Source organism: Mauremys mutica, chromosome 21, assembly GCF_020497125.1.
Source record: "Mauremys mutica isolate MM-2020 ecotype Southern chromosome 21, ASM2049712v1, whole genome shotgun sequence".
Taxonomy (NCBI): domain Eukaryota; kingdom Metazoa; phylum Chordata; order Testudines; family Geoemydidae; genus Mauremys; species Mauremys mutica.
This window is the reverse complement of record NC_059092.1, coordinates 15,968,066-16,538,267: the sequence shown is the minus strand read 5'-3', so window position 1 is coordinate 16,538,267 and position 570,202 is coordinate 15,968,066. Positions and strand designations below refer to the sequence as shown.

The following is a 570,202-nucleotide window of genomic DNA, read 5'->3' as shown; positions in this document are numbered from 1 at the left end:
CTTTCCAGGAACTCATTTGCTGTAGTGCTCTTCCCGGCCAGAGTCTGCTGGCACCTGTCTGCAGTGTGAGCGAACAGGATCCAGGCTGTCCTCACTCCCCCCCCCCCCCCCCGGGATCTTTGGCTTTGCAGCCACCTGTGGGTGAAATTAAAGGGAAAACGCATGTACCGAAGGAAGGAACCAGCTGAGGTTGCAGCCCGGGAGCTGGTCTGACTCCGGAGTGAAGCCAAGTTCTCTTTACTCGGGAGCTGGCCCCATGGGCAAGATCACTGACCACGCAGGCTTCACTGTGTGTTTTCAGGGCCCACCCTGCGCCCTTTGATAGCAATGAGAACGTGGCCGTTCGTGGTGGTGGGAGTCGTTCTGGACTCGGAGCAAGTCTGGGGTGGTCCGTGGGTACATGCTGACACATTTGGGGAGGCTACCTCTCAATGTCAAGACTTCTCTGCTGTTTTCAAACACAGCGTGCGGCTGGCCTGCCTCTGGGACATAGCGGGAGTAGGGGGCGCTGTGCCTGGCGCCGGCCGTCCCTCCCCACGGGACTCTGGAAGTAGCAACGGGCCAGCTGAATTAGTGACTGGCAACATTCTGTTGATGTCCCCCTGCCGTATCGCTCATTTTCCACCAATGCAATCCCTGCCCCTACCAAGAGGACTCTGTCCTTACAGGAGATCGACTCCTGGATGAAGAGCAGCTGGTGTGAACTCAGCTTTGGCAAGGCTGAAGTGATGCTGATTAGGGAATGCTTGGAGAACTAGTCAGGTCATTGTCCTGCCCTTCCACTGAGGGCATCTGCCCCTTGTTTAAGAGGCAGTGTGGCCTAATGGCAAGAGTACTAGATTCAGGCAACCTGGATTTTATTTCCAGCTCTGCCACTGACCTGCTGAGTGACCTTGGACAAGTCCCTTTCTCACCCTGTGCCTCAGTTTTCCCACCTGTAAAATGGGGATAATGAGACTGACCTCCTTTGTAAAGCGCTGTGAGATCAGCTGATGGAAATCACTAGATAAGGATGTGTGCATTATTATAAGCCTCGGGAACCTACTCAATTCAGCATTTAGTCTGGATAGCAAGGAAATGCCCCCTTCTGCCTCCGTGTTTGCTAGGAAACTTCAACGCTTCCTGCCTGACAAGGATCAGCCCAGCGCGACCCCTATGTTCCTTGCCGCCAAGGTGGAGAACTGCAACTCGCTGTATCTGGGGGTGAAGGGGCCAGCAACATGGCGGCCCCAGCACACGCAGAAAGCAGCAGCCCGCTCCTCAGGGAGATTCAAAACTCATCGCCCCTCTGCTTCAGTCCCTCCACTGGCTGCCTGTCGGCTTCCATTGCCAGGGCAGGGCTCATGTCCTGATCTTGGAGACCAGCAGAGGGTAGGCGCTGAGCTCCCAGCAGCGGTCGCATCTCAGTCTGCGTTCCACCAAGACCTCTGCCCTCCTCTGGACAAAGCAAGCTCACAAAGCCCAGGACTAAACGGGAGCCCTGGATGCCAACTGTTCTCTGTCGCGGGGCACAGCTGGGTGCGAAACAAGCTCCAGAAGGCGTCAGACCATCCCAAGCTGAGCCCCCTCCGCTGGGAAACAGAGAAAACGCGTGATGGCCACCAGGGACCTCACCAAGCAGATCTAAACTTACGGGGATGCCACGCTGACAAACTCTGGAGATACTTTACGTGTCAGGGGTCTGATCCTGCAGGAGGTCCTTGTTGTTTCAGCTGGGGCCCAATCTTGTGAGACGCCTCCTCGGTCACTGACTCCACTGGGAGCGCAGATCTCAGCCCCCTGCACCTTCAGGCATGTAATGAGTGGGGTCATGTGTCAAGCAGCTGGCTCAGAACTGCCCAGTGCCACTCCGTTCCCTGCTCCCCCACACCTCACGCGACCAGGCCTGTGAGACGCCCAGCCCGAGCTGCAAAATGCTCCGTGTGTCAATATTGTGGGTGGGTTTATAGCAGCAGACATGTCAACCCAGCTTATGCTGGTGAATTCTGACACGTAGGGACTCTTCACATGCCCAGCATAGCTGCCTCATCCTCGCTATTGCTAAAATAACCCAAGGGCAACACTCTAAGAGCTGGGCGATGCCAGCGGAGACAGATTCAATTTCCTTTCAGCCTAATAAACACAGGATCCAACGGAGCATATTCGCCTTGGGCTAGAGGGGAGTCATCTTCTCTCGGCAGGAGACGTATCAGAACATCAGAGGGTTTGTGGACAGGGGTGCCACAATAAATGGAAAAATAGCCGACCCTTCCTTACAAATAGCTTCATGTTTATTTTTCCTGCGAGTCTGACTTAAGCCCAGGTGGCTAGCGAGCCTCCGTACTTATGGGTAGGTGAGAACAACATTGTAATCTCGGGTCTGTGCGACCTGGGTTTCCAGACTCGTTTCCAACCCTGCCTTTGAGCATCTGCACCGTACTGTAGGCTTGGGCTTACAATCGCTGGATCTGGGTCTCCCAGCCGTGCTAATGCGTCCACACTGCACCACGCAGACCCTCGCTCTCGGGTCTGCAGTTTGAGCTGTGTCCACACTGACCCACTCTCCTTGCAGGGTCTGCACCCCTGGGTCCTCAACCTTTTACAGCCAAACCCCTTTGTCTCCTAGACTGGTGAAAACGGGGTTTTCCAGTGACTATGCAAAGCACCTCTTGGGGTGGAATTTCTCTGGAGCGGTTTACAATCCTGGGGCAATCCTCCCTCTCCTCTCCCCCACCCCGTTTTAGCTCCTGGAGGAGCTGTGGGACCCCTCCCCCACACAGGGCCGTCAAGAGCGGGTTGGGGCCCCGGTGAAAAAAATTTTTTCGGGCCCCCCAGCAAGGGCAGACCAGCTAAACAGGGCTGACGAAGCCAGGCCCTGGGCCCCCTTCCAGACCGCCGGGCCCCGGTAATTTGTACCAGCTTCCCCCTCACCGGCCCTTTCCCCACCGAGCAGAACATAATCACACACAAACGGCTCATTAAAGTCACACAAGGGTGGGGGATAGGGCCGGTGCAAAGGTATTTCATGCCCTAGGTGAAACTTCCACCTTGCCCCCCCACCCGCAGCAGCTCCCCCCTCCACCCTGAGGCGCCCCCCCCCGCCTCAGCTCACCCCTGCTCTGCCTCCTCCCTGAGCACGCCCACTTCTCCCGCCTCCCAGGCTTGCGGCGCCAATCAGCTTAGGCGCTGCAAGCCTGGGAGGTGGGAGAAGTGAAGCGGCCACGGCGTGCTCGGGGAGGATGTGGGGCAGGGGTGATCTGAGGCAGGGAGTTCCCCTGAGTGCCCCCCCCTTACTGGCTGCAGGTGGCCCTCCCCGCGCTCCCCTGCCCCAGCTTCCTCCGCCTAAATGCTGGTGGCGACCGCGGCGGCTGAAGATCCGGCCGCCGCGGTTGCTGCTGAAGAAAACGGCGCCCCCCAAATCCTAGTGCCCTAAGCGACTGCCTAGGTCGCCTAAATGGTAGCACCGGCCCTGGTGGGGGAGCAGCACGTGTCACACCAGCTTCCAGGTGGAAACTCTGGGAGGTTTTAAAGTATTTCACATCTTCGCCTAGGGCCACTTCGCCTGGAGCGAGCGTGTGAAGGTTTGTCTATACCACAAAGAAAAACCCGCTGCACTGAGTCTCAGGGCGCGGGACAATTGACTGGAGCTGAAAAAGAGCAGTGTAGACGCTCCCGCTCAGGCTGGAGCCCGGGCGCCGAAACCCGGCCAGCAAGGAGAGTCACAGGGTGTGTCTAGACTCCATGGCGGTTAAAAACCAGCAGCTGGCCGGGGGCAGCTTACTCAGGCTAGGGGCTGTTTAGTTGCAGTGTAGACATCTGGGCTCCAGCTGCAGCTGAGCTCCGGGACCCTCTCACGTTGCAGGCCAAGCCCGGAAATCTACACTGCAGTAAAAAAGCCCCACAGCTTCAGCCCTGTGAGCCTGAGTCAGCAGGCATGGGCCAGCCGCGGGTTTTTAAACTTACCCTGGGCTGTTGCTTTAGACAGTTCTAGTTCCTTTGTCCGTTGGCCATTTTGAACCAGCTCAAACCCGTCTACACTATTTCCCCAAGGGCCAACACTTCAAAAAGACTGTCCCTGCATTAGAAAGACAAGGCGGGTGAGGTAATAGCGGTTACTGGCCCAAAAGAAATAAGCTTGGAGCTTACACAGAGCTCTTCTTCAGGTCTGGGAAACTGAGGCCACGTCTACGCTACCAGTGGACAGCAAAACTGACATCGGTCAGGGGTGTGACTATTGCACCCCCCTCAGCGACATAAGTTATGCTGGCATAAGTACATGGCAGTGTGGCTGAGGTGTTTCTACAAGATGCTACCTGCCCTGCTCAGTGGGACCTGGAATCTGTTAGAATGAGATGTGTCAGAGCTACAAAATTCACAAAAGAACATGCAAACTCTGAACGCCCGCTCCATAGCGCACGGGGGGCTAGATTGGCCCCTCGGAGAAATAAGGGCCAGCTGCAAAATTTGGATCAAGATCTTGGTTCAGACTGCAAACCCCTCCCAGGTGTTAGGAGTGCAGGCTCTGGGGTTGGGTCAAGCTTGTTACAAAGACACAGGGCAGCTAGGATACCTGGATATGAGTTTTGAATTTGTGTGTGTGCACGTGTGTGCGTGAGAGAGAGAATCAGGGCTTTTGGTTTCATCTCTACTAGAATAAGTCTTGTTTGCTGACTGCACTGTGGCTCCCCATCCCCTTAGCACAGGGGTGGGCAAACTTTTTGGCCTGAGGGCCACATCAGGGTTCCGAAACTGTGTGGAGGGCGACGTAGGGAAGGCCGTGCCTCCCCGAACAGCCTGCCCTCCCCCCATCCGCCCCCTGACTGCTCCCCTCAGAACCCCTGACCCATCCAACCCTCCCTGCTCCTTGTCCCTTCACCACCACCCCGGGACAACACCCCCTATCCAACCCCCCCTGCTCCCTGTCCCGACTGCCCTGACCCCTATCCGCCCCCCACCCAGAACCTCCCGCCCCATTCAACTGCCCCCTGCCCACCCTGACCCCTATCCACCACTCCCCAGAACCTGCACCCCATTCAACTGCCCCCTGCCCCAACTGCCCCCAGGACCCTCTGCCCCTTATTAACCCACCCCCGCCACACACACACCAGAGCACTGGCGGCATGGTGAGCTGAGGCAGCGGGGAAAGGGGAGACAGCAGGGGAGGGGCCGGGGGCTAGCCTCCCAGGCCAGGAGCTCAAGGGCCGGGCAGGATAGTCCCACAGGCCAGATGTGGCCCACAGGCCACAGTTTGCCCACCTCTGCCTTAGCAAGTGAATGGACCAGATTTCATAATACCAAAGAGCTGACTGCTTTGGCAGTTATGGGCTCTTTCCAAAAACGAGCTGGAAACATAAATGCAGAGACGGTTATGTTCAGAAAGCCAAGCTAGGGGACGTGCTGATGAGCCAGGCCACCCATTGCTGCAGGAGAGCACGAAGCCTGACCTCAGCTGTCCCGGGTCGTGTTGTGACCCCTCGCCTGCTGCGGGTCACTGCAAAATAATCCTATAACCAGCCCACGGTGGTGCAACAAGTAACCAGAAACTCAGTTACCAAAGCAACTAATCCTGCGGCTCATGCCTAGTAACTGGAGCCTCTCTGCTTTCAGACACATTCGGCCCTGTGCATTGCAGCAGAGTGAAGGGCGATGCTACCTTGTCTCCCCAGTGACCCAGACCCTCCCCTCCTCCACCCCCTTGTGAGGCCTTACAACAGAGCAGCCATTGCCAGGAAAGAGGCAGCACCATAAAGCCCAAGCTGATGCCCTGCACATCTCTAGGAGGCCTGGGTGATAGGCAAGAGCTGGGGCGAGGCATCATTTTTTTGGAGTCGTGATGCCCTATAAGGAGCATTTTGTGGTTCGTCCAGGAGAGGGGCAGGGGATTGGTTCATGGAGTTGTCCATCAATCCTCAGCACGTCCTTCTCAGCAAGATCTGCTGTTGGAAAGGTCTCCGCTTGGGACTGTCCCTTTGAGGACATCTCTTTTCCATTTACAATTTACTGGGGAAATTCAGTCAGTCAGTCTTGGTAAGAGAGACCAACCAGGCCAGGTGCAGATTTCTAGCACCTCTGGCCGAGTCGGAGGCCAGCTGAGCTCAGCACAACAGGAAGGGCAGGTGCTCACCAAGGTGGAACTGCAGAGGGAAGGGCTCTTTAGCAGCTGACAATGGGATTTTGCCCCCGTTCCAGCCATCAGTATAGGCATACTAGTGCTAACTCTTGTGCCAAGCAGGCCAAGTCACTATTAACACCAGTTTCTAGCAGAGTTTAGTGCCACCAGTGCAAATCGAAGCTTTCCATTTCTGCGCTTGGAGTTGATCCTAGTGTCCCGTCACCAAAGCCTAGAATCAAGGCAAGCAAGGACATGAAACTTGCTGGAAAACACTCCAAGGAAAAAATAGCACTTTAAGGGTTCCTCCCAATGTCAGTACACCTCTACCTCGATATAACATGACCCGATATAACACGAATTTGGATATAACACGGTAAAACAGTGCTCTGGGGGGTGGGGCTGCGCGCTCTGGTGGATCAAAGCAAGTTCGATATAACGCGGTTTCACCTATAATGTGGTAAGATTTTTTGGCTCCCGAGGACTGCATTATATAGAGGTAGAGGTGTACCTTCTTCCCAATCCCCTCATTGCTTCCAACATCTGAATCTTCACTCCCGAGAACCTGGTCCTTGTAACAAGGAATCCAAGTCTCCACAAAAACCAATGTCATTTGCCCAAACTCCTATGTACTGAAAAACCCCACAGCACTAACTCTTCACGCACCCTCATTCGTCTTCCCCACCCCATCTTCCCTCTGCAATGGCCTTTTCACTACTTTGCTTGATTTTTTAAAAACCTATTTTAAAAAACCAAAACCAAACACCCATCAAACAACTCCCATCCCCAAACAACCTAATATTATAAACTACTGGGCCGTCACCTGGTGCCTGAGCTATATCAAACAGCTAGCACAGGTGAATGATCCTTTATGCCCTTGAAATTCACATGCCAATGCAGGCCTGTGCACTGAAAGGCAGCTTACTGTGATTTGGCAATTACAGAAGCCCTGGGGCAGGGCTTTCTTGAGCAGCGTGAAAACTTGGAGAGGCAGCTCCAGCTGCTAAATTCTGGCTTATAAATACCAGGTCAGCAGCAGTGCCAATTCCTCAACAAATGAGTTTTCATTATGTTAATAGAGTCGCTGGAGGCCAGAATCCCTCCGCAATGCTCACCAGGAAAGCCCTCTCGCTGGCTCTCCAAGGGACAGGCGGAGACTCGGGACACCCGGGTCATGGCCTCCAGGAGGGTTGTGTATGGAAGTTCCAGGTGAATTGGCTACAGGGCCTTCAGCAAGCACAGAGGAGCATGATGCCTTTCAGAAACGTTCAGAGCAGAGACTGTTCTGCCCACCCACTGGCCCCTCTGCAGGTTTTAAGAACTTGTCTGCTCCTTAATCTAGTCCCATCAAACTCTGTAGAGAAACCCCATCTGCCTGGCCTCCTATCCACCTGTTGTTTCTTGTCCGCCACGTACACGGCCTGCTCTTTCAGGCAAAGACCATTTTTCTGTTGTACAGCTCCTAGCACAATGGTCTTTGGCGATATACATAAATCATATTTACAGTCAGAGATTTTAGGGGAAAATCCCCAGCCCAGGCTACCACTAGAGGGAGCTGTAGTGTCAACAAAGCTTTTGTTTTTTCTCTTTTTAAGCCACATCATCAATTACCTGCCTGGGCCGTGAAATGGACAAATACTACACCACCCCCCTCAGCTTCACCCGACTGCTGATACTACGTGGAGGGGCAGAGAGAAAGAGAAGAGAGAAAAGGGAATGAGAAGAGCATCATTTTTAGACAGCTGCTTGTATTAATTGTTTCTTTGGGCTGCCAACCCCTCCCCCAGCCCGGTGAAATCCTAAAATTCATAATGCGCATCTGACCATGTGTTTGTAATAACCCCAATAGACAAAAGTTCTATAGAAACGCCCTCCTCTGACAGACAGATTATTTTCTCCCCACTGGCTCAGGACGTCCAATAGAGCAGAAATAGAGCGACAGCGATTCCATTGTGCCTCGTCGTGGGAAAAAGTCTCTCTGCAGCGTTGCCAAGAGCAGTGGTGCAAGTGGAGCCCTGCGAGCGGTTAGGTTCCTGCTGCACAGACTGCAGGGGGAGTGAAAACCATCAGGCTGGATTCTGCTAAACACTGGGGTGACGCCATTGATTTCCAAGGAGTGGCCATGAACTTGGAGCAGGCTGGGGCGGTTGTAAACGGCAGCAAAGTTCCGCTCATCGGCTTTTATGGGAGCTATGGTGTGAAAAGTGTTTAGAAAACAGGGCCCAGCCTTCTGGAGCGGATGAGAAAAACTTCCGCTAACATTCCACTTTCCCTATGGGTGCTCAACCCGCACTCCACCCCTTTGCCCAAGGCTCCACCCCTGCCCCACCTCTTCCCACCCCCATTCTGCCCCTCTCCCTGAGCATGCCCTGCCCTCACTCCTCCCACCCCAGAGCCTCCTGCTTGCTGCTAAACACTTGATCCGAGGCAGACAGGAGGTGCTGATTGGAGGGGGCACCGGTGGGTGGGAGGGCTGGGGGAGGAGCTGATTGACAGGGCTGCTGGTAGATGCTGAGGACCCACTATTTTTTACCCAGCCCCGGAGCACCCACAGAGTCGGTGCCTATGATCTGGACAATAAAGAACTACTTTTTTTTTTTTTTTTAATTCTCAGCAGCGTAGTGATGACTAAATTCAAACCAACCCCTTAACATCCTCTAAGTATCGAGGATCCCAAGCACATTCTTAAAAAGCCTGGTACATACACACACACAGCTCCCGCCAACTTCATTCGACGGGGTAGCGCGGTCTAGTGGACAGGGACTTAGGAGACCTGGGTTCATATCCCAGCTCAGCCTTAGGCTTTCTGTGTGACACTGGGCAAGTCACTCAGTCTCACCTGATACCTCACAGGGTGTTGCAAAGGGGGAAAAAAAATCCATTAATCATTAGGATGCACTCGGGTACTATGGTGATGGGGACCAGCTGGGTAGGGAGAATCTTAGAACTGTAGGGCTGGAAGGGACCTTGAGAAGCCACCTAGTCCAGCCTCCCGTGCTGAGGCAGGACCATGTATATCTAGACCAGCCCTGACAGGGCCTGGTTATGAGTTTAGGGCTTCAGAATGTATGTCAGGTGTAAGAGGCCCCATACCAAGAAAATAAATGAATTATATATTCAATGTCCTTTCTGTGACAATAATTAAACACGAAAGCTTTATGGTTGCATAGATACAAAGGCAAACTTGTAAAAATAGAATAATCATCTAACTAAAACATTTTGCAAGATGCCTGTTTGCATTATAAAATAGTTTCAAATTAACATTTTCGTCTCCGATTTCTTAATTAGTAGATATGAAAACTTTATAGCTACAGGAACCCAGAAGCAGTTACAGTTACACAGACCAGCTTACTTATTAGAAGCAACCTGCCATATGTCTGTTCGCACATCACGTTAATTTTAAACGCATTTTCTTTCATGATTTTTGGAGAACAAAGTCACTGGTGATGTCCTCGAATGATAAGCTACGGAGTTCGTCACTTTCAATGCACAGAATGCTTAGGGTAGATTGCTGCAGGAAAAGCTTTTTCTAGGCAGAGATCTCTCTTTGCATTCACTTCTCTATCCTCGGTCTCCCCCAGGACCACTAATTAATCTCAAGTAAACACCTTGGACACACAGAATGACAACAAGCTATATGTGCGAAAGAGAAAGAAAGAATTTTCCAGGAAAAAGACTGGTAATCTCCAGATAAGCACTGAGAAAGTCAGAAAAACTAGCCTATATTCAAGCAAATATAATGAATATTGTAATAGCCTACAAATCATATATGCACATAGTTTGAAATAACTTGCTCACCGAGTACTCAGAATATTTTGATACATCTTCCTTCACTTCTCTCAAAACCCTCTATTTATCCTTTCATCAGCACTCTGATATTTACTGCGAAGGTTCCCGAAACTGACAGAGGGAAGCCAACACAAATTTATCCTCCTCAAGATCCACTCGACCCAAGTCCATAAGACAATCCCCTGCAAACAATCACGTGAAGCACGGCTAGCGCATGAAAGCAGCGTGTTCAGCAAGACATACAACTGTCCGTATGTACAGATCAGAAGAAGAACACACACAAACACCTAAGAAAACAGAGAAAAACAGGAGCGAAGGCACTATACGACTGTGCGTCTGGACCGTAAACAAAAGATGGTGGCCTTCCGGCTATTACCAGCCAAGGGGGACTTTATATGTGACATCACTCCTAGGATGAGTCCCATATGAGTATTAGCTTGCCAGGATTGCGTCACGACACTGCCGTCTCCGACCTCACATTTTTCCTGGTTTTATCGGCAGTGAGATTTATTTATTGAAATAAGTTATGAAGGCATGGTCAGAACGTTACCAATAGCAGCTTGCCAACAAAACGCGGCCTTAGCAGAATTACTCGTAGAAATACTAACTTTACAAGTGCAGTTATCGTTTTTTCCTCAGCCCTGACCTCCCACCTGTCAATAATGAACAATTAGTGACGGGTAAGGGTATTTGTGTAGGCAGATGTGTATATTTGTCATATTTGAATGAAAACGTCGATATCTAGAGAGAATCCCCCCCCCCCCGCCCCACCATATCTCCTTTGTTTATCAACTGATTTTGATAACCTTTGAAATGGAGTCAGATTTTTCTTTTTTAGAGGGCCCTCATATTGCAAGGCCCTAAACTATAGCTTAGTTAGCTTATGCCTTAATCTAGCCCTGCCTGATAGGGGTTTGTCCAACCTGTTCTTGAAAACCTCCAAGGATGGCAATTCTACAACCTCTCTAGGTAACCTGACCAGTGCTTACATAGCCTTGAAGTTACAACGCTTTTCCTAATATCTAATCTAAATCTCGAGTTAGTGGCCATGGAGAACAATAGATCACCATCCTCTTTCGAACCGCCCTGCACATATTTGAAGACTGTTATCAGTCTTCTTCTCTTAAGACGACATGTCCAGTTTTTTCACCTTTCCTCATAGATCAGGTTTTCTAAACCCTTCGTCATTCTTGTTGCTCCTCTCCAGACTCTCTCAAATTTGTCCACAGGTTTCCCAAAGAGTAGTGCCCAGAACTGGACACAGTTCTCTGGCTGAGGTCTCACCAGTGGAACAATTACCGCCTGTGTCTTACATACAACACCCCTGTTAATACATCCCTTTGTGCAACTGCATCGCATTGCTGGCTCAGATTCCATTTATGATCCACTCGAACCCCCACGTCCTTTTCAGTAGTATTACTGCCTAGGCAGTAATTCCTCATTTTGTAGCTGTGCGTTTCATTTTTTCTCTTCCAGTACAGTACTTCGCACTGGTCTTTACTGAATTTCACCTTGTTGATCTCAGACCAATTCTACCATTTATCAAGGTCCCTTTGAATTTGGATCCTGTCCTCCAAAGTGCTTGCAACCCCTCCCAGTTCGGTGTCATCCATACATTTTTATAAGCATATTCTCCCCTCTGTTATCCAAGTCATTAATGAAAATATTGACCAGTACTAGAGCCAGGACAGACCTCTGCGGGACCCCATTAGATATGTTCTCCCAGTTTGACAGCAAACCATTGACAACTCCTCTTTGAGTACAGTTTTTCAACCAGCTGTCCACCCACTTTATAGTAGTTTCATCTAGACTGCATTTCCCTGCTTTGCTTCTGAGAACGTCACGTGGGACTGTGAGAGACAAGGTGGGGGAGGTAACATCTTTTATAGGATCAACTCCTGCTGGGCTGGAGAGAGTTATCCTGGAACCAACACGGCTACAAACAACGCTGCACATGGGACTGAGCCAAAAGCCTTATTAAAATGGAGATAAATCATGTCTACTGCTTCCTCCCATTCCACTAGGCCAGTTTCCCCATCAGAAAAGGAAAGTCTGGCGTAATTTATTCTTGGCAAGTCCATGCCGGCTATTAGTTATCACCCTATTATCCTCTAGCTGCTTACAACATGACGTAGAGTGTTACTGTCGGACCACGTTTTCCCCTGATCATTTCAGGGCGCCATGGGTCCATTTCTGACGGAGAACATCGCATTTCCACCCTCCACGCAAAGGGTCTGCAAATCTAACCCATTCACAGACAGTGCCCAGCACGGATGCTTTGCTTCATGCAAATATGTCTCTCTAAAGTCTTTAAAGCTCTGCTTCCCTGGGTTCACAGCGGCCCGGTTTTTAAAAGCCCAAGGGACTATTTGCCAGCACCATGGCAGAGGGCCAGGAAAAGTGCTGTTTGAAGGAGGAACGGAGCACCATCAGCCGTAAATAAGAGTTTACAATGATAACAACGGTTTATATTGGATTAAGAGAGCTCATAGCTGATGGCTGGCTGTTAAAAATATAGACAATATATCTCCTGGACCACAAAGGGACAGCTAAATGTTTATTCCCTTCCCAGCTTACCACCTGCTGACCAGCTGTTTTGCAGCATAGCTCTACCAGCTGCATGACATCTTCCTAGAAATAATATGTAACTCGTAAATAAAGTCATCAGAATTCCATAAGGATCACAGACGTTATGCATGGAGGACCATTCAGATCACTGAGCCTATCCATCTGTAAAGGCAGAGCACACTCCTCACACAGAGCATGCATCAGATAGGACACAGGAGAACGGCCACACTGGGTCTGAGCAATGGTCCAGCCAGCCCAGTGTCCTGTCTTCCAACAGTGGCCAGTACCAGAAGCTTCAGAGGCAATGAACAGAACCTGGACCGGGACACCCCAGATCTGAATTTTGTGGCTTTGCCTCAACGCTGAAGAGCTGAACCAAAATCCCATATCAAACCACCCCCAATCACTGGGGTGTCAGTGACTGCTGGATTTGAATTTTGCAGCCATAATTACAAATTTGAGGCTGTCTGAGCACAGACCTTTAAAGCATCTACAAGCCTTTTTAGCCTGCTGCTGCATAGTGTGGTGTGTTGCCCGCACCCAGGGCAATGAAAGTGCTGGGAAGTCTCCCTGCAGCATACCTATTAGCAAATGAGGATTAATACTGGCCTCAGGGTATCAGTGTGACCTAGTGGCCAGAACACTGGACTGGGCATCAGGAGACCTGGGTTCTATTTCCAGGTCTGTGTTTGGCTTTCTGTGTGACCTTGGACAAGTCGCTTCCCCTCCCTGGGCCTCAGTTGCCTCATCTGTGAAATGGGGATAATGATACTGAACTCCTTTATAAAGTGTGTTGAGAGCCACTGATGAAGAGCACTAGACTAGAGCAAGGAGCTGCCACGAGGTGGCTGGTAATGAATACTTGAAGGGCTTTGAGATCCACAGACATGACACAAAAGCTGGCTCTAGATTAAGGAAATCCCCATCAGTGCAAGTCACTACTGTGATGCAGCCCTCTCGTAAAGACGTGCTGCACTGGTGCAAAGAGGGGATTTATGCCAGTGCTGTTTGCTTTGGTGACTGGATTATGCTGCCCTGCTGCTGTATGCCCTTGCACAGTGCCGCGTGTTTATGTTAAGGACTTTGCCCGGGGATAATTGCATCAATCTGTTTGCACAGGTGCAAATTTCTTTAATGTTGCCAAGGTCAAAATCTTGTGTTTTCTCAAGCCACATTCAACCTAAGAAGCGGCTGGTGTCAGTGTCCTGGAAAGGGAAGCAGAGATTGTGTTTCCTGCAAACAGCTCCTTTTAGCAGTGGAGGACGGGCACAACCAGCCAGCGACACCCATGGGAACAGAGTGCTCCACAGAAAGGGGGGTGTGTGGGGAAATCCAGCTGGCATCTCCACCAAGGTTCACGGTGTTGTGATCCTTGGATGCCTTGCTACTTACATTATACAAGAAAGAACGCCACAGCCACCGCCCTGTTGACATCGCTCTCACCCCCCCAGGCACCTCCGATGGACAAGTGAAGAGACCTGATTTTTGTTCTTTTTTTAAAAAAGTTGCATCTTACACCACTGGAAGTCCCAGGGACGTGGCAAGGTTGGGTCAGGCCTGCTCCGGAGCTGGCAAACCACTCCACCACCTCCTGCCCCAGCACATGCAGCAGCAGCAACATCAGAAGTGAAGGAATCCAGGGCTCAGGACAGAATCTGACTCTGCCACCAGCTGCTCCTGGGGCCATGACTGACTGACACCCACATGTCACACACACACACACCCTTCACATGCTGGATTGCAATCCCCCAGGCACTGCTTAAGTAGCATTTAAGTGACCACACATTAAATAGGAGCTTGCTAGGGGAGGGGAGATGGGTGCAAAGGGGCGGGATGGGGAACCCGTAACAGGGCAGGTGAGCTGCAGGAAGGAGGATGGGGCATTACAGCTACAAAAGAAAAATAATTCCTTGCTGCGGGGAATGGGGGAGCAGTGAGCACTGGCTGAGATCAGGAGGTGAAAGGTGCCTGGGTGTAGATGGAGCAGTAAGTGGGTGGATCAGGGAGAGGTGCCAAGGGAAGGCTGCAGGGGCAGTGTGTTGGTGGATGCAATAAGGGAAGGGTGCTTCAGTGTAAGGGGTGTGTGTGGGGGGGTAGGTACAGCAGAAGAAGGGTGCCTGGGTGCCCAGGGGCACAGTGAGTGTCTGCAACAGGGGAAGGGTGCCTGGGGGTGCAGTGGGGGGGGGGTTGCAGCGGGGAAGGGTGCCCAGGTGCTGGGGTCACATGGGGGTGTGTGGCAGGGGAAGGGTCCTGCTTTGAGCAGGGGGTGGGACTAGATACCTCCCAAGGTCCCTTCCAACCCTGAGATTCTATTATTCTAAGGGTGCCTGGGGTTACAGCCTGGGGGTGCAGAGTGTGTGTGTGGTGGGGGGGGGAAGGGTGCCCAGGTGCTGGGGTCACAGTGTGTGTGGCAGGGGAAGAGTGCCTGGAGGTGCAGTGGGGGAGAAGGGTGCCCAGGTGCTGGGGTCACCCGAGGGGTGCGGGGGAGAAGGGTGCCCAGGTGCTGGGGTCACCCGAGGGGTGCAGGGGGAAGGGTGCCCAGTTGCTGGGGTCACCCGAGGGGTGCAGGGGGAAGGGTGCCCAGGTGCTGGGGTCACCCGAGGGGTGCAGGGGGAAGGGTGCCCAGGTGCTGGGGTCACCCGAGGGGTGCAGGGGGAAGGGTGCCCAGGTGCTGGGGTCACCCGAGGGGTGCAGGGGGAAGGGTGCCCAGGTGCTGGGGTCACCCGAGGGGTGCAGGGGGAAGGGTGCCCAGGTGCTGGGGTCACCCGAGGGGTGCAGGGGGAAGGGTGCCCAGGTGCTGGGGTCACCCGAGGGGTGCAGGGGGAAGGGTGCCCAGGTGCTGGGGTCACCCGAGGGGTGCAGGGGGAAGGGTGCCCAGGTGCTGGGGTCACCCGAGGGGTGCAGGGGGAAGGGTGCCCAGGTGCTGGGGTCACCCGAGGGGTGCAGGGGGAAGGGTGCCCAGGTGCTGGGGTCACCCGAGGGGTGCAGGGGGAAGGGTGCCCAGGTGCTGGGGTCGGCAGGGGAAGGGTGCTGGGGTCACCCGGGGGGGTGCGGCAGGGGAAGGGTGCTAGGTGCCCAGGGGTGCTGGGGTCACCCGGGGGGTGTAGCAGGGGAAGGGTGCTGGGGTCACACAGGTGGGTTCAGGGGGGAAGGGTGCCCCGGGGGTGTAGGGGGGAAGGGTCACCCGGGGGTGCAGGGGTCACCCGGGAAGGGTGCCGGGACGCTGCCCCGGGGACCGACACTCACCCGTATACGTCGGCGGAGATCTGGGTGCCCAGCACGGACACCGCCTCCATGCGGCTCCCGTACTGCAGCCGGAGAGTCCGATCCCGCAGCATCTCCCCGCTCAGCAGCCCCCGGCCGCCGCTCGCTGCTGCCTCCCGCGCGTCCGGCCCCACCTGCCGCCAGGTGCGTCCGAGCCCGAGCGGCTCCCGCGGCAGCGAGCCCCGGCTTATCCCCCCCTCCCGGCCCAGCCACGCCCCCTCCGCCCCTAGCGGGCCCCCAGGGAGCCAATCAGCGGCAGCAACCTGCCCCCAGGGTGGGGCCGGCTCCGGGCTCAGCTTCGCCTTTATTTTTAAACAAGGGAAGTTTTGGACAATTTCCCCCTCGTGTAACCCCGTCTCCATTTCCCTCCCCCATCGCCCGGGGGCTGCAGCCACACTACAGGGGACGTGAACATGGGGGCGGGGTACAGACCCCAGACAGCTCCAAGCCCCAGGCAAGGGGCTCCCCCCGCTGTCCCAAACTCACACCACAGCTGAGCTGTAGACCGATTCCCTCTAGACCATCAGGGTTGGAAAAGACCTCAGGAGGTATCTAGTCCAACCCCCTGCTCAAAGCAGGACCAATCCCCAGACAGATTTTTACCCCAGTTCCCTAAAAAGCCCCCTCAAGCAGTGAACTCACAACCAGTGGTTTCCCCAGGAATTGAAATTAGGGGGGGTGTTCGAATTTACAGGGGGGGTGTCAGGACCAATGAGATATGTAAAAGAGATATGAATAAAGTAAATGTTTTGTTAGGATTATGCAAATTTAACATAAGAATAATGCAAGTTACACCAAAACACATAACAGGTCTAGATTTCTAAAAAATATATACATTTAAAAAAAAAGTATTTAATTTAAATTGACTTTTGAAAAGTAAGCCATCATAGGGTAAGAGGGAAGATCCTCTCATGGATCAGTAACTGGTTAAAAGATGGGAAACAAAGGTTAGGAATAAATTATCAGTTTTCAGAATGGAGAGAGATAAATAGTGGTATCCCTGAGGGGTCGGTACTGGGACCAGTGCTGTTCAACATATTCATAAATGATCTGGAAAAATGGGTAAACAGTGAGGTGGCAAAATTTGCAGATGATACAAAACTATTCAAGATAGGTAAGTCCCAGGCAGACTGCGAAGAACTACAAAGGGATCTCATAAAAGTGGGTGACTGGGCAACAAAAATGGCAGATGAAATTTAATGTTGATAAATGCAAAGTAATGTACATTGGAAAACAATCTCAACTATACATACAAAATGAAGGAGTCTGAATTAGCTGTTAACACTCAAGAAAGATCTTGCAGTCATTGTGGATAGTTCTCTGAAAACATCCACTCAGTGTGCAGTGGCAGTCAGTGATTCCCAACATTCTGTTTGCTTCTTTAAAAAGAACAGGAGCACTTGTGGCACCTTAGAGACTAACAAATTTATTTGAGCATAAGCTTTCGTGGGCTACAGTCCACTTCAACGGATGTAGCCCACAAAAGCTTATGTTCTTTTTGCAATACAGACTAACACGGCTGCTCCTCTGAAACCTTTGCTTTTTTAAGAAAGGGATAGATAATAAGACAGAAAATATCATATTGCCTCTATATAAATCCATGGCACATGTACACCTTGAATACTGTGTGCAGATCTGGTTACCTTATCCCAAAAAAGACATACTGGAAATGCAAAAAGTACAGAGATGGGCAACTAAAATGATTAGGGGTATGAAACAGGAGAAGAAATTAAAATGACTGGGAATTTTCAGCTTAGAAAAGAGACAACTTAGGCCTGGTCTACACTAGGACTTTAATTCGAATTTAGCAGCGTTAATTCGAACTAACCGCTCAACCGTCCACACCAGGAAGCCATTTAATTCGAACTAGAGGGCTCTTTAGTTCGAATTTGGTACTCCACCCCGGCAGGTGGAGTAACGCTAAATTTGACATGGCTAGTTCGAATTAGGCTAGGTGTGGATGGAAATCGAACTTAGTAGCTCCGGGAGCTATCCCACACTGCACCACTCTGTTGACGCTCTGGGCAGCAGCCCGAGCTTGGATTCTCTGCCCAGCCACACAGGAAATGACCCGCGAAAATTTGAATTCATTTTCCTGTCTGGGCGGTTTGAATCTGACGTTCTGGTTGCACATCGGGGCGAGCTCCGCAGCACCGGCAGCAATGCAGAGCTCTCCAGCAGAGGAGTTCATGTAATCTCTGAATAGAAAGAGGGACCCGGCATAGACTGACCGGGAACTCTTCGATCTGATCGGTGTGTGGGGCGAGGAGTCTGTGCTTTCGGAGCTGCGCTCCAACGAACGGAATGCAAAGACCTACGAGAAGGTCTCCAAAGCCATGATCCAGACAGAGGATACAGCCGTCATGCAACGCAGCGCCGCGTGAAAATCAAGGACCCCAGACAAGCCTACCAAAAAATCAAAGCGGCCAACGGACGCTACGGAGCCTGCCACCACTGCCCCACCAGTGACCATGGACTCTGATGATGGGACAGTGTCGACGGACAGTTCCTCGACGATGTTCACGGACGGGGAAGATGAGGAAGGGTTTGTGGAGGACGAGGCAGGCGATAGCGCTTACAACGCTGGTTTCCCCGACAGCCAGGATCTATTCATCACCGTCACGGAGATCCCCTACCAACCCTCCCCGGCCAGGAACCCGGATCCTGAATCAGGGGTAGGATCTGTCGGTAAGTGCTTTAACCATGTTAACTTTTATTCTTAATATAACAGGAATCTGAAGTGTGTGAAAAGGAGGTCTCTGTATATATGGTGATAGAACAGAAATCCTCCTGGGAGAATGCCACGAAGCTCTCCTGCCGTTAATCGATAAGCATCAGCAGGAGGTTCCTGGGGAGAGCTGCCTTATTGGGTGCTCCGTGGTAGCACACTTTTCCGCGCGAGGCTTTCATGCGGTATTCAGGGAGCACTGCCTCCCAGAGCACGGCTGCAGAGGTCCGTGGTTCGTGCTAGATTTCACGCAGCATGCGCTCTCTATCTCCTTCAGTGCCCGTCCTCACGGTGATCTCGCTCGGAGACTCCTGCATCTAAGTAGGGGAAGAAATGTTACGTTACGCCTGGTCCAAAGTATTTTTAATAAATAAACGGACAGACGGCATAGCACAGACTCAGCACGCAGCTGCGTGACGAGCGTAACGGAAAGCCAAACAATCAAATGGACGCTCATGGAGGGAGGGGGGAATGAGGACGCAAGGTATCCCACAGTTCCTGCTGTCTCCAAAAAGCATTTGCATTCTTGGCTGATCTCCAAATGCTTCTAGGGTCAAACACAGTGTCCGCGGTGGGTCGGGGCATAGCTCGGCAATTTACGCAGCCCCCCGACCCCCAGAAGTTAAAGGGAAAACAATCCTCTGTTGACTCTTTTACATGTCACCGTATCTGTACTGAATGCTGCAGATAGACGCGATGGTGCAGCACTCAACACCAACATCCTTGCTCCCCCCACGCTATGGATGGCTGATGGTACAATAAGATGGAAATCCATCCTCATCATCAGCCTATTGGCACATGGGGCAGTGCAAAAGGACTGGTAACCATAACGACCGTACCAACTTGCTTGGAACAGGTCGGTCAAGGCCGCCTGTTGCTAATTTTTCATGGTAGATGGTGCAGTATGGCTGGTAACCGTCCTCATCATTGCAACAGGGGGCTGAGCTCCATCAGCCCCCACCCTTCATTGTAAAGAAAAGATTCAATTGCCCCTGGACTAGCAGAGGGATGAGTGGCTCCCTCCTCCACACCCCTTAATGTCATCTCTGGACTATCATTGCAGCTGGAGGCTTCCTTCCACTCATTTCTCACAAACGACTACCTGTGTCTTATTCATGCATTCTATATTACTTCATCACACAAGTGGGGGGACAATGGTATTGGAACCCAGGAAGGCTGGGGGAAGAATGGAATGAACAGGTGGGGTTGTTTCAGGAGCACACCCTGTGAATAGCGTTCAGCTCAAAATTTATGCAGGATTGGACAGAGAGCAGCTGTGGTCTCTGGTTGTATGATACAGTGGTTCTCTAGTACACTTGCCCATAAGCTAGGCAGGACTGATTCTATTTTTAGATACCCAAAAAGGAGGGATTGACTCGGGGAGTCATTCCCAAATTTTGCTTTTGCGCCCCTGGCTGATCGACCAGGGGCACTTATGACAGCACCAAATGGCGCAGTGCAAAAGGACAGGTAACCATGACCATCTTATTACCATCTTCTTACCAGTTCATGGTATGGTAGACGGGGCAGTATGCCTGGTAACCATCGCTGCTGTCATGCAAAAGCATAAGCATGCTGCTGTGTAGCGCTGCTGGTCCGCCTCTGTCAGCGGCATCCAGTACACATACGGTGACATACACAAAAGGCAAAATAGGGTCCATTGTTGCCACGCTATGGCGTGTGCCAGGGCATTTCATGGAAAACGTGCTCGAAATGATTGTCTGCCATTGCTTTCCCGGAGGAAGGAATGACTGGCGACATTTACCCAGAATCCACCGCGCAAATGATTTGTGCAACAGCAGGCACAGGGGTCTCAACAAAAAATTCACAGAGACAGCCTAGACTCAGTTAATTGTTCGCAAAAAAGTATCATTGCAAGGAATTAACTAACTGTTTCCCATCTCACAGCTTCCACTGTCTCCAGACCTGCCACTGCATCCACCTCGCAGAGGCTGGCGAAGATTAGGCGGCGAAAGAAAAAGACAAGGGACACGATTTTCGATGAATGTGTGGGCTGCTACCTAGCCGAGGCGGACCAGCAGAGGCAGTGGAGGGAGAAAGTCTCTCTGTACCAGCGCTCACACAGCGAATGGGAGGAGAGGTGGCGTGAGGAACACAAGCAGGCGACTCAAGCAATGCTTGTACTACTGAGGGAGCAAACGGACACGCTCCGGCGACTTGTGTATGTTCTGCAGGACCGCTGCAGGACAGAGCCCCCGGCAGTATCTCTGCAACTGCCCTCCCCCGCCACAAAGTCACATTCCCCCCTCACCTCAAATAACCAGGAGGATGCCCGCCCTGGGCCGTGAATACTGTCACTGCACCCCAGCAGAGTGCTCAAGTAACCAAAAGCTCTCCTACCCTACGTTTGCATAAGTCCTTCCCTTCCGGACTCAAACAAGTCCCAATCCCAGTCCCATCCCATAACTGTGTACTTAAGTAATAAAAATACTTTGCTGTTAAGTACTGTTTCCGTCATGTTTCTTCACTGAAGACTGTGTTTGAATGGGGTGCGTGGGGAAGTGCGTTGCTAATTGCATAGGACAGGCACCTTTCGCAGGGTACAGACACGGGGGCCGGATCAGCAGCGGGTAACACACACAGTGCAGTCAGCAGGCACCGTGGTCGGTATGGGAGGTGGTTTCCAGGTTCTGTGTGGGCGGTGGGGATGTGACTTTTTAGCGGGGGAGGGCAGGTACAGATCTTATACAGCGGTCCTTGTCGTGGACCGCTGAGTCACGCAGCAGAGGAATCTGTATCCGTCCTCCTCCGCCACAAGGCCACATAGCCCCCCGCACACAGAATCCCAAAAAGGAGGGATGGCAGGCTCCGTTGAAACAAGCAGTCCGGCAATGCGGACCGCTGTAGGAGCAGGAGCCTGTCATTCCTTGAGTTTAGAGGCGGTCTTTACATCAGCGCACACCCTACCCACCGCAGTCTGCGTTCCAGTTTCGACCCTTTAACGAAAAGTCATGAATAAAGAAACCTCTCCTCAGTAACAGTGTGACATGTATTTTATTTTTACATGTGTCTTGGAAGTGGAGGAAACGGGGAGAACGGGGTATTTAACCGAAGAGGAGAGTCAACAGTAACTGGGTAAAGAAACAGGGGCAGGTTCAGCTTCTCTGTAAAGAAACTGAACAGTCACAGGTCACGCTGCTCGCTGGTATTTAAAGAGTTCCTTGTCGCTGTCCCAGGCGCCTGTATAGGGCTTCATGAGCAAGTGCATTAGCGGGCAGGCTGGGTCACCGAGGATCACTATAGGCAAATGCACATCCACAACAGTTATTTCGTGGTACGGGAAGAAACTACCTTCCAGCAGGCGTCTGAGCAGCCCACAGTTCCTGAGAACACACGCATCAGGAACCTTGCCCGGACATACGACGTTCATGTTGGTAAAACGTCCCCTATGGTCCCCCAGTGCTTGCAGAACCATTGAAAAGTAGCCCAATTTCTCAGCAGCTGAATGTGGAAGAGGTGGACGATAAAGTGCGAGGAGGAGAAAACGGCGAGGATCGCAGCGGGCTCCATGCTTGCAGTGCTGTGGCGTCCACGCTGTCACTGACCAGAAAAGTGCACGAACAGATTGCCCGCAGGCGTTTTCAGGGAGGGAGGGAGTGAGGGCGTGATTGACGGTTCAATGACGACAGTTACCCAAAACCACCCTCGACACATTTTTTCCCCCAGCAGGCATTGGGGGCTCTACCCAGCATTCCAATGGGCAGCGGGGACTGCGGGAACTGTGGGATAGCTTCCCACAGTGCACCGCTTCGAAAGTCGACGCCGGCCCCGTTAATGTGGACTCAGAAGTTCGAATTAGTGTATTTAGTATGGATACACAAATTCGACTTCATAAGGTCGAATCCACAAATTCGAATTAAGTAGATTCGAAATAGTCCTGTAGTGTAGACAAGGCCTAAGGGGGGATATGCTAAAGGTCTATAAAATCTTGACTGATGTGAAGAAAGTGAATAAAGTAAATGTTTTGTTAGGATAATCCAAATTTAACATAAGGAAAATGCAAGTTACACCAAAACACATAACAGATCTAGATTTCTAAAAAAAAAAAATTAAAAAAAAGTATTTAATTTAAATTGACTTTTGAAAAGTAAGCCATCATGGGGTAAGAGGGAAGATCCTCTCATGGATCAGTAACTGGTTAAAAGATGGGAAACAAAGGGTAGGAATAAATTATCAGTTTTCAGAATGGAGAGAGATAAATAGTGGTATCCTTGAGGGGTCAGTACTGGGACCAGTCCTATTCAACATATTCATCTGGAAAAATGGGTAAACAGTGAGGTGGCAAAATTTGCAGATGATACAAAATTATTCAAGATAGTTAAGTCCCAGGCAGACTGTGAAGATCTACAAAGGGATCTCACAAAACTGGGTGACTGGGCAACAAAATGGCAAATTAAAGTCAATGCTGATAAATGCAAAGTAATGCACATTGGAAAGCAATCTCAACTATACATACAAAATGATGGCATCTGAATTAGCTGTTAACACTCAAGGAAGAGATCTTGGAGTCATTGTGGATAGATCTCTGAAAACATCCACTCCATGTGCAGCAACAGTCACAAAAGCAAACAATGTTGGGAATCATTAAGAAAGGGATAGATAATAAGACAGAAAATATCATATTGCCTCTATATAAATCCATGGTACGTGCACACCTTGAATAGTGTGTGTAGATCTGGTCACACATCCTAAAATATATATATTGGAATTGGAAAAGGTACAGAGATGGGCAACTAAAATGATCAGGGGTATGAAACAGGAGGAGAGATTAAAGTGACTGGGAATTTTCAGCTTAGAAAAGAGATGACTAATGGGGATATGATAGAGGTCGACAAAATCTTGACTGGTGTGAAGAAAGTGAATAAGGAAATTTTATTTAATCCTTCACATAACACAAGAACTAGCAGTCACCCAATGAAATTAATAGGCAGCAGATTTTAAAAAAACAAAAGGAAGTATTTCTTCACACAATATAAAGTCAGCCCAGGGAACTCTTTGCCAGGGGATGCTGTGAAGACCAAAACTATAACAGGATTTTAAAAAGAACTAGATAAATTCCTGGAGAACAGGTCCATCTGTGGCTATTAGCCAGGATGAGAGGGATGCAACGCCATGCTCTGAGTGTCCCTAGCCTGTTTTCCAGAAGCTGGGAATGGGCAACAGGGGATGGATCACTTGATGATTCCCTGTTCTATTCATTCCCTCTGAAGCACCTGGCCTTGACCACTGTTGTAAGACAGGGTACTGGGCTATATGGACCATGGGTCTGACCCAGTATGACCATTCTTATGTAAAAATTAATTATAATAAAAATGTTTAGTACAGAAACTCCCCAACATAATGACCTCTCAAGATAGCAACAATGTGAGATAACAACCTTGGCAAATACTGCATTTTAAAAATCTTGGCCTACTGGGAAACATATTTATATAAGTTTCCATTCCCAGTCACAAATCTAGCATTCTGGAGCAAAGTGACTAAAATATAGTCCAACAAACAAATGTTTATTTAACATGCCCCTCACTTTTCCCTCCACCGCACTCCACTCACCGGTGTTGTCCTTGGTCAGTGGAGACTCAGAGTTCAGAGGTGCTTTCACGTGAGTACACCTTCCAGGTGGGGGACAAAAAGGCACAGTTTGCTCTGGCCACGGCTGTTCGTTGTGCCATGGTTCACTTTACCACTCTGTTGCCAATGGCCCTGCACAGTGACCTTCTGCTGTCACCTACCACTGTGACCTCTGCGAGTTGGTCTCTTGAGGTTCCACCAGCTCTCCGTGATTTCAGCTGAGCTCTCAGTGCGGGAACCTTGCTGCTAGTGCAGTCTGGGCTGTCTCTTACACAAAAACACTGTACCCACAGGAACACTGTCCCCACAACAGGACTAAGCAGATTGTCAGTGATTTCAGCTGCAGTGGTCACTTAACAGAACAAAAGACTATAGAGCCTAATCAGCTCTGTCTTTAAACAGTGGAGAGGGACAGGTCCCCACCCTCTCTCTTGATGCCTTAAAATCATCACAGACTAAGGGCTTGGCTACACTTACAAATTTGCAGCGCTGCAGCAGGGTGTGAAAACACACCCTCTGCAGCGCTGCAAATTGCGGCGCTACAAAGTGCCAGTGTAGTCAAAGCCCCAGCGCTGGGAGCCGCGCTCCCAGCGCTGTCCGTTATTCCCCACAGGGAAGTGGAGTACGGACAGCGCTGGGAGAGTTTTCTCCCAGCGCTGGTGCTTTGATTACACTTAGCGCTTCAAAGCGCTGCCGCGGCAGCGCTGCCGCGGCAGCGCTTTGAAATGCAAGTGTAGCCAAAGCCTAAGTACAGTTCTACTGCCCTTTACTCATACAATAAGAACAACATTTCATCCCCCCTTCCCCGACATTCAAGTGGTTTGTAACCCAACCCCAGCCAAAATCTATCACTTGGACAACACAGCTCTGTTTGCTGGATACCTAGGTAGATTAGGTGTGAATGTAAATATAATCTGGCCCTGAAGCCTTAGCCCCCAGCTCATCACTAGCTGTCAGGGAGAACTCATTTAGACTTTGCTTACAAATCATCATTGGAAATTATTAGGTTGGCCAACATCAACTAAATGAATGCACTGACATCATAAAAAACAGCTGTATAAGGAAGCAAGGAAGCTAGTCTATGTTCATACTTTTCAAATATATTATACTTTTTCAGATACACATATTTTATCAGCAAAGAATCCTATGGCACCTTATAGACTAACAGACGTTTTGCAGCATGAGCTTTCGTGGGTGAATACCCACTTCTTCGGATGCAAGTAGTGGAAATTTCCAGGGGCAGGTATATATATGCAAGCAAGAAGCAAGCTAGAGATAACAAGGTTAGTTCAATCAGGGAGGATGAGGCTGTGAATGGCTTGCCAACTACAGAACCAGTTTCTCCTCCCTTGGTTTTCACACCTCTACTGGTAGAACAGGGCCTCATCCTCACTGATTGAACTAACTTCGTTATCTCTAGCTTGCTTCTTGCTTGCATATATATACCTGCCCCTGGAAATTTCCACTACTTGCATCCGAAGAAGTGGGTATTCACCCACGAAAGCTCATGCTGCAAAACGTCTGTTAGTCTATAAGGTGCCACAGGATTCTTTGCTGCTTTTACAGATCCAGATTAACACAGATTACCCCTCTGATACTTGACATATTTTACCATACACTGTATAAGCTTTTAAAGTGTGTATTAATGTTTCAGTTTAAATTCAGATTTCCAAACAGTCACTAAATTGGTATGTAACTAGCTCACAAAACTTGGGGGGGTGTTGGGAAAATTCAGGGGGGGTGTAGGGAAATCACTGCTGACAACGCTAGATTTAGCAGGCCACTGCTCAAACCACTGAGCCATCCCTCCCCCCTAATCAACTACTCTCCTAGCCCAGCACACTGGCCCAGACAGAAATCTGGGGCCGCTCACGCTCTTAATCCAGTCCAAGATCTTCCTCCATAATGACATTGCTGCACAAGTATCACCTAGGAAACCTGAACCTGGCACAGTCCCTGGCGGCAGTGCAAGCAACATGCAAGAGTGTGCCAGTGTTGGGTGTGGTCTGCTTAGCACCCGAGAGGCCTTAGCTGCCGGCAGGTGCTGGGGTCACACGGGGGGGTGCTTCAAAATCAGCCACCATCTCTTTCCTTCCTCCTCCAGTGTGGTGCTGGTCTTACTAAGCAGAGACCATTGTCTGATGATTTGAAGAAGCCTCTCTCAAAACGGTCACATTTTTAACACTAAAGTTAGAGTGACAGTGTCATAGCTAAAAGTTGTGTTTAGGGAAAAAGCAGCAAGATGAATCTCTCTGGTGTGTGGGGCAGTTGGTAATTCACCCATTACTGAATCATTTAACAGGCAGTATGTTTATAGAAGTATATGGATTTTTTCTTTTGTTACTAGTGTCATTTGATGAGTTTATTAATGTTCAAGTTGAATATATCTTTTTGAAACATACTTTAAAAAGAAAAATGTCTTCCCTGGGTTACAGGAGAACCAGCTTTAAATGATTAAACCTGAAAGAATTTTAGAAGCATCCAAAGATCCCAGTCAGAACTGAGACCCCTTTTGGTCCTAGATGCTGTGTAAACACACAGCAAAGAATCGTTCCTGTCCTGAAGAGTCTGGGTCCCTGATCTGCAAACATGCCCTGTTTGTACCCAACTCTAAACATACAATTTTTAACGTCATTTCTTGTGTGCAAAATTAAGAACATGAATAAGTGTTTGCAGGATCAGGGCCTAACTTAAGAGAAACAGCCACAGCAAATGCATATCAGACAATATGGAAAGGGGAGGGAAAACAAGGGTATTAGAAAGAAGGCCACATGTTTACACAGTCTGGCTTTGTGCACAGTTTAGTGGTTCTGAAGCCTTCAGGAGTTATTTTCCTGTGTGTGTGTATATATGTATATATAAGAGAGAGAGAGAGAGAGAGAGAGAGATCAGCAATCCCCACTAGTTCTTTACTTAGCCACTCAGCTGATGATTTCTTGTAGGCATCACAGCAGCAGTGGGTCTAGAGGAAGGATCTGATAGGACAGGACTTACTGGACTAGTTTGGGGAAGATGTTCCCTATTTAAGGAGAGGTATGAAAATAACCACAGAGAGGTTGACAATGAAAATAGTCACATTTTAGTCAATTTCGTTTCCGGATACCCGTGCCCTAGCCCCAGTGATCTAATCCAGTGGCTCTCCATCTTTCCAGACTACTGTACCCCTTTCAGGAATCTGATTTGTCTTGTGTGCCTCCCTCCCCCATTTCACCTCACTTAAAAACTATCAAAGGGAGAGCCGGGTTGGTCTGGATCTGTAAAAAGCAATAAAGAGTCCTGTGGCACCTTATAGGCTGACAGAAGTATATACAAAAACCTGTAGGAGAACACTTCAACCTCCCTGGACACACAATAGCAGATCTAAAGGTAGCCATCCTGCAGCAAAAAAAACCATCAGGACCAGACTTCAAAGAGAAACTGCTGAGCTTCAGTTCATTTGCAAATTTGACACCATCAGCTCAGGATTAAACCAAGACTGTGAATGGCTTGCCAACTACAAAAGCAGTTTCTCCTCCCTTGGTGGTCACACCTTAACTGCCAGAAGAGGGCCTCATCCTCCCTTATTGAACTAACCTCGTTAGCTCTGGCCTGATTCTTGCCTGCATATTTATACCTGCCTCTGGAAATTTCCATGACATGCATCCGACAAAGTGAGTATTCAACCACGAAAGCTCATGCTCCAATACTTCTGTTAGTCTATAAAGGTGCCACAGGACTGTCACTTTTAGGTTACAAATCAGTCATAAAAATACAAAAAAAGTGTCACACCACATTATTACTGAGAAATTGCCATAATAGAGGCTCAACTTAAATGTACACCCTAAATTAAAAAACATAATAAAAGAACCAAAGAAGTGCCACCGTGGCTAAACAAAGGAGACGAAGCCGTGAGAGACAAAAAGGCATCCTTTAAAAAGTGGAAGTTAAATCCCAGTGAGGAAAATGGAAAGAAGCATAAACTCTGGCAAATGAAGTGTAAAAATATAATTAGGAAGGCCAAAACAGAATTTGAAGAACAACTAGCCAAAGATTCAAGAAGTAATAGCAATTAAAAAAAAAGTGCATCAAAAGCAGGAAGCCTGCTAAACAACCAGTGGGGCCACTGGACCATCGAGGTTCTAAAGGAGCATTCAAGGATAAGGCCATTGCAGAGAAACTAAACGAATTCTTTGCATCAGTCTTCACAGCTGAGGATGTGAGGGAGATTCCCAAATCTGAACCTTCTTTTTAGGTGACAAATCTGAGGAACTGTCCCAGACTGAGGTGTCATTAGAGGAGGTTTTTGGAACAAATTGATAAGCTAAACAGTAATAAATCACCAGGGCCAGATGGGATTCACCCAAGATTCCTGAAGCAACTCATATGTGAAACTTCAGCACTACTAACTGTAGTTTGTAACCGATCATTTAAATTGGCTTCTGTACAAAATGGCTGGAGGATAGCTAATGTGACTCCAATTTTTAAAAAGGGCTGCAGAGGCGATCCTGGCAATATCAGACCTGTATGCCTAACTTCAGTATCAGGCAAATTGGTTGAAACTATAAGAATGAAATTGTCAGACATAGATTAACAATTTGTTGGGGAAAGTCAACCCGGTTTTTGTAAAGGGAAATCATGCTTCACCAATCTACTAGAATTCTTTGAGGAGTCTAAATTAGCTGTTACCACTCAAGAAAGATCTTGGAGTCATTATGGATAGTTCTCTGAAAACATCCACTCAATGTGCAGCAGCGTCAAAAAAGCTACAGAATGTTGGGAATTATTAAGAAAGGGAGAGATAAGACAGAAAATATCATATTGCCTCTATATAAATCCATGGTACGCCCACATCTTGAATACTGTGTGCAGATGTGGTCGCTCCATCTCAGAAAAGAGATATTGGAATTAGAAAAGGTTCAGAAAATGGCAACAAAAATGATTAGGAGTATGGAATGGCTTCCAAATGAGGAGAGATTAATAAAACCGGGACTTTTTAGCTTGGAAAAGAGATGGTTAAGGGGGGGGGATACGATTGAGGTCTATAAAATCATGACTTGTGTGGAGAAAATAGACAAGGAAGTGTTATTTACTCCTTCTTATAACACAAGAACTAGCGGTCATGAAATGAAATTAGTAGGCAGCAGGTTTAAAACAAATAAAAGGAAGTATTTTTTCACACAATGCACAGTCAACCTGTGGAACTCCTTGCCAGAGGATGTTGTGAAGGCCAAGACTATAACAGGGTTCAAAAAAGAACTAGATAAGTTCATAAAGGATAGGTCCATCAATGGCTATTAGCCAGGATGGGCAGGGATGGTGTCCCTAGCCTCTGTTTACCAGAAGCTGGGAATGGACGAAAGAGGATGGATCACTTGATGATCACCTGTTCTGTTCATTCCCTCTGGGGCACCTGGCATTGGCCACTGTCTGAAGACAGGATACTGGGCTAGATGGACCCTTGGTCTAACCCAGTATGGCCATTCTTAGGTTTTTATGCTTACTTTCTCATTTTTACCATATAATTATAAAATAAATCAATTGGAATATAAATATTGTACTTACATTTCAGTGTATAATATATTGTCTATATGAAATTTTAGTTTGTACTGACTTTGCTAATGCTTTTTATGTAGTCTGTTGTAAAACTAGGCAAATATCTAGATGAGTTGATGTACTCCCTGGAAGATCTGTGTACCCCCAGGGGTACACATAGGGTGACCAGATGTCCCAATTTTATAGGGACAGACCAGATTTATGGGTGTTTTTCTTACATAGGCTCCTATTACCCCCACCCCGTCCTGATTTTTCACATTTGCTGTCTGGTCACCCTAGGTACACGTACCTCTGGTTGAGAACCACTGATCGAATGTTGCAGTTGTAAGCTCTACAGGGAAATGATGTTCCTTTAAAAGCTGTTTCCACTGGCATTTTAAAATAAATAGAAATGTTTCTGAGTGTTGATTTATATTTTAACAAAATACAAGGCCAAATTTGACCTGACAGAATTGCTTTAAATATTTCCCACTCACCTCAATGGACATTTCACCTATCTCAAAAATTCTCTTTGTCAAGGATGAGCCCTCATCTGGTTAAAGTGTCCGGTTTGTTTCTCAACACTGGGGAAGTTTATCCTTCAATTTCAAAGTTAAAACAAAAGTACTTATTGTATTTAAGTGGTTCAGAATATTGTCTATTCATTTCCATTTCCATAGTTTTTGTCCTGAAAGATCTCAGACCATGTCACAAATGATGTACATACAACACCACTAACATGCAGCAACTTCTGGGGGAGAAGACCACTAACCAGAACACATCACCTCAATAGTGGGGAAATTTTACTCAAGCACACTGAGACAAATTGTGCCATCTATCACACAGAGCAGACCTTGACTGATTTTTTTAAAATGGTCTGTAGACAACTAGACTCACCCCTGCAGCGCCTCCTGCTGGTCTCTCAGGGAATTAGCTCAATTCAGCTCCAGAGCACCCTCTGCGGGCCAGTGATCCGCCTGGCCTCTGGCCCCTGTGTCCCTCCCTGGACCCGGTGCCCTTTTACATGGGGTGCTGCTTCCACCTCAGTTTGGCTTCCACCTCAGATACCGTAATGTCTACCCCCATATCTTCATTCCCATCAGTCCCTCTATCACTATTCCTTAGCCCTTCATTAGCCTAATTAAAGACCGAGGCAAAATATTCATTCAGATATTGTGCCATGCCAAGATTATCCCTAATCTCCACTCCGTTTAAAGTTTTAAGCGGTCCCACTTCTTCCTTCTTGGTTTTCTTCCTATTTATATGGCTAAAAAACCTTTTGCTATTGGTTTTAATCCCCTTCGCTAGGTCCATCTCCACCCGGCTCTTTGCCTTTCTCACTGCTTCCCTACACCCTCTGACCTCAATAAGGTAGGTTTCTTTGCTGATCCCTCCCATTTTCCACTCCTTGTACGCTTTCTGTTTTTTCTTAATCACTCCTCTAAGACGCTTGCTCATCCAGCTCGGTCTAAAACTGCTACCTACGAACCGTTTTCCCTTTCTCGGGATACATGCCTCTGACAGCTCCTGCAACTTCAACCTGAAATAACCCCAGGCGTCTTCCGCCTTTAGATCCCTAAATATGTTAGTCCAATCCACTTCCCTACATAGTTGCCTCAATTTAGTAAAGTTAGCCCTTTTGAAATTGTAAACCTTAGTCTCAGATGCAATTTTGTTTATCCTTCCATTTATTTTGAAACGAATTAGCTCATGATCACTCGAGCCAAGGTTGTCCCCTACAACTATTTCCTCAACAAGGTCCTCGTTACTTACCAAAATCAGATCTAAAATGATCCCCTCGTCGGTTCAGCAACTACTTGATGAAGGAATTCATCAGCTCTCACGTCTAGGAAAAGCTGAGCCCTATTATTATTACTAGCATTTGTTTCCCAATCTATATCCGGGAAGTTAAAATCTCCCATGATCATACAGTTCCTATTAGTATTTACCTCCTTAAAAACATTAAAGAGCTCTCTATCCATATCCAGGCTAGATCCCGGCGGTCTATAGCACACCCCAATCACTATCCCAGGGGACGCTCTAGTAGTTTTCTTCCCCAATGTGACCATTGCCCAAACAGACTCCGTATTATCCATTGCATTGCTAGTTATTTCGTTACATTTCACCTCATTATTGACATACAATGCTACTCCCCCACCTTTACCTTTGTATCGGTCTTTCCTAAACAGCACATACCCTTCCATACCTGTACTCCAGTCATGGCTACCGTTCCACCATGTTTCGGTTATTCCTACGATATCCGGTTTCAATTCTCGGACCAGGAGCTCTAGTTCCTCCATTTTGTTACCTAAGCTTCTCGCATTGGTGAACAAACATCCTAATTTTTGCTGTTTGGCTCCTCTCACCCTTTTCACCCAACTTGGTAGGGACACAGTACTACCAGTATGACCTGTCGGTCTAGTATCCGTCCCCCCCCCGCTTCCTTATACCTAACCCTCCCCCTCTGGCTATATCTGTTGTTATACTGTTGTTCTCACTCTCAACGTATAAATTTGGCGTGGAGAGTACCTGGACCTCTCCCAACCGTCTCCCCCCAGTGTCTAGTTTAAAGCTCTTTTAATCAGATGAGCCAGCCTCCCTCCTAGAATTCTACTTCCTTCCCTACTTAGGTGGAGCCCATCCCGTGAGAACAGTTCTCTGTCCCCAAAAGCCTCCCAGTGCCCATACATCCCAAAGCCCTCCTTGTAACACCACTCCCTCAGCCAACTATTTATCGCCACGATCCTGTCACCCCTTTGGCGCCCTTCCCTAGGGACAGGTAGGATCCCACTGAAGATCACCTGAGCCTCAATTTCCTTGAGCGTCTTACCCAACCTGACATAGTCTCCCTTGATTCTCTCTAGTGAGAATCTAGCCGTGACATTCGTTCCTACATGAAAGATGATCAAAGGGTTCTTGAAAGGAATAAATGGTCAGTTTTCACAATGGATGGGGTGTCCCCCAGGGATCTGCATTGAGAACTGTGCTGTTCAACATATTAATAAATGATCTGGAAAAGGGGGTGAACAGTCAGGTGGCAACATTTGCAGATGGTGCAAAGGTTTCAGAGTGGTAGCGGTGTTAGTCTGTATCAGTAAAAACAACGAGGAGTCCTTGTGGCACCTTAGAGACTAACACATTTATTTGGGCATAAGCTTTCTTGAGCTAAAACCCACTTCATCAGATGCAGGGAATGGAAAATACAGTACACACACACGAAGAGATGGAGGTTGCCTTACTAGTTCTAATGAGAAAATTCAATTAAAGTGGGCTATTATCAGTAGGAGGGGGAAAAATCACTTTTGTAGTGGAAATAGTTAAGTCCAAAGTTGACTGCAATGAGTTACAAAGGGATCTCCTAAAACTGAATGACTGGTAACATTAACAAATGCAAAAATAAAAGAAAGAAAATGCACACTGGAAAACATAATCCCAACTATACATGCTGTGACAACGTTCCTCTTCTACCTTGGTGGGTCCTGCGCTTATTGGCAGATTTGCTCACCTCAGATCTTCCCCTCTGGTGGAACCCACAGTCTGGGTCAACTTCTCCTGTGTCTGATCAGGAGTTGGGAGGTTTGGGGGGAACCCGGGCCCGCCCTCTACTCCAGGTTCCAGCCCAGGGCCCTGTGGATTGCAGCTGTCTAGAGCGCCTCCTGTAACAGCTGCATGACAGCTACAACTCCCTGGGCTACTTCCCCATGGCCTCCTCCCAACACCTTCTTTATCCTCACCACAGGACCTTCCTCCTGGTGTCTGATAACGCTTGTACTCCTCAGTCCTCCAGCAGCTACACCCTCTCCCTCTCAGCTCCTGGTGCCTCTTGCTCCCAGCTCCTCTCACACACACACCTCTGACTGACTAACTGGGAGGCTTTTAACTAGTTCCAGCCAGCCTTTGGTTGGCTTCAGGTGTCCCAATCAATGTAGCTGTCTCCACTGCCTTCTAGAAGGATCTTAATTGGCCCCAGGTGTCTTGATTAACCTGGAGCAACTGCCATTTGGTTACCATGGTACCAGGGATTTGTTTAGCCTGGGGCTAACGTACCTGTTCCTTACTACTTTACTGTAGCCATCTGGCCTTGCCCCATCACAATACAAAGTGATGGCATCTAAATTAGTTGTTACCACTCAAGAAAGAAATCTTGGAGTTATCCTGGATAGTTCTCTGAAAACATCTGCTCCATATGCAGTGGCCATCGAAAAGCGAACAGAATGTTAGGAACCAATAGGAAAGGGTTAGATAAGACAGAAAATATCATAATGCCACTATATAAATCTATGTACACCCAGGTGCAGTTCTGGTCTCTGTCTCAAATATATATTGGAATTGGAAAAGGTACAGAGAAGGGCAATAAAATGATTAGGGGTATGGAACAACTTCTGTACAAGATATTAAAAAGATTTAAGGCCTGGCTTGACAAAGCCCTGGCTGGGATGATTTAGTTGGGGTTGGTCCTGCTTTAAGCAAGGGGGTTGGACTAGACACCTCCTGAGGTCTCTTCCAACCCTAATCTTTTATGATTCTTTGTTCATCTTAGAAAATAAATGATTAAAGGGGAATATGATATAAGTCTATAAAATCATGATAAAATGAATACAGGAAGTGTTATTTACTTCTTCACATAACACAAGAACTGGGGACACCCAATGAAATTAATAGGCAGCTGGTTCAAAACAAACATAAGGAAGTACTTCTTCACACAATGGTCAACCGGTGGAACCAGGGTGACCAGATGTCCTGATAAAATCTGGACTGTCTCAATATTTAACCCTTTGTCCCGCGTCCCAATTGATGTATGCTCGGGACCCTGTTTGTCCCGATATTCGGGGGGGGGCTGAGTGGGGAGGGGACGGGACCTGGGCCGGGTTGGGGGCACAGCCTGGGAGGAGCGGGGGTGGACTCTGGGCAGGGCTGATGGCACTCCAATGTGTCCCGATATTTTACTCTTGTGATCTGATCACCCTATGTGGAACTCATTGCCAGGGGATGTTGTGAAGGCCAAAAGTATAACTGGGTTTTTAAAAAAAAATTAGATAAGTTCATGGAGGATAGGTCCATCAATGGCTTTTAGCCAACCCCACATTCTGAGTGACCCTAAACCTCTGACTGCAAAAAGGTGGGACTGGAGGACAGGGAATGGACCACTTGATAATTGCCCTGTTCAGTTCATCCCCTCTGGGGCGTCTGGCACTGGCCATTGTCAGACTACAGGATACTGGGCTAGACACACCATTGGTCTGACCCAGTGTGACCATTCTTATGTTCTGATTTCAATTCTAGGGGGGAAGCAAGGTGGCATTCTTTTATATTCTAAAATGGTTGTAAAATCTGTTGACACGAGACTGTGGAGGAAGAAACCCTGCAGTTTCTCACACTAAATCCTCCCACTGTTAGGTATTCAGGAACTGTCGTCAGACGTCACCGGTGTGGTGCTCTGCTCTGTTCAGCGTTGATACCAGTCGGCTGTGTGTGTGTTCCCCCTGTGCGCTGCCCCGGCTCTGCAGATCCCTGACACAGCAGAGCCCGGGAGACCCCCCAATGACCACAGACTCCGATAAGGTACGAAGGCATCCGGCCAGGTTTATTGCCAAACGAAACACAGTCTCTAGCTCCCCGGATCAGATGTCTACAGTTCTGCTAGTACATATGTGCTCCCTGACAATGGACCGGTTCAGTCAGTGGCGGGACTTACCACTGCTCCCTAGGCCAGACAAAGACAATTCTTCAGGGGCACACTTTTATACACAGGTACAAACAAGTTACACATCACTCCCAGCATATAGAGGTGCAACCCCTCTGTGTGTTAGGGTGCCGCCTCTCACCTTGTACATGTTGGTTCGAACAAAACAACTCTATCCTATTACCCTCCTGCCCCTGCCTTTAGGTTGGCTCAGCCTGTTCCTTGTTATCTGTGTGGAATGTGCTCGTACCGGAATGTTCTGGTACCATCCTGGCACATGTTTATATTACTAATGCTTAGTACCTTTTAGGTATGTGTATATTTGCAACATCAGCCTTTGTCTTGCCAGCTTCTGTGAGCCGGGCCTGCCTCTGGCTCACAGCTTAACTTTTCTTTATGTTAGCAAAGTCTTGACCATTACTTTAGTTCAGGCCTTAGGCTTCATACCAGGCCTCTGATACAAGGACTTATGTTTCAGGGCCTCATCTTACTACAGGAACATTATGAAATATGAAATTAGTGAATCTTAAACAAGAGGCATTTGGTAAATAAAATGACAAACTCTAGACACAAACAAATAGGTTTCCACACAGCTTGCATCCCAGCTTTGTCTCCCTTGTTTACCAGGGATGCCACCCTGCTGGAAATTCCATAAAGCTGAACAGCATAGTCAAAGTATACATATATTTACAGGGGAGACGCATGTCTTACAAATTCAACCCTGAGACATTTGTTCTCTACCAAAAGGCAGAATTCAAGATTTCATAGTGAGAGACTGATAGCCCTGGCTAGAAACAGGCGTGACATACTGGATCCACTTTACAATCCATGGCTGCATATGTATGCAGGGAATTCTGGCCACTTAATAGCCTAGAGGTCAATGGAGCAGGAAGTGAACTTGTGATCTTCCACTCTGAAAACACAGCTCCACTTGAGCACTAGAAGAGATTCTTCTAGATTGCAGCCATAGCTTGACATGGTCTACTCAGGCCAGTCTCTCCAGGGCTAACAGCCCCACCCTTGTGAAGAGGGCCATGGGATCTTTCATTACCCCATTTCAAAAGCTCAGACTTCTGGCACATAGCACATGTGCATAACTCTCAGGGGAATACAATAAGGACCATCACGTGAAGAAGAGGGCCATCTATTGAACCACGACCCTCTGCCCTGGTAGCTGCTGGGATTTTCTAGGAGGTGTCCCAGCTCACTACTGACTAGACTCTTCCCTTCTTAACTTTCAAGCTGTGGTCTTTGTAAGTGGCTGGGGAGCAGCCTCAGGGACCCCTAATCCAGGGGACAACTCTAACAGAATGTCCCTCCGGCAGGGTAAGTCTTTCAAGCTGCGTAGCTGGCAGGTGCCCATCTGTGGGAATGAGGCCTGATGAGTTATTTCCTCTTCAGATGCAGCAAAAGCAGAAGTGGCTAAAGAACCCCCCCGGTTGAACAGCTGGTGATTCATGTGACCAGCGCTGAGCTGTGGAGCCTGTCAGTTCGAAGGGGCTGATTAAATCCAGCCTAGTTTGGGAAGGACCAAACGTTAATTACCAGGCTGAATGGCTGGAGAGTGGCCAATGGGTTCTGCTGCTAGTTGAACAGATATCAGGTCAGCACCCCATTAAATGGCAGCCCCAGCAGCCTGGTTAAGAACTGAAGGGCAGTGCAGACCAAGCTGCCCTCTCTTGTCTGAGGACAACCCGGTGAGGGGGTGTACGAATCCCATGCTGGGTGAGGGCTGCTCCGTGTGTGTATGTGCCAGGAGGAAGCTGGGATTATAAAAGAGAAAACGGTAACCCAGAACATGGGGGAGGATAAAACGATCTCCTAGCCCCTCAATACACAGAGTTCCTGCATCCGGAGCGAAGCGCCCCCCATTGTGTATGCTCCTGGCTGAGATGGAGCACATATTCCTGGGGTCAACAGATTGGGTAGGGGACACCTGACAATAGCCTTTCCCAGGTTGGGAAATACCCTGGACTGTGCATGCTGGGAAACACTCTGCAAGCAATGCCACCAGCTCCCAGTGGCCACTAGGTGTCGCCTGGGCACCACATCACAGCTGCTCAGCACTAGCTGGGACGTGGAACAATTCAGATGGGAGAACCGAATTCTCTATTTGCTGCCCAGCCCGTCAGGAAGGTGTCCCCAGGCCCTTTGCTGTAGGGGGAAGGAAGAGGGTGATTGATAGATTCAGCTGTGGGATTCCTATTGCTTGTCTGCTCTCCAGACCCCACCCTCCGCTGAGAGTGCATCACCATATATTATATGGTAAAATGAACCTAGGGTGACCAGATAGCAAGTGTGAGAAATCGGGACAGAGATTGGGGGGTAATAGGCAGCTATGTAAGAAAAAGCCCCAAATATCTGGACTGTCCCTATAAAATCAGGACATCTGATCACCCTAAATGAACCATAACCTCCCCTCCCCCCCAACTGTCTATCTTAGACCCCCAGGCTCAGCTGCCGATAGGATGCTGGCACCACTCAGCCGTACACTTGATTCCCAGCTGATGCAACCATGGTCTCTGCTAGAATGGCCACAGGAAGTCAGTTCTTGAGTGAAGAGACCCTGGCTGCAGCTGAGTCCTGGCAAGACCAAACCGATGCTGCTCACAAAGGGGAGACCCTTCAAAGAGGTGGCCAAGACATCGTCTCCACCTGCCGTCGAAGGCTTCGGCCTCGGGGTCCTGTCTGTCTGCTTGCTAAGCTAGCTCCTGGCGCCGAGGGCTCTGAGCACCCATTTGACTGGGTGCTATGCTCACATCGGCTCGGGCGTGCGTTTCATCCTGGGAGACGCAGGGTTTGAAAAGCTCGCCAAAACCTCGCTCAGCTCTGGCATTGTTCTATCCGCCTCTGGTGCTGGCGGAAAGCCAGGGCCGCCCAGAGGATTCAGGGGGCCGGGGGCAAAGCAATTTCAGAGGCCCCTTCCATAAAAAAAAGTTGCAATCCTATAGAATACTAGATTCTCATGGGGGCCCCTGTGGGGCCCGGGGCAAATTGCCCCACTTGCCCCCCCCCTCTGGGCAGCCCTGCAGAAAGCTCCCCCCAGCACAGCTCTTGCAGTGGACTAATCTGGGGAGAACTCCTAGTGTTCAAATTGGTTTCATCGCTGATCTTACGATCGAGGCCGAACCTGCCAGGATGTGTCCCAGACGGCACCTCTCGGGCGCCCTTTGTGTTCAAGTTGGTGCCATCCATTAGGAGGGGCTGGTTCCTGGGGCTGGAGCTGGGCACAAGGTTTTGATCTTTCAAAACTAAAATGGGGGGTGGGGGGAAAGGAATTTTGAAAAAAAAATGTGAAATTTCCTCACAAACCAGCTCTGCTTGGGCTCTGGCTGCCCTGAGACTTCTGAAATCCCCCCACCCCTGAGAAGGTGGTTGATCTTGTGGTAGTCACAGGTTGGAATAAAGACCCTCTGCAGTGCCACTCTGGTCCCCGTGAATCACCCAGATAAACCCCTCCTGTACAGAGAGATGGGCCCGACACCTGATTTGTCTGTCATCTCCATTTAGACTGTAAGCTCTTGGAGGGAGGGACTGTCTCTGTCTCCATGTGCCGCGCCTAATGAAATAGGGCTCTGATCTCAGAGCCTCTAGGCCAGGGGTGGGAAAACTACAGCCCGCCGGCCAGATCCGGCCCCTTGGGGCTTTGGATCCTGCCCACAGGATTGCCCCCCATGGTGCCGCAGGCCCCACGCCACTCTCGGAAGCAGCTGGCACTACGTGCCCACGACCCCAGGCTGGGGCGCAAAGGGGTCCATGCATTGCCCTTGCCTCCAGGCACAGCCCCCCGCATCTCCCATTGGCTAGGAATGGGGAATGGGGAACCGCGACCAATGGGAGCTTTGGGGGAGGTACCTGGAGGCAAGGGCAGCGTATGCGGAGGTCACTGTAAAGGTTGAAGGAACAGAATGTAGAGCAGTACTTGACACGGGATCCAAGGTGACCATCATATTCCAGTCGTTCTACCAGCAGATGCTTGGGCATCTGCCTATACAGCCCCTGACCGGACTTGGCCTGTGTGGCCTTAGCATGGATGAATACCCCTGAATATTGAATATTGAATATTGAACCTGGCCCTTGCTGCTATCGTTTCAGCCTGGCAGAGGGGTTACAGACATATAGAAAGAGACCTTCTAAAAACATTAAAAGGTATGACTGGCACGCGACACCTTAAATTAGAGTGAATAAATAAAGACTCGGCACACCACTTCCGAAAGGTTGCCGACCCCTGTACTAGGCCGATGGTGGGAGAATATTCAGAAATGTCTCAGTGTAGATGCAACCAGGGAGGATTAATTTTCCTCCCCCACCCCCGGCACCTCGTGGAGATGTTCTTCAGGTCAGGTCTGAGCCAGGATCCTTTCTGAATGCTTAGTACCAGTCACATGTGGTAGCAAGGATTTTGCTTCTAGCCAGACCAAGCCATTCCACTGCCATGCCCTGATTTTCCAACACGCTGCACCAGCTTTGTGTTAGTAGAACTCCAGCACCTCTAATGGGGGCTACCCTGGGGTAAGGTTGGAGTCATTCATCGCAGGGTCCAGTGCTTGGCCTCCACTGTGGTTATCTTCTCCACCAAGGTCTCCTTGCTTCCTCCATCCCTCGCGAAGCCTCTCAGGACACATCCTTTGGCTACATTTTTCAAAGGCAAAATGATGACGAGTTCAAAAGCAGCCTCTGATTTTCAGTGCCTGCATTTTGGGACAGTCAGCTAGAGACAGGTGGGGGCCTGGCTTGCCGAGGAGCCGAGCGCTGGAGCATGGTTGAAAGAAAATTCAGCGAAAAGGAGCTTTTCGACCAAACGGACGTTTTCCTCAAAAAATTCCATTCCGATCAAAAATGTTCAGGTTATTGTTGCTAAATCAGAAACCCCCAAATAGAAGGGGATGGGTTGTTGTTTTGTTTTTGGCTTCCTGCAGCTGGAAAACAAACATTTTTCAGTTTTTGAATGAAAAGCTAAGGGTTTTATTGGTTTTCAGTCACATATTTCAGGGGGAATGAAAAAGACCGGCCAGTTCAAACCACAGCGGACGTCAGTGCGAGCGGTAGGTGCTCAGCACCTCCAAAAAAATAAGGTCCAAAGAGTCTCAGGATAGACCCCGCCTGGGATGAGACGCAGCTTTTCAAAATGTTGGCGTCGGCTGGTAGGCAAAGCACAAATACACAATGATTCTCATCACTGCCTTGGTCTGGGAGCCAGCCCATTCCAATTTGGTCTGTTACGGGAGTGGCCCTTTACTTTGGAAGAGGGATCATAGAATCATAGAATAGCAGGGGTGGAAGAGACCACAGGAGGTATCTAGTCCAATCCCCTGCTCAAAGAAGGACCAACACCAACTAAATCATCCCAGCCAGGGCTTTGTCAAGCCTGACCTTAAAAACCTCTAAGGAAGGAGATTCCACCACCTCCCTAGGAACCCATTCCAGTGTTTCACCACCCTCCTAGTGAAAAAGTTTTTCCTAATATCCAACCTAGACCTCCCCCACTGCAACTTAAGACCATTGCTTCTTGTTCTGTCATCTGGTACCACTGAGAACAGGCTAGATCCATCCTCTTTGGAACCCCCTTTCAAGCAGTTGAAAGCAGCTATCAAATCCCCCCTCATCCTTCTCTTCTGCAGACTAAACAATCCCAGTTCCCTCAGCCTCTCCTCATAAGTCCTGTGCCCCAGCCCCTTAATAATTTTTGTTGCCCTCTGCTGAACTCTTTCAAATTTCTCCACATCCTTCTTGTAGTTTGGGCCCAAAATTGGACACAGCACTCCAGATGAGGCCTCACCAATAATCGCAATGACTTTTTTTCTGCAAAACCTCCTCAGTCAGGTTTGGCAGGTACAAGACTCCACATCAGTGCAGAGACGGTCTGCAGCGGGGTCCCATTTTTACTAAGGGGGGACTTGCAACATTTTGAGGTATAAAGTGATTCATAGATTTCAGCGTCCCAAAGGACCATTCTGATAGTCTCACCTGACCTCCTGCATCACCCAGGCCACCGAATTTCAGCCACTAACAAATGGTCCTGGTGTGGGGCTCCCTCTCGATCCAGAAGAGCTATTTGAGATGTTCCCAGACGTTCTGGAAGTCAGATCCAGACAGAAAAGCAGCTGGAGAACAACCAATCAACTGTGCAGATGGGAAAACGACTTGATCAAGGTCAGCCCGTGGTATAGCTGGGCAGAAACAATGTTATGTCCCACAAGAATTTTTAAGATTTTGAAATAGTTTTCCCAACCAAATTGGGGTGAAAAGTGGAAATCTTGAAAAAATTTTGCAAACTGAAAATCCAAACGCTTTTTGGATCGGTGCAATCAAAACGTTTTGTTTCAATTTCAACTTTTTATTTTTTTTTCAAACACTATAAATTAACTTAATCCCAAAATAAAAAGTTGTTTTTAACCAAAAAAAAAAAAAAAAGGAACGCTTTTGTTTAGAAAATATGTCAAAATGGGACATTTCAACAATTTCAAAACTTTTTTTCAAATTTTTTTTGCGAAACGGGAAATTCATTGAAACTGGCCCTTTCCCATATAAAGCTTCTGGTTTCACAAATGTGCATTTACCAATGAAAAAAATTGAGTAGAAAAATTCCCCGTCAGCTCTAGTAAGTAAGCAGGAGCTGAGAAGAGAACCCAGGACTTCCTCACACTCACCCTTGGGCTCAGTCACCTGCATTGTACTACGTCAGAACACGCCTGTTATCAGCATCCCTGTTTTACACAGAGGACACAAAGGCTTGGAGAAGTTAAATGACCTGCCCATGGTCGCACCATGGATAAAGGGCAGAGATGGGAAGGAAGCCCAGGCTAAAAGGACCCACCAGGCTTTGCTTTAGGGCCACCAATTCCACCATTTGGGTCATTTATATAAAAGTGCTTTAATTAATGATCATGTAATGCTGGAAATACTCTTCTTACTGATCATTAGCACTTAACTGCACACTTAATGGCTTTATCTTAGGTAAGGCATCACTCTTCAAAGCCATCTTCCGTCACACTCTGCTGCTCCTTGCTGACCTCAGCAGGAATGCTGCCACTTACACGCACTAATGGGTCCTCCCTTGGTATTTTTGGAATCATCCCTGTATTTCAGGCAGAGGTAAAGAGGCCTGGCCTGATTTTTCCCAGAGGTGCTGAGTCCCCGCAGTTGCTAGTGAATTCAGCGGCAGTTGGGGGTGTCAGCGCCTTGTACCCCAACCCTTCGTTCCCAACTGTGAAGGAGAGAACCCATGCAATACAAGGGGGGGCTGGAGCACATGACTTATGAGGAGAACTGGGATTGTTTAGTCTGCAGAAGAGAAGGATGAGGGGGGATTTGATAGCTGCTTTCAACTACCTGAAAGGGGGTTCCAAAGAGGATGGATCTAGACTGTTCTCAGTGGTACCAGATGACAGAACAAGGAGTAATGGTCTCAAGTTGCAGTGGGGGAGGTTTAGGTTGGATATTAGGAAAAACTTTTTCACTAGGAGGGTGGTGAAGCACTGGAATGGGTTCCTTAGGGAGGTGGTGGAATCTCCTTCCTTAGAGGTTTTTAAGGTCAGGCTTGACAAAGCCTTGGCTGGGATGATTTAGTTGGGTTTGGTCCTGCTTTGAGCAGGGGGTTGGACTAGATGACCTCCTGAGGTCCCTTCCAACCCTGAGATTCTACAATTCTATGATTCTCTCTCATAACTGGGTTATTACGGTGGGACACAGAGTAAGGCTCCTTCAGCCAAGAGTCAGAGTGTATTTAAACCCCCTGAAAGCCAAGGTGTCTATACAGACACCCAGTTCCAGGAAGATCGGATCGGCTGACACCTAGTAACCTGGAGCCCCCACACCACCAATGGCATGTAGAGAGTACGGGATCGCTGGGTCACCCAGCTGAGTCCAGCATTTACACCTCTGCCCACGGACAGACACCCAGACACCGTTGTGCCCACGGGCACCATTCTCCTGTGGGCAACAACAGCCCACAGAGGGGCTGAGAAACGCACCTCATTTTGCTGTGCGGTGTTTCCATGGAAACATTCTCATTGACTGTGGGGAGGTGAGACATAGCTTCCCCCCTCCCCTGCTTCCTTCATGGAATAGGGGTTAGGATGGGGTTCAATCTGCTTCATCTGTGGAGCTTGGGACACGTTGGGAAAGGGAAGCCATCAGCACACAGGCCCCGTGTCGCCCCCAAGCCCTAACTAGGATGCCAACCCTCCAGGATTGCCCTGGAGGCTTTAACTAAAGATCATGTCATGTGATGAAACCTCCAGGAACATGTCCAACCAAAATTGGCAACCTTAAGCATAAACAGCAGGATGGCTCGTCGGGAAGTGAGCTCCCTGCCCGTCCCGGGTGGCTCGTAAAGGGGTGGCTCCTCTTAGAGAAAGGGGAGCCTATGCAAGAACCCCAAAGCATGAACAAGATTTTTGATCCTTGCCCAGACAAACCCCGGTAGGGTCAGTGGGGAGCAGCTGTCCTCCCAAACCTATCCCTTTCCCAACTCAGAGCCCAGTCCCCACAGGGCACGGACTGGGGGGGGGGAAGGGGGAGCACATCATGGAGCCAGTTGTCATGCTCTTCTGTGTCCCTCCTTGCCCCTGATCTGCCCAACTTGGGGTCCATCAGGAAACCAGGGGGACAATAGAATCATAGAATCTCAGGGTTGGAAGGGACTTCAGGAGGTATCTAGTCCAACCCCCTGCTCAAAGCAGGACCAATCCCCAGATAGATTTTTACCCCAGATCCCTAAATGGCCCCCTCAAGGATTGAACTCACAACCCTGAGTTTAGCAGGCCAATGCTCCAACCACTTAGCTATCCCTCCCCTCCAATCAAGCACCTAAATCAACAAGTTCAGCCCCGCCCCCCTGCAGGTGCCATGCGAAACCAAACCAACCAGTTGCTAAACAAACCAGCTCCGCACCCTAGCTCAACCCCTCCTTTACATGAGGAAGCCAAGAAGTTACGAAGCGGGATTGTTATTCTTGGCATTGAATGTACAAGTGCTTATCTCGTTGGCTGCTGCCGGACCTGCCACACACGTACAGACAGGACGCGGCCGGGATGTTGGAGAGCCCGCCAGGGGTGACCAGCCACACTGGTGGTCTCCATGGCACCCCAACAGCCTTTTTCAGCAGCGCAAGTGATCGAGCCACAGTGCCGTTGAGTTTCATGGGTGTGACCCTGGGTGACTCATTCCAGGCAGGGGGTCAGCACAAGCTCAAAACAGGGCTTAGTAGGGACTTCAGTGAAGCAAAGGCCCCACTGCTGGCCCATCTGTACTGGGACGGGTCCACCCTGAGTGATCAGTAGAAAAATCAGGACACACAACACCAAAATCAAAGGAATCAGAGGTAGAGGAGAGGAATGACAAAAAACTTCCCTCTGTGCAGATGTCCGGATTTACCGACGTTGGTCCCTTCACCACGGCTCCTCTCACAAGCATGGAAACATAGAAACACCAGGGATTTTTCACAATTTAAAATAACTTTGCCAAGTCTGAACCTTTCCTCTCAAATGGCACCACAGCAGGTGGATGGGACTGGGGACTCAGAAAGCCTTGCAAGGTCGTCACGTGCATGTATAGGAACAAAACCTACTCTCCCACTAGGGACGCCACTACAGATTCTGCAGGGGGCTACTTAGGCACCTGAAAACTCTATTTTATTTTTTTTGGTTGGCAGATAACTTAGCACTTAGCTGACAGGAGCACTGTATATCTAATTCCTATATAAAAGAAAGAAAATTAAATAAATATTTGACCCACTCAGCTCTAATACTAACATGTTCTCACATCTTGTGGCAAGTCACTTCAGGGACCCTGGTTACGTTTAAAATTGTAATGTCTATTCTTACTTTGTTACTAACTCTGCAGAGAGAGAGACCCCATCAGGATTCCTGGGTTCTACCTCGGCTCTGGGAGGGGAGTGGGGTCTAGCAGGTTACATTAGGGGGCAGATACATCTGGGTTATATATCAGAACCTAAAAACGGCCATACTGAGTAAGACCAATGCTCCATCTAGCCCAATATCCTGTCTTCTGACAGTGGCCAATGCCAGGTGCCTCAGAGGGAATGAACAGAACAGGGAATCATCAAGGAATCCATCCCCTGTCGTCCACTCCTAGCTTCTGGCAAACAGAGGCTCGGGACATGCAGAACATGGGGTTGCACCCCTGCCCATCCTGGCTAATAGCCCTTGATGGACCTATCTTCTATGAACTTATCTAGTTCTTTTTTGAACCCTGTTATAGTTTTGGCCTTCACAACATCCCCTGGCAATGAGTTCCACAGGTTGACTGTGAAGAAGTACTTTCTTTTGTTTGTTTTAAATCTGCTGCCTAGTAATTTCATTGGGTGACCCCTAGTTCTTGTGTTATGTGAAGGAGTAAATAACATTTCCTTATTCACTTTCTCTACACCAGTCATGATTTTATAGACCTCTATCCTATCCCCCCTTAGTTGTCTCTTTTCCAAGATGAAAAGACCCAGTCTTATTAATCTCTCCTCATATGGCAGCCGTTCCATACCCCAGATCATTTCTGTTGCCTTTCTCTGGTCCTTTTCCAATTCTAATATCTCTTTTTTGAGATGGGGCAACCAGAACTGCCCACCGTATTCAAGATGTGGACATACCATGGATTCATACAGAGGCAACATGGTATTTTCTGTCTTGTTATTGATACCTTTCTTAATGAGTCTCAACATTCAGTTTGCTTTGTTGCCTGCCGCTGCACATTGAGCAGATGTTTTCAGAGAACTATCCACGATGACTCCAAGATCCTTCTCGAGTGGTAACAGCTAATTTAGACCCCAGCATTTTGTATGTATAGTTGGGATTATGTTTTGCCCTGTGCATTATTTTGCATTTATCAACATTGAATTGCGTCTGCTATTTTGCTGCCCAGTCACCTGGTTGGGTGAGATCCCTTTGTAACTCTTTGCAATCAGCTTTGGAATAATTTTGTATCATCTGCAAATTTTGCCACCTCACTGTTTACCCCTTTTTGCAGATCACTTATGAATATGTTGAATAGGACTGGCCCCAGAACAGACCTCTGGGGAACACCACAACTTACCTCTCTCCATTCTGAAAACTGACCATTTATTCGTACCCTTTGGTTCCTTGTTTTTTAATTGAAGTCCCTGGCAATGCTTCCGGGATCATCTAAGAATCCTTAATTTAAAATTTAATTGAATTGAATTGAATGACAAGCCTTTTGTTATCTTAATCACCTTGCCTCTGTTTATAAACAAACTCCCTGCCCTAAGGGTGGAAGCTGGGAGCAGCGCAGAACTCATCACATTCCTTCTGGGGCTGGGGCATGTGTCACGGACTCACAGCTCGGGCCCACTCTTGGCCCCGTGCGGTCCGTGGGGGGTGCCCCTTTCAGTGAGACAGCCCTTCTCGGGGGTCCTCTCTCTCGGGGCCAGGCCCCTCCACCTCCTGAAGCTGCACCTCTCTGAGCCTTAGCACGTCTGTCTCTGCCGTGGGCCCCCTCAGGGAGTCCACGCGCTCTGGACCCCCTGGGCCTCTTCACCCCCGAAGGGGTTGATGCCCCCTGTTCTCTAGACCGGAGTGACTCTCAGCCAGTGTAAAACAGGAGGGTTTACTGAGAGTTGAACACAGCACAGGAAACTCTCCCGGCTTCAAGCCTGGCCTCCCTCAGCCCAGCACATCCCAGTCCCCCCTGCATCCAGGTAGGCTCTGCCTGCTCCCCCTCCGCAGCCCAGAGCCCCCCTTGCTTCCCAGCTGGGCATCTGATATCCCGGCCAAGGCCCACCTCAGTCCATTAAACAGGGTCGTAAACAGGATGGCCTGGGTCTCCTCTCCTCTCAGCCCTCTTCTGGCCCCTCTGGCTGGAACCAGCTGGTCAGGTCACCGGGGTCCTCTCATCGCAGCCCATTGTCCTCCCACTGACCAGAACCGGCTGTGACTCCTGAGCTGGGTCTCCAGGTCACAAGGTCACCAGTCGCTGGGGTCTCCATCCTCCAAGCCATCGGCTGGGGTCCCATGTTCCCTCTCCAGTCCTCTGTAGCAACAAACTCACTCTCCCCTCACCTCGCTAAACCAGTAACACCTGGGGACACTGAGTCCCACTCCCTCTGCCTGCAACCCACTGGAAAACACAGGAAAACCAAGAAAACCCCCCACTTCGTCACATCATGTGCTATGAGAAGACTTCTGGTAGGAAACTTGGGAGGGGGGAGGGCAGGAGCCCCCTCCACCCCTCCAAATGGCACCCCTATCTCCCACTCAGATGGCAATGAAAAGAACCAATGATGTTATACTGAACCATCACAGTTAGTCCAGTGGGCACATGGCGTTTTACAAGGCCAGTGATAAACGGGCTAGTAAATCCCCAAACTCACACATCCTTTACCCCCTTCATAAGCATGAGAAATGTCCAATTGCTGTTTGAAGTTTGCCAAGTTCCCCCCCTGCCCCCCATCCTCTCTCATTACTGAAATGTCTAGTGTCACTCTGTCACTCGGTGGTTCGCTACTTCTCCCGAGGAGGTTGAACCTAGTTATGTTGTGATCAGTATGAAATAAGGACTCAGCAGCAGCTGCTTGCTCAATTAGCTCCCGTGTGTTGCTTGTGAGACACAAGCGTTGCTTGGTGAGCTGATAAGGTGGCCACTCACACATCTCCAGAACATTGTGCATTGCAAGACTGCTGGGAATGGTTTGAGGCTGCCCCTGCTAGCACGACTGCACCTCCACCGGCATGAGCGGGCGAGGTCACACTGGCAGGGGTGCAGCGGTGCACTCTTCACAATAATGTCGCCCACCCGCCATGCCGGACAAACCCCTATCCAGTTTTGTCTCAGTGTTGGACACAGGACAAACCATTTAAAGCCAGGACCATCTGGCTTCAAACTGGCCTGCCTTTGGGTGTCTGCGCTCTCACGTCACTGAATGACACGCAGGATATCTAGGCCCACAACGAGCCCCTGTCACGAGGGAGTGCAAGAGAAAGCAGATCGGGAAATGATACGGACACATACAGCGTTTCCATTAGCTGACCTTGCTACTCCGAATGGGCGTACGTGCATAGCCAACCAAGGTGTAGCCGTTGGTATAAGGTGCCGGGAGAGTGACACCCACAGGATGAGAAAAGCAACTGGATTTACCTGAATTTCAACTGGCAATAGGTTTTTGTCCAAATTTTAGCTAAACAACAACTGAAATCCCAACGTGTGTCACACCTGGAGACTGCCAGCAAGGGAGAGAACGTAACGAGCTTTGATCAGAGAGATGCTCCAAAGACACGCAAAGTCCAACACTTCTGGTTGGAAACCTCCATAGGTGAGCCAAGCAAGCACCAGAGAGAGAGAAAGAATTATGAAACATCAGGCTAAACCAAAAAGGAGCCATGGAGATACCATTGCCTTTATATCTTGTTTCCCTGTGCTTGGAGTCCAACACAACCCAACAGCAGCGAGTTCTTAAACCTTGAGCCTGCAGGTCCTTGTGCTATGCTCAAGGCTGTTTTCTTGCCGTAGGGGTGTGAGTGGCGGCTCCACGGGGTGGTTTGATATGTGGTTACTGCGCAACTTAAAAAGTCCCGGCTTTTGCTCTCATGGGCAGCAGCACCAGACATTTGGTTGCCGTCCCTTAGGACAGGCAAGAAGTTGATAGTTGGGAAGGATGGTTGCAAGAATCTAAGCGGAATAGATTAAACACAGAGGAGCTGGACAAGTCCACCGAGAAGCCAGATCTTCCGGTCTACCTGAGGCTCATGGAAAGACCAAGACATAGAGGAATTGGTGTGATTCCATGCCAGGGAGGAGCCAGATCCTGCACTGAGGTTCAATAATCTCCATATACCACAGGCCGTCTGCGCTTCGCGGATTCTATCCATTGTAGACACTGGCACCGACCTTCACCAGGAGAGCCGCTTTAGAAGCCCTTCCGAGCTCTGCCAGCAGGGGGCAGCTGCTGAATCAGGCCAGGATGATGATCAGTGGTTTGTATCGGGGTAGCCCCAGTGAGGATCGTGGCCCCATCCTGCCAGGCATGTTACCAACATATAGGAAGACAGGTTCTCAGGACCACCTTGGCATTAACCCTCCCAGCCCATTTAGCACAACCACGTAGACAATCTTGCTAAACTTGGCGGGAGGTTCTGTGCTCATTAGATAGGCTTTCCTTATGGTACGGCCGCCCAGTTAATTAAATAAATCCTTATGCAAACAAGAACGGCAAGCGACGACTGGTTCAATGCCTCTCTTTATTGCAGGTAATTAGCCAACAAGGCTATTGAAATTACCGCCTTCAGTTACGCACATGGAGGAATAAATCATGTGCAATTATCGGCCCGGGGAGATTATCAGCTTTTTCCTGCTACGATGTCGTTATGAGGCCGATTAAAAAGCCCAGCAAGGGGTCAGGTTAGCTCTGACTCCCTGCTCCATAAGGGAGGGGTTTGTCTACCTAGGGGGTCACGACCCAATAGGGGGCATGTCTAGGTATCAAGGGATTGTAACCACCCTGCCCCACCCACACTGCTAACTGGGAGATTGCTGGATCCTGGCTAGGAGATGGGGTCTAGTAGGGAAAAGGCAGAACTACCGCCACAAGGGAAACATTTAACAGAGACTATGTCGGGGGCTCAGAAGTGCGTGTCAGACCCTGTCGTCAGCATGAGTAACTGGGCCGGGAGCTGTGGAGCCCTAGGTGGGTGAGGAAAACACCTCCTTCCTGGGCCATGGAACCAGAAACGTAGTTCCTTGGCTACTGTTCCAGAGTCAGTCGACTCTGCAGCTCTCCGCCGCGGATGGCAATACAGCCGGCAGATCCATGCATCCACAGATCCAGGCATCCACAGATGGATCCACAGATCCATGCATCCACAGATCCACCATCCCCAGCAGCCCTGATTGCTGGGGGTCATAGTACACAATGACGGGTTCACTCCCCCTGAGCAGACCCTCCAAAGCCTGTCCCACTGCACAGCCCAGCATTGATGCTGTATCTGGGACCCTCCAAATACAGTGGGGGCAGGGAGTTGCCCAAGTCATATCAGTGAGTGCCTGTATTGGGACCTCTTGGTATGTCACAGGTTTGGGTACTACCAACACTAGCCTGGCTAATGATTCACCCACAGGACCCTGGGGTGGATCAGGATTAAGTTACACACTGTTTGCCAGACTGGTGGGTATGAAAAAGTTACACGCAAGCTACTCCGAACAGGCATGGAATTATTTCTGGAATTGGCTTCTCCGGGAGGCAGCTCTCCTCAGATAAACTCCCCATCACAGCTTCAGCTGATCCTAAACTCCCCATCACAGCTTCAGCTGATCCTATTTCCTGAGTCTGATGAGTCACTTCCAGAGGAAAAAATGGGCCTGATCCCCACGTGCAGTGCGGAGTCGCCAACACCCGTGCAAGTGCTAACAAGTCCGAAGGCAGTTTGCACAATTGCTAGCGATTCCGCAAGGCCCAGGGTATTGAAGAATCAGGTTCAACGTGTATGCCGCTCGCTCCCCCTTGTTCGAGTGCAGTCACACAGTCATTTCTATTTCTGCAGGCCCTGCTGCACGATTTTCAGGGTGCTGTTAGTTTCACAACACCTGCTTGTGCAATTCGTCTTAGAAAGTTATAAATAGTATATCTTCCCCTTGCGAGAGATTTGTGTAGCAGGATCAAAATGAACTTAAAAACAGTATTTTGGGGGCAGGGGCCATCTTTTTGCACTGTGTTTGTACAGGGCCTAGCACAATAGGATCCTTCTAGGAATGCAAACAATGACAATTACAGCAATATTTAAATGGATCACATGGGATGCATTTTCAACAAAGCATTCAGAGGGAGCGTTCCCTCTCCTTTATCCCAGGATTAATCATCACGGAGCTCTACTGCGAATCAGTTCTGTGGCACAAGCAGCGGGGCAGCCCATAATTTGTTTGGTGTGTGCGTATGGCACCTCTCAGTGTTCCGGTGTCTGGCGGAGGTGGCTGCCATTTTGGGTTCAGGTCAGTTGCAGCACGGTTCAGAGGAGATGCACGGTGTGCTCTCTCTCGTGGAGACCTACTTTTGTTCTCTCAGGCATGCCCAGTGCTGGCACCCAACTGTGCTGATGCCCTTGAAGAATTTTTCTGGCAGCCCCAAAGTCAACACAACAGAGTAGATTTTCCACCTCTTGCCCTTCCCCTGTTCCTCAGGTTCCTGTCTGTCCCACCCCAACCTCCTACCCTCTCTCCCAATAGGGCAAGATCATCGCCTTAGGGTATTTCCTACAACCTCAGCTTCCAAGAAGAGGTCCTTCCGGTCACAGGGCTTCCCGAGGAAGGCTGCACAGGTGGCTAACGTAGCCTCTCGCGTCTCTTTAAAAAAACCTGCTTATATCTCTGAGAGCTGAGTGGTTGGAGCAGTGGCTTGTTCTTGGCAAAGGCCTGGCTGCATCCAGGAACCATTTCAAACAGGACGGCACAGGAGATGAAACTATGGCGGGGCAGAGAATCCTCCCTGGGTGGCCAGTGCTGAAATCAGAGCCAGGGGAACGAGTCAGGCTGAAAAACAAGCCCGACCAAACCAGCTCTTTTGCAGTCTGCCAAGCCCCACCCCAGCTCAGCCAATTCAATTTGACATGGGCGAGAAATAACGCTACCACCGAATAGATACGTGCATCTCCGCGGCGTGTTGAGGCACCGGGACGTGTCAGTCACAGGCTGCAGACATCAGAAGGTCAGGAGGATGGAGGCCACAGGAGAAGAATAGCCACAGAAGAGCTTTATACTCTGGGGGAGACCATCTCCGGAGCACAGAGGGGAGTTGACCGATCTCTCTGTGGTCCAGATTCCTCCACCCACCCCTCGTTGGGTGTCTTCCAAGCTTTTAATAAGCAGCCTCCGGTACAAGGTGTAATTACGAGAAAACGCTTAGCCCTGATGGAATATACGATTTAAAGTCTGAAGGACCCTCTCCTGCTGGGTGGGCAGGGAGCCACGCGCTGGCCCCTGACAGATGGAGGAGGAAGAGGCGGGTGTAGCTCCCAAGCAAGGAAAGTCGCGTGTGTTAACAGGAGGGACTGTTAGAGGTCACCCCCGTAATACAGCTGCTACTGACACAGAGAGTCATAAACGGACAAGGGCCCAGCTACGGTACCCCCAGGCAATGGTACTTTTCCATCTCTCCTCCTCTGCCCCAGTAGGGCACGGATCTTGGGTTTAGACATTGCAGAACTGCTACGCCGGGTTCGGGGAAGGAGGAGGAGCTCCTGCTTGAGAACAGACTCCGGCTGGGTCTGCACTCCAGAGTCTCTGCTGGCGTAGCCCCTAGCATGGGCGCAGAAAAACGCCTTCCGATGGCGTAGGAACCCCACCTCGCCGAATGTCATTAGCTGGTGGCCTAGCTGCGTCGACACTGGGGGTTTCGTTGGCATAGCTCTGTTGCCGTGTGTGTGTGTGTGTGAGATGCTGGTATCCGTTCTAAACGGAGATCAAGCCACAGAAACGTTGGCGCTCCCACGGCACACGGGAGCAAATTCTACACCACAGGCCTCGACACCCTGACGAGGTTCTCTGTCTTGGTTCATTTCTCACTGCGGCGTGTGGCCTGGAATAGCAGGGCGCTGCGGGAGAGGAACGAGGCGAGTTATCGGGGCAGTGGGCGGCTCTGGACTGGCCTTAGGGTGACCAGATGTCCCGTGTTGATAGGGACAGTCCCGATATTTGAGGCTTTTTCTTATATAGTGACGTATTACCCTCCACTCCCTGTCCTGATTGTTCACACTGCTATCTGCTCACCCTAACTGGTCTGCAGATGCCAGAACTACCTGAGGAAGCTAGCACTACGCCCAGCTCAAACCAGGAGCTGATAGATAAGCAGTGACAATGTCGCTGGCATGGATACATAGCACTTTCCAGCCACACATCGCACGACAGATACCAAATACGAATTCCTTCTCATAGCTGCCTTGTGAAGTAGGTACAGCATTATTACAACTGTGTCCACACTGGGGCAGTCGTACAGTTTGAGTTATACCAGTGTAGACACAGTCAAAGCTGTATAATGTGTCGGTGTAGACAAGACTCCATGCTGTGCATAACAAGAGCTAGCCCAGCACCTCATCCAGACTCTGGCTGGGAAGCTCAGCCCTTAAAGGTGCAGCCCCCCTCCCCCCGCATACCACTCCTCCATGAAATGTGGTTCTTTACAGCCCTGACCCTAATCTCGCTGAACTCGCTGAGTTTTGCCTTGAACTTCAATGGGGCAGGATCAGACCCAGCAAATTGCAGGTTTTTAAAGAGTTTTAAACAATTAAATATTAAATGGCTGCGAGCAGTTTTTCTGTCCTAGCTTCCCACGACCAACTCCTTCACGGGCATGAAGGGCTTGTCGACATACAGACGTTGCACCACTTTACTAGTGTAATTAAAGCCGCACTGCCCACTATATGGTGTGGATGGAGTTATTTGGGTGGCGTTCTTTGGGTATAACGGTGCCTTTGGCTTGGTCTACGCCTACAACATAGGTCACCCTAGCTACGCCGCTCAGGGCTGTGAAAAATTTTGCACCTAGTTTGACATACTAGGGTTGACCTAACCCCCACTGTGGACACAGGGAGGTTGGCAGAAGAATTCTTCTGTCTCTAAGAAAGGCGGATGACCTGCATTGATGGAAAAACCTCTTCCGTCGATGTAGGAAGCATCTATGCCACAGTGCTACTGAAGCAGGCAGAGTTGCAACTGACCATCTGAGAGAAGAAAATGTATCTATGAAGTGGCTCTAGAACTAAAATATTTCTAAAAAGAAAAGGCTATTGGAAAACACAGGGATTATAATAGGGGTGACAATGAAACCCGTCTAAAGATTACACCCCCGACCAAAGAACCCTCAATCAAATTTACCATGGCCGGTATTCACTTAAAACTTATACTGCATTACTAGGTCAGTTACAAGTGTGATTTTTTTTAACCAACATATGGTTGTGTCAGTATAAGCCCTAAACACTTATAGGCATACAAGTTCTTCTGCTGGTATAGCTTATGTTTTATGCCAGAATAAACTGCATCTCCACTAGGAGGGTTTGCTGGTTGCCGGCAAAAGGCCAGTGATTCTGGAACAAGCTTTGTTAAGCGCCTCAAACTGGCTCCAAGACTGGGCTTGATAACTTTATGGAGGGGCTGGTAGGATGAGACTGCCTACCACGGCATGTAGCTGATCCATGGTTGCAGTTAGCAAATATCTCCAACGGCCGGAGATGGGACGCTAGGTGGGGAGGGCTCTGAGTTACTACAGTGAATTCTTTCCCAGGTGTCTGGCTTCTGGGTCTCACCCACATGCTCAAGGTCCAACTGACTGCCTTATCTGGGGTCAGGAAGGAATTTCCCCCCAGCTCAAATTGGCAGAGATCCCACCTTCCTCCGCAGCATGGGGCACGGGTCACTTGCAGGTTTAAACTAGCATCAATGGTGGATTCTCTGTAACTTGACGTCTTTAAACCACGAGTTGAGGACTTCAGTAGCTCAGCCAGAGGTTCTGGGTCTATCACAGGAGTGGGTGTCTGAGGTTCGGGGGCCTGCGATGTGCAGGAGGTCAGACTAGATGACCTTGATGGTCCCTTCTAGTCCTAAAGTCTATGAGTATGTCGGCTCCTTTTTGGTATCCAGTACTTGTTTTGATTCATTCTAGACTGTTGGGAAGACATTTTCTCCCCAGTCCAAGTTAGATATTTTCACTGGGTAAAACAGAGCCACCTCAGTTGGGGTCAGAGATCCAGAGTCACCATGCAAAGCTGAAAAGACTCTCCTTCCTCCCCTCTGGTGCAACATCAGACAGGATGGGCTCCACTCCATGCTGGGGGTCCGCAGAAGGAGCCTGCCAATATTATTTATTATTTGTATTGTGGGGGTGCCAAAGGACCCTAGTCACAGGCATGATCCCATTGTCCAAAAAGGACTATCCTCAGATGCAGGGTTGGCCTTACGGGTGGGTGACATGGGTGACCGCCATGGTAAGGGGAGACTCCATAGTCAAGATGCAAGGAGCAGAGCAGGGCGGGCCTGCAGTACGAGGCCATGTGGGGGGAGGCAGCGGGGGCCAGGGACAATGGGGGGGATGGGTGGGGACGAGTGGGGAGCCAGGGGTGCCAAAATACAAGTTGGCCCAGGGTGCCAATTTTCCTAAGGCCAGCCCTGCTCAAATGAAGCCAAAAATCCCCTGGGATTTCACCACCCTTTGATCCTACCCATAGCCTTGATTCAGCCTTGAACCTGAACCCAGACCTCCGGGCAGAACGTAACCCCGCACTGGGTCTGAACACTACCTCCTATAACATGCCTGTTAGCCTACTCCAAGGGCGGGGAGTTAAGAATCAAATATCCTTGTAAAGCCCTTAGCCCGTGTGAAGTGCTCCATCTGCTCATCCCCAGGAGCAGCACACTGAGCAAACGCCCAGGACTTTCCGATCTTCCACACCTGAGTTTGCCGTGAGCCAGTCTCTACCTTTGGAATGACCATGCCGTCAATGCTTGGACGTGACAAACGCCAACTGGGGCTTGGGTCAACACAGCTCCTGCCCTTCCTTCCTCCAGCCCCTCATATAAAACCCAAACAGAAGTAGGTAGGTAGAGACCTTGGAGGGGGAAGGGACGGAGCCTCCAGCTAGTCAGTTCAGATAGGGACGGGAGGAGGGTGGAGCAAATTTTCTATGCCTTGTAATCCAGTCGTGCTGGTTTGCCTGTAAAAAACAGAACAGCCCAGGAGCACAGCTGCTCACTTCGCACACGTTTATGGTCCAAGGCCAACCATGACGCAGCGGAGAGTCCGGGTGTCCACCGAGAGTCCCAGCTACGCCGTCTGTGTGGTGGGCACGGAGGTCTCTGTAGACATCTATGGGTAAGATTCATTTTTCATACCAGGAGATTTGCTGATCTTTGGCACGTTCTCTAAACCGCTTTGACTGTCCGAGGCCAATAGGGTGGGGAGCGGCCTCTAGTATTTCGTGTTTATTTTACAGATGAGCCCAAATGAAAAACACAGATCTACACTCCCTCGCTGAAACTTGCATCCCGTCTCTGGCCCTCCGTCCCAATTTCCTAGGCAGCTTTAGCATAATGAGAGCTCTGGGGTGAAATGCTCCCATTTTCAAAAGGGAATCAGACACTTACTGAAACTCGGTGACTAGTTTCAGAGTAGCAGCCGTGTTAGTCTGTATCCACAAAGAGACAACAGGAGTCCTTGTGGCACCTTAGAGACTAACAAATTTATCTGAGCATAAGCTTTCGTGGGCTACAGCTCACTTCTTTGGATGCATAGAATGGAACACACAGAGTCACTTTTGAAAATGGGACTTAGGCACTTTTGGAAATTTTCCCTTGGTCTCCTTGCATTATTTCCACTGCTGGAAGGAGACCACGGCCTGGCATCACCTTGTCCCCTAACTGGCTATGTGAGATATTCAAACAGTTCTGAAATGCAGATTCAAACACAGACAGCTGAGACATCTGCAGAGACTAAAGCCAGTGCACACCCCTGCTAAATGGATTCTATTTCTAGCCATCAGAGTGCTAGGCAGCAACCTCGCTGTGGGAGTGACTTGTAAATAATTAAACTGGATGAAAGAATAACTATGCCTTCTTCTAAGTGCATAAAAATACATGACTATGCCAGAGTATGTTTTAAGGGGTAACCTAAGGAAAAGAAGGTTTTTCCGATGCGAAGACCAAGGGCTACTTTATTGTGCAGAAATGAGGCTGTATTTGCTAATGCTGTTCCATTATGACGATTTAATAACGTTTGTACTGAAATGGTGCCGCCGGGCAAACCAAGCTGGGAACCTATTTTGCTAGATGTTGTTCTACACGTGATTATTAAAAAGTATTTCTATGACTGGAGCACCAGTCTTGGACTGGGACTCCACCGTGCTAGGTGCTGTACAAAAAGATTGTTCCTGTTCTAAAGCACTCGCCGTCTAGGTAACACAACGGTCGACATTTAAAGGTCAACATTAACCTGTTGTTGCCTTATTGCTACCCAAGAGCAATGGCGGTGCAGGAGCCCAGACTGGGGTGGTGAGAATTTGACTGCAGGTGCTGCAGGGGCGGGGGTAAGCGTGGAGGTTGAGGGTTAAAGATAAAGATAGAGCATAGGTGGGGTGCCAGGCCCTGGCTGGCTGGGAGCTTCCACCCTCACTAGCAGCCCTTTTCTGCCTTTCACAATCATGGCAGCGTTCAGTCCTGCTGCCCGACAAGCGCTGCGGCCCAGATCCATTGAAATCAACAGGGGTTAGGCACCTCGCTGTGTTTGAGGATCTAGGCCTGAGTAAATAGACGACTTTCTTCTCCCCCAAGCACGGACAATAAAACCAAGAGAACACACGCACGTCTGGCACCAAGCCTCGATTCCTCTCTTCCATCTCCATCCACTTCCTTTGGCAGCCACGGCCTCAGACTTCAGGACGGAATTAAAAAAATAATAATAGAACAACTTGGAGCCATCCAGTGGTGGATGCAGTTACCCGTGTAACCACGCAACCTTACTGGAGTCACCCTCCTCCTTCCTTTCCTCATTCCCTTGAGTCATTGGCATGGCTACTACCTCATGTAAACATTATTTACATTGAGAACATATGACTAAAGGGAACATGAGAATCACCTCTTAAAGCAGGGGTGGGCAAACTTTTTGGCCTGAGGGTCGGGGGCCGGAATCAGGCGCAAAGCATTTAGCTTTAGAGCAAAGATGGTTCTTTTACACAACAAAATTAATTGGGTTGGAATCTTTAAATCTGAACCAAGGTCAGAGCTGTGTCTTGTAACAGCTGATGTCACTCACAGATTCCAAGGCCAGAAGGGACCAGTGATCATTCTAGTCAGTCCTCCTGGATAACACAGGCCAGAGAACTGCCCCAAAATTTTTCCTAGACCAGATCTTTTAGAAAAAAACATCCAATCTTGTTTTTAAAATGGTCAGTGATGGAGACCACGGCTATATTTGCTACCTGGGGTCAATGCGATTGCAATGTCAGCAACATCAATGGGTTCTTCAGACTTTGCTTCCAAGTGGCTGTTGTCAGTTAGGTGCGTGTGCACGCTCTCCGGATGCTGTCCCAGCCCTGTGCAGATCGGTGGTTCAGCAGGCCTCGATAGCACTACCCAGAATGAATGACCTCTGGCATGGTTCGGGGACAAAGGCTCTTGGCCAGGTTTACCATCTCCAGGGTTACAGGTACACTAACACAAGTGCCCTGTGGCAAGGAGCAGCTCAGCATCAGGACTTTCTGCTGTCCCCTAGGCTGCACAAAGGGTTAAGGCAAGGTACCCTGACATTTATAGGCTGAGACAAACAATTTACGTACCACCTTATGGGTTTTATGATATCTGCTTGTTAGGTCCCCTTGTCTCTTGCTCCATGTGTCTGGGGCAAAACATCCCTATTCATCACTTCTGTCAAACTCTCTTATCTGGTGCTAAGTCAGGAGGTCTGTAGCAAGGCGGGCTGACTCACCAGCACAGTGCCTCCTGCTGGTCATCTGGAAATTAGCTCTCTCAGCCCTGGAGCGCCCTCTGCAGTCTCTTTTTCTCCACCACATATAGGCCCCACGTCCCTCCCGGACCACGGTGCCCCTTACCTTGGGATGCTGCCACTCACCCAGGGAACCCCACACTCTTGAGCCCACCTTGCCTCAGTGACCCACTGCCGGTCTTCATCTAGCCCCATCCCTCAGGGGCAAACTGCAGTCTGAAATGGCCACTCCATCACTGGCTAGGTGGCTGGACCTGTTGCCTTTCCCTGCACCCCAGTACCTCCTTAGGCCTTCCTGTCAGGCCTCAGCCTGGGAGGTCGCCAGGCCTGAGCTCCCCAGCTCAGCCTGCCCCTTCCCCAACACTGCTCTGTTGAAGGTACCCCGTGCTCCCAGGCACCCCAGTCCTTCTCACCCCAAGGCTGGAGTGAGACTGCCTGACTCCTAGCTCACAGCCCTCTTTATACCAGCCCTACCGGGCCCGGATTGGCTGCTACCTGCCTTCCACTGATTGGGTCCCCGGGGCAGCCCTTTCCCAGAGCTGGTTTTAACCCCTTTCTCTCCAGAGCGGGGTGCTCGGGCGCTACAAGGTCCCTGGGTTAATCACACATACCCAGTATCTGTTGCTTCTCAGGAGTGCCTGTGTTTTAGCAACAGTAACAATACTTTTGCCAAGATCGTTAATTTGTGAATACATGGCCTCACTTTGGTGCAGAGCCTCTGGTCTAGACCTCAGGTCTTGCACCAGACCCAGTGCTCCAGGATCTCTCTCTTTTTCTCCCCTACACTGGTCATCTCATCATGCATCTTAATTTGAGGGGAATTTCCCCAACTCCTCTAAGAAATTATGAAACCATTTGTTAGTGTCAGTAAAGCATCTGCCCCAAACCTATAAGGATACAGCTTTGAATACATAAAAGGCCAGATCGTCATGACCGTAAAGCAGGTATGATCACTTACAGCAGCTTATGTAGTGGCCCAAAATGTAGAGCTGGCAGAAAAACGGAAAAGATGCCATCAACAATTTGGTATGTTCTACGGTGTTTCTGCTTCGCAGGCTCCAAAATGGAACTATTTTTCCCTTTCCTCCCCCAAAAAAATCATGAAACTTTTTCAAAATGTTTTTAAATGCATCTCCCAAGCCCTCCCGTCCTCACTGGTGCTGTTGAATGCAATTAAATGAATGACATCCAGGATTCTTTTTTCCATTTTTTCATCCCTCCTCCCCCTCTTTTCCTTTTGCTACTCTGTGACTTTTCACACTTTCTCTAACCTTGGGAAAGGAATAAAAGAAAGAAAAAAAAAAGGAAAGGCAGGGGGTAAAAAATCAAAATCAGGCAATTTTAACTTTTGAGTTTTTGACAAAAATCTAGAACATTCGTGAAATTTTGTTTAATGCTTTTGGTCTGGGGAAAGGGCCATATTTTGCTGAAAAATTGCTTCATACAGATGTCAACCAGTTTTACTAAGATGTCATAGGATGCAATCCCAGTTTCCCATCCTCTCCCCTCCCTCCCTCACTCTGGGTCTCCGCTTTCATGCCTGCCCATCCACCCAATTCGCCCCCGTAAGTGGAGTGGGGGTGGGCATTGGAGGGCATTGCTTCCCCCCCCCCCAACTGCAAGCCTCAGGCAGGCAGCCTGTGCAAAGTAAGAGCTCTGCAGAGGAGACAAGAGATTTGTCACGAGCTGCTCCCAGCTTACGCCCCTGGGCCAGGGAGTCAGAATTTTGTTTATAAATAGAGTGATTAACTGGTGATTAAGATAAGAAAGGGCTGTGAGGGTGTTTCCTAAAGTTAAATGAGCTGTTCCAAGCCTGGTGAACTGCAAAAAGTAAGTAGCTTGCCATTATTGTATTCAGGAGGTAGTAACAAAAGTTACCTTTCTGATTGTTCAGACAAAGGAAATGCAGTAGATCTAATCTACCTGGATGTCAGGAAGGCATTTGTGACAGTTCCACATGAGGAATTATTAGTTAAATTGGAGAAGATGGGAATTAATATGAGGACTGAAAGGAGGATAAGGAACCGGTTAAAAAGAAGACTACAACAGGTCATACTGCAAGGGGAACTGTCAGGCTGGAGGGAAGTTATTGGTGGACTTCCTCAGTCTTGGGACCAACCTTATTTAACATTTTATTATTGACGTTGGCACAAAAAGTGGGAGTGGGCTAAGAAAATTTGCAGATGACACAAAGTTGGGAGGTATTGCCAGTCCCGAGGAGGACCGGAATACCATACAAGAAGATCTGGATGGCCTTGTAAACTGGAGTAATAGACATGGGATGATATTTAATAGTGCAAAGTGCAAGGTCCTGCATTTAGGGACTAACAACGAGAATTTTTCCTATAAACTGGTGACTTAGCAGTTGGAAGCGACAGTGGCGGAGAAAGAGCTGGGTGTATCGGTTGATCACAGGATGGCTATGAGCCGCCAGCGTGACGTGGCTGTGAAAAGCTAATGCAGTCCTAGGACGTATCAGGCGAGGTATTTCCAGCACAGCTAGGGAAATGTTAGTACCATTATGCAAGGCACTGGTGAGACCCCATCTGGAATACTGTGTGCAGGTCTCCCGTGTTTAAGAAGGATGAATTCAAACTGGAACAGGTGCAGAGAAGGGCTGCTAGGATGATCTGAGGAATGGAAAACTACTTTATGAGAGGAGACTCAAAGAGCTTGGCTTGTTTAGTCGAACCAACAGAAGGCTGAGGGGAGATCTGATTACTCTGTAGAAATACATCAGAGGGACAAATACCAGGGAGGGAGAGGAGTTAAAGTTAAGCACCAGTGTGGACCCCAGAACAAATGGCTCTAAACTGGCCATCAACAAGTTTAGGCTTGAAATTAGATCAAGGTTTCTAACTAGCAGAGGAGGGAAGTACTCAAATAGACTTCCCGGGAGAGCAATGGGGGCACAAAATCCCTAAGTGGCTTCAAAACTGAGCTTGATAAGTTTATGGAGGGGATGGTATGACAGGACTGCCGACAATGGTGTGTGGCCCATCGGCGACTGCCTGGAGCAAAAATCCCCAACGGCTGGAGACAAGACACTAGGTGAGGAGGCTCTGAGTCACCTGGGAGAGAATTCTCTGTAGTATCTGCCTGGTGGGTCTTGCCCATGTGCTCAGGATCTAATTGATCATATTTGGGATCAGGAAGGAATTTCCTCCCGGGTCAGATTGGCAGAGACTGTGGTGGGGTTTTCACCTTCTTCTGCAACATGGGGCATGGGTCGCTTGCAGGTTTAAACTAGTGTAAATGGTGGATTCTCTGTAACTTGAAGTCTTTAAACCATGATTTGAGGACTCCAGTAACCAGCTATCACAGGAGGAGTGGGTGGGTGAGGTTCTGTGGCCTACGATGTGCAGGTCACATCAGATGATCATGATGGTCCCTTTTGACTTTAATAAGTATCTCAGTAAGAACAGACGTTGCAATTTTAAACGAACCAGTGTCCCTTAAGTGACTTGCCACAAGATGTCAGATCATGTTGGTATTAGAGCTGAGTGGGTCTAATATTTATTTAATTTGCTTTCTTGATAGAGGAATTCAATACCGTGCTCCTGTCAGATAGTTCTAAGTTATTATCTGCAAAAAACACTGGAGTTTTCAGTTGCCTAAGTAGCCCCTGGAATCACAATTAAAGTCCCCCCCCAATCTGAAATGGTGCCTCTATTGTCAGGCATGGAATTTGTCCCCCTTTCCCCACCACCCCCAGCCCTGTTGGTCTGACTGGAGTCACCCCCCCAAATATAGAAGTGAAACTACACCTATGCCCCTCTGGGTTCCAGCTTTTTTCACCATTATTCCCCCATTCCTTTGCAGGTCCCTGCTCCCTGGCCACCCTTGCCAAGTCCACTCCCCCAGCTTCCCTATTCCTCTCACTCCGCTTGTGCCCCCATCCGGACCCCACTTCTCCCACTACAAATCCTCCTTATAAGGCTCTCTTAGGTCTGTTAGAGTCCCGGCACCAGACAATGTCTCCATGCAGCAAATTAAGTTGCTGCCTCTGATATAGGTTGACAGCAGTAGAAGGCTGCAGAAAGATTTCTCTGCTGGCCACCCAAGGTAGTCTTGGAGGTCTCGATTTTCCTGTGAATCAGTGTTCCCATTTAAACTAAACTCAGTAGGCGCGTGCCCATTGCTGCCTAGAATGTCCCCTGAAATTTGGGGGGTTGATAGGACGCAGCGTCCCAAAGTTAGCATGTTACAGACAAATACCCGACAATGGCAGGGACCACATAAGAACCCCGCCTGGAAGTAATTCACACAAAGTCTATGGCTGTTCTCTTCGTGCCTATAAACACACGCTTTTGCCAGTCTTCCAAAATTGGCCCCAGAAGCCATCTCTTCTCGGCCTTCTGGCTAAGAGGGGTGAAAACATTATCTAAGTTATATCTGTTCTGGCAGCGTGTGATAAATCTGACATTAACACTTCAGCAGCACCCACCAGAAGAGAAGAAGCTATTAGACAGGTTTACAGGTAGATTTAAAATTCTAGAGGAGGTTGAGCGATGACAGATTAATCTCTCTCTTTACGAGTTGCTTCAGGCACTGACATGTAAAGAGAAACCAGGAATAAATCCCTGAAATATTTTTCTTGTGGTTAACGTTTACACAGCTTCATCCCTTTTCTTTGGGAAAGGAAAGAAGGGATGCAAATCATATGCAAGACAAAAATGCCTCCCCCTAGCACATTTAGGTGTTAATAGGTTAATTAATGTTCGCAGGGTGCTTTGAAAGTGTGAAGTACCATACCTGCTGAGTGCAAAGAATAATTATTGCTTGCAGATGCAAAATCCAGTCCATTTAAATGCCACCTTTTAGCTGAGAATCTCAATCATTAATTTAGCCTCATAAAAAAAATCCCATTTGGTCACGATTAGAGCTGGGAAAAAATTTTCAGACTCAATGCAAAAGAAAAAAAAAGCAGATTTGGCAACATCAAGATGTTAGGTGAATGAATTTGCACCGATGTCGCTGATGACCCACAGAACCCTATGGGAATTTCCTGAGTCTGTGGGGATCTTTAGTCAGTGCTTTTATGCGTATACGTAGACAGTGAGAGGGATAACTCTGACGGGCTCCTTTCTGTCCCAGATCCATCCCAAGCGGTGCCACGTCATTTGATGCCCGTGGTACCTCTGGAGTGAAGGTCTATGTTGTCTACAAGCCTAATGCTGTGAAGAAACCTGCTGGTGCATCGAGATGGACCCTGAATTCTCAGGTGGAGGTCACAGTGTCCATGGACATCCCGAGCAGTACTGTCAATGATAGCAAGGTGTGTGGATTGCCGGGCTTTGAAAGACTCGCATGATCACCCCTGGAAACATGGGGTCAATCTTTGCAGGTTCAGAAGAAAGGGGCTGTTTTAACTAGGGGATGTGGCACAGTTGCAGAGTGCTTGTATGTCAGAAACACCGCGATCAGCCAACTTCTAAAGATCAGATTCCCAGCGAAATCTGTGTCGTTAACAGCCACAAAAAGACATAGAGGAGAGTAAGGGTGTGTGTGAAGGGGAGTGAGGTTGCCCAAAGAATGGAGAGAGGAAGGGTTAACGTGCTGGAAATTCAATGATTGAAAAGTCTGGTGGCAGACACCCAGGAGCTAGTGCAAGAGAAGAGGAAACCCTTCTTTCACCTTGGCTTTAACTTGGAGATTAACTGTGCATGGTCATTGTATGAGTGGTGCACAAACTGGGCGGTGCCCTCCACTGGGTGCAGAAGAGGTTCTTGGGTGGGGGGTGGTGTGCAAAGAAACTGGGATCCCGCAGGTCCCATGAATGCCCAGTCCAGCAGCCACTGCTCTCTGGCCACCCAGCACTGAAGGCAGCGTTGCCGTCAGCAGCAGCGCAGAAGCAAAGGATTACTTCAGATTACAAGTAATGGGGGGTGGGGGTGACAAATTATGTGAATGGCAAGGCGGGGGTGGGGGGTGACTGGAAAAGCTTGTGCACCACTGGTCTGCATAGCCCGGGGCAGAGAGCCTCCCAGCCCGGGTCGACAGATTCTCTACTAGCAGTGGGCTTCAGAACACCAGCTCCAGGCCAAGCACAACTTCAAAGCACTGAACGCACAGCTGTGTTTAGAGAGCGAACGCAAACCCTGCGAGCCCCACTCTGTTCACCCAGGCCGGGAGGCTCGCTGCCATGAGCTGAGTACACATGTGCCATAATGCCAGAAACGACACAGAGGATTCCAGGGAATGGGCTTCCCCACCCCCTGTTCCCTGGGTAAATTGCCTGGGGTTATAAATCCATCGCCAAGACCTTTCCCGACTCCCCTTAGCGTGAATTAGGCCTGTTGGATGAATGACTCACCGACTGAATCATCAACTGCCATGAGCATGCAGGATGGTCCTACAGTTGATTTATTGAGGGTGGTCTCCATACCCCCCCGCTCAATCTCAGCAGATATCGGGCATCACGGCTCTCTGAGGGCAATGAAGAGATCACATTTGACAACGGGAGCGTGGCATGATATGGACCTTTGCTAGAATTGATCGTGACCAGGCAATGTCTTCACAGGTTAGGATTTCGTACTATGGACAGAAAGAGAATGCACCTATAGAGGGGGCTTGGTTATACCTCACCTGTGTCAGTAAGTATTGTAAAAACAATCGGCTAAATACCCTTGAGACACGCAACCTAGGCAGCAAATGGGAATTAGTTTGTGTGCGTGTATAAATACTGTAACATTTTCTATTTTTCCATCCACTTCATGATAAGCTATTCAAAGGGACGAGAGAAATGGATACGCCTCCCTTCATCACATATATATAAGATATGTGTATGTATATATATTAAATATAATATGTACAAACAGTCCTTTCAAATAAACAAAATAAAGGGGAGATGTTTGTGTTTCATGTATATTTAATATATATGCAGTGTATATAATAGAAACCAGTGGTTTTCAACCTGTGGTCCACAGACCTCTGGGGGTTCGCAGACGATATCGAAGATTTCCAAAGGCGTCTGCACATCCATTCAATATGTTATTGGGGTCTGCAAATGAAAAAAGGTTGAAAACTACTGATAAACATATTATACCCCCATACCCCCACCCTCACCACAGATATATTTAATGCAGGGAGGCTTGTACATTTCTCTCTTCCCTTTGAACAGCTTATAATTAAGTGGATGAATGCAAGAAATAGAACATTAGCATGTTAATCTTGCTCACCCCACGAAATCCATCTGCTGTGTCATGTCCCTACTTGCCTGCTGTTCTACACCCCTTTCCTATGAACAATACGACTATCTGGCTGGCTAACCAGGGTCCCAAAGAAACTGGGTGTGGGATTTTCAGAAAAGGCACATACAGCAGAACCTCAGAGTTACAAACACTAGAGTAACGAGCTGACCAGTAAACCACACCCCTCATTTGGAACCGGAAGTACACAATCAGGCAGCAGCAGAGATAAAAAAACCAGATACAGTACTACGGTGCTGTGTTAAACCTAAACTACTACAAAAAAATAAGGGAAAGCAGCATTTTTTTTCTGCATAATAAAATTTCAAAGCTGAATTAAGTCCATGTTCAGTTGAAAACTTGGAAAAGAATGGCCCTAATGTTTTGTTCAGAGTTTCGAACATTTCAGAGTTACGAACAACCTCCATTCCCGAGGTGTTCGTAACTCTGAGGTTCTATGGTACATTTGAAAATCCCACCCTAGGAAGCTGACATTTTCCCACCTGCTATGGCTCTCTGAAGTGATGAACACTAGCTTCTCAACCAAATGTTTGCCCTGGGCTCAAACTCTGGGCACGTATGGGCACTCCCTTAGTCTCCAATCCCACCAGGGCACATAAAGTGATTCAGCTTCTCCATGTAATGTTCACAGCACACACACAGAGAGAAGTTAGATAAAAAACACAGCACTCTCTTGCTGGAAGGCTGCACTGTACCACTACTTTATATCTTAGCATGCAGAACCCTAACACACAAGAACCCAAACCCAGAGTTAGACAAAGCAGGCTGCTCCCTAAAACAGCGAGGCACAGCTCATCCCATCTTACTTTAGGGTGGCTCTCTGCAGACTGACTGCTGAAAGACCAGGTTGCAGGCTTCCCTGCAGATCCTCTGAGCCTGCAAGCAGGACCAGGAAGTAGCCACCTCCTCCTCCAGTCCCATGCCCTCTGAATGATGCTCACTTTGTTTCTCCCACTATCTTTTTTGATCAGCTCAGTGGACTACCAGACAGAGACCCACCATTTAGTTAGACCTAATGTCTACTATTGACTAGAGGTCCAGTAAGGAGCATATGGTCAGAAATCTGGGGGGTAGGGGGGATGAGAAGCATTCCCTGAAGAAGGGCCCCTTTAAAATATTTCATCACTTCAAGCAAATATTTTGGTGTTTACATGCCATATTCTGGAAACATTTCTTCCTGCTTTCATTGAATCGTCATTCAACAACAAAAGGCAGATATCAAAGAAACGGGTCAAAGAATCATTGCATCCATGAAATTATTTCCACCCGTGCTTTCCTGCTCCAGGGACCAAAGATGGGAGTAGACAGATGAAAATCATAGGAAGTGGCAGGAAAAGGCTGGAAGATACAGATTCTGAATGGAGACCCGGGGAGTCCTGTTCACCCGGCCCTGTCCTGCTGTGTGTGTCGAGGGTGGGAGAGTTGGTGCTGTCCACATACGGATGGATAGTGTTAAGAAAGCACCCAAGACATCAATGCTTTGGGTGTGCTCATTCTCCTGCTGTCTGGGACCAGGGCTTCCTTCTCCCTTTGTGATTTCAGATGTCTCTCTGGACACCGACACGGACCGCAGCGGGATGGTGAAGAGCAATGGAATCAACAAGGTAATGAGCCTAATTTCATATTTGTAAGCAAGGAGTAAGGTAAAGCATTCAGCATGGAAACACTTCTATTCCCGGTCCTAACAGGCACTAGCAACCAGAAGCTGACAGTGACAGAGGCTGTGTTGTGGAGACAGACTGTTTTCTGAATCTCTGAAGAAGCCAACCTAGTCCCAGTGTTGTTTTTCCATGTCCTACCGCTATGAAACCATGGCATTGCCCCTGTGCAAAATTCTCCTCCCTGCTACTCCAGTGCAGAGTCAGGGGTCAGGAGAGCAGAAGTAGCATTAGAGAAAATTATTTGGCTCCCGAACTTTTTCCATCAGGCTTGAGATTTGCTAAGGACTCCATCCGTCAACGGGGTTGTGCAAAAAAGAAAGAAACTACCCCTTTGGTCCTGGATCGGTGTATTTGCTGCGGGTTCCAGCTTGCTCCATGCCTGGGTTAAAGAGTCGGATGCCCAAGTTCCCAGTGAATGTTTTTTATGGAACAATACAGGGATAGATTCACCCCGGCTGCTCTCCTGTAGGGACACACCCAGGGGAGGGCAAGTAGCTTCCGCTTTCCTTCAAACCACGTCTACACTAGAAAAAAACAATTTTGGGTTAACTCAGGTTATGTCTGTAGTGTAGACATGGCCTAATTTGGGTTAAAATGCCAGCGTAGACCCGGCAGTTGTAGTTTTCATACGAGTTTAATATGGGGCTGAGATCATGTGTTAAAACTACAACTAACTCCCTGGCTTACATTAGGGTTTTAGCCCATTAGCTTGTTAACATGTTAACGTCTATTTTCCTAGTGTAGACATGGCTCTGGGGTTTTGCCAGCCAGGGGCACCCTTAGAGTATGTCTGCACTGCAGTTGTAGGGTGACCAGACAGCAAATGTGAAAAATCGGGACAGGGGTTGGGGGTAATAGGAGCCTGTATAAGAAAAAGACCCCAAAATCGGGACTGTCCCTATAAAATCAGGACATCTGGGCACCCTGTGCAGTTGGGAGGTTTGATTGCTAGCCCCGCTCACCCAGGACCCCCTGGGTACATACGTGAGTGGCCACCGAGAGTCCTGGCCAGACAGGGCCAGTCCATGCAGCCAGCCGTGCTGCTGCGGCTTCCCAGCTATTGTTTCTTGAGCTGGCTTTGATCTCAGGAACGTCTCCTCGTGCAGCCATCACCTTCCCCGCGCCTCGGAGACGGGCCCGTCGCTGGAGGCTGCTCTCCGGATGTGCTGACCCAGCACATCTGCTGTACACGCCTGACCGCACCCCATCACAGGCGTGGCCGCTCGTCCGCATCATTGCCAGGGCTGTTAGGGGGGGAGGAGAGGAAGGGTAGATTCCAGGTGAGGAGGAAGAGGGAATTCAGGCTCTGGCCTGGTCAGTGTTTGTACCAGATCCCTTTGTGTTTCCTCTGCAGACAAAATGGACGTGGGGCCCTGATGGGCAGGGAGCCGTGCTGCTAGTGAACTGTGACAGGGACAGCCCGGGTGCCAAGGAGATGGACAGTGCTTACCAGTATGTGCAGTCCTATGCAGGTACTCACAGGGAACAGACCTCTGCTCTGGGCCGAGCGTTAGACAGGTGCAGGGGGGAGTCTGAACGTGAGCCAGGCCAGAACTAGATTGATATTTCCTGGGCCGACTGTCAGGTGCTACCACTACGATTCCAACGTAGGTGAAGTGAGTTTCAGTGTGTAACACCTGGCGATGGGATCGGACGGTCCCTCGACTCACGCCTCCAACCGCGGCTCCTTGTCTTTTGGGGGGGGGGGCGTCCCCCTTTCTCTGCACATCTCCCCCTCCCCCCTTAGGGCTCATCTACACAGGGAAGTGAGTGAAAAACAGCTAGCGCGGGTATGAATTTAAGTGCAGCAGGTATTCTGCACTAACCCCCCCATGTCGATGCTCCTTTTCCTCATGAACAGTGCCTTTTATGCAGTGTGGCTTAATCCACTTTGGATGTGGACGGACCTAATCTGCACAAAGGCACTCACTCATAGTGTGGAATCAGTGTGTCCACACAGGAAACTCGTCTGGAACTGCTATTTGGCTATTCGGCACTAATTAGGGGGGACTTTTTCCCCATGTAGACAAGCCCTTAGATGCTATCCTGGCTGGGAAAACAAACTGAGTAGACAAATAGAAGTGGGAGTCTAATATCTTAACCTCGCGGCTTCAAAAGAAGCTCCAATTTTCAACCTTTGACCCATGCAAGCAGTGACCTGTCCCTGCTGCTCCTAGGCAGAGGCGCAGCAGGCAGGCGCTGCACGCTGCCTGTGCCCGCAGCTCCCATTGGCTGTGGTTGCCAGCCAGTGGGAGCCGTGGAGCTAGCGCTCGGGGTGGGATGAGGGCAGCGTGCAGAGCTGCCTGCTGCACCTCCGCCTAGGAGCAGCTGGGAGAGGTTGCTGCTTGAGGGGAGCTGCCTGAAGTGAGCGTCCCCTGAATCCGGCACCCCACACCCCCTACTGTGCACCAGCCCGCTGCCCCAAGCCCTCTCCTGCATCCAAACTCCCTCCCAGAGCCTGCGGCCCGCACTTCTGCCCGTGCCCATAGGTGCCAACTTTCACTGTTCCCGGTGGTGCTCGAGCCCACCCCTAGCCCCGCCCCTGCACTGCCCTCACCCTGCCCCATTCCACCCCTTCCCCCAAGTCCCCGCCCCTGCCTGCCTCTTCTCTGCCTCCTCCCCTGAGCGCACCCTCCCTCCTGGAAAGTCTTAAATCCAGCTAAACAGCTGTTTGGCGGCAGGAAGTGCTGTGGGAGGTAGGCAGAGGAGTGGGGACGCGGCGCACTCGGGGGGGAGGAGGTGGGGCAGGTGGTGAAGGGAGCTTGGCTGCCGTTGGGTGCAGAGCACCCACTAATTTTTCCCCTTGGGTGCTCCAGCCCCGGAGGCACCCACGGAGTCACCGCCTATGCCTGTGCCCTAATCCCCTGCCAGTCCTGTGCCAACCCGACTTTCAACGAAGATCAGAAATGCTGGTTTATAGAACTTCCCAGTTGGTGAAGTGTCGGATAAAACAGCTTTTACTGTATAATAAAAAATAAACATAAAGTGAGCACTATAGACGTTGTATTCTACGTTGTAATTGAAATCAGTATATCTGAAAATGTGAAAAACATCCAAAAATATTTCTATAAATAGTATTCTATTATTGCTTAACAGCGCGATTAACTGGGATTCATTTTTTTAAATCGCTTGTCAGCCCTAGTAGCAATAACATAAAGCCATAGCAAGCCGCCCATATAATCTGACAGCCAGATATAAGCTCAGTATAAGCTCTGTATCTAGACACACACTGGGAAAGTCAAAGTTTCAAGGCTTGAGATTGAAAACCTCAACAGGTCCCTGTAATAAGCTGCTTGTCTTCACTTTCAAGGCCTTTCACAACGTATTCCCCCCGCCCCTTCATCTCTCATTCAATATCAAAAGGTCGACTCTCACCTCCCATCAGCCCATGATGGCAGCTTCCTTCGCCCACTTGCTAAATTTTCAAACCAGCACCTTCATGCTTTCTCCCAGGCTGCCCCTCACGCTTGAGAGAAGCTCCTCATAGACATCTGCAAACTAACTCATTCTCCTGCGTCAAACCCTCCTTAAAACTCCCCTCTGCCATAAGCCTACAGAAAACTGGACAACTGGTGGGCTGCTGGTGTTCTGAGACCACTGCCTGTCATGATGACCAGTGGTGTTCCACTGTTTCCTTGTATTCCCTCATCTTACTGTGGTCTCTTGTCTCATACTTGGACTATGAGTTCTTTGGGGGAGAGGCAGCTTTGTCTCTTTATTCTGTGCTTGTACAGCTCCTAGTACAATGGTCCATGACTGGGGCTTCTAGGCATTATGAGAAAACAAATAATAATAGTGGCCAATGCCTATCTCTTCTCTTTCCAAGATCTTGAAGACATGTCACTTATGATCCTGAGAAGCCAAGGCCCCAGTGCCATCTTTGCTGACTACAAGTTGGTTCTTCACGTTTCTGTGGCCGATGTGGATAAAGTGAGAGTTTTCCATGCCAGTGGTGAGTATTTAACCTTCCTGTCTATCTAGGGGCGTGGGTGGCCCCATCACCAGAATATCTGAGCCACTCACATATATTAATGAGTTTAGGTGGAATTCGCTTGAGTGCCTAAATGAACTAGATCCTTGAAAGTCAACAGGGCTCGGATGACAGTGAAATCCTTGCTCGTCTTAAACACAAAAAAACAGCTTACAAGAAGTGGAAGATTGGACAAATAACCAGGAAGGAGTATAAAAGTATTGCTCAGGAGTTGCAGCTAGCTGGAGATGTTAGGAATAACAAGAAGAGTTTCTTTAGGTATGTTAGCAACAGGAAGAAAGTCAAGGAAAGTGTGGGCCCCTTGCTGAATGAGGGAGGGAACCTAGTGACAGAGGATGTGGAGAAAGCTAGTGTACTCAATGCTTTTTTTGCCTCTGTCTTCACAAACAAGGTCAGCTCCCAGACGGCTGCACTCTGCAGCACGGTATGGGGAGGAGGAGACCAGCTCTCTGTGGAGAAAGAAGTAGTTCGGAACTATTTAGAAAAGCTGGACGAGCACAAGTCCATGGGGCCGGATGCGCTGCATCTGAGGGTGCTAAAGGAGTTGGCCGATGAGATTGCAGAGCCATTGGCCATTATCTTTGAAAAATCATGGCGATCGGGGGAGGTCCCGGATGACTGGAAAAAAGCTAATGTAGTGCCCATCTTTAAAAAAGGGAAGAAGGAAGATCCAGGGAACTACAGGCCAGTCAGTCTCACCTCAGTCCCTGGAAAAATCATGGAACAGGTCCTCAAGGAATCAATCCTGAACCACTTAAAGGAGGGGAAAGTGATCAGGAACAGTCAGCATGGATTCACCAAGGGCAAGTCATGCCTAACTAACCTAATTGCCTTCTATGATGAGATAACCGGCTCTGTGGATGAGGGGAAAGCAGTGGATGTGCTATTTCTGGACTTTAGCAAACCTTTTGATACAGTCTCCCACAGTATTCTTGCCAGCAAGTTAAAGAAGTCTGGGCTGGATGAATGGACGGTAAGGTGGATAGAAAACTGGCTAGATGGTCAGGCTCAACGGGTAGTGATCAATGGTTCCATGTCTAGTTGGCAGCCGGTATCAAGTGGAGTGCCCCAAGGGTCGGTGCTGGGGCCGGTTTTGTTCAATATCATTAACGATCTGGAGGATGGTGTGGACTGCACCCTTAGCAAGTTTGCAGATGACACTAAACTGGGAGGAGTGGTTGATACGCTGGAGGGTAGGGCTAGGATACAGAGGGACCTAGACAAATTGGAGGATTGGGCCAAAAGAAATATGATGAGGTTCAACAAGGACAAGTGCAGAGTCCTGCATTTAGGATGGAAGAATCCCACGCACTGCTATAGATTAGGGACCGAATGGCTGGGCAGCAGTTCTACAGAAAGGGACCTAGGGGTTACGGTGGACGAAAAGCTGAATATGAGTCAACAGTGTGCCCTTGTTGCCAAGAAGGCTAATGGCATTTTGGGTTGTATAAGTAGGGGCATTTCCAGCAGATCGAGGGATGTGATCATTCCCCTCTATTCAGCACTGGTGAGGCCTCATTTGGAGTACTGTGTCCAGTTTTGGGCCCCACACTACAAGAAGGATGTGGATAAATTGGAGAGAGTCCAGCGGAGGGCAACAAAAATGATTAGGGGGCTGGAGCACATGACTTACGAGGAGAGGCTGAGGGAACTGAGATTGTTTAGCCTGCAGAAGAGAAGAATGAGGGGGGATTTGATAGCTGCTTTCAACTACCTGAAAGGGGGTTCCAAAGAGGATGGATTTAGACTGTTCTCAGTGGTAGAAGATGACAAAACAAGGAGTAATGGTCTCAAGTTGCAGAGGGGGAGGTTTAGGTTGGACATTAGGAAAAACTTTTTCACTAGTAGGGTGGTGAAGAACTGGAATGGGTTACCTAGGGAGGTGGTGGAATCTCCTTCCTTAGAGGTTTTTACGGTCAGGCTTGACAAAGCCCTGGCTGGGATGATTTAGTTGGGTTTGGTCCTGCTTTGAGCAGGGGGTTGGACTAGATGACCTCCTGAGGTCCCTTCCAACCCTGAGATTCTATGATTCTATGACTAAGCAGAACTAGACAAAAAACAGACGTTTTGATTTACTGAAAATTTCTAAACATAAACAAGTTTTGGGTCAAATGAAATGTTTAATTCAACCCCAAATAAAATGTTTCTTTCATTTTTGAACATTTTCTAACTTCAGAAAAACTTGGAAATAAAATTAAAGGAAATTTCAAACTGGAAAAGTCATTTTGAATCAGAAAACTGAAAAGTTTCATTTTGGAAAGGTCAAAATCCAGAACTGCAGATTTTTTTTGACTGAAACAATTAAGTGAAAAATTGACACAAATTGGCAATGTGCTTCAGTGTCGCCCAATCTGGATTTTTTGCTGGAAAAAAGTTTTGCCCCCAAAACATCCCCCAGTTCTATTTCTAAGGGTACGTCTACACTACCCGCCGGATCGGTGGGTAGTGATCGATCCCTGATCGCTCTGCCGTCGACTCCTGTACTCCACTGTGGCAAGAGGTGGAAGCGGAGTCGACGGGGGAGTGGTGTCAGTGAGGACGCAAGGTAAGTCGACCTAAGACATGTTGACTTAAGCTACGCTATTCTCGTAGCTGAAGTTGCGTATTTTAGGTCGATTTCCTCCAATGTAGACCAGGCCTAAGACATTGTTCCACCATCTGTCTCCAATACCACACAAAGCAGGAACGTACCAACCCCAACGGGGGCACTTAGAAATTAAGGACCGGACTGGTAAATGCTTTATGCTCCCAACAGTCCCCCTCCTTGTGTGAATAATGGATCAGCAGTGTGAGCAAGGAGTTTAAATCTGGCCTCACTGCCTCGCTCAGGGACAAGGAGTCTGTGGGTAGAGTAGTGTAGCTGCAGAAGCGTGGGCTATTCGCCTGAGTACAAACCCATAGGAACATACATGGGGCAGCTCCCCCCAGCCGCTGTGGCTACACTGCTGTCTTTTAGCGTGCTAGCTCAGGCGAGAGTTAGCACAAATATTTCTGCATGAACTGGGAATGACACCTCTAGCTCCTAGTGTAAACCGTACTCTGTGGCCGAGCCAGGAACAGAATCCATCTCTCCGGAGCCTTAACTACAAGACCATCCTTCCTCCATGGCAGTCTCTTGAAGTCCAGTGATCTGACAATACATTCGGCACATAACTCTATAGCTCTCAACAGTCAATATCGTTCGACATCTGGTTTCTCTGGCTTTGTAATTTTCCTGATAATTTAGACGTTTCGTGTCATTTCACTTTCCTGTTCCTGTAAAATTTGATGTCCTCCGATTTCAAAGGTATTTCCTGTCCTCTGAGCATCTCTGCATTCTCTTGCGTTAGCCCTTTTAGAAGATTGGGTTACAGGACAGTTTGGGTTATTAAAAAAAAGAATAATGCTTTGTTTGAAGCAGCCTGCTGAAATTTCAGAGGGCAAGGTCTGCTTCTCACACCAGCTCGTCTCCGCGTTTGACGTTCCATTAGGCATTTCCAAGCTCGCCTGGGCAGGCCTGACTGCCTACAGAGCCCAAAGACATATGAGTGGTGGGCATTGCTCTGCCTCATGATTGCCAGCCCACCCACCCCACCAAATCATGATGCAAGTCAGTTTTTGCAGGACAAACTTCAGAGGTGGGCAGTGTGACCCAGGGAAATAAATACACGGCTGGTATCCAGGATGGCCCATGTTCCAGTCCAGTCATTGTGTGCACTTGGATATTAGGAAACCCTTTTTCACTAGTAGGGTGGTGAAGCACTGGAATGGGTTCCCTAGGGAGGTGGTGGAATCTCCTTCCTTAGAGGTTTTTAAGGCCTGGCTTGACAAAGCCCTGGCTGGGATGATTTAGTTGGGTTTGGTCCTGCTTTGATCAGGGGGTTGGACTAGATACCTCCTGAGGTCTCTTCTGACCCTGATCTTCTATGATTCTATGAGCTTGGGCAAGACACTTAGATCAAAGCTGGGCACCTCGCTGGGCAAACAGATTCTTATTTCAATGCCTAAATCCATGACTGAGTGCTGAGCCCCTGCAGCTCCCATCCAAAATGAGGCCATGGATTTAGGGGGCCAACTTTAGACAACTCACACTTGAAAATTTTGGCTGCAGGGTGTACAAAGGAATATTAACTGTAGCCACTGGACAATGCAGGAGACGCTCTCCTTTAGTATACACCACCTTCTTCCCACCTTCCCCTGGCTGCCCCGTCCACCCCAGTGCGTGAAATGTCCAGTTCACACTGTGGTGTGAATTCCTTCCTGTCCCTAGGCAGTGGCTCACTCGCCCAGTACGAGCATGTGCTGGGGTCGGATAAACGCTCCTACGTAGTGGACCGTTCCAGCGGACAAGAGGAGGACACCTTCTACGTGGAGGGATTGGCCTTCCCGGACGCTGACTTCTCAGGGCTGGTTTCCTTCCACGTCACGCTGCTGGAGGTCTCCGATAAGGTACGCTACACTCTTGGACTCTGGGCAGTACAGAGAGATGCTTCTAGCATGCTTCAGCCAGTGGAAGGATGATCACACAGGGAGGCAAGGATCAAGGACACTGCCCCCATGGGGTTCCCCAGGCCAACGTAGTCCCCTTCCCCAGGAGAAGGGTTTCAGAAAGACCAAAGGGCTCAGACAAATTAGGAACAACCCCAATTTCCAGCTCTGGCCATGACTTTTATTGCATTGAACAGGAGTTCCCAGAACCTGAGCTTCTGGTCAGTTGCTCAGAGAGGAACCTTCCCTTGGGAGCACTTTTTGAGCACATCAGGAAGCATAAAACAGAATAAAGTCAATTAAACCAGCCTCTCCCAGATGCTCTATGAGGCAGGCTGGCCTGTGACACTCATCTACCCCCCTGCAGCCAAATCTGGTACCCACCGGGGTCTCCGTGAGGAGAACCTGCTCTAACCCCAATCAATCACTTTCCCCTGGACAATTTGGTGTTTTCCATGGCTCTCCCCTCGAGCCCTGTTCTGGCTGAAAGGAGGGGGCTGCTGGCTGAACCCTGAGTCTGAATGACCATCATTTTAAAGGGTCGTAAACACTACAGTGTTTTATTGTGTTTGTTGCCAGCATGTGATGTGTGATTAGGGATCCGTGTTCCTCACGGAGGTCGCAGGAAGTCAGGGAGGTAATGTTTGTCATGGGAGCGGCTGCAGCTCGGTGGCTCCCAGCACAATCCTGGGGCAGCTGGAGCAGCGGCTGGCCCCCAGGGGCTCCCACTCCGACGGTGGCTGGAGTGGCAGCGGGGCCCCCAGGGATTTCTCCTCCCTGGAGGCTGGAGCGGCAGTGGGGCCCCCACCCCACAGCAGGTGCCATGGGCCCCCCAGGGCTCCCACCTTGCAGCTGGTGCCATGCCCCCTCCCCCCGCCAAGATTCAGTCAGGGCTATTTATGGTATATGTCATGGAAAGGTCGCGGGCCATGATTTTTTTGTTTCTTGCCCGTGACCGGTCCATGACTTTTGCTAAATATGCCCGTGATTAAATCGTAGCCTTAGATGTGATGGAGGGTTCCCGGCTACCCATGCGGCAGTTAAGGCCCTGCCCCTAACCATGACATTGCCAGGGCTAGAGATGAGCTCAGTTGTCCCGGGACAAAGTCTCGTTACTGTGCAGTGAAGACAGGACCTCCTGACCACGTCTATGTCATTCGGTTAGCCAGGCCCCCCAGCAAAGAGAACACACATACAGGAGATGTTAAACCAACTCCGCTCTCCCTGGCGAGCCCTTCCAAAACTCAGACTGGGGTTGCAGCCTATTTTCCCACGGGAAGGGGCTTGGAGTGGCGCTGGAGAAGACTGCTCCCTTCCAGTGGGGAAAAGAAAGGGTTAAGAAAAAGCCATGAGAGTGGCCAGCGCCCCCTGCACCCTGCGTGGAGATGGCCTCCTAAGCGAAGTGGCAGCCATGGAGCTAACTATCCGGTGACCCTCCTTAGCTGCACACTTGCAATTTAAGGGCGTTTCTGGCCAGGAGCTCTCCGTCTTCGGCTCAGCTTGCTCTGCCGTTCTGTTCCCGTAAGTCCCGTCGCTGCTGCGGTGCCCCCTACTGGAGAGTAGTGCACAGCTGGCTTCTGAGTCCTTCATTTCGGAGCCGTACTGTCAGCCTCTTGCTCCTTCAGAGATCGGGTTTTGCTTTTGCTCGGCGCTCAGTGACTTTCATCTCTTGTTGCCTGTAGAATGCACCAGACACCCCCGTTTTCACAGATACCGTGGTCTTCCGGGTGGCCCCGTGGATAATGACGCCCAACACCCTGCAGCCTTTGGAGGTTTTTGTCTGCAGGTGAGAGTGATACGACTGATCATTTCAGTCACCAGTCCGCATTGGAGTGGGGTGGAGTCACGCTGCTTCCGCAGCTCAGAAAATCACAGAGGGAACATGCGTATCACACTCACACCCTGTGCTATGCATCCCGGTACAAAGGCCTGTATGCAGGAGAACAACCTTCTACTGCTACCAACTAACAGACTTGCTCCTTTAGTTCAAGTAGCACAGGTGTGTGTACTACGGAGCCGAAGATTTTCCTTGAGTATTGTCCTCGCCCACCCCGCACCCCCCCGACAATCTAGCCCAGTCTGCAGGGGAAGAGTGTTGCAGGCTTGGTCTCCTGTTCTCCCCGGGTCCCAGTGGTGAAGAACCTGGACCTGCTGCCACTGACATCCACTGAAACAGGATGAGGATCAAGGCCCCTCCATTTGTCACGCTGCCGTTTTGCAAAGTTTCTCCTTCCACAGGGCACAGTTTAGCTCCTGTGGAAGGAGGAAGCACAGGGCACAGTTTGGTTTCTGGCTGGGTCCCTGTGACCCTTTCTCCGTAACGAATTGACCCCTCTGCTCCATTTAGGTTCCTCTCTTTACTCATTTTCCTTCCAGCATTGAGAGAGGCTCAAACCCTAATGGGGACTTTTTGGAGGCTATGAGAGCCCTGGTGAGGAAAGCCAACTGCAAGCTGACCGTCTGCCCTGAGGTCGAAAACCGGCGCGACCGCTGGATCCAGGTAATAATACGTGGCTCTTACCTAGCACTTTTCACCAGTAGATCCAAAAACGCTTGATCATGATCTCCATTTTACAGATGGGGAAACTGAGGCACAGGGCGGCAAAGCCCAAGCTCACCCAACAGGCCAGGGATGAACCCAGGTCTTCCAAGTCCCAGGCCAGTGCTCTGGCCAGTAGATCCCACTGCCACTCAGAGTAGCGTATCACTGTGTCACCACGGCTTCCTCAAACCCCGAACCAAGCCAACAGGGATTAGGAGCCTTACCTGGGGCCAGAATCAAATAAATAAAAACTGGCGACATTCATCAGTAGGTGGCGTTTTGATCAGCGGTTGGACACTATGTCCATCAGGACTCTACAAATGACGCCAGATAGGTAGCTGGACCCTGCCAACCCCCCCTTCGCTGTCTCAGCAATGACTCTCTCAGCTGGCATTACCCAGGGCATGGTTTTCCAGGCCCTGGGGGAGAAAGGAAAACCACGCTCTCTCGTCATGGGGGGTCTATTTCATATTCGTGAGCCTCCGCTTAGCTAACGCAGCCTGAAGGGAAAGGATGAGGGTTCCTAGGCCCTGCAGGAACAGCGTGGATCAAGGATGGGATTGAAGGAGGAGACAGCAAGGTCTGGCGTGAGTGGGTATGATAGGCCCCTCTGGAGGTGCTGGCACCCTCAGCTACGTGTGCAGGTTCGCACTGTAGCAGCTCTGGAGACTTGCAGTTCAATCCCTAGCGTGTCCACCACCAGGGCAACCATCACCCAAACACCCCCCCCCCACACGCACGCTTAGCCCACCCCACACATTCCCGCTAGTCAGTGACTGATAGCGCTGCTGCTGCTAAGAGACCTCCTGCCCGCTTTCTCCCCACAACAGGACGAGATGGAGTTTGGCTACGTGGAGGCTCCCCACAAGATGTTCCCCGTGGTCTTCGACTCCCCCCGGGACAGAGGCCTGAGGGATTTTGCCTTTAGAAGGATTCTGGTTTGTAACTATTTTTTGAAATGGCCGAGAACAGACTCTCTCCAGGGTGTTCCTGATCCTGGGGTGAGGTTTGGCCGCTCAGGGTCATCCCATCTCCTGGAACTCACCGCCCTGGAGAGGGGATGTTGCTCATTTGGGGTCTGCTTGGAGGGTTCCTTCTGGCTTTGGCGAGTTTACTCGTCGGGTGTCTAACATGTGCAGATTAGAAGCTCTAAATGCAGAAGCACCGTTCAGCACAAGTTAATTACAGCACACGGCCGATAAGCAACTAGCATCCATTAAAGAGCCACTGCTCTAACCCTCCGAAAAAACCTGGTGCTTGCAATAGATGGGTCAGACAATCAAACACAGGCAGCAGTCTCCTTTTGCTTACCTCCATTGTACAGGGCCACATCCCCCAGGTTAGTCTTTGATGTCCCAGTTTGATGCCAGAGGACGGAATCACTCGTGTTTTACATCTGGCTTCACTCCCTGCAAGGCCTGAACCTACAGACTCGGCAGAAGAGTTTGCCCTGGGCGGCTGGTTCTAAGCAATGCCAACCATCAACCACTATGTCCTGTCCCCCCAAGCCTTTCTGCATAGACTTCTCGCTGGAAAAGACACCTCTCTCTTACTGCAACAGAGCCATCCTCCAGAAAGGGCTGGAGCCCGGCTGTTCAAGGATTAATCCAAACAGCACTTCACTGAACACAAGACCGAGCCCTGTGCAAAGTTAGAAGCAGAATCACTTTGCTCTTTCCTTTCGCACTTATGTTACACAAAGCAGAGGCCTGGCCACTCTTACCTGAGCGGGGTGTTTGTGTGCGTTTGTCTGCGATGCTCCAGACCCAGGCGCATTTTGCGAGCGGAGACTGTACTAACTTTCTACATCCTATGATAGGAGGAAGGGGGCTTGTGTCTATGAATCTTTATACCCTCCCATCCAGCACTGCCTGTGCCAGGAACACAGCACCACAACCTCCCACTGAACCTGCCCCACATTCGCTTGGCCTCATATTCTTGGCTGTTGTCTTCGAATGTTCATGGGCGGTTGGTGCTGGGGGCTCCATATTCCTTCCTCGCCTGGGGACGCTAAGGGGGCCACTTGTTTTGATGGCTAAAACAAAAACACTTTTTTAAAAAAAAAGGTAGGGGAGGGAATCCCGGGGTGGGGGGGGGGAAGATCCATTGGAGGGGGATGATTGGAGGAAACTAAAAAGGGGGTGGAGTCAAGGGACTATAAAACTGATCTCCAAGAGCTGCAAGAGTTAGTTCAGATTGGAGCAGGGGGGAAGCGTGTGATGAATTTTTGTGTGTGTGTATATCAATTATTTGCTGTCCGTCATGAAGATGATAAAGAGTCAGTGGGGCAATGAAAGCGTGAGAGCGACTCTACAGCCTGGTGCTTGGAGCACATCCAGAGGATGAGGGAGATAAAAGTTTAGCTCCCTGTTCTAATGACTCATTTAATTAGTTCTACAGAGGGGAACAGCAAGGGGGGGATGACAAAGAAAGAAAACTGTCCCTGTGGCTCAGAGCTAGGCTGCTGTCTAGCAAGGTGAGAAACCTAAGTTCAAATCCCTTCTCTACGGCAGGCAAAGCAGGGCACTAAACCTACATTTCTCAGGTCCTGGGCTGGGAGCTATAAGGAGACAAGCTGCTCCTCTGTATTTTGTGAATCTTGGCTTCTTGTTAAAATGCCCAAAATTGAATGAAAATTGGAATCAGGTCAAAGGAAACACATCACCCAACCCCCCTCACAATGTTTTGACTTTTCGATTCACCACAAATGCTGAAAAATCTTCGTTTTCAGTTCAACCCGAAACAGCCCTTTTTTCCATTTTCTTTGGAATTGCCAGTGAACCGAAAAATCCATCATCTGCCCAGCTGTACTCATCAGCCCTTCTCGGCTAGTCACCAGAGGGAGTCAGAGAGCCATGCTGGACCAGTGGGGCTTAAACTAGCCCAGCCCAGCTATTTCTCCGATTGCTTCTTGCTGCCTTACACCCCTCCCCAGCTGGGAATAAAAGTCCAGAACACCTGGCAATGGATGCCACTTCAGGGAGGTGCCCAAGTGTGAATCTAGATCTAGTGTGATTTGGTTTCACAAAGGAGGTTGCATGCTTACCCTCCAATGATAGGTTTTATTGGGGTGAGGAGCTATTGGTTGAAAGGAACAGCACCCCCTCCTGGCAGGGTTAGGAGAGGAGGGGATTTCCTTGCCTGGAAGGAAGGCTGGCTCCTCTGCTCTTCCACATGCCCAGCCTGGGTGAGGATTATTTTAGACAGGCAGGTCAAGCCTTTAGCACATGCTCTGACAGCAGCTCCGCGGGCGCAGGCAGGATTGCAGCTCATCACCGCAATGAACAGCGCATCTAACTGGACGGTGCGTTGTGTTGTTCTTGTCCCCGAAAGGGCCCTGATTTTGGCTACGTGACCCGAGTACCTTCTCACGGACACGTCTCCAACCTCGACTCCTTTGGCAATCTGGATGTCAGCCCTCCGGTGACTGTCCAAGGGAAGACGTACCCGCTGGGAAGGATCCTCATCGGAAGCAGCTTGCCCAGGTGAGGGAGGCGCGTGAGTTGGGACTTTTAGGCCTCCTACACTGAGGTCTTGGTGTGAGAGAGGATTAAAGGTGCAGCTAGCGGAATAAAGGCGCCGGGGAGGAGAGCACCCGAGTGGGGAGATGGAGGGGAAATTTGCAGATGCAGGTAAGTTAATAGCTCACTACTAATGTCTGCAGTGGTGCAACCTTTCCCTACAACCAACACTGTCAGCTTGCTGCTGAATTGCTGCTTGAGCCTTGAAAACAGCAGAGAGAATTTTCATGTTCCCTCTGCTGTCTGTCACTTCAGCTGCTTCGGGTCTGTTAGCCTCTCCTTAACATGGAAGAAGTTTTTTTAAACCACGGGGAGATGCAACATCTGAGCCCCCTTCTGCACAGAGACATTAATGAAATCAGAGGAACTTACACACACCCCAACTGCCTCTAAGAGGCAAAGGCTTTATCATGCAATGGGAGGGGATGGGCAGCACGATCACACCCTGCTGTTTCTAGCTAGATACCCATGCTTATATGGCTCCCGTATCACAGTATCTGAGCATCTCACAGTCTTTGATGTATTTATCCTCACAATGCCGCCCGGCTATAGCCCCATTTTACAGAAGGAGAATTGAGGCAGGGAGAGCCAAGGTGACTTGCCCAGGGTCACAGGGGATGATTGTGGCAGAGCAGGAAGCTAAAGGCTGGTCAGCCCAGACTGGCGTCTGAACCACCAGGCCATCCTGCCCCATTGGCCAGTATTGCCCCTCGTTTCAGTGGAGCACGCTTCAGTGGCCTGCAGTTTGAACACACAACCTTAGGCGCCAGCCATCCCCAGAGCTAATAGACTCGATGACCCTGGAGCGCACGTGATAGAACATGGTAGCAGCAGGGGAGGAGCCTTATCTAATCCAACCGCCCTGAGTTACAGGAATGGGAAGTCTCCTGGAACGTTCTTATTTAACTAGCTCCTGAGGTCACGTTTGCTCAGAGATGTGCATCTCCCAGCACCACCTCCAGGTGTTCTGTCCAAGGGAGCAGGTCACGGCTCACCTCACCACCTCCATTGTCACCAGCCTGTGTAGCTAGATAATATACTTACAGTGTGGGCTGGTGGATAGTGAAGCATAAGTGGAGGAAGAAGTGATTCCACCTACTTTCGTTATATGGACAGAGAATAGGATCCCTGCTTGCCGACCTAGGAGACACCTGTTATCCCACCAAGAAAGCATTCTGCTTCGAATCCGCCCTTTGAATGAAGCTGAGCCGAGCGCAGCCCAGCAAGGGCTGCTGGGACACTCTCAGCAAGCTGGCAGCTCTGCAGTACCACTAGATTCTGGTGACACTGTCAGTACCAGGGTCTGGAAGAACAATCCTGCTTCCTGCTGCGGAAGAATTCACCAGCCATGATGCTTGGCTCAAGGAAGGACCAGAGTGGAAGTCTGGGTTTTTATATCCCCACACTTAGAGTTGGAGCTGACCTCCGTGACTTTAGAATGGCTTAACCCAGGGGTAGGCAACCTATGGCACGCGTGCTGAAGGCGGCACACAAGCTGATCTTCAGTGGCACTCACACTGCCCGGGTCCTGGCCACTGGTCCGGGGGGCTCTGCATTTTAATTTAATTTTAAATGAAGCTTCTTAAATATTTTAAAAACCTTATTTACTTTACATACAACAATAGTTTAGTTACATATTATAGACTTTTAGAGAGACCTTCTAAAAACGTTAAAATGTATTACTGGCACGCGAAACCTTAAATTAGAGTGAATAAATGAAGACTCAGCACACCACTTCTGAAAGGTTGCCGACCCCTGGCTTAACCCAAACCCCCTGATTGGGACACTGCCAAACGATGGAGACATTTGGAACTGAGTTCTGCAGCTTCGGGCCATTTCCCAGTTCGAGCAATGGAAATAGGATTGATCTGCGACCCTTCCTTGCTCTGAGTCACACTGAGATGGATAGTGCCATTGATCCGAGTGGGACGGCTAGCATGGATAAGTGCTACTCAGGGGGCTAAGAGTAGGACCTAAATTCCCCATATAATAAAGTCATTCGAACTCCACTGTGCATGTCAGCCTATTAGAGATCAAAGTTAAAATATAGAGTTTACGGGCTTGATTCCCCATTGGCTTGCACCCCATGCAGGATCATTTCCCCCAGCGCATGGGTGCAAGCTGCTACCATTCTGATGTCTACCGCCATTTTGCACTGGTGGGACTGACCCCACAGACAGCAGGGCAAGGGAGAGGCAGGCTTTAAACGGCTCAGAAAAGGTTAAACGCCTGGAGTGAGTGGAGGCTGGTTTGCTGTGCCCCGAAAGACTGGTGACTGGAACTCAGCAGCTGTTCCGGGCAGCCAGTGTTAGGTGGTTCAGCTAAAACAAGAGGGCTGAGATGTGCTTTGCGTGATAAAGAGCCCTGCTTTACAAAGGAGTCTGTTCACTGAGATAAACACCCCCCACCCCACCCCATGAATCTGGCGCGGCATTTACGTGGGGCATTCAATGGAATAGCATTAAAAGAACAAACTCAGGCATTTGGAGAGGTCAGACAAAGGCATTGTCTCAGAAGAGCAGAGCATTGGCTATTTTTATCAAAACAAAGCTAGTTACAAGGGAGGATCGGGAGTCGGGACTTCTGGGGCTTATACCAACGCCTATGTTCTCCCCTCCATCTGAGTTCCCAGGTCGGGCGGCTGGAGGATGACAAAGGCCATCAGGGACTTTCTCTATGCCCAGAAGGTGCAGCCCCCCGTGGAGCTCTACTCTGACTGGCTGAGTGTGGGTCACGTCGACGAATTCCTGAGCTTTGTCCCAGCCCCCGATAGGAAGGTACCACTCACCAGGTGACGTTTCTAACCAGCCCTTCCCTCCCTTCCAGTCAGGCTTGGCGCTTGGAGAGCATTCTTCATCTGCGGCTCTGGAAGCAATTTACAGAGGTTGGGGAGCATTCCTCCCATTTGCTTGATGGGGACATCGAGGCAGAGGGGAGGGGAAAGTGATTTGCCCGAGGTCAGACGGTGAGTCTGTGGCAGAGCTGGGAATAGAAAATGCATCTCCTACTTCCCAGTTTGGTGCCCTACCTACTAGACTGTACTGCCTCCTTTTAGAGAGGGAGAAGTCACAGAACATGTGTCTAGAATAGTTACACTCTTGCAGCAACTTAGATGCACTTTTGGCTGTGTTCCTGTTATTGTGGGCTTGCATAACCCTCTCCACACATACTTTGAATTCCTCTAGTGCCTTTCACCTGAGACTCTCAATGCTCTCTGTACACATCAAATAAGCCCCGCAAGCCCTCTGTTAGGATGGGTAAATAGCATTGCCATTTTACAGGTTAGGGAAACTGAGGCAGAGGAAGTGACTTGGCTGAGATGACACACTGACTTACCTCAGAGGCCAGCGTCATGTAATAATAATATCTATTTTTAACAGAAAGTCTCTTTGCCTCTGTTACCTGATTCTCTTTGGGACCTTGTACAGCTCCAAGCACATGGCTGCATCCTGGTTCTGCGATCGTCCCACTCAGCAGAACCAGGCTCGTTACACTTCTGGTTCCAAATGCGGATTTTCAGCCGCAATTGCCTTTCATTTTTCTCATGCTTCCATGAGGGAAAAAAGCTTCCAATTCCCTGAAATTCCACCATCTCTTATCATTTCGGGGGGTGGGGGCTGGAAGAAATCACATGAAATGAAGAGGAATGTTCTAGGAAGTTTGGGTCAGAGGCACATGATTTTAATTGTATTTCAGTCATTTGAGCATTGGCCCGTTAAGCCCCGGGTTATGAGTTCAATCCTTGAGGGGGCCATTTAGGGATCTGGGGTAAAAATCTGTCTGGGGATTGGTCCTGCTTTGAGCAGGGGGTTGGACTAGAGCCCTCCTGAGGTCCCTTCCAGCCCTGATATTCTATGATTCTAGTAGTGCTGGAACCCCCCTGTAACTGGGGGCCAGCTGTACCAGCTCAAAGTGACAGATAGCCCGGCCCCAATTCATTAGCGATCTAGATAAGGCAGGTGGGGTGGAACAGGCGGAGCTGAGGCTAGAACCCACGTCTGCTGATTCCCAGGCCCTTGCCTGGATGTATGAGACCAGGCAGCCTCCTGTGAGGGCCCTTCTTGGCCCCAATTTCCCCACTGCTGCTTCCATTGGTTCCGCTCCTGCAGAGATAGCAACAGGGGACACTCTAGTGTAGACAGGATTCTGGCAGCCTCTGGTGTTCTCCCCATGCTCAGAGCAGGTCTGAGTGAAGGAACGCATCAAGAGCCGGTGAACACCAGTGCCTCGGCTGCATGAGCTCTCCCACCATTGTGTCACCAGGGAGGCAGAACCAGGGAGATGGGAGATCTCGGAGGGAGAAGTCTAATGGAGACAAGGCCAGACACTGACTGACTCTCTCCGTTAAGGGTTTCCGGCTGCTCTTGGCCAGCACTGATGCCTGCTACAAGCTGTTCAAGGAGAAACAAAGAGAGGGGTATGGCAATGCGGCCCAGTTTGCCGGTGAGTGGCTCAGTCAGGACGCCTTTGGCACTCACAGAGGCCGGCCGGCCGGTGGGTCTCACTTGCTGTATTCCTTTCCTCCCCCAGGGCTGGAGAACGTGCAGACCATAACAATAGACGAGATGCTGGCTGATAAGACCCTGAGGAGTGACAGTCAATACGTGCAGGTAGGCGTGGGGAAGAGGGAAGGCCTGAAAAGACCCCAGCAATACCAAATGCAGCACCTTAGAAGTCCTATGGCTCCTCCCTTATTGAAGGAGCCTGCATCCTCCTGCAGCCTGAACACAATAGGCTTTCAAGCAGGTTCCTCATGGAGTTGCTATGTTGTGTCCAGTTGCTTCAAGCTGATAACAGAGATGGACAGTACAGTGATTCCTGACAACATCTAGAAGGGGTAGAACATTTGCCCTGGGACATTAACGTATCCCAATAAAACTCCGCATACAGACTCCGGGGTTCCCTGCGCGTTTGTCGCTGCAAATCATGAGCAGCAGAAATACAGCGCTTTTGCTCCACTCTTCCCAACTGGCCCGTAGTCACCTCCCTTCTCTCCAATCCTCTCTTTCCCCAGAGTTGCATTGACTGGAATCGACATACCCTTAAGGAGGAGCTGGGACTGACTGAGCAAGACATCATTGATATCCCTCAGCTGTTTGTGCTGAACGGTTCTCGAGCGGACGCTTTCTTCCCAGACATGGTGAGGGGACCGTCCTGCTCGTGCAGTTGCTTCTCATTTCTGCTCCATCTTCTGCACGGCCCGTCAGACTCCTATTCCCCACTTTGCTTTGCCCTGCCAAGCACTCAGTCCTTATCTTCCATAATTTCCCTCGCTTTCTCCTTTCCTCTGGTGACCTCCTGGATCTCATTCAGCGCCTATGCCGTCAGAGAATGGGTCTCAGACAGGAAGCGAGACCTCCCCGCTAAATGCAGGAAGGTTGAAAGGAGAGCTGAGCAAATGACAGATTTTTCGGTTATGTGGCGATTTAGAAAAGTCAGGGAGAAAACGGTTTTGGGTCGGACCAAAAAGAAAATTATTGATGTTTCAGCACAGAGTAAAAAACAATGGTTGAGGGGTTGAAGCAAAGGTTTTGTTCCACTTGAAATGTTTCATTTTGATTTGGATCAATTTTTAATTTTTGAAAAACAACTTAAAAATAAAATGAACGGAAATTTCAAAGCAAAGAGCTGTTTCAAAATGAAAAACGGAAACATTTCCATGAGGAAAATCGCAAAATGAAAAGTTTTGATTTTGGGGGGATTAAAGATTTCTTTTTAAATGAACAATTCTGTGAAATCAACACAAATTCATAAAACATTTCAGTGTCACTGAATCTGCATTTTTTAGTTTAAAAAAAAAGGTTTTGGTTGAATAATTGAGCCCAGCTCTAGCTAAGAGGATAGGACACAAGCGGTGGTTACATGTAAAACACTGAAGAGATGCCCTCGTGGGACCACGTCTGGCTGTTGTCCATCTGTCCCTTTTCTCCTGGCTGCAGGTGAACATGATCGTCTTGGGGAAACACCTGGGCATCCCGAAGCCGTTTGGGCCAATCGTCGACGGGCGCTGCTGCCTGGAAGAGAACGTTCGCTCCCTGCTGGAGCCGCTGGGCCTGGTCTGCATCTTCATCAATGACTTTTTCTCCTACCACACTCTACTAGGGGAGATCCATTGCGGCACCAACGTCCTCAGGAAACCCTTCTCCTTCAAGTGGTGGAACATGATGCTCTGAGCAGAGGGGGTGAAACCCCAACCCGCTGCTCAGGACTTTTGCCAGACAAGGGAACATGGGACCAAGCTGATGCTAACGAACTCTGGATAAGGGCTCCTGGAATCTGGCAATCTAAGAAGTTTTGTAAATAAAGCAAACACCATCGAAGGAAGCCCTAGCCCCTAAGCTACAAGCTCTTTCTAGCATGCCAGTCCTTCATTGCTCTAACACACCTGTTCCTGCCACTGCAATTGGAGCTCAGGTGCTCTTTGGAGGTGCATGTTAATCACAGCTACGCATACAAAGTGGTGCAGAATGCACAGCTGCACGGCCCAATGATTACTTTGCATTTTAATATCCACCACAAACTACAGCGGATCCTGCTTCAGAGCTTGGCGTTTTAGCCATAAGCCTGGCCTCCCCTCCCCCCCACAAAGCCTACCTCTGTATCAGTTTCAAAACCTACTGACGTTTCAGTATTATGGTCTCCGATTGGGGAGGCCAAACTAGGGAGCCAGGTCTCTTATTCCCAGCGCTACAAGTGGCCTGCTGTTTGAACATGGGCAAGTCACTTCCTCTCTGTGTGTCCGTCTGTAAAATACTTCCCCTCCTTCATATGGTGCTTTGAGATCCAGGGCTGAGAAGCACCAATGGTCATGCAACGTATTAGTTTTAAACTGTATATCCTGAGATCCAAGGAGAAAACATCTTTCCCCCTAACTTCCCTGGCAGGGCAGTGATTTTTAACTGTCATAAAATCTCATTAAGGGTTTGCACTGCTTCTGGCTTGGTGTTGCAGAAGGCCTGCTTAGGGCAGCACAGTACGTGACCGCACAGTCAGAATGTGGGCATTGCAACTAGCTTCCAGGGCTTTCTCCAAATGTCTCCTGTTTCCCATGTATTCTTCCATGTTGGATTCTGGATGTTGTAAATTGTTGGTAAGAGCTAATTTATTAATTACTAACTTGTCTTGAGTGTATTTGCCCCTTATTGGCACACAGGGTGGATTATCAACAGGATTTGAACTCATGACCTTCAACTGCAAAGCAGAAATCGCTGCCACTTGAACCACAGCACGAGCTCTAGCAGCTAATAGCAGCAGTGTGACTCTTTGGGGGTTCACCCACAGCAGTAAGGGGTTGCGTCACCAGCCTCCCTGAAACCCTGAATGCCTCTGTTCTATGCTACTTTGGGTCAAAGCCCTGACCCCAGCCACACTATAACCTCACCATGGCTTCTCCCAGCCTGGGTACTCCTGGCAGAGTGACCCCAACAAACCTTCCAGTCCCAAGTCTCCCCCAAACCACATCCCCCCCACCCCGTACTGAGTCCAGTCCTTTGCCTGGACCCGCACAACAGTTCTCAAGTTCGCTGTCTCCAAAGAGACAGAGCCCACCCCAGCCTGTTAGTTTGGCTGAGGACTCACACTAAGACACAGCTCTGAGCTGGTTTTGTAACAAAACACAAGTAAGTTTATGAACGAAGAACACAGGCGTAAGCGATTACGAGCGTGAGTGAAAGAGATAGGGACGGTTACTAACAAAACATGCTTCCTGGCGAGTAAAACGTAGCAACTTACAGTCGTGGCCAACGCAGTTTCCTTACCTACCTCAAGCTCTCAGCATCCCTGGTCCTCCAGACTAGGTGTCCCAACTCTGATCAGCTTGAAGGGTGTCGCACCTGTCGCATCCCCCTCAGTCACGGGTGACAAAATGGCTTTTGCCTCAGCCTAGATCTTCCCAAAGTTCAGTTGTTGCTTTGCATTTTAATAGTCACCAGTCGTAGTTTTCCTCCACCACAAGCCTCAGTTGTTCCTGGGGGTGCCACCTCCATCCCCCGTTGGAGGGGTGCTCCATGGTCATCTTCCCCCGCTTGCTCGCCTGATGGTTTTGTTTACCTTGCATGCAAACGTGCTTTTTCATTGTCTCAGGTTCCTCTGGCTTCGTTTACACTGGAGACCAGGACCTGCGAAACAACATTCCTTAGAATCATAGAATCTCAGGGTTGGAAGGGACCTCAGGAGGTATCTAGTCCAACCCCCTGCTCAAAGCAGGACCAATTCCCAACTAAATCATCCTTGGGCTAGGGCACACTGGGCTTAGGCCCGGTCTGCCAAACACATCTGAGGAGCGGATTTCCAGCCCACCTCTCTAATTCGATATGCGCAGCCCAGACACACACGAATGGCCAGCGCGTTCCCAGTGTGCCTACGACACATCATCCGAGACCTTCTAGCTTCAGATGATGACAACACCGAGATGGGCAATGAGTGTGCCAGGCCTGAGGAGAGCAGTGGGGCTCCCTGGGCCAGTTATCCTCTAGGTTGCTGCTCCGCTAGAGAGGGGCGTGACGCGCCTAGCCAGCGTGCCACACAGCTCGCTGCAGGAGAGCTGCACTCCGGTTCAGACGGTGCTCAAGGGAGGAAGTGAAAAGGGACCTCCCAGGACTGGCTGCTGGGGGACAACGCTCATTTAACAGCAAGCTCCAGCAGGGTGTTATAGCCTCCCTCCCACTCAGTGGGGCCTAAATCACTGGATGCACCGTGGACTTCAAGCCATTTCTCTGCCTTTATTAAATCATCTCCATTCCCAGGCAGCCTCAGGAGCGAGAGCTCTTGCTCCCCAGCAGAGACTGGTCTGCCCTGAGTGGGGCAACCAGACAGCAAGTGTGAAAAATCAGGACAGGGGGTGGGGGGTAATAGGAGCCTATATAAGGAAAAAGGCTCCAAAATCGGGACTGTCCCTATAAAATCGGGACATCTGGTCACCCTAGCCCTTAGCAACATCATGCAGGGGGCGGAATTGCAACCCTGATCGTTGTACAAGCCAATCGCTTTCATGCCATTTCCCCAGGAGAATGAGGTGCTGCTGATGTAATGGTCCTGGACGCAATCCTCACAATGAAGATGTTGTTCAGTACGATTTGTGCAGGGCCTTTCAGAACCCCTGGAATTTCAGTATCAAGTTTTCCAATGAAGAAATGCCTACCGTTTCCAGGACGCTCTTTCAGGAGCGACACCCTGATTAGTCTTGCCACTTTAGCTATCCAGTGGAGTTACTTTAGATTAGCAGTGCCCCCAGCCCTGGAGCTCTGGGCACCGCGGCCCCCGGCTCCCAGCCCTGGAGCTCTGGGCACCACGGCCCCCGGCCCGCAGCCCTGGAGCGCTGGGCACCACGGCCCCCGGCCCGCAGACCTGGAGCGCTGGGCACCACGGCCCCCAGCTCCCAGCCCTGGAGCGCTGGGCACCACAGCCCCGGCCCTGGAGCGCTGGGCACCACAGTCCCCTACCCACAGCCCTGGAACGCTGGGCACCGCGGCCCCCGGCCCCCAGCCCTGGAGCGCTGGGCACCATGGCCCCCGGCCCCCAGCCCTGGAGTGCTGGGCACCGCGGCCCCCGTCCCGCAGCTCTGGAGCGCTGGGCACCATGGCCCCCGGCCCGCAGCCTGGAGCGCTGGGCACCGCGGCCCCCGGCCCCCAGCCCTGGAGCGCTGGGCACCATGGCCCCCGGCCCGCAGCCTGGAGCGCTGGGCACCGCGGCCCCTGGCCCGCAGCCCTGGAGCGCTGGGCACCGCGGCCCCCAGCCCGCAGCCTGGAGCGCTGGGCACCATGGCCCCCGGCCCCCAGCCCTGGAGCGCTGGGCACCGTGGCCCCCAGCCCTGGAGCGCTGGGCACCATGGCCCCCGGCCCGCAGCCCTGGAGCGCTGGACACCGCGGCCCCCAGCCCGCAGCCTGGAGCGCTGGACACCGCGGCCCCCGGCGCTGGAGCACCTGGCGGGCAGCCCGAGCACCCCCAGTGCTGGGTGCTCCATCCCCTCCAGCCCCGGAGCGCTGGGTGGGCCCCTGTGCTGACTGGCTCCAGCACCAGCCCCAGCTGCCCTGAGACCCGGCCTGCCGGCCCGCCGTAGCCCTGCCCCCAGCCCCCTTTGGGGACGAGGAGCAGCCTGGGCTGGAGCTATGTGGGAAGAGCGGGAAGCAGGAGGGGGCCTCGGGGCAGAGCGTGGGCAGGGCCAGGCCTGGCTGGTCGGTGACGCTCAGCTTCCCCCGGCCCGCGATACCCGCCGCCCATGGCGGAGTTCCCTGTCACTGGTCCCTGTTGCAGCGCGAGGAGGGCGTAGATAATTCAGCCAAGACTGAAGGACGCTTGACAAACTGGCTGAGCTTGACTGTGGTGACCAGAGCTGAGCCTGAGAGCTCACCACAGGCAGCTTTCAAAGCACTTAAGTCCTATTTTCAAAAGTGACTTACGCATGCGGGCCCAGATCCCCAGCGATATTCAGGCACTAGCCCAGAGGTGGGCAGACTACGGCCTGTGGGACCCTCCTGCCCGGCCCCATAGCGCCTGGCCCAGGAGGCTCGCCCCTGGTCCCTCCCGCGCTGTTCCCGCTCCCCCGCAGGCTCAGCTCGCTCGCTCTACCCCCGGTGCAGTGCTCTGGGCTGCGAGCTCCAGCCACCGGTGCTCCAGGCAGCGTGATAAGGGGGCAGGGGAGTTCGGGGTGATGGTCAGGGGGCGGGGTGTGGATAGGGGTCAGGGCGGTCAGAGGGCAGGGAATGGGGGTTGGATAGAGGGCAGGGGAGTTTGGGGTGATGGTCAGGGGGCAGGGGTGTGGGTAGGGGCTGGGTGGTCAGAGGCAGGGAATGGGGGTTGGATAGAGGGCAGGGGAGTTTGGGGTGATGGTCAGGGGGTGGGGGTGTGCATAGGGGTCGGGGCGGTCAGAGGGCAGGGAATGGGGGGGTTGGATAGAGGGCAGGGGAGTTTGGGGTGATGGTCAGGGGGCGGGGGTGTGGATGGGGGCGGGGCGGTCAGAGGGCAGGGAATGGGGGTTGGATAGAGGGCAGGGGAGTTCAGGGTGATGGTCAGGGGGCAGGGTGTGGATGGGGTCGGGGCGGTCAGAGGGAAGGGAACGGGGGTTGAATCGGGGCAGGAGTCTGGGGGGGGCAGTCAGGAAGGGGGGGTTGGATGGGGTGGTGGCGGGCAGTCAGGGGAAGGGGTTCTGGGGGCAGTCAGGGGACAGGGAGCTGGTGGTGGTGGTGGATGGGGTAGGGGTCCCGGGGGGCCATCAGGGAACAGCGGGGGTTGGATGGGACAGGAGTCCCATAGGTGGGCTGTCAGGGGGGCGAGAAGTGTGGGGGGGATGCCCCCCTCTCCTAACCGGCCCTCCAATTTCCAAAACCTGATGCAGCCCTCAGGCCAAAAAGTTTACCTCCCCTGCACTAGCCCAGGTCCCATTAACCCACAATGAGACTTAGGCCCTATTTTCAAAATTGTCTTGGGCACTCAGGAGCCTAAAACACTTTGATGCCTTTGAAAACTTCACCCTAAATGCAGTCGCTACAGAATGCTGTGCCAGGCCCTTCTGCTCTGGGCAGTGTGCTAAGCCCTCATGATGCTACTGCTCTAACCTTGAAAGATCGTTAAGGCCAGCCCGTGAGCTGCTAGCCATAATTAATCACTGCTGGGGTTCGTTTGTGAGGCAATGGCTTGGGACAAGGTCTTTTCCCAACAATAAAAGTGTAAACCAAAGATGTTGGAATCTGAGGTTCTCTTTTAGTTCGGTACAAATTCAGCCCTATGCTTTGCTCCCCCAAACACCAGTGCCCCATAGGTAAGACATTATTGTAGCGCGCACACACACACACACACACACACACAAAACTTGGTGCTTTACAAATGCAGGGGAGATATGTTCCCTATCCTGAAGAATTTACAATTTTAATTAAGACAAGGCAAGAAAAACCAAGCCACGCTGGCCTTAATCTGAAAGCTCAGGTGCATGAGCGATGAGGAACAGTGGGCAGCCTAATGGATTGAGCATAGGCCCCGCACTCTCGAAATCAAGTGGCTCAGGCTGGGCACCCAAAATTAGTGAAAATGTAGGCCCAAGCCTCTCTGTGCCTCAGTTTCTCCATCTGTAAAATAGGGACAACTACCTCCCAGGAGTATTGGGGCTTAGCAGAAGATGTAAAGCACTAGATGACCGCTGAGAGTTATTGTTGTTACAGCTTTATAGGAAAGATCATAGACACGTGCCCCCTCCAGTGCGCTCCATGCCCCCTCCAGTGCGCTCCATGGTGGTGAGCGATCAAGTTTGTTTCAGGGTCATGCTAAATATTTTAAGACGCTGGCTCTTCTTACATCTGCAGTTTCTGCTTCCTTGGTGTGCAGGTATGTAAAAGAACCCTACAGTACACGGACACGCAGGCACCAGAGAGGATGCTGATCTGCTCCCAGCCCTGGAGATCAGCAGTACCTTAGATAATTTGTGTTTCCCCAAGATAACCTGTCTCTCTTTCCTCCCATTCTTTCACCTCCTGCTGACCTCTAAACAGCTGATCACAGCAAGCAGAGTTCTGCTTTCACAGTCTGCCCCTCCAATCACCAAGCAGAGATCCTGGAGGTGGGATTACATCTATCTCCAGCTAATCACAGCCCATAGTGGAGAGAGGAGGGGTGGGACACTTGGCCCATGCCTTTTAATCTGATCATGCTGGCTCATCCACTGTAAACAGAGCAGCACAAGAAAGCTTGCAGCTGAGAGAAGGGTACAAACATGTCCCAGCAAAGAACCATACGGCTGTCCTTGCAGCAGCACACTAGCACTGTCTACGTGCTGGGCACAGAAATCTCCATTGACATACATGGGTAAGAAATGTGAGCTTTAATAGCTGGCGGTTCTCTGATCATTTTGATCATGTGGATCTTTACTGGTGTCTGCTTTAAATGGATACTGTTCCCTGGGCTGGGGAAGGTAGGGGGGAAAGTGATGCTAAAAGTAACTCGGAATGAACTCAGCTAGAAATATGTTGTTGTAAACTGAAAAGGATACACTGGGTGCCACCAGCCACATAGCCTGGGAACTATGAAACAGATAAGGGAAGTGGCAGTTTCTACTGGGCTCCAGAAGCACGTTTGTCCTCCCTGGTGCAAAGTGGCCCGGCGCCCCTGAAGGCAGCAGAGCCATGCTGATCTAGCCCAGCTGGGGCTCTGTTTGGTATGCTCTGCACACGCAGTGTTTGTGCAGGCATTATTGTCAGGGACGAATGGCTTGGCTGCAGCACTCTGGCATTCTTTTCGATGCCCAGCTCTCCGCTGGCAGTGCTTGGCTTTTCATACCCATCGCGGCAGTGGCGCAGAGGCCGAGATCGAGGGAGGGGAGATTTTGCTCCAGCTTTCTGGGATGTAATGAGGCTTCCTCACCCCAGCACCCTACCTTGTCTGGAGGGAGGAAGGTCACAGGGTTAATTTACTGACACTAAGGGAAGAGGAGAAAGTTCAGAGGCAGCCTGGTTAAGTGACTTGCTCAGAGCTGTGGAGCAGCAGGGCCGCCCAGAGGAGTCAGGGGGCCAGGGGCAAAGCAATTTTGGGGGCCCCTTCCATAAAAAAAAGTTGCAATACTGTAGAATACTATATTCTCATGGGGGCCCCTGTGGGGCCTGGGGCAAATTGCCCCACTTCCCCCCCCCCCCCCCCCGGGCAGCCCTGTGAAGCAGACCAGTGGCAAAGTCAGGCATTAGAATGGAAACTCTGCAGCTCAGATAGGGGAAGCAGCTTCTTCCAGGGAACTCTTTACCCTCACCTTAGATTGTACGTGTAAGATCTTTAGGGTAGGGGCTCTCTCTTCTTATGTGTACGTACAGCCCCTAGCACAGTGGGGGCCCTGATCCCAGACTGGGGCCTCTGCATGCTACTGTAATACAAATACTTAATAAACGACCCGAATCCGCAGCGCCATCTTTTATGATTTGTATTATGGGGTCGGGAAGGCAGGGGGAATTATTCCTGGTCTGATACCTAGGGCTGTAGGATATCAGGTAAAGTTGCAGTGACTACATTGGAATTGAAGGTGGGGTGAGATCAGAGTGCAGAGCTCCAGGTCTGCCTCCCGATAGACAGACCCACCTGTCTTTATCTGTTATCCCGTAATGTCCCTCCCTCTTCTTCCCTAGAAGTCTGAACATTTGTAGCTGCAACTGCAGCTGAACGCCAGGCTTCCCCATGCAAGGCCCATCTGCAGTTGTGTTTCTCTCCCAGTGGGAAACAGAAAAGCTCTACCTTGTATCACACTTATCTTCAGGTGGGACTCTTCATGATCAGGGAGCAGGTGACCTGAGTTATCCCAGACCTCACCCCGAGGGGAATAAAAAGCCTCTGGAAGCTATTATTCAACACCAGCTGCCTGGCAGGAAGCCAGACATTAAATAACTGAGTGTCTGTCTGATGCAACTTCTTGCTGCCACTTGCAGTCACACAGAGGGTCTACCCAGCTCCCCAGCCTCATGCAGAGCGGCAAGGGCAGCTCTTTGCTGCGGGGTGGCTCCCGGGATGGGATACAGAGCTGTGCATCTCTCTGTCACTGGGTCGCTGGCAGACCAGGTGGCAGCTCAGGTCAGGGACCTGAGGCCTCACCTGAACACTGAGAAATGCACAGCTGGTAACCAGTCTGCCTCACCTGTGCTAGTGTGGTTAAACTAGGCATTAGAGTGATAAATGTGTTTAGTGTTTAGACTTTATGAAGTGCTTGTAAGTTGCTGCCTGCATTAATCTCACTTATCATATCCCTATCCCATGTTATAAGTAAGGCTGTGAGTTTGTCCCTGAGGTCACAGACTCCGTGACTTTCCGTGATCTCTGTGACTTCTGCAGAGGCCAGTGCAGTCTCGCCCCCCTCCCCCACCCCCACCCCCAGAGTTTGGCTGTGGGAGGGGGCAGGGGGTTGGGGCACCGGACGCGATGAGGTGGGCTCTGGATGGTGCTTAGCTGGGGGGCTCCCCAGAAGCAGTGACATCACCCTCGTTCAGCTGCTAGGCGGAGGCATGACCAGGCAGCTCTGTGGGCTGCCTCCACCCAGAGTGCTGGCTTTGCAGCTCCCATTGGTTGGGACCTGCAGCCAATGGGAGCTGTGGGAGAGGTGCCTGTACGCAGAGGCAGCACGCAGAGCTGCCTGGCCACCCCTCCGCCTAGCAGCTGCGTGAGGGGGATGTCGTTGCTTCCAGGGAGCCCCCCTCACCCCGTCTCATGCCACAACCACCGCCCGCGCCCCCCTTTACCCTCCCCAAGCAGCCAGGACACCCTCCCCAAGTTTTATTCACTGGTGTTTTTAGTAAAAGTCACAGACAGGTCAGGGGGCATGAATTTTTGTTTATTGCCCGTGACCTGTCCGTGACTTTTACTAAAAATACCCGTTACTAAAATGTAGCTTAGTTATAAGGTAATAGTTAAGTGTTTGTTCTGAAACTGGAAACCCCCCCAGTTAGGAGAGGAGCATTACCAAGTGTGATATACCAGTTTGCCCCACGAGGCGTCCTGCCTAACAAAAGAAGGCCCATCGACACCACACAAACCATTGAGACATCAGAGGACAAAAAACCTTGTGGATTGCTCTCTCCCAACCCACGAAAGTGCATGAGTAATTGTCCCATCAGTTTGAATGCTGGGGGAAGGGAATAAAAACCCCTGGCAGGAAGAAACTGGGTCTTTATAATGCTTGGACTCTGAGGGGCAAAGATTTCTAAGCATAAGCAAGGGATCCCCAGTGCTTGGCCTGGGTTAGCCTTAGAGGACTTATAGAGCTTGCATATTACAGCAGCTTCCATCCTCTTTTGAACCCTAAGGCTGGAACTCATTGGTATGTGTATGTTTATCATATTTACAAGGTTAAAGAACTCATTTCTTTTTCTTAGTTAATCGATCTTCACATAGTTTATTATAGGATTGGCTACAAGTGTTGTCTTTGGAGTAGGACAGGGGTAGGCAACCTATGGCACGCATGCCGAAGGCAGCGCACGAGCTGATTTTCAGTGGCACTCACACTGCCCAGGTTCTGGCCACCAGTCCGGGGGGCTCTGCAGTTTAATTTAATTTTAAATGAAGCTTCTTAAACATTTAAAAAACCTTATTTACTTTACATACAACAATAGTTATATCTATATATATATATATCATAGACGTATAGAAAGAGACCTTCTAAAAACATTAAAATGTATCACTGGCACGCGAAACCTTAAATTAGAGTGAATAAATGAAGACTCGGCACAGCACTTCTGAAAGGTTGCCGACCCCTGGAGTAGGATCTAAGGTGCAATTGACTTGGAGTAAATGATCGGTTCTTTGGGACTGGGAGTAACCTGAATATTGTTGTGATTTTTGGTGTAAGTGACCATGTATCACAAAGGTAGGTTTACCTGGGTAGCAAGATAGATCGGAGTCCCCAAGGGGACAGTCTGTGACTCTAAGTTAAGGCTGTTGTAATGCCTGAGGAGCTCACACTTGATTGGTGAAACCTAAGTATAGAACTCGTAGCCAATTTGTGCTGTGTGCCCTGCTCAACAGTCTGCCCTGAGTTGGCACTCGTGCTGCCTGGAGCCACTCCAGACAGCTTAACTGTCACTGTTTCAAATCCAGTCAAAGAAGATTAGAAGATGTTAGTATGGGTAGCATGCTGGCTAAGTGTGTTGTCTTCCTCCAGTGCCTGATCCATAGAGATAAAAGCCTTCTACTGCTACCACACAGTGGAGTTACTCCTTTAGCTGACGTGGCAGAGACCAATGTCTTGGATCTAACGCTGTGGGGTTCAGTCTCCACAGACCCCCTTTTGGGGCAGGAGGGGACCATTACACATCTAATGGCTATTTGGTGGCGTATTTGAATTGAGCACAGTTCATAGGAGGCAGGTGTCTGCCAACACGGGCACCCTTGTTAGCTTTCTCAGTAGACGGGCCAGGGATTGAATGGCCCATGGTCACTGAACTCCATCTCCTCTTGCCCTTAGGAAGGGTCTCCCCAGCACAGGGCTGATGCATGTTGGCAGGGCCGTATACAGGAAGTTCACCCCGTTGCTGCCTGTGCTGCCTCTGCTCTGGGAACCGATCAGCTCCTGCTTTCCTTCTCCATTCTCATCCTGCAGCCAATCGTGCTGGGCCACAGGCCAGTCCCTGACCTTCATCATGGTCATCATGTATATTACAGTAGCCCCTAGAGGGCGCAGTTGAGACTTACTGCTAGAGGGCCTCCACGGGGCCAGGTGTGGCATAGTGGCTCTCCACATCTAGTGTCCCCTGCTGACGGCCTCTCTGGTCCTCTGGTGGTCCGCCTCTTCCCACGACTGGGTCCTCCAGCCATGTCATAATTTCTGGAGTAACAAAGTCCCACCAACAGAGATTCAGTGTTGTTATATCAGATCTTTGGCCCCAATTCTGGGCCCAGTGGTCCTTGCACGCCCTACGCTCAGGGGTTCCAGTCATCCTTTGTCCCCTTGTTCAGACTGTGTCACCATCCCAGTGGCTGGTAGGGAAATGCAGGTTCCAGCTGGGGGATCCTATAACCAGTAGCCCCGGTCTGCTCAGACCTACATGTTGCGGCTACTTCTCTGGGCTTCTTCCTACTCAACCTCTCTCAGGTCTTCTCCCCACAACCTCTGCAGGCTCACCTGTCTCTCAGGCCCCCAAATTAAAGCCTAATCTTGAACATAGTGCCATAATCTGGAACACTAGAGCTACTTGCCCCGTCTCTATTTCCATCCCAGTTCTGGCGGCAGCAGCTCCCTGGTTCTGTTGTGGTGACAGGGCCTGCCAATTTACCCTCACTGCGAGCTCAACTGTCAGAAGTCAGTGTGAGGTCGTAAGATGTCACAATCACCTCCAACGACAGATGGGGATGGGGAAAGGGAGACAGACTGGATTGGTCCAAATGAAAAGGTCGATTGCTATAGCTCTAGGACTGTGTTAGGACCATGTCTGGTAAACAAGAGAAGTGTGGAACCAAAAATCAGTGAACCAAATGTGGTGTGTTGGATACGAGGCCTACAGGGTGGACCAGATAATGACGGGATGGGCCACTCCGCCCACCGCTCCCTTTGTGAGACCTTCAGAAAAGAGACTTTGGGAGAGAAACTGGCTACTGGAGCAAGCTGCACCGTCATGGCTGCCTCCCCCACCATCTCCTGAGACCCCCGTGCCTTTGTCAGCCTGACCCTGAGAGTGGCAGCCGGGGGCTCGGATGGTGCTGCTACCACTCTGGACCCTTTAAATCGTCCCCGGAGCCCTGCTGCCGGAGCCCTGGGTGGCGGGTCTCCGGCAGCTATTTTAAGGGCCGGGGCTGTAGCGGGAGCTTCCCCAGGGCTCCGGCAGCAGAGCTCTGGTGGCAATTTAAAGGGCTCTGGGCTCCAGCCACTGCTGGGAGCCCCAGGCCCTTTAAATTGCCGCCAGGGGAAGCCGGGCCACCCCGGTACGGCGCACCAGCTTACTTTCACCTCTGGACCCAGATGACATGGCTACCTCCACCAGCTCCAGCCGAATTCCAACCACCACCTGGGATGAAACAGGATCGGACTTTAACAGCAGCAGCACCTCCAGCCCCTCTCAGCTAACTTCTCTCTTGCCCCAAAGGACAGTGATGATCATCTCTGATATTAGCGGAGAGACTGTCCAGCAAGGGGGTTTTCTTCTAAAAACTCCTTCCAGCTCAAGGAAAGGGAACAAGGGATTGTTGCCGACTCAAAGAGCCCAAGGCGGAGCAACAGCGGGATTCGTTGCCCGGTGTGCGTCGCACTAATTATCACACCAGGGTGGAGAAGCAAAACCAGGTTTATTTGAGCCCCAAATAAGGTGTCAGGGAGAATAGCATTCTCAAATCCTGCACACCCGCGCGCAGGCGGGGTCCCAGCATTTATACCCCACTTGTTTGTGTAAGCCTTTTGTTCGGTTTTCCCCCTCACCCCTCCCTTCCCAGCAGCAGCTACATTAGGTATTACATTTCAGCGTGTTAGAAAAGGTTCTCATGCACAAGCTTATCTATGGCCTTCACAGAACAAACGCATACAGATTTTCCTTCCCCCTCTCCCCCTCCTCCCCGCCGCTTCTGCTGTTTCAAACTCCTACATTTGCAAGCGGAGATTGCTGACAGCTACACATTTTGCTTGCAGTCTGTTAGCATCTTAGGCTGGTTAAAGTTCACAGCATGTAAGAACTTTGGTTCACTTCAGGCCCAAAGTCACAACTTTGGTTTACTCAGGCCTAGTGGCACCAACAATTCCCCCCTTTGAGAATACTCAACAAACTTTTGGCGAGTTTTCTCAAACTTTAAAAACAAAAAAAACAATGAAGCTTTACAGATATATGTACAACTGCTCTTTTGAGCTTAGTTACCCCCAACCCAGGAATGAATGCATGGGCAAAAGAGTGGAATGTTCATTTAACAACTAAGGGATTGGGACACTGACTATAAATCAGGTAGGTATACCAAGTGGTTTAATTTCCCAGATGTCTCGGTGAATAATTCAGTCCCATATGCATGCTCCCCATGGACCCAGCAGGATTCGGTATGTGGGAACCACACCCACCCTAACCGGTCCATATGCTTGGAAGGAGCACTGTGAATGTCCCCACTTCCATCCAGAAAGTGTCCAAGTATGTCTTCATGACCACAGATCAGATGGTACTCCTGATGCATCTGTAAGGGCAGTGGGCCAAGTCTGGTCTAGATCCCACTGCAATACCTTCCCAGCCTCAGTGATATGCAATACCATCTCTGTCAGTAACTTCTGGGTTATAGAACTAAGGGCTGAAATGACATGTAACTCACCAACTCCAGCCTGTATTTAAGATAGCTGAGTTTCAAAAATAAGGCTAGTAGCCTTTTCTAGTTGGCCCAATTTCTTATTATGTTCTTGTCTTTTAAGATATTGGCCCTAGCCCACAGGGATCTGCTCAATTCTCTTTCTTTCCAGAGGAAATAACCCAGGCCCTCTGTTGTGCTAATCTAATGGCATCCCCTTGTGAGCAATCTGGGTATGTAGAAGTGATTTGAAAACTTGATAAGGGCAATGTCATTTAAAATCCAATTAGGAGGGCAATACATACTGAAGGATTTATCCAAAACACAGGGCACAGCCTGTAGATTAAACCCCAAAAGTCAATTAACACCACATTCCCAATCATGGGTCCCATAAATTTCTTTCTTGCCAGTGTACAATTCTTTGTTTCTTCACCAGGGTCAGTTCTCAATGTCCTTTTAGTCAGGAATTCCTGGACTTTGGCAATGTCAGTGGAGTGAGTGTTTCTTCTTCTTTCCCAAAACAATTGTGGTTTAGCATCCTACAGGGGAGAGGTTTCCAGCACATATCACCCTGTAATAGCTTTGCTTTTTCTAGAAAAGTCTAAAGGCACAGTTGGTCTGTCAGTGGACAAGGGAGAGGTTGTCCAGAAGCTGTCCAGAAGCACAGTAGAACTAGAAGAAAGAATAGGCTAATCATCAATAGGAAAATTCTTCTGATGTGGAGGGGTCTTTTTGCAGTGAGAATCCTGGGTCCAAGCAGTCAGTCTTTGGCACTTCACAGCAGTGTTGGTAGACAGGAGGACTTGGAAAGGGCCTTTCCAGCGTGGAGCCAAGGCAGTCTTTCGTTGATGGATCTTTATGTAGACCCAGTCTTCTGGTTCCTAGGAATGGTAGGGCTGCTAGGATCTTTGGGTTGTTTCTTCTTCACCTGTGAGAAAAAAAAACCTAACACATTGCATTAGTGTCTTTGCAGATTTTACAAATTTTATAGTTGCATGGGCAAATTTAAGTCCCCCCTTTTTCTGGTTTTTAGCCAAGTAATGGTTCTTATACTTATTAGTGCCAAAGGAAGGGCATCTGGCCACTTTAAGTTTGTCTCAGCACAAATCTTGGCCAGTTTATTTTAGCATGTTAGCTATTATTTTTTTCTTCAGTTAACTCATTCTTTTTCCTTTTCCCATTTTTTTCTTTAACCTATAAAGGAAACTTTTACTTATACACCTTTTGTTAACAATAAACACATACACAGTACATTAGTCTTATTTAATGTATGCCACATATACCCTTTTAATAAAATAACCTTATTACAGAGCTTTAGAACAACAGGCCAGGACAAGCACACCCACTTTGATGAGTTCACTTAATATAACCTCTAGTCCAATAGCTTTCCACCATCCCAGCCCTCTGGCTAGAAGTCTGAGGTAGCCAGAAGGATCCCATGTACAATATGGGGAGTGGGTTAACTTTCCATGTCCTTGCTTTCAAAGACTGTTAGTATGCAAATTTTAATAACAATTCTCAATTAAAAGATTTGGCTAATAAAGTTTCTTTCTCTTACTTAGGAAAATGTATTAGACTTTAGTATATCACATTTTTCTGATATATCCAAACACTTTGTATTCTAAATTGAACAAAACAAGTATCTGCATTTCAATTTAACACTGCCACTTGATTTTAAATTAGATCATCCCATAAAAATATTAAACACAACAATTCTGGCCACTTGAGACAGACACCACAAGACAGAACATAGAACACAAAACATAATTGTTACTCTGTCAGTAAATGCATGATATGTTGAATGCTGTTCAGCTGGCATTAGTTTTCTTTGATTATCTGAAAGACAAAGCAAAAGTCTACCCCCTTCTGGGCAGTCAATCATTACTTAAAATATACGAATACTCTTGTTAATTCAGGAGAATTACCCCATATTTTCTTTGCCTGAATTTATTTACAAACATTTCAAAGACACCAAAAACTTCTCTTTAGCATTTTTACAAAGTTCAACTGCTGTTCCCTCCAGCAACTAAAGAGTTAACTTTTCACTTTCCCTTAAAAATCACATGCTCCTCCCTTAAATCACTTGCTTTTTCCTTCAGCAGCCACTTACCAATTCAAATCACCATTTCAAATATCCTCCTGAGTATTTGAAATTTCCATGCTTATACTCACTTACTCCTTCTTCCACTACACCCTTAAAAGTTTCCAACCTGTTTTCCCATCTCTCTGTTGCCTGCCGGCCTGGGCCCGATCCTGCTTTTCTCGCTGAATCGTCCCTATCCTGGACACAAACTTATTCCACTACCAGTTTAGCTAGGAGGGTGGGCTTCACAACTAGCCCCCACCCTTCTGGTCTTTTCCCTAAAACATTTTACTCCCAAAACTACTCAAGTCCTCCCTAGTAAGGCTTGCCACCTGGCAAAAATACACGGCCATTGGGTAAAGGCCATTTACTTAACACACAATCCAAACTCCTAAAGGGGGTCTACCCAGAGACCCACCCATTTGTCTGCTGACACTTAAACAGAAAAGAAAATTACACAGAGAGCAGAGAAAATTACAGTCAAAGCCAGATTTTTCCACTTCTATTACATTGTCCGTCACAGGGGGCGGGACAGAATTATCTCAATACAACCTCAGAGCTTCATCGCACACATGGCTTCCACCCTGAGGAATTACGAACGAGAAGTTCAGTTCCGCCCACACACCCAACGCCCAAATGAACAGAGCAGAAAAACCAACAGTAACCGGTTAAACAGAACAGAGCTAAAACTAGATAGTGCACCAAAACCAGATAGTGTTTCCTTATTCTATTAGGGCTCACCTTTAACCATACAATCCTTATTATATAATACCAAACAATACCAAACAAAGCAAACATAAAATAACAAGGGTAAAACAGATGGTGTAAATTCTGCAAGGCTTCCCAATTCTCTATTGCTCACCAAACTGACAAATTTCTGTTACCAATTATCCCTTATGTCAGGTGATCAAACTGACATTGCAGGACTGGGGGGGGGGTAGAGAAATCACACCATATATCCAAATTTTAAAGCTTCATTAAAAATAATAAAACAACAATGGAAAGTATTGGGAACACTCCCACATCACTCAGGAAAAAATATGAATGCTCCAAGCCTTAAGCCACTTTAATACTTACACATATCCAGACTGGCATGTCTGTGTATAATGTTCAGAGAAGGGAAATAGGTGGACGGGAGATTATCCTGTATACAGCTTGTCCAGCATTTCCAACATGCTTCCACTCTTGGGATGGCTGTTCTTTTACACCCTGGAATCTCCTGCGGCGTCTCTTTCAGAGATTCCAGTTCAGGTCAGCTGCCTGTCCGGCTTCAGGGTTGCAAAAACTGTTGGATCTCACTGAACCGTTAAGCTTTGCAAATGCAATCTCAGTTCTGTAATTTATACTGCTTTTTGTTTGCCTCTTTATTTTCCACAACCAGCTGGGGCTGAAAGCAATTTTACTTAGCATAGTCTGTGTGCTGGCTCTTGACCTTGTAGCAGAGCAGCTCTCTCTTTATCTCTGGGGTTAGCCGAGTTTCAAATTAACCCGTTCCTAGACAAATTGCTCACACTGTGTCAGAGGCTTTTCTTTGTGATTAAAAGCTCCTCTGAGATATATGATCTTATCTAGATTGAAGATACCTTCTAATGGGCACTGTTTAGATGGATTTTCACACATGTGAAGATTCCAATTCTCTAAATACCTGCAGGTTTTAGGACCATAATGTACGTACATGGAACATGCTGGGGTACCCTTAGGGGGTGAGGTAGAATTTTTAGACTGTCCCTTTACCCACTTTCCACTTGCACACACAGAGAGGGTACCCTGTCCGCACTAGCGGCTCATAAACTAAGAATCTCTCCCTACAGAACAGTCACACAGGGGAGACTAACAAGGATGACTGACTTTCCTACATCCCCTTTCAGCAAAGAGCGTCGGCTAGTCTCTGGGAGACACAGCGCCGTATACTCTAATTGCATCCAATGAGATGATCAGACTGTCAGTAGCCCACACGGAAAGGAAGGGGGGGGAGGGAAGATGGGTTCACACATTCCTAGACCCAGGCAGCTTCCTCGCCGGACAATGCCAGGCTGAGTCAGCCCACCGTGGGTCGGATCTCCTAAAGATCCACTAGTTACTGGGCTTGCGTTAGACTACTCCTGATCATTAGCAATCGCTTCACAGGGCAATCTGGGCGTCTTCCAGCAACGAACACTCACACAGGTATACACACACACACACACACCAAGGCCATTGTTTCCTATTACCACGATGCATTTTATCTTGCTGCACAGTCAATAAATTCAAATGGCATGAGCCCAGCAGAGACAGACATTCCCACGGACAGTTCTCCTCCCAGTGCAGCTCTGGGGCATATGATGAGGGATTTTTACAAGAGCTCTACATACAAACAGCTTCAGAAGCTACCCATTCGCTGACAAAACAGAAATAATTGAAGGATCATGTTGTAATTAAGTGATCCTTCTGGTGGCCACCTTTCCTGGCTCTCTAGCTGATACTGAGGCCAGTCTACTGTACAAAATCTTTTCAGTTCACTTTTAGTCATTGGATCTGATTCAAACACTCTCCAATTCATCAGAATGCATTCTAAGGGTGTACACCATACCCTGCCTGTACTCTGTTCCTGCCCCATACCACGGGCTTGCCCTTGACCCACTATAGGACGCTCTCTTGTCTAGTGGGAATTACAACGGCTGGGCGTCCCCAGCCTCAGGCAAAAGTCCACACCACTGGACTGTTCCTACCTTACCACAGGACCGGTTCCTCACCGTCGCCCGTAGCTGCTTCTCCACTATCTGAGTGCGTTGCACCGTTGTGCCCTCCAAGGTCAGCCTGACGTGTCTCTGCCGAGGCCCCCGGTAAAGACACCAGTGCGCGCTAGGCATCGGCTGTGACCATCGTCCACCGGCCATTGGAGGAGTCCGGGCAAGGCACAATTTTGCCTCGAGCCCACCCAGGGACGCCAAAACTGTTGCCGACTCAAAGAGCCCAAGGCGGAGCAACAGCGGGATTCGTTGCCCGGTGTGCGTCGCACTAATTATCACACCAGGGTGGAGAAGCAAAACCAGGTTTATTTGAGCCCCAAATAAGGTGTCAGGGAGAATAGCATTCTCAAATCCTGCACACCCGCGCGCAGGCGGGGTCCCAGCATTTATACCCCACTTGTTTGTGTAAGCCTTTTGTTCGGTTTTCCCCCTCTCCCCCTCCTCCCCGCCGCTTCTGCTGTTTCAAACTCCTACATTTGCAAGCGGAGATTGCTGACAGCTACACATTTTGCTTGCAGTCTGTTAGCATCTTAGGCTGGTTAAAGTTCACAGCATGTAAGAACTTTGGTTCACTTCAGGCCCAAAGTCACAACTTTGGTTTACTCAGGCCTAGTGGCACCAACAGGATGTTCTTAAAAAGAAAGGTTTATTTAATACAGTACATTTTGGATGCTTTAACTGTTCTTTTCCTGTATCCTTAATAAAGGGCTAAAAGGGTTTCTAATGGTGTGTTTGCCGTGGTACTAAGCAGACCGAGGTCTCTGTATACCAAACCCCGAACCTGGTTTAACACTGCTTAATGTTGGACAGTGACTGGATGATAACAACACCTTTGGCCCATATAGTCCATCTAAATAAATACAACAGCTCCTCCACAGCCTGTCCAGTTGCTCAGGACCCCATGGCTTCCTCAAAGCTCTCTGTGCTACATGCTTCGCGTGACCAAATGTCCTGACTTTATAGGGATTTTGGGGTCTTTTTCTTATATAGGTGCCTAGTACCCCCCCACCCACTGTCCCGATTTTTCACACTTGCTGTCTGGTCACCCTGTACATGCTGCAGATGCCAATTCCCTGCAGGCAGCTATTTGGAGTTAAATGCAGAAGGGAGCCTTGTCCGTGTTAGAGGAAGAGAGGGCACAGGGTTTGAGTTGCTCTTGGTTTCATAAGAACATAAGAAGGGCCGTACTGGGTCAGACCAAAGGTCCATCTAGCCCAGTATCCTGTCTGCCGACAGTGGCCAATGCCAGGTGCCCCAGAGGGCGTGAACCTAACAGGTAATGATCAAGTGATCTCTCTCCTGCCATTTCCTTTTCTCTGTGCTACCTCACAGGGAAGTACATGGGCTAACAGTTTTATAGATGGCCAGGGCCACGCAGGGGGGAGGGGGGCAATTTGCCCCAGGCCCCACAGGGGCCCCCACGAGAATATAGTATTGCAACTTTTTTTTTTTTTAATGGAAGGGGCCCCTGAAGTTGCTTTGCCCCAGGCACCCTGAACCCTCCGGGCGGCCCTGTAGATGGCTCAGAGAATGGCCTGGAGTGTCACTGATTCATCCCGTAAATGTAGAGCTCAGGCCGTCCTTGGGATCAGAGGAAGGGAGGGGAGCGTCACAGTTGTGTAACGCTGCTTGGTGGGTTGCCACCACCAGGCCTGGAGGAGGGGGGCACAGGGGGCGGTTCTGGGTGTGACTGGCATATGGCAGGATTGCCAAAGTGAAGAAATCAAGCACCAGGCAATGTGGAATGCACCCAATTAGAGCTGGGTGAATCACTGGCTTTTCTGTGCAGTGACTCAACTGAAACATCCCAAATGCAAGTGGTTTGCGTTTCAGACCGACACAGAACTCTTTTCTTGGTTGGTTTTTTCTTGCTGAAACAAAACCACCCAAAAAAGACTTTGTTCGGGTAGAAGGAAACATTTCGAAATGCCGTTTTGTTGTGAAGCGCCGCTTCGATTAGAAAATGGCAGTTGGAAAGGACCCGGCTTCTTTGAAAACAAATCCAAAACAAAATGAATTGCAAAACAATTCAAAAGGACCTGGTTTATTTCAAAACAAAAATGGCAAAATGGTTCATTCGGAAAACGCGGAAAGGAAAACGGCTCAGAAAGCAGATATCAAAGATTAAGAATGCCCAGTGAATTTTTTTCTCTCTTGTGATTTTATGAGTTTTTGGGGGCTGACTCATGAATTTTTAAGCACTTGGGGTTGGCAACACTGCCAGCTATGGCGCCTTTGCTAGAAGCATCATGTCCCAAAAAAGAGCGGGGAACTTCCTAAAAAACACCCACAGGTAGGGGCTGAGGTTGGTAGCCGCATTCCTTGCCTGCCAGACCTGACTAAATCCCTGCCAGGCCTGCCTCACATCTCGGCTCTCCTGTCTTGAATCATCTTTGTGCCCCAGCCCATTGTGAGTCTCTGAGTAACAGTTAATACCCAGCCGCTGGGGCTGGTGCTGCAAGGTGGGGAAAGCTTTGCTAATCCGTATCTACGTAGGCAGCAACGTACTGGCCACGCAGTTTTGCGATGTGATCTCATTTGTTCGGTGCTTGGTGACTAACGCTTGGCTGGTCCCGCGGTGCAATGGAACCTGTCTCCCGGTCAGCTGGGCTGACACGAGTCTGTCATGAGCCTCAACCACAGAACCAGTCGTCCTCGCTAATCGAGCAGCATGAATTGGCAGGAAAAAGCCGCTGGGCTCAACCAGGCTTTTCCTCCAGGGCTAATCCTTTTAACAAGGAGGCAGCCAGACTTTCCTTTGCTGCGATGCCCACAAAAAACTGGACAATGGTTAGGCCGCTGCTGTGCTGGGACCACTGCCAACGTGCTGACCCGTGTCCTGGCGTTTCCTTGTACTCCCCTGTCTGTATCCAAGCCTCCCTTGGGGCAGAGACCGTCTTTTTGTTCTGGATTTGTCCAGCGCCAGGCGCGATGGGGTCCCGGTCCATGCCTGGGGCTCCTAGAGGCCATGGTAACACAATTAATAAGAAGTGAAGGAAACAGCTGGGACTCGGCTCAGGCCTACGAGCTTTGGGAACGGATTCCAACCTTCCAAGGCATCCCCCGCACTCTGCGCCAGACAAGGGGAAAACTGAGCAGCGTTTAACCCCTTGTTTGCTGGGCACCAGGTAGCGCTACTGGTCATTGTCACCTCCTGCCGATGACCGGGGCAGGGCAGCACTTTCTGCTGATGTGAGGAGGACGTGCTGGGAGAACTGTGCCTTTGGAATGCCTGTCTCCTTCCTGACCCTGCACTGCCTGCTTGCTGGCAGGCCTCGGCTTGTGCTGCCAAGCAGGCAGGTTCCTCCATCCGTGGAAGAGGGCTGAGATCAGCTTGTTCTCTCTGCTCTATTGATTAGCAGGAAATCTTAACTCCACCTGTTTGGCAACAGCTTGCTTCCTGGGTCAGCTTCTGGCCAGGTGTGACGAATGTTTTCTCTCGAAGAGGTTTGCATGGCTGCCACAGGAAGGATCCTCACCCTAAGCACAGAGACCGTGCTAAGACTGTGACTCATGGGAGTTAACAGGAAAGGTGGATTCTGAATGACAAGTTATGGCTCCCAATTGTGACAGGTGTCCTCTGCCACTGATGGCTCCAAGGGGCCATTCCGCTGTCACTGGTTAGGAAGGGAGTTGAAAACATGCCTCTGAATGATTGAATTGAATGCATAGTTGTCCATTTCCTCATGGACTCGATTGTCTCCGGTCAACCAGAAGTGCTCTGCTTTATGGCATGTCTTCAAGTCACCAGGGCCTGATGAAATACATCCTAGAATACTCGAGGAGCTGACTGAGGAGATATCTGAGCCATTAGTGATGATCTTTCAAAAGCCATGGAAGACAGGAGAGACACCAGAGGACTGGAAAAGGGCAAATATAGTGCCAGTCTATAAAAAGGGTAATAAGGACAACCCGGGGAATTACAGACCAGGCAGCTTAACTTCAGTACCCAGAAAGATAATGGAGCAAATAATTAAGCAATCAATTTGCAAACACCTAGAAGATAATAAGGTGATAAATAATAGTCAGCATGGGTTTGTCAAGAAGAAATTGTGTCACACCCAACCTAGTAGCTTTCTTTGACAGGGTAACAAGCTTTGTGGATGGGGGGAGGTGGTCGATGTGGTATATCTTGACTTTAGTAAAGCTTTTGATACTGTCTTGCATGACCTTCTCATAAACAAACTAGGAAAATACAACTTAGATGGCGCTACTATAAGGTGGGTGCATAACTGGTTGGAAAATCATTCTGAGAGAGTAGTTATCAGTGGTTCACAGTCATGCTGGAAGGGCATAACGAGTAGGGTCCCGCAGGGATCGGTTCTGGGTCCGGTTCTGTTTAATATTTTCATCAGTGATTTAGATAATGGCATAGAGAGTCCATTTATAAAGTTTGCGGATGATACCAAGCTGGGAGGGGTTGCAAGTGCTTTGGAGGATAGGATTAAAATTCAAAATGATCTGGAGAAATGCTCTGAAGTAAATAGGATGAAGTTCACTAAGGACAAACGCAAAGTACTCCACTTAGGAAGGAAACATCAGTTGCAAACATACACAAGGGGAAAGGACTGCCTGGGAAGCAACACAGCAGAAAGGGATGTGGGGTGTCATAGTGGATCACAAGCTAAATATGAGTCAACAGTGTGACTCATAGACTTTAAGGTCAGAAGGGACCATTATGATCATCTAGTCTGACACAATGCAGGCCACAGAATCTTACCCATCCACTTCTATAACAAACCCCTAACCTATGTCTGAGTTATTGAAGTCCTCAAATTGTGGTTTGAAGACCTCAAGCTGCAGAGAATCCCCAGGCAAACCACTTGACCCTATTTGTCCCCAAAGCCCATTCTTGTCTGGCACATTGTTCATTACTGTCCTCTGAAGTTCATAACACTTCCCAGGGTTCAAGCCCCCTCTGCCCCCTAGGGAGAGGCTACATACAATCCCAACCCACAAGAATACATAAACCACATGTAAAAATACATTTAATACAATGGACCCCAAACACACAAACTTAATTCAGTGAGGTTTCCCAAGACTATTGCAGGAAATTGCCATGTCTGTCACTGAGATGATTGGTAAAGTCTCTCTCTAAGTATTTTTCTTTGGGTGTAAATGAACTGGCTGATCCCTACCACCCACTCCCCCCGCCCCCCAGTTGTGGGTCAAAAACTTGATCTAAATTGGAGAAATATTACACGAGTGAATATGTGTACACAGTTAATGGTGCTCATAGATATGTAGCATAGTCCCTGGGGTTTGTAGGACCAGTAAGACGACTTGTGCACTGTAAACCAGTGGCTCTCAGCCTTTCCAGAGTCAGATTTGTCTTGCGCCCCCACAAGTTTCACTTCACTTAAAAACTACTTGCTGACAAAATCTGACATCAAAATACCAAAGTGTCACAGCACACTATTACTGAAGAGTTGCTTATTGTCTCATTTTTAACCATATAATTATAAAATATATCAATTGGAATATAAATATTGTACTTACATTTCCGTGTATGGTTTATACGGCTCGATATATAAGTCACTGTATGAAATTTTAGTTTGCATTGACTTCACTTGTGCTTTTTATGTAGCCTGTTGTAAAACTAGGCAAATATCTAGATGAGTTGTACCCCTGGAAGATCTCCGCATACTCCCAAGGGTACATGTGCCCCCGGTTGAGAACTGCTGCTGGAATCAGTTTCTTTTGTGCAGCTTTTGACACCAGATCTCAGCTGTACCTGCCCACACCAAAATACTGAATAAAATCTGCTCAGCACGTCTCCTCCATCATGGGGTATGGACTCCTGCAGTTTACAGCTTACTGCACCCACAATCTTTGCCTTTACTGCGGAATTCCCTCGCCTTAGAACAGGAGTGGTCACATGACCACCGTGTAGTTGTCTGGCTCTGTAGCATCTTTACGGAGCTGACATCGGGAGCGGACGGGATTTCCAGCTGCACCGGTAACCGAATGTCATCCTCTGCCTCAGATCAGCCCCGAAGGACGCCACATCGTTCGATGTCCGTGGCACCCCTGGTGTTGACGTCTATATTGTCCACAACCCTCAGGTTGCCAAGGTACCGACATGCGTGCCCAGATGGCCCCTGGATGTCGGGGTGGAGGTGGTGGTGACTATGAAGGCACCAAGCGATGCTGTCAATGATAACAAGGTGAGTTTGTCGTGGAGAGGGAGACGCACCCTTGGAAAACACAATGTCAAACTTCCACTAGCACAGGAGCAAAGAGCTGTTACTCAGGTCTTGGACCAGGCAAGAGGGTGTTTGAAGTTGGTCAGCAGACACTGTGCCTTGGCTGGTGAGACGTCTGCTCGCTAAGGGTGCCCACGTCCTGGGTGTTAGATTGAGCGGGGTATCCCATGAATCCCTGGGCGATGCATTCCCATACGGGACTGTTGTCACCTCACTGACAGAGAGAACAGCCCAGTTGTAAAACCGCTTCATTTCAGCAGCCTGGACCTGCTGCTTTGGGGTGTTTATTATTTAGCCTCATTATCCTGTTGTGCATTTCCATGAGGGAGCAATACGACTCTAATCTGCATTAGTATTTGTATTACAGTAGCACCGACAGGTCGCCTTGTGAAAGGTGCTGTATGAACACAGTGAGAGACTGTCCCTGCCCACAAGAGCTGCCTAAATTAGTGGTTTTCAAGATTTTTTTCCACTTGCAGACCACTCAAAAATGTTGAATGGCAGTGAGGACCCCTTTGGAAATCTTAGACATAGTCTGCTGACCCCCAAGGGTCTGCGGACCACAGGTTGAAAACCACTGGTCTAAATGGAGAAGACAGGCAGTGGGATGAAGGAAGTATAATCCTCATTTCACAGATGGGGAACAGGGCCAGAGAGAATAAGGGACTTGCCTGATGGCACAGAGCCACGAATTGAGCCCAGACCTGCTGAGTCCCAGCCCATGTCCCAAGCCACATGACCATCCTCTGTCTTAAAATAATGAATGTTAATGAAGGAGTCATCTGCACTGCACTCCCAGTTACTCCCAGCATAGAAAGTGGAAGACCACGTGCAAGACTCACACTCTGGTCTCATCCATGGCAGTGTTCTGTCCCCAGGCTGTATCTGTTTTACTCTTAGCTTCGCTACAGGCGACAGTGTCCTGAAAGTGGTAGTGCTGATTGTAGTGTCTTTGCAGGTTAGGATTTCATACTATGGGCAGGATGGGGGGCCTCCTATGCACAGAGCCATGCTCTACCTTACCTGTGTTGGTAAGTAGAACCTAAGAATCCATCTGTTCAATAAACTCAGCCCCAAAGTGCCACTCCCTTGGGTGGGAGGACACATTTTTTATGCTGGTTTCTGGGTACTCTGGCAAAAATATGTGTGGGGGAGGGTGGAAGTGGGGCACAGAAATTTCAATTTTTCAGTGGAAATTCAAAAGCCAAAATATTTCCATTTGGAAATGCTGCAACAGTGACTCATGGGAGTTATAGTTTGGGTGCCTCATGCTCTCATTCTCCTCTCTAGGTTAGGATCTCTGGTTAAACTACATCTCCCAGGAAGCACCACTGTCTCCCCCTTGGGTAGGGGGCTGGTGGATTATGGCTGTTGCTGGCAATGGTGCATCCTAGGAGATGCAGTCCAGCCACGAGCCTGGACCACAAGGGATAATGGGGATAAGAGGCACTTGGACTACAACTCCCATAAGGCACCATGGCAACATTCCCACAGATTGGAAATATTTCAGGTTTTGGGTGTTCTGTTTTCCAACAAAAAAAAATAAAATAAAAATGTTCTGTGGAAAGCAAATGCTTCCGTGAATACTTTCATTTAGTCAAAGCCAGTTTTGATGGAAAATGTTCAAGCAGCCCTGCTCGTAGGGACAGGCTAGCTGATCTGAGCCCCATGCTTTAATGGAGACCGGTTCCCTTGTAGCTCACATCTCTTCCCATTGAGCTGTGTTCAGTCCAGGCCTTGTTTTGCCCTGTGGCTATGGGGGTTGCCCGCTTTTAAAGAAGCCTATAATGGCACATACCCACCGAAGGATCCCCCGCTACCTCTGCTTTTGATACTGAAGATCCCAAGCCTGGCGAGAACATGGTCAAGTCCAGTTCATTGGTTCTCAGTGCTTTCCGGCCTGATGGGTTCTCTCCTTCTCTTGGGCCGCTGCAGACATCTCCCTGGATGCTGATACAACTCGCAGTGGGGCGGTGAAGAGGAAAACAGCAGATAAGGTAAGTATGATTCATCTTTGTACCCAATAAGAGAGACCAGTTAGGCTGAGTAAATTCTGAGCTGAACACCCCAGAGCTTCCCAGCAAAGTATCAGGTGTAAAGGAGACATGCTGTGGATCATGGTTTTATCTAGTACTGTGGGCTGCAGCCTAGAGCATCAGCTGGTGACCTGCAGGGAGCATTAAAGAAGCTACAACAGTGTTATTTAGGGGTTTGTCTACATGGGGACGCTCAGGAAAATTAATCTGAATTAATTAAAGGTGTGAAGTTTAAGTGGAATTAAACGACATTAAACCCTCTGTGTGAACAAGCTTGTTCAGAATTAAAGTGGCCTTAATTCAATTTATTAATTCACTTTGGAAGTTAATTAAATGAAACTGAATTAATTATGAATAAGAGCTTCTACAAAGGGGTTTAATGCATTTAACTAATCGATTTAAAATTCACATCTTTAGTTAATTTGGATTGATTTTCCTGAGTGTCCCTGTGTAGACAGGCCCTAGGTAAATTTTTTGTTGTTGTTGGAAAATGTCAGTTTATTAAAACAGAAACTTTTCACAGGAAAGGGTCAGTTTTGACAATTTTTTTGCCTTGGGAAAAAAAGTCAGAAAAGTTTGGAGATTTGTTAACATTTGGTTTTGACATTTCCAAGATGGAAAATATTAGTTTTCTGGGTTTCATGTAGAAATTTAAGCTAATTATAGTAAAAGTAGTAACCAAAATGTTTCTCAATGATTGAAGTGTTTCAATTGACACAAACTTTGTTGATATCTCAGAAATTTTCCTGGGACGGGAAGACAGTCTTCCACTCAGCTGTATCAGTAGGACCCTGGCTCCCAGTCCTATGCTCAAACCACAGCACTTGCCTTACAAGTGTGTGTGTGTGTGTGACAGAGAGATCATATATTTCTGAGTTGGGACTGGGTAACATGAAGAACAGCTGGGAGGTTTCCATAGGGGCTAATGCAACAGGAAGTAGCTATGTCACATGCCTGTCCTCTCAGCTTTTATTACTGTAGTAGTGAAAAGAATTGGGTTCCAGCTCTCTGGTCTTGTTCCTCATTTCCGTACCAAGCCTGTCTGTGTTGCCTCTGCAGAGAGAGTGGACATGGGGCCCTGATGGGCAAGGAGCTATCCTGCTAGTGAACTGTGATAGGGACGACCCAAAGTCCTCGGATATGGACAACATGGATTTCTGTGTGCGATCGTACGCAGGTACTGGCAGGGAATGGATCACTGCTTTGGGAATGGGCGTTAATCCGATGATGCAGAATGTCTGGAATGCCAGCCAGGTTAGGCCAGAATGCAAGATGTTAGCTGAGTCCTAAGAAGAAACTACACCTATATAAAAGGGAGTAGTGAGGGTATGAACACTGGACACTAGCCCAAGGAGTGTTCATGGGCTCCACTCATCAGAGACAGGCCTGGATTTTCATGACCCACATCCATGAACTCCAGGCACATCCAAGGTATCTCAGTGATATCATAAGAACTGCAAAAATGTTTGCAAAGTGGTTGTGTTAGAAGTGTAACCCTCTAACTGAGCCATGGGACTGACGGGCTACTGGTCGTGCAGTGAGACAGCTCCAGCTTTGGCCAATTTTCAACCCATAGCTGGTCTACCTTCTAGGGCAGCCTAGATGTTGGGTGCCGCTTATGGAAGAGCATGTTCAAGATATCCAGGGGTGTTTATTTTACATTGTGATGCTACTAAACTTAAGGCGCAAGTCTCTTGAAAATAACCCTGTTGAACGGAATAGCCAAGGGGGCATATCTCCTCTCTCTTGGGTACCCAACCACTTCTAGTTTTGATTTTTGGAGGGTCACCTCTGTGTCTCCAACGCTAAACAAGAGACACCTGGCTTGACAATAGAGCTTACAGCCTTCCCTAACCCACACCTGAAAAAAGGAACACAACAGAAACCGATGGGATGGGCAAAGCACAGGGGTCCCGTGTTCCAGTGCTCTAACCTCATAGCTTCAGAATGAGCTGCAATTTCCTCCTTTAGCACCAGCCCAGAAGAAGTGCTTTCCCCATCCCTTCTTGATACAGTTGGTGTATATACACAAGGATCCTATCAGACCTAGCATTACCTGAGGGGTAGAGTTTCTATAGGGGGATTACATACACTGTGGACCAGATCCTCAGCGGGTGTACGTTGGCCTAGATCCAGTGGCCCTGGTGGGGCTAGGCTGATAGGCAGTAGCTGAACGTTAGGTTCCAGAGATGTGATGATCCAAATCTGAAAGCAGCCGCTTTAGTAAGCCCCACTCTTTTCTCTTTTGGTCTCCTCTTACCCTCAGACCTGCGGGACATGTCATGTATGATCTTGAGAACTCAAGGCCCCGATGCAATCTTTGATGACCACAAGTTGGTTCTTCACGTTTCCGTGTCAGATGCAGACAAAGTGGGAGTTTTCCATGCTCGGGGTGAGTATCTGGCTGCTGCGGGCTTGGAATTGCAGCTCCGGGCCGAGACACGCGGAGTGTCTAGAATTCCCTCTGCCTGTGTGCCACCGCGTTACGCTGCAGTCTTGCATGACCTGATAACCTACTCTGGAGAGCGGTAGCACTTCAACAGCCTGCTGCAAGCAAGCGGAAGAGGGTGTTAGTAAAAATTGGCTGGAATATTGAATCCATCCACGGACCTGCCCCTGCACCCTGTGAAGCATGTGGGAGCTTTGCCACTGACTTCAAGGGGAGCGGGATTGAGTTCTGAAGTTGCCCTCAGGAAGGCCACCCTCTGCATCCACGTCCATTTAACTCCACACTTTCGCCCGTCTCGCAAACACTTCCACACACGGCCTGCTGCTTGCCTGCCTCCCCAGCTCAGGGAGGACCAACGACAGGCCCCAAAGCTGGCCCGGCCCTTCCTGCAGGGCACAGTTTTATTCTTCAGGCACAAACCTCCCAGCATATCAAAACAAAGCTATTCCCCCAGCCAAAGCAGGTTTCAGTGGCTTTTCCCCGTGTCTTCCCTCCTATTCCAGGGCCTGCCAGCATCCTTTCAGCAGTGCTCAGGCTTGGACAGGGCAAGGAATCTCCTGCCCGCTTCCCAGGAGCAGGTCTGCTCATCCCCCTCCCTGTTTGGAAAACCCTCCATCCTCAAACAGGGCTGGGGGTGGGGGTTCCAGGGCCGCAGACTTTAAAGAGGCAGACCAGCCTATTACACTCAGGCGCAGCTGTAAGCGAGCGAATACTTCCATTGACTCAAGTGGGACCATTCAGGTGCTTTAACTCGTGCCTGGGTGTTTGCACAGTTGGGGTTTTCTATGGTATTTTTTGAGAAACAGTGGCCTAGCCCTGGAGTGGGGGAACTCACAGGCAATCTTTGCCCTCCAGGATGCTCCTGAGCAGCGCTGGAGGCTCATGGCCAGAGTGCAGTGCTGTAATTATACTGTATCACACTAACGATACAGGAGGGGGCAGAGTTAAGGGTGTCTGGTCAACCTTAACTGTTGCACCTCTCTGCTTTTTTATTGAGTACGCCTCCGTGCCACCTTAACATCCTTTTAGTGCAACATCCTAGTGTAATCAAATGTCACTGCTGCCCATTATGGGTGTCCGCAGTGCTGCCAGGCCAGCCTTTGTCCTGTGCCAGATGCCCCACAGCTGAGGCAAGTGCCGCAGGTGATTCAGCTGCCAACTGGGGGCCTCCAATGGATGCTCTGCCAACTGCCCCAACACCACCCTCCTTCCAGGGCCACTCAGAGCCCCACCCTTCCCAACATGCAAGTGCCCTCCTGCCAGTGTCTTCCCCAGCTGGAAAAAGAGACCCACTTCCACCAGATCCAACACATGCCCCTGTTGACCTGTTCCCACGATCCACTACATCCATGGCTTTGCACCAGTAAGGCTGCAATTTACATTGGTGGATTTAACTCCTGCGAGGAATTGGGTCCACTGGTGCAAATCATGGCTTCGCCTGTCTCCATGAGGGGTTTGCACTGGTGCAGCTACACTGCTAGGGCTAATTCTCCATGTAGACAAGGCCCTACACAAGGTCTAGTCCAGTCGTCCAACAATGCACTTCCCGTCACGTCTGGAAGCGTGATCCCCAGGAGCTGGGAACAGCCACACTACCTCTGCTCGCTCCCTTGTGCTCAGTGTGGTTCCTCCTCTACATTCATAGGCGATGACGTTCTCCACCAGTACGAGCACGTGCTGGGGTCCGATGAGCTCTCCTACGTAGTGGACCGTCCCAGCGGACAAGAAGAGGACACCTTCTACGTGGAGGGATTGGCCTTCCCGGACGCTGACTTCTCAGGGCTGGTTTCCTTCCACGTCACGCTGCTGGATGTCCCGGCTGAGGTACAAGCAGCCGCTGAGCTCACTTGGCCTGCGCCTATCTGGGCTGGAGAGAACAAAAGTGCCGCCGAGTGGCTTCTCTAGTGGGGGTTCTGCCGGTCCACCACACCCCTCGATGGTGCAGCAGCAGCAAGGGCTGAGCCTCGGCCTGCTGGATCTTAAAATCTGAATCTCTACAAAGGTTCAGCCATGGCTGCGGTAGGGTGTCAACCACTGCACGTGGCATGACCATCACTGGAGGAGGCCAGAGCACTGCACAGTGTGGGTGTGGACTGAAGGGCTCGTGTCCCTATCCCCTGAGCTGGGTGTTTCAATCATGGAACGGTTCAGCTTTGGAGTCCTGCAGCTGGTGCCAGGCCGCTGGCTGCTAGCCTGCAGGATTAGCCTTTGCAGAATTGATGTCTCTGATGGGTCACCCAAAGGAAAAGCTGCTTCTAGACAGGCCTGTTGGAGAGCTTGGGGAGAGGGGATGGAAACTGGACAGTGTCGGAATAACACATCCCACAGCCCCTAAAACCAGCCACGGTCTCCAAAGCCCAACGGGGTAAATGAGTGGTATGCTCTCCCAGTGGACAGCTTGGTCCATACCTGCTGCTATGGAGATCTCTGTGCTAACCTCCTTGGTACTAATGAAACACACTGGCAAAGAGAGTGTGCTGTGTCCACAACTAGTAGCCGGTTCACTAGGGGATAACTACCCACAACTGCTGCCAGCTAACGGAGTTGCTTCTTTAGCTGAAGTGACAGCAGGCTTTAGCAGCAAAAGTCGTTGGTTTGACCCATGCTGGGGCCCATAACACTGGTAGGAGAAGGCGAAAATGTCCTGGCTGGATGAGGGGCTACCCGAGCTGGGCCCAGGATTTTGATGCTAAATACTTAACAGGAGGAAACTGCTTTTGAATAGCAACTAAATTGAGGTCTCCTGCCATTTGAGCCAGGCCTGAGCCTCCCCTTCCTTCTGGGCAGAGGCGCTGAATGTCCACGTGAGAGGCTTGAATTACAGTGGGTAAAGGGCCAAAATGCATGGGAGCAGCAAAGGGACGGATAAAAGGCGTCACTGCCCTCCAGACCCTGTGGGGAGGACGTAGCAGAGAGATGGCAGAGGTCAGATGCAAGCAGGGATCTCCGCCCCAACCTCCGCTCCAGAGAGATCTTCAAAGTTGGACTAAGATCCATCAATCACCTCTTGTTTCTTCCCCCCCCCCTAGAATCTTCCCGAGACCCCGATTTTCACAGACACGGTGGTTTTCCACATGGCTCCTTGGATAATGACCCCCAACACTCAGAGGCCTCTGGAGGTCTTTGTCTGCAGGTGAGGGCAGGATGGGTCAGTTGCTATGGGGAAATGGGCCGAGCTGTCGTTTTCTACCCAGGGGCTCGATCCTGCAAGGTGCTGAGCCCTCTGCCCCCGGTCCAGCGCAGCCCTTCAGCACACGCGTAACATCAAACACGCGCGTAGCCCCGTTGACTTCGATGAGCTTTGGATCAAGCCCCAAAGGCCTAACTGGGATTTAAGAGCAAGCCAGGTTGGAAGAGGCCGGCCCCAGAGATCTCTGCTTGGGACCCAGCCCATATAAGGATGGGCCTCTTTGGGCACGTGAAGTCAGATTGCGGAGACCTTACAGCTGTCCCTGGTCCCGTCATGCCTGGAATCGCTTGGTTATAGCCTGGACCGTTTCCATCAACACGCCCTTGTCCCATGGGAGGGCAAGAACGCCTGGGCCAAAACCCCCAAGTGGTGGCAGTGAGACTGATGGGTGAAAAATTCCCTCTTGATACCCAGGAAAGGGGCTCGGCTACTCTCAGGCACCAAGCCGATTAGCGCCTCGTTAACGTACTAAATCCCCTGTTGGATAAATAACGGTCACCCAATCCATTCCCCACTGTTTGACTTGGGCCTGCTGGGATCTCCCCAGTGACGGGCTTTTTTTGGGGTGGTGGGAGAGTGTCTGTTTGTCCCCTAGTTTAGGCCTCACTCTCCTCCCCCGTTTCATTCCCAGCGTGAGCGACAACGCCGACTTTGTGGAAGCCGTGAGCGAACTCGCCAGGAAAGCCCGCTGCAAGCTGACCGTCTGCCCGGAGGTGGAGAACCGGAATGACCGCTGGATCCAGGTCAGGCCGCCGGGAGCGGGAAAGCCAAATGTGCGGGCCCTGCGTCTCTGCTGCCTTGTGGAGTCGTTGACGGCTGCCGGGTGGTGTTTCGTGCCCTTGTCAGTCACTCAGTGCAGAGCAGGTCATAAAGCTCGGTCACATCACAAGCGTCCACAGCGAGGTTCAAAGCTGGAGGAGTGGAGCGAACACTCCAAAGAGGTCGTTCCAAGAACACACTGGGACGAAGCAGAGAACATGCCTGGTCTCTAAGCTGCTGCTCGGCAGTGGTACAACAGCAATCCCACGTGGGCTTGTCCAAAGCCCATCCAAATGGACAGCAATCAATTCTGCAGGTTCTGGTTCAAGCCTGGCTTGGTTGGCCATTTATTTGCCATTCTCTTTGTCCCCTCTAACAGGACGAGATGGAGTTCGGCTACGTGCAGGCTCCCCATAAAACGTTTCCCGTGGTCTTCGACTCGCCCAGGGACGGAAAGCTGCAGGACTTCCCTTTTAAGAGCATCTTGGTACGTGACGCTGTCTAGCGGTGCCAGCACTCCATTTAACACCAACTCGTCAGAAAGTTTGTGTTGAAAGGCTTTGGGGTTTTGGACAGAAAATGCATTTTTCAGCAATTGAGACACTTTGAAAAATGCATCGATTTTTGACCAGATTTCATTAAAAAAATGGAATGAAGTGTCTTTCAGAATGGAACATTTGGATTTTTCATTTTGAAAGAACTTTCCAAGACTAAATTCATTGGGGTTTTTTTACTATAATTTTTGTTTAAAGTTAAAGGTCAAAATCAACATGAAATGTTGGGGATTTTATCAAAATGTTTTGATTGACCCAAAACAAAATGACCCCAAAAAGTTTGTTTAGCAGAAAATGTTGAAGTATCTTATTTTTGATGAAACAGAAAATCTGGTTTCCGTCCAGCTCCATGCCCCTGCGATGGAATTCTGACTCCTTGGAGGGCTGTAGGTCCGACTCAGGTTCTGTTCCTCACAGCCAGATGTGCAGCCCTGTTAACTTGTATTCAAAAGACTAAGCGTAGGCCTCTGTAGGGTTTTCCGTCCACAGACCTCAAGTCGTTTGCAAAGGGTGAGGGGAGAATGCCTTCATTTTACATATTGGGAAACTGAGGCACTTGGCGGCAAAGTGGCTCAACCAAGGTCTTACAGGGAGTTGGTGGCAGAGCTGGGAATAGAATAATGTAGGTTTGACTTGCCATGCTGTGCCCATTCCACTGGACCACTCTCTCCACTGGACCATGGTGCCTTTTTATTTGGCCACTCCAGACAGAGCTTTTAGCACCAACACCAGCCCCATGAGGCTGCGACTTTATCTGATTCAGTCGCAGCAGGGTGCAATGTATCTGGTGTCACATACCCATTTAAGGCCTGGGCCTCACCTTGTCTGAGTTACGCAATTCACTGCTCTCAATTTCATTGTCCTCTTGTTCCCTGGTAGGGCCCTGATTTTGGCTACGTGACCCGAGAACCTTATAATGAAACAGTCTCCAGCCTCGACTCTTTTGGGAACCTGGAAGTCAGCCCTCCAGTGACCGTCAAAGGGAAGGAGTATCCCCTGGGGAGGATCCTCATTGGCAGCAGCTTCCCCAGGTGAGAGGCGTGAGCCTGGTTCGGGACAGCATGTGTCTCCTCCTAGCTGAGCTCAAGAGGAGTATCAGAGGGGTAGCCGTGTTAGTCTGGATCTGTAAAAGCAGCAAAGAGTCTTGTGGCACCTTATAGACTAACAGACGTTTGGGAGCATGAGCTTTTGTGGGTGAATACCCACTTCGTCGGATGCACCCACGAAAGCTCATGCTCCCAAACGTCTGTTAGTCTATAAGGTGCCACAAGACTCTTTGCTCCTCAATAGGAGTAGTTGTGGCAACAAGACCAAGTTACACGTGCTACAGCTTTCCAGGTGCACCAGTGGAATATCAGTGCCAGGGAAGCAGAGGATGAAGGGAAGCTTGGCAGTAGGGAAAGTGACAGCTCTGGATATAGACACACAGAGAAGGGGGTACAACCTACTCCCATCCCACGGCAAGATGGATATTTAACTCCTGAATTGCTTGTTCAAGCAAATTCCTCCATGCCTACTGCTGCAGTCCTTCGCTTAATTCATCACAGAACTGTCTTACACTGGTGGAGCATCTACTCATCAGAATTATAATTTATTATTTGCGTTGTGGTAGGATGCAGGAGCCCCAGTCGTGGGCCAGGATCCGAATGTGCTAGGTGCTGTACAAACAGCAAACAAAAAGCTGGTCTCGGTGCCAAAAAGCTGACAGAAGAACCTCATGACATGCCCCGCACCACAGGGACATCCAAGTATTTTAACCACTGGGTCTATCTTTTAACCGACATCCCTTATTTGGTGCCTAATGTCCTGCAACTAGTATCCAGTCAAGCTACCCAGAAGCATCTGATGAGCTAATCAGTGTGTGGTCAAGCAACAGTTATGTCCAGGCTTCTGTAGTGATACAAGTCTCGGATCTGGCCACGTTGAGATGGGGGAATTACTTAAAAAACTAGCTTTGCTCCATATTTGGCCTAGGGATTTTCTGTGTGTCCTTGCAACGTAGGCGCTGGGGCTGCCACGGACATTCAGACTGGAAACGAGGGATAAGTTTTTAACAGTGAGAGTCATTAACCATTAGAACAATTTACCAAGGGTGGATTCCCCAGTGAGAGAGACACGCTCTCGACCATACACAGGGGCAGGGGCAGCACTTTCTGCTGAGGTGAGGAGGACGTGCTGGGAGAACCTGGAGGGCCCAATCGACCATACACAGAGCTTGAGGAAGAGACCAAAGACATTACTTCACCCGCCTTGTTGCTCTAATATCCGGAGACCAACACGGCTACAACAACACTGCATACAACCGTGGTAGAACCATAGACATGCGGGGCTGAAAGGGACCTCTGAGGTCATCTAGTCCACCCCCCTGCGCTAAGGCAAGATTAGGCACATCTAGAGATTAAGCCTCATGCTGGGCGCTGCACAGATGTAGCTAATGAAAAGCAGGCTGCAAGCCCTTGGCGGAAGTAAAGCAGCATCACCAGGAACCCTGGCCTGATGGAGGCGGATTCTAGGCGCACATTAGACAAGGTGCAGTTGAGACGATTTCAGGATGATTCGAGTTGTTGGCCTCAGCTTCCTGGCAATGTATTACGTAAACCACGAAGTAGTGTTTGCACTTTGCATGGGGCGGTCAGGTTAGCAATGACACACCTACCACGGATCTAGAGTTTATTGGCCTTTAGTGCTAGACGAAGGGAATCGGGGGTCACAGACACGCCATGACAAGGGGGCCCGTGTCCCATCTCCATTTCATGGTGTTGCTCCCTGCTTGGAGTGAGGGTGTCCGCCCCACCCTGCCCTGCCCTCTCACAGAGGCAGGAGAAAGAGTAGCCCTCTCCTAACTCCCTCCCCCGCCTCACCCCAGTACTTACCCCAGGATCTTTTGGGTATGTGACTAGGCCAGAACTGCTGCACTCTTCTCCTCTTGCCACACCCAGGGTTGCTGGCTGGGCGGGGCCCCCAGATCAGCCGGTCATGGAGTTAGCTCCTCACTGAGGTGCATGGGGCTGTTCTTCTCAGAGCAGTCGTTTCAGGTTCTCGGCAAACTCAGGCAGACGTCCCTGCCTGAGTTACACTCACCTCATGTTTTCAAGCTTTCCTCTGCAGCCGTGAGGGCTTTGAAACGTACTTTCATCTGACTTCCCAGGGAAGTGGGTGGGGCCTACCCATGAGCCTGTGATATTTATACCTTAATTTGGCCCTGTCCACCTTGCATCCCGATTCTGTTCTTAACTGAAGAATGTGTCTGGCTCTTCTCTTGCTTCCCTTTGGCCTCTAGGGTTGGTGGCAGGAGGATGATGAAGGCCGTCAGGGACTTTCTCTATGCCCAGAAAGTGCAGGCCCCCGTCGAGCTCTACGTCGACTGGTTGTGTGTGGGTCACGTGGATGAATTCCTGAGCTTTGTCCCAGCTCCGGGCAGACAGGTACTGCGCGCTGGGCGGGACGTCCGGGACCGGCCCCGGGCAGACGGGCGCCGCGCGCTGGGCGGGACGTCCGGGACCGGCCCCGGGCAGACGGGCGCCGCGCGCTGGGCGGGACGTCTCGGACCAGCTGTCCCTTCTTTTCCATGAGACCAAGTTTCCCTAGAACGTGTCTAGCAGCAAACCAGGCATAACCCGGTCTGGGATAGTAACAACATTGACATGGTGCTGTAGGAACTTGACCAATGGCCTCATGATTCAGAACGTGTCCACGTGCACACGCAGGGGGCCAGCTGGGCCCCAGCAAACAAGGACTTAGCGTCTGCTTCACCCTCCCCTTGAACAAGCACTCACGGGGAAGATCAGGCTGAACTCAGTGGAGCTCTGTTGATTTACACCAGCTGAGGAGCTGGCTGACTATGTGCTTAAGCCTTTGTGAACTACGCAGGCAAATACTCTTACCAGTAAGAAAACTGAGGCATAAACTGTAACTTACTCAAATGCCAAAGAAGAAGTCAGTGTCCAGTTTGAAGCTCCTGAATTCCAGTTCCATCCTCAAGCCCCCAGAGCACACGTCTGCTCCAGCACTGCCATGTGCTTTCTAGACACCTGTACATTTTAGGGAGGTAAAAACATGTGGCACTCTCCTCTGCAAGATCCCTCTTTTCCAAGCTGAATTTACCTCGCTCCAGGGAGAGTGTAATGAGCGTGGGTACCACACCCGTTGATCCAGACTATTGCAACCGCTCCTTGTAGGCTGAACCCACTGGGCAGAGGGTCTGTAATGTGCAATGTGAGTGAATGGCAAAGATCTGTCACTGAACTGGTTTGTCTCTCGACAGGGTTTCCGGCTGCTCTTAGCCAGCCCCAGTGCCTGTTACAAGCTGTTCAGAGAGAAGCAGGAAGAGGGCTGTGGAGAAGCCAGGCTGTTTGAAGGTAGGAGAGCTCGGCTTTTTTCCTCTCTCCCGCACCACTTCACACATTAGAACAAACCATCCGGAAGTTTCCGCCCGTGGTGAACCTCAACAAGCTGTTCTACTGGCACAGGACAGCTCAGCAAAGAGCCGCTCAAAAACTTCCTGTCAAAACTGTTTTAACGGAAAATCTTCAATTACAGGAAATTTTGTTGAGGAAAAAGTTTATCCACACAAACTTTGATTTTTTCATTCCCCCTCACGCCCCCAGAAAAAGGTAAAGTTTCTCTTTGGTTGTGCTGTGTGGTGCCTCATGTCCAACTCTTCTCTATAGACTAGGCTCCTGGAATAAACCACATCTCCCAGGCTACACCATGGCCAGGGGTTCCCATGATGCACTGCCTCCTCTCTCCAAGAGGGGACACTGTAGTGCATCATGGGACATGTAGTCCTTCCAAGGTGCCTAATCAGTTGAGAAGAATGAGAGTTTGAGGCACCTGAATTACAACCACCATGAAGCATGACAGCAGCATATTTTTTTGAGTTTTAATTTTTTGGTATTCATAGAATATCAGGCTTGGAAGGGACCTCAGGAGATCATCTAGTCCAATCCCCTGCTCAAAGCAAGACCACTCCCCAGATAGATTTTTACCCCAGTTCCCTAAATGGCCCCCTCAGGGATTGAACTCACAACCCTGGGTTTAGCAGGCCAATGCTCAAACCACTGAGCTATCCCTTCCTCCCCTCTAAATTTTCCCTGTCAAAAATTTTGACATAAATGACACTGGGAAAAAGAAACCATTTTCTGACCAGCTGAAACAAGGCTCTTAGATTGGTCTATAGATGCACGTGGGTTACATGTACATCCCTGCTTAGCCTGTGAATTTTCATTCATCTGTTAAATTTCTTTCTTCTTACAGAGTTAGAGACAGTCACCACCACCACAATAGATGAGATTCTGGCCAATGAAACCCTGAGGAGGGAGAACGACTACGTTCAGGTAGGGACAGAAGACAGAGCATTGGATGCCAGACTCTGGTAACCCGATTGACCCTTCGGTCCATCTAGGTGCCGGTGTAAGAACCGATCACTGTTGCATGTGAGAACCTTACTGAAAATGCCTGGTTGGAAACAGTTCGTGACAGACTGGAGATGTGGCCTAGAGAGGCTGCTAGAAGGGGGCTGCTCACAATACATACAGCCACGTTGAAAATGGGATTTTGCCACTACTAAGAAAATCTGACTTTTTTTATTCTTGCACTCAGACCGTCCTGTTTTTACTCACAACGGGCTGTGGAAGCAGGGAAAGAATTCCACAGGGCCATGGTCTAGATCAAAGGGGATGAAGTACTGAGTGAAAATGGGTTATTTATGGAGGGAAGAGGAGGTGGCTTTGTGGCCAAAGTAGCAGAAACGGCTGTGTCCAACAATGAGCAGGTCAGGGCTACTGCACTGCAACCCTCGGGACAGGTGAGAGAGACAGGGCCGCCCAGGGGCCCCGCGAGACCTGGCCCGGCGGCGGTCCGGGTCTTCGGTGGCATTTCGGCAGCGGGAGACCCTTCAGTGCTGCCGAAGACGCGGAGTGACTGAAGGCCCCCCCCGCCGCCGAAATGCCATCGAAGACCCGGACCGCCAACAGGTGAGTACACGTGCTGCAGCTCCCCCGCTTTGCCCCAGGCCCCCTGAATCCTCTGGGCGGCCCTGGAGACAGAGCACGGGAAGCACCGAGTGTGTCCAGATTCACAGTGGAGCCGGAGAACCAGTGAAGTAGCCAGGGAAGACTTTGCCTCGATTTATCTCAGATCTGATATGAGGCCCTAGCAATAGCCTAATATTGGCAATTAATTTGGCAATTGATCTGTGATTATCAGCAGGTAAGTATGCCCAGTGGTCTGTGATGGGATGTTAGATGGGACGGGATCTGAGTTACTACAGAGAATTCTTTCCTGGGTGCTGGCTGGTGAGTCTTGCCCACATGCTCAGGGTTTAACTGATCGCCATATTTGGGGTCAGGAAGGAATTTTCCTCCAGGGCAGATTGGCAGAGGCCCTGGAGGTTTTTCGCCTTCCTCTGCAGCATGGTGCATTGGTCACTTGCTGGAGGAGTCTCTGCAGCTTGAGGTCTTCAAACCACGATTTGAGGACTTCAGTAACTCAGACATAGGTTAGGGGTTTGTTACAGGAGTGGGTGGGTGAGATTCTGTGGCCTGCATTGTGCAGGAGGTCAGACTAGGTGACCATAATGGTCCCTTCTGACCTTAAAGTCTATGAGTTGGGTTCATGGCTGGGTTTTGGGTTTCACATGCCACCACAACCGTCCCTCCAGGTGAGGTTCTATCTCCATTTCGATTCCCAATTTACTTCCATCCCACGTCATCTCTTACTGAACAGACAGCAAAAATGCTACCTCTCCAAACAGTTTTGAGACCTTGTCCTTCCACCCCAGAGCTGCATTGACTGGAACAGAGACATCCTGAAACAGGAGTTGGGCCTGAGTGAGAAAGACATCATTGACCTCCCCCAGCTCTTCACGGTAATCGACAAGGAAGCCAGTGCTTTCTTCCCAGACATGGTAAGAGTGGTGGGAATAAAGGTCTCTTCCGTTTTCTTGCATTTCTGGGGCTTAAAAAATAGGTTTTGGCTCAGAGGAAATGTTTCATTTTTAGACTATTTTTAAATAGTTCTGATTTAAAAACGCAAAACTAAAGGAAATCTTGCAACAAAAAGTCCCTTTGAAGTGAAAAAATCAAAACATTTAAAAAATGTCAAAACAAAACACTGAGTTTCTGCAGACTTTTGTTTTGTTTGGTTTCTCCAATTTGGCCAAACCAACCGGAATTCACAAAAATTTCAAGTGTTACCAAATCTGCATTTTTCACCAGAAAAAGAGTTTCACCTGAAAAATTTCATCCAGTCCTACTGGATTCTTCTCCGGGGACTGGGTTTCGCTGAAAACATTCAAACTTTGCTGAGAACAAGGCTAATCTTCATGACAAGTCGTCCTCCTCCTCCTCGGACAGCCCATTAGGAGTCCAGCCTCCTTCACAGCATTGTTAGCTCTTGTAATTTTATTGGGATCACTGTTGCCGACTAACGATTCTGGGGCAGCTGTTTTTCCTTTAAAGCACCAACCACTGGAGTCAAGTGATTGCATGAGAACCTCTGCTTTTTCACTTCGTAACCCTCATGGTTGTGAAGGAAAGCTGAACATGTGAAGTCCCCTAATGGCTCGGAAGACCGAGCAAATCCAAAAAAGGTCAACATTGCATGGTTTTTAAGACAGTGTGATAGGATTTGGGGTTTTTGGGGGGAGGGGGTGCAGGCACTGATTCATCTTAGGGTTGACAATGGTGCTTTAATTAACAATACCTAGAGCGTTTCATCAGGGGATCGCAAAGCACTTTACAAAGGAGACCAGTATCATTACACCCACTTTACAGATGGGGAAAAGGAAGGCACAGAGTGGGGAAGAGACTTGCCCACGCAAGCGAGGGGTGGAGCTGGGAATAGAACCCATGTCTCCGGAGTCTCAGGATAGTTGCTTTTTCCACTAGACAATGCTGCCCCTTTAGGTGCCTGGCCGTCTTCTAGGCCCACTCGAAAGCTCAATTAAAGTCACTGGGAACCTTCCCATTGACTCCAGGTTGGGCCCCTTGTCAGGAGCGCAACAGGGTAGGGGCTGTGTTCAGACAGCGCTCAGCACCGTGGGGTCCTGATCGTAGCTCCTAGGCACCACCGTGATAATTGGTGATTCATAATTTAAAATAGCTGAAAATACAAGTGGATCCTAAAATGGTGCATTAGAGTTTGCCTGGGAAGCGCTGCCTCCTGTCTATGCAGAACAGCAAAGTCATTCTCTTCTGTCACGCTGGAGCGAGACGTCTGATCGAGCCAGCCTGCTAAAAATAGAAGCAGGCTGGGGCAGCCACCCCGAGCACGTGCCTTGGATTTCAGCGACGCTTCTATTTTTAGTGCACTAGCTTAGTCGGCGCTAGAGTGGGTACGTCTCCGCAAGCCGGAAATCCCACCTCCCGCTCTAGCATAGTCACGCCCGCAAGGTACATTTACGCTGCAATAAGAGCCGAGGCAGGGCCGTGGCTGACCTGGGTCAGCGGACTTGGGCATACGTGGTTCAGGCTACAGGGCTATAAAATAGCAGTGTAGACATTTGGGCTTGAACCCCTGCGAGGCGGGAGAGTCTCAGCCCAAGTCCAAATATCTACACTGCTAGTTTTAGCCTTGCAGCCCAAGTCGGTTGACCCAGGCTCTGAGACTCGGCGCTACAGGGTTTTTATTGCAGCGTAGGCATAGCCAAGGAGACCTCAGCAGAGACTAGCTAACCCTGGTTGCAGCATGGCCAGGGACACCCATGGGAGTCGCGTTCCATTAACTGTACAATATTTTCTGTGAGAATGGAGACCCTCTCTGTTACTTGATGGCTAAACACAATCCAATTGGCTCAGGCAAGTCCCTGTCACTCAAAACTCTTTTATCCATCAGTTAGGAACTGTAGAAATTACACTAACAGGAGTACGTGTGGCATCTTAGAGACTAACAGGGTTGTGAGTTCAATCCTTGAGGGGGCCATTTGGGGAACTAGGGTAAAAATCTGGGGATTGGTCCTGCTTTGAGCAGGGGGTTGGACTAATACCTCCTGAGGTCCCTTCCAACCCTATGATTCTATGATTTATATGAGCATAAGCTTTCGTGGGCTACAGCCCACTTCACCAGATGCATAGAACAGAACACTGATCACATGTTTCTGGCTCCTTCCCATTTCCAGCTGCTACATTGTATTTAAGAACGGCTCAGCTGCCTTGATTTTTCCCTATTGTCCTTGTCCAGGAGGGCAATTGCTCTTGGTGCCACGGGGATGGTGGGTGCTGGCATGGACCCTCTCTCCTGCCGTACACATTGATGCATGGGAAGGGAAGTGTTCTCCCAGCCACAAACAGGAGAGGGAGCTAGTGCCTCTGAGAATTTCAGCATTGAGCTGTGGCCCAACGTTGAGATCCTCAGCTCAGAAATATTCAGCAACCCCCAAGTTCTGGGTGGGACTCGTCAGTGCACTGCCTGCCAGGGTCTGTAGAACAAGGAGTCAATATACTACGCCTTGTTAAAAAAAAAATAATCTCAGTAGCAGAGGGGCTTATGCCAAACTGTGGGATGTCTGGATCTCCAGCCGAGTTTTGTGCCTTGGGTCTTCACTGTATCCCCCAACACTTGGCTGTGCAATCTCTTTCTTGTCCTCGCACTGGAGTTATGCAGAAGACACTGCAGCGAAACCCTTAAAGGAATGCGTCTGGCTGTTGTAACAGTATACTCACTGCTCCCATCCTGTCCTTCCTCTTCTGGCTGCAGGTGAACATGATCGTCTTGGGGAAACACCTGGGCATCCCAAAGCCGTATGGGCCGATGGTCGACGGGCGGTGCTGCCTGGAAGAGAACGTTCGCTCCTTGCTGGAGCCGCTGGGCCTGACCTGCACCTTCATCGATGACTTTTTCTCCTACCACACTCTACTAGGGGAGATCCATTGCGGCACCAACGTCCTCAGGAAACCCTTCTCCTTCAAGTGGTGGAACATGATCCCCTGAGCAGAGCGGGTGATATAAAGCTCACTGCTTTTCTCAAGAGGAGGGAACTAAAGCTGAATGTGACCTACAGTTTCCTGGGGTTCACTTCACCCACCACTGAATTTGTAACTTCAATAAAAACACTACTTTCTAAAGAAACCCCTTACTAACCTGCATAGGAAATCGCTAGCTACCCCATCCTCTTCCCTGCCGCACGAGTCGGACAGTTTGCTGGGACTGTAATCCCCACCCGTTTCTTGCCTCTCATCAAATATAGGACCTTAAAGAGGTGTGTCTCACCTAATTTATTACAGCTACCTGGGTACCTATAAGGCCCCCAATCACCATGTATTTATCCTCATGGTGTTGTAGAGAAGTATTATCAGCCCCATTTTACAGATGGGGAAATTGAGGCACATAACAGTTAAGTGATGTGGCCAAGATCACATAGGAAGACTGTAGCAGAGCCCGGAACAGAACAGTCTGGTGTCCCAGTTCTGTGCCTTAACTACAGCTGACTGGAGGATGACAATTCCCCCACATGGCAACTTTCAAGATTTTTGAAGGGAGGCAGGCAGTGGGGAGGGCATTGAGCTGGGATGCAGAAGACAAGTCCCTGTTCGGCCTCATTCAAAGCAGATTGTTTTCAGCTCACTCCGATTCAGGGTGTAAATCTGAGTCTCCCACATTCCAAGCCCGTGCCCTAACCACCAGGCTACAGGGTCTCTCTCCCGCCTCCCTGGTTCGGCTTTGATGAAACTACATATTTTGTTGAAAAAAGCCAACTCCAGCTTTAAGCACGAGGCCCCACTTCTGCTACAGAAAGCAAAAGCTACAAGTTAAGGAGAGTAGCCAAATCTGAACCTGCCTGCTTTGGCTCGCTGCTCTACCCATTCGCGGGGGGAGCTGCAACTTTCTATGCAAGGTTGGGTTTTTTTTTGGTTGGTTGGTTTGTCATTTAAGGCAGTGGTTCTCAGCCAGGGGTGTGCGGATCCCTGGGGCTACGCAACGGTCTTCCAGGGGTACAGCTCATCTAGCTATTTGCCTAATTTTACAACAGGCTACATAAAAAGTACTAGCGAAGTCAGTACAAACTAAAATCTCATACATGACTTGTTCATACTGCTCTATACACTGAAATGTAAGTTCAATATTTATAGTCCAGTTGATTTATTTTAGAATTAAAGGGTAAAAATGAGAAAGTCAGCAATTTTTTCAGTAGTAGTGTGCTGTGACATTTGCATTTTTAGGCCTGATTTTGTAAGCAACTATCAGAGGGGGAGCCGTGTTAGTCTGGATCTGTAAAAGCAGCAAAGAGTCCTGTGGCACCTTATAGACTAACAGACGTGTTGGAGCATGAGCTTTCGTGGGTGAATACCCACTTCGTCGGATGCATGTAGTGGAAATTTCCAGGGGCAGGTATATATATATGCAAGCAAGAAGCAGGCTAGAGATAACGAGGTTAGTTCAATCAGGGAGGATGAGGCCCTCTAAGCAACTAGTTAAGTGTAGTGAAACTTGGGGTACACAAGACAAATCAGACTCCTGAAAGGGGTACAGTTGTCTGGAAAAGTTGAGAGCCACCGCTTTAAAGAAGTTCTTCGAGTACTTAAGCACAAGGGCCTCCTCACAGCCACACCTTACTGCCTTACAAGAAGGCAAGCGGCCTGCAGGGCTGTAGCTTTTTCCCTTTGGAGGGTGAAAAGTAACTTTTCATCACTTCCACTCCAACCCTTCGACTTTCAGACCAGGCATGGTAATATTTCTCCCAAAGCACATCAACGGCCAGACGTCCTGAGTTGGGAGAAAACACCTGACTGGATAATAAAGTTCTGACCAACTGGAAGTTGACCAGCGTGCTGTGTTATGTAAAGTCTGAGAGCTCACAGATGCACGGGGCATATAGGTTTTACATACACAGTGAACTCTTCTTATGGCAGGGCAATAGCTACTGAGTCAGAGTCTGGGCGTAGTGTATTCTGTAGTCATACCCTTAAGCTCCTTGTAAAATCTCTTTGCGAGGGCAAAACAACGTGTGTGTTCTTACCCTGCGGTGGCTAACACGATCACTTAATTAGCTGTTACCATTCAAGAAAGAAATCTTAGTCACGGTGGATATTTCTCTGAAAACGTCAGCGCAACGCACAGCAGCAGTCAAAACGCTAACAGAATGTTAGGATTAACTCTTAGGAAAGGTATGCAATGATGTGTGTCACAGAGTGTGGGGGAGCACAAGGCCCTGCACCCCCAGCTTCCTGCGATTTACCAGGACTCTCAGCCAGCCAGTAAAGCAGGAGGTTTATTTAGACAACAGGAACACAGTCCAAGACAGGTCTTGCAGGCACAGACAGCAGGACCCCCCTTTAGTTAGGTCCATCTGGGGGCCCCAGGCAGGGCCGGCTCTAGGTTTTTTGCCGCCCCAAGCAAAAAATTTTTTGGCTGCCCCCCCCGCCCCCAGACATGAGCCTCCCCCGCCCACCAGTACCCCCCACTCACACCCCCTGTTGCCCCAGCACTGGCCTCCCCCCAAATGTGGGATCCGCTACCAGCACACTGCAGCCGAGCCCTGGCCCAGCTGCGACTCTGTCCCCATGTGGGTGGAGCTGCTGGGCAGCACGGAGCGGGAGTACTTCCAGGTGGCGGCACGGCTACGGGGTGGCGCAAAGAACACGGGCCCCTCCCTGGGCTTCGCAGCACTGCTGGTGGCCAAGGTGGATCAGTTCGTGCTCACCGCCCTCACCCTCGACATGCTGGCGGCCAAAGACCTGGAGAGCCCCCTGGACCTGCTGCTCTTCAGCCTCACGGTGCCCTGGCCCAGCCCCGGCAGGAGGGAAGGCGAGGATCTCCGGCTGCGGGGCTACCTGCTCAGCACCGACGAACCCAGCCGGCCACTCACCTCCTCACACACTCCAGGAGCCCCTCACCGCCATCGCAGCCCGGGCTCGGCTCCAGGGGACCCCGTTTCCCTCCCTCCCCGGCTCCTCACACACACTGGGTAGGGCCGCCCAGAGGATTCAGGGCAAAGCAATTTTGGGGGCCCCTTCCATAAAAAAAAGTTGCAATACTATAGTAACATGTATTTGGAAATGTAAAAAATAACTAGTGAAAATTAATTTGTAATAATTTGAAAATACACCAAATACATTATTTAAAAACATTAAATGCTTTACTGGTCTGTATACATTTGCAATTACAAAATGGGCTGTTGCTGGGTGATGGTGATGGTTGGTGCCAATGGGCTGTCACTGCCTGGAGGTGGTGCTGCTGTTGCCCAGGGCTGGGTGGGGAGCTGGGCTCTGGGGGGTGCCCGGCTCACAGGGGCTGGGCTCAGGGCTGTGAGGAGATGGGGTCAGAGGTTGTCTGGCTCAGAGGAGCTCGCCTCAGAGCTGGGGGTCTGGGGTGGGGGGATGGGGTCGGAGGGTGCCCACCTCAGAGCAGCTGGGCTCAGAGCTGGGCTGGGCTCGGAGCTGGGGGTCAGGGCTGTGGGGGGAATGGGGTGAGGAGGGTGTCCCGATCAGAGGGGCTGGGCTCGGAGCTGGGGGTCAGGGCAGTGGGGGATGGGGTCGGGGGTGTCCGGATCAGAAGGGCTGGGCTCGGAGCTGGGGGTCAGGGCTGTGGGGGGAATGGGGTCAGGGGGGTGTCCGGATCAGAGGGGCTGGGCTCGGAGCTGGGGGTCAGGGCTGTGGGGGGAATGGGGTCAGGGGGGTGTCCGGATCAGAGGGGCTGGGCTCGGAGCTGGGGGTCAGGGCTGTGGGGGGAATGGGGCCGGGGGGGTGCCCAGGTCCGAGGGGCTGGGCTTGGAGCTGGGGGTCAGGGCTGGGTGGGGAGGATGGGTTTGGGGGGGGCCCACCTCAGAGAGGCTGGGCTTGGAGCTGGGGGTCAGGGCTGGGCCTGGGGGGTAATGGGGTCGGGGGGTGCCTGACAAACACCTCCCTGAGACCCCCTCAATCCAACCCCCCTTCCCTGGCCCCTGACCGACCCCCCACACAGAACCTGTGCCCCCTCCCTGCCCCCTGAGTGTCCCCGGGACTCCCTGCCCCTTAGCCACCCCCCTGCCCCGCCCCGCCCCAGCTGCTTACCCCCGGCTCACCGCGCGGCAGCCGCATGGCTCCGGAGGGGGCTGAGCGCTTCCCCGCTCAGAGTGGCGTGGGGAGGGGGCGGGGCCGTGAGCTCCAGGCTCAGCTCAGCCCGGAGCTTGTAGCCCCGCCCCCTGCCCACGCGGCTCTGAGCGGGGCGGAGCTCAGCCCCGCCCCCTCCCCCCCCAGCCAAGCTGCTGCCGGGCTGTTTAGGACCCGGGGAACAAGCGGAGGAGGAGCGGCCCGTCTTCTGCAGCCAGGCGGGGCCACGCTACCGGTCAGGGGCCCCCCCTCTCCCCCAAGCGGAGCCGGTAGCGCGGCCCTGCCCGGCTGCAGGGGACGGGCCGCTCCTCGGCTCGCAGCGGCAGGATGAGCTGGGGCCCCAGCCCCAGCCTTTTGCCGCCCCCTATATTTTGCCGCCCTAGGCAGCAGCTTGTTTTGCTGGTGCCTAGAGCCGCCCCTGGCCCCAGGGAGGCCACCGCTGTCGGGCGTCCCTCTCTATTTTCCAGCCAGCTTCCAAAACTGAAAAAAAAGCCTCCAGCCCCTCCTTCTCTGGGCTTTGTCTCTTTCCCGGGCCAGGAGGTCACCTGAGCTCTCTGTCTCCAACACCTTCAGTTGGCACCTTTGCAGAGAAGGGGCCCAGGCCATCGGTTGCTAGGAGACAGAGTGTCAGGCATTTAGGTGCACTGGCCCCTTCCTCTGCAGCAATCACACCCCCTTACCCCACCACCTGGATACTTAAGAACTGCATGGGGGAACCTGAGGCACCAACACCATATTCAGAGAAAACATTAAGAACATTCCCAGTTCCTCACAATATGCAAATAAGAAAAATATCACAACACCACTAGGAAAGGTCCAGCAATGAGGATTAGGCAAGTGGTCAAGGATGCAACCCCATGCTTGGGCGAGGAAGATGGGTGGATCTCTCCAAAATTGCCCTGCTTGTTCTATACGAAGGTCTGGAACTAGCCCTTGTCAGAGACATGGTCCCTTGATCTGACACAACATGATTGTCTTTAGGATACAATATCCCAGTGAAGAGAAAGCAGTTTGCAGCTCTGACCTGTGGTGCAGGCCGAGGAAGCCTAGGATACAAGCATTTTTTTTTTAAAAAGATCTCAGTGGAGGAGGTGACTAAAGGGCAGAATTAAACATGCAGCATTTTTCTCACCCAGCTGTTTGTGAGCCAGCGTGCGTCCAAATGAGCTATTTAATTTAAGAGCTAGCCAACGCCGTCGCAGTCCGAATGGCAGCGCAATAGCCACTTTGGATAAACTCTTCCAAAAGCTGTGCTTCCATACGCCGGTGCAGATCTAAACAGTAAAAGCATTGGGCCCATGGCTTCTCTGTCGGTTTTCACACAGATTCAGCTCCTTTGATTTCCAGTAGGGTCAATCCTGACTCACAACCATGGGAGAAGAGAATTGGACCTGTTGCATTCCTGGTTTACCAGCTTCATTTGGCTTGGAAGAGAACCGATCCGATCCACGAGCGGACTGTGCTAGGATGCTCTTGGTGAGGTGCTACTGCCCTCTGCTGGCTGATCCAGCATGGACTTTTGTCCTTTGGTTAAAGCAGAAGATGCAAATTGGGGATTATGTCCGGATTCCTTATTCCTCCTGGTCGTTAGGGGCAGCAGAACAGTCCAGCCCTAGAAAGGCAGAATGCCCAGAATATTGGCAACATCCCACTGCAGCCAGGAACTAGCAAGCCTGCCCTCCCTCTCTGCGTCAATCTGGAAATCTGCTCCCACTCCCATCGGCTGCCCACCTACGCCTCCTACAACAGCCTGTGACGGGCTGCTCTCCAGCCCTGTCTGCCACTGGACCACAGTGGCTTGATATGCATTACTGGGGGTGTGATTGCATCCCCCTGCCCCACACCCGAGACAGCTGCTGCCAGGTATCAGAGGAGCATTTTCATTGCCGCTCACCTTCTCCCTTCACTGAGGGACCCGACCACCTGGCTGCAGCCTGGGGCCAACGCTACGGACCCGCCTGCCATTTGCTTCAATCCGTTCCACTGCTCCTCAGCTGATTTTACCTGCCTGCCTGGGCTCACCCCTCTACCTACATTCAGGCTGCTGGTCACCACCACCTTCCCACTGTCCATCCCTCACACCTGTCCTACTTCCTCCCTCCCCCAACCCAGCCTCTCCAGCTCTCGCCTCCCATGCCTCAGAGCCACAGCCCAAAGCCCCCCCCCACACATACACACAGAGACATGCTCCAACACGTGCACACCCAAGTTTACGTAGCCACATGTTCTTGTAACCTTCATCCTCCCTCAGTCTTGATTGCTGCTACTGCCCATCTCTAAAAGCAGCTCTTTGGGCTGGAACCGTGCGGGACTGCTTCCCAGAACGCCTAGCACACTTCCCATGCTGTAGGAACGCGAGCATAGGAGCTGCCAGGATGGGTCAAACCCGGGATCCAGAGTCCAGCGTTCTGTCTGGCACACTGGCTGGTAGGGTTGCCAGGCGGCCAGTTTTCAACCAGAACGCCTGGTTGAAAAGGGCCCCTGGCGGCTCCTTGCCTGCGCTGGCTCCGTGTGGCTCCCAGAAGCAGCTGGCATGTCCCTGTGGCCCCTAGGCGATAGGAGCACCATGGCCAATAGGAGCTGCAGAGGCAGTGCCTGCGGACATGGGTAGCACACACTGTGCAGAGCGGCCTGGCCGCCTCTGCGCCTAGGAGGCAAATGTACCGGCCGGCGCTGGGAGCCTGACTTAGCCCTGCTGTGCTGCCAAGCGCCTGAGGTAAGTGCCACCTGACTGGAGCCTGAACCCCCACCTACACCCCAACCTGCAGCCAGAACCCCCTCCTACACCCTCCATCCCAGAGCCTGCACCCCCTCCTGGAGCCCACACCCCACAGTTCCTCCCACACCCCAAGCCCTCATCCCCAGCCCCACCCCAGAGCTTCCACCCCCAGCCAGAGCCCATACCCCAGCCCTGAGCCTACTCCCAGAACCTCACTTCTGGCCCCACCACAGAGCCTGAACCCCAACCCCCTGCCCCAGCCCAGTGAGAGTGAGGGCGAGCAAGAGACGGGGGGTTTCAGATGGAGTGAGTGGAGGGTAGGGCCTCAGGGGCGGGGCAGGGGCAGGACACGGATGTTTGGTTTTGTGATTAGAAAGTTGGCAACCCTACTGGTCAGTATTAAATGGTTCACAGGAAAAGCATGACACCCTGCAGTGGGCAACTAAACCAGAAACTATGCAAGGGGGAAATTCCTTCCTGGCCCCTGGTAGTTAGGGGCTGGAGCATGGGGGTTTATATCCCCGATACATTTGGTATATTAAGCCTCTTTTTAAGATCAGGAAATTACAAGTCATGGCTAACAACCCTCCATGGTTCATAATCCCCCAGAGTACCGGGGAGAGGCGCTGAAAAGGGTAACTCATATTGTCCTGACAATTTAACAGCTTTCTAACATGGAGTCACTGAAGCACTTTAGCATGTTGAATTGGGTACAGCAGTGAGAACGCAGAGGATCCTGGAGATGAAAGACTTTCTGATCCAACAAACCCGTTCTGTTGAGCGGACTGCAAGCGGTAACGGCCCCCAACAGACTTCTGGACCAAGCAGATTTTTGGTATTGCCCCTAAGGGTTCCTAGAGGCCTTTGGTTTTAGAGGTGCACAATTTTTTTTTAACCCCTTGGTTTCTCTGTGTAAGAGGGCAGTCTCCTCTCATCATCCACCCTATGCGCTGACGGGAACAAGTCATTCGTTTTGGGGGAGCTGAAGAGAAAGGGTGAGGGAATAAAGTAAGGAAAGAGCGAACGTGAAAGGAGCAGTTTGGGTGGCAATACAATGCTTGAGGCATCAATTTAAGAAATCAGGGAAGAACTCTTCACGTGCTGTTATGGTAGGGACTGCTGGCAATATTCTATGGCCACGGCCTACTCAGCAGATGCTATTCCAGGCATGACTCAGCAGAGGTACAGTAACTGACTGGCGTGCCCAAGGCCCAGCGACACGGCTTTTGTCAGCCCTGGGAGAGCGACCTAGACTCTATGCTGCCATCAACGTGTAACTGTTCGGGGGGAGGAAAGAACCCAGCTTACACCTCAGAGCCCTGGTGGAGTTTGCAGCGGTGGCAGTTAGGAAAACCCCTTCTCCCCCATGATTTTATTGTAAACTGAGCCAGTTGCTGTGGGGGACACAACTGTGCAATCTCGCCCTGCCACTTCTGTGGTCACTTCTCAGAGAGCAACTGCACGTCAAGAAGGGAGGCACCGATCAGGGGGTGAAATCCGCAGCACTGCTCTTGAAATTCCCTGTTCAGATGTAGGATCACAACCCTCTCCCAGCTCCGACTATACAAACCGTCTTTCTCAGAGACCCCTATCAAGCTGCAGCTGAACTAAGGGGAAGACGGGGTTTGGAAGTGGGGTTGAGAGCAGGGAGAACAGAGAATTCCCATAAGCCTGCCAGATTGCTCACCCTGTAATGCAGAACTTTACATCACAATGACGGGAAGCCCAAGAGGCTTAGGACTGTCAGCTCTTTGGGGTAGGGACTGCCTTTTTGTTCTGATCATACAGCGCCTAGCACCATGGGGCCCTGTCCATGATCGGGGGCCCTAAGCACGTCTACAACACAGGGATTGCTTTCCCTGCCCTCTACAGACACTAATATGTACCCACGCCGTTTGGCGCACGAGCAACAGTGCAAGAAGTGCTAGTAACGTGCAAAGGACATTTGTCCGATGTTTAACTATGCCGTGCCAATGAAATACTGTGCTAATCCAGCAGGAAATAGGCACAAATCGGCCAAAGACATTAAAAGCTACTACGTCGCCATGTCAAAAGTCAGGCTACAGTCAGCAGTGAACGAAAGGCCTGATCTACCTGCAGTTTGGTGGCCTAAGTGGAACGAGTTGGTGGTCACAGTTCAGTTTCTAGAGAGCAGGAATAACGCAAACATTTTGGCGGTTGGCACCCTTGTTAGCTTCAGCAGAGGCCAGGGATTGATTGGGCCAAGGAGACTGAGCTCTGATTGGAAGTGGTTCCTCTAGGTCAGAGGTTCTCGGTGAGCCCCTCTTGGGTGGGGGGTACAGAATGTATTCCAAGGGGGTGAGAGAAGCTTGGAGGGGGCGAAACACCTTACTGCACACATTTTACCCACAGCAGTGAATAACTAGCAAAGCTGAGTCCTTCAGACAATCAGGTCCTCGGATGACGCTGAGCGCGTATGTACTTGTGTGGCAGGAGAGGGAGGGGCCTACACAAACACAGACACAAAGGGGGGGGGCGTGATCAAACAAGTTTGAGAGTATGGCACCTTTTTCACTAGTAAATTCACTTAGTCTGGAAGTGGGCGTGCCCCCTATCAACAGAGGCCTGTGAACCAAAGGGTGTACACAATGACCTTGTTTATTTAAACATTTACTCCAAGAAATATAAAAAAAACATGAAAATACAATTACAGCACTAACCCAGGAACCTTTCAGCTCGTCTAAATCAAAAACTGCTCCAAGATCCTTTTTCTCAGACTCTCCTTCACTCTCCCAAGGTAAGAGCAGGAAGAAGGCAGCTGGGGGAGAAGTTAATGAGGGCATGAATAATGTTTGATTTCTAACTACCACAGGCAGGACTCTGCCTACCTTGGGAGGTTCAGCCCCTTTTGGGTTGGAATAATTTTTGGGTGAAGGTGAATTATAGATTTTGCTGTTTTCGCAAAACCATCTTCCTGAAGAATTTTTCTAGTTTGAGAATAAATGGATTACTTAAAAAAAAAATCTGAGGAAAAATTATAGCTGAAACTCATCTTAATCCTAGGTCAGATGGAGTCGGCAACTGTTAGCACACGGCCCTCTGGCATGCAAATGTCCAACCCCAGAAAGGGTAAGAGTTAAGATTTCCAGTGCTGCAGCCCAAATTCTTGGGAACAGGTCACGCACAAGTCAAACCTCTGTCCGCTCATGTCCTGCATCTGTTAATGGGCTAGTATGCAAGCCAAGGACACAGTCTGAAGGGAGATTTTTGTTCTGGAGTCTGGCATTAGAGAGAGAAGAGACACAGACAGGCCGCAACTGCAGCTCGGTAGAAAGGTTTTGGGTGAAAAGGCTCAGGTGAGTTTGATTGTGACAGAACCTCTGGCCTGGATTTCTATTCTCAGGACAAATTTCTTACTTTCAGGCTGACTAATTTAAAGTGTTCAATTTATGACACCGGGGGGCCCATTGGCAGAGGCACTGAGTGCCCACGACAACAACTGATTTCAAATGGGAGCTCTGGGTGCCTAGTGCATCTGTGGAGAAAAAAAACAAAGCAAAAGAAATTCCAGGTGGCTAAAATTAGCCTCCTTTAAACACAGACACTCAAAATTAGTCGGCTATTTTGGAAAAATTGCAGCCGTCCTGCTTGAAGGTGGTTTATAACCACAACGGCACATGCAGGCACCTGGCTGAACAGGAGTTCAGTTCAGTTTCATTAAACACTTGATGCTGCTCCACGCAGAATTAACCAGGTGCAGACACTGCAGCTGGCTACACCTGTGGTTTGACAAGGGAAATCCCACTTTTCTGGAAATCCACCTGATCCAAACTCTAGGGAATCACGTAAGTCAATAGAAAAAACTCCTATTAAATTCAACGGGCTTTCAAATGGGCCCTAGATACCTGGCTGGAGGGGGGGGGGGGAAGGACAGTTAAGATTGAGGCCACTGGCTTTACTCCATATTGTAGACGGGAAAGGCTGACTGACGTTATTAAACCAGCAAAGCAAAGACTCAATTGCAGAACTTCTCCACCCAGCTGCTGTCCATGTTCGAGGAATTTTTTACTCTAAACACAATGAAAAATGCAAGAATCCCAGAACTGCAGTGTAACAGGATGCCAGCAAACGTTGCCTCTAGAGATCAGTGCAACTTGCTAGGGTAACGAGAAAGGAAAAGCCGTGCTCATGTGGAGACAGAGCAGAGCACTCTGTTAAAAGGCACCTTTGTTTCTCCAACACAGTCCAGAGTACTGGAACGGAAGAAACTTTTGGCGGGTATCTGATTGCAATCGAAAAATAAGAAACCTCCGAACCGTCCAGGGTCGGGAGCTCTTTGCATCTCTCCGCCAGTAAAACCAATTTGGTTCAACAGCAGCGCAAGAGTCCAGTCGAGGACCCAGTCCCTGCTGGGGGAACTGCTGCCCATTTTCACCAGCACAGTCTGGCCCAGCACCTGCTCCAACACCCAGTCTGGAGGAATCGGATGGTTCGTGGGTCAGCAGGAGGCAGTAATTTCCAAGGGCAGGAAGACAAAGGATCCCCTAGCGGATACCTGCAGGGATCTGGTCAAAAACCGCAAATTTTTAGGGAAAAAGACATTTATTGAAATTTCAGTGTTGAGGGGTTGTTTTCTGACCAATTCCGACCCTCCTACTGTCTGAGGCCCTGATCCTCCAAAGACTTACGCACATGCTCAGCTACGCGCTCAGCGCCGCCCACTGACAGCAGTGGGACTTCTTCTGTATAGGACGTATTAAGCAGGCAAATAAGACTTGTTTGATCAAGGTCCACGTCTCACCGACCAAAGGGAGAGGCCTGGGCTGCAATGTTCTGATCTAACCCCTTCCATCCCCAACAAATTCAGCGGTGTTTGGATCCTGGGTTTTCATTTAGGCCCATCTCTGAAGACTTCAGACTCTCAAGGAAAACGTGAGTGGGGCAAATTGCGATGAAAACCTCACACAAACACAACTACCCTTGGAATCAACTTCATTTACAATTAACACTCGGGAGCACCGCTCGTGCCAGCCTTTTCATAAGTGACCACAGGTTTTGATGCCCGACTTGACATACACCTAGGGCTTCATTTTTCAGAGTGGGTGAGCACCTGCAGATCCTGTTGTTTTTAACTGGAGCTGTGAGTGCTCAGTTCTGCTGAAAAATGAGCCCCAAAGTGTGTCAGATTTTGGGGTACCCATCTCCCAAGGCACCAGGGGCTACTTGAATGCGTTGGCCTAGTTTTTGTCTCGATGGAGGTTTTTAATCTGAAAACAATTAATCACACAAAAAGGTCAACGCTTATGAAACAGCCATGAAATAGGTGGCAGCCAGAGTCCCGCAGCTTAATCTACCAAGGGGTTACACAGCTGGATACTCGCTCCTTGGGGCTTATGTTAGACACTCCTCACACAGAACAGGGACCAGCACATTAAAACTAGAGAGATGAGAATGTAAATTTGCTTCTGGAAAGAGATCTCAGTAGTTGACTTCACCAAAGAGATGGCCCCATAGACACTCGGGGTAGATTTTCAAAGGCACACAGGGCTATTGGGGTCTAAACTTCCATTGAAAGGCAATGGGAATTGGGTGCTCACGTGCCATTTGTGCCTCTCCAAATCTTCCCCCAAGCTCTTGGTGGCAGCTGGGATTCTCCTCAATTCAATGCAACAAGCGCCATCTGGCCATGCTTACGCGTCAGCAGCTGTTCCGCTGCTCACCAAAGTACGTGGGGTTTATATGCCAAAAGGTCCTGCCATTTTCATTGGAATGGGAGCTCGTGAGCCAGGAGCAAATGTCAAACATTTAAAAGAACCGAACACTTTGGAAATGATATAGTAACAGGTAGTTAAAACTGTGAATCGCTTATAAAATTGAACCTCGGAAAGTCTAACAAAAAGCTTCGGTCAGGTCTCGTTGCCGATCTGCAATCTCTTTCGGTCCCAGTGCACATTGGAAATGACAGCTGCCATGGCAGGGGCGCAGGGCCCTGGCCTTATCAGAGGGTGCGTGGGTTGTATTCGGGCAGCTTCTTTAGCTTCTCTTTCTCCACGTCGCTTTCGTCCCTGGCTATCACCAAAGAATGGGCGTAGCCCATCGCCACCTGAGTAGACAGAACAAAGCATTTGCCACCCTAAAGCTTATACTGGATTCCATTGCTAACAAACTGCTGCATTGGGAGGTCTAGTGGGTAGAGCACTGGCCTGCAATTCCGGAAACCTGGGTTCTATTCCCGGCTCTGCTGTCTGATTGTGCCTCAGTTTCCCCAGGTATAAAACAGAGGTAATGATACTGACCAGGCAGTAAGGCACACGGAGTTCTACTGATGAAAATCGCTATGTAAAAGCTAGGGAAATCACAAGTCTTTTTATGATCAATGGCTTTTTACAACTCACCTTTGGAGGAACAGTGTGCAAGGACTAGCAGAGCACACAATTCATAGATGCCAAAGCCTGAAGAGACCATTGCGATCATCTAGTCTGACCACCTTCCCCAAAATAGTTCCTAGAGCATCTCATCTAGAACATCCAGTCTTGATTTAAACTACACCCCATCCCTACGCTCCTCTAACTCCTCATGCGAGGTTTGCAGACACACCACATTCACTGCATCTATCCCGGGTGCCACGTATGATGGACACCATCTCCCCGCTCAGGTATCCCCAGCATAAGGGATCGGGTAGGGAGTCTGGTCAATTTCTGTGCTGATTAAAGATGAATGGATTAATGAACATTAACAGAATTAGCATCTACCCTACACCCAGGAGGATTTTACTCCATTTCACAACCCCCCTCCCCACTTGTTGTGCATATACATGGCACATACCCACCCCAGAAACAATCTGTCTGGGTCAGGTTTCTACTTGTGCAGTCCTCTCTGAGAGCAGCAGTGGTGCAGACGCCTTTCCATTACCTATGGAAAACAGGCTCCCCCACACTTCTCTCCGCCTCCAGTTGCTGGTGTCTTTTGCATACGACAATCCCATTACCCAGTATCCTGAGGATAAACAGGGATCTGGCTGCCAGGCTTTAAAGCATCAAGCAGACTATTATGAGGAATGGGATTATGAATAGGGTGGTGATTTTCGGAAGCATGAGACCTGAAATGAGTGCAATCCAGCCTGCTGTGCTCACACCTTGTGTTTTTATTTGCTGGGTGTGCTCTCACCTGCTCTGGATAAATTCCATCTAGGGTTTTCACCTCTTGGGCTGCAGTAGAGGATTTGGGTTTATGGTCTCCATAGCCCTGTGAAGAGAAATGCGGAAGGGGACGTGTAAGATCAGAGGGTAAACCACAATCTAACCATTGTCCAAGGTTGTGTTATTTAACCTATTCCCTTGGCTTGCACTGGCTTCTGGAGTAGCCCCATGGAATAACCAAAGGTACAGAGGTTAGCGACTCTCCTGGGCAGGCTTAACTGCCTGCAAGGGCAGCAGAGACACAGGAAGAACTAGCAATTACAAAAAAAAAATGTCCCTAAGACTGAGAGGAAAAAGGCTCTGGCTTCTAGTTTGTATTTTATAAAATCCTGGGGGGGGTTTTTTTGTTGGTCCTACAAAAATGGTTCTGCAGAGGACAACAAAATGTTATCCCCAAAGCCGGGCTGCCAGCATGTGTGTGGGGCATGAGGAAGGGGAAGGACACCGCATCAACAACGCAGAATTATGCTATTTTCAGCTTCCTTTGGAAGAGGGGTAGGCAGGCCAAAGAAACTTCGTTTTCCAAACTTCTCAGAGTAACAGTCAAATGTGATGAGCAATGGGACTTTGATAAGGCAGCTGTTTGATAGGTCGGGGCGAGGGGGGAAGATCAGAGTATCTAAATGAAACAAAAAAGCCAATACGGTGGCTGAACCTTGAAAACCACTGAAAATTCAAACCACTGAAACGCAGGGACAGAGAAATCCAGAGCCACAAGCAGGCTTGCGCTAGCTTTACCCCAGTCACTCGGGACACAGAGAATTAGAACCAAGGAGGCAGATATACGTCACCATACAAAAGTATAGCACATGGGTGGCCAAATGTACTGGCCCTCTGAGCCACATACGACACTCTTCAGAAGTTTGAGAGCGGCGGCACACCTGCCGGGAGCTGGGGAATCAGCCCTGCTCTTGCTGAAGCCCCGAGCTCTGGCAGGTGCGCCCCGCAGGGCTGAAAGCCCAAGACCCCTCTATCCCCATTGGGCAGAAGTCCCTTCCGCCCAACCCTGCCGCAAGGCAGAGGTCCTGAGCGTCCCCGGCTCCCAGTCTGGCAGGTGAGGAACAGGAGGGCTCCGTGAGCCGCACTTTAATGGTAAAAGAGCCGCACACGGCTCACAAGCTGCAATTTGGCCACCCCGGCATAGGAGAAGTGGTCAAATACTTTAGTAACCTGGGGAGACGCAGCCTAGGACTGTATAATTCTGCGTCTTATCAAAATAGTTTGAGATCATCATAAAAACGTACTGATGTCCTCAATTAAAGCTGTGATTTCCCTGGGAAAATGGGGCATATTAGATAGTTATGTCACACTACCCCAGCACGCCAATAGCTCTAAAGGAAGGAGATGGAAGAGCTGTTACACTTGTGGTGAGATAAAACATTCGGTAATTAGACACAAGAAGGTGCATTAGGGTGAAGCCAGTTGACTTGTAGAGGTTGTTAGGCACGAGGCAACGCTGAGTGTTTCCAGCTATGTGAGAAGCCAGGTCTCACCAAGATACAGAACTCACTTGGGTTTATGAGTTACGTGCATCCATCCTCTCCTCCCCTTCCCTCCGATACAAGCTCCCTGTTTCCAGAAAAATTCTCTTAGGAATATTTTGGTAATTTTCTCTGGGAGAAAACTCTGCGTAGTTGTGTGTGTAGGAGTAGAAAGGTGCGTTTCTGTGTAGCATTTCATCTCTGTGTAAGATACCTATTATTGCATCTTCCAGGCTAACCTTTCAACACGTGCTACAGGAAAAAAAATTTCCCTTCAATAACTAAATTAAGCAGGACAGTGACCATTTAAAAATATAACCCCACTAAATTAGCGATCACAGGATTACAACAGTCTACTTGCAAAGCTGTTCCCCACCCCCCCCAATCTCTTTGCTTGCAATCTTTCCTCTCTGGTACGGGCCCAGCCTGGCTAGGGTTTCTGTGCGAGTCCCCAGCTGCCTTCTTACCAGTTCACCGAAGGTCGGAGATGGGCCCCAGCTGATTGTGCTCTCATCTGCAGCCACTATAATACTGCTCTTCCTGAAACAGGTACACAGGCTGTTACTGCCACACGATCCGCTTTCACGCCCACCCCCGGCAGCCCCACTAGCTAGTTACGTCTCCCGCGCCCACCGGCCGCTTGGCACCAGAAGAGAATTTCCCCAAGTAGTTTTGGATGCTTTCTTGCTCAGATGCAAACCCTGGTCCAGCTGCTTTCCAAAGTGCTGCAAGGCCTGATCCTGCTGCCTGGGGGTGGGTGGATCCTTGTGGAGCTTCACTGAAGTCAGAGGCCCGCCCCTAAATGGATCCCCATAATCATTCATTCCCTAAAGCAGCATTTCTCAAAAGGGGCCACCAGCGGATTTTTGTGTGGCCACGACAGCCTCCAAAGCATTGGCAGAGATCGGGGGCAAAGCAGCGCCCCCTCCCTGCAGCACCCAGCTATTGCTCCTGAATAGCTGCAGCCAGGGGCAGCAAGATGCGCTGCCTTGGCGTTTGCACTGGCACTGCCAGCGGGGATCAGCACCCTGCACCACGCAGCCTCCTCGGAGGCTCTGGGCAGCGTCTCTGGAGGTGTATGGGCCGGTGTGCACAGCGCCAGAGGTGGCTCTTGTCAGGGCATTCAGTCCCCAGGGCAGCTCCCCGGCTCCCACCTGGCTGGGGCATGAGCGGCCTGGGACTCTGCAGGTGACAGGTGAGTTCCTGACCCGCCTTCCCTGGGGCAGGCTCTCACTGAAGGGGACGGGAGGCAGGGACAGAGAGCCGGCTTTGTCAGAGCCGCCACCGCTCTGAGGCCACCAATCAATTTGTTGAGAGAAGTCCTGTAACATACTCAAGATAAAAACCTTTAACCGAAAGTCAAGGAGAGGTTGAACAAACATTAGGTCTTAAAGGGATTCCCTTCCCATGTCCACTAATACAATGCTCCCACTCAAACAGCAATCAGGCAAGTCAGAGATCAATGTTCATTTGAATGAATGCCCACGTGCTTGCTTTTTAGCGACAGAACCTGCAGAGGAATGCCTGGGTTGAGAGAGTGAGGAAAGAAATCTTTAAGTCCTAGTGTAAAGATTTACTCTACAAGTTTGCAGAGCCCTTGGAGGTCACGTGTTGGGTTTCTTCATTGCAGCATAGTAAAATTGGTTACAGTAGATTTACAGGGGGACTTTTCAAACAGATCCCGATGTTCCCCACTCTGAAGAGCTTGCAGTCAAAGAGAGACAAGACAAAGACAGGTGTGGCATGAGACAACAGACCAGACAAGGGAGAGGGTGAAGAGGATAGGAGACCAAGGAGTAAGGATTCCTGGAGAAAGAAGGTTTTAAAGAGGTGAGGAGGATCATAGAATCATAGATTATTAGGGTTGGAAGGGACCTCAGGAGATCATCTAATCCAACCCCCTGCTCAAAGCAGGACCAATCCCCAAACAGCCCCCTCAAGGATTGAACTCACAACCCTGGGTTTAGCAGGCCAGTGCTCAAACCGCTGAGCTATCCCTCCCCCTCCAGGGATAAAGTGATTCTATTTCTCACAGACCTCTAGCCAAATGCTCAAGCTGTTCACAAAATCTCCCATTAATACAAGCAGAAGCATCCTCTAAGCAACCTAGAAACACTGAATAGCACCCCTTCATCCCCACCCCCCCACACCCACCCACCCACCCACACAATGGAGTGCTACAATCAGTGCTGGAGAATGCTTGAGATTTTAGCATACTCTGATCAAATCAAGTGACCATTAAACAGGTTTTAAAGATTTGTATGCAGCGTTGGGAGCCTTGTCGGTCCCCGGATATTAGAGAGACCAGGTGGGGAGCTCATATCTTTATAGAGCCAACTTCTTATTGGTGAGAGAGACAAGCTCTGGGTAAGCTCCACAGCTGGTCTCTCCCCCCAACAGAAGATGGCCCAATAAAAGACACTACCTCACCCACCTGGTCTCTTTTAAAGATCTGACAGTTTCTCCCCCACGCCCAGCTGACTGCAGCAAATCACGCAACCCCCCACAAAACCCATCACCCCAGCCCCACAGCGGAACTGGAAGGTCAGACATCCCATGATGGGTTCTCCGCCCTCCGTCATGAATCTAAACAGAGATGTTTGCTCCCTCCCAGCACAGGACACGGCAACAAACCTTTCTAGGAGGAGAGACTTGCACCCAGACAGTCATTTATCATGGGCCATTTCCCTCCGCCCTTGCTTTAACCAGGCCTCAGACCTCCCTTCCTTCTCTAGTGCTATTAAGAACACCCACCCTAGGTATCCAGCAACTTTCCCCCTACCACCAGGTCAAAAAGCAAACAAACTCACCACCGCTGCCTGGATCCACCAAGCAGAGCTGGACCCAAGGCCTGGATAATCTAATCAGAGCTCGGTGTATGTAAATATAACTAGTCAGTAGGAGCCATTTCATGGGGCCAGATTCACTGCTCCTATTATCAGCCCCTTCTGTACTTGGATCTGCCAGCTAACGGCACTACTTCTACGACGTCATTCAGGCAAGCTGTGGGCAACGGTTCCCCCCTCCCCAGTTCTGGGGGCAGGAGCGGTCACTTACCCACAGGCCAAGCTGCGGATTTTCCAGCCACAGAGGTCCTGCACAGCTTTGGGGTACATGGTTGACTCACGGGAGGTGTTTGTGGCTCCCCAGAAAAACAGACCACCTGCAAAACAGAGCAAACCAACCACCGTCAGGCTCTGAGATATTCTCGGACACAGAAATCCGTTTGAAACGCACATGCACGGACACTATGAAAGGGATCTGCAGAGACGACGCAACACATGCTGGTCGATCACTCCAGGGTTTATTTTAAAGATACTGGGAAGATTCACAAGTGAGCGCTCCCTGAATGGAGACAAAGGCCGTCTATTGGAGCGTGGCTCTCACAAGACAGACTTTGTGCGGCAAGATGGCTTTGCGCCAAGACCCATCTGCAAAGAAAGACGAGGCAACTGACCTGTTTCGCTGACAGCAAAGGAGCAGGTGTAGCCGGCATAGATCTGAGCCGCCCCACGGCCCGGGAAGTCAAAGAGCTTGACCAGCCGTGGCACCATCTCGTCCTTCTGCTCGGCATGGCCCAGCCGCCCATACCCACCAAAGCCCCAGGAGAACACACGCTTCTGGGAGTCTAAAACAAGCTGCAAAGGGACAGACGGTGACATGGACTTGGGTTTAGACACAGGAAGACGTCTCCCCACCATGCAGCTATTTGCAGAATGGATTATTGGTTCTGCTCTACAGATCTTGGCAGCCGACCAAATGCAGCTGTGTCAGAGGCATAAAGATAACCTATGGCAAATTCTATGCTGCAGGGGCTGAAACCATTGAGATGATGCACTTAATACAAGGACATTCCACTATTTTCTCTGCCAACTATTCCATTTTTCCACTCTTATCTTAATTGTTGTTAAGTCACGTGTCTTCCCACTCCTCTCCTCCAGTAATAAAGCCAGAAGCAAAAAGGGCTAGGTGTCTAGACAGCTGGGTAATTCAGTCAATTTCATACTCCGATATTGATTAAACTGGAGAAAGAGCAAACAAGATGAGGACCCCGCCACCTCCCCCAGGATTCCCGCTCAGAGCTTTTGTGCTGCTCTCTACAGAGCTACTCAACAATGGGCAATAAAATACCAGGACTCGGCCTGGTGCATTTACACAACAATTAGAATTTAACTGCCACCCATGATGTGGCCTCCGGTACTAGAGGAGTTAAGTCACATGGCAGCTTCAGTCAGATAAAACATCTCAGTAACAATAACTGGAAAAGACATTTAGACTTCAGGCATCCTGTGGGTACACACGTATCTTTCCCTCCGTTATTTGCTTAACAAGTCTGCCTGTCTCTCAGTAAGCTATCACACAGTGGATTTTCAGGTTTGGAGGGGTTTATTTTTAATCTATTATTATGCATTTCAACCCCCTAAATGTTAGGAATCAAACTACTCAAATTGGATTAGGACACCTCCCACACAAACTAAAGTCATAATCTGATTACGCCAAGATTGGACTCAAAACCTAAGCAGGGCAGGGAGAAACAGAGGGTTTGTGCAAACGACGGCCTGTATTATAGATCTGTGCCAGTGGACAGCACATTTCCCATCCTTCCAGTGTGTGAATTACCTATTCTAAGAAAAGGTGTCTGACTCCATCTGTCCCTAGAGAAGTTTCAACATGCACCGAGACAAAGTTGTGATCAAACCTTTGTGCCATGGGTTAAAGTTTTGCAAATGGTCCATAGTCACGGGATTACAGCCTTAAGGCTGGAATCAACATACTTTTAGGGTACTTGGAGCTGGTGGGGAGATTCCTAGCTAGCAAAGCGTGGCTGCAGCAGGACAAGCAGAAGAATGCACTAGCAGCCCTGAGTATGTGCCGATCTGAGACCACAGGCACATACTCAGGGCAGCCAGCTGTCCCGCCGCCCACACTGCTGCAGCTACGCTATTTTTAATGCACCAGCTCAATCACAGCTAGCACGAGTACGTCTCCTCGAGCCGGGAATCAGCCCCCTGGCCCAGGCGTCGGTATATCCTTAGTTACAGCTGATGGAAAGAAGCGAAGAGAGAGCACTGAAGGCTTTAATGCCTCAGAGGATAAACATGAGGGAAGGTTTTCGACTAGGTCTAGTGTAACTTCTGGTTAGAGATGGGACAAACCACGATCCGAATCCAAAACTCCTGGAACTCTGAAAATTCGTGGCACAGGAGCAGCTCTGTTCAATGCAGCTCTGTCACTATTACAGAGAATCCAGCACGAATCAAAGTCATTCGTAAAGAGACGATGTAACTGCCAGTCACCAGGAGTCAATTAACTGCATGTGGAACGTACAGCAAATTGAGGGGAACTCATCAAATCAATTTCTGTCAGACCCCAGCAGAATCCCAATGACTGCCACTGAGCAACGCTAGATAGGGAATCGGTCTCTCTGTGGGCAGTGCTTCAGACTGCCAGGTGAAATCCCCGCCTTACCGTGTGGTTAGCACCGCAGGCCACATCTCGCACGACCACGTTAGGGACAGGAAGGATCTGCCCATCTTTTGTCTTTTCGATGAAGATGGCAACGCGTCGGGGCACCAGCTCACAGTCATACTCTATCCTCTGAGCACGGGCGATGAACTTCCCATCAGAATTGTGCCCTGTTGCAGGGCAGAGAGAGATGTGAAAAAGGAACTCTGCGTGGCTGGTTACCCTGGCCCACGCCACCCGGTAACTCAGCAGGAACCCTCTGGAACAGGCATCCCATGACCCATGGGATAGGAGCACCACTCTAAATTACTACACTTCTCAGGGTAACGGTTTCTGTGCTAACCTTATACTCCTGCTGAAGAGGGCGGTGTGGAAGACTTCTAACTACATAGAGCCATTATTTTGCATACTGCTGTAGCACCTAGGAGCCCTGGCATGGCCCGGGCCCCCACTGGGGTAGGCACAGTACAAACAAGGAACAAAGAGACAGATCCTCCCGAAAGGAGCTTCCCCTCTCATTAGGGGCAAAGGAGGAGGAATTCCCTGCAGCTACTCCTGGAGCTTTTCCCATTTATAAAGGATTTCCACCTGATTTCCCCTAAAGGCAACTTAACGTCATCCCCCATTTTGTCAGGAAACTGCACCTCCGGCACGTCACGGGATGTCTATTCTGCAATAAAAAACCCACGGCACCAAGTTCCAGAGCCCAGGTCAACTGACTTGGGCTCGTGGGGCTAAACACTAGCATAGACATTCGGGCTCGGGCTGGAGCCTGGGCTCTGAGACTTCCCCCCACCCTGCACGGGGCCCCAGAGCCTGGGATCCAGCCTGAGTGTCTCCACTGCAGTTTTATAACCCTGGAAGCCAGAGTCAGCTAACCTGGGCCAGGCATGGGTCTTTTCTTGCAGTGCAGACATACTCTCAGAGACCCTTCGAGCCTGCTCAGGAAATCCTCACCACCCTCCGAGAAGAGGCAGCCCGTGGCTGCATCAAAGCATGCACACTCCCTGCTCTGTAGATCCCAGCTACTAGCCATTAACCAGATAAAGTACAGCTCATGCATAACTGAACACGCTGCCTGGATGCACAGTGGCAGATTGTCATTTCTGCAGCACCGACAGGCTACACAGTTTAGCATTCCAAATGGGGTGTGTGTGTGTGTTTATGGCCACTCCAGGGGCAACGGCGTTTGTTTGATTGTAACACCGCCGCCTCACACTTCCCTCTCCCTTTCAATCAGAAGATCTCAAAAGCACTTTACGAATATTGGCAAATTAAACCTCACCCACCCACATGAGAGGCAGTCTAGAAGCACTCACTCGATACCTGGGGAAACTGAGGCATAGAATGGCAAGGCATATTGACCAATGTCATACAAACAGAGGAGAGAGAAGAGAGGCCAGATCATAGGCTTTAAACACAAGGCCACTATCCCCTCTGGAAGGGGACTAAGATAAGATCCCCTGCCCCTCATTGTTTAGATTATACCAACATGCCAGTCTACAAAAAACTTGGTGGCTGTCTCAGGCTGGATTTGAAGTCTGCTGTCATTAAAACTAGATAGTCCTTTAAAAATAAACCACCATACCCAGCTGTCCATATTCAGGGCACCCAAAGGAATAGAGGTTTCCTTTGCAGTCCATTATCATGCTGAATTCAGCCCCACAGGCCATTTTGGTAATAGGTTGGCCATTGTACATTATCTACAAAGGAAGGAGACAACAGTAACATTTGGAAACAGATGAAACAGAGTGACCCAAGTGCCCCTTCTAGGCTGCAAGTGAGCACTGCCAGACTCCCAGAGCAAATATATGGCCAGGCTGTCAAGGAGCGCACAGCTGTTTTCCAACATGTGTGCGAATACCAGGCCCAAATTACCTAGGCAAATCAGGTATTTGCATGTACAGTTAAGCAGTACATTTGCATACACCAAGTGACTATGTTTAGTGTGTACTAATTTACATGCAAAATCATGCAAACCTGACTGAAGAAACCTGGCCTGTCATTTAAATAACTGCCCCAATATTGGGGAAGAGGAAAAAGGGGTTTGGGAAATGGTCAATTCACTAAATAACCCACAAAAATATGAAGGGAGAAGGAGAAAATAGGAACTGAGGGTGTGTCTACACTGGTGTAAGTTCTGGCTTGAGGAGACATCCCTCGCTAGCGCTGATCAAGCCGGCATGCTAAAACCAGACGTGCAGCCAGCTGGTGGGAGAGGCTAGCCGCCTTGAGTACAATCCCATCTGAGCCGCTAGGTATATTCTCAGGTGGCTAGGTTAGCCCCTCCCACTGCTTGCACCCCGGGGGCTACACTTGTATTTTAGCACACCAGCTCCATCATAGTTAGAGTAGGTTATATCTACTCGAGCTGGAAACTGCACCGCCGGTGCAGTAAGCGCTTCTTAGGACAGCTCCTCGGCTAAACTTCCACTCTGCTCTCAGCTAGACGTTCTCTTCGCTTACTTCATGCACTGGGGCAATATTTTGCCACCCTTTGGCTCTTGCGTCTTCAGCCCAGACCCATAAGAGAATGGATCCCAGTGATTATAAGGCAGCGGCAGGCTCTGTTTAATCTCCAATCCGAGGTGTGAAAACTCTCCTCCCTGATCCATTTTGTTTCCCAAGACAAGAATGGGAATGGCTAAGAAACAGGTAATCTCCTCCACAGGTGACAAGTCTGACCATTGTTTTGACTTTGTGATGTGAAAATCTGAGAGCCTATCTACCAAAAATTCAGCTTATGGTGGTCCAAAAACTCACTTGGGATGCTTTCAGTCCCCAGCCACACCAGTGACCAATCTAGTAGCTGAGCTGTTTGAACACTGGATTGCCTGGCCATTGAGGGGAAAACAACACTTTAAAACCATGCTTAAAAGTTACGGGAGGATCTAGATCAGGGGTGGGGCAAACTATGGCCCCTGCTCCGGCTCCTATGCACACCAATGGCCCCGCTCCACTGGGAGCTGCAGGGGTGCTGCCTGCGGATGGGGCAGTGTGCAGAGCTGCCTGGCCGCGCTTCTGCGTAGGAGCTGGAGAAGGGACATGCCCCTGCTTCTGGGAGCCACTTGAGGTAAGCAGCACTCAGCGCCTGCACCTCGAGTCTCTTCCCACACTCCAACCCCTGCCCCAGCCCTGATCCCCCTCCCGGCCTCCAAACCCCTCAATCCCAGCCCGGAGCACTCTCCTGCAGCCCAAACCCCTCATCCCCAGCCCCACTCCAGAGCCTGTACCCACAGCTGGAGCCTGCACCCCTTCTCAACCCCAGCCTGGAGCCCCCTCCCACACCCTGAACTCCTTATTTCTGGCTCCACCCCAGAGCCCGCACCCCCAACCAGAGCCCTCACCCCCTCCTGCATCCCAATCCCAATTCTGTGCCCATTCACGGCCTGCCACACAATTTCTATTCCCAGATGTGGCCCGCGGGCCAAAAAGTTTGCCCACCCCGATCTAGATGATCACGCCGGCCTCTTCTGGCTTTATAATTTATGTTCTAGACTATATAGAGAGCTGATCTAGAGCATGGCTTTAAAACTGTTTGGACCATCCACATTGGCCAGGTAAACCATGTTAGCCAGTTATCAGTCTGACATCAGATTTAAACGGACTCAGGTAATATTGTATAATCTTCAGTCTGGACAGGGCTTTTCCACTTGTCCAGCAAATAGACAAAATACATGATGTGATGCTATTTATTTTCCAAGTCAGTAAATAACAAACAGAAGAAAATATACGGCAGAAATTTTTGTTCTGGATGAAGATTCCATGTCTCCCCCAACCTTCACGCCTCTTATTGGAACCAAGTCCAAGCAATTTGGTTTTAAGGATCGACACGGCCCCAAAACGGTCACCAGTGCAGTAGCCAGGACGTGAGAAATTAAGGAACCCGTTGACAGACAGAGGAAACCCAAAGAAGAGCATTAGAAGTACCTGAGTGGGACTCGGAACTGCATCCGTCTGATTGCCGAGACCAAGCTGTCCCATCTTGTTCTCTCCAAATGCAAATACAGAGCCACTCTCTGGAACAAGAGGGAAACAAATGCAGGGGGGAAGGAGAAGGGGTGGCAGTGAAGGGAGAAGTTTAAACCTCCATGTTAATGCAGAGTTGCTGGAAAACCATTAATACAGAATTGAGATGATCATGCCAATGCACCATGCTAAATTAAAGCATATTGCCCCAGATGCTATAACTTAAACATTCGAGTTGTCTACAGAGGGACACTCAAGGAAGTTATTTCAAATTCATTAAAGGTGTGAATTTTAATGTGGATTAGTTAAATTGTATTAAACCCGTGTGGACACACTTATTTGGAATTAACATGGCCTTAATGTGGTTTATTTTAATTCCCTTCTAAGGCCACTTTAATTTTGAATAAGAGCATCCACACAGCAGTGTAGGAACACAACCTCCTCGAACACATCTACAGAAACATTCTTCCATCAACACAGCTGCATCTACTGTGGGGGTCGGGTCACCAAATTCTGGACACGGGTATGGATTTGTCACAGCCCTGACCTATGTCAGCCTAACGTTTAAGTGAAGGCCAGGCCTCCACACAGACAAGCGTTAAGCCATCCAGAATCTCAAGGTGTCTCCCCACTAGAAAGGCTACAGCAGCACACCCGCTGATAACAGCGACGGAAGGGGCTCTTCTGTCACTGTAGCAAATCCACCTCTCTGAGGCAGTAGCTAGGCTGACGGAAGAACTCTGTTGACCGAGCAGCATCTACATTGGGGCTAAAGTTGGCTTCATTACATCACACAGGGTGTGAAATTTCTCTCAGCCTTGAGCAATGTAGTTAAGCAGACATAACTTTGTAGTACAGACCAGCCCAGAGAAGGAATGTATTACAGTAAGAGAAATTAGCAACAAGGCGGCATAATCACCATTTTATAGCACTGCTATCGAGACAGTCATCTCCTGGAGATGACTATGCATAGGCGGCCATGTCTTACATTCTAAATAGCAAGATAAAGAGCTTGTTTGCATTATAGAGTGGTATGAAACGTAGAGCACTCTCATATGGTTCACTCTAACTGCCCCACGCAGACACCGCTGGCATGGACTGAAAGGCACCAACGTAGTCCCATTTGAAACATTAATGCGCACTAGTTATCTTTTAGCTTGTGCCAGCAGGGTCTACAACGGGCACTTAGAGCCCTCTACAATTCACACGCCCGTCGTCCAGACTGCAGCGCCACACCGACAAACCTAAAGTAGCTTCTTCCCTTCGTGCCCAGTGATGGAAGTTTCAGAAGTGGAGTAAGACTGAGACCATCTTCAATAGCCTTCATATTCTTCAGGATCCCTTTGATTACAAGGCCCTGCAACACAGCTCTCGGCCAAGGACTCCCTTTGCATATCTTCACAAGCCAAGGCATTCGCTACCCACCAGGGGCTGAATGTGCTGCTTCCAAGACCCTATCAGCTTCTGTTAGCCTCAGGAGCAAAAGAGTGCGGGTGAAATCCCAGCCCCATTGAAACAAAAACATGCATTACCTTCAATGGGGCCAGGATAGCACCGAAAGACTCCGTCCTCCATTACCACCTAGCCCGAGGTTCTCTCTCTCATTCCCAGGTGCATTGTGCATTTCCTGAGGATCAGTATTTGATGCACCAATTCCCTGTATGCCCCAGTATTCTGCAGTGTCCTGTAGGGAGATCGATAGCCCAAGCCCAATTCCTCCTTCCCAGCAGCCTCCCGTACCTGTCAGAGCGAGCGTGTGGTTCCGCCCACAAGCTGCTGATGCGATCACCTCGTTGCTGAGAACTTCAATGAGTTTGGGAGCCTCCACGCGCTTGGTATCTCCATGCCCCAGCTGCCCTTTCTCGTTACGACCTAGAGAGAAGCGTGCACACAAACACGCATGAGCCGGCGAACACCTTTAATTTTAAAAAGGAAGAACATACTACAGAGACTCAGATCCCTTTTCCCGCTCATTGCACTGTACCCCTTCTCAGTTGTGACCAGACTTCACACTAGGAGAAACCACCCTTTGAACCTGATCTGCTCCTCCGTCCTTCCCAAGCAGAGCTTGCCTAGTGTACGAGTGCCTAACCTGGGGATGGCAACAGGTCTCAAGGGGTCGTGACCATGCTCCCTTTCCTTATGGCTGCCTTCAAGCTTTGCCAGTTGTAGTGTGGGAGCCGTGATGTGGAAAAGGTGGAGAACCACCATTCTAGTGCATAGAGCATCTGAACTAGTCTCCTTGAGATTCACAAGATACAGCAAGGGGCAAGTCACCCACTAGCTGTCAAAGTTCTAATCCGCCCCACTGAACTGCTTCAACTAGGCCAAAAGCCAGGCTGTTTCAGGAACCAAGTTTTCAGCACCTCTGATACAGACAGCTGATAATCTTAGGAGTCTACTGTAATTCAGAGCTGGGCAGAGACCACTGCCTTCCTTTATGCCAGCAATATCTTTACTTGATTCACGATCTAAGAGCTACTGATACACACAGTTTATGCCTACTACTCACCCCAGCTCCAGAGCCTCCCCTCTGTGGTGATGAGCAGACTGTGAGCTGCACATGGTCCCGAAACCACAGTCCGTACCTGAATCCCTGAGAGACACCCATACCTGTGAGGCCCCCACAAGTTCTGGCCCAGGTTACGGTAAGCCACTGTAGAGAAAGTGGAATACAGACGAGTCTTACAAATAACATGAAGTCAGCAGCAAGGGCACTAAAATCATCTCTAACAAGTCACTGTCCACAAAGAAAACCCACTTAAATAGGGACAGGTTTGTGGATTCCGTTTTGCCCCAGAGTTTATCCAAAATTAGGGTTGTCCTACGTAGTTCTTGCAACTCACCTCATTCAGCTGATTTGTGGTTATATTTTATGTAACTGCTATTACAGAAATCCAAAATAGTTTTCAGTTGACCACTGACATCTTACGTTCATCTCACTGTTCTGTCATGCTACAGGATATTCTTGGTTGCCAACATGAGACAGGAAGAGGGAAAGGACAGCAGGAGATTTGTGACCTTTCTGAGTCATATTAGCACCGCTGATTTCTATTGAGAAGTTAATTAGACCAAAACCCACCAACAAAGCAGTCCCAGCAATTACAGGCACCGTGACAAAGCGACAGAGCTAGATAAAGAATGGGGGACCTCAGTGAGCCAATTAAAGTCACTGTTGCAATTACCTGCATCCTACTTAGGTGGCTTTGACCATACCACAACATGAGGCTTGAAAATACTGAGCGACTTAAATGACGTCAGGAGTCAATTGATCCTTCATGACTTAATTTTCCCTATAAGTATAACGGGCTGTAATACAGCATCTCTATCCGGGGATCTCAAAGTGCTTTGCAAACATCAGAGAGTTTAGCTTCACGGCACCCCTGCTGGATACCTACAGATTGTCCAATTTTACACATAAGGAACAAAGGGTTAAATCCTGCAACGTATCAAGCACCCACCGATTTCAATGATAGCTGAGGCATTCGGCATCAGGAATGAGAGCCTCTGACTGATGAAGTGCACTCCCTACAAACTGAGTTCTGATGGACACATTCCACTCTATACATATACATATTAGATCTTGTTTGTTCGATCCATCCTTCCTTTATGCCTTTAGCCTTCTTTGCCAATGATCTACCACCACAGAGCACTGTAGTTACGACACTGTATTATTTAGATTTATAATAAGTGCCTATCTTGGGCTCCAAGCAATTTCATGCACTTCTAAATGCTTTGTCATTGTATTTTTTTTTTAAAAACACCTCCACCACATCACAGGGGTATTACGAGGCTTAATTCATTAGTTGAAAGCATTGTAAGTGTGCAAAGCACTGCAGAACTTGCATTTTGTTGTTGGGCTTCCTGGTCACAAACTCTGCAGTCTGTGTGTGAAATGTGACTGAATACCACAGAGGAGTTTGTTAGAGGCTGGCAGTTTGCAATAATGGCAGCTGCCAACTATTATGTCTGTTTGTTTTAGCTACAAATGTTGAATGATGCTGCTGCTGTCTATACTTATCCTGGATACTCGCAGAAAGAACACAGAAAGAGGCACCTTGGTTCACCTGGTTTGCAGATGATATTCTAAACGATCTTTCTCGTCACTGCACAGAAGAGGATATTGATTAATACAGAGATGTGCTGGAGAGACAGGGGCTCAAAATTAACAGAGGAAAAACAGAATATATGGTATGTGATTTCAATAGTATGAACACTGAAGAATTATCCTTGGAACCAGATGGGCAGACAATATCAAAAATGCAAAGTTTCAAGTATCTGGGTTCCAGCTTCTGGGAAAACGGGAAAACGGAGGTAGGATAATAACCCCCAGCTCAAATGGAGAGAGATAAGTGGTGTCATACGGACAGGAAGATTAAAGGGAAAGCCTAAAAAACGGTGGCCCATCCAGTTTTAAATGTCTGGCACTCAGTGTTACGCAACAGAAGAAATTTGAGCGAACAATCTGTTCCACAAGAAGTTAAGATGGATAAACAAGACCGACCACGGGAGGAATGTGCATGGTAGAGACGTGCTCAAAGTAACACTCAGCAATGAAAAGATGAGGGAATGCAGGCTCAGATGGCTTGGTCAGGTAAAGTGCATTCCTAATAACATGTGGCTACGAGAGTCCAACAGATCAAGACCGAAGGAAAAAAGACAGAGGCCGACAAGGAACAGTGGTGGGATGCTGTAAGGGAACAGGCTAGCACATGGCGTGATAGAGGATATGCCACTGAACAGAGCACTTCGGTGGGAGAGGACTCAGAGCGGACTGGATTAACGCAAAGAAGTTGAATGACTGACAGATTACTGAGGTAAGCACTTTCCCCCATTTTAATTATTTACGGAATCACCTCTGTTTCAAGATGCCGTTTACCACTGGGGTAGTGAAACTAGACATATGCAGCACTGGCCAGCGTGTTACAAACTTGGAGAAGAGAAACAACGGCAGTGGTTTGTACGTGCTTATCTCGGATGACAGAAATCAAGCAGGACTGGTCTATTTTACACCCTTTTAAAATGGTGTATCTGCTCACAACTCTGGAATGCAGCGTAACTGTGGTTTTTAATTCCCTCTGGTATGGCGTACATCTGTCAGTGCCTACTGAATTGCACTAACTGTCCTGACTAACTGGGATGGAGGAAGTCTGTTCATCGCTGCACTCAAAATTCACAGAGCCAACTAGTGCATTTAACTACGCAACTCCCGTTAAATTTGGTGGGTGCCGTGTGCCTAAATCCCCTAACTTAGGGGTTCTCAACTTTTTTGAGCTTACAACCCATTTGTAAATGGTTATAGCCTATCTGAACCGAGTAAATAGTCTGGTGGGGAGGCCCTGGGGTGGTTCTTGTCAGATCCTGCCCCCACAGGGGGTTGGGTCCTGCCTGGCACTCACCCCATAGTGGTGGCTCCTGTGCCGTGGGGCTGGCTCGACTTGGCTCTCTGCTCCGGGTGTTGCAACCTCTGGGGTTGCAGTGCCGCTCAGGTTTGGCCCCGCTTGTGATCTGGCTCATGGGGTTGCAGTGCCACTCACTCAAATTTGGCCTACTCGGATTCCATCATCATGACAGCTGGGCCAAACCTGAGTGGCGCTTGGACCCCAAGGGCTGTGCTGCCTGGAGCAAGGAGGAGAGCCCAGCCACCCTCATGGGACAGGGCCAAAGGAGCGGCCAACCGACCCTGTGAAACATTTTGGTGACCCGATTTTGGGTCCTGACCCACAGGTTGAGAAACCCTGCCCTAACTGACTGTGAACATCTCAACTGGTCTCAGTTTGGAGGCTCTAGAGACAGTACAGTTGTCAAAATGATAACAAACGATTTATAATTAAGGCAGCATGGTCTAGATGGAGAAGCGTTAGGCTAGGACCCAAGAAGATCTGGGTTCCATTGCTAGCTCTGCCGCTGATGTGCTGTGTGTCTTTGGGCAAGTGCTGCTTCATCTCCCTCTGCCCCCATTTCCCTTTCCATCCTTTGTCTGTCTCCTCCATTTAGCCCGTAAGCTCTTCAGGGCAGAGATGTCTGTACAGCACCTAGCAAAATGGGGCTGTGATCTTGGCTGGATCCACTAGGCACTACCATGATATAAACAACAACAGAAAGTTATGCTGGTTTTACTCAGTCCAACAGTCTGACTCGACAAGGTAAGAATCACTTCTTACCAGGAATCAATGGCGGGAGAAGTTACACTGTGGACAGAGTGCTGGACTGGGACTCAGGAGAACCCAGATCTTATTCACGACTCTTCCATTGACCTGCTGGGTGGCATTGGGCAGGTCACGTCGCCCTCTCCATGCCCCGGTTTCCCCATCTGTAAAATGGGGATAATGATCCCGACCTCCTTTGTAAAGGACTTTGAGGTATAGAGATGAGATGCGCAAGATAAAAGTGAGGTATTATTAATATGACAAATGATTAGCAACAATTGTCATTTTTGAGCCTACTGGAGGCAGCCACCTTGCTGAAAGGTGCTGTCACGTGACCTTTGCTTTGCAGATCCCCACACTCCAAAGACTATAAACCCATTTTGATGTTTGTTTAGCCGTCAGAAAAGCCAGTCGTTTGTTTGAATAGCGGAGTTCTCATGGTTTGGCAAGCCATTGTTGGAAAGTCACCCACAGGGCTCTCCACGCCGTCAGCATCACTGAACAGCCGCAGGATCTACCTCAGGGGTGGGCAAACTTCTTGGCCTGAGGGCCACATCGGGGTTCCAAAACTGTATGGAGGACTGGGTAGGGAAGGCTGTGCCTCCCCAAACAGCCTGGCCCCCACCCCTTACCTGCCCCCTCCCACTTCCTGCCCCCCTCAGAATCCCTGACCCATCCAACCCCCCACCCCTGCTCCTTGTCCCCTGACTGCCCACTCGCAGGACCCCACCCCCTATCCAACTCCCCCCGCTCCCTGTCCCCTGACTGTCCCAACCCTATCCACACCCCCGCCCCGTCCCCCGGACAACCACACCTATCCAACCCCCACATTACCTGTCCCCTGACCGCCCCCACCCAGAACCTCTGCCCCATCCAACCACCCCCTGCTCCCTGTCCCCCGACTGCCCCCCAGGACCCTCTGCCCCTTATCCAACCCCCCTGCTCCCCGGCCCCTTACCATGCTGCTCAGAGCAGCAGGACGGTCCTGCAGGCCGAATGTGGCCCACTGGCCATAGTCTGCCCACCTCTGATCTAGCTATTCTGGGGCACTTTATGGCTCCTGTTATCACAGTATCTGAGTGCATCCCAATCTTTAATGCATGTATGCTCACAACCCCACCCCGCACACGAGGAAGGGCAGGGCTTTTATCCCCATTGTACAGACACAGAACTGAGCCCCGGAGAGATTAAGTGACTTGTCTAAGGTGTCACAGGAAGTCTGTGGCACAGCAGGGACTCAAACCCAGGTCCCTCAAGTCCTAGGCTAGTGCTCTAAACACTGCACCACCCCTCTCTGGTGGCTGTCTTCAGCACAAGGTTCAGAAACGCTAACGAATTACAGATTTTAAAAAATCCACACATTTCCTAATTTTCCAGAGCAAGAAATGCTTTTTACTTTGAACGTTTAGACCGCTGGGCTGAACACACCGGGTGCAGTTTGCCTTTAGGAGAGAGGCCAAACAAAAGAGCACACTGCGTCTGAGACAAGGAGGCAGCCTCCTGATAACAGACAGGCTGCGAGTTCTCAAGGTCAGCGGAGAAGGTGTCTCCTGTGATACTGAGGACCCAATTGCACAAGTCTTTAAAGAGAGTATTTCAGTGAATGCCTGGTCTGATATTCAGAAGCGCTAAACAACTCTGGAAACCAGGCCATCGGTACATAGATTGGACCCTGGCGTTGTCTTTCATAGAAAGTGTGGCCTCTTCCACATATCTACAAGGTTACATAATTAAGTCTAAACATTTTATAATTAAGGAAAGCACACATTCCCCTCCACCCACCCCCAGCCCGGCAATTTTTTGTTACATTTTAGCAAACAAGTTTTCCCCCAGATGGTCAAATCAGGGTAAGTCCTCAGCCACCGTTTCTTCGTCTAATCACCTTGCTGTTGTTGCATTCCTATCATTTCACGCCTAAAACAACTCTAAGTACCAGACATGTTTTAAGCGCTTGTTCATCACTAGTTCTTCTTTCCTAAGGCGTGCCAATAAGTGAGACACACGGCTACATGCTGGCAACATTCAGAGGCTGTTAAAAATCAAATGGCGTTTCACAAATAAGTGGCCCCGGATCGGCTATGCTGCAAATACAGACACCGAGAATTCAATAACTTCACATGAAGAAGCCTCACAGGAGCCCTCTAAGTCACCTAACCACAATAACAGAGAGCTGCCCAGCAAAGCACTGACGTCGGAGATTTGGCTTCAAATGGCTCTCGGGCTAGATACTGATAATGGACACGAATTTTTGAAGTCAACAGGAGCGCCTGTACAAGAGACAGTGATCCCAGTATCCAATAGTACAGTGGTTCTTAACCTGGGGTGCACAAACCCCGTGGGGGTGCGAGATGCCCTTTCTGGGGGTGCGAGACAGGCCAGATTTTTTTAGAAGGTAAATCATTGAAAACACAAATTAAGCACAGGCACGTAAGCACAACTACTTTGTTTCATCAAACCTATGGATTTATTAACATTATACATTTTTTAACAATTACTGTAATATACAAACATTCTCTCCCTTTCATTCTGTAGTTATGCTATATCTAGGTTTAAAGAACTGACCTACCTCAATGATTTTTTATATGGGAGGTGGGGGGGCAGGAACATATTTTGAGAACCAGAGGGGTGCAGGCTGTGGTAAAGGTTAAGAACCGCTGCAATAGTAGGATCAGGCCTTGCAGCTGGCTGAGAATAGGTACATTGCACAGACCGGAGAAAGGGGAAGCAAACCCGTCTGTGAATAGTTGGCACTGATGCACCACTCAGACAGGCCCCGCTGCCCCACTCACTCCTCGACCGGCCCTTGCTCAGAACTTTTAGGACTTCAAAAGTTTCCACTCAGCATTGCCCCACGTGCTGCCATGGAAGGGAACGTGCATTAAAGCAGGGCTGTGTTCCAGGAGCTTTGTCCTACCTTTCTAACAAGCGCCGAAGTGAAAGCTGTTCGGCATCCATGAAATAGTCTAGGTTGTCTAAGTTCCCTGTAAACTGTGCGGCCGTGCAGCAGCCTATTTAGCGCCATGCAAGTGCTCAGGGAACCCGCTCGGGGACCTGCTGCGGCCAGGGGAGAGACGCGCCTCCTCCAGCCCCAAGCTAGCCCAGCCTCCACCTTGCCACAGCTGGGGCACCTCTCCCCCAGGCGCGGCCGGCCCAGCCCTCCCCCAGGTGCGACCTGGACCTGCTGGGGCCGGGGGAGGAGCACCTATCCTGAGGCCCCAGAGCTGCTGGGGGGAATCCTCTCTCTCTGTCGTAGCCCTAGAGCACCCTCCTGCACCCCAAACCCCTCACCCCTGGCCCCACCCCAGAGCCTGCACCCCAACCCTCTGCCCCAGCCTCGAGCCCCATCCCATATTCCGAACCCCTCGGCCCCACCCCCACCACATCACAATTACCTCCACATTGGTGCACATAACAAAATTCATTCCACGCATGGATGGGAAAAATTAGAGGGAACACCATAGGCCGCCATCCTCAGATACCACAGATGTTAAGCTATGGCCATTGTGTCTCCGGCAGAGATGCTTGTTAAGAGTCCGCATGGTTGAGCTTGTTGAAAAAATCGGACCAGGAGATCTCCAAGGAAGGGATGCTGGCGGCACGCTTCCCTCTGAGCTGGCACTGAACAAATACCCACAGCATGGTACAATGCGGGAATATACTGCTCATGGCGCCCCCTTTCAGATGAGACAACATTGTGATGACGTCTACTGCTGGTGATTAATGAGCTCATTGCACTCCGACAGTTTGGCGGTAGGCAGATTCTAGCTTGGACAATGCCTTTCTGCAAACCACAATTCTCACGGACACTGGCTTGGTATTTTAATTCCTTTGCAGGTCATCTGGCTATCCTAAGAATGTCAGTTTTAAGACTGCAGTTTCCTCCTTTCAGAGGGCTTAGTCCTGACTATGGAAAAGATTTTCAGAGCGTGACTGTTTTGGTATGGGGATGGTAGAAAAGGAGACAAGCAACAGACATCAGGCTGGTCCCCTAAAGGGTATGTCTACACTGCAATCAGGAGGCAACCCTGAAGATCAAAGCCAGCTCAGCTATGCTCACACCTCCTGACTGCAGTGCAGACATATCATTAACACTGTCATTTTAGCCACAACGGGTCACTCGGACGCATCAATTGTTTTCGCTTCTCCTACCTTGCTGCTTCGGCACTTCCTTCCGGCCAATCAGGTCCCAGTTGGTTGCTCCAAATATCAGAAGCTGCCCCTTGCACTTGGACCCTTCGAGTTTCTGCCAGGTGTAAAGAGAAACAATCAGCTCAGCACACAGGAAAGGGAAATAGGAACTGCAACTGTTCTGCAATTACCTCGGCATACAGGGAGAGGCCGCGGCATGAAACTGAACAGTTTGTTAGTATCGCTACTGTTCATTTAGATGCTCCTGGCAACCGCAGAGTGTTTTATTGCATGCACTATCATTGCACCACAATTATACCTATTGTTTATTTTAGACTGATTTTTCTTTTTCAAAATCTGGTGAAGATTAGTACCAAACGCACTGCAGCAACTAATGATCAGTACAGATATTTGCAGGTTACATTCATAGTACTGAGAAAGGATAAACTCCAATAAAACTGGCCTATAGTTTAAAAAAAAAAAAAAAAAGGAAAAACTAAAACTGGATGCCCATTAGAAAGGTCATGGCTAGAGACATTAGGATACAGCAGATGTAACACCCTGTACTGTACATATTAGCTCCTTAAGGCTGAAGATTTCAGTTGTTCAAAGAGTTGAGTCAAATACACCATGCACAGGATTCAAACCTTCATTCGGGACCTTTTCCCTTCACCCCCACTTTATTCTGGCAGCCCACTGCACTTTAGCCCTTATTCGCCCAAAGCGAGGCCTACTACTGTGACCATCATCCTATTAGTCAAGATGGGACACCCTTCAGAGCCCACCGCCATCTCATCCCCATTCCGAGGCACCACCGCACAGCACTCCTGCTGTCAGGAACACTGTTCGCACCCCACAGCACTTCCTGGCGGCCCCAAAAGGCAAGAAAGCAGGCTTTCTAGCCAGATCACTTATTCTGAACCAGTCGGCAACTCGAGGACCAACTGAGTGTTCTCAGAGCCTCATGTTCCTTGGGGAACAGAGACTCTCCAGCCTTAAAAATCTGACCCTTTACAGCTGACATTGCATAGCCAGATTCAAAGCTGTGGGCCTGATTTTCTCAAGCACGGGGCCTACATGTCTCCAGCTGCAGCCTGTAGAAGAGGAGAGTACTCAGCACCTCTGAAAAATCCAGCCCTTTCTGCACCGAATGTGCACACAGCTCAGAAAACAAAAGCCAGCATCATCCATCCTGCAATGCTGTCCATGGGCCGCTCACAAAGGCAAATGAATCCCCCACTCCACAGGGCTGAACTTACCCATGTTAAGAAGGTTTAAAAAAATAAGTGTGGGAACAAGAATTCTAGAGCTTAAATTTAAGTGACTGGTTGGGATTTTCAAAGGAGCTAAGCAGCAAAGAATCCTGTGGCACCTTATAGACTAACAGACGTATTGGAGCATGAGCTTTCGTGGGTGACCCACGTCGTCGGATGCATGTATTCACCCACGAAAGCTCATGTTCCAATACGTCTGTTAATCTATAAGATACCACAGGACTCTTTGCTGCTTTTACAGATCCAGACTAACAGCTCCCAGCTACCCCTCTGATAAAGGAGCGAAGGTATTTCGACACCTAACCAGCCTTGAAATACAATAGGAGCTCCTTAAGGCTCCTTTGAACAATCCAGCCATTATGTTTGCAATCACCGATAATATAAAACCGCAGAAGAAGCCACTCTGACCTCTGGTTGGCAACTTACAAACTAAAATAGCAGGGCACACAAGAGAACGCTTCAAATGATGGCCTCTGACTTTTACAAGGCTGGGGAAATCATGTTTCCATTTGGTTTTGCTCCCAAGTACACAGCTAAAAGCCAACATTACAGCATAAGTTATGTTACAAACAGCTGGTAGGGGAGGGAGAGTTCAGTTTACACAGACACAGGTGAAAAGGAAGAGAAACAGCACAAGAATCTGACAAGAAGGCCACCTAAACTCCATTTAAATTATGTAAAGATCTTTATCAGAGAGCTTAGAAACACAAGCCTTTCAAATGCTCTGACTATTTCAGATCACACCGTTGTCTTTTCCCCCTTTTCCTTTAACTGATAGGCCATGAATTTTAGTTCTGCAGAAGGGACTCCAGAGCCTAAGCTTCCTGGATACATGTTACATCAAAACATCTGTCTTAAGAAACAGGAACTGCTTCCTGAGGCAAACCCCTCCGTAGGTTAAACGGACTTTACTCCTACAACTTCCTGGTCTGCCTAACGGATCAGGAAATAGAGAAAAGGAGAAAAATGTGTTTTCTAGCAGCTGCTTCCCATAGGACGTCCACTCAAATCAATTGAGTATTTGATGCTCTACCACATCTGGGAACGATGGAGATACGGGATGGTACTGAACGACACGAGTTCAATCCTTGAGGGGGCCACTTAGGGATCTGGGGCAAAATCAGTACTTAGTCCTCCTAGTGAAGGCAGGGGGCTGGACTTGATGACCTTTCAGGGTCCCTTCCAGTTCTATGAGATAGGGTATATCTCCATATATTTATTTATTCAGATACCAAGATATTCTGCTCCATCACACAGTCAGAATCTAGACACTGTTACCAAGCAGCAGCTTGATTGCAGATACTTTAGAAGTAGGGCAACAGGAATCATGCTAATAAAAGAGTTATTTTAAATGCAATATCCTGCAGTAATTACAGATGCTTCTCACAGCTGATACATTGGCTTCGGAAACTGGACACGTTTTCAGAGTTAACTGTCATCTTTATTAATAAAGTTGGGATTAATAATATTTGGTCTGGATTTTTTTTTTCTTTTGCGAGGACAGGCATGATGACAAGATGCTGCACAATAGTTATGGGAAGAATACATCAATGCAGCAAAAACAGGCTAAGGCTATTCAACCCATCGGAAGTGGAGTCAAATTTCCCTGGAGGGAAGCTGCCAAGCCCAGAACGTTCAGTATTGTCCAGGTTAAAAGACCATACCAAAGATTTACTTAGCAATAAAAGAAGTCTTCCGTGTACGCTAACCTAAGCCCACTCTTTGGATCTTTGCTGCCTACTTAGATCCTTAGCCACGTAATTTGTGCTAAGACGGATGTGATGGAAAGGGGAAAAAAATATGAACCTTCTTCAATCAGCAAAATGGGATTTCCAGGGTAAAACTACTTTGGAATAGTATCTTAAGGGAAAAAAGATGTTTGAAAGGCTGATGTTCAACCTTTTAACAGCCTCATTTGAGAGGTTGCATCTTTCAGACAAGGAAAGGGCATTAAAGGTACTTGTCCATTAGCGAGTGTATTATTGCAATCAGCTACAAAACAGGACAAGTAAATAAATCTGGGATGAATCCACGAACCCCCTGAATGCACAAGTTACACTACAGCGCTGTGTGATCTCACGGCAGCATTAAGCTTGCATCCCCACTAAATGACCAACTTCACTTGCTTGATCAGAGCAAAGGGGCTGTTACAACACATTCCGTCAGCTCAGGCAAAGATCACAGACTTACACGTGCGTGCAACAGCAAAGCTTAGACCTTATTGGCAAAGCAGGCTGAAGGTGTTTGTAGGATGGGTCCCTCCCTTTCCAAGGCTCCTAACATACAAGACAAGAAGTGGCCAAGCCATGACAACGCAGAAGCAACTTCTACTTCAAAAGGAATGAGCAAAACATTTTCCATAGCTTGTTTGTAAGTACAACCATTCCCCGTTGCTGACTTACTTCCCCACAAGTCAAACACTGAAAGCGGGCTCTACTCACAAGATCCAAACAAGTTAGAGCATGGCTACCACGGGGAAAATCAAAGACCCAACGGTCAAGGTTGGCCTTTGCATCATGGCATCTGCGGAGACTTTAGGCCAAATTTTCAGAGAAGTTGAGCACCTGCAGATCGAAAGCCCCGTTTTCCTGCATGTTTGGAAGTTTAAATAGATGCCTCATGACAACCCAAAGGCTTAGACCGGAGGCAGTTTTGAATATTCTTCTGAAGTTTTGTCTTTGGAGGTTTAAAATAGTCTGCACTGTACTAACCTTTCACTCTGGCACGTGCTTCTGTTCTATGTGAAAAACTACTAGACCAACAAATACTTTAAACACTTCCACGCTTAACTGGTCAGTAGAAGGGAAGCAAACAAAACCCAGCCCGACTGTTCATGGCGTCGCCGACACTTCTGCTATTACCGACGTCTTTAACGTTGTAGCCGGCACCAGCCTCCTGCCCGGATGTCAGTCCAGAACATGGGACCCTTCCCCGTCCCTCATAAAAATGAAAATGCAACATCATAAAGATGCCAAACGCAGTTGCCGAAGCAACGTTACCAAGTCAGTCATGTGTTTAAGATTTTGCTTACTGAACAGCCTCATGGGAGACATGCTGTTTCTAGCAAGATCCCAGGGGTAAGGAAGATTCTGTTTATAACTGCAAACAAAAATTTACAGTAACTAAAGTAGAAGCTGCCAAGATGTTTTTGTAACAAGCCTAAGTAACCACATTAACATTATTCAAATTACTCTCCATTTTGATGCGCCAATCCCCTTTCCCCTTGTCTTTCTCTCTCTTTTTTTTAGTCTTAAGTCTCAGTCATGCATCTGGGTCAGCACAGGTGGATTCTTACGCTCATAGCTTTCAATGGAGCTGCACGTGGGCACAAGGGTCCACCCACATAGTTCAGATTGTAAAAACTGGAGCTTATATTGTAAACTCTTGGGGGCAGGGACTGCATCTTATTTATTCTGTGCCAAGCAAACTCTGGCTGCTCTATAAAACTGATCACTATAACGCAGGCCACTCAGCCTAATCCACGCAGCATGGAGGAGTCGTGACTTCAGTGGTTTTTCACATGCTGTTTCTTGTGAGAGAAGATTACAAAAGTTTCTTAAGATCAGTCCTCGCTTCAGCAGAACAGCTCAGCTTATTCCAAATGCTTGGGGGGTTGCAAGTCAGGAGCTTTCCAATTAGTCAGATCCTTTTAATTAGGGATCCACAACAGCTCTGTGCACTTTCCAGCTCCCTGCCTCTCTCCTGGCAAACAGATCTGCCCCAGACAAAAGAAAAAAAAAGAGAAGCGTGGCTGGCAACAATGCTAATCAAGTTCTCTGCTGCCTCGGCCCCATTATACAAGCAGGGCTTCCCCACCTGCTGGTGAGACAGGAGGGGGAAGGGAGAGAACACACCGGGCATGCGCAACAACCTCTCTCCGGCTTCTGCCTTTACAAGGGAGTCGGGCTTCCCTTGCATCCTGGGGAGGGGAAACACCACGAGCACGCACATGCGCAGTGCCTGCCTGACCCCCTGCTACAGCTGCAGGGCTTCTCCCACGTCCTGGGGAGATGGGAGGGAAAGAAAAGGGTTGGGAGCAACTGGGCATGTGCACTGCCCGCCTCCTCTCCTTCCCCCACCCCCCAGATTAATTTGCCACTGCCAGAGACAAGGCGGGAACCTCAAAATGCTTAACAGTGTCTCTCTCCAAACAACAGAGCATCCCCTGGAGTGTCTAATGCAGCCCCCAACCCCACATATTCCCAGAGAGAGAGGCCAATACCAGACAGGGAGCACGGGTGGGATCTTCCCTGGTACGCATCTGTCACTGGATCAGCTTCGGTGGGTGAGAGAGACAAGCCTTCCAGCTCCACCCGTCTATGGAGCCCCAAAGCTTGTCTCTGTCACCCACTGAAGTTGGTCCAACAACAGATATGAACTCACCCCACCTTGTCTCACAGCCTGGGTCCAACAAGGCTACAGAACTGCAGATAAGTGTAGCATTATGTTTTCTCTCCGGCTGAAGAATTGGGGCTTCCAATGCCAGTACATTTCTTTCAGGAAGCTGGGCTCCTCTACTGGCATCCCAACAAGAGAGGGACTGTCTTTCAAATAAAGATCATGATTTCTCCTTCGTGATAAAAGCAGCGCCTCTCGCTCTCTGACATCAATGTCTGCCTGCACATAGAATAAACAGATCACGTACCCCACTTCCCAGCAAAGCACATTCACTCACATGATAGTAAAACTAAGGGGTTGGGAGCGGGGGGGAGGGGGGAGAGTTCTATTAGTGACCAAGAGAAGTTTGACATTGAAATCCTTCCTATGGAACATTTGAGGGGACCTATTTTTCTTCCATTGGTCTGGGGAATATCCAGATTTCCCTCCCGTCCACCCAAAAAGGACTTCCCTTTCCCCAAATAAAGAAGGAAGCAAGCAAAACGTGGGTGCTCAAAAAATCCCAGCTAACTTTTTTCACAGTGTGTGAGCTCCCCTCTCGCCCCACTTTTCTTTTAGGAAAGAGAAGGCCCCCCACCCCCCCAAAAAGTGAGCTCCTTTGAGTCAGGAAGGGGCCTAATCTCGGTCACTAACGAGGGATCCATTTTCAGGGCAGGTTTGAACTTCTGTCCTCAAATCCAAAGTAGCCATAACAAGGGAGGGCTCATGTTCAAAGGCAGGTTGGCTTGGTCTCTCCTCTACCATTGGGAAAGAGGAGTTTGCTTATGTGCTTTCAAGAGGTACACAGCTTCCCCACATCATTCAAATTCTCCCTGCAAGTTACCCCATCCAAAAGGCAAGTACCCCTACATTCCCAGGAAGAGTGCCAACCCCTGGACTGACCCACATGAGGTGGGAAGACGGGTGCTTACACCACAGGGGCTAAAATTCCCCATGGGGGGAGGAGGAGAGAAAAATCAAGCCAAGAGGGAGAGAAAATGTTTGATAAATATCAAGAATAACTGCAAGGAGGAGATAGTTAAAAGACTTTTGGTGTGGGTTAAAGGGACTGGGTTGGAGGAAATCTTCACCTTGTGTGATTAAATGGATTTAACCTATGGATCGTTCATTTTTTAAAAAGCATTAAATAATCACACAACCTCCCCCCCCCCAGCTGGGTCAATTTTAAGAAAAGCCGCTATTTATATATTTCCCCTTCACAAAAACTAAGAGGGGAGTGACAAGAGGGGCTTATCCCGCAGCAGTTCACATACTGCCCACACTTGGTTTTGAGGGTGGGGTAGAATAACCAGATGTCCTAATTTTATAGGGAGAGCACCAATATTTGGGGCTTTTTCTTATATGGGTGCCTATACACCCCCCCCATCCCGGTTTTTCACATTTTCTATCTGGTTACCCTACGGTGGGGACAAGTAGGGGGTCCACCTAGCCCCAACTAGGTGATGGGGGGGGGAGGAGAAGGGGACCCATAACCCCCCCCCCCCCCGGCTCAGAAAGATGAGAACCGTCATCTCTTCTCCCCCTGGTTACTAGGGGGTGGTGGCTCCCATCCCTCACCCCTGGGCTTTGACATATATGGGGTGGGCCTCTAGGCCTTGACCTATGGGGCAGTAGGGGCTCCCATCCCGCATCCCTGGGCCTTGACCTATCGGGTGAGGGGACTCCCATCCCTCACCCTTGGGCATTGACTTATGGGGCAGTGGGGACTGCCCTCAGTCACCCCAGGGCCTTGATCTATGGGGCAAGGGGGGCTCCCACCGCCCGGGGTCTTGACTTATGGGGTGAGGGGGCTCCCAGGCCTTGACCTATGGGGCAGGGGGCTCCCACCCCCCGGGGCCTTGACCTATGGGGTGAGGGGACTCCCATCCCTCACCCCTGGGCGTTGACCTGTGGGGCAGTGGGGACTGCCCTCAGTCACCCCAGGGCCTTGACCTACGGGGCAAGGGGCTCCCACCCCCCAGGGTCTTGAATTATGAGGCGAGGGGGCTCCCATCCCTCACCCCTGGGCATTGACCTATGGGGCAGGGGGCTCCCACCCCTCGGGGTCTTGACCTATGGGGCAAGGGGGCTCCAGGCCTTGACCTATGGGGCGAGGGGGGCTCCCACCCCCCGGGGTCTTGACTTATGGGGCGAGGGGGGCTCCCACCCCCCGGGGTCTTGACCTATGGGGCGAGGGGGGCTCCCACCCCCCGGGCCCGTCTCTCACGATCCGCTCCTTGCTGTGCTCGGGCTCGCTGATGATCACGGCCTGGCCTCCCGCTCGGCCGCCGCCCGGCCCGGGCCTGGCCGCCCTCTTGCCGCCGGGGGTCCCGTCCAGCTCGGCCGCCGCCAGCAGCAGCTCCCGGGGCCCGTCCTCATCGCTGCTGCCGCCGCCGCTGCTGCTGCCCTCGCCGCCGCCGGCCCCGCGCTCCGGCCGGCCCCGCTTCCTCGGCCCGGGGCCCGGCCGCTTCCTGCCGGCCGAGCGGGCCGTCCCGTTGCCGGAGCTGGCCTCCCACACGGGCCCCGCCGCCGCCGCCTTCCTCCGGGGCATCTCGCCGGCTGGGCAGAGAGGGACAAACACACAGCGGCGGTCAGGGGCCCCGGTCCGGGCCCCGCCGCAGCGCCAGGGCCCCCGGGGCGGCGGAGCTACAGCCTGCCGGGGACAGTGGGGGGCCGCCCCCCACCCCACATCCCCGGGGAGATACAGCCCTGAAATGCACCCTCGAGCAACAGCAACCCCCCTAACAAGGCACAAGAGCCCCCCCCCCGCCTCGTGCAGGGAAACTGCCCCCCGCATGCACTAAAATCGCACAGAAAAATCCCCCCCCCCGTCCTAGATGGATTAAAATTTGCCACCTTGAAAACAAAAACGTGCATGGAAATAGCACACCCCGGCCAAAGTTTAGGGGGTAAATGTGTCTCTCCTCCCCCCTACAGCATTCAAACTGGCCCACAGACAAGATGTAAGAGGGGAGAAAAACACTCCCTCTCCCCCCGTGAAAATTTACAATCTACCCCCCGAGAGAAGGGGGCGATGAGCTCCAGCGATAGTTTTACACCTTGGCAAACAAAAAAACCCCTAAAACAAATGGGGACCCCCCCCCAAATATCCAGGCCGGCTCCAAAAAGTATAGGTGAGAGTTATCGACCCTCAGCCGGAATCACTATCATACTTACAAAGCGCTTTAAAGTCTATTAAAAGTACAATTTACCCCCACTTTGTCTCTCCCCTCGAAGCACCCGCAACGCGTGTGTCGGGGGGGGGGGATTTCCCCTCACCTGCTGCTGCTTTTGTCTTTTAACTCCCCTCCCCCTCATTTAAAAAAAATTAAAGTAAATTATATCCCCCCCCCCCCCGCTCAGAAATGACACAAAATCCGATTCATGTCTCCATCCTAGAGGGTTCAGAGCTTTATCTTCTATGAGCCGGATCCGTTCCCAGGCCTTTTCAAGAAAAGAATAAAAAACACACAAAAAGATGCGCTCCCCCCCCCCAAATAAAATCCATAAACACCTGTTCGGGGAGTTCGGTTTGTTGTTCCAAATCCAGGAAAAAACAACTTTAATTTCTCCAACTCTTTCCAGCAGTTTTTTATTTTGATTTTTTTGCCCGGGTAGCTCTGCCGGTTTATTTCGGATTCAGGTTAGGAATTTTTCCAGCTCTCCTCTTCTAGATTTTCCTCCAGCGTCCCTTTTTCTTTTGCTCTGCCTTTAAAAAAAAAAATTGAACAATGGGATCTCTGTCTGTCTCCGATTAAACCACGTGGATCCGCCTTCCTTCCCTTTTTTTATTCATTCAACCCCAACCCCCCTCCTCCTAGGGTTTTTTTTTATCCGCTTCCCCCCCACTACCTTTAAAAAAAAACTTTCTCCTCCTCTCAAAGAGATCAGTATCGAATTCCAAAACTCTACCTGGTTGGGATGAAGAGTGCAACAAAAAGGAAGAAAGAATTCAAAGGCTTTAATTAATTTTGTTTTGTTTCCTGGTAAAGAAAAGGGTTCCCCCCCCCCCAGTGCCCACCCACCAGATGCACTTAAAATGTAAATATGAGCCGCCAGAACAAATGCTACAATACAAAACAGAAACACATGTATGCACAAGAAAAAGGAAAGAGCTGTGAAAGAAGGAGGCAGGCAAAGTCCAGCTTTGAGAACAGCTCCATCTTTAGGAAAGGATGACTGGGGGGGGGGGTGTTAATGCAATTAATATGGGGCGGGGGGTGGGGGGGAGCAGTTCTTCCCCTTGCTACAATGCTACATTGAAATCCTCCTGCATGAATTAAGGCTAATGGGAAAAGTGCCTATTATTATTATTATTATTTATTTGTATTCCAGTACTGTCAATGGACCCAAACTGAAATTAGGGCCCTGTTCTGCTAATAGGTGCTATAGATCAGGGGGTTGGCAACCTTTCATTTATTCCCTCTGATTTAAGGTTTCGCGTGCCAGTAATACATTTTAACATTTTTAGAAGGTCTCCTTCTATAAGTCTATAATATATAACTAAGCTATTGGTGTATGTAAAGTAAATAAGGTTTTTAAAATTATTAGAAGCTTCATTTAAAATTAAATTAAAATGCAGAGACCCCAGCAGCATGAGTGCCACTGAAAATCAGCTCGTGTGCTGCCTTCGGCACGTGTCCCATAGGTTGCCTACCCCTGCTATAGATACATATATGCATTGTGGATAGTTCTCTGAAAACATCTGCTCAATGTGCAGCACCAGTCAAAAAAGCCAACAGCGTGTTAGGAACCATTAGGAAAAGAGTAGATAATGAAACAGAAAAATATCCTAATGCCACTATATAAATCCATGGTACACCCACACCTTGAATATTGCAGGCAGTTCTGGTCGCCTCATCTCAAAAAAGATATATTAGAATTGGCGAAGGCGCTGAGAAGGGCAACAAAAATGATTTAGGGTCTGGAACGGCTTTCTTATTAGAGGAGAGATTAAAAAGACTGGGACTGTTCAGCTTGGAAAAGAGACGATTGAGGGGGGGATATGATAGAGGGCTGTAAAATCATGAATGATGTGGAGAAAGTAAATAAGGACGTGTTATTTACTTCTTCACATAGCACAAGAACCAGGGGTCACCCAATGAAATTAATAGGCAGCTGGTTGAAAACAAACAAAAGGAAGTGTTTCTTCACACAACGCACAGTCAACCTGTGGAAGTTGTTGCCAGGGGATGTTGTGAAGGACAAAACTATAACTGGGTTAAAAAAAGAATTAAATACATTCATGGAGAATAGGTCCATCGATGGCTATTAGCCAAAATGGTCAGGGACGCAACCCCATGCTCTGGATGTCCCTAACCTTTGACTGCCATAATCTGGGAGTGGACGACAGGGGATGGATTACTTGATGGTTGCCCTGTTCTGTTCATTCTCTCTGAAGCACCTGGCATTTGTCACTGTTGGAAGACAAGTATCAGGGGGTTGCTGTGTTAGTCTGTAGCCACAAAAACAACAAAGAGTCTAGGGGCACCTTAAAGACTAACAGATTTATTTGAGCTTAAGCTTTCATGGGTAAAAAAACTCACTTCTTCAGATGCATCTGTTGGAAGACAGGATACTGGGCTAGATGGACCCTTGGTCTGACCCAGATTGGCGTTTCATATGTTCAGTATTGTTGTAGCCATGTTGGTCCCAGGGTATTAGAGAGACAGGGTGGGTGAGGTGATACCTTTTATTGGACCAGCTTCTGTTGGTGGGAGAGACAAGCTTTCAAGCTTGCGGACATATAGTGAGAGAGAGTCCCTCACCTGAAGAGTTTTCAATCCTGCAATCTCTTTCCCCGAGACTATTCCTGTGCATAAAGTTAAGCACATGCTTAAGTGCTTTGCTGGATTGGGGCCAGAATGCTCAGCAGTTTACAGGATATGGGATAGAACTAAAGGAAATAATATCCCCATTCTACAGATTGGGGACTGAGGCAAAGAGAGATTAAATGAGTTGCTCAGAGTCATACAGGAAGGCTCTGGTGTATCCAAGAGCTGAACCCAGGTCTCTTGAGTCTCAGTCCAGGGCCTTAAATACAAGACTATTCACCTGGTCAATATTAGTTGTAATGGTCCATTATTTGTCTTTTCCTGCATTGAACGATGGATCATTACTTGTATCGAGTTTTCTGTAAACACCCAGCTTGGAAGAAGCGCCTTTCTGCTGTGAGGTGTATTTGAAATTGTAGTACCAGTCATGAGCATGGTATTTTATATACATAAATACATTCATAACCACAGTCTTTATACATATCTTTTAATGACCATCAAGTTCAGAACATTACAAGCTTTCATAAAATACCCCACTCTACATATTTTATGCACGATAACATTGTATACAACCAGCTGATTCAATTACTTACTCTTTCAGGTCTAGACTCCTCGTGTCTTTCCCTTGGGGTGTCTGGACCCTGGCTGGCACAGTCTGGAATTCAGCTAGAGAAAATATAATTACCCAAACTGGAATACATTAGGGCATTAGTGCTAACACCTTTACCCTGTAAAAAAGTGCCACTGAATCTTTAATGGTCAGGATCTGATTTTACCTGTCACCCAAAAGGCTGCCTCTACTGGCCCCTGGCTCCAGTATGGATCGTAGAGTGGCACGTTACTGGTTTAGAGGAAAGAAAGAATCACTGAATCACCACTCCACTATCACCTCCTGATGCACATGGAGTTTTCAGAGAAGCCTCCCATCAAAACCATGTTCCCTGCTTATTTTAGGGCATCTGAGAAGATGAAATGGCTGGAAACATAACAAATGCTTTCCAATGTATGTTATAAGGACATCTTCTGCGTATTTGCTCTTCCGGTGGGTTAGTATAAAAGGAGGAGAAGAAGAAATTTGAGCGGAAGAACAATGCTGTGTCCTGATTTTAAAAGGTCAGAGCCTTTGCGAAGAAATAATAACGTCACTGGTTGTTATCCCCCCTTTGCTGGCTTTACCATTTCCTTTATGTACAGTGCCCAGAGTTGCCAATTAAAAGTGCAGAGCAGAGAGGATGCTGTAGTGGATTGGAGGGTGCCTTTGTAGTGTGACAGGGCAGGAATAAAATGCATTCCTACCCCATAAAACTGTCTCTGAGGCCTTTCTGATCCCACCCTTATGCTCCAAATAATTAGCAGCTGTCCTTTTTATTGCTAGAGCTGTCCTAGCTTGTTTAATTTCTGAAAGGCTTTGTTCTGGCCCAGTGTGAATGTAGACTTATGGTAAGTGCATAACGCAGAGGGCCATTTTGCAGTCTCCTTTACCTCACTGGACAAACTGTGCTTAAATCACTGGATTTACTCTAGATTTACACTGGTGACACCTGACAGCAAAATTAAGCCTATAGAGTTAGTGACTGGGGCACATTGCATTGTATTATCATGTAAATAAGAAATTAAAAATAAATTAAAAAGTCAGATCCTGCTAGTGTTTTCTCTGAAGCACATTGATGGATGACTGAAAAAAAAATAGCTCATCAAATTGATTTTGTGTCCTATTTCCAAGAAAAATGTCTCAAGATGGCTTATCTCGGACTCAGTAGCCAGATGCCAAGTGCATTGTCTATGGGCCCTACCAAATTCATGGTCCATTTTGGTCAAGTTCATGATCATAGGATTTAAAAAATAGTAAATTTCATGATTACAACTATTTAAATCTGAAATTTCACCGTGTTGTAATCGTAGGGGTCCTGTGCCAAAAAGGAGTTCTGGGGTGGGTCACAAGGTATCGTAGGGGGGTTTGTGGTACCGCTACTCTTATTTCTGCGCTGCTGCAGGCGGCAGCACTGCCTTCAGAGCCGGGTAGCTGGAGAGCTTTGGCTGCTGTCCGGGAGCCCAGCTCTGAAGACAGAGCCATCGTCAGCAGCAGCGCAGAAGTCAGGATGGCACGGTATGATATTGCTGTTCAGACTTCTGCGCTGCTGCCTGCAGAGCTGGGACGTCAGTCAGCAGCTGCCACTCTGTAGCCGGCCAGCTCTGAAGGCAACAGCGCAGAAGTAAGAGTGGCATGGTATGGTATTGCCACCCTTGCTTCTGCACTGCTGCTGGCAGGGCACTGCCTTCAGATCTGGGCACCTGGCCAACAGCTGCCACTCTCCAGCCACTCACCTCTGAAGGCATCGGAGAAGTAAGAGAGGCAATACCACAATCCCCCCTAAAATAACCTTGTGATCCCCTGCAACTCTCTTTTGGGTCGGGCGCGCAAAGCGGAGGGGCGCAGCTCTACCGCAATCATTCATTCTTCAGCGGCAATTCGGCAGAGGGTCCTTCCCTCCGACAGGGATTCAGGGACCTGCTGCAAAATTGCCGCCGAAGAGCCTGGAGCCAGCCCTTGTCTTGGGCACAAAAATTCCTTGTTAAGGCTCTGGTCAGAAGGCAGAATACAGAACTATAATTCACCAGTTTAATCCCATTCCTTTGGAGCTGGTACAGTTGATGTTCACTCAGAGACTGCACTAAAAGATTTGATGTAAAAAAAATCCCAATCAGCTTAAAGGAAGTGGCTACAGCTCATCTTTAATGGGCTAGGAATCCCTGACTCCCATTTCTGGCTCTGCCACTGGTTCACTCTATGACCTTGAGCAAATCACTTAGGATCAGATTCACTAGTGCAAGCCTGGGGTAAGTCTGTTGACTTCACATGTGTTGCTGTTGATTTACACTGGTGTAAAGCAGAATTGACTATTAATCTGATTTAGTTTCCCTCTCTGTAAAATGGGCAGAATCATACCTACCTACCAGGTCTCCTGAGTCCCAATTCTATACTCTCTCCACCATATCGTGCTGCATCCCTACCTCAGAAGGGTGAGTATTAATTAGCTGGTGTTTGTATAGTGCTTTGCACATATAATGCTGCATGTAAGTGCTAAGGAATAACTCCTCAGCTGGTGCAGATCAGCCTAGCACCATTGACTTGAATGGAGCAATGCTAATTCATCCCATTTTAAGTGCTGACCCTGAGTATTATTATTAGATTTGGTTGGGGAAGTGCTAGGGTTTTACTTTCGTTTGGTGCCCCCAATAAACCAGCGATAGCAACCCAAGACAAGTAGGCAGACGGTACAGTCTATAAGGACGCCAGTCACGGACTAAGGGTCACCAACAGCCTCTTGAAACCTTTTTGTTTTAGTCTAAAGATGTCAGCGACAGGTATAAGGTCATAGCTTAGGTGGCGGGAAAGGCACAGAAAGGGGTTCAAATCAGGGACTGACAAGCCAGATCTGAAGGTTGTGCTGAGGTTTAGATGGATCATTTGGGACTTACCTGGAGTCCTTTTGCGGTTGTCTCACTTATACAGAAGAGCATGATCTTGTGGTTAAAGCCCAGGGGTAGGAATCAGAACTGGTTGTAGGTCTGCATCTGCTGCACACCCAATGTGGGACCTCGGGCAAGTACACTTCACCTCTCTGCCCTCAGTTTTCACAGCTGTACAATGTTGTACAATGTTCAGTGGGGATTTATGAAGTTCATTCATCAATGTTTGTAAAGTGCTTTGAAATCCTTGAATGACAGGAGCTAGAGAAGTGTGAAGATCTATCTATCTATCTATCTATCTGATATGTAATGGCACCCAGCACTGTAGTTTCATTTATTATGATAATTTATTGTGAACATCTGTATGATATCTCATGCTTCGATGCCAAACACAAGCAAGATTGCTATCAAAGAATTCATTCTACCACATACTTGCCATTAGGTTTCCTTAGGAAAATGGCACACTGCAATTGGTCTCTGCTACAGAAGTGTTTCCCCCTTTACAATGTGGCCATGTGGCATACCTGGCCATGTCTGGGCTGCGGGCAGGAAAATGAAGGCTTTTTCCCCTTGTGCGTCACGAACGCTGATGCAACTAGAAGCCAGAATCATATGATGCTAAGGTGTGGATTTCCAGAAACTGGTTTTTCCTGCAGTTGGGCTGCCTTGGGAAAGTAATTTGGAGAGTGAAGAACTGGTCCTACTTGTTAACTCCCCAGAGTAGTTATGCTACTGCATGCCTCCATCATATGCATTGTCATTTCATCTCAGAAGGCCTGTGGCTGTGCTTACAGAGACTTCTCCAATAGAAGTCATCAGTTGGATGTGCCACAATACTGCATTATGCTTCTAGACCACAGCCTCTCTGGGGCACAGACTGTCTGGGTTTGTTTAATCCAGGTGCATGTTTAGGGCTTGTAAACAATACAATGAGGATGAGGATAATTATGAAAAGAAGAAGAAGGAGGAGGAGGACAGAAGAAATAGGAGTTCCCCAAAAGAAACATGCAGGGAATTATGCCTTTTATCCACGAGGCAGCTGCTTTGTTCCTAATATGCAACTCCAATCAGGTGGACGGGTCAGAATCTACACAGGTAGGGTTGCTCCATAATAGTGGTGGAGGCCAATTCATTTTTCACTTGTCATTCTGTGGCTCTCTCAGAAAGGCCTCCTGGGATGCTGTTTTATCGTCATGATTAAATCACCGCTATCCTTGGCAGGGACCATCTTTATGTTCTGGGTTCGTGCAGCGCCTAGCACCATGGGGCCTCGGTTCATGACTGGGGCTCCTAGGTGCTACCACAATACAAAGAACAAACAATCATCCTTTCCCCCAGGAACTAAACACATACATCAGTAGGAATTGGGGGCCAGATCCTCAGCTAGTGTAGTCACTGCAGCTCCACTGATTTCAATGGAGTTAGTTTACATATGCCCTTTTTTCTGGATTTCTTTGGAGTGCCGGCAATGCATTTGTTTGGGTTTTGCATTTTTTTCTCTGCCTGTTCTTGAGCCTTTTGCTGCTCAGTAAGAAACAGGTGGATCGTTGCACATATTCAAAGGGGCGTTGACCAGTAAAATCAGGGTTTCACCGAAAACAGGACGCCCAAAGTTCTATGTTCCCGGCTTCTGTTATGGTGAAGGATAGCTCGGGGTTTTCATTAGAACCCACTTCTTAGTTGTGCTTGTAATTTGGAAAAGGAAAGGGATCGGAAGAAAGTGACAAGCTCTTTGGGGCAGGAACCATCTTTATGATTGGTTTGTACAGCACCGAACACAATGGGGACCTGGATCATAGATCTTAATAACTATCATGGTACAAATAATAAAAGTAACTGAGACCTGCTTGTAGGATGGGATTTGCAAAGCAGCCTAAGGAGATTTAGGTACCCAAATCACCTTTACTATTCTAGGTGCTCATATAGCCCTCCTCACTATATTACCCGAGCACCTCTCAGTTGTCAGTGGATTTCTCCTCACAATTCCCTGTGAGGCAGGGCAGTGCTATCATCCCCATTGTTCAGATAGGGAACTGGGGCCCAGAGTGACCAGCTGCCTTGCACAGCCTCACACAACAAACACGTGGTAGAGCAGGGCACCCTAACCTTGAAACTATTCTTACTCCTGTTGGGCGTCAGAGTTCAGAGCAACTGCAGCTGGAGTCCCCCTCCGTGGTTCCACCGAGGGCACCCGCATTAGGCTCCATCTCTTCAGCCGTCACTTCTCTTGGGTGGAAACCCACGTCTCACTCGCTCCTGACTGTGGATTTGAAGGCTGCACAGTGCCCTGCCTACGCTGTGATATCCCCAGCAAGCCAGACTGCCTAAAAGGCCAGCACCTACACTTTGATTTCTCTTCATGGGCTGTGACCAGTGGATCGCCCGCAGTTATAAGTTACCATCCACCTCCTTCTAAGCAAGCACATTCATTCTTAAGGTAAAAGCATTACAGGGAAAACATATTAAAACAATAAAAGAACCTACCTGTATGCTAAAAAGCTTACCAGAGTCACCCTGCAACTCCAGCCTAGGGCTCTGGTAGGTTTTAATTCTTCAAAACTTACCATTGGGTTTTCCTATTGGTTATAAGTTCATCCATGTTAGATTCAGAATCAGAACAAAGACTGGGCAGATCAGTCATTTCTGGCCTTTGATCTCAGCCTTGTGTAAGAGGTAATCAGCAGGCAATGACCCTCTCCTCAGGGCATAGCTTCAGAGGGCTGTGGGGTTTTTTATTTGCATAACTGGAGTTGGGGAATTTGCATTAACTTCTCCCTAGGAATTCCCCAGGAAACCCATTAGCACTTTTTCTCTCCAAAGTCCATATTTGTCTGGCACATTTTCAGTATAGTCTTTTGAACTCTTGGATCTTAAATCTGTCACATTTTCCCCCCTAGAAAGGTAATATACAATCCCTGCCCACAATAATACATCATCTTAATACAGTGGTTTTCAATCAGTGGTCCACGGACCTCTGGGGGTCCACAGACTATGTCTAAGATTTCCAAAGGGGTCTTCACCTCCATTCAAAATTTGGTAGAGGTCTGCAAATGGAAAAAGGTTGATTGAAAACCACTGCCTTAATACAGAAAGGTCGTCCATAGATAATGGAGGAAATTGCCGTATCTGTCGCAGTGGGTATGTCTACACTGTAGCTGGGAATGTGCTTTCCAGTGTGGATACACACTAGCTCTGCTCAAGCTAATGAGCTAAAAATAGCAGTGTAGCCAGGTTAGCATGGGAGGCGGGTCAGGCTAATCACTGCATACAACCCCCTTCCAGCTAGCCTGAGCCACCGCCCATGCTAACCTGACTACACTGGGGGTGATGCTGATGCCTACCACAGACCCATAGAAACAGGCCCCTCATCCTCCCACTCCTTCCCCCTTTGTCGCTTCCCACCTATCCCCACGCTTTGCAGGGTCTCCGCCACGTTGCTCCTGGACTTTTGAGGAGAATGAGTTTCCTTTCCTCCCACCATGAATAAATACATTTTAAACAATAACATTCTACATGATCGCTAGGATGTGGCGGGATGGCAGGGGGGAGGAGTTATGAGGGTAGTAGCCAGTCGGGGAGAAGGAATTTGCATCACCTCTTTGTGGTTATTGGGAAAGAACTATTCTGCAGCTCTGATCTATCGGTGGGAGGTTTGTCAATGCCTTTATTGGGCACCGGATCAGGCCCTTATAAAACTCACTTGGCCGTATTACTTAGGAGCTTATTTTGGCCCTCATCCAGTGAAGATGGATGACCTTATAGAATCCTAGAGAGACAGTTTTTTAGTGCATTGCCGCAGCTGATGCAAACCCAGCCACTTGCGCTCATATGGCTTCGGTTTTTTGCTTGTTTTTGTAGGCCCTACAAAAATGGTGGTCACTGCTTTTATGTTTTGAATTTCTCAAGAATAGGCTTATTGAGGTCACTAGGACTGCTCACAAATTAAAGCGAAGCATATGTGTAAGTGCCTTACAGAATCAGCGCCTTATGCAATCCATGCAAATAAACATGCCAGGTTATGCAAATCACCGCTCTCCAAGTGGGTAATAATGGCCCTCAGCCAGCCAGCATACTGGGATTTGCATGCTGGATGGGTATTGTGAAAGAAGAGCACAATTTTTGTGAAATGCCCAACTCCTCAGCCAGTCATAATGCAGAGAACCGCATCACGGAGGAATAAGGATAAAGTTATGGTTCAGTAACCAAACAGCAGACCTGAGCTCTGATTGGCTAAGAGAGGTGAAACTGCAGCATAAATGTAGAGAGACAAGGTGGGTAAGGCAATATAGCTTTTATGGGCCCAACTTCTGTTGGGAAAAGAGACGCTTTCGAGCTCTGCAGAGCTCTTCTGCAGGCAGACTGGCAAGTGTAAAAAGCAGATGCACCCTTGCAACTCACAGTTCAGCACCATTTCACCTAAAACAACTGTCAGTCTTCTTACTTTCCATTGTTTTTTAAACCCTTTCCTGGAAGCTGGAAAATAAAATGCTGCAGATCTGATCTTTTTTAACCTGACAAACGTTTATTATTTTTTTTTCTGTTTCTAACAGAGCTGATTGATTTATAGAATGCCATCCTCGATAAGGGTCAGCACAGGCACAGATACCATGGTGATGGACGTCCTTATCGAAACCTAGGCAAACAGAGTACCGGTTAGCTGACGCAGAGCTGGCAACTGGAGCGCACATGCTCCTTTCCTGTAGACATTATGCAAACAGTGGTCCCTGCTTTTATGCTTTGAATTTCCCAGCGATGGCATCGTGGATTTTATTTTTAAATACAAGGTATTTAAAATCCTGGTGTTACAGGGTGGCCTGCTCCTTTAAGGGCCAGGAGGCTTGGGTTCAATCAGCCCCACCTGTGCCCTAATTGGCTGCCTTCCAGCCTAAGGGGGCTGAACCAATTGGGGTCAGGTGACAGCCTGATAAACACCTGGGCCTCATAAAAGGGCAGAGAAGTCAGCGTAGGGGAGGAGGAACCCCAGGGAGCACGCTGGGTGGGCTCTTACGGAAGGCCCTGAAGTAGGAGCTGGAAGGACACCAAGGAATTTGCCTGGGAGTCAGGGTTTCCTCCCAGCGTGGAGAATTGTAAAGAGAGCCCAGAAGGTGGGCTGAAGAGGAGCCAAGTGGGGTGAAAGAATTTGTTGTTTGTTTGGACTTTTGTTATCCCAGAAGGGGTTAAGTTTTAATGATTGACTTGGCTGGAGGCCTAAGCTCCAGCCTCTGTTGGGGAGGAGGAGGAAATTGAGGCAGCGAGTGCCTGCAGCACCACGCTTCGCCAGCAGGTGGCACTATAGGGCCCTGGTTGTACAGCACTACACCAAGCTCATAGCAACCCTACATTCCGCCAAGTTTTCAAACTCCTAAATTTCTTAAGGGCCTTGTCCTACTAACTGTCAAATGTTTTGTTCATGGAATTTCTTTAACTGTCCTAGAGATTCAAGTAGCAGAGGGGGAGCCGTGTTAGTCTGGATCTGTAAAAAGCAGCAAAGAGTCTTGTGGCACCTTACAGACTAACAGACGTGTTGGAGCATGAGCTTTCGTGGGTGAATACCTACTTCGTCAGATGCATGTAGTGGAGGTATAAATATACAGGCAAGAAGCAGGCTGGAGATAACGAGGTTAGTTCAATCAGGGAGGATGAGGCCCTGTTCTAGCAGTTGAGGTGTGAACACCAAGGGAGGAGAAACTGCTTTTGTAGCTGGCAAGCCATTCCCAGTCTTTGTTTACTCCTCAGCTGATGGTGTCAAATTTGCAGATGAACTGAAGCTCAGCAGTTTCTCTTTGAAGTCTGGTCCTGAAGTTTTTTTGCTGCAGGATGGCTACCTTTAAATCTGCTATTGTGTGTCCAGGGAGGTTGAAGTGTTCTCCTACAGGTTTTTGTATATTGCCATTCCTAATAAGGATTCAAAGCATCCACAGGCCTCAGGTTTGTCCCCCAGGGCTCGGTTCTGCCATCCTCATGCTGAGTGGTTTTGCTGATTTCAGCAGGACATTGCTCAAAGAGGATTTGGCTGTAAACCTTGAGCAAGAGTCGGGGCCTAGGTGTGCTGCCACGGGAGCAAACTGGGAAGCAGATCCTAACCCAGACAGTCACAATCTGATGCTGGCCTTGCTCTGGTCTGGAAATAATCTGCACTAGCCCTACACTTGACACACATGGCTTCCTCTAGTGCACTGGTGAAACTGCCGTTGTGCTGCCCACGCCTTGCCGCTGCTCATCCACTCTCCATGGGAGTAGCGGTCTCTCAGACTGCCTCTCCCCACTGCACACGGTATGACTAGTCCGTGCAAAGGAGCGAGGGGCTGTCTTCTGCCCACCGGGAAAAAGAAAAGTCAGCGCCTGTGCTATCCATTGTTAGACTCTGTCTTACGAGACAGTAGCCGAAAGGGCTGTAATTCTGCACATGGCTGCAGGGAAGAACACCTATAATGGAATCCCCCGAGGACTTTAGTGAAACATGGGACTTGTTTATAGGACTCAAACTATTTTAATTTCTCTTCACTATGGAACTTTATTTTTTGCTGCCTGGAAATACCTGGATGTCACATTCTGAGGCTAACCAGGGACCACAGAAGGGCAAAGCTCATTCTCTTAATTTAGCTTTTTTAATTATAAGTGTTCAGAGATTGCTCCCTTGCACCGCTTGCCTCTGTGCGGCGCCTGCCAAGGGCAGGAGATGGAAAGGAAAGTGCACGTGGGGAAGGAGCAGAGTGAGCTAACACCATTAATAACCTCCCCACAAAGACTCCTGCTCCTCTGCCAGAATATCAGACAGGAGGAATTTCAGACTGAACCGTTTTATTTTGACCCAGTTAAGGAGAGGTGGTCAAAATGACGTGATTACTGGAAGGCTCATAGCACAGCCTTTATCCCCTGTCCTGCTTTGGACTCTCCTAGCCCGGATCCCTTTGCGTGTGGAGAGTCCCGTTGACTTCAGCGAGATGTCTTCAGATCCTGATACAGTGATAGACACGATAAATAATCAGCTCGCTAGTCACTCCTGCTGCTCCATATTAGCCAGCTCTCAGTTACAGGTAAGAGACTATTCATACAAAAGCATGATGTGACATGTAATAATTATGTTGGGTCCTAAAACTAATCCTGTTAATCCTAAAATGAAAATATGCCAACGCCAGGCTCTCTCTGTTATGAACCTCTGGTTTTCTCTTTCGCGTAGGAGTAATTCAGCACTCCCAGGTCAAAATTGTAAGGGTAGGTTCTGATATTTGGTCTGGTTTGTGCTGTGAACACAAAGGCGGGAACAGTGGAGTGTCTTATGTCTTTTGTTCCTAAAAGCTCATACTTCAAGGTTGCAGCTGGCCACCTGCAAGGGCCAGGAAGGGATTCCCTTCCCCCTTCCTCAATGTATCCTGAGTTTCTTTTTTTCTGATTTACTTCCTCTGCCGCATCAGGATTGGCCATGGCTGGAGATGGGCCATTGGACGGCGAGGGGCAGGGCTCTGTGGTGGCACCGAGCATTCTCTCTCTCAGGTGCTTGGTTGGCTGGTTCTCGCTCATACGCTCAGGACCTAACTGATTGCCATAGGTGGGGTCAGGCAGGAATTTCCCCCCAAGTCAGACTGGCAGGGACTTTGGGGGGGTTTCACCTTCCTCCGCAGCATGTGGGTGCAGGTCTCTTGCCAGGATTATCTGGGTACATCTCACTTGATCAATTTTCTGCCATTCCGGGGGCCTTGGGCACTGGTGCACCGGGGTCCCTCTTGTTCTCTGCCTGTGGCACAGAAGAGTCTAGTCTCCTGTGGGCTATGAGACTTTGTTTTGATTTTGGTTGTTGGGTTCAGTGTGTGGGTGCTGGGGTGGTGTTGGTGGCCTGTGATATACAGGCGGCCAGACTAGATGATCTGATGGTCCCTTCTGGCCTTAAACTCTATGGCCCTGTGACTCTGTAACATACCAATACTTACTTCTTGCCTATGGATTAGAGATGGGAAGAGGACATAGCGTTGGGATACCACAGCTCTATTCTCCAGCCATGGGGCACAAATAACTTCTGCTGAGGTCAGTGGCTGCTATTTTATCCCATGCTGGGGGAGTTGGTTCTCCAATCAAGTTAAGGCTAAGGCAGATCAACCTAGGGGGCCGAATCAAGGCTAAATTTTGGGAACACTCATAAATTCTTCTCATGAGATGTCATTCAGCTCCATCCATGTCTGAACTGGACCCTGAAAACAGGCCTCCTGCTTCCAGTTTGGGGTTTGACCCACCCGCCAAACCTTAGTGGCTGGGATGGCTTTGGGGGGTTCGGATCTGAACAGCTTCCATCCCCACCTGGATATGGAGTCCCGTAACTGCTATGCTTTCGTTTTCGGTGTGCTGTGCCTTTACGAGTCTGCCGGCAGAGGGCGGCGTCACTGTGTGAGGCAGCATGTTACAGAAGAGGCGCAAACACCGGGCTCTCTCCAGTAGACCGGACTCTTTCTCATTTTGTTAAACGAAAATCGAAATCATTCAGGCCGAAAGGACGTGGAAGAACATTACACAGCCCGTCCCCAAATTCCAGGGAATGGGGGTGTTCGGATGGGAGTTGCCAGTTTAGCCCTGTGATGGGGTCAGCTTCCCCACCTGCTGCCTCACTGTCCCTGACTCGGCTCCCCGAAGAACACACGGAGACTCACATGGTCCAATCACATCCCCTTCTCGGGGTCCCGGGTCTCAACAGAAGAGTTCAGCTCAGCTCAATACCTCATGTCTTGTCCGTAGACGAGCTGGAGTCTGCTACTAGGCGAGCTGTTTAGCTCATGCTCCGGAGGTCAGGGCCCAAGATGATGACTGTTACATTTGCATTGTGCTGCCTTAAACAATCCCGAGTCGAGCGTTATCACTGGGAGGGAGTCCGCATTAAATGAAGCTTTGACTGTTACTGGGTGCCATAAAGGAAAGGGCAGCTGCTAGAGAGGTTCACAATGGGTGTAATGTGGTGTAATAAATATGATAAATCAGGCAAGTAACCCCCCCCCCCCGCCAGCCAGGATATTTAATCAGCAAATTGAGACAAGGAAGCTCGTATCACAAAGCATATGCAGAAGGCTGGACAAAGGATCCCAATTGTCATTCCAAAGTGAAGTAGATACTAAGGTGACAGGCTTCCTGGAAACGGGAGTGAGAGAGGTACCTCTCACAGGGGAAGGCTGTGTCCTTGGTGCGCCAGGAGCCTATGTTTTTAAATGTTTATTTGTATGATTATTCTCCTTTCTCATGGGGTTTAATGGCCCAGGGAGCCGTTAAGGGGGCTGACCGACTGCGAGATTGAATATGCTCCTAGCACTTCATCTCCTGGAAGGCGGGAAGAGCGTGAGGAGACCAGATCTAGTTCGTTGCCACCCCAAAAGGCCTTCACTCCGGGCAGAGCACCGAGAGCGTCTATGGAGCTCCGGTAGGGTTGCCCAAGGAGCACAGGGCCTCCTGGCCTGGCCAGAGGGGAGTATTGCCACCCCAGGAGGGGAGACGGGGGACACAGCGCTGGGAGCGAGGCTGGAGCAAGGGCAGTGCTGGAGCTGGGCTGGGGGAAGGGCAGAGCTGGAGCTGGAGCAGGAGCAGGAGCTGGAGCCAGGCTGGGGGAAGAGCAGAGCTGGAGCTGGAGCAGGCCGGGAGAAGGCTACAGCCTGTGGAGTCTGCCAGCACTATCAGGTAGGGGAGAGTCCAAGCCAGGAAGTGAGGCTGGGCAGACTGAGCAGCTGTTTCTCCTGTGAGGCGATATACCTGCCCTGAGAGCCACCAGACCAGCTCCTGGCTTGTGGATTGTCTCTGGAGCCTAGCACAGGGATGATTCATCCCCACATGTGGCTGATTCAGGCTCCTCAGGGATGACTCCACACCGCACACACGGTCTTGTTTGGTAAGATGGCCAAGCTGATAGGGCACTGGAGTGGGAGTCAGGAGACTGAGAGTCTCTTCCTGTCCCTTCACCTTGTTGTGCCTCAGTTTCCCCTCCTAACTTTGTCTTGTCTCTTTAGACTCTGCACTGTGCAAGGAAGGGGATCTTATTACGGGTATGTACAGCACCTAGCTCAGATCTCCGCTGGGGCCTCTAGTTGCAACTGGAATGTAAATCATAAAAATAAGGTGACCGTGAATGTTGGCTCTGAGTGCAGCTCAGATTTATTTCATAACAGATTAAGGCATGTATTTAAATTTGTTTGGGAGAAACAGTGTTATCTAGTGGTTAGAGAAGGCTCCTGGGAGTCAGGACTCACAGGTTCCTCTATTCACATCTCTGCCACTGTGCAAACTTAGGCAAATCACCTAACCTCTCCGGGTATGTCTACACTGCACACTGAGCCCGGGCTCTGATTCAGGTTTGAGCCCAAGCCCCTCTTCCATCCACACACAAATCAGTCAGACTCGGTTCAGCAAGTACTCAGGACCCTGGTAGGAGGGAGGGTTACAGCCCGAGTCCCGCTGTGTCTTGGATCCAAGCCCTGTTGATTTGCAGTGTGGATGCAGCTCAAAACGCAGACTTGAGTCAGAAGGGACATGTAAGCACAGCTGTGAGTCCCAGGTCCAGCAATTGTAAACCGAGATTTACAATGAAGTGTAGACGCTCAAGTGTGGGTTTGGAAACGAGTCCACAAGCCCGGGTCTCGCCAGGTTTACAATGCAGTGTAGACATACTCTCTGCCTTAGCTGATTTATCTCCCACAGTGTTCTTGCCAGCAAGTTAAAGAAGTATTGGCAGGATGAATGGACTATCAGGTGGATAGAAAGCTGGCTAGATCGTCGGGCTCAACAGGTAGTGATCAATGGCTCCATGTCTAGTTGGCAGCTGGTATCAAGTGGAGTGCCCCAAGGGTCGGTCCTGGGGCCGGTTTTGTTCAATATCTTCATTAATGATCTGGAGGATGCTGTGGACTGCACCCTCAGCAAGTTTGCAGATGACACTAAACTTGGAGGAGTGGTAGATACGCTGGAGGGTAGGGATAGGATACAGAGGAACCTAGACAAATTAGAGGATTGGGCCAAAAGAAACCTGATGAGGTTCAACAAGGACAAGTGCAGAGTCCTGCACTTAGGACAGAAGAATCCCATGCACTGCTACAGACTAGGGACGGAATGGCTAGGAAGCAGTTCTGCAGAAAAGGACCTGGGGGTTACAGTGGACGAGAAGCTGGTTATGAGTCAGCAGTGTGCCCTTGTTGCCCTTGTTGCCAAGAAGGCTAACGACATTTTGGGTTGTATAAGTTGGGGCATTGCCAGCAGATCGAGGGATGTGATCATTCCCCTCTATTCGACATTGGTGAGGCCTCATCTGGAGTACTGTGTCCAGTTTTGGGCCCCACACTACAAGAAGGATGTGGAAAAATTGGAAAGAGTCCAGTGGAAGGCAACAAAAATGATTAGGGGGCTGGAGCACATGACTTAAGAGGAGAGGCTGAGGGAACTGGGATTGTTTAGTCTGCAGAAGAGAAGAATGAGGGGGGATTTGATAGCTGCTTTCAACTACCTGAAAGGGGGTTCCAAAGAGGATGGATCTAGACTGTTCTCAGTGGTACCAGATGACAGAACAAGGAACAATGGTCTCAAGTTGCAGTGGGGGAGGTTTAGGTTGGATATTAGGAAACACTATTTCACTAGGAGGGTGGTGAAGCACTGGAATGGGTTCCCTAGGGAGGTGGTGGAATCTCCTTCCTTAGAGGTTTTTAAGGTCAGGCTTGACAAAGCCCTGGCTGGGATGATTTAGCTGGGGATTGGTCCTGCTTTGAGCAGGGACTTGGACTAGATACCTCCTGAGGTCCCTTCCGACCCTGATATTCTATGATTCTAAAATAGGATGATAACGTTTACCTACCTTGCAGGAGTGTCATGAGGCTTACTGATTAATGAACTGCTTGCAAAGCAAAGGCTCTGCGGCCGTGCAAAGCACTAACATTGCTTTTGCTGGGCATAAAAAGAATCCTCGCAGTGGTAGGTGCGTTACCTCATCAGTGCCAGCAGAGGGTACCCTGGCACCAGGATCATCTCCATGGAATATGACAGAATGGACTTTAACAGGGTACCAGTCCCATGTCAATATGCTGGTGTCAGGCATGTTCCCATGCTGGGTCACAAATGGTAAAAAAGAGCGAATTTTTATCCCAAATCATTTTACTGATCAAATGCTTTCTCTGTCTCTCTCCATTCATCATGTTACCAAGTCACTGATAGCGAGATACCACCACGGTGGACAGATAGATAGGTCTGGTTGGGGAATGAATTTTTTCACCTGCAAAAAATAACAAAAATGAACATTTGCATCCCAAATTTTCTCAGAAATGTGAAAAACAAGAAGTTTCGGTTACTGAAAACCCTCTTTTTTGCTTTTGTTTTTTGCGTGTTCAGTTTTTCGACAAAAACCCGAATGCTTTTGACAATGACCAATTGTTTTGCACCTTCCTCTCAAGCATGCGGTGCTGGCAGAGAGGAAGGGGCTAGAGATACCAGGGGTCTGGCTCATTGTCTTTGAGGCACGAATTTACTCCAGGGGAAGGGCCAGATTCTGCTCTCAGTTATGCAGGTGTAAATCCAGAATGACTCCACTGGCTTGACTAGAGGTTCCCTGGGTTCACACAGGGGAAACTGTAACAGGATCTTGCCCATACACTTTACATTGAACTGAATGATTGGTCAGACCGCAGCCATTCCAGCCCTTCATCCGCTCAGTGCGGTGAGAGACACTACCCGAAGCTGAACTCACCTCCCCAGGTGCATTTCCCATTCTCCTTTTCCTCTACTGCTTTCATTTGGGGGGGTGGCCAGATCCTGATAGAAGCAGAGTTCCTGCAATAGAGGATGTTGCAGCTGCTCAGGTCTTCTCTCCCCTAGGTCCTTTCTAGCTGGTTCTGCAGTTGCATTTTCTTCATTCCCTTTTCCTTCCCTGGCTGCACTACCACCTTCCTGGCCCTGTTCCCTTCACATACATGGCCCTGCTTCCTATTAACATCCCCTCCCTTCCTACGCCCGCTCTGACACTGCCCTTACCTCCGCTCTCGCCAACTCCCTCGTTCCATATGCTGGTGCCAGACACACTGATCCCCAACTTCCCATCCATCCCAAACCCCCTCTTGCTCTCTGGGTAGCCAGAAAAGGGGAGCATCGCCCCGTTGCCTTTGGAACAACAGTTATTAAAGAGTCGAGACTTGGTGAGCTGGAAAAACAACAACTGAGTTTATTAAAAATTCGGAGATGAACTCAACTGGGCTTAACCGAGCTGGCTGGCGCCTACGGGCAGCTCCCGTTTCCCGGCGTATCCAGCAGCAATCCCTAACGCAAGCCGCTTCGCTGGCTCCTCCGCCTAGTTTGCAGCTTCTTTTACAGGCCTCCAGGCTGGGCACATGTAAAAGCAGCGGGAAACCAGGAGGAACCAGCACCATGTGGCCGGCCAGCTGTCCCCGAGCTCCATGGGCCCTAGTTTGAGACCCTCTACATTACATCATCAGAACAAACTCTCGTTGGCTGATCAGATGGTATGAGCAGGATGCTGCTTCCAGCAGCTTAACCCTTTTGTGGGTGTCCATATCCGACAAGCCCTGTGAGCACCATTTCAATAGCACTATCTGTGGCTATGGTTGGAAAACCAAATGTAATGGCCTGCACCGTGAGTCATCAGGAGGGGTTGAACTGGGCCCTTCAGCTCCTAAAACTCAGCCTCTTCCACTTGAGCTAAAACAGGGTTCGCAAAGTTCTGTCCTGGTGACCCCTTTCACACAGCAAGCCTCTGAGTGTGACTCCCCCCTTATAAATTAAAAACACTTTTAAATATATTTAACACCATGATAAATGCTGGAGGTGAAGCAGGGTTGGGGTGGAGGCTGTAATAACCTCCTGACCCCCTGAGGGGTCCCGACTCCCAGTTTGAGAGCCCCTGAGCTAAAAGAGTACCTTCATTAACCAGTAGCAGCAGTAGGCTTTTAACCTTTAGGAGTACATCTACACCAGTGTTTCTCAACCTTTTTGATCCCAGAGACAAGCTTGCTGCCTTCCGAAACTGCATCAGGGCGATCTCAGGGACTGGTGCTGGTCCACGGACCGGTCGTTGAGACTCCACCCAACTCAGGGTAGCAAACCTCTGAGCTAAAAATAGCTGTGTAGGGACTGGGGTGGGCTTCGGAGCCAGAGCTGCACCTTCTACCCAGCTATTTTTGGTGCGGTAGCATGAGCCTGAGTGTGTCAGTTTGGGATCTGAGACTCATTGCTGGGGGCTGGGCAGATGTACCCACGGGCCGGTCCCGTGTTTTTGGCGATATGTTTATTGTATTTTCAGTTCTATACCTACATACATTTTGAAGTGAGAGAGACATTACAACCGCTCTCTCTCTCTCTCTCACACACACACACACCCCTTCTGTGTGTGAAGCCCCCCCACACCCTTTCTGAGTTTACAGACACACACACACACACACACACAAACCCCTTCTAAGTTTACACACACACATACACCCCTTCTGAGTGTACACGCACACAGATACACACCCCTTCTGAGTTTACACACACACACCTTCTGAGTTTACACACTATCTCTCACACACACACCACACACCCACTTCTGAGTTTACACACTCACACTAGGGTGACCAGACGGCAAGTGTGAAAAATCGGGACAGGGGGTGGGAGGTAATAGGAATCTATATAAGAAAAAGACCCCAAAATTGGGACTGTCCCTATAAAATCAGGACGTCAGGTCACCCTAACTCACACACACACCCCTTCTGTGACTATACACACACCTCTGCTGTGTGTGAAGCCCTGGGGCAGACCTTTGATTGTCGTTTGGTTAGCAACTCCCTGCACCCCTTGTTTATTGAATCGCATTGTGTGCAGTCTCCTGGCAGGGGAGGGGTTAACCACCGTTGGCTAATTCAAGGCAAATCAAGGGATCCAGGTGAAAATCCAGCTGATTTCTCCTCACTGTCATAGCATCAGCTCTCCCTGCAGCTCTCCCTTCTCCCCCTCCTCTCAACACACTGCTGACAGGGACCAAACGGGAAGGTAGAGGCTAGTGGAGCGGTGCCAGCTGGGTTCTAACACTTCATTCTTTGAGGACTGAATCAGCACTTGCTTACTGCTGCTAAAGAATGTACCATAAAGGGGGGGAGGGAATCCAACCAAATCAAAACAAAATCGCTCTTGCTTGCGCCAAAACTTATGAACTTTCTTGGCAAAATGGGCTTTTTTTTTCATGTCTCCAGGGCCTTAAGCAGCAAGCAGAGCCCCAAATGACTTCCAAAGAGGAAGTCTGAAGGAAATCCTTAACCCTTGAAGGCAAGTGCACTCCTGCCCTGGCACTGGATTAGAGATCTGTGCTGATTGCCGCTCTCAGGCAGCCAGCTGAATGGCTGGAGTAGACTGTGGGGCTGAATCATTTCTGTGTCGAGAGTATCTGGTTCAGGAAATACTGAAAGCCAAAGATGGGGACTTGGCAGACATAAGAACATAACATGAGAACATAAGAACGGCCGTACTGCGTCCATCCAGCCCAGTATCCTGTCTAGTGACAGTGGCCAATGCCAGGTTCACTCCCTCTGGGACACCTAACAGGCAATGATCAAGTGATCTCTCTCCTTCCATCCATCTCCACCCTCTGACAAACAGAGGCTAGAGACACCATTCCTTACCCATCCCGGCTAATAGCCATTAATGGACTTCACCACCATGCATTTATCCAGTTCTCTTTTCAACCCTGTTATAGTCCTAGCCTTCACAACCTCCTCAGGCAAGGAGTTCCACAGGTTAACTGTGCACTGTGTGAAGAAGAACTTCCTTCTATTTGTTTTAAACCTACAGCGAGGTCATCCTAGAGAAATGAAGGGTTTGACCCTGCAAATCTTGACTCGAGCAAACAGTCACCGCTGAAGTTAATAGGAATATCTGGTGGGAAAAGGTTTTGCAGGATTGGGCCTTAAGTGTTTAGATGGGCCTGGAGATTGTTGGCCCAGATCCTTGAAGATATTTAGGTTCCTAACTCCCTGGGAGGACCTGGGCCTTACTCTGTAGATCAAGGCTTACCAGGCAAAGTTCCAGCGGTTACTTCAGTAACTATTGGACTAATACCAGGCACGTGCCCAGTATGGGCAGATGTTTATGTTCACTGCTTTAAATGCGTTGCTTGTATTTAAAGCTCTTTGATGCATCGCCTGGATGATATTAAATGTATCTGCGTATGCCAGTTTACTTGCATTGTTCCAACTGATCTGTATTATGGTTTCGTCGTGTCAGGTGATCTGATGACTAACGAGGTCCACCTCACCGTGGAGCCTGGAAGCCGTGAAAGCTCCGGCTGCAGGAGAAGTGCTATGAGCAAATGATCTTTACCCCCCTTTTATTGTGCTTGTTTTAAATAACGTGGAAAGAGCACTTGGGTGTGGGCCAATTCAATTCGGTTTCTTTGCAATTCAGGGTAAGTCTGTTACAGAACAGTTTGTTCAGCCTTTTTCCTCACACACTGGAACTGGGGGGGCTCTCCGGGATTCTGGTTGCCAAGCTGGGGAGCCTAGGCCCTGAGAGCCCATGCTACAGCCATGGCTTCCAGACCCCTGGCCCTTCTGTCGGGGTTTGTTCCTGGGGAATTCAATGTTTGTTCATTCAGATCAGTGAAAAAATCTCTATGTTCCCTCTCGAGAGACGTGTGCACCTGCTGGAGGCTATAGCACTTGCTGTATTATAGAGCACACGCTTGGTGGTGGGCAGGAGAAGGGGTGACAGCTGGTGATGTCACGGAGCAGGGCATGGGCAGTCATGCGTATTGGTCAGAGCGGAAGTCAGCAGCCAAAAACACCACTGAGGATCGGAACCAGAGTCAGGAAGCAAGCGAGGCTAGGAACACGGCACCAGAACAGTCGCAAGGTCAGGAATGAGTAGCCAGTGCCGTCTGCTGCTGCTGAGCTTAAATGCAGCCCTCTAGGCTCCTTGCAGTCTATAGGGTGGGATGGCCAATCAGGTGATGCTATAGCAGCCCAGCTGGGCTCATTAACTGGCCCGAGGGCTGAGCTGGGCAGCCCCAGGCTCAGGTGAAGGGGTGCAGGCTCGGAGTTCCTGACATGCAATGCTGGCCACACATCCTTTTTTAGCTACCAATAATAAAGAGGGTCTGTGTTACTAGGCACCGGCCTCAGCTTTTGGGACCTGCTGCTGCATGTGCACTCTGTGACTGTGTTCCAGGTATTTCAACAGCCGTGAATTCTGCCTTTTGGGGCCAGGGCCCTATGTCTGACCCTATGTCTGCATAGCTGGCAAATGGCCTGGGAACTGTCCCCAGGAGGATTAACTCTGACCCAGGGAGAAGTCTGGTTAATATGTTCTGCAGGTGGGGATTGGAGGATGGTTGCTGGTGACAGTTGCAGCTGAGAGAAATGCCAGCAGGGAGCTCTGTCTTTCCCCTAGGTGTTCCCACCAAACCCATGTCCAGTGACCTCCAACCCCCGTTCCCAAATACCAGGGAGCCGTGGTTAACAACCACTTCCTTCCTAGAACTGAAATAGTAGAGCAAAGCGTTAGAGGAAGCTGATGGTCTCTGGGCATTCGCCTGCTTGGGCCAGCTTCCAGATAGAAGAGAAGCAACCTTGTGTAGATGGAGCTGTGTTAAGCTCCGCCTCCTCCTCATTGCTTATATCACCACCTTCTTCACCTTGACTGTGCCCTGGGGTATGTACTCCCATGCTCCAGAGGAGCTGACTGCCTAGGGCCAGGTGGATTCTGCTGGCTCCTCCTCATGGCAACCTGGTTCCCCTCCTTTCACTTCCTGGGGTTTTTCAAAGGCTCATAACTTGGCCCAGCCTGGTTGGATTTTCACAGGGATGACAAAAGGCATCTTCCTGACCCAAAGGGCACTTCCTTGCCATATTTCAAGTCCCTGCTCCAAAACATGCCAGAGCTTCTCAAAGAAAAGGTCACCAGCATTTTTTAACAATGTATTTTTCCCAAGCCTCGTTCTCAGAAACAGCTGAACTGTTTTGGCTGAAATTTTCCAAAGCAATTTGGTCTGAGGCGGACACATGGCAGGGACAATTTCAGCCCCAATGGGTAAAGCTTGGCGAAGTGATAAACAGAAAAGAGGGACTTCTGCTGGGACGTATCAGGCAACCTTAATAACAGCCTGTGCCGCTATCTTTGCCTAGAATTATAGTTCCAAATCAATAGCATATAGGCTGCCTATTTGGTTTTGCCTAAATCTTGGTCTGAAATCTCTCCACTGCAGGAAATTGCACCTGGTATTTCAATGTGTGACGGGTCCTCCATCTGCATGTAAATGTTTTCTTCCTTTTTGTAATTTCCTCACGGCCTGTCCACTTTTGATTACCTGGCTACAGAGTGGAGTTTTTAGCTCTGTGTATCATGGCTATTTACATGCTGGAAGCCCAAGGCAGTTCATGGTGCATGGCTGGAGTGTGAGTACACAGTTGCTCCGGCTATGAATAGATGTTGCTGTAACGGATGACTTTTTTTTTTTTCTGCAGCCTGTTCATTGTGAGCTATTTATTTTTTGTTTTGGCTGGGGTGGCGTATCTGAGTCTTAACTACACTCTAGTTTCACAAAACTCTGGTCTAATTAAAATCAAAAGTGTCTTAAGCCAAGAATTTAGTGAGTATTAGGAGGGTCCTTCAGCCTTAGAGCTATTTCTTAGAGGCAGTATGGCCTAGTGGGCAGTGCACTGCGTCACAGGAGACTTGGGATCTAGTCCCAGTCTGCTGAGTGCCCATAAGCCAGTCATTTCCCCTGCCTGTGCCACAGGCTGTGTCTACCCCACCACTTAAAGCAAGTTCTTCCAAAATAAGTGTGTAAGGCCCCAGTCCTGAAATGGGCTCTGTGCATGTTGAGTCCAATTGACTCCAATAGGTCTCTGCATAGATTCATAGACTCTAGGACTGGAAGGGACCTCGAGAGGTCATCGAGTCCAGTCCCCTGCCCTCTAGACCATCCCTGATAGACATTTATCTAACCTACTCTTAAATGTCTCCAGAGATAGAGATTCCACAACCTCCCTAGGCAATTTATTCCAGTGTTTAACCACCCTGACAGTTAGGAACTTTTTCCTAATGTCCAACCTAAACCTCCCTTGCTGCAGTTTAAGCCCATTGCTTCTTGTTCTATCCTTAGAGGCCAAGGTGAACAAGTTTTCTCCCTCCTCCTGATGACACCCTTTTAGATACCTGAAAACTGCTCTCATGTCCCCTCTCAGTCTTCTCTTTTCCAAACTAAACAAACCCAATTCTCTCAGCCTTCCTTCGTAGGTCACGTTCTCTAGACCTTGAATCATTCTTGTTGCTCTTCTCTGGACCCTCTCCAGTTTCTCCATATCTTTCTTGAAATGCGGTGCCCAGAACTGGACACAATACTCCAGCTGAGGCCTGACCAGCGCAGAGTAGAGCGGAAGAATGACTTCTCGTGTCTTGCTCACAACACAACTGTTAATGGATCCCAGAATCACGTTTGCTTTTTTTGCAACAGCATCACACCGTTGACTCATATTTAGCTTGTGCTCCACTATAACCCCTAGATCCCTTTCTGCCGTACTCCTTCCTAGACCGTCTCTTCCCATTCTGTAGGTGTGAAACTGATTGTTCCTTCCTAAGTGGAGCACTTTGCATTTGTCTTTATTAAACTTCATCCTGTTTACCTCAGACCATTTCTCCAATTTGTCCAGATCATTTTGAATTTTGACCCAGGCTCTGCCCATTCAAATCTCATTGGAGAATCAGGGCCTGCGTTAGCTTGTCTAGGCAGTGGGCTAGATTTGTCCCCGGGCGGGGGGCGGGTGTCTGTGTGTCTGTGGAGGTGGAGGGAAGAGCTCCCTGCTGCTCCCAAACACTGAGGTATCCAAAATCACTGGTACTTTTAAGAATGTTGGCCCCCTTTGGCCAATATAGCTAGCACTCCCCTCTTGCACCGGGCGATGCGCAGTTCAAAGCTGCTACGGTGGTTTTAATTATTAGTGTGTACGCGTGATGGAGGCCTCTCCAGGGGCTCTTGATGAAGGGGACCCAGGCTCATTGTCCTCCGCAAGCAGCCGTCCTTGCTGGTAACAGACACCGAAGGCGGAAGTTAGATTTCTCATCCTGACTTGGGTTCTGCAGCTGGCAATGAAGGAGGAAGGATCTCTGCCTCTAAGCATCCGTTAGGTGGTGCCAGGACAGCTTTCATTCCTGGCTCTTTCCTAGCCCTAAGTCACTGGCTGACTCAGAGAGCCCAGCCCATGCTGAGCCAGTAGTAGTCACTCCGGAGACAGGTAATGCCCATACCTGTAGGTTCTCTGCTCCTCCTGCAAGTGTCTGACTAACTTCCAGACTCCGCTGCGTCCCTGAACTGCCAGAGCTGGGAGGAAGAGACAGGACATCAGAGAAACCAAACCAGTATCGTACGCAGGAGTGGAGTCAGCTTTGTCTGCAGTACCGGAGGGCTCGCTTCTTCAAAGGGCAAGCGGAGGACTTGAAAGGAACCAAGTAAGCTTTTTACGGTCTGTCTTCCCAGGCGGAGCGGATCCTTGGCACTGCGCTTGGCTGAGCGTGTTGTGTGGTTGATAGGATCTTGATGAAATCTGGGTTGAGGTGGTTTGGCTGGTGTATCAAAGGATCAGAGCGAGGGAACCTCCTGTGAGAAGTTTGTTCCTCTTCTGATTCACCACCTGATTTTTTTGTTGTTTTTATTTTTTACAGTTAAGGGTTTGTCTTCATTAGGAAATTGTGTCGCTGTGACTAGACTGGGTCCAACTGCCCTATCTGGACGCAGTTATATCAGTAAATAACAATGCCTACCCTTCCTGTAGCGCATGCCATCAGCGCATGCCAAAGTGCTTCACAAAGGAGGTCAGGATCCCTACTTCCATTTTACAGATTGGGAAAACTGTGGCACAGAGCCGGGAAGTGACTTGCCCAAGGTCACTCAGCAGGTCAGTGGCAGAGCTGGAATAGAACCCAGGCCTCCAGTCTAGTGCGCTATCCACTAGTCCTCACTGCTCTTCCCATGTAGAAAGGGGGATACGCTATACCCGTAGTTAGTCACCATTATATTAGTGCTTGCGCTGATCTAAGTAGCTTGGTAAAAAAACAAATCCCCCCCATTCACTGACACTGTTATATTAAAAAAAAAAAGATTTTGAGCGTAGCCCAGGCCATATTATGCCCCACTCCTGTGGCTGTAGCTGGGCTTTTAGGTCACTGCTGCTCCTTAGGTGTCTAGGAGGTTCCTCTTCAGCACTTTGATGCACTTTTCCCTCCTGGGCGGGTGCTAAGTCCCTTTTGCGGCGCTCTCCGGCCCTGCCGCTTCAGGGAGAGGAAGACGTTTCCCTGGCTATTCTGCTGCCGAATCATCATGGCGAGAGGCTCCCATTGACTAGGACAATTGGTTGTAAATGGCTGTGTTTACTTGCAAACCTTCCTGGGTGCGTGCGGGCCAGCCCTGGAAGAATGAAGGCTCACAGGACATGTGACCATGTCATAGGGCACTGGAATCCATCTTAAATCTGGTACCTTTCCATTTAGGAGGAGGGGTGGGGACCCAGAGAGACAACAGATTCCTGCCTTCTGCAAAAGCTATAAAAGGGGGTGGAACAGAACAAAGGGGGTTGCAGTCTTGAGAACGCTCCTGCTTTCCACCTAAGATGTCTGCTGGAACTAACAAGAACTGTACCAGGGGAAAGAATTGGGCCCAGACTAGGAAGAAGTCCAGGCTGTGAAAGAAGCTTATTGGAACATCTCTAAGAATGAGATATTACCTGTATCAGTTTCTTAATATATTAGGCTTAGACGTGCGTGTTTTGTTTTATTTTGCTTGGTAACTTACTTTGTTCTGTCTGTTATGACTTGGAACCACTTAAATCCTATTTTTTTATACTTAATAAAATCACTTTTGTTTATTAATTAACCCGGAATAAGTGGTTGCTGGAGGAGCAAACAGCTGTGCATATCTCGCTAACAGTGTTATAGAGGGAGGGCAATTTATGAGTCTACCCTATAAGCTTTATACAGAGTAAAACGGATTTATTTGGGGTTTGGATCTCATTGGGAACTGGGTGTCTGGGTGCTGGAGATAGGTGATCTGCTGAGCAGTTTTTGGTTAAAGCCTGAAGCTTTGGGGGCATGGCCCAGACCTGGGTCTGTGTTGCAGCAGGCTGGCGTGTCTGGCTCAACAAGGCAGGGTTCTGGAGTCCCAAGCTGGCAGGGAAAATGGGCTCAGAGGTAAATTCAGCATGTCAGGTGACAGTCCCAAGGGGATCTCTCTGACTGAACCCATCACAGGCAGCTCATAGCCCTGGCACCTCTGGGCTTGTAGATTTAAAACTCTGAGCCCACATAGCTGGCTGGTATTGAGTTCATGACATTTACTTGCAACGGTGCAACGTGACAAGACCTGACTTGTGGATAGTGCGTTCTCTTAGGAGTGGATGAACGCAGACACCCGCTCTCCTCCTTACTCATCCTGTTTTGCTGGCACGAGGAAACAAAATCAGAACCACGGTGCAAGAGGAAAGGTTCATCTTCACGGAAATGCAACCCTGGGAGACCATGAGAGAAGGAAGAGTGGCCCGGGTTGTGCTCAGACTTTTTCTCCAGGGATCAGCCCTTTGGTTTGAATTCTCTGTGCTCTGGTCCCAGGCTTAGCCCTTTGCTGCTGCGTTAAACACTTGTAACATTTCTCCCGAGTCACTTGGAGCTGTGGCTCACTGTGGAATCCTCAATGTTCCTCCTTCTCAGAATGAGCAAAGGCAACAAAATAATATGGAGAGAGTATAACAGCTTTGTCATTTAAATCTCTGTCAGAATTTGACTGATGTGAATAAAAGAAAATCAGTGAAGAAAATGGTGTTTAAAAAAAAACAAAACATAAAAACCGTTCTAGACTGTCTCTCATGTGCACATTCCCATGATTTTATTGAGATTTTATTGTCTTGCCATGTTTGCTCTTTGGGAGGCAGTGTGTACTAGTGGCTAGCACTTTGGACTGAGTTGTAAAAGATCTGGGTTCTATTCCTGGTTCCCCTGCTGGGTGACCTTAGGCAAGTTGCTTTTCCCCTGTCTGTGCCTCAGTTTCCCCATCTATAAAATGGGGATAAAGATTCTGACTTCCTTCTGTAAAGCATTTTGAGATCTACAGATGACAAGTGCTATAGAAGAGCTAGGGATTGTTATTTCGTAATAAAACCCCAGCAGCTGGAATCAGGTGATTAGGTAAAATTCTTGTATTCCGTTAAAAAGTAGTAAGTTTCCAGCCCTCCTGGTTGCAGAGAAAAGCTTTAAAATGACCAAAAATCACAAGGCAAGGACCCAAAATTATGAAATTGTCTTAAAAATAATGAGATTTTAATAATAATAATATTGGGTTCATCATCTTTTTTTTTTTTTTTTTGCTTTGTGGTTTTTGAGCCTTTGGGTGGAGGTGAGTGTCACATTTTCAAGCTTTTCTCTTCAGCCACAAAATCTAGAAATGTCCCTTTTCTTTCTTGCTGTCAGTTGATTCCAGGAGCTAGAGCTGTAGGAGAAACAGCAAATAACATGAGACTTGCTATGAAATCGTGCGAGCCGGCAACACTGCGAAGATGGGACAATACTGAAGAGCTACCGGCCCCGTTCATGCAGTTAGATCCGTGTGGCTCGAACCGTACACGTGTGTGGCCGTCTGTTGTCTCCAGTGGGATGTCACAGGGGGGTTAGGGTTTGCCTGTGTGGATCTGATTGCAGGGTTGGGGCACTGGAAGGTAAGAGTAAGAGGCAGTCTAACAACTCAGGCAGATGACATCTCCCCAAAGGCATTGGTACATCTGTGGGTAGAGCACCCAGAAAATAAAGCACCATGCGGTGCTAGTTTGATGGAGGCTGATTTTTTTTTTTAAATAACCATGTGGCTAGGGTGTTGCTATAATATGATCCCATTCCCAAGGGCCCTTCGATTTAGCTGGGGCTGTCTGTCTGGTTTATCTGGTTCGTTATAAAAAAAAAAACCACTTCATCAATTATTTCCTAAGCTAGGATGGGCGGAGGTGGCATCATGAAATACCTTCTTATGACATGTATCCGAGGGGTAGCCGTGTTAGCCTGGATCTGTAAAAGCAGCAAAGAGTCCTGTGGCACCTTATAGACTAACAGATGTATTGGAGCATGAGCTTTCGTGGGTGAATACCCACTTCGTCGGATCTTCTTATGAGAGGGGTCTGACAGGCAGAGCGCTGGGTGTGACTGGTCAGAAGCTAGCGACGTGTGGGATAGCAGCTGCACAGCAGGGTAATTTCCAGCAGCCCCTGGTTATGGGCAGAGATGTGGCTGGCCAGGAAAGCCCCGCAGAACCCTTTTGATCAAGCACCTATTAGACGAGGTCCACCGAACTGAGCAAAAACCTTACTGGCTGCAGCCATCAATGAGTTTGTGTGGGTCTCTCTGTTGTGCACATGTGTTCTTAGCGCATGAAAACAGTCTAATGAAGTAACGTGGCTTTGCACCACTGCCTCCTGCTGGAGAGAATCAGGACAGTTTAGCTATGTATCATAGCCGCTATACTTCTAAAAGATCATGGGGATTCTCCTTTAGCTTTAGTGATGGGGTCATTAGGGAGCAGGAGGATGTGAGTTCTGTCCCTGCTGCTGACCATGCAGCTTTATGTGATCACGATGGGCTGCAGCATAGTGACAAGGCGTGGCCTTGGATACGGATACAATATACAGTGTTAACGACCAGTATGGAAGGTGCCCTGCTGTAATAGTGTGTATCTTGGGGTGGTGCCGAGAGGCCAGCCAGGTCAGGCCCTACTGAGCTTGGTGCTGTGCAAACACACAGGAAAGGACGGTCTCTGCCCCAAAGACGTAACAGTCTAGAAGACACGACGGGACAGGTGGGTGTGGGTGAGACAACCAAATGGGTCAGGGGGACAGTGGAGGAGACAGAAATAAGGGTGGGTGAAGTGCTTAGCAGAAGCATGGTTTAAACACATGCACCCTAACCCCAAAGAGCCCGTAAATGAGCCAGGATGGTCTTGTGGTTAAAGCACTGAACTAGGACTTAGCCGATCTGGGTTCTACTTATGACTTAGCCACCGTCTCTTTGTGTGACCTTGGGCAAGTTGTTTAATCTCTCTGGGCCTGGGTTCCCCCTCTGTGAACTGGGGCTAATTGTCCTGCCTTCTCTGGGAGGGGCATTTTCAGGATAAATCCATTCATGTTGGTGACACGCTCGGATCCTCGGGGGGAAGGCGAGACATCGCGTAGGCCAAACGCCTAACGGGAAAAAATGGTCTCAAGTAAAATTGTGCTGCTTTTGCCTTATGCTCCATTTTGCTAGCCTTGAGTTAGTCAGAAGAAATGGTTCTGAGTTTAGTTTTTGCTGATCGTGTTAACATTTGTTCTTAGAAGAATAAAAGTTTTATGGCTGTAACTGCCTTATTTACGGCTGGGTGTGAGTAAAGAACAGCTGGTAATTCACTGAGAGAGGACAGCCAGCTAGGCCAGACGGTCAAGAAGGGAGTGGAGGAGTCGAGAGGCGCCAGCTTTCACCCGGATGGCAGATTGACAGCCCCAAAGCAAAGGCAGACACCCCAAGCACAAAATAAGAAGTTAAGCCGAAAAAATAAACTGAATAAAAACCAGCTGCGAATCTTCCCGGCAGGGGTGAAAGTAACATGGATGATTTACTGGTACGAGCCGGCCCCTGGCAGGGGCGGGGCTGGGGGGGGGTGTCCGTGTCCCAGCAGCGATTTAAAGGCAATTTAAAGCGATTTAAAGAGCTCATACTGTGGGGGCAAAAGAGGCAGGGACCTGGCAGGGCCACCGACGGGGGGCGCAAAAGGGGCAGCGACGTTAAAGTGCTGCCGCAGCAGCGCTTTAGTCATCTGCATACGGGCTGGTACTGGCGAGCACCTTCTACCGGTACCGGCTTACTTTCACCCCTGCAAGCTGCCCCTTCCCGGCATCTTCTACCCCGTCCCCAGGGCTGGGCCCCCAGAACTCTGCCTTCTGCTGACAAGCCCGAGCTCACGCCTTACCAAGACAAAGTCGCCGCGGGACAGCAGCTCAGAGATGGGCGGGTCTGGGGACTGTGAGTGGTGGTGGGTGGGAGGGGTTGGGTCACAGAACGCCCCCCTTGGGACTGCCACCTGCTGTGCCTAGACTATTTCTGAGCCTGTTTTCCCTGGCAGCTTGGGACTTCAGTGCCTCGTTTGAGCCACACGCGCTCGCCTGCTGCAAACACAGATCCAGGTCTGAACCACGTCCCCCACAAGCTGCAAGCTTAACTGAAAACAGCTTAAGAAGTGCCCCTGTCTCCAACACTCAGACACCCAGCTCCCAACGGGGTCCAACCCCCAAATAAATCCATATGAGGCTTATACAGGGTAAACTCATAAAGTGTTTTCCCTCTATAACACTGATAGAGAGATATGTGCGGCTGTTTGCTCCCCCCCCCCCCCAGGTATTAATACATACGCTGGGTTCATTAATAAATAAAAAAATATTTTTATTAAATACAAAAAGTAGGATTTAAGTGATTCCAAGTAATGACAGACAGAACAAAGTAAATCGCCAAACAAAATAAAGTAAAACACGCAAGTCTATGCCTAATACAGTAGGAAACTAAATGCAGGTAAATCTCACCCTCAGAGGAGTTCCAATAAGCTTCTTTTACAGACTAGCCTCCTTCTAGTCTGGGCCCAGCAATCACTCACACCCCTTTAGTTGCTGTCCTTTGTTCCAGTTTCTTTCAGGCATCTCTTTGGGGGTGGAGAGGCTCTCTCTTGAGCCAGCTGAAAACAAAATGGAGGGGCTTCCAGGGGCTTAAATAGACTTTCTCTTGTAGGTGGAAACCCCTTCTCCTCTCCTATGTAGCCTCCAGCTACAAGATGGAGTTTGGGAGTGACATGGGCAAGTCACATGTCCATGCATGACTCAGTTCTCTATAGGCCCATGCCACACTCCCAGGAAAGCCAGATGTGGACTGGTGTCTCTCAAAGTTCATTGTCTGCTTAAGTGTTTCTTGATTGGGCACTTACTGAGAATAGTCTCTTCTCAAGAAGCTGACCAAATGCTTCGCTGAGGCTACTTAAAATCAAACAAGTACACAGGCAATATTCATAACTTTGAATAAAAAAATGATACATGCATACAAATAGGATGAATATAGCCAGTAGATCATAACCTTTGCAGAGGTATGTTACATGGCATGTCTAGCATAAAACATATTCCAGTTATGTCACATTTATAAGCATATTTCTATAAAGCATTATGGGGTGAAACGTCACAGTGAGGAAAAGGGGAGAGAGAGCGTAGGCGGCAGCCTTGCTGCTGAGCATGGCAGGGAGAGATGGAGGTGGAAATGAGAGCAGAAATCCAGGCCGGGCTGGGATTATCCATTGCCTCCAAGGGAAATACAAGGACAGTGAATCAGCTGTGCTACGGGATAATATGGCCATGTCTACGCTGGGATTGTGGTCACCAGGGGCGTTGCCCCAGTTGTGCAGACCTCCAATGCAGACACAAACATGTTGCAATTTGCACGGGGGCAGTTTCTCTTGGTTTCAAACAGGGAGGAAGCTGCACCCGCACAAATCCCACTGCACTAGCATAAACTGTGTCTACGAACTGTGCAGCCGCACCGGTGCTGGCAATCGCAGCCGACATCTTACACCTGAAGAAGGGGGAGGCGACGTGGTCCGAACAGCATTAGCGGCAGTGCTGAATAGGGCTGGCTTGAAGTTTCCTGTCCGCACTGTTTGACCAGCTGTACTTCTTCCTAATGTGTCTTCAGGTGGTTGTCATACACTGCACTGGCGCTGGCTCAGGCGAAGCGGGAATGCATACAGCTGCTATTTCTGAAGCACTTCATTCAAAACCGGAAACATTCACTTATGAGCTGTCAGTCATTCGAATACTCAGCAGCAGTGTTGCATGCTTTAGCCACAGATCTCTAAGTGCTTTACAACGGTGGAATGTGCCACATTATACAGAATGGGAAACTGAGGCACGGAAGGGCTAATGCATGCAGGGCCGGCGCAACCCATTAGGTGACCTAGGCGGTCGCCTAGGGCACTGACATTTGTGGGGCGGTGACCGCGGCAGCTGGATGTTCTGCTGCCGTGGTCAGCGGTATTTTGGAGGCGGGACCTTCCGCCACCTCTGTCGGGGATGCCATTTTGGGGGCGGGACCTTCCGCCGCCTAGGGCGCCAAAAAGGCTGCCAGCGCTCCTGAACGCATGGGTGCACTTGCAAAATAGCCTTGTAAAAAGAAGTAGCAAGTTGATTTGTCTGTCTCTGAAGATTTCAGTTGTGCTCAGTTTACAGGCTAGCTCCTCAGTTGGCGACGTGATTTAATTATTTTCCTACGTTATTAACCAATGATGTTATCAACTTGCACTAACTTATTAACTTCTTTGCCGTGAGAATAATCTAAAACTAAATATTTCCACGTCACGCTGTTTAAATATGAATAGTACCATCGTCAATGAAATGCTGCACTCACTGTACTGTGGCTTTTTGGGGTCATGGCGATTGTTAATTTGGTTCCTGAGCCACAGAGGTCTGAGTATCACTGAATGGAAAGGGAGACACCGGGAGCAGAACGGGCGAGTAATACTGTGTCCTGCTTCATCAGCTACTTTTTTAGAGAACAGGCACATTTTAAGTGATTTGCCTGATTTTAACAGAGGGAGTTGATGGCAGGGGTGGGGCTAGAAACCACATCTCCTACCTTTCAGTTCACAACACTGGCCTTACTCCTGATTTGGTTTAGCGTTTTAGCTTTTGACAATCACTTACTCTATGCTTTCTCTTCCTCCTCCTCCCCTTTATTTATATTTCCATTGTGTAATGTGAACGTCTCCCTGTGCTATAAGTCACTGCTGGTGGCGGCTCTGGTATTTCATAAAGGAACTAATTAAAATCCCATTGATCTCTGCAGTAGGCTGATTTTTCTGTAAGTTGTCTGCCCTTAGAACTAATACAGAGACATAATGACAATACTTAGAGATAATCGTATCTCACCTGCCTTAACAATGATATGACAGAGCTGGGAAGGTTTCCATGTGTTTGAGTTTAATACTTGCCTCACTACCAGCTGCCTAGCAGGCAAATAAGGAAATCCTGGAACTGATAGGAACATACTTGCCAATACATCCTTTTCTAACTGGTCTATGGGTGGGTGCCCGACCCAACCCATTTGGAGAGAGTCCATGCAATATGTAGATTTAAAACTCAGCCCCTTTCCTGAAGATGGGGTTTTATTAACAGACAAATTAATAAATCAGCTCAAGCCTCCTCCCAGGGCTTGGCTGCTTCTAAGGTTCCTCTCTCAGGACTGCTCAGCCCATACCCTAGGTCAGCATTTCTCAAATGCGGCCACCAGGGGCTTTTCTTGCAGCCACAGCCTCCTGGGCAGTGATTGGGGAGGGGGAAGCAGTGGCCCCTCCCCGGGGGCCCCCATCAGGAATTGGGCCCTACCCCCTTCTGGAGACACAAACACTGGAGGAGCAGGCAGCCACTGAGTTCCCGGAGGTGGTGGGGTCAGACTTCAGCCCTAGGGTGGTGCGCAGCAGGCTCAGGCCATGGGGCTTTCAGCTCCGGACACGCGGTGGCAAGCTCCCACTCCCAGGTGTGGGGTTCCGGCCCCCGGGCTCTGCTCCCTGGGCTCCCCCCCATCACCCCTGGCCCCCCGCTGCCTCCCTGCCCACCTCCCCATCCAGGGCTTAATTTGTCCCTCATCTTCAGGGCCAGCTCTGGCTTTTTTGCCGCCCCAAGCAAAAAAACCCCAAACAAACGAAAAAAGCAAACCGGCGGGGCCGGAGAGGCAGAGCAAAACACCCGTGCAGGGTGGCTGGAGCGCAGGTGCAGGGAGACTCCTGGTGCTGCAGACGTGCCCCGGGCAGTGGGGGGGAGGGAGAGGGAGTGGGGGGGAGAGAGAACGGGTGCAGCCAGGGCTTCCGCTGCGCCGCCTGCCGGGAGGGCTCCGCACCGCTCGGGTCGGCAGGGAGGGAAGGATGCAGGCTGCCCTGCCGGGCTTGCTGCAGCCCTGGCACCAGCTGGGGCAGACGGAGCGCGCAGCCCGCTCCCAGCAGGGCGCTCCCCTCCTGCGCGCCACCGCCCCCTACAGGGCGACCGGAGCGGCGAACCAAAAAGAAAAAAGAAAAAAAAAGGATTTGAGGGGACGCCGCCCCTTAGAATCTGCCACCCCAAGCACGAGCTTGCTCGACTGGTGCCTGGAGCTGGCCCTGCTCATCTTCCCAGGGCTGAGTAAATCTGCTGTGAAAAGTGATATTTGTATGTTTGTTAATATCACTTTTCACAGCAGACTTAGCAGCTAGCTACTAACATACAAGTATCACTTTTCACAGCGGCAGGCTTACTAGCTAGCACGTCTAAAAAAAAACACTAAAAAGGCAAAAGAAACGACAACAAAAAAGACAAGAACGTGCTTTGCTTATTTGTGTTTCTATTCTGTTTAGGTCCAGTAAAGAATAAATTGTACATTATTTTTATTATTGGGTCTGCAAAAAGACCCTATATAAATAAATTACAATGACTTGGACATGTGTATGTCCATATTTATTTGTTTTTCCTAAAGTTAATTAAGTATTTTAGGAAAAATTGTCAGAGCGGCCACCAGCAAGAGGTGGTGGCTGCACTTTGAGGCCACTAACAAATTTGTTGTGATCTGTCCTAGAGAACCACCAGAGGCGGCTCCAGGCACCAGCACTCCAAGCGCGTGCCTGGGGCGGCAAGCCACGGGGAGCGCTCTGCCGGTTGCCGCGAGGGTGGCAGGCAGGCTGCCCTCAGCGGCATGCCTGTGGAGGGTCCGCTGGTCCCGCGGCTTTGGCGGACCTCCCGCAGGCATGCCGCCGAATCCGCGGGACCGGGGACCTCCCGCAGGCAAGCCGCCGAAGGCAGCCTGCCTGCCGTGCTTGGGGCTGAAAAATACCTAGAGCCGCCCCTGAGAACCACCACGTGGAGTAAGGAACCACCTTCCTCGGTTGCTTACTGGAACATTTAACATGTTCCCAATGGGATCAACACGCACTAAATGGCTGCGATGCCTCTGGCAAACAGTGGTGTGCTGGTGCATGATCTTATCTTTCCAACCATTCGAGTCTGATTTTTAAGTGACAGGGGTTTTTTTGTTTTTGTTTTTGTTTTTTTGGGGGGGGTCTTAGCTCATTTTAAATCCATTGCTTACCTGTCCATTTGATCTATTTTTAATCCTCATAACCTTACTAGAGAATCCTTCCTTCCCCTCAGTCTGAACACTCCTGTATGTTGGAGAAGGGGACTATGTGAGGTTGAAGAATTTAACCCCAAATCTCAAACCCATAATTCATGACTGATCCCCACCCTTTAAATTCCAATAAAATAACATTTATGGGGGAGATTTTCCAAAGCATCTCTGGGATTTAGGGGCATAAATGTCACTGACAGACAATGGGACTTATGCGCCTAAATCCCTTAGGTGCATGGGAAACTCTCCTTTTACAACAACTAATCCCCATAAACAAAGGGGATGATTCTCACTTACTTGTGCTTGGCTCGGGGTGAGGACTTTAAACGCTCTTTGCACTTTCTGCACTCGGGGGCTGTTCCGGACCCTGCCAAGCCCCTGGTGTAGGTCAGAGCAGTCTTAGGGCTGCTCTAACATAAACTTTGTTCCCGTGGGTCCCTAGATGTCATTGGAGGAAGAAAACAGCCATGCCATTACCCTGATACGCCCTTGTGATGGAAGCAGAGCCGGGCAGAATCCTTACACCAGCTGTATTTTGGGGTGGAAGGCGGGGGGGAACGTGGGGGTGGATTTTCACCCCTTCAGGTCTTCCTTACAATGCTGTCAAAGGTGTCCTTGGCCTAACTGAGAGCCTTGTCTAAGACACAAGCTGAACTGTCAGACCAATAGTAATGGTCGGCCTTGTTCCCTCGCCCACTCTTGTCCTGAGTCACGCAGAGTTCTCACTGCATGATTCCTCCTGGGGGAGCAGGGTTTGCGGTCATGACGAAGGACAGGATCTCGCAGCCTCTGATGTGATCGCTGCCGGCTGGAGTAGCCTCACCCACACACCACCCAAAACGTGCTCTGGAGCCATGCAAGATTGCGGCTCCAGTGACGCGGTTTGGGCTGTTCCCTTCTACGTCAGCAACGCGATGGCTTCGGACAGGGCAGGGAAAAGCCAGTGATGCTGGAGCATGCCCAGCAGCGGGTTTATTCCATGATAAGCTGCAAGCCCCCGGGCGTGTGGAATTCCATGGTGGGGCTCCATCCAAAAGAGATGCAATCGCTCACCCCTGTGCTCATATGAACCACGAGATGGCCCCTAATGCGACCATGTTTACCCGGAATCTGCTACCCAGGAGACCCTTTCTCAAGAGCCAAGGGCAGAATCCACCACATGGGCTCACTGGCTTGTTAGTTCTAAGCCGGCTGGTTTACCCTGCTGCTCCCAGAGTTGCTTATGTGCGTAACCTGTTTTCTCTTCCCATAGTGGTATTTCCTGTCCTGCAGCGGCTGAGTCATGCTGCCAGGATCAGAGCATCTTTTCTCCTTGGCTTCATGCAGAATTAGATCTGGAAGTTTCAAAACAGCAGGGTCGTTAGGGTAACATTGCTCAATTGTTCGCTCTCTTCGGGATTCAGCTCTGTTCCCTCCCTTGCGCTGCTTCACTTAGCAGCAGAAGAAAAAAACCCCAAACTTTTGTAGTGATAATCAGGATGGTCCATTTCAAACAGCTGACAAGAAGTAACTGAGTTACAGTAGGGGGAATTCCTAATGGACCATCCTGATTATCACTACAAAAGTTTTTTTTTCTCTTGCTGATAATATCCCACCTTAATTGATTAGTCTCATTAGAGTTGATATGGCACCCCCCATTTTTTCATGTTCTCTGTGTATATACATATATCTTCCTACTGTATTTTCCACTGCATGCATCTGATGAAGTGGGTTTTAGCCCACGGAAGCTTATGCTCAAATAAACTTGTTAGTCTGTAAGGTGCTACAAGTGCTCCTCGTTCTTTTTGCTAAATAGTTTTAGTTCACTTAGTAATCTCTTCAGAATAACAAGGAAATGGCTCCCTCTGAGGGTGGATCTTCTCTAGCTCATATGGTGCTTTCTTACCATTGGCTAACACACGGTAACTAACGTGTGTTAAAATCCTAGTGAGGACAAGACAGTTTGTCATTTTTCACGTGTGTCAGCAGGTCGAGGTAAAGACTGTTGAGGAGTCTGGGCTTTAAGTTGACTTGTAAGCACACACATGTGAAAACTACAAACTTCCTTGTCTTCACTAGGATTTTAACTCGTGTCAGTTATCACGTTAGCTAACATGAGGTAAGAACGCACCTTTATTCCTAGTGAAGACAAGGCCTGAGGGTGGTGCCCAGAGCCCAGCTCTAAGCTAAATCTTTCTGCTTTGTTGCTCTTCCCAAACACAATAGGTTTAACATTATCTTGCACGTTAGCCCGTCTCCTCTGATCTCTGTGGCCTTGGTGGTTGTTTGGCTCCCTGCTATCACTGATTTTGGTTTTAAGACATTGTGAAAATGTGGTGGGGCTGGTTGTGGTGAGGACGGTGGGTTTGTTTTTTAATCCCGCAAAACAAAAACAATTTCAAGATTTTCCATGTTCCCCCTTCCCCCATTTTTAACCAGCTCTATCTGCTGCCTGATGGAATCACTTATGCTTGTGCAAAGCGAGTGTGCGAGAGTGGAGGGTTCTAAGTTGGTAGCATTTTACCCACGCTTTGCACGGCACTAGTGTGAGTAATGATAAAAGACAATGCCACACGAGGCACTGGAAGCTCAGGCCCTGGGTTGAATTCTGGGGCTGGGTCAATTTCATAACATCATAGAATGGTGGGACTGGAAGTGACCTCGAGAGGTCATCTAGTTCAGTGCCCTGCACTCAAGGCAGGATTAAGTATTATCTAGACCATCCCTGACAGGTGTTTGTCCAACTTGCTCTTAAAAATCTCCAGGGATGGAGATTCCACAACCTCCCTAGGCAATTTATTCCAGTGCTTAACCACTCTGACAAGAAGTTTTTCCTAATGTCCAACCTAAACTGCCCTTGCTGCAATTTAAGCCCATTGCTTCTTGTCCTATCCTCAGAGGTTAAGGAGAACAATTTTTTTCCCTCCTCCTTGTAACAACCTTTTATGTACCTGAAAACTGTTATCACGTCCCCTCTCAGGCTTCTCTTCTCCAAACTAAATAAACCCAGTTTTTTCAATCTTCCATCCTAGCTCATGTTTTCCAGACCTTTAATCGTTTTTGTTGCTCTTCTCTGGACTTTCTCCAGTTTGTGCACATCTTTCCTGAACTGTGGTGCCCATAACTGGACACAACACTCCAGCTGAGGCCTAATCAGCGCAGAGTGGAGCAGAAGAATTACTTCTTGTGTCTTGCTTACAACACTCCCGCTAATACAGCCCAGAAAGTTTGCTTTTGTTTGCGGCGGTGTTATCAGGGACGGCTCCAGGCAAGAGCAGAGCAAGCAGCTGCTTGGGGCTGCCAATACAAAGGGGCGGTGCTCCGTCCCGCTATTGGGGCTGCACGTCCGGCGGGAGTTCGGTGGTGGTTCCCTCAGTCCCTCTCTTCCTCTTTGAGCTGCCGAAGTGCCGCAGAAGAATGGAGCGCGATTGACCTGCCGCCAAAGTGCTGCCGATCGTTTTTTTTTCTGCTTGGGGTGGCAGAAAACCTGGAGCCGGCCCTGAGCGTTACACTGTTGACTCATATTTAGCTTGTGATCCACTATGACCCCCCAGATCCCTTTCTGCAGTGCTCCTTCCTAGGCAGTCATTTCCCACTGTGTGTGTGTGCAACGGATGGTTCTTCCCTAAGTGCAGTACTTTGCATTTGTCCTTAGTGAATCTCATCCTATTTACTTCAGATCATTTCTCCAGTTTGTCCAGATCATTTTGAATTTTAATCCTATCCTCCAAAGCACTTGCATCCCCTCCCAGCTTGGTATCATCCGCAAACTTTACAAGTGTTACAAGCAGGGCGGGCTCCAGGCACCAGCTTAGCAAGCAGGTGCTTGGGGCGGCCACTCCAGAGAGGGGCGGGTCGTCCAGCTATTCGGCGGCAATGCGGCGGAGGGTCCCTCACTCCCGCTCGGAGCGAAGGACCTCCCGCTGAATTGCCGCAGATCACGATCGTGGCTTTTTTTTTTTTGGCTGCTTGGGGCGGCAAAGCCCCTGGAGCCGGCCCTGGTTACAAGGTTATCTAAATCCTTGAGGAAGATATTGCTTCCTGCAAAGGTGGATATGTCGGTTCCCACCTGATGTGTGGGGGCCTTGGGCTGCGCCCTTAAAAGCCATGGTTCTGTCTTAGCTAAGGTTCCCAGGGCGTGTTTGGTTAAAGGAGAGGTTTTCCACTGTCTGCTTGGCCACAATTTCCCAGGGCCGCCCAGAGGATTCAGGGGGCCTGGGGCAAAGCAGGGGAGCTGCAGCGCTTGTACTCACCCGGCGGCGGTCCGGGTCTTCGGCAGCACTGAAGGGCCCCCTGCCGCCGTAATACCACCGAAGACCTGGACCGCCGGGCCAGGGCTCGCAGTGCCCCTGTAGGGCCCAGGACAAATTGCCCCACTTGTCCCCTTCCCCCCCGGGCAGCCCTGCAATTTCCCCCTGGGCAGTGCTGTTCAATGTGCCTCACAAGCTGGCTGCTGCCCTTCACGCAAAAGGAGGCTGCTGCCTGCGTTTCAGTGGCACCGTGGTTAATAGGGACTGAAACCGTTCGGTTCCTTCCGCATGCTATAAAAATGGAAAATGTTATTTTATTATAAAAATGCCCATTTCCTTTCATTAATTAATTCCCACGTAGACTGTCGCTTCCAGGGCGCCAGGCTCTCAAGAGCTCAGTAAAGATGATAAATGGATCTGCCCACCCCTTCGGCCAAACTTTCCCCCTTCTTCCAGGCCTAAGCCCCAGTCGCCTCTCTCCAAATCTGTTATCCCCTGTAGCAAAACTCCAGGGCTAGAATAGTGGGGAGGCGGGTGAGGTGGGGGGAGGGTTTGCTGGTCAGGACTGAGTGGCAACGGCAGAGCTGTAGGGGGCCCAGGACTCGAGTAACAGAAGACACCAGGACAGAGAAAAACTAGGACAGGATTGAGGAGCATTGGCAGAGCTGCGTGTGGGGAGCGTGGGGCTGGGAGAGCAGGGGCTGCGGGTCGGGAGTGAGGAGCATTGGCAGAGCTGCGTGTGGGGAGCGTGGGGCTGGGGTAACAGGGGCTGCGGGTTAGGCTTGAGTAGGGTTGCCAACCCTACAGGATTGGCCGGGAGTCTCCAGGACTTAAAGATGAACCTTTAATTAAAGATTACATCATGTGATTTAGTCTCCAGGAATATGTCCAACCAAAACTGGCAACCCTAGGATGGAGGGGCAGCGGCAGCACTGGGTGGGAACTGGCTGTTGGGAGCTGCACAATCTTCTTGTCACCAGGACAACCTGACGTGGGGGGACAGGCCCTGAAGTGGGGGGAGGGCGCGTGTGTGCGTGGGGGTGTCTAACAGGCGGCCAGCTGGCTGCCATCCGCCCAGGCCAGCGTCCACCCGCCGCGGCTCTGTTCTGAGCCCGCCGGCCCTCAGCCGCTCGCCGCGCCTCCCAATTTAACACAAAGAGGGTCTAAAAATCAGTCGCCCTGGGGTGCAGCGGGAGAGTTTGACCCACGGGTGCAGGCCCCCCAGATTAGGCCTTGCGTATAGCTAGGGTGACCAGCTAGAAAGTGTGAAAAATCGGGACACGGGGTGGGGTGGGGGAAAATCCCAAATATCGGGACTGTCCCTATAAAATCGGGACATCTGGTCACCCTCCGGCTAGCTGGGGGCTGGGTCAGCTGCGGAGCCCATGGAGCAGAGACACTGCAGGGGCAGGGGGCCTGAGCCTGCCGGTGTAAATCCGGAGTGACACCGGAGTCGCTCCGGTGCAAAGCGGGAACGAGCCACTTCCCAGCCGGGGGGCCTCTGACGCAGGCCGCCACCGCCTGCTGCTGCTCCTGAATATTCATCGCGCCGGCCGGGGCCGGGAGCCAAGCGGCCCCGCAGACGGGGGCGGGCCGCGGCGCGCTGCCATTGGCTGCCGGGGCGGCTCCTGGCTCGGGGAGCAGCCCGGGGTTCGGCCGGGAGCGGAGGCAGGGGGGGACCCGCAGCTCGGCCGGGATCCGTGCACGGGCTCAGGCGGGGCTGGGAAAGCTGCGAGTGGATGAGACCCCTCCCCGCCCCCCCGCGGCCTTTGGGAGCTGGCAGGGGGAGGAGAGACTTAGAGGAGACACACGAGTGTGTGTGCGTGTGCAAGGAGCGCTCTGCCTTGTCAAGCGGAGCACGGGCTGCTGCTGCTGCGAGCCTGCTGCTGGCTAACATCACAACAAAGGCTGGCGTGTAACCGGGGTAAGTGGCCGCTCCGAGTCCCTCCTGCTGCTTCCCTGGGTTAGATGTGGCAATGTCCATTGCATGTATGGCAACAAGCCCCCCCCCCGCGAAAACAGACAGCTCGACCGGCTGCTCCTCCAGCTAAGGAACGGCCCCCAGAGCCCAGCCCCTGGCTTGAAAATCCTGCTCAGCTGCAGGATTTGGGGGGGCGATGCTGTGACCGCCCTTCTGCCCCACGCTGGGAATCCAGACGCAAAGCCAGGGGAGATGTAACCTTTCCCCAGGTCAGCGCAAAGGGCTGGCCCTGGCAGGGCTGCAGTGGATAGCTAGTCCCAGCCCTGCTGGGTGGAATCAGGCCTGTCCCAGGGCAGGGGAGGGGGGATGAAGGGGGATGGCTGCATGGATGGTTGCATCTTTTTCGGGTAAGGTCGCCTCTTTCCTGTTATTGTGGGCAAAACTCCCGGCCAAGCGGTGGTGGTAATGAGGGCCTGGCAGATCCTCCCCGGGGGCGGTTAATTAAAATGTTGCAAACACTGAGGTTGGGGGAGGAAAGGGGAAGGCTCAGAAAAATAGCGATAATTTTTTATCACAATCTCTGAAAGTTTTCGTGTCCTTTGAATACCGATAGACAGTGCCAGGTCAGCTGCGTTTGCCCAGGCAGGATCTGCTCTACAGCCAGAACGTGTGGAAGCTTTTCCGTGCTAATCCATCCGGGGGCCTCAACCTTATCCCAGGGAGCTCACCTGTAGGGCTCAGAGGGGAGTTCAGTTTCCATGCCCCGGTGTGGCCTTGGCCTTTCTGCGGAGCCTGCCAAGGAGAGGCCACTTACCACTAAGGGCTGGTCTATGCACAGGTTTTGTACTGGGTTAACTATGTCAGTGAGGGGAGTGATTGTTTTTAAATGCAATAGTTAAATCGGTACCGTCCCTAGCACAGGGTAGAGGTGCCTTATCGTGGTCGAATTTATGCTCCTAAATGTACAGGAATTAAGGTCTAAAAATGTTATTAAAGTTAATGTTTAAAATGAAATAGACATGAGTTAAGAGGGAAGGTGCTGTACCTCTGGGGTCAGGCTTGAGTTATGAGGGATTACAGGGATCGGTTACAAGGTTCACGAGATACAGACATATCACATAACCGGCATCGACCCGGATTGGGGTGCGGGAGTTTTTAAAGCGTCAGTGGATAAGTGGGCTCGGGGACGCCACCCATGGAATGTATTAAGAGTCCAAATCAGGATCAGTGTAGCACACTGGCTCTCAGACTTTGTACTGGTGACCCCTTTCACACAGCAAGCCTCTCAGTGCGACGTCCCCTTATACATTAAAACACTTTTAAATATATTTAACACCATTATAAATGCTGGCGGCAAAGCGGGGTCAGGGGTGGAGGCTGACAGCTCGCGACCTCCCAGGTAATAACCTCGTGACCCCCTGAGGGGTCCTGACCCCCAGGCGTAGTGAATAAGTACATGGGTGAGGTGTGTCCCTCGGTTTGTCAGGGAAGGAAGTGGGTTATGTCCCTGGTCAGCGGCCTCGGTTACTCGAGCTGGACACAGTGTAAGGAAAGGAGACGGTCTGGCCCTGTGAAGTCAGTGGGGCGAGGTTCTGCTTTGCTTCAGCATGGGGTGGCAGAATCTGGCCCTAGAGGAAGAAGGCGAGGACTGCTGGAAGAACACACTCCTTATGAACTGTGCCTTTCTCAAGGCCTCCTCACTTCGCCCTTTCCCGTCTCAGCGCTGCTGGTGCAAGAGCCTTCTTCCCTGCATCTGCTGCTGCCTGGAGCAGACTCCCTGTCTATCTCCCTGCCTTGCCAACTCCCCATTTCTTGTCACTCTCTTCTGGTCACATTTTTGCTCCCTTGCTCTGTAGCACGCTTGTCACACGTACAGTGTATCATAAGAGCATAAGACTGGGTCAGACCAAAGGTCCATCTATCCCAGTGTCCTGTCTTCCGACAGTGGCCAATGCCAGGTGCCCCAGAGGGAATGAACAGAACTGGTAATCGTCAAGGGATCCATCCCCTGTCGCCCATTCCCAGCTTCTGACAAACAGAGGCTAGGGACGCCATTCCTGCCCATCCTGGCTAATAGCCATTGGTGGACCTATTCTCCACAAACTCTTACCAATCTCCTGTTAATGTTCCACCATTAGTTTAAGTGGACCTTTGTTCAATACCTTAATGTTCCTTTTCCTGACAACTTTATCTCAACATTCCTCATTCCTGCTTAAAAGGAACATAGAGCATTTCTTTAATTCATTTTACTTTTACAATATAATTCACTCTACTTTCACAACATACAGTTATGTATTAATAGCACCATGCCCCGAGATCTGCCTATGCTGCTCCATAACTGCTCACCTGTTGGTTAGAGTTTAGCATGATTTAATACAGCAGGAAGATGAGATTAAAAACACTCAAAGTTGTTGCTGGAACCAGCTGCAAACGTGGTTTAAGATACTGGTGCTTTTTCATAGATTATAAAGTCAGAATGGATCACTGGGATCACTGATCTGACCTCCTGCATAACAGGCCATAGATCTTCCCTGAAATAATCCCTGTTTGAACTAGAGCAGAGCTCTTCGAAAAACATCCAGTCTTGATTTAAAAGTTTCCAGTGATGGAGAGTCCACCCCAAGCCTTGGTAAATTGTTCCAATGGCTGGTTGCCCTTGCTGTTAAAAAATTACACCTTATTTCTAGTCTGAATTTGTCTAGCTTCAACGTCCAGCCACGGGATCTGGTTGGTATTGAAACACCTCTGAGATCTCGCTCTGTATTGGATCCTTTTAATGTTACCTACAAAGTTAACCAAATTAATGCCACTGGAGGAAGGAGGGTGGGGGAAAGATCAAACTGGCTTCTAAAAATCTTGCAGTGCTAAAGGAGCCTTATCAAAGTGCATGGGTCAAACTCTGGACCTAGCTGCTGTGGCTGTAACTTACATCTGTTCACCAAAGGTGAAATTCAGCCCCGCGCAGACAGACAGCGTGATGCCCAGCCATAAATAAAACCCTGTTTTGAGGGCTTAAACGGGAACGGCTGATTCATAGGCCTTGTGCCAACCCACTCTGCCAGGGCTGATTTCCCACTCCAAAGTCACCCAGCGCTGGATCCACAGCCCATTGAACGCGCAAAGTGTTTTGGAAAAAATGCTGCACTATTATTTTTAAAAATTACTCACCAGGCCTGCACTTGTGACGAGCAATGTGACAATAATAGATCAGTGGACTGAAGTGAGCACGTGCAAGCTAAAACAGTGCAAAATCTGGTGCCTTTCAGGGTACGGGCCAAGGTAAATATTTTCTCATGGGCATCTGAAAATAGGGTGAGCAGGGAATTGTAAGTGCAGGGAATTATTGGAGAGGGATTTGTGGTCGGTTATCGAAAATTAATGAATTTAGGCACACAGGTCAGAGCCTCAAAGGTATTTAGTTTCCTAACTTCCATTGATTTCAAATAGTTTCAGTGGAAGTTAGGGGCCTACATACCTTTGAGGGTCTGGGCCCTAGTGCATATGGCTAGAGATGCCCTTTGCAGAATTTTTATGAATCAAAATAAATAAGCACCCTACAATAACAACCCGGTAGAGTGTCTATGTAAGAGAGGAAAACCCGTGTGGAGGGGATGAAACAGGTTTTACATTTCAAGCTTCCAAAGAATTATTGCAATGAAACCCCAGAAAACTGTTTTGAAATGGCCAGGAGTACTTTTGATGGTAGCACTTTCAGAGGGGGAGGGATAACTCAGTGGTTTGAGCATTGGCCTGCTAAACCCCAGGTTGTGAGTTCAATCCTTCAGGGGGTCACTTAGGGATCTGGGACAAAAATTGGTCCTGCTAGTGAAGGCAGGGGGCTGGACTCAATGACCTTTCAAGGTCCCTTCCAGTTCTAGGAGATTGGTCTATCTCCTATTATTATTTATTTTATATTAAACAATCGCATGATATCAGAGTGTGAGGACAGTAAAGGAATGGAGAGGAGTCAAGCCCTTATTTCTAATGAGGACCCTGCTTTTTAAATAGTCAGATTGCCAGGTACCAAGTGGGGGACAGACTGTCCAACATTAGCCTGTGTCTCTCCTGTTGAGGAAGTGCCTTACAAAGAAAAAAGCTGAACACAAGGGGAATAGCAAAGACAAGGAGGTGGGGACTCCAGAGCAGAGCCATCTGCTCAGGGGGAATCCCTGAGGACTGGATAATCAATCCAAGGCAAGTAGCCAGGCAGAGACAACTGTGATCAGCTCATCGGCTGAATGAGTGTATCTCGGGACCTGATGATGGCAGAAGCCATCGGGGTTTAGGGCCCGATCCACAGCCGAGGGCGAGTCTTTTAATTAGTTTCCAGGAGCTTTGGATCACCTCGGGGCTGGGGGAAAAGGGGATGGGCACGTGCCCCGAGGGCAGGAGTTAAGAAGATGCATGTGAGTCCTGTGGCGTGTTTGGCTCTGCATCCCACTGTGGTACCTGCACAAATGCTGAGTGAAAGAGCTTTGAACGGTGGAACTATGCTGGGTGCAGCACCCGCTGGTCCGTGACATGCACCCCAGGAGCTTCCAAAAGGGATTCTGGGAGAATCGTCAGCTCCTGCGTGCTCCAGCAACGACTCCCTCCCCTCCTATCCCCACTCCACTGTGCCTCCATCTTGCAGGGCAGATTTCCGCCCTGTCAGTTTGAGCCTGTAAATGCAGGATCTGCAAGTCCTGTTTAGGTGCGAGCCCAGCTGACCTCTGATGGGTTTTGCCCCACCAAGGCAGGTTCACCCAGAAGAGCTTTTAATGCAGAAAGCCGGGGAAAGTAGCTTTCCTGGCGGTGGTATAGCTGCATCGACGCTCTCCAGCTGAGAGCGGGGTCCCAATGTTTACGTACAGTGCCTAGCATGTAGTGAGAGATGGTCCCTGCCTCGAATAGCCTCCAGTCTACATAGACAAAGGGTGGGAAGGAGGAATATGATTAGTCTCCAGGCACAGAGGGATTAAGAGATTTACCCATGCCACAAAACCCTCCCATAGTCTTGTCCGATTGGCACAGCTCGGGGGAAGCCCAGGACTAGAACGACAGGGGGGTGCTGTCGGTCAGGACTGAGGGTGCCTAGGCCGAGTTTTTATATTGCTGACCCCTGCAACACTGTGTTTGGCTCCCGCAATAGGTTTCAAAATCAAGACCGAAGGCTTCCTGTTTTCAGCGGGAGTTCAGGGTGGGGTTTGCATGCACGCTCAGCGTTGGCCTTGCGCTCTTTCCCGCTGGAATCAACAGTTGACAATGGTGGGCTCGGAGTTCGGCCAAGCCTGTGTTTTTATTCACGGGGAGCGGAATTCCCCTCTGTACAAGGCCTTCGTGCCATTCAGGTTCTGCCTCAGACTGTGGGGCTGTACCATGTAAGACAGGTTTCCAAGCTAGGGTTCGCAACCGCCTAGTGATCGGTGAAGGCTTTGGCAGGGATGTGGATTGCGCCTTGTGTTTTTACCCCCAATGCATGTGACACACTCCTCCCCCCCAACTCAGAAAGAAGCCCTGGGGTTCAGAAAGTCTGAGATCCTCTGATAGGCAGCATGATCTAGATGGCATAATCGAGTTGTGCTTTGAGTGTCACTTATTTTTCTTTCCTTTGTGAGCAAGAACATGTTTAGGGCTTGGGAGAAATGTGCATTTCCAATCTGAGGTTCAACTGCGAAAGGCTCACCACGGCTCCACGGCTGTTCTGTTTATCTGCGGTCGATGGGCTGGGCTTCGATGCCAGGGGCTGGATTTTAAACCCTGGCCGCCGAGGCTGTGCATACAGCTGTTTGTATTTGTACCAGTGCGTGCACACCCATGTGGCTCGCACGGTATTTGTGTGTGCACACACGAGGATGGTGCACTGACCTGAGTCACAGGCACAAAAGGGGCGTGCATCCAAGTTTGGCACGTGAACTCCAGCGTGTGTGTGTGTGTGTGAGATTGTATGAAATTTCTTGCTAGGCTCTGTCCACCACTATGAACTCCCCAAGAACTTGGGACTATCACAAACCTCACCGCTTTCCATTCCCCGGGCAAGGCAGACTTCTCCGACCTTTCCTTCTCTATTATAAACACACAGCAAGGGCTGCATGTAACAGATAACAGTCAACCCGCCCCTACCGAAACAGGACACCCCACTCCACACCTTTCTGCCCCTGGGGAGAGGAGAAAACAAACAACAAGTGACAGATGGATAGTCCTGTTGCTCAGTGCAGCGTTGGAAGGCACTCAGATATTATGGGGATGAGTGTGGTGTAACAACAGATATAGAATAGGACAGAACTTGCTTCGAGCAGGGGCAGATTTCACCAGGGGATACGCAGACATGGAAGCTTGAGGGAAATGTGACCTCATGAGCAGTGAAGCCAATGTGTAAATATTGGTGTCCATTAGCTGTCTCTACCTTTCTGTGGCCTTTTGTTTAGCTTCCTATCAAACTTTAAAGGTCACATGTTTTTTACTTGGCTGGCAATTGAAACCCGAGAGTTTTTTCTGCCCCCTTTTCACTGTGTTTTCCGAGCTGCTGGTGGTTACCAGGGACTGCACTGTGGAATGGCTGGCTCGGTCAGGCTGGCCAACGTTTGCTTAATGTCACAACTATTTTCTTGGCTTCGGCTGCTGTGCAGCTTCAATCATGCGGGTAATGGATGGTGAAAAACAACAGGCTGTGCTGGGGATTGGAACCGCTGCTGCTTCTGGAAAAGGCCTGAGACAGCAAACTAGTTTTGTGGCAAATGCAGGATGAATTTTCTCTGGGGTGGTTAGGGTGATTGGGAGCAGCTGTAGCCCCATCCCCCCTACAAAGGCTCAGTGGCCCATAGGCAGGCTGTGCAGATGTTAAGGAGAGGGGGCTGCTTCTGATTCTCTTTCTTTCCTCCCCATCCAGTTGCTTTCACTTGCTCTACGGAGTCTTTAAACCAAGAGTGGGTGGGTGTCTTTCTCAGAGGTCTGCTCTAGCTCAGCCAGAAGTTATGGGCTTCATGCAGGGATTAGTGGGTGAGGTTCTTAGGCCGGGGTTGTGCAGGAGCTCAGACTAGATGATGACAATGGTGCCTCCTGGCTTTAGAAAGCTATGACGCTCTGCTGCTTTACCATCTAAGGAATCCTCCCACCTCTGCCAGCCCACTTTTTCTGCCGTCATCCTGATCTGAGTCTGTACTGCCTCCTCGTGGCCGGCAGGAGGCGCTCTAACCGCGCTATTGTCACGGCGCCGTGTGGCAGGCAGCCAGGCAGGGGAGCAGCTTCAGAAACTTGCCAGCAGTAATAACTCAGCTTGATCCTGGGCGTTGTTAGTAAGCTCCATGGTGGGGACAGATCCTGGTCTCCCTCCTGGTTGAATTCACTCAGGGCTCCATTCTGCCCCATGCTGAGCAGTGCCTTACTATGCACCTCACTCCATTGGGACAGATTCTGCCTCCTTTCCCTGCTTGGCAAACAGCGTCAGTCATTTCCAGGGGCTGAGCAAGGGACACGGTGTAAGGAAAGGAGACGGTCTGGCCCTGTGAAGTCAGGGGGGCGAGGTTCTGCTTTGCTTCAGCCTGGGGTGGCAGAATCTGGCCCTAGAGGAAGAAGGAGATGGCTGCCGGAAGAACACACTGCTTGTGAACTGTGCCTTTCTCAAGGCCTCCTCACTTCGCCCTTTCCCCTCTCAGCGCTGCTGGTGCAAGAGCCTTCTTCCCTGCATCTCCTGCTGCCTGGAGCAGACTCCCTGTCTGTCTCCCTGCCTTGCCAACTCCCCATTTCTTTTCACTCTCTTCTGGTCACATTTTTGCTCCCTTGCTCTGTAGCACGCTTGTCACACGTACAGCGTATCATAAGAGCATAAGAATGGCCAGACTGGGTCAGACCAAAGGTCCATCTATCCCAGTGTCTTCCGACAGTGGCCAATACCCCAGAGGGAATGAACAGAACAAGTAATCAACAAGGGATCCATCCCCTGTCGCCCATTCCCAGGTTCTGGCAAACAGAGGCTAGGGACACCATCCCTGCCCATCCTGGCTAATAGACATTGGTGGACCTAACCTCCATGAACTTATCTAGTTCTTTTTTTGAACCCTGTTATAGACTTGGCCTTCACAACATCCTCTGGCAAGGAGTTCCACAGGTTGACTGAATGTTGTGTCCCCCTCTAGTGGCTGATTGAAATAGTGAATAACCGCCTACTACTGCTCCTAGCTTATGGAGTTAACACCTTTAGCTCAAGTGCTCTGGTGCCGAAGATCCTAAGGGTTGAACTCTGCTGATGTCCTTGTGTTGAGGTAGCGTCTAGGAGCTCTAATCATGAACCAGGACCCCATGGTGCTAGGTCCTATACAAACACAGAACAAAGAGATGGTTCCCTACTCAAGGAGCTGACAAGCTATGTATCAAGGGATGACAGATGGATGCAGGCAGACGGGGGAGCCCAAGGAAACAGTGAGACAGTACGGTTAGCAGGACAGGCGGTGCTCGCAGCAGACCCGCAGCTGAACGAACCATTGCCAAGTGTTTTGTAAACATCGCGGCAAAGGAGAATTTTAAGGCGGGAGCTGAAGGACAGAAGTAGCTTTGCCGATGCTTACGGGAAATGCTTCCCAAGGGTGAGGGGCAGCCTGGGAGAAAGCACAACATTTAACAAGTTGTCGATAGAGGCTGGCATGGGCTGGTCGGAGGAGAGAATCAACCACAAAAGATATGATAGGTAGAGAAGCAGTGGGGCTAGACAAGCAGTGATTGGCCTAATGACTGGATGCTATAATTAATCCATCCACCACACAATGCCACCCAGTCAAACTCTACCCGGCCCTCTCTTTCATCAGTGGTAGAACCTCCGAGTTACGAATGGCGGTTGTTTGAAACTCTGCAATGTTCGTAACTCTGAACAAAACGTTATGGCAAGTCTTTCAAAAGTTTACTAGGCAGAAGAAAAATGCAGCTTTTTAAGCATCTTAATTCGAATGAAAGCAGCACAGAAACAGTTTCCTTACCTTGCCAAATGTTTTTTTGAAACGTTCCCTTTATTTTTTTCGTAGTTTACGTTTAACACAGCACTATTTGCTGGTTTTTGTCTCTGCTGCTGCCTGATTGTGCACTTCCGGTTCCCCATGAGGTGTGTGGTTGACCGGCCAGTTTGTAACTCTGGTGTTCGTAACTCTGAGGTTCTACTGCACTGAGTCCTGTATTTGGGCTACTTGGGGTTTCAAATTACCCGGTAACTTGAGAATCTCACCTAAATCTCCTTTGCTGCAGACTAAGCCCATTACGTCTCGCGTATCTCCAGCACACCTGTAATAATGATGAATTTTCAAAGAACAATCGGTGGTTTTGGCTAAACAACTAAACATTCAGGTTCAGCTAAGCATCTCTAATCAGTCTATTTCGACTAGACATATGACTTCCTCTTTGGTTTCAAAAAATCAGGCTGAAAATCTCAAGAGAACAGACTCCTTTGTGAGATTTCAAGAGCCTTCCCGCTTCTGACCTTCAGGCCCAGATCGCTCAGGAATAGCAGTTTTCCCCCTGGTGCTTCACTGCCTCTGGTTTTAAATCCTGGTTGATGCAAGGAGGTGCAGAAGCACATGAAAATGGGGTGTGTGTATGTGTGTGTGTGACCTAACTCCACCTTAGTGAACCTCAAAGTTAAGGTTCTATGTAAGTTTCAAGTGAAAGGTCAGGACAGGTCCCATTTTACTGATGGAACTGGTGTGTTCATACTTGTTGGCTGTCTTGGGATTGGCATCTCTATTGGCTGACCTGGTCTTTGGAACAAGGCAAAAAAACAGACTGTGCCGGTCTAGATTATGACGATTGTTAATTGCGTTGCCACAAGCATGGCCCAAGACCCCCTCGTGCTAAGCCCTGTACAAATCCACCCAAAAAGACAGTTCCGGCCTCAGAGAACTTCCAAACGAAACATAAGACAAGCCGTGGATGTAGACAGACAGGGAAGCAATCCACTCCAGGTTTTACATTGCGCCTGCTGCACGCTGGGACAGGAGGTACTGGGCGTTCAGCGAGTGCAGTGCTAATAGCCATGAAGCGCATACATCATCGGCACAGCTCCTGGGCCCCAATCCAGCAAAGTGCTTAAGCGTGTCCTTACTTCAAGTGGGTGAGTCTGACCACTTGACATCAGTGTGATGGGACTGGTCACATGCCAGATCAGGGCCATAGTTTCTAGACCTCACTATCAAGACTCAGTGCCTTGTTCTAAGAAGTTCCCCAAAAACCAAAGACATGCAACTTGTGTCCTGCTACATTGCCAGATCTTGTCCAGTTGAGTGCAGTGGGTTCTGCCGTTCTGGCTGAAATGTGCCTTTTAGATACTAAACGTGTTGTTTGAACTGGGGTCTTTCTAAGTGCAGGGGAGTTTTGCATTTTAATGGCACTGCAATGAAGCCAAGCACGGTCCGTATTCTAAATGAATGACTGGAACACCATGGCTCACTGGCCTGTGATTGCTGCGGCAGAGATTCCAAGTGCAGTATCCTCGCACTTGCTGAGGCCGTGTCTGAAAGCTTGCACGTTTGAAAATACAGGCCGGGAATAACAGAACGAGAGTCGGGCTGGAAAACGGCAAGCTAGTCCTTCTGGGGAGCAGGAATCCCAACCGCAGATCTGGAAGGAAATCCTTGGGAAACAGTGTTGGAAATGACCTAGGAGTGACAGTAGAGGGCACGTTAGGGGAGAACTTGCAATGCACGTTTGGGCGTGTACATACAGAGGTATACTGGGCCCTGGAAATGATTGTCTGTATCAGGAAACACTTAGGAATAAGGGACCTAATTCTCATTTACATAACGGCCCATTTACGCTTGTAATTTAGGCCCTTTCCATTGCCAGAGTGGTGTAAAGGGGTCTTGGTATAAATGAGTATCCGACCCGGAATCTACAGGATTGCGTCTCTTTCTCGGCACCTCAGTGCTAGAAAGGTGTTGCTCAGATAGAGGGAATTTGGAGAAGAGGCTAAGAGGGCCAGGGGTTTTGTTTTTTTAAATGTAATTTATGAGGAAAGAGTAAATGGCCTGCAAATGTGCAGCTTGGCTAAACAAGGGCTACCTGGGGAGGTTATCATCAGTGTCCATGGAGAGCTGAAAGGTGCAACAGCAGAGCAAATGTTTAGGTGGCTGAAGGGTATAACCAGGGCTTATGGGAGGAAACTGAGCAAAGATACATTGTGGTGAACACGCAGAAAACGCCCCGTTGGCCCCAATCCCGTCAGCACGCACGGAGTCACAACTGCTTTCCTCTAGAAGTCGTAGATATACAAAGCAGTGAATGAGGCCTCCCTACATGGAACGACTTCCCCCGGGAAAAGTGAAGAACGTGCATAAGTGTTTGCAGGATTGGGTCTGGGGAGCAGCGTCTCAAGGGCAAAGGCAGAAGCAGGTCATTTGGGACACTTTAAACAGGACTGGGTCAAATGCTGAAATAATCTGCATTGGTTGAGGGGAGGGACTGATGAAGAGTTTAGAAAGAAATAGCCTGGGGTGCCTTTTCCCTGTGAAGTATCAGAGGGGTAGCCGTGTTAGTCTGGTTCTGTAGAAGCAGCAAAGAATCCTGTGGCACCTGTGAAAGTACCAGCCCTGTTTCTGCCTCTATTGGCTGTTTCATTTACAACCTGCCTCATCAGTATCTCCCCTCCCTCCCCAGGTTCGGCTAACAGAGAGCTTTGGGAGGTTTCTTTTAGACACAAGTGGTTCTGAGCTGACACCCAAGCTTTGGATCCAAATTTGCAGCTCAAACTTCTCTCCATGTTGGATGGAGTCTGGAACACCAAGTTCAAAATGCCCTGAGCTTTGGATTCCGCTGTAGAATTCAGCCTCTATCCACTCCTTGCTTCTGCACGTCTTCAGAGCTGACGTTTCAGTTCAGGGTCTTATTCCTAAATGTCCTGGATGACCTTTGCTTGAGCTTTCCTTATGCACAGACGAAGGCATGGCGGTTCTACCTAGTCTCATTTCTCCTGCTCAAAGCAGCTCTTTGCAGAATGGGTAGCAGTGCTTAAATGAATCTCCGGGCCACCACCCATGCATGTGTGAGTTCACCCTCTGTAGCACTGTGCCCCTGGGTGCTGCTTCTGTGCTGCACTCCAGAAAATGTCCTCAGTCCAGGTGGCACTGTTGTTTCCAGGTTCAGTTGAAATGACACCTGTACTTCCTCCAGGGTGTGACTGCTTTGCTCACTTCAGTTTGCATGGTATGATGCATTTGCAGCAACTAGGTATTTTCCCACTTGGCTTGTGTAATGGTAATTATATGTTTATCCTGTAATTTCATCAGGAGCCTCTGCATGCCAGGACGGCTGTCATTCAGGTCCTGTTTCTGTATGTCTAGCTCATGTTTATTACGTGACAGCTCTCCCAGCATCCTTGTAAATTTCTCTGTGCAATTTCTCCCATCCATAGGCTAGAGCTAAGGGTTCCCTCCCGCCATCAGAGCCTTTTTTGCTCATTCTCAGTCTTTGATCTCCCAGAGGAAGTAGGAAGCAGGAAAAAAAGCATCTTTTCTCCTGAAACGAAACTTTTCAGAGGCCAGAATTTTAACTAAAAACTTCAAAACACCCAAGCCTCCCCCTAGATCAGTAGGGTTCACACTTGTGTGTCTGGATGCTGGCCCTTGAATCAGGAAGCTCCAGCTGAGTTGAGCACAGCATGGGTTTATTGTTGTTGGGTTTCTCTGGAAGGGAAAAGGTCCTTATCTCTTTCACCAGGGATGTTTACTCCAGCCCATGGATGCTGGAAAGCGGGGATGGCTCAGCAGTCCATATGGGCGTTGCTATCTAAACCCTGGCGTTAGCCACATCCCCTTCCTAAGATCAGCACTTGTGTGTTGATATGGGGAGATGCTGGCTCTGGACAGGGAACTGAAAATATACAGAGCTCAGTAGCTGAAATCAGTTTTCTTAAACAGCACGTGCGCTAGGAGGCTGCACCTCATAGACTTTGAAGGCCGGAAGGGACCATCGTGATCATCTAGTCTGACCTTCTGCACATCCCAGGCCACAGTACTTCACCCACCCACTCCTGTAATAGACCCCTGACCTCTGCCTGAGTTACTGGAGTCCTCAAATCCTGGGTTAAAGACTTCAAGTTTCAGAGAACTCACCATTTAAACTAGTTTAAACCTGGAAGTGACCTGTGCCCCTTGCTGCAGAGGAAGCGAACCTCCCCTCCCCTCTTCCCCCTCCAAGGTCTCTGCCAAGCTGACCTGGGGGGAAATTCCTTCCTGACCCCAAATGTGGTGTAAAGCAGTGTTGCCCCACTGAAGTCAATGGAGCTGTGCTGAGTGGCATCAGCGGAGGATCCGGTCTTTTGTGTTTCTAATGGAGCAAAGGCCGACGCGATTCAGTTTTGTTCCTTGTGGGTGTAGCACAATCGGAGCTGATGGGGCTAGGAATGCGTAACTGTGGTGTTAACTTTTTTAGGTTTTTGGCCATGTCCTGGATAAATGACAGTTTATTTCCTGGTGAAATTTAACGGCTGATTCTTCTGAATCAGAAATCTGCCTGCTTACCTGCCTCCCATTGCTATGGAATCCGAGCATCTCGCAGACATCTTGTATTTGTCCCTACATCCCATTGTGGGGTGGGGAAGTGCTAGTATCCCAATGTCTAATATGGGAAACTGAGGCACACAGAAAGGCAGAGCCAGGTTTCCAAAAGAGATCAGCATCCAACAGCTGCCATTTTCAGCACCAGATTTTCATTCTGTATCTAGTGCAATGAGCTCTTTTGATAATCTGGCCTGTAAGTAACATGCCCATGGTCACACAGGAAGGCTGCAGCAGAGCCAGCAATTGAACCTGGACCTCTTGAGAGCCAGACCAGTGCCTTAACCCCAAGACCATCTTTCCTCTGTAAATGCCCCTGGATCCAAATGCTCTCAATTCTTTGAGGGGATTCAGAGAATCTACATCCAGATTTTACACCTACCTGTGTGATAGACCTGAACTGAAAATCATGGATCCAAGCATCCCTCCTGAATTTGGGGTAGGGGGAATAATCAAAATCCAGACTGGAATTTTGTGGTTCATTCCCATCTCTCTAGAATTGGGAGAAGTCCCCCCTTCGCTCTCCCTATGTTAGAACAATGACAGCATACAGGAGGTTGAATCTAGGGCTTGAAAGCTGAATTGCAAAGGATTTTTAAAAAATTAGGTTGTGCACCTGTATTTTGCATCTGTATAATAGAGAACAAAAGAGGGGTTTCATTTCAGCCTTCAAAATCTCAGTGATTTCTAGCCTGGTCTCCTTTCGTTTTGCTGGAGGACTAGGGCCATGGCTACACTTGCAAATTTGCAGCGCTGCAGCAGGGTGTGAAAACACACCCTCTCCAGCGCTGCAAATTGCGGCGCTGCAAAGCGCCAGTGTGGTCAAAGCCCCAGCGCTGGGAGCGCGGCTCCCAGCACTGTACGTTATTCCCCACAGGGAGGTGGAGTATGGACAGCGCTGGGAGAGCTCTCTCCCAGCGCTGGCGCTTTGACTACACTTAGCGTTTCAAAGCGCTGCTGTGGCAGCGCTGCCGCGGCAGCGCTTTGAAGTGCAAGTGTAGCCATAGCCAAAGTCTTGAAGGATTTGTACTTTGAACTCTGCCACCTCACTTGAATGGGTGAGCCATTGAATGATTAACAAAGACTCTTTTATCCCAAATGAGAATCAGTTGTTGTAGTTTAATAGGCGGTGGCAAAAATAACAATCAAAGAGTTTTAAGCTGCTTGATTAAAAATCTCTTCCGTCCTCAATGTCCATAACGTGCTGTTGTCATTTTGCCTTGTCTAGACTAGGGACATTGGGACAACCCTCTTACGTAAACAAACAACGCCACTGTCACTTACGCTGGCAACTTAGTGCAGACCTTGTCTTTACACTAGTGCAATGCATTCACACTTGGGACTTGTGCTAACGGAGCTGCTCAAATGCAGCCTCCTCGCACGTACGCACACATGCTGCCCCAGAACCCAGCATAGCCCAACTTAAGGTCTTCACGAAACATCTAGGCCAGCCTTAGGGGTGAGCAATGAGGGTAGTTGCCCTGGGCAGCGACTTCCGGGAGCATCAGATCAACATCGGGGGGGCGCTACATTGGCTTTGTTTTGGTTTGGTTTTTTGCTTGGCCTTTTACGGGGCATCGGGACTGTTTTCTGCCCTGTGTGACAAAACACCCGGGACTGGTCCTGCTAATCATAGACTTTTCCCGGGCAGGTAATACATGAATTTCTCTTGTAAAACAATGAGAAGAAAGAAAAAACCGTAACACAATCAAATAAAGTTTTTTCCAGGTGTTCTTTATTCACTACAGAGAAACAGAAAAGTGCACAAACCCATTTTATTGTTTTTTCCCCTCTTGAAAGTCTCCTTTAAATACTCTAGGGTGTCTCTCTTTAAAGACCATTCAAGTGCATGAGAAGGTGCTTTGAAAGACACAAGTGGCGCTGGTTGTAATTTGGAGGGATTAGGCAGCAAGCACCAACAGGAAAGCCAGCCGGAGGGCAGATTTTAATGGGGGGTTTGTGGTCATAAATACGATTTAAAATAAAACAAACAGTCGGACCGTGGGAACCTGGAGCCCTGCCTTCTTAAAACAGCGTTCTTGATGAATATTGCATAACTTTGGAGACAGCGTGGGACGCGGCGTTGTCCAGTCACCGGAGTGTGGCCTCCAGAGGCGGGAAACTTGTGAGTTCTAATCGCAGTCCTAATGCTGACCTGTTGTGTGTGGAAGGTAGGGTGACCAGAAAACAACTGTGAAAGAACGGGACAGGGGGTGGGGGGTAATAGGCGCCTATATAAGAAAAAGTCCCAAAAAACGGGACTGTCCCTTTAAAAACGGGACATCTGGTCACCCTAGTTGAAGGGGATGTCAAAACGTTCCAAAGTTTCCAATCTCATGCTCTAGGACTTCACCTGCAGGGGTCAGGAAGGCAATCCCCTCCCCCCACCAGTGTGTTCGGTTTTCGTTGTTGCTGTTGTCGCCTTCCTCTGAGGCATCAGAGATGGTCGTGGCTGGAGATAAAAGAGTGGATGGGGTGGGCTGGTGCTCTGAAGTGGCATGGAGAATTCTCCCTCGGATGCTTGGCTGGCTGGTTCTGGCTCACATGCTCAGGGTCTAACTGATTACCATATGTGGGGTCAGGCAGGACCTGGGGGTTTTCTTGCCTTCTTCTGTGGTGTGAGGCATAGGTTGCTTGCCAGGGTTATCTGGGTATATCTCACCTACTCTGTTCCCTGCCACTGCGGGGGCTTCAGACACTGGTGTTCTCTGTCTGTGGCACGCAACCCTTTAGTCTCCGAAGGGCTGAAATCCGTGGGTCGAATTCTGATTGTGAGGCTTGGTGGGGGGTGGCCAGGTGGTGTTGGTGGCCTCTGAGGTGCAGGAGGTCTGACTAGATAGACAATCTCATGGTCCCTCCTGGGTTTAAAGTCTATGACTCCATTTTGGGCATCTCAATTCTTGGGTGCCTGACGGAAGGTGCCGTTGGGTTTGGTTTTCAGAGATGCTGAGCAGCTGCAAATCCCCTGGGCTTCAGTGGGCGTAGCAGATGCTCCGTATTCCTAAAAACGCAGCTCAGGATGGGCAACTAGACACCATGAGGATAAGCGTGGCAGTAAAATCACGACAGCCGTGCTGGCTGGTTTGTGTTATCGTGCCACAGGGCTCTGTAACTTGATTAAAATGGACCAAGGAGCCCGACCCACCTCATCCTTATGCCTCTTCTTCCTCATCAGATGATAATGAAATCCCATCCATTTTCCACCTCCTCTCCTAGCAGATCCTGCTTCCTGGCCACTGAATTCCCCAGGAGAAATATTGAACAGTGTTGCCTTTGGAGTTCAGCAGTGCTGTCTGGGAGAGGTTGCTGGAGGGGACCTCAAGAGGTCATCTAGTTCAGTCCCCTGCGCTCAAGGCAGGACTAAGTATTATCTAGACCATCCCCGACAGGTGTTTGTCCAACCTGCTCTTAAGAATCTCCAATGATGGAAATTCCACAACCTCCCTAGGCAATTTATTCCAGTGCTTAACCACCCTGACAAGAAGTTTTTCCTAATGTCCAACCTAAACTGCCCTTGCTGCAATTTAAGCCCATTGCTTCTTGTCCTGTCCCCAGAGGTTAACGAGAAAATTTTTTCTCCCTCCTCCTTGTAACAACCTTTTATGTACTTGAAACTGTTCTCACGTCCCCTCTCAGGCTTCTCTTCTCTGATCTTCTATCTGCTTGTGGTGCAAGGAAACCGTTTGTAGTTTGACTACTACTGTGTCACCCTGCAAAGTGTCATCCCCTGGTGCCCTGCAGGCTGAATGCCTGGTGTGGAATCCATTGCTTGGGAAGGCCCAGCCTTCATGGGATGTGGAGGGGACCAAGGCCCGGGAGCAAGTAGAGTTAACATTGGAGCCTCGCTAGAGAGACCCAGGCGGATGAAATAGCAGCGAAGCAAGGAAAGTAACAGAGTATGGCAACAGAGCGCACTGGCTGCAGTTCTAACACCTGGAAGCTGTCAATCGAGCATCAGGCTAAAAATAAACAAATAAAGAAGATTTGCCAGCTTGCTCCTGGACGAGTATTAAGTCACTGAGGCTGGCAAGGTGCAGCAGATGCGCCATTTTTCCTCGTTTTGAATTTTTTCCCCTTTACTGGCTAGGGAGAACATGTCTTTTTAAAATGGCATTCGCTAGGCTGCACTAAAAAGTCCCCCATATTACAGCTCTGGATTGATTACGCTCAGCTGTACTGTGTTACTACGTGGTGGCCCTGCACAGTCTGAATAGTCAAGGAAGACAAGGATTATTGTGCCCATTTTATGGACAGGGCTTGGTCGCCCAAGCAGTCTGTGGAAGAGACCCAGTTTGGTGCCTTAGCTACAAACCCATCCTGCCTCACCACTTCTAACACTGTAGCCCACGGGTCTCAAACTCAGTTTACCTTAGAGCCAGTGCCAGTCCTCAAATCCTTCCAGCGGGCCAATCATGTCACTGAAGACGGCGTTCAGAAAAGAAAACCTTTACATTGTATTTTTTATTTCAAATTTCTTAGGAATACTAAAACTGGCCTACAACTTTATCCAGTTCTTGGCCCGCCAGAGAGTTTTTAGCGTTGGCCAGCCACCTGGCAACGCTTCAGTTCTGTCAGTTTGGTGATGTTTGGCCTCAGTGACCGAGCAGTTGAAACCTTCAGGACTGCAGCAAGGTGTGCATCAGAGAGAGTTGTGTTCGCTATTTTTGACTTGTTTTCATTGTGGAAAAAAGTGATGCTGCCTCCATGGCTGACTCTGCCCGGCAACTAGTGATAGTATCTCTGTCCCTCTCCCCCAGCCAATGGGAGCTGTGGGGGCGGGGGGCGCCTGTAGTTGAGATTGCCGGCAGCGTGTCTGCCTGCGTCTCTCCTCCGCGGGCTGCAGTGGGGAGGTTCTCGGTCTGCAGATGGCCCACGGGCTGGGACTTTGAGACCCCTGCTGTAGCCTCTTCAGTCTGGGATAATCGCCCTGCATTGTCAGACGCCCCCAAACCCATGGCTATTGGCAGGCCTGGGGAGTAGCCTCGTTGTAAGCTTATTCGAGACGCTCTCTCTGGTTAGGTGAGCTTTCCGACAAGGCGTCTTTCCCCTTTGACTCAGGTCCCATTTGTAACCTTTTCCCGCCACCGTGAGGGCTAGAAACTGTTTTAAAAGGAAAGTTGAGATGCTCACTTGATCACATGCCTCCAGGGGCTGGGACTTTAAGAGAAAGACCCCAAATGGTGTCAGGTTTCAGAGGGGCAGCCGTGTTAGTCTGTATGAGCAAAAACAACGAGGAGTCCAATGTCCAATGTAATCAAGGTAAACCCTAGTGCCAACTCTGTCCGCATATCTATTCAAGGAGCATCATCATAGGACCTAACCACATCAGCCACACCATTGGGCTCGTTCACCTGCACATCTACCAATGTGATCTATGCCATCATGTGCCAGCAGTGCCCCTCTGCCATGTTCATTGGCCAAACCGGACAGTCTTTATGCAATAAATAAATAAATAAAAACACACAGATCAGACATCAAGAATTATAACATTCAAAAACCAGTAGGAGAACACTTCAATCTCCCTGGACACTCAATAAGAGACTTAAAAGTGGCAATTCTTCTACAAAAAAAACTTCAAAAACAGACTCCAATGAGAAACTGCAGAACTGGAATTAATTTGCAAACTGGAAACCATCAAATTAGACCTGAATAAAGACTGGGAGTGCAAGGGTCACTACAAAAACTAATTTCCACTTGCTGATACTCACACCTTCTGGTCAACTGTTTGAAATGGGCCACCTTGATTACATTGGCCTCATTAGCACTACAAAAGTGATTTCCATGCATCTGATGAAGTGGGTTTTAGCCCACGAAAGCTTATGCCCAAATAAATGTGTTAGTCTCTAAGGTGCCACAAGGACTCCTCGTTGTTTTTCCGAAATGGTGTGCGACCAGAGCCCACTGGGTGTAAAACTATTATTATTTATTTGTCCTGCGGTAACACCTAAGTGCCCTAGTCATGGACCCAGGGCCGGCTCCAGGCACCAGCTTAGCAAGCAGGTGCTTGGGGCGGCCACTCCGGAGAGGTGCTATACAAACACAGAACAGTAAGACAGTCCCTGCCCCAGAGAGCTTGCAGTCTAAGTAAAAGACAAGAGAAAACAGGTCTCTACAGACAGACAGGGAACTACAAGAAAACAATGGGACAAAATCACAAGGGTAGCGTTTTACAGCCTCTTTGCACTGTTATGAGTGACTGCCCCAACTTAGACTGGAACCTCTTTGAGGCAGGGACTTTTTGTTCTGTATTTGTACAGCGCCTGGGCAAGGCAATCAATGGGGAATCAGGCCTGTTTTTCATCTCACTATCCTGTTTCTCAGCATCTATTCTCCCTTATACATTGTTGCGACATTTTCTAATAAAAGAATTCCACGAGGACTGTATGTTGCCTCTAATATGAGACTGTTATTTGCCACCCTGTGCACCCCATTATACAAAGGCGAGGGGACAGATCCCTTCCCCACATCCCGCAGGAAAACCATTTGGCATAAGGCGTGGTTTGCAGAGCCATAAGTGCAGGACAGCTCTGCACAGCTGCTACTGTTCTCGCTGTTTCGAGTCTGCATTAATGAACTTGCCGTACAGCAACCAGATATCTCCCCCTCGTAGCGATTAGGGAGCTCCACCCATCATTTCAGAGAGGGAGAACTAGCTCACTAATTCCCCTCCGTAATGCGCTCGCTTGCACGAACCAGATGGAGCATATGTTGGGCGTCAAAGCAGTAACCGCCTTCCCCATCTCCGATAGCCTGCTGAAATCCGGCGGGCTGATCCCGTCTTTTATTCTAGGCCTTGAGAATGTATTTATTTGTGTATTTGTTGCTCCAGTTATTTTGCTTTCCAATGAACAGGGCTGTTTGTTTTCGTTGAAAGGGGGAAGAGTCAAAATGCAGGGAATTAGAAAACCAGCGAGGAAATTTGTTTGCTGAGATAACTTTAAAGTCTCCCAAATGTTTCTTCCTGTGGCCTTTTCTGGGACCCTTTCGCCCCTCTCCTGCTGCCAGCCATGCAGAGCATTTAGGTTGTGATCCGCCAGCAGAGGGATCATTGTACTAAGTCCTACTCAACCCTCCTTTGAGCTCGGAGCTGGGCACAGCGATGGGTTTCCCCCAGGAATGTGGACATGCTGCTCTGTCATTAGCCGGGGGGAAGATGATCCTTGGTGGGCTTGGGGTGCATTTTGATGGTTCGTTGCTGTAGTTGGCATTGGAAGAGGTGGAGGCCTCCTGGTGCTTGCGTCTTTCCGTGTCATGTTAGGTGATCTTCTTCAGTCTCATTTGGAAAGACTTGCACATTGAATGTAGGGAATCAGGTACCTGAATCTGGGAGGATAGAGCATTTCACACAGTGTATGGCAATGGGCTTACTAGGGGTATCTTTACCATTGCCCCCTACTGGTTCAAATCAGATCTGCTCAACTGAGTGTCATAGCCTCTATACTGCTGCCAGCGAGGATTCTCCTTTAGCTCAGATGGGAGGAGCCTAGACTTTTGGAGCAGTTTGATCCAGGAAGGTCTGCACATTCATAGATTTACCGTAGTCCAGTGAGCCTGCATTGACAAGCATAAAATTCAGCCATCCATTGGAAGCGAGGACCCTCTTCATTGATTCATTTAAAGGGGTGAGCCTCTACGAAAATCATGCAGGGGAACAGTGTGTTTATAATCCAGATAGCAAATGATCATGTAAAGCAGATACAAATATCCAAAAGAGGAGTGAAAACACACTCCTTGGCTGGGAAGTTACTCCAACTCCAGGGTTAGAGAGCGGAGTTTAGAGAGAGCAAATATCCCTGGCTTCTCCTTCCCAATAAATCACTGTTAATAGGTTTGTGCAGAAAACAGGCCCTTCGCAAAAGCGCTACTGAGAAAGCATCTGTTTGCAGGATTAGTTTTCAAGAGCCTCACAAACTGGGTCGAAGTTATTGAGTTTCAGTCTTGCGGGAAAGAAACAAATGTTTTTTTTTGCCCAGGTAATGGAGAATCCGGACTTATTTTTAATCTAGGGTATTTCAGATATGTTTATTTTAGTGCCTTTTGGTTATTTACAGTAATAATAAAACATGCATTTATTTATATAGCCCCAGGGTACTTTACAGGCTGGCGCAATAAAAAAAATATCCAGCATGGGGTCCTGTTACCAACACCCTGTTGCCTGCATCAGACGTGTAGAGAGGGGTGGCAAAAGTTGCTGAGAATGACAAGAAAAAGTGAAGCCAGCTATTTAGACCCCAGAAAGCTTGCACGGAAATCTGGGGCAGCCGCTCTTTTATTCCAAGTGGTTTGAGACGCTTCAGCAATCCCCCCTGTTCTGTCACGAGTTACTTCCACACACAAGCAACCCTCTGTCTTGGACATCAAAGCCAGTTTTTCATGGGCTCAGCTAGCTAACCTCTGGAGCACACTTCCTGTAGCGGCCTTGTGATTGATTGGTGCATTGAAAGGTCCCTTTCTTGAAGGCTGAGGGGACTGAATCTACAGCTGTCAGCTCCTCCGCACCCCTGGGTTCACTCCTTGTGTTATTTGTCTCCAGACGTTCCACTGGGTTTGCTAGACATGGTCTTCCACAGTCCGTCTTTTCACTGGCCGGTGTGTGTCTGGCTCTGTTTCTGGCCGGCATTCCCGCTCTCCTCCCCTGGCCAGTGACACAGTCGGACAGGCAGGCGTGGGGCTCCCCTGAGTTTTCCCTGGTTGGTTTAAACAGTGGAAGAGTCTGGACCTGCTCCAAAGCCTGTTGAAGTCAGTCAGAGTCTTCCCAGTGCCATCAAAGGCCTTTGGATCGGGCCCTGTCTAAGCTGAGCTGATGGTTTTGTTCTGGCGGCTCATGTGCCGCTCACCTCACGCCACAGAAAATGCAAGTTTGGTCTGGGAACGAGCAAACCAGCCGAACTAGCGACCGCCGCGTTGCTGATTGGGCTCGTCCAGGCCAGTGTTTCTCAACCTTCTTGATACCAGGGACCGGCTTGCTGCCTTCCTAAACTGTGTGAGGGAGATCTCCGGGGCCGGCGCCGGTCCACAGACCGGTCGTTGAGAAACACTGGTCTAGTTGATCTGTCAGTGCGCGGCATGCCGGTGTGTCAGCCTACCCTGCAGTGACCTGCCGTGTGCTGACTGGCTGCGTGCACTCTGCTGCCACGTACTAAAGGTTCCCTGGAGTGCTGTGATCTGCCTGCTTTGATTAACACCCCAGCTTGCTGCATGCTGACCCTTCCTCTGGACAAGCCCAGCAGCACTGGAACCCGGCCCTGGCTGCCCAAGGTTTGCACCGCTTTAGTTATGCTGCATTAATTAAGGGCAAGTCTACACTTAAAAAACTGCATTGGTGCAGCTGCACTGGCGCACCACTGGAGCGCTTTAATGAAGGCACTCGAAGCTGACGGGAGACCTCCCCGAGAGACGGTAGCTAGATCAGCGGGAGAAGCTCTCCTGCCAACATAGCTGCTACACTGGGGTGTTAGGTCAGTATAACTACGTCGCTCAGAGGTGTGGATTTTTCACACCCCTGAGCCAGGTAGTTTTCCCAGTGTAGGTCTGTAATGTAGACAAAACCTAAACTGGTCCCGTTAAGTTGGTGCAAATTCCTTTGTTGATGCGCTTATTTCAGTTTAAGAGTGGCTTATTTCGAGCGTCTCCAGGAGCAACTTGCACCAGTTTAACTTCAACCATTTAAAAAAACAATTCAGTTAGGGCAGGTCTACACTACGGCAGGGATCCATGCTCTGAGATTGATCCATTGGCGGTCAATTTAGTGGGTCTAGTAAAGACCCGCCAAATCGACTGTAGATCACTCTCCAATTGACCCCTGTACTCCACCCCCGACGAGAAGAGTAAGATAAGTCGATGGGAGAAAAATCTCCCATTGACCCCCCGCGGTGTAGACCCCGTGATAACTCAACCTAAGGATATGTTGACTCCGGCTACGTTATTCATGTAGCTGGAGTTGCGTAGCGTAGGTTGATTTACCGCGGTAGTGTAGACATGGCCTTAAACTGGTGCACAAAGCTGTGTGGGTGCTCTTATTTCAGCTTCAGGGCTTGTCTACACTTGAAAATTAATGTGGATTAAGGTAGGGTGTGAAAAAAAGCACAATAGCTGTTCCTGATTAACTCCATTGGCCTTGGCTACACTTGAGAGTTACAGCGCTGGTGGTGGCTTTATAGCGCTGTAACTCACACTCAGTCCACACTAGCAAGGCACATACAGCACTGTATCTCTTTGGCTACAGCGCTGCTTGTACTCCACCTCCCAGAGAGAAATAAAGAGTGTGCTGGGGCGCCACTGTAAACAGGGAATAATCTTACTACGCTGTGACTGACCTCCGGAAGCTTCCCATAATCCTTTTAAGTGAAGGTTCCTCTCTTTGTTTTGTTGTGAACTCCGGGCTCCGGGAGCTGCTTATCAAAAAAACAAACACAGCTACTCTTGCTCCCTTTGGAACGCCCACAGCTAGTGTTTGCTTGAGGAGAGGGGGAAGGAGGGGGCTTGAGGAGAGAAGCAGCGCGGCGGGCAGGAAGGAGGGGCGGGGGGCATCCATTTTGGCAAGGCTGCTTATCTGGTCTGTGAGGGAAAAAAACCCAGCTGCTGTTTGCTTTCAGTGAGTGAGAGGGGGTGGGGGAGGGGGTCGGAACTTGCAAGGCAGGGAGCGGACACAGTGTCGACTCCAAAAATCCACTCTCTCTCTCCCCCACGCTCCCTGTCACACTCCACCCCACCCCACCCCTTTTGAAAAGCACGTTGCTGCCACTTGAACGCTGGGATAGCTGCCCATAATGCACCACTCCCAGTGCCGCTGCAGATGCTGCAAATGTGGCCACGACAGTGCGCTGGTAGCTGTCAGTGTGGCCAGACTGCAGCGCTTTCCCTACTCAGCTGTACGAAGACAGGTTTAACTCCCAGCGCTGTACAGCTGCAAGTGCAACCATACCCAATGTGTGGAGACTTGTATTCCACTAACAAGAGCATTGTTCCCGCCAGTTTAACCCATTCTGAAGTTAAAGTGAAACTGAACAGGCACAAGGAACTGTTGTTGTGGAGTAAGTGTCAACTCACTGGGCTAATCTGGAACGATTAGTCAGGAGCACCTCTGTATGTAGATACGCCCTAAGAATTGTTTATTTTGGTTTTGCTCAAGTCAATTTCTGATTGACCTGAACTAATCTGAAGTAAACTTGAGTCATACTGAAATAAGAGTGTCCACACAGCCTTGTGTGCTGGTTTCACTAAAATGGTTTCAAATCATACCCTATGTTGCACCCATGCAACTCAGCATGGTCATGAACTCTGTGATCGAAATGCTGGCCCTAAACCTGGGCACCGCAGGTGTGGAGTGCTCCTGATGCTGGCAGTGAGCGGAGAATCCTGATTTGGGAGCAATATTTGTGTCTACTTTCCACATACCCTTGTATGTGGGATGATGACACAAGATCCCAAGAAGGGGAGAATCAAGCCCTTGGGTTCCGTAGGGAAGTTGTGGGTCTAGTGGATTGAATTGGAGAATCCACAGACCTGGATTCTAATCCTAAATCACACCTGCTGTGTGACTATGGGCAAGTTTGGGCCTCTCTTTTCCCCTCCAAGTTTTTGTCTATTTTGACTGTAACCCGTCTGTCATTGTGTTTTGTACAGCACCTTGCGCACAGTGGGGCCCTGATCCTGATTAAGGTCTTTATGTGCTACTGTTATAAATCTTTCTTTATTCTTAATCGTCTGAATACCCCATCTCTGCATCTCCGCCGCCTTCCGCCTGCTTTCTGAGAGCTGCTGGACTTTTCCCAATCTCTTGCTGCCTCCTCCAGATGCGATGAAGGAGCCAGGCTGCTCTTGGTGCTTGGCCCGTTGTTTGGTAACGTTAATTTCTTCACCAGCTGTTGTCTGGTGCAACCCTAGGAATTCCGTCCAGGTTGCGCCTTTCCTCCCCTTGGAAAACATATTTCTTTCTCACTGCCATCAGCCTCCCGCCCTCCTCCTGGCAAACCCGGCAACTTCAGCTTTCTGCAGCGACAATTCCTTTTGCAATTGAACTGCTCTCGCTGACTCACTGGTGAGTCCTGCATCCGCCTCCAGCCACTCCTTGCTCCTTCAGAGTCTGCAAACTTCTTTCTTTCCACTCTGGGTGAAATTGCCTCCTGTGCAGTCCTGTTCTCAAAGGTGCTTAAACTTCCACCACCCAGGTGAAGCCCGTGGGAGCCGCAGGTGCTCAGCGGGTGCATCAGGCTCAAGGTGTTTCAAACTCAACAGCCAAAAGTTGAGGCATCCAAAATCAGTGACCATTTTTCGCCTCACCGCCCCGCTCTAAGGTAGGGAAATATTATTATCCCCAATGTGCTGATGGGGAAAGCCAGGCAGAGAGGTGGAGTGACTAGGCTAAGACTTCACCCACTCTGTGCTCATTCCTCTAGTCAGCCCTGTAAATGCGTGTAATGGCCAGTAGCATAAACCTTCCCGATGCCCCCGATCTCTTTGCCTTTTGGACCCCTCGCTGTACGTTAAGATGTTTGAATTGATGTATCCGAGGTGATCAGCGACATTGGCTTTATCTTCCCGTGCCTGAATTTTGCAATCCCAAAAATGCGAATGACAATAATTGTTCGTTTGTGTTCTTAGTAGCACATTGTGCTGGCAACTATAGACGCACAAGTGAAGAGACAGTCCTTGCCCTGGAGAGTCATAATCCTTACCCACCTCACAGGGGAGAGGGTGTGAGGCTTAACTAATGTCTATAAAATGCTAGGAGATGCCACAGACGTGCTAAGTATTATTAATAGTAACGGTGCTGATGATGTACCAAGGATGTCCAGGAAATGGATTTGTCCAGCCACATGAAGCAAACCAGACTTGTCTAACCAGGTCAAGGAAATCAGCTTGAATGGTGTGTTACTATATACCACACGTGTCTGGTATTCCTGTCCTAGAATCATAGATCTATGAATAGGACACAGACCTCCTGATTCCCAGCCCAGTACCCTATCCAAATGCTCTCAAACTGGGGGGCAGATCCCTTTTGGGCGGGGTCGGACAGAATAACAGAATATATTCTGTTGCATCCGACGAAGTGGGTATTCACCCACGAAAGCTCATGCTCCAAAACGTCTGCTCGTCTATAAGGTGCCACGGGATTCTTTGCTGCTTTTACAGATCCAGACTAACACGGCTCCCCCTCGGAGACTTGAGAATATATTCTAGTGGGGTGTGAGAAGCTTTAAGGAAAAACAGGACTTAGTGCGCACGTTTTACTCACAGCAGTGAATAACCAGCCAAACAGATTCCTCCGTATCTGGGCCTCAGAGGGCGCTGTGCATTTGGACGGATTTCTGTGACGCTTGCAGAGCATTCTGCAAAGTCGTTGCCGTCTGTACGTTAAGCCGCTCGCTACGACGCCGGGTGCACGTTTCTTTGTGAGCCCGGACCACAACCGCAGTTTTGCTTTTGCTCTTATTGCAATGGCTTGTTTGGTTAAAAAAACAAACCAACCCAACAACTGAAGTGAAAAACAAAGAAGCTGAAACTGATGCGAGTGAAGCAGCGCTGCTGCATAGATCGGTAAATGTACTTGTGTGGTGGTGGTGGGAGAGGCGGGATGTAAACTACCCCAGATACAAAGAAGGGGGCGCGATCAGATACGTTTGAGAACCGCTGCACTGGGCTGTACAGGCACTGATTGCTGCTGTGAAGTCCTGTCCTGGGCAGTTGGGTGGACAGCGCGATCCAAGAGGAAATGAGCCAGTTGACTTGACACTTGCCTGGCTAACCCCGGACAGGGCTGCACTCCTTCCGTGTCTGTTATTCCAATAGCTGTGCGTAGACCGCCCGGTTGTAAAGGACACACCTGATGCAACTGGCTGGTGCCCTTTCGACTCTGCCGGCCTCCGGATGCCAGCGGGTTAGACAGGTGTTCCCTCCTCCGGTGGAAATGAGACTTGCGAATAGAGAATTCCTCCCCCGGCTTAGTTCAGAAGCGGATCAAAGCTGCTTGCACTGGCCTCTCTCCCTAGTCTGTTTGCCTGTTGCACAAAGCCTGGGGGAGTCTCACTCTTGATCTGGGATGGGCCCCATCTCTGTAAGTTTCCGTCTACACTGCAATTGCAAACCCTTGGCTGGCTCATGCCAGCAGACTCAGGCTCAGGGGGCTCCGGCTAAGGGACTGTTTAACTGCAGTGTTGCCGTTCGGGCTCAAGCTGGACCCTGCGAGGTGGGAGGCTTGCAGAGCACATTGCAATTAAACAACCCCCCAGCCCGTGCCCCACAAACCCATCAGCTGGCAGGGGCCAGCCGCAGGTTTTTAATTGCAATGTAGACGTACCTTAAGAGGCCAAACCACCCCCCTGCATCCAGGCTCCCTCCAAATGTGGGGGAAGTTTGGATCCCACCCAAACGTAGTGGCTCTGCTTTCAAACCTATGGCTTGTTCGGTGCCAGGCTCGGCCCCTTGCCTGCCCTTTGGAACTGAGGTCCTGGGGATTGGCCAAAGTAAACCCACTGTGCAAACAGGCACGGCTGCTATTTGAACCAGTCGCCCTCAGCCCTGCTGCAGACCGCAGTTCGCTGCACCTGTGCAAACGGCGGCTGATAGCACTTTCCCCCCGTATGCCTTGGGGAATGAAACCCCCAGGGCAAAAGACACCCGAGACAGAAAGACGTCTCCACGTTATGCTTGAGTTTGGGGGGGTCGTCTTGAGATGTCTGATAACAAAGGGATGTGTGCAGGTTAGGAGGCACGTTTCCCGGGGCAGCCGGGAACTGCTGAATGACAAGTCAAAGCACCAAACAAGCAAACAAAAAAGGCCGGTGAGTTATAGCATTTCTCCCTAACAGGGAAGGGAAATGTTCCCTGGTCGGGCTTGGGGCCAGTGCCTGCCTTTGCATTTAATCAGCTCTGCCTGAGGGCACAGGCTGCTTCTCCATCTGGGCTCTCTTTCCCCACTGGATACCAGCGACGTTGTTGCCAGCAGGTTTTGCTACATCCTGGAGCAGTGCTGCTAGTGTCCTAACCCTTCCTGCTGCTTTGGGCTCCTGCTCGGCTTGCACCCAGGAAATGCTGCCTCGTCTGTAGCCGCAAAGCGCCTGCGAGGCAGCGTTGTCTGGTGGGTAAAGGAGGGAAGGGGGGGGGGGGGACCCTGGGTTCTGTTCCAGGTTCTGCCGCTGCCGCGTCAGGGCAGCCCTTATACCTGGCCCTACCATTTACTAGTTGTGTGACCGGGAGCAAGTCACTCCTAGCTTGGGTTGTTCAGTACCTCTGAAAATTCGGGTGCTCGTCTCCAGGGGCCTGTTTCCCCTTCTATCAAAGGGTGTAACCCCTACCCACAGGGCGTGCTGAGCCAGAATTCATTAGGAGCAGAGCTGTAAGGGCAGGGAATTCTAATGCTTTATTCCCCACTCCCAGGAATAGACAGACATGGGGGTTTCTCTTCCGACTAGATCTCCTCTCTTTGTGTCCCCAGGAAAGCAGCCGGGAAGGTGCCAGGCGAGACGTCAGGATTCCTAGAGAGATGGCTTCCTCCAACCCGCCCCCAAGCCCTGCACTAGGTAATGTAAACCCAGCCCTTTTCCTTCCAGAACTTGTATTAATCATTAGAAAATGAAACAGATCTAGGCCAGTCCCCTCGCGCTGTGAGCTCGTGGGGGCAGGGCTGGCTTTGTGCTGTGTGTGAGTGCAGCGCCTGGCACAAGGGGGGCCCCGATTCCTGACCGGCACCTGTAGGGGCCTCTGCAATCTCAGTCATAAATAACAGCATGCGGAGCGGCTCGTGATGGGCAGCCTCGGTTTCCCTTCGGCATCAAGGCTTTTGTAATGCAGAGCAGCCCCCTGGGATGCGGGGCTTTCAGGGCCCTCCGAGAGCTACCAGGCAACCCATCGCCTGGCGCTGGAATGTCATTCGCTCCTAACAGAACTCGGAGGCGCAGGCAGGTCACGGCCCCGTGCAATTGTAACCCCGGACCGACCCACATCGGAGGTCCGTGATCCTGTCCCTCCCACTGCACTCTTGAGAGCAACGCCGTATGGGGCATTCTTTCCAAAGGGCGGGCCAAGGCGACGTAGGGACGTGGTGCCCGGTTTAATGCGTGTGGCAGGGGAGGGGAGGCAGGAAAGTCACAGGGTCTGAACCTGTCAACCACGGCCGGATTGGAACCTGCAGCCTGCTCACGCTCATTTTACACCCGCATTGCGCAGGGTAAATGGCGAGACACGGTGCCAGGCAGGCACTTGACGCTCGGGGAGACCTTGCTAGATATTAGAAGAGCCAGGAAGCCCTGTGAGATTGAATCTACAGGAGGCACCGCAGAGTCACCCTGAGAGCGTCTCTGCGCCCTCCCCACAATTCCCCCCTCCATGTGCCCTGAAGGACAGACAAGTTCTCCCACGATTCACGGGGAAAGAATCATCGAGCAGCTCAGCCCGCTGCAGCGCTAAGAGCCAGGGGATGTGACCCCACAAGTCCTAGTGCCTCCCGTGAGTGAGTGCAGTGCCAGTGTAGCTTTGCAGTGTTGTCACTCAAACCCAGCCTGGGCTGGCCCGGGTGTCCATCCCCTGGGTTAACACTGCAGCGAAGACGTCTCCGCAGAGATCACCCTGCAAACTCCGGGCCTCTGAGCATTAGGGGGCCCCGTTTTCAGAAGAGCTCAGCTCCCAGAATGAGTGGCTGGGTTGCTCAGCACGCAGGGTTTGTTTTATAGATGGGAAACCGAGGCACAGAGAGGCTGAATGACTTGGTACGGTCGTATGGGGGGCTTGTGGGAGAGCGGAGACTTGAACCCAGGTCTTTCAAGTCTCAGGCTAGTGGCCTAACCACTGGATCATCTTCTAGTGGCTGGAGTTCATCCCGAACCCCAATTTTGAAGCCTGCTCCTTATGGCCAGCTTGGGATCTGGAGCCACTCAGACCCAGTTCCCGTCTGCTGTGGTACAGTCCGTTCTATGCTGTACACATCCTCCCTACAAACCCGAGCTGGCTGGCCGGGAGGAACCAAGCCTGGGCCGGTCCCAGAGGCTGCAGTCAGTCCATGCAGCAGCCCGTCCTTCCCCCCACAGAGCTCTGAGACACAAGGAGATTGCAAAGGGGGACGCTGGAGAAGGAAAAAGCAATGGGATAAAGACGATTTCTATTCCAGCGGCGCATAAAGGCCACAGCTGAGATCAGGGCCCCGTTTCGCTGGGCGCTGCCCGCACCCAGAGTGAGAGACAGGCCCTGCCTTGAACAGCTTATTGTGTACATGGACAAGGCAGAAAAGAATGCGAGTAAGGAAGGATTCTGCTGCTGTTATTATTTGTATGAGCATCGTGCCTAGGAGCCACAGTCTCAGACCAGGCCCCTGTTGCGTTACAAACACAGAACAAAAAGACCGGCCCTGTCCCAAACAGCTGACAAGCAAAGTATCAGACAAGAGACAGCAGGTGGATACAGACAGATAAGCTCAAGGACAAAGTGAGATTTTAGCTCCGTTTGACACCTGGGAACCGAGGCCCAGGGTGAGTAAGTGACTTGCCCAAGGTCACATGGAGAGTCTGTGGCGGAGCTGTCAATTAAGCCCTGAGTCCCAAGCTGCAGCCTTAATCATTCAACCATCTTTCCTTGTACGGAAAACTGCACCACCTGATGAAGCCTTGAGCTGAGGGGAACTCCCTGGCAGTTTGTGAACGAGCTGGGCCAGCTCTCCAGCTGCCTTGCTCTGAGCTGAAGCGCTGCCTCAGAATTTACCTGGTTTCTCAGAGGCACACTGTATAACGCTCTAGGCAGAGGGTGAATGGCTGAGTGGAGCTCAGTAGGGCTGTGTTCAAGTCCTGCTCTGCCACAGACTCCATGTGTGACCCCGGGCAAGTCACTTAACCTTGCTGGGCCTCAGTTCCCACCTGTACAATGGGGATCCTAATTCTTCCTTTCTCTCGGCCTCGTCTATTTACAGTGGAAGCTCTGGGGGGGCAGAGACTGTTTCTCCTGTGTGTGTGTACAGCAATGTGGGGCCCAGACCTCAGCCGAGGCCCCTAGTTGTTCCTATAATGCTAACAACGAACATTAATAATTTGTCCCAGCCACGCAGAGCGCAAGACCGGTAAACAGGCAGTATAAATGGAGACGAGTGAAGGAGATTTAAAAACATCTCCGTGCCGATCACTACGGGGTTCTTTGGAGCACAGGACAGGAAGCCTGGAGAGCCTCCAAATAGAATTTTTGGTTCTAAACCCGTGACCGTCACTCCCCCTCCTGTTTTTTCATTGGTTGTCCCCCAGAATCAGTTGATCCCTGTGTTTCTTCGGGTCCTGCCCCCTTCCCACGCATATGCCCTGGCCTGGTCTTTGCCAGTTCAGCAGTAATGCTGGCTTCCAGCTGGTCAGTGCGAGAGGCAGAGGACGGAAGCCATGGGAGAGGGGCAGAGGAAAGAGATGAACGGAGAGAGAGGCGTGGCAGAGAGGATGCGGTGACAGGAGGCCGAGGGAGCAGCTGGCCGGCTAATACCTCAGCAGGGGAAGTGCTGGAAAGCAGTTCTGAGACAGGCCCTCCCGAAAAAAAAACCTCTTAGCAGCAGAACGTGCCTCCCAGTCCCAGGGAACAAGCCGCTTCCGCCGCTCTTTCCTGGATTAGCATGGCCCCATTGCGGGACACGGGTTGTTCCCCTCCTCAGCCAGCCAAGGAGAAGCCTGGGCTCTCTCTGAGCGGGCTTGCGGGTGGCTCTGTTTACTCCATAAAATTAATCCCTAACAGTCTTGGCTCCGGGCCACTCAGTGCGCTAAATCGGGAGCAGATTGAGATTAGATACCGCCGGTTGCTCGGGCATTTGGAGAAATGTTCTAAAATGCCCTCGGGGCTCCCGGCCACAGACAGGGGGTGCAAGGGAAATACGAGGCGGGGAGGTGCTGTTGCTGGGGTTTTAAAAAATGGAATTTCTCCCCTTGCCCCTCCTGCTATGAGGACCGGAACTGATCCTGTGATGGGCGGTGCTGGGCTGGCTTCCCTGCTGAGAGTGGACGTGCCCCTTCAGCTGAATTTTCCTCCAATCCCATGTCACTCAGTTAATGCAGCTCAATCCTCACCCCCTGCACCCCCTGCTGTTCCAGTCCTGGTCCCCCAAATACCACTACCAGTGTACCTCAGTCCCGACATGCGTGTGTTCACACACACACACTTACCCCTGCCAATGCACATCTGTTGTAACCTTCAGCACTCCCGGCCGTTCCAGGCCTGGGTCACCAAACAACCTGACCAATGCAATTCCCTGCCGATCAGCTGCACCCATGGCTGCCCCAGAGCTGGGACCTAACTGGCAGCTCTGCCAACGCACTTCAGTTTTGTCCTGGACCGTGCTGAGCACCCAGCTGCTCTTGTTAGGCTGCACAATGAATTTAAGATTTGTCAAATGCCCGCTAGGAACTGGGTTAACTGGACCAACGCACTCATTTTACCTGTGACTTCCCCTGGATTTAAGCTCGTCTCTAGTAAGAATAATAATTCATTCTCTTATCTAGTGCTTTCCATCAGCAGATATCAAAGCCCTTTATCCAGCAGGTCAGGATCATTATCCCCATTTTACATATAGAGAAACTGAGGCACAGAGCAGGGAAGTGATTTGCCCAGCAGGCCTATGGCAGGAATAGAACCCAGGCCTCCTGAGTTCCAGTTCAGTGCCCTAACCGCTAGGGCAGAATGCCAGGGGATGTGACTGTAGCATTGCTCGCCCCATGCCTCTGCCAGGCTGAGCTGTGCTGGAGAAGCGGCGTCACTGTGGTTTTGTTTCCATTGCACTAGGACACTCCCGGGGAAAGCGTTTAGGGGCAGGGCGTGGCACCCGTTGCACTCAGTACAGGTGAGCCCACCTGAGCGGGACTTATCCTCGCTGCTAGTGACTGGTGGCTGTACCGCTGCGGGGGTGTTGGGGGGAGTCACTGATTGAAACCAGGATGATGCTTTGGGTGCTATAATGGAGGGAGGAAGGGGGGATCCCAGTTCTGCTAGAGATACCCAAAGGAGCTTTCCCTGGTCCACGGGAGGATCAAAATAACTGGTTGCTTGAGACCTTGACGAGTCAGAGAGATGATGCTCCTGGCTGGGTCATCTGCAGGGGTTGAATGTCTGAATGCATGAGCCTCTCTTGTTTGAGTTAGAGGGGGAGGTCCAGGGGAGATAGCGTGGTGTGGTGGACAGGGCCCTAGAGTGGGACTTGGAAGAGCTGGGTTTTATTCCCAGCTCTGCTGCTGGGAGACCTTGGGCAAGTCACTTCCCCCTTTGTGCCTCGGTTTCCCTATCTATAAAATGGGGATAAAGATACTGACCTCCTTGGAAAGCACTTTGCGATCTCCTGATGGATAGGGCTCCGTGATGTTATTAGCATGGAGACAGTAGCAGATTTATGAACCTGTAATACCTGGTACGGCCAGTGGAGGGGGACAGAGCCACACCGTTAGCTTGGGTATGAAAGCAGCAGCAAATGGACTACAGAGACCACGCTGCACTGGGGTTCCCAGGGGAAAAGGGTCCTACCTTTCACCTGTGATCTGGCTGCTTAGTTATCATGTTTTCCTCCCCCACCATCCAGAGTCCACTGATCCACCTAATTGTTACATCTTCTGGCAGGAGACGGGCTAGTGCCGGGGGCCCTGGAGACCTCGCCCGGGGGGGAGGAGGAGCTTGGGGAAGCGTTTGATTTCGACGACAGCGAAGAGGAGGACGAGGATTCCACAGTAGGGGTCAGCAGCGCCAGCACCGAACCCAGCGTCGGAGTGGCCCTGCAGGCCCCGCCCAGGAGGCGTAGATCAGGAGTCGCCGCTGAGCCCCATTCGTCCGCCCAGCAGGAGAAGGATGGAGCGCCCCCTGCAGGGCAGGCACCGCTGACCGACTCTGGATCGAGCACCAGCGCCGGTAAGTAGGGCTTTCAGCTCGTGCTAACGCAGGATGCTTCACTCCCAGCATCTCTCAGGGGTCTTGGCAAGACTCGGGGTTGCAATGGGACGTGCTCAGCCTACTGGCCCCATTACAGAGCTGCAGAAGGAATGGGTAAGAACCTGGTCCTGCTGGCAGTCACGTACCCCAGTGCAAAGTGAGTTTCACAAGCTACACTCCTGATCCGACAGGGATTGACACCCGGTCCGCGATCCCTTTGCAGTGCAGAGAATCTGGGCTGCCCTGTTTTGTACTTCTACTGCTTGCAGTTTTAGGCTCCTACCCAGCTCTGCCGATGCCCCTCGATCGAAACCAGCCACTCCCCTCCCCCACTATTCCAGTCCTGGTCTCTCCCCACGTCCTTGCCAGTGTCCCTCAATCTTGACCCGAAGCCTCGCCCACCCGCCTCCTGCTTTTCAAGTCATGGAACTCTACCATTGCCCTCAAATTCTGTTTAGAGTATGAGGGGAAACATTTTTTTTTTTCAGTCTCATTCCTGAGACATCCTACTGTAGGGCAAACACGCTGGCCAAAGACCAAGCCCTTGCTGAGAGCTGGCTCAGGGACGGTCAATTTCAGTGGAACAGAACGCTCATTCACCCAAACTTGGGGTGAGATTTTAAAAGTCTCCCTGAAACATGTTTCAAACACTAGATTGAGCACGTCAAAGAATGCTTGAAAACGAAGCCAGCCTGAGTGGGATCTTCTTGGTGCTGCTAATAGTGGCCCAGCATGGAGGGTACGTTCTGCTTGTAAACCAGACACGCTGATATAAACCCTCATGCTTCAGGGCATAAGCAAACCCCTACTTAATGGAGGTCAGGAAGGAACTTCTTCTAAAACCAGGTTGTCCCTTAATTGTCCACTACTGGGTTTCCTGCACTTTCATCTGAAGTAGCTGATGATAGCCACTCTCAGAGACAGGCAACTGAGCAGGATGGACCCGTGCTGTGATCCAGCAGGACAATTCCTGTGGTCTTGTCAGCTCTGATTCTTGTTGTGCTTGGGTTAACGTGCTCTAAGATACCAACTTGGTTTCCTTCTGCTTTTGTTTTTGACAGATCCACTTGACACAAAGCTACAGACAGAGTAAGTGAGTCTAGATTTTATTTAAAAAACCACCCCAAACCCTTGGGTGCTTGTTGGGTTATATCCAACGGGGGAATCCAAGCGGTGTGAGGTAGGGGATGAGAATGCAAATAGTTAATAGAACCCAAGATGCTTTGCTGGCAATGGAGAGACAAAAGCCTGTCTCGTTACCATAGGCGTGCGCAGCACATTTCATTAGGGGGTGCACCCAGGGAGCCCTGCCCTGGCCCCGCCCCCATCCACTCCCTCCTACTTCCTGCCCCATGACTGCCCCCCTCAGAACCCCCAACCCTCCCACTCCTTGTCCCCTGACTACCCCCTCCTGGGACCCCTGCCCCTAACTGCCCCCCAGGACCCCCTCCCCTATCTAAGCCTCCCTGCTCCTTGTCCCCTGACTGCCCCCCTAGGATCCTACCCCCCACCTGTCCCCTGACTGCCCCGACCCTTAGCCACACCCCTGCACCCAGACAGAACCCCCCCGGACTCCCATGCCTATCCAACCGCTTGCTTGCTCAAAGATGGGGGCCTGATCCCACAAACCTGTCCTCGCGTGCGTCACGTTAAGCGTGTGAGTAATCGCGCTGAAGTCAGTGTGGCAACAGCCCCTGTTGTTCCAGTCCGGGGACCTAACCGCTGCGGCCAGTGGGACGACTCACGTGCTTAAAGTTAAGCCCGTGTATAAGGGGTTGCAGGGCAGGGCCTCAGGCAGGAATTGTGCCTCTAGCTTTGCGCTGAAGGCTGGGGGTCAGGAGTCCTGGGGTCTATTCCTGGCTTTGCCACTGCCTCACCCGCTGTGACTGCCCCTCTCCGTGCCTCAGTTTCCCTGACGTGCTGTCATCTCTCCCTCCCCAGTAGCTCTTCTCCCTGCTTCGGGATCTCACTGTGATGTGCCAAAGGATCCCAGGGCACGGGGCTATCAAGTGATTCTCCTGCTCCCCAGTGACTGGGTTTGCTTGTGTCTGTGGTTTGGTGAACACAGTGGGAGCTCTCAGGGCAGCCTGAGCCTCCAGGGCGTAGGAGGCCTGGGAGGTTTGGGGGGATGCCAGGTGTGGCCAGAGCAGAGCCCGTGGATTTCTGCAGCGCAACGCGGCTGCCCTCGCCTTTCGCACGCAGGTGCGGCTCAAAGGACAGGTCCCAGCCTGGCAGGCACGCCCGTCAGGGCGGGCGGTTTTACTACTCAAAATGGTTGGGGCCAGTCAGAGGGCATCGCCCCCTGCTGGCCAAAAGCTCGTTAAGACATCCCAACTTCCTGGACTTGGAAAATGTCTGCGGTTTTCTCCCTTCCTTTCCCCACTCCCTGCCTGTACTGTCTCGTGATGAATGGATCCAGCCCTCTCGCGTTCCCTGTAAGTCTTTGCGCCAGCTGCTGGGCGGTGGCTACCAGCGCACGGTGCAGTTCTGGTGCGTGTGCGTGCAAAAGTGCTTTAAAGTTCACCCCTGTGCACAGAGTGACCAGACAGCAAGTGTGAAAAATCGGGATGGGGGTGGGGGGTAATAGGAGCCTATATAAGAAAAAGCCCCCAAAAATCGGAACTGTCCCTATAAAATTGGGACATCTGGTCACCCTACCTGTGCGCTGCCCTGATCCTGCGGCTCCGGGCTGGGCTTGAGCAACCAGTGGGCTGCTCCGACTTACGCCAGCTGAAAGGGGTTGAAACCACAGTGAAGCGGTGTCCAGGGTGTATGGCAGAGAGGGCAGGGGCCTGGGGCCTGCTTCGAATGGAAGAGCGAGTGGGTTCTGCCCCCAGGGAATGTCTGTAAGGAGTGGGGATCGGTCCTGCTATGTGACTCGGAGGGCTACCCAGGCAGATTGCCAGAAGCCGGAGTGATTCAGAACTGTACCGTGGTATTTACGGCCTTGCGTCTCCAGTGCGCACAGAGCCCCCCCGAGACGTGCCGTTCGCCGGCTCTGCCTCCGCCTTGCATTCCCAGGGAGAGCCCTGTGATCGTCTGCCCCGAACGCGGGGACGTGCCTGCTCCTTCGACCCTGCCCAGCGCTTTGGCCTGGGTTCTGGAACCTCAGTGGAGAGGCCAGCTGATCCCCCCCCTCTGCCAGCGGAGCAAGTGAAATTAACAGGAGGGTGGCTGAGGGCATGTCTGCCTTGGGGAGCATCCTTCACCCGGCCCGTTACCCCTCCACCCCCATCTCCCCACAGGAGAGGCCTCCCATCACTGCCGTAGTCCTTGAGCCAGCTCTCCTCGCAGTCTGGTCCATGGGGGTGATGGGGGAGTGGGCACAACTCCCCTGGTCCCCTTTGTGCCTTCCTCACTTTGGGACGGGCACCCCGGTTTCTCAGGTTGAGGGGGGTCAGGGCGTTGAGGGGTTGTACTTGGCCTTGAGACCTCCTGTCTTAGCAGGACTGTTCATAGCCCCTAACGAGTGCGGAGAGCTGGCCTGTCCTACGCCCCCGGCTTTCCCTGTCCTCCCTCCCACCTCAGCATCAGTCGGGCGATTGAAAGCCGTTAACCCGGCAGGGCGCTCCAGAGCAGGCAGGCAGCACCCCGAGCTTTCGAGCTCGTGCACTAGCTGGAGGAGCCGGGCTTACTGTCCCAGAGGGGCCGGGGCAGTTTGCTCGGCTGGCGCTTAGCCGTCAGATCACATGTCAGATGGTTGCTCGACTCCAGGCCTTGCGTCAGGGCCAAAGAATCCGCAGCAGTTGCTCAGCGAGCAGCTGTAAAGTGTGTTATTGACCTCACGGGCTCTGTGGGGCTGGTGGAGTAACGGGCCTGGGGAAAGGGGGGGCTCTGATTGCCCAGGGATTCACCGCTAGTCAGCTTCTTATCCTGTGCCCATCCTGGTGGTAGCAGAACAGGATTATTGCTATACATGTTGTTAGTATTATTACTTCATGAGCCAGGAGAGATGTAGGTCAGGGCCCTGTTGTGCTGGGTGCTGCACAGATGCATAGCAAGAGAGTCCCTGGCCCAAACAGACAAAGGCAGGGAGGAAGAATTATTACAAATGGGGAATGGAGGCACAGAGAGATCAAGGGCTCGTCTGCACGAACAGTTCATTTGTGGCACGATGGGATGTGCATCTACCTCCTGCTAATCCTCTTTGAACAGGGACAGGATCAAAGCACACTGCTGAAGAGTTAGTGCATGTCGGCAGGGTCCACTGGGACAGTTAGTCCATGGTAGGCTGGGGGAGGGTGGATTCACACCCCATCCTGCTGTGAATTAATTGTTCATGGAGACAAGCCCTAAGTGACTGGCCCAAGGCCACCCAGGGAGTCTGTGGCAGAGCTGGGAATTGACTTTCCTGAGTCCCAGCACAGCCCCTTCACCACAAGATCACCTGAACTGGCTCAGAAGCAGCTGTTTTATCCCCCTCTTCTCCTGTCTGTCTGGGCATTTAATCCTCACTCGGCAATAGTTCATCCCAATCCCCCAAATCCAACATCCTCCTCCCCCCTGTATTTATTTTGTGGGTGATTCCAAATCTGGATTGGGATCGGAATCAGGATTATTTATTATGTGCAGCCTCTGGGAGCCCCAGCCAGGGAGCAGTACCCCAGGTGCTGTACAAACACACAGTAAAAAGAGTTCCCAGGCAGCCTGCCCCTACCTCTGTATTGGGACAAAACACACATTCCCCCACCTCCAACCCCGGCCCACCTCCAGATCTGAGCAACCCCGAGCTTTGGGACTGCAGCGTTCCCAGTGTGGATCAGGTTCTGAATTTTGCATCTGTGGCTCCCTCACTCATCAAGACTAGTAGATAGCTCGGCGACTTGTCTCTCCAGGGTGGTGAGGGGAACCCACAAGTGGGTGGTGCAGGGGGGCACTTTGCACGGACACTACAGGGCGTCTTTCAGCTGAGGATCTCAAAGCACTTTTCAGACAGCGGGTCAGTATCAGTATCCCCCTTCTGCAGGAATCAAGCCTTAATCTGAACAAACAACATATATTATCGGGAAGATACAAACGATCAGCTGTTTGGGGCAGGACCTGTCTCTTTGTTCTCTGTTTGTGCAGCACCTTGCACGGTGGGGTCCTGGGTGGTGACTCGGGCTCCTAGGTGTTATGGTAATACAAGAATTAATAATACTCCAGAGCACTGACATTTCCTCACCAAGAAGGTCTCCAGCACGGCTTTGACTTAGCCCCCTAACCCAGCACCTGTGGGGTTAACATGGTTCTCAGCCACCTTCTCCCCAGCTGCTAATAGCTGGCTTGTTTCACATGCCCACAGCTCCACCCCTCCCTCTCCCAAGGTGATAATTGGAGCTGGGAGGCACCCAAAGGAGCTGAATCTGTGTAGACTCTGTGGAAGGGTGGGCTGGTGCCACCGCTTGGAACAAAGGCCGCCTTTGTGGGGTCTGTATGGATCACTCCAGTAGCTTTGCCTACAGGTGCTTGCATAGGACGTTCCTGGCCAGGTAAGGGAGGCAGGTGGGTTGCTCTGGGTGTGTGGATCTTGCTTGAACCAAGTTCACGAGGCACATCACGGTTTGTCCTCTGAGAGCAGTGCAGGGTGGGGAGAGACCCAGGCCTGTGCTTGGTGCTATGACTCAGCTAGAACCTTATGGTAAATATTTCAGGGCTTTCTCCCCCCAGGCTTACAAGGTGCTTCCAATTTCTAATCCTCCCACCCTAGCACTTGCATCTCCCTCCCACGAGAGCTCCCCAGGCCTTTAGCTTCATCTCAAGTGACCCCTTGGCAAACATTTTAAAGGCTACGAAACATTCTCTTTGCAGGCTCTCCAGGCCTCCTGTCCTGTGCTCCAAAGAACCCTGTAGCGATGGGCACTGAGATGTTTTTTAACTCTTCCCTTCTCCTTTTACACTGCCCGGTCTCCATTCTTGCACTCTGTATGGCTGGGACAAATTATTAATATTAATTGTTAGCAGCTAGAGGCCTGGGCCCCCTGGTGCTATACACGCATTGTGTGAGATGATCTCTGCCCCAGAGAGCTTCCACTGTAAATAGACAAGGCTGAGGGAAAGGAAGGATGAGGCAGTCTACTGTATAGGTGGGAACTGAGGCCTGGCAAAGTTAAGTGACTTGCTCAGGGTCGCACATGGAGTCTGTGGCAGAGCAGGAATTGAACACAGCTCTACTGAGTCTCAACCCAGTGTCTGACCCACTTGGCCATCTACCCTGTGTGTACAAACAGACTAGTCAGTTTCCTTCTCTGGTTTGCATGTATGTCTGTTGGTGCTGATAGGCTCCATCAAATTGTCCTTGGTACTTTCACCCACACTAAGATTCCCACGATCTGAATAACTGCTCCATTCTCTGAGATACATATTAGTTGTTAACAAATATTAAAGCAATTCTCTCTCCCTCTCCCCCCCCCCCCATTTCATCTCCCATGTCTCTTAGCTCACCTCCCCGCAGGGAATAGTGTTTTGCAATGTTTGCATTGCAAACACAGGAATGTTTGCTGGTTAAACTTTTCTATTGAAACTGATAAATTCCTACAGGCTTTATGTTTAGCTTTAGCAAGCTTCAAGCTGAATTTGGGCTAGAAATGGCCTTTAAGCTTGATTTAGAAATGCCCTGTGTGCAGGCTGGGCTCCACCTTTCCTTACAAGTACTCCCCTCCCCTTTCTCTTTGGCCTGCACTCCTGGGGTGGGTGTGGCTGCCTGCTGCAAAATGAGTCTTGTGACCTTTATCTTCAATCCCCTCCTGCTCGGGGTGTCAAGGCTGTTTGAATCCCATTAGTGCTGCTGCTGCTGCATCAACTCAGGCCGCTGGTCTGTTGTAATCCGGACGTTTAGAGCCCTGTACCTCTGCGCAGGCTGCCCCAAGCCTACAGAGAGACTCTACTGGGGATTCCAGTGATTTGGGGGTACAACTTTTTCCTTGCATGGGAGCGGTATGTTAGGCAGGTCTCCGCTGGGTGCTGCTGTTACATCCACCCCAGGAGTAGATTGTGCAACCCTGTATAAGGGTGTCTGGCTCTTTCTCTCTCCATCCTACCTCTCCTTCCTGGTGCTTACTCCCCTGGCGGCTGGGTCATGCCGTTATCTGATCCCTGGGCTGGCATCATATTGAATCCCAGCTGCAAAATCTGCCATCTCAGGGAGGCATCTGCTGCTGGGAGAGTCTGCTGCAGATTTGAGCCTCCCCCATCGCAGGCTGTGCCCTCCCCCACCCAACTGAGGCTGGGTTCACCCATCCCTGCCGGAGCAGCAGGACCCGGGTTGGTAATGCAGGGTATGTCTACACTGCAATTGAACACCCAGGCCTGGCCTGGGTCAGCTGACTCAGGCTTGCTGGGCTCAGGCTGCAGGGTTGTAAAATTGTGGTGTAGAGGCTCAGGCTGGATTCCCTCCTCCAAGTGTCTCCTCCACAATTTTACAGCCCCAGGAGCCGGCGTCAGCTGGTGCAGGCCAGCCACGGGTGTTCAATTGCAGTGTAGACGTACCCCAAGGCACAGGTAGTGCCTCTTGCATGTGACAACAAAGGTTTCAAGGCTGAACTGGGTTCAAAGGGGCACCAGAACCATCTGCAATTCTCATCCTCCATTCGGGCAGCCTGAGATCTTGGCCTATGTCATTCATATGCACAGAAGAATTGGGGAGAGATTTTTCCCTTGTTCCGTCTGTATTTTCTTGTGTAGGGTCTTCGTTTGCTGGCTGACTGTGGTCGAGAGCATGGGGCTATGAGTCAGGGAAGCCCATGTCCTATTCCTGGCCCACTGAGTGTCACTTCCCTGCTCCGTGCCTGACTTCCCCATCTGTACAATGTGGGTCACTCTGACCTACTTCTTAAAAAGTGCTTTGGGATCCTCTATCTGAGTGCAAACTGTTAATGTTTTAATTTTAAACTCCATACGGAGATGGGAACAGTTAACTTCTCGGTGTTCCAGAGGAGATTACAGCTTATTTAGAAAGATGGATACACATAATACTTTACTTTCGTTCTTTCTTGTTTAGAATAAACCCATTTAGACTGGAACAGTTTGCTCTTTGCATGTGGACTATATATAACTGAGGCTCCCCTCTGCCTGTTTCATAAGAAAATGACTTGGGAAATGCTTTTAGTAGAGCTGGTTGGAAAATAAGATTATTTTTTCCCCCACACTGGAAAATTTGAGTTTTGGGCAAAAAACTAACTGAACTATTTTGGCTGAAATTCAAAACATTTTGATTGGGAAATCCTGCCATGGTGCCTTATCAGAGTTGTAGTTTAGGTGCATCATGCTTCATTATCCTCCAGAGGCCTGCCTCTTTGTTTGGACTACATGCCCCATGATGCACCAGCCTCACTTTATGGTGACAGGATGCAGTGCCCCATGGCTGCAGTGCATGATGGGAGATGAAGTCCAGCTGGGAAGGCCGGCCATAGAGAATGAAGGCGGGAGGAATCTGAACTATAACTTCCATGAGATGTTTCAGGCTTGAAATATTTCATTTTTTGGCCAAAAGTCTCTCGTTTTGGGCATTTGATTTTTCAATGAAAAATTAAAAATTTCTGTAGAAAGCAGATACTTTTCACAAAATATTCAGTTTACTCAAAAAACCAGGTTTTTTTCACCCATTAAAAGACCGTTTTGGTGAAGCTTTAGTCCTTTAATACGTTGTTCCATCGTGCATCGTGTTTGCCTAGTATTCAGAGCATATGTAATGACCTCCCCCCCCCCAGTAGGTTTCTAACCTAGGAACTTCAGCACTCTAACACGGACCTCTACTGGTGCAGCTGAAGGAATAAGTTGATTAGTGGTTAGCAGTTGTAGGCTATTATCCTGGAGTATACCAGCTACTAGAGGGAAGGGTACCACCAACACTGTGCTGAGTGGTGTGTATAGCAGAACCCGTTTCCCTGGACGTGGCCTCCACCATTGCTCAGAGCCAGGTCTATATTTGCATTGTCCTCGGCGTGTAAGTAACATGACACACAAGGCTGAAGTCAATTAAACACAGATCGCTCTAGGGCTTCGTTTGTGGTGTTTTAATAGCATCAGTTGTTCCGTCCGTCCTTCCTGCGCTGCTGGCAGCCGCCGGTCCAGCTTCCCCACCTCATTGGCAGGGTTGCCACCAGGGGTGGCTCTATGTATTTTGCCACCCCAAGCACGGCAGGCAGGTGGCTTCCGGCAGCATGCCTGTGGGAGGTCCACCGGTCCCGCGCCTTTGGCGTACCCGCCGCTGAATTACTGCTGAAGCCGTGGGACCGGCGGAGCGCCCGCAGGCATGCCGCCGAACAGCCTGACTGCCACCCTCACGGCGACCGTCAGACCACCCCTCCATGGCTTGCCGCCCCAGGTACGCGCTTGGCACGCTGGTGCCTCGAGCTGCCCCTGGTTACCACCTCTGAGGTACAAAAAATTGGGATGATCCCATAAAACTGGCCAGCTGGCCGTGCGCGCTGAGCGTCCTGACAGATTTCCCAGGGCAGCTACCTCGAAGAAGGGATCATCCTGGGAAAAGCTGGACGGGGGCAGCTTTACCATTTGAGCCTATGCCATGGCAGCGAGAAGCAGGAAGTGCTGAGAAAATGGACAGGGGACTCGTTGCTGGCAGCTGGGAAGAGGTAGCTCAGAACCAGAGGGAGCTCTCAGTATTGGAAGGGGAGCGGAAGGGCTGGGAGACCGCTTGAGGCAATAATCACTGAGCACTTCATGCCTGTCTATATTTTCTTCCTTTGGTCCCAATTTACCATGTCTCTGCACTTCACTTTGTCCTTTACCCCAGAGCAAATGGCCCGTGGCTCAGAAATGGCAGCGTTTCACACCTGCTTTGGTCGGGTGGGAAAGGTGCAGGGCAGTGGTGAAACAGGCCCTGTGTGTTTGCACGGCAGGGCAGCTCAGGCACAAGGAGTCAGGACGCCTGTCATCGTCTTCCCGCTAATGCTGCCTTTGGTTCCTGGCTTGATGTTGGGCCAGTCACTTAAGCCTGAATTTTCCAAAGTGCTGAGCTCTCAGCTCTGGTTGAAGGGGAGCACCCCTGAGAGGCAGGCCTGTAACCGTGCTGCCGCAGCTTCCCATCTGTACAATGGGGATAAGAATCCCGATGCCACTCCGAGCCTGTACTAAATTTCTGCAAAGCAGCTGAGCTCCTCTGATGGACGCGAGGTGAAACGTTTCCTAGCGGCATTGCGAAGGCATTTCTCCTCCTGCCATCTGGGCACCCCAGAAAGTCTTGGGAGGAGATAGCTGGGATCCAGAGAAACATTCCCTAATTTGATGACTGTGCAGCCTGCCTGGAGACACTGAAATCCCTGGCTGTCTGGTTTGGAGGCCGGCGCGCCCTCGCACGTACGTTCTGGATGCAAGTCGCTAACATGCACTGATGTTCCGGTGTTACAGCAACCTCTGTGCATGGGGATCCCTGCACGGCCTGGCCTCAGTGAATGACCTGAGTCACGTGTACGCGGGCGTGTATCCATGCAAGGCAGGTGTTGGGCTGTTAGATGAAGCCTGAAAGGTGGGAGCGTGGGTGGCGTTAGTTGGGCACGACGGCGCACACAACCCGGTTTGGTGTGGCTGGCGAGATGCAGGCAGGAGCAAGGGAAGCCTTGACTCTGGCTACTAGAATGATGCAGGGGTGGGACGTTCTGTCACCGGACAGCTTGGGGCTGGTTGCAAGAGCTGGGGAAGTCCCCAGCAGCCAGAGCATGGGGCCTGTGGCAGGGTGATCTGCCTGCCCATCTGGTCGTGCCGCTGGGAAGGCGGTCAGGGAAGCCCGGTGAATCTTTCTCTGCAGAAGCTGAACTGGTAGCTGGTGTTAGAAGCCAGCTTGGTTCCAGTGTTTGCCTCCCCACGGGCCATCTGAGCAACACCCCTTCCCCTCCACCTCTAGGTCTCTCCTGGCTCACTCCCTGGCAGTTCTCCCTGCTATTAAACACCTGCATGTGGAGTGTTTTCACACCGCGATGCCTGTGGGGATGGGGGGTGAGCCAGGAGGTTTTGGTGGTGGAGGCTAGAGGAGATACGAGCATTCTGAAGGAAGCTTATGCAGCAGGCACCTATAGGTGCGGCTCATGGGCTCAGACCCAAGTTAGATCAGAGGCTGTTTTCCTGGACTATTTACCCCAGCATGTTAGTCCTGTCCCTGGTAGTGCTGGGTCTGAATTGCAAGAGTTCGCGTCAGATCTGAGCGCGCTCAGCGTGCCGGGGTGCTCAGAGCTGGGATTCTGTTTGAGGGATGCAAGGACAGTTATGACCTGCTGTGGATGTAGCTCTGCAGACCACAAATTCCTTTATGAATAGCAAAAATATTAAAATGGGGATTTCTAACAGAGTTAGAGACGTTAGCAGGCTGGTTCCTCTTATGGTGGGCAGATAACCGTTTAACCCTGAGCCCCTAATGGCAATCAGGGAGAAATGGCTTCATTACGCTACATCATGATACTGGATTTGCTTTTTATTGTTATGATTCTTTTTCATTTGACCAAATGTCTCCTTTCTAAAAGCAAAACCGATATTATATAAGCTCAAAGGAGCAGCAGGTAGCTGCATTTAAAGGTTAAATAGGTTAGCTGCTTCAATTCGTGGTGGTTGGAGTGGGACGGCCAGGGCATTTCAGTACATTGTGTTCTCTGTTTCCCCTGCAGATTCAGCCAGAGAAGTTATTCTTCACCCCTTGTTCTAAATTGTTGCATAGCGTGGCTGTGTGCTACAGCCCAGAGGTGGCTGCATTTCGGTAGTGAGTGAAGGGACCTCAGCAGGTAGGAGCTGATATGTCCGATCGAAGGGTGGAAGCCTGCTGTGATCCTGTAGGATTAAAGGTTTCAGAGGGGTAGCCGTGTTAGTCTGTATCAGCAAAAAAGAGGAAGAGTATTTGTGGCACCTTAGAGGCGAACAAGCTTATTTGAGCATAAGCTTTCGTGGGCCCACAAAAGTACTTCTCGTTCTTGTTGTAGGATTAAAGATATAGACTGTTTGTTGTTAAACATGCTTAAAAATTATTGTTGTTATGGTAGCATCTAGCTGCTCCTCTGAGCTCACTGCCCGGTTGTGCTGGGTGTGGCACAGATGCATAATGAGAGACAGTTGCTGGACTGAAGAGCTTGCAGTTCAAATATCCAACACAGACACAACCTGGAGAGGGGAAACAGAGGCATGTAGGTGAAGGGACTCGCCCAAGGCCATGCGGCAGGTCAGTGGCAGAGCTGGGAGTAGAAGCTGCCTCCAGAGTCCCTGTCTATTCTAAAATCAATATTAACGCTATGTAGCCACCTGAGGCTGTTTCCTCCCATGTCAGGCTCCTGGTGTCTGTCGCTGTTTCTCACACAGCTCTTGATGGACATACAGGGCCTCTGATCCGGTTAATGGGTTCTTCTCTCTCGTCCTGCCAATACGGGCTTTCCTCAGCCCATCTAGAAGGCAGGCGTGAGCGGAGGAAGGTTAAGAGGCGGGGCGGTGGTGCTAGGTGTCAGCTTGACCTTGTTGCTCCTGGATCCAGCAGCAGTTGCAGGGAGTGATGCAATGAGGGTGGAGGAGATGCTGCCTGCTGGAGGGAAGAGACGGCGATATTGCTCAGCTGGCTGCCTCGGGATCTCACTCGCTCAGCACAGCCAGCGTGTGTCCTCGGCCCAGTGCACGCTGCAGTGCAGAGGAGGGTGGGCGTGGGGCCGAAGGGAAGGCTCTCTGGATCATGCCAGGGGAGGATTGAACCGGGAGCCGCGGTGATGGGTCTCCTGCCGGGTCCGGAGAGAGGGGTCTGATTTCTGGACTGGCGTGCGTGGTAGGCGGTGTCTGTATCGCTGCTTTTCCCAAGGCGAGCAGGACACTTCGCTTTGCTCTGAAGGTAGGTGAGGAGGCAGGTGCCGCTTCCTGGGTTGCCTGCAGGGAGAATGGATGGAGGCAGCAGAGGCTGTTGGGAAGGTGCATACCCTGCCCGTCCCGTGCTGACCGTACGGGTAGCTGTAATGCCGCTGCTGGGTAGGGATGTGCTCCTTTGGTGGTCAGGGGACAGACATCCAACAGGGGACTCTTGGGGCCCCCTTGCGGGCCCGGCACCAAAACTGGGGAAAACGGAGCCCTCCCTGACAGGCCTGTTTTGCCAACAGATTGGAAAGTGGGGACAAGTGAGACAAGGCCTGACTGGAGGGCTGAATGAAAGGCCCGTCCCACTCGGCAGGGAGAGACCCTCCCAGATTGGGCTCAGGCCGTCGGTGGTGATGAAGTGCAAACTTTCTGTGGTATTTTTATGGCGTGGGGTGGAGAGCTGATGTGTGCCTCAGTTTCCCCTATATTTTGCATGGCTACCCGGTGGGTGGAGGGAAGGTCTAGGTTTGCTCTCTGGGCAGCTAGGAGACATAGGGAGGGTGTGTGTGTGTGTGTGTGTGTGCGCACGCGCGGGGGGAGGCTTCTCACCTGGAAACTAAGGTTAGACAGAGACAGAGCCTGCACCTGGGGCTGGGCTTGTTACAGCTCGATCTGGCCTGCCCAGGACAGACTGAGCTTTAACCTTTGTTTCCCTGCGCTCCCCTAAGGGCTTTCGGCTTGTGCGTGCCAGGGGGCTAGTGAATGGATACCTGGTTTGGGAAAGGCTGCCTGGCACTGTAAATACTCCGAGCGTTGCTCCCTGAAAGGCTCCTCCCGCAGGAGTCCGGCTGGGCTGGATTCGCTGCAGGGAGCCCTATTGAGACAGTGGGATTGCTGGTGCCACCGGCCAATGTCGAGGCTGCCCCGTGCGGATCTATGTGGGTCCTGCCCCGCCCCAACTACAGGCCGGGGCATAGACCTGGCCTTGTGACTTCGACGCTCCCCCCGACGTTTCATTTACTGAATAAAGCCAGGCCCGAGCCGCCAGTCTGAGCCCTGAGCCTGAGCTCCGAGTCCTGGCCGCCCACCGCCCTCCTGGTTTAAAGCTGAGATGTTCGTGTGTTGGGCCAGCTCGTGTGGGGCTGGTCCATGCTGGCCCATCATCCGGGTGTGGATGCCTCCTGCTTGCGACGCTTCCCCTGAGCGCTGCGGCGAGCCACGTTCTGTGATGCGAAGGCACGTTAGGGGATGGATGTCGACTCTGCGTATTTCCCTGGTTCCACGATGGGGATTTGAACCTGGATCGCAGCTTCCCTGTAGGGCTGGGGAGAGGCCGGGTGCGTTCACTCCCTGCACTATTTAGAGGCCCCAGATGCTGCTTTAATAGCCGTGCAGATAACACCGTGGGGAGAGGGCACAAGGAGCAAATGTGTTTGTGTCTGGAGACTTTATAACCCACCCCCTGCTCCCCAGGTCTGAGTTCATGGCCGGGTCTGCTGGGAGAGGCAGAAACCTTCAAGGATGCCCCCCGGGGAGGGGGATGCGGGGTCACCAGGACACTCCATCAGCTGCTGTCTGGGAAACAGCCCCTGTGGCTTTGATCTCGCTGGCTGCTCTCAGACATCCTGTTCCACCCCACCAGGCACACTCCAGCCCGCCCTCCCCTTTCCCAAAGCTCGGGCACAGACCTGCCTCCCCTCTAATACTGATGGAAGCCCCCCCCCCTTCTTGCTCTGAGTTTGAAAAATTCGTAACCCCTTCCATGCTGGATGATGGGCCCGGTTTGTCTGGCAAATGAGTGGACATCCCTGGGACAGCCTGCTGTTGCCTGCTCCAGGTGGCAGATGGGCTTAGGGGGTGGGATGATGTGCTGGCGCCAGTTCGGCTGCTTACGTGCCTCTCCAAGAGGATGGAACATTAGACTGGAAGTCTCGCAAGGGGGAGGTTCTTTTCTGTCTCGGCCCTTCTGCTGCCATCTGGCACCTGGGATCCCAGTGCCGCAGCCTGCACACGAAAAATAATGGAGGAGGGGCACAGCTAACGGAGCTCTTCCAACCTCAAGGGTTAGATTGAAGCTTTGGCTGAAGGTTCGTGCCAATTCTTTATCCAAACCTGTTTGTCCAGCCCTGCTGGGTATCGGGAGGGTGCTGTTTGTAACGCTTGTGGGGCGCGGGCTGTACAGACGTAGTGGGAGCTGGTTCCTGCCACTAAGAACTTGCAGTCTAGTGGTAGAGAAAGTATTATCCCCACTTTACAGGTGGGAAACTGAGGCACAGAAAGAAAGTGATTTGCCCTCAGTCACGCGGGCAGTCCGTGTCAGCGCTGAGCAGTGAATCTTGCTTGTGTCTGGAGAGGGATCTTCAGAAGAGAGGAACTTGGATCGCAAGCTCTCTGGGGCGGGGACTGCCTCAGTTACCTGTGTGTGCAGCGCCAAGCGCGCTGGTGTTAAGGCGTTTAGGTGCTAGTAGTAGTAAGTAGTAATTGGAGATATACCAATCTCCTAGAACTGGAAGGGACCTTGAAAGGTCATCAAGTCCAGCCCCCTGCCTTCACTAGCAGGACCAATTTTTGCCCCAGTTCCCTAAGTAGTCTCCTCAAGGATTGAACTCACAACCCTGGGTTTAGCAGGCCAATGCTCAAACCACTGAGCTATCCCTCCCCCCTAGCACAGTACTGCTAGCACAGTACTGGTAAGAATCAGGGCGGAAGGTAGGTTCCAGCCCCAAGGAGTGAACAAGCTTGAAGGGGCGGGGGAGAGGAAGAGGACTGACTCATGATGGGGAGAGAGAGTAACCCAGGGGAGGAGGTGGTGAGCACAATGCAGGGAATGGGGAAGGGATGCCCTGTGGGGGAGGAGAGTAGAGGAAATAGGTTGAAAACAGCCAAGGGGGGAGGAGACACTGGGAAGAGAGAGAGGCAAGTGGAGTGAAGCAGCGGCGAGTGGGCACGCGAGAGGGACATGTTGGCGGTGTGGGGGTGGCGTGCTGGGACCTGCAGCGTAACTGGACGGCGCTGGTGCTGGGAGTCGGCTCTGGTATCTGTAAGTGGATGCACTTGTAACCAGCCCTGCTTAGGGGTTTGCACCTTCAGAGCTAAAAGCCGTGAGCCCCCATCGCTGCCGCTTACGGGGCGACTCTCGGAGCTGGAAGCAGTAGGAGACTCGCTAACCTTTTACACGGACCGGCCACTAGAGGGGGACAAAGACCCATCGTGTCGTAGTGTGATTTGCCCGTGCACGTCACCCTCTCTTGGTGCAGTTTAGCTATGGAGGATCCCAGTTGGCAGCCGAGCGATTCGGGTGTGGCCATTGCGTTTGCTCACAGCTGGCCCTTGCTGGTCAGGTGGGTGGATCTGCACTTGCCCAGCGACAGCTCATAGCTTCCCCCAAACATCCCCGTGCGCTGGCTGCCTATTCCGCCTGCCTGCCCACTCAGTGTCCTCCCGCCCTAGGTTCCTGACGGTGGTCAGCAATGGGGACGTGGCGGGCAGCTCCCACCCCGGGACTCGGACCTGCAGCTGGAGGAGGAAGAGCACGCGGCGAGGTAAGGGCTTTGAGCTGGGCGGGATGGATGGAAACGACTCTGGATTCCTTCAGAGAGTCTCGTGTGGTGGTTGGTCAGCTTCGGCGTGCCCTGGAAAGGCTGGGATTCCCGTCTCCCCACCACAGATGGAAAAACCCGGCTTCCCCACCCCAAATCCTGGCTCTGTTGAAACACTGGGCATGTCTGGGACCAGACTTCAGTGTAGCAGTTACCGTACCGTACGTAGGGTGTTGAGAATTTGATAGGTTGAAGTTGGAGAAGTGTCTGATCCAAAGAACCGATCCAAATTTGCGGTGGTTGGGGATCTGCACTTGGGCCTAGATCTGGATTTCACAGCTGGCCGCAATTTCTCATCTGGGCCATGCCCCCAGAGCTAAAGGCCCCCTGACTTTGCACTGAGATGTAGACTTTGTAGCCCTGGCCTGTCGCTCCTTAGAAAGGAGCCAGGATCGAGTCCTAAAACTCAGCTACAGATTTTTGGGCTCTCCTTGCAGAGGCTTCAGAGAGAGGGGGCAGGATCTAGCATTTGCCATTGAGGCACGAAATGCACCAAGAGCAGCATGTTGAAGGTTGGTGCTGAAACATCAGATGTTCCAGACGAGACCCACTATTCCTTGTGTTCCGGTTGCACTCGAGAGGACCCTTGTGGTCGGCCCTGTGCAGATACCCAGTGAGAGACGGTCCCAGCCCAGAGTTGACCATCTAAATAGGCAAAGTGGGAAGAACCGTCCCAGAGGTGAAGTGACTTGGCTGCCGGGTCAGTGGTTGGGGCAGGCCCAGAGCCCATGACTCCCAATCTAGTGCCCTACCCACTGACCCACACTGCCACTTGGCAGCCAGGAGTCAAAGTGGGATGTCGCTGAAGCTCGTGGCGAGTTCTCTGCTGGCTTCAGGTTCCTCTCCCTGTGTTGCCTCTCGTTCCAGGTGGACGGTTTGAGTTCCCGGCCCTGGAGGAAGATGTGATCTATGATGACGTCCCATGTGAAAATCTGGACTCTGATCCGTACGGTATGGAACCACCCAGAATTTTGTTTTGCTCTGAGCAGAGGTGCCTTTCACGCCCTTCACTCCTTGCCTGTCTGATCTACTTCCTCCCCTGCCTCTGTCAGCTCTGTCCTTCCTCTCATAGCCCCTCCCATCCAAGGATCTTGTAGCTCTTACATGAGTGTTGGGGGATGGGTAGGTGCGAGGAGCTCCATTTTACAAATGGGGAAACTGAGGCCACGTGACTTGCTCCAAGGTGGCAGAGCTGGGAATAGAACCCAGGAGTCCTGACTCCCAGTCTCTGGCTCTAACAGGGCCATTTCCCTGCCTCCTTCAGGAGTACCCTGGCCTTTTAGAAGCCACTGTTGGTCTGTGGATTACTTGGTGCTCCTGAGTCCTTTCAGCCTGCTTGGAGCTAAATCAGAATCTCTCTGGAAGCAAAGGGCCAGGTCGTCAGTTGGGGTAATTAGTGTAACTTTACTAATGCCAATGAAGCAATGCTGAGTATCTGCCTTGCCGTCTCCTGTCCACCCCTCCAGAGCTGCCGACTGACTGTAGAGGAGGGGGCCCTTTGTGGCTGGCAGTGGGGGTGGGGTGCGTGTTCTGTGCCACTTTAAATAGATTCCTGGGTAGAGGGAGGGATAAAGCAATTGGGCTTTTCATGCCTTTAAAACACAGCAGCTCTGGGTCTGTACCCACAGCCAGCCTGAGCCATAAAGAGCTGGCGGGGCACCAGGAAGGGAAAGGGGGACTCTGCATTTCAGTGCACGGAATTAACAAACTCCTGCTGCCTGGGATATGGGAGTGAGCAGTGGCTTCGAGACGGGAGGACACAAGGAAGAGGCTATTTGGAGATGCTGGTGTGAGTAGGTGAGGGCCTCTTAGGCCATATCTATCTTACAGCTTATGTCAGCAGAACTTCTGTTGCTCAGGGATGAGAATAAACCACCCCCCTGAGCGAAGTTACATCCACATATGTGCGGGTGTGGACAGTGCTGTCGGTGGGAGAGCTTCTGTTGCCGACACAGCTACTGCCGCTCGCAGTAGTTAAGCCGACAGGAGAGCGCTCTCCCATCGGCTTAGAGCAGCTACATTAGAGAGTTTACAGTGACGCAGCTGCAAACTCTCCAGAGTAACCAGGCCCTTCGGCTGATGGCACCTCCCTCTTTGTTTGCGGTGTTGTTGTAGGCGTATTGGTGCCAGGTTATTACGGAGACAAGGCAGGTGAGGTCATCTCTTTTATCTTCTGTTGGTGAGCAAGACCAGCTTTCTAGTTTACCCAGAGCTCGTCTTCAGGTCCGGGAAAGGCACTCCAAGCATCACAGGAAATACAAGGTGGGATGAGCGTTTAGCATAAGTAGTTAGCACATAAATCTAGGGACTTTTCAAGGTGAAGTGGCCGGTTAATGTGTCTCCAATCATGGGAGGGAACAGATTGTTATAATAAGCTATAAATCCAGGTTCTCTGTTTGGTCCCTGATTTTTAGTGTCTAGCAAAGTTTTATGAATTTAAACTCCAAGGCTTGTCTTTGGAAGGTGCTGTGCAGGTTTCCGTTGAGGACAAGGGCTGAGAGGTCAGATACAGAGTGATCATTCTGTGAACAGTGTTTGTCCCTGGGTGATTTTTGTCTTTTATCATTTTCCTGTGCGAGTTTCTTCGAGAGCGTAGTGATTGTCTGGTTTCACCCACATAGTTGTTGGTTGGAGCATTTAGTGCACTGGATGAGGTACACCACACGTTGTGATAGGCATGTGTGGGACCTGTGGATCTTGAAAAGTGTGCTGTGGGGGGTGTTGATCATCATAGCAGTGGAGATATGTCTGGAGGGTCTGGTGCTGCTTTGAGTTGGTGGGCCTGGGTCTGTGGGGAGCTTGCTTCTGAAGATGAGCTTGGAGAGGTTGGGGGGTGGTTTGAAGGCCAGAAGCGGGGGTTCAGGAAAGATGGCTTTCAGGATATGGTCCCTGGAGGGGTATTTCCATATTGAAGCAAGTTCTCGCAAGGGAGGACTGTTCCATGATGTGGTTTACTTCTCTGGTGGTGTGTCCTTATTTGGTGAAGGTAATTTTTAAGTGTGTGAAGGTGTATATCCTGGCTTTCTCCTGGGAGCATATTCTGTGGTCTCTTGGAGCATATTTGGTGGCCTGGCTGTAGATATTGATTTCTTGGTGTGTCTAGGATGGTTACTGGATCTGTGGAGGTAGGTGTGGTGATCCGCGGGTTTCTTTGTATATAATTGTCTGTGAGGTTCCATTGTTGAAGCTGCTTATGGTGTCAAACATGTTAGTGGTGGCGTGGGAGTGCTCTAGAGAGAGTGTAATGGATGGATGGTGGTGGTTGAAGCTGTGGTGGAAATCTGAGGGAGTTTAGATCATCTGTCCAGAGGATGAAAATATTGATGATATGATCTTAGGTATATCACATCTCGGGCTCATGGGACTGACTTGGACCTAGAATATCCATCTGGAGCTGCTGGCAGCCTCTAGCTTGGATGCGTTGCAAGGGGGGGTCAGTCCCCCGCCGTCACTTTCGGTGCTGGGTAAGCTCTGGTTGAGGCATGGCCTAGTGGCTAGAGCAGTGGGCTGGGGCTTGGGAGATTTGGGGCAATTCCTGGCTCTGCCACAGTCTGTGTGCGACCACAGGCAAGTCACTTCCGGCTGAATGCTCCAAAGGAGTTAGACCTTGACACGGAGTCTCACCAGGTATAATTTTAGGTGCCTGGAAAAATCACGGTGATTCCCAAAGCCCGAGTTAGACTCCTACACTTCTGTACGACGCAGGGGGAGAGCTGGGCACCTTTGACCGCAATTCATGCGTGGCAGGGAGAGGCCTAAGCTAGTCTGTGGGAGATGCCGACTGGAGGGGTGGGCGATCTAGGCTCCCAAGTCCGGGCTGCAGGGAGGTGCCTGGCAGTTCTGAAGCCAGGAACTCTCTTCAGAGTTAGGCACCTTATGCCATTTTGGGGGTGGGGGTGTGCCACCCACCTTACAGCTTTAAGCCCAGTGATTAGTTTAGAGAGGATTGGAACAGGGCTCTCCCAGCTCTGACCACTGAGCTATGGGATATTCAGATGGGGGGCTCCCCACATCTTGCCTGTTGAAGCAGGCCCACTGTGGAGAGATAATGACAGAGTGGTTGGAGCAGGAGGACAGGACCCCGGGGTCTCCCATCTGGATGCCCAAACCACTGGATGACACAGACATTCTCCCTCTCGCAATGACCCTAAGAAGCTCCTCTTCCTCCTGCCAGGTTTTGAATGGGCCCAATCTGGTCGGCGGGCTGAGAGGGTGCCTACTAGACTGAGCCTTGGATGCCTGTCTTCCCTGGGGTGGGAGTCGGCAGGCGCCCGCACACCCACAAGGAGGCCGCAGAGAGAGACTCGGGCTGAGGGAACTTCTACCCTGACAGTTTAGGGGCTGAGTGAGTTTAGGTGCCTGAAATAGGGACTTGGGCGCCAAAGTTCTTTCGAGCATCCTGCCCCTTACCCTGCCTCAGTGTCCCGTCTGTGAAAAGGGGAAGGGGGCAATAATTCCTTTACCCCTCCCCCTTTTTGGCTCTATTATCTATTTGGACCATAAGCTCGGGGGGCTGAGGACAGCCTGTACCTTACAGGTAAGTCTGTGTGGCAAGCAGCAGCCCCCAATAGGGAATCTCCAAGCCCGAGTCCCCAGGCTCAGGCTTGCGCTAATGGTGCTAGAAATGGCCGTGTAGGTAGTTCAGGCTGTGAACCCCACGCCCCTTCCCTAGGCTTCAGAGCCCAGGCCTCAGCCCCAGACTGAACGTCTACACGCTATTTTTAGCGCCAGAGCCCTGTGAGTCTGAGTCCGTTGCCCGGGGCTCTGAGACGTGCCGCTGCCTGTCAAGTAGGCGCAGTCTAGCTGGTACAGTACTACACGTGATGATGATGGTGGTGAACGCTCCTTCATCTCCAGCCACACTTCCTTCGCCCCTTGATGGAAAGCTCAGAGAGGAAGTGCAGGTTAATTGCGTGATTGGCCCATGACGGCTGCAGTGATGGGGTGTGGTTTTTCTTCTATTTTGCTCCTCCGTGGCCAGTTGCACTGGTTACCCAAAACCAAATCCTCTTCTAGGGAGTTGTTTATCTTTTTGTTTAATAATAGCCTGATGACTGGAATCCTGTGTTAGCTGTCAGTTTAAAATCCCTGTCCGCCTGCATTCCTTCCAGTGCATCTCCTCCTCCTCCTCCTGCCAGCCTGGGTATGGAACGCGGGTCCCTCCCTAGCTTTAGGAGTGGATGTTACCACGGTGGAAAAAATCCAGCTGTCCGAAGCTGAGCTTTACCACTGGGCAGAAGAGCAGGAGCCCATCCAAATTTTAGCCTACGGATAGTGCTGGGCATTGCACGCATCTAGTCTGATGTTAGCCTTGGTCTCCATCTCCGGCCCAGAGGAGCAAGGCCAATGGGTTGCCAATTTGGTCACCTGCTTCTGCAAGTATACATGTAAACGTGTCCATCTAGAAACACACGATGTCGGCCATACTTACAGAGTGGGGGACTCCATCCTGGGATGCAGCGACTCTGGAAGAGATTGTGGTGGTGTGTGGTGGATAATCAGCTGAACATGAGCTCCCAGTGCGATGCTGTGGGCAAAAGGGCAAATACAATCCTGTGATGCGTGAAGAGGAATCTCGAGTAGGAGCAGAGAGGCTATTTTATCTCTGTATTTGGCACTGGTGCGACCGCTGCTGGAATCCTGTGTCCAGTTCTCATGTCCACAATTCAAGATGGATGTTGATAAATTGGAGAGGGGCCAGAGAAGAGCCATGAGAATGATTAAAGGATTAGAAAACCTGCCTGATAGTGAGAGACTCAAGGAGCTCAGTCTGTTTAGTTCAACGAAGAGCAGGTTAAGGGGTGACTTGATCAGTCTGTAAGCACCTACAGGGGGAACCCAATATTTAATAACGAGCTCTTCAGTCTAGCAGAGAAAGGTCCAACATGATCCAATGGCTGGAAGCTGAAGCTAGACACATTCAGACTGGGAATAAGGTGTAAATTTTTAACGGTGAGAGTAATTAACCATTGGAACAACGTACCAGGGTCATAGTGGGTCTATCGCTAACAATTTTTAACTCCAGATTTGATGTTTTTCTAAAAGATCTGCCCTAGTAATGGTGTTAGGGGAGGTCTCTGGCCTGTGTTATACAGGGGGTCAGACTAGATGATGATGATGGTCTCGTCCGGCCTTGGAGTCTAGGAACGATGGAGGGATGAGGGCAGAGGACTGGACTCGATGACCTCTCGAGGTCCCTTCCAGTCCTAGAATCTATGAATGAATCTGTGGGGATCTTTCTCGCTGTTCCAACAGGTGGGAAGGGCCCACCAGAGACCAGGAAATCCAAACAAGGGCTGAAATCCTGGCCCCATTGGAGTCAACGGGACGTGTTGCTGTTGAGCTCATTGGAGTCAGGAGGTCAGCCAAGCTCAGGGAGCTGAGAATGGTGTGGCTGGCCTCTCAGGCCTGGCCCTTCAGCCTGGTGATCAGTCTTTAAAATAAAAATGGCAAGAGCTCAATGAAAGCTGCATGTCTTTGTTGGGCCTCCACTGAGAAGAGCAGGACTGTGTTTAAATATGGCCGCCGTGTGCTGGCGGGAGCTTGGAGGCGGAATGGGCCCTGTGGTGCCTGGTAACTTGGGGCAAAGGTTCCAAAAGTTCCTGGTAGTTGAGGCTTGGTGGAATCCGCTGGGATGGAAGACCAAGGGGCCTGGGCCATCTTCTGCCGTAGCAGGCTCAGAGATGGTGCAGGTGTACTGCTGACCTTCACCACAGACCTGCGTCTACGGTAAAGGAATAAGCAGATCTGGGTCCTCGAAAGCTGGCACATTTCTTCACTTGGCTACTCTGGCTCTTGTGCAACTAGAGGTGAGACTCCTGTGGTTCCACAATGCACGAGACGCTGAACAGAGGCAGCGTGGGCCACAAGAAAGCCGGGTGTTGGGGATACGGGCGAGTTGCTCGCCAAGGAGAGAATACACCTGGGAATGGATCTTTTAACTCGGAATCGGGCTCACCTTGCTAGTGCCTGACTCTGGGGTGGCTGATGCAGCAGCTGGCTGGGGCAGGGCCCGCCCTTTGGTTCTGTGTTTGTACAGCACTGAGCGGGATGACGTTGTGATGGGGCTTCGGGGTAGCTATTGCAATGCACATAAGAAATAAATAGTACTGGCCGAGCTGTGTTCTACAGTCCGTTTCAAGGGGCTGCGTGGTGCACGCCCTGCAGTGTCGCACGGGCTGGGTTTTTATTTGAGACGTGACAGAAATGTGCAAGATCCCGCCCCAAATCCTCTTCCGTGTTACCAAATCTCTCCTCTGGGCTGAAGAGCGGAAAATGGATCTGCTGAAATAGGAAATGGATGGTGGCTTGGGAAATGGAAATGGAAAAGCACATGGTCCAGGCTAGAGGAGGAGGAGGAAAGTAGTAAATAGACGAGGTTTAAACACAAATAGGAAGGGGGAAGAAGGACACTGTGGTTAGAGGAGCTGTTTTGGCCAACGGTGTTCCCCAGGGCTTGGGATTCTCCCAGCTGTGACACTGATTCCTCTGTGACCTTGGGTAAATCACTTAATCTCTCAGGCACTCCACTCCCTATCTATAAAATGGGGTTAATTCTCCTTCCTTGCCCTGCTCTTAGATCCTCATCTCTTTGGGGAAGGGACCGTTTGTAGAGAACGGTGGGGTCCCCACCCCGATTGGGTCCTTCAGGCACTATAGTCGCAGAAATGAGCAATAATAACGTGCCTCTCTCCCACCTTCCCTGATCTCTCGTGAGAAATGCCGCCTCTCACTGTGCCTGGCTCGGGAGGACCTCCCTACCTTGGGTCTGCAGAGTCTAGCTCTAGGATACATCAGCATTAGCTACCTGTCTGTCCAATTCCAGGAAGAGAATGAAGCCTTTCAACTGTGGCACAGGAGCGCCCTCTGCTGGGCAGCACCGCTCCACCTACCCACCCACCTACTGTGTCTCGTAATTCCAGTTATTGCCAGCTCGGTGGGGAATCGGCTGTCGATCGGTGCAGCCTCCGAGGCTGCTCCTCATGGGTGATCATGTTCCCCTGGAACTCTCAGGACTTCTCACCTTGCTTTCCATGGGTCCAAGCCCTTCTGCTCCACCCTCTTTTTCTCAAGTTCCTTGTGGTGACTTGTGGCTGGTCTGTCTATGCAGCCATCTCCGTTCTCAGAGGGAGAGCTTGCTGCTTGGACAGACCTGCTAGCCCCTGCTGGCCAAGAGCTTAGTCTTGTCCTTTGGGCATGGTGCATAGCTGCTCTGAGGGTGAATGTTAGGAGACCTGGCCTGACCCACTAGTGGCCTTTCCTGAATACAGCACCTGGAAACAGAGGTTGGAGAGGGGGAAAAGATCACTGAGTCGCCTTGTCCTTCTCCAGCCTGCCCCAGCCCCCGTGCTGCTTGCAAGATGGTTCCTTTTTTCATCCACTGTCCTGCCTGGTTTGAAGAGATCTAAGTGAGGGGGGGGTTCCACCAATTTCCTTAAGTGGCGCTCCTCCTCATTTTCACCCTCGTATGGGGGGAGGGATAGCTCAGTGGTTTGAGCATTGGCCTGCTAAACCCAGGGTTGTGAGTTCAATCCTTGAGGAGGCCACTTAGGGATCTGGGGCAAAAATTGGTCCTGCTAGTGAAGGCAGGGGGCTGGACTCGATGACCTTTCAAGGTCCCTTCCAGTTCTAGCAGATTGGTATATCTCCAGTTATTACCTTATTACCTTTACTGACACGTGTAGCCATAGATTCAGAAGATTGGCCTAGTTCTGGAGCAATGCCTTCCGAGGCAAGTGAATGCAGCGAGATATCTGGGCCTGGGTCAACCCTGGAAATGGGTGGTGTGGGAGGCCGAGAGGCACGTTGTGGATAATGCTGAATTAATTGGGCACGTCGTGGGTTGAAGCAAATGCCTCCTCCCGAGAGTCAATGCCGTAGGCCCTTTGCCAATGATCTGTTCTTTCTCCCGCCCCGACAGGGGCAGACAGAAACCTGATTTACGAGGATGGGGCCCATCGGGAAGCCGAGGACCTAGGCTGGAGCTCCAGCGAGTTTGAGAGCTACAGCGAGGATTCTGGCGAAGAGGCCAAGCCTGAGGTGGAACCTGCCAAACTCAAGGCGTCCTTCCAGCCAAAGGTAATCGGCACACGATGTGCCCTGAGAACTGATACAACCAGGCCTGCCTCGATGGCTGGCGTGGGGTGGTGGCGCACCAGTTTGAAATAAAACCTCTGACCCACTTCTCTCATTGATGATCCAGGGCTGTACTGGTTGGGGGCGCTGGATGGTAAATGCTAAATGGCTTGTCAGGCTAACGCCCAGCTGTAAATGTTTATAGCCCATCCATGGTTAAGGGACTGCTGTATCAATAGCTTGAGGGTAAGAAGCAGACTGGCAGGGGTGTAGCTGTTTCAGAATTGACTCAGCTGAGATATGGGGTGCACTCGGATGGCCTGGATATGAAACCTTTTAGCTTGAATAATCCCCACTGCCTGGGAGAGTGGAAAGGGACCTAGGTGGACCTCCAGAGACTGTTGCCTAGCACTGGACTGGGACTCAGGAGACGTGGGTTCTATTCTTAACTCTGCTAGTCCCTGTCCTGCCGTGCCTCAGTTTCCCCATCTGTAAAATGGGGCTAATGACACTGACTTCCTTTGCTTTGAGATCTATGGAGGAAAAGCCCCATATAATAACCAGGTGTTCGAGGAGATGGTGGGTGGGTTATTTATTTTTTTAAATTTATTTAACATCTTGCCCAGAGAAATTGATCTGGGATAATAAATTAGCTGCTGGTCTCAGATATTGCCTGGTGCTGGGGAGGCCATTTGTGGCCTCGTTTGAACCAGGATTCCGCTCGTGGCTTAGAGGTGTCCCGAAGCTCTGCAGTTTCCTAGAGCTGAGGCTTTGTTCCAGGCTGTCGGGGTACGTTGAAATGTCCCCCCCGCCATGCACGCTAGATCTTGTCCTCTTTGGGGTGGAACCCCTGCAGCTAGCTAATGGTTCATGATGCAAACCGTGTACAGCTGGCTGCAGGGCTGTTCTGGTGCAGTCAAATGCTCATCAGCATGGGGGCAGCAAGAATCCCAGCTGGGACACTTTGGGGGCCACCTAGGCCAGTAAGGGGTTCATTCACCCCCTGCTGTGTAGCCTTGAGGATTTTTATGCTGGGCAGCTTTGGTTCAGAGCCCTGATGCCAGTAGCCGGCCCACAAGCACAAGGTCTCCCTCTGGCATCCACCAGCCTTTGAAGAGTGACACCAGCAGCCCTTCCCGTCCCGAGTCTTCCCAAATCTGTCCTCCCCGAGTTCTTAACCACCAGACGCTGACTTTCCCCTCTGGTGCGTCACCCTCAAAGGTGTGAAATCAGCCCCCCCGACATCAGCTGACTTTGGCCCCCGCATCCACCCGGTTTGTGCACCAGAGACCTGCGTGGGGTGCAAAGAAACAAAAGGTTTGTTAGAATCAGAATATCAGGGTTGGAAGAGACCTCAGGAGGTATCTAGTCCAACCCCCTGCTCAAAGCAGGACCAACACCAACTAAATCATCCCAGCCAGGGCTTTGTCAAGCCTGATCTTAAAAACTTCTAAGGAAGGAGATTCCACCACCTCCCTAGGGAACCCATTCCAGTGCTTCGCCACCCTCCTAGTGATGTAGTGTTTTTCCTAATATCCAACCTCGACCTCCCCCACTGCAACTTGAGACCATTGCTCCTTGTTCTGCCATCTGCCACCACTGAGAACAGCCGAGCTCCGTCCTCTTTAGAACCCCGCCCGCTCAGGTCATTGAAGGCTGCTATCAAATCCCCCCTCACTCTTCTCTTCTGCAGACTAAACAACCCAGTTCCCTCATAGGTCATGTGCCCCAGCCCCCTGATCTTTTCATTGCCTCCGCTGGGGTCTCTGCAATGTGTCCATATCCCTTTTGTAGTGACGCCATTGACTAGAAAAGCCACCAATTCAGAGATGACATAGTTACCGAGAAACCTGTCTACGTTAGGTAAAACCCCTTTTCTAGTACAGGCTGCCTATTGCCTTTGAACGGTTTCCCAGTGTCCCCCCGAGCCGTGGCGAAGATCCAGTGTTTCACGGACAGCACCTGCCGAGTGACGGTTGTTACTTGGGACCAGTTTCCTGTTGCGCCCTGGCGTGGGCGGCGCCCCTCCCGGCGGTGAGGTGTACCTGAAATTGTAATGCAGGTTATGAGCACAGTGTTTATAGAGAGATCCGTGTTCTGTCTTCTTATCTCATGCGGACCAAGTTCAGAACATTATAAGCTTCCATAAAAGACCTTCCTCGATACACATTGCATACTGTATTACTGTACTATAAATCAGTTAGTTCAACTGCTCATTTGGGGGGTGGGGGGGTTAAAGCTTCTGTTCTCCCCTGGGGGTGTCTGGACCCTGAGTGGCCCGTTATCTTGCGTGGCAGGGCGTCCCTCCGTCATTCAGAACTGGCAGACCGCCTCTCGAAGCGGTCGGTCGTGAAATCTGCCGTAGGCTGGCACCTCCTCGAAAGGGCGCACAGATCTATGGCTGGTGCGTAATTGGTAACGGAAGAGGTGCTGGAGCTCAAGCAATTGGGTGCCGGGGTTCAAGACTTTTGTTTAGTTTCATCACTGAATGGCCGGGCCCGGAGGCGCCGGGACTCAGCCTTGGCAAGCCCCAGCACCAGTTAAGCCCTGCCTATAGGTGTGTTGTCCGTAGAGCTTTTTCCTCTGTGATGTCCTGTTCTGAGTCCGAACCAGGACTGTGGCGCAAGCAGAGAAGAGCCCCTGCCCCCCCAGAGAATCCCTCCTGGGTTTTACACTGAGCCCAGTGTGCACTGGAGCAGGACTTTGGGGTGCAGCCAGTGCCGGGCAGACGCGCACAACAAAGCGGTTACGTCTGTTCCTATTGCCTGTCGGTTCTTTGAGCTCCCGGTCAGCTGGGAGATAAGACGCTCCAGCACTCGGACTGTTCCTGTGACTGGGCACTGCCACTGGGGGTGGGATGCACACCTGGGAGGGAAGAGAGGTTGACCAGGATGGTGGGCACCCAGCAATGACTCCTGGTGACTGAGATCCCGCTTGGCGCCCTGCGTGCTGCATGAGCCTGTGCTGCCGCCTCCTTCTGCCTCCCCGGCTCCTGTGTGCGCTTGCCTCTGTCCCGCTTTGCTGTGCGGTCTGCGGGGGACATGCACATTGGGTGGGGCGACTTGCTGGGCAGGGCTGCGGAGCAGCTTGTCTTAATGCAGCAGTGGGACCGTCCCTTGCCCCCTCTCCTCTCTCCCCCCCGCCCCCCGTAGCGAGTTCTCCTTGGGCTCAGAGTCGGGGGATGGACTCCTGCATCGGGGGCCTCGACATGGGATTGGGACTGTGGAGAGCTCGGTAAATTACTGAACGTAGCGGTTGTTGCCTGGCTGGATCTCTAAAAGGGGGGCCCAGGACCCACAATCTGGAATGCCCTTCTTCCTGGTGCCTGGGGGGGAGCATCCCTCCTTTGCAGCCCCTCTCCCCCATCTCAGAGGAGCTCCAGTAGGTACTGGTGCACCATTGCAGACATGGCCTTGGGGTGGGGAGAGCCTTGGCCACCGTTCAGCACAAGACCTCCTCTTCTCCTGAGAGAGGGGCTTGAAGCAATTAAATTCCCCCTCCCTCCCCTCCAGGGAGCAGGACAAGAGCTATCCACAGCCCAGAGCGATCCACCCCCTGGTGGGGATCATGGCCGGTGCTCTCCTCCTTCGGATGGAGGGGACAGGAGCGCCACCTGCATTCAGACTGGCTAGTCCAGACGGATCACTGCTCCTCTTGTTTCTCTTCCTGTGTTTGGCTGCTTACCTGAATCTCTCTTCTCTGCCTCTCTTCCCGCCGCCTGTTGCTTCTCCTCCTACCTGATTGCTTGGGGCGCAGCTTTCTCCAGACCTGAATAGGCTAAAGGAGAGATACGCCAGGACAAAGAGGGACATTCTGGCTTTAAGAGTTGGGGGGAGAGACATGCAGGAGCTGAAGCAGAAATACGATTGTAAGGTACTGTCCCTCCTTCAGACTTTTTTTTTTATTCCCTTATCGATCTCTCCTGGGTTGCATGCTCTCTCTGCACCGCAGTCTCCCATCTGCTCTCTCTCTCTGCTTCGCATGATTGCTTCCTTTTTACACCAGGCCTGCCGAACTCAAGTCTGCAACCATGCTCTTAAAGGGGCAGAGGTGTCTGGACCAGGGGCGAGAACTGGGGGTCGGTTCTGTTCCTGGTGACTCCCTGGGTACGTGCAACCCCCAGCTCGAGGAGACGTACCCACGCTAGCTCCGCTCCAGCTAGAGGACTGAACGGAGAAGTGTAGCCGTGGCAATGCAAGTGGCAGGAGGGGCTGGTCGCCCGGAGTACGATCCGGTCTGAGACTCTAGGCATGTACTCAGGGCAGCTCGCGCCTCACCCTGGGGCAGCTACACTCCTGTCTCTGGCACCAGAGCTAGCCTAGATATGTCCCCTCGAGCTCGAAGTGTAGCTACACCCATAGCCTGTGGCCAAGCCATGTCACCGTTGTGCCTTGATTTCTGGGAAATCAAGAAACCTTTCTGGGAAAACAGGTAGAATCCTTCCCTGCCTCCCAGGGGTTCCATACAGCATGGTTGTGGCTCTGAAAAGTGACTCTAAAAATGGCATTTCCATGTTTGTTTTCTTTCAAATGAGCTTGGCTTCCAAGTAATATGATGCGGGAGGAGGGTTTTATCTGCCAGCTCCCTTTTGGATCTGAGCACCTCTTTCCTTATGCAGCGTGACCCGTAAAAGGTTCTGCAGATCAAATTTTGCCCTTGGTGACCCCTGTGCAGCCCCAGGTGTCACTGATGGGAAGTTAATTAACAAGGTGGCTTGCACCAGATGGCCTGGGATCCCGCACCCCCCTCTGCCAGCTGCATTGGCTCCTGCACGACTATGGGGACTAAAAAGCAGCAGAACTTTATTTAAGGGCTTGTCTTCACTGCAGAGTTAATGGGAGCCCTAACCTTGCCCCAGGACCTCCTTAACTCCAGTGCGCTGGTGCTGTTAGCTACTAATACGATCCCGCTGCGCAGATCAGTGTTTCACAGTGCGGCTCCTTGCTCAGGGGAGGAGGTAGATAGCTGGAGTTAACGCTGCCGCCGAGTGGCTGAAGTGGGCGGATGAGACTGATAGGTGCCGGGAGATCTGCTGAGTAAGGAGGTGCCAGTTTTGCACAGTCACTTTTCAGAGAACGGCACACGAGTGAGTTGGCCTTTGTAACACGCTCGCAGACACTGGAGATAGGGTGACCAGATGTCCTGATTTTATAGGGTCCCGATTTTTGGGTCTTTTTCTTATATAGGCTCCTATTACCCCCCCCAGCCCTTGTCCTGATTTTTTTTACACTTGCTGTCTGGTCACTCTCTCTCTGGAGAGCGGCTCCCATTTAAAAAGGCACCAGCCGTTCCCACGCAGTGATCTGAGAGCAGTAGTTCCTGTACCTTTTAAGAAGTAAACCATGTATCTTGGATACCTCTGGCAAATGCTGGTGATTTTTATATGGAAGCTGTTGTCTATAAGTGCAAAATATTGGTCACACTTCGTATTAAAGTTTCCTTTATAAGCAGTTAATGGATTGCTGTAGAGCCCAGTAGGTCAATAGGTTGCTAATAACCTGCTAATAACACCTTTTTTTTAAAACCCTTTTTAATATAAAATATAAACACAAAAGGAAACCAAACATATGTAAATACAGGCCCAACATGGAAGTGGCATGTAAATAACAAAATTCAGCCTTCATTATTTTTTAAAACCTGGAAAAAATGGAAACAAAATCAAACGAAAAACCCGAGCCCGAGGAGGTCATGCAGGGTATCAGGTCAGTGACTAAATAGATAAACGTGAACATAAGCTATGTTAACTAATATATACTAAACTGCAAAAATATTCAACGGTTTCATGAATGACCAGGCATCCTCATTCCTCCTCTCCCAAACATTTCTATTAGACAGTGATTTTTTTTTTCTATTCGTGCGCTAGCAGAGAGCTCACTAAGCCAGTCTGTGTCCGAGGGAGGAATTTCAGATTTCCATTTTCTCAAAATGTTTGGCCACACAAATAGTTACTGCAATCCACTTCTCAATACCAGCGCCTCCAGCACCCCTGAAATACACAAGCTTTGAGACAGCATGATAGGGACATTTAGCGTTTTTGAGAGCGCTGTGAATATGGTGTTCCTGAACATGTGTATTTTTTGATTGGTATAGAGGATGTGTGAAAGGTTGGCATGCAGCTGTTTGCTCTAATGCCTGCTAGTGACATGCTTATAACCATGCCTAGCACACGCTGCTGATGTGTCGAACATGCTTAGAGCAGTCCAGTAACCCTTCATAAACCATTTGTAGGTGGAACCTCTGTACAAAAATGACTGTTATTATCTGATCCATTGCCCAAGACTGAAAATGGAAATCGTATTTGACTGGCCCCTCATTTGATTGTCCCGTCTTTGCTCTGGGGTTCATCTCTCAGTACTGCTGCTTACGACGCTTCCTAAAACATGAGAGCAATAAGAATCTGATCTCTTGCATTTAACCTGCACCTTTGTCCACCTCGCCTGCCCTCTGCCCATTAATCCATCTCAGCCGGGGATTCCTCCGAAATTCTAAACCTTTCAGTGGCCTGAAACAGCTGCCCGTTAAAAACCTGCCGTAAGTCGTCCTCCCAAAGGTGGAATTTGAACGCCGTCCTCCATCAAAATTATTCGGGGCTGCAGCACAAAATGGGCACTAGTTAAATTCTCCAACGTAGCGACTGGTTGAAGGCCCCATATTGTAATAGTAGCGTGCCACAGATCTGGGCCAGGAGGCGTGGGTTCAAATCCCACTGCTGGTACCATGCTGTAATACTGCAACACCTGAGATTGGTGGTAAGAGACCGAACTTCATCTCCTTGTTGCAATCACCGGACCTGGGTTGGGGTTACAAAGGTTCACCCGAAAGAGGTCAGTGGTAGACCTGTGTGGAGGCTGGCAAATCCATTTCATGAAGGATTTAGGGACTTTCACATTTGTCTTCATTCCAGTTACAAATAAAACCTGGAAATTTCTAAACACTTCATGAAAGAGAACTCCAATTTTATTTTTTTTTGGTCAATTAATTTTGTTTTGATTAACTTTTTTTTATTTTATATTATAATACAACATTTTTTTAAAAAAGTCAGTTTTTTCAAAATGAAAAATCAAACCATTTTTTCTAAAATTATCCAAAAGGAACCTTGTTTTTAATTGTTGGAACTTTTTTGAGGGTTTTATCCAAAATGAATCTTTGGTGGAATTGACACATTTCGGGAAAGATTTTTAACTTTGAGGAAACTGCGTTCTCTGATGGAAAATGGGTCTGTCAAGATTTTTCTGACCAGCTCTAGTCCTTACCCACTAGTGGTGATGGCTACAAGTATCTTCTGAACCATCGGGGCCAGATACAGGTGTCCTGCTCTCAGCAGAGTGTGTGCGGTTGCCCTCCAGATGCTGCACTGATCTCTAGCCCCTGCAGTTTGCAAACGGACACTTTGCACGTGCAGCTGTTGGATTTTCAGGTACAAGTGCAAAGCTCCCGCGTGTACAAATAGCCATGGTTCACAAATACCAGGGAAGAGGGTGTGGGGGGAGATTGCCAGATGTGGTAAAAACATGTCTCATAAAATTATTAATGGTGCTTCTGGCTTGAAACTAAGCTGGTCTTGAGCAGATCAGCGCAGTCTTTCCCCCTTCCATTTGGCCACCCTGAGTATCCCCTCCTGCTTTAAATGTTCACGGAATATCTAATGCTCAAACCCTGTTCCGAATCTGATGGGTCACTACAGGGCAGATTCTCTGTCCCACGTGGATGGCGATGTGCCCCTTGCTGGTGGGGTTCCCAGCAGGCTGCCTTCCCGTCAGGCAGGGAATGGGCAGTAGGCATAGCAGGGGTGTGCTATGCTCCAGCTATCCTCAGCGGGAACGTGGTGCCCTGGAGACGGTGGCCAGGTCCCCTGTGAGGACGTGCACTGGGCTGCTGCGTTGCTTCACCGTGAACCTGCTCTTCCCACCTTCCCTCCGTGTGGGACGCTGGCCCTTTTAATGTGTCGGACGGATCCAAGTGAGGGTCGCGTGCCAAAGGGCGGGGGAGCTCCCGAAGGGATTGGTGTTAAAGGGAAGCCATCACGTCAGTAGGATCGATCGCGTGCAGCTGGCTGGCGACGCGTTCCTAGAGCCCCGTGGCCGGAGCTGGACCGAGGCCGGTCCCAGAGCGGAGGCGGTAAAGACCCCGGAGCGCTGCTGCTGTCTAGTCCGATGGGAAATGCCAGAAGAGGAGGTGGGCAGGCTGGCGTGCCGGACTGGCAGATTAGGACTGTGATCCCGTCTGCATCCGGCCAGGCGGGCAGGGACTAGAAGATGCCACCGTCTGCTGGTGGTTTGGTGGCGCATGTGGAGATGGTTCGTGGGGCTCAGTCCAGTTGCCTGGCTGGTAGGCTCAGCAGAGAGGCCGAGGACAGACAGGGCCCCGGAGACTGAGCTCTCTCTACCCCGGAGGTGATGCCGCCACAGAGCACATTGGCAGGATGTGTGGGGGAGCCTTGCGTTGCTGCTGCCCTGTCCTGGGTGTAAATAGGACTTCAGGCCCCGGGGCTATCCAGCAGCATCCACAAAGGGTTTGATCAGCCTAACCTCACTCCCACTGAAGCCAGCCGGAGTTCTGCCCTCCGCTTTGACAGGAGCAGAGTTGGCCAATGGCCGCGCGTCTGACAATCCCCACCCCGTTACTAAATTCACAAGTTTAAACCAAAAAAGTGGCATTTCCTCTTTTTCGGAGATGGAAAAGAGCAGAACTTGCTGCAAGAAACTGCTCCTCAGGCTCCTATGATGGTATCGCCAACGGGAATCTCTCTAGGTAAATAGATTGCACTTTATACTAAGGTTTCATCTCTAAAGGGTTAATAGATGCTTCGGTAAATGCCTGTCAGTTGCTCCAGATTGAGAGATTGCTTATAAACCATCCAGAACACTTTCTAGTGCTGTGCTGCAAGCCAGCTGTAGCACGTACTACTCATGCCTGGAACACGCTAATAACATCTCTGAATACCATTTAACCCTTTACAAAGGAATCCTTAATATAAAGTGTGGCTGATTTTTAAAGCTGCTATTGAAAGAAATTATTTATTCTTTCAAAGCCATTTCTTTAGGGCTGAGAAGGGCCCATGCCCCCCCATGAAGTGTGTGTGTGTGGTTGACATAGGGAGGAAGAGCTGCTCTTGTGTCTTAGAAGTAGAACCATTCCTAGCAAAGAGGCAGGGAGCGTGGGCTGCTGCTTGCTCTGGGATGGAGCAGCCGGGGCTGGAGGATTGACAGAGATGGTCACTTCTTTGTGTCTCTTCTCCTCAGATGACTCAGCTGATGAAAGCCGCCAGAAGCGGCACAAAGGACGGCTTGGAGAAGACGAAGATCGCGGTCATGCGCAAAGTGACCTTCTTGCACCGGAAAGAAGCCCCAGGTAACTGGCGCTGAGGCGGTCGGTGTCAGGTGCGAAATAACTGATTTTACAGAGAGAAAAATCACAAACTGAAAATACCAGAAATCCTTGTGTTTACTATGAATGATGAGGTGATCGCAATTTGCTTTCCCCCCCCCCCCCACTTATGCTTTTTCCCTCCTTTTTGCACGCTCTCACTCTTGGGCTCTAGCGTGGAATTGCTCAGAGCACCTAAGTGACTTAGGCTCTTAAGTGTCTAACTTTTGAAGATGGGATTTAGGTTCTTGTGAAAACTTTGCTCCTTGCCTAGTGCAAGGCAGTTGTATCAGGGATTCCAACAGCGGGGGGAAGTTTACATGTCAGACCTTTATGTACCTTTTAAAAACTCATCCCAGAATCCGTTTCCTATTTAGTTTTTCTAAAACCTGTCAAACCTTCATGACTCTCAAGCTGGAAATGCAAGCAAAAGGCTGTTCATTTAAAAGTACCCTTCATTCAGGGCCGGGTTTTCCAAAGAACCCTGCTCCCCGTTAGGTGCTGAAAAGTCATGGGCAGGTTTTGAAACGAACTCCGGTTGAGGGCTATGCTCTTCTGAAACTCTGTGTGTCTTGATGGGAACTAGTCGTCTGGCCCCAGTTCGGAGTGGGGAGCATTTGAAAAATCTGTCCCCTAGGTCTTTTGAAAAGCTGTCCCCTAATGGCCTGAATGTCGAAAGTGTTTTGTCTTCTGTAGGAGCGGTGGGCGCTCAGCACGTTTTGAGAAAACAAAGCCAGATGCTTCTGGCCTAAAACCTGTTTTGGAGATGTATATAATTTTTTTTAAAAAGATAAAAATCACGTTCCTGTTTTATTTCCTGCATTGCTTCTGCTGCTGTTACTGAACCAGAACAATGTGCTGGGGCAGAACCTTTTGCTGGAATAACTAGCGTAACTTCCTTGGCTGGGTTGGCATTGCTGCCTGCAAAGGATCTGGCCCCTTGTGACTAAATCTGGATCTTCCCGCGGTTGCCACCCGGGTCTGTTGTAATCCTGAGTGTTGCTGCTTCATTTCCATGGAAACAACTGTGCCAAACCAAATCCCTTCCGTTAGCCTTTTGGCGGCACGTGAAGGAGGAGAGAGGAAACCAGCTTGAGCAGGGGTAGGCAACCTATGGCACACGTGCCGAAGCCAGCACATGAGTTCAGTGGCACTCACACTGCCTGGGTCCTGGCCACCGGTCCAGGGGGCTCTGCATAGACTCATAGACTTTAAGGTCAGAAGGGACCATTATGATCATCTAGTCTGACCTCCTGCACAACGCAGGCAACAGACTCTCACCCACTCACTCCTGTATCAAACCTGTGTCTGAGCCACTGAAGTCCTCAAATCATGGTTTAAAGACTTCAAGGTGCAGAGACTCCTCCAGCAAGTGACCCGTGCCCCATGCTGCAGAGGAAGGCGAAAACCACCCAGGTCTTCTGCCAATCTGTCCTGGAGGAAAATTCCTTCCCGACCCCAAATATGGCGATCAGCTAAACTCGGAGCATGTGGGCAAGACTCACCAGCCAACACCCAGGAAAGAATTCTCTGTAGTAACTCAGATCCCACCCCATCTAACATCCCATCCCAGGGCATTGAGCATATTTACTGCTAATAGTCAAAAGATCAATTAATTGCCAAAATTAGGCTATCCCATCATGCCATCCCGTTTTAAAAACCTTATTTACTTTACGTACAACAATAGTTTAGTTTATAGAAAGAGACCTAAAACCGTTAAAATGTATGACTGGCACGCGAAATCTTAAATTAGAGTGAGTCAATGAAGACTCGGCACACCACTTCTGCAAGGTTGCCGACCCCTGCGCTAGAGTTTCGGTGGTGGAACCTTATCTCCAGTAATGGGAGGGAAATGCTGAACTGGGGGGGTGCTGACATTGTGGGGTGCCCCTTGAGGGCATGGGTACAGTAACTAGCACCGCCTTGTTAAGTCAGGGATATTTAGTAGGGCTGGTCGGAAAGTTTCCATCAAGGTGTTTTCCCATTGGAAAATAGAGTTTTTGACTAAACAGATTTTCATGGAAATTGTCTAGTTTTTGGCCAATTGTTTGACGTAAACGTTCAGTTTCTGTTGACATGTTCCACGGGTTCGTGGTGGGAGAAGCCCCATTTTCTAATCTGCTCTCATCCTTGGTTCCAATCCATAGCAGAAAAGGAGTCTGAGCAGCCCGTAGGGTGACCCGATGGGTCGTGACCGCAGTGAATAGCTGCTTCCTGTCCAAGGGAAGAGACGTCCTAGGTGACACATCTCGTTAGGGATAAACCTGGCTGTCTTCTGCCATCCTATGCCCTCCCCCCACCATAGGCGCCAACTTCTCCTGGTGCTGGTGGGTGCCTGCCCCGCCCCCATTCCATCCCCGCCTCCTCCCCTGGGCGCACCGCGTTCCCGCTCCTCCTCCTGGAGCTTGTTACGAGTGCTGGGAGGAGACGGGGGCACGGGGCGTGCTCAGGGGTGGAGGTGTGGGGAGGGGCGCTTGCTCTGCACCCATCACTTTCTCCTCCAGCCTGGGGTGCCTAGGCCCCCCCCCCCCACACACACCCCGTGCAGGTCTCCACAGGCTGATCCTGCCTCTGCAGCAAGGGGCTTGGGCTCTGGTTCGGAGACCAGCTGCCGCTCCCCGAGAGCAGCGTCCGAGCAGAGATGGGCTCCCTCCGGCTCGGTCTCCCCGCCCATCCCTTGCTGTGGTTGCCACTCTGGGTAGCTGGGGCTGGAGCCGAGCGACAGCGAGCTGAGCGGCCCTTCCAAAATTAGGGAAGGAAAAAGGTCACTCGGGAGTTGTGAGCCAAGCAGCTGCTGTGTTCCTGCAGCCCTCTGATCCCCCTCGTTACTAGGCACCTCCCCTCCCCGTCTCCACCCGCACCAGCCCAGAGTGTCCCCGGCAGTCGCCCTTCCTCCCGCGGCTATTTATGGCCGTAAAGCTAGAACGGGGGTGGGGGGAGAGGAAGTTGACAGGCAGTGCTTGTGGGAGAATGCAGCGGGCAGAATGTGGAGGAAACGGGGCTCCATTGAAAACGATTATATTGTCTCCTCCTCCTCCTCCTCTTCCTCTTCGGTCTCTGCCTCAGGTAAGGGGAGGTGTGTCTCTCTGGGCTTCCCCTTCTCAGGTAGGTTCGGTTCCTGCTGCCTCTGCTCCCCAGTCTTGCTCACTCCTTCCTGCTTCTCTCTGCACGGGGTCCGTTATTCCTCCCTTTGCTTGGGTTTGATTTCTGAAGAAGCCAGGAGGAACAATGGGGAAAAAACCCAGTGGTCCGTTGCTGGGATCATTCTGTTCAGCCCCTTAGCAGGGTCCTGAGATGGGAGGTTGGTTGGAGCTTTGCAGAATTAAATGGGTTTAAACCCCCGAGTGAGTTTGATTTGCCTGCTACAGGCGTTTGCTCGGCAGAATGGGTGCTTGGCTGACCATGACATTCAGGGGCAGACGGGACACTCGGCTCGCTGGTCCTGTGCCCTCCGGCGTGGGATAGTCAGGGCTTGGCTATAACAAACCCAAAGGGAATTCGTTCCAGGCGGAGACCTCAGTGGTTCTCCAGTCCCTACCTCTCAAATTCCTTGGGCTGGTTAATGCAGCCCAGTGGTATCTGGTGTCAGCGTTCAGGGTTTCCCGTAAGTCCCGGCTTGGACTAAGCAGTTGTGCAACATGCTGCTGCATAGAGAGGAACCCTCTGCTCCTTGAACCAACCGTGGCAATGAGCGGAGCCCCAGCTACCCGGGCAGACAGTTTACTCTTCAGTCCCAGGGCCATGCTTGAGCTACCAATTCTGCTGACCGGTGGGTCATAGAATCATAGAATCTCAGGGTTGGAAGGGACCTCAGGAGGTCTCTAGTCCAACCCCCTGCTCAAAGCAGGACCAATCCCCAGACAGATTTTTGCCCCAGATTCCTAAATGGCCTCCAAGGATTGAACTCAGGGTCGGAGCAGTGGGGGGTGTCTCTCCGCCCAGGGTAATGCCTAAGACATAGGACGAGACCGGCATATTCAAGTTTCTAGGTTCATTCTTGATGCCAATAGAGAGAAAAGGCCAGTGCATTAACCACTGGGTTACCAGCCCCAGCCCCCTCCATGGCAAGGGTGTGTGTGTGTGTGTGAGGGGGTGGGTGAGTGCAGGCTGGACAAATACTCTGGATATTCTTAGTGCCAGCAGTGTCTGCAGCCTGGGAGAGGCCATGGTGCCCGCCGCAAAGTGCTTGTGATCTGAATGGTAGGCACCTAGAGCCCTCCAGAATGCAGGGGCAGGATGCTCAGCAGACACATGTGCTCCTCCCCTGGTGTAGGACGCTTTAAGACACACACTGGCCCATGCAAGGTACTAGCCGTTGGTCCTTCTGCTGGGCGCGCCACTCAGGTGTTCATTGCTTGTGCGTTTTTGTCTTCCAGGTGACTCTGAGGAGGAAGACATGGGGTTCCTGGAGGTCATGGTCTCGGACATGAAACACCCGCCTCCAGAGCTTGGCCCCATGCCGGATGGATTAAGCCCTCAACAGGTCTGTGGTAGGGTGAAGGCGCTGAGTACATGGGACTCGACCTCCCCTGGTTGACTGCCCCCAGTAGGATGGTGGTGATGTAGAGAGCTGTCTCCTTGATCCAGAGCTGGTGGAAGCCTCTTTGCAAAGTTGCTTTTATTTCAAAGGATCCGAATGGGGCCTGTTTTGAGCCGTTTTTCTTTTTTGAATCTTTGATGGAAGCCTTTATCAAAAACGTCATTTAAATGGTTAAATATCGAGGGGGTGTGGAGTAATTATTGGCCAAAGAGCATCTTTTTCATGAAAACAAAAGATTTCGACTGTCCAGTTTTTGTGGGAAAAATTAGATTGCCTAAAAAGGTCACTTTTGAACAAAATGTTTGGAAAATTTCAGCGAGCTCTATTAGATGTCATGTTTGGAACCCAGAGATTGATCCCTACCAGGTTTCAGCAAAAGCTAAGGCTCATTGACATTAACAAATACCTGTCTATGTTCTATAGGATTTAAACAATCCCCAGAGGCTTGCCATGTGCGAGCTTCCCCTGCTGGTCACAAATCTGTGGTCACAAGTGGGGTTGAACCATCCAGTGGCTTAACTTGTGAAGCATCCCATTGCTTGAGGCTTATCTGAAATTACCTGATCTTCTGGCAAGAACCCCAGCCAGCATAGCTCCTTCTATTGCTTCCCGTTAAAATAAAATGGAGATATACCTATCTCATAGAACTGGAGGGGACCCTGAAAGGTCATTGAGTCCAGCCCCTGCCTTCACTAGCAGAACCAAATACAGATTTTGCCCCAGATCCCTAAGTGGCCCCCTCAAGGATTGAACTCACAACCCTGGGCCAATGCTCAAACCACTGTTAACCATGCTCCCCCTGTTATCTGCTGTAGCTGTCTCCAAGGGTTGGCAGGATTTTCTGGGGAGGAGAGGAGGGCTGTTTACCTCCGCTTGGTCCTCTCCAGCACAGCAGAACCCAGTGGTGCCTGGTTACCTGTCTCCATGGTTTGTGGCACACTGGAGATGGTGGGAAGTCCGTCTTGGTGCATGTGAGGTTCTCATAGCCTGCAGGGGGCGCTCTGGAGGGTGCCTGGGGGTTGGAAGCACCAGAACATGGCTACATTTTAGAGCATTAAGTGCAGTAAGCCCAAGGGGAGGGATGCTGGGCTCTGCTGGGCTTGGGAGCTGGAGGAACAAGTTTTCATCTAGTGGGAGGCCCAAGAGGATCAGCAGCTGTAGACACACAAATATGGGTGGAGCCTTTACCAGACTAACTCAAACTTTCTAATATGCTGGCGTTCAGCTGGCCTCATCCCCCCCCCCCGTGTGTTTTTTGTAGCTGTGTGTTGAGTAACTAAATTGCCTCACCACCGTCCAATCTGCTCAAAAAAGATAAGGCAGCAAAATAGCTCCACATCGCTCTGCTGGGTCCTAGCACCAGGCAGCATTGTGAGTGAGCAAAATAGCTCTGCTTCTGTGAGTGGAGCTACAGCCTGACACCTTGTCACTTTTTTTTCTTCCCCCGGCTCCTTCCCTCTTTCTCTTTCCTCCCACCGATGTCTGTGAGGATGTACATGTTCTGTGCTGTGGTGCTAGGGGTGTGTGTGTGTGTGTGTGTGTGTGTGTGTGTGTGTGTGCTGATGGAGGGGCTCTGCACCCGTTTCTGACCGTAACCCTGGTGTGGGTGTTGCAGGTGGTGCGGCGTCACATCCTGGGCTCCATCGTGCAGAGTGAGACGAGCTACGTGGATTCGTTAAAGCGGATTCTCCAGGTGATGCCAATCTTAAGCCCACCTGAGTCACCCACCCTAGCACAGACAGACTTACAGATGTCTGTGAATGGGAGGGCTGGGGAGGATGGGATAGATGGGAACATCCCACCCCCCATCCCATTTAGAAACCTTAATAGGGAAAGACGTGGGGGAGGGAGGGGGAGGGAATCTGAGTGAGACGGATCTCTAGGCAGAGGTGAAAGTGAGCCGGTGCGGCGTATGGGCAAGAGCCGGTACGCCGTGCCAGACGCGACTGGCTTCCCCAGGCTGGCGATTTTAAAGGGCCCGGGGCTCCCTGCAACAACCGGAGCCCAGGGGCCTTTAAATCGCCTCCCGAGCCCGGCTCCTGGAGCCCTGGGGTAGCAGCGGCAGGGCTCTGGCGGTGATTTAAAGGGCCCAGAGCTCCGCTGTGGTGGCCAGAGTCCTGGGCCCTCTAAATTGCCCCTGAACAGCGAGGGCCATGGGAACATGAAGGAGGAGCAGCAGTGGGGAACAATGTGGGAAAACTGCCAGAGTGAGCCAGGGGAAGGAGAGTGTTTTAAAAATCATCAAACCGGTTCACTATGGTAGGGCTGATGGGTTCCAACTGGGAGCAGGGTCCCTGGGTGTGAGGTGCTGGACGTACCTGGGGTAGGAGATGGCCCCTGCTCCGGAGAGTTTACGGGCTAATAGACAAACCATCAAAGAGCATGAGAGAGGGAGCAGCGAAATCCCTGTTCCACAGCTGGGAGCTGAGACGTGACCATTAAGGCTGGGACGTTCACAGGGGGACACCCAACTCATTTTGGCTCCTTTGATGGCCCCGATCTGGGGCAGCGAGGGCAGGAGGAGGGTGGGAAAGCCCGTTTAACCCCTCTCCCCTGGCTTACAGGATTACAGACACCCCCTGATGGAGATGGAACCCAAGGCCCTCAGCGCCAGGAAGTGCCAGGTGGTTTTCTTCCGCCTCAAGGAGATCCTGCACTGCCACTCCATGTTCCAGATCGCCTTGTTCTCCCGCGTGGCCGAGTGGGACGCCACGGAGAAAATCGGGGACCTCTTTGTGGCCTCAGTAAGAGACGCCCTTCTGGAGCGAGGTTAAGAGGTGGTGGGGTTACCTCCCCCCCACACATCCTCTTCCCACCCCCAGCATGCCAAAGCCGCCTCCAGGCAATGACGTAGGATATAAAATGCACGAGCGTCCTCTCTCAATACCCTTCTATCCCAGCATCCCTTATTCCATCCCAGGCCCCCACTGTTCTCTACGGAGCTTCCACACCCACTGCTGCCAGCTCTCGTTCACTGGGAACCTGGGTTATTGCAATAGGCACCGTGTAGATGAGACCATGGCAGCGCGAAGGCCGTAGGAAGGTTTTAAGAGCAGCTGCCGTAAGCTGACCAATGAGGGGAAACCTGGGAGAGCAGCATTTGATTTTTGCTGGTTCGCTTGATCAGATGTATAGAACTGCATTGTGTGCCCCGGTTACTGCAGGATAGCGAGTTAGATGGCTGCAGCCCCACTGCCAATACAGGGGTCCTTCTGTCCGCCACAGCAGCTCACGCAGCACGGGGCGCTCGCCTTGTTTACGGGGGGCTGGAACGTGGGCGAAGGCGTCAGGGTCCCGTGGCTCTGACTCCTTGGAGTAGCTGCCGGAGATGAGTTAAGCTCAGTTTAGCTTGTCGTACGAATTCCGGCATCTCCGACGGGGTAATCCCGGGGATTACCCCGCTCAGAGCTCTGCAGACTTCAGTGTTGATGCTGCGTACGAGCCCAAATCTTGGCGGAGAACTTGAACCCGCAGTCTTCTGGCCTAGACGCGAGTGTTCTCAGCTGACTGCAATTAATTTGTCCATTGCAAGGAAGTGGGAACGCCCCTGTACCACCATCCCATCTGCGGGGTGTGGCAGTCCCAGCGCCCCTCTTATTCTGTGTTTGATGGCGGTAACCTCCTTGCAGGTTGAAATGAAAGCTCTGGTTTTCAGGATGGACTTTCTGAATGCAAATGCCTCGGGATGGGGGTGGGGAGGGGGAGGAGACAGGTTTGCAAGCTGTGAGCCTCTGGCAGTCTGCTGCGAGCTGGTGAAGTCATGTGCTGCTGGCTTCTCCTCAGCTCTAGGTGCTAGGTAAAGAAACGCTGGATCTGACTCTCTCCTCTCTCCTGTCTGTCTTGTTATTTGTGCATGCGCCAAGTTTTCCAAGTCGATGGTGCTGGATGTGTACAGCGATTACGTGAATAACTTCACCAACGCCATGTCTGTGATCAAGAAGGCCTGTCTCACCAAGCCCGTGTTCTTGGAGTTCCTCAAGGTCAGTGGAAGAGTCAGGAAAGGATGCACCTGTCACTGCCTGGCAGTTGGCTTGCATGGGGCTCTGCTTGCGACAGGGGTATCATAAAGGTTGATGTTTCCAGGAACAAGCAGAGGATGCAGATGGAGAGAAGATGCATTTCAAACTACTCGGTGAATCACTTAGCAAAGGTCACCGGTACCCAGGACTTTCTACCTGTCCAGTGGCTTCCCGGAGCAGTAAAGGATTTTCCCGCTCTGCGTCACATCTGCACTGTCTGATGCCTCTCTATACAAAGGGTTGGGTTTCCAGACCCATGTGGTGGTCTTCGCCTGCACAGTATCCGTTCTGCTGGTCCTGGTGGCTGCTCTTCTCTGAGGCTGTGGTTGCACTGAATGATGCTGGCTTGTAGCCTCTATCCGCTGGCCCCGTCCCTTACCCTTGCAGAATACCCACGTCCTCCTTTCTCGCTGGACTTGGATTCCCACCCCAGAACGAAGCTGGGGGCACCATCAGAGTGCCACCCGCCTGATCTCTGAGTTCAGGACGGATGCCAACATGGTGCAGAGTCACTGACCGTCCTTTCAAATCCTACCATATTGGTACCCTCCCCATCTCTTAACGCTGGCATCCTTCCCTCGCCAGCCATGTGCCACGAAGACCATTCTCTGCTAATGCTGCATTTGAGTGAAGTTAGGGAGAGAGTAGCTAGCCAGAGCAACAGCCTTGCTGCCAATGAAAACCGCTGCAGGAACCCAGGGTCCTGAGTGAAGCCGGGCTCAGAGCGGTGGCGGGAGAGGACGGGTTAGTTAGTTATTCCAGCTCTGTGGTATCTCTCGCTGATCTAACCTCAGACAAGAGGGTGCGGTGGGAGAGGGAGGGAGGAATGAAAATGGAATGAGCGAGGGCCGGAGTGGCGAAGAATCGCACCCAGATGCATGGCTTGGGGAGGTGTGTGGTGGTGGGGAGAGAACAAACGGGGAGGGGTTTCTGCTCTGAGCGATCCTGGTTGACGTGCAGGTGGTAGAGGGTTGTTCTTGTCTCGACAGAAGCGGCAGATGACAAGCCCTGACCGGGTCACGCTCTACGGGCTGATGGTGAAGCCCATCCAAAGATTCCCTCAGTTCATTCTGCTGCTGCAGGTACCTTAAACTGGAGTCTGTGCTCTTACTGGGTGGTCGGGGGGCAAGGGACGATAGAATGGAGCCACTGGGCAGGGAAGTGGCCGGATCTCAGGGCTGGCAGGGTGGGGACAGTCTGCCTGGTGTCTCTGAGTCAGCTGGGGTAATTCCACAGGAGTCAGCGAAGTGATGTGGGTTTACATCTGCTGAGTCCCTTTCCCCGAGGTCCCACCCCCTGCTCGCTCCTCTCTGCCCCCGAGGCCCCATCGCTCACCCTTACGTCCGTTAAAAAGTGATGGGGTCTGACCCCCCTCCTTTTCCAGCGCCTCTGCCCAGGGTTTAGCCTAGGCTGGCCACTCCCATTGTCTGGATGTGTATGGAAGAGCTCTGGGACGGGTTCCCCCAGGGTGCCACTGAGCCCGCCTGACCCACCAGCCTGGGCTCCTTTCACACTATGATGCGGTGATAAGTTGCCAAGCTCTCCAAGTTTGCCCTTTCACCAGCACACACACAGGTAGGGACACACCCAGCTGCAGCTTCACACACATGCTGAGATCAGCTCTGCGTGGGAAGCCTCAGCTAAGGCACTTCCCCCCTCCCCCCTGGAGTGTAAACCCCAATTTATACGGTCTTGCACTGCACAGGGAACTGTACAGCGTAGGCTCATGAATTTTGCCCCCTCCCTCAACGTGAAGGGAAGATATGTAACCGCTTTCTGCCCCAGGTATGATTTCCACCCTGGTTTTAGACCAAACAAAACCAAGTTTATTAACTACAAACCCGCAAACCGAGCTTAACATGCTAGACAGGTAGGATATGAATTAGCAAATTCTCCCCGAGTGATAAACAGGCTGGCAGATTCTTAAGGCACAAGCTGCCTTGGCTTTCCCGGGTTTTCGTACACAGGCTAAAATCCCTCTAGCCTGGGACCATCACTTCCCCCAGTTCAGTCCTTGTTCCTCAGGTGTTTCAGGTGTGTTGCTGGAAAGCTCTTTTGCTGTGACCTGGGTCAAACAGTTCCCATTGTGTAGAGCTCTCTCTGTTGTACACAGTTCTGGGGTAATCCTGGTGCTTGTGTGCATTTCCTCAATAAGCCATTAACATTGTTTGGCCTTTTTACAGTGTGCAGAGGCGGTCAAAAAAGCAAACAGGATGTTAGGAATCCTAAAAAAGGGGATAGAGAAAAAGAAGGAGAATAGATTATCCATGGGACGCCCACATCTCGAATACTGCATACAGATGTGGTCGCCTCACCTCAAAAAAGATATACCGGCATTAGAAAAGATTCAGAGATGGGCAACTACAATGATTAAGGGTTTGGAGAGGGTCCCATATGAGGAGAGATTAAAGAGGCTAGGACTCTTCATCTTGGAAAAGAGGAGACTAAGGGGGGATATGATAGAGGTCTATAAAATCATGAGTGATGTGGAGAAAGTAGATAAGGAAAAATTATTTACTTATTCCCATAATACAAGAACTAGGGGTCACCAAATGAAATTAATAGGCGGCAGGTTTAAAACAAATAGAAGGAAGTTCTTCACACAGCGCACAGTCAACTTGTGGAACTCCTTGCCTGAGGAGGTTGTGAAGGCTAGGACTATAACAGCGTTTAAAAGAGAACTGGATAAATTCATGGGGGTTAAGTCCATAAATGGCCATTAGCCAGGATGGGTAAGGAATGGTGTCCCTAGCCTCTGTTTGTCAGAGGGTGGTGATGGACGGCAGGAGAGAGATCACTTGATCATTACCTGTTAGGTTCACTCCCTCTGGGGCACCTGGCATTGGCCACTCTCAGTAGACAGGATACTGGGCTAGATGGACCTTTGGTCTGACCCACTACGGCCGTTCTTATGTACCTGAAAGGCTGCTTGTGAGTGTTTTTTCAACCTCCCACGTAGCCAAACTTTATAACTTCACATACGCCGATAGCACATACAATCCAATGAGATATTACTGTCTACCAGATCAAGACTCTTAGAATGATCCTTCACAATGCGCACTTTGTACAAACGTATCCTAATTACACGACAGTGGTGAAAATTGGGATGCCAGGGTGTCACAAGCTCCCACTCAGCAGAGGTTCTGTCATCGGCGCCCCTGAGCTCAGCACGGTGGGAGAACGAAACAAAATCAACTCCTCGTCCTCCCACTTCTTTGTCCCTGGGAAGCTTGAAGCCGCCAGGCGAGGGACCTGGGCAGGGCATCCGAGCATCCTGGGGCTGCACATTGTGCCTTGGGGGAAGAGTCCGCGGTGCGTTGATCACCCTGGCAGCCGCAGAAAGCGTCCCTACGTGTACGCATGTGCATGTTCGTCTTGGGCGGCTGCTGCTCCCCAAGTCTCTGTGCAGGCCAGGCCTGTCTAAAATCCCATTGTTTTTCAGGAGTGCTGCTTGGGGGCGACAGCTACTCAGCACCTCTGAAAATCTGAGTGCCGTGCCGTCAGGGGCTCCCTCCGGCCCCCAGCTTGGGCTGCCAGGTGCATGCGTGGGGATGATCTCCCTCCCTGGTGACTTGATTTTCCTCTCTCCCTCTTTCACCCCAGGATATGCTGAAGAACACCCCGAAAGGCCACCCGGATAGGCTGTCGCTCCAGCTCGCCCTCACCGAGCTGGAGACGCTGGCGGAGAAACTCAATGAGCAGAAGCGAGTGGCCGACCAGATGGCCGAGATCCAGCAGCTGACCAGGAGCGTCAGTGACCGCAGCAGCCTTAACAAGGTGGGGGCTTGAGCTCCTGAGCGATGGGCAGGGCTCAGCGTCTCTGGTCGGGAAATTCCCCTTCCCGGCTCTGCCCACTAGATGACAGTGTGTGTATGTGAATAGCTTAGAAATCCCCACCCCAGCTGTAGCCTATTGCAGAGGATGGCTGGAAGGGGTGGTTCTCGCCTCTCCCCAAAGGTTTGTTCAGAATCCATTTCTGGCTGGGCACAAAACTCTCCCTAGTTTAGGAATCTACCCGCTCGGGCTCTAGCCAGGCGTGTGCAGCTACTTGCTAACAGCATCTTCGCTGGGGCCGGGCAGGGAGGCACTGGGGCGGGGAGGTCAAAACTAGATCATCACAATGGTCCCTGCGAATCTGCTTTGCCCATTCGGATGGGATAATGGAGAGGGAAAGCCTGGACTGAATATCTGAGGCCCCCGGAGCGGATTCTGCCTACGACTGTGGAGTGGAGAAGACAATCTACTAGGTTGGGTTGTGGCTGGCGTGTCCCGTGGTCAGAAGAATTCCCAGTTTCTTTCTCTGGTGATCCATGGTGCTGTCCTCCGGCTTACAGTGCTGGGACCAAAACATCTTCCTTCCTGGATCCTCCTCCTCCCTTCACCCAACATCCCTTCCCCTGAAGTCGCTCGCTGTTTGTGTTTCACCCCCATACACCTGCCCTCTGCGATGGAACCGTTAGTGCCACACTAAGTCTCCGTGCTGCAGGTGCGAGCCCAGGAGCTTCAGAAGCATCCTGGAGAGGGGCAGGATGCATCAGTGAGCGCTCTGCAGACTCCACCACTCCTTTGTCCTCTGTTCTAATGGCCCCGCTTGCTGGCTTTCACGCTACCCTTGGCAAGTTGGATGTGCCTTTGTCCTTTATCTGCTCAGCCCTGCTTCTCAGGGCTGGCAAGGTAGCCAGGATGGTGGTGCGGCCAGCCTGTGGCATCTACCCCTGAGTGTTTGCTCTTGAACAGATCTCTGGAGCCTGGATGGTGGTGTCTGAGCAGGACTCGTACTCAAATCCCTCGGATTTGGCCGCGTTCTCCTGCTCCGGAGCTGAACTCTGCAGTTCGGGTCCATCTCAGATTTTCTTGGCTGGCTGGCATCTGCCTGGCTGTCTGCAAGGGGGCTTCTGCCAGGAAGCCTGGGCACAGGAACCAGGCAGGCTGCCTGGGCACGCTCCCTGCCAAAGGAAGGGATGGAGGCTGTGTCTTATTCAAAGTGAAAGCTCTGATTTGAGAGCACCTCGAACGCATCAAGACCTGGGGATGGGTTGTCCGTGGCTTCTGCTAAACTCTCCCTTTTCGGGCGGCTGTTACCGGCTCACCCAGACGGTCCAGCCCAACCGCGGCTCCTTAGCCAGCGGTGTGAGCCCTTGGGCTGCTCCGGTACCCGGCCTTGGCATTTCAGGTGCTGCTGGGCATTGAATGGGAGGCAGGGGCAGTGCACTGGTGCCCGGCACAGAGGTTCGCCTGAGCCACCTAAGTGCAGTGACAGCCCAGCCTGGCTGGGCGGCCGTTCAGAGTGCAAAGCGGGGGAGAATTTGAGCTTCGTATGGGTGGGAAGAGAGTGTGGAAAGGGAGCCCCCTGTATCCCCCAGCTAAGCACCCCCCCCTCAATAGATTGGACTCTGTGTTGGGGGCGGGGGGCAGGTGGACGACCTCATAGAGGAGGCAGGTTGCCAGCATGTAGCTCACGTGCTGGGCCATGGGGCGTTCCCTGCGGCGCCCCCATCTCCTTGGCCGACCTGTGATGAGTTTCCCTCACCTGTCAGGCTCCTGTCAGGTGTGGCTTACAGTAGATGGGTCAAAGCACCAGGGCAGTCCCTGAAAACAGGGATGTTACCCTGCTAACTACCTGGCTGGTAACGGGGCTCTTCTGCCTACTCTAGCAGGGCACAGGCCGGTCTGTGCTGAGGTGACTGCCGATGGCGGACGCAGCCCGCATGGATTGCTGGTGTCCTGTCTCTCAGAGGGGGGTGTGTGTGCGTGCGTGTGTGTACACGACTCTTGGCCAGGCTAACTGGCATCCAGACGCTGCGTTATTTCTCAGAGAGTCTCTGGTTTACACAAAGTCAGAGCATTGGGTGGAAATCCCCACCCCCCCACCCTCGGCAGTTCCTCCTTGAGAGGAGAGAGACTGAAAGTCAGTCGGCGAGATTTCGAAATAGCCAGGGCAAGGCATTTGCAGAACAGCATGTGCCCGGGCAGTGCTGGGGCTGAGCGGGGCACAATCTGCTCTGCAGAGGAAACGAAAGCAAAGGGACTCATCCCGCAAAGCGGGGGACTTTCAGGGTCTGAGACTCGCTGCTGCAGGTTTTAAAACGTAGCGTAGCCGTACCCGCGGTCATTGGCGCTGTCCACCTTTCCTCCCTGCAGCTGGGCTCAGAGACTTCGGGGCCGAGGAGCAAAGTTCTGAAGTGGCCCCTGAGCCTGGTTCTGCTGGGTTGTTGCTCAGTGTGCTATTGCTGTTGTGCTGTGGAGTCCTGTTGGATACATCTCTGTACAGGTTTCAGAGTAGCAGCCGTGTTAGTCTGTATCCGCAAAAAAACCAGGAGTACTTGTGGCACCTTAAAGACTAATACATTTATTTTAGCATGAGCTTTCGTGAGCTGCAGCTCACTTCTTCGGATGCATAGAATGGAACACACAGACAGGAGATATTTATACATACAGAGAACATGAAAAGGTGGAAGTATGCATACCAACAGGCAGAGTCTAATCAACTGAGATGAGCTATCGTTAGCAGGAGGAAAAAAAACTTTTTGAAGTGATAATTAAGATGGCCCATAGAAGGTGTGAGGAGAATTTAACATAGGGAAATAGATTCAATTGGTGTAATGACCCAACCATTCCCAGTCTTTGTTTAGGCCACAGTTAATAGTATCTAGTTTGCATATTAATTCAAGTTCAGCAGTTTCTCTTTGGAGTCTGTTTTTGAAGTTTTTTTGTTGCAAAATTGCCACCTTCAAGTCTGTCACTGAGTGGTTAGAGAGGTTGAAGTGTTCTCCCACTGGTTTTTGAATGTTATGATTCCTGATGTCAGATTTGTGTCCATTTATTCTTTTGCGTAGAGACTGTCCGGTTTGGCCAATGTACATGGCAGAGGGGCATTGCTGGCACATGGTGGCATATATCACATTGGTAGATGTGCAAGTGTACGAGCCCCTGGGCTGCTGTCTCTACTTTGTGCACTGGGCCCGCTCAGAACTGCACGGCAGAACTCCGATCCTCCTGCTCTGAAAGCCCAGGCCCCTTGAGCTAAAGGAGAAACCCCAATAGCTGTTAGCAATATAGGGCCTATGACACAGAGCGGAGCAGTTCTGATTCCTCAGCAGGGGGCAGTGGTGCGTATGCACGTGATTAGCTAGTTTGTTCCCCGATCTTCTGCTTTTCTAATAAAGGACCTCTTTGCTCTTTTTCCTCTGCAGCTGCTGAATTCGGGGCAGCACCAGCTGCTGCTTTGCGAGACCCTGACGGAGACGGTTTACGGGGACCGTGGCCAGCTGATCAAATCGAAGGAGCGCAAGGTGTTCCTGCTGAACGACATGCTGGTGTGTGCCAACATCAACTTCAAGTACGTTGGCAGCGTTCATTTCCTCCGGGAGCCCGTCATAAATGTTGTCCCCGCAGCCCTGGAGGAATCCACAGGGATACAATATAGAGGCTCCACGCAAGGAAATCCAACTAAAAAAAAATGCAGGCTGACCTTTATAAAATGCCGCCTCTGTTTTGCCTCCAGGAAAACTGCTGGCAGCTCTGCTGGGATTTGGCATTTTTCTTTGCAGTCATTCTGGCAAGTTTGGGTCAAATGGATCCCTGGTGTAATCCCATTGGCTTCGACGGAGTTATACCAGTGATAAATTATGGGCCATTTGACTTTAAAATATGCCTTTTGATTGCACTTTCCCAGCACTGGCAAGTTACCCAAGAGCTGCTGCAGGAAAGCTCCATTATGTGGCTATAAACATGTAGGTGTTAGAACCAGTGAAGATGGCTCAGTAAATTGCCAGTCGCTGCTGCAGTTAGCTGCAGCAAACTGGGATAACCTCCAGCCCTGCAGCGTCTGCCTGCAGTTTTGCCATGCAAGCTTGTCTAGCCTGGATCCCCGTGTAGCCTCTTCCTGCAGAGTGCTGCCCTGGGCCCCCGTCAGTCGTAATTTGCATCCTAATCTCATTTTACCCATCGTTGTTACAGCCTCTGAGTTGAGCTCCTCGGGTTAAGAGAATGTGATGACTGAAGCCCTATAGGGCATAATAATCGACCGGAGTAAAGATTTAAGGCTAAAACTTTTCAGTGTGAATGTTTGAAGTTAGGCACTTAAAGACGACATTGGTCTGCTCTGCTCAGCACTGGTGAGGCCCCCACAAAGAAGTTAATGTATTAGAGCAGGGGGGGCCACCCTGAGCCTGAGAAGGAGCCAGAATTTACCAATGTACATTGCCAAAGAGCCACAGTAATATGTCAGCAGCCGCCTCCTCCACGCCTCCCGCCCACCGATCAGCACCTTCCCCTCCCTCCTCGCACCTCCCGATCAGCTGTTTTGTGGGGTGCAGGAGGCTCTGGGGTGGGGGTGGGAAGGGGTGGAGCGGGGGCAGGGCCTGGGGCAGAGCCAGGGATTGAGCAGTGAGGACCCCCTCCCCCCCCCCCAGCACATTGGAAAGTTGGCGCCTGTAGCTCCAGCCCTGGAGTCGGTGCCTGTACAAGGAGCCGCATATTAACTTCTGAAGAGCCGCACGTGGCTCCGGATCCCCAGGCTGGCCAGCCCATATTAGAGAGAGACCAGAGGAGAGCAACGAAAAGGTTTAGCGACCATGACGTGGGAGGAAAGGTTAAAAGAACTGGACATGTTTAGCCCTGAGAGAAGAAGACTGAAGGGGAAACGTGATAACAACCCTTTACGGTTGTCAACAGAACAGTGATCAGTTGTTCTCATTGTCCACTGAGGGTAGCACAAGAAATCATCGGCTTATTTTATTATATTTATTTTGCAGCAAGGGAGATTCAGGTTCGATATTGGGAAAGTACTTTGCAACGCTCAGGAGAGTTAAGCACTGGAAGAGGTTCCCTAGGGAGGCTGGGGATCCCCATCACTGGAGGTTTTTAAGAACAGGTTGGGCAAAGGTCCAGGATGGTCTAGATTTACTTAGCCCTGCCTCAGTGCATGGGGAAGGACTCCCAGCCCTAATCTTCTATCACTCTATAAGTAGTCTGATTTCCAAAGGTGCTGAGTGCCCCTTTGCAGCTGCCTGAATGTCCATTTCCACACCTGAATCAGAACCCTTTGCCCTGAGGGATTTGCCTAAGAATTCAGATGGTGTCAGAACCAGGATTTGAACTCGGGTCTTCCTGCTTTCCAGAACTACTAGATCTGGCCTCTCTCTTCAGAGCAGAGGGTAGAAAATAGTAGCTGCAACACCCAGGGAAGGGAGAGAACCGGAAGACTTGCATGCAATTGTGGTAGTGACCTTTGTTAATCTTCTCTCTTTCCAGGCCCGTGAGTACAAGGTAGGCTTAGCACGTGGTCTGGTCTGTTTGCCTCCTGTGTTGGGGGTGCAGATTGTGGTGGAAGGTGTTAACATGCTGGTGCAGGGTGTGGAATGCAAGTTTTGAAGCAAGGGAGAGGGAGCTGGGCTTGCAAATGTGTCTGCTTTTTTCTGGTCTAGAGGTGTTCTCCGAGCATGACCTGAGTGTTCCCTCTTGGTGCCGCAGGGTTCTGGCTTGGCTGGGGATGGGGAGGTTGGTGGAGTGGAAGGATGCTTTTTTTCAGGGAATAACAGACTCTTCCCTCTCTGCAGGGGCCAGCTGGAAATCAGCAGCCTCGTCCCTTTGGGCCCCAAGTACGTCGTGAAATGGAACACTGCCCTCCCCCAGGTGCAGGTGGTGGAAGTTGGGCAGGAGAACAGCACGTACGACAAAGACAACGTGGTCATCCAGAACGCGGGAGCCAAAAAACACGTGTCGTCCAGCCAGTCGTCCAGTGAGTATCCGCTCGGCGGTGGGGCTATAGCACACCAGCTTAGTGTGCTCGGTCTTCCTCTAGTCAGTGGCTGCTTCGCAGAGGATAAGAGTCTACTACTGTTGCCCGCCAATGGAGTTACTCCCACAGCTCCAGTGGCAGAGCCCTGTTTTTGGTGCTCAAGGTTCAAGTGGGCGAGGTGGGAGGAGAAGAGGGAAGGGGATAGGAGGGGGAGCAAGGGGATCTACAGAGACTCCGTGGTGCAGCCAGCTCCTGGCTGGGAAAGGAAGGTCCCAGCAGTTCCTATCTGATCCCTGGCCCAATCCTGGACCCCACAGAGGCTGCTCCAGCCCCTCCGGGTCCCATCCTCATGTCAGCTCCCCAGGTGTGTGCCAGCGTTCATGGGGGCAGAGCCCCAGCAACATTTCCATTGTGGGATCGTTAGTGCAGTTCCACCCCCCGCCCAGGTTCACGCCAGTGGGTGATTAGGGCTTTGCTGTGCAAGCTGGGTCAGTCTGGGAATTTTACTGGGATGGGCTGTTGGGTTGGGCCATGGTGATGTGGTAGGACATGGTGCCGCCTTCAGATCGCTGACCCCCAAGGAGGGTTCCCCAGCCCTCCCCTCCCCACCTCATTGATCCCCGCACGGCTGGTGGAAGCACCCCATCAATGCTCGGCTGCGCTCTTCAGTGACTGAACTCGGCAGCGTCGGCTCTAGCCAGCGCCCGCTGCGTGATGGAAGGGGACGAATCGGGTCTTTCCTGAACCCAGAGACCTGGTCCCCGCCTCACTGTTTGTTAGACTCAGAGGTTGCCTGAGCCCGTGACTCCTCGGTCACGTGAGGGCGAGCACGGGAATGACTCCGCCAGTTGCTGGCTGGGTCTCTGCAGCGACGTTTTGCTGATGACTAACAAACGTGGCCTGTGCCTCTTGTTTTGGTTTGCCGGCGAGAGGGGACTTCCTCTGTGGGCAGTGTTGAAACCGAAGATGTAGCAAGCAATAAACGCGGGTTGGGAGTTGCTGGTATGGGACCAGAAACCGGAGCCCTTTGCTGCTTGGGTTCCTGGACGTGTCTCATTGTCTCCCTGCCCGTGGTTGTGCTTGACCCATCTTGGGTCTACCCTCTCCAGCCCCCTCGTGCCTGTTCTGTTACAGTCGGGACGATCAGGTGGAAATATTGTCTTTGAACTACTTGTTTCGGGGCCAATTTTTTATACCCCAAGGAGCCGCCTTTGTGCTGCCTTATGGTGGGGCGACAACCAGCAGGAGGCGCCGTGCCGGGGAGTCGTCCTGGGAATTAGCTCTTCACCAGCTCCGGAGCGCCCTCTGTTGGCCAGTGTCTCGCCTGCAGCTGGCCCCCGTGTCCCTCCCCGACCCCGGTGCCCCTTGACATCGGGCTTCTGCCCTCAGCAGCAACCCACTGTCTCTGGGCCTCCCCTCCCAGGGGAACCCCCAACCCTATATCCCCACCTGGCCTCGGTGGCTACTGCCAGTCCCCATCTAGCCCCTGCTCACTGGGGTGGACTGTAGTCTATAAACCACTCAGCATCGGCAAGGGGGGTTAGGACCTGTTGCCTTTGCCGGTCTCTGGGCTGCCCCCCTGCAGCCCCAGTTCCTTTTGGCCTTTTTAGCAAGGCCTGCAGCTTGGGGAGTTACCAGGCTGGAGCTCCCCAGCTCCCTCTGCCCTTCCCCGGCACTGCTCCACCCTGGTTACCCTTCTCAGCTCCCAGGCAGCCAGATCTTCTCCCTCTGAAGCTAGAGAGAGTGTGTCTCCGTCTCTGGCCCTCAGCCCTCTTACAGGGCCAGCTGGGCCCTGATTGCACTGGCTACAGCTGCGGCTGCTTTCCCAGTTGCAGCCCTCTCCAGGGCTGCTTTACCCCCTTGGGGCAGGAGCGGGGTGCCCACCCCTCTACATGCCTCACTCGCCGTTAGCTGTTGGAACGACTGACCTTGAGACGTGGTGGATTCTCCATCGCGTGGGGTCTTTAAATTGAGACTCAAGGTCGTTCTGAGAGATGTTCCCTAGGTCAACCATAATCTGAGCCCGATGCGGGGATTACCGGGGGAGACTCCGGCCTACGCTGTGCAGGAGTCAGACGACGACTTCTTAGCGAATGCGCAACGTGCCTCAGGTGGCACGTGATCAGGAGTCCTCACCGAGTTTGGTCCGCTGGTTGGATCATTCGCTCCCCCGGCTTGGCATGGGAGCTGACTGGGAGCGTGGCATGAATGTCGATCCGTGCCCCACCCCAGAGTCAGGGTAGATCATCGCAGTGATGGTTCCTTCTGGCCTTAAAATCCACGGGGTGTCTGACAGGCAGCCCCACACTTAGGACTGTGCTGCCCTATGAGCTTGGCTGCCGAGAAGACCCAGAGTGGTGATGGCAAAAGGACTCTGTGGAATTCCCGCTCAGAGGACAAGTGAATTTTGGCATTTGAGAAAGTGGTGCTGGGTAGCACCGGCAGAGTCTGCACAAGCTTTCCCCCTGCGGCTGTGCTAACGTACTCCAGTCCTGAATTCTAGCGCCCGCTGCTCTTCTGTTCCTGGGCAGTCTGCCGGTTGTACGCCGGGCGAATGCAAACTTGCTTCCCCCTGTGACCCGAGTTGGGATTTGAAGCCAAGTCTTCCAAAGTGGACGGTCAGCTGAGAAACCCCCTAAGCCCCTCTCTGCCCGCTAATGCATTGTTTTCCTCCCAAGATAAGGTGTACCTGGGCCCTCCACGGCTCTTCCAGGAGCTCCAAGATTTGCAGAAGGATCTGGCTGTGGTGGAGCAGATAACCCTGCTCATCAGCACCCTCCATGGCACCTACCAGGTAATGGCCAGGCAGTTCCCCTTCAGAGTGTGTCAGCTCTCTCTCTCCAAGCGGATTCCTGCCAGCAGGTCTCCGGTCAGTTGGGAATGGGATTTATTAAAGAAATGGAGCTATTTCCCCTGTGGTCAGCGAGCCACAAGCTGGTTTGTGACTTGGACATAACCAAGCCACTGCAGTCTGGAAATCAGACCCCAAGTTAGTGGTGTAAACGACAAAGAACATAACCTTGGAGCAGGGCAGAAAATGGCACTGAATGAGATTTTTGTCGCTATCTTACTTCTAAAGCAACTGTCCCTCCTCCCTAGCCACAGTCCTACGTACCCCTCCCCAGCACCTACACCCAACGTTGCTATGCTGGCTCTTTAGCTGGCGAGGCAGGCAGGTCCTTGCTCTGTGGATGACCTACAGTGGATGGCCATTGGCTTCCCCAGGAACCTCCAGCCATACTAACTTCCTGGTGGACTTGGTTCTCCACCCTTGGCGGCGTGGGTGCCTGTGCTAGTCCAGGGCCCCGCTCTTTGCTCTTGCTGGGTGGGTCTTTGGGTGCAATTTGATGGTAACTCCCAGACTCCTGCCTGGCCGTCTCTGCCACGCTCTGATACCTGCATCTCAGGGGCTTCCTTTTCTCTCTTGCTTCCAGAATCTGAACATGACTGTGGCCCAGGATTGGTGCCTGGCCCTGCAGAGGATGATGAGAGTGAAGGAGGAGGAGATCCACTCGGCCAACAAGTGCCGCCTCCGTCTCCTGCTTCCAGGGAAGACGGACAAGTAAGTCTGCTCTGAGATCCCATGGGCGGGGCATTTCCTGCTGCATCCCTCTGAGCACGGAGACAGAAGCGGAGGGCAAAGTCCTATTGGCCCATTCTAGCCAATCTCCTGGTAGACCCGTGCAGAATTGTATGCTACAGCGTGTTCCAATGCTTGGATCAGCCCAGGTGTACGTGTCTCCGGTAACGGAAGCCTATGCCAGAGTGTAATAAGGTCTCACTTATACCTAGTGCCCTGTACACGTCTGTGGGCCTGGGCAGCTTGAGTCTTGTCCTGGCCTGGCTGGGACGTACCAGAACAAACAGCTGGTTCAATGCCAGTACTTTGGAGGAAGGTGTAACCCCCCTCCCGGCCCCCAGTTAATTTGGGTGAGGTGGAAGGAGGAACATCCTCAACGGAGCACCCCACACTGGGATTATGCCCTGATTTTGAGGAGACACTAAGATTCATGGTGGATCCTGAGTTGGTGGAAATCAGCATACTGTGGTGCTGCATTGCTTTGCACCAGGTGAGGATCTGGCCCAATACGCTTCTGATGAATCTTGGCTCCTTTTTCTTCCCTCCTGTCATGGATCCTCTTGTGTCTAGTCCGGAGGGAAGGGTGACTGGCTGAGACCATTGCAGCAATTATTGGTCCCCTCCTCCGTTCTCGCTGAGATGCAGTTCCTCAGTCTAGCAGCTCGGGCTCTGCCAGGTCAGGGCATAGCCCGTAAAGCCTCTCGAGGCCCTGTGCTCTGCAGGGCATGGGGGTCGTGGCCTCAGCTGGTCAGTGCTGGCAACCCCCAGCTGTGACTCCTGGGCGAGCCGCAGGCCACGTCTGGTGACCTACCACGAAAGTGACTCCAGTAGCTGCAAAGAGGACTCCTGTGAACGTAGTAACTGAACCCACAACAGGATGATCTCCCTGTCTCCATAATGTCGTATGTAAACTCCCGGCCTGCCTGCCGCATGGTCAGTGCATTTCCAGCCCTCCCCTTTTCTCTGTGGCCCCTGTGTGCCCTATTAAACAGCTACTGCCCATCTCTGCAGGGGGGGTTGCACTTCTGTGGTGGGGGAAGTGCCCTTTGGCACAGAAGGTAGCTAAGCAAGGGCTGGGGTGGTACTAGGAACCTAGGTCCATCAATGACTTTCAGTCAGACTCAGAATGGAGCTAAGTTCTGGCCTCCGTCATCCTCCTGCTGCAGGTCCGGCCGTCCCATCAGCTTCATGGTGGTCTTCATCACCCCAAACCCGCTCAGCAAGATCTCCTGGGTGAACCGCCTGCACTTGGCAAAGATAGGACTGCGTGAGTAACCCTGTTTGCATGGGCAGGGCAGCCCTCTGAATGCAAATGAAGGGGCGGGGCAGGGAGGGCCTGGCGATGTCTGCGTTCCCTTTGATAGGTCCGGAAAAATAAGCATCAAAGCTCCTTGCTCAGCACATGGCATTGTGGGAACGTGCCAAGCGCAGGTTAGAACTTGGGAGCGCTGGAGCCCAGCAGAGCTGCAAAGAGCTTGACTAGGAAAAGCCTTTAGCTCCTCCATGTCACCCAAGAGTCTCCAGAGCAGAATGTTGGATGCCCCTTATCCAAGTCAAATTGGGATTTAGCGATGGGCCAAATCAGTCCTGTGTGTTGCTCCATTAAGGGATCCGGCTCGCCGCTGCCGTGTGCACTCGCCCCGCGTGCAATGCTCCCATGCTGATTTGCTCATGGTTCATGCTCGCTGTGCACTGGTGCAAATGAGTGTGCAAACTGCAGGGCAATGGAGAACCATGGTCAAGGTGGGCTTGGCTCATGAAGTCGGGCTTGGTTTGTACACATCAGATGTAGGGCTCGAAAGAGGTCTCTTATCGGGGTGACTTCCCGTTGCCTTTGATGCCTTGGAAGCTTGTTCCTCCATCGTTCTTACTGCTTCATCGGGGATTAATTAAAAGGCATCACTGATTTTCTTGCCTGCAGATCTTTGGTACTGCTGCATAGCAGGCAGGCTAATACCAGGGCTATTTCATCAGGGATGTTTGTTTTAATGGAAGCTGTGCAGTCTTTCATCATGGGGCTCCCCCTAGTTGAATAGTGATTAAGACCCAAGTGTTAGCAACTGTTGCAGTCTGTCTGCTGCAGGAGGCACTAGGCTGGCTGAGAGGTGGCAGTGATGGTGGAGAACTTCTTGGGAGATTGCTAGCGGGGGGGGGGGGGGGAGAATCAGCAGTGTCAGCAATGAGAGATGGATGCGATGGGCAATTTTCTCTGACTCGTGCCTCTGTGCTTTTAAGAATCTGCTTTTATAAGCTTTTTTTCCCCCTGTTTTCCTGGGCATTGTGTTGTGCGAGTGCCTACCAGAAACTGGAAAGCAGGTTTGGGTAGCCAGAAAACACCATAAAATTACAAATCTAGAATGCACAAAATGTCCATAGAGGAACTGCTTACGTCAGGGTGCCGGTTCCGATTTCAGTGCAGAGGAGGCAGCTTGCAGCAGCGGCCCTGAGGATGCTTAGGCTCCTGGAAGCTAAGGATAAAAGTCAGTCTATTTTGGGAGCATTTGTGGTTTCATGTAGGTTTCCTACAAGGAAATTACCAACGCAGCACAAACAGGCAACTACCCGTAACAAGTTCCCAGTGTTAATTTTCATTTGGACAAACTGTTTAACATTCTAGCTGTTTTTGGCAACCTTTCTGGTGAAACTTACCAATGTACAGAAAATGCACCGTCCTGGATAGGAACCTGAAATACCCTCACAGTCAGAGTTTTCTATACGCCAGCCTCTCATGAGACGGGCCGGTAGTTTCAGCAATTCGTTGAGGCCTTGATTCAGGAAAGCGTCTAAGCACGGTTGACTTTCAGCATGTGTTTGAGATCTGTTGGCAGTGCTAAGGTTAAAATATGTGCTTAAGTACCTATCCCAAATAGGGATGCAGGGCGTTCCCAATTGGAAGAGAGTCAAAGCAGGGGCCAGTGACTTTTCCTCTGCTCACCAGGGCTTAGGAAAGACTCGAAAACCAACATTTTAAACTACATTCATACTGGGCCAATAGTATCCCGGCCTAGATGTTTTTTTTTTTTTTTTTTTTTTCCCAAACTGAGGCTTGGGGGAAAATTGTGTAACTGCCATTTAGAATTACAGCTTGTGAGTGGTGGTAGTGGAAACAGAGTTTGGGATCGAGGTGGCTCCACACCAATTCGCTCTATGCACCTGGGGAACCATCCCTCTGTGCGCACAGTCCCCACGCCCCAGGGCACCATCCCTCTGCATGCACATGCCCCTTCCAAGTTCCCCGAGCACCATCTCTTCCCCTCCTCCAGTAACCCCTGGGGTACCATCTGTCTGCACACCGACAGCCCCCTGGCACCATCCTGAGCATGCACACTCCCCCAATCCCAGCCCTCAGGGCATCATCCCTCTCTGCATGCACCCTGGGGCACCACCGCTCTGTCCATCCCCCCCCCCCTGGATTTGGTGGGCTCAGGGCAGCAGTTCAGTGCTTGCATGTTAGTGCGGCCAGCCCTGGCAGACAGGTTATGCCCAGTCCCTGTCCCCCGGCACGTTGCAAGACACCTGGCTCTGCTTGGCAGGAGGGGTGGTTCTTGGGACGCCCCTTGCTCTGTTTTCCTGCCTGATGTGAGGTGCAGAGAGGGGAAGGGGGCATGACTGCCCACCCCTATTTAAATGGCGCCCCTGGCTCAAGTGTAGCTAAACCAGAGTTCAAGTAACCAAACCCACAGATGTCCCCTGAAAGCAGCACGTTCCGGGAGATGGAACACGCTCAGCGGTGTCATACGGCAGGCCTCAGTCTGGCCTCCTCCCTGGGGCTCTAAAACCAGAATTGGGGGGTGGAATTCTCGACTGCTTCGAGCTACTTAGTGAGTGTGTGTGTGTGTGTGTGTGTGTGTGGAATGTCCATCCGGTCTCTGATCGGAGGTCTTAGGAGGGGGACAATTGTGGATCGCGCCTCAGGGAGGTTGGCATATCTCCTCTATGGGGCAGCACTCCCTGTGCTGTTTGGAGGGGAGTGGAGAGACTCTCGTGTGGACGCCAGCCACGGCAGAGGCCTAGAAAGCGAGCCTGGCCGTGTTTGAGAGAACCAGGAGGGAGGAACCCAGCCCCTGTCGCTCCAAGCAGCTAATGGTCAACCCTGAGCGTTCACTCTCTGCATGGAAGAAAACCAGCCGGGGGCTCAGATGAAATTACGGCTCTTAGGAGACCCTTGCAGTGGGTGTCATGGCTGGGTGCTTTGAGTGCCTTCACCTGTCTTTCCCTGACACCTGCTCTCTCCCCCTTGCTCCTTTCTATAGAGAGGACCACGTTTTACTCTTCTCTTTTGGGGGCGATCGCAGCCAGCCAGCCCTGCCTGTTATTTTTCCATCCCTCTCAAAGGCTGAGCTATAGCTTTGGACACCACCTTGTGTTTACACAAACAAGATGATCACAGCGGTCTATGAAGCAGGTGGAACTGGGTACTGTTGAAGACAGGAGATTGCTCTAGAAGATGGACCCCAGCCTGGTGCAATGTGGCAGATCCTGTGTTCCTAAGTAGAAGGAACAGAACTGACTGCAGGTTTCATCTTTGGTGGCTTCAGACCACACTTTGGGCTTCAGAGCCAGTGGCGTGGCTGCATCTGTTCCTTCCCAGGCTGCAGGTGGCTCTCCCATTGACCTTCAGGGCAAGACACGTTTGTGTGCAGCATTTGATTAAGGCGCTTTGTTTTGCATTTAATTTTCTTGTAATTAAAGCGCCTGGCAGCCACAACCATCAGCGCCCTGGAAATGAGTGAAATAAATAACTCCAGCTACTACTGCCTGGGGGCTTTCTTGAGTTGTGTTGGCTCTGAATGCTGAGGAAATGGGCCAGCAGTTGGAGACTGCCTGGTTCTTATTGCCATACTGCAGGTTTCTGCTGTTTGTCACTTCTCCAAGCTTCCTTGTTTGGCCAACACGGCCTGGAACGGATCTGTGTGCATGCAGCCTTAAAGCCTCCCGAGCCCACAGCTAACAGGTACAGCTGGACTCTTGGACAGAGACTTCCTAGTGTGGCCACCTTCCGGCCAACCTTGAGAATCCTGAGTATAGAACGGTTGCCCAACCGCCTTTCTCCTGCCTGAGTTGTATTTCTGCCCACCTGGCACTGTGTGGTGCCATCCTTGGAAAGGCCCTGGTGGGGTCTGTTCTGCAGATGATTCCGTGCAAGGAAGAGTAGGATGAGGTAAAAACGGCGACAGGCTTTCCAAAGAGCTTAGGGTTGATTTCCAAGTGCTTGGCATCTGCTATCGAGACCAGATTTTTCACGGAGTGCTGCACTTAGCAGCTGCCGTTGCGAACGGTGCTGAGCGCCGATGAAAATCTGGACTCTTGTTTTGGTGCTTTTATAGAAGCTGAGTTCTTATGAAAGTTCATGATCTTAGGGGACCAAGGATGGAAGCTTGTGGGTTGGAACCTGGCCCTTTTTCAGAGGGCAGCAAAGGTGCCTTGGCTACTGTAGGTATGATGTACCCGTGTGGAAGGTGACCCCATATATAGACGCCTCAAGGCGGATAGCTTTTAACCACCAAAAAGGCCACAAGGTTTTAACCAGAGGGAGATGACGTGCTCTGCCTAAGGAGACGTCTGGTCTGAAAAACTGGGGGATGATGGGATCAGGGAATGTTGGCTCAGTGTCTGAGTGATCAGGGCTAGAACTTTCTGGACGGTTTCATTAAAAAGTACCATGTGTGAAACCATGGTGCAGATGCAGAAACTGCTGATCTTCCACATAGTCTTAGCGAAAATCTGTGCCGTGCCCCATTGGACTCAGCCTATAACTTATGTCACTGGCAGCAGAAAGATCCCATTGCGATGGCCAATATTTTTAACATTGACTAGTGGTTTGGGGTACCTAGTCTGAGACGCCTTAGAGGGCCTTGACCCTCACAGGGTGGGTGCAAATTAAGGGGTCTTAATTTGAGAGCCCCAGAACCGAGGCTCCCAAATTCACCAGTCGCTTTTGGAAAGCCGCGCCTGAACTCTAAGGTGGTGTGTGCCACGAAGGGCAGCTTCGAATCTTCCCTTGTTTTGTAAATGGAGCACATCCCCTCGGGAAGTTTATTACGGGTGTCTGTGTAACCCTGGAATGTCATTGGTAGCATTGCTTCTCGGAGCACGGTCACCCTTTGATCTCTTCATTAAACGGGGGAAAGAAAGCAGGCAGATGACAGCCGCATCTCCCCTGGGCGGCCGCAGCTCCCCTGCGTTCTCAGGTCCCCCGGCGGCGGAGAGTTCTCTGGTGACACTTGCGTCCTTCTTATCTGTGTTTCTGTTTAACTCCACCAGCCACTGCAGCAAAAACAAAAAAAAGTTTAATGGAAGAAAAATTCATTTGAAATCTTCTTTGAATGCCTGGATTCCCCCAGGCTGGAAGGAGTTTTGATTCTCTTGTTTTTAACAGTTTGTTTTTTATCTGGGATGCCTGCGGGGAAATCCTGTAACCACCAGTTAGGAATAAAAACGCATTAAAGCCTCATGTGAAGAAATGTTTTGTTATTTCATTTCTTTTTTTTTTTGTTTTTTTTTGGTTTTTTTTTTTTTGCTGCTGCTCAGGCCTGGCTCTCTCTGCTCCGTGCTGCAGTCAGGACTCGGTGCGTGAGCGAAGGTGAAGAAGCAGAAAGAACTGCTCTTAGTCCTTGGAAATGCCAGCCCCTGGTTCCACCCCTGTTGGGTTCCTTGGGAGCAGACGAACCGTATGCATTTTAAACACTGAGCTTCATCCCAAAGCCAATGTTTCTCAACCTTTTTGATACCAGGGACCGGCTTGCCGCCTTCCTAAAGTGTCGGGGAGATCTCAAGGACCACAGACCAGTTGTTGAGGAACACTGATCTAAGCAGTCCAGTCAGCTGAGAGATGCTAGATTCTAGCTCATCACAGCTGATCTGGGGCATGTCTGCGTCTACACAGCAAAAGCCTTGAATCCAGCTAGCGTGGGTAACCCTAGCAGTGACGAGAGCACAGCCAGCCAGATGAGGGTGCGCTCCGGGCTCGCACTATCCATCCTGTTCTGTGCTCGCTGCTAGCAACATTCAAATTAGCACAGGTAGACCTACCTCAGATGTCCCTGTAGAGGGAACCTTTCCCCTGTGGTGTCTGTCTCCAGGGGTTTGTGCTGACACCCACCTCTGTCCTATAGGATGACCAATGAAGCATTCAATAGCATAGTCCTTAGTCAGCGCAGTGGAGTAATAGGTGTCCTGTTTCCAATGCGAGTTGGATCACCGAGCATAACGGAATGGAATTGAGAAAAAGGAAACTGCAGCTGGAAGGCCCACGATTCCAGCCGGCTTTCTTCCCCCTATTTCTTGCGTCGGTTAGAACTGACTGGAGGAAGAGAGAGGCCCAGCAGGTTTATCACCCTGGTGGGGCTTCCCAGGCGTGAAATCAGACTGCAAAGACCTGCGGGGGGGGAGACCTCTCTCAGCCCAGTGTGGGGATGGTCCCTACGGTATGCTGGGGCGTGGTGGCCAGTCCATATCCCATTGGATACCTCCCTAGGCTCTGAACAGCTTCTCTGTGCCTGGCTGAGTTCTGCGAGGGCTGCATCTCAGCTGCTTTTCTGGTTACACCCAGGCACTAGCCAGGGGCTAGTGTGGCTACTCTACTCGGGGATTCAAGGAGTGCCTGCATGTTAACCCTTTCGTGACCAGAGCAGGGAAGTTCTGAGCGTAAAAGAATGTCATCCTCCGCGGCGGGGAGGTATACAGCTCTCAGCTAGGGTTTAAGTGGCCCGGTTAAAGCCTTGTTAACGACCTTTCTCCCATCAGTTACTCTATCCTGCTTTATTGATCTGAGCTGGAAAGTAAGCGACACGAAATAAAGCCTCACTGACAGGTGCTCCTAACCCAGGAGCTTTGGCTGCCGGGAAGGATCCAGGTCAGAGCCATAACAAGGAATTTTTGCGCCCAAGGCAAGGGCTGGCTCCAGGGTCTTCGGTGGCAATTCGGCAGCGGGTCCCCGAGTCCCTCTCGGAGGGAAGGACCTGCCGCCGAATCGCTGCTGAAGAATGAATGAAGCGGTGGCGGCAGTTCGGCGACGGGTCCTTCCCTCCGAGAGGAACTCGGGGACCCGCCGCAGAAGCAGCGGCGGTGATAGAGCGGCTGCCGAAGCGCCACTGATCGCGGTAGGGCTGTGCCCCTCCGCTTTGCGTGCCCGAGGCAAGTGCCTCACTCGCCTCGCCCTTGTTACGGCACTGATCCAGGTCCAGGTGAGGCTTCTGCATACATGTTCAATGTCGCCTGACACCGAGGGCCAGAAGCTGTCTCCAGGAACGGGGGGGTCTGAGCAGAGAGCGACTGTGAACCAGGCGCTGGGGAAGGAGTGCAGAAGGCTGAGTCAGGGGGCCAGTAAGGGTCTGTTTCATGTTTGGCTCAGGCCCTCTCTCATGGGTGCAAGTTGGGAGTATCTCCGCTGGCCCGAGCAGAGTTGGGGTCAGCCATGCGCAAGAGAGAGGGACCTGCGGAGATCACCGCGGGCACAAGACGTTCCTTGGCTTTGCTTGGGTTCCGCCTAGTCCTGTGTTAAAGGAGGCGGGGCCTGATTCACTGGGCGGTAGCGCCAAGAGGTGGAGGGGTGGAGTTATGCTAAATAACTTAACAAGGCTTAGAGCTGGGGTGGGCAAGAGGGTCGAAGTCCAGCCCGGGGAAAACGAAGCTCAACCCAGGGGAAGCTGCCCTGGCCGCGCGATGGAGTCGGCGGGAGAACAGAGACCCAGTGGAAACGCGAGGGGGGAATCCGCATCACTTGGCACCGTTAACCCTAAGCAGGGTGCAATAGGGCATTGCCTCTCAGTCAGGGAACGGGCAGGCTGGGACCCGCTTTGTCCCTTCTCTGGATGCCGTGGGTACGTCTGCATTGCGGTGAGACGCCCGCGACTCCTCCTCCTCGTGGGGCTCGGGCTGAGGGGCTGTTGAACTGCAGTGTAGATGCTCTGGCTTGGGCTGGAGCCCGAGCTCTGGGGCCATCCCATTTTGCAGGGTCCTAAGGCCCAGGCCTGATGTCTACGCTGCAATTAAACAGCCCCTTCGCCGGGAGCCGAGCTCGCTTCAGTCTAGCGAGAGCCGCTAAAAATTGCAGTGTCGACGTGGTGGCCTGGACCCCAGCGCTGGCTGGCAATGAGTGGGCGCCCAGGGTTGTGGGTGGGCTGGTGCAGCCCACGCCGAATTAGTGTCACCCTGTCTGCACGGCTGTTTAGCCAGGCTTGCTAGATTAACGCTTGCCCGGGTATGCCTGCCTGAGCTGCAGGTACACCTCTGGCTGCAGTGTGACCTCCCCCAACCCTCCATCCCCTGGGCATTAAAGGTGAGATGAAGGTGCCTGGTCTTCTGGCCGCAGGTGGAAAGGGAAAGATCCATTCTGGGAGCGATAGGGTGGCTGGAAGGATCTGTTCTTCAGAGAACATCCTAGGAGTCATTCAGATGAAACGAGCCCGTTAGCTCATTGGGTCAGCTGAGGAGCTCTTGTTGACTTTGCTCCTTGTGTTTGGAGGAGGAGCGTTGCTGGCAGAAGTTTCTCTAGTTGTAGAAGTTCCTCTTTCTCGTCCATCAGAGACTAGTCTCCTGCAGCAATTAGGGTAGCTTCCCCCTTAAGGTGCATAGGGGTTCGGGGTGTGTGGGTGCAGCTACTACCTGTGGGTGGCTGGGCAAACCAGTGTCCCAGGCCAGGGCGTCTGGGAAAGGCACATACATGGGAACGGCTGTCTAGAAAACGACTAAATAAGATACATGAAGTGCGCGGTCGCCATGGAAAGAGCTGCTGGACTCAAGGGTGAGACACTCCCTGGAGCCCTGCGTTCCCCACCTCGTTCTGAGCCATGTATGATGATCTTGCAAATATGATCTGTCCCCACCCTGGCTCACTGTTAAAACAGTAGTGGGGAGGGGACAGAAGAGGCTTCTTGGAGAAAAGTAGAGGAGAAATGTGTGATGTTAGCTCATGGCTTCTAGTGTGTCCTTGCCGATAAATGATCCTAGGCCAGCACCCTTGAAAGTTGGACTACTGATGGTAATATCACAGCTGCTGATCGCTGCTCCTCTCTGTAAATGGGCTGCACTATTGATTAATCACTGGACTGGGACTTAGGAGATCTGGGTTCTCATCCCAGATCTACTACTTGGCCACGTCACTCAGACAGCTGAGCCTTAGTTCCACGTCCGTGAAATCGGGCTGATGCTAGCACAGGGGCACTGTAAGGATAAACACGTTGCTTTGCGAGGCGTTCTTGTGCGGTAGTGCTGGAGGCCATGTACCTACTTCAGCAGGATTTGCACTCACCCACTTGGAGGGTAGGGAGCACTTTAAAACCCAGCTCCCAGTGGAGTTTGTAGTTCTTTGCCGAATGGGGACTTTTTTTTTTCTTGAAGGAGCAGGGCTTGAAACCTCTTTTCCTGGTGCAATGGGCACAGACCCCTCTAGAGCTTACAGACAGCTGGGGCTCTGATCCCCTCGGCTCTGCGTGTTTGGAGGCGTTCGGGGAGTGCTGGGTGGGAGGGAACGGTCTATATAACCTGCAAAGCTGTTAACTTCCCCTGCCTGCTCCGCTTGCCACAGGGGAGGAGAACCAGCCTGGGTGGCTGTGTCCTGACGAAGACAAGAAAAGCAAAGCTCCCTTCTGGTGTCCCATCCTGGCGTGCCGCATACCTGCCTTCTCCTCCAATGCCCTCGACCTGCAGGTAAGAACCAGCATCATCCTTTCTCTTCTCCTCTCCCCCAGACTGTTTGGATGCTGAGGAGAGCAGATGTGGGGTGGGCTGTTAGACTGCCCCATGTTGATGCATTGCCCCCGCTCTGTCTTTCCGGTGTCTCTCTTTGCTGCTTGTAAGGGACACAGGGACAGGTGCCCCGGTCAGGGCTGCTAAGTACGAGACTGGGGGGTTTCATGTCGCTCTGGGAGATGCTAACAGGAGAAGGTGAAGGAGGGTTCTTGGTCTCGGAGGATTGAACGCCCCTGCTGTGGGACTGGTCCCCAGTGGTAGAATCGGGGCGAGTCCTTGTGTGGCTTTTGTGGCTAGACACTAGCAAAAGGGGGGATGGCGGCTCAGGGAAGTGGGGGCAGTCCCTGGAACTGGACTGCGGGCCCGTGGAAATTCTAGGTGCTACGTCAGTGCTGGCTCACCTGTCCCAGGTATTGTGGTCAGCTTGCTCAGAAGTGCCTAGGAACCCCAGTCATGGGCCAGGGCCCGCCCTGTGCTAGGGCTGTACGAACACAGAACCAAAAGCCAGTCGCTGCCCCGGTGAGCTGGCAGTCTAAGTAAACGGTACCTTGGCATGGTGTGATACAAGCCTGGCGACCTCCCAGATTGGGAACGTGTGGATAGCCACAGTCCCACTGTGAGTTAAAACTCGGTGGTACGGCGCCGGACTGGCCGTCAGAGATCCTGGCTTTGTCACTAACTCACTGAATGACTTTGGGCAAGAGACTTAATCTCTCTGTGCTCCGTCCCTAGCGTGGGGACACCAGCACTTCATTTCTGGTCTTTTTCCACTGTGATCTCCTCGGGACAGGGACAGACTGTCCGTAGACACCACCTGGCGCAATGGGCCCCTCGGCACAACCAAGATAACAGGCGGCCAAGTTTGCCTATCCATGCGGCTACCGTAGCGGGATGCTCCTAACGACCCACGTTAAGTGGGTGGATGCAGCGTTTCGGGAAACAAGCCAGTGAAAACCACTTGAAAGCTCCCGGTAGTTGTTGCGCACAGAAACCAATGCAGTGCAGGGATTAAGGACCGGCTGAACCACCACCACCACAGCTCTTGCCTGATGACCTGCTTTCTTCCAGGGCTGTCCTGGGAGCTCAAGGTGTAATCGGCCGGCCGGCCTTTCCTTGCAGCATGTTGCTTTCCCGCCGACAAAACCTGCTTGGTCTTGGCTGCCTTGACGCACTCTTTACAACACCCCGTCGCTGCTTCTCTCCTGACGGCTGTGTGGGGTGGGAAGGCTTGAGGGTTCGCTGCAAAACCCTGCTGATCTGCTCAAGCAGCCACTCAAAACACCCATGTGGTGGTCCTCATCCGCCTGCCTTGCTCCTGGAGTTGAACTGCTGCAGGGCTGCTGGGAGGTGCTTGGGGGGTGGGGGAGGCGCTGATCTGCAGGGCTGCCAGTGGGTGCTCCAGCCCTGGAGCACCTGCGGAGTCGGTCCCTTGGAGCCTCAGATCTAGGGCGTGAATCAGGCAAGGTCCTGGGGAGACGGGGAGGGGTGGATTCTCCTTTACACCATCCAAGAGGGAACAAAACATATGGTGCCCCAAGCCCTCTGCGGGTTCAGTGCAGCAACACAGGGACGTGCTATGGGGAGGGCATGGAGGCTGGTGGCTTAGGGGAATGGCAGCCAATTAATCCTCCCAGTAGCTGCCTGATGTAGGTGAGTCACGTGCTCATGGGGAAACTGAGGCACGGCATCTCCGTGGCAACGCCAAGAATAGAACCCAGGAGTTCTGCCTGGACACTGCTGTCTCTTGGTGCGTCATGGCTAACAGGCGCTAGCTAAGCATGTCTATTCAGGCATCCGCCTCTCCTCTTGCTTCTGTTTCAAGAGGTGCGGCCTGTACCGGCCCCCCAGCCTCTCTTCTCCCACCCCAGCTTCCCTGTTGCCATTCAGGACAGAAGTAACCCAATCAGCGCCCCGTCGGCGGGATGAATTAGGGCTCCCCAGCGTTGGGAGTTTTCATCCAATTACCGACAGTAACAGATGTGATGTTGTCGAGCCGCCGGCTCCCTTCCCCCTCCCGCAGCCGGCTCCGGCGGGAGCCTTCGTCAGCGGAGGAGCACATTCCTTCTGGAGCCCTCGCTGCCGTGCCGGCTAATTAGACCAAATGGCGGGCTGTCTCTCTCCGGGGGGAGCAGGGCTGTGTGTGTTGCCAGCGCGGTGCTTCCTTATCAGCCCTGCCATAGATTCTGCTCTGTGCAGTTGTGGTTTTATTTTATTTTTTTTAAATGCTAACAAGGGCACCAGCTGGAAGAGGACAACGCTCCTTCTTCTGTCTTTAATCTACTAAGTTCCTTTGCTGTGGTAACATCCTTCCCTCCTGTCCCCGTGGAGTCTGTGTCGCTTTCGTGGTGTCCTCTGACTTCAAACACTTACCCGAATCTCACTGGGGTCCCGGGAGCTGGGGACCTTCCAGTCTCTTTCCACGGAGCCTTAAACATTCCAGATCCCTCACCAAATTCAGCCTAAGCCCCCAGGTTCTCCCCCTGCCCCTGGCTCTACCAGCTGCGAATCATCACTCGGATCTGCTCCAGCTCCTTCGCGAAGTGGCTCGTAGTCGGTGCCAATGGGGAGGTGGCCGCCTGGGAAAAAATCCAGGCTGGGCTTTGCCTGGCACTGTGTGTGCTGGTGCCGAGACAAATCCCCGGCTCCGTGGATGTGCCTGGGACGTGGAGGTGGGGAGGATGTCTGGGGGGGAGGGGCTCTCTGTACCCACTCGCTCCCCTGTGGGGCGACAGGAGGAGATGGAGTGAATCCCAGCTGGCAGTGCCCAAATCCTTGCTGGGCTTCTCCGCAGTGGAAGGCGCCAACGGGACATGTTGTCATTTGAGGATGGGGCGGATATTGAAGCAAAGGGCGAAGCGTGTGACCCAGCGTTGCTTGCGCTGCAGCAAACTTCTTGCAAGGGTTCCCATGCTGGACCGGTGCCGATCCCAGCGAATCTGTGCCTGGGCTCTGCGTGCCTGGGTACATAGCAAATCCCTGCGCCGAGGGATTCGTTAGGGCGGCGATCATCGGCAAAGGCCTTGACTTCTCCACCCTTCCCCACCTGTCTTATTCCCTCTCATCCCCCACTCTCCTGGCCTCTCCGCACAAGCTCCTGGCATCCCCGTCCGCCACCTGATCCAGGCGGCTCCGTACACCCCCTTCCCCGCTCCGTCTACGAGAGCGACTTCTCCAGCCCGTTCCTAGCAATGGGCTGCGTCCTGGTGCCTTTGCATGAATAAATAACGTCAGTCAATTAAAACAAGGCTAGAAAAGCCCCCATGAGAGGCTAACTGGGTGCTCATTAAAGGGCTAAATGCCATCGGCAAAGGCTGTAGTCATGGGCGATGGGGTGTCCGGAGGGAGGTGCCCTCGTCCGTGTGCCCTGGAAGAGCAGCAGAGTTGCCAACCTCCAGGATTGAAGGATGGTCATGTGATGAAGCCTCCAGGAATACGTCCAACCAAAACTGGCAACCCTAAAGAGCAGTTACTGGCCTGGAGCTCTGAGCAAGAGCTTGCTGCTTGTGCCAAGTGGCCGGCTTTGCCGAGAGCATCCATCAGTCTCCGACGCGCTGGCCGGAGCAATCTGTGGTGGGCCTCCCGCCCCCCTTACCTGTCCAGCTGCGGGTTGTCCGTGTCTAGTTCTTAGCTTCGTAGGCCCTTTGTGGAAGCCCTGGCCTAGCGACGGGAGCCACGTTGTGGGGGCTGCCCAAATTCGTCCGTGTGCCCACTGGAAACAGCAAGCGGGAGGACGGGGAGGTGCAGTTCAGTGTCTAGGGATGGGCCCTGCTATGGGGCAAATCTTGCCTCCATGCCCCACGGTTCTGCTCTGGGAACCTGTCCCATGTGCTTCACCGGGGAAGGGGGGGATTTCATCCCTGCCGATTACGCCCTCCCTGGAGAGGGTTTGCTGTGTTCTGGGCTCATAGGAGCCATGCTGGGCTCCCGTGGAGAGGCACCCAGTCAGCAAGTCCCTCAACCACATCCCTTGCCAGCTGCCACTGCCAATGCTTTGGGCTGGGGTGCTCCTTGCAGGCCCTGCGGTGCTGCCATATCCTGCCCTTGCTGGGCTATATATTGTGTGGGGGGGCACCCTACGCACCAGTCCCTGTCTGCACATGCCTCCAGGCACTGGGGGAATTGATCCCTGCAGGTGACGGATGCTTTGACTTCGCCCAAACTGCAGCACGCTTAGGGTCAAGCATGTCTAAACGCTCCCCTGTGTGTCTCCTCGGCTGCGTTTTGCTGCCAAAACCAAGGGTTTGCTGCACTCAGAGCTGTAGTGTCAGCACAGCTACGGGAGAGCGAGCTGGCGCTTTTGTCCTGACTTGCAGGTCATCAGTTCTGGGCCTCTCTCTGTGAGGTTAAGAGGGAGAAAAGATGCATCTCTGCCTGCCTGCCTGTCGATCCCAGGCTGCCTGGCGGGCAGAGAAAGCAGGAAATGTCCCAGGTTTGTCTTAGTCAGTGGAGCCAGTTTGCTCTGATGGTGGCGGAGGGAATCAAGATGCAAAAGAGAATTTGGGCCTATAGCTCCCTACTCGCTCCGAGAACGACGGTGGGTTTTGCAAAGGCAAAATAGTCTAGTGGTCAGAGCAGGGAACTGGGAGCCAAACAAAACGTGTCTGGTTTGTGCCGCAGGAGTTCATCTGAAACTCTGCCTCTGAGGCTGAGATACCTGCGTTTCTCCCACACCCCCTCCCCCCCCCATGCCCAGGGTATCGATCTGTGGTTTGGAAGAGCTCCAGAGCTGAGCTGTAACTGTAGGAGGCTCGCTCGGTTCCATCCTGGAACCTTCAGACAGGACGCCTGGCTCCATTCCTGGCTTGGCCACGAGCTCGCGGCGTGACCTTGAGCAGATCGCTTTGGGCGAGCCTTGAAAAAAAGCCCACGTGATTGATCCTGACCTGTGATCCCAAGTCGCTTGGGTACTGCTGGACAAACCTACCCTGGGCCTGTCTGTGATTCTGTTGCCCCATCTGTTAATAAGGCTACTTACCTGCACTCCTTTCCAAAAGGTGGTGATCTGAATGCGCGGTGGCATCCGATTCCAAACGGAAGTGGGGTGCCTAAGATCCGAGGCAGGTTTTGAGATTTTGTATGAGGGCTGTGTGCCGGACAGTGGCTGTTCTCCCTTCCACCTCGCCACTACAGCTGCCGTTCAGTTGAGATCTCTGTAAATATCCCATGCATCCATCGAGAAGCTGGCTATGGAAAACCGGACTTCAAAACAGTGTCTCTAAACATGGCTCGTCCAAATCCCCCATGGCCAGAGCAGGAGGAGAAGAATCCAGCGTTTGATGTCTCTGTGGGCCAGTGAAATGTCCAGGCTTGTGTGCAAACCACAGATGGCTCTGCCAGGGGGCTGGGGGAGTGGGGTTGCTGGCAGATCACAGGGCAGAGGGCCATCTTCTCTACCTTGACGACTCGTAATTGTGCAGCCGCGCCGCTGTGGTTTGGGGAGCATGTGCTCGGATTCCACGTCTCAGCACATTGAGGTGCAGAGGCGCGGTGGAGGGGGTCAGGGCGGGGAGAGCATTTTGGCTCTTGCGTTGACCTTCATGCTCATATGATGCTTCCCAGCAAAGCGCTGTCCAGGCCTCGATTGATGGCGTTGTGTCCCCGTCTCTCTTCCAGCTCGGAGCCGTGGTGCACAATCCTGTCCAGTCCTCGCTGCTGGGCTTCTCTGCCGTGAGCACCTCCCTCCCGCAGGGGTATCTGTGGGTGAGTACGGGCTGAGCTGGCCTGCGTGGGGAACGGCTCCTGATAGTCGAAGGCTAGAGCCTCCCGCTAATCCCAGTCGGGGCTCGCCCTCGAGGGTCTGACTTAGCTCAGGCTTGAGGTGCTCGGATACCCCGGTGATGGGCAGGAGCGTGAAGAAGAGAGATGCTTTGTAAGGGATTCAGCCAAGTTCGTTTTCCTGGTCAATCCAGGCCAGCCCGCTACTGGCACTGTTGGCGAGTGTCAGATGGGAAGGGGATGGGCAGCAAGGGGGTGGGCAGTGAAATGCCACAGCCCCAGTTATGCCTGGGCCTGGGGTTTCGGTTCCTTGCATGGAAATCAGCTGTTCGAGCAGGGCCCTGCGTAAACTACCCAAAGTAATTGCGGTAATTAACCCCCTGGGTGCTGCCTAGTGTGTCTGCGGCATGGGGTACAGGCCCCCCTGCTCCACCCACTGATGCTCCTTTAAGGAGATCCTGTGTACCTCCTAGAGCTTGCAGGCCAGGAGGGGTCGCTCTGATCAGCCTGACCCCCCCCCCCAGCTCCTGGCCAGAGAGCCTGACCCAGAGTCCTGCACGGGAGGAACTGCCGTGGGCATGGTCCAAGCAGCTTGTCATCCCAGTCTCCACCCTATGGCAAAGCCGGGGGAGAAAACGGGGCACCCTGTTGTTTGCAGAAGGTGTGGGGGTGGGGGAATATTCCAGCCTGCAGGGGCAGAAGTTCAAAGCCCCTCTGGGTGGCTTCCTGCATCCCCACAGGTTGGAGGAGGCCAGGAAGGAGCAGGGGGCCAGGTGGAGATCTTCTCGCTCAACCGCTCAGTGCCCCGCACGGTGAAGTCCTTCCCGGTGGCCTCCCAGGTGCTCTGCATGGAATACATTCCCGAGAAGAGCAAGGAGGAGCAAGAGCAGGGGAAAGCGGAGGATTCGAGATCGGCAGCTGACCAGCCCTCCGCCCCGCATCCCACCATCTGTCTGGGGCTGCAGGATGGCAGGTGAGGTTTGGGCCGGGGGCTCGGCCTTGCAGCCTCCTCCGTGGAGGCAGGTGTCCCCCAGCACAGCCATGGCGACCGCCCCGTAGCCAGGCTGCGTATCGAGCGCCACCAGCCTGCTAACGCTAGCACTACGCTCTAGCAGTGCCGTCGGCAGTCCAGCCGGCTGGCCCTTCCGTTGTTCTCCGTCTGTGGCTTTCCTCCTCCTGCTCTGCACCCCAGTAGAATTCTGAGAGCAGCCGGCGTCTCCCCCCGGAAATCTCAAGTCTTACGTCCCCCTCAGCCGCCTCCACTCCTGGAGCAATGGGCAGGGCTGGGCGTTGAGCTTCTCCACCCTTCCTGTAAGGGGTCACTGATTTTTAAGGCTGCTCCTCTGCAAATTCTTCCTGCCTCCTCCAGCCTGGACAGTGGAAGGCAGAGGCCAGGCCCCGGACAGGATCTGCAAATCAGATCAGGTAGATCCCCATCTATCCCCATAGCCCTTCCTGCACCTCGTGGTCTTGTCTCCACTTGATGCCAGAGGGATTCAGACTCCTCTGCCTATGCGGGTAAAAATAGTCTCCTTTAGGAACTGGCTGAGTTTTGAGTGTTTGCAGCAGCAGGATGTCTTCCACCAGCCAGGAGCCTGCAAGGACCGAGCTCTGGGCATCCATGATTTTCCCCGGCTTAGCTTTGTCTCGCTGTGAAAATCCTGGCATTGCGTGTGTTGATTTGCCCACTGCTGTCACTTAGCTCCATTACTACGGGCAGCTGCCAACCGGTGACCCTAACCTGGTCGCGCCCCTTGTCCCTAAGGTGGAGCCCTGAGTTTGGCATTGCAGACACCAGCCATGCACGTCATCAGTCCAAGAGCTCCACGTTCAGACAGAGCCGCGGGAGCCATAGCTTCCTCCCTGGCTGGGATATCTCCCTCCCGTGGGCTCCATCCCGGAGCGAATCCACATTCTGGCTTAAATCGTATGCATGGCAGAGCTGGGCCATACCTTCCTCAGTCCGGGAGCAAATTGGGGGGGAACAGAAACATGAGAGATCAGCCTGGGGTGGCATGTTCAGAACCTGCTTCGTGCAGGTGGATCGGATGGATCTGCTCCCGCTCTGCGCGGGGGACTCCCGGCGCAGTCGGTGGCTGGCAGGGCTGGACTTCGTACAGGTGCTCACCCGTGTTACTCTGGGCTTTCCCACTCCTTCCCCCTCTCTTCAGCATCCTGGTGTACGGCAGCGTCGACACGGGGACTCAGTGCTTGCTGACCTGCCAAAGCCCTGGGCGGCAGCCTGTCCTCTGCCTGAAGCATAGCCCCGAGTACCTGTTTGCCGGACTGCACAACGGCACCGTAGCTGCTTACGCCAGAAACAACGGTGAGTGTGGGAGTGGCGCACGGGGAGGCGGGCGCTTTGGTTTTGACGTGCCTTCCCCAGGGATCTGGAATGAGGCTGGGGAGACAGGAATGGTCTCCCAGCTGCGGGGCCAGTCTCTGTCTCGCCTTTGCCCTGGCTGCAGCGGGGCTGCTAGTTAACCCTTTGCTGCTGTTACATTGGAGCATCGCCTGCGAATCCGTGCCTGGAGCACGGGTGTAACGTGCCCAGTGTAGCTGGGAGGGGTGGAATTGGATCTTCCTACCAGCTGCCGTGCTCAGACTCTGGCCAGTGGCCTGCAGAGTGACACGGCGTGTTCAGAAGGGAAGGATGAGTCAGGGGCATAGGTTAGCCCCTGGGGTGGGGGAGCCCTGCATTCAATTCCTTGCTGTGCCACTGACTTCCTCTGTGTTCTTGGCCAAGTCCATCATTTCCCCCATCTCTAAAACAGGAATAACAGCGTTGCCTTGCCTCCCAGGGGGGTTGTAAGGATAAATATGTCTCAGATTGTGAGGCACTCGGCTCCTGCAGTGCTGAAGGCCGTAGACGTACCAAAGGGAGAGGTGATGTGATATTAAGGGGTCCCCTGTACAACAATAGTTAGCGGGATATCCAGGGCGCTGATTAGATTTACTGGCCTGCAGTTTTCCGTCAGTTATTGGCTATTCAGACACAGTAATTGTGGCCTGCGTGCATGGTCCAGTTGGGACTGGATTGTCTTAAATCTCCCAGGGGGTCGTCACAAGCAGGACAATACTTAACTGACCCAATGGAGGGACAGGCTTGTCCAAACCGTCCCTGGACCCCATAGGAAAAGTTAGTCCAAGTTGATTGCCAAGTGGTTTTTAAAACTTTCTTTCCTGCTATTGCAAATGTATAAATATATATAGAGAGATGCTAATGGGCTGTTCAGAATGCAATTGCTGGAATTCAGGATTCGTAACAGCTGCAGAAATAAACTCCTGTTTGAGAATTAGAGACTAATTTCCTATTGACGGGCTGTCACTTCTCTCTGGCAGAGAAGACGCTGGTTGTCTCCAAATGGCTTTTAAACTTCCTTGCTCTAACTTCTAGTTGGACAACGGACGTTTGTTTGGAGCTATTCAATCCAACGAGCCTTTCTTGGTCTGCCAAGCTAGACAAGTGTTTGCCAAGTGGCACATCTGTCAGGATCACTTATTTCTCCCTTTTCCAGGAATGTCCATTTACCCAAGAGTCCAACCAGGGACTGAGACTGATGTATGTGGATGCCGAGGGCCAGGGCAAAGCCATAAACGCCATTCAGGTTCTCAAAATAGGCCTAAAGTGGTTCATACGTGCTGACCATTATCTTGGTCTTCATCAGGGCTTGAACCTGGGACCTTCAGAGCCCAAAGCCTGCACCCCTGCATCTTGAGCTAAAGGACTAAGCCCGTGTGCTGGTATCAGCAACAGACTCATAGCCTCGGTGGATCAGGCATAGGGAAGATGCCTGAATGGTTGTGCAGAGTTTTGGGCTAGGGATGATTTTTCCCCCTCTGGGTTGGCCATTGGATGCCAGGTGTTGTACGTAGTGGCGTGGGGTGGTGAATGCTCGCTCCTGCGGTCCAGAGGTCTCTGCTTGGCTCCCTCTCCTGGTGCTGCATTAAGCAGCTGGCATGGCTGTGTCATCGCGGCCCGTTCAGGGTTCTACACGGGGGCGTGCGCAGAACGCTGACGCCACTTGGCGGCGTGTTGGTTTTTTTAAATGAGTTTTTGATAAGGCATTTATAGGTTTCAATTTAAGGGGGAGAGGCGAAAGGAAGCCATCTCCCAGGCAGGCGGGAGTGTGTGGGAATGTAAATACATGCACATATCTGCAGGGTTCATGGAGCTCTCGCTCCGTTGGATAAATACGGTAGGGAACCTGGCTCCCTGCACTGCACGGAGCGCGAACAGCTCTCAGCTCCAGCTCTGCGTATCGCTCCTCTCCTCTGCTCTGAGACATCTCCACCTCCTCCCGGCCTCTCCCCTGTTGCTGGGCTTTGCTTCTTTTGGGGGCCCGGCTTTAACGACCTGCCACGCTGTGCCCCCTTCACTTCTGTTTCTAGTGCAAGGGGTTACTCTTAAGAGCTGAAGGCGGGTGGAGAGGGGCTGGGAGGGTGGCGCGGGTGGAGGGACAGGAGTGACTTTCTTGGCTGGATTCTGCCCAGGCGTGTGGTGAAAGGGGCAGCAGACTGGTATGGCACCCACAGGGAGCGCGTGGCCTTGGTTTGCAGGGGTTCCAGTGAAGATCTCTGGAGTTCTGGTGCACGGCTGTTCAGCCTGGCTTCGGAAGGCAGCTCGGGCCTGTCTACTCGTGTTTTGGGATCAGTTCAGCTGCACCTGTTGGCGCTGGGGTTCTGGGGAGGGGGCCTGGGTTCCTTTCTCTCTGAGGTGCAGGGTCTTTAGAGGCTGCAGGCTGGCTGTTTTCTGGAATGCACCTGGAGTTCTCAGGGCTGGTGGTTTTGCAAAATCCTCTTTGACTTTATAAAGGGAGCAGATTCCTTCTGGAAGCCTTTCAGGGATAGCAAACAAAAGCCCCCGCAGTGTCGTTCGTTACTGATTCATCTCTCTGACTCCCACTGCTCTTTAATGTTCTGCTGAAGCCATGGGAAATCTTGGCAGGACAAATCTGTGTCCGTGAAAAGCGCAGCGACGGCAGGCCAAGGTCAGTTGGCCCTACCCAGGGTCTGTCACCAGGTCTCCCGTGTCCAGGAAGGATCTGCAAGGTGGAAACTCGAGGTCTCCGTCCCATTGTCCCGGCCCAACCATATAAACTGCACCGATGTGGGTGGTTCCCATCCTGTTAAGCCAGCGGTGGGGCCCGGTCCTGTGAGCCCCTCGACTAGTCCAGCAGCCAGAGATGAAGGTGCTTGATGCGTCAACGGAGGGGGGGTGTTTAGCCCCCTGGCTGGCAGCTGGATTCAGACATTGCCTTCAGCCATTGTACAGCCAACAGCTGGTGTGGAGCTGCTCCGCATCACTTCACGTGGGCCCCACTTCCAGAGGCGAACCCGGCCTTGTCTCGTTGCTGGAAGGGGCTTGACTAGATGAGGATCCTGGACTCCAGTCCCCAGGAGCCCCCCGTGGCGTCTGCCTAGGCCATGGCCCCTAGGCGGGGGGCTCTGGTCACTGGAGTGCAGAGAGCCTGGATGTCCTGGTGCCATGGCTGTGGTGCACGGGCGGCAGTCACAAACACACCTTGGTTCACCCCACGTGGAAGGGGATTTCTCCTTGGCACAAGGGGAAGAATCCCGTGTCTGCGGGAATCCCGAGGGTCCTGATTGCAAGGCGTGGTATGGATGGGAAGTAGGTGGTTGTGATATCCGGGGAGATGCGCCATCTTCACCATGAGGGTGCAGTCTCCACCCTGCTCCGTCACCGGGTGCCCCCTTTCACCCAGCGCTCTGCCTGCTTTCTCAGCCAAAGAAAGGCCATAAGGAGAGAGAGCGAGGGATTCGCAAGGCCCCTGCTGCGGCTCTTCCAGTTAATCTGAGCCTCAACTATTCATGCGCTGCTTTTCTCTGGGATGCCGTTAAAGTCGGGCCGCTCCGTTGCCCCTGCCTCTCAGCAGAGGTGAGCCGGGTGTCAGGTGGATGAGCCCAGGGAGACTTCATTCCTGCTGGGATTTCCATGGCTCAAGTCAGCTCCTGACTTCCGGGATTACTGACCCTCCCTCCCACTCCCAGTGTAGGGACCAAGGCACCGAGAGACGGTTGGGCAGTGGGAATGAAGCGGAGCTGCAGCCATGTGCCTGTGAAGCGTCCTATTCCCCCTATGGGGCAGGCCCACTTGGAGGAGAACAGTTTACTGCCGCTGCTAGGGGATGGAGCTACTCCTGTAGGTCAGGTGTAGAAGTCTGTGGCTTGGGGCTGAACGCCGGATGTTCTCCCACCACCGCCAGCACATAGCGCGGGTCACTACATACGCCTGGGGATGGCTGGGCCCCTAGGCGGGTGCTTCCAAAGGTGATGGCCCCTGAGGAACTCTGCCCTTGCCGTGGATGCGGTTACAAGGCTTTCCGTGAGGCAGTGACGGCTGCGTGTGTCGCCTTATGCCAGCGTTCGGGCTGCATCTGGAGCCTCTGAAGATTAGAGAGTTGTTCGGGGGGCAGCTGCTTTTTGTCCTAGTGTGACTCTCGCGGGCAGCGCTGGAGGGAAGGGGCTGGATCTCGATTGCTGTAGGACTGGCAGGGGGCTGAGAAGCCCGGAGGCGTTATGGGAGGCATGGGGGAGGATGCTCTGTGGAGATCCCCTCTCCTGCTCCTGGGAGACCCATATTCGCCGGGTTAGGAAATACCCCGTGTGACCGCTAGAGGGCAGGAAAGAGCCTGAATGAACCTGCTAGTCTGTGCGGAGACCTTGGTAATGTGCCTGGGTCCCTCTGCCCCTCCACGAACCGGACAAAGCCGCGGTATCCCCTGGAAGGGGCCAGGCTCGCACAGGAGCAGCGCCTCAGTCCGTGGGCAGAGCCGTGCTCGGGCTCTGGCTTGGGTGGGCATTTGAGAGGAAGGCAGGGAACGTGTAGAACAGCAGAGGGTCGGACGCCCCCAGCTCCCGGGACAGATTAAAGCAGCGTGGCCGTGGAGAAAGGAGCGTGTGCGGGAACGTGGCTGCACTGACCGTGGAGTTACAGAGAGGGAGGCTAGTTCCTGAGCTGCAGTATGATCCCAGATGGTGGGTCGCTGCTGATCCCTGTCCTCTGGCTTTAACATGGGGCTCGACAGTCCAGCCTTCCCAAGGCTTCGGGACCTGGCCAAAGGCGGGCGTGCAATCCAGGACGCCGACAGAGTCCTCGATCCCTCGTCTGCTACGTGCCTGGGCTCAGGAGAGCAACCCCTGGGCGTCACCAAAGGGCTCTGGTTATCGCTCAGCCCTGGGAATTTGGAAGTCTCGTGCGGTGGCGCTGGGAGTGGGCTCCCAATGGCGGAGTGAAGCATGGTGGGAATATCCTTTTTCCAGCTGAGCTAAAGGGGCTTTGTCTTTGCCAGTGCTGCTGGTGGCACGTGTCAGGAGCATGGGGTCCTAGTGAGACCAGTAAGGCTGCCTGGGAAGCCAGAGAAATCAGGGGTGAGGGAGGTAAGAGCTAGTCTGGGTTGAGTGTCCGCAGAATGGCTCTCCCCTCGGCCCGGGCACCCCAATGCTCTCGTTGATAGCGGCCAGTGAGCGTTAGGGGATCCCTTCCTCTCTCAGCCGGCGCGTTCCCCCTCAGCAGCTCCTCTGTGGGCCGTATGGGAACCGTGTGTGTCATGTTTGTGACAATACGTCACCGCGCTGTTACTCGACACATGCCACGGTCGTTTTCTGTGCCGCTGCTTCAGGAAGCTGCTAAGTTTCTTTCTGTTCCATTTTTCCCCATTCCTTCTCCTTGAGCAGCCGGGCAGAAATTAGCAAAGCATCAGTTTACCCTCCCTTCCTCTTGCTTGTGGGACGCCAGCATCTCAAGCTTTTCCGCCCTAAAAAATTATTTATAGTTTCTTTCAGGGGTCTCTGGGCCAGATCCCCAGTTGGCACAAATTGGTGTAGCGCCCCTGAAGTCAGTAGAGCCATGCCAATCTGTTCCAGCTCTGAGTCTTCCAAGCCCAGGAAATGGGCAAGGTGGCTGACCAGGCTGCTTTCAGTCCTTATCTTCCATTCTTCTGCAGAGATTTTTGGTGTGAAGCACCTGATGAGGGCTGGGTAAATAAGTCAAGAAGAAATATTTCCATAAATTCTTTTGCAGATTCTTAGGCTGAAAGTCACTAGTCTGTTGTTCCTTCAAATGAAATCGCACATTTTCTGGAACAGCCGATGTTAAGTGAATATTGCAGAAGGGCTCGGAGCGCTCCAAAAAACCATCTGAGATTTGAAAAACAGGCCTTGCGGGGAGAGACTTAAATAGATTAAGATCATTATCTTATCAAAGAGAGGGCTAAGGGTTGACTTGATTACAAACTACAGGTACCTGGGAAAAGAGATCTGCCATTAGGAAGCCCTTTCATGTAGCAGATGAAGGCATGACAAGATCCAATAGTTTGCAGTTTAAAAAAAAAAATCATTTGGGGAATAAGATGCTAATTTTTAAGTGAGGGCAATTAGCCACTGAAACAGCTTAGCAAGTGGTGGTGGTGAATTCATCACTTTAAAGCTTTAAATCCAAATTGGATGACTTCCGAAAAGATGCTCTGTAGTTCAGCTGCAAATTAATCGGCTCTGTAGTGTCACTTCAATAGCAGGGAAAAATTTCCTTCGCGGCAGGAACGACGGGGTGAAATTCTATGACCTGTGCTATCTTGAGAAAAGAAGACTGGGGTGGGGGGGACCTGATGGTCTTCAGGGCTGTTCTAAAGAGGACGGTGATTTATTGTTCTCCATGTCCACTGAAGGTGGGACACATAGTAATGGGCTTAATCTGCAGTGAGGGATTTAGGTTAGATGTCAGGAAAAGCTTTCTAACGACAAGGATGGTTAAGCTCGGGAATAGGTTTCCAAGGGAAGTTGTTAAGAACGGGTTGGACAAACGCCTGTCGGGGCTGGTCTAGGTTTGTTTGGTTCTTGGTCTTTCCTCAGCAATGGGGGGCTGGGCTCTGGAGGTACCTTCCAATCCTACGTTTCTATGGGCTTCAGTGCAGGCCTGGGCTCTGAATGCCGGATGCTGACAGTGGTTCCTTCCGGGCATTAAAAGCCTTTGCAGATGCGACTGCATGAGGAACCTGGCTAGAAGCGAAGCGTATCCGATCAGGGAATGAACCATACGACCTGACCTGGGTCTAATGAAAACGGTGAGAGTTTTAAGGTGTCGAATGTGAGACCATGCTCCTGACTGAGCGGTGGGCGGAGAATTATTGTCAATGACAAGTTGGAGAGCAGCGAATTGTGTGCGTGAATAGGGAGAGGTTTAGTGAATAAAAATGACCTGGTGGAAATGTCCCAAAGGCGTTGAAGAACCTGAGCTGGAAACATCCTGCCTGGACTCGCGGCCGCAGTGCCGTGGAGGTGCTGATTCCTGGTTTCATACTTCGGGTTGAGTTCAGCTTGGGGCTTAACGCAGGGATTCAGCCTCTGGTTCATCTGAAGAACAACGGCGTGTCCTCCCCGGACTTGCAGCGCTTCCCCTTTGAGTCCAGAGAAGCAACGGGCACTGAGCGGGGAATGGTTCTTCCAGACTGGATGTGGAGCTGAGCTGCCCAAACTTCCTCCAAGTCTAGGGCTGTGAGGGCCCATCAGCCCTTTGGGCAGGGCGGCTTCAGTTCAGATCTCTCAGAAGCTCAAGTGACTTGCCCACGCTTCCTCAAATAGACTCACTGATCCTGGTCCTGTCTCTGATGGTGACCAACAGCAGAAGGAAGGAAGGCGTGAGACACCTTGAAGTCGGGAGTCTAGGAATAAGCTACCCATGGGGGTGGGGCTGGGTAAAGTTAGAGTGGGTGGGGATGGTTCTGTGGCCTGCAATGTACAGCTCAGATTAAGTGACCCGACCTTAGAGGCCGATGTGTGCCCTGCCGCAGGAGGGGTTTCTGTCCCAGCTCGACACCACACTGAGAACCCCCCGAAGGCAGCAGGCGATTGATCTGCCCCGATTCCCCGCGCTGCACCACCCGCCATTGGCGGCGTCCCGGCTCTTTTCTTCTCAGGTCTCCGGTTTAATCCGTAACCTCGTCGCTTTAATTAGAGCTTTCTGAGCGTCCCCGTTCCCCAGAAGAGATGCCGCTGCCTCCGACTCTTTCAGCCGTTTGTAGAGTCGTGCGCGCTGCGGGGCGGGAGTCGGGCAGCAAAGGGATCCTTTCATGGTTCACGTCAGGCAGGTGCCAAGAGGGGTCAACCTGCAGCTGGGGCCGCCGCTCAGAAAATACTAGGGGTGGGAAAGGTCATTCCTGCCGCGCCTTTTGTGGGGAAATTGGCGCCGCGGGATGCCCTGATGAAAGAGCCGAGGCAGTTCAGTTCCTCTTAATGACAGGCCGGGCCTAGCGCGGGGAAGTGCTGAAGGGCACAGGAGGAAAGCCGCCGCGCAGCCGTGTGCCAAGGCCCGTTTCTTAAATTGCACTTCAAAGCTCCGGTGCAAAGAGCCACATGGTGCTGCCGCCGCTGCAGACACGCTTCTAACTGGGCAGATGTGCGCTGCCGTGCATGTGATCTGTGATCCCCTCGCACCCCCGTGCCCAGCTCCCTCCTGTCCCATCGGAGAACCCCCCACCTTGCTCCTTGGATCCGCTTAACAAACGGAGCTAAGTGGCACTTGGAAGGGCTGCAAGGCTGGAATAATCACCACAAAGGCAGGGAAATGCGATGGGTCTTGTGCGAGGAACAGCCCGTTCCCTGCACCAGGGTGCTCTGCGCAGGAGGCCGCGAGCCAGCCAAGTTCTGCCACCTGACTCAGCCTTCCCCCCCGATCTGTTCTCCATGCCCGTGGGATGGCAGAGGAAAGAGAGTTAATTAATCCCCTTGAGGCTGCCGCCCAAGCTCAGGGAGAGTGGCAAGGGAGCTGGTTGGAAAAGACGGCGTTTGCACCGTGCTCCCCAGTATTTTTGTGTTTCTCCGTGTGAGCAATCCCACGCCATCCCCCCTCGCCTGCACCTGGCAGCCTGGTTATAAATAGACCGTGCATGCTGTCAGGGCTGCAGGGAAGAGAACTGCGCTTGTTTTCCTGCTGCCGCATTCAGAATGTGGAGGCATCAGGTGAGACTTGATTCGTAGGGGAAAGAGACGTTGCTGCCCTGCTGGGCCAGCCACCCGAATTCCTGTTGCAGGCCAGCTCCTCTCTTCTGCCTCCAGCCCTGGTGGGAATGCCTCCGCAGAGGGGTGGACGTGCTGGGGAGGGCCGGGCGTGAGGCCAGAGGCTTCCAAACTCTGGTCCATGGAGGCCTGGCCTGGGTTCTGTGGGGAGCGCGGGCGGATCCTTCCCACTTTCAGTGGCTAACGCTCCCTGGAAGTAGCTGTCGGTAGCGACGTCTTTCCCTGCGGTTACCGTTGCACGGGAACAACGGCTGCAGGTGTCCCAGGGAGTGGTGAGCTGGTGAAGGGATGGTGCAGGAGTGAGGCTCCAGCTGTCTATTGAAATGTGGGTCTGCCATGGTCGTAGCATGGGACACCCCGGGCTGGGTTTCAGCTGGGGATCAGTCTGATCAGAGACTCCTGAGGGTAAAGCCTTAGGCGTTGGGGGCTGAGATCTGGCTCCAGGGGGCCTTTCCTCCTCTGGTCTATGATGAGAGGTCTCTGATTTTGCTCTCCTTTTATTTTCTGCAGGGGGGCTGTGGGACCTTGAGGCGCAGCCCACCTGTCTGGAGGTGGGGACCGGACCGGTGCGAACCCTGCTGACGCTGGATGACACCGTGTGGGCCAGCTGTGCCAACCAGGTCACGGTGCTGGATGCTGCCACCCTGCAGGCTCAGGTACTGCCGTGGTTCAGTGCCCCTTGCCACGGGCAAGGCTGGGTGCCAGGATTCCAACCTCCTTCGGGGTGGGGGTTCCATCCCTTCCACCCTCCCCACACGTACTCTCTCAGCTCCTCGAACTCCGTGCCCTAGGCTCCTATTGGTGCGACACTGACCTAGTGTCGACTCCTCTCCCCACTCCTGCGTCTGCGTGGGGCGTCCCAGCGAGTTTCTGGCCAGTGCTCTCTGCGTGGCTGCGCACGGATTGCTCCGGCTGTGAGATGCGGAAGGTGGCTGGGACGGGGTGAGCTTTGCTTGCACCCTGTGAGCAGCCGGGGTGGGGAGATAAGGGTCTGGTGTGATGGCTGAACATGCCGGGGGGAGCCTCTTGCTCCTTGGGGTCGCTGTGGCTTTAGCCCACCTGCCCACGCAGCCCCAGGGCCCTCTCATCTTTAGCGCTGGCAAGTGTTAACTCCAGCCACTCTGCACCGAGCCCGGCCTACCCTGCACGCCTTCCAGGAGCCCTTTGTCTCAGGCTTCTTCCTTACTTGCTTTGGCGCCCTGCGGAGTGAAGGCCGGAACGATTGCAAGGGAAGAGGCCAGTGCCTGGCGCAGCCTGGCTGTGTGCCCCTTGGCCGGGGCTCTGAGTGGCACTCGGACAGCGGGCACAGAACCCGTGGGAGCGTGCGGCCGGGCGGAGCTTCGCGCTCTCGGTGCTCCTGCTCGCGTGTGAGGCACCAGAGCTACGCAGGGAGGAGCCTGAGGACAGAGCAGCTCAAGGAGTGTGGTGGGTGAGGACTGGCTGCGGGAGGGTGGATTGGCAGAGAGCGGGGAGGTTGGCAGCATGACATGCTGCCTGGCTAAAGGATCTGGAATGTATTTGGGGGGTGGGAGGGGGTTGCTGTTTGTTTGGGTATGCCCCAGTGCACACAGCATCTCCTGCACCCAGTGGGACTGGCTGACTTCATCCCAGATGCTCCTCCAGCCAGGATGGGCTGAGCTCTGCTGAGTCCACTCCCTTGGGAGCCAGCCGGCCGGACCCCAGGCTTCAGCCAGAGGCCACTGCTCGAGTGCCTCCGGGTGTGTCTGCAGACCAGAGCTCCATCTAACAAACTTCAAATACCAGTCGCTCTGAAGCGGCGGCAGGCTGGGCTCGCTGCTTGGGTACCTACTCTGGGACCTAGGCGGCTGGTACAGCCCGTGCTGCCGTGGTTTTACTGCTCTTGTTGGCGCGAGTTCGGTTAAGTCTAGCTCGGATCCGTCTACACGTGCTGCAGGCACACCTCCAACTGGAGTGTAGACAGACCCCTGGGGCTGGCCATCAACCCAGCTGCCTCGCTCGGGGGTGTGAAAACGCCACACCCCTGAGTGACGTAAGTAAGCTGACATGCGTCCCTGCATAGACAGTGCTGGGCAGATGGAAGAATTCTTCCGTCAACCTGGCTACCGCCTCTCGGGGTGGTGGATTAACTACAGCAATGGGAGAAGCCCTCCCACCGGCGTTGGGCAGTGTCCACACTGATGCCCCTGTACTGCTGTAGCATTTCAAGTGTAGACGGGCCCTCAGTGTGTCTGCAGTGTCTGGCTGGGCTCCTGGAGATGGGGGCAGCCCTTCCCCTATGCCTGAAGGGCGAGCCAGCCCCCTGAAAGACAGCAGAGAACCCTTTCTGTGACTGGCTCAGCCAGCCCCGGCTGGCCTCACCTGTGAAAGACCAAGGCAGGATTTTGCGGGCAGTGCCCTGCCTGGCCACTGCGTGCCGCTGTCGCGGTGCACAAGCTGCTGCGGCTGGAGGCGTTCTCTGGGCATATCCATCCCAGGCCCGCTCCCCCACTGTCTAATAGCAGGCCTCTAACGATGGTGCATTTCTCGGTTGAGCGCTCCCCGCGCTCCGGCCGGCCACGGCCTTCCTCGGTGCGCTCCCATGCTATTATGGAGATGGAGATGGGCTGCTCCCAGGCTGCGTGTGCCCCGGCCTCTCTGCCGCCTCATGCCTAATGGACTGCGATTTGATTGGAAATGTCCCTCGCCATGCGGGGGGAGCATGCTTGCTTCGCATGGCATCAGAGTGCCGGGGCGCACTGTTCGTTAACCGGCCTCCCCTGCCCGCCAGCTCCCCAGCGGGGACAAGTTAACCATTTGCTGGTTGAATGGGACACATCGGCCGGCCCCGACTTGTCTGGGCGAATGGGCCGGGCACCCTCGTGTTCTAGTGATTCCACAGGTCGAAGTGGCAAGAGATGGTCAGAAGCTCGGCTTGGCAAACCCAAAGGCCGGGGCGGCGTCTAACCCGCTGGCAGTGAGTGTGAATGGTCTTGTGGTGGTTGTACAATGCCAGACAAAGGGGGGGTCTTATGCATGGCTGGTCTCTGGGCATTTCCATCCTACAGATACCTGCAGTAACCCGGCCCACAGAGAGGATAAGGGATCTACTACTACGAGTGGTTGAAGGCGATCTCTCCTTCCGCTCCAGCAGAAGCCCGTTCGGATGGAGTGTGGGTTTAACAAAGGCCAGGTGCTTGGGAAGCCCTAGCGGCGGGTATTATAAAGGCCCATGTGAAGGTGACAGGCTCAAGGGACTCGGTGCTGAGCTCGGTGCCGAGTTCAGGAGGCAGTGGGGCTCGCTGGAAGGGCTGGCATGGCGTGGGATTCAGAGGTCCCCCAAGTTGGGGAGTTGGCGTATCGGAGAAGCAGAGGCTTTAAAATAGACTTTCATAGTGTGTTGCTCTTTCTGGCTCTGAAACGGTTCAGTACAGATACGGCAGCCCCGTAAGACTCCCCAGTGCTTTACAATGCCCAGTAAGAGCCAGGGCATGTGCCCTGCCTGCCCCCCCAGAGCTCATGGCACCCCGCGCCCCAGCTGGTACTGCCTGGCCAACTTTGGGGGACCCCGTAGCCATGCTGCAGACTCAAGTCTCAGATGTAGCTGGCAGCAGGCCAAGTGCCCCCTGGCGAGGGGTCATTGGGCTCCGCTCTGAGCCAAGCCGGGACACAGGCCCGGAGATTGGATGGGCCCCAAGCATGGGGGACAAATTGGCATTTCAGGCCACTTCAGAGGCTTCCTGCTGGGCCTGGTGTGGGCCGCTGGAGCTTGGATTTGGCAGGCTGCCGTTGGAGTCCCTCGCCTGGCCTGTGCATGCTCTCGGTCAGGGGCGGCTCCAGGCCCCAGCATGCCAAGCGCGTGCTTGGGGCGGCATGCCGCGGGGGGCGCTGTGCCGGTCACCGGGCAGGCGGCTCCAGTGGACCTCCCGCAGACGTGCCTGCGGAGGGTCCGCTGGTCCCACGGCTTCGGTGGAGCATCTGCAGGCACGTCTGCGGGAGGTCCACCGGAGCCGCGGGACCGGCAGAGCGCCCCCTGCGGCGTGCCGCCGTGCTTGGGGCAGCGAAATGGCTAGAGCCGCCCCTGCTCTCGGTGGGAGCTGCCGGCGACGCTCCACCAGCGAGGGGCTGTTCAGGGCGAGGTGGAGTCCGCACTCGGGGACCCGCGTTCGTTCCCAGAGCGGGGCGGCCTTGGTGATGGGTCAGGCCCTCTGCGGTGGGAGCCAGGCTGCCCTCGGCTGGATTCCTCCTGCCCGATGAGCTGTGTGGCTGCAGCTCGTTAGTCAATGGGGCAAAAGCACAAGCTTCCAGCTGACGATGGGCTGGGCGGCATCGTTACGGTGCTTTTTATTTTTCCCCCGCCTCTGCGTTGGAGGGCAAACTCCCCGCGGCGCGTGCGTCTCTCCAGCTGCTGTAAGACCTTTCCTCCCGTAGAGAGCCTTGTGCTGGCTGCTTTAACTCAGGCGCCGGACCTGCCGCGCCTGGGCTCTGAGCCGCTGACCGCCAGATCGCACGCACCCCCGGATACCTCCTGTCAAACGACTGCGCGGCAGCGTGTCCGTTGGGCGGAATCGGTCGCATCCGCTCAGGCTGGTGACCCGGGTAAGGCTCTCGTGAACCGCTAAGGAGCCAGCCTGGCTCTGGGAGAGGGGCCTGCAGCCTGTTCCTTTCTTCCCCTTAAAGGGCCACTCAGGTACGCCCGTGCAAACCCAGCCCTGGCATGGGGGCTGCCCAGCTACCACCCAGGGAATAATTTTGGCCTCCTGGCCCCGGTTGCCGGGGAGGATGGGAGCGCTGGAGAGACGCCAGCTTGACTCCCCAGTCCGGGTTGTAGGGGCCGCGCGTAGAACCCTGCCCTCTATCCCCACTCCTGTCTCTGTTTAAACTTCTCAGTTTGGAGATGAGAGGGGAGCCCGAAGTGTCCAGTTTCTGAGGAGAAATGCACTGTAACCCCTGCAATGCTGGGGGGGTATCGCACTGTACAGCGGGGGCCACTAGAGACCTTCCAGCGGCGCGGCTGTATGACGCGGCCGCCCTGCCGCGAGTTCCCTAGTGTAGCCGCTCTACCGGTGGCAGAGAGCTCGCCCGTTTACTTAACCAGCACCCGCAGGAACGGTGGGAGTGCCTCCCACCAGCGTAGCGCCGTCTACACCAGCGCTTAGGTCGGTGTCACTGATGTGGCCTAGTCACCCCCCCGAGCGACACATGTTCTGCCCACATAAGAGGTTGTGTAGTCGTAGCCAAAGGCAGAGAGGCCAAGTGATTCGTCTGAGGTGGTGCAGCTACAGGCGGGACTGTTCTGAAATTCAGCTCCGGTCTTATCTGCCAGACTCTGCGTCCTCCGTTTTCCATGGTGCCAGCCCTGGCTGGAAGAAAAGAATCGAGTCCCGGATCCCCAGCTGGTGTTGATCAATGTCACTCGACTGGCGTCAGTGGCCCACACCCCCGGCTGAGGATCCGGTCCCTAGGGCCGAGTGTCCATGTTCCAGCACCACACCTCACGGTGGCTACAGTCTGAGCTGCCAGCCTCGCCTCGGCGACCGTATAACACCCTGGCCGGCCAAGCCGCAGCCCCTGGCTTTTTCGCTCTTGTGATTTAAGACCAACCATGTGCTAGCGCCTTTGAAAAGGGATCAATACCGCCTTTAGCCTGCGTTTTACACTGGGCTAGAGATCCCCACACGGGGAGGGGCCGGTGAGCTGCAGTCGGGTGGGGGCGGGGGAGCAGAGACTAAGACACGCACGTCGACAGCCCAGCTGAAATGGAAACGTTGAGGGGAGGTGTGCGCGGGACGGGGGGAGCCGGCCTTCCACACCCGCCGTCCCATTTCCATTCCGTACGGGACCGAGGTGAACCCGATCCATATTTAATAGCGAGCCACTCCTGCTGGCCACTGAACAGGAACTGGGCTTCGTTCCGCTGGCTCCAGCTAATGACAGTCCCCGCAAACATCACACGCGCTCCGTCTCGCCAGCCGTTACCCCTCCCCGGGCTGGGGTGGGGGTGGGAAGCTCTTCTCCAGGAAGACGGAGGGCGACCCGGGGGCGCTTATTACCTGTAATTGCGGCGCTTCACAGTGTGCGGCAGCCGGAGTTGAAGGCCGGGGACAATCGTCAGCGCTGTTCTCCGGAGATGCTCTTTGCTGTCAGACGTGTGTTTGTGTGTCGCAAAGAACTTCTCTTCCCCACGTCGCCTCCCCCCATCACGTGTGATTCTGCCTCTTTCCCTTCATGTGCCGGACCAGCCCCCAGGCCTGGCGGATTCAGGGTCGCACCGTTCCCTCTTCCAGCCACGGCGTCTCCTTTCTAACTCCCCTGGACCGACGCTGGAAGGAGTTGGCGTTGACGCCAAAGGGGGGACTGCGTCCCTACACGTCGGCCCTTTTCTGCACTCCGCTCCGGCAACGCATGGCAGTTCTGGCCGGCAGCACCCACTGCCAGGCCGCGCACACAGCCCCGCCCACACGCCTCCATCCAGCCCAGCAGTGCCCCCTGCTCCACAGCTCTGCCTGGGCACCTCAGCAGGGTGCAGGAGGCTTCTGAGTGGGTCTGGATCCCCAAATGATCTCTGGCAGGTCTCCCCCTAGCCCCCGCTGGGGCTCTTCATCAGAGCGGAAATCTCCAAACACCCCTTCTGCCCGGAGAAGGGAAACGGGCCGGAGCTACCGAGCCTTGTCAAGGCCGGGGATATGAGGCAGTGGGAGGAGGAGGCTTAATGCAGCGAGCGGGAGAAGCCCAGCGAACGGCTTGAGGAGGGTGACAAGACCCTAACCCTGACCCTAACCCTAACTAACCATGAGGGAGGAAGACGATTTCTAGCGGTGGTGTTCTGTATAGCCCTGACGTGTGGGAGGAAGGCATCAGGGGGCCGGCGAGGAGGTCACTGTGTGTTACCATTTGTGCTAGGCTGTGCAGTAGGGGCTTGGATACCGTGGCGACGGGCAGTATAAAACCCTGAGAGAAGATCAAGGCTCCGTTATGTGCATAAGTGACAGCAGGGTCCCTGCCCGGAAGATCTCATCAGATACAAAGGCAAGATGCGACGAAAGACGGACAAACCACACAAGGAAGGATGAGGGTAGGGGTGAGTTCTCAGCGACTTAAGCTAACAATGCGTGATGGACCCAAATACGTGACAACTAGCGAGGCAGGGCAGCGTAAGCCGCTGCTATTCCAGGGAGGTCACTGAAGTTGCATCAGATGACACCAGCTGAGGCTCTGCAATGGTGTGTCTGCATAACAGAGAGATGCACACGTGCACCCACCCAATGTAGCCTTCGTTATCTGGCTTTCTTGTAGGCATGGCAGCAGGTGGGGAGTCATGGTCTTACAGGCAGATCCAGGGGGCACGTTCCATGCGTGCAAGCCAGCCTGGAAGGAAACGTGCAGCTTGTTGTGGACAAAGCAGACAGACCTGGTGATTGAGGCTGGTGTAGTTAGCAGAGAGCAAGCTGAGGGATGACCTTGCACAAAGGGCTCCTCTAAAGCAGTTGGCCATAACAAGACCCTGGCTGTGGTATCGTAGGGGAAGAGGAGAAGGGGATTTTAAGACCACGCCGAGTTTAAGGCTGGCAGTGCAGTGATAGGGCTGAAGTTAACCTGCCTTTCGCTGTCCTATGTGAATGACCTTCCTACAGCTCTGGCAATTATTGTGTAGCGGTGCCTAGTACTGTTGGCTAGCTGGCCTTTCACCCCAGAGCTAGCAATGCCTCTCGCTACCCAGTCTGAGATGGGAGCCAAGGCAAAAGCTCTCCTTGTTGCTCGGCCTAAGGAGGGAGTGTTGAATAGTCTCTTCTCCCGCCCTTAAATTTCTCATTTAGTGCCCAAACTTAGTTTGCATGTATTAGCGGCTGTAAATCTGCCATAACAATGGGGCCGGGGATGAATAATGCATTGCGAGGCTGTATTAGTTTTCTCTCTCCTATCTTATTTATGACATGAGCCTGTTGGGACCTTTTGCAAAAAGGGGGTGGGGGGAGTCTCCGTGTGGGGCATGCTGGGTAATGCTATGCAAATCGGCATGTGGGCTGGGAAATTAACCAAGTTTTAGGTAGGTTGCAAAGCTACCAAAAGGGCAGAGCTCCAACATTCGGGCCTCCGGGGTGCAGGATCTCGAGGTGTCACTTTCCTCCACTAAGTCCTTCTCTCCACTCTCAGTTCATTCTTAATGAAAATAACAAACTCAGGGGGACAGTTGGAAACTGAAATTGGACAAACGGCTTGCCAGGCGTTCTGTGGCTAACTAGTTGGGTCCTGTAATTGTAGACGGGGAAGCATCATCAAATGGGTATGTTTCTCGTGGGACCTTGCAGGGATCAGTTCTTGGCCCTACGCTATTGAACATTTTTATCAATGATCTGGAAGAAAACACAAAATCATCGCTGATAAAGTTTGCAGCCGACACACACGTTGGAGTGATAATGAAGGAGGCTGGTCGCTGATCTGGATTGTTTGATAAGCTGGGCACCAGGAAGCGATACGTGTTAGGTAGGGCTAAATGTCAAGGTATACATCTGGGAACAAAGAACGTCGGCCATACGTACAGGATGGGGGATTTTCTCCTGGGACGCAGCAATTCTGAAAAGGATTTGGGTTGCAGACTGGTCTGTATCACCTCCCCGGTCTTAGACAAGCACTGTCAGCTACAGGCGCCTGGGTGGAAGGATGAGGTCTCACCTTAGTTCTGCCATGGACTTTGTTGGGTGGCCTTAGGTCATCGGTGACGTGGCTGACTTTGAGGTGCCGAGTGTCTGCAGCTCCCACTGAAGCTGGGGACCCAGCACCCCTTGAACTCAGGCCACTTATCTCTTAATTTCCCCATCTCTGAACGTGGATGACACCTGCCCACCTTCCTCCCGGGGCGGCGTTGCGTTAATTAACGCTCCTACTGCAGTTTGGGGATGTACAGCATTTAGTTAGCACTGCGTATTGACAGCTTCCTCCTCCTCATAGCAGTTGAACAGTCACTTAACCACATTATTACTTCTCTTATGATGACCGTGAGCCACCAGAAGTATAATGGCATCTCTGCAAACCCCCCTCTGGTTATGGTATAAATAGAATTTGACGGAGCGCTGTGTAATCGGCTCTTGTATTTTCATGAATGGGACAAAGTGCTGGATGATAAACCACAGGGCAAGTAAATCCCACGCTGGTTGAGAGCAAGATGGAGGTAACCTAACGAGTCTCTTTCCAGCTCCCAACTTATGCTTCAGCAATAATCTTGCCCAATCCATGCCTGGTTTACTCGGTCACCTTGGGTAGGCAGCTCTCCCTCGGGAATGCAAACACCGCTCATTTGTTACTTTGTGTTGCAGCCTGCCTGGCTCCAGCTGAGATCGGGCCCCTGTCACGCTAGGTGCTGTACAAACGCATTAATAAGAGACAGGCCCTGCCCCGAAGATCTTGCCGTCTAAATAGACAAGGCATGGGGGAGAGGAAGCATTGTCCCCCTCCTTTTACAGCTGGAGGAATTGCAGCAAAGAGAGTGACTTGCCCAAAGTTACCCATGAAGGCAGGGGTAGAGCAGGGAATTGAGCCTGCGTCTTCTGAATCCCGGGTTACCGCATGAATCATGCAACCCTACTTCCTCCTTTAGCCATAACCCACCCATCACCATGGTATCTAGGCTCCTGATGTCCAAGAGATGCTGAGGACCCATTGCTCCTGTTGGTTTTAGTTGAAGCTGCAGGTGCTCAGTCCCTCCGAAAAGCAGACCTCTTCACTAGCAATAAGCGCTCATCAGCGTGACTTGAAAAGCCGGTCCAGGCACCGGAACAACAGACTGGGACAGCTTCAGTTTTTCCCTCGGTCATTTGGGGGAAAGGGAGGCCAGTTTCATGACGACGGTACATGCCTCAGGTTCTATTTCTGCTTCCGCCGCAGAGTTCCTTGAGTCAGTCACTCAACTGCTCTGCGGTGCCTCAGTTTCCCTATGGGGGGTGATAATGGGATCATGAACGTTTACAAAGCCCATTGAGATCCTTGGCTGGATGGAAAGAGAAATGAACCTAGTACTGTTGGGATTTTTTATTTTTTTGCTTTTGGAACCTTGATTAGGTCCAGCTGAATCTTGCCTCAGGCAATCGTGAACTCTGTCCTTTAGGAAGGGGTGTGTGTGTGTGTGTGTGTCTTTGAAAAAACGGTCAGAAAGGAAGAAGAAAAAAGTGCCCTCTCTTAGTGAGTTCAGGAGAGTGGGGTTGGTGCCAGTCTGGGTTTCTGGGTAGGGCAGCTGCAGGGTGGTAAGGAAGAACAAACGACTTCCTGGCAATTGCCGTTCGCATCGTGCCAACCTGCGTCATTAGCCGGCGTCCTCAAACCACCACCTGAGAGTGCAGTGGAGTTTGCCTGCCAGAGAATGGTTCTTTTGGCCATCCCAGAGTTCATCCTGTGGACGGTACAGCTGGGGAGGCCTTGAGGCAGGATAGGCTTGGGGCTAAGGCCCTGGGGAGCTTAGCTCTAATTCCCCTTTCTGCGTGACTTTGGGCGTGTTACTTAATCTCTCCGTGGCTCAGCTGCTCCTCTGTGATAACCCATCCTTCATCAGCCTGGTCTATCCTGGTTGCAGGCTCTGCTGGGCACAGACTGTCCCTTACTGTGTATCTGTACAGCACCAGCCAAATCAGGCGCTGATCTCTGCTGGAGCCTCTAGGTGCTGCTGGAACCCAGTTAATTAATAATCACACCCAAGGGGTTAATTTTCCTGCATAAATATATATACAGTAGCCACCTAAACCAACTTCTCCTTTGGAGCCCATGGTGCACCTTGGGAATGTTCATTCCAAGCTTAGCTTCCATATGGCTGGAGTTGGAATGATCATCTACCCGCTCCTTGTTTTTTCGAATGTTTCTAGTGAAAACCCCAATGCGGGTGTCTTATGGAAAGAAGCATATGAGGAAACAATCCCACTTCAACCTCCTTGGACCTCTCCTCCACTAGGGAGAGGCTGGAGGGGATATTTAAATCAAGCGTTAATAAGAACACATGTTCCAGGCGATGGAGGCATTAGAAAATGCGGCAGGTTCTCTCGCAGGGGAGATGAAGAGATGCTACGTTGATTCCCATAATTGGACAGAAGAAACAACAAATTGAATGGAATGAATGAGGGGAAAATCCATAGTAGTTCGTTATTCTAATAAGAGCTGGTTTCTTTTCATGCAAAATGTCAAATTAAAAAACCTAAATTAAAAAAAAAAAAGTTAAAGCAAAGATTGAGAGTTGACGTCCATAAAGTCACGTTGGGAAACTCTCTGATCTGATCCAGCCACTGGCCTTAATGTTTCTACCCTCAGTTACCTCGTGGTCTGTAAATGCTCGTTGGGTATGGATTGTGCCTCCTCTGGAAGTTCTAGCACTGCTGCTGTCGTTCCCAGGTAATACGGTCCGTATTATAACACGACCTAGTGGTCCCAGCTGAGATCTGAACCTTGTTCATAGTCATAGAGTCCAAGGCCAGTAGCGACCACTAGATCGAGTCTGACCTCCTGTATATCACAGGCCATCACCACCACCCAGACCTCTCACAAAACCCAACACCAGAAATCAGACCAAAGTAAACAAGACTCTCACAGCACGCTCGATGCCACCGCAGAGTCCTGGCCCATCTTCCCAGTGTCCTAGCTCCAGCCACGGCCATCCCTGATCCTGCAGAGGAAGGAGATTTTAAAAAAAACTTCCCAGAATACATTGGGGGCGGGAAATCTCTTCCTGACACCTGCAAGTGGCCAGATGAAACCCTAAAATCCAGGTGCTACATGTACACATTACAAGAGATAGTCCCTGAAGGAGGCAAGACAGAGAAAGGAAGTATTCTCTCCGTTGTACAGGTAGGGAAGTGAGACCCTGCAAAACTAAGGGTAACACTTTGAAAAGCCCCAACTGACTTTCCATTGTCAAGTGGCTTAGACTCTTAGGCTCCTAAGTCACTGAAGGTGAAATTTTCAAAAGTGCCTACGTGACATACCCAATGTCGCTCAGCAAGGACATGTTAGAGCCGGGTGGGGTATGGTTTTTTCCACCTGCAAATATTGAGTCTGAAATCTTTTCCTTTCTCAATTGGGATTGAAAAGCCCAAATCTCAGATGTTTGCAAACCAAACCCCCAAGTTTTGTGGTCAATTGAAACATTTTGTTTTGATTTCAACCTTTTTTTTCCCTCTTTTTAGACTTTTTTTCCCCAATCTTGTTAGCTTAAATTTCTAAATGAAAAGTCATTAACCGGAAAACCACACATTTTATTTTTCATTTTGAAAATGTCCAAATGTGCCGTTTTGAGGGGGAAAAAATTCTCACTTTTTTTTTTGTCAGGAAATTCCTTGAACCCGACCCTGTTCGTGAACATCTTGTTTCAGCAAATCAGTATTTGTTGTGGGGGGGAAATCCATTGAAAAATTCCCAGCCCACTTAGAGCTGGGAACTGGAATCCGGTTCCGAGTCCTGTTCCTTAACCTCACTTTCTTCTCAAAATACCAAGCTCAATCCAGGCTCCCATTAAACTCGACAGGAAAAAACTCCCATTGACTTAAAGGTGGTTGGATTGGGCCCCAGGTTCCCAAGAAGGCGTCTTCGTATCAATGGCCGGTTGGAAGTTTCCTACCACGACTGATGTCTCCTCAATACTAATGACTTTTCCTGCCTTGCCTGCTGCGGTGTGGATTTATAGGGCCTCTATTTTATATAGACATTTCTAGGTCCATAAATACTGTGCTGCTGTAGGTAAGCTTGTGGCAGCATTTCCAATATAATATTCAGGATTTTATAACTCCCACCGTAAAATTTTGCTCCGAGCTGGGACGCGGTGCATAGGCTCTTGGCCAGGGAAGGGGTTTTATTGTTAAACTGGGGGAGGAGGGGTAATAAATCAGCTGTTCGGCTGCTTTTAATCACACTACTAACGCATGCTTGTGGAGGTAAGGATGAGCACAGGAAAGGTCGTCCAGGGATTAGGACACTAACCTGGGACTTGGAAGACCCTGGTGTTCCATCCCTGTTCTGCCACACACTTCTGTGCAGACCTTGTGCAAGTCACTTAACCTCTCTGCACCTTAGTTCCCCCATCTGCAAAATGGGCATAAAAGCCCTGCCCTTCTCACAGGGGCGTTGTGACCCTAAATCCATTAACAACAACAAGGAATTAGAGCAACTCCTCTGAAATCCGGGGGGTGGGGGGGCTAGTTACGTTGGTGTAAATCAGTCAGGAGAAAAGAGCCTGACTTTGCGTTCGAGATTTCCATTTGGCCTGAATCAAAACACCGGATCCGGACATCTTTAAACTGAGAGCTGGATGCCAGACTGCAGCTTGGGCTCATGCACCTAGTCAGAAGTTGTAGCCATGTTCCTACATACCATCCCGTCACCAGTGAAGCAGAGAGTACTTAAAAAGATGGCAATTTTCACCCACTTGGCTTCCAAATCCCCTAGATGGCTTTGAAAAAATCTCTGAAACCTGCAGATTTTATGCATTTGCTGGATGCCCATAGGGTCAGACCAGATGGGGCATTAAAAGGGTAATTTAAAGCAGTACCAAACTCCAGACTGGACTTCCTGTGGCTTGCGGCTCTTTCTTTCCTTTTTTTGTGCCCTAGATATGAACAAATAGCCGCCGCCTCTTTTATTTTTAGCTCTCCAGGAAACAATAATTAGTCTCTTCTACAGGATGTCTTTGAGTGCCTCAGATTTGATGCAACAGCACTGTAGTGCATTGTTTTGGCCGTTCATTGTCCTCAGGGGCCTAATAGCGCCGTGGAAGTGATTAAACTGCTGGGGACTCTGCATAACCCGAGGGAGCTGATCCTTTGGGAGATCATTGGCAGGAACAAGAGTGGATGATGAGATCTGGACATAGGGTAGTTACCCAGCCCTGACTTTTCTGTTAAATTCCTGTTGCCTAGTGCCCCAGTCCAGGAATGGGACCTCATTGTTCTAGTTCTTTCTCTCTCTCTCACAAACAGCGACACACACAATGAATCAAATCCCTCATAAACATCCTGGGGGAACCTTGAGTAGGAGGAGAGGTTATTTTACTGCTGCATTTGGCACTGGTGCGACCACAGCTGGTATCCTATGTCCAGTTCTGAGGCCCACAATTCAGGAAGGATGTTGATACATTGGAGAGGGTTCAGCGACGAGGCACGAGAATGATGGAAACCATGTCTTAGAGTGAGAGACTCCAGGAGCTCAATTTATTTAGCTTAACAAAGAGAAGGTTAAGGGGTGAGTTGATGAGTGTATAAGTAACTACAGGAGGGGAACAAATAGCTGATAATGGGCTCTGCCATGTAGCAGCCTGGGAGTAAGGTGGATGTTTTTAGCTCCGTGGTTTGAGCGTTGGCCTGCTAAGCCCAGGGTTGTGAGTTCAATCCTTGAGGGGGCCACTTAGGGATCTGGGGCAAAAATCTGTCTGGGGATTGGTCCTGCTTTGAGCAGGGGGTTGGACTAGAGACCTCCTGAGGTCCCTTCCAACCCTGATAGTCTATGAACAGTGGGGGTAATTAACCGTTGGGACAATTTGGATTTTTGTGGTGCTCTCTCCATCACTAGCAACTTTTAAAATCAGGATTGGAGGGTTTTCTAAGAGAGTCCCAACAGCTGCACACAGAGGGAGCACCGGGTTGGGCCTTTGTGTAGGACGCCTCTGCCAGGCCTTTCAAAGAGATTTACAAAAGCAGGTAAGTATGAGCCCCATTCCCACAGGTGGGGAAACTGAGGCACAGAATGGCAAAATGCCTTGCCCAAGGTCCCATGGGGAGTCAGTAGCAGAGCAGGCAAGAGGACCCATGCATGAGGGCTGACTCCCAGCACTATGCTTAGACCTCCTTCCCTGACTCAGTTTCCCCCAGGGTATACAGAGGATGTGACTTAACTGGGAAATACAGTCGCATCCTCCAGCGCGTGTCTGCAGGGCTGAGCTTGGTAAGCGCCTTCCCTTCGTTACAATGGGTCTGCGTGTTTGCCAGCTCCTATCTGTTTGGGGAATAGTGACTTTCCAGCGTGGCAGCTAATTTAGTAGATGGAGCATTGGAGGCGGGGGGGAATTCCCGAGAGCATGAGCGGAGGTGGGGGCACGGAAGGGTATCTGTAAATCAATGAGAAGATGGAAAATAAGCTCTCATTTAAATGAATAGCAAGTTGGTATTTGCCAGACCTGAATTCAACTCCCTGTGAACTTGAGGAGCCGAATAGATCCCTGATGGAGATGGAGGGTGGCTGGGGGTGAGAGAGAGATTCCCCTTCTTCACCAGTGGATGCGAGCAGCGGTTTGGAGGGTGTCTTTGGGTTGGCTGGTGACAAGTCCTGGGCTGTGGCGAGGGTGTGGGTGAGGGATTTGCTTGTTACGTCTTTTGTATTTGCTTGTTGTAAATGCCTTCCCAGTGTTCCTGCTTTGGGGGTCTAGGCTGTGCGACCCTGAGTGCACTGAGAAGCCCCTTGCTCAGGCGAGCAACCCGGCTGACTGCAATAGGAGTGAGTAAGTGCTACTCAGCGTAATTCAGGGATGTGGAACCCTTTTGTACACAGTGCGGTGTGTGCCGATTGGTTGCTCCTCCCCAGAGCTGGCCGCATTTCAGTGTGGGAAGCACTTTGGTACTGTGCAGGATCAATGAGATTTACTCCTGATTTGACCCCTCCATCAATCGACTTCTTGTCGTGGCATTGGCAGCCTGAGCCAGGCAGCAATTCAGTCTCTGTGCATGTGCCTCAAGCGTGTCCTTGATTAACATCTCTGAGCAGCTCCCGTCCCCCGTGTCTCCAAAGATCAATACGTCACTAGTTACTGGTTTCATGTAACTTCTCCTTTTTCCAAGCTAGCTTTGTTTGTGTCCCTTTGAGGTGAAGCTGTAATGCAGCGAAAGGTCAGTGCTGAGAACGGATCTCTTCCCACTCAGAAGACCAGCCCAAGGGCTGGAGATGGTGATACAGGAGTGGTTGAGCCTGACGTCTAGACTGGGGGTGGAGGGCAGGGGAACCTGCTTCCTCATACCAGGAGTTTGGGGGCTCGTGGAAGTGGCTGGGTCTGACACTGGGTATGTCTTTTTACAAGATCCTCCTATTCAGCTGAGCCAGCGTAGATTGGGAGAGAGGGGCAGCACCCTTTACTCCATTCCCAAGACCCCCCAGCTCTGCGAGAGGACTCCCGATCTGCTGCAGCCTCCATCATGTTCTGGTCCTGTGATCTTTGAGCAACCGCTAATGGTGCGGAACGGTGGTGGTGGGTTTTGATGAGAATGAAACCCAGGCTGGCTGCTAGCTGCATTGGGACAGCTTTGTTGCTCCCGGGACAATCCATAGTCTCTGGATTTTAAGAACAACCACTCACCTCGAAAAGACGGTGGTCAAGTGCCTTCTGAGACCTGACAAGAGGATGGTAACACCCGGTTACCCGGCGTTACTGTCTCGATGGAGTTTGTCAGCGTGGTTCTCATTAAGCTGCTTCATTTGGGGTGGGGAACAAGCTTATGGCTTGGTGGCAAGGGGTGATACCTACTTTAAGACCAGCCTTCTCTCGCTCTCAACCAGCCTGATGGTGGGAGGTGTTGAGTGCTGGGAGGGGACCAGCATGTCTCAGTGATGCTGAGTAGTTGATTTAGAAGCTACATTAAGAGGCACCTGTCTAGCTCTTCTCAGAGGCTCTGACACAGGACTTCAAAGGCCATGGCGGAGGGGGAAGGTCCCCGGATTCCGTCTGGGATGCAGATGGCCCCATTGGTGGAGAATAGATATCTGCTACTTGAGGGCAGGCGGAAGGTGGAACCTAAACGCTCTCACCTGACTTGCGGGGTGGGTGGAAGGTGGATTCCAGCTCCTCTGATGTGTGGGAAAGGGACAGCATCTCATTTAGAGCATTGGCCGTCTTGCTGTTGGCTTCATGGGGAACAGGACAAGCCGCTAATGGCTCTGGGTTATAGGCTGCGTTGTCTCGGTCAGGTGTGGCAGTCAGGAGATCCCAATGGCTCATGCATCCTAACATGGTGGTGCCTGTCTTTATCAAACGGTGCACTTGGACTTAGCAGTGGCGCATATCTGCTTTCTGAGCGGGGCCATCTGAAGTCATCACTGTCTTGCAAAACTCCCGAGCTAGTCCCCTCTAATCTTTCACCCTACTCTTTGCCATCTCCAGGGTAAAGAGGTGACATTTTCCACATGGAATCCACGTTCTCCTAGAAACCTTCTGGCGTGGGTGGAGCCCGCATCTTAGACCGTGAGCTCTGTGTGTGTTGGGGGTGTGTGGGATGGGACCATCTTTCTTCTCATATCTGTGCAGTGTCTAGCGCAACTGGGCCCTGACTGGAGCTTCTAACTGCAACACAAATAATTGTGATGCTTCTCTTCTAAGCCTGACTTGCACAGTTGCGCTCTTCCCTACATCCCCAGCCATTATCCCAATTTTGGGGGCTAACAAAGGTCCTTTGTACATTAAAGATCCCTGTGTTCTCCACACTTGAGCAAAACAGCTTCTCTGAGGCGTTTGAGATGGAGGGGACGAGCCAGCTGCGTTCTGACGCTGGAAAGCTGGTGGCTTTTGAAAATTGTTCTACCTTCCTTTGACCTCCCATAACTCAAAGAGACAGCGTGTAAACTTCAGGTTTATTTCATGCCCTGATTTTTCACTGCCTGGGGCCGTGGTTTTTTTTAGGTGAGTTGGAACGCTGCTGTTTTCAGTTATTGGAGGTGAGCTCTGCGTGTTGGAATGTGCCATGGGAAGTGTTTCTGCAAAAATAGCAGCTTTATCCCAACTGAGTGGCAGGTTTGGGGGAAAAGTTTTAGAAGCACCTAATTCTCCCTTTCAGAAGTGGCTGGGGTACTTCGGCGTGGAAGCGTCAATGAGTGGTAAGCTCCTAAGCATCTAAGGGTTTGTCTGCACGGCCAGCCATGGTATAAACCTACAGCCTACTAGCTTGCCGCGCGCTAACGGCACTGAAAGCTCTGCAGTGCCTGTTGCCGTATTCCTGCTCAGAATGGTCGCTCAGACACATGCTTTTGAGATTGTTTTGCCCTTTCTGATTCGTAGCTTATTTTTGTGCAATCATTGTGAGCATCTACTTTGACTTCCTGGAAGAACTCACTCCAGGCCGTCTTTTTAAACAACTCAAATTCCTTTCCAAAGCCAGGAAGAGTATGGAAGAGTCCTCGCTCTAATCTCTAGACCTCACTCTGCCCAGTGCCAAGGACAGAACCCAGGAGTCCTGACTCCAGTGTCTATACTGCTGTAGAAGACGTGCAGCACAGCCGAGGCCGGCCTCAGTCACCTGTCTTGGGCCATGGAGCTAGAAAATTGCAGTGGAGACATTCAGGCTCGCAGGGGCTCAGAACCCAGGATCCAGCACAGACATCTACACTGCTATTTTTAGCCCCAAGCCAGAGTCAGCTGACCCGGGCTCTGAGACTTGGTGCCGGGCGGGGGGAGAGAGGAGTATCCCAGCCTAGACAAACCCACCGTTCCCTGCAGAGCAGAATCTTGCAAGCTGTGCTGTAAACCTAACCTCGGAGTTGAGCTCTTTGTCGTGAAGACCCTGTGTAAATCAATTGCCACCAGGCCTGGAAATGAGTCCGTGTTTGTTCTAGACAAAATCATTCCCACCCCTTCCCTGCGTTGCACTCCTGCCAGGTTAGACTAAAGGCGGCTGAGTGCTTGTATGCAGAGTACAGGAAGGATATGGGCACGGGTGAGCTACACTAGTTGGGAATGGAGGGGATGCAGTTTTTATGAGTCCGTGAAATCCACCAGGGGCATAAAATCCACTGTTGCTGTGGATTTTATGCTGAAGGCACTCGGAGGCTGGGGTAATGGACAGCAGTATAAAACCCTTAGACAGCAAGACACCAGCACAGCACTGAAATCGGAACGGCAGATCTCTTCGGGGCTGATCAGAGAAATTGTCAGGAGGTTGGCGGAATGGGCAGTGGCTTCCCTGCGAAGGGGTGTTGGTGGTGAGCCGCTTGTGTCGGTGAAGTGCGGTCCCTACCGATAGTCCCCCGGAAAGGACGCGGGGTTTGTCTATGCTTGGAGCTGGCGGGAGCTTACCCATGCTGGCTCTGAGCAGCAAGCTCGCGCGCTAACAATAGAACGTAGCTGCAGCAGCGTGAGCTGCGGGACTGGCCAGCTGCCCCGGCTAGCGTCTCGTGGGTGTGTACTCAGCCTCTCCTGTTGCTCGCTCTGCTGCGGCTAGACGCTGTTTTTAGCACGCTAGCTCAGTGAGAGCTGGGCATCGCACTCCCGGCACCAAGTGCAGATATACTAAATGGGGCAGACCTGAAGCGCTGGAGGAAGGTGCTGCAGGCATCTTTGCTGACTTCGGAGAGGCAAAATCCTGCTGGCTGACTCTCTTGGGTTTGGGGCACTGGATCCTAAAACCCCAGTGGTCCAGTGTGGAGGTTCTAAATCAGAAAGCTTAGAAAAAAGAGAGGCAGCGACCTCGTCACCTGCTGGACAGCCGCTGTTGTGATGGGCGCATTTCAAAAAAGAGCGTAGCTCGTTCCAAGCAAGCAAATTGGGGTAACCTGTGAACTTCCTAGCAAGCTGACAGCCTGCACCGTTGGGATGCCAGGCTTGAGAGCGCTTGAATCTGTCCTTTCTCTAGCTCCGGGTCCCACTGGAACCTATTAAACGGTCTCCCTGAGTTTGTTTCCGTTAGCCTGTCCTCGTCGCCGCAGCGCTCTCTCCTTCCTAATTCCACCGGGTGCTGCTTTAGAACCCACTCGGGACACTGCTCGGCCCTGTTTCTCGTTCACTGGAATATTTATCTTCTTGGAGGTGAATCCGATTCGCCTCGTCTTCTCCAAGCCCCTGTCCTCCGGGAGGCAGCATCCTCTCGCAAGCAAGGGCGTTCCCTTCTCTACTGTAATAGAAGAAGGAGCGGGTTCGGGGGGACCCAGGCCAGGGGAGGGGGTGAGGGAGAGTAACTTAAACCATGATGGTCAGTAACTTATGTTCTTATCGAACATCAGTTGTGAAGGCCTGCAGCTGGGGGGCAGAGTTGTTTTTAAAGCATTGTAAGGTTCAGTAGCTCTGCTGATGTCTTTTAAAAGAGCCCAGATGGGTCCCAGCTAGACTTGTTTCTCCGGAATTGTAACACGAATCCATTTCCTGCACTGAATCTTTATTTTAATTGAAATCTGACAGCCAGGGTCTGGGCTGCGATTGTTGCTGCTGTTGCCTCTCAAGCTGGGCTGGGTCGAAGCTATTCAGGCCTCCGGTGTGGGGAGGAGGGGGGAATATGAGCCGATCTTTGCTCATAGTTTCCATCTAGGACAGGGGGGTGATGCTGAGAAAGCAGCTTCCTTGGCTGCTGGAAATGCCCCAGCGTGGAATTAACTTGGGTACCTAGGGGCGGTTGAATGGAACCTCAGGTGAGTCAGATGGTAGGTGCTAAAGCAGCATCACCATCTTGCTACTGGTGTTTCCCTCCCGGCACCATCTCTCTCCCTTAGTGGTAACTGGGGAGGTCGCAGCTAGCGTCAGTGCCACTCGACAGACCAGCTGCCCGTGCGGAGGATGATTGCAGCGGGAAGTGGGCTGTAAGATGAGGGTCTCACTAGGTGACCCCATGGCCCATTTCTGCAGCTGCAGAGCTGGTCACTAGAGGAAGCCCAGGCTAACAAGCTATTCCCTGTGCTTGGAGAAAGTCTGCGCAAAGGCAGGGAAGAAGAATGAATAACTTGCCTGCACTGGGCGTGTTTGCACCGGCGTAGTTACACCAGTGCAAACCTCTAGCCCTAGTGCAGTCACTCTGCACTGGTGTAAAAATGCTCAACCCAATTTTTCGGATCTAGGCCCCATCTCCTGACTGTCCCATTCTCGTGTCCATTCAGTGGCTCTCCACACGACCTCAGGCCTGGCCTACGCTAGGAAATTAGGTTGATATAACTACATCACTGGCTATTAGCCAGGATGGGCAGGGATGGTGTCCTTCACCTCTGTTTGCCAGAAGCTGGGATTGGGTGACGGGATGGATCGCTCGATTATTCCTGGTCTGTTCATTCCCTCTGGGGCACCTGGCATTGGGAACGGACAGGGACGTCTCTAGCCCGTTGTTCTTGGGGACGCTGGTCCCAGCAGGATGCCGGCGGCTCAGGGTGGGAGGCAGTCCTAGCGAGTAATGGGGCCTCTCGCGTGGCGTGGATTCAGGGCAGGGGTGGAAGAGCTCTGAACCGCTCCTATTGCAACATCCAAAGTGAACCAGGTTAACCAGGCAGGTAGCGCCTCCACCTCCGAAGCCTCTGCAACAAGTTCAGGGTGTGCGAATGGGAGACTCTGGTTTGTGCCCGTTACACTGGTAGGGGCCATTTGCAAAATTGAGGCCGAGGTTTTCTTTTCCGTTCCCCTCCCCCAAGTGCAGGAGTGTTGGCTCCCGGAGTTGGGCGCAGGGGCCGTCTCTAGGATGGGCAGCAGGCCAGGCGGGGCTGCTTGGTCGTGGTTGTGCGTGTGGCCGGCAGCCGTGCGGAATGGGGGGCGCTGGCGGAAGGGGCACCGTTTCGCTTGCACTCACGGGGCGGTTCTGCTAGGGTCGCGTCGCAGGAAGATGGGAGCAGAGGCTGTGAATTCCTGCGCCCTCCGGGCACTGCAGGGAACAGCGCTGCCTGCATGCACTGTGAGTGGGGGGGTGGTTAAAATCAAGTCCTGGCTAATTAGAAACCAGCCCAGACCATTCCCCCGCTCTGAAGTGCTTCTGCTGCACCCCGGGGCCTCTCTCTTAGGTCTGCTGTCCGCTGGTCACACTGACTGGTCTCCGCTCCCATGCCTGTAGCAACTAGCCATTCCTTCCCCTGCCCCATGGGGGACCAGGTGGGATTGATCCTATCTGTAATTTGGGGATCCACTATTGCTGTGTCCCCCTTGCTTTGCAGGCATATGGGACACGCCCCACCGCCAATGAATAATAATCCCGAGCTCTTACTTAGCACTTCCCTTCAGCAGATCTCAAAGCACCTTCCGTCTTTAGAGCCGGCCGGGCCAGACTCCGCATGGAGAGGCCTGCGCAGAGCGGCCCCTGTGACACTTTGGTGCTCCCCAAGAGGCAGGAGCTGGGACAGCCCAACTTCCATGACTGCTCCGAGCCCCTGCTGCCCTAGGGGACCATTGAGGTAGACGCCACATCCAGCTTTGGTGCCGGAGCTCCATTATGGGCCCTTCAGCGCCTGCCCCCCGGTAACGTGCTCTGCGGCGACGCCCCCTCTCAACCCTCCTCTTTTCGTCCTCTCCCTGCAGCAAACCTTTGAGGCCCACCCGGAAGAGGAAGCCAGTGTGACGCACATGATCAAGGCGGGCAGCGGCGTCTGGATGGCCTTCTCCTCGGGGTCCTCCATTCGCCTCTTTCACACCGAGACCCTGGAGCATCTGCAGGAGATTAACATAGCAACGCGGACCACCTTCGTCCTGCCAGGTAGGGGAGCGGGGGAGGGCTGGGCTGCTTGTTAGGGGGCAGCCCACAGAGGATCAGTCCCAGGGCTGGTGGGTATGTGGGGAAGGCTGCTCCCTACATGCTTGGGGTGGTAGAGAGGCCGTGAGGAGTGGGGGAGCATCTCCATGGAAAGAGCTTGACCCTAGGGAAACAGGGAGGCTGGATGTCGTCTTGGTGACGTGCTGTGACAGTAAGAATTGCTGGCAGGGTCCAGGCGGCCAGGAGCCAGCTGTTCTCGGGAGGTGTGGGTTTGGTGACCACCTCCAGCCTCTTCATCCCAGCGTGCAGGCTATGGGTCTGCATGGAAGGGGCCCTTGTGTCTGGGGTGAGGGAGGTGCTTTAGCACCCGTGGTGTCCGGTGGCCGGGGTCGGGCCTGGCTTCGTTGTAGCTGCGGAGTGGGCGTGACTGCGGGGAGATACCGCGGGGAGGAGGCGAGTTTGCTGAGGTCTGCAAAACCAATCTTTGAGGAAAGACCCGTTCTTCCTCCCCACGAACCAGCAAAGAAAATCAGCCTGAGACCATTAGTGCCAAGACCGTGTTCTCCTCTGCCCTGATCAGGGGAGTAGAGATTCTGCGGTGTTGATGCCACTCCCAAGACATCCATTGTCTCTCTGGAGAGAGCACTTCCTGCCTATGAGCAGCAGGAGGCGCTGTTCTGAGCAGGCTGGCTGGATTTTTCTCTCGGCTTCAGATTCTCCTTCCCCTCCCTTGTTTATTGCCAGGAACCCAGGGCCCAACAGGAACTTCACGGTTGTTGCCTGATCCCTGAACCCTGATCCTCTCGTTAGCTGTGTAGGGGCTTATGACCCACAGTTGAGCAGTTTTGATACTAACCACTAGGGAGCAGTGGTGCGCACACGCCAGTTTGTTGCCTTGTAGACCCTTTCTGCTCTACGCCTCCTCTCCACTTCCCTTTGTCCACATGGTCGGTTCCCATTCCAAACTCCCCTCCATCCTGTCTGGGGGAGGCCCACAGGAATCAAAATTTGGCTGCTTTTGGAGAGGCATTTCCTGTGCCCCCTGCACGGTTGGAGAAGCTGGTTCACCCCGGGGCTGGTGGAGCTGTCGTCTCTCGCCAGAGGAGCTCGCTGTCCGTGCCCTGGCCCCGGAGGAGTTCTGTGCTCCCACTGATGCCTCTGCTTCCCCCCACCCCTTGCGCATGCCCCTGATCCTTCCCCTGTGTGGATTAACTGGACAGGTGGGCTAGCTGCTGTGCTTGAATGAACACTGCTTTGTACAGATGGCCAGACGCTGACTGAGTCAAACCCCTCCAGCGGGGCCGGCAGTGGGGCACGGGGCCAGGTTATCTTACCAGTGTAGCTGCAGGCTGGAGAGGAGTTTGCCTTCTCCGCCTCCGCATCCCACCCATGCTGTCACCAGGACGTGTGTTGGGAATGAGGCAGTTTTTGCATGAGGATCAGCAGATCGGTGGCTTCTCGTGGCAGGGGGTGAAGATCTGCAGAGAAGCGACCTCTTCCGACCCTGCTCCCATAACCTTTGCGAGCATCCCCTTCGTGCAGGACGCGCACGGCAGCTGGGCCAAACCCACCCTCCCTGGGGAGAATGGGGGAACATTCACCCCTTGAAATAAACAACCCCCTGCATTCAGGGGGAAAAGCCGTTCGGCAGCATCTCTGTCCCGAGCCCTGCCTGAGCCCCGAAGCAGTGCTGGGAAGGGGCCGTGTTTATCATTTAAAGAAGCGTGTGGGCCGGACACGCTGCAGAACTTCAGCTAATGGCTCGGCGAATGGAGCCAGATGGGCTGTGACTGCTGCTGTGGGAAACGGCCTTTGTCTGATGCCTGCATATGCTGCTGCTAAGAGGAAGCATCTTTCTTGCCGCGCGTTTGGCCGGGATTCGTAGTTGGTGATTCGAAAAGCTGTTCCCCGCTTTACCAGCGGCCTGACAGATGAGGCCCCTTTCTGGACTGACACCTACGGTGGTTGTCCTCCTCTGCCTCCTCCTCAGCCAGCGCTGGATGCCTGCAGAGTATTTATAGCCTGCTTTGCTGGAGGGCGGAGTGGGAAGGGTGAACGGAGAGGGGAGGGGGAAATTGGGGTGTAGGAGATGGGGGGATCCTTGTTGCCCATGCTCACCCTTGCAAAGCATTGCGGGGAGGGGAGGAGGAGACTGCGGTAAAACGACAGGTCTGGCCCTTTAAATTTCCTCTTGCCCGTCTCTCATCTTACCTTTCAAACAGCAACTCAGGGAGCTGCCTGCAGGGTGGATGCTCTAGGATGACTCTTAAAGGGCCAGGACTGCACCCTAGCAAGGGACTGTCTGAAAAGGGGCCTGGTCCCCCCAGATTAAAATGACCGGAGCGATCCTTTGAGTGGTGCAGCTGCCCGGACCTCGTCTGCCTTCCCTCGGGGAGGGGGTTGTTCTGTCTCTGGTCCCTGTCCCGCCACCAGCACGTCTGTGCGGGAGCAACCTGTCACTGTACCCTCTCCCTAGAGCCGGGGTCAGCAGCTAACCAGAGAGGGGGACTCGGGACCATTTCCCCCCCAAGCCCACGGCAGCGTTGGGATTCTTGGCAAGTCCTCTAGCCGGTAGAAGGCAAGATGGTCCCAAATGCCTGTCCTGACTGATGCAGACGGGTAGCTGTGTGGTGGAAGCACAGAACTGGGAGGCTGGAAACGGGCACTGACCCTAGCTCTGACATTTCTCCCTCTGTGGCTTGGAGTGGGTCACTCAAACACCCGGCCTTGGGTTCTCCTGTTCTAAAATGGGAATGGTACTTATTTGCCACCCCTTCAGAGCTGGTGTGAGGCTACGGATTTGCAGGAGGCTGTTGGAGAGCTGCAGTGCCAGTGCCCGCTGGTCGGGGTGTGTGTGTGTATGTGTGTGTCACTGTTCAGCTGCCCTTGGTTTTCCCTGGTCCAGCGGCCCCAACCTTGCGTTCCAGGAAAAGCTCCATTGCAAAGCACCACCCGTCTGCTGCACTCAAACTCTGCATTCCTTGCAGCGTTAGTGACTCTGCGGAGCAGATGCTGCACAGCAGTGCGGCTTCAGTCCGATTCAGGTTCCATGTCCCAGCTCGGCCATTTATTTACGGTGTGACCTTGAGTGTTTAGGGAACGTTTCCCGTGCCTCCGTTTCCCCAGTTTAAAAATAGGACTCGTGGTCCTTCTCCACCTTTGTCAAGTGCTTTGAGGTCTGTGGAGGAGGGAGGTGGTATGACAAGCATAGCTTCGTTTGTTTCGGCTTTGTTAAACGCTCTGTTGTTGTCAGCATCAATGTGGCCTAATTACTTCACTCGGTCACATTTAAAATGGATGAAGACGCTGGTGGTGCCAAACGCCTGCCCTGCGGAAGGCTGTTCAGCGCAGAGGGAAATGATTTTCAGACTGTGTCTGGGTCCCGGTGGAACCGCCCTCACTTCTTGGCAGCCTCTGCAGAGAAGTCAAGTTGTGCACAGTCGTCCACTGAGCTCCCTCCTCATCCCAAGAGAGGGCTGGTCCCCCCCCCCGCCCCCATGTCAGGAGTGAGGCACATTGAGAGGGCAGCCGGGGGGAAAGTTTATCTGGTCCCTCCTCTGTGGTTACATTCAGAACTCGAGTCTCTTTGGTTGTCAGACTGGCATCTTTTGTGAGCGCACAATTCTCATGCACTGTTTAAAAAGCCACAGACAAAGTCGTAGTACTTGGCTGCCTGGGAAAATTGCACCAGTGTCATAACATCGATACAGTTGCACTGGTGGAAACCTCTAGTGCAGACACCCTACGCTGCTGCAAACTGGAATTTGCACCAGGGCCTGTCACATTTTTGCACTACTGCAGTGGGCACCCATTAGACGTTTGCACACTGCTGTAGTTAACATCACTGCAAGTTTCCCTAATCTAGACAAGGCATTAGATCAGGGGTCGGCAACCTTTCAGAAGTGGAGTGCCGAGTCTTCATTTATTCACTCTAATTTAAGGTTTCGTGTACCAGTCATACATTTTAACGTTTTTAGAAGGTCTCTTTCTATAAGTCTATAATATAGAACTAAACTATTGTTGTATGTAAAGTAAATAAGGTTTTTAAAACGTTTAAGAAGCTTCATTTAAAATTAAATTAAAATGCAGAGCCCCCCGGACCGGTGGCCAGGACCCAGGCAGTGCGAGTGCCACTGAAAACCAGCTCGTGTGCCGCCTTCGGCACCTGTGCCTTAGATTGCCTACCCCTGCATTAGATCTTAAAATCCTTTACTGATCCCTCCCAGAGAAAGCGCTCCCCAGAGATCACCTCTTCTGCATTCTCATCCGTTTGCCATTGTCTTATTACCAGGGTCGTCCGCGTAGAACAGGATCTCTCGCTTCTCACCAGCTCATCTGCCAATTCTTCCCGTTGTCTCCCACCCCTCTCCGAATTGCAAACGTACGTTTGTGCTGTTGGTTGTTTTCAAGGCAACCGATTGCGATTTCGCAAAAACGAACCACGGCTAATGGGCCGATGAGAAGTCAAGAGCTGGTGAACTCGGTGGAAACAAAGATCCTGTTGTCATGCGAATGCTTTTCAGTGCTAACGGGTTTCTTTTAGTAGGCTGCAAGGATGAGAAATGCAGTCTGGGGGATTGAGGCTATTTTGAGCTCTCAACCCCCTGAGAGCGAAGTTCTGTATTTATCCACAGAATAGCGATAGGTCATGCCCTCCCCTTCCCCCCGCAGGCTGCCCTGCTAACCTGCCCGTTCTGACCTGAAAGGACTTGAGCTCCTGGAAGGATGAGAGGTTTATGCCCCATTCATCCCTTGGCCTCTGCTGAGACTAACGAGGGGCAGCTTCTGATTTAATAGTTCTCGTGGATTGAGCCTCCAGTGCTCAGATACTGCGGCTATAGAAAATCCGAAAATAGAATCAAAGCTGGCTTTTAAGGCCTTTCCTACATGGGGGGTTTGCCCAGTTTCCAGCCCCCGGCACCATGGCACTAATGCAGATGCTTAGTGCAGAGAGGGTAAAACTGCTCGAAGCTGCTGTCTTGCACTGCTCCAGCTCTGGGAACTTCTGAACTGGAGTCGTGGGCTGTGGTTGCCCCTCGAGCAGACGGACCCACGAGTTCGAATCGAGCTGGCCGGGATACCAGAGCAGCAGTGCTGCAGCCAAAGGAGTGATTACGCAGGGCTCCAGCTGGGCTCATCCAGCCTCAGCACACCTCCAGGGCCAGAGCTAGCTAGATTAAAGCTAGCTTGGGTGTGCCTACTGGAGCTGCAGTCACGGCCTGGGATTGTCCTGCAGACACACCCTCGGTCGATTGTCTAGAAGTGCCCTGACGCAGCTTCGCCCCTGGCTGAAATCAGGGCAGTCCCACCAGCGAGGACCAGGCCTGAGGCTCGCCTTCAGAAACGGGCTGGAGCCCCAGATTTCGGGCGCCGACCCAAACATCAAAGGGCGTGTTGAGATTCTGCTCCGTCCCCATCGCTCGTTTCACCCAAAGCGCCAACGCCCCTTTAAGAGCAGGGAAGGCAGCTGGGAAGAATTCTGAAATGTGTCGCTCCCCCACTCTCCGCTTTGAAGGGCCGTCGCCCCCCCCCTCACTGCAGCGATGAACAGGAGTAATTGTTTAATTAGTAATAAAGGCAGTAGTTGTGTAAGTGGCTGGGGTTTTTGTTTTGGGGTTTGTTTTTTTTAGGGCATGATTAAAAAAAATTGATCACTTCCTTTTCTTCCTGGGAGAGTGAGTGTTTTGGCATTAATGCGTTTTTGAACTTAAGCTCCCTCATCCTTTTTTAACCAGACAGGTCATTAATAAAGTCTTCGTGGAGAGCCCCGGCTTTCTCGCGTTGTAGCTCAGCAGATATATTGCTTCGGTGAATCCAACGCCGCAGTGTTACGTCGCGGTGATAAAATATTTATTTGCCATTAGAAATCTTACACTTTTTTTTTTTTTTTTTGATGTCTTGCTTTTCCTTTCTTGGAGTGGGCGGGGAGGCCCAGCTGCAAAAGAGCCCTGAGGAGTTAAGGATCTTATTGGCGTAACGGTGGTGCCAAGAGGTCTCACCGGAGGTCGGGGCTCCGTTGTCCTAGGTACAGCCTAGATGCCGAGGCCTTGTCTGCACGAGCAAGTGGAACCTTTATAAACTATACCAGTATAGTTCAAGCAGTTCCATCCCCAGTGTGGACACAATTATACCGATATTGCTAATTCCCAAACAGGAAGGGGGGAATAAGATGTAACCGTTTACTACTAATCCCTGGCTCTCATATAGCGCTGCTCATCAGCAGACCTCAAAGCCCCAGGTCAGTACCATTATCTCCATTTTACAGATGGGGAAACTGAGGCTGGGGGGGGAGGAGTGAGTTGCTCAGGCCAGTGGCAGAGCCAGGACTAGATCTGAGGCCTAGTCCAGGGCTGTAGCCACTGGGCCACACCGTCACCACTATGGCACTGTAACTATGTCCACGCTCGGGTTGGTCCTGGTACGTAACTGTTTCTTCTGGTAGAACTATTTCCGTGACAAAGAAAAATCATACCCCTGACCAGAACAGTGGCCTCGCTTGGCTGCCTTTGCCCCAGGGAGCTTACAGTCTAAATACCCCAGATGAACAAAGGGGGCCAGGGGACACTGGGGGTCAGGGGAGCTCACAACACAGGTCTTAAGCCTCCTCCTGCTGGCACTCCTTGTTTCGTGTTTGGGGTTTTTTTACTGTTCGTTGAGGTGATGCGTTTTAATTGCGAACTAGCTCCTAGACGGGGTGGGGAGGGGGCCGGTCGTGGATTGGCCATGGTGGGAGCTTAGCAGGAGGCAGGGAGCAGGGCAAGGTGGACAACCGCCGGCGCAAATGTGTCCTGAGAACGGTTCCCGCGAGGCAGGGGGCCGAGCCGTCAGCCCTGAGCCGGGGTCGGGGAGGGCAGGATGCGCAGCTGGAGGAGGCGGCTGCTGGGGGTGTGTGTTGGAGCAGCTGCCCTTCTCCTGCGGTGCTTGGGAATGGGGGGTGGCCACCTGTCCTGCTCTGGCGCTCTCCCGCTCTGCGGTTCGGTGGGGCTGCTTGCTCCTTCCTAACCCCCTTGCTGGTGCTCCTGTGCCCAGTGCATACTGGGGGGGGGTCCTCCCTGGTGTAGCCGTGCCAGGGGGACCCCCAGGGTGGGAGGTGTCAGTGGGGTCTGGCCGCATGAGGGGTTAGCTCTTATTTAGCTACAGACAGTGTTAATCCCCCTGGACACTGCTCCAACCCTGCGCCGCCTTGTACCTGGGAGGGCTTCTCTTCCTGCCCCCTTCTGCTTGTGCCTTTTGTAAAGGGTGTGGGTGTGTGTGTGTGTGTGGGGGGGTGAGGTGCCTGCTCCTCTCTGCTGCCCCCTCTGTTCACGGTGACGGGGGCGGGGGTCGCCCTCTCTCTGGCACCCAGGGGAGAGGGTCCCGGAGAGGACACTGTCCCCTGGCCAGCTCAAGTGGCAGAGCCGAGGGTAGAACCCGGGTACACGTTGCTCCCTGGTTGCAGGAAGCCGGTAGCTGATTTTCAACCAGAGATGATGTAGTTGTGGATGTCCATCTAGAGGGCCTGTCTCAGAGCCCCTCTGCCACCCCGTGTCTGCCCCACACTGGTCACGGCCAGTGCTCGTCTGTTGCTCCAGGCCGTGCCCTGTCCTGTATTGTTTGCACGTGCTGGTTACTGGCCATGGTTAATTCATTTCTCCCAAAGCCTCTTCCCCATTCCAGCCATGCAGGGCCCCTGGTGTGGAGCCGTGGGGGGGTCACGATCCTTTGTCTGCTCCATGCTTCCTTCCGGGGCAAACAGACACGAACTACTGACAAAGCATCGGCTCCAGCTCGGGTCTGAAGAGGCAGGCTCCACCCAGGGCTCGGGACTCCTTTGTGGCCGTGCTTATCCTCTGCCAGTCAGCCAATGCCCCTGGTTCTAGCAGTCAGCTCCCGGCTCCAGGCTAATCTCGCACAAGGGTGCTGGAGGCTGGATCCCCGCTCAGGCGGCCCGGTGACAGCAGCGCATCCTGCGAGTGGCGCACCGGCCAGGCTGTGTGGGGAGCAGCGGTAGCAGTGGCATGGGCGGGGGGGAGGAGAAAGACATCGGGTAGCACCCATAACCCTTCTCCCTCCCTCCGTCCCGCATTCTTATCTCTGGTGGGAGCCGTCCCCACTGGGGACAGGGCAGGGTGTCAGCTGGCAGCCTTGCGGCCGCACTAATTGTGGGGGGTGGGGAGCATTGAGATACAAAGCAGCTGTTTTGCTCGGCTGGGATAATAGCACCCCTCTGCTTCATGGCCAGTCCCACCTCCCCTCCCATGCATGTGGACAAGGGGGATCCAGTGGACATAATGAACGTGGACTTTCAGAAAGCCTCTGACAAGGTCCCTCGCCAAAGGCTCTTAAGCAAACCAAGCAGTGTCTTAACCAGTCATGGATCGGTGAAAGGTTAAGACAGGAAACGAAGGGTAGGAATAAATTATCAGTTTTCAGGCTGGAGAGAGGAGATCCCCAGGGATCTGTACTGGGACCGGTGCTGTCCAGCATATTCACAAATGATCTGGAAAAAGCGGGAAGCAGTGAGGTGGCTAAGTTTGCAGATGATACAAAATTACTCAAGATAGTTAAGACCAAAACTGACTGCGAGGAATCACAAAGGCATCTCACAAAACTGGGTGACTCGGCACCAAAATGGCAGATGAAATTCAGTGTTGAATTACCATTCAAGAAAAAGATGGTGGAGTCATTGTGGATAGTTCTCTGAAAACATCCACTTAATGTGCAGCAGCAGGCAAAAAAGCGAACAATGTAAAGAACCATGAGGAAAGGGATAGGTAATAAGACAGAAAATATCATAATGCCTCCATATAAATCCATGCTATACCCATCCGTTGAATACTGCGGGCAGTTCTGGTCGCCCCATCTCAAAAAAGATACATCAGCACTGGAAAAGGTGCAGAGGAGGACACCAGAAATGATTACGGGTCTGGAACAGCTTCCAGCTGAGACGAGATTAAAAAGACGGGGACTCTTCAGCTTGGAAAAGAGCCGGGGGGCAGTAAAGTTGTGAATGGGGTGGAGGAAGTGAATGAGGAAGGATGATTTACCCCTTCTCATAACACGAGAACTAGGGGTCACTCCATGAAATTGCGAGGCAGCAGGTTTAAAACAAACGAAAGGAAGTTCTTCTTCACGCAACGCACAGTCAGCCTGTGGAACTCCTTGCCAGGGGATGTGGTGAAGGCCAGAACTAGAGCTGGGTTCAGAAAAGAACTAGATAAGTACAGGGAGGATAGGGCCACCAGTGGTGTTTAGCCAAGATGGGCAGGGCTGCAACCCCACGATCCGGGCAATCCTACGCCTCTGTTTGCCAGAAGCTGGGAGTGGATGGATCACACAATTGCCCTGTTCTGTTCATTCCCTCTGAAGCACCTGGCAATGGTCACTGCCAGACGACAAGATATTGAGCTAAATGGACCGTTGGTCTGACCCAGTATGGCCGTTCTTATGCCCCCCTTCCCCCCCACGCTACCACTCAGCTGCCTGCTACCCGCTCCTGCAAGACCCAAGACGCAGCCTGCAACCTCCTCCCCCAGCCCTGGAGTGGAGCGGGGGTAGTGAGACAGGCAGCAGAGTGAGGATTCCTGTGAGGCACCCCATCCTGGGCTGAGATAAAGGGGGGCATGTCGTATTTCCCCAGGGGACTCTCCGTCACAAGCACAGGGACCCTGGTTGGCTTGTGCATCCCAGCACTGCAGTAAACATCCCACTCGTCATTCGTCCTGCCCTGTGGGGTGGCTTGCCAGAGCCCTGCCCCCCACATGTGTGATATGAGCCAGCCCTGCACCCCCACCCTGCCCCTCCGTGCAGTGATGGCATAGGGTGGGGTGGAGAAATCTTCCTCCGTTTTTGGGTTCCCCTATGGAGCCTCGTCCTGCCACCTGCTCCTCTTTCTGCTAGGGCCTCCTCTCCCCCCCGCGCCCGGCTCCAGCCCCCGGTTCTTCCTCAGCTGTGTCAGCACTGGAGAGAGGAGACAGGCATCCGCACTGAGCCGCCCGCTCCCCCGTCCTTGTTCTCCCGAACGTTGCCGCTAAAGTGAAAAGACAGCGCAGCACTGCTCATGCGGGAAGAGCTAATCTGGACTGACATCAAAAACATGTTAATTCATGGCAGCGAATTATCCGTCTCATTGTCCGTGCCTAGAAACAACAGGGTATTCTGTTCTTGCAAAGGAGAGGCACTCATGCATTCAGAATGTAAAACATGGCTCTGGAATCGCGCCTTCCAAGCTGTGCCAGGAGGTTGCCAGCCCTGGCACCGGGGCCCTCGCCACGTCCTGCGTTCTGTTGTCTCCTAGCCCCAGCTGTTCGGCAGAGCCGTTGCTGGGCCAGGGCGCTGGGTGGGCGCAGGCAGTGCTCTGCTTCCCCCACCGTCCTCCAGCATTCACTCCCTTTTCTACCCCCACAGGCCAGAAGAACGTCCGTGTCACCAGCCTGCTGATCTGCCAGGGGCTCCTGTGGGTTGGTACGGACCAGGGCATCATCGTGTTACTGCCTGTGCCTAGGCTGGAAGGCATCCCCAAAATCACCGGTGAGTCTGCTCCTCTGGTCCGTCTTGCCCCTGGGAGTTGGGCAGAGCAGGAGGTTCTCAGCTGGGCCAAGAGGGAGCTCGTCAGCTCTGCGGTGGTGCTGGTGGACTCCCGCCGAGCTAGGGTTAAGCAGCACCCGGGGGACGGGTGGCGAATCGCTGGGGGGCTGCAGAGACGTTGCGTTTGGCTCCTTCGCAGGGCCAGCAAAACGCTAACTGGGATTTGCAAATGAAGCAAAGGGACCATGGCCCTTGAAGTCCCATGGCATCGCCGTGGCATTTGGGCACGTCTCTCCCTTGGATTCCTTCACAGATCCCAGCCGAGACCAAACGCAGCCCTGGAAATCCAGCCTGTCGCGCTGCGGGCTCTGGGCTGGCACGTCTGGTTTGTCAGCTTGCTTCGCTAGCCCCGGAGTGTGTTTCCGCCCCCTCTGCCAGCGCACGCCGGGATCTCGCAGCTCAGTGGGCTTTAGCGTGGCCGGCTTGGTGCTGGGGTGGGACGCCTCCCAGAAAAGCCCCGGCCCTGCCATAGGTGGCGCCGGTGCCTCGAGCTGCGCTCTGCGCCAGCGGGAAATCGCTGCCCTGATGCGCTGCTAGAGGGCGCTGTTCTGCTGGAAGCGTTGCCACTGGCATGGGTCTCGGGACTGGAAGCCCTAAGCGCTGGTTCTTCTGGAATGTCTCCTATTTATCCATGTGTTTGCATAACCCCCCCCGCCCCCCCCGGCACATGGGTGCGGCAGTGCATTTCTGTGCCCTCTTACGGCCACCGGGCGCCCCGTGTCCTGGGGCGTTGCTTTGTGGTCATGGGCACGCTCCCTCCCTGGGCTGAGCCCCGGACAAGCTGAATGGGACCGTGGAGATCTGTTGCCCTGTCGCCCACCCTTGGGTGCTCATGGAGGAGACCCAAATGTGCGTCGTACCTCCCAGTCCCTTCCAGCATGGGCCACGTGGGGCAAAAGGCCAAAATGAACCCCCCCCCCCCGGGTCCTATCTCAGGCAGCAGCCCCATGCTCCCTGGCTCAGCCGTTGGAAGCCAGGGTCATGCTTCGCTGCACTTGGGGAAGGAGAGGGCATGGTAACTCCAGGGATGAGTTCGAGGTCAGGACTGGGCTGCCCTGGTGGAGCTGTGGGTACCAGGGCTGGAAACACTCTGTATTTCCCCTCTATCTCTCCCCCTCCACCCCCGCTCTAGCAGGTGCTGCTAAATGTCAGCAAACAGCTTGGGCACCATCTGATCCCCGAGAGAGGACGCGTCACCGTCGCTGGGTCAGAACTGTCTCCGTCACGACCACAGCGGGTGGGCTGCGCTTCCTGTTCAGGGCCGGCCGCTGGGATTTCCCAGAATCCCCCCCGTTAATAGGAAGCTTGAGTCGCCGTGTGGGAGGGCAGGGGGCACAGCATGTAGTCAGGGAACAGGGAGCTCCAGGGGCCACAAGTGGGAGGGGACTTGGGACCATAGCTGGAATGGGGAGCCATTGGCTCAGATGGGAAAGGCTGGGTGTGGCATAGTGGAAATTAGGAGGATCTGGGCCGTTGGGCCTGCTATGCAGCTCATGCACGGCATGGAGGGCTGAGCACGCTGGCCCCTGCTCTCCTGGCCGGCACAGGGTTAATGGTGAGGAGCAGCGAGCTCAGGGCCCGTCTGTGCATCTCAGAATAACGTGCTCTAGTTATCGAGGCAGCCGGGAGCCGCCGGGACTCGGCAGACGAGCCTTGCAATATTTATGAGGCGTGAACTTGATTTGTTTTCTGAAGCGTTTGCTGTTAATAAAACCTCGCTCTCCTCCCCGCTCCTCTCCCAGGCAAAGGCATGGTCTCTCTGAACGGCCACTGCGGCCCCGTGGAATTCCTGGCCGTGGCCGTCAGCACCCTGGCCCCGGACGTGCTGAAGAACGACAAGGAGGAGGAAGGCGGCCAGGAGGAGAAGCCGGACGGCCCGTCTCCAGAGCCATCTGCCCTCGACAAGCCCCCGGCCAGGGAGATGAGGAAGAAGGGGATCCTCTTGCAGTACCGTCTCCACTCCACTTCCCACCTGCCCGGGCAGCTGCTCTCGGTGAAAGAGGCCCCTCCGGCGCCAGGCGGGACCGCCCTGGAGCACAGCGAGGAGGACGGCTCCATCTACGAAATGGCCGACGACCCGGACGTCTGGGTGCGGAGCAGGCCGTGCGCCCGGGACACTCACCGCAAGGAGATCTCCTCAGTGGCCATCATCTCCGGCGGGCGGGGCTATCGGAATTTCAATCCCAGCAGCAAGCTGCCAGCCTGCAGCGAGACGGACAGCACTCTTCTCATATGGCAGGTCCCTTTGATGCTATAGCGTCGACGGCAGCTGCTACCCACAGCGCACCACGTAGGGTGGCTAACTCTGGCTCCGGACTCATGCCAAGCCCCATGTGGAGCGGCCTGCACCAGGGAATGCTGGGATTGTATCTGCTACCATCCCAGGCCGACCTAGGGAACGACTTGCCCGCTGCTCGGGAGGGGGGCAGCCTCTTCCACTTACCAAACAAATGAACACCCCTCCTCACTCTCCCTTTTTTAAAGACTTGTTTCAAATGTACTATTATTTTTCTTGAGAAACCAGCTCGTTTTCTGGGGGATTCTTTTACCGTTCCGGGATGCGTCGGGAGCAGCACCCTCCCTGCGGGCTGAGGAGGTTTGCTGAGCTCTTGGGCGCATCCCTTCCGAAGGGGGCGTGAGTGTCTGTGTGTGAATATATGAATATATATATATATATATAAATCTAATTCTGTACATTATTACATGTATAAATAAAACCGTCTGTATATATTGTGGCATCCGGAGGCGCAGGAATAAAAAGGAGGTGCACATTGGAGCCCGACGGGTACTGTGTTCTCTCGAGCTTTGTCGGCCGGTCGCATGTGGTTCAGCTGGGGCGCCCGGCGGACAATGTGGTGCATGTACCTCTGGGCCTTGGTTTTGAGCTGGGCAGGAAACGGCTTTCCCAGCCACGAGGATTTACGCCGTTTCAAAGGATACCTGCTTTGGCATAGGGACGAACCCCGTAAGCTTTCGATGTTTCCCATGACAAACCAGACAGCTCCCCCTCCTGAAATAGGGGGGGTCGGGCCCCCCGCTGGGATGTGGGAAACCTAATTCTAGGTCACATGAATCCTAGAAGCATGGGGCTGGAAGTGTCCTTGAGAAGTCACCAAGCCCAGGCCCCGCGCTGAGGTACGATCAAGAAAACCTAGACCGTCCCTGACAGGTGTTTGTCCAACCTGTTCTTGAAAACCTCCAGTGATGGGGATCCCACAGCCTTCCATGGTCACCTCTTCTAGAGCTTAACTACGCTTGTACCCCTAATATCTAACCTATATCTCCCTTGCTGCGGATTAAGCCCATTACTATTTGTCCTACCTTCAGTGGACACGGAGAACAAGTGATCACAGCCCTTCATGTCTTTGAAGACTGTTATTAGGTCTCTGCTCAGTCGTCTTTTCTCAACACTGAACATGCCCAAACTTTTTAACCTTTCCCCGTAGGTCAGGTTTTCTAAATGTGATTCTCCCCTCTTCTCCTACATCCCAGGTGAGCGCCATAACCATGGGGCTGCGTGGACACGGGGGGTGTTTGGAGCCGGAATCCCATTCTGGACCAGAGGGAGCTTTCTGACTAAAGTTCTCTTGAAACCATCTCTGCCACAGGAAACGTTTTGGGTTTGAGAAACCGGCATTCCATGATGAAGAAACGTTTCACTGAAAAATTCCTGACCAGCTCTAGTCTGGTTGCATAAGGCTTCTGTCTGGCAGGTGCTGAAATTTGTTGAGAGATCCGTCTGTCCTTGTGGTCAGTGTGACAGCAAAGGCTTGGGCTTAAGCAAGGTTGGAGACTAGGGCTCTCTTCACGGCAGAGTTCATTCAAGCTGACTACACTCGAGTTACTCCTCTCCAGCTGGTCCGGTGTGATCGCCTTGTCCCTTCAGCCCTGAGCAGAGGGGACTGGGTCCACCTTGGCAACGGGGAGCACGCTGCGGGAGCTTGCTTTGTCATTGACTCTGTTGGCACAGAATTCCAGGCTCCAGGCCTGCCAAGTCGACCCCTATCCCATCAGTGCGAATGCTTGAGCCCTAGCGAGGTGCGGCCGTCTCCATCACAGAGCCCTGCTATGGCTGACGGAGGGTTTCCTTTAGCTCGGACAGCAAGGACCTGCTGTTTCAGAGGCGAAGGCCGTAGCCTGTGTGCCCGGTGTGGTGTGTGGATGACCTGGTCATCTGCAAAACTGGAAGCGGGGAATGGGGGCTGATGATACTAGAGGTTCTCTCTGGGATAAATCCAACCACCTACGTCCTTGTGGTGACTGGAGATCCCCAGCAGGGGCTTTGTGTGAAGAAGGCGGTTGTTACGCTTTGTCTTGCCAAATTCCTCCATGTTGGTTGCCACCACCCCGCCTGTGTGTTTTCCAGCTGGATGGGGATCCTCCTCTGAGAGCTCTGTGGCGCTGAGCTGCTGTTTTCAGGCCCGTCGCTGTCGGCCCCCCTGTCGCGACTAGTGTGGATGATGGGACGGGCGCCGCGCTGGCTCTGGTGTCTGGGCAGCGAGGTGTGCTGGGAAGGGACGCAGTTCCCTGAGCTTCTGGGAGTTCTGCGTGGCTTGGGTCAGAGCAGTTGCCCCCGGCTTGATCTCTAGCCAGGCCCAAAGATCTGGAAGGCACATGGGGGGGCGTGGGGAGAAGTCCCCCGCCCCACACACACAAATGAACTCTTGATGAGAACCAGCGCCCAGGTTGGGAGTAATCTACCGCTTTGTCACTAACGATGGTGCTAGAATTGGCGCCCTCAGCAGAGATTCTGCGCTGTTGGAGGTACCCGCCGTCAATAGTTATCATTGCAAACCCTGAAATGCCGTTTTTGGTGCGGCCTGTGGGCACGAAAGCCTTCAGCGTAGCCCTGGTGGCTGGCGACTCAGGTCTTTGGAACGGAAGCCAAGGATCGGGACAAACCAACAAACCTCTTCACTGAATGGGTTTCGCTTCTAAGAGACTTAGCGAGGGCTCGTTACTTAACGAGCTGTGGAGCTTGGGGAGTCTAAACGGCCTCCGCCTGCCCCCTTTGTTGGACGCACACCGCAGGGCAGCCACGTGTTTCCCACACCCTCCGTCTATAAACCTCGCAGGACCTTCAGCCTCTGCCTCCCGACAAGCTGGCTGCCTTCTTGCAAGAGGTGAGACCACCGACCGCGGCGGCAGCTCTCTCCTCGCCCAGCAAAGCTGCAACGGGATAGGAGATTCCACTCTTCCCAGCTAGCGGGGCTGGGGGCTCAGCGGCGCTCAGCCCCATACACAGGGAGAATCCAGCTATCCCCAACCAGTGACTGCAGACACTCGACCCTTCTGTCTTCACCCCACCCAAGAAGGCTCCAGGGGCAGCTGCCATCAGCGACATGTCTGGCAGCAGAGATCCCGGGAGGAAAAGGGGGAGCAGACAATGTGGAAACATGGGTAGCTTTTGGGGTGCATGTATGGAGGAGCTGTTCTAGGGGAGATCACAGCTTAGCATTTTAAAGGCTCTGGGCCTGCTAGTTAGTGGGGGTACATCAGCATAGCTCTGTTGATTTCAGTGGGGTGACCCGGATTTATATTAGCTGGGGTTCTGTCCTTTTGTTCTTCAGGGGAACAGCGCCGAACAATCCTGCAGGAAGCTACAGTCCTGTTCCTTTCAAAGTGTTGCTCCCACCCCCGTAGCTGAAGCTCAGGGTGACATCTCAGTTCTTCTCTGCAATACCAATACCCTCTGGGTGCAGCAGCCAATGGGCGAACCTTCCGAAACGGGAATGAATCCCGGCTCGGATGGAGTCCTGGCGGCCCGACTCTAGCTCAGTCCCATTCGAATGCCTCTGGCAGCCCGCTGTAGTCTGAGGTCCAGAAATACAGCGCAGCCTTCAAACGGGAAGGGAGGGGACCATGGGGTCCCCTTCAAAGACACTGTGCCAGTCCCTTGGGTTGTCATTTGCACTGTGGCAGCACCTAGAGGTCCAGTTGAGACCAGGTTCTATTGTGACGATTGTGCCACCTATGCAGACAGGACAGGCAGAGGGTGGGGGAAGAGGCGCAAAGCTAGTTAGGCTCATTGGATTCAGTGGGAGTTAGGAGCCAAAGGATCTTTGAAGATTTCAGCCTAAGTGACTTAGATCTCTGAACCCAGATCTCTCGAGCCAAACCCAGATACCATCCTTCCTCCCCGTCTTGTTTGCATAGCACAGCTGGCGTGGGAGGCCTGAGAATGAATGGAGAGGTTACAAGACATATCTGGTGGCTTCCTGCACCTGCCCTACGCTCCCTGACTGTCTCCCCCCTGACAGGAGCAAGCCCCTGAGGACAGTTGGGCACAGGAGCTGGTGGGAACGGCTGGGTTTCCCAGTCCCACGGGATCCTTCTGTTGAACTGATGTTTTAGGTTCACTTTAATCTGCCCGAGGGTGGGCAGGGGAAGGGATGAGTGAAGGAATATTGACATGGAGGAGTGGGGTTGGGAGAGCGATTTCTGATTGAAGCTGCCTTGGTGCCAACCTTCAGTCTGCAGGAAGACGCCTTCTCAAGAAATGCAAATGCCGCGTGCTCCTCTGGCACGCACCACCCTGCTTGTTCTCTGAATAATTCCTGAGGTCAAATGTCGGGCGTCCAGCCTACCCGCTCTGCTCTGCAGGAGCGTCAGCCCTGACAGCTGTCCAGAGACCGCAATCGGGCCAGACATGGGTCTTCCCTGAGCACCGTGGTGGCCGGGCACTTACAGGGGAAGTGCTGCATTCTTCAGACGCATGTTCCAGGGGGAGGTTTTCAAAAGTGCCCACGAGCGTGTCTAGGCTGGAGCTGGAAGTGTTGTCTGTAGGGACCTGTACGCTCGTTCTGAGCTGCATGCTAACAATCGCGCTGGTGGCAGGAGTGGCTAGCTGCCCTGCGCACATGCCCAGAGCTCAGATGGGATCCCCTTGAGGCAGCTTGACTGCCCGCACCGTGGCTTTGACGCTGCTATTTTTAGCATGCTATCTCGAGCGTGTCGGCGTGAACCGGAAATTGTACCTCCCGCTCCATGGTCGTCGTCCTCTGAGAGACAGCTGGAGACTGACCTCCGGCAGGACTTGCATCTATGTGACGTAGGAGTACTGCCGAAAAATCCGATCGTCCAATCTGCTACAGGCTGAGCTTCTAGAGCATGGGACACGGTGGTTTAAATTCTCAGGGTTCACGCAACACGTTCTGTTTGGGCTGCTGATCTGAGCAAGGTCATGCACCCCCTTGAATGTGTAGGTGGAATGATACCAGCAAGTCAAGGTGAAACTCGGCCCAAACCACCAGTTTAAATGTGGTTTCTGCTCGCAACTGTGCTTTGACCCAGGTTGGCTTGGAAGGTGCAGGAGTGGGGATGGGGGTGGTGGGGAGGGGTTGTAACCCAGTGGCTGTCAGGGGTCATTACCAAAGACTTCCAGAGCTCTAAAATATTCTTTCCTCTCCCTCAACAAATTCTTTTGTTTCCTGGTCCTCCATCCTGGGTTGTCGTGATCTTTCTTCGGACTGGGCAGAGGACTGGATGGGACCCCCAAGGAGCTGCTGCTTGTTGTTGTTGGCAGAACTCAGGATCATGCCCCCATGCTCAGGGATTGAATGGTGCTGCCTTTATAGCTAGAAGACCAGCTGGTGAGAGAATCAAACTCCGGTTCCCAGCTTGGCCGGCCATGGTTCAGTGCTGATTTAAAATGTCTCTGCACTAAACCTTGAGGTGGTTTAATATGATCAACATTTGCTGCCATACTCTATTGCAAAATCTGCCAAATCCTTCCTCCATGTAGTGGATAGGATTGTAGTGATGCATTGGAGCTGAAATTGGTCTTTCAGTCTTTGTCCACTATGCTGCTGGTCAGGAGGAGAGGAGGAAGAGACCCAAAGAGTCAATTAGCTGATCTGGCCGGAGGGAGACGGTTCTGTTACCCAGTTGCAGCATTAGATCAAAACCAAAATCTTTTGAATGCCTTTGTGAAAACAGAACTTTGTGTGCACGCACGTACGTGCTGGTGGTTCGGGCCACGAGCTTGGGACGTGGGAGACCTGGTGTCAGGTCCCTGCTCTGCCTGGGATGAAACACTGCTCTGGTGGCCTGTAGACTGGGGGTCTCCTCTTCCCCAAGCTGGAACGCAAAGCTGAACTTTTGAAATTTCCTGCAAGAAATAAAATTCTGAAAATCGTTGATTTGGTACCATCCAAACATGCCAGTTGGACTGCGCTTGGTGGTTAACCAGCTGGGACTGTGTGGAACCCTGGTCCTGGGAAGAGGCAGCAGAAAGCAGAGAATCTTTAAGCAGGATAATTCATCCAGCTGCAGTGTGTCTCCACCATTAACGACAGCTTGCTCCATCCAGCCGTCTGCTCTAGAGGAATCCTGGACAGGGGAAGATGGAAATTTTGTCCGAGGACTAAATCAATTTAAAATAGGATCCTCTGATGGCTTCAATTTGATTTTCATTTTCAGCATTGCAATTATCAGATTTATATTCCCAGCTATTCATCCTTGAAATGGGACAGCTTGGCCGGCACTGTCAGAAAAGAGATTATCCGGCTTACACCAATTTCCTAGTATTTTTCTAATTAGACATCAAATCTGCATGTATTTATTATTATTTTTTTTTTGCACAGCCTTTTCTTAATAAGTTTTCCTGCGTCTCAGCTGTTGTCACATACAGAAGCGTGGTTAGTTCATGGATTCTGGGGAGGTTTGGGCCAGTCTTGGGGCCAGATCCTCCATTGGTGTAAATAAGCACAGCTCCCTTGAAGGAACATGGGGATGGATCCTTACCTTACGGCATCAGTGTGAGTATTTATTTATTTTTTTAAATCTCCTACATCTCTCTTCAACATGGGCCAGGTATTTAAGCACCTAACCCCTGTAGCAATCAAGGGGAGTTAGGTGTCTAAATACTTTTGAGGCTGTGGGGCCAAACTTCTGAAACGTGACTCGTGATTTCTGATGGCTCAATCTGTGAGTGGTCCAAGTGGTGGCATCTTAGAGAAGTCTAGTGTTCAGAGAGGGCTTGCTCATCATGCTCTGAAAATCAAGCTCTTTCAACCTGTCTCAAACCAGACACTCCAAATCCCCAGTCATGTGTGACAATCATAGCATGGCCCAGCTCTTGGCCAGCTGTGTGTTCCTCACCTGAAGGCAGCACCTGGTTCTCCTGCAATACCAACCTCGTCCCCACCAACCAGTTGCTGCCACAAAGGAAAGCTTGTGATGTTTGGTGTGCAACGAGCAGTGGATTCTGATCAACCTGCCAGAAACCAAAGGGCTGCGTCATTCATAGAACCATCCAGGCGATTTAAAACACAATGAAACGAGCTGAGTGAATTGCAGAAAAATCTGTGCTGGCCATGCAGAATATGCAAGGGCCTGTTTCTTGCTGGATTCGGTGATGTGTTGCTGGGGCCTTTAAAAGGACCCCTTGAAAGTCGTAGTTCTGCCTGGAAATGGTGTACCTGCTGTAGCTACATGTAACGCCAAAGGTGACTAGAACTCTGAGCAGAGCGCGGGGGGAGGAATTTGCGGCTCATCCTAGGGTGGCCAACTTTCCATTTTGTGAAAACCGGACACTGAGCACCAGAACCTCCCCTGCCCTGCCTCTTCCCTCAAGACCCTGCCTCTTACCTCGAGGCCCCGTCCCCCCCCCTCCTCCCCCCACCCATCGGTCGAAAACCAGACACTTGCCACCCCATCCATGCCTTTGCAATGGGTCTGCAGGCGAACCATCTTCTACAAAATGCTGCCGCAACTCCCACAAACTTCAGCCTGAAGGTGCAAGTGCTGTCGTAGCCTTGACCTGCTGCTGCCCTAGCAAATCTGCTGAGGAGCAGCCTTTTGACAACTCCCCAGGGATGACACTACGTCTACACTACGGGACTATTCCGAATTTGCATAAACCGGTTTTGTAAAACAGATTTTATAAAATCGAGTGCGCGCGGCCACACTAAGCACATTAATTCGGTGGTGTGCGTCCGCGGTCCGAGGCTAGCGTCGATTTCTGGAGCGTTGCACTGTGGGTAGCTATCCCGTAGCTATCCCATAGTTCCCGCAGCTTCCCCCGCCCCTTGGCATTTCCGGGTTTAGATCCCAGTGCCTGATGGGGCAAAAATCATTGTCGCGGGTGGTTCTGGGCACAGCCTCACCCCTCCCTCCCTGAAAGCAGCAGACAAGCGTTTCGCGCCTTTTTTGCTTGGTGAACTGTGCAGATGCCATAGCACAGCAAACATGGACCCTGCTCAGCTCAATACCGCAATCGTGGATGTTTTAAACGCCTCGCACACTCTTGTGCAGTATATGGTGAACCAGGACCTTCGAACCGAGTCGAGGAGGAGGCTGATACGGCAGCGCGGCGATGACAGTGATGAGGACGTAGACACAGAATTCTCTCAAACCGCGGGCCCCGGCGCTTTGGAGATCCTGATGGTAATGGGGCAGATTCTATCCATTGAACGCAGATTTTGGGCCCGGGAAACAAGCACTGACTGGTGGGACCGCATTGTGTTGCAGGTGTGGGACGATTCCCAGTGGCTGCGAAACTTTCGCATGCGTAAGGGCACTTTCATGGAACTTTGTGACTTGCTTGCCCCTGCCCTGAAACGCCATAATACCAAGATGAGAGCAGCCCTCACAGTAGAGAAGCGAGTGGCGATAGCCCTGTGGAAGCTTGCAACGCCAGACAGCTACCGGTCAGTCGGGAATCAATTTGGAGTTGGAAAATCTACTGTGGGGGCTGCTGTGATGCAAGTAGCCAAAGCAATCACAAAGCTGCTGCTACGAAAGGTTGTGACTCTGGGAAACGTGCAGGCCATAGTGGATGGCTTTGCTGCACTGGGATTCCCTAACTGTGGGGGGGCGATAGATGGAACCCATATCCCTATCTTGGCACCGCAGCACCAGGGCACCCAGTACGTAAACCGGAAGGGGTACTTTTCAATGGTGCTGCAAGCACTGGTGGATCACAAGGGACGTTTCACAAACATCCACGTGGGATGGCCAGGGAGGGTTCATGACGCTCGCGTATTCAGAAGCACTACTCTGTTTAAACGGCTGCAGCAAGGGAATTACTTCCCAGACCAGAAAATAACAGTTGGGGATGTTGAAATGCCTGTCGTTATCCTGGGGGACCCAGCCTACCCCTTGATGCCATGGCTCATGAAGCCATACACAGGCAGCCTGGACAGTGGTCAGGATCTGTTCAATTACAGGCTGAGCAAGTGCAGAATGGTGGTGGAATGTGCATTTGGCCGTTTAAAGGCGCGCTGGCGCACATTACTGACTCGCTCAGACCTCAGCCAAACCAATGTCCCCTATGTTATTGCTGCTTGCTGTATTCTCCACAATCTCTGTGAGAGTAAGGGGGAGACCTTTATGGCGGGGTGGGAGGCTGAGGCAAATCACCTGGCCGCTGATTACGCGCAGCCAGACACCAGGGAGATTAGAAGAGCACACCAGGAAGCGGTGCTCATCAGAGAAGCTTTGAAAAGGAGCTTCATCAATGGCCAGGGTACAGTGTGACTGCTGTGTTTGTTGATGAACACCCACCCCCCTTGATTGACTCATTCCCTGTAAGCAACTCACCCTCCCCCTTCGAGTACAGCTTACTTATGCAAATAAAGTCACTCTCGTTTAAAAATCATGAATTCTTTATTAATTCATTATAAAAAGAGGGAGAGAAGTAAGGGTGTGGTTTGGGAGGAGGATAGGAAGGATGGAGAAGGCCATTAAAAATTTCACATTAACGACAGCCTTCTTGTTGGGCTGTCCACGGGGGTGGAGTGGGCGGGTGCACGGAGCCTCCCCCCACGCGTTCTTACACGTCTGGGTGAGGAGGATATGGAACATGGTGAGGGTTGAGGGTGGTTACACAAGGGCTGCAGCGGCACTCTGTGATCCTGCTGCCGTTCCTGAAGCTCCACCAGACGCCGGAGCACGTCAGTTTGATCACGCAGCAGCCCCAGAGTTGCATCCCGCCACCGCTGATCTTCCTGCCGCCACTTCTCATCTCGGTTGTCCCTCCTGTCCTCACGTTCATCCCTCCTGTCCTCACGTTCACTGGCCTCTTTCCTGTAATTTGATACCACGTCCTTCCACTCATTCAGATGAGCTCTTTCATTGCGTGTAACTTCCATAATATCCGAGAACATCTCATCTCGCGATTTCTTTTTCCTCCGCCTTATCTGTGCTAGCCTTTGGGATGGAGGAGGGATGGTTGAAAAATTTGCAGCTGCATGAGGAAGATAAATATTTAGAAAGATACATTTTACAGAACAATGGTTATACTCTCTCACAGTGAACAGCACTATTCACCTAGCACATGTGATTTCCCTACAAGGTCACATTTTTCATCTTAATAGTGAGTGCTTGGAGCTCTGGAGTTACAGATCTCACAGACACAGGTCCAGGCATCAGAATTCAGCTTGCATGCGGCCATGGTAAGCCACTGTCTTTCGGCTTCTGTAGTGATTTACCCCTCCCCCCCAACGCATGGCTAATACCACGCTAGCTCCCTGCTAATCAACAACCTTCCCACCCCCCACCCACTGCGTGGCTGGTAGCTTGGGGAAGATCGCCGGTGACCAAACACAAAAAAGATCCTCGGCATTTCACTCCTCCCCTCCCCCCGCTTCGCTACGTGCAGGAAAGGTTTTTTTTTAAGCTGCTGCAGTCCACGAACCCATTAGAAAAATGGCCACCCCCCTTACTTAAATTCCTGATTTTTAACCAGGTTATCCTGAACGATATCACTTTGCTGAGGATAACACAACAAGATAAAGAACGGATGCTTCTTGAATGCCAGCAGTCACCGGGACCATACGCTGCTATGCTTTGCCACTCAATGATACCTGATTACTTGCTACATGCATGGCGTGGTAAAGTGTCCTACCATGGTGGGCGGAACAAGGCTGCCTTGCCCAGAAACCTTCTGCAAAGGCTTCTGGAGTACCTACAGGAGCGCTTCATCGAGATGTCCCTGGAGGATTTCCTCTCAATCCCAGGACATGTTAACAAACTTTTCTAAGTAACTATACTGTCTGCGAATGCATCCCAAGTCCTCAGGGCAAATCAATCATTAAAAAACGCTTGCTTAAAAACCAATGTTTGCTATTTGCAAAGGTACACTCACCAGAGCTCCCTTCCATGGCGTCATTGTCTGGGATAGTTGCTTGTGAGGGCTGGGAGGAGGGTGGTTCCGTCAGGGTGATAAAAAGCTCCTGGCTGTTGGGGCTCACGGAGTGCTGTGTGCTCTCTGCTAGGTCGTCCTCCTCTTCTTCATCTTCATCTTCCCCGTCTGCATAATCCTCAGCCATGGCAGAGATTACAACCCCCACCTCGGAATCCACGATCAGGGGTGGGGTACTTGTGGCGCAGCCCCCTAAAATTGCATGCAGCTCAGCATAGAAGCGGCATGTTTTTCGACCTGCCCCGGACCTTCCGTTTGCTTCTTTGGTTTTCTGGTAGGCTTGTCTGAGCTCCTTAACTTTCACTCTGCACTGCACTGAGTCCCTGCTGTGGCCTTTATCCGTCATAGCCTTAGAAATTCTTTCAAATACTTTTTCATTTCGTCTTTTGGAACGCAGTTCTGTTAGCACTGAATCCTCTCCCCATATAGCGATCAGATCCAGTACCTCCCATGCAGTCCATGCTGGGGCTCTTTTACGATTCTCAGGAGACTGCATTGTTAACTGTGCTGATGAGCTGTGCGTGGTCACCTGTGATGATGAGCTCTCCACGCTGGGGAAGCAGGAAATGAATTTCAAAAGTTCGCGGGGCTTTTCCTGTCTACCTGGCCAGTGCATCCGAGTTCAGAATGCTGTCCAGAGCGGTCAGTGGTGCACTGTGGGATAGCTCCCGGAGGCCAATACCGTCGATTTGCGGCCACACTAACCCTATTCCGATATGTTAATCCCGATATTAGCGCTACTCCTCTCGTCGGGGAGGAGTACAGAAACCGATTTAAAGAGCCATTAAAATCGATATAAGGTGCCTCCTAGTGTGGACGGTTGTGGCGTTAAATCGGTTTTACGCTCCTAAAACCGATTTAAACGCCTAGTGTAGACCAGGCTTAAGCAAGAAACCCTGCATAGACTAATAGAATATCAGGGTTGGAAGGGACCTCAGGAGGTATCTAGTCCAACCCCCTGCTCAAAGCAGGACCAATCCCCAACTATTTTTTTGCCCCCTCAAGGACTGAACTCACAACCCTGGGTTTAGTGGGCTAATGCTCTAACCACTGGGCTATCCCTTCCATCATGAGAAATGGCCTTCAGTGCAGGTCCCTGTCTGTGCATGTATGTGACACCCCCTCCCCCATTCCTAGGGTATCCGAGGGCCTCACAGTCAGGAATGGAATGATCTTCACAACCCCCTTGTGAAGTGGGGAATTGTACAGTGGGGGAGCTGAGGTGTGGCAAAATTAGAATTTCAAGGACTCGGCACCCACCTTTGGGGCCAGATTTTCCCAAGAGCACTGGCTCCATTTAGGCATCTCCTACTGGGAAGCTTATGCCCAGATTTTCAAGAGTCCCACACCCAACGTGCTGTGCTGTCTTGAAAAATGTGGTCACCTATTTTGGTGCAGAAATGGGACCTGAGCTCTTGAAAATCTGGCCCTAAGTGACTTGGCCACGATCCCACAGGCAGAGCCAAGAACTTGACCCCGGCCACCTGAGTCCCAGCCTGATGCCTTAACCACAAGCCCATCCTTTTGGCCCCAATTTTGTGATTCTAAACTAGGAAACGTTCCCAGAGCCTGTTATATAGACCTGACCGGCATCTATATAGCAATGTTTTTCATTATTATATCTGACACAGCCATCAGCTGCCTTTGCACTTGAGAACGTTCTTGATCGATGACTAGAAATTGCCCATCGAGTTGAGTTCAGCAGGTGTGGAACCAAGGGATCATCCCCCCGAGGCAGGAGTAAAGACACCAGACATGGTCTCTAGCCCGTTAGAACCTTTAGCCTCCCTGGGCTGGGACTCTGTCGTTAAGACAGAGCAAAGTGGAGGATGCAAGGTTTAATTTTGTCTAATAAGGGTGCATGAAAGGCCCAATCCAAAGCCCATTCAAGGTTACCATCTTATTCAAAGCTCACTCCAGTCCATGGGTCTTTCCAGTGGCTTTGTTGACATTGGGGCAGCCCTGAAACGAAGAGGTTTTAAGTGAACGCGAGAGCCAGAGGGACGCACCTGGCCCCTTGTCCGCACCCTTTACGGTCAGACCAAGCAGTTCACGGCCTGATCAGGATTCTCTCTGAGCCAGGCTCCGGCAGCAGCTGCTCAGCGTTACATTGTTAGCTGGGCTCCGGAGGGCTTGATTATCTTTTATCAAATTAATGTACTTTAGCCGGCGCGGCTGTGTAATGAAGACATTTCGCAGTGCCTCGTTTTCTGCCGGCTGTCTAATAAGGAAGGTATTGCACTTCTGAGAGGCGCCGGGTCTTGCAGATTGAAACCGTCAAAGCAAACAAAACTAATTCCTGTTTCCTTTAATGAGATCAGCTGTACGGAACGTGCAGGTAGGTCGGTCCCGTGAGCTGGTCCGTTTGCATGAATCCCTCTTGCCTTGCAAAGGGGCTGCCGAAATGCAAGGTCTTTCTATGATCTCTGGGAAGCCAGCGCCTCAACCGGTGTAGCTCCCGTGACTACAGTGGTGCTATGCTTGTTGGCAGTGGCTGGGGATCCGCCCCATTGACTTCAAGGGCACTGACACGGATTTACGCCACCTGAGGGTCTGTCACAGGAGATTCTTCTTACCTGGCTTTTGATTATGAGAATAATTTGCTGACTCGCGATGTCTGAGGCTGGACAATAGCAGAACCTCTGTACCAATGGGATAATGAGGAGAACCAGGGCCCAGGCTAGTAATTATAGTAACTAGCTCCTATCTAGCACGGCTCGTCCAGAGCGCTCAAAGTGCTTGTGGTGTCCCGGCTCTCGAACCCTGGTGTGGAAGTGCCCAGACAGCTGCTGCCTCCTGGCCTCCACCCAATGCCCACTGACACCTGCTGGGCGGAGAAGCTACCGGGACGACAGCCCCAGCCAAAGCGTAGGGTTGCCAATTTTGGATGGATGTATTCCTGGAGATTTCATCACATGACACAATCTTTAATTAAAGATGAATCTTTGATTCCTGGAGACGCCAGGGCAATCCTGGAGGGTTGGCAACCCTACCAAAGCACCACCCACGGGCGCGCTGATTGGAGAATTGCCCAGCTCCACTGATTGGTCCAACTACGCTATTTAAGCCAGGAGGAGGCACGGGAAGTTTGTCCGAGCAACAGAGGGTTTCCTGTTGTGGCTGCCTGGGACCCTGCTTGTACCAGCTTCCTGCACTCAGCCCTATTCCTGAGTCCAGCCCCACTCCTGGCGCCTGCCTTTGCTCCTGTTCCCACTGTGTTCCTGCTCCGTTCCTGGTCCTTGCCTCTCCTCCTGCCCTTGCACCTCATCTCTAATCCTCCACCACCAGCCCTGGCTCTGAGCCCGGCCTCTGACTTCTCACCCTGACTCTGGTGCTGACCCTTGGCTTCATTCCCCAGCCTGGACGCCTGCTCCGCCCACTAGCCCTGACTACTAGGCCACACCACCTACATCCTGGTCCCTAACGGTGCTTTACAAAGAAGGTAAATATCCATTATACCTGATGGGGGAAAATAGAGGTGAAGTGATGATTTATCATGTATGGGTGACCCAGGACATGAGACTGTCCCTGCCTCCAAAGCGTTTATAATGCAAATGGATAAATCAGAATCCAGTTGCCCAAGGTCCCACCTGTTCAGGGCAGAGCCAGGAATAGGAGCCAGGTCTTCTGAATCATAGTCCAGTGCCTGGAGCACACTGCCTGTTATCCCCATCTGCCCAAGGCTAAGCCAGCAGTGGCCTCTCTAACTTGCTGAACTGCGTAGGGCGAGTTAGGAGTTCACGAAAGATGAACAAACTGAACTTGAATTTGCAAATGGCTTTTGAGCAGGACCCTTAAAAAAGAAGTGGCGAAGGACCCCAGGGTCGGGGTCAAAGGCTTTCAAGCTGGCTACGCTCCAGGAAGCAGAGGAATGGTAAGCCGTTGTATCTCCTGGAGGAATGGGACAATGGTTGGTGGCGTGGCCACTGATTTATTTCAAAGCAGATAACAAAGTCATGACTCTTTAAGGCTCCAGACCTGTTGCTTTATCTCAAGTACTGAAGTGACCCCCATTACTATTATATTTGAGTACTTCAAAAAAATCTTCTTACTGTATTTATCCTCAAACACCCTGGGCGTGCTCTGATCCCCGTTTGACAGCTGAGGGACCAAGAACCCGTGAGTCCAAGGTAACACGGGCAGAACAGGGAACCTAACCTGTGTCTCTGGCAGTACCCTAACCTCTGGGTCATTCTTCCTCTCAGAGTCCTTGCTCCCAGCTGCAGCAGCGATTGAACTATGCCCCTCCTATGCCAAGAGCCCGCACGATTGCATTAATGAAGGTATTCATGGCCCTATTAATCAGCGTAGCATCTGAATGTCTCAACTTCCAGTAGCTTCTGAGAGTGGTGGAGCAGCTTCCATCTGGCGGAAGTGGCCGAGATGCACCGATGGGTCACTAGAACTGGTTGAAAAAGGCCGAAGGACTTTCACAAAGAATGTTGTTGTTAAAACATTTCATCTAAATCGCAAAATTTAGAATTTTATTTTAGCCACCAGTTGATAAAAAAACAGCCACGCTTTCATTAAAAATCGAAAAAGTTTGCAAAAAATTGTGGCCAAAATCTTGACTTTTTAAAAATCGGTTCTACTGATGTCATTTCATTGCGATATTGGGCCCCAATCCCGCAATCGGATCCGAGCAGAAAGACCCTTGCATCTGATGGTAGGTTTGGAGCCATAATGATTTGCAAGAGGGCAACTTTGCTGCTGAAAGAAAACTGCTTCCAGTAGTCGTAATAATCCCTCGATCTTATACAGAGCTTTCGATCAGTCGATCGCCAAGTGCTTTACACAGCAGGTCAGCATCATTATCCCCATTTTATAGATGGGAAAACTGAGGCTCAAGGAGGTGAAGTGACTTGCTCAGCATCCTCCAGCAGGCCAGGGGCAAAGCTAGGACCAGAACCCACATCTGTTGAGTCCCAGTCTAGCTGTATGCACACTGCCTCCTTACCACTAATAGATACCCCATATTGATTTAAATACACTGGGGTGACAGTGATGTACAGAGAAAATAGCTAGATTCTGAGATGCCAAGAAATCTCGCCAGCTAGTAAGTTCCAAAAAGCTTCTCTGAGCGCTGGGGAGGATGTAATGCTACTTGTACTCTTAAAAAAAAAATTAATCTGGTGTATTGTAATGGCTGGAAATATTTCCTTGTAAACACCTCTTATGGCATGTTTCTGACAATAAATCTGACTTCCTAACATCTAAACTGTGCAGACTGCTATAGGAGGCAGTGGATTTGACATCTGTGTATTGGAAGGGCTGGCCTGAACAGCTATGAATTAAGATCCTAGTTCTCCCCGTTTTTTCAATATTTCCGTTAATGAGTCTGGAGAAACTGATCAATATCACTCCGAGATGCTAATATGACCAGCACCAGGTGAGCTTGTCACAGGCGGCGTTTGAAAACTCCTGCCTAATGATGTTAAACAGAAAGCTGCCTTTAATGACGGAGAGCCTTAGGTTGGACTAAATAGGCCAGCTGGCTTCTTTATGGCTGCTAATCGGACATAATTGTTTGTAGTGGTGTTGTAGTCATGTCGGTCCCAGGCTATTTTAGAGACAAGGTGGATGAGATAATGTATTTTATTGGCCCAACTTCTGGTGATGAAAGAGACGAGCTTTGGTGCTACACAGACGTGAAGAGCTCCGGGGAAGCTTGAAAGGTTGTCTTTTTAACTAACAGAAGTTGGTCCGATAAAAGAGATTCCCTCCCGCACCTTGTCACTCCGGTGAAATGGTCACTTGCTGGACTATGGGTTGTGAATGAGCCTCTTTTAGAAGGAGATAGTTAGGAATAAAAGGTTTGCATACGCCAGGAACTAGGGACTATTGGAACGCCGGTGGTAGCACAGGCTTGGCCCAGTAATAGGGGAGTGGAAATGGACATGGTGAGCGATGGGATTATCCTGTTTTCTCGTTTGTTCGGTCCCTGTTAACAGCAAACTTTTTCTGGTGCAAAAGTGAGGATCTCCGGAGCGGTTAATAGGTTGGTTAACTCATCAATGGGCTGCAGTGGTGCCCAGTGGAAAGGGTACCAGGATGCCTGGGTTCTGCTCCAGACTGGCACTGATTTATTGTACTGTCTTGGGGCAGCTGTTTCCCTTCTCTGTCCCTCAGTTTCCCCATCAGTAAAACAGGGGTGATGACACTGATTTGCCTTTGAGAGATCTACGGATGAAAAGCACCGTGTCAGTTCTAATGATTAAACCTACACATCTCCTGAGAATGAAACCAGACGGGTGATATTGAGTCCCTCGGGCCCAGATCCTCCAATGGATTCAGGCAGCCAACTCCCATTGCAATCAAAGGTATTTAGGTGCCCAAATACCTTTCCAGATCGGGGCCTCGGGTTTTACAGAAGAGCTGCCAGTTACACGAATTAATGGTATTTACACGTGTCAAAGATCTTAGGCGTATTCGCTGCTGCCCACCACCGTGGTCTCTGGGCACCTTCCATGTAAAGTCAATAGCATCGTGAAGACCTTAGTGGACTTCTCTCTTTTCAGGGAAACTCTGCCTGGGCACGGATTTTGATCTGGATGATTCTATTAGCTTCTTTTTTTGGAAGGGGTTTCAGAGTAGAAGGGGGCACGGGTCGTCAGGGTGGAAGATTACAACCACACTGAAATTACAGTGTAGTACATGTATTTGTATTATGACGCGTGCACAATAGGAATCATTTGCCAGGAGGGGAGGATCAAGAGTTTATTTCTCTTCGCTGTGCCTTCCCCCCCACACACCCGCCTTAGCATCCTGTCCTGATGACCTGAATAGGAAGATGGGGAATGAGACATGAGCTGTTGAGAAGGGGGTATATGGGAAGGAAAGAGGGGGAAATCTTTTGAGTTACAGAGTGCTTTGCGTGGGAAAGGTATCTGGTTATTCAGTGTAATGGTGATCTAAAAATGTAGCAATTTCTGAGTCTTTCTCACAAGGAAAGTATAAAGCCCTTTGATTATCCTCGTGCACTTCCTTGCTTCTCCGCTGTTGTGCATGTTAATGCTCTTAAGCCTGTCTGGCGGTAGCGAGAAGTGACCGTGCGTGTTGCGTGCTTCCAGACTGTAATGCCACGGGACTGCACCAACTCAGAGCGATGGTACTGGGGGGAAATACTTGGCATGTGGAGCAGGAGCAGTCATCTCTCTTGTGCTGTCTCTCACTCTCACAAGTGGTTTGATCCTCCCCAAGGAGAAGGTTTTTTCTGTGCTGTAGACTGGAAGGGTCCATGACCAATGTGTGCGAGACATCTCCATTTTTCTGTATGCGTGCGAGACGTGGACCTTGACAGCAAAACTTGAACTGAAAATACAGGTAGTAGAGATATGAGAGACATCCATAAATTCCTGGGCATCTCCTACTTCAACCACGTCACTAATGAAGAGGTCCGCAACATCGTCACCCAATGCACTGGGTCATATGAAGACCTCCCGCCGACTGTGAAGAAGCACATGCTGAAGTGGTATGGCCATGTAACAAGATCATCTGGCCTATCCAAGATCATCCTCCAAGGGACAGTAGAGGGGAAGAGAAGAAGAGGTAGACAGAAGAAGAGATGGATTGACAACATAAAAGAGTGGACAGGAATGGACTTCGCCGAGACTCAAGCACTGACGCACAATCGTTAGGAGTGGAGACAATTGGCTGATTGCTCATCAGTGATGGTGCCCCAACAACCAATGTGGTTATGGGAGTGGTTATGGGAGTGGTGGTGGTGGTGGTGGTGGTGATGATGATGAGACTGGAAACGTCTTCTACTGGTATCCCGTGCTGTGCTAGCAATTGAGGGGATAGCAACACTGTGCCTGTTATTCTTTCCAGCAATTTCTCTTAGGAACAACCAGCCTTTGACCTGTTGTGCTCGCAAGCAACTCAAGCATGATGTACTTCGGTCCAAAGTGGAGTGGGAAACTTCTGGACAAATCGAGATTCAAAAGACCAGGGCTGTTTACTATGGGGAGGAGACCTGACAAAGGGATACAACATAATAAATGATCTATGGAAAGCAAAGTGGGCTCTGCCATTCACGCCGCCTCATCAGCCAAACGCAAAGGGATGTTGGATGAAATTGTGAAAGGGAACAAATGCAAAAAGTGTGAAAGGAGATACCTTTCACAGTTTGCCTGTGGAACTCATTGCCACATGTTATATGTGAGGCAGAATTAAAAAAAGAGCTGGGTGTTTATATGGCTAACAAGAACAGCCAGAGTTATATAAACAAAGAATCTATTCATTTTGAAAGGGGTTATAGCGTGTATTTGTATTAGTATCAAGAATTTCAGCCAAGCCTCAGGCCCCCATTGGAGAGGAGACAGTGAGAGAGCTTCATCCCATAAGCCAGCTGCTAATTAATGGGGGTTAGAGGGAGATCCTTCTTCAGGGTGCCCAGGTTATTCCATAGCTGCCACTGCAGAGTTTCACATTTTCCTCCTCAGCATGGGCAGAGATTGTCCTTTTGTTCAATGTTTGTGCAGGGCCTAGCGCAATGAGGTCCTGGTCTGTGACTGGGGCACCTAAGCGCTACCTCAATAGGTCAGTTTCAGAGAGCGGATGCTGGACTAGCAGCCCTGTGGGTAAAGCCCTGTACTGGGACATGAGACTTGGGGTTCTGTTCTCAGCTCTGCTGCTAGGTGACCTTGGGCAAATCACTCCCCCCTCTGTGCCTCAGTTTCCCCATCTGTAAAACAGGGTTGATGCTACTACCCTCCTTTGTAAAGCACTTTGAGATCTATTGGCTAGATCAGAGCTAAAGATGATTATTAGACAGACCCAGTTTGCTGGTCCCTACGTTCCCGAGTGCTTTGTGGTAAAAGGTTTCCTGGCTCAGCCAGGGAATCTGACCCTATTTTCACTTTCAAGTGTGGCTGGATATTTATGGCCTTAGCCCTAAGAAGTCTTCTGCTGTTGCTGGCAGAGAGGGGCAGGGAGCAGGAGTTAATTGTGAGCTGGAGGATGGAAGGTCCATCGGGAATCCAGCACCTGCCTGCTGATGTGAGTAGAAGAGTTTTTGTGGCAGGGTGAGGGGTGATAATTTAAATACTGGCTTTAAATGAGATTTAATAGCGATACTTGTAGCTGTGCAGAGATAATGGTTATAAAATCTCCTGTACGTCAGGTCACCAGTGGGCCACCTGCAGCCCCCCACGATCAGCGCCTCCCCCTCTCTCCCTGCACCTCCCGATCAGCTGGTTTGTGGTATGCAGGAGGCTCAGGGGTGGGGGAGGAGCGAGGGCAGGGCAGGCTCAGGGGAGGGGGGTGGGAAGGGGTGGAGTGGGGGCAGGGCCTGTGGCAGAGCCAGGGGTGAGCAGTGAGCACCCCCCCCCCGCCCGGCACACTGGAAAGTTGGCGCCTGTCGCTCCAGCCCCGGAGTCGGTGCCTCTACAAGGAGCTGCCTGTGGCTCCGGAGCCCCAGGTTGGCCCCCCCCTGGTTTATACCCAGATAGCCGGGCAAACCGCAACGCTGGGGTAGGAGCTTCAGAACAAAGCAGATCTGGGGTGTAACCTGGTTGGGTTGGAAGGGAAGGAGGGTGACCGGCTCCCTGTAAGCAAGTGTCTCCTCTGGGCCTTGGAGTCCCAGGCACCGTGGTCTCTAAGCTGCCTTACACGAGGAGGAAACGAACGAGAAGCTTCCATGCAGTCAAACCGCCTGCCACGCGCGCTAGGTGCTGCAGCAAGCCCGAAGGCTGATCTGTCCCACTTAGCTCCTGACAGAGGCAGCGCACGGTGACGGCTGCCGCCCGGCGCGCATTCAGCTCCGTCAGCTGTTCCTTTGGATTCCCTGTCTGGGCTGAGCGGCTTTGCCTGCAGAAGGAAGCTCAGATTATTTCCCCTCTCTTGTCCCTATCCAGGTCAACTCTCCCCCTCCCCTCCTGGCCATCCTTTTCTCATGACACTTTCCTGGGCTTCTCAGAGCGTGTCCTCCTTTGAGGCGGTTCCTGCTGAGGCGAGCCCGCAGGCTCAGGAGGCCAAGAAGGCCTGGTGTAATCCCATGTCCTCAAATCCTGCTCTGTGCCGGCAGCCTGCCAGGTTTGCCCCTTGCTTGCTGTCTGCCTGGTGCCTCTCGTCAGAGGAACGCGTGTGTGGAAGGAATGAGGAAACCGCCCGGCTTCTGGTAGCAAACGGCAGAACAAACAGCAATAAGTGTGTGCCGTGGCATCGGGCAGCTGGCTCTCCTCCAGCGAACGGGTTCTGGGCCTCAGGGCCCATGTCGGTGGAGCCTGGGTGGAGCCATTCTCGTTTGTTCCTCGGGGCATCTGCGGCATCAGACAGAACCTGAAAGCAACCTTGTGACTTCTTGGAGAAGCAGGTCTTAGACTCAAAGGATGAAGGGACGGCTACCTGGCTAACCCTGTGCATAGCACTGGATGCTTTTTACGTTAGTCTTCCAGGTCTTCTCTCTAACATACTCCTCAGCACCTTTAGCGATGGTGCTGCATCTACCTCTCACCTCTAGACGGGTGATGGGGGCGTGAGACCCACATATAAATTGCAATCCAAAGCATCACGTCTTGCAGGCAGATTCGGGCTGGTGCTTTTCAGTTTATCTCCTCCCGGTGTACAGATGGGGGTTGGGTTCTGCTCTTAGTTATGCCAGCACTGATCTTCAGGCATGCTAGTGATCAACTCTCCTGATTACATCACAAGTCTCATGCTGCTTGGTGTGTGGGTGTTACAGCTCCAGCTCCTGGAGTCATGTGAATTTGCAAGAACCTCACAAGAACCTCAGCTTTCATTTTTGTAAAAAGGGAAGTGCCTAGCCCTCAGGATAGTAGAAAAAAACTTGAAAGCATGCCTTGAGCTTCAGAAACTAAAAGGCAAATAAAATAACCCAATGTTGATTGTTCCAATGAAATCTCAATTTTTTTTGTAAAGCCAATCTCCTGATTTTGGCGGCTTGACAATACTGGGAGATATTCCCTGATTGCACCTGGCTCGTCAAAGAGAGAGACGCCTTCCTGGCCTCATCTCTAGTGCGACATTTTCCATTTTGAGTGCCAAGCTGGGGCATTTTATTGGGCCACCTCAGCAAATGTATATAATTCCACCCCTCACCCCCTTCCTCTTATGTCGCTGCTTCTCAGCTATCTGCATCTGAATGGTGTTTTCCTGGGTCAGTGCATCAGACATGAAAATGTATCCTGCGTAAGGCAGTGCTCATGCTCATTGTCTAGAGTTTGGCTAAATGACCAAAGCAATGGAAGGTGAAAAGACCAAAAGGGGGTATGTGAAGCTGAGAAGAACTGATTTGTGCAGGGGCAGAACGTGCTCTAGCTTTTCACTGCTGACGGCTTGGGTTCAAAGCTTAAGAATATAAGAACGGCCATACTGAGTCAGACCAAAGGTCCATCTAGCCCAGTATCCTGTCTTCTGACAGTGGCCAATGCCAGGTGCCCCAGAGGGAATGAACAGAGCAGGGAATCATCAAGTGATCCATCCCCCTGTTGCCCATTCCCAGCTTCTGGCGCACAGAGGCTAGAGACAGCATCCCTGCCCATCCTGGCTAATAGCCGTTGATGGACCTATCGTCCATGAATTTATCTAGCTCTTTTTTGAACCCTGTTATAATCTTGGCCTTCACAACATCCTCTGGCAAGGAGTTCCACAGGTTGCTTGCGCATTGCTCAGTTCCAGAGTGAACTGTGTATAGTGGTCTTGCTTTGTTCCTAAATACGCATTGGTTCATAACCTGGCACAATTTGCCTCTCTGAGGTCAGGGCTAAAGCAGCGTAACAAGGGTCCAGTGCAGCGGCAGAGTGGAAGCTTGCAGCGGGCTTGTTCGCAGCGAGTGCTATCAACTTTTATGAGCCCTGAAATTCATTCAGAAACGGTGAGGCGGCGTGGGTGCGGGGGACCTGGAAAAAGCACACATGCAAAAAAATGAATTTGGGCTTTTATGAGAAACAGATGCACCGTAGGTCGAAAATGGGGAAAGATAAATTCCAAGTGGTGGCAGGGCCAGGGAAAGAACAGAGCACGCAGCAGAGCTGCAGGGCTCTGATGTAAAAAAAACTGCTCTCACCATCTGCAGTGCACGATTTTAGAGAAAAAGGCAGAGCAGAAACAGTGGCCCGTGGAGAAGGATTGAATGTTCACCAGGAGATGAAGATCACCAAGGAAGCATAAAAATACTGTATCGACATGATCTTGGATGCCTCCGTTTATCTAGGTATTTTTCTATTTCCATTCTCCCATGGTCCCCATTGTGGCAGTAGATGAGAATTTGCAGGGTTTTCTCGTAACCCCCAGCCGTTTTTAAAAAAAGGAAAACAGCAGACGTTGGGCCTTGGGTGGCAAGTATCGCAGGCCAAAGGAGGCTGAGCCTCCCCTGCCCATGGTCCGACCAGGCCCCCTCCTGCTTCCCGCACTTCCCCCATGGCCCGGGCTGGGGGTAGGGTGGCCGTGCTGTGGCCCAGGACTCGGGGTGGCTGGAACTGTTGCTCGGGCAGCCTGCAGCTGGGGCTACACTGCCTGAGGCGCTGGGGCCATGCCGCTCAGTGCTCTGGAACTGGGGGTCCTCCGGCGGCCCAGGGCTGGGGGCGGGGGCAGCTGTCAGCCATGATGGGGGGCTCAGGGCTCTGGCAGGGGAGGGGGAACAGGGAAGAGGGGTGGCGCCGGGGGATAGCTTCCCCGAGCGGGCAGTTCACGTGCCACCCAGGAGTTGCACAGTGCAATGTCCCCTTGCAATGTCCTTCAGTGTTTTTAAGGTTTGCAAACGGTGGCGGATTGAGAGCAAAATCCCGTTCTTAGATAAAAGGGTCGTAGCCTGATTGGTGCCCACATCGCTGAGCTCAGCGGAACTCCCCTTTCGGGGACCACCTCTAGGGCTGACGGTGCCATAGGGCAGGTCCCGTCCGTCTGAACTGCTTTTGATGGAAAATTGGATTTTCAACTAAAAGGAAATTTTTTTTCACCAAGTCTCTGCTTTCCGTGGAAAACCTCGTGTTGCCAAACAGCTGAAAACTGAAATATTTCCGTTTGGATATGCTGCTCCAGTGCCTCATGGGAGTTGTAGTTTGGTTACCTTCAGTCCTCAGTGGGTCAGACTCCCTGTCCAGATTACATCTCCCACAGCTGTGGTCTTCCATGATGCAACTGCCTCCCCTCCGCACGAGCTGCATCAAGGGAAATATAGTTTGATCATGGAGCATGGTCTATAGAGGCGAATGGGAACATGAGGCACCCAAACTACAACTCCCAGGAGGCAGCATTTCCAAATTGAAATACTTCTGTATTCTGAATTTTGCTGCAAAATTGAGATTTTTCCATGGGAAAACTTAGACAAAAATGATTTTTCCCCCCTCTTCATCTAATTTTTTTGGTGGAGGAAAAAAATATTTCCCAACCAGCTCCAGTGTACAGCTCAGCTTTCACTCTCTCTGCTGAGACGGCTGACACGCATGCCAGCCATGCCGGCTGTGTGTTTTTGTGGTGAGTCCATTGGGAGACCCCCACCCACAATTCACCACAACCAAACCAGCTCTGGATGGACACTAGGGAGCCAGCAACCTGTCCGTTACCCATTCCCTGAGCCGCCCAGCTTCCCCTTTGGTCATCTTAAGCATTAGGGTTGGAAGGATGTTGTGGGTTATTTAGTCTATCTGCCCTGCATGGTATTAGGTAGTTTTTCATTGCCCTACCTGTATTTCCTTCCTTAAAAAGGCAGAAAGAAGAGAGATTGTCCACTGACGGATTGCTCTTACGTCACAGGTGCCCAGCTTCCACTATTAATCTTCAGAAGAACAGGTGCATGACATGGTTGGAAGGGGGTAGGAAACGTCTTTCCTGGTTTGCCTTGAGTCAACATTACTCAGAAGTGAAGAGAGATGAGCCAGGACACTCAGCAGATGCAACTGAACTCCTTGAAGCTTTCAGGTAAATTATTTTCTTGGTCAAATAGCTCTTAAGAACTCAGGCGCAGCCTGGATAGTTCAACTCTATGGAGACCAGGCTGGGAGACTAAATAAACCCAAGAAAAATGAATATTGACCCCCCACAGACACACAAAGATCACATCTAGGCTGGGCAGGATTAGATTTTTATCAGTAAATGTCGGTAAACATTGATTTCACCATACGCATGCAAAGAACAAAAAAATATTCCCACTGGTGGTCGTAGAAATATACAGATAGGCAAGTTATGAAAAGTGCAGCCTGAGAACGTATTGGACTTAGATTTATGCATATTTACTTTGTCTATTTTGATGTGACGTCAAGAATTGGGGCTTTAACTCTTTAAATCTCAAGGTTTAGCGTCGTTCAATAATTACTGTCTGACCCCCTATAATTTCCCGCAACTGTCAAAAGTTTAATTGATACAAATAAAAGGCTGAACCCCCATAATTTTACACAACTGAAAATTTAAATTAAAAATAGACAAAAGACTTAAAAAAGAACATTATCTGTTGAAATTACCAAAAATTTATTTATATGTATTATATATTGTGATCGACCCAGGCCAGCTGGGAACAGCAGAGTAGTAGAAGGGAGATATCCTGGCCACTGGATAAGCAGTTTTCTGTTCCCTGAGTGACCAGAGCAGGGGCTGCTCCAGGCTAATGAGAACACCTGACTCCAATTAACCTGCTAAGAGTCAGGTGAGGCTGTTAAGCACCTGACTCTAATTAAGGCCCCTCTGATGCTATACAAGGGCTCACTCCAGTCAGGCCAAAGGGAGCCAGGGGAGAGGAAGTGTGGAGCAAGAGGCGTGCAAGAAGCTGAGAGTGAGTAGGCATCCTGCTGGAGGACTGAGGAGTACAAGCGTTATCAGACATCAGGAGGAAGGTCCGGTTGTGAGAACAAAGAAGGTGTTGGGAGGAGGCCATGGGGAAGTAGCCCAGGGAGTTGTAGCTGTCGCACTGCTGTACCAGGAGGCACTCTAGACAGCTGCAATCCACAGGGCCTTGGGCTGGAACCCGGAGTAGAGGGCAGGCCCAGGTTCTCCCCAAACCTCCCAACTCCTGATCAGACACAGGAGGAATTGACCTGGACTGTGGCTTCTACCAGAGGGGAAGGTCTCTGGGCTGTTTCCCGACCCACCGGGTGAATCTGTGAGGCGAGCAAATCCGCCAATAAGCGCAGGACCCACTAAGGTAGAGGAGGAACTTTGTCACTATATATAGTGAATTCTGCCAACCCTAATCCTATATTTTATTTGGCTAACAAGGCAACGCTGGGATGGCACTTGTAGTCACAGAATTATTATCCTTTGTATTATGACAGCGCCTACTGGCTGCAACCACGATTGGGGCCCCCTTGTGCTATGCACTGTTCATAATGAGGATCAAGGTCAATCTAAGCAGATAAGATGTACAGCGGGTGGGAGGGTAAATAGAGGGGAAGTAACTTGCGCTGCTGGGCTGCGACCATGGTTTAGAAGGTGAATTGGAGCTCATGTCTCTGACATTCCAGTCTGGTGTCCTACCCACTAGATCACGGTGCCTTCAAAAGAAAGGCCCTGACACATGATCTGCAAACTGTATATATAAATGGGGGGTTATCATAGAATCATAGAATCTCAGGGTTGGAAGGGACCTCAGGAGGTCATCTAGTCCAACCCCCTGCTCAAAGCAGGACCAAACCCAACTAAATCATCCCAGCCAGGGCTTTGTCAAGCCTGACCTTAAAAACCTCTAAGGAAGGAGATTCCACTACCTCCCTAGGTAACCCATTCCAGTTCTTCACCACCCTACTAGTGAAAAAGTTTTTCCTAATGTCCCACCTAAACCTCCCCCTCTGCAACTTGAGACCATTACTCCTTGTTCTGTCATCTTCTACCACTGAGAACAGTCTAGATCCATCCTCTTTGGAACCCCCTTTCAGGTAGTTGAAAGCAGCTATCAAATCCCCCCTCATTCTTCTCTTCTGCAGACTAAACAATCCCAGTTCCCTCAGCCTCTCCTCATAAGTCATGTGCTCCAGCCCCCTAATCATTTTTGTTGCCCTCCACTGGACTCTCTCCAATTTATCCACATTTACTTCCCCTTATATATGCCTCCTCCATTGAAATGCTTGTTTTGAGGACAATTATAACCCTGTAATGTTGTTTTATCCTAAATTATTGATCTGTCCTCTCAGCATTCACTCTAGCTCAGTGTAATTTTTGCCTAGGGACAGCATCACCCACCACTATACTACTGCAGCGGGTGGTTAATTTTGCCAGGGAAAATGACAAAAGGTGGTGAAGCTGCACTGTATCTAACAAACCGAGGTGGTGTGGGCACAGCACGTGTCACAGGTCGGGATACCTCCACTTGTATTTCCCCTCTGTGGTCCCTTGAGGGCGCACACTCTAGGCTCAGCTGTCACCTCTCTTGGGTAGCTCCCTTAAAACTACATTATGGACCCCAGTTTTAGAGAAATCTTTGCCCTGCTGGGGCATTTTCCTGATCAGAGGGGGGAGAAAGGACTGCAATGGTGAAAATCAACAGTGTGGACTACAGCGAGTTGTGTCCCCTGGCACCACCTCGTCCATTCTCCCAGGGGTTGGGAACATACTGGACATATGTTCATATGAACAGCGGGATGTTTGGGGGCAGGCAGAGAAGGAAGGTAGGAAGAAGGATGCCGTTGTGAGTAAAGCAGCGGACGGGAGCTCAGCAGAACTGGGTTCCGTTCCTGCATTTGACACAAGCTGCCTGTCTGACCTTGGGCCAAGGTCAAGAGTCTTTTTTACCAGTATAACCAGTCCTAAGGAGGTGGCGTAACTACTGGCCAAAGACCTTTTTATGCTGATATGTGTCGTCTCCCCGCTAGGGTGTTCTGCCACAATAGCTATATCTGTACAGGCAAAGCCTTTCTAGCGTAGCTCCGTCGCACTATTCTTGAGCTGTAAAATGGATCCCCACTACTGTCCTATCTTGTAAGTGTGTCACAAGGGTAGGTTCGTTAATATTTGATTCTCTGGTGATGAGTCATATAAGTACCTAGAGAGGCAGACTGTTGAACAAGCTTGCTAGCAGCCAAAATCCCGAGTTTGGCTTATAAATCATAAATTTAAAAATAAAATAAAATTGAGGTTATTTACCTTCTGGTTTCCAGGTATTTGGGGCATGCTCAGTGTATGTGTTCAAGCTTTTCTCCACTACTGTGAGGCCCTGAACCTTCCTTCTTTACATGACAACTGAGATTCTTGATTTCAGGGCTGGAACTTAAAACAAAACAAAAAATACACCCCCACCCCCACTTAAGTCAACAGTGGTTAAGTCACTTTTAAGCCTAAAATGGAGATTTTTGCTAAAGCAGGACAAACAGCAACAGGAATAGAAATGATTGCAGGGTGCGTGTGTGTGTGCGTGTGCACAATTAATTGTTTTAAACATGCAAGTTTATGACCCTACCATGAACATCTGGTGTAGCAGAGAACTAGAAAAGCAAAATTGATTATAAACAGCGGGTGAAACAGGACTGTCTGGTTTCTGTGACTCAAGCTGGGTGAAGTGCAGAACAGAAACAACCAGCTTAAGTGGTAAAAAGTAAATTAGATTTTAAAAATCCTTTCAGTGGTCCATGGAGACAGAACTGGAGAGTGAATCCAGAGACCTCGGTTCTATTCTTGGCTCGTCCACAGATTTCCTGTGACCGCAGGGAAATCACTTCACGGCTTTGTGCTTCAGTTTCCCCATCTGTAAAATGGGGGCCTTCCTTTTGGAAAGTGCATTTAGATCTACGCAGGAGAAGGGCTTTATTTCCCCTGTATCCTTTCAAAAAAGCCAGCGGCTGGCTCATTAGGGTAGGTCTCAGTTTATACAGCTTCCACCCTCTTTGAATTTTCCTTGAAAATATTATTCTAGATGGGTGGATTTAAAAAAAAACCAACCCTGAAGAATGTTGATATTTTTGTTGAAATGTTTCGCCGACTGAAAAAATTTGCTGAAATTTCAAAATGTCAACTTTTTTGAAATTTAAGTAAAAACTTTTCAAAATTCCCCCACAATTGTTGTTACTGTTCTTTGGACCAGCTTGAGGTCTCGGTGTCCCCATTCAAAATCTGAAAGCGGAGCTGTTACTAGCTTGCAATTTGATCAAGTAGGTCACATGGTAGGGTTTGTTTGTTTGTTTTTCCTAGGAGGGGTATAACTGTTCTGTGAGCAGAGTTACGTGTGACACCAGGGATTTAACTGGGGACGTCCCAAGCTAAAAGCACGATCTATCAGAGCATGAGCCAAAGAGCTTGGGTTTATAACCAGGAGCTGTAGCAGACGCACATACTCTGGGAGAGATGGACAGAGCGTGTCTCTCTCTCTTTCTCTCATATAAATGCTCACAGAGAGCACATTTTAAAGTTCTTTTCTGTTCTTGTGCACGCTTAAAATTTGATTGCCACAAGCATTCATGCTAGAGCAACTTGATCGCTCTATTGTTTGTGGAAAGTGAACAGGAAAGGGATGACGACTCAGCCAGTGGAAGTTCTTAACAATCCAGATGAACGTGCGTGCACTTTTGTGCCGTTTATCTAGCTCTGGAGTTATTTGCTAGAGGGTAGGAGTGTCTCCTTGGACTATATGGCACCGTTAGTTGGTGAGACAGTGGCAAACCACACGATGCTCTTTTGTCTGGCTCTTCGCTGCGACAATACAAAGCCGCTTGAGAGTTCAGGGCAACTGCAGATAAGAGACAGTGCAAGAAATTCAAAAGCAGGTGGAGACGACGACATGGGAGAGAAAAACAGAAAGTCTGCCTCTGCCCGGCGTGATTTGTCAACAACAGAAGGAAGCCAAGATAGATGTGCACAGCACACCTCACCTCACCGGAGGAAGAGGAGCGGGCCTGCTCTGCATATCAATGTAGCATTTATCATTTCATTTTGCAGCCCATATTCCTTTCCGTGTCCCACAATGGCGGATTGGCACATGCCCCACTTGTGCGATACAGTGTAAAGACTGTCGCCTGCAAGTGGCTCTGTCCCTCTTCACAGCAGATTTCATTTAGGGGGAGACCAAACGGACTGTGCTGCGGCTCTGATCAACAGTCCCTCTGTTCCTTTGTGGGAGAGCAGGTAGGCCCCAGTGCAGAGAAGTTGCCCAGCGCAACCATTTGGATGTTTGTCATGCTCCCAGGTGTGTGACATTTTTAATTAAAAATAAAACTCAGTTGTTGAAAAGGAATCGAAGCCTCCCCTTCGAGGACGGAGACCAGTGCTCAGGGCCGGCTCTAGGCACCAGCAAAGGAAGCAGGCTCTTGGAGCGGCCAATGGAAATGGGCGGCATGTCTGGGTCTTCGGCAGCAATTCGGCGGCAGGTCCCTCAGTCCCTCTTTGAGCTGCTGCCGAAGAGGAAGAGAGGGAGCGAAGGACCCGCTGCCAAATTGCGGCAGAAGAATGAAGCGTCGCGATTGAGCTGCCGCCCAAGTGCCGCAGATCGGCTTCATCTCCCCCCCCCCACTTCGGTGCTTGGGGCGGCAAAAAAGCTGGAGCTGGCCCTGCCAGTGCTCCTCTTCTCATCCCTCCTGTCATCTGCAGCGGTGTGTCCCCTTCAAAAACAAGACAAGGTCGGACTCGCCTACCCAAGTGCCGTGCCTGGTTCAGCATCATGCAGTGGTCCCGTTGCCACACAGACCGTGTGGCTGTCCATTAATCCCATGCCAAGGGCCGGACGCTAGAGCTGTGAGAGCTGAAGAAACCTTTTCGGTGGCCAGCGTCGAATTAGGGCTTGTATGTCTCCCTTTAGGAAAATGAGAGCAGCCAGAAGGTAGTATGATCATACGCAGCAGAGATCGTCTGTCTGGGTTCTTACGTTGCACCCATCACCGTGGTATCCGAGTACCACCATCCAGTAGAGAGAGGCGAATGCCCACACAAAGAGCCACACGAACGGACGCGTGTAGCAGTGTTTCTGTGCCAGCTGGCATCTCTAAGACACGATCTATCCATTAGACATCAGGAAAAAACTTAACATTAGGGAGGCAGATTATCACACCCAGGTCTTCTGCAGAGTTCTTATGCCTTTCTCCCAAGCATCTGGTGCTGGCCACTGTCCGAGACAGGATACTGCATTGGATGGACCCTGGGGCTGACCCTGCCTGGTGATTCCTATGTATCTAAGCCTTAGTCCCCAGCTGAATCCATAGGGTAGAATGTTTTTTACGTGGATTTAAAGATAAAGATCTGGATGGCAAATGAATTGGGGCACCTATTGCTAGGGACCTTTATTCAGAGTGCCCCAGGAGGGGAAGAATCTGGTTGCTATTTCATAGAATCATAGAATCTCAGGGTTGGAAGGGACCTCAGGAGGTCATCTAGTCCAACCCCCTGCTCAAAGCAGGACCAAACCCAACTAAATCATCCCAGCCAGGGCTTTGTCAAGCCTGACCTTAAAAACCTCTAAGGAAGGAGATTCCACCACCTCCCTAGGTAACCCATTCCAGTTCTTCACCACCCTACTAGTGAAAATTTTTTTCCTAATGTCCAACCTAAACCTCCCCCTCTGCAACTTGAGACCATTACTCCTTGTTCTGTCATCTTCTACCACTGAGAACAGTCTAGATCCATCTTCTTTGGAACCCCCTTTCAGGTAGTTGAAAGCAGCTATCAAATCCCCCCTCATTCTTCTCTTCTGCAGGCTAAACAATCTCAGTTCCCTCAGCCTCTCCTCATAAGTCATGTGCTCCAGCCCCCTAATCATTTTTGTTGCCCTCCGCTGGACTCTCTCCAATTTATCCACATCCTTCTTGTAGTGTGGGGCCCAAAACTGGACACAGTACTCCAAATGAGGCCTCACCAGTGCTGAATAGAGAGGAATGATCACATCCCTCGATCTGCTGGAAATGCCCCTACTTATACAACCCAAAATGCCATTAGCCTTCTTGGCAACAAGGGCACACTGTTGACTCATATTCAGCTTTTCGTCCACCGTAACCCCTAGGTCCTTTTCTGCAGAACTGCTGCCCAGCCATTTGGTCCCTAGTCTGTAGCAGTGCATGGGATTCTTCTGTCCTAAGTGCAGGACTCTGCACTTGTCCTTGTTGAACCTCATCATATTTCTTTTGGCCCAATCCTCTACTTTGTCTAGGTCCCTCTGTATCCTATCCCTACCCTCCAGCATATCAACCACTCCTCCCAGTTTAGTGTCATCTGCAAACTTGCTAAGGGTGCAGTCCACACCATCCTCCAGATCGTTAATGAAGATATTGAACAAAACCGGCCCCAGCACCGACCCTTGGGGCACTCCACTTGATACCGGCTGCCAACTAGACATGGAACCATTGATCACTACCCGTTGAGCCCGACCATCTAGCCAGTTTTCTATCTACCTTACCGTCCATTCATCCAGCCCATACTACTTTAACTTGCTGGCAAGAATACTGTGGGAGACTGTATCAAAAGCTTTGCTAAAGTCCAGAAATAGCACATCCACTGCTTTCCCCTCATCCACAGAGCCGGTTATCTCGTCATAGAAGGCAATTAGGTTAGTCAGGCATGACTTGCCCTTGGTGAATCCATGCTGACTGTTCCTGATCACTTTCCCCTCCTTTAAGTGGTTCCGAATTGATTCCTTGAGGACCTGTTCCATGATTTTTCCAGGGACTGAGGTGAGACTGACTGGCCTGTAGTTCCCTTGATCTTCCTTCTTCCCTTTTTTAAAGATGGGCACTACATTAGCTTTTTTCCAGTCATCCGGGACCTCCCCCGATCGCCATGATTTTTCAAAGATAATGGCCAATGGCTCTGCAATCTCATCGGCCAACTCCTTTAGCACCCTCAGATGCAGTGCATCCAGCCCCATGGACTTGTGCTCGTCCAGCTTTTCTAAATAGTCCCAAACTACTTCTTTCTCCACAGAGAGCTGGTCACCTCGTTCCCATACCGTGCTGCAGAGTGCAGCTGTCTGGGAGCTGACCTCATCTGTGAAGACAGAGGCAAAAAAAGCATTGAGTACACTAGCTTTCTCCACATCCTCTGTCACTAGGTTCCCTCCCTCATTCAGCAAGGGGCCCACACTTTCCTTGACTTTCTTCCTGTTGCTAACATACCTGAAGAAACCCTTCTTGTTACTCCTAACATCTCCGGCTAGCTGCAACTCCAAGTGTGATTTGGCCTTCCTAATTTCACACCTGCATGCCTGAGCAATACTTTTATACTCCTCCCTGGTTATTTGTCCAGTCTTCCACTTCTTGTAAGCTGTTTTTTTGCGTTTAAGACGAGCAAGGATTTCACTGTTAAGCCAAGCTGGTCACCTGCCATATTTACTTTTCTTCCTACACATCGGGATGGTTTGTTCCTGCAACCTCAATAAGGATTCTTTAAAAAACAGCCAGCTTTCCTCGATTCCTTTCCCCGTCATGTTATTCTCCCAGGAGACCTTGCCCATCAGTTCCCTGAGGGATTCGAAGTCTGCTTTTCTGAAGTCCAGGGTCTCTGTTCTACTGCTCTCCTTTCTTCTTTGTGTCAGGATCCTGAACTCGACCATCTCATGGTCACTGCCTCCCAGGTTCCCATCCACTATTGCTTCCTCTACTATTTCTTCCCTGTTTGTGAGCAGCAGGTCAAGAAGAGCTTTTCCCCTAGTTGGTTCCTCCAGCACTTGCACCAGGAAATTGTCCCCTACACTTTCCAGAAAATTCCTGGATTGTCTGTGCACTGCTGTATTGCTCTCCCAGCAGATATCGGGGTGATTAAAGTCACCCATGAGAACCAGGGCCTGTGATCTAGCAACTTGTCTTAGTTGCTGGAAGAAAGCCTCGTCCACCTCATCCCCATTTGCCAACTTCCCCCACTATTAGACCTGCCCTCATCGTTCTCCTGTATCTTTATCCCACCTTTTAAAGGACCGGCATCCCGCGTTCGCTCCCTAGAGAGAGCAGACGCCTGCTCTCGAGGCCTGTGGTTATCTTCACGCAGGCCTTTAAATTTTACCACCTTGTTTATGCACCGCGAGCTTACCAGTGTTTAAAGATTGCAAGCTCCATTTAGCATTTATGACAGCAAACTACTCCAAAGCGTATAGGGAAGGGGGGGGGGGAGAAGACGAGCAAGCAGCGATAACATGCCTACGCTGCAACAAACATTCCAGCTTCTTAAACGCTCTGAACCGGTGCAAAAATACTAGTTACAAATTCCCCTTTGCCCATGGTCTGCAAATCCACTAGCTGGCTGCAATTGGCTATAATTGTCTGTCTCCGGTCCCTAATCCCCCAGAACACGGTTTGTCCAGCAGGCAGGAATCTAAAGAGCAGAATAAAGTTCTCAGGTTTCAACTCGCAGGTGTTTTTCTGAGCCCTGAGCCGTGCTGTTCTCAGTGATACGGCTCATGAACCGTGGCAGGGAGAGAGGGTTGGATTTATAGCACTCCACTGAGGATAATGAGAAGAGATATTTACAGGAGCGGTGTGACAAACACGGAGTGAGGGAATGGAGATGAACAATATTGGCCTCTCCGACACGGGGGATTTGGCGAACTGGTGACTTCCCACTGCCTTCTGATCCTCGAGTGCGCCTGCAGCTCTTGGGTTTAGAGCAATCTTGGTTGTTACTCATAATACTTTGCATTTATATGGCATCATTCATAAGGATCTCGTAATGCTAGATGAGGGATGGTCTTGCGGTTAGACCCAGGTGTAGGACTCAGGGGATCTGGCTGAATTCCCAGCTCTGTTACTGACTGTAGATGTGCGGCCTCACCCCTGCGGCGCCTCCTGCTGGTGACTTCTGGGAATTAGCTCGGTTCCAGCTCTGGAGCGCCCTCTGCAGGCTGGTGATCCGCCTGTCCTCTGGCCCCCGTGTCCCTCCCTGGACCCGGTGCCCTTTTACATGGGGTGCTGCCCCCTGGCAGTAACCCCTCTCTCAGGGTCTCCCCGGGGAACCCCCATCCTCTATCCCCACCTTGCCTCAGTATTGGCTACTGCCAGTCATTGTCTAGCCCCGAGCCCTGGGGCAGACTGCAGTATCAGCCTACTCATCTCTGGCAAGGTTGGGTTTGGACCTGCTGCCTTGGCCTACCCCTGGGCTGCCCTTTGCAACCCCCAGTACCTGTTGGCCCAATGCTAGGCCGCAGCCTGGGGCTTTCCAGGCAGGAGCTCCCCAGCCCCTCTGCCTTTCCCCAGCCCTGCTTCACTCAGGTACCCTGTCTCTAGCTCCCTGCAGCCAGGCCCTTCTCCCTCTTCAGGCAGAGGAAGACTGACTGGGCTTCTGCCTCTTATAGGGGCCAGCTGGGCCTGATTGTGGCATGGCCACAGCTGAGCCGGCTTTCTTCCAATCAGCCCAGGCTTCTTGCCCCAGCCACAGCCCCCCTCCAGGGCTGTTTTAAGCCTTTCAGGGCAGGAGCCAGGTAAGCACCCGGCTACACTGACTCACAGTGTGACATGGGCAAGTCGCTTTAATCTCTCTCTGCCTCAGTTCCTCATCTGTAAAATGGGGATAACCCATCCTGTCTCGCTTTTCAGGGCAGGGACTGTCTCTGTGTTTTGGCAGTGCCTAGCACAATGGGCCCTCTAGGCTGCTATATACAAATAACAAAAGTAATTTTACACTGTGGTACAAAGTGAAATGACTCTCCAAAATTCACACAGCAAATCAGTGGCAATGCACTGAAGCCCAAGCCTGCTGACTGCCCTGCTCTGACCACTGGACCATGCTACCTAGGGCTGAGTGGAAAAAGATTTTATTGACCTCTGAGAATATTTGACAGTTTGAAATTTTTTTCCCCATCCTGAATCAGGACGAAAAGTCAAAATGTCAAAAATGTTCACAAACCAACAATAAAAAACCCCCAGTTGGTTCAGGTCATCGTGTTTCAAAAATTTCCCAATGTTTTGTTCCACTTTTGCCTTTTAAAAAAAAGAAACCATTCTTAAATGTAAACTAAGTTAGTTTTTTAAATGAAAAATTGTTCTGAAACAAAACCCAAGAACTGTTCATTTCAAAAGAGCGAAAGTGAACTTTGGTCCTCACTTTTTGAAGTTTAAAAAAAAAAAGTTAAATTCCTGACTAGTGGGGATGCTACCCCACACTCAGAATGTGCATTGCAAATATATCGATGATCCCAAAGCAGAATATCAAGTTACAATTGATGCCCGTTATTTCCCTTGTACAGGTAGTAGCATTCAAACCTAGGAACTTCAGTGCCAACTTCTTCCATTTAAGTTAAAGGAGCCACCTCTGTTAACTGATAGCTGTAGTAGGCTATTATCCTCTTATTTAGACTAACCACTAGAAAGAGAATGACCCACGTTTTGTTTGTTACATTACATTGGCAAATCCATGCAATATTTGGGCTGTAAAAAGGACAGCATTGACCGGTTTGCAAATGAAAGAGCTGTTCCCATTGGAATGGAACAAAGCAGCATGTAGAAATGTTTCCTTTGGCCTGAGGCTCTGCAAAACCTTGTTCCTACAGAATCTAAACGTGCAGGCGATGTCCTTTAAGTGATACTTTCAGGGCAGGTTCTTCCCCCTTTGTTGGGGAGGAGAGAACGTTCTTGCACAGCTCAGGGGAGAGATGTTAGAAGTGTGCTGGGCATGGTTGATGGCTCACTGCTGAGTTGGAGGTGGGCTGTGAATTTTGGCATCATGCAAGAGATTGATAGAGGGTCACCAGAGTCATTTAACAGCAGCACCCGACAGTGCCACAGGCTGTGCGTAGGGGGCTGCTGCCAGCATGTGTACACGTACGTGTGTGTGTGTGTGTGTGTGTGTGTGTGTGTGTGTGCGCGCACGCGCACACCAACACTGTCTGATCTCAGGGTGAAGGATGGAGGGGGGCAGCTGATTGAGAGGAGAGACCATTTTGACTCAGAAACAAACCAAGATCTTTTGCTCTCAAAGGAAACACATTTTTGTCAGGGAGAGAGGATGAAGGGTCAACTTAAGTGCTTCCTTTTCCCTTGTTTGCTGGGCTGAGTCCTTCTCAGGCATGTAGAGAGCCTGTTGCTCAGGAGGCCCGGCTGTGGTGTCTCGACTGAGGCTGCCTCTACCCTGCAACTGGGAGGTGTAAATCCTAGTGTGGGGAGACGTGCCCACAAATAGCGGTGTGGCCCCAGCGGCGCGGGCACGCACTGGTTCAAGCAGAGTTAGCGTGTGTACGCCTGCCCCAGCTGGGAATTACCCCTCCCAGCGCCAGGGTGTAGAGAACCCCTGCTTACTCTGATGCTGCTGGTGGAGTGGGATGGGGCATAGGGTGGAGGTGGGTCAGTGAGGTGAAATCCACCTCCTCCCCCCGCTCCAGCCAATGCAAACTCGGTTCCTTGACGCTGAAGAGCACCTTGTGCCGTGCATAGAACCATGGCCTTCAAGTTCAAGGACATGGAAGATGCGTAATTCATGATTTCCTTTTGCCTCCGCTGTCTGTCGTCTCCCTAAACCCGGCCGAGCTACGGAAGGGACGTCTGGCTACGCTGCAAAAACCTCCCCTCATTTTAGCCCCCAGCTCCCCATCTTGGTTTTGTGTTTTGTTTTTTTTTTTACATCCTATTAGACTATTTAGGGTTTTTTTGAAGACCAGTAAAAGAAGATCCAGGAGTCTGGAAGGGGCAGGCAACAGGGAGCAGCACATGAGCATTAGACACAACCATATGTTCCACTTTCCGCGCTAAATGCTTTTCCTTGTTTCTGTGTGAAATGAAAAGATAAGCACTCTCGTAGCCTGTGCAGGGGACTAGCTGCTGATTGATATCCTGGCTGGAAACCAGGTCGTGCTAAAGCTGGCGTCCTTCTGCTTTACTGATTTCTTGGGAACCCACTGGAGGCAGCTAAGAAAACTTCATGTAGTGAGAGGTGGCTGAACGACCTCACCCAGCGCTGGCTGCTTGGTGGGATGCAATGATCATTGCAATCCATTGGCTGTCTGGGGGCCCATGTGACAAGAGTCAGGGGGTCTGGCCAGCGCCTGACGGCTAGGAGACTGCGTCACCGTGATTGCAGCCAACGTTGGCCCAGACTCGGGCCCCTTGGTTGGCAGCCTCAGCAGAGAGTCCACAGGCTGGGTGAGCAATGGGCACTGATCAGTGTTTCCTTTACAGCTGGGTAATGTTTATCGTCCAAAACATTCCCCCCACCCCCCCCACCCCGAAAAACGCAGATTCGGTTTGAACAAAACGTTTCATGAATTTGTGTTGAATTTGCTGAATTGGTTCCACTGGCTAAAACAACAACAACAAATCAGACAAAAATTGAAATGTTTCATTTTGACATATTTGAAACAACTGGCCTCTGGTTTCCTCGGGCTGGGACCTGCTCACGTGGCAGTGAAGATGCAGGTAAAATCCCCCAGTGCTGATAATCCTCCGACATCATCCCACAATTATCCCTGAAAGAACAGACCCGTTCTCCTAACACAGCTGACTGGGAACGAATCCTAGCGTGTGTCCACACACGGCAGCGTGTGCCTGCAGACGCACACAGGCAAGTGCAGGCCCACACAGTGAGCTGGGTAGGGATGTTCACACCTAGGCTAGTCTAACCCACCCAGGTTAACTGAGCAGTGAAGACAGGCCCCGGCGGCTGCCTTGAAGAGCACCAGTGAAGAACGTCTCTCTCCCACTTTGCGTGGGCCATTGCTGTGTGGGACCGCTCTCCTTGGCCGATGGTGATGTCACGTGGAGGGGAGGTGCCTCACTGATCTCATTCGGGGCACAGGCCTTGAGCAGCTGTGGTTGCGTTGGGTGTTTGTGGGGGGCGCGTCGTCAGACAGGCCGCTCGGCCTCCCTGCTAATGCCACCCGGAGGCTGAGAGATGCCCAGGACGCGTGTTCTATAATGAGTGTTGAGCTCTATCACTCTAGCCGCATCTGTCCCTGAAGTCCGTAACCGAGGCAGAAGGTGAAGTCCCACTGGGCACCCTGGTGATGTAGCGCATGGCTGACGTGCTGCTCTGCAACGTGAGGGACCTGGTTTCAATCCCCAGCTCCCAACCTCTTGCCCCGCTCTGCTGCCGGCGGCCTGGAGAGGCCGGGGAGAAGGAAGCGGGGAGCTCAGCGGCTGGAGAGTGCTGCAGGTTCCTAGCCGACTCCGGGGCTGATTCAGACATGAGGTCAATGGACTCGGACGCAGGTTCAGTCCTCAGCTGGTAGGATACAAGGATGGGTGTGGGGGAGACTAGAAGTGTGTGTGTGTGGGGGAGGGTTCCAGCCCAGGTGGGATTAAAGCAAGAGGGAAAACAAGGGGGTTCCCTATGGCTCCATACCATGGGACAACCTGGGCACCAGGTGGGGCTACACCCCCATTTTCAGACACGATCATTGTGGTCCAAGCTTTAAACAGCGGCATCCATTGGTCAAAATGAATCCAGCAAAGGGGGTGTGACACTCGCCCCATTCCCCTGCCCGTACACACGCACACATCAACCCCGCGGTATCTGCAGTAGCTGTTGCTCAGACCTCAGTGCCAGCTAGACTTTCCAGCTGTCTAATAGACAGAGCCGAAAGACCAATCGCTTTACCTACAGCCATTGTCCTCAGGGCCCTTAGTGATTTAAAAGCTCATCCTGGTTTGGACTGGATGGTGTCCAACGCGGCGCTGTGTTCCCAGGCGAGGGGATTAAAGATGCTGAAGTACCTCTCCCTGTTACTCCTTCTGGCGTAAGGTCAAGGGATGAATTATGCATGGCCGCGCTTCAGCCTTCAGCCTTTTTTTTTTTCCCCTGAAGGCCACGGTGGGATTTTTTTTTCTCAGCGTGTGAATTGACAAGGGAATGCTGCTAAGGATCCGCACCGTAGTCCCGACTGGATGACGGGATGACTGTTGGGAAACAGAGAGGAGAGGTCAAACGCAGGCGAGCTTGGAGGGTCCCTGAAAGCCTTTGGAACCTGCTTGTGCTTAAAGGGGAAGAAATTGAGAATTTCATCCCGGTTCTGATTCATTTCTTCTTCTGCCACAGGCCCCCAAGCCAACTTGAAGAGCTGTTCCCTGAAGCTACATGGACGGAGCAAAGCTGCAAGACCCAGTGTCATGCTGAGGTTACTTGCCAGATGGATCCCAGCTCCTGGTTCTATTGCTTGGAAACATCGGGTTTGAATTCAGATTCCATACAGTAGGCTTGTTCCCTCCTTGGCATTTTGAGACGCTTGGAATTAGCCTGGGAATGATTTGCTGCTCCTGCCACCGCAAGTCCCCTGGAAGACATTTTGAAAACACACACATCGCTTTCCATGCAAGAATGGCTTCCCCCTGCCATGGAAGTACGGCCACTCACTGGGAGGCACCCAGCATCTATTCAGCAGCACGCATTGGTGGTGCCCAGCAGTTTGGGACAGGAAGTGAAGAGCTGGGAGTGTAGGGAAGCAGCAGGCGGTTGCCCAAAGTAGATTTTGTTCTTTCCAAGGGCAGCAGGGCTGCTGTGAGCTGCGTTTTGCCAGGAGTACCTAGGATCTTAATTACCACATGACCACCCTAGAAGTCTCAGATGGCAAAGGCCTGTGAGATTCGTGCTTCTCCACCTGTCACCTACCGTGACCCTCTTCACTTCCATTGAGCTGGGATCTAGCCAAGCTCCTTCACCCCATTTAAGCACCATGGGACAGGTGGAACGGTACCCGAGAACCCATGCGTTAGACCATCCGCTCCCCTCTCCCTGCCCCTGCACGACTGTTCCCTACATGGCACTCGAAGTGTTTTATCCCCGACTGTCCCGAGCGGCGGGGCTGTCAGCGCTCCCTCTGGGAGCCCGGTCTAGCACAAACCAGCTCAGATCTGGCGTCTCCTCCGTTCGAGCCACAGCCATTGCTTGTTTCCTGCAGACCCGGCGAGGGGCCCACGAGGAGTTCGAGCGGGGATAACAGGGCGTGCGAGGGGAAGATGATCCCTTAAATGGATTAACACCCCAGGCATCTGATATCAGTGCAAGGAGACCGGCCTTGTTAAATAGAGCTATATTCCTTGCTTTCCTCCCTCCACCATTAACACACGGGCCGCACAGTCAGAAGAACAGTGTACTACCTAGCTCTCTGGCCTACTTCAGTTCTCATCCTTTCCATCCTGGGAACCCCTTTTCCACACTGGAACCTATCTCCCATCCAGCCGGAACCCTCCCTCCCATGTAGCAACTTCCCATAGCAACCCCCTGACATCTGTGTCGGGATCCTCCCGGTGGAGAAGCTCAGTGGATGCTGCTTCTCCACCAAGCTATGCCTCCCTCCCCCACACCTTGTTCCTTTTTTGTGTGTCTCTGCTGAACCCATCACGTGAAATGACCGTGCGGCTGAGGCAGCTGTAATGGAGTATTTAATTCCATCATCATTCGTTTGTGTCAGACACCGCAGCACCTGTCTTCAGGTGTTTTTTTTTTTTTTTGTAATGGTATTTTTAGGTTGCTACATTCTCCTGTTCTGCCTCTGAAACAAATGCCTCTCATCTGCGACTGGGTTTGTGTGTACGATAGCCGGGGGGAGGCTTGTCAAGATCTTTCTTGATCATGCCTGGATGCTGATGTGGTTCCGCGTGAACTCCGTGTCCTATTTAACGTATACATTGGATGCATGCCTAGCGAATGCAGTGCAGCTCTGGATTTTCCACCTGGGCAGTGGAGATGGGGCTGCCAGAGCTGACCCTTGTCTCACACCTCCTATGCAGCATAGACGATTCCTCACACCCTCTTCCAGCAGCCCCGTAATGTCCCCTGCACGTACCCCTCCAAAAATATGCAAAGAAAAGGCTACTCCCCCAGCCAAAGAATCCATCCCAGGTATTAAACAGAGCCCAGCACATCCTGGGGGCGGGACTTTGGGAGTGATGAAGACATGACCCCTAATGCTCCTGGGTTAGGGACAGTGACTCAGTATTGAGAAGCTGTCCTGCCACCTGGGATGGATGGGAACATGGGGAGCGGCGTGAGCTATTTGAGCAGGGGAGGGTACCCTGCAAGGCAGCAAGATGGTTGGTGCAAGGCCGGGTGCCGCCACACCTGTGGCATATGCAGCTTGCTCCTCTTGCAGGGTTTCTTTTGTTAACCCACCCTCCCCCAGCTCACGGCATTTTGACTTAGGGCTGGTCAGTTCAGGGAAAGCCCAAGAGGTAGAATCCCAGGTTTAGAAACCATGGCTGCGGGATGGGCTCTGAGAAGGCATTGTGGGTGACATGATCTCATTGGCAAAGCTACCTCCAGCTGCTAGATGGGGAAGGACGTTTCTCCAAACATCTGGCAGGTGGGGCTATTTTCACGCCCAGAGCTGAGCTGAACGTCTGTGCCGTCTCATCCAGATTTTCCCACATCTGAACTTCTTATGGTGTATTGAGCACTGTACTGGAATGGCAAGCTATCACTTTGAATGGAGCGGGAGGTGCTCCTGGTCCTGCCTGCGGGCAGGGGGCTCTGTAGCAAAGCATGCAATCTGAGTCAGTATGGAAAGAGCCAGCTTAAAGCAAGGCAGATTGAGGCGTGCCTTGTTGCGTTAGGGAGCAGCCTGCTTTGTCTCTCTCTGGTTTTGGTTCTTCTGTGCTATCGTTCAACATACGCTGCAGCCTTCTAGCCAGAATCTTTTTGTTTTTATCTGTTGTCTCTGGGTGTGTGCTGTGAATACTTTTCTGTCAAATCTCAATGAAATACGGAAACCTCAAGATTTGCTTGAAGATATTTCGCACAGCCCCAGAGCTGAACTAGGTCAGGGGCCACAACTCCCACCCAGCCAATTGACCTGCTTACACCAATGGCCAAATTTGGCCCCTTTTCTAGATGCGGCCTGATTGCTCATTACGCTTTCCACGTTAACGAGGCTTTGATTTTGTATGCAGTGCAGAAAAGGTGACTCACCCGCTCTCAGGCAGTCAGACCTTGTAATCTCAGGTACTTAATACACAGCTTGTTGGAGTGCTACCTAGCGCTGCGCCTCCTCATTAGCTTACATTTAGAAGGTCATTTGGTATTAGCAATTAATGACCTGTTTCAGAAAACTAATCCCGTTTTCTACTGAGCCTCCATGCCTTTCAGGCCTTTCAAGGAAAACTGCTGCATCTGACATGCAGCATGTTGGAACATCTTCCCACTGAGATGAAGCTCGGCACGGTGCCTTCCCGCTCAGCGGGTGGACGAGTAAGATTGCCCCCTCTGTATCTTACCTGCCTGTGTGTCACAAGCATCATGGATTCCTGATGGAGTCTGGGATGCAGAAATTGTTGCTAGGTAGGAGACTGCGCTTCCTGGTTACTTCCTTAAATTGCCACCGGCTTCAGTTGCTTTTCATTTTCAGGCTCTGCGTCCTTACAAGAAGCAGCAGTTTTGTGACAAGCTAAATCTGTGCCTAGATGCGGCAGTGACTTGTAATAAAAGTGAGAGAGAAGATAGAGGAGCAAGAATCTTGGGCAGCATAGTGGAAGCACAGGGCTTGCTAATTCCTTCATATTCAGTGGATTTTAGCGCCGGTCCCATTGGCAGCCCCGGAGACCCCCAGTCACACTCCAGAATGAACACTGCGAACATAGTGGCATTATGAGCCTCCCCAGCCAGCCCTGGCCACTGGGGGAGATAAGTGTGAAGAGACACATCTGCAGATATCTGAGGTGTGTAAACGTGATCGAGGCGACTGGGGGAAACATGCCCAGGCATAGCTAGGTGCAACAGGGCGAAATTGAGGGGAAATGTAAGCTGAGCGGCTGGAAGGAACGCTGAGGTGTAATGGCCTGGAGGAGAATCGCCCATGGAAAGTGTTGGAAGACCCATTGTCTAGAGATTGCAGCAACTCAGGGCATGCCAGCTGGGGTATTGAAAACTAGACGCTGTACTAGAGATGGGGCAGTAGGGAACAATCCTGTCCTGGCAGGGAACTGGGCTGGATGGGACCTGATGGATTCCCACCTCTCAACCCTTGGAGTTTATGTCCCTTAGCTCCTTGGAGGGGTTCGAGAACTTTAGTCTCCATGGCCCATGCAGCCCTTGGCCTCGCTGCTGAGACTACCAGCTGTGTGTGTGTGTGTGTGTGAGAGGTGCAGCTAGTGCCAGGGACAACCGTGTGTTTTGCAATGTGGACACTCGTTCGCTGGACACTAGAAGGAGACCCACCGAATAACTTCACCCAGGCCACTGAAGAGCTATTGTCTGTGTCAACCTGGGGAGGGCCAAAGGAGGCGAGCTTCCTGCTCCATCTCTTGAGCTCTCTGATCCCCTATCCAAGAGGCCAGGTGGGGATGGAGAGATGCTTATACCTCCAAGCACTGGCAAAAAGTCTCCCCAGCCTGGCTCCCCATGTCTCCCCGTTTCCAGCAGGGAGCCTGGGCATGCAGCAGCCACTGCCCTCCCGTAATGCAATGCCCCAGCTCTGCTCCATCTCCTTCGCCTCCCCAGCCTTATGGCTCCGGAAGTGCGTTGCTCCCAGCCAGCCTAGGATGAACGTGCGCTTGTGGCACGCTCCGCGCTGCCGCCAGCTCGGCTGCGATGATTCAAACTCAGTGGCCCAAATTCTTTGTAAATCAATCAGCGTCCCCCAGCGCTTTGCCATAGCACCAGCAAACAAGCATCCACACGATAAATAAGGTGAGACCGGAGGAGGTGCGGAGGAATAGAAAGGTGGAGACTAGCTGTGATGCGCGCACATGCAGTGTCCTTCACAGCTGCCGGGGGACGAGCACAAGAGCCTTAAGTAAGAGGTAGGGTGGCCAGTGATTTGCAAACTAGCCTTGGACTTGGGTGATCTGGGTTCAGGTAGCTCTGCACAGGGTCCCTGTGCAACCTCGGGCAAGTTACTTAGCCTCCCCATGCCTCAGTTTCCCCATCTGTAAAATGGGGATAAAAGCACTGCCCAGCCTCACAGGGAGGATCAATACATAAGACTGCGAGTGGCTCAGATTCTAAGGTAATGGGGCTGTTTCATTAGCAGGGCACAGCTGGGTTTCCACTAGGAAACACTGGATGGATGGCTTGCTCTGATATTTGTCTGTTCTCTGGTGGACGTGCCCTGTCAACGTGGGGAGGTAGGGCTGGGTTGGGAGTCCTGCCCCACCTCCCCTTTCAGCCTGTGCTCCCAATTTGGCTGGCCAGTTCCCCACCTCTGAACCAGCGAGGAGACAGAGCACATTTGGCGTGGACGTTCCGGGTGGGGATGGAGCTCAGACCGGCCATAAGCAAGGAGGTGGATGGCTCCGAGGAGGTGGGAAGGGAATCATAGAATATCAGGGTTGGAAGGGACCTCAGGAGGTATCTAGTCCAACTCTTTGCTCAAAGCAGGACCAATTCCCAACTAAATCATCCCAGCCAGGGCTTTGTCAAGCCTGACCTTAAAAACCTCTAAGGAAGGAGATTCCACCACCTCCCTAGGGAACCCATTCCAGTGCTTCACCACCCTCCTAGTGAAATAGTGTTTCCTAATATCCTACCTAAACCTCCCTCACTGCAAGTTGAGACCATTACTCCTTGTCCTGTCATCTGCCACCACTGAGAACAGCTGAGCTCCATCCTCTTTGGAACTCCCCTTCAAGTAGTTGAAGGTGTTATCAAATCCCCCCTCACTCTTCTCTTCTGCAGACTAAACAATCCCAGTTCCCTCAGCCTCTCCTCATAAGTCATGTGCTCCAGACCCCTGATCATTTTTGTTGCCCTCCCCTGGACTCTCTCCAATTTGTCCACATCCCTTCTGTAGTGGGGGGGCCCATTGCTGGACACAATACTCCAGATGTGGCCTCACCAGTGCCGAATAGAGGGGAATAATCTCGATCTGCTGGCAATGCTCCTACTAATGCAGCCCAATATGCCATTAGCCTTCTTGGCAACAAGCTCACACTGCTGACTCATATCCAGCTTCTCATCCATTGTAACCCCTAGGTCCTTTTCTGCAGAACTGCCGCTTAGCCAGTCAGTCCCCAGCCTGTAGCAGTGCATGGGGTTCTCCCATCCTAAGGGTAGGACTCTGCACTTGTCTTTGTTGAACCTCATCAGATTTATTTTGGCCCAATCCTCCAATTTGTCTAGGTCACTCTGGACCCTATCCCTACCCTCCAGCATACCTACCTCTCCCACCCAGCTTAGTGACATCCGTGAACTTGCTGATGACCTCTGCGAACGTGCAGGAGACTCTCTGCATGCTGGAGGGGATGGTGATCCTGCTGGAGGCAAAGGGGGATGCTTAGGAGCTTGGAAGAAGGAGAATGCCAGATCATGGGCACATCTGTGGAGCGACCCTTTAAGCAGAGAGAGGTCTGGTAACCCGTGAGGTTTGAGTGGGTTGGGAATCTGAATTTCACAGCTGATCTTTAGCTCCATATTGGGCCAGATCCCGCCAGCCCTAAACCTTTCGGATGTTAGAAAGCCGGATTCGGCTCTGAAGTTTGAGGCTATCTGGGGGGTTGTGATGCTGGCAGACCTGATGCCAGCTCATGCCAAGGCCCCAGGCCTCACTGAACACTGATAAATGCATGGCTGGAAACCAGTCTGGTTCTCTGTGTGTTAGTGTCGTTAAAATAGAGATGAGAGTTATAAGAGTGTGTTCGATGCTTAGACTTTATGGAATGTTTGCAGGATGCTGCCTGCATTAATCCTCCTTATAATAGCTGTATCCCAAGTTAGAAGGGGATGTTTAAATGTTTGCTAAACTGTAAATCCCCCCTTCCAGTCAGGGGCGAAGCATAACCGAGTCTGACATGCTAGTTTACCCCAGGAGGTGTTATCTCTTCTCCCAGCAAAAGAAGGTCTGTAGACATCTGAGAAGCCATTGTGGACAAAAGGCTTTGTTGCTGGCTTCCGCCACGTCACTGAAGCGGGTACTGCAGGGGGAAGGGCATAAAAAATGCCTGTTAAGGAGAAATTGTTATCCCTTTGCGGCTTGAACCATAAGGGGTGAAGATTTTAGCGGTTCCCCAGCTGTTTAGCTTGGGTTAGCCACACAAAACTTGCATATTCTAGCAGCTGCTCTCATCTTTTGGAACCTAAGACGGTATCTCATTTGTGACGTGTTTCAACCTTGCAAATAACTCACCTCTTGTCTTAGTTAATAAACCTTTACTTGGTCTGTTATAGGATTGGCCACAAGCATGGCCTTTGGTGAGAGTCTTGGGTGCACTTCACCTGGGGTAAGTGAGTGGTGCCTTGGGACTGGGAGTAACCTGAATAGTATTGTGATTTTTGGTGTAAGGGACCATCTGTCTCAAAGGCAGGCTTGCCTGGGTGGCAGGACAGACCAAAGTACCCAGGGGTACTGTCTCTGGTTCCCTATTAAGGCTGTGATCGTGCCTGGGGAGTTCACGCATGTTACTTGATTGGTGAAATCTACGTCTAGAGAACACAACCAATTTGAAGTTCGTGCCCTGTTTCGTGACAGTCTGTGCTGAGGTTGGCACCCAAGGAGGGGATCTCTGATTCCCAGGGGAAAGCACTAGGGAGCTGAGTCTGGATTCAGCTTGGGAAGCCGGACTTGAGCTGAAAACCTTGGAGTGAGAAAATCAAGACACTGTACTGTATTTTAGTGCTCTGTTCTCCTTCCTCTTAATTTGGCTCCTGCTTGCTTTGGGGTCCATCTACAGCAGCAAAACCGCTGTTTGCTGACAATGGGAGGTCTCTGTCTTCATTGTGATACGCTTGCAACGTGTGACTCCATGCTCTAGTGGCTGGCCCACAGAGAGGATAACAGCCTACTAGTATTACTAGATCATGGAGCTACTGCTTTAGTTCAGGTGGTAGAGGGCTGTGCTTTGATGCTGAATGTTCTGGGCTCAAACCTTCTGGTGGTAGGTACCAGGACTTGGTGCACGAGCAATGGGTCATTTTCCTAGTTCATATGGGATTTTCCTTCTCTCTCTGTGTGTCTGACTTCCAAGCAACATGAGAAGTTGAACAGTCCCCAAATGCCCTACCACGAGGCTGGAATCGGCTTGCTCTGGGATCAGGCTCATCTGGATACGCTCCTCCCGTGTTGCAGAACAAGGGAGGGAAATTAGGACTCTGATACCTTTTCGCTATACGGCCCATGTGCCCCTGCCAGCACCCCCCTCTCCCGCCCTGCGGCCCTTGCAGAATCTTTCCTGATTGAAATTCCAGCATATGCACAGCACAGCTGGCCAGCCCTGCCTGCTCCGCTCCAGCTCTCGCTCTCTGCATCTGGCACGTCTCTCTCTGACCTGGAAGATTTACATGGCAGAGCTGCCTGGTAGCCTGAGCCTCAGAGCCGGATAGGCTAATGCCGGAGACACAACACGCTGTGCCCTGCAGCCGCTCACAAAGTGAAGGCTAGCATGGTCCCTGACTTTGGCAGCTTCCGTGTGCCTGGCTGTTGCAGCGGGGGAGGGAGATGTTTCATTCACACGTTTGTGACGCTGAATGCAGCTTACATTGAACAAGTGAAATGCAGCTTACATTGAACAAGTGAAACTTTTATTCAACCCTGTGCACGGCTCTACCCAGGGGTTGCTGATTCCCCACCTTCCCTGTTCCGCTCTCTCTCCAGGGAACATTGGTCCTAATATCGAACCTAAACCTCCCTTGCTGCAGGTTAAGCCCATCACTGCTTGTGTCCTACCTTCGGTGGGCATGGAGAACAATAGATCACCATCTTCTTTACATATTTAAAGATGTATCCGACGCCTCCTCTCCCCCCAGTCTTCTTTTCTCAAGACTAAACATGCTCAGGTTTCTTTAAACCTTTCTTCGTAGCTCAAGTATCAGAGGAGTAGCCGTGTTAGTCTGGATCTTTCGTAGCTCAAGTTTTCTAAATCTTTGGGGTCATCTTTGTTGATTGCAACATGCAGCAACTTGCAATATGTTGCACTAGGGAGCTGGATGAATGCACATAAAAATAGCAGAAGAAGAGAGATTGGTGACTCTCCTGACTTTTTTTTGCATGGCTCAGGGCCTGATATTTAATCATGGGCCTGGGACGAAGTATCATGGTGAATCAGGGACCAAATTCGGTGGTTCTTTCCGACGTTCCATTTCGCGCTCTGACTGTAAAGAGGCTCTTGCTTTTCCCTGAGGCCTCCCAGAACAGGTCAGACTGGCCCAGCTGTCATAGTCAGCCCTGGGGTGTTTTCACACCTCTTTGAGAAGCCCGTTAGAGGCATGACATGTGCCGTGGCCAGCTTCCTACGGTGATCTGCTTTACCACGGTCCGGAGGGGAATGGAACTGTGTTGACAAGGGCCTTGGAAGGCTGGGTCTGTCTCAGTGGCTGCAGAGTGGAGATTTTGGAGCACTTTCAATGGGCGTTTGTTAATGACACTGCTGCTTAATAGATTGCTGCATTGCTAGCATCTCTCCCGCGCCCTATAATTACTTGCTCTTTAGAGCATTTCAACCCTAACAATAGAAACCCCTGCAAATAATATTCCAATTAGGCACCTGGGCCGCCTCCTCCCATTGCAGAATGATCACTCGGCAGCCGCTAAAGAGGCGTTTAACTTCAGCACCATGTTAAATTTCTGGTCAATTGGCGGAGTCCCAGGGCCATTAGCTCATGTATACATTTGCAGCACAGTCCTCTGCATGCTTCTGTGCTGCCCCGGAAACACCCTGACCCCGTCGAGGCTTCAGACCAGGGTTACAGGCAAAACCCCTCCCTTAGAATCATAGAATAGAATATCAAGGTTGGAAGGGACCTCAGGAAGTATCTAGTCCAACCCCCTGCTCAAAGCAGGGCCAATCCCCAGACAGATTTTTACCCCAGTTCCCTAAATGGCCCCTCAAGGATTGAACTCACAATCCTGCGTTTAGCAGGCCAATGCTCAAACCACTGAGCTATCCCCCACTCTGCTCCTAATCGTCCCAGAGACAATCATACATGGAGAGAGGGATAGCATCCCCTTTAAGATGCTCAAATAATTGTAACGCAGAGTCCATTCCAGCACCATCAGGGAGAATCTGCCCCCTCCCGTGAACAAACACGACCCTTTGGGACGCTCACGTCCCGTGTTAATGATGGGCCCCGCTTGTAACCGCTGTTACTCACTTGCAGCTGCAGAATGAATCACGCCCCACCACACAAAAGCTCCCATTGTGCTGAAAAGTCATAGCCCCCCTCCCCCCGGGCGCCATGGTTTGCAGTGCATTGTCGTGTGATGCACGCCCTGTTCTCACGCGGAGAATAAGAAAGGGTTTGGGAGGAGAGGGGAGGTTACCTGTGCCAGCGCTGGCTCTGCTGAGCAGTGATTGCATCTGCAGATGTTGCCAATGCATCCGGCCCATTCACGAGCGTGTAAGAGAAATACCTGGGTACACACGTGTCCCACTGTTGTGCTCTCACGGGTGAGGTCTAGGGGGTAAGGCCATGGGCCTGGGACTCGGAAGCCCTGGGCTGTATTCCCAGCTCTGACAGCCCACTGGGTGACCTTGGGCCTCGTCTGTATAGATTGTAAGCCCTTTGGGGCAGGGACTGCCTTCTACGCTGTGTATGTGCAGTTTCTAGCACAGTGATACTGTAGTTCTCATACAGCACTTTCCATCAGTAGATCTCAAAGCGCTTTACAAAGGAGGTCAGGATTGCTATTACACATTTTACAGATAGGGAAACTGAGGCACACAAAGTAGGGGCATTTCCAGCAGATCGAGGGATGTGATCATTCCCCTCTATTCGACATTGGTGAGGCCTCATTTGGAGTACTGTGTCCAGTTTTGGGCCCCACACTACAAGAAGGATGTGGATAAATTGGAGAGAGTCCAGCGGAGGGCAACAAAAATGATTAGGGGGCTGGAGCACATGACTTATGAGGAGAGGCTGAGGGAACTGGGATTGTTTAGCCTGCAGAAGAGAAGAATGAGGGGGGATTTGATAGCTGCTTTCAACTACCTGAAAGGGGGTTCCAAAGAGGATGGATCTAGACTGTTCTCAGTGGTAGAAGATGACAGAACAAGGAGTAATGGTCTCAAGTTGCAGTGGGGGAGGTTTAGGTTGGACATTAGGAAAAACTTTTTCACTAGTAGGGTGGTGAAGCACTGGAATGGGTTCCCTAGGGAGGTGGTGGAATCTCCTTCCTTAGAGGTTTTTAAGGTCAGGCTTGACAAAGCCCTGGCTGGGATGATTTAGTTGGGTTTGGTCCTGCTTTGAGCAGGGGGTTGGACTAGATACCTCCTGAGGTCCCTTCCAACCCTGAGATTCTATGATTGATTGAAAAGCCGGGTGGCTTCCCTGAGGTGGTCCAGCTGGTCAATAGCAGAGCCCAGCCTATAACTCGAGGCTTCTGAATTCCACACTAGTGGTCTCGATGCTAGGCCAGACTGAGCTTAGCCATGGGAATTTTAACCACCCTGCTCAGCTCACGGTTAGATGCACCAGTGCTTATCTATGCTCGTGCTCCTGGATTTGCGGGGCAGCAGGGAGAGATTTAAAGACACAGACCATCATCGCCCAGGCTTAGGTGTTCAGGGGGACTTAAAACTTCTTCTACCTGAAGGGGGTTGATCTGGAAGGGGGGTGTCCATCATGGCAGCTCAGTTTCCAGGCTCTGCCCAAACTCCATTGTCCCTGTGCCGCACCCCAGATGCCGGTGCGCTCTGTCTGAAACGCTCCACAGGGCGGTGGTGGTAGGACACTTCGTGCTAACTGGGCGTTCTCTTTACGGCGTCCTTTCTCTCCTCGGTCCCAGCCTCCCCTGTCAGCTGTGATCTCCGTTCCTGGGGCGGGGCTGTGGGCACGTATCCCGGGGAGGAAACCCACTGGGCTCAGACACGGCACTCCCTGGGCTGCCATGCCTGTGATGGCCCTGCAGCTGTAACTACCAGTAGCGGCTGCTCAGAGATTCCCTCACTGGTACTAGTTGTGGAAATCCCTGTGCCGGAGAACCTGGCCTCGGTAATTGAAGGAAACTATTTTTGACCGGCTCTAGAGGGAGGCCTCTCATCCTTTATCCGTCCCAGTAACACCAAGGACCCCCATTGCCCCCAGGTGTGTGGTGCATTCGTTTCATCCCCATTGCTTTTGTGGGGGTGGGAGGAAGAGAGTACAAACTTGATGCCCTTCTGCCACTGACCTTGGGTGAGTGCTCGCTCTGTGCCTCAGTTTCCCTATCAGTAAAACAGGAATCCCATGGGGGATGGGCTTGGACAAGGAAGGCAGCATTAGCCGTCCCTTCTCTGCCCCACTTCTGCCACCTGTCCTGGCAAAGGGCATGAGCGTGCTATGTACCCTTGTGCTACCATGGCTTTGTAATAGCCCTGATCAGAACAGCCATGGCCCAAGGTGGGGTGCGGGGAGTCATGCTGCAAGGTCATAAGCTGGGCTGAGTAAGGAGAATAACGTCATTGGCCTGTTTTGGTCACCGCTCCCCTGAACACACTCCTCTGCTGCCACGTGAAGAAGCGATATGCACCCTAAGGGCTGGACTGGGGTCTAGTGGTTAGAACATGGAACTACCCGTACGGGCTCTGCCCCTGTGTCGCTCTGCCCTTGGCCAACTCACTTGAGCTCTTGGTGCCTTGCTTTCCCCATCTGTACAATGGGCTTATAATAATAATGGCTCCTGCACGGAGCTGTGGATGGCTGTGAGGCTTAATTAATAGATGGCACGTGGCTGGCAATCCCACGGGAGAAACATTATTATTCATTTCCCCTATTTATTTTCTTTACTCTTTCAGCTGATATGGAGACGGTAGCCGGAGAGTGGGGATCAAATTCATACCCGGGGGAACTTCCCAACGACGGCCTTGCAGTTACGCCACCGATGAACTCTGGGCTCTCATTCCTGCACCGGCGACTCAGTGGGCTGGGCTCCACGGGTCTCTGCTCTGTCACGACAGGGCTGAGTCCTCCCCGAGGCCTGGGGTGGGGCGGGGCAGGTCGGCCCTGACGTGTTTTCCTGACGCGCAGCAGGCGCGCTCGTCGAAAGCGCTCTTTAGCCCGGTGCCTGCACGTCAGTTCAGCAAACACGCCGACAGCCTTCGTGTCGCGACGCTGAGCTCCTCTGCAGCCCTCGTGCCGTTTTCCGGGTGCTTTTATTTTTGTTTTTTTAATAGAAAACCCTTTGAAATGAGTGTAGATTTTCCTGGATATTCATTTTGTCTGGATGCAGGGGCGTGTTGTAAATGTTCAGACAGAGCCACGCAATCAAACCAGAGCCAGATTGGAGGATGTATTCGCTTCAAAGCCTAGCGAGAGAATGGGGTTCTTCAGCATAAATCCAGGCCTGGTGCAACCATTTAGGTGACCTAGGCGGTCGCCTAGGACACTAGGATTTGGGGGGTGGCATTTTCTTTGGCAGCGACTGCGGCGGCCGGATCTTTGGCCGCCCCAGTTGCCGCCGGCATTTAGGCGGAGGGAGCTGGGGCAGGGGAGCGTGGGGAGGGCCGCCTCAGCAAGTAAGGGGGGCAGGACGGCACGCAGGGGAACTCCCCCAGCTCAGCTCACCCCTGCCCCACCTCCTCCCCGAGCACCCCGTGGCTGCTTCACTTCTCCCACCTCCCAGGCTTGCAGCACCAATCAGCTTAGGCGCCACAAGCCTGGGAGGCGGGAGAAGTGAAGCGGCCACGGCGTGCTCGGGGTGCTCGTGCTTGTGCACGGAGCAGGGGTGAGCTGGGGCGGGGGGGGCCTCAGGGCAGAGAGCGGGGGGTGGGGAGCTGCTGCAGGGGGGTGGGTGCCTCAGGGCAGAGGGAGGTAGCTGCCGCGGGGGGGGGGAGCTGCTGTGGGGGGGGGCGCCTCAGGGCACAGGAGCATGGGGGGGAGGGCACAAGGTGGAAGTTTCGCCTAGGGCGCGAAACATCCTTGCACCGTCCCTGCATAAATCAATTGTGTATTTTAAGAAAGAGTTCTTCTAATTAACGAATCTGTCGAAATGAAGAAAATTCCAGCAAATGGCAAAGCTACCCCTCGTCTCCCCCCTCCCCCCCCCGAAAAAAAATGTCTGTCGTCTACATATTTGCTCTCAGGGGATTGATAATACTGTGGGGTATTGAAATCATAGTCAGAGAGGAGACTTTCCTGCAATCACCTTTCAAATGCCCTGTGATGATGAGGACAATGCAGAGTTCTTTATTGGTGGTCTTCATCCAGAGAGCTCAGCGTGCTTAACCACGGTAAGGAAGACGGGCAAACCGATGGTGTAACAAATGCCAACATTTTCAACACTGGCCTCGGCTCCCGGCTGCTTCCATGTTTTGGGCGCCTCGCTTGAAATACACAGAACCTTCCAGTGCCTCGTGAAAGGATTGGGAGTCTTTGCAGGGACTTCAGATCAGGTTCCATGTCCCGATGCATCGCAGCGCTTAAGCACGAACTTTATCTTAATACTCCCGATGGGATTCACCCCAGCCAGCGGGCAGGGGAGGCAAGAGGCTGTGGAATCTAGACTGATCTGATACAGGCCAGTTGTACGTTTCAGCAACGCACCAAGATGCAGTGGTGATGAGCATGGTGTAAATAAAATAAAGAGTAACCGAAATTATGGTCTTGATGCAGAAATCGTTGGGTGAGGGTTATGCAGGAGGTCAGATTAGATGATCACAATGGTCCCTTCTGGCCTTAACATTGGCTGCCATTTATTTTCATAGATTCATCAAACATTTTCAGCCGTCTTGTCCATTTTTGGATGCATCTGTTTTCAAGGGTCCTTCTTAATACGTTGTGGGCCTGATTTTCGTGGGTGCTGAGCACCGCCAGCTCACAGTTCACAGAGCAAGGGGCTATCATGCGATAACCAAGTTCTCCTGACTCTATTTTAGCTGTAGTACTGACATAAGAGCTGCCATTCTGGGTCTGGCCATGGTCCGTCTTGCCCAGTATCATGTCTTTGACAGTGGCCCGTACCAGAGCTACAGGGGCAGCATACAGAACGGAGAAATTATGAAGTGATCCATCCCTGTCTTCTATTCCCTGCTTCTGGCAGTCAGAGGGTTGCACCCCTGACCATCTTGGTGGACTTCTCTATAAACTTCTCCAGTTCTTTTTTGAACCCAGTTATTCTTTTGGCCATCACAACATCCAGTGGCAATGAGTTCCACAGGTTAGCTGTGCATTATGTGAAGAAGTGCTTCTGCTTGTTTGAATGAACCCTGCTGCCTGTTAGTTTCAGGGGGTGACCCTTGGTTTTCGTATTGTGTGAAAGGGTAATTAACATTTTTCTCCACACCATTCATGATTTTATAGACCTCGATCACTTGGATGGTAACAACTTATTCAGATGAGGCTTTGTTCCATGCACCCTGTGACTGCCCTCCTGCATAGCACAGGCTGTTGAATTGTTGGGGGTGTGTTTTGAGACCGTTCCTTGGCCTTCTCCTTCCACTAGCATCTTGGGAGAAGTTTTATGCTGCTTTCTGCCTGACCCCTCGCCCGTTAGTTTGGCAAAGGTTCTGTTCTTTCTTCTTGTCTCTTCTTCACCGAGAGCTGCAGGCGAAGTATTTTGTTTTCTCGTTGACTATATCTATTTTTTCTTTTTAATCAAATCGTTTTGACTTCTTCCAGCTTCCACGTGCCCTCTCCTCCCAGGCATAGCACAGTGAGAGAAATCAACCGTCGTCAGCAAACTGCCTCCTGAAAGCGTCTTTCATCTCCGGGCACTGAGCTCTCTCTCTCATTTGCATAAACTCCTGACCAGCATGAAGCGAGATTTCTCCTCCTCGACGCGCTCTCCATGGCCGACGGAGAGCTTTGGAGATGAAAGGTCCCCCCCATGGAAGGGCACAAAGGCGACTCCCCTATGGGGGATGCAGCTCGGTGGAGAAAAAGCATCTTCAAAAGGCCCGTTAGTGGTGAGGGGCCCCCAGGAGAAGCGGGGCTGTGACGAAGGCGCATTGAGGGGCTCAGTGGATGCTCTGAAGATGTTCTTACCAGGCGACTGGGGCAGGGGACAAAGTGGGAGTGTAGAAAGATGCCAAGGCAGAAGGTCTCCAAAGAAAGCAACTTATAAACTTGGATGTGCAAGATGGCCTGGCATAGCAGGGTCTGACATGGGGAGCGCCCGCTGCAAGGCAGATGCTGGAAAGCCCTTGCCACAAGGCGGGCAGCGAACTGAGCGTTGATAATTGCTGTGGCGCAGGTCAGCCTCTGAGCTAAGCCTGAACCAAACTCCCAGCTCGGAACCGCCCAGATCTTCGGAGTGTTCCCAGTCCAAGCTGCGATCCAGGCCTGACGTCTGCAAATGCTTGTGTCTTGCTAAGGGGAGCAAGCCCAAACTATCTTGGGGTGCTATTGCCATTGGCATTGAACCAGCCTCGCCTCCCGGCTGGACTCGTGTGTGGGGTTCTGCTCTTGAAGGCACCCGTGGATTCATTTCTCACCCCCAGGAAGAGGCATTCCAGGAGCTAAATTCCAGCTGCCATTGGCGTCACTGGTCCCATTTAAGTGTAACCCACTCAGTCCCCCTCTGGTGGTGGCAGGGCCATAGGTGGAGCTACGGCCTTGGCTAAGAGACCTGCGTTGTTTACCCTGCCTGAGTTTGAGACATCCACCACTGGAGCATGCCTCGCTGAGCGGGGCTGGCTTCCATGTCCTAGAGCTGAACCACGGCCCACAGCATCCACGGGGACCCTGGGGCCAAGCTGCGCCGGAGGACCGCGGTCACTGGGTGCCTGCTCTGTCTGCAAACACTGAGGCTCCTGCCCTGGCATGGGGCTTTACTACTCACCGCTGGGGCGCTTCCTTGTGGCTTATCTGGGGATTAGCTCTCGGTCAGTCTGACACCCCCCACCCCCTTTGGTTACTCACCCTGTAGAGAGTCTGTCTGTCTGACTGTCTGTGTGTGTCTCTCTCTCTTTCCCTGGCCTCAGTTGCTCCGTCTTTATAACTACGCCCTCTGTCCAGATCTGTAAAATCCTCCCCCTTGCGGGGTAACGGCCCCACTGGAGAACCACTGCCACTCTGTGCCGTTTTCTCAGTGGCCAGTGGGTAGGGTTGCCAATTTTCTAATCCCACAAAACCAAACACCCTAGCCCCGCCCTTCCTGAGGCCCCGCCCCTTCCTGAGGCCCCACCCCCCCGCTTCATCTCCCCACTCCCTCCGTCGCTCGCTCTCCCCCACCCTCACCCACTTTCACCGGGCTGGGGCAGGGGGTGGGGGTGAGGGCTCCAGCTGGAGGGGTGGGCTCTGGGGTGGGGCTAGGGATGAGGGGTTTGGGATGCAGGGGAGGATGGGCTCTGGGCTGGGGGTGCGGGCTCGAGGTGGGGCCAGAAAGGAGGGGCTCGGAGTGGGATGTGGTTGGGGTGCGTGGGAGGTGTGGGGGTGAGGACTCCAGCTTGGGGTGCAGGCTCTGGGGGGGAGCCAGGGGTGAGAGGTGTAGGGTGAAGGTGGTGGCTCCAGGCTGGGGTAGGGGTGAGAGCTCCGGGAAGGAGTTTGGGTGACTCTGCCCTGGGGCAGGGGGTTGGGGTGCAGGCTCTGGGGTGGGGCTTCAGATGAGGAGTTTGGGGTGCAGGAGGGGGCTGGGGCAGGGGGTCAGGGTGCAGGGTGGGGTGTGGGCTACAGGAGGGAGTTTGAGTGTGGGAGGGGATTCTGGGTTGGGACGGGTTGGGGGGTGTGTGGGGTGCAGGGTGAGGGCTCTGGAGGGAGTTTGGGTGTGGGAGGGGAGCTCCCAGGGCCGTTTACCTAGGCTGAGGATCTGGGTCCAAACTTCAGCCCTCGTTGGAGGGTGAGCTTAGCCGCCCCCCGCTCTAGAATCACCAGCCCTCCTAGTCTGGGCTCGTATTATTCCCACAGCGTGTGCCAGCCAGACCCCAAACCTCACTGCGGTCTTGGGTTAATCTCAGCTAACGATTCATCCAAACGCACAGTGATAAAAGTCAACACCGAGGAGCCCTTTGAAAATGAATCTCCGATGATGGAATTGGCCGGGAAAGGATAAAACTCCCCATGGCAGCGCGTGGCAAAATCGCAATAGGAAATTAAACTGATCAAATGGATGAGTGCTCTGGAGAGGAGCTGGGTTTTTCCTTTGTGAACGTCAAACCTAACTACACCCGAGGAAAGCCAAAGACCCATTCAAAGAAGCAATACAGGAGGAGAATCAAATTCTCCAGCAATGAGGTTATGGGCCTTCTTAAGCAGTTTGCTTATTAAGTTTCGAGCTGCAAGCAAAGATGCAGCCTGGGTGGTGAGGGGGATTCCTACAGGGATATTAGTCTATCAAACCTAACAAATGAATAGCCGAGTGGCAGCAGATCCCCCATTTCAGAGGCGAGGCTGCGCTCAGCTGGAGCCGGTGTTCCAGTGGGATGAAAGGGAGATTAGTTTAAAAATGAATATTTGACAAACCAGCCCCTATTTATAAACGTTTTCCCTTCCCCAGCTCCTCTGTCTAAAGTGGTAAAGTCCCTGGAGCTCAGGCCAGGCATGTTCTCTCCCCCAATGAATGCGAAGTTCCCCAGCAGTAAAAGGACAGCATAGAGAAGTGGAAAGCTGTGTGATCTAATAAGACAGGGCACTTCCTGGGGGTAAGAAGATGTGGGCTCTAGGCTCAGCTTTGCCTCTGACCTGCTCTGTGACCACCAGCAAGTCACACCCCCTCTCCGCGCCTCAGTTTCCCCTTGCGTTCTTTGTCAGATGGCATGGCTACACCATACATCATCATCCTAACAGAGCTAGCGTCTGCCACTGAAAGATCTCCAAGCACTTGTCTGTAACGACGGAAGGGCTGTATTAATATCCCAGTTTTACAGGCAGGGAAACTGAGGCACCGAGTGATTAAAGTCATCCTGCTCGAACCAGCGTCTCGAAAGTTAGCCGTCTAAATCCATATTTGAGCATGAAAAGAATCCCTCTGCAAATCAGGCCTTTTAACTGACTCACACAGGGAGATTCTGGCAGGAGCCAGGGTTTGAGCCCCAGCGTTCCCAGATCCCGTTCCTGGGCTTTAACCACACCTCCTGCGATGACTCTGCTGGAGGGGGGAGGAGGGGATGGGACAAGACTAGGGCCCAGAACCTCAAAGGTATTTAGGTACCTAAAATCAACGGGCAGTAGGTGCCTAGATACCTTTGAGGATGGGGGCCTCGCTCCCTCCCCCCACAAAAAGAGCAGAATGGGCGTTTCTCTCTTTCGGGGCCTTATTTTGGATTAAGGAAAAGAACGTGGACTGGAGCCAGCTCCCCTCGTACTTACGCTGATGTCAATGAGCAGCAAGTCCCTTGAAAGCCAATGGGGCAGAAAGAGGGGAACCATCCCCAAATCCCGCCCAAGCAAGAGAGCCCTGGGCCACCCTCAGTAATCGTCTGCAACAGAAATGCAGTGCCCACGGCAGCTGCCTCCGGCGCCTCTCTGGTTCATGCACGAGGCGTAGATGGGATTAATGCCACTGGGTGCCACTTCTCTCTCGCTACCTGGGCACCCGAGGAAGTGGCTAATGTTCTTCACTGCCTCAGCTCCCCTCTCCGGGGCCGGCAAGGACTGCTCGCACCGGCAGATACTGCACAATCCCGTCCTCTAGCTGGGGCGTTTGGACAGCCTCATGCATTTCACTGAGGCAGCCCTGCCCTGCATGGATGTGAGCTAAGGAGGGGGGATTTTCCCCTCCCTACTGCTATCTTCTCCTGATGGCAACATGATTCCCCCCCGCCCCCATTGAATCAAAGCAGCTTCTGGATGCCTGGCTTCCCAGGGCCCTTAGAGATGAGTGACCCAAACTTGCCTGCTAATGAGTAACTGAGCCCGGCTCCCTGAGACCAGCCCTCCTTCCCTAGGCACCTTTGCAAACCCACAGGGACTGGAGCAGGAATTGGCCTCATGGCTTCCCTGGTTACACGCCAGTGAGGAGAAGCCTTATGGTTTTTCGGGGAGGGAACAGGTTTAATTCAGCTAGTAATTAGTTTTCTGTATAACATCACTTCTCAAAGGTGCTGACACCTGCCCTGCAGCTGGCTTGTGTTTATTCCCTCAGCCACGGAGCTGGGCTTGTTTTCGCTCTGCGGCCCTTGTAAAAAGTCCTGACGAGTTAAACGCAGCTCTGCAACCTGCCCGGAGCTGTGCCAGCGCAGTGCTTGGGTGCGTGTGCACGTGTGTGTGTGGGCACAGGCGTGTACGTGTTGTGTGCCCATGGGCAAGAGCTGGGCGAATGTGTAAGCAGACGTGTGTGCGTGCGTGTTTGTCTGTGCATGTCATACATGTGTGCCCATATGCCTGGTCTGTGCACGTGCTTCGGTGTGTGGGGACATGGTCCATGCATTGCACGCGTTTCTGTGTGCCTGTGTAATGCATGTGCACCTGTGTGTAATACAGCTGGCACATACATCAGTGCACATGTGAATGCTTGAATGTGTATGTGTGTAATGCATGTGGGTGCACACGCCTATACATGTGTCAGCACATCAGTGTGCAGTATAAGGTGCTAGTTCAGAGGAGGCCCCCGGCCCCTCCCTGCTGTCCCCCTCCCCTGCAGCCTCAGCTTGCCGTGCCGCCAGCGCTCTGGGTGGCCGGGCTGTGAGCTCCCACTGGGCAGCGCGGCGGCGTGGCCGGCTCCGGCCAGGTGGCACGGCTACTAGTCCTGCTGCTCTGAACGGCATGGTAAGGGGGCGGGGAGCAGGGGGGGTTGGATAAGGGGGGGGATCCCGGAGGGCGGTTAGGGGTGGTAGGTCCCAGGAAGGGGTGATCAGGGTTGGATGCGTCGGGGGTTGTGAGGCGGGCAGTCGGGGGCAGGGCCAGGCTGTTTGGGGCGGCACGGCCTTCCCTACGTCGCCCTCCACACAGTTTCGGAACCCTGATGTGGCCCTCAGGCCAAAAAGTTTGCCCACCCCTGTGCTTGTGTGTGTGTGTGTGGGGGGGAGGCTTCCTTTCCCCATTTTGGGGCCTCCCAGAGCCTCTTGCTCTGAGCGCCGTGCCTGCCCGCTGCCCTCGCCAGGCAGCTCCTGCTGTGCTGTGCCAATTCCGGAGCGCCCCCTCCCCGGCCGGGCACCCTGCTTCGCTCTCATGTTGTCGGCTTCTCCCTCCCTGAATACCACATCAGGCGTCCCCGGGGCAGAGGCCTGTGTACTTCGCCGGGCCGCTGGTGCAGCAGCGAGGCGCTGATTGAGCGCAGGGGCGAGCCCAGGCTGGATTTCCGAGCCTGAGGGGGCATCTGCTCAGGGAACGTCACGCTTAGTTACGCGCACCGTGGTTCTCCATCAGTCTGGCCGCAGCTTTTAATGCGCTGGGAGATTGATGCGCTCGGCTGGAGTGACGGGCTCGATTCCCGGCCCTTAAAGGTGCAGAGCCCCCTTAAGTTAGCTTCCGTTTGCACCGTTCGACACGTGCCCTGTTCAGCTCAGGGCGCGCCTGAGAAAGCCGAGGCAGGTGCTGTACAGGTCAGGGCTCCTGGCCTGTCTCAATCTACATCCTTTGCAAGGCCTAAGTCCCACAGGGAGCCTGACAACCGGAGCCCCATGGACTTGGCGTATATATGTCAGGCCCGGGATCCTGCTTACACGCTGGTTACATCTGCCCCTCAGCCGGATCTCACTGCAGCTTCGTGCGCCAGCCTGTGGAAAGTGTCTTCTGGCCCTTGTGGCTGGGAAACGTGCCCAGGTGAACTGAGCTCATGTTCGTGCAGCGATGGCCCCAGTATGGGGAAGCTGCTTCCGTCCCTCTGATGATTCCCTGTCTGTGCCCATTGGGGTCCCTCCCCCCAATACACAGCCTGGCTGGCGCGGGCGTGTGCCCCCCCGTTACAGCCTGGCCACGCTTCCCTTCAGCCTAATTTGATTGCAATTACGGCTGCATTTAATATGGCTCGATCTGCAAATGAATAACCTTATCTCGCCTCGCTGGGTGCCCGCGTGCCTCGCCGAACCTGCCCCCTGGAGCGGGAGACTTACTTTATCAGAAAGCGGCAGGTCTCCGGTAGGGGCTTTCATCTGCAGGGAGAGGAAACAGTTATCTCTGGCTTGCCCTTCACTCCCCCAGCTGCAGAGCCTCCCAAGACTTGGAATGGAAGAGCCTCCCCCCTTGGCAATGTGAGTGTGATTGGGGAGCATCTGGCATTTCTGATGTCTTCACCGCCCCGCCCCAAAAAAGCAACCGGGCCTTTCTTTGCACAGTCACCCTGTGATGGGGGGTACGTCCCGCATGGGCCCTGCAAGAGCAGAATTAGGACAGGTGGGCCCAATCAGCTGCAAACGGGGGAAGCCAATTAGAAGGAAGCTCACATGTGAGGGCAGCAGGGAGGAAGCCTGCAGTCCCTCTCCCTGATGTAAGGGAGAAGACGCCTGGTAGGAAGGAGTCCAGGGGTGAGAGCAGTAAGGTGGTGGAGATGCAGACCTGAACTATTCACTACAGGGCTCTGGACTGGAACCTTGTGTAGAGGGTGGGTCTGGGTTCCCCTACCAGCTGATGCAGAGTGGTGTTACGGGCAATGAACAGGAAACTGTTGGAGAGCCAGGGCGAGGGCAGCGGGCGTCAGGACAGCCTGATGCCACTTGGACACAATAGACTTTGAAAGACCACCCTGGAAGGGGGAACCGCTGCGTAACCTGGCTGGAGGGCTGAGTCATGAAGAGGAAGCTGCAGCTCTGGGTGCGAGAGAGGGCCGCAGAGTGAGAAGGAGACAGAATGCAACTGCAGGAAGGGGCATCGGCCTGGCAGAGCTAATCCCCAGCACCGCCAGAAGGAGGCGCCATCCTGTGGTGAGTAGAGTCCCTCCCCTCCTGTCGCACACCCATGGGCAGACTATAATGCTTGGCACGGTTCAATGATAGAGCCACCATTACAGTCAAGAGTGAACAACGGCGCAGGGAGGGCAGAGTGTAGACACAAAGGCAATTAGATGTTTTCAACTGAGATCCAAAAAGTGGCAGTGACTCGATAATCTGGGGTGGCACATGGAGCTGTTCCAGCAGGAGCTGCGGAGGAGAAGGCTCTTGTGCCAGCAGTAGGGTGATCATCCAGAGGGAGCCAGGGAGGAAGCAGGTGCTTGGTGAGTGGAAGGAACCAAGAGACCAGGTCTTAAAATTCAGTTGGAGCTAGGCCATGCCAGAGAGCAGAAGCTTGGAGAAGCCAATTGAGAAGCTGCAATGGTCCATCCCAGGGGAGGTGAAGGCCTGGAGGGAGAGAAGGCCTGCGTGGAGGACTTTTCAGAGGTGCAGTTGTGGCACTGGGTCCCACCAGGGGTGGTTGCCAAGTTTGCAGATATTGTCAGAAGAGGAGTCCTGAGTCCCAGCTGGTCCCAAGGCCATAGACAAACGGGAGATGTTAGCTGCAGCGTTAATGCGCCCAATTCCAGCTATCCCTGTGTCGTTCCATTGGCTTCAATGGGCTTGTCCCTGAGAGGCTGAGCGGGGAATTTGGACAGCTGCAGCTGAGGAGGGTCCAGCACAAGCACTTCTGTCTTTGAACTACTGAGCAGCTCTGGGTTTCTACCCAGATTTTTGGCACATGCAAAAGGCATCATTTTTCTGCCAGGCAAAGTGGAAAATGAGATGAAATTTCACATGCACGCACTGCACCTGCCTGTCCAAAGCGCGCTCTGTGTGTTTTGTGTGTGTGTGTGTGTGTGTTTTTTGTGTGCGCGCGCCCACATGGAGAGAGTGCACATAAGGGAGGAGGACAGGAACACCCTTGGTGATTTCTGGTTTCACAGCACCCCAGTTCGGTCACTGAGGCTATGTTCCAAGTTAATGGGACTCTGATGAATATACTTAGGACCAGCACCTAAAAGCTCTCATTGGGATGCTTCTTTTGGTGCCTAACTGGGAGCTGAGCTCTTTTGACACTCGCCCTTGGGATCTGATTTTGCCCGGCTTTGCAAGTGAAAAGAGCTGATTCTCATTCCCGCGCCAAGGCCCCTTTCCCAGGGCAGAGGGCTGTAACAGATCAGCAGGCCCTGTGGAGTCACTTACACCTCACTGAGTTTAAGGCCAGAAGGGACACACTGGGGATCATCTCGTCTGCCCTCCTGCGGCGCGTTACATTTCAGCCACGCACCCTACGTTGAGCCCAATGACATCAATTAAACCAAAGCCCGTTAGTCCTACGGGGGGTCACCCTGTTGCGTGCCTCAGGAAGAGACTAGGAAAGATCGAGGGGTCACCGGTGCCCTTGTGCCGGCAGGGAATGGCTGAGAGGTGAGATCTGCCCAGCTGGTCCTCTCTGGCGTTGGATACCCAGTTTGCACAGCAGTGAATGACGACTTGGGGCAGGGTCACTTCAATACGCTCCCACTGCTTGTTGCCGCCATAAATCCAGCGTAACCAGGTGGTCACCGGAGCTGCAGGAAGCTTAAGGGGCAAAGCGGGGGAGGATCAGGCCAAATTGAAGAACTAGAAGTTTTGCTGCCTCCATCCATCACGTTGCTCTGTCCACCTGGAGGAAGAACTGAAAACTCCCAAAGGGCCGAGAGAGGAGCCAGGGGCGTTGGCAGAGCGGTGGGCCCCACCGAACACCGTGACAGGGAGCTGGTCACATCCTGTGCAGGGTCCAGGACTGGGTGGAGGGGAGAGGAGCAAGCCTGGAATGGCCAGAGCGGGTCAGGTCAGGTGCGGGGTCTCCTTACGAGAATGGCAGGCGTGTTCCAGGCCAGGACTCGGCTGAGTGGTGGAGCTGCACCGGGCCTGGGTCTTTCAGTCCCTCACTTCCCTGAATCCCAGCTGTGGGACGTGTTCAGACCCGGAGGCTTTAAAGCGTAAGGGGTCAGCACCGCAGAGACTCTCAATCAGCTCCACTTCGCTGATTTCAGCAGAGCTGCGCCAGTTGACACCAGTAGGGGATCTGGCTCATTGACTTCACTGGTGCCAGGCTGAGGGGGGCATCTGACCCCTCTTCTTTTGTTCTAAGCTGGACAGGGGTGGAAATAATTTAAGGGACTTACAGGGTATACAGGGCAGCCGGGGTCCTGAGCAAGGGGGGAGGGAAGGGTGGCTCAACTGGAAGGGGCAGAGCTGGGGCCAGACTCCCTCAGCCAGTCCTTCAGTGTGGCCTGGTGGTGATTTAAAGGGCCTGGGACTCTGGTTGGGGTAGCGGCGGCCGGGAGCCCCGGGCCCTTTAAATTACCGTGGAGCCCCATGGTAACAGTAGCGGCGGCCGGGAGCCCCATGGTAATGCTACTGGTGGCCGGGAGCCCCTGGCCCTTTAAATCACCACCAGAGCCCCATGGTAATGGTAGCGGCGGCCGGGAGCCCCTTGGTAACGCTAGCGGTGGCCAGGAGCCCCGGGCCCTTTAAATCACTGCCAGAGCCCCTTGGTAATGCTAACGGTAGCCGGGAGCCCTGGGCTCTTTAAATCACCGCCGGAGCCCCATGGTAACGCAAGTGGCGGCCGAGAGGCCTGGGGCTCTGGCGGTGATTTAAAAGGCCAGGGGCTGTGGCCGCTGCCCCTGTTGGCCCCCCATCAGCAGCTCTGCCGGTATGGTCGGCTGTATGCTGGCTCTTACTGGTACACCGTTCCGGACCGGACCAGGTTACTTTCACCTCTGACTCTGGAATAAAAGAACCCCATTGAGTTTGTTCTTTTCAGCATGTTCAGTGGCCATCGTCTTGGCCAGCACCAGGGGCTTCTAGAGTCATGCCAGCACAAGCCAAAGAGCCAGCTTCCATCTAACCAAGTCACCTCTGTGGCTTGAGCCCAGCCTGGGACATGTAACACCCCCAATCAGTGCGTCGCACACGTGCTGTCGGAGCGTCTCGAAAGGATCCCAAGAGGACTCAGGCCTGCTCTTGGGGCTGGCCGGGATAGGCAAATCCAGGCTGCAGGATGGCCTTGGTTATAGATTCAGCTGGTGTCTTTCCTCGGTGGTGCTCTCTGTGTCCCCCCTCCTCCCCCTGCTCTTAAGTAATTCCGACGCTGTGATTGATGCGCTCCCTCTGGAGTGTCAGCTCCCTCTGATTAGGCCTTAATTAAAATGATAAATTAATCTTTAAGGGGGTTTCGCTTTAGTTTTGCAATTAGGCTTTCTTTACCTGTCCCATTTGGCACCATTTACTTCTCGAGCACATTACCCGAGCGGTGCCGTGAGACCACCCCTCCGAGCCAGGACCCGGAGCCGTCTCAACCTCCCTGAGCGCCAGGTGTGAGAAACCCCTTTCCTTGGATTACCACCCTCTGCTCCAGATGTGCAAAGCTGCCATTCCCCTCGGAAGGGGACGCGTGGGATTCTTGCTGAAAGGAGAACGGCAGCGGTTGACATGCAGCGTGCATTCCCCTTGCCTGGGTGGAAATAACTGTGAGGGGCCGGGATGGGGAGGAGGAGGCCCCAGCAGCCTGTTTGGGTGGCTCTGGTGGGGCTCCGATGGGTCTCTTTCTCCAGCTGTGTTCTCCTTTCATGGCAATTGGATTGGGATGGATGCTTTGGGGATGACCTCTTCTCTCTGTCCCCCTTTTTAGGCCCTGTCTCCTTTGGGGACTCACCCTGACTCCAGCCATTGGTATCCTGCCACCAGTGGTGCTGCCGTGGTGCAGGCCCTAAAGGCAGAGAGGTTTAGTTCTGGTTTAGCAGGGCCTAACAATCCCAGTGCAAACTGTCACTTCCCTTGTCTACGCTGTGCCAGGATTTGCACTGATGCAGCTACACTGGTGGCCAACCCTCAGTTGCTGGAACTGGAGCCACTCTCTAATCTTCATAGAGAGCTGGATTCTCCCCTGTGACTGAGCCCCCCTGGGTGCATGCGAGGGGCTGTCAGGGAGCCAGTTATAGTTCCCTTAGTCTGTGCTGGTCCTGAGGGCAGTTAGAGCAGCCTAGGGGCTGCTCTAAGTCATGCCACTGGTGTAAATCCCCAAGGGACCTGGCACTAATAGAGGATTGGAGCACACCCACATGGTGGTGGGAACAGGAGTGGCTCAAGAGCCCCTGCAGTGGGGCATTCCCTTCTACAAGGGGATTTATCCACAGGCCAGAATCTGGTCACCTGTAGCCGCTTTGTCTCTCTCTGACTTGTTGCTGTCAGGCGCTTCAGGATGAAAACCTTTGGCAACGCAGGGGAGGGGGCTGCACTTTGAATCTCTGAATCCAGACCAGCCCCTGATGCCTTTGGCTCTCACTCAGATCCACAGTAGGGAGGGACATTGTTCTCTGGCTCTGGTTCAGAGGTGGTTGGGATCTCCCTAGGAGAGGTGTGTAGCCTTTCATTTTACTTAAAGTAAATGTAATGATGATGTACTACATCCCTGAGGGTTCGGCTCAATGGCTGCTGTCTCGAGTTCAACAGTTCTCTCTGCCCCGTGTTTTAGCTCTAGAGCTCTTTGGGACACATGATGGCCAAGGGAAGTAGAACATAGGCATAAGAGCAAAGTCTACTGTCTCTTATCAATTGTATTAAAGTTACCAGCAAAGTTATGAATGTCACAGCATATACAAATCCTAGATATATCCATGCACCAGTTATATCTACAGACAAACTCGCATCCTCTAGCCAGCATTAGGATCAGCTGGGTCTCTCCTGGATTGATCATCAGTAGAGGGATGGTTCCTGCTGGAGTTTTCCTGTAGGAAGCGCAATTTCCCCAAACGGGGCACGCACTTTTTATAATGTGATTCTGCCTATGCCGACGTTCTGCATGTGTACACAAAAGTGTCAACCCTCTTTTTCCGTATTGGTCTGGTGTCCCCAAGAAAGGTGAGGTACCCCGTTTCCTACAGATTTTGTATAGTTCCTTTTATTCTCATTAGCTTTGATTCCCAACCTATATCCTGTGGCTAAGGCACATGTTGGAGCATTTTTGTGATTTTAAAATTAATCTTCTAGGTAATTTTTTGCAAAATTGCCCCTTGGTGCATCTTTTCCTGTAATCTTATGGCATCGGATAATTCTTCGGTCACTTATGGTCAGTATTACTTAACTCTAAGGCCTAAAATCTTACAGGCCTGAGCGTATAGGTTTTGCATTATTTCTTCTAACTGCTGATCAATCTTCTACTTCTGTAATCGTCCAACGGATCTCTGTTTCCCATACAATGATTACATCTGACATAACATGTTCATTAATCCTGACCCCACACACAATAAATGAAAGATAAAATAAAATCATTGGCTGCAGGTGTTCTCCAGAGACTTTGACCTACTGCAAGCTCTCGCACGGTCTCCCCAGAGCAGCTGGCAGGCTGTTAGTGCCATCAGATCTAGAACAAGATCCTGAGGTAGCCTGAATTCCAAACTCCGACCCTCTCTCTGGATCCGGCTCCAGAACGGCCTGCTGGGCCCACCAATCCTTCGTTCACAGCCACTCCCTGGGCGCGAGGTGCTTCAGTCGTAGTCCAGGCAGCAAACGCCAGATGAAAGCTGGAGCCTGCTGCTTTGTTTTCCTGCAGTGGAGCAGAGGCAGGAAGTGGAAGGCATGAGGGGCTCATGGCAGCTGGCTGTTATTGAGGGGCTGGGGTTGTGCCTGTCGAAGACAGCAGGAATCCGCTAGGAAGATGAGAGCCAGAGGAGCTTCAGAATGGAGCAATCCGCAGGACAGATGCTTCCGCCTCTCCGCTGAGCAGGGGTAGGAGGAGTTTTCATGCATCGCGGTGCACCCTTTGAAGGGGCTTGGGACATGCCTTCCCCTCACCTCGAGCAGAGTGGTTTAACTTTATGGCACTTCTGTGTGATTAACCACACATTCCGCTCCCCTGCCCCCTAGTCTATTGCACTCTCTGGGTAGTTGTCTCCTCCGTGACCGGGTATTTCTGGGGCTGCTGGCACCATCTGGGATTAACGCAGAGCTGGCAAAATCCCTGCATCCTACCCTATCTGCCCAGGCAGAAGGAGACAGCTCTGCCCCCGCAGCCTTGACTTAAAAGGATCTTTAGTGACCAAAGAGCTAAAGCTGGGCAGGTGTGAGACAGGAGCTACCATGCAGATCAGCTGGAATTCTCCACTTCTCGAGGGTAGAAGGGACAATGCTTCTTGGGTCTGGTCCCACTGGAATCAGTGAGAGTCTTTCCAGTGGCTTCACTGAGCTTGGGATCGGTCCCTTAAATCCTGGCGAACGGGGCATCCCTCTGGCAGAGGCTTTCGCTGAGCAGTGGTTCGAGCCTGGGCTAGAAGTAAATGGATTGATGCTGTCCGTGAAAGGGTGAGCTGGGTGGATCAGCCCGAGGTTCTCTGGCTTCTTATGGCCTAGGGGGAGCTTTGTAAGCAGCGAAAGGACTTTCGCACGCTTCCCTGGGAAGCACTAGAGGGATTCAAATGAATTTGTGGACTGCCCCTTAGTTTGCCCCATACAGCACCCCGGCTGGGTGGTATGAGAGTGGGGTAAGTAACTGATTTGTCAGTTCACTGGCAGATAGTCAAACAAACAAAAACTTGTTTTAGGTCAACCCCAAACTGCCATTTTGGGGGATTTTTGGCAAAATGAAAATTTATTTATTTATTTATTTTTGCTTCGGGTCCAGTGAAAAATATTTTGGCTAAATACGTCTCCCCCTGTAGTGGCTACGCAGAGATTCTTAAGGCAACTGAAATGCAGTGACCGCGGCTCATCGCGTTAGCCAGCCTCGTCTCTGTTCTTTCTGCCCCTCCCCACCACTAATTTGTTGCCCCGACTCGGGCTCAGACTGGAAGCTCCTCGGGGCGGGGACCATAGTTTGGGTCTGTGTTTGTAAGCACCATGGGGGACCGGGCCCATGACCGGGTCCTTCACCTGCTCCCACAGCACGCATAATATTAAGGCTCAATAATTAACCATTGGCCATTAATAATCAAATAATTAATAGTTCATAATTAATGATTCTTTACCACCCTGTGCCTAGTGTGGTCGTTTCCGCCAGTGCAAAGTGGGAGTAAATTGCTGCCCTCGGGGTAAACGAGTGGTGAATTCAGATTTGTCAATGCTTTCCGCTTCACTTGCCCATGTCCAAACGGCTCCACCAAGGCGAGGCAGGGACCAGTCGGGTCTGCAGAGCGAGTGGATCTTGTCCACCTGTAACGAGGGCGTTTGAATGCAGAGCTGCCTTTTGGCTTTTCCTTCTGAAGTCCCGCGTGGGTTCAGCTGCAATCACAAGCCAGTCCAGGCTCTGCCTTTGCTTGTGCGAAGTGCCTCAGCCTGGGGAGGAAAGGAGGGCACAGGGGTTAAAGCACAGTGCTGGGAGACAGCAGCCCTGGGCTCTATTCCTGCTCCTGCCACAGCCTCAGTAGTCACAGTTTTTGCTAATTTTATGAGCCTCGTTTTGAGTTGCGAAGGGCCTGAATTTCAGAGGTGCTGAGCAGTTGGCCTCCAAGGAGAACTGCAGGTAGGGTGACCAGATGTCCCGATTTTATAGGGACAGTCCTGATTTTTGGGTCTTTTTCTTATATAGGCTCCTGTTTACCCCCCCCCCCCATCCTGATTTTTCACACTTGCTGTCTGGTCACCCTAGCTGCAGGTGAAAAGAAGAAGAAGTTCTGCCACTGAGTTCAAAGGGTCCATAGAACCTGCTAGGAGGAAGAGGGTTTGAAGGCAGTGCCCTGGACGGGGATTTCTGCCTGTGGTACATGGCACTTTGCGTTAGCACAGGCGCTCCTGGGGAGTACGTGCAGAGCCGACACAAGCAGGCCCGTACACGAGCGATATCATCACTTTGTTGGTTTTATGCCGGCGTAGTTTGCATTGGCCCTAGTTTGCAGTGTACACATGGCCTAAGGCGTAGTGAGCAGATGATGCACAGGAAGCTTGCAGTGCTTCTGTGCATGCCTTACCCGCTCTGGTAGGAGACATGCTTCCCTTCCCCACCACTGTCATTCCAGCCCCTCAGCCAGCTCTGCATTCCTTCGTTTAAAATAACAATGTGTTAAAGCATTGTTCTCTCCCATGCCTTGAGAGGAGCCACAGACTGGAAGGCGAGAGCCTCCCAAAAGTCTGTAATTTGGAGAGATGTATTGCAGCGGTTTCCAGATCAGGAGGCATAAATTCACCACTCCGAAGATGGAATTTTTCCCTTTTGGGATCAGAGGCAGCAAGCGATTCCACGGCTACTTTTTTTCTTTGTCAGGGATAATATATATATATATACCATGAGTACGGCAAAGCCTCCAGCTAACAAACAGGATGGCAAGTTGTCATCCTCAGCTTCCAAAGTAAGAGAGAGAGGAACTCAGAGATGGCAATTTAAAAAAAAAAATTAAAGTATGTTTTCTCCTGAATGTGAATCTCTAACCTCTCTGGGGTAGACAGGTTGCATTTCTTTCTTCCTCCCTCTACTTCAGGGAAGAAAAGGAGATCAGGAAAATCAATGCATTGTAGACACACACACATAGCAACTCTTAGGGATGTTCCTAGGCAGTCATTTACAAAGTGACTAGTTGGAATTCAGGGAGGGGCAGGGGCCTGAGCTGGTCCTTGGCAAACAGGGCCGGTGCAACCATTTAGGTGACCTAGGCGGTCGCCTAGGGCGCTGGGATTTGGGGGGCGCCATTTTCTTCGGCAGCGACTGCGGCGGCCGGATCTTCGGCCGCCCCGGTCGCCGCCGGCATTTAGGCAGAGGGAGCTGGGGCAGGGGAGCGCGGGGAGGGCCGCCTGCAGCAAGTAGGGGGGGCAGCACGCAGGGGAACTCCCCGCCCCAGCTCACCCCTGCCCCGCCTCCTCCCCGAGCACGCCGTGGCTGTTTCACTTCTCCCACCTCGCAGGCTTGTGGCACCAATCAGCTTAGGCGCTGCAAGCCTGGGAGGCGGGAGAAGTGAAGCAGCGACGGGGTGCTCGTGCGCGGAGCAGGGGTGAGCTGGGGCAGATGGGTGCCTCAGGGTGGGGGGGGGGGGAGCTGCCGCAGGGGCATTTCAGGGGGGGGGGCACGAAACATCCTTGCACCGGCCCTGCTGGCAAACAACGGGTTAACCTCAGCTCGGCCTCTGCTTCCTCTCTGGTGTCATGGCTCTGCCTGGGAGCCAGCGTGGGGAGAATCCCTGGGGGAAGGCAGGACGGCTGGGTCACAGGGATGGGTTGAACTCCACAAAGGAGGTTTCCGGTACTCTTTGATTGTGGTAACTTGCCCTGTTTTCTGATCATAAACTTGATCCCTTGAGGATGATTGATTGACTGCACCTGCATTTCTGGGTTGGTGGTGCTAACACCCTCCCCCCAGCTCACTGGTGCATGGGGAATCTAAGAACCTTTTGTTAATTCCAGCCTTTCCTTGTCCTCCACCCTCCACCTCTGCCCCGGCCCCACAAACCCGCAACAAGTGGAGGACTTTCCTGTGACAGCCGTGAGCCATGGTGCTCTGAGCACCTGATCTGGGGCTAAGCCAGACCCCCAGGAGAACGTCACATACCGGAAGCATTTGGCGGGCTGCAAGTTGTACATTGACCTGGTAGGAGCTCTGATGGGCGATGCTGAATTTGCACGGCGCATGCAGTCAGCACAGCCTGCGGGGATGGGCCCAGTTCACCACTGCCCTGCACCTTGTGCAGCCATTTACACCAGTGCAAAGTAGGTGTCAGATCCATGTTGAGTCGGTAGCACTTTATATGCGCTTTGCGCTCCCTCGGCTGGCTGCCAGGGGTCCCACAACGTGCAAGGCAATGGGGAACGAGGCCTGGCCTGCACACGCGCCTCGGTCGACCTAGCTACCGCCTCTTGAGGGGTGGATTCACTACAGCGAAGAAAAAAACCCTTTCACTTGGCGGCAGCAAGTGCCTGCGCTATAGAGGTGTAGCTGCAGCTGTGCCAGTGTAGCACTTCCAGTGTAGACATGGCCTCAGGGAGGGGTTCTCCTCCAGGACAATGCAGATCACATTCAAATCCCCATTCCCTGGGGAGGGGAGCCTGCTGTGGCGCAATCTTCCAGAGGCGGATCCGGTTGGATTTCCAGGACTAATTAGCCAGGCAGTTGCTCCCTTTTACAGCCTCTGCTGACAGTTTGCTGACCTCTGCCTGGGTGACCAGACAGGGCAATGTGGCTGTCGCACCGAATCTGTCGTGGGTGATGAGCTCAAATGCCATCCGTGTCATTCAGGGGCAGCTCACAGGCACAGCGGGCTGAATGCTCCCGGTTGGAGCTTTTTGGGTTATCATATGCCGCTGGGGTGTTGTTTATTGAAAAGCCCAGGGTTAGCAGACCCAGCCCGGTGGGCTCAGAGAGCTGGCAGCACTTGGGAGGAGTGTACGGTGCTGGGATACTCGGCTTTGCACAGCTTGGAGTGCAAAGAGGCGGTGAAAGTACGGGGAGGGGTCTCAGACCCCTGGGCTGCAGGTGAGGTTATACATACAGGGAAGCATGTGTCAGGGGCATGCCCCTGTTTGCATTTTGCCTGCAGCCGCCCCATAGCTACCTGGCTTCTAGAGCCCAGTGAGCAAAGGCTGCCCTGCACGCGTTTTAGGGTTTGGTAGGGGCTTGGGCAGTGTGTGCATGCCCTGTAATCACAGCCCCTGGGGGGCTCACACCTGCAGAGAACTGCCAGGGTGCATGACCCTTCCAGCCAGGCACCCTGACCCACCCCCTGCCTCCTTGTGACCACCCTAGAATGCACCCGGCATGGCCTCTGGGCGGCGGGTACTCCTCAAGGTGCTTAGCTTTTACCGCCTGGCCCTAGACTGTGGCTCCTTGGTGCAACGCCACGTAAATAATCATAATAATGAATAAAGAAAACAAAGCCACACATTGTGGTGTACCAGAGGCACAGCCGGAAAATGGGCCCAGTTCTGCTCCCAGTTGAAGTCCACGGGGCTGCCAGAATATAGCACTCGGCCCATTGATTCTGATCCACACCCAGACCTCTGCCCCATGCTTTTCCTCTCCCCCGGCCCGCAGAGGACGGCTTGTGCGCACGACATTAATGGTCCCCAATCAATGCTGGGAACAAGGGGCCAGAGCCCCAGCTAGCGGAAGGCAAGGTGGTGCCGTTGACGTCAGTAGGGCTGTGCTGATTTCCCCCAGCTGCGGCTCGGGCAGTGCTTTACAATGGCTTTGTCAGTCACCTGCTCCTTGCAGACCTTGACGTCCGTCCCCCTGGGGCTGCGATTTTGTGACAGAAGCAGAGTGGCTGATGGTCAGGGCTGGGAAAAGAGCTTTGGGCAAGTCACGTCATCATCTCATTGTGCGTCTGTCTCCCCTCTCCCTCCCCCCCCCGCCCCCAGGACTGTAAGCGCTTGGGGGCAGGGACCCTCTGTAACTTGTGGGGAGGGATACTCAGAGGTTTGCACATTGGCCTGGCAAACCCAGCGTTGTGAGTTCAATCCTTGGAGGGGCCATTTAGGGCTCTGGGTTGTGAGTTCAATCCTTGGAGGGGCCATTTAGGGATCGGGGGACTGTCAGGGACGGTACTTGGTCCTGCTGTGAAGGCAGGGGACTGGACCTGAGGACCTTTCAGGGTCCCTCCCAGCTCTATGAGATAGGTATAGCTCCATATTAACTATGGGTCCATTGGTAGGTGTGATTGTGGCACTTGGAGCTGGATTAGATCCACACCAGCTCAGGTAACCAGCGCTGTGGGCCTGGGAACATACTCAAGCAGCTGTAGGTCAATGCTAGCGACATGTGCTGCCATCACACCTCTGACGGCCGTGTGGACACATCCTCTGTGTTTGCACAGCACCTGGCACAACGGGGCCCTGATCTCACCCGGGACCGCTCCCACTCACTCTCCTGCCTGTCTAGTCCATGCAGAAAACTACTGCCTTCCTCCACTGCAGGGTCATTTTGAGAGCTTTCAATTCTGCTTCCGTCGTGCGTTTCCATGTTAGCCATGCCTGCCTCTTGCCCCGAGGGTTCCAGTCCAACGCCTGGCTTGCTACTCAGCTCTGTCCTCCGTGGATGTGCCGGTCCTCTCCATTTCCATGCCGTAATTTCTGTCCTGCTTTAGGGGCTAGTGTAACGATAATTAATCATAATTAGCAGAAGACCCAGGCTGCTGCTAGAAGACAGAGATGTGGCTCTGCAGGTTGCACCCTGATTTTGTGAGCCAGCACTGATCTGCCGTCACTCCGTGCTGATGTTCTGCTGGAGTTGTCGTCTGTTTTCCTTGTTCGAACAGAGTTCCTTGTTCTGTGCTGGAGGATAGCGACTTCACCTTGTCGCTTGGCTAAAGGCGAGTGAGCCTCACAAAGGAATTGCTTCGCCTGCCAATGAAATGCAGCCACCTCAGAGATGAAAGCGGTTTATCTGCCCGCAGCAGTTACTCCACACCTTTGTCCAGGACAGGAGATAAGAGGATACAATGGGCCAGATGCTCCACTGGCATAAATTACACCAGTAATGTTAACAGAGTTCCACCAGCGGAGGATCTGGCCCATTACACCCAGCTGACACTGCCTGAGGAGTGAATAGAAGGAGGCAGAATAGACTTATTCAGCTCGGAAATTATCTAGCACAAGAATTGGTGGAGATTTGTTACGAGCACTGGACAGCCTGAGGTCTATGAACCACTTATGTCCTACTTAAATCGAAGAGGAATTCCATGGTGTACAGGCGTTGTGTGTGCATGGGGATGAATACCTCCCTCAATCCCTTTCATTGAAGAGCTTCTGTCCAGCACCATCCCCAGCTGCCCCCTCCCGCGACTTAAAAAAAACCAGTGCCCATTTTCATACCTTAAATCCCTCCAACCCCTGGCTGTGTGAGTGACGGAGCCCATGTGCTTGGGGAGGTCCAGTTCTCGTCTCGCAAACGACTGTGAGTGTGCAGACCAGCTGGGCAGCCGCGTCCCGCGCAGTCTGTGCACACACCGGCCCGATTTACCCGCCCGGCCATGGTAATGGGGTTTGTTTTGCTGACACAAACAGACCGAGGGCCCTGATCTCAGGCTATTAGCAGGGCTTTCTGCTTGCCCGGCACTGTTCCCCTGCCCCAGCTGCGGGGAAATGGCCGACTCTCAGCCCACGCTGTGAAATCCAATTGCCAAAAGCGCTGGCGCGTGTTGTTTTTGTGTGGCTTGGTTTGGGTCAAACAGAGGCTCGTAATCCACTGCTGCGCCTGCCGCTCTCTCCCTGCTGCGAGAAGCAAACCCAGCGGCGGCTCTGCGATAAGCCGCCGGCAACAGTTGTTTACCACCGACGCAAGCCCTTTAAAACCTGTCATTTCACAGCACAATGGCCAGTTTGCTGGAGCGTTAACCCGCAAACGAGCCCATCTTTCACCATAAAGGCGGATTACGCGAATCCTCGCTCGACAAGGGGGGACGGCCTGTTCTTAATCACTCCCAGCCTGCTCCCGGCGCGGCGTTTATTATCCGGCTACAGTTACCAGGGGGGTGCCAAGCCGAGCGTGGATACCCACGTAGCGAGAGAGAGCCGCCATCCCCCGCCACCGGCCTAGCTGGCATCCTGCCGCCCCTCGGAGGCAAGCATCAGGGGAACGAAAGCAGATTAGACAAGGAGCCGCCCGCTTGCTGTAAACCTCAGACAAATACATAAAGCCCTACGCCGAGAACAAATTAAATTCCTCATCTGTGGCTAAGTTGCCTCTCTGTACCGGTGCCTGTGATGGCGCACGGCTTCTCCGCTCACCAGCGGCGGGACGGGGAAGCATAGAACCCAGTTGTCAGGCTCGTTGGTAATGCAAATAAAAGTGAAAAGCCGGTTTGCTGAAATGAACTTGGCACAGAAGGGATCCTTAAATACGCACCCGGCTGTGCCAGCAGATAGCGGTTACCTGCCTTCACCAAGGAGCATCCTCTCTATTCGGCCCTGTAGGAAAGGAAGCATAGGAGTCCCCAGGTCAGCTTTATGCCACATGAGGCAACGCTGGGGGATCTCTCCCGGGCAGGCAGTGTGATCTTAGTGGCTGGTGTGCTGGATGGGGACTCAGAAAGACCCGAGTTCATTCCCAGTTCTGCCACTGACCTCCTGCGTGACCTTGGGTAAGTCACTTTGCCTCTTTCACTCCCTTCCTGTGTCTGCCTTGTCTATTTAGACGATAAGCTCTTTGAGGCAGGGACTGTCGTTCCCGATGTGTTTGTACAGCGCCTAGCGCAAGGGGAGCTGATCTTGTATGGGGCCCTGGGTGCTACCGTAATACACGTAGCAGTAATAATGTGGGACAGGGAAGCTGGTCCAGGGCTGCTTTGTGCCACCTGGAGTGGTGTAAACTGGCCAGACCGGGGCTGAGGATAGGACCCTCAGGGTGTCAGGTACGCCAGTTTGTGCTCCCTTCGACGCACCTTCGCCCATTTAACGCCCAGCCTGGCATCACTGCAGTCAATAGGGCCAAATCCTGCACTGATTTTACACCCTCTGCAGTCCCAGGTGAGGCGTCAGAACAGAATTTAGAGCCTGTGCGATCTGCCGCTGACTGACTGAAATGGGAACAGGCGCAGGCCCGGGCCTGATGCGGTGGGATAACAGCAGGCTGGCTGCATGGGAGTGGGTGGGGTTCAGAGTTGAATTTGGTCTGGTTAAAAAATCATGAGCCAAATTCACCCCTGGCGTAACAGCAGTGCACTCAGTAGGGCTGGCCTGGGCCTGAGGGGTTTGTTTTAGTCTGGTCATTTTGGGTTTTAATGCAAAAAAGCACCTGCACACGCACACAAGCGCGCGGGCACACGCGCATCTACTCAAATGCACGCACGAGGGTGCACAAAAGTATGCACAGATACAGTATGGGAGGGGGCGCAAGGCTAGGGGCAGGGGGTTGTAGGGTGCGGGGGAGGTGCTTACCTTGGGGTGGGGGACTCCCCGGCTCCCACTGGCATGGCCCTGCTGCTCATAGGTGGAAAAGTCAGGGGGTTCTGCATGCTGCCCCCATCTGCAGGCCCCGCCCCCGCAGCTTCCATTGGCTGCAGTTCCTGGCCAACAGGAGCTGCGCAGCTGGTGCTTGTGGCAGGAGCAGTGCGCAGAGCCTCCTGGCCCCTCCACCACCTAGGAGCTGCAGGGACACACGGAGCCGGGTAGGGACCCTGCCAGCCACGCCAACCCTCCCCCCCACAGCACCAGCAGGGGTACTTGGCTGGGTGCCGCTGCCCGACAGTCCTCCCCACCCCCAGCACCAGCGCGGGTCCTGGGCCCCCTCCCCCAGAACCCACAGCGACCCCAGACCACCCTGCCAGAGCACCCGAGGCCTCCCCACCCAAGTTTTAGTTAGGGATATATATAGTTAGGGATGTATCGACTGCTCACAGGCTGTGAATTTTGTTTTACTGCCTGTGACCAGTCCATGACTTTTACTAAAAATACCCGTGACTAAAATGTAGCCTTACATATGATACACACACATGCAGAAAGATGCCTTCATACATAATGCACACAAATATACCCACATAACCACACACACACACACAACACCAAAGGAGACAAACTAAGCCATGAGCCCTTGTTTGTTTCCCCTTGTCCCTAGGAGCTGCCAAGATGGCGAACCGGTTTCCACACCAACCCACAAATTAATTTAGAGATGGATTAATCTAATTTGGCTCTTTAAAAAAAATAATTAAATGCAACAACAAGCCGAAAAAGACTCAGAGACAAAATCTGCCTGAGCCACTGATGGAGAAAATAGCAGAAAGCCACACACCCGCGACGGTGGGGCGGTACATTCCCAGCATGCATCACATGGAGTGATGCCCCCTCCCTGGGGCTAGGAAGGAGACTGAAAACAGGGTGTGACAGGTTCACAATCTCCTGCAATCTCCTGGACAAACCTTCCTGAGTTAGGTATAAGTGTTTTGGGAGTTCCTTGTATTAAAAATGCAAATGTGTGTGTGCTATTGAGGGATTTCATGTAATCCCAGGGGAGAGGGGTACCACAGCCCTCCAGGGACGTTGGGACGGGTTATGCAAATGTACTCAGGTTGTAACACCTCCTGAGAGCTACCAGCTTCTGGAGAGACGCTTGCTTATACTGGTTCAGACTGGATTCTCCAGGGCCCAATGGGACAAAGAGAGGGATTTGGGTTAAACAGCCTGAATTCAAACTGACTCAGGCCCCGCTTTCTGATCCAGCAAATGGACCAGACCTCTGCTCCAAGATGAGCCCTGTCCTTAGGGAAGGAGTGGAAGGTCTTGGGCCCGCTGAAGCCCCACAAGAACTTGGGTGCTTGTTCTGAGCTGAAGCTGCGATGAATTTATGACCCCTGGGAGAAACCCTCGCTGGGATCTGAAGGATTAAACACCAACCAGGGCCCTTGTTGGACTTGGGGTGTGTGAGAGCTCTGGTCAGCCTGTTGCACATGTGCAGGTTCTTGTATTGTTTTAATATGTTTTCTCTGTAGTGCTTTTACCTTTAAGAATAAAGGTGCTTGCTTAGGAAGAGCTGGGTGGTAACTTAAACCTGGGAGCAACTAGCCCAGAGGTCGGCAACCTTTCAGAAGTGGGGTGCCGAGTCTTCATTTATTCACTCTCATTTAAGGTTTCGCGTGCTGGTCATACATTTTAACGTTTTTAGAAGGTCTCTTTCTATAAATCTATAATATAGAACTAAACTATTGTTGTATGTAAAGTAAATAAGGTTTTTAAAATGTTTAAGAAGCTTCATTTAAAATTAAATTAAAATGCAGAGCCCCCTCCCCGACCGGCCAGGACCCGGGCAGTGTGAGTGCCATGGAAAATCAGCTCACGTGCCGCCTTCAGCACCTGTGCCAGAGGTTGCCTACCCCGAACTAGCCGGTGTAACACCTTGGAGGAGGCTGCTTAGGCCCTGTATCTTTTGCTTGGGAATCACCTAGTGAAGGCAGGGACGGTGCAGCCTGGAGATACCCTGGTCCAGAGGGAGAGAGCGACACGCGTCTCCACACCCTGGAGAGGTGACGGCTGAGGAGCCTGGAGCCAAGGTACGGGAACCCACAAGGGGAGAGGCGACTCTAGATTTAATCCTGAGTGGAGCGCAGGAGCTGGTCCAAGAGGTAACTATAGCAGGACCGCTTGGAAATAGTGACCATAATACAATAGCATTCAACATCCCTGTGGTGGGAAGAACATCTCAACTGCCCAACACTGTGGCCTTTAATTTCAAAAGGGGGAACTATACAAAAATGAGGGGGTTAGTTAGACAAAAGTTAAAAGGTACAGTGACTAAAGTGAAATCCCTGCAAGTTGCGTGGGCCCTTTTTAAAGACACCATAATAGAGGCCCAACTTCAATGTATACCCCAAATTAAGAAAAACAGTAAAAGAACTAAAAAAGAGCCACCGTGGCTTAACAACCATGTAAAAGAAGCAGTGAGAGATAAAAAGACTTCCTTTAAAAAGTGGAAGTCAAATCCTAGTGAGGCAAATAGAAAGGAGCACAAACACTGCCAACTTAAGTGCAAGAGTGTAATAAGAAAAGCCAAAGAGGAGTTTGAAGAACGGCTAGCCAAAAACTCCAAAGGTAATAACAAAATGTTTTTTAAGTACATCAGAAGCAGGAAGCCTTCTAAACAATCAAGGGGCCCCTTGATGATCAAAATTCAAAAGGAGCGCTTAAAGATGATAAAGTCATTGCGGAGAAACTAAATGGATTCTTTGCTTCAGTCTTCACGGCTGAGGATGTTAGGGAGATTCCCAAACCTGAGCTGGCTTTTGTAGGTGACAAATCTGAGGAACTGTCACAGACTGAAGTGTCACTAGAGGAGGTTTTGGAATTAATTGATAAACTCAACATTAACAAGTCACCGGGACCAGATGGCATTCACCCAAGAGTTCTGAAAGAACTCAAATGTGAAGTTGCGGAACTATTAACTAAGGTTTGTAACCTGTCCTTTAAATCGGCTTCGGTACCCAATGACTGGAAGTTAGCTAATGTAACGCCAGTATTTAAAAAGGGCTCTAGGGGTGATCCCGGCAATTACAGACCGGTAAGTCTAACGTCGGTACCGGGCAAATTAGTTGAAACAATAGTAAAGAATAAAATTGTCAGACACATAGAAAAACATAAACTCTTGAGCAATAGTCAACATGGTTTCTGTAAAGGGAAATCATGTCTTACTAATCTATTAGAGTTCTTTGAAGGGGTCAACAAACATGTGGACAAGGGGGATCTGGTGGACATAGTGTACTTAGATTTCCAGAAAGCCTTTGACAAGGTCCCTCACCAAAGGCTCTTACGTAAATTAAGCTGTCATGGGATAAAAGGAAAGGTCCTTTCATGGATTGAGAACTGGTTAAAGGACAGGGAACAAAGGGTAGGAATTAATGGTAAATTCTCAGAATGGAGAGGGGTAACTAGTGGTGTTCCCCAAAGGTCAGTCCTAGGACCAATCCTATTCAATTTATTCATAAATGATCTGGAGAAAGGGGTAAACAGTGAGGTGGCAAAGTTTGCAGATGATACTAAACTACTCAAGATAGTTAAGACCAAAGCAGATTGTGAAGAACTTCAAAAAGATCTCACAAAACTAAGTGATTGGGCAACAAAATGGCAAATGAAATTTAATGTGGATAAATGTAAAGTAATGCACATTGGAAAAAATAACCCCAACTATACATACAACATGATGGGGGCTAATTTAGCTACAACGAGTCAGGAAAAAGATCTTGGAGTTATCGTGGATAGTTCTCTAAAGATGTCCACGCAGTGTGCAGAGGCGGTCAAAAAAGCAAACAGGATGTTAGGAATCATTAAAAAGGGGATAGAGAATAAGACTGAGAATATATTATTGCCCTTATATAAATCCATGGTACGCCCACATCTCGAATACTGTGTACAGATGTGGTCTCCTCACCTCAAAAAAGATATTCTAGCACTAGAAAAGGTTCAGAAAAGAGCAACTAAAATGATTAGGGGTTTAGAGAGGGTCCCATATGAGGAAAGATTAAAGAGGCTAGGACTCTTCAGTTTGGAAAAGAGAAGACTAAGGGGGGACATGATAGAGGTATATAAAATCATGAGTGATGTTGAGAAAGTGGATAAGGAAAAGTTATTTACTTATTCCCATAATACAAGAACTAGGGGTCACCAAATGAAATTAATAGGCAGCAGGTTTAAAACAAATAAAAGGAAGTTCTTCTTCACGCAGTGCACAGTCAACTTGTGGAACTCCTTACCTGAGGAGGTTGTGAAGGCTAGGACTATAACAATGTTTAAAAGGGGACTGGATAAATTCATGGTGGCTAAGTCCATAAATGGCTATTAGCCAGGATGGGTAAGAATGGTGTCCCTAGCCTCTGTTCGTCAGAGGATGGAGATGGATGGCAGGAGAGAGATCACTTGATCATTGCCTGTTAGGTTCACTCCCTCAGGGGCACCTGGCATTGGCCACTGTCGGTAGACAGATACTGGGCTAGATGGACCTTTGGTCTGACCCGGTACGGCCTTTCTTATGTTCTTATGTTCAAGAATGGGCGCCCTTGCTGGACACAGAGAGGGGATACGGGGCAGTCGCCGTGAACTGTGCCCCAGGGCTCGGTTCACCCACAAGCAGCAGCAAAGCGCCTCGCCAATGGGGAAGGCCACGTCTGCTGGTTTTCCCAGTGTAGATCCAGAGGCTGGCGGTGCCCTTCTGTTCTATGGACCAGTTCAATTCTCAGTAGCCGTGCTGCCTGACGGGGAGCAATGGCCCCACCAAGCGCATTATTCCCCCATCGCCTCCTGTACATGTGAGTAGGTCTGGGGTTACCTGTGCCACTTACAGGCCTCAGCACCAGAGACTCTTTAATGTATGTATTCTCCTAACACCCCTGTGTGATAGGGAAGTGCGATAGCCCCTCTGTATAGATCACAGACTGAGATGGAGAAAGGCTAAGCCAGGGCGGAGCAGGGTATTGTACCTAGGTGTCATAAACAGATAGTTAAGGGTTAAGGTCTCTTTTACCTGTAAAGGGTTAACAAGCAGTAACCTGATGAACACCTGACCAGAGGATCAGTCAGGGGACAAGATAATTTCAAATCTCTGTGGAGGGAAGTCTTTGTCTGTGTCCTTTGTTTGGGTTGCCGTTCTCTCTTTGGATCTAAGAGAGGCCAGACATATCTCCAAGTTCTCCAAGTTTTCCTGAAGTATTTTCTTCTATTCAGTATAGTGAGTATTAGAAAGGCGGTTTAGTCTTATAATTAATTTCTACATTTGCAATTGTGTGTTTGCTGGAGAAATATCTTTATTTCTGTTTGCTGTTACTTTGATTATTCTGAGAAAGGGATGGGGGGAAAGCCTCTCCAGGTTTATAGCTAGACCCTGTATATTTTTCATCCTGGTGTTACAGAGATAGTGTACTTTCTTTCTTACTTTTAATAAAATCCTTTTCTTTTTTAGAACTTGATTGATTTCTTCCCTTGTTTGGATTTTCAGGGGAAGGGAAGGGGGATAGGGAATCCCTCTTTGTTTGATTCAAGGAATTTGAATCAAGGTATCTTTCCCAAGGACTAGGGGAAGGGAAAGGGGATAGGGAATCCCTCTTTGTATTAAGATTCAAGGAGTTTGGATCTGTGTTCCCCAGGGAAAGTTTGGGGGAACAGGGAGTGTGCCAGACACTAAAAACCTGGCTGGTGGCAGCAAGAACCAGATCTAAGCTAGGATTTTAGTTTAGAGGAGTCCATGCAGGTCCCCATCTTGTGGACGCTAAAGTTCAAAGTGGGGAATAAACCTATGACACCAGGTCTCTGCATTGGAGGCTGGTACCCGAACCCCTGGGCCAGGGCCCGGCTCCAGACCCCAGCACGTGAAGCGCGTGCTTGGGGCGGCATGCTGCGGGGGGCGCTCTGCCGGTCGCCGGGAGGGCGGCAGGAGGCTCCGGTGGACCTCCCGCAGGCGTGCCTGCGGATGCTCCACCGGAGCCGCGGGACCAGAGGACCCTCCGCACATTCTGCTTCCTAAGGTTGGCTGCAGGGCAAACACCTCCAGCTCTGTCTGGTCCAGCGCCCCTCAATCCCCCTTCTCCAGCTCACTCCATGTGTCAGTAACTTCTGCAGCACCAAGGTTAGAGTGGGAGCAGTTTGCGCTGGTGTAACTGACTGTGCAAGGTGCCGGGTGGTGAGGAGCCAGGCCCAGGTATTTAGAAATGCAGAAGTCAAACAGTTCTGTATAAAGCTCTCCACGCCGTGCACGATGGATTGCAGACTTTCCCCCGAAGTTTGCTTCCTCCAAAAAGAACTAAATAGCAAAGTACAGTGAGCCAGGTTTGGAAATGTTGTGACTCCAGAGTCACTCCACTGCAAGTGAGGGCAGAACATGGTCAAGTACAAAACCATTGTCTAAAGCTCCTGGAAGCCGGTGTAGCTTCGCTGAAGTCAATTTACGAATGCTGATATGCACCAGCTGAGGATCTGCCTCACTGCCTATGTAATAAAACAGGTTAAGGGCACACTACTTATCAGCTGCTTCAATACCATGCTCTGTATTCAAAAAGCACTCATGAAAAATTGATTAAACGGGTTGAAAAAACGGTGTCATCTATAATTTATAATGTTTCCCTGTTGTGAGAAGGATTCTAAAGGGACCAATTTGGATCTCACCTCAGGTTAAATCTAGAAGAGCTCTGTTGGCACCATTGTCTTACTCCAACAACACACTGGGGTAGCTGAAGTCAGAATCTAGCCAAGTGATTACTGTTTGGCACTAAGAACCACAAAGCCTCACGGGATGCTGGGAGCTGTAGTTTCTCTACTGTGGCTTCCTCATAGTCTTCTTCCCATCTTTCACTCTACGTGCGAGACCTCCCTCAGCGTGCCCTGAGGAGTTGCAGTTCTCGGCCCTCAGAGGGGCAGCAATTGCATTGGATACAATTTGACTGGTGCGACGCTATTTCAATTTAGCCTACCTGGGATACCTCTAAGACGTTGCACATTGGACATTTCATCCGCTCTCTGGACTCATCGTCCTCTGCTGATGCCATTGGACAAGTAAACCGGTTTCTGGAGGTCAGTAGGTGGCAATAGGTCTGGGGCTACCTGCTTTGGAACATGTAGAGCTGGGATGGCCAAGCTGCAGCTCTTCAGAAGTTAATATGCAGCTCCCTGTATAGGCACCGACTCCGGGGCTGGAGCTACAGGCGCCAACTTTCCAATGTGCCGGGGAGGGAGGGCTCACTGCTCAACCCCAGGCTCTGCCTCAGGCCCTGCCCCCACTCCACCCCTTCCCGCCCCCTCCCCTGAGCCTGCAGTGGCCTCACTCTCCCCCCCAGAGCCTCCTGCACGCTATGAAACAGCTGATCGGGAGGTGCAGGGAGGGAGGGGGAGGTGCTGATCAGTGGGGCTGCCAGTAGGCGAGAGGCACTGGGAGTGGGGGGGAGTTCATGGGGGGCTGCTGACGTATTACTGTGGCTCTTTGGCAATGTACATTGGTAAATTCTGGCTCCTTCTCGGCTCAGGTTGGCCACCCCTGATGTAGAGCTAGTTGGGGAAAAAAATAGCATAAAATGTCAAAATCTCTCACAATCCCCTCCCGCACCACCTGGGTGGTGTGGTGTTCTTCTTGTTGTTTTGTTTGCCAGAAGCTGGGAATGGGCGACAGGGGATGGATCACTGGATGATCCCCTGTTCTGTTCATTCCCTCTGGGGCACCTGGCCTTGGCCACTGTCGGAAGACAGGACACTGGGCTAGATGGACCTTTGGTCTGACCAAGTATGGCTGCTCTGATGTTTTGTTTTTGATGGGGAGGGGGGATAGCAGGAGAGGTTGTTTACCATCTTTTGAAATTTCATGGAGATTTGAAACTTTCTCCCACCTCTATAAATGGTCAATAAACAGGGGAAATATCACAAAAAGTGTAATTGAAACATGAAACAATTTCTCCCAGAGATGATGTGCCACCATTTCATTTGCTCTTTGAATAGGATGAAGAAGATGCAATATTAATTTCACAGATTTTCCTGCTTAACAGGTGGGCAACTGTAGAATGTGTGTAAATGTGTTGGGTTTTGCAATATATGGACCTGATCCTCCACTTGGTGCAAATCATCCTCACTCTGTTGAAGGCAATGGAGCTGTGCTAATTTTACACCAGTTGAGGATCTGGTTTATTGACCAGAAATGGGCCCACACCAAAACCTTGGAGAGCTGGTCCCCTTTTTCATTGTAATGGGCCTTGAGCCCAACCTAGCTACCCTCTAACTTTGGGCTCCGGGCTGTCTGCTGTGGTATGGTGATTGCCATTGAATTCAGGGCTGCTTTTAAATTCAGTATTTAGTGGGAAGCTCCAAGGAGGTGTGAACGGAGGAAGGTTGGCCTTGTGGTGAATGCACTGCGCTGAGATTTGGAAGATCCACATTCACTTCCTGCGCCTTCCGTGGGCTTCCTCGGTGATCGTGGGTATGTTACTCAGTCTCCTAGTGCTTCAGCAACATCATTTATAGCATGTGGATCAAGGTACTTCTCCATTTCACAGGGCTAGTGTGAACAAGGCTCTTAGGTCCAGCTCCTCAAAGGTATTTAGGCACCTAACGCCCATTGATTTCAAAAGGCCTTCAGTGCCTAAATAAGAATCTTGGCCTTAGATACTGTAGTTATGGAGGCCATATAAATACCTAGTTAGGATGAGGAAAAGGAGGATTGTGGGAGGGGAAGGAGTGGCAGAAAAATAGGGACTGTTTGTGCCTCTAGGGTGGTTGCGGCCTCATTTTAAAATAAATAGAAAAGCGGAGATGTTACTGTAATTATTCTCTCAATGCCATTTGCTTCACTCAGAGTGGGTCCCTGATTCAAAGATCCCATGTTAAGTTAGGTCATTAGCCAGGAAACATGATCAGTAGCCATGGTAACTAAAGGCGGCCTCGTTAATTGCCAGTGGGCAGCCGAAATCAGGATGGTGGAGTCTCGTTGTGGAGGGTCTTTCTGCCAGAGCTGCGGAAATCTATTGAAGGTACTCATACAGCCCCCATTAATGTAGGAGATGAGCATCTCACAATCTTTAATCACAGTGCTCCCATGAAGGAGGAAGGAACGGTTATTTCTATTTTACAGGTGGTGAACTCAGGCCCAGCCAGATTGAGTGACTTGCCAAAGGTCACACAAGTCTGTGGTAGCTGCGGGACTTGAACCTGGGTTTTCTATGTCCTAGACTAGGGCCTTAATCATTGAGAAATCCTTCATTTCAAGCATAGTCATTGACTTCAAGTCCAGTTCTATGAATGGGGTCAGGTGCGCCAAAGGAGGAGGTGAAATTCCATCCAGATCCGGCCATTGTCTGCATTCCCATTTGGCCAGGGTCTCTGAGCTTTGGCCTCACAGCTCCTATCCTATCCTGCAAGGTGGGTGCACAACTGGTTGAAAGACCATATTCAAGAAGCAGTTATCAATGGTTTGCTGTCAAACTGGAAGGGCGTAACTAGTGGGGTCAGTCCTGGGTTCAGGCCTGTTCAATATTTCCTTAATGACTTGGATAATGGAGTACACTTATAAAATTTGCAGAAGGCATCAAGCTGGGCGGGGCTCCAAATTGTTGAGGTGAGCTGAATTCTAATCCAGCTCACCTCAACAATTTGGAGAATTGGTTTGAAATCAACAAGATGAAATTCAACAAAGACAAATGCAAACTACGTCACGGAGTCAGGAAAAAAATCAGACGCACAACTACACAATGGGGACCAGCTGGCTAGGCAGTAGTACTGCTCCAAAGGGCTTATAGCGGATCACAGCGTGAATATGAGTCAATAATGTGATGCAGTTGCAAAAAAGGCTAATATTCTGGGGTGTATTAACTGGGGTGTTGTATGTAAGACACAGGAGCTAATTGTCCCAGTGTCTCGGCACTGGTGAGGCCCCAGCAGGAGTTCTGTGTCCAATTCTGGGCACTGTACTTTCGAGAAGATCTGGGCAAATTGGAAAGGGTCCAGAGGAGAGCACCAAAAATCACAAGAGGGTTAGAAAACCTGACCCATGAAAAAGGTTAAAAAAACTGGGCATGTTTAGTCTGGGAAACCAAGACAGAGCGGGGATCTGATCAATGAAGAGGACAGTGATCAATTGTTCTTCGTGTCCACTGAAGGTAGGGCTAGAAGTAATGGGCTTAATCTGCGGCCACGGAGATTAGGTTAGATCAGGGCTCGGCAACCTTTCAGAAGTGCTGTGCCGAGTCTTCATTTATTCACTCTAATTTAAGGTTTCGCATGCCAGTAATACATTTTAACCTTTTTAGAAGGTCTCTTCATATAAGTCTATAATATATAACTAAACTATTGTTGTATGTAAAGTAAATAAGGATTTTAAAATGTTTAAGAAGCTTCATTTCAAATTAAATTAAAATGCAGAGCCCCCCCAGACCGGCCAGGACCTGGGCAGTGTGAGTGCCACTGAAAATCAGCTCGTGTGCTGCCTTCGGCACACGTGCCATAGGTTGCCTATCCCTGGGTTAGATACTAGGAAAACCTTTCAAGCTCTAAGGGTAGCTAAACTCTGGAACAGGCTTTGAAGGGAGGTTGTGGAATCTCCGTCACTGGAGGTTTTTAAGACCATGTTGGACAAACACCTGTCAGGGATGGTCTGGGTTTTCTTGGTCCTGCCTCAGCGCAGGGGGCTTGGACGTGATGGCCTCTCAAGGTCCTTTCCAGCCCTGTGTTTCTATGAGTCTGTAGGAGAAGGCACTGTGAATCTGACAGCTGCTGGGGTGAGATCGATGGGGAACCGTTGCTCTGTGCCTAGCACACCACAGTCAAGAAATGGCCAGATAGGACCATGGGTTGAGATTTCCCAAGTGGCCTAGAAGACAGGAATGCCTGATTCGCATTCCAGCGAGCATGTGATGCGATGCTTTGGTGCAGTGGGGGCGATCAGCACCTCGCAGCCCAGGCAGGTGTTCTGTTCCTGGGGGCAGGCCCGTGAGCCAGTGGGGAGGAGGATGGTGGCCAATGGCAGGACCAGGCTGAAGGGAGGGCAAATGCGCCTACGCTGGTGTGCAGGCAATGGCCACCTACTGCCTGAACAGATGCGAATAAAGGAGGAGAGACTGTGGATGAGAGACAAAGGCAGGAGAGGAAAAGAGAGAGGGAAGGGAGAAAGGAAGAATAGAGAAAGAGAGAGGAAAAAAGGAACGGTACCTAAAGCAGTATAATGAGCTGTCCATCTCTGCATCTGCCCTCCGTGCCCTTCCCCAGCACCAATCTTATGGGCCGAGAAACCAGGCCGTTCTTTCTCTCTCTGCTCGAGCAGGGCACAAACCATCCATCCAGGTGAGCCCAGCAGGAGAGGCCTCCGCCATGGCACCAGATTGCTTCCAGAATATGAATACGCTCCTGGAGCTGGCACGTTGGAATAAAGACCCCAGATCTGCCATCACGAGGCTACCTGCTCCGGCGCGGTGCTTTGAGAGAGGCTGGAAACGTAACCCTTATGTGCAAAACCCAAGGGCCCAACCCAGTGCATGGCCTGGCCCCTAAAATCCCATGGGATATTCAGGGAAGTAGGCCCCACTTTACTGAAAATGTAGCAGCTACGTGATGTCATGGCAATAAAGGATCTGTGCCAAGAGTCAGCCGTGCTGCTGTCAACATTTGTGCACAGCAATAACTAAACATCCCACTGTGCACAGAGGGGAGCTGGGGAGGGAAGATCCCTAGAGAAGAGAGCTGCCACTACGGAAGGGGACCTCCTCACCAAGCTTGGCTGGTGAGACTGGAAACTCTTAGGAACTTCCCTACACGCCAGGAACTGGAATTGAGGCTTGGTTGTACTGCTGGGGATTTAGGTCGAGATTGCCAAAGCTTCCCTAGAGGAGTTAGACCCAGCAATCTAAATGCCTGAGGCAGCGTAAAGTCCTCCTTGTGGAGGCTATGGGACCACTCCCCTACTTGGACAAGTGTCTAACTAGTTTGCTATATAAGTGCCTCATTTCTCCAGGCCTAGCTGGTGGGGTTTGGAGAGGAGTCAGGCAGGCAGTGCCTGATCCCCTTCTTGGAAGGCAGAATAATGCCCCCATATAGCCTATATCTTTGGCCAGTCAACAGACCTCAAGATCAGAGATGGGCAACATTTTTCAGCCCAAGTTTTTATTTTGGTGAAAAATGCAGCTTTGGTGACATGAAAACATGCCGCGAATGTGTGTCCATTTCCCTCGGCTGTTCCCATCAAAACAAAACCCCAACCACCCAGAAATTCCCCAAAGGTCAAAACACTTTGATTCGTGGGTTTGAAAAAAAATCTGTGATTTGCTCAGCTCTGCTCAAGATGCCATCTTACCTCTAGCGTGGAGCGGCAGCCAGAGCTCTTCTAAGACCATTGCTAATGGCCGAGCACCCCGGCATTGTCTGGGGAGAGAGACACCTGAGAGGAACCTAAGATACCACAACATGCCATTTCAATAGGGCCTATGAGATATCCCCATGGCAATCTGCAGGAAACGTGCACCCTGTGTTAACCCAACCAAGCACTGCAGTGCCATTAAACAGAGAGCAGAGCTGTCTCCGAGGCTCGCCGTAGGGATTACGGAATGAACACCTGAGCAGCAGCTCTTCAGCCAGCTGCACATCATAATTTGAATGGTTGCTGTTGCTGGGGAAGGAAATGAAAAAGAAGCGACTTTATGGAGCCGCCTCCCAAATCCACAAATCTTCAAGGTGGCCTTGGCACTAAATGCCACGTTCCCGGCTCTCCCACAGCCATCACCTCTGCCGGAACATTTCTGCCCTGAGCTGCCGTACGCAGCTCCACAGTAAGTCAAACGGCAATGATTAGGCAAATAAAATTTCCATCTGTTGCGGAATTGACGAGAGTTATTACTAGCAATAAAACTGGGGCGAGGCGAATGATGTATCTGAGGGGGTAAGTGCCTCCAATTATGAGCAAAAGTGACTTTTAAGTAAGGTTACAGACTTCCTTATGAGCTCGGGCGAATCCACGTCCCTCCACCTGCGCCCCAGGCCTTAGCTTGTGCCAGCGCGGGGAGCATTCGCGGAAGGAAGCACTTGCGTTTCATCACTTCCTCTAGTGGCTTTGAGTGCTTGGCAAAGTGCTGCTCCTTTCTGCCGTGGATGGGGCATTGGGCAGTCTAGCTATTACTCAGGCCTGGCCTGAGTGCAGGGGGCTGGAGCAGATGAACTGTTGAGCGCTCTTCCAGTCCTAGGGCAAATCTATACTTTTCATGTCCGCATTAGGCCCTTCTGTTGGTGGAGGTGGAGTTGTTCGGTCGGTGGAGTGGGCGACTTACGTCGGCGGGAGCAACGTTGTAGTGTGGGCACTTATAACGTTAGGGTGACGTAAGCTGCCTTACGTTGACCTAACTCTGAAATGTGGACCAGGCCTTATGCTGCTATGATCCTATGATAGGGACTCCAGCGAAAGTGAGTTCTAAGCCAGGCACTACCACCCCCTGCTCTGTGTAACCAGCCAATCACTTCACTTCTGTTTCCCCTGTCTCTGTGTCTAAACAGATTGCAAACTCTTGAGGGTAGGGACTGTCTTTTGCTATGTACACACGTGCAGCCCCGAGCACAATGGAGCCCCGTTCTCAGCTGGAGCCTCAGATGCGGCTGTATCACAAATAATGATCCTTATTAGGGTTTTGAGCTGCATGTTTAAGTTGTGCCAGCAATCACTAGATCGTTTGGATAGGTGCCCTTCTTAGCAGTTGCATACATGCAAATACATGAATAAAAATATAGAAAGATAAACATTTTGCACTGTCGTGTGTGAGAGAAGGATTGAAATCTCTCCCCGTGTTCCTCAGAGGTCAGAAGAGGCGGGGGCTCGGGATCAGAATGAAAGGGATACGCGTGGTGACACGGCTCTCGTGATCCCAAGCTAAAAGTGACTGCCGTGAACTAGGTAGCAGTGTTGATGTTTAACTGATTCGCGCTAGGCTTCACGATTAAAGCATTCTTGAGTCGAGCTGGGGCCATTCACACTGCTCAGTGCTAGTTTTCTAGCCTGTCTGGCTGCAGACTCACTGGGCATCACAGTCATGCAGTTTTCTTTGCAGCATCACTGGAGGTGAAGTTCAGGGCTTAGATTCACCCTCACCCTGCACCTTCTGTGTTTACACCAGTGAATTTACTACAACCAGTCACACTGGGGCAAAGGGGGTGTAGAGCACTACCACATCAGATGAGCAGCCTTTTACACCCACTTCGCACCAGCATAAATGACTAGATAAGGTGCAGCATGGTTGAGGTTCAAGGCTTTTAATTTTGGCCTTTGGACACTTAAAAATTAGGTTAACACAGCTACAGTATGTTGGGGTGTGAAAAAAACCACACCCCGAGCTATGCTGACCTAATTCCTGGTGGATGCACAGCTGTGTTGATGGAAGATTACGTCCACTGATGTAGCTACGATTGTTTGGGAAGGCGGAGTTCCAAGGTTCTGGCATTAAATATATAAAATAGTGTTTTTAATTTATAAGGGGGGGGGGTCTCAATCAGAGGCTTGCTATGTGAAAGGGGTCACCAGTACAAAAGTTTGAGAACCACTGGTCTAACAGAGCCTTTTGCTGTTGCCTAGGCCAACGTCCTTTGTTCCTGTGAGGCTGGGCTGGGATTGTCCCATCCATGCCCTGATGAGGTGTGAACTGCCTCTCTGCTCTTGGAGAGTTTTTGCCTGGGCTTGTTTTAAGCCATGAGGACACATTTTCAGCCTCATAACTATATACATGAAATGATAACCTTACTATAATATCACTATAACAACCATACTCAGTGCATCATGAGTCTTCTGAAGACACCCCGACATGACAAACTTTGCAGTGGATACCACTCAGTCATTTTATAAAGATGAAGACGGGGGTGTAGGGTGTTCCCCCGAGGTACAGAGCGTCACGGTGCGGTAGGAACACCACGCTCCACCACTAGAGGGCAGAAGCAATTGTCGCTCACCAGTAGCCCCACTAGTTGAGTTTTGAACTATAACTGCAGTTATAGATATAATGATCTGTTCATTCCCCTTACGCCTCCCTTGAGCCTGCAGAGGGTTATTTCATACACTGTCTTCTTCAGTGCCTTGTCCATCTTGAGTAATGGGGTTCCCACCACCTTCTTTGAGAGACTATCCTCCATCGAATTTCATTACTAGTGATTCCCATAAGTAGCGATAACTCCCGTGAATTCCTCTCTGCTACCAGCTGGCAGAGAGAAGGTCCTGGAGCAGAGCCACCTCGCTATGCTCAAGTCAGCGAAGATGGAAGTGATGCTGCTGGATTTTTAATAACTGGCAACGACAGTATCCTCACGCTAAGTTGAGGGTATCTGCGAGTCCATTGTCAAAGCAGCTCATTAGTTCAGGGGCCTGCTGGACTTTGTGCTGCTCCTCCATGCCCAGAGAGGGCAGGACTAGCTCAGTGGTTTGAGCATTGACCTGCTAAACCCAGGGTTGTGAGTTCAATCCTTGAGGGGGCCACTTAGGGATCTGGGGCAAAAATTGGTCCTGCTGGTGAAGGCAGGGGGCTGGACTCCATGACCTTTTAAGGTCCATTCTAGGAGATTGGTATATCTCTGATTATTATTAGAATCTTTGGTTGGCCCAGAGATTGGGCCCTTTGCTATTAGATGAGGATTTCATCATGTGGACCTTTGTTTCTGCTATCGTAGGCTACGGCAGCACCCTCTAGCCGGGGCTAACTGCACAGGGTTTCTGCTAGTGTGCAGTGCAGCTGAGCCAGTTCTGAGCAACGGTGGTGGTGGGAAATTTTCAGTCCAGGGTAGCACCTTACAGTTAAATAGGATGTGATTTTTCTAGCCTGCACATGTATCTAGAGGTGTATTGACTTTGTGGCTCATTGAATTAAGTGCTTGTTTCTTTTTTCTAATCCATACAAATATTCCCCACCCCCACCTCCATCTTTTCTTGCTTTTATGTCTGGGGCCCTGGCATCCACTTTGTCTTCCTAAAGCCCATGTTCCTGAGTTCTAACATTGGTCTGGCCTCCAATCTGCTGAAAAGCCTCCTGTGCCCTCAGGGGAATGCATAATAAGGGAGAGCGATCCTCTCTCTCTGCCTTTCAGGTGGGCGGCAGGGGAAGCAGAACTGCTCCAGTTAGCTGCATGCCCTAGGAAGGAGCTGCCTCCCGCTGTTTGGCTGACATTGCTGCTTTCGGGCTGGGGACAGTCCTACTTGGCAAGCCCTGCGTCGGATCTCTCCCCAGCGGGAACAACACGTGATGGAGGCGGCGGTCTCACTTTGTATCCTCTGCCACTCATTCCCCAGCTGAATGACTGTCTAGCATCCAGACCAGTCTCCCCAGCCTGGGCCGATGAAAACGTGGGTTCACGGCTATTATTTGTATAACAGTTACACTCGGAGGTCCTGCTGCGCTAGGTGCTGCACACATGCACAATAAAACACAGTCCCTGCCCTGAGGAGCTCACAATCTAAACACACAAAGAGTGGGAGGGGAAACAGAGGCACCGGGCGACTCACCCAAGGTCGCACAGCCGGGCCCGGAATGGAAACCAAGCTTCCCGAGGGCCGGCTCTAGTCACTAGGCCACACTGCTGCTCCACAACGTTCAGCAGAGTCTCTGCCTTCGAAGTAGACACAACGGGGACGGAAGGCGATGGAGACGGTGGTGGTAGCCAAATGGAACGGGGGACACTGGCACTTTAAGAGAGAGGTGGGGCCCTCTTAGGCTGACTGCATAAAAGCAGGCCCCTGGGCTGAGGAGGGGTTATCCTTCCCTTCCCTGTGGGGGCAGCTGAGCAGGTAAGGAGTGGCTTTTAGTATCTTCCTTTGGTTGCTGAGGGCCTGGGGAAAGGCTGTTCACTGAGCAGTGGTTGTAAGATTCCTGGCAGGTTATTTATTAGCCTGTTTGTTTCAGTGGCATCTGATCTACCTTCTTAATGGCAGATGTATGAGTTTCACCTTTAAATGAGACTATGCAGGTGGGACTATTAGTTACCAAGACTGATCCAGCCCTGTCTCCTGGCCTAAGCATTGCTAGGCAATGGTTTTTTCTCCTTTCTCAGCTTGGAATCTTTGCCTGGCTGGTGCTCAGTGTGTAAGGCTCAGCCTGAGGACCGGCTTGGCCAGGGGTGTTGTGTGATGCTATGTGAGCTGCTCCCTGATTAGATTCTGGAACTCCATCAGGAGCAATGGTCTCAAGTTGCAGTGGGGGAGGTTTAGGTTGGATATTAGGAAAAACTGTTTCACTAGGAGGGTGGTGAAGCATGGGAATGGGTTCCCTAGGGAGGTGGTGGAATCTCCTTCCTTAGAGGTTTTTAAGGTCAGGCTTGACAAAGCCCTGGCTGGGATGATTTAGTTGGGTTTGGTCCTGCATTGAGCAGGGGGTTGGACTAGATACCTCCTGAGGTCCCTTCCAACCCTGAAATTCTATGATCAGCATGTGTCTAATATGCCCTTTTAGCTTCCTCCTCCAGGGAATTGCAGCCTACCCAGAGGATGGCTTGGGTTGCCTGTTTGGTGACTAGTGGCCTGTGCAAAGCAGATTGGGGCCCATTATGGCACAGAAGCATAACTAAGTGCTCTGGTTAGAGCAGCGTAGTTCTTGACTGCACTGTAGTTTAGCTGTTCAATAACCATCCTCTCTCTAAAGAGGACTGAGGGCTACATTCCACTGCATCCAGCTGCTGCTGCAGCCTTAGGAGGGCAAAGGAAATCTTAAACCTGCCTGGGAAAGGCACTTCAGCACTTGTTTTCCTTCCTAATGATTCAAGGAGCTCGTGTCCTTCACCTGCTCCAATTGCTTATTTAACTTGATTGAGCTGCAGAAGGGCAGACGTCCAAAACAAGGCAGAGATTCATTTGAATCGCTTAATGAGGGGCTGGCTGGCTAACCCCTTGCGTGCTGCAGCTTTTGCCGAGTTAGTGCTGCCCTTAAAATGCCACGATACACTGAAAAGCAGCTACCTTAAAAAAACAAAAAACCCCAAACCAACCCATAAACATTGTTTCTAAATGAGCTGATTGAGAGTTCGTTGATTGCTTTAATGAGGGAGTTCTAACTCTTTCTCCACTGACAAAGTTCTAACTGCAGGATCAAACTGAGCCCTGACTCTGCCTGTTAAGACAATGGGTTTGCAGGTGTTGAACTGGTCATAATTTGACCTGCACTCCATAGGGGTGGCATGTGAAACAGTCAGAAGGCATCTGGCCTGGGGGGACCTGCAGCACCAGCTAGGAAATCTCCCTACTTGTGTCACTGTTAGCACAGCTGTGACAAAAGCTTGTAACCCTGTGATCTCTTTTCTGGGAGTGGTGCTGCATTTCAGAGTCTGCATTTGGCTTGCTGCCTCCTGCACCAAATGTGCCAGGAATTGCAGCCTAGTCCCTTTCAGACAGTACAGGTCAGAGTGGCCCATTCAGGTACCCTTCAATCAACCGAAAGACTGGCTGTAACCGGAGCCAGTCAACAGTTCCGTCCCCTCCCCCCAGTCAATGTCATTTTGTCAGTGTTTTTGGTGGGAACACTCGTGGTGGTGGTTAACTTTAGTGGTGAGGGACACTTCAGTAGATCCTGGTTTTGTTCTGTTTGTTTTAATGGACTTGTCTGCTTAGTTGTAACATCTAACTTGAACACTTCGGAGTGGGCAGAATCTCTTCTGCACCCCCACTGGAGCGTCAGAGGGTTGGTACTCACAGAAAACAGTAACCTGTCAATCCCTGGTCGTGTGGCCAGCTGGCAGTGACTGTCCAAGAGCAAAGCTACCGATATGCTGGTGAACCGTAGTTGTGGCTTTTTTAGGGTGGGGAGGGAGAGGAACTAGGGGTGGGGTTTACATGGGAAGAGGCCATGTCACTTCTGGGGGTGCCTGACCTTGGGATGGGCAGGTTGGTGTTTCTACAGATGTACATGAATGCAGACTGATGCTTTTGACTAGTGACCAAGTCTTGACTTATGTGGCTGAAACAAGACAGGCTGTTTCCCTTCTCACTCCAAATGCAAGGAGTTGAGACCAATGGTCAAGAATCTCCAAAGGCATGGTCAGGGCCAGCTCCAGGCACCAGCCCAGCAAGCAGCTGCTTGGGGCCGCCAACAGTGAGGGGCTGCACATCTGGGTCTTCGGCGGTGGGTCCCTCACTTCATCTTGGAGCAAAGAACCAACTGCCAAATTGCTGTCAAAGACTGATGCGGCGGTGGTAGAGCTGCAGATCACAATTGCAGCTTTTTTCTTTTTGCTGCTCGCGGTGGCAAAAACCCTGGAGCAGTACTTGCGTCAGGGAATTACTACCTTTAACCATTCCTCAGGCCTTATCCAGACCAGGATTGAATGGTGTCTCAGTCCTAGACAGGACTGAGTGTTCGTGACCATCGTCCATACTTGTGAAACTACCCAAGCTCAATAGGGAAATGGTGGCTTTCACTGAACTATCTTACTGTATGCCTTGTCTTCACCACTGTTTTGAAGAGGTAGACATGTCAATTATAATGTGCAAGACAGGGGTCAGCAACCTTGCAGAAGTGGTGTGCTGAGTCTTCATTTATTCACTCTAATTTAAGGTTTCATGTGCCAGTAATACATGTTTTAGAAGGTCTCTTTCTAGAAGCCTATAATGTATAACTAAACTATTGTATGTAAAGTAAATAAGGTTCTTAAAATGTTTAAGAAGCTTCATTTAAAATGAAGAGTCCCCCAGACTGGTAGCCAGGACCCAGGCAATGTGAGTGCCACTGAAAATCAGCTCACGTGCTGCCTTTGGCACACGTGCCATAGGTTGCCTACCCCTGTATTAAGATCACCGGAGCACTGGAATGGGTTACCTAGGGAGGTGGTGGAATCTCCTTCCTTAGCAGTTTTTACAGTCAGGCTTGACAAAGCCCCGGCTGGGATGATTTAGTTGGGAATTGGTCCTGCTTTGAGCAGGGGGTTGGACTAGATACCTCCTGAGGTCCCTTCCAACCCTGAGATTCTATGATCACACCTTAAACCCTACCCTAGACAATGCTATAGTGGACTGATGTCCCACTACTGGGTGCTGCATCTGCCTGTTAAATGAGCAATTCTTGCCAACCATTCCTAGAAGTGAACTTTGCCTCTAATACTAGAGGGTTAAAACAAGTGTTCAGTTTACCTGCTCCTCCATCTAACAAGCTGGCTTGCAGCAGGGCTCTCCAAACAGAGCAGGTGTCCCTTGCCAGGATAACATGAGTCTTAACAGAAGGTGTCCTGTGCCTTCCCGAGCACACCACTTGGTGGGGGGGGAAATGGATCTTCAGACGATGGTATGGTTAGTAGTGAGTCTGGTAGCCTACTTTAAGTCTACTTCCAGAAGACTGGCCGAAATCAATCCTTCAAGGGCTTTCTCGAGTCACCTTTGGACTCCAAAGTACAGGCTCCGCATGTTGCCTGAATATCCAGTTCTGTTCTGGCTGCTTTATCCACTGCAGCAATGTCAGTCGCCAAGATTCTGGATTAGGAAGGATCTAGCTGGCAACTCTGTAGAATGGGACACGGCTTGCTCTTCTAGAGCATTCCTTGAAAGGGCAAGAATCTCAGCAGTGATCCCTAACCCGACATGCGTTGGAATGTAGTGAATACTTCTGAATCTGGCAGCATATAAATAAACTCAGGCATACGGGGGAGGATCTGCATCTCTCAGGCTTTAGGCAGCTCCCTTGATGGAGTCGGGGAGGGGACCTGGAATAGCAAGGTGCATGACAGGAAGAAGCAGCTTTCTATGCTCCTCTGGAGTTGAATGAGACTAAATCCTTGCTCCTGCTGAGTGCTGGAAATCCAGACTGGAGATGGGGGAGGGAAGGTGTGGCTCAGCAGACCACATGTGACTGGAGATCTATCTGGGCCTCCTGAGAACTTGGTCTGTAGGGGAAAGTACCTTCATGAGATGCCCATTGTTCAGTTGCACCTTCCAGGAGGGTGCGGCAAGAGAGCAGACCTGTGGTGCTCTAATGGGATGCTGTCTGTCTGTGGGGCAGTCATGTCAGGAGCTGAGGCTAGGTATGTCAGTACAGTGCTATTGTTATGGGTGTATGATTGTATGTAAAACAGCATAGTCAGTGTGCTCCCAATGCACTGGTGCTATTGCTGAGCTGCCTATCAGTGGCAGTTGGGCTTGACTGACCAGCGTGGTGCTGAGCTTTCCTCCTGAAGTTCTTATTTGTCTCAACCTCTGTGCTGAGCTCCTCTTCTAGGTTATTGCGAAGAGCAGCACCAGGTTCCATTGGCCCTAAGCCCTGTTACCTGTCCCCATGAACAGCTTAGCCTGCATTCTGGTCACTTTAAGACACTGCTAATCTTTAAACCATCTCTTTATTCCATGCTCCCTCAAGTTTTGCTGCCTTTCACACCACTTAATCGTCTGCAGCTGTGAGTGTTCATTTTTAGACTCTCTCCTTATTTTGGGGGATGCCTGGAAGGACCCAGCACCATGCTTTTATCCAAGCTGACTTCCTAAGCAGATGGAGGTCTTGTGACAAAGTGCCAATGTATTTCCTATCCAAGGAAACGAGTTGTAGTTGAATCTCAAAAGGTTTGTGCGTTCCTTGGTAGGGGAAAAGTGTGTGTGTGTGGGGATATGGCTTGTTGGCATAATGAAAACAAATCCTTAATTTCAGGTAAACCACTCTTAAAATGTCCATTAAACACTTTTTTTCCTTTTGGACCAGACTAAAGGGACTCTTGAAACGGCTTCAGACACAAATCAATGTCAACAGAAAACATTACCAAACTTCTAGGCTTCTAACAAAACTGGCCAAAGCCAATACAAACTCTCAAACAGTCCATGCTGCTGAATCTGTTTTTTGGCTCTTTTGCTTGAGAAATAATGGAGGGGGAGATTTCACCCAGCTCTACATTGGAGATGCCAAGAACCTTCTGTTCTTGGCATCTGCCAGTCCTAAATCTACTCCAGGAAGGTAGCAGTTGTCCTTGCTGAGACAGGGGAATCTTGTAGTTGGAGATGCTGGCTTGGGGCTGGGAAGGTCTGGTTTCAGCTGCCATAGACTCCTGTGTAACAGCACAAGTCTCCTCATTCTCTGTGCCTCTGTCCCCTGTCTGTAAAATGGGACTATTTCCTCTTGTCTTCTCCTCTTGGGGCTTTATGTTCTCAGGCTGGGAATAGCACACTGGGAACCTGCTCTCAATGCTGGAGATGTTATTGTGACTCAAGTACAATAGACCCTCCGTTACGAACACCTTTGGTAATGAAGGTCATCTATAATCTTGAACAAAACATTAGGGTGGCTCTTTCAAAAATTTGCAACCGAACATTGGCTTAAAGCTTTGAAACCTTACTATACAGAAGGAAAATGCTGCTTTCACTTTATTTTAGTAGTTCACGTTTAACACAGCATTCTCTGCTTTTTTTGTCTCTGCTGCTGCCTGATTTTTTTTTTGAGTTTTGGCTCCAAATGAGGGGTGTGGTTGACAGTCAGTGCATAACCCTGGTGGTCATAACTCTTAGGGTTTTACTGTAACTACACCTCTACCTGATATAACGCAGTCCTCAGGAGCCAAAAAAACTCACCGCCTTATAGGTGAGACCATGTTATATTGGGTACAGGCCAGTCCAGTGTACTGGCAAGAGCCAGTACACCATGCAGGACTGGACTGGCTTCCCTGGCAGTGACTTAAAGGGCCCAGTGTTCCAGCCACTGCAGGGAGCCCAGAGTACTTTAAATTACTGCCGGAGCTCCAGCAGCAGGGCTTGGGTGGTGCTTTAAAGGGCCTGGGGCTCCCTGCTGTTTTTACTGTATTATATCCAAATTTGTGTTGTGTTGGGCCACATGTCGGGATAGAGGGTGTAGTTAAACACCATTCAGCCAGCAGTTGAATGGAGAAAGTATTTCCAGATACAAGTAACTAGCATGGGTGTGGTAAAGCCTTGGACTTGCTCATTCCCCTAAACTTGCAGAAGTTCTCGTGACACATGGTGATTGCGAAGTACATTAAGACAGGCCTTGGCTTCTACTGCTTCCAGTGCCTGCACTCCCTGGGCCTTGCTGGGCTATTTACAGCCAGCGGTTGGTCACTTCACTAGGAGTCAAACGCTCATTTGGCAGTGAGCACAATGTAATGCAGGCCTCCTAGGCACTCATGTGTAAATGAGATGCCCCTGTCTACAAGGGGGGAAGGCTAGGAGGGCAGGCAGGGCTGTTCTCCGCTGTGCCAAAGCTGCTGCAATTGGCAGCACACTATGACTCGGCGATCTGCCCACCTCCTTGGGTTAAGTCTAGCAGTGCTGTCGCAAGTGACTGCTGCAGTGAGGCATAACAATGAGACTGTCTCTTTGACTCTAAAAAGTTTCTTAAAATATACACCCACCTGGCTTCCATCAGCTGTCAGCTCTTAGCACTGCTGGAGAAGCCTCTCCTCTTAAAGCTATTTGTTTAAAATGTCTTTAGTAGGCAAATGGCTCTTAATCTTTCCATTACCACTCTGGTGACATTTCCAGTGCCTGCCCTGAGCAATTTCCCCCATTTTCTAGACAATTGCGGGTTTCCCACATGTGTGGAGAGGCTGAATTTTGATCAGTATATTTCAAATGTTCAGGACTTCCTTGAAACTGTCTTGTGGCCTCCTGTGACTTCAGCTTCTTTTGAAACTTTTGCTGCAACAAATCACATTTGGATGGCCCAGTGTGTAGATTTCTCTAATCACGAAGCTTCTCTGAACAGGAAACTCTTCCACTCTGCCCCAGGCGTGGAAGTTGGATGCTCTACAGAGTGACCAGATGTCCTGATTTTATAGGGACAGTCCCAATTTTGGGTCTTTTTTTCTTTATATAGGCTCCTATTACCTTCCCCCCCACACCCATTCCCAACTTTTCACATTTGCTGTCTGGTCACCCTAATGCTCTGGAAGAAATGGAAACCAACATGATGGCTTCAGGAACCTATAGGTATCCTAGCCCAGGGGTGGACACTTTTGGGGGGGGGCTGAGGGTCTCATTGGGGTTGCAAATGCCTATGGAGGGCCAGATAGGGAAGGCTGTGCCTCTCCAAACAGCCTGGACCCTGCCCCATCCAACCCTCCCACTCTCTATCCCCTGACAGTTCTAACCCCTACCACACCCCCATCCCTTGATAGGACCCCACACCTATCCCCCCTTGTTCTCCATCCCCTGACCCCAATCCACTCTCCTGAGTGCCCCGCAGAACCTCCACCCCATCCAACCACTCCCTGTCCCCTGACTGACCCCCGGGACCTCCTGCCCCTTAGCCAATGGCCTGGCCCCTTACTGTGCCACTCAGAGCAGCATGTCTGGCAGCTGCACCCCCCAGCCAGAACCAGACACTCTGCTCTGCAGGAATGTGCAGCCCTGCGCCCAGAGTGCTGCCTGTGCAGCAGAATAGCTGCAGGGGGGGAATAGTGGGGGAAGGGCTAGCCTCCCAGCCAGGAGCTCAAGGGCTGGGCAGTATGGGCCCGCAGGCTGTAGTTTGCCCACCTCTGTCCTAGCCTAATGTCCTCACTAATGGTAGCCTGCAAAGGACTTCAGAAGTAAGGTGGCTAGAGAGCAAGTGTAAAATCAGGATGGGGTTGGGCTATTTGTATAAGACAAAGCCTTGACTATTGTGACTGGTGACCTGATGTTATAGGGACAATCTAGCTTTTCCATATAGGAAGAGGGTTTGGAAGGGCTTTCTTGCTTAGTCTACTTTAGAAACCTCAAAGCCAGCTGTAGGCATGAAGGACTTGTTACAGGGTCTTGCACAACATGGATTGCAAACTCCCCTTAATCAAAGGACTGAGTGTTGAATCTCTAACAGAGACATCCATCCTCTAAGACATTACCAGCAATAAACACCTTAAGTTCCTGCTCATATCAAAAGTGATCATTGAACAGTTGATTGCTATGACACCATCTCACTCTCATCTTTTAATGAGATGGGACCTGACCTCCTTCTAATATGGAAAAACAAGCTTTCCCTGTTTTTTCCCATCAGGATGCATGGAATATTTCAGGCTCTTCTGACAAAAGAAGCCAAAGGCACAAAGACATCTCTTCCCCTTCCTTGCACAGGTCACTTTCAACATGAACTTGCGACCTGTAAGACACATGATCCTAGTATCAAAGCTTTGTCTACCTGGCATGTGGCTCAAATTGGAGCACTGCGTGCTAGGACCTGCAGGTGACCCTACAAGGGGTTCTAGCATGCAACTCCAAGCTTGTTCTAGTCCTGACTTTGGGAAGAAACTCCCTGGCTACCTCTTCCTAGCAATGAAAAGGCAATGCTGGACATGGCTATATTGTAAAGGATTTGGTGTTTGTACAGTGATCTAAAGCTATAAAGAACCAAAGTTTAACCACTCTTAGTGTAGCTAGAACCAACACACCCTCTGCGGGGGGAGCCTTGAGTTCAGGGGTTTGCCTAGAACAAAATGCTTAAGGCTAAGCATAAATCTTGGATGCTGGTCTCAAGTACTCTTGAGACCATTTAACTCAAGACAAGGGCTCTGGCACCCGAGACTGCCACTAACCCACAACTACAGTAGAACTTAGCAGTGGAGTCTCTAGTGAGGGTGGCTGTTGCAAACTAGCAAGACTATAAAACCAACCAAAAGCAAACTAACTGGTATACTCAAACTACAGCTTAAATTTTGGCAAAACAGGGAGACTACAACTGGTCTGAATTATGGGGTGGAGAGTAGTAAACATCTACTCCTAGCTTGTGTATTTGGCATTTAAACCTAGCCTGTGTTTGGTAGTACCTGACCCAAAGGGGCAACCTTTCTGATGGGAGTTGCAGTACACTGGCCAGCCCCTAGAGGGAGCAATCTTCAAGCAGGGGTGCTAGCACCTCCAGAACGGGACTATATGCATCCCAAGGAATATACAGGACTAAATGGGTGGAGATTCCTAGGTCAGTGTTCTAGCTAAGCATGCCCCATTAGCTTGCTTAAGCTAGTAGGGACTTCCTGCTCTCCAGTGAGGCAAGTTGTATGGATGTATCCTCCCCAATCCTGGATAAAACAGCCAATCCTTTAACTCCAGGGTAGGTCTCTTCCTTTCCTTCCACTCAACTATCAATGAAAAAGGCACTCGGTGCATTTTAAATGTGATTTTAACTGTCAGTTAAAGATCTGGTTTTTATTACACCATAAATTTTGAGATGTCTTACTGTAGATAATAACACCACCACAGCTGTCATTATTTCATTTCTTCTTAATTTGATTAAGTGAGGTGATCAATCTAGAGTTCAGGATGGAATTAATTCATGCTGCTTAGGTACAGGGAGCCAGAGCAGCTGTCTTCCCTCAATGCAACTTGAACAGTATCTTTGAGTTCATTCAAACAGTCGTGGGAACCTGTGCCTCTTGTCCTAGACTCCAACTGCTGGGGCTTGTAGAGGCAAAGGTCTGCCAGAAGGACTGACTTCCTCATGCAGAGGTGGCTCATCAATACCACATTGTCCTTGGAACGGTTGTGGTCAGACAATACTAGGACTTCTTGGGTTGCATTTTTAATTGCTGCCTGGGAGAGAACATCCCAGGGAAGTGTTGTAGCTTATCTATTGAAGCAGAGCTGGTAATGGAAGAACTAACAGGAGTACCACTGGTTGGGAGTACTCTGCATAACACACTTGGCTCCAACAGGCTCATCCCAGAGTCTTTGCAGCTGTTTGTGGCAGCTGCTACTCAGATCTAGCTGCTAGAGGTGCAAACACCATGTCTCTATCACATAGGTACATTCCACATGTTCAGTAGTAGGCTGTGATACCATCCCTTGCAAGGGAGCTACCCAAGGTCCTGAAAGCTCAATAGCACACCATTAAATGTCTCTGCAACAAGACTAACCGAGTTCCTAGGTAAGACTGCTTTTCCTGAATCCGCTAATTGCAGGCAGCTTAAGCTGGATACTTTCCATTTCACAAGGATAGTGGGACAACAGATGGGATCCTAGCCTGGCCTTTAATGGCAGAGGCCCCCTCAGCCAAGGAAGCTGGGAGAATGATAGCAACATCTGTTCTAGTGAATCAACATTAACTGGTTTCAGAGTAGCAGCCATGTTAGTCTGTATCCACAAACAGGAGTCCTTGGGGCACCTTAGACTAACGTTTATTTGAGCATAAGCTTTTGTGGGCTACAGCCCACTTCACTGGATGACAGAACAAGGAGTAATGGTCTCAAGTTGCAGAGGGGGAGGTTTAGGCTGGATATTAGGAAAAACTTTTTCACTAGTAGGGTGGTGAAGAACTGGAATGGGTTCCCTAGGGAGGTGGTGGAATCTCCTTCCTTAGAGGTTTTTAAGGTCAGGCTTGACAAAGCCCTGGCTGGGATGATTTAGTTGGTTTTGGTCCTGCTTTGAGCAGGGGGTTGGACTAGATGACCTCCTGAGGTCCCTTCCAACCCTGAGATTCTATGATCTACAAAATGGGCTGTAGCCCACGAATGCTTATGCTCAAATTTGTTAGACTCTAAGGTGCCACATGTATTCATGTTCTTTTTAAATTAACTGGGACTTTTGGCATATCTAACCACAGCCTGGGCTAATAGGCAGCTTGGCTTGGAGCTTTCGTCTAGTCTGCAGTCACTCCTTACCTTGATCAGACCCACCAGTCTTGTAAACACTGCAGCAGTCAGGCAGACATGCCCGTTCCAGCTCCAGTGGAGACATAATGGTGGGACAACTGGGAAGCTGAACTGGCTGACTTGGGGCTTGGCTGAGCTCAGAGGGCAGCAGTATGTGAAAGCAAGGAGCATTCGCAAGGGCGCCCGTAGCTGTACACAGCATCCTGGGATCTGAACACTCAGACAATATAGTAGTTTCAAACAATTGTGTTAAGGCAACACTTGCCATCACTAACCACAGCTGCCCTGAGTAGGAGCTGCAGGTTTGTGCACTCCATCTGGCAACCTCATTGTGGCCCTGCTAAATGAACACATTGTTTAACTTGTATTACTAATACTTGAAGCATTAAATTGGACTTGGGTGTTCAACATCTCACCCCTTAAGCTGTTCAGCTACTTGTTTGTCAGCATGGACAAGAAAACAAGACCAGTCTGCAGCCAGTCAATTTCATGGTCTGGTTCCCATGCACTAGCACAGGGTTACTGTGCCCTGGCTAAAAACACTGCCTGGTGTGCTAGATGAGACTGATCTCCAGTGTCTCTAAAGCAATTTTCTCCACCCTAGATCTAGGGAGGACTAAATGGGGTTGTCCGATATTCAGAGCGTTCATGTACAAGACCCATTTCCTTGTTTAGTTGTACTGTGCTACTTTAACCCCTGGCGTATTTTCTGTTGTCATGCTGCTGACAAAGGCATGGAATGAATCCCAAGTGTAAGGCTGGAGTAGTTCTGGGTGCTGGCTGCACGAAAACAGCTAACAGCCACTCCAGCTCCTTCCTGTTCTACCCTGGCGGTGCTGTGTGGCCTAATGGATAGAGTACTCAACTAGGACTTATTCCTGGCTCTGCCACTGGCCATCTGGTTGACCTTGGGCAAGTCATGTTATCTTGTGCCACCATTTGCCTATCTGTAAAATGGGATGACAATATTGACTTCACTCCTGAGCTAAGAGCTAGACAAGCCCATTGAGAGTTTTTTGTTGGGGTCCTGATACATCCTGTCTAGGGCCTCACCCATTCCCACGTTGCCAGTTACAGATTTGAGCTGCAGGGGCTGAAAAAACTGTTGGCTGTCATCAGTCCTGAAGCTAGGTAATGTGACCACAAGTCTTAAAATGGGACATCTGCCTGTCCTGTTAAATAGCCTGCCCCTGCAGAAGGGCAGCAGCTGCCATGGACAGGCAGTTGCTGGAAAGTTGCCCCCTTATGCTCCAGGAGGGGCTGAGCCTAGTACTGTGGTAACAATGAAAAACATGCCAGGATGCTGTAGAACAGCCCCCAAACATGTGGGCAGGGGAGGGGGTTTTTCATAACCAGCTGTTCCTGGCAGTCAGTGATGCCAGCAAGTAAACAAAGGGACATGACTGCTGGTTATCCTTGGAAGCAGTCAGGCTACCGAACATAGACTATTAGGGTTGGAAGAGACCTCAGGAGGTATCTAGTCCAATCCCCTGCTCAAAGCAGGACCAATCCCCAACTAAATCATCCCAGCCATGGCTCTGTCAAGCTGGGCCTTAAACCTCTAAGGATGGAGATTCCACCACCTCCCTAGGGAACCCATTCCAGTGCTTTACCACCTGCCTAGGGAAATAGTGTTTCCTAATATCCAACCTAAACCTCCCCGCATTGCAACTTGAGACCATTGCTCCTTGTTCTGTCATCTGCCACCACTGAGAACAGTCTAGATCCATCCTCTTTGAAACCCCCTTTCAGGTAGTTGGAGGCTGCTATCAAATCCCCCTCACTCTTCTCTTCTGCAGGCTAAACAATCCCAGTTCCCTCAGCCTCGCCTCATAAATCATGTGCCTCAGCCCCTGATCATTTTTGTTGTCCTCCACTGGACTGTCTCAGATTTGTCCACATCCCTTCTGTGGTGGTGGGGGACTGTTTAAGTGGGGGGGAGCTGTCTATGTGCTTGCATGAGTCTGCAGCCAAGATGGCCTACAGGATTCAGAGAGTCTTCTCCCTTAACCACCAAAATAATCTCTGCTCAGCAAAAAGAGGATCCAGTTCATACTCCAGGACCACTTCCTGCATAACACCAGCTGTACCTTCACCCAGTATTCCCTGCATCAGTGTGAACATGAAGTTGAGCTCGAGCGTGCTTGAGACATCTTGTCTCCACCAAAATATTTCATGTGACAGCGAGTCTTCAACAGATGTTACACCCCTCACCTTTGCCATGAACACCTGTGCAGTATTGCACCTTAATCTGGTGGAACAGGTTTGCCCAGAGTGCAAGTCCTCCTAAATAGGACACCGTGCAAGATTCTTTGCTGTGTGAATGCTCAAGCTTAAAACTGAGGGGAAGAGCTTCCTAGTCACTGCACTGGGATATTAAGCAGCTGTTTTAATCAGGCTTCATTGTTTCCACAAGCTGGACTGCTGGGCATACACCCACTCCCTTCCTGGGAAAGGGCTGCACTAGGCTCAGACACATTTCTATTTAAAACCACATGCTTCCAAAACAAGACGCTCCCCTGCCCGTGCTGCTCCCCAAGCAGAGAACAAAGCATGGGACCAATTAGTCCCAATGCTTAATATGCTGCTGTAGGTGTTCAACACTGCTCTCATCACTGAAGTAGTAAAAACATACAGACCAGGCTGCCTGGGAGTGGAGTTGGGTGAAGGTTGCTGTGGAAAGCTCACTCTGAACTCCTGAGGCATTGGGGGTGGGGGGGTGGGTTTGCCAGCAGATGTTTATGAAATATTAAGCAATGCAATCAATACTGCTATCCCAACCTTGCCTCAGGCACGCATCTCATTAAAATCACTCAGCTGCCTGCTGCTGGGATGGAGTCATGACCTGTGATCCACTCCTTCCACATCAAGGAAGTAGCTTTCCTGCCGTTGCAGCTGGAAGGTGGCAATGCAAGAGGAAGCAGCCAGTAGGCTGGAAAGCATGCCGTAGAGATCAGTAAATAGAATTTTTTTTAAATCGGGAATATTTGATTTCCTTGCAAGAGCTGGTCCTTGCAGGGGGTTCAGCCTTCTCTGCATTATGCATGAGCCAGAGGTGCTTTTTCAAGCCACAGCTAATGGCAAATTAGGCCAGGCAGGCGCAGATTAAGCTGGGTCCCTGTTAACTGTCTTCTAGAATCTAGCAATAAACCCAGCACCCTGCTGGACTTTCCCGCTAGTACCTTTGCTTTCCTAGGTGCTAAAGACCTCCCCCTTCCCTGACAAACACACATGCTTATGTCAAACTTAACACAAGTGTGAAATCCACCAGAGCATTTTTCCAGCCTGCTGCCAGTGCCTGGGATCTGTGGCTTCCATAGCTAATGAGGCACAGTAAGCTGCTCCCTCCCCTTGAGAGACTTAAAAAAAAATTGCCAAGAATTTATTAGTCTAATTACATTTTTCCTAATGCAGTTGACCTCAGCTGCACTTATCAAAGCTGCAATCTCCCAGCCATTATTGGAGTTTTAATAAGAGTCAATTGGTTATTGTCACTCCAAGTGGGACACTGGATGCACAATCCCCAGACAGTCAGTGGGGCAGGGCTCTTAAACTATTATGTTCATAACGGGGATTAGGCTCTTGTCAGGCTCACTCCCACTGGGATAGTGAATGCCAAGAATCTTAGGGCTAGGCAGCCTCCCAGCTTGTAGGAACCTGGTGAGTTGTTGGTTTTTCTCCCCCTCCATGCTCTGCTATGAGCTGTCAGGAGGCCTCTACCAATGGCCCTGCAGTCTTACTCCCATGTGCTCCAGGCTTGCAATGTCAGAGGTGGTCAAGTATCCAAGCCGCATGAGTCTGTATCCACAAAAACAAGCAGTCCTCATTCCCAGCAACCACACATGGCATCATGCAAGAAGCAAAGAGGGTGAAGGGACTCCTGTGTGTGTGTGCCAGGGGGTGCTCCCCCTGCCCCATTCTGACCCCTCCTCTGAGCATGCCTGGCCCTCACTCATCTCTCTTCCCCCTGCCCCAGTGCCTCCTGCATGCTGTGGAACAGGTGATGGCAGTGGGTGGGGGAGAGGGGGAGATGCTGGCCACTGGCAGGCAGAAGGCACTTGGGGTAGGAAATGGGTGCTGAGCACCCACAGAGTCAGCATCCATGGTGACAGTTGACCACAGGCAGGAGTGAGCTCCGCAGGCCTGCTGAGGCCAAGAGCTTAGTAAAATAAAACTCTGACAGTCAGATAAAATCCTAGCATCTAGGAAGGCCTGTCTCTTGGGGTTCAGAGCTTGAACCCTCTGTAACAGGATTGAGGAAGAGCTGGTTTGAAAACTTGCCTTGTCTTCACCGAAGTTCCTCCTGGGAATAGTATCAGAGGGGTAGCCGTGTTAGTCTGGATCTGTAAAAGCAGCAAAGAGTCCTGTGGCACCTTATAGACTAACAGATGTTTTGGAGCGGTATTCACCCACGAAAGCTCATGCTGCAAAACGTCTATTAGTCTATAAGGTGCCACAGGATTCTTTGCTGCTCCTGGGAATGAGTCTCTCCTCATCACTTCAAAAACTTGTTGGTCAAAAACCTTCTTCACAGTGTTGGTCACAACCCCTTTCTGTCAAATCGACCCTTCCCATAGGAATCTGTCTGGACAAAGCTTTTCTTCAAATGTTCTACCAGCCCTAGTGGGAAGAGGCTTCCCTGTAGGCTGGGTTACTGCAGGTGTAACCCCCCACACCTCCTGGGTGTGTCTGTCCCTTCTAGTGGCACTGAGACCACTTAGATTAATGAGTCTGCTACAGCCTTAGCTAAGAGCCATGTAGCTTTTAGCCCATGCAGTAGAGGCTCATGTACTTAACTCCTGAGGCCCCAGGTTCAGTTCCCACCTGCTGATGGCACCATCAGACCATTTACTCAGCCACTGTTCCTAGGATACAGTAAGCCAGTGAATTTTGCAAGGAGAGGCTACCGTTGGGTAGGCAGAACCAAATCACTCCAGTCTAGGTGACCAGAGTTGGCGTTGCTGCTCCTTAAAGAGCCTGCACTGAAGGCCAGACCTCTCCAGATAGGGCATAAAACTTCACCGCTGCCAACGGCAAACTGCCTCCTGCCAAATAACTCAATTCTTGCACAGGGAAGATGGCTGCTTTACTGTCAACAGCATTTCCCAAAGCCCCTGACCCAGGGGCAGCTCTAGGTATTTTGCTGCCCCAAGCACGGCAGGCCAGCTGCCTTTGGCAGCTTGCCTGCGGGAGGTCCCCAGTTCCACAGATTTGGTGGCACACCTGCAGGAGGTCTGCCAAAGCCACAGGACCAGTGAATCCTCCACAGGCATGCTGCCGAAGGCAACCTGCCTGCCACCCTTGCGGCTTGCCACCCCAGCCCACCCTTGGTACCTGGAGCCACCCATGACCTGACCTAACCCTGCTTGGATCCCAAGGGGACTGTAGAACAGCTAATCTGGTTGCCCAAATGATTGAAAATACCCTCCCTTCCCTTGCCCTGCAGACTCTAACTAAAGAGCTCAGATGCTGCTATGAGATGCATTTTTTTGTCTTGGGAATGTGGGACCTGTAGACCTTTAAATGCCCCTCCAATGTCCATGTGGATAAACACAGCACTTTGATTTCCAGTCTCACCAGTCCTCTAACAGGCTACCTATGTAAGGACACCAGAAATGGAGCCTACTCCTATGCTGTGAAATCTCTCCCTTAACACAAGAAGGGACCTTAATCTAAGATGCTGCCTCCAACTGGTGCAGTTAATTGTCCTCAAAGCAATGATCTGACGCAACAAATTCTGTCTTCATTATGCAAGTATCTGAATTACTTATGCTCACCACTTGTTCTGAGGAGCTGCAGTCCCTCAGTTACTCCAAACACAGTTGTGTTGCTCTCTAACAATGGGAAACTCCTGTCCGAGGAAGAGATCTAGGCTGCTTTGAACTGCATGTAAGAAATTCCATCCTGTGGCTGGGTTCTGAGCTCCAAATTTGTGGCTTGACATCAGAACCCCTTGGATGAGTTCCTCCCCAATTCTCTCCAGGTCCTCAGCAGAATGCTGAGATTCTCAGTGGATGTCAGGGGTGTGGGTTTTTTTGGTCTTTATTATCCTGAGCCACAGAGCGATCTTAAAATCGGCACCATGATATCAATGCCTCCTTGCTGGGATTTTGGAGGATAGTTCAGTCTATTCCATCAAAGGAAGAATCTTCTCAATGGCATCTTGCTCTGGCCTGGTGGCACACTCTAAATCAAACTAGAGATGTTGGAGGAAGTGTCTCATCAAATGTGCTGGCTTACAGCAAACATTGGCTGAATCTAGATTCAGCTGGAGTAAGTACACAATGCATTTGAGGGCACTCTGGGGAGGGCAGTGCTTCCAGCTGCATTCCTGAGCAGCTGCCTCTTGTGACAGCTGCCTCTTAACACAGATTGATGCGGTCTTCCAACAAGCTGCTAGACTCCTGGGTGTTCATTCTCCTTCCCTCCCAGCATGGAGGGTGGTGTGCTAATCTGAGCATGAAGTGGTATGGGCATCTCTCCTCGTTCATGTAAGTGAACTGCAGAATTGCTTAAAACACTTCCCATTATTTGCCCAGAATTAAAGCTGCCTCCTTGCAGATCAAGCCCAGCACTGCATAATGCTGCTGTCTCGGTGGCAGGGCACTGGTGCAATCTCAGCCATGCTCTCATTTCTGTAAGAGCTTGTTAGACGTGGCTGTCTCCCAACTGGCTTGGAAAAGAGCAGCTTTGGGGCTGACTCTGAAATGCTGCTTTTGCCCCCGCTGATAAAGCAAATTCTCACTTGTCCAAGCTAGTTGGCCTCTATCCTCTTGAATCATGATTCTCTGCCTATGGTCTAAGCAGGAACCGCCATCGTGCCAAAAGGGTGTAGTGAATCTCACTGCATACGTGAGACGGTTCCTGTTAACCATTGGCTCTACCTAGCGCCTCAGGACTCAGACTAGAATGCTTGGCAGGTGGGGCAGGCTTGCTCCCCAATAGACAAGGCATTTGTGAGTGGAGGGGGATGCAGCCATTTAGTGTCCAAGATGCAAATCTTTAGTGATGAGCTGGTGGAACTAGACTCAACTCGTCCAAGTGGGTCACCAGTAAACTCTTGAAAGGCTCCTCTACTAGAGCCGCAGGGAAGACAGAGTGAGTGTAAATATCCTAACCAGCATTGGAGGCTCTCAACGAAGTAGAGAACTTCCAGACTGCCTTCTATAAGTGAAGTTGGGAAGTGCAAGGCCAATCCCTCTAGTCTGGCTCCAAACCCATACACCTCCAGGGAAGAAGAGGCAGGTCAGTCTTAGGCTTACATGGTCAGAACAAAAGCAACTTGGTGGTGGTTAAAGTCTCATGACTTTCCTGACTCTTGCTTTCAATCTCTGCTTTCCCTTTAAACAAGTTTGTGGCTGTCAGGTGCAGAGAAGCTTGGAAATGTGAAATAAGTGCATCATTGCAACAAGAGTCCTAAAAGAGCTGGCTGAGGGGATATCTAGCAGCTGATATCAACTTTTTAATCTTCCCAGGAGGTGTACCATGTTGAGCAGTATTGGCCCCAAGATATTAAACATGGTGGATGAAGTAATCTTTTTTTTTTTTAAATTGGACCAACTTCTCCAACTCTTGAGCTTGGAGTTCTTCAGGTCTGGGAAGCTAAGAGCTATTTAGCATCACTGCTAAATACAAGGTTTGAACAGATTGTTTAGTGACTTATGCTAATCCCACAAATACTGTCCCACACTAACAGTTCTCTCCCAGGCTTGCAGCACTGCACAGCTTCTCAGCTGGGGCATTGCCGCTCTTGGCCAGTGGCTCTCAACTTTTCCAGATGACTGGCCCCTGTTCAGGAGTCTGATTTTTGTCTTGCATACCCCAAGTTTCACCTCACTTGAACTGTTTACAAAATCAGACCTAAAGAGCCAAGCATGACAGCACATGATTACTGAGAAATTGCTGACTTTACCATATAATTACAGAATAAATCAATTGGAATAGAATGTATTCACATTTCAGTGTGGTGCTATTTAAACAAGTCATTGTCTGTATGACACTTTTACTTTCTGCTCGTGCTTTTTATGTAGCCTGTTGTAAAACTGGGCAAATATCCAGATAAGGTGATGTACCCACAGAGGACCTCAGCATATCCCCAGGGTACACATACCCCCGGCTGAGAATCCCTGCTCTAGGCCAGTCTCTTGCCCCTGACCCCAGCTCCACAGGCTTTCTGTGGCTGTTCACCAAGCCTCCCCTTAGCAACCAGCTCTTGGGCTGCTACCTCTAGGGCTAAAGAGACACCACACTCCTGCCTCTTTTGGGTCCCTGTTCTGCACCCTCTGTTGCCCAAATGGACATCTGCCCTTTCCAGAACAACCAGCAGCCCAGCCTACCCCTCTAGGCAACTCTAAAGCTGGATGGGGATAAGTGGCCTGTATTGAGGTGGCAGGTGAATCAGTGTTAACCAGGAGTAGCGGTATTTGAAGAATACACCCTTTCTTTCTATCATAGAATCATAGAACTTAAGATCAGAAGGGACCATTATGATCTAGTCTGACCTCCTGCAAGATGCAGGCCACAAGCTGACCCACCCACTCCTGAAATAATTCTCTCCCTTGACTCAGCTGTTGAAGTCCCCAAATCCTGATTTAAAGACTTCATGTTCTCTACAGCTATTGTCGAGCTATAGCCAAGGGGGGTGTGAGGAGAAATGCAGGCTATTTGTCTTTTTTAATCTGCTGACTAGTTTTCAGGGGCTTAACATCATGAAGCTTCCTGGCTGGCTCAGTTTCAGGTTGCTTGACAGCCTATAATCTGCCCTTCTTGAAACAATTGACAATTTCAGTTGAAATGGCACAAAATAGACATCTGCAATTTTCAGTGTGTTCTCATAAGGAGAAAAGCGCTTTGACCATCCAATTGCCTCCCTAGGGAAGGGACTCTTCCAAAACAGCTCTGCTGGTGTGCTGTTGCTAGCCAGTGTCGGCTCAGACTGATGCTTGGCGCTATAGGATGCGGGTAATGGCCTCTAGCATGGCCAGGAGTCAAGACCACGGTCTAATTTGAAGTTGCTGCAAATGAAATTCTGGTCTTCTGTAGAACAACACTGAGTCCATTCTGCCCTGAAACTTGTGTGGTCACTTGTTCCACATCCACCTTGCACTAGCACTTGGTAGCATCTTACCTGTGCAAAATGGATGCAAGTGACCCCATAACGGACATAGGAACAGTCTGAACTGCAGGATTCCAGAGAAGTTCGCCCTCTGAACTAGGGGGTGGGAGGCCTGTAAAACGAAGGACGTAGAAGTTTGTGGCAGGAATGCTGAGCTTCTGTGTCTGGTCCCAGCCAGGCTTATGTCCTGCTTGAGTGTTTGACCTGCAAATCCAAAGTCTTGCAGCAGTCGTTCTAAAGCCTTGTCTACACTTTCAGCACTATAGCATCATAGCTATAGCTGCTCCACCATAGACACTCACTACAGTGTTGCAAGGGGTTCTCTCATCGGTATTGTTAATCCACCTCCCTGAGAGGCCACAGGTAGGCTGGCAAGGAAAGTCTTCTGTTGATCTAGTGCTATCGACAGGGGTTAGGTTGGCTTAACTCTGTCTCAGGAGTGGCTTTTTCAGACTGACCCAGTTACATTGCTCAGTATAACTCTTTAGCATAGACTTCCCCTTAGTCTATGGACAAGATTAAAGCTTTCCTCTCTGTGGCAGTTTGCTCTCACTCTCATTCTGGTGGCCTGCAGAATGAAAAGGCTCCTCTGGGGTGTGGCCAAAGTAATCAGAATTCCCCTTGACTTCCCCATCCACTCAGGTTATCTACACACCAGGCTAGATTCTGCTTGTTTCATGGTGGAACCCAGCAATTTAAGTTGTACAACAGTAACACTCAGCCCAAAGATCCCCTTTGGGCAAAGGCTGTTGGTTGGGCTAACTCAAGGAACCATTAGGAAAAGGGTGGCTATAAAATACCACTATATAAATCCAAGGTATGCCCACACTTTGAGTACTGTGTGCAGTTCTGGTTGCTCCACCTCTTGAGTTGGAAAAGTTAGGAGGACAACAAGTGGTTTGGAACAGCTTCCCTATGAGAGATTAAAAAGACTGGTGGGACCAGTCTGTTTATAAAAGGTGACAAGGTGTGTTTGGCCACAACACATGCCATTAGTGTCATCTTGGTGCAAAATATACCTGGTGAGTTATCACTTAAACCAATAAAACGCTGCTCATTGATCTTTAATGTGTATAGACAAAATGTCTTCAGAATGGTGAATGCAAGATGAGATTGACACGTTTACCGGAGGGGGGGGGGTAAACTCTTTCCTCAAAGACCAAGGACAAGCTGATGCCTCAAACCAGGTGTCCCCAGGTGATTGCCAATCACCTGCCAAGTGCCAAAGAAGGCCAACAAAGGGGACAGGAACAGAGGAACCTACAGTTGAGTTTCAGAGATGTGGATTTCATGCTGCTCTTACAGTTGGAATGAACTTTATCTAGGGCTAACCCCCCAAATGCCTTTCAAAGGGTGAGTGGAGTGTAGAAGTACACCCCAGGCTCTAAGACAGGAAGCCGCCTTTTGATTTTGGTGGCGGGAGGGGAGATCCTGGCCTGTGAACTTGGTCCACCCTCTTGTCAAACATGTGGTGAGGATTTCTGCCTTGTTGCGCTTTAGCTACTAAGCACTTGTAACCACTTCTAATACCTTGTATTCACTTTAAAACCTAATCCTTGTACTTGGTTTATTAATATAAACTAACCCAGTGGTGTGTTTAAAACACACAACTGTCTGGTAACCCCAATTCAAGTAGCCAACTGTTGAATATTGCCTGTTACAGAGGCAACTGACTTTCTGCACTGCCCAGCCCTCTCCCGGACAGATGGATCATGTCTGATCACCCTGCAAGTAATAACCAAGCTGGTGGAGGCCAGGGTATGACAGGTGTTGCTGCTGGAGTCAGAGTTGCTAGACCAGGGCTGTGGCAGGTCAGACACTCAAGGTGTGACCTGCAGGCTGTTTGTGAGCAGTGCAGGTTAGAAGCTACAACCACAAACCATTGAGAGGCACCCAAGATGTCAGAGGGGTGACACAGCCCCAGTGGTCAGGATTGCATCCCAGAGTGTGACAGGGATATGATAGAGGTCTATTCACTTTCCCTGCACAATTCATGTTTTTATGGACAAGTTCTTTACTCCTTCTCATACTAAAAACCAGGAGTCGGCCAATGAAATTAATAGACATTAGGTCTAAAGCAACAAAGGCATGTACCTCTTCACACAATGCAGTCGCCCTGTGGAACTCCTTGCCAAGGGATGTTGTGAATCCCAAAACTATAATGGGGGTTGAAAAGAGAATTACCTGGAGGATAGGTTCCTCAACGGCTATATGCCAGAATGGTCAACCATATGCTCTGGGTGTCCCTAACCTCTGTTATCCAGCCCTAGCTTCTGGTAGGGGATGGATCACTTGCCCTGTCCTGTTCATTCCCTCTGAAGCACTTGGCACCAGTCACTGAAGACAGGCTACTGGGCTAGATGGACCATTAGTCTGATGCAATATGGCTGTTATGTGCTGACTTCCCTCTCCCCTCCATGCTCCCACTCATGATTGCCTTGGCCATCAAAGCCAGGGTTACTATCTGTCTCCTTTGGACTGCCTAAAGATGGTGAGCTTTTAAAATGGAGTGAACTGTTTCCTTAGAGGTGGGGTGTAAAGGTTGGTGGGATGTAGTGACAGGCTCAGTGCAGTAAGCTTTTCTGGGCTATTTTTGGGCTGCCTTAGGAAAGATGCAGTGAAATAAGACCCTTGTTAAATTGGTCCCTGTGGGCTGGCTTCCTGTATCTATTCCACTGTTATCCTCTGATCTTCCATAAACTGTCTCTTGAATTCTGCTGGCTATCCAAGCTTGGCTTTCACAAAGGATTATCCTTCTGTATCGGAATTTTGACAGCCCTTTCAAGAACTGAAACCATTCCCATGTCTCTTTCTAGATAATGAGATTAATTATACTTAGATTTGTCTTTTCAATGGTGTGTTTGAGGAACTGGTTATAGTTTTGACTTTTTCCCTCTTTCTCTGCAGTTTGGTGGCTCTGTATTCTTGCTTAATCTCATCTCCCTTCCCCCCCAGGCTCCTTTGCTTCTAATTAGTGTCTAGAAGGGTAATTGGACTGAGGAGGTGGGGGCGGGGGTCCTTCCAGGGAGGAAGATGGCTTTGCATAAAAACTGTAGTGAGGCTCCAAGTTTGTAACCTGGTTAGATTATCTGCTTTAAACGTCAGCAGTCAAAACATGATTTAAGCAAAGGACTTGACCTGAGCTGGCTTATTAAAATGAGAGATGGGTGTCTGAGTCAATTGGTAGCAAACTGACAGGCAGAGAAAAGCTAACTGTGTCCCAAGCAAAGGCAGTGATAGCTTTTTATTAAAAACTAATAAAATGCATGGCATGGGAATAGGGCTACCCTAGCCAAACAGGCAAATATCTAGGACCAAGGCTCAGAACTGAATCGCCCGGAACCCTGCAGTCCAGTGCTTTACTGGAACCTGGCAGTCTCTAAGGATGGTGCTGTCCTTCGAACAATGCTTTAGTCACTCTCTCTAAAGTACAGACCTGGACCCTGGCTATTCATGAAACTATTCACCAGAGCCAGTTATTGAGGTAGTAAGTTTGCAGGACTCCCTCTGGAGTGAGGCCACACAACCTTGCAACTACTCTACCTTATGCCTTCCTCTTCTGGAGGAAGAGAATGAATATGGCTGTCCTTGGCATGTGGTCAGTGGCTAGTTCATCTTGGGTAGTGTATATGGAGCTTCCAGAGGTTGTAGCCACAGTGGGCTTCAGTTCCAAAATGAGTGACCCGCATTCTCAAAGCGGTTAGTACATACTGGTGTAGCCAGTGCTCATGGCTAGAATGCATCCTGGTTCCTCTGTGGAGGGAACCCCACATTCACACTCCACTTGGGCTTTGCAGGTGGGGTGGACTCTCGGTTGAAGGTGTGTTGGCAAACCACCCAAGACTTGGGTGCATCACCACTGCCAAATGGTACCCCCAGGCTGGATTCAAAGCTGGGGTGGGGCCAGTAGGCAGCATAGATCCAGCATCTTTCACTCACTGAAGTGTTGCTGGACCACTAAGTGTTAACACACTTAGTTCAATCTCTCCCTGGTAGGCTGGGCTCCCTGTGACTCAGTGCTTGGCTGTATGTTAGGAAGTGATTCCAGACTAAGTCACCCACTTCAAAGCAGTCTCCAAAAGGCTCCTATTTGCTACAAAGGAGATAGCAGTGTCTCAACAGGGCTACAGCAAACACCCATGTGATTCTAGTGATGTCCTCCAGCAGGCAGTGGTGGCATCTAAAACAAAGTACAGAATCAGTCTAATGACACTAGCCTCCACTTACACTGTGCTCCTCTATGCTCATGTATCTTTCAGGCCTCCTGATCTGCTTGTAGAGTAAAACTATTAACTTGACTGACGTTCTACCCTGCATTAATAGCAATAACTCTAATAAATTGAGGGCCATGTTGCAATTAAGACTGAAGACTGGAAGATTTCATCTCTGGGCACAGGCATCAAAGCTATATACATAGACAGGGAATGGGTTAGCCAGTCCATCTGTAATTACAGGGCCAGTGTGAATAGATGAACATCAAACTATTAGAGTCTAATTTGACTATCTAACGAGGAGCTGTGATGTTTTATGCATGGTGCCTAATTTTACCCTGGCAATCTCCTGCTATATTTAACATCATTAATCATTGTTGATTCCCACAGGGCTGGATCCCTGATTAGTGTCAGATGCATCACGGGAGGGAAGGGATTTTAAAAAGCCCTTTCTTCACATTGGAACTGAAGCCAGTTCAGTGGAGTTGATCTTATTGCTTGTGTGGCTGGAACACTTTTTTTTGTGAACAGGGATAGACAGATGCACTGCCCTCCTTCCATTTAACCTTTGTCCTCCTTTCTCATGGCCTGGAGTGTCATCTGGGGTCTTGCTTCCTGTCCCTGCACATGTACCATAGCAGCTGACACACTTTCTTGGTAGAGGTAGGTGGTGCTTAGCTGCTGTGCCAAAAGCACACAACCATCCTTGGGTGGTCAGTCTTGGTCTCCTGGTTTGAGGGAGAAATTCCAGGTAATAGAAGCTTCTTGGTCGCTGACCATGATGCCAGAAATTGACCACATTAGAATCCTTTCAGGAAGTAGTGACCTAGTATCTAACTGAATTTTGACTTGGCAAATGTCCCTGTAGCCAGGACTGTTTTTAGCATCTCAGCTTTGAGATGAGGCTCTCACCCTGCTTCACAACTAGAAGAGTCTGTGTCCAGGCCTTGGTGTAAAGGTTTGGATGCCTCTTTTTCTGAGGATGGGCTCAACTTGCCTGAAAACAGTTGCACAGCCCCTTAAGGCTCATTGAGGCAATTGTAGCCTCAAGGCTTCATGGACACTCCCAAGGAGATCAGTGCAGTGATCAAAATGTAGACCCAGTGAGAACTTCTAGCAAAGACGTGTATGACAAACATGTGATGTTTTCTTCCCCCCCCTCCACAATCTCTTGATGAAACTTCCCAGGAAATAAAATTTCCAAGTTCCAGCCAGACCTGTCAGAACACTTGACCAGAAAGCAAAGCTGGCCATGACTAGAATACTCTTTCAGATAATTGGCTGTTAGTTTTCTGTTGCTATCACAACCAGGCATGGGGAGTTTTTAGGTTTATCTTTAACTTTGATATTGAAGTCTAGTGTGTGCAAAACACTAGAAAACTGTATAGGAAGGTACCTTCCTATCTGCTGTTCTCCCCAGACTGCTCTGGCAGGATGAGTCTCATGAGGACAGCTGTGCGAATACCAAATTTTTCAGCTCACTGGCAGTTACCCAAAAATCACTTCCTTGTTTTGAATCAAAACCTCTTGTCTTGATTTTGAGCATTTCTTAAAGTTAAACCAAAAACCCTCAGTCACTTCAAAAATATCAAAACAGCTTGAATGTTCAGATTTAAAACAATTTGGCAGAACTATTTTGGCTGTTGCCAAACCTGCATTTTGCCAAATAGCTTGTTCAAAATTTGCACATCTCTACTTCACGAGGCGAGGCTTTCTGCCAACAAAACCAGGGCTTGCTAGAGAATGGGTAAGCAATCTAATCTGCACACCAATTTCTCCCTGCAAATACTGGTCCTTGGAATAGAGATCTACAGGCACCATCGATATTTTATTTAATCTTTGTTGTGCAGTCCATCTTCCAAAGTAATCAAAGTCACCACGACTCCACTGCAGGAGGAGATGGGCTTATCTTCATAGCCTTGTTCAAATATCTCTAGGCTAGCTTTCCCTGTCCCACTTTGCTAATTAAACACAACTTCAGTCACCTTTTTCATCTGAGACAAGGTGAGTTGATCTGTTATTGGACCAACTTCCATCAGTGAGATGAGCATTTGAACTTGCATAGAGCCCATCAAGTCTGGGAAAGCGAGACTGCATCAAAGCTAATACAAAGTGGAACAGATCATGCCAAAGGAGTTAACGCATGTTGCAAGAGGCCGTTCAAGGTGAAGGGGGCAGTTAACACCTCTGGGGTCACAGGCAGAAGGCAGGCTAGATTGTTGTAATGGGCCATAATCCAGGGTCTCGAGTCCGACATTTGACACCTAGCCGTTATGAATTTAAGATCCCTACACTAGTCCCTTGAAAGTGTTGTGCTGCTCTCCTTTGACATGTCAGATACAGAGTGTTTGCCCATGGGGGGGCTCTTTTGTCTTGGCACCCTTCTGTGTGAGCTCATCAGAGCATAGTGTCTGCCAGGCTCCACCAACCCAGTTGTTGGGACACATAGTGCACTGGATGAGGCATGTGTAGGACCCAGGGCTGGTGCAACCTATTAAGCGGTCGCCTAGGGCGCTAAGATTTAGGGGGCAGCATTTTCTTTGGTGGGGACCACGGTGCTGGATTTTCATCTGCCTCCAGCATTTAGGCAGAGGGAGCTGGGGCAGGGGGTGTGTGGGGAGGGCTGCCTGCCCCAGCTCACCCCTGCTCCGCCTCCTTCCCTGCTCCACCTCCTCCCCAAGCATGCCATGGCTGCTTCACTTGCACTGCAAGCCTGGGAGGCAGGAGAAGCAAAGCAGCCAGTCCGCTTGGAGGAGGCGGGGCAGGGGTGAGCTGGGATGGGCAGCTGCTGCATGGCTGGCCGGGTCAGGGGAGCTGCTGCCGCAGGGGGGGTGCCTCAGGGTGGGGGGGGGGCGCCTCAGGGATGGCGGAGGGCGCAAGGTGGAAGTTTTGCCTAGGGCACAACATCCTTGCACCGGCCCTGGTAGGACCCATGAATTGTGAGAAGTACATTGTGGGGGCTATTGATCACAATAGCAGTGGAGATCTGTTGGCAGACTATGGCATATGCCTGACTGTCTAGAGCTCTCTTCTTGAGGCCCTGTTGACATCTCCTCTTCCAAAGGAGAGAGCATGGCCCCAGAGTCTGCAAAAATGTGCAAGTGAGGACTGAAGATCTGCCCCTGGACACCTAGTTGGCTTTCGCCTGGACTCTGCTTTCTTCAGTAGCCTTGTCTGTTCCTGGCCATCTTCCCTTCCTCCCCTCCATCAGAATCTTATTAGCTATGTTTACATGGCAGGGATGTCAAGCGATTAATTTTTAATGGCTTGGTTTATTGCGTATAGGAATGGTTTAGTGAGTAATTTCCACATTTAAGTGATTAATTCCCCGGGGTTTGGAGGGACTGGTTAGCTTTACATTAATCAGGACTTCAGCATGCCAAGGGGTGATCAATCAATCCCCCTGCTGCCAGGGAGAGTAATGTTAAAATACCTCCAAGGTACAGTGAGGTTAGGCAGAGCTTTAATTACTCCCTTCCTTGCTTCCAGCAAAATTCTTGGTGGTCCCTGCTGTTGGCCTGGTCTCTCCTGCACATCCCCCTCCCTCACACTTCCCTTCCCAACACACCACAAACCCAGATGTTCATTAGGAAGCTGGCAATAGCCTGTCAGATCCTACATAGGATTCATGCTCCCCAATTCCAGTCCATCTGCTCTTGGCAGAGCCGTGGTATAAAATATGCACCTGCCATGTGGGAGAGGGATATATTAACTGCTCCATGGACAGGCAGCTCTTTGGTTCTAGCTAGGGTCAGGCTGAGTAGGAATTGGTGAAAGCTGCCTCACCTCCTTCCTTGCTGTCTGTGCTCCTGTCCTGACCAGTAGCTGCCCCATCTGTTGATCCCAGGTTACTGATCTTGCCCAAGATTAAAGCCAGCACCGGGGTAAGTGCCTAACCTAATGTCTGGTGGGCAGCCTTAAGCAAGCACCTCTGCAGATCACCAAACCTCCTGCTAGGCCTTCTCAGGAAGATTTTTGTGCTGGAGTCACAAGCAGAAGTCCCACCTAGTAAATCTCTTCCATGCAGGCTGCTCCTATGTACAAGCATCAGGACCCTGGTCACACCACCATTCATAGCATGCTTCTGCCATAGCCTTGACTGCTACGCTATTGCTGGAGTATCTAGTGTATTACCATAACTCCCCTTAAGCAAGTGCTGACGAAGCATATGCTGGCCAAAAAGTACACAACACACTAGCCCTAACAAACATTTCTGCATTTTACCTACAAAGTACTTAGAGACCTAATGAGAGCACATGGCATCTATAGGTAACTACACAACCACAGTATCAGACTGAAAACTAACACAGCTAGAGTTAGGGTGACCAGATAGCAAATGTGAAAAATTGGGACAGGGTGGGGGGTAATAGGAGCCTGTATGAGACCAAAATCAGGACTGTCCATATAAAATCAGGACATCTGGTCACCCTAGCTAGAGTTGCAGATTGTTACTTTCTCAAATGCAGCCTGCTTGGTTTACATTAGCCATCTCCGGCACTATACTCTTCAGTAAGTTACCAAGAAAAGCCTGTGCATTTGACATCCAAGTGCATGGAAGATGTTGTACCTTTTTTTATTTTGGGGCTTGATAAACTTCATACTTCCAAACCTTTTAGCTTGTGTGACTGTAACAACCAATCAATAGGTGGAGATGCCAAGATCTTCTGAAGGCTTTGCCTGTCTAAGATACTGGATAGCAAAGCTTTCCTGGCTGCCTTGGCAGAGTCAAGAGACAATCTCAGATCATTGAGCAACTTCTGCTACAAAGAACCTAAACATTACCACACTTTCCTTCTGGTTTGTTAATATGGTATCAACCACACCTGGTTTAATGGGGACACTTAGATGCTGGGATTCCAGCACAGCAGAATGACTGGCTGCATAAGGACTGGTCTTTCAATAGGTCTTGTGACTTAAACTGTCTCTGGGTCAGGAATGAATTTGGCTTTAAATCACTAGCTCAGTATTCGGCCAGTTCCTTAAGGCATGAACTGGGTAATGCTAAGATCTCTGGAGCAGGAAGAACAAATCTAAACTTGTTTGCAGTGCAATAACCCAGTTGGTGTAATACTAACTGGATAAGGCAGTAAATTTAGCTGAAATCTTGTGGACTAAGTAACAAAGCAAAGGTGTACAGCTTCAAGGACTTCCTGTAGGAGTAGTTTTATATTGTCTAGCATCAACAGCATGATGTAGTCCATTGGCAGGAAGCTAGGTAACTCATTTGATGATGCCTTGCCTTGTAGTACTGCTACCTCCAGGAAGTATGCTAGTCTCCCAAGCCTGTCTTCCAAAGTGCCTTAGAGGGAGGACTTCTGGATAAGTGTTCACATGGTTTGTCTCCTCTACACAGTTCTCAGGTGTGCATTGGGGAGAAGGCCATCTTCTCTTCTCCCCCCCCTCACCCCAAACTGGGAAAATCAGTGAATTGACAGGACTCCAATTCCTCCTACCTAAGGAGACAAGTCTATGATCCCACCATAATGGCTTAGGGTTTGGAGGAAAGACCTGCAATACCTCATCGCACACTTATTTGTGGAGAAGGTGAGACTTGCTCTCACATCCAGACCCTACATGGAATGGCCCTCTAAAAGGCCCAAGATACCATCTAAAGAATCCATGGGTCTTGCACCAAGACCACTCCATTTCCCAACCTTCCTAACAACTGAGATGCAATAGCATTATGGTTACCTACCATGAGTCTGCTTTGGGACAGATGGTTAGGAAGAATAATTCAGACAAGTACCAACGGCTAGAATAGAAATCTGTTCATTTCAGCAAACTAAGGAGTGGGCTTGGGTGGAGGGAGACCTTTTTAAGGTCAGGATATAACTAAAGCCTTCAGCATGAAAAAAGCTGGTGATCGTTTTCAGTCAAACAAGCAGGTGGCTTTCTAAATACATTTTTCTCTGGCTTGTGTACTTGGCCTATTGACCCGATCGTCAGTGTGGAGCTGAGACAGTAAATCTTTCCGATGCTGTTGGAGTCTGACTGGGTATGGCTCAATTAGCTTTCTACAGTAGCTGCCTCTCCTCCTTCCTACAAAAATGAAGGATTTGTAGGCTGAACGGTACTTGCTCCCCTCTTGCTGGCAAAGCCGATTGTCACACTAGGGCCAAAATGGGACGTTGGCACCTCATGCTGCAGACTCTGTAGTTTGTCACCACATGGGCCTGACTTTCTAAGAGCTCCACACACAGTGTGGGGCTCTTTCCTTATGAAATCTGGGCTTCAAAGTGGAAACTCCGCTCCCGCCCCCCCACATGTGAATCTGTCTGTGCTGAACTCTAGAAAACCAAACCTGGCTCTTGCCACATTCCTTTCTCACTGGCCAGATGTTGGCAAGCCAACACATGGTCCCTACCACATCAGTATCAGAGGGGTAGCTGTGTTAGTCTGGTTCTGTAAAAGCAGCAAAGAATCCTGTGGCACCTTATAGACTAACAGACGTTTTGCAGCATGAGCTTTCGTGGGTGAATACCCACTTCTTCTGTTGCATCTGAAGAAGTGGGTATTCACCCACGAAAGCTCATGCTGCAAAACGTCTGTTAGTCTATAAGGTGCCACAGGATTCTTTGCTGCTACCACATCAGTAGCTTCCAAAGCTAAAAACCCAGGACACTCAAGGATGTGGGGTTTTGAACTGCATGAATTAAGATAACCCCCCCCCCCGCCAGAAATAATTCAGTCCTGAATGGACTCAGTCTGCCCAGGCTCACTGTAGGGGAGAATAGCTTTAACTCTCACTTGGCTTTTAATTCAACAGGCCCTTCCTTAAGAAGGGAGGGTGAGGAGTGGCACTTCACCTCCATATCTCGCTTGTCACTCTACTCCTGTAGCTGGCCAAAGAGGTCTTGGAAAGAGCTTAGGTGTTTAGCAGCCCTCAAGCACTGGCAGGTACGACATCCTTTCCAAACTCCCAGTTCCAGCTTCTGAAGTCTCTCCTTAGTCTGTCCCTTCTAGATAGGGACCCTTAAGTGCCTCATGAGGGACAATGACACCTATAGTCAATCATTATCCAAGCATCTCTGTAGGATATGCATATATTTAAACCAACTACTAGCTTCCAATGCCCTGAGATGCTCCCTCAGCAGGAGCAGTTGACTTGCTTTTCACCTAAAAGCTTGGTCTTTCTCAATCTCCTTATTCAGACAAACCAAAATGGCCGAAGAAGAAATTGCTGCTCTCATCATTGATAATGGCTCTGGGATGTGCAAAGCTGGCTTTGCTGGAGACGACGCCCCTCGTGCAGTGTTCCCATCCATCGTCGGACGCCCAAGGCACCAAGGGGTCATGGTTGGGATGGGGCAGAAGGACAGTTATGTTGGTGACGAGGCCCAGAGCAAGAGAGGCATCCTGACCCTGAAGTACCCTATTGAACATGGCATTGTCACCAACTGGGATGACATGGAGAAAGTGTGGCACCATACCTTCTACAACGAGCTCCGTGTTGCCCCAGAGGAGCACCCTGTCCTGCTGACAGAAGCTCCCCTGAACCCCAAGGCCAACAGAGAGAAGATGACCCAGGTGCAGTATTGCAACTATGTGTATATCTGCTGTGCATGTCTTACAGCCTGACTTAAATGAGTGTCTTGGTTCTCTACCCCTTGCATCCCTGATGTTTTATGGCAGCCCTGGCACTTCTGCTTCTAAGTCTCTTGGCTGTCTCAATTTTTGTTTGATGCTGAGGCCTGGCAGGGTCGATGTAAGATACTTCAACTTCGACTATGCTATTCCCGTAGCTGAAGTTGAAGTATCTTATTTTGACTTGCCTCCCATCCTCACAGCATGGGATCAATGGCCACGGCTCCCCCTGTCAACTCAGCAACTGCCACTCGCCCTGGTGGAGTTCCAGAGTCAACAGGAGCACATTTGGGGATCGATATATTGCAACTAGATGAGACATGATATATTGATCCCCGATAAACCAATCGCTACCTGCTGATCTGGTGGGTAGTGTAGACATACCCAGAGTGTGCAGGTTTAAGGTCTTCCAGGGAACCAGTCAAACAGAACTTCATGAGACACATGTCAAACATCTCAGGTCTGTTTGAACCCTGCAAGAGCTTATCTCTAGAAAAACTTGCAAGACTTCAGAAATTCACTTTTTCCTCTACTAGCTGAATTTCTAAAAGGACAGGGAGGGGAGGTGGAGGTGAGCTACAACTTAACGTACAGAGTTGAGTCTTCTGGACAAACTTTCATGCCAAAGGTGTCTTTGACCTGCTCTAGTTACCCATCAGCATAGTATCTGGCTGCCTGTGTGGTGTGATCTTGTAGCAGCACAAGATTACACCTGCATATTGTTCACAGCAGAAGCCCCTCTAGCTCATGGGGGAAGACCTGGGTTTTGATGCTTGAGCCCAGAATAGTCTAATCATGGTGTCTAGGTCTAGCCCTGGCTAGCTACAGATTCAGGTTGCAGGCGTGGACAGCTGATCCCTGCAGTACAGTAAAAATGCCTCCTCTCTCTCCTAGATCATGTTTGAGACCTTCAACTCCCCTACCATGTATGTGGCCATCCAGGCTGTACTGGCCTTGTATGCCTCTGGACGTACCACTGGCATCGTGATGGACTCTGGTGATGGGGTGACCCATGCCGTGCCCATCTATGAAGGCTACGCGCTGCCTCATGCAATCCTGCGCTTGGACTTGGCTGGGCGTGACCTGACTGACTACCTCATGAAGATCCTGACCGAGCGGGGTTACAGCTTCACTACCACAGCTGAGAGGGAGATTGTGCGTGATATCAAGGAGAAGCTGTGCTATGTTGCCTTGGAGTTTGAGCAAGAGATGGCCACAGCTGCTACAACTGCCTCTTTAGAGAGAAGTTACGAGCTCCCTGACGGGCAGGTGATCACCATTGGGAACGAGCGGTTCAGGTGCCCAGAGGCCCTCTTCCAGCCCTCCTTCCTGGGCATGGAGTCCTGCGGCATCCACGAGAGCACCTTCAACTCGGTCATGAAGTGTGACATCGACATCCGAAAGGACCTCTACGCCAACACGGTGCTGTCCGGTGGTAGCACCATGTATGGCGGCATCGCCGACCGCATGCAGAAGGAAATCGCTGCCCTGGCCCCGAGCACCATGAAGATCAAGATCATTGCCCCAGTGGAGCGCAAATTCTCAGTCTGGATTGGCGGCTCCATCCTGGCGTCTCTCTCCACCTTCCAGCAGATGTGGATCAGTAAGCAGGAATACGACGAGGCTGGTCCGTCCATTGTTCACAGGAAATGCTTCTGAATCATGTTCCAAAATGGAAGTGTCAAATGTGGCTGGACAATGGATTGTTCCTTTATGGAAATCTTCCTTCCAAAGCTGTTCCTAGCTCTTCCAAGGGCTGTCTGTATGCTTAACATATCCTATCTAACATTGCTTTTGACCTATTCAAACTAAAGTCCCATCACATATAACCTAACACAGGGATCACCTGTAAAAATGTGCTAAACCCTCATGCTAGTGACTCATCACAAGGTTAAGAGGTAAAACCATGCTAATGTGAGGCTATGGATCTGTCACTGACTAACAGCACTCTCTTCCCTCTTAGTTGTCATTGTACTGTCAGATTCTCAGGGCTAGAGATGAGATTGGTGCAAGATGTACTCAAGGTCGGGCATCTAAAGATTGAGTAATTATTCCATAACTCCTCTTCAGGGGCTGGCAAGTGCAAATGTTAATTGCCACTTGTCTTCCTGCTGTACCAGCAGGAATTAAGGGGCCTGTCTGCTTTTTTTTCCCACCCAACTGTACCAATAAATAGCCATGGGGCTAAAGGCCACTCCTGGCTCTATGTGCAAGCTGTTGTATTCATACTAATCTGAAGAAAATATCTGTACATTGGGGAGATGTAAGAGTTTGTATGGTCATTAAGGCAAAGTGGAGAATTGTAACATGCAATGATAGTCTTGTGATAAGAGGAAACTTAAAAATTAAATCATGAAGTGCTTTGCAGGACTGACTAAGTTCTTTAGGAAATGGATGGGGAAGGGATTTGGACAAAACTCTAGGTCTCTTTTCAGAAAGCCAACTCCTTTGGTCAAGGATCACATGTATCCCTGTTCAAGGTGTAACATACTCATTTTCCAGCCTCCTGGAAGGGAAGGCAGGGACTAGATGACTTATCTGACACTGCAATGAGTCATTGGTGGCAGATCTGGGTATGCAGTAGTAGATGCTGGGGGCTGCTTGTCCTGACAATTCCACCTGATTTAAGGGAACGTCAGCTTCCTGTGGTGGTGTCTCAGGTCATTGACTCTTAAGGAAGAGTCTCAAAGGTACATGATTAAACAGCAGCTGGGTTTTTTCCAGAGGTGCTGAGTCTCCAGAGCATTTGCAGTTAGCCACTGCATTTCTGGAAAACTGACACAAAGGGCAGGTCTACACTACAAACTTGCATTGGCACTGGTGCATCTGTGGCATTATAATGCTTCTGGTGAAGATGCTCTAAGTTGACAGGAACAAGCTCTCCCATCAGCTCAACTCCGCCACCATGAGACGCAGTAGCTACATTGGCAGGAGAAACTCTCTCCTACAGAGCTACCCCTGCCCCCCCAATGTAGACAGTTATGCCAATCTTAACTCCACACCCAACCAACACCCACTGAGCAACACAGTCATACCAAAGTGTGTAGACCAGGCCTTAAGCATCTAAACCTGGATTAAAACTAACAAGCTACCCATTTTCAAAACTCTGCCTGAAGGCTGGGCTTCTCATTAGTGTCCCACTCCAATCCTGAGGAATGGGGTGGATATTAGGAACCTAAATTGTAATAGCTCTTGAGGCACATACACTGCTACAGGGACTCCATTAGATGCCTTAAAACAGAGGTGCCTCATGGGATTTTTTTCCAAAGATGTCTAACTCCTAGAGATCTCCAAATGAAAAGCACACCAACAGCCTTCTGCATCTTGGGGGCCAGATTACTAGAGGTACTTTGGTGCTAAAACTCCTGTAAGCCATTCTGACTTGGTATGACAACCACCTCTGGAGACCCAATCACCCAGCAATCGAACCTGCTCAGACCCCTGCTGCTCTAGCTCTGGCAGTAGAGTCTCATGCAGTGAGGTTCAGAGGGCCTTCATTCCATGCCTGGTGTGGAGGGTGCCCTGCATAACAGCACTGCCCCAAACCATGTTCAGCTGCATAAATTGAACCTCAGCCTAATGGCTGCAATTGCTCAACACTTTGGGCACTGGGATTAATAGGCATTGCTCACCCCTGCGGGACTTCGAATGCTGGGCAAACATCTTAGTTGGTGTGAAGGTTTCTTTACCTTTGGAGTGGGAGAATGTGACCAGGCTAGGGAGGGTGGGTGGGTTTTTTTACACTACTACTCCAGGCAACATCTAGCCTTTACATCTAATCATGGAACAAACTGTAGCACATAATTAAGAACAAGCTTGGTGTTTAAATTGCCTCACCTTTGAACACATACATCTTTAGCACTTGACTTGCTCAGTAACTTTCCTCTTATTTAAAAAGATGTTCACGGCTGCTGTCAGTTTCATACCACAGTCTTGCAGCCCAGAATGCCAGTGAAGTGTGAACAGATGGTCAAGAAACCACCTCAGGAAGAGCTGGCTGAAGCTTGATGGTCAAACTATGAAGGCAGAATTTTTTTCTTTCCCCTTCCCCGCATGCCCAACTGGAGATGATTTAAAGGACCCTAGTCTCTAAGAGTATCTTCCTAGAAAGTACTGAACATCTTACCATGTCTGACTAGACACCAGAACTCAACAGGGTGTTGGAAGGGGTCTGGGTCTCTGCACATAGCAGGGACTCTGAAATTTGGGTGGGGAGGGATGGGCAAGGCTTCAAAACTATAAAGCTTTCCACTCCTGTGAGACTCTAGAGGGAAGCAGTTTCTTTAGAGGCCAGGCCTCTTCTCCCACCACCTCCCCTAGCCTTCCTTCTGCAGCAGGGGCAGCATAAGGATACAAGTATTGTCTAATTTAGTCCTGTGTCCTTGAATTGGTTCTAGTGAAGAACAACATCGCTTCCACAGGGAATGCAATGAGATACATGTCCAATGTGTCTGTTCTGGCTAATGCAAAAAAGCTTGATCATTGGAGTAAGGGTAGCAATATCACAGTCCTTTCAACAGCAAAAGCTGGTGGCCATGGTTGCAGCTCAGAAAAGGGGGTTAGTACTGATCTGCATCATGTGCAACTAGGAAAAAGCATTTCTAAAACACACAAGTTTTTAAAGGGGGGAAGTGGAGGGGCTTCTGCTTTCTGGGCACTGGAGGTCAACATTTTGGTCAAAGCAGACACTCTTCCTGGGACAACTGCTTGGAAGCCTGTCAGGATCAATGTTAATGTAGATGCTGTTACCTTTAATGTCAACAGAACTCCTTGGTGACTCTACAAGTGTGTGTGTTTGTAATAGGGAGACCAATTTTAGGTGTAGACACATGTAAAACAAGATCAAACCCTACAGCCTTATGCAGACATAACTTTGTAGTGCAGGCCAGCAATGTAAAGAACTAGCAGCATCCTCACAAGGCAGAGAGATGCCCTATCTAGGCTATGGGCTTGCCTGGGCTAGTTTTAATACTTTGCCAGTGCCAGGCTCCTGTATGTTTATCTGAAAACAAGAATGGAAGGCTGAAAGATGGAGGAGGATGAAAACTCCTAGTAGCTGAGGTGGTAGGGCTGAATTACCCTGCAGCCCTATCTGCCACTCCAGTGAGACTTGGCCCTGCCTGAGCAAAAGAATCAGGTTCTGGCTACGCAAGCAAACCTTTCCAGAAGCTGGCCTACTCCGTGTCTCTCAATCCCGCCTATTCCTTTGTTAGTGCCACCTATCTGGGAGGTGGGAATGGAATTAACTGGCATTTGTAGCAAATCCCTCTGTTAAGTCTGCAGCAACAATTCCTGCTCTTGGAAATAAAACAAACTCAGCTCTTTACAGCTCTAGTCTGAAGCCGAGCTACTTAACTGCCAGCCAGCTCCTTGTAAGCTGTTAATGATGGCTTCTGAATACAGAGGGAGCCAGGAGCTGTCTCCTCTGGTCTGATCAAAGCCAACAGTGTAAAACTCAAATCCATGGAGGTATTTTTAGCCAAAGCCTCAGACTTACACAGAACTTCAACTTAGCAGTTAGAGCAGCAGATCTGTACGTTTCTTTCCTCTGAGGCTCAGCCAGGCTGGCTTGAAAGGAAAATTAACCCCCCCCCCCCCAAAAAAAAAGGGGGAAACCTGAGACACAGTAAAGGAGCCCATCCTCTAAACAGGCCCTCTCTGAACAGCTGTTATCTAGTGTAATGTCTTTCCTAAATGTCTGCCGAACAGGGGTTTCTATGGACACGATCAGCTTCTTCAGTGGTGACTTGGAGCAATGCGTTTGCAAAATGTCGGCAGGATCAGGCAGGGCAGGCCTGGTACCATCATGCTGTGGGGTTCCAGGGTTCTCCGCAGTGGCCCTTGGGAATCGGCTTAGCTGGATGCTCCAGCCCTCGCTGCCATTGAATCTACCTCTTGAATGATCCTCTAGCAACTGGCTTCATGCTTGGAACGTACCTGATTTTGGTGTGTTCTTCGGCAGCTGCGTTTGCCTTTGTCCTGTGTACCACCTGGCCTTGAGTGCTGCCTTTTACCATACAAGGAGGTCTAAGCATCTTATGAATAGGCACGGCTAGACCTCACCACTCCCCAAGAGCTAGGCGAATCCTAGAATCATAGAATCTCAGGGTTGGAAAGGGACCTCAGGAGGTCTCTAGTCCAACCCCCTGCTCGAAGCAGGACCAATCCCCAACTAAATCATCCAGGTGAGTGCTATCCTGGCTTGAACAAGTGGAGAACTTGGGCAAAGATCAACTCAGGTTGCAGTGAGTACAGGGCAGGGCCAAGAATAACACTGCGGGGTCCTGAGTTTGATCCAACACCCGCTGAGAGCCTTTCTATTGACGTCGCTGAGTTGGATGAGAGTCTCTGTCTTGCTCTGTGGCTAGCTAACGTCATGATAAAAAGGAGGAAGCGACTGGGTTCATGTTCCCTTTTGGGTCACTTGCACCGGCTCTTCCTACTTAGTGTCTATTGACCAACCAACCTCGCCAGCAAAGTTTTGCTATCCCTGGCACTTGAAAAAGAGGAAGGCATGAGGAACAAAATACCAGAACACTGAATGCCACTTAAAATTTCAAGGTGACTATGGAGACCAGAACTCCGATCTTCCTGCTACAAAAGTGCAAGCCCTGCTGCTTGAGCTTCAGGAGAATCTCCACAGTATAGGGCCCATGACACACAACCAAGCAGGTTTGGCACTGCTGTGGTGCCCATGCTCGCTCCATTCTTGCAGTAATGTGTCGATTTTACAAAGTCAGATACTGAAGTTACAGATCTGCTTTTTTTTAAAAAAAAAAAGTTTGAATTCTTACAGCCCTGACCCCTGGTTTTGTTGGTTGGAGACCCCAGGTCAAGCTGAAAAGCATGACGGGTTGGCGTGATTAGGCGAGCGAGTGTTGCTGTATTCAGCCGACCTGTTTGGTCGAGCGCCTGCTCGCACAGAGAGGTGGCAGGCTCACAAGTGCCCAAGTTAGGCCGAGTCTCTCTAGCAGCCCAGGCGTGCTCAGCTGCTCAAGGGAGAGTTTAACTAATTGCGGCTGATTGATTTGGAGGAGAGTTTCCTGAAAACCATCCAGCTGCATTCAGGGTGGCCTGCGGCTGAGCCAGTCGGGGCACAGGAAGCAGCTAATAGCTATGGATTTTCTACTCTACCCACGTAGCTCTGCGTCCTGTGCTCCCCCAGATGTGGCATCGGACGTGGGTCAGTTTCGTGGCTTGTGGAAAGGGGTGAGAATGTAGTTGCTTGTTATACATCGTAAAAGACTGCCCTTGCCCCAGCAAGCTGACAGTCAGAGGAGGTGAGACAGACGAAGGAAGGGTGATTTAGCCTTGCTTTATAGCTACGATACAGAGAGATTAAAGCGACAGCCCAAGGTCATTCAGAGCCTGTGGTAGCATAGAGCAGGATCTGAAGCCTGGTTTCCTGAGTCTTAGCCCACAAGACCATCCTTCCCCTTTTTCTTTGGCAGCCTGTACTTCCTCACGCAGAGGATGTTGGCCAGCTGGGCAATTCAAATGGCTACGCGGAGTGTGAAACAGCTGTCTGGTGTTTCCAGCCCAGAAAAAGCCCAATGAATTATTCAAGCTGCATTCCTGCAAGGGTTTGGAGCCTTTGTTTTACAATCACCTGGGGGCTTGACCCGAGTGCCCAGCAGACTGACAAACTCAGCGTGTCGGGAAGCAGGAGCATCCCCTCCTTGCTTGGAGCATGGAGGATGAGACCCTGGGGGGCTTCTGCAGGTGACGGTGTCCTTCAGGCAGCCTGCCGAGCGCGCTGTGCAGTAGAATGGTAATGGAGCCTGTAGCTCCGCTTCAGAAGGAAAAAGGCTCATCCCCTCGACTGGGATGTTAAAATAGCTCTGGGAACAATCTGCTTCTAGTGGTTTGAGTGGTAACTTCTCCCCATTAGCAGGCACTGACCACGTGTGCTTCCTTCCGTTGCTCATTTAGTAGGCCGAATCCTCGACGGACATTGTTACCGGAGCGTAGAGAGAGACAATTCCTCTGTCCTGGTAGAATCATAAAGGATGCAGGTAGGACGTGACAGCTTCCTCTTCCTGACTCATCCTCTTGCAATATGTTGAGTGTAAAGGCTTGGGATGTGAATATAGGAGAGAACATCTTGCTATTTGCAAGATTTTCTCGGGGGAGGGTGGTACGGGCCACTCAGAGGTGGGAGTTTGAAAGTCGATCTCGCTACAGTTGGGACAATGGTTTTGTGGCGAAGACCTTGGCTGTTTTCCAGTACCTAGCACCGTGGTCTTGATTGTGGCCTCTGGATGCTACTGTAAAACAGTGATAAGTCTCCCTATGATAGCACAAAATCGCAACTTTGTACTTATGCCTTTTATCTGGGAGGCTGCATTTGCCTAGATCTCTCGGCAAACCTGACACGAGTTTGCAGAGATTTATTGTGTGCGCGCAGGGTTTTTTGATTAGTTAGCTGGAACCTTTACAGAGAGATGCACAGACCTTAAAAAAGAAAGAGCCAGAAGTTTTATGGGGATGAGGAGACTATGAAATGAATTGGACAAATGCAAAAATTCACCCATAAAGTTACTCCCGTGGGATGGGATTGGGTCGTCCACCTGTTTTAACTGCTGGGAAAAGGCGATAAATCTTTCCCTAGACATTTGCTTTCGGAGCACGCTGTGTTTGAAAAGTCTCCTCATTAACTTTTATCCTTTTCTTATTTAAATAGTTTGCAGTGGATTTTTAATAATGCAAGGCTTAATAGTGTGACTGTAACTCATTAAGGGATTGGCTGCTCGAGTGAGCATCAGGCAAGAGGTGAGCAGCCTGGTACGCAAGTGTCTCTCTTCCCGCAGCTCTGCCAATAAATGCACTTCAGTCCTGACTTTCGGACCTTTCTGGTCCTAGGCACTTGCTGATATACCTCAGAGCTGCCTTCCTTGTCCAGTCCTGAGATCTCTAAGAACTCTGCCAAATGCCCCATAATCCTGACCTGACCATCTTTCTACTCCAGTCCTACGCACCCCCCACCACTCTGCCAATGCACCTCACTTGCAATTACAATTATTGCAAATTAAATTACAGTTCCAGTCCTGGGCTCGCGCATAGTTCTGCCGATTGTCCCCCCGGCTACACACACACTCTGCCAAAGCACCTCAGCCCTAACCTGCAGCCTGCCCCGGCCCCCTTCCCCCCCAACAGGATCCCGGTCTTGGGTGCCCCACTCAGCTGTCCCAGGGCTCCTAAATCCTGAGCAACCCTACTCCCGTTCTTCTGGTCCTCATCCTTAGCCTCACCCCAGGCAGTTTTTTCAATGAGCTGCCCTCAATATCAGGGCCGCCGAGAGCGGGTTGGGGCCCCGGTGAAAAAAGGCAGGTCGTTTAAAGGGGTGAAATGCGGCAACACGCTTCCGTTCTGCAGCTGGCTGGAGCGGACGCACGCTGAGCTTCGCCGCCTGGCTCACCGGTGGGAGGAGCGGGGAGTGGGTTACGGTGCACTCTGACCCCCGGGGGGAACCAGAGAGTCCGGTGATCATTCTGTGCCAGGGGAGTGTAGCTAGGGGTGCCTGTACCCTGCCATACAACCCCCTCCCTCTGCCGGCTCGGGAGCCTAGCAATTCTCTGCTGGGCACTGCAGCCAGATTACAGCCCATTGCACCATCTGGACAGCGCACGGGGCCTTACCGTGGCCTCAGACATCCCCGTGGCGCTCCTAGGAACCACTGTCTGGTGCTTATGCGCACAGATAGGAGGGGTGGGGACGTAGCGTGCTGTGAATACATGGATTTAGCTACCTGGCTTTAAGTACCCGAGTCTGAACATGTTGCCCTGCACTAACAGTATCACGAGGGGTATGAGCGGTGTTAACTAGCCTGTGTCTGACTCACCTGCAGAGAGTTAAATTTATTCCCAAGTGAGAAGAGAATTCCCCCCCCCCACCCGTGCACGCCAGCGTAATGGCTGGCTGGCCTGCATAACCCCTTCTCACAGTGATAGAATTGAGACTGGGGTCCTAACTGGAGAATTTGCTGAGGGAGGGCTGGCTCCAGTGGTCGTATTGTTTGGCGACACCAGCGATGAACTGAGCCCCAAGAGCAGCTCAATATTGCAAGATATTGTCCGCAAAGGGGCAGGTTTCCAAAGTGCTCCGTGCTGCCCTAAATCCGCTTCCATGTTAAATCTCCCATCAGCCTCGCTGGCAGCAGGGTTAGGCCAATGCTGAGTGGTTTTGAATGATCCTGGGACAGGGACTGGGTCTTTGTTCTTTGTACAGCTCCTAGCACAATGGGGGCCAGGTGCGTGGCTGCAGCTCCTATAGGCTGCCACAATAAAATAATAACAATTCATAATAATCCTCCTATCCTGGCTGAAACACTGCAGTCTTCATCCGGCATCACTAACGTTTGCGCTCTGCTCCGTCGGACTGTTCTTCCTCTCTATGAGGCATATAACGGCAGTGGCACAATTACTGTCTCCCGTGCGACATTCAGACAGGTGAACACGGTACAGTGCTCCTGAGACAGAGTCTAGCGGTGAGAATGAGCGTCTGCGTGTGTGCAGGTGTATCGTGGATCGCTGCGTCTGCCGGCTCCTTCGAACAGACAGCTTTGCCGGCCTCTGTCACTGGAAGCCTTCGCTTCTCTGTCTGCCCCCTGTGATCTCAATCTGTCATCTGTCAGTTAAAAACATGCCCGAACACCACCCTGCTCCCTGGGGCTGATGTGTTCTCGCGCACAGCGCTCGCTGCAGGGAGAAGGGATCGCCCTCTGAAATTCACAAGTGCGGATTGTGTGCTAATCTCCTCTCTGCAGTTCTCAGTCAGTGCCAGCTGCTGTTGCAGGGCCTCAACTCGACAGGCTCTGCATAGGATGGTGTGATGGGGAGACCGGGAACCTTGCGTCACCAAACATTTTTCAACTTACCTCCCCGCCCGGTCTCCTTTTTTCGTATTTACAAGTGGCCTCTGTAAGGCTGCACCACTGCGAACAGGAGGTAACAGCGGACCTCTCTGTCTACGGTAAAGAACTTGCTCCAAATATCCCTCCTTTATATGCAAAACCACAGGCCACTCTGTTTCCACAGCCGCCAATTTCTTTGAGGTCAAAGGCTGGCTGAGACCTGGAGTCCGTTGGAAAATGCCGTGTTTTCGATGAAAAAAGTAGGAAAAATGAAATTTGTTTAAAAAAGTGGAAACTTTTTTTTATGAAAAAATGCAACCCGCTGCCTTTTGTTGTTGTGGCAAAAAGCCTGAACATTTTTAAAGAAATGACCATTTTTCATTCACAAAAGAATCAAGAGACCCGTTTGTGTCTAAAAATTAAAAAAAAAAAAGTTTGAAACATTTTGCCCAGCTCCACGTGGACTTTAGCCGAGCTGGGTGTTTTCACGCTCTCTTAGAAAACATTATTCTTCCTAGATTTACCCTTCTAAACATTTGAGTTGCTAGTGTATTGCTGTCGGAGTGCCTCTGGGTCCTTCGGGTCAGTGGAGGATGCCCAGGAGATGTTCTGGTAAGGTGGTTTGATTGTCCAGGAGAACATGGCTGTACCCCACAGGATGCTGGAGATGAACCAGTTTGAAAATGGCTTCAGTATGAGCTCCCGTACTGGGGCTAGAGAGAGTGCCGTGCTGGGAGGTTTCACAGTCTCTGATAGGCAGCCAGTATTAGTTCACGATCACATCTGGATCCCTGCTCGCAAAGTTCCCCATGAAATGTTCTCTACGGGTTCGATGAGTCGGCTGCATATTCGATTGTCAGCAGTTTGGGGAATGGCCTGGCTTTTCGTTCTGTGTCTGTACAGCTCCTGGCACACTGGGGGGGCTGGTCTGTGACTGGGGCTCTTAGGTGCAATGATAATCCAGATGATAATGGAGGAGCGTGTTTATGAGCGTGTCACGGAGTCCCCGGGCGATGCTCTGGAACTGCTCCCCACAAAGCCAGGCAGGACTTTGGGGAGCCTCCTCTCCCTTGGAGCAGACTGTCTTTAGGGCAGGAAGCTCACACGTAGCATTCAGCATGTGCCCCTCCGTGTGCTTCCCACAGCGAGTCCACCCAGGCGGGGTCCTGGGGAAGCCACAGGGTCCTGCACCCCTACCTTGCAGTCAGACGTGACTCTCAGCCAGCCAGTAAAACAGAGGTTTATTTAGATGACAGGAACACAGTCCAGAACAGGTCTTGCCAGTACAGACAAGAAGACCCCCCTTAGTTAGGTCCATCTGGGGCCTCAGGGAGGCCACTGCCCCGCTGGGAGGCCCGAGCCTCCTCGGGGCTCCTCTCCATTTTCCAGCCAGCTTCCAAAACCTACCAACCCCCCCTCCAGCCCCTCCTCTCTGGGCTTTGTCTCTTTCCTGGGCCAGGAGATCACCTGATCTCTCTGTCTCCCACACCTTTAGCATCCCCTGGCAGGGGGGAAGGGCCTGGCCATTAGTTGCCAGGAGACAGAGGGTCGGCCAGAGCTGAGCCCCCCCTCCCGTATTCAGAGGGAACATTAAAACCAGTCCCACTTCGTCACAGAGCGACCCTTCCTTGCCTTGGGGCGGTTTGATCTAGTGGCTTGGGCATTGCACAGGCAGTCAGGAGACCTGGCTTTGTTCCTCACTGCAACCTTGGGGAGCTCCCTCCATCCCTTCCTGCCCCTGGCTTCCCTCCCTACCCTCCGTCGGGACTGTAAATTCTTTAAGGCACGGGCTCTCGCCCCTCTGTGTCTGCAGAATGCTTGGGCTCGTGGAGCCCGACTGTGGCAGGGGCCTCCGGGTGCTGATATACACAATAATGGTTTGCCAGTGGGCTCCCAGGAGAGCTGGTCTGTGCCATGACTCCAACATGACTTCACAGGGGCATGGGAATTGGTGCTGCGCTTTTGGCTGACTCAGCTCGGGCTCAGCGTAGAATGTGCTGCTGAGACGCGTGGGCAAAGCAATCCGTGTGCTGCCACTAGCTGTTACTCCTTCAAACCCAGCGGCAGAAGTGGGTGCGAACGGTCCTGTGTCCAAACCCTGCCGGTGACCTGTGAGCATGTGGTGGCCACTCCATTGGCCGGCACAGCAGGGATTGGACCTGGGACACCTGGAGCTACAGCGTTCAGGCTCCACAGCTGTGACAACTCATCTCCTCTGTGATCGGCCCAGAAGGCAACCTGCAAACAGTGGGTTACAATCGGCACGGGCTTTGCCGAACCAAGGTGTGAGTTAGACCAGCTCTCCTGGTAACTGCCCCTCTCTCTACTCCCCTCCACGGCTGACACTGCTGGGACTTGCATCTGCAAGAGTCTGGCTCTCACGGCGCGAGATGCACCCGTTTAGACCAAGGGACGATGGTACCAGGCTTGACTCTTCAGCAAACCCCACATTGCAACCTGATCTAGGCCAGGCACCAGCTCACAAGGAGAGAAAGAGGCTTGTTCTGCCTCTACAGGTATATGACGCGGCTCTGATTTTGCAACGCACTTGTAATGTTTTAGAAATGCAAGTTATAATATCAAAGGGGGGGTGGTGGTGGTGGATGCACAATTGAATCCCTTCCACTCTCAGCCTCCCCACTCCACAAGTGGAAGCCGGCCCACCTACCCCAGCGGCAAGGCCGGGGAAGGGCGGCTTTTGGAATTGCAGTACATCAAAGGGCAACGTTTACCGCCTTCATTGCTTTCCCAAATCCCTTCGATGCTGCCTCCCCCATGCAGCGAGCACGCGGCCTGTCTAGCCCCATCAGCCTTGGCGTTTCTCAGTGACGTCCGCGCTCGCAAGATAAAAACCTGCCCCTGCCCCATCCCTCCACTCCGATCACCCGCCGCCTTTGTGCTCGGAATGGAAAAGCGTCGCTTGCAGATTTCTTCGGTGAGACGAGGAGGAGGAGGAAGGAAAGGCGAGGGGGAGAAGGGGGGAAAAAGCAGAAGCCCATCCACCGAAGCACAGATGGCACAAATTCTTCACACAAGATTATACCACTAGAGGAAAGCAAACAGTTCCGTGGGGGGTCCTTTCCCTATTTTAAAAAGCAGCCAGCAGTATATAATTCCTTCATGTAAATTGTATATTTAAGTACTTAAGATGGTTACGAGAGCGGCGGCGGACACTCGGCACATGGAAATTAGAGTGTTTTCAAGCTTCGGAAGTTCAATGAGGCTTCAGATGATGCCATCTTTCTGATCCACTCCCCGAGCGCAGCTGGGGCTCGCGCGCCTTTTGTTTTCTCCCCAGGTGGCCGGTGAGGTTAGACCCGCCACCGCCGTGTTCTTCTGGACTTGTTATTTCTCCCATCGTGAAGTTGGCAGGAGGAAACAAAGGCAGCAGAGGCAGGTTCCACAGACACGGCTGGAGTGGGGGATGGTATCAGCTGGCTGACTCGTCTCTCCCTCCTCCCGGTTGACGGAACCCACCAGCTCGGATCTGGGGATTAGCTCTCGTTAGGGTGACCATATTCCCCCCAAGAGAAAACAGGATACCACATGGGGCTGGCCCGAGCCACTCGTCTGAGCCCCCCCACCCTGGCCTGAGCCGCTCATCCGAGCCTCCCTCCTGCCCTCACCCGGCAGAGGTCTGGCCCGAGCCCTACCCGCTCCTCCTCAGGCAGGACCGGTGTCGCTGCGTGCCCGGGCTGTGCCAGCCCCCCGGTATGATGCTGAGGCTGGTATTGCTGCTCTCTCGAACCCCGCCTCCTCCTCTGCACAGAGCTGGCATTGCCTTTCCCCCGGGTCGGCAAGAGCAAACAGGACAAATGTCCACTTTTGCCAAAGACGTTGAGACGGCCGGGGCGGGGCTTAAAAAAGGGACCATCCTGGCCAAAACAGGACGTATGGTCACCCTAGCTCTTGTATTTATGCCAGCTGGGAAGGGGGCGTAATCCTGCTGCAGGAAAACATGGCTCTTGCTCGTTTCAGGCCACCCCGATAGTGTCTAGAGCCCTCAGCGGAAACTGAGTCCCCACTGTGCTAGGTGCTGTACACGTACAGACTCAGCCCCCCAAAGCTTACAGTCTGACTAGCCAAGACAAAGGGGAAGATTTCTATCCCCATTGTGTGTGCAGGGAACTGAGGCACAGAAACGTTAAATGACTTGCCCAGGGTCAGGCGCAAAGAGGAACATTCAACGCCTGCCCCCTGACTCCCAGCGCAGTGTCAGAACTGCAAGCGCATCCTGCCTCTTTCTTTTGTCTTCAGGCCAATTTCAAAAGGGAAAGGGGCGTGCATCCACCCCGGCTCTGCAGAAATCTGTTCCTCTCGCCCTTCGGGGAGCTGCAGCCGCAAACCAGCTGCTTGGAAGCTCAGAGAACGTGTCTAGTGTGAAGTCAATGGGATTAGTGGTGATTTGTTGTTGTTTTCCGTTCTTTTGATGGGACACAGTTCCAGGATCGCAGCCTGCGGTTGCCCAGCTTACATGCCAGGCAGAATATGTCTGTTAAGTAATGGTGCATTTTAGTGTCTATCAATTTAGGCAGAGTCTGTGAGATGTGGCCTGTGCTGATCAGAATGGAAATTGATCAGGCAGCTACGAATACCCGGGGTGGGAATGTAAAAGTAGCAAAAACACGTGCTGTGTTCTGGGCCGGTGCAGACTCAAATAATAGAACCATGTTAGAGACTTGCTACAGCTAAGCATGTGCTCTGGAGAATTCTCACAAAGAGGGCAAAATAGAGGGTTGCCTCTCTGCACCGGGATGGTGTTGCGGGTAAGGCACTGGACTGGGATGCAGAAGTTGGGGGGTTCACTTCCTCGCTCTGCCACAGACCTTGGGCAAGTCGTAGATTCTAGGACTGGAAGGGACCTCAAGAGGTCATCGAATCCAGTCCCCTGCGCTTAGTTTCTCTGTGCCTTTGTTCCCCACCTGTAAAATGGGCATAACTCTTGTTAGCTTGTAAGCCCCTTGGGGTGGGAGTTATTTCTTGAGCCCCTTTATTCCTGGATCAGAGCAGCCACACAGGGTTCAGCATGCTTTAACTTAAGTGCATTGACTTCACATCTTTGGTTGACTTGTGTTGACACAGCCTTTGTATGTGTATGTATGGTGCTCAATTGGGTCCTCAATTTGGTTTAGCTTAATTCACTTTGGAAGTGAATTAAAATAAACTGAATTAAGGCCACTTTCATTCTTAATGAGAACATTCACATGGGGGCTTAATGTGGTTTAACTAATCCACTTTAAATTTGCATCTTTAGCTAATTCAGATCAACTTTTATTCCCATGTAGACAAGCCCTTAGTGTGGCTCTTCTGCACAAGATAATTAAAGAAGCCCCAGCTTCCTGGCACCACAAGGGGGTGCACATGTGGGTGCTCTGTCTCTCTCGGTCACTGATTTTGGCTCTGTAGACCAGGAGCAATTTCAAAGCACTTTAAATGAAGTGCCCTCCTATATGAGAGTTTAATTATTACATTATAGGACAGTTACTGGGTATTAGGATTTTTATAATTATGAATATCATATTAAACAATGAATTATCACAAACAATTACAATTAATTACATTTCTCCACGTTAATTAAATGATTCTTTTTTGTCGGGCAAGCGAGCGTGCTCTGCCATAAAAATTAAAGTCTCGTAACGGGAGAGTCTAACAAAGTGGAAGTGGATAGAGCACACATGGTATTCAGTGCTTCTAGCCATAAAGTCAGCCTTGCCATTCTGCATTTCCCTTCCTGTCTGTGTGATCCCATCTGCTCATCCTCCTGGAACCCCCTTCTTCTGGATTGCAAGGAACTGGAAACTGTGTCATCATAGAATCATAGAATATCAGGGTTGGAAGGGACCTCAGGAGGTATCTAGTCCAACCCCCTGCTCAAAGCAGGACCAATTCCCAGCTAAATCATCCCAGCCAGGGCTTTGTCAAGCCTGACCTTAAAAACCTCTAAGGAAGGAGATTCCACCACCACCTCCCCAGATAACCCATTCCAGTAGTTCACCACTGTAAACGGGTGGTACTCACCCCTGCCGCGCCTCCTGTTGGTTGGTCTCGGAATTAGCTCTAAGTCCGGCCCTGGAGCGCCCTCGGCAGGCTGGTGATCCCCCTGTCCGCAGGCCCCGTGTCCCTCCCTGGACCCGGTGCCCCTTTAACTACAATTGGGTCTCCCCCCTCCCAGGGGAACCCCCACCCTACTATCCCCACTTTGCCTCAGTAGTGGCCACTGACAGTCATGGTCTAGCCCCACACTCTGGGGCAGACTGCAGTATCAGCCCACTCATCACAGGCAATAGGGGTTTGGACCTGCTGCTTCGTCCTACCCCTGGGCTGCCCTCTGCAACTCCCAGTACCTTTGGCCGTTTGCTAGGCCGCAGCCTGGGGCTTTCCAGGCTGGAGCTTCCCTAGCTCCTCAGCCTGTCCCCCAGCCCTGCTTCACTCAGGTATCTAGCCTCAGGCCCTAAGCAGCCAGGCCCATCTCTCTCTGCCTCCAGAGAGAGACTGTCTGGGCTCTGGCTTCCCTGCTTCTTATAAGCCCCAGGGCTTCAGTTTGGGGCGTGGCCTCCAGCTGCAGCCACTTTCCCAATCAGCCCAGCTCTGTCAGGCCACTTTTAACCCCTTAAACCCCCGGAGCAGGGTCCACCCTGCTACAACCACCCTCCTAGAGAAAAAGTTTTCCCTAATATTCAACCTAAACCTCCCCCACTGCAACTTGACCATTACTCCTTCCCGTGAGAGATTAAAGACACTCACTCTGTTTGGTTTATCCAAGGGAAGGTGACAAGTTAACTTGATCACTGTCTTCAAAGATCTTCGGAGGGAAGAGATGTTCAATAATAGCCGGCTTCTTAATCTAGCCGCCAAAAGCCAGATGAGACCCCAGGGGTTGGAAGCTGCCGATAGACACATTCAGGCTACAGATAAGGTGCAAGTTTTTAACAGTGAAGGCGATTAACAATTGGAAGAATTTACCTGGGGATTGTGGTGGATTCTCCATCACATGAAACCTTGACATGGAGACTGGGCTCCTTCAGAGAAGAGACGCTGTAGCTCAAAGAGACGTCATGGCATGGATGCAGAAAGCAGTGGGCGAGGTTGCGTGGCCTGTGTGACGCAGAAGGTCAGATTAGATCTACTCATCTGGGAACATGACTCAAACGCTTGCAGATCATGAGCTCTCTGCATTCCGAGTGCTGATCTCGGTGTGGTGCGGGGGATTGGACCTTCCTTTTGCTAGAAATGTGAGTTGGTGAATCAGTTAATCAGTGACTCTTTCTGCTGAGTTAGGACTGTACCAATGCCCCAGCCTGTGTGCAGGGAGCCCTGTGCTTCTGGCAGTGCCGTGTGTTAGATGAGACATGACCCTGAGGCCTACACTGCGTAAAGAGGCAGGCAGTGAAGTCTAGTCAGAGGATAGGTCCTGGACTGGGAGTTAGGAGACTTGGTTCTATTCCTGGCTTTACCACTGACCTGCTTTGTGACATTAGACAGGTCACTTCCTCTCGCCGTGCCTCAGTTTCCTCCCCACGCTATTTGTCTGCCATGTCTATTTAGATCATAGAATCACTGCCCTGAGGAGCTTCTCTCACTATGTGTACGTGCAGCGTCTAGCTCAGTGGAGGCCCGGAGCTCAGCTGGAGGTCTCTGGATGTTACTGTCATGCAAACAATAATGAATAATTGCCGGCAAAGCCCACCTTGTGTGTTCCCCTCCAGCACCCTGCAATAACCCCATTGGAGATCACCCCTGGACACTATACCGGCTTTTACACAGGACCCAGTACGTCGTGGGCCATGGCTGAGTACTTCGTAGCTGTCCCGCCAGTGTGGATGTATTTAATAAAGTTGCTGCTACTGCAACCCTGAGCCTTGGCCCCTGCCAGCAGTGGGACCCACAGCAAGATTAGGGATCCTCTCTAAACCCCCGTTAGCCAGCCCTTGATGGTAGGAATACGTTTGAAAGGACGTGTTTCATCAAGTCATCATCTGACCCCATTTCCATGGTAGCCGAGCGCCTCACACTCTGTAATGGATCTGTCCTCACAATGCCCCCGTGAGGCAGGGCAGAGCTAATATGTATCCCCATTGTACAGGTGCGGAGCTGAGGCATGGCGACTGAGTGACTTGCCCAAGGTCATAGAGGAAGTCTGTGGCAGGGCAGGGACTTGAAGCCAAGTCTCCAAGTTCGCTACCAGTGCTCTACCACTCGGCCAGCCTTCCTCCACTTTCATTCCAAAAAAGCTCCCTGGCTCAGTCCTGCAGCTACTGACATCCATGGGAATTTTGCTCCCAGGATCAGGGCTGGTTGTATGTGAAATCCCAGCTTTCCCAGTGCTTGCGGACTGGATAAATCTCCCCATCTCGCTTCATTTATTGGGAACCAAACCAATTCGGACACTTCTCAACAGCGTCAACCATTAGCATTGGGCAGCAGCCAAGCTGAATTCTGCCTTCAAGCAACTGTATGTTTTTATGCAGCATTAGCTAACCACGGGGATCTCTCACCGCTGGCACGAGTGCAGGAACACGAGTGTCGAGTCTCTCTCGGCTGCGTGGGAATCAGCCGGCCCCAGCGCTTTCCTAGGGAGCTGGGGGGAGGGTGATTTAAGCAGTCTGCTGCACCGTTGCACGCAAGAGTCACCCATCGCCTTGGGTCCGGATTGCAAAGCTGACAAGTTACCTCAAGTGGCACCCCGGTGCTGGTGCTAAGCTGTCAGGTGGCTCTCCGAGCGGCTAGAGTCTCATCAGAGCAGAAGGCAGGGTGCAGCGCAGCGTTTCTGTCTGGCACAGAGGAGGCAGGGAGCCACTTTATTCAGCCTGCCGGACCCAGCCTGACATCTCTGCCGTCCCTCCTCTGGCCCCTAACCCTCAGCCTGGCCAACGCTCACGTTAATCTACCGCTCCCGTGTAAGACCTGGTGTGCCCCAGGCATTCACGGTGAAGTACCCTCCTGTGCGAAGAGGCCAGGCAAAGCCTGTACGCTGCTCGGGTTTCTCCATCTGCCGCTCTTAGCAGGCTGCTCTCTGCTGGTGAAATTCACCCGTGTCTGTGAAGTGGGCCAGAAGCGGATATGCTGACCAGACAGCAAGTGTGAAAAATCGGGATGGGTGGGGGGTAATAAGGGCCTATATAAGAAAGCCCCAAATATCAGGACTCTCTCTATAAAATCGGGACATCTGGTCACCCTAGAAGCGGAACATGGAACTCACACCAGACCTCACCCGGGGTGAATTTCACCCTCCGGCCCCACTCCCATTCCCGGGTGCCTTGGGCGCCCTGCTGATGGCTCCCTCTTTACGTTTTTCGTTTTCCCTTCACGTGTCTCTCTCTCCCCCTCCACTTTACATCTCGGATCTCTCCTCCCACCTCTTTCCACTGAGCGTTTTCCCAGCTGGGGTGCTGAACATCCCAGCCAAACGAGGGGAGCATCCCCCTTCCGTCTCTCCTGTCTCATCTCGAGTGATTCCACCTTTCGCTTCCTCTTTCCCATTACTACTTTCACCTTCTCTGGCCACGACTTCCTGCCTTCTCTGCCATTTTCTTCTCTCTTCCCCTTGTCCGGCCTTTCCTTGCTTTTGCCATTTCTTGACCTCAAGACCATTTGCTAGCAGTGCTGGTGTCATCGTAGTGGTTGTCAGAGAGGCAGGAAGGTCTCCTGGATAGTACACCGGGCTGGGACTCAGGAGACTTGGCTTTGTCTCTAACCTTGGGCAAGTCACAGTCCCTTCTGTGCCTCAGTTTCCCTCCCAGCCATTGTCTGTCTTGTCTATTTAAATTATAAGCTCCTCAGGGCAGGGACTAACACAATTGGCTCCTGATCTCCCTTAGGGGAGGCAGGTGCTCTTTTTATTGCCAATAATTAATAATAATAGTCCGTTTCACCCCCTACGAGGCCAGCATTCCTTCATAAAGTTCCTAGCCCCGTCGTGGAAGCAGGGAAACTAGCAATGACCTGAATTGTACTGCGTTTGTTACTCAGCTTCATTAATAATTTCATCTGAAAAGGCCAACATGATGCTGAGATGAACTGTACCGCGTTTATGGCAGCACTGATTACAGCCCCGTGGAAAAACAAGACTTACAACTTGAGGATGCCTGTTTAATTATGTTGTTGACAGACCCGGCTGTGACAGCCTGCAGAGTTGCGTCTCAGATTACTACTCACGCAACAAGAGCATCTTTTTGGAGGACACTTAGAGAAGCGCGTGCCACCGAACCCCAGCCACATACAAAAGGAAGAGCTACCTGCTTGCATTATTTTACTGCTGTTGCAGTACTGCCTAGCAGCAGTGCCCAGCCATGGACCGGGTCCTCATTGTGCAAGGGGCTGTACAAAACCAGAATAAAAAGATGGCTCCTGTCTCAGTTACCACATACCATTTCTTGAATGCTCAGTGCTCAGGTTGTAGCATCAGTTGCTTCTAGCATCCTGGCTCGAGTTAATTCTGTTTGGTTCCGGTTTGGGTAAAGGGAAGGAACATTGTTCATTTAACGGCAGCAGGCTCGGGGCTACGTGTATTGTGTCTGAATGTGCTCATGGATGTATGCATATGCCCTGCATGAAATTACTCTCAAATACGTGCCTTCGTCCCCCACCATCGCCAGGTGCCGCAGCTCAGGCCTGTTTCGACCCAGCCCAATTCACGAGTCTGCAGGGAGGCCGCCGAAGTCCCAGCTCTGACAGGTGCATGATAACAAATTCACAAATCCAAACAGAGTTAAAAATTTAAGGCGTGTGGCTGGTGATAAATTCAGGGTGAAGCAGGCAGGAGCCTGTTCATTTTCATGTGTTCGTGCTGCTCCGGGGAGAACTGATGGGTTTTGAAAAATTCAGTAGTGCTTCAGGGAGATGTCGGCGATCTAGGAGTGAGCTTTAAAATAGGCTTCTGCGTGTTGCATCTTGTGCGTGGGACGCATTGGCTGAGGGCAGAATTCACCCGTGGGCTGAGGACCAACGTTCAAGGAGGAGTGACCAGGCTCATGTGCTCTGTGCTGGCCTGTTGCGTGGGGCGAATTCACCTGTAGTGCGGGCGAATTTCACCAGTCGTGCGAGTGATTGTCACCACCTAGTGGCTGGCCCAAGTTACCGTAACAGCCTGCTACTCCTTACGCCCAAGCCGTAAAGCCCTGTCTTTTTGCAGCGGTGGGTCCCACTTTTGCACCCCACTGAAGGTATAGCGTGTAAAGAAAATCCTGCAGCTGCCCTAAAGGCATTGGCTACATTCCTCACTCAGATTCCAGCCAGATTAAGGGTGGGAGCCTTTATATGGATTCGGATGCTCCCATTGCTGAGTCTAATGTGTGGATGTGGGTGGGGAAGGAGGAATGGAACTGCCCTTTGCCCATTTAAGACAAAGGGGGGCAGTGCCGAAGGCTCCCCACGTCCCGAGCTGCCTCTCCGTCGCTGGTGTGAAGGAAAGGGATGTTTTTCTGGCTGTCGCAGGGTCTGGTGTGGGGCCCGTTCACAATATGCTGGCTCCCCTACCTGTCGAAGCAGGAGGGGGCACGAGTCATTGCATGGGCCAATCCATATCCCAGCAAGCCAAGGGACGCCGGTGAGCGGGCAGCATGGGAGCTATGGGAGAGTGGAGCTGAAAAAAGATTCTGCTGGGGAGGATTCCTCCTCTGGAAGCCTGAGCTCTGCGTAGGCCTGGGTCCTGCGGGTGTCTCAATCTGAGCATCTGGTCAAAAGCCCACTGAGTCTTGCCATAGATTAGGCCCCATAGGGGTTGGATCCTAGGGCGTTTGAAGGTGGCAGGGGGGCTGGGGGAAAGCCCGGGTCACTCATCCTGGAGGCAATGGGCCGGCTTTAGCAGAGGCCCGTCTTCCCGGGAGCAGAGCCATGGCTCAGGTAGGATCAACCCGCTTCGCTGGGATCGGAGGAGGGGGTCAGCGAGCCCCATCCAGCGCCAGGAGGAGCAGCTACGGAGCAGGCTGGCTAGCTGTAGGGAGCAGCTGCTGGGGCGGGGAGTCAGCAGAGAGCGCTGGCAGAGCAGCTGTGCAGCCGGGAAGGGGACTGGAGGCTGCGGCAGCAAAGCGGAGCCGCACAGGGCTAGGAGGGGACAGCGCATCTGCTGGAGAAAAGCGAGAACCGGTGAACAAAGCAGGCTAAGTGAGGGGCCGGAAGAGACTGCTGCAGAGGCAGCGAGCTGGGCAGGTCAGGACTAGCCGTCAGGGTCTCTCTGGGGGGCCACATGCCGGAGGCTGAGAGTAGACTGGAAATGGGGCTGCAGATCTGGGTGGCCCCTGGCCTGGGATCTGCAGGAGACCGGCCGTGCAGGCAGGTCTGCAGGTAGCAGCAGCTCAGAGAGCAAAGGGGGGTGAGAGCACCAGGATGGCAGCAGAGGGGAGGGTGAGCGTTTGGCAAAGGCCCAAGTGAGGCGGCCTGGAGATCCCCAGTGCAGAGGGGCAAGTAGCCAGGGCCAATAACACGGTGCCCTGGAGTGCTCCTAAAAACTAGCACTCGGGCAACTGTGAGTAGCACGGGCTGTGAACTGTCTGCGGATGGCAAGGGCAGGATTTATTGAATGGCCATTCCCAATGAATGGAGAGGAAGGCTGGTCTATGGTTAAGGCACTGGGCTGGGACTCTGGAGAGCAAGGTTCAATTCCTATCTCCGCCACAGACCCCCTGTGTGACCTTGGACTTGTCACTTCATCTCTCTGTGCCTCGGTTTCCTATGTACAAAAATGGGGCTAATAGAGCCATAAGGTTGAAGGCCAGAAAGGACCATTAAATCTAATCTGACATTATATACACAGGCCATAAATTGCACCTGCTTGCCCCTATACTGAGCCGAGGAACTTTGCTTTGGCTAAGCATATTTCCCAGAAATGCATCTAGTCTTGGGAGTTCCAATATTTCCTTGGAATTATCCTTCTTTTCTCCCACCCTCGTCTATTCAGACTGTAAGCTCTCAATGGTACAGGCTGTCTCTTATAAGGTGCGTGTGCAGCATCTGGCACAATGGAGTCCTGACCAGCTCTGCTAAAACACATGTAAAAAAATAGTGACTTGAGAAAAGCACAATGCCGTTGTTAGGGTTACATTTATCCTTGTCTCCCGATGAACAAATCCATCCGATTAACCTGCTGCTGGGAGAGAGGCGGGAAATGGTTCTTTCATCCCAGGAAAATATTCAAGATTTTGAAAAATTTTTCCATCCCAAGTCAGGATGGGAGAAAAAACCAGACTCTCGAAATGTTTTGCCAACCAAGAAACTAAAAAAAATGTGAGTTTGGGTCCATTGAAATGTTTCATTTTGATAACGTCAAAGGTTTTGTTTTGATTTTTGACCCTATTTCCTTGTTTTAATTATAATGAGCTCAAGTTTTGAAACAAAGCTCTGAACTGGGAAACCAGAAGTTTTCATTTGACAAACATTGAAAAGGGACATTTTGAAATTTTCAATATTATTTTTGAGTCCGGAAGTTTGTCCAAACGGACCCTCTTTCGCAAACAGTTTTGAGTTGGCTGAATGGACATTTTTCAACAAGAAAACAGTTTGCTGGAAAATTCCTAACCAGCTCTACTGCTGAATCATGTCCTCCATCATGTCAGGGGGCTGCATCTTGGGAATATTTCCTCTCTGGTTCCCGGCTCTTTGCATTAGACAGACACACATGTGTTCAAGCGCCGCTTGCAATAGAGTTGAGCAGCAGGACAGGACGGTTTGACCTTCTCTGTTCTTGAACGTAATTACTGTTATCCCAGATAATCACTTTGAAATAACTCTGGGTCACCATGCACCTTCCTGCAATTTCCCCATTTATCTGTTAGCAGCGCTGGCCTGGTCAGCAGTGGATAGGACATGATGGATTTTTTATTTCCTGCCTTGCGAGTGTGTTGGACTTCACTGAACCCTCTTTGTTCTCTCCCCTCCGTTGGCTTAGCAGCAAGAAGCATTTTAGGTTTGTGACCTAGATACTGGTAACTGGCGTGTCGGCCCAGCCTCTCTTCTTTCCGTTCCCAGGTTGGATTGTCCTCCTCTCTGTATGTCTCTTAGCTGGCTACGTAAAGTCAGAGAATTTAAGTCCTGAAAGCACCACCAGCCAGATCATCTAGTCTCCCCTCCTATATAGCACTGGCCACCAACACAACCCGGCACCTGCACACTAAACCCAACAACCAAAATTAGACCAAGGTATCACAGCCCACGGGAGACCAGACTGTTCTGTGCCACAGGCAGAGAATAGGAGGGACCCAGGGGCACCAGTGCCCAAGGCACCTGCAGTGGCAGGCAGTTGATTAAGTGAGATGTACCCAGATGATACTGGCACGTGACCTGCACCCACATGGTGCAGAGGAAGGTGAAAAATTCCCAGGGTCCCTGCCAGTCTGAGCTGGGGGAAAATTCCTTCCTGAGCTCACCCACAGACACTAGTTAGACCCTGGGGTTCGCAAAGTCAAATCTTCCCTTCTCTTTATATGTCACTTAACTGTCAAGTCATTTAGATTAGGCTCCAAATTTGCCTCACCTTTAAAATCCTCATTAAGCAGCCAGGCCTGTGTTCTGGATCCTAGGGGCCAATACACCTGTTACAAGGGTGTAAACTCGCATTGCTTCAATGGCATTACCAATGACTGAAATCGGTGGGCGAGCCGGATCATCCCCACCTGCTGGAACTCGCCAGCACTTTTCACTTCTCCACTGTATCATTGAGAAACGTCAACTTCAGCAGCCAAAAGAAGAAGCCGTTACAATGTGGATTCCCAGAAGACCCAAGAGCCCAGAAGGCAAAGTTCACTGCTCATCTAGGCCCTGAATCAGCAATGCACGTGCTATAACTTGAAGCATGTGAGTCACTGATGTCAATGGGACGATTCATTTGTTTCGGGTTAAGCATGTGTGTAAGTGCTTTGTTGGTTCCGGGCCGTTGCGCCTTTCGGTCGTAGTTTGCTACAGTTCCCTGAATTACTGTCTGTATTATGGACGCTGCGTCTGCACAGAAATGAGCGCTCCCCTTGTGCAGAGTAGCTATGACCTCTTACGTCTCAGCCCAGATGCTGAGCTCCTCTCCTCTGGAAAGCAAAATCCATGAGCCTGCCACACTGCTTGCTGAGCCTCCTTTGGGAGGGTTAGATCTCCATTACAGCAGGCGGCCAGCTGGGTCATGACGCATACAGCAATGGGATTGGGTGGAGTGAACCTAGCTCCGTTCTTGGGGGATCCTCTCTATTTCCATGGAAACTGGAGATTCACCGTGGCACCAGACACACAGGCAACCGTGAGAGGCTGGGAGAGAGAACGGTGGGGCATGGATGTGAGCACAGTCCAAAGGGGCTTGAATTATGCAGGCAAGATCCTGACGTCAGGGGTCGGGGAGAGAGTCAGCAGACCCAGAGCAAACAAGATTCGAGGAGATGTTGGTTTGCCGCTGGAAACGTTTTCAAACCCCAAGGAGCAAAGACCAAAAAGGATGAAAATTCACATGCAGTATATGGAGCAGAAATGCTTGCCTGTACGTGTCCTGCTGAGTTATAATAAGCACAGGAAATGAGTAACCTGTCTCTCGCCTATGTCCTCGTGGTCTGTTTCCAGCAAGGGCATCTGATAACTTAAGAACGTAAGGCCAGACTCATCCATCAGGATAAACATCCAGCATCTGGCCGTGGTCAAGCCATGAGGCAGCATCTAGCAGTGGCCCATAGGAAGAAGACACAGAGCTCTTCTAGTAAGTGTATCGTACCCATCACGCTTCATGAGAGCAGAGTCCCCAGGCCCCTGAGACGGAATGTCCTTGTATTACAGCTTGGCCTATTTGTTCTCTTCCATTATACAAGATTAACACGGATGCTGTTTACATCTCGTAAAAGTCCCAGCAGTGTTGACCTAGCACATCGCAGCGATACCAACATGGCTCCGTGACGTCCCATCAGCGCTAATGCAACTGGGTAAGGAAATTAGATGGCGGTTATTAATAAATACTCACTCTGCAATCTTTGCTCTGCTAGAGAGCTGTTGCTCCTTGGTTCTACAGCTGTTCGAAGGCTTTAAATAGACATCTTGCTCACGTTAGGAGATCTGGTTGCATTAGCCATTGCAACTAAATTTCAGGAACTTCTATCTGTTCAGGGTTGGCTTGCAACCACATTTTAGCCAATGTACCCTTTTGCAATAGTGCTGGTTGTACAAAACAAAAAAACAGGGAGGAAGGGATGTGAGGACATTTTCTCGTCTTTTTCTTTTTCCTCCCCAGAATTGAGAATTGTGAAAACTGAAAAAAGTGTGACTTGCTGTTGAGCAGGTCAAAACAATTTGGAGAGATTTACCAAAGGTCGTGGTGGAGTCTCCATCACTGATAATTTTTGAATCAAGATTGGATGTTTTCCTAAAAGATCTGCTCTAGGAACTATTTTGGGGCAGTTCTCTAGCTTGTGTTCTAGAGGCCTCTTCTGGCCTTGGAATATATGAAATCACAGTGAGGAAGGAGGGAAGGATCTGAAAATTTCAACGATTTTCCTTTTTTAAAAAAAAAATTCCACACCCTACCTTAATCCACATTAACTCCCAAGTGTATACAAGCCCTTAGTTGTACGTATGCTCACTAGTTAGACCATATTGTTTCTGGTTCCCTACCCCAGTGGCTAAGATTAAAGGACAATGGATGATGAATAATGAATACTTTATTATGATGAATAATGAAAACTAGTTCCCCTGTTTTCATGTGAATCCTGCTGTTGCAGCAAAGAACACCCATCCCCGTTTGTGTGTGCAAAACCTCAATTATATGGATAGCAAATAAGTGGTTTGAACGTGGGCAAACCAAACAACTTATTTATATCTTTCAACCAAGCCTACTCATGTCAATGATGTGACGAAGGGGAGTGCACTGCGAGAGGAAGGATGGACTACGGATTAAAGCAAAGATCTGGGAGTCAGGACGACTGGGTTCTACTCCGGGCTTTGCCTTGCTTGTGGCTATAGGCAAGTCATACACCCCGTCTGTGCCTTGATTTCCCCCCTCTGTAAACTGGGGATAACAACACTGACCTCTGTCATGGAGTGGGATGGGGGAAGCTACCATAATTAGCATTTTAGAGCCTTTTGAGATCCTCATGTGGAAGGTGCTCTATCAACTCAGAGTTCTTGGGTGGGATTTCAAAAGCACCTCAGTCACGTGCCTAACTCCCTTTGACTTTCTGGGAAGCACCTAACCAGTTTAGGGAGTTTTGAATGGGCATTGGTCCATTCATTTCAGTGGCGCTACCTTGGTCTACATCAGCTGAAGGTCTGACCTGTGATTTGCTGGTCCCTGCCCTTAGCTGCTTGCATGGATCTGGATGCTCTTGAGAACTCATCACAGTGTAGCAAATGAGCGGTAGCTCCAGTCTTCTGGGCCTTCTCCTCTCTACAGCTCTGTGCATGCACCTCAGTCCTCAGAAGAAGCACCCAGGCTATTCCAGGCCTGAGCTCACACTTGGCTCTTCCACTGCACCAGTCACCATGTATTTTACTTGGCTAAAATAATATATCTGCAGTCCAAGTCAACACCTTCCATTAAGCAGTCTCCAGGCCAGAGCTGTCCCTAGGGCTGTGCAGTCTGCTCCCCAAACCCCACCTTGCGTGTGGCATCCCCTTGGTGGCCAAGGCCCTGGCATGGCTATGGTGTGTGTCTCTCTGGGTCGGAGCCTCCCTGTGGGTAGAGGCGATTCTGAGGTACCTGCCTACCTCCTCTTCCTAACTGGGATAAGTTCATTAGAGAGAAGCTGGTTTCACTAAACTCATCAGAAGAGAGAGAAACAAACAGCTCTTAGAAGAGACAGGAACAAACGCTTAAGCAGAAGCTCAGCGGAATTAAGCTGGCTCTTTGATAATACAAATTATTTCATCTGCAAGTCTCTTTGTTTTCAGTTTGTCCCCAGAAGTTTGTGGCTCCCTGGTCTGTGCGATGCGATGCCAAAGAGCCAGCCATCAAGCATAGGGGGCGATCTCCATTTGCTGTGCATACGAGCAGTTTTCCCAGCGAAGTCCTGCCAAGCGTGAATGCACAAGCGTCAACAGATGGAGGATAGAAACAAGACTCTGTTTTCTGCGGGTTTCTAATGCAGATACCTTCCGTCCTCAAACAGCCAGAACCCAATAGTATCGGGCTCCTGGCGTTGCAATCTGATGTCCCAGATCTCAGGCGTGCGCCGAGAGCAGATGCACAGAGTGACTCACCGGTTGCAGCTGGTGCCCACGGAAGGACGTTGCAGGCCTGAGTTTGGAGACAGGTTCGGACTGATGTGGGACAACTGCCTTGAATGAATATTGCACGGCTGGCTGCCACGAAAGGGCTTTACCGTTCAACCTCCCGTCTCTGTTCTTCGGGGCATAGACAAAGCCCTCGCGCTTAACCCAGTCCCCTGTTGAGCTGTTGTAGAATAAGCAAATGAGTAAAGTTTTTTTAGCTTACTTCAGCAGCGAGGGCAGTGTGTGAATCCAGTGCTCTCTGCCCATGGCAGATAGAAAGCTCAGTGCTCTGGCACTGAGCAATAGGTTACTTACATCCGAAGTCACGGTGGACCAACTGGAGATGCTAGATGAGAGGCAGTGGGTTTGAGATGGGATGGTTTGCATTCCTATCACGCGTCTTGCTAGTCCCAGGGAAATCAGTGTGTCAGATAAAGTTATAATAAGCAGCTTGAACCTCCCCTCCCCTAACTCATGTTGAACTCTAACCCCAGCTGGGACCTTTTGGAAGGGCCACACCTGTGGATTGGGGCCATTATTTCTCCTGTTCGCTGTTGTCTCCTAGGTTTAGAGGTAAGTCCCAAAATAGAGTGCGTGTCTCCTTGTGGGATATTTCAGCCCAGTTCTGCAGACCCCATCCATCCACTCCTCACACTCACTGGTTCTGCCCTGAAATGTCCCAGCCAACGGGAACGACCAGACTGGCATCATCCAACCTGCTCTTGAGAGCTCTGGGCTGTGAGTTGCTCCCTACATGCCAGGCTAGGTGGGGAACGCAGCTTTGTGCTGCTCCGTTCTCGTGTCTCCTGAGGGAGGAGCAGATGATTGGCACGGCTTCGCATCCTCCCCAACTTGAAAGGCTCCTGGCAGCATCTTCAGTTCTTGTTTTTCGCGCTCGTCCTCTCCTCGGAGGTTCCTATTTAATGAAATTATTCAGCTCTTTGATGCAATTTTCCCTTCCATCTTCAAAGTCTCTGAAGTGGATGAGCAGGGGTTGGGAGACAGGGGGGTGGGGGTGTTAATGTGCATTGCCATTAGAGCAGCTTCTCTTCCTTTATCTCCCCATATCGGAAGAGTTGCGCACGCTCTTCTCGCTCCCTTGTCTGTCACAGCCTCTCGCTTTGAATGTGCAGAACTCTAGGCGTTTTCTTTAATTTCTCGCACTCGGTTGGTATTTCCTGGAGATTATTTCGAGCACAGCCTCTCTCCGAAGACAGGCAGCTGAATGCACAGAAGAGACCATTTGCTCTGTTTACTTTTCACATTCTTTCCCCTTGATTTCCCATTACAGACTCCAAGGCTCTGCCTGCACTCAGTGATTCCTTTGCTTTGGATCCAGCGTAGTGCGGAGAGACTGTGTAGGAGATGGGAGGCAATGGATGACTCAGGGGGACTGGAAAGAGATCTAGAGCCTTTTCCTTGCAGGCGTCAGGTTTGAATTCAGGCCACGAGGGTTGTTGGGGTAGACGGTTGTTGCTGTCCGGATGGCAGCACTCTCCGCGGGACACTTGTGGCCAAATTTCCAAGAACACGTTGAGTACACTTAGAAATCTAGCCCAGTGCATATTAAAATCAGATCCAGGGAGGAGTTGAAGGCACAAATGCGGACTTGTTTTTGCCACTGGGTGCTCCGCTCCGCACCCCCCCCCACCCATGTGAGCGGCCTCAGGAGGAAGAGCTGAGTGGGGGCGGAGCCTCGGAGTGGAGCGCAGGCGGGGCCTCGGGAGAGGCTGAGTGGGGGCGGAGCCTCGGAGTGGAGCACAGGCGGGGCCTCGGGAGAGGCTGAGTGGGGGCGGAGCCTCAGAGTGGAGCGCAGGCGGGGCCTCGGGGGAAGAGCTGAGTGGGGGCGGAGCCTCGGAGTGGAGCGCAGGCGGGGCCTCGAGAGGCTGAGTGGGGGCGGAGCCTCAGGGAAGCAGCCGAGCGGAAGCAGGCCCTAGGGTGACCAGATGTCCCGATTTTGGGGTCTTTTTCTTATATAGGCTCCTATTACCCCCCCCGCCCCCGGTCCTGATTTTTCACACTTGCTGTCTGGTCACCCTAGCAGGCCCTTGGGGCAGAGCATGGGCGGTGGGGCCACAATCCGGATGCCGGGGCCCACAAAAGACTCATCCGGCCCCGCGGGTGCTTTTTTCCTTTCGGTGGGTGCTTGAGACCCGGAGCAACCACGGAGTCGGCGCCTATGGTTGCGGGGGCCTGTGAAGATCAAATAAATAAAGCACTTTTATCTTTTTAAATAAGAGACGGCAAAGCCTTCCTCACCGACACAGGCACACGTTCCTGCTAGATGGCACAGCCGCCATGTGGCAGGCCCTGAGGAAGTACAGCCTATGGTGAACCCAGCTGCATGCTACAGACTCCTTGCTTTGTGAAGCCTGCTCTCAGTGGGACGTCTGGGATCCAGCTCTGCCCAACCCCATGCACGGTTCATGCACCCGTTGTCACATTCCCCCTCCTCAGTGCTGTCGAGTTTGGAAACGCTGTCAGCGATAGGGCCGGAAGTTTCCAGAGTGTTCTTGGCACCCAGAAACAGGGCTTGGTTTTCAAAAGAGCTCCGCCCCGTTGGGAGCTGAGCCCTTTTGCAACGCTGGCCGCCAGCGTCACGGCTGGGTGTGGAGGATTGTTGAAAATCCAGCCAGGTTTTTGGTGTTTAAATGGAGCTGAGTCCTCATCAATATCTGGCTCCCTTTGTGGGTGTGAGTAAATCAGGGCCTGAGCGTTTTTGAAAACCTGGACGCTGGTATCGAATGCTGGTTATAAGCATTAGACTTCAGAAGAGACATTAGGGCTAGACTTGTGATATTTATAGCACCTATACAGCCAGATCCCCGGTCTGGCCCAGCTGAACGCAGTGTAGGAGACAGAGTGGATGGGAGGCTCTCAGATACCTTTCCACCTCCCCTGATGCTGAGGTGGGCCGGGGACCCAGAGACATGCAAAGCAGATGGAGCCAGGGGCTTGTGCCTTATGCTGGTAGCATCCTTGGTGATGTCAAGATAGGACAAAACTGCAAGTGAGGGTGAAGAAATGGGCGAACAAAGTGAGATTTTTGCATGGAGGGAACAATTCATGGTGGCCCCTTCTGGCCTTAAAGTCTATGAGTCTATTCCCTGCTGAGAAATCATCCAGTAAACAGATTAACTTGATGGCTGCCCTGTCACTTTAAAACTACAGCAAGTTCTGGGAAATCAGCCCCTGCCTAGGAGGAAGAGTCCACCAGCAGGCGCAGATCTACCGACACAGGGAGGATGCAGCCGGCTCATTACAGCAAATGGTGCAGAGCAGCGCACCGTAGCCGACAGCGCATTAGCCCCCATCACGGCTCTGAAGTGGCTCAGAAGCATCCAAAGAACATTAGTATCATTACAGGTGCCCAAGAGCCAACCAGCGATAATACAAATTGGTTTAACAGAAGAGCAGGGAAGAGGTAAAAGCTAGGAAATCAACTTCCGCTACAATAATACAGGTGACCTGGTCGCGCCGCAAACTGGCTGTTGTATCAAATTACAGCAGCCTTTGCTCACTGAGCGCCTCAGGAAATTGGGGAGGCAAGTAATTGGAATTGAGGGAGATCAGAAAATACAGAGGACCCCTTATGTAATGGGATGCTAGGGCTGTGTGGCCCAGAAGTGCTGTGGGTTTGGATTTTGGACTGAGTGGGGCATTCAGAGGAGCAGGGTGATACATTCATTTCAAATCCTTATCTATCTAGTCTGTCTCAGTGGCTCTCAACCTTCCCAGACTACTGTACCCCTGGCAGGAGTCTGCTTTGTCTTGCGTACCCCCACGTTTCACCTCACTTAAAAATTATTTGCTTACAAAATCCGACATCAAAATACAAGAGTCTCACAGCACAGTATTACCGCAGAGTTGCTTATTGTCTCATTTTTAACCATATCATTATAAAATAAATCAATTGGACTATAAATATTGTACTTACATGTCAGTGTCTGTCGAGCAGTATAAACAAGTCATTGTCTATATGAAGTTGTAGTTTGCACTGACTTCGCTTGTGCTTTTTATGGAGCCTGTTGTAAAACTAGGCAAATCTCTAGATGAGTTGATGTACCTCCTGGAAGACCTCTGGGTACCCCTGATTGAGAACCACTGATCTATCTGCCCAGCAGCATGGTATCTGAGTGTGGGACAGAGGAGATCAAGGAAGGGAAATGAGAAATGTAAGCTACTGCATACAGGTGGTAATGAGGCTAGAAGGACGGCTTTGGTTCCTTGTTATACCGTCTTCATTTTAATTTTCCTTTCCTCCTTTGCTATTATTTCTCAGGAACATGATGTACTTTTCTCCCTGCTAATTCAGCAATGCTGCCTATAGACCTGGGCACAGTTAATTTATAGAAAGACTTCCTTGTATCACCCTTGACCAACAATTTTTCTATTGGCATTTACTGCCTTAATTATATTGTATAACTCTTTATACTCTATTATTCTCTGCTTTTTCATGGCCCTACAATTAAAATGTTTTATACCAATGTACTTGGGAGCGGCTGAGTTGAATTGTGCTATCCAAGTGCTTTTGAAGACTGGGAAGAAATCTGCTTAGGAGTCAGTCATTGAAAAAAAAAAAAGTAAAATAGAAGTTTGAAAGGGTCATTTCATTCAAAAATCCACTTATTTCAGCATGGTTTTATTTGGAATGAAAAAGCAGATGATGGTAAAGGATTTAAAGGCATTGACATAAACATTTGTATTTAGAAAGGTTGTGTATTAAGTCCCAGCCCCTGCACAATCCCTGCAGACGCCCCCTTTCTAAGGAACCGGATCCTTTGGGGAGCTGCCACTATTTTGTGCCAGTATAAGCTGGCAGATCCAGCCTTTGGAGCCTTCTCCCCATGTGGAGGAATCCTTGGATGGTTCAGCCACTGCAAAGGCTGTGTCTCCACCCCACTCACGACCTCCATTGTAGGTGACATGGCCTGGGGAAAAGAGGTGTAGCTGGGGCTCCCTTATGTTCTAGCAATCCTGATCTGGAAGGATGGCTTTTCGAGGCTCTTGGCAGCTGGTGTAATTTAGGGTAGCCTTTGGGTTGCTCTCAGTTGTACCTGGAGATTGGTCCAGTGCACATCAGCCCCAGCACTGGGGAAATGCAAGAAATGGATTAAAGTAGGGCCGGCCCACAACATTTTGGCACCTGAGGCGGGGAGCTCAAATGATGCCCCCATGCCCCCTCGCTTGGGCCAAACTTTGAAAGGTCTCAATTCTGCCTTCTTCCTGTTCTACTCCTCTCATGGTACTGCTCTGCTACCTATCCCAATAAAGGAGAACAAAAAACTTAAAATGCCTTGTTCAAAAATTTTAAGTAACATGTAACTTTCAAATGCCTGAACAGCAAATGTAACTTTTCTTGCCTGCATAGTAAACACCGGCATTTTTATCTGTTTGAATAATCAAAGTGGTGCTTTCCATGCCATCTTGGTTGCAAAGATTTGAACTGCTTCCTGAAGGTCCACAGTCTGGGTCAGCTCATGCTCTGTTGAGATGGTTGCAAGGCTTACCAGCCTCTCCTGTGTCATTGTGGAGCGTAGATGTGTTTTTATTAACTTCAGCTTGGAGAAGCTGCGTTCTCCACTGGCAACTGTTACAGGAAGTGGTAGAAGTATGCGCAGAGCAACAAAAGCATTTGGAAAGAGGGTGGTCATCTTATTCGTGTACATATATTCCAGAACAGCCTTTGAAGTTGATCCTGCTGAAGTGTATCTTGAAAGGGCTTTCAGTTCATCACCTAAATCACTCGCATCAATATCGCACATGTCATCATGTGTCAACACTGTCTCTAGTGCCCTGCATTGCTGGGGTAGGTCTTCTTCAGGCATAGGGAGGAGTTTTGAAATATCATACAACATCCCAAATATACTGCTGTGTTCCTTGAGCTGCATGAAACATTCTTCAACTGACTGTATTGCACAATCTAGCACCTGGTTAAAGAATTCAACTTTGAATTGTTGTTTGGGGTCTCTTATGGGATTATCCCGTGCCTCGTAATCAAATTGTCGTCTTCTTCGGTGACTCTTGTATTCTTGAAAGGGTGGGAAAATAGCTTCAGTGTGACGTTCCTCTGCCATCTTCTGTGCACTCTTCAGAACGCTTTGAAATCCCTCATCTGACCGGTAAGACTGTAGGTCTGACTTTGCTTTGTCCAGTTGTTCCGTTGCTCTAGATATGTCAAGGTCAACACCTTGGAGTCTCTTTCTTACAACATTTATTCCAAACAGTATGTCATGCCACACAGAAATTTGAAGTTATGTATTTTTCTTGTGATTCCATTTCCCTCTGCCACTATTCTCCCACGAACAGTTCCTGTCATAGCATTATCCTCCATAATGGCAACTATGGCATCATCTATCGTCCCGATTTGGTGTTTGATAGGCTTTATTGCCTCCACTCGACTTTCCCATCGTGTGGCACTCAGTGGTTTCAGTGTCAGAGAGGATGTTCCCAGATGTTGCTTCAAAATTTGCCATCGATGAGTTGATGCAGAGAAAAATACATAGATGCTTTGAATTACATTAAAAAATTCAGCAACTTCACTAGAAGCTGATGCTGCATCACTGACCACCAAGTTCAATGAATGAGAACTGCATGGGACAAAAAAAGCTCGAGGGTTTAACTCTCGGATCCATGTCTGCACTCCTCTGTTCTTTCCTCTCATGTTGGCACCATTATCGTAGCCCTGACCTCTCATGTCAGCTATCGCAATTCCCGTATCTTCCAGCTTTTTAAGAAGCACATTTGTCAGACCAGTTCCTGTAGTATCATCAATGTCAATAAATTCTAGAAAATGCTCTCGGACAGTCACCATTTTTGTTGTTACAAAATGCACAATTAAAGTAATTTGTTCCGTATGGCTGATGTCAGGTGTGCAGTCCAGCATAACAGAGTAATATCTTGCTGACTTCAGATCTGCCACAATCTTCTGTTTGACTTTTGTTGCCAGTAACTATATGATCTCATTTTGAATTGTTTTTCCAAGGTAGTGGTGTGTGTACATTTCTTGGGTGGTGACTCTTCTTAGATGCTCCTGGAGTACAGCATCAAGCTCAGCCATCAGCTCCACAATTTTAAAGAAGTTTCCATTGTTTGGCACATACAGTTGATCTGAAGTGCCACACAGCGCTAGGTTTTGGGTAGCAAGCATTCTCACACTGGCAATGAGCCTTTTCAGAACATTTTGCCAGTAAAGAGAGACTGATGCTATCTTCTCTTAATGCTGATCATCTATGGTGGCCTTTAATCTTAGCCTCATCTCAAACTCTTTCCACCTATGGAATGCTCTCTGGTGATTGGAGGAGGGATAGCTCGGTGGTTTGAGCATTGGCCTGCTAAAACCAGGGCTGTGAGTTCAATCCTTGAGGGGGCCATTTAGGGAACTGGGGTAAAAAAAAATGTCTAGGGATTTGTCCTGCTTTGGGCAGGGGGTTGGACTAGATGACCTCCTGAGGTCCCTTCCAACCCTGATATTCTATGATTTGCTGCCTTCTCATTGCATGCCAGATGTTTCCAGTCATTTGTTCCTGTAGAACCCAATGTGGCTGGAACATTAGACTGGAAGAGTTTGCAACAAAAACAGTATGCAACATTCTGGGGTTTTGAGTACATAAGCCATGGCCTCTCCACTTTGTCACCGTTGGGGATTTCACGCCAGTAATGTGTTGGATGAAAACTTCTATTTTCGTTGTCTTCGGGGAACATGAAGTTTTTCACTTGCTGTGGCCCATGCAGTACAAGGAAGTCCCTCAGGCTACTGCTCAAGTGGGTCCACAGTCCTGGATCATCTAGACTTACAGAACTAAACTCCTCAGCAGCAGCTGTTTCTTGCGCCTCCACCACACTCTTCTCTGATCTACACTTTTCTTCAGGAATGTGCATGGTTACATCCATTGGAGATGGAGCTATGGATGCTGCAGAAGCTGCCAGGTCACCTGCACTCTGACTAACTGGAAGATCAGGCATCTCCTCACCACTCTCATCCTCACTGGGGCCGGAAGGCTCACCGTGAACATTTGTGTCTCTGTATCTCAGGAGAGCTCCTTCCTGCTTAGATAGAAAAGCTTCCTTTGCTTTCTTTCTTTTTCTGAATGCTGCCCCAGAGGGGCGTTTTCTTCTTTCACTCATGGCTGCTGTTCTGTGCCAGCTAGAGTGGCTCTCAACACTCAGTTGAAGGGGACAAATAAGCAGGCTGGTCGCAGGGCCTGAGTGAGGGAAGATATCAGCCTCTTAAGGGCCTAACTGGCTCCCATTACTTCAGCTGACTGCCTGTTCTCCTCAAGTGGATTCAGGGAAGCAGCAGGAAACAGGAAGCTCCCTGAGAAGCTGGTGTGAATCAGTCCAGGCTTCTGGAGAGATACATAAGAGTCTCCTCCTCCTCTCTCTCCCTGCAGCTCCTGCTGCTTTCTGTTATTTCCACTCACCTTTTCTCCTGCCTGCCTGTTATGTCTCTTGTGCCCTCCTTCCTCCAGCACAGCACTTCACCTTCTCTGTGCATCTAGAGCAGAGAGAATACATATGCACCAGCAGCAGACATAATTTTTTACACTCTGGGTCCTAGTGGCACCCTCCCACCCCCAGTCTGGCACCTGAGGTGGCCACCTCAGTTTGCCTCATGGTAAGGTCAGCGCTGGATTAAAGCCATCATTCCATACCTGCACCACACCCGAGCTGTGCTGAGCAACATCAGGCACAGCACAGACTTCTCTCTCTCTCTCTCTCTCCCCCCCCATACACTCTATCTATCTATCTATCTATCTATCTATCTATCTATCTATCTATCTATCTATCTATCTATCTATCTATCTATCTATCTATCTATCATCCTCACCACCATAGCTGTAAAATCCTAGAGTTGCCCCTCTTCTTTTCCAGCACTCTTTAAAATATTTTTAACTGATGTCCCTAGCCTAAGTCAGACTCAGGAGAGGATCAGATCACCAAGACTTTGCATTCTCAACATATCTCCTGCTCCATACAAGCCCACAGCCTATTGCAGCGAATCCATTCAACGCCTTCAGTTATTCAATAAAACTCCCCCAAATGAAGAGGCGTTAAAGGCTCCCCACTGCGTGGCACCTTGTGGAGTCCTTCACACCAGCGCGTCACAGGTGTAAAATGCTTACAAAGCAGACAGCCGCTCTGCACAGCTGTAGATGGCTGCACAAGGCGCAGGGCAGGGGGAAACCAGGCTGTCAGTGTCCCATCCAGCAACCGGGAATTAGCAAAAGGACAGTTTTACATTAGCGAGAGAGACCCTGTTGCATATGCAGTGAGAGTGGCCAAGCGCTGCTATTTAACCTTCAGTTTGTCTGAGATAAGAAGATTGCTCTGTCACACACAGAGAATTGCTCTGCCTTCAACACTGGCAAGTGGAGTGTAGCTCATCACCATGCGTGGTCTGCCTCATTCTGCATTGGCTGGGAAAGGCTCGATTTCACTCCACCTGTGTGCGAGGAATGCAGAGGAAAGAGACACGGGCAAGGAAGTGTGTGTGTGTGTGAGAACTTTATGTGTGTGTGTGTGGATCCGAGTCAGTCACCGTGTTCGCTGGGGTGCTGCATGGAGTGGAACTGATCCCTTAGCACAGCAGGGAGAAGGGAGAGGCAGTTAGGGAATCCACTCTGCAGCAGAGAAGCAGGCCCAGGGCTGGAGTTGGGGATTTGAGGAGGGTGCCCCGGGCTGGTGGCCCGGCATGGTGCAGGGAAGTGGGGACTTGTGTGTTTCTGGCTAAGCTGCGTGGGCCCACACGTGCTGCTGTGCTGGATTGTAAGGGCGGAAGCTTTTTCCAGACACATACATCTGCCGTTGTAACAAAGAAATTGCAGAAAATTACTGATAAAGGCCATTGATTTTGGCATAAACGCTCTCTCTTTTTCACATGTCATCTCAGCGCAAAAGCCCTTCTCTGAAGTGGTTTTTTCCTCCCTTTTCCCAAATCTGTCTTGAGCAGTCTGCCTTTCTGTGCTTAATGGCATCAATAATGAGTCAAAAATAAACAGCCCAATTCTCCAGGCTGTAGTTCTGAGTCGATGCCCGGGGCTGCAGTTCGCTCGCTCTCCGGTAGTTTAGCCTTTTAACTGTACAATCCCACTCTATCCCATATGTCTGTGCAAATATCGATCGCTGGGTCTTTGCCGAAAGCTGGCGAAGATGTTCACGGAGGAGGATCGACCAGTCCGGGACACATCACAAATGGTTTGTGATGGGTCGATTGCCATAACCTCCCCTAAAATTAGCAATAACATGCTCATCTGAACCTGCTGGAGTGTTACCGTTGTTGTTATGTGTTCTGCAATGGAATTTAAGAGGCCCCAACCAGGGCTGGCTCCAGTCACCAGCCCAGCAAGCAGGTGCTTGGGGCGGCCAATGGAGAGGGGCAGCACGTCTGGCTCTTCAAGGGCGGGTCCCTCACTCCCTCTCGGAGTGAAGGACCAGACGCTGAATTGCCGCCGAGGACTGAAGCAGCAGTGGTAAAGCTGCAAATCGTGATCGCGGCTTTTTTTTTTTTTTTTTTGCTGCTTGGGGCGGCAAAAACCCTGGAGCCGACCCTGGTGGTGCATGGGCGTGAAACAAGACCCAGTGCCTGCTCTGAAGGGTTTACAGTTGGAAAAGACAGGGCAGATTGTTATCTTCATTTTGGAGCTGGGAAACTGAGGGATAGCTCAGTGGTTTGAGCATTGGCCTGCTAAACCCAGGGTTGTGAGTTCAATCCTTGAGGGGACCACTTAGGGATCTGGGGCATAAGTCAGTACTTGGTCCTGCTAGTGAAGGCAGGGGACTGGACTCGATGACCTTTCAAGGTCCTTTCCAGTTCTAGGAGATAGGTATATCTCCAATTATTAAACTGTGGCACAGAGAGATGCTGTTGCTTGCGCAAGGTCACACAAGAATTCTTCCATCAACCTAGGTCAGTCTACACCGGTGGGTTAGGTATATCTCCAATTATTAAACTGTGGCACAGAGAGATGCTGTTGCTTGCGCAAGGTCACACAAGAATTCTTCCATCAACCTAGGTCAGTCTACACCGGTGGGTTAGGTTGGTACAAAGATATAAGTTCCTAGTGTAGACCCGCTATCATTGTTCCTCATGTGTACAGATAATAATCTTGCTTTTCTCCCATCATTTGTCTGTCTTGCCTATTTAGATTGTAAATTTTGCAGGTCTCTTATCATGTCTCCCTACAGCGCCTGGCAAAGTGGGTCCCTGATCTCAGCTGAGGCCTCTCACTGTACGTGTAATAAAAATAAGAAATAAAAAAACCCCATGGAAATGTGTTTTAATCCCCAAAGAGAGCAGACGCGACGCTGACTGCACACAGAGAGCACGTCTGCTGAGTGGGAAGGTGCAAATCTTTGCCGTGTCACCTCTCAGAGCAGAACCACGCTATTAAAAGGAGTTTGAGTTCTGTTCAGAAGAAGAGCTGAGCTGCCGTGTAGTCCTCCTCTTTAATGGTACGGACAGGCCTGGCCATCCTTAGCTTACTAAATATTTCTGTAGCACTGAGGATTCATGATGGAAATAAATTGTGGTATTTTCCTCACTTAGGACAGAAATGTTTCTGAAGTGGAATTAAGGGGGTGATTTATACCATGGTATGGGCTGTAATTGGATTTGTACTAAACAGGTGTTTACATCCTTATCACCTCAGTAATGATGTCATAACAAGAAATGGGGAAACTGAAAAATACATAACCTCAGGAATAATGTAGCCCTAACTGAATGCTCTAAGGCTGTAATTCCATCAAAGGATCTAGGCAGTATCATAAACCTCCAGCGTGAAGCTCAGATCACCAGAACCGTAGGACAGAATTACACTCTTAATTTATATGCTGTTTGGAACTTGAATCACTAAGGTGTAGCACTAAGTACTTAACGACCTTCTCTCCCTCCCTGTCCTCTTCAGCATGTCTGTCTCCTCCTTTCGTCTTCCTCGCCTCCCCTGTCTCCTCTTCCCATTTTTCCGTTCTTTGGCCACTATTTCTAGACATTGGTATTTGAATGATAAACTTGTTCCCGTGCACTGCTGCAGAGTCATCAATACTCCTGTGTTTGTGACATTGCAGTTTGCTGCTTGCCACCAGAATGGATGTGATGTCAAGAACCCAAATCTTATGACTTCACCACGCTATCTAATCTAATCTATCTCGTCTCTCTTTTTTGGACAAGTCCATTATTCCAGTGAAATGTGGCTGTTGATGGTGATCATTGTGGTCCCCACTGGCAAGCAGAGACAGGCTGGGAAGGGACAGAACTCTGGTTTAAACACAGGCAGCTTTGATAGTAACAGCGTGGCAAGAAATCTATGGAGCAGAGATAGTAAATGTATATGTTTGAAACCTCTCCCAGGTAGGGGAGAGAGAAACCTCATCTCCAGCAGAGAGAAGCAAACCACTTTCAGTCCCATGTTACAGTAAGTATACCCAGAAGGCTATACTTACTGTATACCCAGAATATAGACCCAGAAGGCTAAGCATGTGACCGAATTATTTATATTTAACCCTTTGGTGGTGGTCTTAACACGTATGCTATTAGAATCCAGGTATGTAACTGCAGTGTATTTGCACTGTGATTATTCTTGCTTATGTAGTGAACTCTCCAGTTAGACTACGCAGTGGCAATCACCCTGTAATAACATTTTATATGTACATTGTAATGACAAGGTAATTACGCTTTATGTACAGACTTTAGGGTTGCCAACTTTCTGACTGAACAAAACCGAACGCCCTTGCCCCGCCCCTTGTCCGAGGCCCACTCCATCCCCCCTCCCTCCGTCGCGTGCTCTCCCCCACCCACTCACTCATTTAAACCGGGCTGGGGAGAGGGTCCCTTTTCGACGGGGTGTTCGGTTGAAAACTGGTCACCTGGCAACCCTAATTACAGTGCCCTTATTATGACGCGTGGTCCAGTTTTCTGTTCTGTTGCTCAGATAAAGGCTCAGGAGAGTGGCTTCCTTGAACATGACTCAGCAATATCATGCATTTATTTCCTATCAGTTTGTTTCAAATGCTCCCATCATGTACAACTTCTTCCTCCCAAGATCCTTTGAAAACGTTGCCCCTCCACCCACCACTGAAAAGCGGTTACGTTTGGGATGGAACCCTGCACCTGCTTAACAGCGCACAGCAGTGCTACAAAATAATGTCAGTCAAGAAGAGAAGAAGAATACTGCATCCAGCTGAAAATGCAGCATGCGGAATTTCAGGCCTGCAGGAGGGAGCTAGCAAATGGAAAAACCACTAATAACCCTTCTCTTTTTGCAGAAAGCAGGAGCACAGCGGCCTAATCCCATGATAGTGCATTGATTCAGGGCTGGCTCACAGGAAGGCGCGCCACCTCCTGAGTCACTAACACTACTTTCCAGTTTTCTGTACACGGCTTCCCAACCAAGTACCGACTTGCCTCAGCCCATGTGTGCCCCGGAGATCCGGCAATGTCACAGCCGAAAGACTGGCTTCTACACTCACGGAAGTCAATAGCAAAGCTCCCATTTATGTGACTGGTGCAGAGTCAGGGTCTAAGCCGATATGTGGCATCAGGCCATATGGAAAAATATATCCCTTTCTTGTATGGTTTGAAATGTAATCTTCTCAAACTGAGGAGATGCCTTTTGTTAGCCGCCAAATCCAATGGGAGGTGGAGAGAATTTCCTCCTGGCAAGGGGGCTTCTCTGAGCCACCTGACCGGTATGAGCAATGAGAGGGCAGAGGTGAGCACTCAGGAGGGTTAATGAGGGCTGTGATTATGGAAGTGTAGAACTGCTTCCACTAATCTGATTAGAAAGGAAAGAAACAAACAGTCCCCTCGGACGCAGTGTTAATGCAGGAGATGGTTTAACGGAGGCTTGGTGGAATTATCCCAGCCCTTGGATAATAATTATAAATCATTCTATTTGGCTGAAACAATCATCCCCCATCCCTGAGGAGATGGAGGTTCAGAGAAACAGACCCAAGGTCCATGTAGTCTTCTATCCTGCCTCCGTCTGCAACCACCGCAGGATGCTTCAGAAAAGGGGCATGAAACCTTCCCCAGGCACCTCGTTGTGCAATGCCGACCCAGCAGGTGAAACTCCCTGCTCCCTGAGCAGGAGAATGGTTAGGCCCCAGCTTGGGGTTTGGGAGACTTCTTGTGTGACCTGGGTAAGACATTGAATTTCTCTCTGCTTCAGTTCCTCCTTTGTGAAATGGGGATCACAGCACTTCCCTGCCTCACAGATGTGTTGTGATGACCAATACCTGAAAGATGGTGAAGTGCCCAGATACTATTGTTATGGGACCTGAGATCCCTGCTGAAGAGCAGCTGACATGGTCAAAAAACAGGAGAGAAAGAATGGTGAAAATGTAGTCAAAATATTTTTTCCTGATTTTTTTGTAATTGAGAACATTATAACCAGCACTGCTTATCAGCATTCACATGTTACGCCATGATTCCAGAGGGCACAGAATGGGTGCTGGTGTTGTCTTCTCCAAGCTTCTTGTTACTTCCAATATAGTCCCCTTTCTCTGAACTTGAGGTTCTTCACCAGGACCGGGGGATGCTCCACCATCTTCAGAACTTCCCACTGAATTCTGGCAGGGTTTTTCTCCATCAATCCAGGCTTTCCATGGCCCTGCAAGGAGGTGCCCTTTTTGGAGCATTGCACTGGCTTCTGGAAAAGGAGGCTCAGATTTTCCATTGCATTCTATGACGGACCCATAGTGAGCTTTTCATTCCTATGGGAACTAAAACTTCTGCAAGACTAATTTGTCATTTCCCACAACTTGGACGTTGTCTGTTGCTTGGGAATTCATGCCTGGAGCTGGTCTAAAAATGACAATATTTTGTGAGAAAGATTTAAAAAAAAATCATTTTTTTTCCAAAATGCCTTGTGAATTTTTTCAGTATTTCAGTGAAAAATTCAAACCAAGAATTAATTTTGGTTTTTGAAAACTGTTTATAAATCAGGGTTTGAAAACTAAAAAGAGAATTTTTTTAAAGAAAACTGAATAGAAAAATGAAAATTTCAATCAAAAAGTGATTTTTTTAATCAAAACATGTTTCTGATATTTCAATGAAAAATGGAAAATTTAAACCAAAATGGATTTTTTCCATGATTTCCCCCAAAATTATGAGATTGAGTGACAAATCATGAAACTTTCAGAATTCATCATCTGGAAGGGTCTTATTATTCACCTGCTGGTTTTAGAGTCTGTAGGGATCACGTTTTCAAGTTTTCCTCTGCAGCTACAAAACCTGCCTTCTCCTTCAAACAGATGTGGAAAGTCTCACATAGTCACATGTCTCCAGGAGCCGGGACTTTAAGAAAAACTCCCAAAATCATGAGAGTTGGCAACAGGGTATGCTAAACTGACTAACTAGCAATTTGGAGGGCTACCTTTCCTGTGAAAAAATTAAATTTTGGTTAAAACAAAAAGCCATTTTTCATGAGAAAAAATGGGACAAAGAAAAAATCTTGACCAGTTCTATTCACTTCCCATATTTGCCGCTGAACAATAATTAACCGTTTTAAAGACACATTCTACCCAGCAGTCAAGTCCTGGGCCCTCTGCCAGCCCCAGGCGGCCTGCTGTATCTCAAAGCGTGCAAACCCTATTGATGTTGTTGGAGTTGAGAACCCCAAACTCATCCCGTACGTGGGCTCTCAGATGACTCAACACAGCTACTGCCTGATTCCAAATATTGCCCAGGCCTTCACAAGTGAAACCATTCCATGTTTAGTTCCAGGCTGTGAATGTCACTTTGGCACGGTTGGGCATTCCTCGCCCACCAGCCCGTTGACTTTGAGTCTTGGGAGGGGTGGGTTTTATGGGATAATTGGATAAAGCCACTCTGCCCTGAAAACTTAGCACCCCTAGAGACTTGTGCCATAAAATAAATCATGCCTTCTTGACTTTCCTACTCTGCTCTCTCAGCCCCCCGGGGATGGCGTGCTCCGCTCCGCACAGCACATCTCCAAGCTGCAGGCAGTGCAACCTGCTATTTATGCCATCACGTCTCGCCGAGTGCTGACAAAAAGGACAAATTTCCCCATCTGTGAGATGACAGTGATTCCGCCGGCAGCCCAGGTGATTTAGTGGCGTTGTAAAAGTGGTTAGCGGGTTACACGGCAGCGGCGTGTTACTGGAAACAGTGTCGGTTGCCAAAGAGCAGCGGCTGGGAGGGAGAGGGGAAGAGAGAGGGGTGGGGTAGGGGCCGCAGGCAGAGAAAGTAGAGAGAGAGGGAGGAGGAGGGGGCGGAGTGGGACAGAGAAAGGGGGAGAGCTGGGTGTGCTTTGAGAGAGATGGAGGAACGCTGGGGAGGGGAGAATGAATGAACGGGGGAGAGACTGTGAGAGAAAGGAGGGATTGTGAGGGTAGAGAAGAAGGAAGAGGAGGAGGGGAGAGAGGGGCTGTGAGGGGGAGAAGGGAAAAGAGAGGAGGAGGAGGAGAGGGACTGTGAGGGTGGAGGCGGGAAGGGAGAGGAGGAGGGGGCCGTGAGGGTGGGGATGGGAAGGGAGAGGAGGAGGAGGAGAGGGCCCGTGAGGGTGGACAAGGGAAGGGAGAGGAGGAGGAGAGGGCCTGTGAAGGTGGAGAAGGGGAGGGAGAGAAGGAGGGGGACTGTGAGGGTGGAGGCGGGAAGGGAGAGGAGGAGGAGGGGGCCGTGAGGGTGGAGAAGGGGAGGGAGAGAAGGAGAGGGACTGTGAGGGTGGAGGCGGGAAGGGAGAGGAGGGAGAGGGCCCGTGAGGGTGGAGAAGGGGAGGGAGAGGAGGAGGAGGAGGAGGAGAGGGACTGTGAGGGTGGGGATGGGAAAGGAGAGGAGGAGGAGAGGGCCTGTGAGGGTGGAGGCGGGAAGGGAGAGGAGGAGGGGGCCGTGAGGGTGGAGGCGGGAAGGGAGAGGAGGAGGAGGAGGAGGGGGCCGTGAGGGTGGAGAAGGGGAGGGGGAGGAGGAGGAGGAGAGGGCCCGTGAGGGTGGAGAAGGGGAGGGGGAGGAGGAGGAGGAGAGGGACTGTGAGGCTGGAGGCGGGAAGGGAGAGGAGGAGGAGGAGGAGGAGGCCGTGAGGGTGGAGAAGGGGAGAGGGAGGAGGAGGAGGAGAGGGACTGTGAGTGGGAGGGCAGTAGAGAGGGACTGGGAGAGAGAGGGGGTAGATGGTGCATGGGGGGAATCTGGGATGTCAGTGAGAGAGATTCGAGAGCGTCAGAGGGAGCGAAAGAGGCAGAGGGAGAGGTGAGAGTGAAGAGCAGAGAGAGGGAGCCGGATGCAGAGGGGTGTGCGAGGGAAATGGAATGAGATGCACCAACACGCACTTGCTCAACCTCTCTGAGGAGCAGAAATGATTACATTTCCTCCTCACATCAATATTCATGAGCAAGAGTCCCGAAGTCACTTTCCCCATGCCAAGTGCGGGGTGTTGGTACAGTCACTGAACCCACAGCCAGGGCCCTGCCCTCACCAAGGGCCAGAGCCTGAATCCACGGGAGTCTCACCAGGCCGCACTGAGACCACCCATGACCACCTGCTCCTGGGAGTCGCTTCCCCCACCCCTTCTCTTCTGGAGCTTTATCATGAGAATCACACCAGGTTAGACGAAGAGCCAAATTTTGAGAGGAGGGCGGGAGTGTGTGTGGGTGTCTGCAACCCTGAGTGGGTCTAAATAAGTGGTAAGGGGGCAGAATGCCCACCCTGGGGAAGGAGTTGGGAGAAGGGGTAAGTTAGCTTCATCACTCAGACTGGTTTGCCTTTGTCTACACGTAGGGTTCAGCACTAGAGCAGCTACATCCTGGAGTAAATTGGGAGGTACTTCTAAGTGTAAACAGGCACCACCTTGACAGGGATCTCCAGCGCTACGAGCATGAGCTGCTATAGCTTGAGCTAAAGAGTCAGGATCAGTAGCAGGGGTTATAACAGACTCATGTCCTCTCTGGATCGGGCACAAAGAGGGACCCATCACACACACTCACCATCAACAAAGCTTCTAAACTTGGCCGTAATACTCCATATTCAGCATTGCAACCCCCCAACTCATGAGATTTTAAGCATTAAGTTTGGATTATTTTTCTTTGCCATCTGGTGTTGGAGCCTTGTAGAGCTGCATTTTCAAGCATTTTTCTGCAACCACGAGGCCTGGAAACTTGCCTTTGTTTTCAAATGAAAGCTGAGATGCTCTCCTGATCACTTGCCTCCAGGAGCACCCAAAACTGTGACGACTGTTAACACTGCACGTTAAAGGGAATAACTGGTGAGTGAAGAGCTACCTAGAAGTAAGACTCCAACCCAGATGTCCTGTCTTAGCAGCCATGTGCGTAATACCTGGGCTGGATTCTTTCTCGGGTGAGGAGAAGTTGATGGACAGACTATAGCCATTCTGAGGTCTCTGGGAGAGGGAGGAATGAAAACCCTTTAACTCCATCCTGCTTTCCAGCAGTCAAAACCTCCCTGTCTGCAACTCCCTAGCACTCCCCACCCTGCCCACTTCCACCACCAACCCTCCCTAATCACCCACTCCCACCCTCCTTTCCAAATGCAGGCACATGCCCCACAACAGCCATCCCCCCACAGAAGGGACATGCATTGGTGCCATGGTGAGGGCTGGCTGGCAGTTTTCTGATGGAAATGGTTCTCTGTCAGAGGTGCTGATTCCATGGGTTTGAAACGTGCTGTGGGGACGTGTTAGTTCCATTGAACCTTTCAGTGGAAACCAGGCAGGTTTCCGGTAGTATTTTGTCTGTATTCCTGCTCTCTCTCCTGCTCGCCTGCCTCCCCAGCAACTTGGGAGCCAGCCTGGCAGGCTACTCCTGACCCAGTGGGTCCCAGGGGTCCTCTGGCTCCTACCTAGTGCTTTTCATCAGTAGCCCTCAAAGGAGGTCAGGATCTTTATTCTCATTTTACAGCTGGGGAAGCTAAGGCACAGGAAGGTGACGTGACTTGCCCAAGGTCACCCAGTAGGACCAGTGGCGGAGCTAGGAATAGAATGCAGGTCTCCTGAGTCCAAGTTTAGTGCTGTATCCACTAGGCCATACCGTCTCCCATGCTCCATGGGCTTCTCAGGGAGCCAGGCTGCTAGATTGATGGCTAGTCAGCTCCCTGGGTTTTTCTGCTTCCCAGCTAGCCAGTTCCCTGAGCTACCCAGCAGTTCACCTGGCCAGTTCCCTGGGCTCCCTGGACAGCCAGTTCCCAGGCTGCCTGGAAAACTGGCCAGCCACAGCACTCAACGAGCTGGGAGGCCTGCCCAGGTACCATTTTTCTGAAATGGAACAGTTCTGGAAATCCCTTCATGTGAATAATTTCACATTTGTTACTTTTCATTCTGATTTGGAATGAAAAAAAATCAACATTAATTTTTTTCCAAGGATGGGGATTTCCATTTTACAGCCACATCCCATTTCTACTGGCTGCTCAACAGAGATGATAGCCTACCACCTGGTAGCGGGTGATGGAGTTGCTTCTAGTGCTCTAGGCCTGGGTTCACTGCTGAAGGTCTTGGGTTCAAACACTGCTGCTGGTGGGTGCACAGGCACTGACTTTTATTTTTCCTGGTGGGTGCTCCCCACCCATCCTAAGGCCCCACCCTCCTGTCCCTTCCCACAAGGCCTGCCCCCCGAGCCCTCCCGCCAGCTGCCACAGCAGGCCAATGCTCCCCTTCCATTCCTACTGTGTTGGCCATGATGATGGTCATCATGCGGTGAGTGAGGGTTATTAGATAGTGGCACAGCTGGTGGGTGGGGGCAGCATGCAGAGGAAATCAATTCCAAAAATCACAGAAGAGGGCCAGAGAGATTCTCATGCTTGTCAGAGGGCAGGCAGGGAATGGAGAGGTTTCCCCTGAACACACGTGCTCTGGCTTCCCATGTCAAGCGCCTCTGCTGTGCCAAAGAATAGAGCCAATCACCTGGCTTTGTTAGGGAAATTGGTTAACGATCTCTTCAGCAGATGGCAGCTCCTCGCTCCAGGGATGTTATCCAACTGTCTCAATTGCATGGAATCACACACGCGGTGTTCTTGCTCTCTCTCCTTTCGGTGGCATTCAAGGCTCCTGTGCGACAGAAGGCTTTCAAAGCCAGGCCGCGCCGAAGCGGGGGCCCTTTTGTCGCGCCGGCAGAGAATGTAGGTCAATGGGATAAATTGTTCATTCAAGGTGCGCGCTAGTGAGAGGGGAGAGAAAGAGAGGTGCTCCCGTTCACAAGTGGCTGCATCGTGAACATCGGCGCGCTCTGAATGCACCTTTCATGGGCTTTGAATGGGGCATAATAAACAGAATGCTGGGCTCCGTGACGGTGCTTTCACCAGAGCCCGGCTAATGACTCCACTCGGCTTCTTTTGGTCCCAGACGGAATTCGTTTACCCTGAGCTTCAAGGCTGCGGCTTGTGTGCGGAGCAGCGGCGGCCTCAGCTTTGGCCCAGGGATGGTCTTTTTGTTCCGTGTTTGGGCAGTGCCTGGCACGACGGGGTCCTGGTCTGGGAGCTGAGCTCCCCAGGGCTGTGATAATACAAATAATGAATAATAATCGCACGATTCCCCGCTCCTTCGACTGAGAGTGGGCCCTGAGCTGCTGGAGAGATAGGAGCAAGCAGGGCAGGGGCGAGTGTCTATTCTGCCCGGCTGCAGTGAAGGGTGGCAGGTATCATAGGCTGGGGGAGGCTGTGCCTCCTCAAATAGCCTGGCATGGCCCCACCCACGCTATACCCCCAGGCCGCTTCCTGCAGTTCCTTCGTCCTTCTCACGCTTCCCTAGCCCAGGCTGGCTGGGGTGGGCCAGCGGAACTCAGGGCAGCTGGTGCTGGGGGGCGTGCCGCTCACTCGGGGCACTGGGGTTGGGGTGGGATGGGGGGCAGGAGCTGTGGAGTGTGTGTGGGCACGCGCTCTGGGCTGGGTTCCTGCATGGAAGGGGGCAGAAGGGGAGGGCAAGGGGTGGGGCCTCGGGCAGAAAGGGAGGGGCTGCGGGCTACCGGCTGCCCGTGGTGGGGTTCCTGGGGGTTGCTGCTGTTGCTTCATTCTGATCCTGCTGTAACAGCTTATGCTGTGCCCAGCCCCCCCGCTAGCCAAAGGTTAAATGCAATGCCAGAATTATGCAAAAGGGCCTTAAAATAAGAGGAGCCAGCCTTCTCCCTTGACTATATCGAGGCTGATCCTTTGGCCTGCCTGCCTGCCTGTTCTTTCCCAGGAGGACTGTTTGAGATGACGCCATCGTGGTTTAAACACCATTGGGAACGGCATCCGATTGCTTCGTGGTTTTGTTTTCCACTCTTATAGGGTTACCATATTTCAGATTCCCCCCAAAAAGGACGCTGTGTGGGGGGTGGGGAGGGAGCTGTGGGGGGGTACGGTTGAAGGAGGGGTTTACCTGCAGTAATGGTACTCGCTGGAGGTGGGGGAGCAGTGTCACTCCCTGTCATCATCAGGGCCGCCCAGAGGATACAGGGGGCCTGGGGTCTTCGGTGGCGGGGGGCCCCCACCGCCAAATTGCCACCGAAGACCCGGCATTTCAGCGGCAGGTCCCGGGGCGGAAGGACCCCCACCCCCGCCGCGGGTCTTCGGGGCACTTCGGCGGCGGGTCCCGGAGCAGAAGGACCCCCTGCCACCGAATTGCCGCTGAAGACCTGGAGCGGAAGAAGCTCTGGGGCCCGGGCCCCGCGAGAGTTTTCCGGGGCCCCCGGAGCAAGTGAAGGACCCTGCTCCAGGGGCCCCGCAATACTCTCATGGGGGCTCCCGGGGGGCCCAGGGCCTGGGGCAAATTGCCCCACTTGCCCCCCCCCCCCCGGGCGGCCCTGGTCATCGTGGCAGGGCTGCTGGCGTCAATCAGCACCTAGCTGCAGGACCCTCTCCCCAGGGCTGGGAGCCAGGGGCCTGGGCGGACGGGAACCGGCAGCTGTGGCTGCAGGGGACTGGCTCAACCAGCTGCAGATGCAGGGAAGGGACCAACTGAGAAGCGGAGCAATCGGGGGTCTTTCTGAGCTGCAGCGTCTGCTCTGCCAAAATCCAAGCTATTGCCTGTTGTTTGAAAAATCTGCCAGGACAGAGGCTCAAAAAAGAGGCAGTGCCTGGGGAAACCGGGATGTACGGTAACCGTAACGCTTCACGGCTGGCAGTATCATACTGGCAGAAGAGGCGGTTGCCTCGGGCAGCGAAACGCGGGTGGCTTCAGGCTGGTCAGGGTGGCTACCTGCCATTTTGCCTCGGGCCACAGAACCCCTGGAGCTGCCCCTTTCTGACGGTTTAATTCATCAGCTGCTTTGGCAATTTTCCATGTGGGGAAGCTTTAGCTTTGCAGCCCTGTCTTTCTGTCTGGTTGGTTTTCTTGCACATGTGTGTGTCGATATTGGGACTGGCTCTGCATTTGCTGAGCTCAGCAGCTCTGGGGAAATCACTGGCCTGTAGCTGATCTCTCGTGCACCTGTGTAAGTCAGGAGCCCTTCTACTGAAACCGATGGAGTAAAAATTTGTGCAAGTCAGATCAGAATTGAGCTTGTTTGAGTTGGGCAATTTCACGACGTTTTTTTTCCACAAGAGGCAGTCATTTGCTTTGCGCGTCCAGCTTCACAAGTTTTTTCTTTTGCACAAGAGGCAGGTAGCCCTTTCCCCCTGCAGTGAACACAGCAAGTTTACCCCCACCTGGAAAAAGACCAGCAGAGGCCTCAGAATTTGGAAACTCCCAGCAAATCATCAGAACGTAGGGCCACACATGTGACACTGTCTGGAATCTGGGGGACACTTTAGGTATTATGAATACCAGTATAGTAAAATGGCAGTGGGTTGTGCCAGATATGCCTTGTGATGTATCTGCAAAAGTGTGATAATTTGCTGAGTATGATAATCTCCTTCATGCGTTTGTATCACCTTTGTATTGTAAGTTATATGTATGGTATGGCCAGGGCTGCCCAGAGTGGGGGTGGAGGCAAGGGGGGCAATTTGCCCCAGGCCCCGCAGGAGCCCTGCGAGCCCTGGCCCAGCAGCAGTCCGGGTCTTGAGCTGGCATTTTGGCAGCGGGGGGCCCTTCAGTGCTGCTGAAGATGCGGAGCAACTGAAGGGCCCCCCGCCGCCGACATGCTGCCGGAGACCTGGACCACCGCCGGGTGAGCCCCCTGAATCCTCTGGGCGGCCCTGGGTATGGCTGTAGTTCCAAACTTGTGCTGTGCATCTGGGTGACACACCCAGACAAATTGGCATTAGCACTGCCTAGCCTGCTTGATGGCCCATCAGCTATACAACTGACCCATTGAGAGATGCAAGGGATATCCACCTTATGACTCAGCAAGGCATGCAGGGGCTGCCTATGAATCATAGACTCTCAGGGTTGGAAGGGACCTCGGGAGGTATCTAGTCCAACCCCCTGCTCAAAGCAGGACCAGTCCCAGATTTTTGCCCTGATCCCTAAGTGGCCCCTCAAGGATTGAACTCACAACCCTTAATCACAGGGGGGAGTGACTTTTAAAACAGCCTTAAAACGAATCCATTTATGAGATTATCTCCTTCCAGATGAGTTAGTCTTGGCAGGTTTGATGGGATCCTGGTGTTTAGTGCATTATGCCCTCCCTGCTCCTGGCATGCTGGTCGTCAATCTTCCCCTCTTTCCAATCTCCATCTTTGCACTCTCATCTTTCAAGAGGCTGATCAGTATTATCCCTCCAGGCAAGCACTCAGATACCACACTGAGGAGTGTGATGTAAACACCTAGCTAGACAGATATAGATGTCTTGTCTGTTCACACATATATATACGTGTCTGTGCTTTGGAAACAGAGCAAGGAGGTGGGGTTTGGATCCAGATCTGGATTAGGGCATGGGACTGAGATCAGATCAGTGCCTGGATTTGGGTTCAGTTTCCTGCTCCTGTGTGACCTCGGGCAAGTCACTTCCCCTCCCTGGGCCTCAGTTTCCCCAATGGGGATGTTGGGAGGACACATGCACTAAAGATGGTGAGGCGCTCACATATTTTGGAGAGGGGGGCCACGTGCGTACGTAACGTAAGGCTTGGATTTGAGCCTCTATGTCAGTCCCGAAATGTAGTGCGAGTTCCGTCATCGCGATCCAAGAATGGGACGCCAATGCATGGCTGGATCTGGATCCTGTTGTTCTCTTTTGGGAGTTCACCTGTAAAGCCTGTTGAGGGAGGGGGCCAAGTGTGCTCCTCCGTGTGTGTACAGTGTGACAGATATTGCAATCTGAGGCAGTATCTTAGGGGACCAGAGTGTAGACAGTTGCTCTCCCTTTAAGTATAACTGGGGGACGGGGATTGTATGCCACTCCAGGGCATGTGTGCTGGTGTGTACCAACCATGGCACAACAAAGGGTTAAGGAGCTGCTCTGGACTCAGCCAGCCAGCCCCACCCGGCCACACCTGCAAGGCATGCACAGGCTGCAGGAGGACCAGAGCTGCTCACGTGTGGGTAGACCAGGGAGGAGAACAAACCTTCAGCTCCTGAGGAAAGGGCTGACTGAAGGTAGGAGCGTCCCCGATGGCCACTCCCTGAGGGAAGGCAGGGCTGGATTCTGATGCACCCTGAAGGGCGTCATTCCCCTCTATTCCCTAGGAACGCCATTTATTTGCCATAATTCCCTTTGCTTTTTGTCCACGGACTACGTTGCAAGGGGAGAGGCCACAAGTGACCTGGCCACAAGGCCAAATCCCAGGAACAGGCAGGTTCAGGGGTGCAGCAGCCATCAGGGAGAGAGCTGCCATGCCACGCCCGGCCATAAGGAGGCGCCAGCGGTGAGTCATCTCCTTCACAGGGCAGCGTTACCACAGCTGTGGGGGTGGGGAGATGATTAAGGTGAATTGCTTAGGCTGTAAACACCTCCAGAGCGGTACCACCCCCCTGGGGAGGCGGGTCTGTGTTGGTTCAAAGTGGGTTTTCCAGAGACCATCAGATAAAAAAGAGATTTTGATATAAAATGGCTGGATTTAAACTGATTCAGGGCCTTCTTTCTGATCCCGCCCACGACCCTTGCAGAAGCATTGGAAAGATCTTGGCCTATTAGGCACCACAAGACTGATGGGAGACTCCTGGCATGTTTGGTGTATGTTTAAATCTGTTTGTTGTTTTTAGCATGTTTTCTCTGGGACGCTTTTACCTCGAGAATAAATGTGCTTGCTGTGAAAGCGCTGTGCAGGAACTTGTAACTGCTGGCAGCACACTGTTCATAGGTCTCAGGCAGACAGAGCAATGCACGGGTGCTGGTCATTAGGCAAACTGGCTTGCTGGGGGTATCACAGTGCAAGGCAGGGAGCTGTGCAGTCTTAAAACTCCTGGTCAGAAGGGAGGGGGACAAGGGTCCCTGCCCAGGAGACAGCTGGAGACCTCAGATCTGGCTGGCTACTCCTGGAGTGGAGCATGAAAGTGGGGGAGGAATACCGGTGCAGTTATCCTGAAAGTGTGACATACAGCACCAAACGTGCCACTAGCATGCAGCAAACAGGAATGAATACAACCTTGGTGCATTAGAATCCTACTCCTCTGGTAGGGAATTTCCTGCCTGCAAGGTGAATTCCACTGAATTACATTGAGATCTTGTAAAAAGACTCCAGGACAGGACAGGTTCTGGGATTGTCAGTAATAAAACTTCGGCCACATCCTCAGCCTCTGAGAAAAAATGATTCAAAGTGGAGAGTCAGGATTTTTGCTTAGCCACACAGTAACACCCCAGGAACATGAGAGGCCAGGACAGGAGAGAGGTGTATCAGAGAAACCTTTCTTGCTTGGGGCAAGTGGGGTCCCCCATCCCTCCTCCAGCCCCTCCCAGGCCATTAGTTCAGGTGTGCAATAAGATTTGTTGTGGTCTTGGGTGGTGGTGATGGTGTGGTTGTGGTATTAATGGCAGGAAGTGGGTTGTGTTGCTGGTAGTGGGTAGTGTTTGAGTTGTTGGTGATAGTGATGTTGTTGGTGTTAGTCAGTGGTTGTGGTGGTGTTGACACTAGTGGGGGTTAGCGGTGGTAGCAGGTGGTGGTAGTGCAGGCTGTTGCTGGGGGTAGGGGATGGTTTTAGTGGTGTTGGTGGGCAGTGATAGCATTGGTGGCAGTGGGTGGTGCTCGTGGATCGTGTTGTTGGTGCTAGTCGAGGTTAGTGGTGGTAATGATGACAATAGTGAAAGGGACCCAAATTACATCATCACCCGCTGCCAGCACCAGCTCAATCCCAAACAGCTCCTGAAATAAAACTGGATCTGACTTTATCAAACTGCAGCAGCTCCTGACAAAGGGACAGGAATTGCCATCTTTCAGGCCATCCAAGAAACTACCAGACAAGCAGTTGGTACCTGCGGCTCTGGTTTTTTGCCGCCCCAAGCAGAACAAACAAAAAAAACCCCAACAAGAAAACAACCAGGGTGCAGGGCAGCCGGAGCGGCGAACCAAAAAAAAAAAAAAAAAAAAAGGAAAAGCGGCCATGCCACCCTAGGATTGGGCGGAATGCCGCCCCTTAGAATTTGCCGCCCCAAGCATGAGCTTGCTCAGCTGGTGCCTGGAGCCGGCCCTGCAGACAAGGGGATTTTCCTTCTAAAACTCTCGCCAGCTAAAGGGAAAGGATGTTAAGGCTTTTATTTTATTTCATACTTTACATTTCAGAGGCTTTACCTGCTTTTCGGTATCTGAAATAAAAAAGTCGAAAGGCCATGGTACTCAGCAGGCTCCGGGCTCCGTATACCAAACCCCGAGCCTTGTTTAGCGCTGTTTAATGATAGACAGCCACTGGGTTCTCTTAATACCTTTGGCCCATTTATTCCATCAGCCCCTGGCTACGTCACTCAATCACGCTCCGTTTCCCATCTGTAAAATGGGGGGATAATCATTCCCTACCTCCCTGCGTGAAGATCAATTCATGAACGGGTGGGCGGTGTTCATCTCCTGCTGTGAGAGAGGCCAGAGAAGTGCCTAGTCCCATAGACTCATTAACTGGAAAGCCGCTCAGCCTGAGTGGGGCGAGGAAGTGTCTAAATGCAGACGCTGGCTCCCGTTCGTACAAAGGTTCTTAATGCCATTTTATATGCGTCCCCTTCTCTATGTATATTAAAGAAATGGAGAAAATAAATTGAAATGAAATTGAATGGGGAGCTCTGGAGTGTGAACAGTGCAATGTGACACTCGAGCCTTTGTCCTGAAGTGCCGGGGATTTGCATGGATCTTTGCTGTTCCTGGCACTTAGCGCTGAGGATACAGTATTAAGATGCATGTTTTATCATTATGTGGATTTAAGTGGCATTGTGGGAAATAAATGAGGGGGTGAATTTTAATGCCGGAGAGATGAGGGAATAAAGGACAGGGATGATGCGGGGAAGTGCTGTGCAATCTTGGCTTCATAAAACCTTCCCAATGCCCTGTGATCCTGCAGCACTCCTTGCACACCCCAGTCCTCTCCAGCTGCCACCTCACGCCTAACCTCCCATCCCCGTGGGCTTGCCCAGGGTTACCCCAGCTCCATCTAGACTCTGTGCTCTTCCCAATCCGGCATCAGGCCAGGAGACAGAACCAAGACAACACTGGTGGCACTGGAGAGGTGGTCCTCTTGGCCAAATACTAGGGCCCGTTCTCCCATGTTTGCACTGCTGGGCCTCTGTCTCGCCAAGTGACATGGTCACTTATTTCTGCTGCCCAGCCACAGAGTTGTGGCAGGGGCTGGTGGGATTGCACTGAGATGGCGTCGACTGTCCCTTCTCAAGCTGCCCCAGAGAATCATGACTGGCTCCTTCACACCCAAGCTGTGACCTGTGCAGTCCCACGGGGATCCATCCTCTCCTTCATCCTGTTCCACATCCATCCATAGCCACTAGCCTGGATGCAAATGCTAGCAGTAAACGGAGGACACCCAGCTCTGTACTGTGCTCACAACAGGCTCATGCCGCACTGTCCCCCAAGAGCTTGGCTGAGACCAGCAACTGGATGTACTTGGAGAAGCAGAATCCTGGGAAGGCCTGAGATGATGAGTCAAGGAGAGGGAGGCACTGCAAGGAACTCCTGGCCTCCAGAACATCCTCCTTCATTGAGGTCATCTGGCCTGACATCACTAGGATGCTCCACAGCCACAAAACACCAGCTTTCCGGCTCTGGCTGGCAAGAACGCAGCTGTTCAGACGTAGTCACAGTGCTCCACAGAGCCAGGGCCTCTGGGCTCAGTTACTGTAATGCTCTGTGCCTAGGAATGAAGCAGCCAACCTTAAAACAGCTGCAATTAGTTCGGCACAGCAGCTCAGCCAAACAGACTGCCCTTCCCAGGGCTCTCCACTCTTCACTGACTACCCAGTGAGCACTGAGAGAAATTCAAGGCATTGGTCTTCTCAACCTGTGTCCTCACGGCACGTGACACTTACTTTCCACTGAGACAGTGGACCCATCAGCTTCAAGAGTGAGTTTCCTAGATGCTTGGGACAGAGCTTTTTTGGAGTCTGACTTGTGAATCTTTCTCCCAGAGGGGATCAGATGAGCTTGAACCTCAACGCCTTCAGAGAAAAATGCAACACCCTCATCTGCAACTGTGCCTGCTTACTATAACACACAGAAAACCCCAAGAACAACAGAAGCCCCAGTCCCTGCTGTCTGGAGGAAAGAGAGAGAAGCACACCTCATGTTGGCTAGCACTCAGATACCACAGTGAGGGGCACTCAGGGTACGTCTAGACTACCCGCCGTATCGGCAGGTAGCGATCGATTTCTCGGGGATCGATATATCGCGTCTCATCTAGACGCGATATATCGATCCCCGAACGCGCTCCCGTCGACTCCGGAACTTGACCAGCGCGAACGGCGGTAGCGGAGTCGACAGGGGGAGCCGCGGACATCGATCCCGCGCCGTGAGGACGAGAGGTAAATCGATCTAAGATACTTCGACTTCAGCTGCGCTATTCACATAGCTGAAGTTGCGTATCTTAGATCAATCCGCCCCCCCCCAGTGTAGACCAGCCCTCACGTACGAACCTAGGTAAACGAGACATCAGGTTTTCTCATCCTTTAAAGGCAAGGGGTGGGATTTTCAAAAGCACCCATGTGACTTAGATGTGCAAATCCGATTGGCTTTCAGTGAAACGTGGGCTCCTAAGTCATTTAGATACTTCTGGAAGCCCCAGGCAGCATGACTGCTCCATGGAGTTCTTACCTGTAAACGCTGGACGAGGAATGTTGTGTTTTCAGTTTGCATGGCACAATGCCGGACCACCTCGCTTTTGATTTTAACATAGTGAGAGGTGGGGCATTGTACAAGTTATGTCAAAAGTCACACGCCTAACCGTGTCTGGGGTGTGATGATGTGTAGGATGGCGCTGGAAGGAATCCATCGCAGACAGAACAGATATCATGTAAGTCACAGCATCTTAACTTCATAATAAGGCATCATACAGGCCTGGTTTTGCTTTGTGCTGGGATGCTCTAGCAAAGAAATGGTTAGCTCTTGCCTTGTAGAATAAAGTGAATATAATAATTAATAATCTGCACTATTGCGTCTGATTTTCCTCTGCACGTTTATCACCCTTTTACCATTTAGATCTTAGTTCGGGCCCAGTCATTCAGACCAGATGTGAATGCTGGGCTGTTGCCTGCAGGGATGGCTGGATAATAAAATACACGAGGTATCTGGTCTCCTAAATGCTTAAAGGCAACTTGGCTCCTCCCTGGAGTTTGTCCTTCACATGAGAAATAAGCCAGGTCGAAGGAAGCAAGAACCAACCTGAACCTTGGTTCAAAATTCAAACCAAACTCTTTTGCAAAGCTTGAAAGTTTTGCCTGCCTCTTTGCTTCTATAGCAGCGCAGAGGCTATTCTCTCTGCAGGTCTCCAGCCTCACCAGAAGCAGAAAGTGCTAGAAATCTCATGAGAGGCTACTTTAATGAGATTCCCAACCCTCTGCAGACTCAGGAGATCCAAAGAGTTTGGATCCAATCTAAAGAAATGCCTGAGCTCCTGGGATGCTTATCCACTCTGGATTTCTGAACTCTCAGGTTCTCCTACCACTAGCAATAGTCACGTAATGGGGCTACAGGGCATGCAGTCACCAGAAAATCATAGGTAGGGATCTTGTGACTGATGCAAAGGAAAGCCCAGAGAGCAGTGTGCCATATTGTCTGGGCTTTGGGGGCATTCCAAAGCATTCATTTAAATGCCACGAGTTTGAGAGAGAAGCACAGACAAGGGGGATCTTTGGCTCCTAGCCGAGGAAGATGCAAAGGGTGCCTGAATGGCTGAGGAGACAGATAATGGGACATGGGATCTGGTATCATTAATTTATGTTGCGGTGATGCCTAGGACCCAGTCATGGACCTCAATCACCTCTGTAATTTCAGTTGGATAGGGTGTTCTTCTGCATCGTCATTGAGCAATGTGGTGTCAGACCATTGCTGCCTTCCCTTTGTCATCAGTGGTGGAGTCACATTTGCTAATGCCCTTTCTTTTCACCTTCCCCCTGCAGACCCTTTTTGCCTTCACCCCCAGCCTGGGATACTGGACTGAGGGCTCTGTAGACTGTACTGTACTGTGACTAGCCAGCAGGAGTCACTGCTTGAGGGCTAAACATCTGGCCTTCTCCCCAGTCCTCTTCCCTGGAAGCTGTGCAAGCCACGTTCATCATTGCAACAAATCCACTGCGTGATCAGCAGAGCAGCTGGACCGCTGAGGAGCTCATATCTCTCAGCCTGCCACGGCCGAAAGGAGAGACGTGGAACTGGACATTTAAAATGTATAACAGAGACTCAAAGGAGAGACATTGGGACGGTAACACAGGGAGGAGGAAGCTGGCAATGCTGTGGGCTTCATTTCTGAACAATGGACGTTTTCCATTATCCGAGCTCCACAATTCTGTATTTTCAGTATTCTACCAGCAGGAAGAGAACAGGTGCGGAGGTAAATTTGGGTCTGAAACAGAGCTGGGCCTAAATCAAAACCTCAGTTCCAGACAAACCTGAACCCTGGCAGAGTTCGGATCTGAACCTGAGCTTTGCTGGTGCAGGCTCCTCTCTAGACTTAACAAGGCCCAGCTGGCGTGTAATCCCGGGTACGTCTACACTACGGAATTATTCCGATTTTACATAAACCGGTTTAGTAAAACAGATTGTATAAAATCGAGTGCACGTGGCCACACTAAGCACATTAATTCGGTGGTGTGCGTCCACGGTCCGAGGCTAGCATTGATTTCTGGAGCGTTGCACTGTGGGTAGCTATTCCGTAGCTATCCCATAGTTCCCGCAGTCTCCCCTGCCCCTTGGAATTCTGGGTTGAGATCCCAGTGCCTGATGGGGCAAAAATCATTGTCGCGGGTGGTTCTGGGTAAATTTCGTCACTCATTCCTTCCTCCAGGAAAGCAACGGCAGACAATCATTTCGCGCCCTTTTTCCCTGGATTGCCCTGGCAGACGCCATAGCATGGCAACCATGGAGCCTGTTTTGCCTCTTGTCACTGTCACCGTATGTGTAATAGATGCCGCTGACAGAGGCAATTCAGCAGTGCTACACAGCAGCATTCATTTGCTTTTGCATGATAGCAGAGATGGTTATCAGCTGTTCTGTACCATCTACCATACCCTTGTAAATTGGCTATGAGATGACGGTTACCAGTCCTTTTGTGCTGTATCCTCTGCTGCTGTCATAGGTGCCCCTGGCTGAGATCGGCCGGGGGCGCAAAAGACAAGCAGAGACGGTTACCAGTCATATTGCACCGTCTGCTGCTATCATGGGTGCCCCTGGCTGAGATCGGCCGGGGGCGCAAAAGACAAGCAGAGACGGTTACCAGTCATATTGCACCATCTACCACCAGTGAGGGGGAAAGAGGATACTGCAATTGAGTGCCGCAGCATCGCGTGTACCAGCAGCATTCAGTAGACATAGGGTGACATTTAGAAGAGTCAAGAGACAATTTTTTTCCCTTTTACTTCTGGGGGTGGGTGGGGGCTGTAAATTGACGAGCTATGCCCTGAACCACCGCGGACAATGCGTTTAACCCTACAGGCATTTGGAGCTCAGCCAAGAATGCAAATGCTTTTCAGAGACTGCAGGAACTGTGGGATAGCTTGAGTCCTCAGTCCCCCCTCCCTCCATGAGCGTCCATTTGATTCTTTGGCTTTCCGTTACGCTTGTCACGGAGCAGTGCGCTGAGTCCCTGCTATGGCGTCTGTCTGGAGATTTTTTAAAAATGCTTTGGAATTTCGTCTTCTGTAACGGAGCTCTGATAGAACAGATTTGCCTGCCCATACAGCGATCACATCCATACGGTCCATGCTGGAGCTCTTTTTGGATTTTGATTTCGGACTGCATTGCCACCCGGGCTGATGGGAGCTCCACTCTGGGCAAACAGGAAATGATATTCAAAAGTTCGCGGGGCTTTTCCTGTCTACCTGGCCACTGCATCCGAGTTCAGATTGCTGTCCAGAGCGGTCAGTGGTGCACTGTGGGATACCGCCCGGAGGCCAATACTGTCGATTTGCGGCCACACTAACCCTAAACCGATATGGTAATACCGATATTAGCGCTACTCCTCTCGTTAGGGAGGAGTACAGAAACCGGTTTAAAGAGCCCTTTATATCGATATAAAGGGCCTCTTAGTGTGGACGGGTGTGGCGTTAAATCGGTTTAACGCTCCTAAAACCGGTTTAAACACGTAGTGTAGACCAGGCCCCAGATGAGTGGTCTGGATGTCATGTCAGTGCAGACAGTGCCCCGAGATACACAATATAAATGTAACAGGACCCAGCACCAGCACCACATGCCGTGAGTGGGGGAGTGATGGGGGGCAGTTCATGACTAAGGCAGGTGGGATGTCCTTGAGAGACAGATGTTGGGGAGAACATAGAATCACCGACAGAATCTCATTTTTTAGCCTATTAATACAAAGTTTTGTCTACTTTACAAATAAAAATAGATTCACTCCACCATCTGCCTGCCAGCTGCTCTGCTGTCACTCCAACTAGGGAACAAGTGTGTCATATCCCTCACACCTTCGGCAAGATTCATCCCTTCTATTTTTTTTTTTTTTGTAGATTGCTTGGCTGGTGCCATCCGAAGCAGCAATTATTCGCTTCGCCAGCCAGGAATGGCACCAGTTTGTTATGAATATCTTCACAAGTTTCCTCACAGTTCAGACAGAGAATCCTGGGGTGGGTGGGTTGCTGGTTTTTCTGTTTGTGTGTTTGTGTGTGTGTGTGTGTGTGTGCGGTTTTGTTTTTTTGCTGCTGTTGTTGCTTTGGTCTTGCAGCCTGGGATGTTGTCGCCCTGTGACAGACTGACGAAAGTTGATCAGAAAGGAGGATGCAGAGACAGATTTGTGCAAAAGAAAAAAAAAAGAAGTAACAAGAAGGCGGTCTGGCATTTTCCTGGCATATCTCCCCTTGATTATTCAGTTGCATCTTCTTCTGTACTGAAGTGTCAAACGCCCCTATCCCTGATTTCTGCCTACCTTCCCTTGCAGAATGATTAATCCACTCCATAGTTTCTGCAGGATTCTGGGAAATCCTGTCAGAGTCTCTGATAAACTTTCTTTTGGATCTGACGCAGTCATTGCTAAAGGGCTGGTCCTGGGCCCTTGAGTCCAGATCTTCAAAGGATACTCTGAGAGTTAGATGTCTAAATACATGCGAGGACTGTTGGGGATTGGTCCTGCTCTGAGCAGGGGGTTGGACTAGATACCTCCTGAGGTCCCGTCCAACCCTGATATTCTATGATCTGGGCTTTGCTGTCTCTATGGTCTACAAAGTAGGAGATATTTTTTCAATATTATGGGTTCTACAAAGGCCCCTGATTATCTGTGTTTAACCTCTGGCAGGAACTCCCTTTGGATGATCAGCATGATTGAGTAGCTAGAGCACCGGACTGCAAGGTAAGAGACCTGTATTCTGTTCTGGGTTCTGCCTGCTGTGTTGCCTCCTCTCCTTCAGCTGCCTTGTCCATTTAGAGTATGTGCTACACGGGCAACCATCTCTCACAACGCACGTGGACAATGTCCAGCACCAGAGGGCCATAATCTCCGTTGTTACTGAAGTACAAATGATAAATAATAGGAACACTCTGCTGTAGCAGCTGCACGGACCTGCATGGATGTATAGGTGCTCAGCTGAGTGTGGTATAAATGTCTAGAAGTGAGGAATTAGGAACGGCCATAGCAGGTCAGTCCAGTAACCCCTTTCTGACAACGGTGAGTACCAGACACTTGAGAAGTTGCAAAAATATCACAAATGGAATTCTCTGCCCATTGGTGATGTATCTTCCTATCCCTTGTTAGTAAGTAGCTGGCTTATACTGTGAATCATAAGGTAGGATTTCTATCTATCTGCCCACCACTGCCCCAGTATCTGCACAGCTAACAAGCTGTAATATATTTAACCTCACAAAACCTCATTTGACAGCTGAGAATGAGGTACGGACACAATAAGTGAGTTGGTCAAACAGGGAACATGTGGTAGAGCAGAGAATTCAACTCCCATGTCCTGAGTCCCAGGCTGCCATTAGATGAATAGATTCTAGGACTGGAAGGGACCTCGAGAGGTCATCGAGTCCAGTCCCCTGCCCTCATGGCAGGACCAAATACTGTCTAGACCATCCCTGATAGACATTTATCTAACCTACTCTTAAATATCTCCAGAGATGGAGATTCCACAACCTCCCTAGGCAATTTATTCCCGTGTTTAACCACCCTGACAGTTAGGAACTTTTTCCTAATGTCCAGCCTAAACCTCCCACGCTGCCTCTCTATTTCCCACTGCACTGGCAGCATGGGTCAGCCATGTACGGCTGTACAGTGCAGAGATCCTTCAACACAGCCAGCTCACATATTTTCATCAAAAAATAATTGTGACAGAAAATGGCTTTTCATCATAAAATAAAAAATGTCTCCGAAAAATTTTCATTTTAGACAAAATTTTCAGTGCAAAAAAAAAATTGAGGTTTCATTTTTTTAAATGATTTTTTTTTTAAAATGGCTTTTGGAAACCAAAGATTTTCCAGCCCCCATTTTGCTGTAGTTGAAAACACCAAAAATATTCCCTGGAAAGTCCAACATTTTTCTACATTTCCCACAGAAAACAATTGGCAGTTTCAACTGGCTCTAATAAATGTAGTGCGATAGCAACTTCAATACTGGATCTTGGTGCATTAATTTACAGAGCCCTTGATAATCTGGAACACTACAGTTGAGTCAAGAGGTACTAATATATGGAAGCAGAAATTGGATGACTACATGGAATTTACAACAGTTCATTAGAAGAGTGTTCAGCTCTCTGCTTGGAGTGGGCAAATGTCCTTTGGGAGTTCAAGAGGGAATTTTTCACAGATCACGCTCCTTTCCCCCAGAATGGTAATGGGCTTTGGTTTCTGCATAGCAGCTGTTTGGCCCTCCAGATACAGAGTTAGCATCAGGCCGTTCAAGAAACAAAGGCCTGATACAGGCCCCACATGGATATGTGAGAGAACTAGACTCCAGCTCAGTTCTTGGGCATGGTGGAGGGGACCGTTTCATTAATTCTACAAACTATCTTAGATACTTCTGCGGCCCCCGTTAGTGCAGTCGCCAAGCACCGTGTGAATTTATCCTTCCTGTGGGGTCTGGCAGTGCTGTCATGCCTACTTCATAGGTGGGGAACTGAGAGCCGGAGAAGCTAAGTGACTTGCCCAAGTTCACATAGGAAGTCGGTGGCAAAGCAGGCATCTGAACTCAGGTCTATCCAGCCAGAGCCCGAATGTCTACACTGCAATTTTACCCCACCACCAGCCCGTGTCAGATGACCTGGGCCAGCCGCGGGGGGTTGAGTGCAGCGTAGACCTACGCAGTAACTCAAGCATGGCTTGGCAGTGTGGCTGCTCACACCCAGGCTGGGCTACCCAGGTGCCAATCACCTGAGTTAACTCTGCAGTGAAGACGTGCCCTAAAGGGCACAGTCCTTTCTGACACGTAAGCCAAGAGCCCCTTATTTCAGTTGCCACCTTTGCCTAGTCCCTATGCCAGGCTAATATCTCCTCTTCCCCTTCCCCATGGAGGCAGGAGTGGGTGTGAAGGAAACGGTTTGGTGTGGAGGTTTGTGAGCAGCAGCCGTTGGGGAGTGTGGAGGGAGAGGCTGAAAATGTTACAATGTTTGTGTGGTTCCTGCTGGACGAATGCAGAGCGAGATCAACAGGGAGAGAGATCGTCTGCTTCTCCCCACCCCCCACCCCCCCCACCTGGCATCTCTTCCAACCGCATTTACTATAATTGTCATGCAGCCTCCTCCTCGGCGAAGGCAGAGGCGCCTGTCTCCGGAATTATTTTTACAATCTCTGTTTGGCACTGATATCGCTCCCCTCACAAAAGCCATTTCTATAAATAACTCCAGCCTGTGCTCTTCATTTCTCTCCCCATCCGCACCCTTTCCTTTAGTGTCTCTCCAGCTCCTTTCTGGCTTTCTTTCCCAATTCTCTCTGGTCCGGCCCTTTGCCTGAGAACACAAGTGGGCCTAAGAGCACAGGAATTGCCAGACCAGATTATATTAGGAGTCCAGTACCCTATCCCCCACTAGCTGCTTCAGAAGAAGGTGCTTGAAACTTTGTAATGGATAATTTTGGACTAACCTGCCCATAGTTTCTCCCTAAGCTCCATCAGTTAGTGGTGGGTTCATGTCCCTTTTACATTTCTATCCTGTCTAACAGAACTGTCGATTTTCTCTTTGTATATTCAAATGCCTCATTCTTGTTTGATTCCTGCTGGGCTCTTGGCTTTAATGACCTTGTGGCAGTGAGTTCCACAGGTCAGTCATGTAGTTGGATTAAACAAATGTATTTCCTGGTATCCATTTAATGTAACTTCTGTCAGTTTCATTGGCTGCCCTCTTGTTTGCAGACCCCGCCCGCACTGTTACTTCTCTTTACAGACTGCAGGTTCATTTACCTCGCCTCAGAAGGATCACAGGGACTTACCACAAACACTGCAGGACCCAATGTTCTTAAAGAAAACACGTTTGATTAGGAAAAAGTAGGAGAAGCAGCAAATGAACTCAAAGGCAAACGGTATTAAAATCATCCCTACCTAGGTCATTAGGAGGGGTAGAGGACTGCAAGGAGCCAATTTCAGACCCCATCATAAATCAGAGCCACTGAGGATCAGGCCTAACTCGTGCCATGGCCATCGGTGGAACATCCAAAGATGCAGAATGGCCCACCCTGCCCTGCTGCTCACAGGCGCCCTCCATCCTCTTGCATCAGGGGCTGCAGGAGGCAGTAGCATGATCCCTACCAGCTTCTTGCCAGCAGAGAGCTTCCCTCCGTCGATGTAAACTTTGCACCACCGGAGAATCTGTCCCTCTAGTCTCCTTCCTACTGCCCCAAACCCCTGTTGTTAAGGCAAGGCACCGGCCCCATAGCTGGTGTAAATCACTGTTGAAGGCAGTGGGACTGCAGCAGCTTCCACCAGCTCAGCATCAGGGGCCAAGAAATCGGGACGTATTTGTCTGACATTTGCCAGCGTCCTGCTTTTCTCTCGGACTGTCCGGCCCTTAGCACTACAGCAGGGCCGAAGTTCACCTGTGCCAGCTTGGCCGTTGGGTCGGTGCTGACACAATAGCTGTGGAATATTTCCAGTTTGACTTTGTCTTGTACGGAGCAGACTGGGGTTCAGCACATGTCCCTTTCCGTGTTCATTTCAGAGGCTGATCTGAATTGGCTTTAGTGCGGATAGTTGCAGCTTTGCCGGCACCTTGATATAACAACATCCCTTTGCACAAGAATGGCTCTCCCATCCCTGGGCATCCTTAAATGAGAGTAAAGCAAACTTGGCCCATTTTTCAAAAAATCTTAAAGACTCAGGGACAAATTCCCAGCTGGTGTAAACTGCCATAGCTCCAGTGATGTCAATAAAGAGAATTTACACAAGCTGATTGGCTGGCCCACAGCGACCATCTAGCCTTCATAATTCCTGCTGATCTATAATGCCAAATGATATGTAATAATGATTTCTGGACAGATGGCCTGTCCTCTGTCGCATTGAGCTGTGGCTGTGGGCGGGGAAGACAGGAATATCACCACAGGAAATTGCTCGGGGAAGGCTGAGATGGATTCAAACTGCAAAATTAGGATTGGGGGGTCCTGATCTGGATTTTTGAACAAGCCCAAGTTTAGAGAGCATGTGTGTGTTCATGCAGCAGCACAAGTGTGCATGCATGTGCATGTGTGTGTGTACATGCATGAACGTGTGTGTGTGTGTTTGGAACAATCAGATCCTCAGTTGGGTTCAGATTTCCAGTGTGCCCTGGGCATTGAGAACTAGGGTTTGGTTCAGGAAGGTGTGTGGGGTGGGCAGCGACAGAGGAGGATTTACCGTACCGAGATGCATCCAGTGGAGAGATGAAGGCCGGCGGCAGCTGCTGCTAGCAGGAGTTCCTCCACACACCCCGTTAAGAGGCGTAATGAAATGCTAGTCACACGCCATAATGAACTGCTGGAAGACTCCGCACAGGGCTCCCAGCAAATTAGATTTGGATTATTGGAGCAATGAGAATTGAATGATCCGCAATGTTATCGAGGGGGATTGGGAGTCATTTCCTTGCTTTATGGCACCAACTGCATGCATTTAATTACCTGCCATTAAAAAAAAAAACCCTCCTGACACAAGCCCACAGCTGAACATCGCCACGCACCAGGCAGCCGTGGTGAGGGAGGTCTGAGAGGGGGAGAAGCTGGCACTGAGACTGGCACTTGGATGCTTTGGAAAGGTGTGTGGTGAAGGGATCACAGAGGTAGATGCCAGCGATCAGGGCAGGAGGAGAGGAGACATTGGAAGAACACAAACCCAGGGCCCTCCAGAGGGAGACCAAGGGAAACCTGTGCCGGCAGATGGGTCCAGTGCTGCACAAACTCATACAACTTCATCCCTCCAGGCACATCTGGGATCTGCTGGGAGCATCCACCTTTCCTTCAGCTTATCCTAGCAGGGGCTGGGTTCACTCATCTACTCCATTCCCAGCCTTCCTGGGCCAGATCTGGTGCTGGGTGCACATTGGCTGCTGAACACACTGGAAAATCTGGCCCTTATTTTTTTTGCCTTAAATGGGCAGCTCACTCCCCCCTTCCCCCCGCACTTTAACTGTCTGGTCTATTTGGACTTGTGATGGGGTGTACTAGGCCTGTAGGCTCTGCAGTCCTACTACATCATGCCCCAGGAAAAGAGCAGAAAAGGGGAGTCCTCCAAGCTGCCTAGAGAGGCTGTGGGAAAGCAGCCAATCAGAGAGCAGCTGCAGGGAGCAGCCAATCAGTGCATAGTGGGCCCAGCTAAAAGGCACTGCAGGGTCTGAGCAGATTCAGTTTGCTGGCTGGAGCCAGAGGAGTCAGGGCAGGGCTCCTGGCTGGCTGCAGGGCTGGCTGGATCAGTGCTGGCTGGAGCCAGGTGAGCAAAGAAGATGTTGGGGCTAAGAAGGGAAGTGGCCCAGCGAAGTGCAGCAGCAAGAAGTTAAAGGGAAGCAGCAGGTGGTGGCTACTTATAGGGTCCCTGGGTTGGGAACTGGAGTGGTGGGCGGGCCTGGGTTCACCCCGCCCCCTCCTAGCCCTTAGGGAAGTGACTTAAGCCCTGAGAAAGGGAGTAGCCCAGGGAAGGGTTGAAGACCCAGAAGGAGGTCAGCGATTGTGGGACTTTGATACCCCCAGAAAGGGAGTGGACTGAACCAGAAGGAATGACTGAGCTGGGGTCAATGAGGACTGAAAGGCCTGGGGGCACTGCTCCATATCAGAGCAGGGACTGTGGGGAGAGAGAGTCCAGAACGGGGCTGAGAGACAGATTGCCGAGGACTGAGCCAAGGGATGGGGCTGCAGATAAAGAGACCAGCTGAGGGTACCGCGATAGGCCCTGTTGGACTGTTTACCCCAGAAGGGGTCCGTGTGTTGTTTCACACATGGACTGTGTGTGACTTGGCCGGAGGGCTGCGTCACTGAAAACCCGCCTGAGAAAAGTTAGCTGGGGGCAGTAGGTTTGCCAGGTGCCTGGTTTTTGACCGGAAAGTCCAGTCGAAAAGGGGACCCGGCAGCCTGCAGTTAGATGTGCTGACTGGATACCAAAATCCAGGTTACTGTGGAGCGAGGGGAGATGCCAGGTCATTAACCTGCACTGGCTGCTGCTCAGCCAGGGCCACCTCCTACCTGCTGGCAGGCTCCTTGTCAGGCTCCAGCAGCTCCTCTCCCAGCCCCAGAGTAGAGGAAGCCCAGCTGGGCGGCGTGGGAGAGGTGGAGACGATCCAGCGAGTGATGGTGGGAAGGGGGAGAGGAACAGGGAGAAGGGGCGGGGCCTTGGGGAAAGAGGCAGAGAAGGGGCGGGGCCTTGGGGAAAGAGGCAGAGAAGGGGCGGGGCCTCATGGAAAGAGGCAGAGAAGGGGCGGGGCCTCAGGGGTCTGGTTACCAGCAGTTAGGAAGGTGGCAACCCTAGTCGTCAGGGGGTGCCAACCGGAGAAGGCAGCGAGAGACAGTGCAGGTACGTGCACACCAGATAGGAGGCACTTGTGAGAGGGCGAGTGGCCCCGTCACAGGACTGTAAGCGCTTGGGGGCAGGGACTGTGACACCCAAGGGGGCACCGTTTGGGGCTGCGACTGTTTTATACTCAATAATAAGGTCCTACGTATCGAGGGACTGTCAGCTCGACTGCTTCAGCTGTTGAGGTGGCTTATGAGCACAGTGGAACTGACAGCTTTATAGGCCCAAACCCAAAATTGTATCTGGAAACCAATTGTGAGCCAGTGTAAAATCCCAGTTAATGAGCAGGCAGCTATGTTCTGCACTGGCTGAAGATTCCTAGTGGTGGTCGAGTATGACCCCAAGTAGCCTGAGGCATGCCTAATGATAGCTGGTCGTGAAAGAGAGCAAAGACCATGTATCATAGGCCCTATACTGCTAGCCAGTCTCTTTCCCCTCAAGTGGGAGGGGGCCGAGCTGGTGGGGCTAAGTTCTGCCCTGTACAGACTCAGGGGCTCAGGCACGTTTATACTCGGGCTGCTGGCCTGAGTGTGATGCCACAGCCATGGTCACGCTGCTCGGTAGCTCAAGCAGCACTAGCGGACGTTCGTCTACCTGTGCCGGGAAGCACCCTCCCAGCTGCAGTGCACATGCACCCCTTGTGTCTCCATGGCAGCCCCATCGCCCAGCAGCAGCACTGCGGTAACGGGAGCTAGATGGAAATGTCCCGTCAACATGGGGGTTTTGATAGAAAATGCTGTTTCTGTGGGAAAATTTAGATTGACGGAATGGTCTGATTTTCCACTGGTTTCCACTGCTTCAACCAGAATCAAAACATTTTTGTTTGAGGAACTGAACCAAAACTTTTCATTTCAGGTCAGTTTGACATTAAACAGCATCTCCCTTTGGGGCTCTGGAGTCTCATAGGCGTTGTAGTTCAGATGCTCCATGACCTCATTCTCTCCTATGGCCTGGGCCCCACTCTGAGCTGTGTGGGGCATTATGGGAGTTGCGTAACTGAAGTGCCTCATGGGAGTAGTAGTCTACTCAGAGACCCCACATGATGGGAAAGTGGGGCAGGGTGGATTAGGTCCAGCGGCCCCCTGCTGGAGACCTCATGGCCTTGCGTCACCCTGCCCCAGAATAGAGCAGAGTGAAGTCCTCCAGGCAGCCTAGAGTGGCTGCAGAAGAGCAGCCAATCAGAGGGGCTGATGGAGCAGCCAATCTGGGGCCAGAAGTTCCCTATATAAGACAAGCAGCAGAGCAGGGAAGTTCAGTTGCAGTGTGGAATTGAAGAATGGAGACTCGGTGACTGGCTGGAAGAGCAGCAGTACCACGGACAGCTCACCGCAGACAGAACTGGAGCCCAGGGAAGGGTGCTGAAGACCTGGTGTCTGGGTGGCGGGAAGAGCAGCAGAGCCAGCAAAAGATCAGTGTAGGCCAGCTGAAGCCCAGGGGGACTGAGCACAGAACTTGGCCAGGCCAGAGAGGGTGCCAAGATGGACTCTGCTGGTCTGGTTGCAGAATGAGCCTGGGGAGGCCTGCTGAAATGCCACCAGTTGCGGGTACTGAGATGGGCCTCGGCTGGGTGGTTGAAGGAGGTAGTGCCTCTGGGAGAAGCCTTAAGAGCTACAGCCCCATACTACGGCTGAGTACTTGGACTGTATCCCTGGAAGGGGGAACAATGTGTGTGGCTTGGCCGGAGGGCTGAGCTGCTGAAGACGAGCCGTGAGAACCATCGGCCGGGGGGCTTTGCAAGAGGTGGGTGCCACCCCGATATAAGACCAAAAAAGAGAAGCAGGCTCACACCCAACCAACCAAGTGGGGCTGCCTGCGAGAGGTGAGGGCTGTCCCGTGAAAAGACTGTTTGCAGGTACATTGGCAGAGAAAAGGGGGTGCTAGAAAGAAGCGGGTGCTGACCCTGTAACAGGAAGAATGAGAGCATGAAGCACCCCAACTCCCAGGAGGTATTGAAGCACCCTAGGCAAATGCAGTTTAACATGAAACTGCCTCAAAATGAGACATTTCAGCATTTCCAAATCAAAATTTTTCCAGAGCTTCTCATTCCATGAAAAATGTCAATGTTTCTTTTTCATCCTAATTTGGGATCAAACAAATTTTGAAATTTCCTATGGAACAGACATTCCAACTTTTGTTGAACTCTAACGAGAACCATGACTACCTCAGTGGCCCGGGCTCTGTCACAATATTACGACAGCAAGTGAATACACTCAGCATGCAGGGTCATGGTGAAGCAGTTGCATATGGTGGTGACTCTCTGAAAACAGCTGGAAATCAGCTGTGTCACATGCCCGAGAAGCAGGTGAGGATGTCGGAACCGTCCTCCTACAGCATGACAGCTCTGAAGTCATGTTAACAATCCATCTTTTCTCAGGGTACGTCCAGACTACCCACCATATCGGCGGGTAGCGATCGATTTATCGGAGATCGATATATTGCATCTCGTCTATATATATCGATCCCCGAACGCACTCCCTGTCGACTCCGGAACTCCACCAGAGTGAGCGGCGGTAGCGGAGTCGACGGGGGAGATGTGGCTGTCAATCCCGTGCCTTGAGGACAGG

The 570,202-nt window shown here is 51.0% G+C and overlaps 6 protein-coding genes across 21 annotated transcripts in view; 4 read left to right on the top strand and 2 right to left on the bottom strand.

Moving 5' to 3' along the window:
• LOC123354232 (protein-arginine deiminase type-2-like) overlaps nucleotides 1-99,776 on the bottom strand; it is a 162,121-nt gene extending 62,345 nt beyond the window's left edge. For 2 of the 6 annotated variants that reach the window (XM_044996050.1, XM_044996052.1), the window contains exon 1: nucleotides 15,692-15,836. In XM_044996050.1, the coding sequence (XP_044851985.1) occupies nucleotides 15,692-15,783 (92 nt within the window). In that variant the 5' untranslated portion in view covers nucleotides 15,784-15,836. Of the gene's footprint in view, nucleotides 1-15,691; nucleotides 15,837-25,899; nucleotides 26,003-89,817; nucleotides 90,174-98,387 lie in introns of those variants that run through there. The other 4 variants (XM_044996054.1, XM_044996053.1, XM_044996055.1 and 1 more) reach the window with 4 other exon arrangements.
• LOC123354234 (protein-arginine deiminase type-1-like) lies at nucleotides 55,950-88,229 on the top strand. Its single transcript, XM_044996060.1, has 16 exons — nucleotides 55,950-56,038; nucleotides 63,761-63,941; nucleotides 65,187-65,259; nucleotides 67,417-67,478; nucleotides 68,890-69,007; nucleotides 71,362-71,487; nucleotides 75,776-75,954; nucleotides 77,676-77,779; nucleotides 78,370-78,493; nucleotides 79,366-79,473; nucleotides 81,869-82,020; nucleotides 84,689-84,833; nucleotides 86,406-86,499; nucleotides 86,587-86,666; nucleotides 87,071-87,196; nucleotides 87,996-88,229. The coding sequence occupies exons 1-16, from the start codon at nucleotides 55,950-55,952 to the stop codon at nucleotides 88,227-88,229; spliced, it is 1,995 nt and encodes a 664-aa protein (XP_044851995.1).
• On the top strand, nucleotides 94,656-132,727 carry LOC123354233 (protein-arginine deiminase type-3-like). Of its 2 annotated transcripts, none has more exons than XM_044996058.1 (16): nucleotides 94,656-94,848; nucleotides 112,556-112,736; nucleotides 113,734-113,806; nucleotides 114,711-114,772; nucleotides 115,871-115,988; nucleotides 117,078-117,203; nucleotides 118,906-119,084; nucleotides 120,290-120,393; nucleotides 121,082-121,193; nucleotides 121,589-121,696; nucleotides 122,643-122,794; nucleotides 125,044-125,188; nucleotides 126,028-126,121; nucleotides 127,020-127,099; nucleotides 128,545-128,670; nucleotides 131,460-132,726. In XM_044996058.1, exons 1-16 carry the CDS (start codon nucleotides 94,757-94,759, stop codon nucleotides 131,691-131,693), a joined length of 1,986 nt encoding a protein of 661 aa, XP_044851993.1. In that variant the 5' UTR covers nucleotides 94,656-94,756; the 3' UTR covers nucleotides 131,694-132,726. The 2 variants fall into 2 exon arrangements, with proteins under 2 accessions (XP_044851993.1, XP_044851994.1); XM_044996059.1 differs by having other exon boundaries at nucleotides 94,723-94,848; nucleotides 112,635-112,736; nucleotides 131,460-132,727.
• An 8,383-nt stretch (nucleotides 132,728-141,110) lies between these two features.
• Nucleotides 141,111-176,558, bottom strand: RCC2 (regulator of chromosome condensation 2). 4 transcript variants are annotated; one of them, XM_044996135.1, is made up of 14 exons: nucleotides 176,426-176,558; nucleotides 176,028-176,222; nucleotides 174,741-175,072; nucleotides 166,884-166,977; nucleotides 159,098-159,241; nucleotides 158,326-158,457; nucleotides 156,547-156,635; nucleotides 154,205-154,319; nucleotides 152,620-152,786; nucleotides 150,608-150,788; nucleotides 150,208-150,313; nucleotides 147,618-147,690; nucleotides 145,638-145,715; nucleotides 141,111-144,573 (listed from the first exon to the last, which is right to left on the bottom strand). In XM_044996135.1, the coding sequence occupies exons 3-14, from the start codon at nucleotides 175,062-175,064 to the stop codon at nucleotides 144,469-144,471; spliced, it is 1,608 nt and encodes a 535-aa protein (XP_044852070.1). In that variant the 5' UTR covers nucleotides 175,065-175,072; nucleotides 176,028-176,222; nucleotides 176,426-176,558; the 3' UTR covers nucleotides 141,111-144,468. The 4 variants fall into 4 exon arrangements, with proteins under 4 accessions (XP_044852070.1, XP_044852071.1, XP_044852073.1 ...); XM_044996136.1 differs by lacking the exons at nucleotides 176,028-176,222; nucleotides 176,426-176,558 and adding an exon at nucleotides 175,691-175,767; XM_044996138.1 differs by lacking the exons at nucleotides 176,028-176,222; nucleotides 176,426-176,558 and adding an exon at nucleotides 175,726-175,760.
• Nucleotides 176,559-218,848: 42,290 nt separating this feature from the next.
• On the top strand, nucleotides 218,849-373,236 carry ARHGEF10L (Rho guanine nucleotide exchange factor 10 like). 4 transcript variants are annotated; one of them, XM_044996110.1, is made up of 29 exons: nucleotides 218,849-219,081; nucleotides 248,026-248,110; nucleotides 253,149-253,433; nucleotides 254,516-254,543; nucleotides 269,655-269,746; nucleotides 270,671-270,754; nucleotides 278,724-278,881; nucleotides 282,635-282,751; nucleotides 288,121-288,229; nucleotides 292,621-292,727; nucleotides 294,400-294,477; nucleotides 295,349-295,528; nucleotides 296,648-296,764; nucleotides 297,793-297,885; nucleotides 300,407-300,580; nucleotides 303,997-304,142; nucleotides 306,059-306,073; nucleotides 306,364-306,545; nucleotides 309,224-309,339; nucleotides 309,980-310,107; nucleotides 311,292-311,392; nucleotides 320,654-320,775; nucleotides 326,431-326,517; nucleotides 327,273-327,505; nucleotides 328,704-328,858; nucleotides 338,077-338,222; nucleotides 359,723-359,897; nucleotides 370,281-370,403; nucleotides 372,203-373,236. In XM_044996110.1, exons 2-29 carry the CDS (start codon nucleotides 248,074-248,076, stop codon nucleotides 372,715-372,717), a joined length of 3,903 nt encoding a protein of 1,300 aa, XP_044852045.1. In that variant the 5' UTR covers nucleotides 218,849-219,081; nucleotides 248,026-248,073; the 3' UTR covers nucleotides 372,718-373,236. The 4 variants fall into 4 exon arrangements, with proteins under 4 accessions (XP_044852045.1, XP_044852044.1, XP_044852046.1 ...); XM_044996109.1 differs by lacking the exon at nucleotides 218,849-219,081 and adding an exon at nucleotides 225,680-225,700; XM_044996111.1 differs by lacking the exons at nucleotides 218,849-219,081; nucleotides 282,635-282,751 and adding an exon at nucleotides 225,680-225,700.
• Nucleotides 373,237-397,348: 24,112 nt separating this feature from the next.
• On the top strand, nucleotides 397,349-501,720 carry ACTL8 (actin like 8). 4 transcript variants are annotated; one of them, XM_044996121.1, is made up of 3 exons: nucleotides 397,349-397,488; nucleotides 497,837-498,212; nucleotides 499,164-501,720. In XM_044996121.1, exons 1-3 carry the CDS (start codon nucleotides 397,364-397,366, stop codon nucleotides 499,926-499,928), a joined length of 1,266 nt encoding a protein of 421 aa, XP_044852056.1. In that variant the 5' UTR covers nucleotides 397,349-397,363; the 3' UTR covers nucleotides 499,929-501,720. The 4 variants fall into 4 exon arrangements, with proteins under 4 accessions (XP_044852056.1, XP_044852059.1, XP_044852057.1 ...); XM_044996124.1 differs by lacking the exon at nucleotides 397,349-397,488 and adding an exon at nucleotides 466,588-466,614 and having other exon boundaries at nucleotides 499,164-501,714; XM_044996122.1 differs by lacking the exon at nucleotides 397,349-397,488 and adding an exon at nucleotides 483,804-483,850 and having other exon boundaries at nucleotides 499,164-501,715.
• The last annotated feature ends 68,482 nt before the right edge of the window (nucleotides 501,721-570,202 follow it).

Excerpts from the sequence above, each read along its gene's own strand:
- ACTL8 (XM_044996121.1), top strand. The coding sequence starts at position 397,364 with ATGACATGGTTGGAAGGGGGTAGGAAACGTCTTTCCTGGTTTGCCTTG. Across the intron at positions 397,489-497,836 it reads GAACTCCTTGAAGCTTTCAG|ACAAACCAAAATGGCCGAAG; the intron begins GTAAATTATTTT and ends CTCCTTATTCAG. Across the intron at positions 498,213-499,163 it reads ACAGAGAGAAGATGACCCAG|ATCATGTTTGAGACCTTCAA; the intron begins GTGCAGTATTGC and ends TCTCTCTCCTAG.
- ARHGEF10L (XM_044996109.1), top strand. Across the intron at positions 288,230-292,620 it reads GCACCGGAAAGAAGCCCCAG|GTGACTCTGAGGAGGAAGAC; the intron begins GTAACTGGCGCT and ends TTTGTCTTCCAG. Across the intron at positions 292,728-294,399 it reads ATGGATTAAGCCCTCAACAG|GTGGTGCGGCGTCACATCCT; the intron begins GTCTGTGGTAGG and ends TGGGTGTTGCAG.
- LOC123354233 (XM_044996058.1), top strand. The coding sequence starts at position 94,757 with ATGTCCCAGCAAAGAACCATACGGCTGTCCTTGCAGCAGCACACTAGC. Across the intron at positions 121,697-122,642 it reads TCCCTTTTAAGAGCATCTTG|GGCCCTGATTTTGGCTACGT; the intron begins GTACGTGACGCT and ends GTTCCCTGGTAG. Across the intron at positions 126,122-127,019 it reads AGAAGCCAGGCTGTTTGAAG|AGTTAGAGACAGTCACCACC; the intron begins GTAGGAGAGCTC and ends TTCTTCTTACAG.
- LOC123354234 (XM_044996060.1), top strand. The coding sequence starts at position 55,950 with ATGACGCAGCGGAGAGTCCGGGTGTCCACCGAGAGTCCCAGCTACGCC. Across the intron at positions 56,039-63,760 it reads GTCTCTGTAGACATCTATGG|ATCCATCCCAAGCGGTGCCA; the intron begins GTAAGATTCATT and ends TTTCTGTCCCAG. Across the intron at positions 78,494-79,365 it reads GGCGCGACCGCTGGATCCAG|GACGAGATGGAGTTTGGCTA; the intron begins GTAATAATACGT and ends TCCCCACAACAG.
- RCC2 (XM_044996135.1), bottom strand. The coding sequence starts at position 175,064 with ATGCCCCGGAGGAAGGCGGCGGCGGCGGGGCCCGTGTGGGAGGCCAGC. Across the intron at positions 159,242-166,883 it reads GGAAGTGCCGAAGCAGCAAG|TGGCTTACCGTAACCTGGGC; the intron begins GTAGGAGAAGCG and ends CTTTCTCTACAG. Across the intron at positions 147,691-150,207 it reads ATCCGCAGCTTGGCCTGTGG|GAAGAGCAGTATTATAGTGG; the intron begins GTAAGTGACCGC and ends TACCTGTTTCAG.